Source organism: Phacochoerus africanus, chromosome 4 (genome assembly GCF_016906955.1).
Source record: "Phacochoerus africanus isolate WHEZ1 chromosome 4, ROS_Pafr_v1, whole genome shotgun sequence".
Classification (NCBI taxonomy): domain Eukaryota; kingdom Metazoa; phylum Chordata; class Mammalia; order Artiodactyla; family Suidae; genus Phacochoerus; species Phacochoerus africanus.
In genome coordinates, this window is record NC_062547.1 from 48,277,426 (window position 1) to 48,828,076 (window position 550,651).

The 550,651-nt window shown below is 46.3% G+C and overlaps 2 protein-coding genes across 5 annotated transcripts; both read right to left on the reverse strand.

Moving 5' to 3' along the window:
* Window positions 1–2,094: 2,094 nt before the first annotated feature.
* Window positions 2,095–188,717, reverse strand: PARVA (parvin alpha). Of its 2 annotated transcripts, none has more exons than XM_047776269.1 (13): window positions 188,461–188,717; window positions 72,027–72,116; window positions 71,876–71,946; window positions 68,500–68,602; window positions 55,675–55,815; window positions 44,590–44,705; window positions 40,719–40,777; window positions 37,665–37,684; window positions 36,264–36,325; window positions 35,508–35,576; window positions 30,355–30,456; window positions 29,533–29,605; window positions 2,095–4,913 (listed from the first exon to the last, which is right to left on the reverse strand). In XM_047776269.1, exons 1-13 carry the CDS (start codon window positions 188,594–188,596, stop codon window positions 4,837–4,839), a joined length of 1,119 nt encoding a protein of 372 aa, XP_047632225.1. In that variant the 5' UTR covers window positions 188,597–188,717; the 3' UTR covers window positions 2,095–4,836. The 2 variants fall into 2 exon arrangements, with proteins under 2 accessions (XP_047632225.1, XP_047632226.1); XM_047776270.1 differs by lacking the exon at window positions 188,461–188,717 and adding an exon at window positions 93,898–94,171.
* A 17,470-nt stretch (window positions 188,718–206,187) lies between these two features.
* On the reverse strand, window positions 206,188–461,713 carry MICAL2 (microtubule associated monooxygenase, calponin and LIM domain containing 2). 3 transcript variants are annotated; one of them, XM_047776271.1, is made up of 36 exons: window positions 461,536–461,713; window positions 428,141–428,211; window positions 400,622–400,962; window positions 359,098–359,305; window positions 354,286–354,402; window positions 352,031–352,132; window positions 347,673–347,828; window positions 343,239–343,339; window positions 338,411–338,668; window positions 336,556–336,671; window positions 335,592–335,718; window positions 334,581–334,671; window positions 333,345–333,492; window positions 331,943–332,142; window positions 331,442–331,548; window positions 321,302–321,370; window positions 317,314–317,457; window positions 315,810–315,932; window positions 314,331–314,549; window positions 313,745–313,846; window positions 312,442–312,567; window positions 301,661–301,768; window positions 300,646–300,832; window positions 299,023–299,111; window positions 296,808–296,910; window positions 281,471–281,651; window positions 279,571–279,758; window positions 274,702–274,776; window positions 269,053–269,204; window positions 266,207–267,557; window positions 251,126–251,241; window positions 246,603–246,695; window positions 242,806–242,899; window positions 217,440–217,539; window positions 211,588–211,661; window positions 206,191–207,015 (listed from the first exon to the last, which is right to left on the reverse strand). In XM_047776271.1, the coding sequence occupies exons 3-36, from the start codon at window positions 400,883–400,885 to the stop codon at window positions 206,831–206,833; spliced, it is 5,874 nt and encodes a 1,957-aa protein (XP_047632227.1). In that variant the 5' UTR covers window positions 400,886–400,962; window positions 428,141–428,211; window positions 461,536–461,713; the 3' UTR covers window positions 206,191–206,830. The 3 variants fall into 3 exon arrangements, with proteins under 3 accessions (XP_047632228.1, XP_047632227.1, XP_047632229.1); XM_047776272.1 differs by lacking the exons at window positions 301,661–301,768; window positions 312,442–312,567; window positions 313,745–313,846; window positions 314,331–314,549; window positions 315,810–315,932 and having other exon boundaries at window positions 206,188–207,015; window positions 461,536–461,696; XM_047776273.1 differs by lacking the exons at window positions 206,191–207,015; window positions 211,588–211,661; window positions 217,440–217,539; ... (6 more) ...; window positions 279,571–279,758; window positions 281,471–281,651 and adding exons at window positions 292,553–292,762; window positions 294,107–294,164 and having other exon boundaries at window positions 461,536–461,685.
* Window positions 461,714–550,651: the final 88,938 nt, after the last annotated feature.

Sequence of the window (550,651 nt, forward strand, 5' to 3'; positions counted from 1 at the left end):
GCCTCACTCACTACGGGACATGGTATACCTGACTCATTATAGAACTCAGCACATAGGCATTGCCTGTATGGCCTGATGGCTAAATGAATGGATGCGTTCCACAGAGCATTCATCCTGCAAATTCCTCAGGGAGCACACAGTTTCTGTGGTCAAACACGATTGGGATGTGTCTTCTTCTGTCTTCCCTTGAGTCATAATATACGTTAGTGCAGGAAACTCTGAGACGGGTTCCAATGAGAAAACAAAAAGCAAAAAATAAAGCCAAAGGTTTAGAAAGAGAGTTTAGTTTTCTTTAGCCTCTTTGTTTCCCAAGTTGCTGTGTAACATATTCTCCTCCAGATGAGTCACTAATGCTTCCTACCTGGGAAGCCTGCAGCTCTCAGGATTGTCATGCTTAGAGTTCCCTGGTTAAGAACTGGTGTTGTCACTGCTGTGGCTCAGGCTGCTGCTGTGGTGCAGGTTCAATCCCTGGCCCAGGAACTTCCATATGGCATGGGCATGGCCAAAAAAAAAAAAAAGAAAAAGAAAAAAAACAAAAGATAGGCTTGGTGTAGGCGGATCATCCTTCACTGACCACCCTCATGGCAGCTTGGTGTCATCATGAACACATGTACACGGGTATAGACACCACCACAGCAAAGCAGAGGGCACGAGCAAATTGTGATCCAGCCTGGATTTATATTTTTCGGGAAGAAGAGGAAAAAACAGTTGCAATTTGGCATGTGCAGATAGAATGCTTGTAGTTATAACCGTGAGCAACCCCTACATACTAACTTGTCTCTTGCCGGGATCTGAAATCTGCAAGTGTTGGGAAGGTGTTAAGTCCACCAACCACCCAGTGTTTGCAACTCAATGCAGTCTTCTTCTTAGTATCCACAGCAATGCTCCAATTTTCAAATAGATGGAGGTGAATTTTTTTTTGGGGGGGGGGGGAGATGGTTTGCAATATTAGCATTAGTGAAGTTTTCCGGACGCATCCATCTTGTATCTGTGGGATGTTTTATGTAGATAAGGTTCTTGAGGTGGGCTTGTGATTAAGTGCAGTGGATCTCAAGTTGTTTTTGATCAGCTCCTCCTTAGGGCAAAACTGCTTGACCTACTGACTCCCTCTAGTCTCATTTTTCCAGTGGAAAAATAAATTAGTGATAATTTAGGGGGAGTGGATTATGTATACATTTGCTCTAGGACTGGAGTATGGATGATTCATATTTGAACCACAATGTATACACGTCTGAGAGTCGAGTTATTGGAAAATTACAGCCCCAGAATACAGTTGATGCAAATAAGCTTCAGTATACTCTGTGGGGTTAACCAAGCAACCCACAACAAAATAAACTGATAATGATAAAGCTCACTGTAATTCATAATTAAAAAGGACTGAGAGCAGCAACTGCAAATAGCAACCAACTCAGGACAACATTGATGATGGGCTGACAAAGATTCCTTCTCACAGATTTTGGAAATGTCAGCTCAGGGCCTGCACACAGGAGATTGGGGTTTTCCATAGAGTAGGCGGGCACTGCATGGCCACTGTGCTTGTCGGAGGGTACTGTGGGGGTACCTAGAACCTTTAGTACTTTCTTAGTCAATTGCAAAGTAGTAGCCCTAGTACTATGTCCAAGTAAAAGCTTAATCAAACTGTCCACCACTCACCATAATAATCTAAAGGAGGCCTTTAAAAAATAAATTCAGTTGAGGGCACAGGACAATGTTTCTTATAATGCCCCTCCTACCCCCCCACCCCAGTAGGTCCCAGTCTTGACTTTTTTTTTTTTTTCCTTTTTAGGGCCACACCTACAGCATATGGAAGTTCCCAGGCTAGGGGTTGAATCAGAGCTGCAGCTGCCGGCCTACACCACAGCCACAGCAACGCAGGATCTGAGCCACCTCTGCGACCTACACCACAGCTCACCACAATGCCAGATCCTTAATCCACTGAGTAAGGTCAGGGATTGAACCCGCTGAGCCACAATGGGAACTCCCCTGTCTTAAATCACTATCTAGGCAGCCTTACCTCCCTCTGGGAAGGTTTTCATTTTCCAGCCCATGTGCAGATCAGAGATGTGCCTTTGGATTCATGAAGTACTCATATTCTAATTTTAAAGTGTAAGAAGTTTTAATGCCAGTGCAAAATAATTTCCAAGACAGAACAATAAGTGAAGAAAGCAGTGTGCATGATAGCATGTACAATTTGCTATTTATATTTAAAAAGTAATTTTATATGCGTGTTGATGCTTGATATTGCTGGGGTACCTCTGGAAGTGAATATAAGAAAAAGAACAAAATAGTTGCCTCCGGGGACAGGTATTGGCTGCTGGGGGAGGGGAGGAAGGGAGATTAGGTTTTTTACTAGATGCCCATTCATGCTTTTGAAGTTTGCACCATTTATACATTAATTATTAAAAATAATCAATGCACTTAAATTTAAAAAAGAGGAAAAGGGGAAAAAAAGGACCCTGTGAGCCGATGGAGACTTGATTTTTGCCTTAGTTTTTTTTTTTTTTTTTTTCTTTAAAAGAGATGAGGGGTTAAGTTCGGTTTATTTTCTGATGCCTTTTACCCCGCTTCAAAAACAAAGTCATATATTAAGCAAGAGCTTCTAGCATCTAAAGGAAAACCTCTAAGTGAGGTGATAGGGCTATAAAACCAGGCCTAGGCCCTGGGGTTCTAGACTAAGGCAAGACGGTATCAAAAAAACAATTTTATGATAAATTAGACCTGTTCTTAAAAAAAAAAAAAACCTTTCCAAGTGTTCTGATGTGTTTTTATACAGTATATATGTAAAATACAAAAAAGGAGTATTTTTAATAAGGCCATTTGCCCACTGTCCATTTGCAGCTTGAATATAAGGCACACACACATACACACACAAAGGAGACAAAGTTCATACAGCAAAGCATATTTAAATGAATGCATTCCTCATATTTCATCTCACTTTAGTATTTGCTCAAGAAGACAAAGCAATTATTTATGTCAGTTTGCTATCAGGAATTTCAAAGAGAGCCAACAGAAATATCACAGTATTTAGTGTTTCCTAAAGACAAATGAAATATTTCACTAATTAGGTAAAAAAGAATTGTATTCTTTTAAACTGACACAAGAGAGTACATTTTCTTTATATCTTAAATGCTCATGATGCTGAGTAATAATTCTCTCTTGGAGCAAAACCTCTGCAGACATAGGAAGTCTCTCTAAATGGTGTGGCTTCTGAGTTCCTGCAGCTAGACCATAGAGTAAGAAGTGATGAGAAGCTAGAAGGAATGTTTTAGAGACAATGGGAGGCCTCCCTCCGGGTGGCGTAGACAGAGATCACAAGGACTTCCTCAAACCAGAGATGGGCTTCGTGCCATCTGGCCTCAAGTAGTGACAAAGCAGGCACAGGCTTCGGGAGGCAGGGACCCAGGCTGGTGTCTGCCTGCCATACTTAGGAAAATTCTGTATTGCAGATACAGTATCACTCTAAGTTATTAATCCTCCCAAAGCCTCGGTCAACTTAGCAGTCTAAGTATGAATAGCCACAGGCCCATCCCTCGGTCTGAGAGTAATCCTCTGTATCCTAAGTGTGCAAGCATTTGTCCCAAGCTTCTTGTCCGCTTAGTCACCCCCATTCTAGCCCTTTCCTATCCCTCCAGGACCCGCAGGCTGGGCCAGCGAGAGCTCTGTATTCGGAACTTGGGTTCATGTAGAGGGGATCCATGTAACCACAAGCCCGCAAGGAAACCACTCCGCTTGGGCCTAAATAACTTACATTTTTCCTCGCCTGAATTAGCCAGTAATTGCATGTGGGCAGACTTAGCCAGAAATGGTCTAAATGATCAATTAGAGGGCGAAAAGGAGTTCCTTTCTTTAAAGCTCAAGGGTCCCTGGTGAAGAGCCCTACTTCCCAAGCCCTGCTCACATGGGCTGGCGCCCAGCGCTCTGCGGTGCCTGGGTATATTGTACATTTGCCTAATGATAATGAATCGAGGACTTACTTTGCAGGAAAATATAGGGCACGTCCATTACATGCAATCAAGCAAAAAGGCTGCAAAATGTGCCACTCCATTAATTTTAAACAGAATCCTTCCCAAATGTCACCCTGAAACCAGAGTAAGGGGCTATTACAAATCTGAAGGAATTAAGAGTAATTTTCATTTGTACAAAGGAGTGGAGGGACATGACTCCTGCCACACACACACTATTAATTGGGTTAAATTTGATTTGCCAATTTCAGTGTGAATCACTGAGCCCTGACCTAGCCTGCCTGGTAGTGAGCTCGGGATGGGATGGGATGGGGTGGGGGGGTCTCATCTTCTTGGAGGACACGTGTCTCATGGGGAAAAGGCAATGTAATGGGCTGGCTATGAACACATAGGTTCTTCAGAGAAGGAAAACAAATGGCAGCGTCTGGCAAGTCGCAGAACCTCTCTGAGCCTCAGTTTCCTTATATGTAAAAGGGGCTGCCAGCATCTGCGTCAGTGGGAGTCATGAGTATTCATGAGTTTGAGTAGGTCAGGGCACTTAGCGTGATGCCCAGCCCATAGGTTACACCTCTTCAATGGGACCTATTATCTTTATTTCCATCTTCTGGGGGTGGGGAGGGGCAGGCACTTGTGCCTAAGCTGGGGGCTGAGGGAAATCTAAGCTTGGCACCAGCAAGGGGACAACCTTCGCAAGCCATCGCTGCGTCGGTCCTCAGAGCCTGAGTGGTGTGGGTCAGCCCACAGAGTTACGGATCAGTTCCTTCCTAATTTCAGGTCCCACTATCTCTAGGTGGCAGCCAGACTTGGGGGAGGGCACAGAGCGGGAGACGGGCATAGGCAGGTTAAGGTGGCTTGGGATGGTCCAGTCTGCCCCTCACTCCACGTTCCGGTACTTGGTGAAGAGGTTGTACAGGACTCGCAGTGTGGACTTCAGGTCACAGTTGACGATGTCTGCAGAGACAACAAAAGAACACACATTGTCTCAGTGCTGCCACGGGGCCCCTAATTGGCACGGGTTGTCCTCTGCTGTCATCCAGCCTCCTTGGGTGGGTGTCTCCCCTCACCCACAGGGCATCATTCTGTGCTCCTGAAGAGCTGGCTCCCGTCCTGTAGGGAGAGCGCATCCCCATGAGACAGCCAGGGCCAGGTGGGGGTTGAAGGATGGGCTGTGTGTGAAGCAGGAATTCAGAGCAGGGGGCACTGAGGGGCAGAGGTGCTAGGATGTGGGTGTCTCACTTCTCCCTAAAGAAAGCAGACCCTGGAGTTCCCGTCATGGCTCTGAATTTAGCGAATGTGACTTGCATCCATGAGGATGCGGGTTCGATCCCTGGCCCTACGTAGAGGATTGAGGATCCTGTGTTGCCATGAGCTGTGGTGTAGGCTGGCAGGTATATCTCTGACTCGGCCTCTAGCCTGGGAACCTCTATATGCCATGGGTGCGGCCCTAAAAAGACCAAAAGACCAAAAAAGAAAAGAAAAGAAAGCAGACCCCAGAGCATGGAGCCTTCGCTCTGGACACAGCATCCCAGGGGAGAGGACCCTGCCCCTGACTCTGTCCCTGGGGTCTCACCTGTCTCTGTGACTCCTATCCCTCTGCCTTCGCCCTGGTCCACAGACCCAGTCCTGAGTGGTGGAAAGGAGGGGAGGGCCTGGGGCTACAGTGGGGGATGAGCTGGTGAGTTAGAATGAAGCTGCCTCTCCTTTAGGGAGGGAGGGCCCCCAGAGGGCACAGGAGACCACCCAGCGGGAGCACTCAGATGTGTGTCATCTGAAAGTCCTCTTTGGATCAAGGACTGAGCAAGGCAGCCGAGCTTGAGACTCGGAGCTGGACTGTACTTTCAGGATAGCTCCTTCATGGGGGCTGAGCTTTTAGGCAACCATTTCCTCCTGCCCTCACTTCTTCTGCTCCCCCTCTCTTCCTTCTCTTTACTAGTCACCTCCTCTGGCTGCCTCTTGGACCCCCTGCCTGACTCCTCCACCCTCCCCTCCCCCAACAAGGCCCCCACTCTGCTCTCATCCTGCTGCACTTGCGTCCCTGTGGGAGAGCCTTCCTTGGAAGAAATGGAGAGAACATAAAGAAAGGGAACTCTGGGAGTTCCCATCGTGGCTCAGCGATTAATAAATTTGACTAGCATCCAGGAGGATGCAGGTTCCTAGCCTCACTCAGTGGGTTAGGGATCCAGCATTGCCGTGGGCTGTGGTGTAGGTCGCAGATGTGGCTCAGATTTGATGTTGCTGTGACTGTGGTGTAGGTCGGCAGCTGTGGCTCCAATTTGACCCCTAGCCTGGGAACCTCCATATGTTGTGGGTGTGGCCATAAAAAGACGAAAAAAAAAAAAAAAAGGAACTCTGCCTACTTAGGAATGCAGACTAAGATAAATTATAAGGAAATTATAAAATTATTCTAAATCAATTATTGATCATAAGGAAATTAAAAATTATATGGAGAAGTTAAAAGGAAGGAAAAGGGCAAAAGCCTGATGACAATACACATCTGGAGAGAGAGCTGAGGTTGAGGATTATGTTCATAAACAGCAGGAGGAGGGAAGTCTCAGGAACAGGGATTACTTTTTTCCTTGAGCTGCGTGGTGGTTAGATGGTGGCCTGCTGGATGGTATTTCACTAACCTGTATATTTATGTTTTATGCACCATTCTGTTTATGCGATGTTTTTCACAGTAAATGTTGTTGGAAAAAAAAATCCTAACTGGACAGAAGGTCAGATGAAGTAAATGATGGAAGGAAAAATAACAGAAAATAATAAATGCGGTGGGATTCAAAGGTGGGAGAGACGAGGCTGAGCCACTGGGAGAGAGGGGATTGGGGAAGATGTCAGGGCTCCAGCAACGCTCTGGTCAATAGGAATAGGGATCATTCAGGACCAGCAGAGCAGAAGGCAGTGGCTCCTGCAGGCTGGGCTGTGGCTCCAGGTCTTAGCCTTGGGACTCTGGCTGTTGTGGCTGCCATAGTCAGGTGTCCTCGGGCCCAGGCCCTGCAAAGATCAACACCAACTGGGCCATGAGCCATGGGCCTGGGGGACCTCCGTAGGGTTCCCTCAACTCTGGGCCCTGTCTAGCCTGCTTCTCCCAGGCCTTATCCCAATTGCAGACCAATCCTGCTCCCACCCTGCTGGGCTAGGACTCTGTTCCGAGCTCTCTTGCTGAGAGACCAGGGGCTCAGGGACCACCCTTGGGGCCTGGAGCTTAGCTCCCTTTCTGCTCCCATGTCTGTTCATGCACATATCTTAGCCTCCGGGTGGGACCCTGCCCAGTGGCTGAGCCCTGTACCTTGCCCTGCTCATGCTGAATCACCCTCTTTCAGGTTGAGTCCTATGTCCTCTGGCTGATTCCTGTCCTCCCAGGACTGCTTGGTGATGAGTGCTCCTTAAATTCCACTCAAGTCAAAGACTAGGAAGTTATCTCAAGGAGGAAATGCTAGAAGGGCAGACAGGGCAAAGATGAGCTCACCAAGGGAGTGAGCCTGAAGGGGAAAGGTGGGGGGTGACACTGAAAGCACCATGCTCCTAACTGGTCTCCTCAAAACCTCCTCCTGTCCCTTCTATCCACTACAGCTAGACTCTTGGGCTTCTGGGTATGGTTGTGCATGAGGTACACTGCACAACTCCAGGGCATATCATTCACACTTCCAGGGTGCCATTACGGAGGACCACAACATAACTCTGGCCCCAGGAGTTGTATGGTTCACAGCTTGTATGGCCACACAACTATTTCATGTAAGATAAAAGTCCAAAATCCTCTTCATGGTTTTACAAGGCAAAGCCTGCCTCCAGTCCACCTCTCCCGTCTCACTTCATGCCCTGTTCACCTTCATTCACTCTGCACTGGTCGCCCTCATTCACTCTGTACTGGTCGCACTGGCTCCTTTCACAACCTCCCAACAGGCTGTGTTCCTCCATCACCCTGGCCGCAGCAACACTGTTGCAACACCTAGATTCTTCTTCCCAAGTAGCTGACTCGTAATCCTCTTGTAGACCTCAGCTTAAGGCGCTGCATCCTCAGTGAAGCCTTTCTGACACCTGGCCTTAGTGAGCCCCCCACCCCCGTCTTATGTTCTCAAAGCCTCCGCATTCTTCCTTCATAGCACTCACTCCAGTTCTAAATCAGTGATTTGTGGGCTTATCTGATGAAATCTGCTTCTGCCCAGACTGTGAGCAATATGATGGCAGCGAGTCCATCTTGTTTTGCTCCTGTGCCTGGCTCAGTACCTGGCAGGCACAGACCTCAAAAGATATTAATAGATAAATGCATGAATGATCGCACGGTATCCTGGAAGCCAAGGGAGAAAACAAGAAAGAGAGGATGTCCAAAAGAGTCAAATGTTCCCAAGAGGGGGAGGAGGGTAAATGCTGGAAAGAGTTCCCATGTGGTCCTGCGGGTGGAGAGGGAGAGAGCGAGGCCATGGGCAGGTGGAGGCAAACTGTCAACAACAGAACGGGCAGATGACAGGTGGAGGCAGTGGACACATGCAAAGGAGGAACTTAGGAGTCTGGTGAAGGCCAGATACGGATGGAGGTAGGAGGATTTGTTTTTCCTTTTTAAAGACAGGGGAGTTCTAAGGTTGCTAGAGAAAGAAAATGTCCAATATGGGAGAATGTTTCAAACTGACCATTTAATTTAATCTTATTTACTTCTATTCTTTTATTGACGTATAGTTGATTTACAATATTATATTAGTCTCAGGTGTACAACCTGAGGATTCAATATTTTTATAAATTATGCTCCACTTCAAGTTATTATGGCTGTATTTTCCTGTACTGTAGAGAATATCCTTATTGCTTATTTTGTACATCATAGTTTGTATCTGTTAATCCCCAACTACTATTTTGACCCTCCCCCTCCCTTTCCCCGTGGGTAACCACTAGTTTGTTCTTATATATGTGGGTCTATTTCTGTTTTGTTATATTCATCCATTTGACTTTTTAGATTCATATATAAGTGACATCATACAGCATTTGTCTTTGGCTTATTTCACTAACCATAATATTCTCTAGGTCCATCCATGTTGTTTCAAATGGCATATTTCAGTCTTTTTAATGGCAGAGTAGTATTTCATATTATATGTACCACATCTTCTTAATCCAGTCTATTGATAGGCACTTGGGTTGTTTCTTCTTGGCTATTATAAATAGCGCTTCTATGAACATCAGGGTGCACCTATCTTTTCAAATTAGAATTTTCATCTTTTCCATACATATACCTAGCAGTAGAATTGCTGGATCATATGGTAGTTCTCTTTTTTAGTTTTTGAGGAATCTCCAGACTGTTTTCCATATGGCTGCATCAATTTACACTTCTCAGGGTACTAGGATTACCTTTTCTCCACATCCTTGCCAACATTTGTTATTTGAAGAGTTTTTGGTGATAGTCATTCTGGCAGGTGTGAAATGATATCTCACTGTCATTTTGATCTGCATTTTTCTGATGATTAGTGATATCAAGCATCTTTTCATGTGCCTATTGGCTATCTGTATATCTTCTTTGGAAAAATGTCTATTCAGATGTTCTGCCTATTTTAAAATCAGACTGTTTGTTTTCTGATATTGAGTTGTGTGAGCTATTTATATATTTTGGCTACTAACCACTTATTGATCATATCATTTGCAAATATTTTCTCCCATTCAGTAGGTTGTCTTTTCATTTTGTCAGTGTTTGCTTTGCTGTGTGAGCTTTTAATTAGGTACTATATATTTTTGCTTTTGTTTCTTTTGTGTTAGGAGAAGATATAAAAAAATATTACTATAATTTATGTCAAAGAGTGTTCAGCCTGTGTTCTCTTCTAGGAGTTTCATGATTTCAGGTCTCAAATTTAGCTCTTTAATGCATTATGAGTTTATTTTTGCACATAGTATGAACAAATGTTCTAATTTCTTTCTTTTACATGTAGCTGTCCAGTTTTGCTAGCAGTACTTATTGAAGAAACTGTTTTCTCTCCATTGTATATTCTTGCCTCATTTGTTAATTGTCTTTTTTTTTTTTTAAGGGTTGCACTCACGGCATATGGAGGTTCCCAGCCTAGAGGTGGAATTGGAGCTGTAGCCACTGGCCTATGCCACAGCCACAGCAACTTGGGATCTGAGCTGCATCTGTGACCTACACCACAGCTCACAGCAATGCCAGATCCTTAACTCACCGAGCAAGGCCAGGGATTGAACTTCTGTCCTCATGGATGCTAGTCAGACTCATTCCCACTGAGCCATGACGGGAACTCCATTTAACTGACCACATGTATGTGGGTTTAATTTCTGGGCTCTTTATTCTGTTCCATTGAGCTATGTGTCTGTTTATGTACCAGTACCATGCTGTTTTCATTACTGTAGTTTTATAGTCTAAAGTCAGGAAGTGTGATTGATTACTCCAGCTTTTACTTTGGCAATTTGGGGTATTTTGTGGTTCCCTATAAATTTTAGAATTATTTGTTCTATTTCTATGAAAAACAACATCTATATATTCATAGTGATTGCATTAAATCTATAGATTGCTTTGGGCAGTATGGATATTTTAACAATATTAATTCTTCTAATCCATGAATATGGGATACCTTTGCATTTCTTTGTATCATCTTCATTTTCCTTCATCAGTGTTTTTTGTTTTTGTTTTGTTTTGTTTTTCAGGCTTTTCTGAGCCATACCTGCAGCATGCAGAACTTCCAAGGTCAGGGATCAAACCCCTACCACAGTAGTGACCCTTACCAAAGGAGTGACAATGCTAGATCCTTAACCTGCTAAGCCACCAGGGAATGCCCCTTCACCAGTGTTTTAAAGTTTTCTGAATATAGGTCTTTTATCTCCTTGGTTAATTTTATTCCTAAGTATTTTATTCTTTTTGGTGTGATTTAAATGTGATTATTTTCTTGTTTTCTCTTTCTGATAATTCATTATTAGTTTATAGCAAGGCAATAGATTTCTGTATATTTATCTTGTATCTTGCAACTGAATTCACTTATTAGTTCTAATAGGTTTTTTTGGTTGAGACTTTAGGGCTTGCCAGCTTGCCTGCCTGCCCTCCTGCCCTCCCTCTTCCTTCCTTTTTTTCTTTTTCTTTTCTTTTCTTTCTCTCTTTCTTTCTTTCTCTTTCCCTCTCTCTTTCTTTTTTATCTCTTTTTCTCTTTCTGTTGTCTTCTTAGGCCTGGACCCAAGGCATATCAAGGTTCCTAGGCTAGGGGTCGAATCAGAGCTGCAGCTGCTGGCCTATGCCATAGCCATAGCAATGTCAGATCCAAGCCATGTCTGTGACCTACACCATAGCTCACAGCAATGCCAGATTCTTAACCCACTGAGAAAGGCCAGGGATCAAACCTGCATCTCATGGATGCTAGTCAGATTCACTTCCACTGAGCCACGATGGGAACTCCACAGGATTTTCAATATATAGTATGTTATCTGCAAATATTGAGTTTTACTTCTTTCCTTCCAGTTGGATGCCTTTTATTTCTCTTTCTTTTCTGATTACTCTGGCTAGGACCTCCAATACTATGTTAACTAGAAATGACTGGAGTGGGCATCCTTGTCTTTTTCCCAATTTTAGAGGAAAAGCTTATAGCTTTTTGTGCTGAATATGGTGTTAGCTGTATAAATAAATAACATTTATTATGTTGAGATACATTCCCTCTATACTAACTTTGATGAATTTTTATCATGAACAGATATTGAATTTTGTCAAATGCCTTTTCTGTGTCTGTTGAGATGATCATCCTTCATTTTGTTAATATGATGTATTGCATTGATTTGTGGATATTGAACCATCCTTGCATTTCTGAAATAAATCCTACTTGATTGTGGGACTTTTATATATTGTTGAATTTGGTTTGATAATGTTTTGTTGAGGATTTTTATATCTATGTTTATCAGAGATTTTGGCCTGCAATTTTCTCTATTTTTTTTTTGTCTTTTTGCCATTTCTAGGGCCACTCCTGCGGCATATGGAGGTTACCAGGCTAGGGGATGAATGGAGCTGTAGCCTCTGGCCTACGCCAGAGCCACAGCAACGCAGGATCCGAGCCGTGTCTGCAACCTACACCACAGCTCATGGCAACGCCGGATTGTTAACCCACTGAGCAAGGGCAGGGACCGAACCTGCAACCTCATGGTTCCTAGTCGGATTCGCCAACCACTGCGCCATGACGGGAACTCCTTTTTTTTTTGAGTATCTTTTCCTGGTTTTGGTATCAGGGTAATGGTGACCTTGTAGAATGAATTTGGGAGTGTTCACTCTTCAATTTTTTTTTGAATATTGAGAAAGATGGCATTAGTTCTTCTTTTTATGTTTGGTAGAATTGCCTTGTGAAGGCTTCCCATCCTGGACTTTTGTTTGATGTTTTTTTTAAAATTACAAATTCAATTCACTATTAGTGATCACTCTGTTCAGATTGTCTATATTTTCCTGATTCACTCTTGGAAGGTTGTATGTTTCTAGATTTTTTTGTGCATTTCTTCTAGGTTGCCCAATTTGTTGGCATATTCAAGTATTCATAATATTCTCATTATTTTTTGTATCTCTGTGAGATAAGTTATTTTTTCTTTCATTTCTTATTTTGATTTATTTAATTTCTCTGTTTTTTCTTGATGAGCCTGAGTAAATATTTATGAATTTTTTTATCTTTTTTTAAAAAACAAACCCAGCTCTTAGTTTCATTGATGTCTGTTTGTCTGTCCGTCTCTTTCTTTCTTTCTTTTTTTTTGTCTCTATTTACTCTCTAGTCTTTATTAACTCCTTCCTTTTGCTGAATTTGGGCTTTGTTCTTTTTCTGATTCATTTTGATGGTAGTTAAATTGCCTATTTGAGATTTTTTTTTCTTATTTCTTGAAGTAGTCCTATATGGCTGTAAGCTTCACTCTTAGAACTGCTTTTCTTGTATCTCATAGATTTTGGAAAGTTGTTTCCATTTTAATTTCTCTTGAGGTATTTTCCAATTTATTCATTCACCCATCATTTTAGTAGCATATTGTTTAACCTCTTCATGTTCATGCTTTTCCCATTTTTCTTCCTGTAATTGATTTCTAGTTTCATGTCATTGTTGTTGGGAAAATGCTTGATATAATTTCTATTCTCTTAAATTTGTTGAGACTTATTTTGTGACCTAACAGGTGATCTATCCTGGAGAACACTCTGTGTGCATTTGAAAATAATGTGGATTCTGTTGGTTTTGGATGGAATGTTCTATAGATATCTACTAAGTCCTGCCAGTCTAATGTGTCATTTAAGACCACGGTTTTCTTATTGATTTTCTCTCCTAATGATCTCCTCATTATTGTAAGTGGGGGTGTTAAAGTCCCTTACTATTATTGTATTATTGTAAATTTCTACCATTATGTCAACACTTTGCTTTATATATTTTGGTGCATATATGTTAACAAGTATTATGTCCTCTTTTTGTACTGATCCCTTTATCATGATTTAAAGCCCTTCTTTGTCTTTTGTTATAGACTTTGTTTTAAAGTCTATTTTGTCTTATATGAGTATCACTATCCCTGCTTTGTTGTCTCCACTTGCATGAAATATTTTTCCTTCCCCTCACCTTCTGTCTCTGTGTTTTTTATTTCTGCAGTCTCTTAAAAGCAGCATTTAGATGGGTCTTGTTTTTTTAATCCAATCAGTCACCTTATGTCTTTTGATTGGAGCATTTAGTCTATTGACATTTAAAGTGACTACTGAAAGGTATGCACTTATTGCCATTTTGTTACCAGTTTTCTGGCTGTTTTTGTATTTCTTCTCTTCTTTTAGTTTCTTCCCTTTTGGTTTGATAATTTTCTTTAGTGGTATGCTTGTCTTCCTTTCTCTCTAGTTTTTGTGGGTCTAATTCAGGTTTTTGATTTGTGGTTACGGTGGGGTTCATGTATGTTAACCTATAACTACATATAATGGAAAATCAATTAAATTCAAACACATTTTTACAAAATTTACATTTTTTACTCCACTGCCCAACACTTTATATTTTTGATGTCCTATTTTACATCTTCATGTTTTCTGTTTTGTTACATTTAAAACTGATTTTATAATTTTTCTGTCTTTAAATCTTCATATTAGCTTATTTAAGTGGTTGATCCTCAGTCATTACTATACATTTGCCTTTACTAATGGGATTTTCCCTTTCCTATTGATACTTACTTCTTGTATTAGCCTTTTGTTTTCACTTAGGGAAGACCCTTTAACATTTCTCTTAGGGTCAGTTTAACATTGATGAGTCTTTCATGTTTGCATGTCTGAGAAGTTCTGTATCTCTCCTTCAATTCTAAATGATAATTTTGCTGGGTGGAGTGTCCTAGGTTGCAGGTTTTTTCCCCTTTCACCACTTTAAATATATCATGCCACTCCCTTCTGGCCTGCAAAGTTTCTGTAGAGAAATAAGCTGGTACCCTTAAGGGGGTTCTCTAATATATGATTCTTTGTTTTTTTCTTGCTGCCTTTAGAATCCTCTCTTTAAAATTTTCCATTTTAATGTCTTGGTGTGGGTCTGTTTGGGTTCATCTTGCTTGAAAATCTCTGTGCTTTCTGTACCTGGGTATCTATTTTCTTCTTCAGATTTGGAAAGTTTTCAGCCATATTTTCATCAAATACTTTTGGATCCTTTTCTCTCCTCTCCTTCTTGGACCTCTATTATCTGATTTTTTTTTCTTCTTCATGCTTGATGTTCCACAGTCCCTTAAACTGTCCTTACTTTTATTTGTTTTTATTCTTGCCCTTATGACTGGGTGATTTCCATTATTCTATCTTGCAGATCACTTACCTCTTCTTCTGTATCAACTGGTCTGCTGTTGCTTTCTTCTAGTATGTTTTTCATTTCATTTATTGTATTCTTCAGCTCTGATTTTTTTATATATTTTCTAGTTCCTTGTTAAAATTCTCTATTCTTTTCTCTAATCCACTTAGCATTTTATTATTACTACTTTGAACTCTTTATCTGGTAAAGTATTTGTTTCATTACTTTTTTTTTTTCAGGGTTTTTCTCTTGTTCTTTCAGTTGAAGCAACTTCCTTTTTCTTCTCATTTTGCTTATCTTTCTCTGTCTCTATGAGATTGGGTGAAACAGTTACCTGCTCTAGTCTTAAATAGGTGTCCTTGTGCGGGAGTGACAATATACAGTATGTCTGTGCCAAATGGTTTTGGTGGGAGAGCTGAATCTGACATGGGCATGAGTCACATCTTCCACTATTGTGTGCTGGTGAGTATCTTGTTGGTGTGAGGTGGGGCTGGAGATGGAGGGGCTAGGTCCAGAGCCAGGTATGAGCTGGGGCTTCTCTGCTTTGTGGCTGATATCGCCCTATTTGGAGCAGGGTTGCTGATGCAAAAGTGTTGAGGGTCAGTTCTGAACTAGCTCTGTTCACTCTAAGTGTATGCTCTCCCCCTCCCATTACCAGCACCCTTGCCCCACAGAGGAGCAGTGCTGGACTGACCACTTAGTGTAGCTCTCTGTGTGGGCTGTGGCAGTCTCAGCCCTAATCAGAGTCTTAGACTGTGCTGTCTCTATAAGCAACTGTAATGGCTTCCCACCCCTTTCAGATGCTGATTCAGGTCTGAGCTGCTCTATCCTGCCCAACTGAGCACTCCCTATGGACAGAGAAGCACTTGCCATAATGTGGAACAATGTCATGGAGCAAGTAGGCTGGAGTGGGTGCTCAGCTCAGGCTGGGGCATATGCTGGGGCAGTTGTGGGAAACTGGCCAGAGTTCTGTGCAATTTCAATCTGCTTCCTCTGCCTTGTTTTGGGAGCTAGCTGGTATGTGTATACTGTTCACAAGAAGATTCTAGGTATCTTATAGCCCTACTGTTAGTCTTGCTGATTTTCAAATCAGCTAAGGGGATCTGTCTTCCCAATGTCAAAGCCCAGGGTTAGGGTGTCCAATACATGGCTCAAACTTCTCACTCTCCAGGGAGGATCTCTGCCCATCCTTCATGATCCCCTCCCAGGGGCACATGTCCTTGATTGACTCTCTTCCCTTCCTACCCGATTCTGTGTGGATGTTTCTCATAGGCTTGATTGTACAGGAGTCTTTCTGCCAGTCTGCAGTTAGTTTTCAGTAAAAACTATTCCACATGAAGATGTATTTTTGATGTGGACAGCCTCTGTCCAGGGGGAAAGGGCTCCAGGTTTTTTCCTCTCATTCAGTGGCATTAGTGACATTTCCCATCCATCAGTGGACTATCTCTAAGTGATGCACAAGTCAAAGGAGGGGTAACTCTCCCAATGCAGAAGACCAAGCTGTACAAAGGGACATGGCCATGTGTGGCCGGGACCTCTATGCACCATTTGTGCCACCTCATCTCAGTCCGAGGCCCCTTCTCTAAAGCCTCCCCACACCAATCCCTGAGTTCCTTGAACAAGGTGGGGTGAAATCTAGTGGCTCAGTGCCACCAGCTGGTGGGGGCTAGAATAAGTTGGGTGGTCACAGGCTGCATACCCAGGGTGAGCCCATCTCTAAGACGTCCATCATGTTCCAGCCTCCATCCCACCCCCAATGGATGCAGCTCATCTTCAGTCTTTGTGCCACTCTCCTATCTGCTCCCTGTTCCCCACTGGGACAGAATCCATCTTCTGGAGATGGGTCATTTTGGTGGTAGCTTGCTACTCTATCTAGAGATTTTTCCATTTTTTTACATAATAATTTTTTAAATCTATGATAAGTATCCAAAAAAGTACATGCAATATATACACACACACATGCATATATATGTATAAATATGTGTGTGTGCGTGTCTGTCTGTCTATCTATCTATGTATCTATCTATCTTATAAGAGAACCCTCAGGTAATCACCACCCATGTCAAAGGTAGAACATAGTCAGTACCCTAGAAGCATCCCCTTCCTCCTGCATTCAGGTCATAACCCTCTCTCACCCTGCAAAGATAACCACTATCCTCGCTTGATTTATCATGATTACCTCCTTGTGCTTCTTCACAGTTCCGCCAGCAACATATGCAACCTAAACAGCAGATTGTAGTTTAGCCTGTTTTTACACTTTATATAAATAGACTCATACTACACATATTCTTTTGTGATTTTTTAACTCAAAAGTATGCTTATAGGATTCATCCATGTTGTTACATGAGCTGTTCATTTTTTCCAACAGTTTCATTGAGGTGTAATTTATTGTTTTATTGAAGTATAAATATTCAACTATGTATGTTCTGTTGTTTTTCAAGAATGCCTCTCAATTTGTTGTCTACTTCTGGTCACATTTTATTGCTTCAAAATGGTAGTTCTTGATCATTTTGTCCAGTGTTCTATACTTGTTTTTTTTGCAGAGGATAATCACTGATCTATTCCTGCTGCAGTAACTAGCAGTCTCTCTCATGATTTTTCAGTCATTCTTTTTTGATTGTTGCCCTTGTCCAATCATCCATGGCATAAATGTGCTCCAATTTATTTAGCTTGTCTACTGGGGATGCATACTCTAGTTTAGTCTATTATGGATATTCCTGTCCTGGTATATGGACATGCATACCTATGAGTGAAATAGCTGGGTCATAGGGTTTATCAGTTTTCTATTGCTGCTCTAACATATTATCACAAATTTGGTGGCTTAAAACAACACAAATTTATTATATTACAGTTCTAAAGGTCCAAGTTCAAAATGGGTCTCACTGGGAAAAAATCAGGGGGTGAGTAGGCTTGTGTTCTCTTCTGGAGACTCTAGGGGAAAATCTGCTTTCTTGCTTTTTTTAATTTCTAGAGGCTGCCTGCATCCTTTGGCTCATGGCCCCCTCTCATCTTCAAAACTAGCAATGACTTGGTTGTGTCTTTCTCATGGTCCATCACTCTGATGAGTATTCTGATCCCCTTTTCCCTGTGATTACATTGTTAACGCCCCAGATGATCCAAGATAATCTCCCCAGCTCAAGATCCTCAACTAATCACTTCTGCAAAGTCTCTTTTACCATTTAAAGTATTAACAAGTCCCAGGGATTAGGATGTAGACTTTTTATTAGGGGGAGCATAAGCTGTGGTGTAGACTGCAGATGCAGCTCAGTTCTATTGCTGTGGCTCTCGCAATAGTTCCGATTTGACCCCTAGCCTGGGATCCTCCATATGCCATGGATGCGGCCCTAAAAAGACATTTTTTTTTGTTTTGTTTTTTTTGGCCATAGTCTGTACACTATCTCCTAAGGGAATGGGGAAGGAAAGTTGAACCATTTCCCATATTTCCAGCCATGGACAAAATCATTCCACAAATAGTATTGATCACTGGAAATAAGCTGCCTTCACCTGCCTGGATTTTCAGCATTATTTGAAGTAGGCTGGTTTCAGACTCCTGGGACCTTTTCTTTTGACTTCTTTTTCTTTTTCTTTTATTGGCGTATAGTTGATTAACAACGTTGTATTAGCTTCAGGTGTATAGAAATGTGAATCAGTTATATATATATATATATATATATATATATATATATATATATATACATATATACATATATATACTTATGTCCATTATTTCTTCCCATAGAGGTTATTACAGAACATTGAGTAGTCCTTCTTGTGCTATACAGTAGATCCTTGCCAGTTATCTATTCTATATACAGTAGTGCGTATATGCCAATCCCATCCCCCAATTTATCCCTCCCCCTACCACGGTTTCCCCTTTGGTAACCATAAGTTTGATATCAAAGCCTGTGAGTTTGTTTCTGCTTTATAAATATGTCCTTTTGTATCTTTTTTTTTTTTTCTTATAGGGCTGCACCCATGGCATATGGAAGTTCCAAGGTTAGGGTCAAATCAGACCTGTAGCTGCTGTAGGCCTATGATACAGCCGGATTGTTAATCCCCTGAGTGAGGCCTGGGATTGAACCTGCATCCTCACAAACACTGTTGGGTTCTTAACCCACTGAGCCACAATGAGAACTCCTGTATCATTTTTTATTACACTCCATATATGAGTGGTATCCTATATCTGTCTTTTTCTCTCTGACTTACTTTACTTAGTATAATGATTTATAGGTCTTCCATGTTGTTGTAAATGGCATTATCTCATCATGGCTAATATTCCATTGTATGTATGTACCACATCTTCTTTATTCATTCCTTTGTCAATGGATATTTAGGCTGCTTCTATGTCTTGGCTATTGTGAATATTGCTGCAATGAACATTGAGGTGCATGTATCTTTTCAAATTATGGTTTTCTTCAGATATATGCCCATGAGTGGGACTGCTGGATCATATGGTAGTTCTATATTTAGTTTTTTAAGGAACCTCCATTTTGTTCTCCATAGTGGTTGCACCAATTTACATTCCCACCACCAATGCAGGAAGGTTCCCTTTTCTCCACACCCTCTCCAGCATTTATTTGTAGACTTTTTGATGATGGCAGTTCTAACTAGTGTGAGGTGATATGCCACCTCAAAACTATAGTTTTGATTTGCATTTCTATAATAATTAGTGGTACTGAGTATATTTTCATGTGCTTTTTGGCCAACTGTCTGTCTGTCTTTGAAGAAATGTCTATTTAGATCTTCTGCCAATTTTTTGATTGGGTTGTTTGTTTTTTTGATATAAAGCTGCATGAGATGTCAACATGTTTATTTTGGAGATTGTCAGTTGCTTTGTTTGCAAAGATTTTCTCCCATTCTGTGGGTTGTATTTTCATTTTGTTTATGGCTTCCTTTGTTATACAGAAGCTTTTAAGTTTAATTAGGTCCCATTTGTTTATTTTTATTTTCATTATTCTAAAAGGTGGATCAAAAGATATTGGTGCAATTTATGTCAAAGAGTGTTCTGCCCGTTTTCCTCTAGGAGTTTTATAGTATCCAGTCTTATGTGTAGGTCTTTAATCCATTTTGAGTTTATTTTTGTGCATGGTGTGTGAAAATGTTCCAATTTCATTCTTTCACATGTAGCTCAGTTTTCCCAGCACCTCTTATTGGAGAGAGGTTTTTTTTTTTTTCCCCCGCCATTGTATATTCTTGCCTTTGTCATAGATTATTTGACCATAGGCGTGTGGGTTTATCTCTGGGCTTCCTATCCTGTTCCACTGATCTGTATATCTGTTTTTGTGCCAGTACCATAATGTTTTGATGACTGTAGCTTTGTAGTATAGTCTGAAATCAGGGAGCCTGATTCCTCCAGCGCCATTTTTCTTTATCAGGATTGCCTTGGCTATTCAGGGTCTTCTGTATTTCCATAGAAATTTTAAACATTTTTGTCTAGTTCTGTGAAAAATGCCATTGATAATTTGGTCGGGATTTAATGGAATCTGTAGATTGCTTTCAGTAGTGCAGTCATTTTGACAATATGAATTCTTCCAATCCAAGAACATGGTGTATCTTTCCATCTATTTGTGTCATCTTTATTTCTTTCATCAGCATCTTACAGTTTTCTGAGTACAGGTCTTTTGCCTCTTGCAGTAGGTTTATTCCTAAGTATTTTATTCTTTTTGATGTGATGGTAAGTATGATTGTTTACTTAATTTTTCTTTCTGATCTTTTGTTTTTAGGATATAGGGTTGCAAGAGACTTCTGTGTATTAATTTTGTATGCTTCATCTTTACCAAATTCATTGATGATCTCTAATAGTTTTCTGGTAGCATCGTTAGGATTTTCTATGTATAGTATCATGCCATCTGTAAACAGTGACAGTTTTACTTCTTTTCCATTTTGGATTCCTTTTTTTTTTCTTTTTGTTCTCTGATTGCTATGGCTAGGGCTTGCAAAACTATGTTGAATAAAATTGTGAGAGTGGACATCCTTGTCTTATTCCTGATCTTAGTGGAAACGATTTCAGCTTTTCACCATTGAGAATGATATTAGCTGTGGGTTTGTTATAAAGGGCTTGTATTGAGTTGAGGTAGGTTCCCTCTATGCCCACTTTCTGAAGAGTTCTTATCAAAAATAAGAGTTGAATTTTGTCAAACACCTTTTCTGCATCTATTGAGATGATCATATGGTTTTTACTCTTCAGTTTGTTAATGAGGTCTAGTATATTGACTGATTTGTGGATACTGAAGAATCCTTGCATCCCTGGGATAAATCCCACTTGGTCATGATGTTTAACCTTTTAAATACATAGTTGGCTTTGGTTTGCTAATATTATTTGAGGATTTTTATCAGTGATATTTGCTTGTAATTTTATTTTTTTTGTGATGTCTTTGTCTGGTTTTGGTATCAGGGTGATGGTGACCTCATAGAATAAACTTACAAGTGTTCCTTCCTCTGCAGTTTTTTGGAAGTGTTTCATAACTATAGGTGTTAACTCTTCTCTAAATGTTTGATAGAATTTGCCTGTGAAGCTCTCTGGTCCTGGACTTTTGTTTTTTTGGGAAATTTTTAACTCAGTTTCAATTTCAGAACTTGTGACTGGTCTGTTCATATTTTCTGCTTCTTTCTGGTTCAGTCTTGGCATGTAGTACCTTTCTAAGAATTTGTCCATTTCTTCTAATTGTCTATCTTATTGGCCTACAGTCATTTGTAGTAATCTCTTATGATCCTTTGTATTTCCATGGTGTCATTTGTAACTTCTCCTTTTTCATTTATAATTTTATTGATTTGAACCCCCTACCCTTATTTTATTGATGAGTCTGGCTAAAGGTTTATCAATTTTTGTGATCTTTTCAAAGAACAAACTTTTGGTTTCATTGATCACTACTGTATTCTTCATCTCTATTTCATTTATTTCTGCTCTGATCTTCACAATATCTTTCCCTCTACTAACTCTGGATTTTGTTTGTTCTTTCTCTAGTTGTTTTAGGTGTACAGTGGGTTGTGTATTTGATATTTTTATTTCCTTATATAAGATTGTATTACTATAAACTTCCCTTAGAACTGCTTTTGATGCATCCCATAGTTTTGGATCATCGTGTTTTCATTGCCATTTGCCGCTAGGTATTTTTTGATTTCCTCTTTAATTTCTTCAGTGATCCGTTCATTGTTTAGTAGATATTATTTAGCCTTCAGGTGTTTGTGTTTTTTTGCTATTTTTTTCTTATATTTGATTTCTAGTCTTATGGTGTTGTGGTTGGAAAAGATGCTAGATATACTTTCAATTTTCTTAAATTTACTGGTGCTTGATTTGTGGTCCAAGATGTGATCTACCCTGAAGAATGTTCCTTGTGCACTTGAGAAGAATGTATATTTTGCTTTTGGATGGTATGTTCTCTAAATATCAATTAAGTCTCTATGGTCTAGTGTAACTTAAGACCTGTGTTTCCTTACTAATTTTATGTGTGGATGATCTGTCCATTGATGGCAGTGGGGTATTAAAGCTCCCCACTATTTTGTGTTACTGCCTATTTCTCCTTTTATGGTTGTTAGCATGTGCTTTATGTATTGTGGTACTCCTATGTTGGGTGCATATATATTTACAGTTGTTATATCTTCTTGGATTGATCCTCTGATCATTATGCACTGTCTTTGTTTGTATCTTGTAACCATTTTTAAAGTCTATTTCATCTGATATGAGTCTTGCTACTTCAGATTTCTTTTGATTTTCATTTGTATGGAATACCTTTTTCCATCCCCTCAGTTTCAGTCTGTACATGTCCCTAGATCAGAAGTGGGTATCTTATAGACAATATATACATATATATGGGTCTTGTCTTTGTATCTATTCAGCCAGTTGATGTCATTTGGTTGGAACAACATTCAATGTAATTAGAAATATATACTTACTGCCATTTTCTTAATTGTTCTGGGTTTGTTTTTTTAGGTCTTTTCTCTTCCCTTTTCCTTTTGTTCTCTTGTGATTTGATGCCTATCTGTAGTGTTGCATTTGGTTTGCTTTTTCTTTTTTATGTCTATGTCTATTGCAGTTTTTTAGTTTGCAGTTCTCAATAGATTTTTTTTTGTCTTTTTTGCTATTTCTTTGGGCCGCTCCCAAAGCATATGGAGGTTCCCAGGCTAGGGGTCGAATCAGAGCTGCAGCCCCTGGCCTACGCCAGAGCCACAGCAACGCAAGATCCGAGCCGTGTCTGCAACCTACACCACAGCTCACAGCAACGCCAGATCGTTAACCCACTGAGCAAGGGCAGGGATTGAACCCGCGACCTCATGGTTCCTAGTCGGATTCGTTAACCACTGCACCACGACGGGAACTCCTCTCAATAGATTTTTATATAGCAATCTATATATGTACAGGATTGTTTTAGGTTGCTGGTCTCTTAATTTCAAATGCATTTTCAGAATTTTTTTTTGTCTTTTTGCCTTTTTTAGGGCTGCATCCGTGGCATATAGAGGTTCCCAGGCTTGGGGTCCAATCAGAGCTGTAGCTCCTGGCCTACACCAGAGCCACAGCAATGCCAGATCTGAGCCATGTCTATGACCTACACCACAGCTCAAGGCAATGCCAGATCCTTAATTCTCTGAGCAGGGCCATGGATTGAACCCACAACCTCATGGTTTCTAGTCGGATTCATTAACCACTTAGCCATGGCAGGAACTCCCATTTTCAGGATTCTGCATTTGTACACTCCTCAAAATTGCTAGTTTTAATATCTTATTTGTCTGTGGATGATTTCCTACTTTTATTTTTTTTCCCCTAACCAATGAGCAATTTTCATGTTTGTAGTTTGGGCCTTTTCTTTTCTGCCTAGAGAACTTTCTTTAGCAACTGTCTTAAAGCTGGTTTGGTGGTACTGAATTCTCTCTTAGCTTTTGCTTTTTGATTTCTCCATCAAATATGGATGAGAGCCTTTCTGGGTAGAGTATTCTTGGTTGTAGGTTTTTGCCTTTCATCACTTTAAATATATTACGCCATTATCTTCTGGACTAGAGAGTTTCTGCTGAAAAACTAGCTGATAATCTTATGGGATTTCCCTTATATATTATTTATTGCTTTTCCCTTGTTGCTTTTAATATTTTTTGTCTTTAGTTTTTGTCTCTTTGATTAATATGTGATTTGTGTTCCTCTTTGGATTCATCCTGTTGTATAGGGCTCTCTTCACTTCCTGGACTACAGCAAGTGTTTTCTTTCCCATGTTAGGAAAGTTTTTGGTCATCAGCTCTTCAAATATTTTCTCAGGGCCTTTTTCTCTTTCTTCTGGGACCTCTGTAATGCAAATGGTGGCACATTTAGACCCAGAGGTCTCTTTTCTGTCCTCATTTTTTTGCATTCTTTTTTCTTATTCTTTTCCGCAGCAATGTTTCTACCATTCTGTCTTCCAGCCCACTTACTCATTCTTCTGCCTCAGTCTATTGATTCCTTTTAGAGTATTTTTCACTTCAATTATTGTAGTGTTCATCTTTGTTCTTTATATTTTCTAGCTCTTTTTAAACATTTTTTTTTCATTTTTAAAGTATATTTTTATTTTATTTTTTTATATAATGATTTTTTTCCCATTATAGCTGGTTTACAGTGTTCTGTCAATTTTGTACTGTACAGCATGGTGACCCAGTTACACATACATGTATACATTCTTTTTTTCTCATATTATCATGCTCCATCATAAGTGACTAGACATAGTTCCCAGTGCTACTCAGCAGGATCTATCTTCTTGATCTTCATCTCCATTCTTTTTCCTAGATCTTCAATCATCCTTACTATCACTACTCCAAATTCTTTTTCCGGTAGATTGCCTATCTTCTTTTCATTTTGTTTTTGGGTGGGTTTTTATCTTGTTCCTCCATTTGAAAAATATTTTTCTGTCACCTCATTTTGACTAACTTTCTGTGTTTGTGGTCTGTTTTCTGTAGGCTTCATAGTTACTCTTCTGGTGTCTGCCCCCTGGTGGGTGTACTGGGTCTTGTCCCTCAGATGGTCTGGGCTACATTGAAGGGTGTGTTTTGGGGTGGCTGTGAGCTCTAGTTGACTTTAGGTAGGTAGTCTGTCCAGGTGGGTTTTGTTTTTTGTGTTTTTTTTGGTTTGTTTTTTAGTTATCCTTTCTGATATTTTCTTTTTTTAATTACTCAATGAATTTATTACATTTATAGTTGTACAATGATCATCACAATCCAGTTTTACAGTATTTCTATCCCACACCCCCAGTGCATCCCCCCACCCCCCATGTCTGGGTTTAATATTTGTTGGTGTGAGGCCTGTTTTTAATATGGATGTCTGACATCTCTTTCCTCAGTATATGCTGGCCTTTATCCCCTTAATAGGAAGTGTGACTGATGTAGTGGTGACCTGAGTCTGAGGTGGATTTTGAACAGGGTGTCCTATTTACTCTGTATTTGTCAGTGTCTTTTCAGGGGCAGGGTCTGCTCCCTAGTCCTTGGATTCAGAGAACTTGGATCTGTTTCTGAGCTGTATTTCCCATCTGTGGTGCAAGGTAGGTGGGACTGGAGTGCTCCCGCTAGGAGAGGAGCCCCTGAGGGTTCCTCTATTGGAGCTGTTCACCCATTGTGTAGGTTCACAGCATACATTGTTGATGGCACTGCTCTCCCAGTCCCACTTCAAGTGTGGGTATGCCAGAAATTGGCCCTGGTGTCTCTCAGGCATTTTTTTCACCAGGCCACCAGTGCGGATCCACTGAGGTCAGGTCATAGGAGGCAGTAGTCATGTACCTAGGCCTGCTTTTGGCACTATGAAGGCAGCTCAGACTTTGGCTTGGTTCAACCCGGGTGAATGTGCCCACAAAGCCCACAGCTGCTAAAGCCAGACCCATATCAGCTGTGAGGGCCACTTGTCCATTTGAGTATCCCATAGGTGCTGAATTTACAAAGCCACATGTGGAGGTGTAAATCTGTGGTTCTTGCAGCAGGAAGGAGAGATTTCAGCTCTTTTTCCTTAGTTGGAGGGCCCCTGGGGCTCAGCTGTGGTTTCGACCCCAACTCTGCATGTGGGCAAACCACTGGAGACTGCTCTCAAGGCAGCAGGAACTCAGGAGCCTCTCCAGGGAGAAGGAGGGTGGTGTGGTGTCAGGGTGTATGAGCCTGCCCATAAGGGATGTGGGTTGGGGATCAGGTGTGAGGGCTCATTCTGGCAGGAGGAGGTGGGCCAGAGGTCACGGGGAGTGAGCTGCCCAGATGGGCGGCAGGCTGGAGATGCAGCATACAGGCTCGTTCTGGTTGGAGTGGGTGGGCCCAAGGTCTGGGTGAGTGAGCTGGGAGGAGAGATTTCAGCATCCAGAGGGAGGTAGGCCAGGGACCAGATGCATGGATTCACTCTGGCAGGAGAAGTGGGACAGTAATCTGCATGAAGAGGTCAGCCCTGGCAAAAACCTCTCCTAGGACCCACAGGGGTCTGCATGTGGAAGGGGGCTGCAATGGTGACCCTGCCCCTCACATACTATTCAACAATGGCTGCCCGGGACTTCTCCCCAGACATTTGTGGTTGTGGCACTCTGCCCTCCAGCCCTTCCAGGCTGCCTCCTCACAGCCAATTGTGATTCTGTCCCCAGGTTTATTCTCTAAACCTCACGTTCCAGCACCTCCCCACCAGCCTGTATCAGTAGTCAGGATTCCCAGGCTGGGGCATGCAGGGATCACCAGTGTATGTCTCATTCTGTCCCACCTGCCGTAGACCAGCTGTTGTGTTCTCCTCCAAGCCTCCTTTCCTGTCCCAGCTGACCTTCTTGCTGGTGAGGGGACTTCCCTGGGTGTGGGAAATTGTCTTCCTCTTCAGCTCTCTTCCATGGGCACAGGTCCCAACTCATTTCCACTTCTCTCTTTTTTTCCTTTTTGTCCTACGCAGTTACATGGAGAGCCCTCCTGTTCCTTCAGGTGTCTGAATACTTCTACTGGTTTTCAGTAGGTATCCTGTAAGGATTATTCTATTTGTAGATGTATTCCCCATGTATTTGTGTGAAGAGGTGAGTTCCACGTCCTCCTATTCAGGTGCCATCTTGATTCCCATTTGACTCATGTTTTATTATTTTTCTTTGTCTTTTTTTTTTTTTCAGGGCCACCACCCATGGCATATGGAGGTTCTCAGGCTAGGGGTTGAATTGGAGCTGTAGCCACTGGCCTGTGCCACAGCCACAGCAATGCCAGATCTGAGCCATATCTGCGACCTGCACCACAGCTCATGGCAATGCTGGACCCTTAACCCACTGAGTGAGGCCAGGGATTGAGCCTGTGTCCTCATGGATACTAGTCAGATTCGTTTCCACTGAGCCACGGTGGGATCTCCTGATTTGTGTTTTAGATATTCCACCAGGCTGTCTTTCAGGCAGACTTCACTCCTGCTTGGTACTAGGTTTCTTTTAGTGCCCAAGTGCATGGTGTTCTGGAGTCTTAACCACGTTTAATGGTGAGTCTACTTAAGTGATAACAGGGTGGGCATGTGTATTTGAGAACACATGGTGTGACACCCTAAATAAGGGCACGAGCTTTATGCCAATATTTCAACCACTTGATTGGTCATGATTTTGATACTAACACTTGGCATACATTAGTTGGGGTATTAAAAGGTTATGAAGCCTGGGCAGCAAAAGTCAAATCCCCAAAGTTTCCAGGGGATTTTGAGGTATAATGGAGCTTTGAATGTCAAACAGCATGGCAGAAGATGCATTTTCCTGCCCTTAAAAAGCTTTGCCATGAAAAATGCCTCTGCCACAGCCAATTTGATGTTGACACACCCTGAAAGAATTACCTACATTGGCACCTTTTGTAAAGTCTGCAGCATTTACAACTGAATTTCACTTTCCAGATAGAAGCACAGAAGCAAGAGGGAATGCTGGGGTATACCTCTCACAAAGTACAGTTTCACAAACTACCATTTCAATTCTCCTTTACACACTGGAAATTTTAGCATGGGCACAGTGCCCAGTATAAGAGCAAATAAAACACATGTGTTTTTCCATTCACAGTGATCAGGAAATTTCATATTAAGCAGTTCAATAATTACACAAGGAATATCATCTATATGCTAAAATATCCCTATAGACTAATTCATATTGGAAAAACTGTCTTAAGGGAAACAAATGCTTGAAAATTAAGGTATCAGAAGAAGTACTTTCTCTATCAAGAAAGTTCATATTAAGCAGTTCAAGAAAGTAGAAGCAGAAACTCTGGCCAGAATTCTCCTGCTATGTGTCTCCCACCCAAAGGTAAGGTGCTTATCAGCTGGTCACAGGACATTCAGAGTCCATTTCTAATGGCATTAGGATGGCTAGAGTGGCCTTTCAAGGGGAGAACCCCAAGAGGGACAGCAGCCTTGCTAGAGGCCTGTCTCTTGCAGTGACCATGTGCTTAAAACAAGGTGATGATAAGTGAGAATATGGGATTGGCTTTTGTTGGCAAGAGCTGATAATTATTGAAGTCTGGAGAGAGTCATGAGACAGGGACCAACCAATGTTTTCACAGTCCATCTCTCTCCTCTGGTCCTCCTGCTTTCTCCTCCAGCTTCATGAGTAAAGGCATTGCCACGAGACAATGTCCCTAACCCTGCTCTTTCCTCTACGTGCTTTCCTGTTGACCCATTCTCACTTGGTGTACAAGTAGAAGACTTCCAGTGATATAACCACAGCCCTGATCTTTTGCCTGAACCCCAGTTCTGCTTGGTCCATGCCTGGGTGTCAACCTCAAGGTCTCCAAAGCTTGTTTTACTTCCTGGGTTCCTCAGGGATGCTGATGGGGCCCCACATCTAAGTATCTGTTCTTCACACTGCCTTCCAAGTGATCTCCCTGGATTAGAAGTCCGATCACATCACTCTCCTGCTTAAGAACCTTCCATGATTCTCACTGCCTACAAAATCAAGTCCAAACTCGAGGCCCTCTAGGACTCGCTTCACTGTTGCCAACTATTATTCAATTCATACTCTTAATATTCTAGCCAAATAGGTAACTGCTATACTCATTATTAGGTGTCAGAGGCTGTTCATGGGACATCATCACATTCAATCATGTAATGTGCATGTCCCTAGGAGGTCCATCTTTATAGACATGAAGAATAGGCTCAGAGATGGTAAGTAAGGTGCCCAAGGCTGGCAGGGTAGGGACTGGACCCGGGGCCATCATGAGCTTGGCCACATGCACAGTGTCTCACAAACAGAGCCCCACCCCATTCCCCAGGCAGACTTGTGCTCACTTTGCCATCCTGTCTGCGATGCGCACTCCTCAGTCTCTAAATACAAAAGCCTTACTTGGTCCGTTCAGTTTATCCCAACTGTCACCATCTCCCCCTACCCCCCCCCCCCGCCCCCACAAATGCAAGATGAGAAGGCTGCTGGAGCATTTTGCTCCTTTTGAATTTTTTTCAGTCTTAAAATTTCCAACCCAAACCTGACGTATCAAGCCACGTCCTCAGAGGCAAGAGCAGCAAAGGCAATTATTTCAGAGCACAGCTGCCTTTGAAGACCCTGCCATCTTCCCCCTGTCTGCCTGGGAGACAGCTCTTGGGCAGGTCAGCACCCTGTCAAGGGACAGAAGAGCCTGGAAATCAGGCACAGGGCAATTCCTGCAGCAGCACCTCTGCTTTGCCACACATCTGCCTGGGCCCTTATCCTCACAATCCCAAGCATAGGATTTCAGATTCTCTTTCTTCCCAGAGGTGTGTGATCTGCAGCTCATAAAGGATCCCCAGGACTGAGGGGCTATGCGCTGTCCCACCTTCTCCTGCAAATGGCAAAGAAGGTTTCAGACAAGACAGTCTCCTCTCTGATATCAAATAGGAGCCTTGCCCTGTGCCCTGAAACCTGTGGGCTCGGGAGGGTCTCGCCACTTTGTCACCAACTCGGGGAAGAGCAGAGTACCTTCTGGCCGTGGTTTTGGCTTTTCCAATCCTCCGTCTTGCATGAGCTCAAAGGCAAAGGAGACATTCAGCACCTGGAAAGAGAAATGCAGAGCAGGAGGTGCTACACACTCATTTCTGGACGCTTGTGGTGTCCTGGGACCTGCCCCTGGGAAGTAAAGGAACCGGCACTGTAGCCAGTGCGGCAGCAGATAAGCTACAATGAGGCCAGTTTTTGAAGGAGAAACGAGGCTACCAAAGTGGGCCAGCCATGCGGAGTGTGAGTCAGACCCAGCCTGCTCTTGGAGAAGCACTCTCGGAGGAATTAAAAATCTTCTTCCTGTCCTACTGTGTTCCCATGTCCCTGCCAGGACCGTCAACTCAGGGATATAAGGGTGCACAGTTGAAAGGCTCTGATAGTAAGACATGTTTAAGAGGCAGAGGAGGGTTTCTGCTTGGCACCAAATGTTTGCCCAGTGGGCTGCCTAGGAGAGGCAGCAGACCTGGATGAGTGCGGGCCTCTGGTCTCACCAGCCTTGCAGCCACCATCCCTGTCACCTCTGGGGAGAGATGAGGCCACGCTGTGCTCCTGGCAGGAGTGTATGGTGAGGGGGTCTGGGCCAGGCTGCGGGGGGGGCGGGGGTGGGAAGCCATGCAGGATGCTCCGTGGTCCATGGGTAGCTGCTTCCCATCTCAGCTGGGCCTCACAATGGGCCCATGCCAACCACTGAAGACCCCAGGCAGACGGAAGCCACTGCTTTTTCCCCAGTGGCCCCAGCATGGGCGTGGGCAGCTGAGTCGGGCACGTGGGCCAGGGGCCTCCCTTAACATCATGTCCCCTTACCTTCTGTTCAAAGCTGTCCGGGGTCAGGAAGAAGCTGTGCAGGGGCACGAAGTAGCCCTCCAGGAGCCCCATGAGCAGCACCAGGTACACCCCATCTGCAAACTGGAGGGAGAAAGCCAGGTGAAGGCAGCAGGCCCCTGAGCCCCCCCAGCCCCTCCAGGGGCTTGTCAGCCTCTGTACCCCACAGGCCAGAGCCCCAGGCAGGCTGCTGCTGGTGGGGGGGGGGGGGGAACAGGGGGAGAACAGTGGCCCAAGGCAGGAAGGCCCACTCTGCAGCAGCGGGGCCACTCCATGTCTAGCTGGTCCAGCACAGGAGCCACAAGCCTCACAGTCCTGTTCTCAACAGGCTCAGCATTAATTGAGCACCGACTGTGTCCCAAGCCCTGATCTGGCACAGGGACCCCAGGGGTGGGTCAGGGGTGGTCCCTGCCCTGGAGCAGCTCACAGTCCAGGGGAGACTGATGTGGAGGAGATGCAGCCGCTGCTCTTGATGGAAGGAAGCTTGCTGGCCTGTGTGAGACTGACAATGAGCCCTCATCCCACCAAAGGCAAGAGGGAAGGCGCTGGAGGAGATGCTGCCTGGATGGAGCCGTGGGGGATGAGCAGGAGGTAGCTAGGGAGGGCAGAGGGAGGAAGGATGGGAGAGGTCCAAGGCCTTGGCCCGAGGCTAAGGGGGACTTCTGCTTCATGAACAGAGCAAGAACACTGGGGTCACAGTGGCCCAGGCACCCTCTTCTCTCAGCCCTGGCTCATGACCGCTTGAGAGGCAGTGTTGCGCAGACGCTAGGAACACGAGCCCTGGGGCTGGGCTTCCAGCTGTACTGCTTGCTAACCGTGTGACATGAGCAAGTTATGGAACTTCTCTGTGCCTCATTTTCTCATCTGTAAAATGGGGACAATAATAGTACAGTATCTAATCCACAGGGGGAATCCTGAGGCCTAAGCCAGCAAATTTGCGCCAAGTGTATAGAACAGAGCTTGGCATGTAGGCAATATTGAATAAGTGTTAACAACTGCTGGTAGTACCCGGGGAAAACAGCAAAGTGGTCACTTACTGGTTTTTGCCAAAAGGTGCAACTGCGTGCTAAGGGCCATGGCAAGAGGCTCAGAGCCTGGTCCCTGTCCTCAAGGACCTTAGAAGCCAGACTGGTGGGGAACCTGGTCTGAGGGACAAGAGCTGCCTAAGCCAAGCAGAGGGGTGTAGGCCTTCTGCTCAAGGGAGGGCCAGGCATGTGTGCGCTGGGCAGTGGAGCAGGCTTTGAGGAGACAGTGGGGGTCTGTAGGATGAGGAGAATATGAAAGGAATAGGCATTCAGGGTCTGGGGGATGACCTGAGCAGAGACATAGTGGTTAGGTGTATATCTGACATTCTAGAGCCTTTCCAAGGAGGCAGGGCCATCAAATGTTTGTGGGCATAAACAACAGTTGCTAGAGTTCACCAGAGGCCAGAGTTCTTGGAATCATCTTAGGAAACTTTTAAAAAACTAGACAGAATTACCCCGAATCTGGACTGGGCCCAGAGGCTGAGCTCTGCTGGGTGCTCGGTCAGGAAGCCTGTGGCTCAACTTTGGTTACGGGCCTATGACCCTGAGTGTGAACTTGACCTAAGAGCAGCCTCCTCTCCACTTCCATCTGACCTTCAACTCAGATGGGCAGGGTCTGAGCTTGATGCATCCCAGGCCACCCCGAGGTGGACAATGGGAAGCAGACCCCAACATCCGTATCACAATCAAGGCCTTCCCATGCAACTGCTTAACGGCACCTTGTTCTGGCTATGGGAGAAATGGGTTGAGAATGAAAGAATCCAATCTGTCAGCTCAGGGGGAGACCTTGAGTTAAAAACCAAGGTTATGGCTCTGACCACTGACCAAGACTACTCCAACCCCCGACTCTTGGTTCCAATGACTTGGTGGTAAAACCCACAGACACCAGATGTGCTCAGCAGAGACCCCACTTTGTAGCACTCCCAGCCCATGAAAAGTGAAGAGGAAGCTTCAGAGTCCATTCTAGCCCTCTCCAGGCATCGCCACGTCTACAGTGTGTATGCAGTGCGTTCTCTCGCCCACAAAGAGTATATGGAGGTCCAAACCCTACCACCCAAGGAGTATATGCAGTGCATTCCCTCCCCCACAAACAGTATATGGAACTCCGAACCCTACCCCCTAAAGAGTATATGGAGCTCCGAACCCTACCCTCCAAAGAATATATGCAGCGTGTTCCCTATGCAGCATGTTCCTTCCCTCCCCCGCAAAGAGCATATGAAACACATTCCCTACCCTCCCCCAAAGAGTATATGCAGCGGGTTCCTCTCCCCCAGAGCATATGCAGCACATTCCCTACCCACAAAAAGTATATGCAGTGCATTCTCTACCCCCCAAAGAGTATATTCAGCACATTCCCTACCCACAAAGAGTATATGCAGTGTGTTTTCTACCTCCCAAAGAGTATATACAGCTGACTCCAGAGTCCTGACACACCCAGGTCAAGCTCAGTCACAGACCTGGGAATTGCCTTTAAAAATAATAGGAGGTGCCCATGTGTTCAAAAGAAAACCACACGTATAGAAATTCATTGCGAATGAAAGGAGGTTGGGAAACAGGATACATTACACAGTCTCAAAGTATCTCCCATTAAAGATTAGTTAGTCATTATAAAGTGTGTGGGGGGGTTTACAGTAGGGAAATCTGATGGACACGAACTAAACCAAGTGATCAAAGTTACCAGGAACAGGAATAATGGCAAAAGTGCCCGAGAAGAACATGACACTGCCTCAGTGGCATTGTTCCTGAACATGCCCAACCTGGCTCCGATCACAAGGGAGGAAAAACTAAGAGACATTCTATGAACTAAATGACCCACACTCTTCAAAAACACCAGTGTTACCTAATCAAACTTACAAGCTTTTGCACAACAAAGGAAACCATAAAAAAAAAAAAACAGAAAAGACAACCTACGGAATGGGAGAAAATATTTGCAAACGATGCAACAGATAAAGGCTTAATCTGCAAAATATACAAACAGCTCGAATAACTCCACAAAAAACCAAACAACCCAACTGAAAAATGGGCAGAAGACCTACACAGACATTTCTCCAGAGAAGACATATAAATGTCTAGTAGTTGCATGAGAAGGTGCTCAACATCACTAATTATTAGAGAAATGCAAATCAAAACTACAGTGAGGTACTACCTCACATGCGTCAGATTGGCGATCATTGGAAAGTCTACAAATAATAAATGCTGGAGAGGGTGTGGAGCAAAGGGAGCCTTCCTACACTGTTGGTGGGAATATAGTTAGTATAACCACTATGGAAAACAGTATGGAAGTTCCTCAGAAAACTAAAAACAGAACTATCATATGATCCAGAAATTCCACTCCTGGGCATATACCTGAACAAAACAACGATTCAAAGGGATACATGCACCCCTATGTTCACTGCAGCACTATTCATAATAGCCAAGACATGGAAACAACTTAAATGTCCATCAACAGAGGAATGGATAAAGAAGTTTGGATTACAGGAGTTCCCATTGTGGCTCAGTGGTTAATGAACCCAACTAGCATCCATGAGGACGTGGGTTTGATCCCTGGCCTCACTCAGTGGGTTAAGGATCTAACGTTGCCATGAGCTGTGGTGTAGGTTGTGGATGTGGCTTGGATCCTGTATTGCTGTGGCTTTGGCGTAGGCCGGTGGCTATAGCTCTGATTGGGCCCCTAGCCTGGGAACCTCCATATGCCAAAGGTGTGGTCCTAAAAAGACAAAAAAAAAAAAAAAAAGATGTGGTACATAGGTACAATGGAATACTACTCAGACATAAAAAGAATGAAATAATGCCATTTGTAGCAACATGGATACAACTAAAGATCATCAATACTAAGTGAAGTAAGTCAGAAAGAGAAAGACAAATATCATATGATATAACTTATATATGTGGAATCTAAAATATGACACGAATTTATTTACAGCAGAAACAGACTCACAGAGAGAACAGACTTTGTGGTTGCCAAGGGGGAGAGGGGTGGGGGTGGGATGGATGGGGAGTTTGGGGGTAGTAGATGCAAAGTATTACATTTAGAATGGATAAGCAATGAGGTCCTACTGTATAGCACAAGGAACTATAGCCAGTCTCCTGGGATACATCATCATGGAAAGGAATACTTTAAAAAAGAATGCATATTATGCGTATAACTAAGTACTTTGCTGTAGAGCAGAAATGAGCGTAACATGGTAAGTCAACTATAATTTAAAAAAAGAAAAAGTCAATGTTAGAGAAGCTGCGGATTTGTTCATATATATATATATATATATATATATATATATATATATATATTTAATTTTGTCTCTTGTCTTTTTAGGGCCGCACCCACGGCATATGGAGGCTCCCAGGCTAGGAGTCAAATCAGAGCTATTCCTGCTGCCTACACCACAGCCACAGCCATGCACAATCTGAGCCACATCTGCGACCTACACCCCAGCTCAAGGCAATGCCGGATCCTTAACCCACTGAGCGAGGTCAGGGATCAAACATGTGTCCTCATGGATACTAGTCAGCTTCATGAACCACTGAGCTACAAGGGGAGCTCCCTGGATTTGTTCTCTATTAAAAAGAGACTACAAAGACATTACCACCAAATGCACCAGGTGAGAATATGAGGACAACTGTGTTTCTTTGAACCTTGTGACACTGTCAGTATTTCAGCGATTTCACATTTAGGTTCAACCTAAATACACATCTTGTACTGATGTTAAAACGGCCTGAATTTGATTACTGTGTCGTGATTCTCTAAGAGAACGTACTTGTTTGTTCTCAAGAGATTTATGCTGAAGTATTTAGGGGGTAGAGAGAGAGGGAAAAAACAAAACAAAACCCTAATGTGGTCAAATGTTAACAATTGGTCTATGTGGGTGAATAGTATATGGGGATTCATGATGCTATTCTTGCAACTTTAAAAAAAAAAGAACCAGGAAAAAATTCAGAGAAATTCCATGCAGTTCATCCCTGTGAGTGGAATAGGATCTGTGTCCCCACCCCCCACCCCATGTCCCAGAAAAGCTTCAGGATCAGGATGGGAAGCCCTCCTGGCAATGTGGGGATGGGGCACTGGGAACGGTGATGCTTTGTCCCCCGCCCTGTGCTCGGGCTGTCACCTACCTGGGTTTCCAGTTCTGTGACTTCCAGGTTCAGTTTATTCAGGTGCTTATTCACGAAGGTGATGAGTGTCTAAAAGAAAAGCACAAGCCTGGCCGTGAGATGGAGGCTCTTGCCCCAAAGGCTGCCCCTGTGACTCCACCAGGAGGACACAGGATGAGGCCCAGCCAAGAGGGCTGGACCCAGCATCACTGTGCCAAGCTGAGTGAGGCTGAGCAGCTAATGAGGCAGTTCCTGCAAAGCTCCTTGAGCCCACAAGGAAGAAGGACCCCCAGGGTTTGTGGTCCCATGCACCGTGTGACTCAAATAGCCAGGTGAAAGGAGCAGGGAGTGCCGAGAGGGCAGAATGACAGGTGGAGTGTCCTGGCCCAGGGTAACAGGGCCAGAGAAGAAATGACCCCATTGGGTTTCTCCTTCAGTCCCTCCCAGGTGCAGGTGCCTGTGCCCAGGGACACAGAGGCAGGTCTGTGTGAGAAGCAGGGATGACTAGGGGTTCAGTATGTGTGGAAGAAGCAGGTGCTCAGAGCCTCAGAATCCCCAGGAGACAATGGCTGTCCTCCCTTTGGAAGAAGAGAGGAATGGATAAGGCATCCAGGGAAGCAAGACAGGTAAAATAGACATCAACCGGGAAAACCCTGTATTTGTGGCAATCGGGTGATGACACCAGTTCTGGGAAGCTTGCAAGCTGCAGGCGTCGGTTTTCCTAAAGTTTTGCAACATCTTACTCCTCCCCCGCCACCCCCGACACCTCTTTCCCACCTTTTTCACCACGTTGAGCTTGTCCGGTGCATGGTCGAACAAGGTGTCAAATGCATCGCGTTCTGAAAAAGAGGAAAGCGAAGTAGAGCCCAGAGCTGGTTCTAGCCCAGGTCCTGGCCACAAGCCTTTACAGGTCACGCAGTCAGCTCCAGATGGGAATTCTTTGGGTATGAGACTGCTGGGAACTTGGAAAACTGGGTTTGGGCAGAGATTAGGAGCTGATTCTTATCTTAGGGCCTTTTTCTCTCTCTCTCTGTGGGGGCGGGGTATCCACCCTCAACACTGACCTCTTTGGGCTTGGGGTTGAGGGGCTCTGGCAGGCAGTCTGGCTTGGAACTGGTCATTTCTCTTCACTCTTTGTATTTCTTGATCTCATGACTTAGTCATAGTTCTAAAGTGTTTCTGGGGCTTTTTGGAAGTAGAATGTCATCTAAATATCAAATCACTTCACCCTCCTAATTTTCAAAACCAAGATGCCCAAGACAAGTGGGTGGATAAGTGGATTGGGAGTCAAAGAGCCCTAGGACAGAAGGGGAGGGGGCCTCTTGAGTGATCTAGTCCCTTCAACCCCTTCAGCCTCACTTTCTATAAAATGCCCACTGAACATGAACCTCTTGTGGGCGGGTTTATGAGGATGAAAGACAAGAAAGTATATGTCCTGTAAACTCTGATGTATCTACTGATCTGAGTTGTTATTAGCATAATCGGAATATTTCAAAATGTTATCCACAGTAAATACATGCTCATGGAAGATAGCAAAGCCTTGCCTCTGCAGGGACTTTTCTTGCTACAGCCTCCAGGTCCTCCAGTCTGAGAGGTGAAATAGTGAAGGGATCCATGGCCAGGAACAAAGAGTCTCCAGAAGGAACCTGGGGCTGGAACGCTTCGTGGTCCTGGGACCTACCTGCCTTCCCTACTCTTGCACCTGCTCTCGATGAGTAAATCTGAGATGGTCTATATGGTGATTGTCGTCTTGGATGGTCCCAGAGCTTATATACGGACCCAAAGTTCTGGGGGATGGGACAGGTAGGTGGTGTGATGAGGACAGCAGCTTCTAGTAGGGCTTCACAGAGTGGGGAGAGGGGTCAGTCTCAAGTGTGTACACACCCCGCTTCCTTCCAAGTAGGCTTAGAGCAAGACTGCCCTGCAAATTCCCAGGACCCATCCAGAAGAAGCCCAGTCATGTTAACATCTGGTTACTGGTAAGAGGACTGAAGCTGTGGTGGCTTGTCCTCTTCCCACTCGTGCACCAACCCTCCCCACCAACTGGCCCCGTCACCAGGCTGGTACAGACACACATGCAGGAAGCAAGCTGAGAGCCTGTTCTTCCCAGCTGCTTGCAGAATTAACTAGACCCTGTTGGCAGTCACCAGCACCAGAGGACAATCTTATGCAACTCACCGTGCCTTCCGGAAAGAGCCCTGCGGGGGAAGGAGAAAGAAAACAGTGTGACTCTTCCTCTTCTCACCCTTGGTTGTAGATCCCCCAAAGTTTCCTTCCTTGTCATTTTATTCTGCACTAAGCCTCCAATTGTTGGTCATCTTTACATCACTACCTATTTCCCCCTCTGCTATACAGATACACTGGTATTTGCACGAAGCCTGGTATAAGTGATGCTTAAAGGACTATTTCTTGTCTTAAATAAACTCACATTATTGCTTACATGGGAGAACAAGAATTGGACTCAGAGATTCAGGATTCCCAACCATGTTTTAGAAGCAGAGCTCGAGTACCACCCTAAGATGGCATTTCATTGCCAGGTTGCTGAAGGCATTGGCTTGGGGAGGTCAGGTTTGGCTCTGTCCTGTCCCTCCTGTGATACCTACCAAGCACCTGCCATTGTTGCAGAATAGGTTTTCTCAAATTGGGCAGGAACTGGAACCATACTCATAGGAGTGAAGCAGCAAAGTATTAAGAACACAAGCACTGGGAGTTCCCATCGTGGCGCAGTGGTTAAAGAATCCGACTAGGACCCATGAAGTTGCTGGTTTGATCCCTGGCCTTGCTCAGTGGGTTAAGGATCCCTCGTTGCTGTAAGCTGTGGTGTAGGTCGCAGACACGGCTCAGATCCCGAGTTGCTGTGGCTCTGGCGTAGGCCGGTGGCTACAGCTCCCATTCAACCCCTAGCCTGGGAACCTCCATATGCCGCAGGAGAGGCCCAAGAAATGGCAAAAAAAAAAAAAAAAAAACCAACAAAAAACAAAAAAACACAAGCATTAGAGATGGACAACTTAGGTTATCTAACAGAGCCATCTGCTTGCTGTGTGACCTTGGGCAAGCTAATGAATTTCTCTGGGCTCCAGGTCTCTTATCTTTAAAATGAGGATAATACAGTAAACACCTCAATCAGATGTTGTGAGCTTTAAATAACTAGAAATCACTTAATGTTCTGAGCATTTAACACACAGAAAGATTTTTAGCATAATTCGTAGTATACACTGAATGCTCAGTACATTTTTTCTCAGTACATTTTTGGTTCTTATTACATTGATTTATTCCAACTGTACAGCTATCACCCGCTAAGCAACGACTTGTGCGGAGTATTCTGGGAAGAATGATGAACTTGGAGTTCAAGTTGGGTAGATCAAGGACAGTTTCCTCCTCCACCTTTGGGCTGTGGGGTTTGAGGAAGTGTAATCATTGCTTCACGTGTTTATCATGAACATCAATAGCTTCAAAACCTACACGACACTGCCCTAATTAGGGAGTCTGTACCCTTGTTTATGTCTACACAGCAGGATGGCCAGGAGAGCCCACAGACATTATAACACGTAGCAGAGCGATTGTTCCGCAAAGTTAAACTCTGAGCTCCCCGATTCAGGAGTTTCTCACAGGCCACACTCTTTTCAGACAAGTCTTCCTCTTTTCTAGAAGGTGAAACAGCAAAGGTAGGCAAGCCCAGGATAGTCAGGGCAGGCGTGGGGAAGAACCAGGAGGAAGCCTTTTCCCCACAGGCCTGAGCCAGGCAGCTCTCCCCCGACCCCTTGTAGAATCGAGGCCACGCATCAGGGGGCCATGTGGATCAGCTGCCCCCCAGCTGCCAAGACTGGCCCCCAGAGTGACGTGGAGGCCGCCCGTCAGGGTCACTGCCACAACCTGTAACCTGGGCATCTTGGGAAGGGCCTTTCCCCACCTCTGCCCAACCCCGGGCACGAAATGCTCAACCCCCTGTGCCCTTTCTAAGGCACATCGCAGTGTGGTCCAGACACCTTGGACTCCGTTGGCCATGCCTGGGGAGGGAGCACAGTTCTTAATGTCTCAGTGAGGCTTGGAAGGTGTACGGCAACTGTGAGGGGGAAAAGCCAGGGAAGACAGCAATGAAGGGCAGGGGAAGGAGTTCCCGTTGTGGCGCAGTGGTTAACGAATCCGACTAGGAACCATGAGGTTGCGGGTTCAATCCCCGGCCTCGCTCAGTGGGTTAAGGATCCGGCATTGCCCTGAGCTGCAGTGTAGGCCACAGATGTGGCTCAGATCCCGCACTGCTGTGGCTCTGGTGTAGGCTGGTGGCTACAGCTCCGATTGGACCCCTAGCCTGGGAACCTCCATATGCCACGGGTGCGGCCCTAAAAAGACAAAAAAAAGAGGGGGGGCAGAGGAAAAGGGGGGCACAGCGGTTATTAGGTTGAGTTCTCACAATCTTTCTGGTGAGGAAAATGCTCCCACTTAAGAGATGAAGAAAGCAAGGTCGGATAGGCGAGTGGATTCTCCCTTGAGTAAGTGGCAGAGCCTGGATTTGAACTAAGGCCTGGCTGGCTTAGAAGTCCCTGCTCTTTCCACCTTGCTCTTCTTGTTTAAGGGACTACAAAGGAAAGTTGGGGGAGCAGGACATGACACAAACGACTTTTGCGTGGCTTTGCATGCAGCCAGGACTCAGGCCTGCCCAGTGATCTCAGACCCACACACCCTGTCCTACTCTTTCTGCTGAAGAATAAAACTCCTCTTTCCTATAACAAACCTCTTACATGTTCTGATATTCCCATTTCTGAATGTAAATGGAAAAAAAAAAAATCAAACCCAACAAGCCCAAACAATCCGCCACCCTTACATAGAGAGGGGCTTTCTGGGTCATGGCATGTGGACTATAGAAATCAGCTTCAGCAAAGGAAGAAAAATGTCCTTTTGAAGGTTAGCAATTTAAATTCAACCCCATTTTCATGGCATGCTGATTTCATGCTGGTTGGCTTTTTCGGGCACACTTTTTCCTGGAGTGCCACAAAATTAGAATTTTTCCATCACTGCTAATTCCCTTTCCCCACTTCCCCACCCGAGTTTGTACCTTAAGCATTGAGAGGCATGTTTTGAATGCACGGAAAAGGCTAAACTATAATCATTGGCTGCAGTCTAATCCCTCTTGCAATCCCAATAAATGAAAACTAAATATCAGCAAATGGATGAATTTCGGAGAAACATCTGTGTTCCATTACAGAATCGCTGGCAACAATGGTGTTGACATACTCTGTGTTACCAGTTATTTCCTCTTGGATTTGCCGAGACTGGAGGATTCCTTCTCGTTTCTGAAAACGGGGGTGGGGAGAAGGTTGGGAGGAGGAGAGAAAAACATGCATTAGAAAAATACAAAAAAAATGATTAGCACTTCTGATATTGAGAAAGTTACTGGCATTTAAGAAATGAACCCAGAGACGAGACACGTCTAGAACTGACACCTCATCCTCTGATTTCTGGGGACTGGACTGTACCATTCATATGTAAGTGCAATTAGTGTTTATTCCAAACAAGTTGGCTGTTTCTTGGATGGTGAATCTTTTCTTTCTTTATTGGAAGACATTCTGCTGGAAGCAAACTGTTTGCCTCCTGGAGAAATCCACAGTAAACCAAATGGAAATGAAGGCCAGGGTGTGCCTGCCCTCCAGCTGGGGCCACAGAGGGAAGCGGAGAAACGCGTTTGACTGGGGGCCTGGGGTAGAGGAATGGAGGCCAACTTGGAGAATCAATCAGAGGGAGGGTTTAAGAAAAAATGTTGACGGAAGCTTTATAAAATTTTATTATTATTACTATTATTTTTTGTCTTTTGTCTTTTTAGGGCTGCACCCGTGGCATATGGAAGTTCCCAGGCTAGGGGTCAAATCGGAGCTGTAGCTGCCGGTCTACACAACAGCAAGGCCAGATCCGAGCCCTGCCTGGGACCTACACCACAGCTCACGGCAATGCTGGATCCTCAACCTAACTGAGAAGGCAAGGGATGGAACCTACATCCTCATGGATACTAGTCGGGTTTGTTAACCACTGAGCCATGATGGGAGCTTCCAGTGCAGCTTTAAAAAAATCATTTTTTTTTTCTTTTTTAAGGGGAGCTTTTAAGTAGTACAGTCCTCAGGTAACTAGCTTACCCATTGAGAAAAGGGTAAGCACTTTGGATGTCCATCCACCCACCCAACCACCCATCGACCCATCCATTTATCCATTCACCCACCCACTCACCCAGCCATCTACCCACCCATCATCCATCTATCCATCCATCCATCCACCCATCATCCATCCATCCATCATCAGTCCTCTCCCTCCCATTAACTCATCCTCTTTCTTCTCTGGTTTTATGAATTAGTGCCTACCATGTACAAGCTACTGTGCTGGCCTTGGAGCAAACACTGCAGAATACATGACATAGTTTCTGACCTTGAGGAACTTAGAGTAAAATGGGGTATCTGAACAGGTATACAGGAATGCTTTCCCTGGTTTATGACTCACCTCCCAGCTCAGAGTAGTTTCCCCCTGTCCCTCTCAAATGGGTCATGGATAATCAATTACGTGGTGGCTTCTTGCTGAGAGGAAGTGCTAACTGCGGGATAGGAACAGGTACTTTTAGCAGGGTCAGGGAAACCTCCCAAGCAGAGGGGCTCCTGAGCTGGAACTTAAAGGACCCTTAGGAGTTGGCAGGACACAGAGGAGAGATCAGTTCAGTGGGAGGAATGGCCCGAGCAAAAAGGCAGAGTCAGGAGAGTACAGGTGTGTTCAAGGGGCCATTGGGAGGGACAGTGGCTGCCTGGAGTCAGCTGAGTGCTGGCCTGGAGTTTAAACCTCATTGTGTGGGGGTGGGAGCTGGAAGGTGTGTTGGGCTTCAGGAAGACTTGATGGGGGCAGGAGAGAGATGCATTTTATCAGGTCCCTACACAGTTACCATTGACTTGGAAGACAGTCTGGACATGGCAGGAGGCTGTCAGAGCAAATCCACCTTCTACAAAGGCTGAGATGTGTCAGGAAGGAGCTTCCAGGCATGAGGGTTTTGGCTGAAACCTGCCTCCTTGGCCCTCCTGCCCAAACTTTCACAATCTCTGCTTCGAATTCCCAATAGCCACAGAAACGAGTGTCTTTGTAAAATACTTTTACAGAAGGCAAGGTAGACCTGGATAAAAGCCATGAGTGGATCTGCATTAGATTAAGAGGAATGAACTATCAAAGCTAAAAAGGAAGAAAAAAAATTAAAATATCATTTAAAAGGGATCCAGTGAGGATAAACCAGGGTTTTTTTTTTTTTTTTCCAAATTCAGCTTTGACATATGTAAAATTTTGGCGGGGGGCGGGGGAGGCTAATGGAGTCTGTGTCCTTGTCTTGTGAGGCCATTCACAGACATAAGACCTCATCTTCAACTACATGCAGAATTAAATGCTTTTACAGAGGATGGAAAAGAAATCTGTATTAAATGACTCCTCATATAGCATTCTGATTCACTTCCATCCATTATTTGTTCCCTAAAGAGCTCTTCCTATAGTTCAGTCAGTGTCTTACAGCCAACTCTGAGTCCTGTTCCTGTGCCTGTTTAACTCGATAAAGCAAAACACCCCATAAAACCTGACATGCATTGATTTTATGTAACATGTCCTCCTTTCCCCCTCATGCTCACAAAACTGCCTACTGGAGAAATTAAATCAACAGCAGCCTTCTGATGGCCTATAATTGAGCTTGAAATAAAGCATGAGACACTGGCTTGCAGTGACCACTGTCACCCCCTCCTCCCACCTCTCAACACCCCCGCCCCCCGCAAATCCTGAATCATAGTTTTTAAAAGTATAATGAAATGGATTCACACGTTATTGATTGGTACGAATAACACAATAGAGATGGCCTGGATTTGCTGGGAAGATGCTTGTATCAGGATGCTCCAGGCTGGCCACATATCCATAAAATGCTTAGCACCATGCTTGACACAGTTGAGAGCCCAATAAATGAGGCCAATTAGTCCCTTTCAGTCAGCTACACTTAGTGTCTGAGCCACACGCGTCTGCATTGACAAGGGGTTTCTGATAGCCCTCTCTGCTGCTTATGTGTAATCCTGTCTCTAGGCAGGCAGGGCCAAGGTGTCATATTCCTATTATTCCCCCTTGATGTTAAGAAAGTTAAGTACCCAGAAGGCGCTGGAAGAAATACTTTTTCATGAGGGCAGACTGAGCAGCACCCCCGCACCCTCCTCCCCTCCCATTCATTTCTGATCCCTGAAAGCTCAGCCCAGAGACCTTTTGTCCTGGAAACTGGCCTGGCCTTTGAGGCAAAGCCTCCCTGCCCTCCAGGCTCTTCCTCACCAAAGGAAGGCAGAGCTGCCAGGCAGAACCCTGAATAACCTTGGATAACCAAGGAGCTGCTTCTAAGGGATGTTCTCCCTTGCAACGTGTTTATTTGGAAAAGAACAGAAACGAGCCAACAAAATGACGACCTTTTGCTCAACAGGCATAAAGTTGGAAAATAAAATTGAATTTGAGTATCTAATGGGGTTAGGAGCAAAATGAGATGGTCACTGGGAGAGAGCATCTCTTCCTTGTGGAAATTACACAGCCATGTGTGAGTGGAAATTCCATCCAACAATCTGGAAAAGATGACTTGAGATCCTAGCCTTGCTTCTCTGGGCAGGTGAAAAGCGGCAGTGCCCTTGGTACAGGCACGACCAATCAGGGTCTCTCTCAAATGCATATGCACACATGCCCTCACATGCACAGATATCTCTCCTCAATACCTGTGCACTATTTAACCAAGAAAAAAAAAAAAAAAAAGATTCTCCATGGTTTGCAGAACACACACACATAAGGATATATTCTCCCAATCTTACTACCCAAACCTCACAAATACATACCCCACACACCCTCAAATATACAGTACACAGACACACCCTCTTCCATACACAGCACAGATGTCAGGGAGAAGCCACATGCATCAGAAAGCAGCTCAGTCACACACCTCTCAACACATAGCATACCCACACACACTCCGTGTTCATCCAGCATTCCTTCTAGCAAGTTCCCAGGGTGCCTTAGCTCTCACAGAAGCTCAGCCCCACACCCCTGTAAGAGCAGATGTTTGTAGTGGTTTCTAACTTACCTGAACCACAACCACTTGGATGGAAACATGGTCTGGGAGTCGGATTGGAGCCCGGAAATACTGGGACAGAGCAACCAGCAGATGCAAGATGGCTACCAGGCTCTTGGCATGAACAGCTGAAATAAAAGATGATTTAACAATTAGAGATTCCTTCTTTAGGTTCTAGACAGATAAAAGCAGATATTCAAAATGTAGCAGTACTACACCCAGTGACCCTTTGATTCCATCCCTATGGATCGGGGGACCCCCTTGGTCATCAAAGACCTCACCCTGGGCCCCCTCCGTTCTTGGCCAGGTCCCATGGAGCTTCTTCTTCTATCATCTTGCCATATGGTATCTCTTCAGTCTAATCCAAGGTTCCCATCGGACCCCAACAATTGCTGAATTCTGAGCTCAGATCATTCCTATCTCTACTGTGTTATTTTTACCAATCAATAAAGTGTGAATCCATTTTTGTTCACTCTGTGCCAATAAGCAAAGCATGTCTGCTCCGTAGTCCCTCTCCCTTCCCATCAGACTGTGAACTCCTTAGGTTATCATCATCATCCTTGTCCCAAGGCTGTACACAAAGCCCTCAATCAATGGCCACTTAGTCAGGACACTGGATTCCTTCCTCTGTTGTGGGCTTTAAGACTCCTGGAGGAAGGCATGAGAGACATCTAAAGGACTTTGTTGCTCTTGCGAGTACCACATACAATCAGTTGAGGTGATGCTCTTTGGGCAATAGCTGAAAGGCAATGTCATGACCCAGCTGGCTTCCATAGCTACTGAGCAATGTGTTGGATGTTGAGCCATTAATACTAGAGACGGCTGGGCAACTAGTGAGCTGCAGTTTTCTCAGCAGATAAGAGGAGAAAAAGACTGTGATGCAATGGGCCACACAGCATCAGGTAGACTGGGGTTGAGTTCTGCTTGACAACCCTATCATTAACATACTGAGCCACTCAAGACCCCTGAATCTCAATTTGCTCAGCTTCACACATGGATGTAATAGTACCTATGCAGAATACAGGTTGTAAGAATTTCCAGATGTCATACAGGCAAAGCTCCTAGCACAGAGCAATTGCAACCATGTCAACATTCTCCCCTTTTCTTTCATAGAAGGGAAGAGTCCTTAGATACTTGCCTTCACAGTCCTACAAGCCTTATGGCTCTTCATTACATGGGGTATTTAAGGAAAGAACAAAAAAAGAAGTCCATTTTGCGTGGTTAGCATGAACTGGGCCCATTTTTAGGGTGTCATTCTGTCTGCCCTGGGATCAATGAATCTGTTCTAACAGAAGCTTTGAAAAATCACCAAGAAAAGGAAATGATTCAGACATTCCTTAGGAGCTCATTAGAGTTTCCTGTTACCACCACTACTTCAAAGAAGGTTTTCCACTGACTGTGAACAGCTGCTCATTGCCACCATCAAATAGCAGACCAACTGCTCCTAACTCGTGGCCTTCCACAAGTTTCAGTTCTGGGCTTTTGGACCTAGTCAACTAAATGTCACCCATAGTGATAGCATCAGAAAAGGCACCTGGTGTGGGACTGACCCGCTGACATGATGCACAGACCAAAATCCGGTTGCTCTTCCAGTGAGAACTGCCACTGGAGCAGTCTGGTTACCGGGGGTTGTAAGGACCTTTGGTACCTCTCCCCGTTTAATGACAAAACACAGTGCTGGAAAAGCTGTGGTCAGAAAGGTTGTTCTCACGCACTGGGGACACCATGTCATTTTGACTGTCTTGGTAAACAATATGGAGCTATACTGTGGGCACCATACAGATGTCAGACTCTTTCAATGAGTGCCCTGTCCTCCTGGGAATTTTTTCGAGAGAAATCATTACACAGTTTTTCTTTCTCTCTCTTTCAGACATACATGCTAGGTATAAAAAGATGTTAATAAATAAATGTTGGAGAGGATGGAACTAGAGACTCTCACACTAAGTGAAGTAAGTCAGAAAGAGAAAGACAAATACCATATGATATCACGGAGTTCCCATCATGGCACAGCGGAAATGAATCCAACTAGGAAACATGAGGTTGCGGGTTCGATCCTTGGCCTCGCTCAGTGGGTTAAGGATCCGGTGTTGCCATGAGCTGTGGTGTAGGTTGCAGACGTGGCTGGGATCTGGTGTTGCTACAGCTCAATTAGACCCCTAGCCTGGGAACCTCCATATGCTGCGGGTGTGGCCCTAAAAGGACAAAAGACAAAAACAAAACAAATGTATGAAATCACTTATATCTGGAATATAATATATGGCACAAATGAACCTTTCCACAGAAAAGAAAATCATGGACTTGGAGAACAGACTTGTGGTTGCCAAGAAAGAGGGGGAGAGAGTGGGATGGCTGGGAATCTGGGGTTAATAGATGCAAACTATTGCCTTTGGAATGGATAAGCAATGAGATCCTGCTGTATAGCACTGAGAACTATATCTAGTCACTTATAATGGAGTGTGATAATGTGAGAAAAAGAATATATATATGTATGTGTGACTGGGCCACCTTGCTGTACAGTAGAAAATTGACAGAACACTGTAAACCAACTATAATGGAAAAAAATAAAAATCATTAAAAAATTAAGTACAATTAAATAAAATTAAAAATCAGTTCCACCGTCAAAAAAAAAAAAAAAAAGAACTTTTGTGTATGGACTCTCCAGGTAGGTATTTTATAAATAAAATCTTATAAAACATTTAAAAAGTAGAAGAATGAGATTAAGTAAATAGGAATCATAATATTTTTTATTTTGGCATTCTAGTAGGTTGTCTTCCTTGTCTCCTTCTGAATACTTGGTTTAAAGGGGCAAAAGAAGAAAAAAAAATGCAGTTCCTGTTTCATTCAGCTTACATCTTGTCTGGTAGACCAGATGAACACAAGGAAGGACAATGCTAGAGAAGGTGTTTCACAGATTTGAAGGCATGTTTCCCAGTCTATGACCTTTGATTTGTAATAGGACATTTCTTATGTTGAAGTGGATTCAAGCACACTTAGAACTTTTCAATAGATATGCTCTATACTGTTGGCATGATCCACATGTAATATTAAAACAATAGTTTTTTGCTTTAAAAAATAAATAAATGTTGGAGAGGGTGTGGAGAAAAGGGAATCCTCCCACATTGTTGGTGGGAATGTAAATTGGTGCAGTCACTATGGAGAAGAGTATGGAGGCTCCTCAAAAAACTAAAATTAGAGTTGCTATATGATCTAGCAATCCCACTCCCAGGCATATATCTGGAGAAGACTCTAATTCAAGAGGATACATGCACCTCAATGTTCACAGCAGCACAATAGCCAGGACGTGGAAACAACCTAAATGTCCACTGACAGAGGAATGGATAAAGGAGATATGGTATGTATACACAATGGAATACTACTCAGCAATAAAAAATGAATTAATGCCATTTAAAGCAATGTAGATGGACCTAGAGATGATCACACTAAGTCAGTCAAAAAGAGAAAGACCAATACCACATGATTTACTTATACGTGGAACCTAAACTATGACCCAAATGAACTTATCTATGAATCAGTAACAGGTTCACAGCCATAGAGAACAGACTTGTGGTTGTCAAGGGGGGAGGAGGTGGGGGAGGGATAGATTGGGAGTTTAGGATTAGCAGATGCAAACTGTTATACATAGGATGGATAAACAACAAGATCCTACTGTATAGCACAGGGAACTATATTCAATATCCTGTGATAAACCATAATGGAAAAGAAAAAAAGGGATGTTATTACTGTGTAATATATTACCATTTTTTTTAAAATCTGGGAAACATATACATATCAAAAGGCAAGAGGATTTTAGACCAACAGTTTCCAAATTTCCTTCTTTTTATTAAGCAGAGAAATCTTTCGTTCTCAAAGCTATTAGGCAAAACTGACCAAAAAGAATACAATTACTCTGGTTCCTGTGTCCTAACTGTAGCTCTTCCACAGCTGCTTCTCTTCTCAATGATGCCTGAGTATTTTCTTGCAGAGTCCCAGGTTGGGCCAAGCTTGGTTTAATTGTCACTGTTTTAATAAATTACGGAACATCCACATAATGAAATAGTTTGCATGCATTGGAAATCATTAAGACAATGCAGCTATAAACATTAGTAATATGTTAACTATAAATAGTATAAATATATATTTATGGATTTGTTCATATATATATATACACATACACATACATAAATACACATGTACATAATACTCAGACATATGCACATATATAAGCATGTACTTGTGGCCAAGACTTGGAAAGGAAAGTAAGAAAAAGAAAATATTTACGCTACAGTTGAAAGATTTTGTGTTTCCTATTTCAGATGTTTCTTTAGAATAAAGACATGTTATCTTTTCAATTAAGAAAACTCTTAACAACCTTTGTATATCTGGGCACTCTCATCCTTGCCATCTCTCCCCACCTCTCCCAGGAGTCTTCTCCCTGACGTCAGGCAGAATCCAGGGCCACTGTGCTACTGTCTGGCTGTAAACGTGCACAATGAGAGCACAGCCAAGGAGCCAAGACTCGGCTGTTTTAACTGGGCACTGCAACCACTGTGCCCAGAGCTGGGAAAACCACTTCAAAGGAGCTGCTGAGTTAGAAAGAGTCCTCCAAACAGGAATTGCAGTGGAAACAGAAATTAGTGCAATTTGGGGGGAGGTGATTTGACAATACATGTTAGGACCTTCAAAGGTACATATCCTTTGGCCCTGAACTACCCCTCCTAGGTATTTATTTATCCTAAAGAAGTAATTATGTGCAGAGAGAACTCATCAGGGTGTATTAATAGTAGTGGAAAAAAAGAGAAAACAATCTTAAAATCCATCATTAGTGAAGTAAATGATGACACATTCATCTATGTCATAAAATATAAATGTGACATATATAAGGATGTTAAATGATCTGTAAAGACATACATAATCTAAACAATACATACAGGTTGATCTCATCTTCATAAAAATATATTTTATATATAAAGTATGTACACCCATCTTATCCATTTATTGCCATACTAACTTCTTACACAAACACACACACATGACTTCAAGGAACACACCACAAGGCTGACAGTGCCTGTGTCCAGATGGGCAGGTTATGGGGCAGGGTGCTCAGTACACAGGCTCTGCAGCCAGACTCTCTGGGTCTCGTTCCTGGCTCCCCCATTCACCACTCATGTAACCCTGGGGAAATAACACTCCTTTGGCGGCAAAGAGTATTGTGCTTAGTGACTGCCAGTCGCTTTTCCAGGTTTTAGGGATTTCACAGTAAAGAAACACAACTCCTTGCCCTCAGGAGGCTGACATTCACTGTTTCCTAGCTTCTCTATGCCTTGATTGTCTCATCTGTAGAAGGGGGACAGGAGAGGTTTTCTTTTTTTTTTTTGCTTTTTTTTTTTGCTTTTTAGGGCTGTGGGTGTGGCATATGGAAGTTCTCAGGCTAAGGGTGGAATTGGAGCTGCAGCCACTGGCCTACGCTATGGCCACAGCGACGTGGGAATCCAAGCTGCCTCTGTGACCTACCCCACAGCTCACAGCAATGCAGAACCTTAGTCCACTGAACGAGGCCCCAGATGGAACCTGTATCCTCCTGGATACTAGTCGGTTCATTTCTGCTGAGCCACAACAGGAACTCCCATGGAGAGCTCTTATCTCAGATGGCTGAGTGAGTATTACAGGGACCAAAATATGTAAAGTATTTAGATTACTACAAGACATATAAGCATCATAAATATGTTAGATATTATTTAAATCTCTTTTCATTTACCTGTACATTCTAAATTTTCAATAATGCAAAGTACTGTTCAGAATTAAAAAAAAAAAAAGGAAGAATTCCTTAAAGCCCGGGATCAAGGACCTTGGTAACTCAGCAGCTATCCCCACCACCTTTATCCTGAGTGGAAAGATGACACAATGTCCTCAGACACAGCCAGGAAAGATAAGGGAGGGGGTCGGAGCTGTGCCCTCCTGTTCCTTATCACAGAAACCACTGCTGCCTGAAGCCCTGTGGCATTGCAGGGAGCGAGCTACGCAGAGTTATTCCCTCTGACCCAACAATTCCTCCCCATTCTGGAAATCTATCTGATGAAAATAATTCAAGTGAAGAAAAAAGAGTCACAACCTAACATTTAACTTGGCGCTATCTGATATTAGCAATAAGCTAGAAAACATCCTAAAAGGATGCCAGCAAAGGGTTTAAGTTAACTATGGGGTATCTACTCCAGGAAAGACAGCAGCTATCAAAAATTCTAACCACAAAGACCACATGCAGATGTAGAGGATGCATATGATGTAATAGTAAGAGAAGATACAGGAGTTCCCTTCGTGGCTCAGTGGTTAACGAATCTGACTAGGAACCATGAGGTTGCCGGTTCGATCCCTGGCCTCGCTCAGTGGGCTAAGGATCTGGCGTTGCCGTGAGCGGTGGTGTAGGTCGAAGATGCAGCTCAGATTCCGCGTTGCTGTGACTGTAGCTCTGATTGGACCCCTAGCCTGGGAACCTCCATGTGCTGCAGGTGCGGCCTTAAAAAAAAAAAGACAAAAAAAAGAGAGAGAGAAGATAACAAAGTGAGTGTGTATATGTCTTCGAGTAAAAATATGAAAAAAATATGCATTGATGGAGGCAGTAATGGCAATAGATGAAAAGCACCAGGTGAGAGGGGCAATACAAGTGAGAATTTTACTCATACACATTTTCCTATAAGAAATGAAAGTGAACATGAACCCAAACAAATCATTCAAAGCCATTGAAGATGATGGTTCTGATGTGGCTTTAAAAAATTCCACTCTTGGGAGTTGCCATCATGGTGTAGTGGAAAAGAATCCAACTAGGAACCATGAGGTTGCAGGTTCAATCCCTGGCCTCACTCAGTGGATTAAGGATCGAGCTTTGCTGTGACCTGTGGTGTAGGCCGGCAGCTGTAGCTCCAACTGGACCCCTAGCCTGGGAACCTCTATATGCCGCAGGTGCGGCCCTGAAAAGCTTTTAAAAAAAAAAAAATCCTCTCTTGGAGTTCTTGCCATGGTGCAGCGGAAAGGAATCCACCATGAGCTGTGGTGTAGGTTGCAGATGCAGCTCAGATCTGGCATGGCTGTGACTGTGGCGTAGGCTGGCAGCTGTACCTCCGATTAGACATCTAGCCTGGGAACCTCCATGTGCCATGAGTGCGGCCCTGAAGAGAAAAAAAAAAAAAAAAATTCCACTCTCGGGAGTTCCTGTTGTGGCTCACTGGTAAGGAACGCGACTAGTATCCATCAGGACATACGTTTGATCCCTGGTCCCACTCAGTGGATTAACGATCTGGCTATATGTGTGCAGTGTAGGTTGCAGATGTGGCTCGGATCCCAAGTTGCTGTGGCTGTGGTGTAGACCAGTGGCTACAGCTCTGATTCTACCCCTAGCCTGGGAACTTTTATATGCCATGGGTGCTGCTCTAAAAAGACAGAAACGAACAAACAAAAAAATCCACTCTTAAGCCAGGCAGAATGGCCTGGGCATGGGAAAGATGGAATGAGGAAAGTTTCAGCTGAAGGATTTATCTTCCAGAAAGGGTTCGGGAAAGGTGGCAATATTGTAGCCCATGTAAATGAGGCTGTGTCCAGATGACAAGGACAGAGGCTGAGAAAGCATGGAGTGTATATGTGGCTGGAGAGGTAGGTGGGGGACTAACCAGATGTTATGGGTTGATCTGTGTCCCCCAGCTCCAAATTCATATGTTGACGTCCTAACCTCCAGTATCCTGAATGGGACTTTGTAAAATCACTGCAGATGGGATTAGTTAAACTGAGGTCACACTGGAGCCGAGTGAGCCCCTAATCCTATATGACAAATTTCCTTATCAAAAGGGAAAATGTGAACATAGAACTATGTACAGAAGGAAGACAATGTGAAGAAACACAGCAGGAAATTAGCCCTCCGTGAGCTGAGGAGAAAGGCCTGGAACAGAACCTTCCCTCACAGCCTCCGAAAGAACCAACCTACCAACACCTTGATCTCAGACTTGTTGCCCCCAGAACTGTGAGCAAATACATTTCTGAGGTTTAAACACAAACAAAACCATTTCATTCTTCCATTTCAGTATGTCCCCAATCAGGTCCCGTGGTCAATGAAAAGGTGTTTTGTTTTGTTTTGGAAAAGTATAGAGAGATGGTCTATAGTCAAAGGAGTGAGAAATAGGATCAAACAAAACTAGGCAGAGGTCAAAAAATAAATAAATAAATAAATAAATAAATAAAAGGGAGTTCCCATCGTGGCTCAGTGGTTAATGAATCCGACTAGGAACCATGAGGGTGCAGGATCGATCCCTGGCCTCACTCAGTGGGTTAAGGCTGCAGCATTGCTGTGAGATGTGGTGTAGGTTGCAGATGCGACTCGGATCTGGCATTGCTGTGGCTGTGGTGTAGCCTGGCGGCTACAGCTCCAATTAGACCTCTAGCCTGGGAAGCTCCATATGCCTCGAGTGTAGCCCTAGAAAAAGACAAAAACAAAGCAGAACAAAAAAAACAACAACAAAAAAATACAAAACACTAGGCAGAGGTCACCATAGAGGCTTTGAATGCTCATCACTATTATGGATTTCCAAAAGGCAGATTCAGTTCCCCATCTAGCTACCAGCTCCCTTTTTCTCCCCAACTGGACTCTGTTAGCACTCCTGGGACACAGGACAGCACCCAGGGCCCAGCACCATGCCTCCCCTCCTCCCGCTGCAGGCATCTACTGTGCTGGGCATCGTGCCCTGTTCCCAGCACTGTGTGCTGTGTGAGGGGCTGTGTGAGGCAGCTCCTTACGCTGTGCAGGCAAAGGCGTAATTAGGCTGAAAGAGGTACTTGACGTCTCAGATGTTAGGAACCTGCTCAAGAGATCACCAGAGGCAGCAGCTACTGGGGCTCTAACTTGGAGAGGAGAAGATATCTTTCCCTCCCTGCCTTTCCCAAATTTGAAAGGTACTGAGAAAAAGAATGTATACATGGATGTGTGACTGGGTCACCTTGTTGTACAGTAGAAAATTGCCTGAACACTGTAAACCAGCTATCATGGAAAAAATAAAAATCATTAAAAAAAAAGAAAGGTATTTTCTTTTTAAGGTTTGTGGGGTGGGGGGTTGTCCACTTTAAGTTGTTTACAATGGCTACAGTAAGATCTAACACTTAACTCCTTAATCCTTAAAGGCCAAAACCACAATCTAAATCATTTTATTAATCGAAATTCATATATGTATATTTTGTTATTAGGGCCATACCTCTGGCATATGGGAAGCCACACATGCGACTTACACCACAGCTCATGGCAACACTGGGTCCTTAACCCACTGAGCGAGGTCAGGGATCAAACCATCATCCTCATGGATACTAGTTGGATTTTTAACCCACCAAAGCCATAACAGGAACTCTAGGGAACTGGGAAAGGTACTTGGGAAGGCTGGGCTATCCCCTGGCTGTGTGGACACTGGGGCAGAGCCTGGCCAGAGTAAATGATCAGCCAGGAAGAGTTTGCCAGGCAGCTACAGCTCTCTGACCTCCAGATGGTGGCTGGTGCCTTTAGCTACTTCCAACAGTATGTCAATGGTTTGGTGGACCTCTGAGATGCGGCCCTCGCGTTGGCAGCTCTGGACGGGAGCAGGAGCCTAGAGGAGCTGATTTTCTTGGCCTTTGAGCTTTTTGCCGAGGAGCAGGCCAAGGGGCTCGGCCTCCTGCTGTACAAGGACGGCTTCAGCACCATCATGCACCTGCTGCTGGGGCTGCCCCGCCCTGCTGCCATGGCTTTGCATGTCGAGTTGTTCCAGGCCAGACCCTGCCAGGGCCTCTCTGTCTGTCAGTTCCAGGACTTCTCCCTCCACCACCTGCTCCACAGGAAGCTCTTCAGCCCCTACCTGCGCCCCTCCCAGACACCAGACGCCTCCTGCTCAGGCAGCACCCCCACTCTGGCCAATGGGACTGTGCAGGCCCCTAAGCAGAAGGGCGAATGAGCAGCTCGACCTCCCCAGCTCACACTGGCCCACAGACTCAGGGCAGCACCAGGGGCCCACCCTGGGCCTCAGGCCCAGCTCTGTTCTGCTTGATTTTTTTTGTTATTGTCATTGGTTTTTTTAAGTTGGTTTTCATTTTTCGTTTTATTTGGTTTTGTTTTGTAAGAAACTATTTTATATATAAATATAGATCTATGTCTATTTAAAAATTTTTTTTTCATCTATTGCAAAAAACAAAACAACTCTGGGTTCCCTGTGGGAAATATGTTGTTGCTACTGGATTCACCCAAATCTGCTGCTTTCATGTTGACTCTGATCTGGACACAATTAAGTCCATATTAGACAGCCAGACCCTTGAGGCAGCAAAAGAATGAATGGTTTATACTTTCTGAGATCCTTGAGCTATACTGGAATTTTAAAATCCTCTTCCAGTGCCTATGCTCTCAGCCATATCTTTTCTCCCTCTGGACAGTAAGGGGGTGAGAAGAAGGGCATGGGTGTCAGAACAGAGCCAAGTCCTTGCTCCCCACTTCTCAGCTGCCCGAACTAGGCATCTCTGCTCCCAAGAGCCTCTTCAAGCTGGAGATCAGAGCTTTCTTGAAAGGTCAGAGCCTCCTTCTCCTTCAATCTCACATGAGGTTTCTACAGAAAGCCTTTTACAGAAAAGGCACAACTAGATGTTAACATTTTGCTATTTTTCCAGCTTTCATTGGATATGGATGATAAGCTTTCTGTCTGTCTTTTTTTTTTTTTTTCTTTTTAGGGTTGCACCTGTGGTATATGGAAGTTCTTGGGCTAGGAGTTGAATTGGAGCCACAGTACACCACAGCAACAGCAACGCCAGATCCGAGCTGCATCTGTGATCTATGCCACAGCTCATGGCAATGCCAGATCCTTAACTCACTGAGTGAGGCCAGGGATTGAAACTGCATCCTCATGGATAGCAGTCAGGTTCCTAACCCGCTGAGCCACAATGGGAATTCCTGATAAGCTTTCTTTCTAAGGAAAGGCATGTTCACTCAGAGATGAATGGGTTTACAGCCACCTGGAGCCTCCAGGCATTCTATGTAGCTTCCTGGGGGAAAGCCCATGGTAGGGACCCCAGGTGTCATGCAACAGTCCCACTTTCCTTTACAAAACTCACAGTCTACATTCCACTTGATGCTCCTGGGAGGAAGTTTCAGGGTTTCGTTGATCTTCTCCAGGACAGTCTGCAGCTTTTGCTTCTGGGCAATCTCTGACTGGGTGACCTCAGCAACGTTCAGCTTCTCACTCTCAAGTTTCTCTGGGGCGACAAAAGAGAAGAGCCATTAACTTCATCACAGACAGCCCTAACTCATGCACTTTCCCAATATATACTAAGCACCTGCAATGTGAGGGGACACTGCTCTCCACCCCCTCATCTGATGGTGGTACTGGTGATGCCAGTGATTGTGCCTTGAGTGTCCAAGACCTCAGGACCAGAGAAGAGGACATTTAATCCAGCTTGTCATATTTGAGCTCTTTTCCCTCATTCTGGGGTTTTCCCTCTTCTTTTCACTTCTGCCTTCTTCTCCAAGGACATTTCTGTGTGTCCCAACTGGAAAGCCTTCCGTGTGTCCCCTGGGCAGTGCTCAAGTCCTTATTCAAGGTGTTTTGAACACTCCTGTAGTACAACATGTGTCCTGCCGAATCCCGTTTATCTGTCTTAAGCACTGCCTTTCCTTTTAAATCCACCCGGGAGATAACTAATTTGATGTGTCCTATTTCGTCAATTCTTTTTTTTTTTTTTTTTTTTTTTGCCTTCTCTAGGGCTGCTTCTGCAGCATGTGGAGATTCCCAGGCTAGGGGTCTAATCGGAGCTGTAGCTGCCGGCCTATGCCAGAGCCACAGAAACTAACGCGGGATCCAAGCCACGTCTGCGACCTACACCAGAGCTCATGGCAACACCGGATCCTGGACCCACTGAACGTGGCCAGGAACTGAACCCACATCATCATGGATAATAGTTGGGTTCTTAACCCACTGAGCCACAATGGGAACTCCTCATTCTATATCTCTAAAGTTCAGGGATTTCACAAGTATGTATCTAAATGTCTTTCTCAAAAATGTTAAACCTTCTAAAGAAATTGCATGTCTTTTCTATTTTCAGGCTATGAATTCTTACCTTGAATCCTCTTCTACTGAAGAGATGACAAGTTATACTGCAACCACCAGTGTTTGGTAGAGGTGCACTGGCCATTGGTAGAGAGGCTGCCCAAAGTTCTCAGTGAAGGAAAACTCTGACGCCTTATTTTGGCTCAGAAGAAAAGACTGCTGGCATATATTAGTGACAATTGTCTTGGGAGTGGAGTGGATATGTGGGAAGGGGAGGAGTGGCAGCATGAGAACCACTTTTTTGATAGCATTGTATTATATATTACCTATGAATTTTCATATTTATAACCTCCCCTGGCACTGGACTACTTAAGAGTGAATAGTGTGTTCTCTGAGTCTGTTGTCTAGGTCAGTAACTTTTTCTTGCACTGTTGTCCACTCTATTCTTGTTTTTTAAAAATTGGATGTTACACATTACCTACTTGAACACTCATTGTTTTTCTGTTTTCACCAATATTTTAAAGTAGTTTATGATACTAAAATTATAATTCATTTTTTCTAAGATTAAAAAAAAAATATTTTCAGCATCTGGCAATTCTTATTTGGGAGAAGAGTTTCCATGGCTTTGCTTTATTTATTTGCATTACTAAAATTTTAGAAAATGTAATTCTTTTTTTTTTCTTTTTTGGCTACATCTGTGGCATATGAGAATTCCTGGACCAAGCACTGAACCTGTATTACAGCAGTGAGCTGAGCCATAGCAGTGACAATGTCAGATCCTTAACCCACTGAGCCACAAGGAAACTCCTAGCAAGTGTAAATTTGCTTTACTTTTTCCACTTTAATTATTATGCTTTGGGTTTATCTTCTTGCTTTTAATTTTTGTTGTTGGATGCTTTATTTTAGGCATTGACATTGGCATTATGTGGATTTGAGTAGAGAGACTATCTCAAAGTAACCTTTATTAATACTTTTAGATATATCCTGTCATGTTCATAATACACAATAAGAAAGAGTTCTCTCTCTCAATGAAAATGAGATTAGTGTGTACATTTTTCTGCTGTTTTTTTCCCCATTAAAACATATGAATATCTTTCTATGTCAATATATATGGATATACCTACTCCCTTTTGCTGTTGCTAGTGCTTTCAGACAATCCTCACCCATTTTATCTACCACCCTCCCATCTTCTGGCAACCACCAACCTGTTCTCTGTATCTATCTATGAGTTCATTTTTGGTTTTGTTTAGATTCAACAAATATATGAGATAAGGTATTTGTCTTTTCCTGACTTATTTCACTTAGCATGATGCCTTCAAAGTTTATCAATGTTGTTGCAAATGGTAAGATATGTTTCTTTTTATGGCTGAATAATATTCCATTGTGTGTGTGTGTATGCGTGTATATATATATACACATATATATCCTTCACATTTTCTTTGCCTATTCATTCACTGATGGACCCTTTGGTTGTTTACAAATCTTAGCTACCGTAAATAATGTTTCAATGAACATGGGAATGCCATGTTCATCTTTTCAAGTTAATGTTTTAATTTGAAATAGATAAAGTAAATTTAGATTGGCTGGGCTTATAAATATACTTGGATTTACACCTACCAACTTTTTTGAAATTTCTACTACTCTGCTTGTCTCTTTTTTTATCCTGCCCTCCATCCTTGTTAGTTTTTGGATTAAGGTTTCTATTCCCTCTCATTTCATTTTCTCTCCATTACTAGCATACAGGTTATACACCTTGTTTTATAATTCTAATGCTTTCCCTTAAAAAAAAATTATCATATGTCTTTAAACTTAACAGAGTATTATGTTAGTTTCTTGATCCACATATTAAATAAATAATACAAGGACCTCAGCACACTGACTCAAAGTACTACAGTTGTATGGGATTCTGATTCCATCTTTATTTCCTATTGCATTTCAGATCTTTCTTTTGTGTTCATTTTCTTCTTTATGGAGTACACCCTTTAAAAATTCCTTTTAGTAAAGGTCTGTTTTTAGTAAAAGCAAACACATTTGCTTAAGCCTTAATTTTTTCCACATTTTAAAGCATAGTCACCCAATCTCCCCCCCGCCCCAATCTGAGTATAAACCTGTAAGTTGACAATATTTTTCTGCATTTTGAAAATTTCATATCAATATCTTTGGGATTTTACTATTCCTGATGAAAGAAAGCTTTTAGTCTATTGTTCCTTTATAGGTAATCTCTTTTTTCTGTTTCTAATCTTTTGTTTTCAGTGTTTTTAGGTTTCATTATTAAGATTTCTTCATGTTTATCCTGTTTGGGATTCCCTGAGATACCTGACTCTGAGAATTCATATCTGTCATCAATTATGGAAAATTCTAACTTATTCTGTCTTTAAATATTGCCTATACGCCAGTCTTTCTTTTCTCCTGCTAGAATTCCAATTAGTCATATGTTCTATTTTCTCTATGTCTTTATTTATTAATAGTTATTTTTTATTTATATATGTATATTTATTTGCTTTTTAGGGCCGCACCTGAGGCATATGAAAGTACCCAGGCTGGGGGTCAAATCGGAGCTACAGCTACTGGCCTACTCCATGGCCAAGCAATGTGGGATCTGAGCTGCATCTGCGATCTACACCATAGCTTATGGCAATGCTGGATCCCTGACCCACCACCGAGAGAGGTCAGGGATCTAACCCACATCCTCATGGATACTAGTCAGATTTGTTTCTGCTGAGCCACAATGGGAACTCCTCTCTCTGTCTTTTAATTCTCAATTTCCAATCCATTGTCTTTCTAATGCTTCATTATGGGTAATTTATTTAATGCCATCTTCCAGCTCACCAATTTCTTCTTCAGCTGTGTCCAATCCATTGAGGTTTCTAATTTCATTAATTCATTTTTTCTTTCATTTCTAAAAGTTCTATTTTGTTCTCTTTCATTTCTGCCTTCTAATTTTGATAGTTACGTGTTCTTTTCTCATCCTTTCAAGAGTCTTTTTAAATTTTTATCTTGACATATTAAATATATTTTATATACAGTAACTGATCAATTGCTACTGTTCATAGCATTTGTGGAATAAATCTTCAGTTTATTGTTTTGGCTGGTGCTTGCTCATGGTGGCATACTTTCATGTGTTTGGTGATTCCTGATTTTGAATTGATCTGCCTTCAAATTTTATCTCTGGGAATTTTTTGCGGCCTGAGTTTAAAGTTCATTCCTTTAAAAGGGCACATGTTTGCTTCTGCCTTGTGGTGCACTAGCAAATTGGAACAACTTTTAACTACATTTTCAGCTTGGAGCTTTTAAAGCCACATAAGTTGTCTGAATCCTAGCCCTAAAATCTATGTCAGTACAGATATTTGATGATAAAGAATTATCAAGTGCACACTTATTTTTTCTGTTCATATCCAAGGCTGAGATAGACGTTTATCCTTATTGCCCCTTTCTGTGGGACAAGATTTTCTAGTTTACTCATTGAAAGTATTACCCTTCAAAGACCCTGGCATTATTCGGGGGTCTCTGATCTCATCCCCTTTCCTTTCAGACTCCACTCAGGCTTCATGTCTTGAGCCTGTGTGAACCATTAAACCTCAGGCTATAAAGGCCATTAGAAATTAACACTAATTTTTACTGGATTTACACCTCATTGTTGTTCTTGGCACCTGAAGGATTTCCTTCCCTTCCATTCCAATACAAAAATACATTTTTTAAGACTTATCCAGATTTTTTAAAGTATGCAAATCAAGAGGATCTGCTTGAATATTTAGTTAGCTATACTGCTGACTCCAAAAATCTATTTCCTGGAGTTCCCATTGTAGTTCACTGGGTTAAGAACCTGACAAAGTATCTGTGAGGATGTGGGTTCAATCCCTGGCCTCACTCAGTAGGTTAAGGATCTGGTGTTGCTGCAAGCTGCAGCACAGGATATGGTTTGGACCCATTATTGATGTGACTATGGCATAGGCCTGCAGCTGCAGCTCTAACTCAGCCTTTAGCCCAAGAACTTCCATATGCTGCAAGTAGAGCCTTAAAAAGAAAAAACAAATACCCAGAAATCTATTTTCTTTTCTTGTTACATTAACTAGTATATCTAAAACACTGATAACAGTGGTGATAGCCACTTGTCCCGAATACCATGGCTTTGATATTTCACCATTTAATGTATTCACTGTTAAGTTTTGTATAAACCGTCTTTATCATATTTAGGTAGTTTCCTTTTATTCCTATTTTACTTGGGATAGTTTTTGAAATGTATGAAGCATTATTTGACATCTACTGATTGATTCAGTTTGGTTATTGCAATTCACATATGTATTCTACCCCTTTTTATAAAGTTGATAATATATAAATATGGAAAAAATTCAAGCTGTGAAAATTAAGTCCCCTCTTCCCACTGTAGTCCCAAGTTCCCTAGTTCCATTCTACAGAGAGTTTATTATGACTTACCATAGATATTCTCTATATGCTCAAGCTTAGATATGTTTCTTAATGCAAACACATAGTAGTGTATATATATATATATTTATACACGCACACACACACAGCTCTGAACCATATTTTCTTTTTCTTTTTTACTCAGTAAGATACTTTAGAGAGATTCTTTATCTGGTTGAAATCCTGCTCCTCCCAGAAGGCCTCATTCAAAAATATCCCTTCTTTCAATGACACCTTTCCAAAGCTCCAACTTGACAGCCTACAATCCTTTCTACTACCAGGTACGGTAGAGAGTGAGTTACCTGAAGGCAGCCCTGTGACATAGTTACTTCTATATCCCTAACCTCAGCAGTAGCCTATAGCAAAGCAAATGGTTGTTGCTTGATGAATATTAATTGGCTAGATTAAGGTCAGTATAAGATGTACTCTTTAGGGTCTACCAGGGGAAAAGAAACACACACACACACACACACACACACACACACACACCCAACACAAAACAAAATATCCTCCTGTAGAACTTTCATGCCCAAAGGATGCTTCTTGGTCTCATGCCTGAAGAAGATATCCTGTTTCAGTCACATACTATTGTGAACACCAGAAGGAAGAGCCTTATGATTTTCATCCCTCAAAACAGGCCTTTTTTGTTCCCAGTTACATGCACATGTTTAGCAATAAGGATCAGGAGAATCAAACACAGCATAAGGCAACTTGCAGAGCTGTCCCAAGTCAGGAAATCTCAATAGGAAACAGTCAGCAGCCCATGGTGAAATGAAATGATGATCTGGTGTAGGCATTTCCCAAGGATCCTTCACCTCCTGCCTCTCTTATTTGGTCATGTCTATCAGCTACGTGTTGAGGATGCAAACAAATATAGTAAGGTGACCAGTTTAATGAGATGCAGGGAAACTTGTCCCAACTCTGGACCACTCTGGAGCTTTGTTACTGGTGTACAGAGCTAAGAGTACATACACCCAAGGGAACTGAGGATTTTGCATCTATCAGTCACCCTGAGATGAGGCTTATCCTGGGATAAAAGAGGAGGAGAATTTTGGGCATGGGGTAGGGAAGAACTTCCATAAATTGTACTTTCTAAGATCATCCCTCATATAAAGTTTCTTGTGTCAGCATCTGCTTTCAGGCAAACCTCAACCCAGATCTGCTGCCAAGGCAAGAGGGAAGATGTAGAAAACAGAGGCGGCAGTGAGCAGCTGGGTGAGGTAGCTTGGAAAGAAGGACCTGGGGGAGACTATGCCCAAAGAATTTCCCACACATGCCTGGGGACTCTGAGAAGGGCAAGAAGACCAGATACTCAAGCTGAGGAAGTAGCATCTGGCCACAGAGAGGAGACCCAGGTATGATGACGCCCTCTCAGAGCTCATGATCAGAGAATACCCAGCCAGAGGGCCCTCCTGTCATCTCAGGGTTGCTCCTCTACTCAGAATTTCACCATAATAATAACACACACACCCTTCTGGTCCAGAGATCCCTGCCTCACTATCCCTGCTCATCTCTGGACTGTGCCTTTTTTACCTTTTCCTAAGTGCCAGTATTTCATGTTCAGCGTACTAATCCAGAATTCAACCCCCCGCTACTCTCCATGCGCAACCCCAGAACAATTTGAAGCTGAATTTCTGGAAATGATCATGCCTGATTCACTGTACCTATGTATAGATGTTTGTTTGTGCAACAGTTAAAAAACACTTTAGTAATATGCCCAGATACTGGTTTCTAAACACTACTCTCTAATCAAAGAAATTGGGGCTCCTTGGAAAAGGAGTTGATTCCAGGGCTAGAGTCAAAGTGAAATATAAGATGAGCCTGGAGCATTTTATGATACTAGAAAGTAAGGAAGTGCTAAGAAAAAAATACGAGGCAGCACGTCCAGGAAGTACCCAGGAGCCAACTTGAAAGAGCTCCTAGTGGTCAAAGCTGCATATATATGAGCAAAACCATGAATAATAATAGTATTGATTATAACTTAAAGTGTAAAATACACATCCTTGTATCCATACTGATATAAATATGTACTGAATAAAAAAGTAAGTGGAGGACAAGGGACAACTTTTCCTTACAGAAGACTTCCAACTAATACATGTGGAAGGGGTAAGAAAATAGAAAAATAGGAAACCACTGCAGCAGAAACATTCCACCAATAACAATTCATGGGAGGAGTAGAAGGAGAAAAAAGATATTTGCAGTCTTACATATGCAAACAAATTAATTATAAAGAGAAAGAAGAAAGGCTGGGGGGAAAATGTAATTGTAATGTATACATGTAAGGATAACCTGACCCCCTTGCTGTACAGTGGGAAAATTAAAAAAAAAAAAAAAGAGAGAAAAATAGTAACTTTTCAGTGAAGAGATCTGGCAGACACCACCTTAACCAGGTGCTAAGGTTAGTATCACCAGTGATAAGACGTGTTAACACGGTGTCTGCCCTGATATGAGGACGCATCCCTTACGTGGTATCCTTCCCCCAAACCTTTGTATAACCTTAACCCAATCATGAGAAAGCATCAAGAGACCCACATTGGAGGCCATTCTGCAAAATAACCAGTCTTCCTCAAAAGCACCAAAGTCATGAGAGATAGGAATGAATGTCCCAGATGGGAGAAGACCCAGGAGATGTGACAACCGACTGTAAGGGGGGGAATCCTGCATTACCTCCTAGAACTGAAAATGGTAGACGTAAAACCTGGTGAAATCCCAATAAATTCTGTGATTCAGGTATGCACTGTCCTGAAGTTAGTTCTTTAGTTTTTTTTTTTTTTTTTATTCTTTTCCATTATGGTTATCACAGGATACTGACTATCGTTCCTGTGTTATACAGTAGACCCTTGTTGTTTATCCACCCTGATTTCTTAGTCTTGATGCTTATCCTATGGCTGGTATGATGTTAACACTGGAGGAAGCTGAGTGGGGGGAAGATGGGAACTCTCTGCAACTCTACTAGAAGTCTAAAATTCATTCAAAATTTTAGAAAGTCTTAAAAAACCCAACGCTGACAAATTGGCTATGGGTTTGCTTAGGTGTTAAGACAAATAGTGAAATATCAAGATGATCTGGGGGAACTTCAGAGCGTTGTTCCCAAGGCAGGAAACAGCAAAACACAGAGAGAAGGATTTTGGAGCCAGAGAAGCTAAGACAGATGATGACGTTCTGAGCTAAGGAGGCAGCGGTGGGGCTGGAACAGTGTATGAAAGCCACCCCTGACCTAGCACACAGTGAGCCAGGTGCTTTTCCAAGGGCTGCACAGGTACTGGCTGATTATGAAATGGGGTAGGTTTCACACACACACACACACACACACACACACACACACACACAAATACATAGGCATCCAGTTGTCAGAATTATGGCTAACAGTGAGGGAAGAAGAAGGAGGAACCCAGGATGACCTCTAGGTTTCTAATCTGTGGTCGTAACGACACTCGTCAAGGTGGAAGAGAGCATGGGTTTGGTGGGGAGGAAGGGGCAGGCTGGATACCAGGTGCCCATGTGACATCCCAGGTGGGCAGGTTGGGAAGACAGATGAAAGATTACTTACAGCTTCAAAAAGAAAGCCATCCCAGGGAGATTGGAGAGTGATGATCATATGGTGATGGTCCAAACTCTAGGAGTGGATGAAATCACCCAGGAAGAGGGTATAAAAGAAAAAGAGAAAAGCAGAGTTCCTGTTGTGGCTCAGGAGGTTAGGAACCCGACTAGTATCCATGAGGATGTGGGTCCAATCCCTGGCTTTGCTCAGTGGGTTAAGAATCCGGTGTTGCCCTGAGCTGTGGTGTAGGTCGTAGATGTGGTTCGGATCCCATGTTGCTGTGGCTGTGGTGTAGGCCAGCACCTATAGCTCCGATTCAACCCCTAGCCTGGGAACCACCATATGCTGTAGGTGTAGCCCTAAAAAGCAAAATAAAATAAAATAAAAAGAAAAAAGAAAGAAAGAAAGAAAAAGAGAGAGGGGCCAAGAATGGAAGACAGAGGAACCCTAAACATTCTGAAGAGGACTAAGAAGTGGGTGTCAGAGGTAGACGAGAACCAGGGGAGCATGAGGTCACAGAAACCACTGGTCTGGGGACTGGGGACAGATGTGCAGTGGTGTCAAAAGCCACAGCATAAGAGGAGGTCTTAACTGACCCTGGTGACCTGGGAAGGAAGAGTTGATGGAAAGATGGTGGCCCTGTGCCCGCATCTCAGAAGGGAATGATTAGAGGGAGTGCCAAACATTCTTTTGAGAAACTTGGTTGAGAAAGAAGAAAGAAAAATAGCCTGGGGGGAACTCAAGGTCAGAGGGGTGACCCAAAACTCTATCTCCAGACTGATTCCTGCCAGGAGCTCCTGGCCCATATTTTTAACTGCAAACTAGTTCTCTCTGCTGGGTATCCTGCTGATAGCTTCTGAATGTGTCTGTCTAGCCTTAGACCCACAATGAATTGACAAAAGGCATTGGCACCATTGTGAATCACCTTTTCGACATGAAGGCTGAGCTCTGAAAAGGGTCTAATCCGACTGTACTTGATGCCTGACTTAGGGCCACACAGATGTGATGTGGGACAGTTTTATAACCATCCCCCGAGGCAGGATTGCTTCATGACCACGTTCCATTGCTTCACAGCCATGTTCCACCCTGGCTTTGAAAGCCCAGCTAGAGCACTTTGAGACAGTCTCCGATCCTGACTAGAAATGTGCTGGCAGAGTTGAATGCTCGTCACTGGGAGGCTTGTGGCTTTTCCACACCTGCCGGTGCCATAGCCATGTCATTTCCTTTCCACATTCATTTGCATGTACAAGCCTTTAAATATTAACACTCATTAATATGGATGTTTGGGCACCAAATCAGTGTAGCTCCCTAGAAATGACTACGCTTTATATTATTCATCCATTCATTCCACATACATTGATTAAGTGCTGGGCAGCAACGTGTTAGTCCCAGAGATGACCGGACAAATAAATACAACATGATTCCTGCCCTGGAGAAGCCCACGTGCACTTACATAAACAGCTACAAACATGGAACGTCCTATGATAATAAAGGCATGTACGTTATATATGTGTGTATCTATATGACAAAGGCATATGTATTATATCTATATGTGTATTATCTATGTGACAAAGGCATGCGCATGATGTATATGTGCATATCTATGTGACAAAGGCATGTGTGTAATGTATATGTGTGAGTCTATATGACAAAAGCATGCATCTTATGTATACATGTATATGACAAAAGCATGCATGTCATGCATATGTGATTCTATATGACAAAAGCATGCATGTTATATATACATGTGTATGTGACAAAGGCATGTATGTTATGTATACACGTGTATCTATATGATAAGGGAATATATGTCATGTATACACATGTATCTATATGACAAGGGCACATGTGTTAGTTATACCTGTGTGTATCTCTATGACAAGGGCACATGTGTTAGTTATATCTGTGTGTGTCTATATGACAAGGGCACATGTGTTAGTTATATCTGTGTGTGTCTATATGACAAGGGCACATGTGTTAGGTATACTATGTATTACTATATCTGCAAGAACACAGAAGAACGCATGACTGTCTTCCAGATGCAACTGTGCTGTGAAGAGTATGCGAGGGAGGCACGTTCAGTTGATTCTGGATTGGAAGGATGTGCAGTGATGGCTACGTCAGTGGATGAAGGAGGAAGGAAGGCCCCAGAGGAAGAAGGAATAGCCAGGCAAAGTAGAGGTGTGAGTACACACTGTGTACATAACAGTGTGGCTGTGGGCTTCATAAACATAATAAAATCACCAACAATGAAGTGATGAAAGACATGCCTAGGCACTCTATGTGTCAGGCACTATTCTGAGTGCTTCGCATGACCTGAACCGTGTGAGTGGCTAGGGGTGAGGCTGACAAGACGGCTGGGGGTCGGGTGATAAAAGATTTTGAATGTCATGCTGGTGGGACTGGACTTTGTCCCGCAGGTACTGGGGAGCGAGTACCAGCAAGATTAGACTTGTGATTAAAAAAGGTTTCTCCGATAGCTGTGTGGGAGATGGGAGGAGGGGGTGAAATGGGAGGCAAAGAGGTGAGTTCAGAAGTTGTTTCAGGAGTTCCTGTCATGGCACAGTGGAAACGAATATGACTAGGAAACATGAGGTTGTGGATTCGATCCCTGACCTCGCTCAGTGGGTTAAGGATCCAGCGTTGCCGTGAGCTGTGGTGTAGATTGCAGATGCGGCTTGGATCTGGCGTTGCTGTGGCTGTGGGGTAGGCCGGCAGCAACAGCTTGGATTAGACCCCTAGCCTGGGAACCTCCATATGCCATGGGTGTGGCTCTAAAGAAAGACAAAAGACCAAAAAAAAAAAAAGTTGTTTCAACAGTTCAGACAGGTGAAAACGTCAGGGAAGATGGATGCAGGAGAGCATCCTGAGTGAGAAACAGGCCTTGGAGACCCCACATCCCTGGGGGGCACAGAGGAGGGGAAGGGGTTCTCTGTGCTCAGAGGGGAAGGAACATCCCTGAGAAAATGGATGGGCTCAGTGCCTGGTGGGCAGCTAAGAAGGAGCATCTAGACCATGGGCCGGAGGTTAGGAGGAGAACGAGTGGGGAACTGTGAGGGGAAGTCCACACCCTCACTTAAGATGAACCTGTCCTTTCAACGCTACGGTCACCCTGATGTCTCCCTTCCCTCCCCCAGGGCCTTACACTTCCACACGAACATCTGTGACCTGATGCAGGGATACACACCACACCCTTCCAGAGGCAAGACATCTAGACACATGCAGGGACCAAACATCACAGAGGCACACACCCCCAAATACTTGCACCAACCTAGAGATGGATACACAGAGGGACACACACACACACATGCACACAAGTCCACAGATCATACAGGCACACACACCTGTATACACACATAGACACACACACACACACACACAGGTCCATAGATCATATAGGTACACACACATGCACAAACTCACACACACAGGTCCATAGATCCTACAGGTATACACACCTGCATAAACACACACACACACACAGGTCCATAGATCATACAGGTATACATTCCTAAACACACACACAGGTCCATGGATCACAGAGGTACATGTACACGCACGTGCATGTACACACACACACACAGGTCCACAGGTGACAGAGGTCGACAGACACATACATGCACTTCCACCCACATGTAAATAGACCTACAGAGGCCACAGGTGCACAGTTTTCTAGAGAGGGTGAGGCATGTTTTCCAGTGCACAGTGGAGTCTTCATGCTGATGACCCTTGACTGCTAGGGGCAGCAGCCCCACCTGGTCACAGAGACCCCTCTGTGATTCATTCATGTAAAACATTCCAAGGACATCTAACTGGTCTGTCACCCCATATTCTACCCACTCCTAGTCCATTCCAGCAAATTGCTGTGAACTGAGAACAACTCTGAACTAGATTAAAGACTTCTACTAAGACATTCAACTCGCCTCTTACCAAAAAGCTTCTGCAGGACTTGGCCGTCGTATAAATCTTCAGCCAGGTCTTTCACGATGATTCTTTCTCCAACCAAAACATCGTTAATCCAGTCAATTAATACCTACAAAGGGAGAGAGGGAGTAAGGCAAGAGTCATGGGGTATATTATAGACCAGCTTTCTCATCCTGGACAATGGAAATTTAAATGAACTTCAGATTTTGAAAGGAGCAGAGCTATCCACACGACCCAGTAAGTGGACAAGTAGCTGCAAGTGTGAGTCCCAGTGGCCATGTTAACTTTCAGGTATAAGCTTTCTAGTGCCAGTGGCACCAGTGTTCCTGCTAGTATCTTCTGACCCTGCCCCATTCCTTACCCTAACGGCCAGCAATGTTCTGTACCCAGCAAGGGTATGGACTTTGGAGCTCTGCAAACTGGGGCTGAAATCCCTACTTTACTTACTGATTTGTGTCTCTGTCATCTATGGACCTCTGTGTGTGTGTGTGTGTGTGTGTGTGTGTGTGTGTGTGTATGCACCTCTGTCATCTATGGACCTCTGCAAGTGTGAGTGTGTGCACCTGTGTCATCAATGGACCTATGTGCATGTGTGTACCTCTGTCATCTTTGGGCCTCTATGAATGTGTGATTGTGTGTGCGCACGTGCACCTTTGTCATCTATGACCTGTGTGTATATGCGTGCAAGCATCTCTGTCATCTATGGACCTCAAATGTGTGTGTGTGTGTGTGTGCGTGTGTGTGTGCATGTGCACTTCTGTCATCTATGGACCTCTGTGAGTGCGTGTGTGTGTGCGCACCTTTGTCATCTACGGACCTGTGTGTGTGCACGCACCTCTGTCATGTATGGGCCACGGTGTGTGTGTGCATATGCGTGCATACCTCTGTCATCTACGGGCCTCTGTGGTACCTCTGTGACCTACAAATCTAAGCAAGCTAATTATCTTCTCTGAGCCTCTGATTCCTCACTTCAGTAATTGAGGCTGAAGATCTCTTCCCCTAACTCTAGGTGATAGAAAAGAATCACATACGGCAAGGATCTATCGCTCAATAAAGGCAAATTTTATTAATAAACAAAGCACTCTTCCCATTATGATGTCTGGCCAGGTGGTTACTGTTACCCCTGTGTTCAGGGGGAAAGTCAAATACAGAAGTAAACATATTTGCCCAAGGTCACAGAGCTAACTGGGGGTGGAGACAGGAATTGAACCCTTGACAATCTCATGTTCTAAAGCACTTGTTCCCCTTCCTGCACCAGGCTCCGTCTCAGTGGGGCTGTGCCATCTCCTCTCTCTGTATTGTAGCCTCTGTCACTCCCTCTGTGTACCAGGCACCCAGCAGAGGTGTTCCAGGTGACATCTCACTCGGTTGATCCACCCAACACTCCGAGAGGCAGGGAGCACCAGTTTTGTTTTTCAGGTTAAGAAACTGAAGCTTGCACATGGCCATTGCCTTTTTAATTTAATCTCCTTTTTTTGGTTTGTTTATGAAGATATTATTTACAAACAATAAAATTCACAAATTTTAAGTACACAGTTGACAAGATTTGGTCATCCTATATTGTGTAACCACCAGCACAATCAAGATAAGAGAACAGTTCCTTCACCCTAAGAAGCTTTCTTCGGTCCCTTTGTGTTCAATCCCCTCCTGGGTCACGGGCCTCAGGCAACCACTCCAGTTTTGCCCTTTTGACCATTTCACCTACATGGAACATCACCTTTTGTGTTTGACTTCTTTGACTTGGCATAAGTAGATTGCCTTTATAACTCAGGTGGGAGCAGGGCTGGGTTTTGATAGCTGTGTAGAGTCTGGGGTCTTCAAAGCACTTTATTCCACTGTCCCAAGGCAGGAACTTCCCTCCCCTCCTCCCCTCCCTTGCCCCTCACCCCCTCCCTCCATCATCCATCCGTTCATCCATCCATCCATCCATCCTTCCATCATCATCCCCACCCCCGCCCCCAGCATTTATTAACACATGCTATATGTCACACTCTGTGCTGGAACCTGGGGGTACAATTATTAAAAAAAAAAAAAAAAAAAAAAGACCGTCTTTAACCCCAAGCGGCTTACCATTTAGTGAATGACACAGAGAAATATATGAGTAGTTGTAATGTCATGGGGTGACTACAATGATGATTAAATACATGAACGACAGCAGCACACAGAGGGCTTAGTGAGCAACAGCCCTGAGTTTAGAGAGGGCTTCCTGGAGGATGTGACCTGGCTGTGGCTTCAGGTGAAGAGCAGAAAGAGCACCTGGGTGGAGGGATGGAGTGACCAAAGCCACAGTGGAGGGGATGCCGGAAGCAGGCACAGCGTGCAGGTGATTTACAAGGAGGGAGCCACCACCAGCAGGTCTGCTTCTGTGGTGCCAGGCAGGGATTATATGAGGTTGAAGAGGCAGCTAGAACATGGATACCCCAAAACCACCCCAGGAGTGTGGGCCTTAACCTGCAGCTCATAGCAAACTACACACAGGTTTTGAACAGGAAAAAGATATGCTCAGATTTGCATTTTGAAAGAATCCCTCTGGCCTCCAGTGCCTTTTTGTCCTGTCTTAAGTTCAGCTTGGAGACGGTGAAGAAGAAAAACACACAGGTCAAAGAATCAGAGGGTGAAATGAACATTTTTTGAAGGTGACTGTTTGTCAGCCACTGTGCCAAGTACATCATTTACAGTATTTCATTTTGTTTCACTCATTTCTGTTCGAATCCCATCTCTACTCGGCTGGGACCATAAACAAACCACATGGCTGTTCTGAGACTCAGTTTCCTCATCTGTAAAATGGGGACGATATTGACTCCTACTTCACAGGGTGTTTTTGAGGGTCCTTGAGCAAAGCGGTGAAAGGACGATGTGAGCCAAAAGATCCTGGCACTTGTAAGCTTATTTGTACTAACTTCTCCAGTGCTTATGTCTTTTTTTTTTTTTTTTTTTTGCTTTTTTAGGGTGGGAACTGTGGCCTATGGAGGTTTCCAGACTAGGGGTCCAATCGGAGCTGTAGTTGCTGGCCTGCACCAGAGCCACAGCAATGCAGGATCCAAGCCATGTCTGCAACCTACACCACAGCTCACAGCAACGCAGGATCCTTAACCCATTGAGCGAGGCCAGGGACTGAACCCACGTCCTCATGGTTGCTAGTCAGGTTCATTAACCACTGAGTCACGACAAGAACTCCTCCAGTGCTTATGATCCACATCATTCACGGGGTGTTTGTTGCGTCCCACTTGTGGTAACCTTAAGATGTCCACCTACTGGACCAGGAGCTGCCTGTGGGCAGGGACCGCTGTACCCTTCTATTCTCTCTGCAGTGGCATATGCATGGTGCTGCACAGGGTGGGTGGTCTACAGACATCGGAAGTCCCTTCTCACTTCCTCTTACCTTCATCAGTTCTTGGAGTTTGGGGTCGCTGCGTGAGTTGGGGTCCACCATGGTTCGCACTTCATTCTCCTCTTGAAAAAGAAAAGGCAGTCAGTGGAGTGGTGCCACACGAAGGCCTTAGGGTAACCCAGAGAACAAGAGAGACCATTACCCAGCATCGTGTCCTCAGGGTCAAGCTCGAAGGGGATGGGGCTGAGGGGCAGGTTGATGGCGTTCATGCCCTCCTCCTGAAGCTCTGACACTGCAAGAAGGAAGCACAGGGTCACACTGCAGCCCACAGACAACAGCCACATTCCACATGGAGGCAGACAGAGAAATACAACCCCCGAGGGTCACCTACAGCTGTTTCTCAGCCTGCAACTGGTTCCCGCTCTCCTTGCTCTAAGGATCAAACTGTCCCCTTCATGTCACTCACTTTCCTGGAGAAATCGAGCACAGAAATCTGTCGCCTCTCAGAAACGATCTCAGAATAAACAGAAGCGAGGAGGGCACTGATGCCTTTCTTAAATCTTGGCCTCTGCCTCCTTCCTGTCACTCCTTTAAAGGCCTGTCATCTAGTGCTCGGTGGGCACGTGGCAATTCTTTGTTGACTGGGTGAACGAGGTCCCTGAATTGAGGCCACATTTGTGTTGTAGAACTTTGCTAGTCTCGGTTCAATCCTCCTCTGGCTTCTCTCTTGATTGGGCTTCCCTGAGTATTTTTCTGCTTATCCCTCCTCCTCCCCCATTCACCCCATCCCAGCTGCTGCCTGAGAATCTGCCAGTCCAGCCTCTTGCTGAGCTCTGGTCCTGTCCCTTCAACTCCAAGGCGTCGCAGGCCCTGGGGCTGGGACCCCCTCTTTCCAGACCCATTTTCTCAGCTGAACACAAAGAGCTGGACAGGATCATCAGCAAGTTCATTTACAGTTTCCAAATCTTAAAAATCTATGATTCCACTGTGCGCAAGAAAAAGAACAAGAGATAATGACCACTGAAGGCTTCTAGCCTGCTCCTTCTATACACTGACCCCCGACATGAAGCCCCAGGAAAAAAATCAAAAAATCAAAAAATCAAAAAAATCAAAATTCCTAACACAAAACCAGCTGTGTGATGGCCCCTTGCTGAGCACTGACCTTGGGTCATTACCTCCTCTAAAAGCAGTGGTTCAAATCCCCTCACCCCTACTCACTTCCAGTTTGGATGATTACTTTGCACCAGTTAAGCACAGAATGTCCATTTTCTCTGAAGGTATTTCATAACCAAAAGGTTCTTTAAGAGCTGGTATGGCAGCTGCCATCAACCTTTATAAAAGCAATGTCCTATCTCTCCATTTTATTTTTTTATTGACTCTGGCCTCACCCATTGCCAGCATATACTTGCAAGACATCTTAGGCAAAAGGCAGCCGCTTACAAAGAGTTCTTTCATATTAGCAAACTCACTGATGGTTGCAGTTGGATAGGGAACAAGATTGCGTAACAAAGGGAGTGAAACCCACTCTACCCGAAAGAGACACAACTCGCATTATGAAGCCGGTATTTAGTCTTGTTGCCGTGGGCCCTTGCCACTCATGTAGGGTATCAGCCAGTCACCATCTTGAATCTCCAAATTCACAGACACCCACCTCTCAATAGAATTCTGCCCCTCCCCCCAAACCAAAAAATACAAGCATCCCCTTCAAGGTTCAAATGATTCTGTAAGTAGACGACTGCCTTTGCTTTCCAGTGAAGTACAACTACTGCCTTAGAATTTTACAATTTCTTCTAGCACTCCTCCCACAGCTAGCAGTTTGCTTTCTTCTCCAGGCTCTTTCTCACAAAGAAGCAAGACTTCTGCTCATTAACAAATACTGCTATGCAAATGATGGACAGTGGAAATAAAGTCACGTTTCAGTGTGGGTGTGAGACTGGGTTTATTGGCCAGTGAAGAAACTAGTCCCTGCCCAGAATCTTCTCCATCTACACTGACCACGCCACTCCCACCCCTACCAAGTCTGCCCGTCCAATACAGGAGCCATTAACCACATGAGGCTATTGGAATTTAAAAGAATTAAGAATTCCAGGAGTTCCCGTGGTGGCTCAGTGGTTAATGACTCCGACTAGGAACCATAAGGTTGTGGGTTCGATCCCTGGCCTTGCTCAGTGGGTTAAGGATCTGGCATTGCTGTGAGCTGTGGTGTAGGTCGCAGACTCAGCTCAGATCCCGCGTTGCTGTGGCTCTGGTGTAGGCCGGTGGCTATAGCTCCAATTCGACCCCTAGCCTGGGAAACTCCATATGCTGTGGGAGCGGCCCAGGAAATGGCAAAAAGACAAAAAAAAAAAAGAATTAAGAATTCCATTTCTTAGTTGCACCCGTCACATTGCAAGTGCTCAGGGGCCCACATGGGGCAACAAGTGATATTACACTGGATAGTGCAGATGTAAATTTCCACCATTGCAGGAAGTTTGATTGGAGGGGGGTGTCGGAGGTGATGCCACTTATCCAAATGCTGATGATGTTCATGTTCAGCTCTCCAGCCCAGGACTGACCCTGACCTTCAGGCTCATTCAATGTCTCCTCTTAGGTCTACTAGTGGGAATCTCAAACTTACACCTAAAACACAGCTTGTGACTTTCAGTACCCTTCTCCCAACCATAGCAACACTAAATCAAGACCTGTTCACCCCCTATTCTTATTCACCACTTACACAATGGTTCAAGCCAAAATCTGAGGAATTACCCATCAAATCTTTGCCCTTGCCATTTATACTGGCAAGTTTTGTGGGCTCTGCCTCCAAAGGAGAACCCCTTTCCAACCACGTCTCACCATCTCTACCACCTGATTCAGGCCACTGTTATCTTTCACTTAAATAACAGGAACCACCTTCTAACTGGTCCTATCTTTCACTTAAATAACAGCAACCACCTTCTAACTGGTCCACCGCTTTCTGATGCATTTTCCCCATTGTGATATATTTCCCAGAGCACAATCAGGAAGATCTATAACGAAGTAAATAGGATCATACATTCTCTGGCTTTCTCTGGCTTTAAGCTTTCCTGTGGCTGCCCATTATATTCCAAATAAAACCCCAACCACTTACTAAGACCTACAAGACCCTCTGACTAGCACCCTGGCTGCCTCCTGCTCATGTTTTATTTTCTTCATAGCACTCATTATAACCTGAAATAATTATGATTTCTATGTTTGCTATCTATCCCCCTTCAATAGAATGTAAGCTATGAGAAACTGGGCATTCTTTCTCTTTTGTTCACTATTATAGCGTCAAAGAGAAGCCAACCATCTAGATTCAAAGTCAGGCTCTACCACTTACTAGGTATATGACCTTGGGTAAGTTCATCAACCTCTTATGCCTCAGTTTCCCTATCTGCAAAATGGGGTGATAATAAAATTGCCCACCTCTCAGGGTTGTTGAGAAGATTAACAAATGAGTTAATATAATATAAAGCACTTAGAAGAGTGCCTTGGTACCTAGTAAGAGCTATGTAACTACATACTATTATTACTTAAAATGGTAAGCACTCAAGAACCACTTATATGAATAAATGAAAAGGCTGTTAAGACCACCCTTCCACTGCACAGATTATAAATCGAAGCATAATTTACCAAAGCTGTGTATAGGACACAAAAAAGGGTTTCAGCCTGTCCTTTGTATAGGACACAAAATTATATTTTGGCCTGACCCTCTATGTGCATGTGAGTGCCTAACTATGCACACTTCTTTTCCTTTTTTTTTTTTTTTTTTTTTTTGCTTTTGAGGGCCACACTCATAACATATGGAAGTTCCCAGGCTGGGGGTCAAATTGAAGTTGCAGCTGCCGGCCCTTGCCACAGCCACAGCAACAAAGGATGCAAGCCTCATCTGCAACCTACACCACAGCTCATGGCAATGCCAGATCCTTAACCTGCTGAGCGAGGCCAGGGATCGAACCTTCATCCTCATGGATCCTAGTAGGGTTCATTAACTGCTGAGTCATGAAGGGAACTCCAAGTATGCACATTTCTAGGGCAGCATTTCCAGTTTACATTTTGTAAGGAGAAAAGAACTGCCTCTGTCCCAAGGCTGTTGTACAGCCAGAGCCAATTTGTGAATATAGAGATATCAACACCTCTAATGTGTGCGACGAGAAATGCAGTATTTGCAGCCAAGACTCATAAAGGTGGGTCTGAACAGGATCGCTTTTTCTGGGTAGATTATTGTTGAAAATGTTTTCAGATGAAAAAATCCCCCGTCAGAAACACTCCCCTCTGCCCTGCCTCTTTAATTCACTCACAGAGACAAAACAAACCCAAGAAGAAAGGCTGAGATATGTTTGCAGTTGGAAATGTTGTTTGTTTTTTTTTTTTTCAGGAAATGATTTGCTACAGGAACATCATTCCCATCCCATTAACTGCTGACTTGGAGCCAACTGTTTGTAAAAGTGAATATGCAAACTGCCCAGTTCAGGCCTGGCCCCCGCCCCATGGGGCTGCATTAGTGGCCTCATTCCCAAAACAGCCTGCATGCTTTGGAGGTTTCATTTCTATTAAACCAAAGCAGGAGCTGACGGAAGCCCCTCACCATCCCTGTGCTCTGCAAGAGAAAGAGCTGCAATTGAATTTTCTCGGCACAGAATATGAATATGATGTTTATCCCCTGAACCTCCTCTCACAATCTAAAACTAGGTCTGAATGTGCAGCCCTTGGTGTCTCGCAGCGCCATTAGTCATAACTTAATAAACAGATTAAATGCCCAGCTGAAGGTCGGGCCTGGGAGCGCAGGCGATTGGCGATTGCCCGCAACTCTTGACTGCACCCACCATAAGAAAGGGGCTTGGCTTTTCTGGGAAATGCAGTTGGACTCTGGGTCCAGCTGCACAGCAGGAAACAGGATGAGCTTTGGAGTCTGAAAGAGCTGGATTTGAATCCTACTTCTATTTTTATCAGCCTTGGGACCCTCTGTTAGTGACTTAACCTCCCTGAAATTCAATATAAGACAATTCTCTATAAAACAAGGGTGTAGGTGACACTATTGTTTTCCTCTCCAATACTGACTTTATTTATCTTTACTCTGCTGAAGGAACCCTCATTTTGGTCCAGTATACACCCCTCCTATGCCTGTTGGTGAGATTTTGATTGGTTTAAGGTAATCGTGATAATCTTAATTCCTTTAGCAGAAATTGGCTCAAGCGTTGTCATGTAATCCAATTCTGGTCAAAGAGCAGAGGAAATTCCTAGAAGCTTCTAGAAAAGTTCTCCATTTTAAAGAGAGGCCCAAGGGAGGGAAGGTATCTTTCTCTTTATAACCATTATTACAGCGGGATGTTATGCCTAGATATGATGCAACCATTTTAGAGCCATGAGGTAAGTTAACCCTAAGAAGAAGATACAATGCCAAATTTGGCAGGAAAGAAAGATTCAAAGAAGGGAGTTCTTTTTGATACTGCTAAGCCACTATCCTTAGAGCCATCCAAGCTTTGTGCGTCTTGTTAAAAGTGATATAAGTTCTTTTATTTTTTAAGCCAGTTGAGTTGATATTTTTTGGGGCTTGGAGCCTGAACTCCCAAACTAGTACATGGGACACCAGGATTATAAAGTTGATGGATGAGGGAGCTCCCATCGTGACTCAGCAGCAACAAACCCGACCAGTATCCATGAGGACACAGGTTCAATCCCTAGACTCGCTGCTCCGTGGGTTAAAAGATCCGGTGATGCTGTGAGGTATGGGGTAAGTCACAGAAGCATCTTGGATCTCACATCGTTGTGGCTGTGGTGTAGGCCGGTGGCTATAGCTCCAATTCAACCCCACTAGCCTGGGAATTTCCATATGCCACGGGTGTGGCCCTGGAAAAAAAAAAAAGATGGATGGATGAATACAGTAAGTCTGCAATGAATAATAATTTTCCTGTCTTTTTTTCCCCCCCCATGAGAAACAGAAGAGCTGCTGGCATCTCTTACACTCCAGAATACATACACAGGGGCTCAAAAAACACCAGGGAGAAAACAAGTATGATGAGAAGAATGGAGAGAGGTTTCTAAGAGCACAAAAGTGTCCATTTATGCCAGGCCAGTAATTTCATTCATTCAACCAAGAAACATTACTGGGCACGTCCTCTGAAGCAGAGCCTGTGTCAGCATTGGGTTTGAGGATCTGATGTGAATCTGCCTCAATCTGTTCTCAGGTCATGGGAGGGCAGGCACATAAAAATACAGTGGGAAGTACACTGCACTCAGGGGTGAGAGACATGTAACCAGAGGGCTGTGGGAGTTTAGGGAGAAAAAAGTTAACTTTGGATGGGTGAGACTGGGAAGGATTCCCAGAAAGGGGACATTTGAGTTGGACTTCGAAAAACTTACATTTTCATCCAATACAGGTGCCCCACAAAAAGCACACCTTGTATATAAGCAGTAAAATGTGGACAATCAGGGCAGGTGTTGAGGGAGTGGTAATAATGTCTGAGCACCGGGAATATTAGGGTGTACACAGGAGAAGTGGGAGGAGGAACAAGGCGCAAATTCACCTGTTCCCCAGCATGCCCTGGACCATACTCCCTGTATCTACAGATGAAAAAACCCCAACAGGATGCAAAAGGAAGGCAAGGGAATACGGAGGATATTTTTTTCTTCTTCAGTGCACCTGGCCCCAGTGAGATACTTAAGTTGCTCTAGATCCTTATCAGGACTCCAATGATGAAATTCTGGTCCTCTCAAAAGCTACTAGAGCTCCTTTAATTTCTAAATGGCTTATGGAACCCCCTTCCCACCCACCCCCAATAAGTTCTTGCAGCTAGAGACAACTACATTGTCTGGTCAGCAAATCCCCACAACTTTTCTCTATGTGAAAAATTGCCCTGAAAGAACATCTACCAAAAAGCTATAGATAATACCCTTAAGGGTGAGAAAATGGATGCTTTTTTGCCTTAAGACTGGGAACAAGGCAAGGATGTCTCATCTCACCATACCTCTTCAAAAACCCTAGCTAGTACAATAACCCAGGAGAAGGAAATAAAAGGTACACAAATTAGGAAGGAAGAAATAAAACCATCTTTGTAGATAACATGGTTGACTCTATAGAAAAATCCATTAAGAACTGACCAAAGCAAAATGAAACAGAACACCCAAACTCTTAGAACAAACCAGCAATTAAAGCAAGGCAGCAGGATAGAAGGTTAATATACAAAAGTCTGCTGTTTCCCTATACCCCAGCAATAAAAGATTAAAATTAGACATCAAGAAATACAATATCCTCTACAGTAGCACCCCAAAAGGTAATACTAAGATATAAATCTGACAGAATGTGTAGAGGGTCAATACACAGAAAATTACAAAACTCTGATGAAAGAAATTAAAGAAGATCTAGATAAATGGGGAGATATTCAATGACCGTGGGTTGCAAGACATAGTATTAAGACGTCAATTCTTTCCTACTTCACCTATAGATTCATGGCAATCCCAGTCAAAATCACAGCAAGCTATTTTGTGGATACTGACAAAATGATTCTAAAGTTTACACAGAAAGGCAAAGACCAGAGTAACCAACAATGTTTTTTTTGGGGGTGGGGGGTTGCTACTTTAGGGCCCCACCCATGGCATATGGAGGTTCCCAGACTAGGGATTGAATCAGAGCCATAGCTGCCAGCCTACATCACAGCCACAGCAATGCGGGACCCCAGCCGTGTCTGTGACCTATACCACAGCTCACGGCAACACTGGGTCCTTAACCCACTGCGTGAGGCCAGGGATCGAACCTGTATCCTCATGGATCCTAGTTGGGTTCGCTAACCACTGAGCCACGAAGGGAACTCCACCAACAATGCTGAAGAAGAACAAAGTTCAAAGACTGACACTACCAGATGTCAAGACTTAGCCTAAAAGTACAGCAATCAAGATAGCATAATACTAGCACAGTACAGACACAAAGACCAATAGAACAGAACAGAAAACCCAGAAAAAAAACCCATACAAAAGTGGTCAACTGATTTTTGACAAAGGAGCAAAGGCAAGTCTTCACAGAAAGGATAGTTTTACCAACAAATAGCACTAGAACAATTGGGTGTCCATTTGCAAAAAAGTAATCTAGATGCAGACCAGGCACTTTTCATTTTCTTAACAATATTTTTCAGAGTAGAAGTTTTAATGAACTCCAACTTATCAATTTTTCTTTCATGGATTGTCCTTTTGGTGTTGTATGTAAACTCATTGCCAAACCCCTAAAATCACATAGGGTTTTTTTTTTTTTCCTAGAAATTTTATATATTATGCTTTACACTTAGGTACGTGATCATTTTGGGTTAAATTGTGTGCAAAGGTCATTACGAACAAGGAAAGTCTGAGAAGATGTAACAGCCAAGAGGAATCTAAGAAGATGTGATGGCTAAATGTGATATGGTTACCCTGCATAGGGTCTTGGAACAGAAAAAAGACATTGGGTAAAAACGGAAGAAATCTGAATAAACTATGGACTTTAGTTAATAATAATATATCAGCACTGGTTCAGGAATTATAACAAAGTACCACACTAGTGTAAGTTGTTAATCAAAGGGGAAACTGGCTATATGCATATGGAACCTCTTTGTACTATCGCTGCATTTTTTCCTGTAAATCTAAGTTTACTACATAAATAGTCTATGTAAAAAAAAAATCAACACAAATTTGCTATTATTCCAACCAAATATAGTGTTCACTGGGGGGAAATCCATGATTTTAAGAGACACACTTTTTTTCCCTTCACCAAGGAGACAGTGGTAATTTATCTAACTTTGCTGAGCCCTATAGAAGCATCTGTATAGGAGGCAAAGCACAAAGACCATTTCGAAGCCCTATAGGGCAAGCTATGTTCATCCCTAAGTAAAAATTCATTTCCAAGAAGCAACTGTATGGTTTTTTGGTTTGTTTTCAGGACCAAGATGAGAAGACAGAGCCTCCTCATAACTTAAGGATGCCGGGCAAGGTCATTTCTGCTTTCCCAAGGAGCCTGTCCCACTAGGATAACCATCACTGAATGAACAGTGGTGTCTTTAAGGCTTTCTCTGGAACTCCTTTGGAAGTGGTATCTATCTCTCCATTTTTTCCTATTGGGGCCTTTATAACATGGGCTTTTGTATTTGCTTTTTATTGTTACACTAATTAATTACCACATACTTGGTGGCTTGAGACAACACAGATGTATTCTCATGCTGCTGTAGGTTAGAAGGCCAACATAAATCTCACTGGGCTAAAAATCAAGGCATTGGCAGCGCGTGTTCCTTTCTGGAGACTCCAAGGGAGAATCCATTTTCTTGCCTTTTCCAGCTTCTAGAGGCCACCTGCATTCCTTGGCTTGTGGCCCCTTCCTCTATCTTCAAAGCCAGCAATGTGGGGGAGGGGGGGGTGGAATTAAATCCTTTTCATGTCGTATTACTTTGACTTCTTCTGCCTTCCTCTTCCACTTTTAAGTACCCTATGGTTACAATGGATAATCCAGGACAATCTCCCAATTTTAGAGTTGGCTGATGAGCAGCCAAAATTTCACTTGCAATCTTAATTTCCCTTTGCCATATAAAGTAACATAGTCATAGATTTCAGGAATGGAGATATAGACAATTTAGGGGGCTGTTATTCTGCCTATAACAGTTGCCTTGGTTAGGGAGGACAGGCTCTGTTCTCAATACTCACCCTTACCTCCAACATGTGGGTTTACTTTTCTTCTCTGTGAGATTGTCAAAAGGAAATGCAAAATCTCACCCCCCTCCATCCCAGCCCTTAAACCAGAGGAATTTTACTACTTTTAACTAAAAGCGTACTTATTTCAGCAGCCATAATATAAGGCATCAGGTAGACATGGGAGCCAGCTCGTAGTGGCCCCAGCAGGCTGTCAGGTCTCCCCACACTCCTCTCTACTTGACATAGCTGTTTAGTCACCAAGGTCTGACATCTGGGCCTTGGAGCACAGCCAGAAAAGGGGACTTAGAGGCTGGTGTTGTGATGGGAGCTGACAGGGGATCTATAGTCCCGAGTCTTAAGGTTTCCACCGGTGTCTTTTTTTGGTCAGTTTTATGGTCTCTGCAGAATTGGAAGGCTGCCAAACAAATGGCCCCTGGACTTTAATTCACTGTTCAGTCAAGCATGTGATTCAGCTGCCCTCCAATCGAAAGTAAGCACGGAGGGAAAGCGATGTACCACTGACTAGCTCTGGGCAGTCAAAACCATCTGAACTGAATGCCCAAGTAAGCCATGGGCATTTTAAACACTGCACAGGCATAAACGGTCCATCATCAAATACATCACTGTTCTTTGTCCTTTGCTACACCATGCTCCTTTATCTCTTTAGAACGTGACCAGAACCACTGTCTTGCTTTTGAAGTTCTGTTCCGACTTAAGAAGGTGATGTGGATGTGCCATCCTGGGAGTTTATAATGGAAAACGCCAAACCATTGCGCATACGTGTGCATCTCTGTGCACCCTGAGCACTGAAACAGCCTTGGGGAGACCACAGACATGGATCTGGTACACTGGCTAATTACATGTGAAGTGTGGGTACAAAGAGTGACCCAGAACAGCCAGGGTGGAACTGGCACTGCTTATCACTTGCATTCATAAGCATGTATGGGCATCTCTGGTGCCAGGGGCTGGGCCAGGAGCTGTGAATACAATGATAAACGAGCACTTCCCTTCTGGAAGTCACTAGATCCCCAAAGGGCAGCTACCTGTGGTGGCCGTCAGAGACCAGAACAGTGCCAGACAGGCACTAGCACTCACTCGATATATGCTCAGAAGATGCTTTAGTTAGGGGAGGGGAAAGACGTGCACACAAACTGCAATGTAATATGATAAGGTCCTCCATGCAGTTCTGAACCAAGTCCTGGGAGCAGAGCAACCTTCCAAGGTGAAGGGAGCAACAGCAGAGTGCATGGAAGATGCAGAGGCCACAGGAAGGCCAGCCGGGCTCCAAGCACATGGTGTTTGCACCTCACTTACTTTTATCTTTGCTTATCCCCCAGATGAAAAGTCCAGTTTCTTCATTTCATTCTCTGTGGCTCTTTGACCCTCATGTCTATAACCTTCTTATTTTTTCATCCTGAATAAGCTAATCATTTATTTTTGCAGTGCCTCTGCGCTGCTTAGAAAGTGCCACTGGTCAAGAACTAGTCCACTGGAACTCCCAAGTGGGTAGTGGCTGGTGAGTGAACACAGCATCACTGTCTTTTGTTTGGGTCCATTCACTGATGGGCTAATTCTGGATTTGTCTGCAGGTAAGTCAGGGGTTTATCTTAAAGGACCACTGTTTGTGGAAACTCTTGAATGGACAATGATGCCAGTGAAAGAACACACAGTTACGTGGCACTTCCTTTGAACCAGGAAAGTAGAGGTGGCACCTTAAAAAAAAAAAATATATATATATTAACCCAGAGTTCCTGTTGTGGCTCAGCGGAAATGAACCTGACTAGCATCCATGAGGACACAAGTTCAATCCCTGGCCTTACTCGGTAGGTTAAGAATCCAGTGTTGCCATGAGCTGTGGTGTAGGTCTTAGACGCTGCTTGGATCCAGTGTTGCTGTGGCTGTGGTGTAGGCCAGCAGCTACAGCTCTGATTTAACCCCTAGCCTGGGAACCTCCATATGCCACAGCTGCGCCCCTAAAAAAACTACACACACACACACACACACACACACACACACACATACCCATTTAGTCTCCCCAACGATCCAATGAGTAGGTATCATTATTATCCCCATTTTACAGATGAGGATGATAAGGCTCAGAGAGGTTATGTAACTTGAGCAAGGCCACACAGTTAGAAAGTAGAACCAGATTTGATCCCAGGCCAGAGTTCACATCCTTAATGATCTGCTGTTATGTTGTCCCAGATTTATGTAACAGCTTTTTTTTTAATTATGTAAATTCCTAAAACATAATCACTTCTGCATCCTTATATAAATTAAAAGAAGGCTTCCTGGGGAATAAGTTTGTGTACTTATTCCCTACATCCTACAGGTTGTCTGGTCACTCGATGGAGGCTCAGCCTAAAAGAGAAGTGACACCTGAGCAATATTTTTGCTTGTTTTAAATAACAGGTTGACATTTCTGGTTAGAGAAGAAAAACATGCTCATTTAGGAGAACTTTGAAAATATTAAAAAACTAAGAGAAAATAATCCTAGTGCTTAGAGGTAACATGTTATATTTTCTTACAAGCTTTTCTGTGTTTTACACACATACACACAGGAGATGGGATTAAGATGGTGGAATAGAAGGATTGGAGCTCAACTTCTCTCCTAAAAACAACAGAATTCACAACTACAGGCTGAGCAATCTTCAAATGGACCGGAAACCTTAAAAAAGATATCCTACTCCAGAAGACAAATAGGAGGCCACATCAAGAGGTAGGAGGGGCAATTTTGTGATATAAACAACCCCATACCTCCTGGGTGGGAAGCCCCACAGACTGGAAACTAACTGGTTCACAGAGACTCACCTACAGGAGTAAGAGTTCTGAGCCCCACATCAAACTCTCACATGTGGGGATCTGGCACTGGGAGAAAGAGCCCCTGGAGCATCTGGCATTCAAGGCCAGTGGGACTTGTGCGCAGGAGCTCCATGGGACTGGGGGAACAGAGACCCCATTCTTAAAAGGCACACACAGACTTTCACGTGCACTGGGTTCCAGGGCAAAGCAAAGTCTCCATAGGAATCTAGGTCAAACCTGACTGCAGTTCTTGGAGGACATCTTGGGAAAACAGGGGTGAATGTGGCTTGTTGTGAGGGAAGGACACTGGAAGCAAAGCCCTCGGGAATATTCAGTAGTTTGCCTTTCTCTGGAGGTGGCCATTTTGGGAAAATCTGGCCCCACCCATCAGTCAGGGAGCTGAGAAGCCCAGGGCAAACAACAATCCAGGTGGGATCACAGCCCTGCCTCTCAGTAAACAGGCTACCTAAAGATCCCTCAGGCACACAGCTGCCTCTGACCCCATTCAGAGCCTAAGCCCCACCACCAGAGGGATTAGAATCAGCTCCACCTACCAGTGGGCAGGCATCAGTCCCTCCCATCAGGAAGCCTACAGCAAGTCCCCATACTGACTTCAGCCACAAGGGGGGCAGACACCAGAAGTACGAGAGGCTACGACCCTATTATCTGTAAAAAGGTAACCACATCAAAAACCTATAAAAATGAAAAGACAGAGAACTATAACTCAGATGAGGGAGAAAGGAAAAACCCCAGAAAATCAGCTAAGTGATGAGGAGATTCTCAGCCTCCAGGAAAAAGACTTTAGATTGTTGATGCTGAAGATGATGCAAGACATTGGAAATAAATTGGAGGCAAAGATGGATAACTTACAGGAAACAGTGAGAGATACAAGATATAAAACTTAAACAAGAACATATGCAAAATACAATAACTGAAATAAAAAATTCGCTAGAAGCAGCTAACAGCAGAATACAGGAGGCAGAAGAACGAATAAGCGAGGTGAAGGACAGATTAGAAGAAATTATGAATGCAGAACAGAAAAGAGAAAAAAGACTGAAAAGAAATGAAGAGAGTCTCAGAGAACTCTGGGACAATGTGAAACGCACCAACATCTGTATTATAGGGGTGCCAGAAGGAGAAGAGAGAGAGAAGGAGACAGAAAAAATATTCCAAGAGATAATAGCCAAAAACTTCCCTAACGTGGGAAAGGAACCACCCACTCAAATCCAGGAAGCACAACGAGTACCATATAAAATAAACCCAAGGAGGAACACCCCGAGACACATATTAATCAAACTGACCAAAATTAAAGACAAAGAGAAAATCTTGAAAGCAGCTAGGGAAAAGAAACAAAAAACATACAAGGGAACCCCAATAAGGTTATCAGCAGATTTTACAGCAGAAACTCTGCAGGCCAGAAGGGAGTGGCATGATGTACTTGACGTGATGAAAGGAAAAAACCTCCAACCAAGATTACTCTGCCCAGCAAGGCTCTCATTCAGATTTGAAGGAGAAATAAAAACCTTCACATATAAGCAAAAGCTGAGAGAATTCAACAACACTAAAGCAGCCTTACAACAAATACTAAAGGAACTTCTCTAGGCAGAAAAGAAAAGACAGCAACAGGAAACAAAAATACCACGAATGACAAAGCTCACCAGTAAAGGTATATATACAGTGAAGATACGAATTCATCCACGCACAATTATGCCACCAAAATCAGAAATCATGAGAAGAGGTGGGTACAAATGCAGGACACTGGAGATGAACTTGGAATTAAGAGAACAACAACTTAAAACAATCTCATATACATATAGACTCATATCAAAACTTCAGAATAACTACACACACACACACACACACACACACACACACACACACACACACACACACACGGTACATACTGGGTAGTTCTATGGCCTGCCTTTATATCAGATAATCTCATTATATTTCCTCACGCCATCAAAAACATCCCTTTAACTGGCTTTCTCAATCTCTGTTGAGGGTACACATCTTACTTAACCATCCCCTATTGGACATTTGGACATTTAGGTGATTTCCAGCACTGGAGGGAGGCAGCTGGGTCTGGAAGGCTGAGTCATTTGCCAGCTGGGGAGGGGGAGGGGTGCTCAGGCAGCGGGACCCAAAAGTGCAGAAGGTGGGGCCTCTGGGGAACCAGATGACAGCCCTATGTGAGGGTCAGGTCACAGGCCACAGGCTGTCCTCTCTCGCATGGATGGGAAAGCTAAAGTTCAGAAAGTTTAGGAGACTTCCCTGAAAAGTTCCCTAGAAGATGACTCCCCCATTTAGCCATATCCTTTCCCCATTGTCTTAGTCTGGAGTCATTTGAAAGTGGGAAGAAATCCCAGGGAAAGGAGTGAGGGGCAAGGAGAGTGATGCAGAGACATAGGAAGAGCCAGTGAAGGGGGTACATGTTCCAGCCCGTTGACCTCAAACCCAGGTGGGCTGCGGGGCTGCAGACAGTGTCCCCAGGAGACTCTCTCATTACTGAGCTGACCCCAGGTTCTACCTCTCTGCACATCTAGGCCATGCCAGGTGTGACCAAGGAGGCATCAGAAGCTAGAGGAGACAGAAAAGGGGAGGTATCAGGTTAAGGTAGGGACCCTATGTATACTCCAAACCTTCTACTGAGCTGGGCTGAAACAGGAGGTGGCTGGGGGATCGGGGGTGGTGGTGTGCAGTGCAAAAGCCTCTGCTGTGCTCACCCTGCAATTCAGGGGCCAGGATCCACCACCCCCTCCTTCCCTCAGGAGCCAACTCCCAGGAGAAAGGATGCAAGTTAAGAGGATACATTTTCAGCAATGTATCTGGGAGGGGAACATACCCTTGTTCTTCAAGGAAGAAGCAAACCAGACTGAATGGGCTGCAGAATCCCATTCTTCTTACTCTCAATGGCCAGTGCCATTCAAAAGAAACATTTCCTTAGTTCTGACTGTGATGTGCCCATGCTGGAGCTTCTGGTCTGAGCGGGATGCAGCTCAGGTCTGCCCTGAGAGGATGCTGCATACGGCTGCTGGGCAGGCGGCTTCCATCAGAGCATGAGGGCATCCTGAAGAAAGTTCTAGGGGGCAGGGGAAGGGAGGTACTTGCACTGAGCTCCCGCACAGGCTACCTGTGCCAAAGCTTCCCACACACTATTCATCCTCCACACCTGCTTCCGGAGAAGAGATGCCTTTTTCTGGGGATGGAGCTGAAGTTCTGGACCTCATTCATCATCACACCATCATGATCACGGAGTTGGGAAAGCCTATGACTCCCTGGTCTGGTGAAATGGGGTCTGTAAAGGGGCTCATTCCCTTCTTCCCAGTCCTTAAATACTGACTGAGCACCTGCTGTATGCCACGAGCTATTCTAGAAAAGAAGGAACTCTTGCCCTAGAAGCTGGAAGTCACATATACCCAGAATCTCAGTGGTTTGAGGTCTGACACAGGCATGGCTCTGGATGACAAGGGAAACTAGGCTAGGCTCGGGATGTGGAGAGGAACTGGGAGGCAGGGGGATTTCACAGAGAAGGTGGTTCTGGGTCCTTCCGTGGATGGATCTCTGCTCTTTTCTCCATTTCACTCAATGCCATTTGTAATTATCCATCTCCGCATGTATCTGAAGACCCTGGTCTCCTTCATTTTTTTTTCAGAGCTCCAAGGGCCCAAGCCTTGCCCCCTGCTGCACTGCCAGCACCTGCCACAGCATGCATGCATAATGCATATTTTCTGAACAGACAGTACATCCACATGTCCCCCCACCCCGCCTCCCAGGGAAGGTCCCCCTGCCAGCAGAGTCCCACAGCCACGTGAATAGCTCTACCTTCAACATCCGAGCCGGACAGTAATCTTGGGTGGGTCTGAGCTTTAAGAAGAGTAGGCTAAGGAACTGGAGGCAGCAAAGGAGGGAGCAGAGAGGGCCAACGTGGGCTGGCTCTGTGCGCAGGGGTCTGAGACATTTAGGTGGAAGCATTCTGGTTTATCATCGAGGCCTCCTCTGCACTGTGACCAAATCCTGTCCCAGAGCAGATACCTGTGACCATTACCCTGGAAGCGGCAAAATGCTGCTGGTCACCATGCATCACAAGCGCTAACGCAGCTCCCTGTTTTTTTCCTAAACCTACAATCCATGTTGACAGCAATCTGTACAGAGAACCTATTAAAAGAAATTGTAGTAAATCAGAGATGCTTTAACTATCTGTCTGGTGTCCTGATTGCATGCCTGACACTTCCACTGTAGCTTCCTCTTGTACCAATGTCCATTTGATTCAATCCCACGGATAATTATTGAGGCTTGATGATGTGCAAGACGATGCGTTAGAAACCTCATGCCAGTTGCATCTTCCAGGCCCAGAACATAATTTAACTTACAGACAAAAATAAACATGCGCAACAGAAGCAGAGAGTGACAGAGGCCATAACAAACCACAAAGATTATGTCAAAGCAGATAACATTTACCCCTGTGAGCAAGCATGGGATAACTGGGACCACACTCTTGGTTCATTTGTTTAAATATGCCTTCAACAGGAGTTCCCACTGTGGGAACTGTTCCCAGCGGTGAACAAACCCAACTAGTATCCAGGAGGACGCAGGTTTGATCCCTGGCCTCACTCAGTGGGTTAAAGTTCGGGCGTTGCTGTGAACTGTGGTTTAGGTCTCAGACGCAGCTCGGATCCCACGTGGCTGTGGCTATGATGTAGGCTGGAAGCTGTCGCTCTGATTAGACCCCTAGCCTTGGAACCTCCATATGCTGTGGGTGCAGCCCTAAAAAGACAAAAAACACAAAAAAACAAAAAGTGCCCAGCATCTTTCCTGGGCCAGGCACTGTGCTGGGTCTTGGGATCAAAGGGCCAATACGATCCAGCCCCAGAGGGAGCTAAAGCAAGGCAGAAATGGGGGGGGGGGGCACTTCGAAAAGGAGATGCTTCCTTTGCTTCTTAAAGGGGAAGTAGGACTTCAGGTGAAGGGGGAGCAGGATGTGTAAAAGAGCTGGAAGCATGGGACAGGCACATGTTCAGGAAAACTGCTGGCAAGTAATGAGCCTGTGAGGTGTTAGTGGGTTAAGCCAAGAGCCAGAACATACAAAGTGTGGATTTACTCCAGAAGCAATGGGGAATAACTGCATGATAAGGAAAGCAGGGTTTGGTAAGTTTGCAGGAGGGCTAGGGCACAGTTCCTTAGTGGATGCATCCAAGCAGAAGTTCTCCCAGGAGGTACTGCCATGATAAGACTGCCATGATAAAGGCATAGGCTCTGCAGAAAGGTAGATTTTGGATTAATTCCAGCTTTGCCTCTTACTTCACTTTTATTCCCCTCTGAAATAGGAATCATAAGACTTAGATCCCAGGTTTGTAATGAAGTTTCGATGACATAACACACTAGAAATGGCCAGCGTAGTAGGACATCCCTCAGGGAGCCTTCAGGAACTGTTAGCCCACCCTCCACACCTTCCCCCAGGGTGTACCCAGCAATGCCACTGAGCCCTGGGAGAAAGAGGGATGGCTTAGAGGTGATCTCATCCAACAAGAACGGCTTTGGCAAGCCAACAGAGCCTAAGAACAAAGTAGGAGAAGACTATTAAGAAATTACGATCTATCCCCTTGTCGTGGGTTGATAAAGAGAGAAAGGATCATGAAAGAGGGTGTAAAAAGAGGCCCAGAAGATGCAGAAGGACATTTTAGATCAAGTGGCATGGTGAAAGTACCCAGGAAGGTTGGAGAAGGAATATTTTCCAGGTGTTACAGAGCCTGGAAGGTGGCCTGGAGGCACAGAGAAGGCTGGATGGTGATGGCAGTTGGGGATTGTGGTTTTAATGGCTGGCAGTGCTGCTGATAGTGGTGACTGTGCTTTAGATGGATTTTCAGAGGTGGAAAAATATGGAGCTCAACATCCACAGCACCTGGATTTTGGTCTTTAAATTATAATGCCATTTCCCATAAAAACAATCAGGGCTCCTTGGAGAAATGGCCAATTCTAGCTCTGAGGCAGAAAAAAGATGAGCCTGGAACATCAATTGCTAGAAACCAGTAAACTATGCATTTCTACTAGATTAGTGTCATGTCCAAGAGGCTTCTATTGGCCAATGACAGAAAAATTTGAGCATAAATAAAGATAGTAACTGCAATGGGTAAAATGCATCAAAGTATAGTTAAATCCATGAGTTAATAATGATACAAGAAAAACAAAATTCAACATCCTCTCTAGTCACCTCTGGAGGATGTTAGGAAACCCGTTCATTCTGAAAACTATAGATAAAGGGAAAATATGTTTACTCTATCTTTCTAAATCAAACTGTATCTGCACTGATCAAATACTTAATGAGGCAACATTTCTCTTTATAAAGCATTTCATTTAATAAATGATGATAGAATAAATGAATTAGAACATAACCATTCAGAAAACCTTAATGAATTTATGTTTCTAGGCAGTGATCACCAATGGCTCCTGAGAGAGGAGTGACAACCAGATGCAATGCAACTCCCTTCCCTCACCTCCTACGAGACACTCCACCCTCAGGTCTAGATCTACCTCCTAATTTTCTCTTTCTTTCTTTCTTTCTTTCTGGCCACAGCCATAGCATATGGAGGTTCCCAGGCTAGGGATCAAATGGGAGCTGTAGCCACTGGCCTACGCCACAGCCACAGCAATGCCAGATCCAAGACACGTCTTCGACCTACACCACAGCTCACGGCAACGTGAGATCCTTAATCCACTGAGTGAGGTCAGGGATCGAACCTGTGTCCTCATGGATACAAGTTGGGTTCGTTAACCACTGAGCCACAATGGGAACTCCACTACTTCCCAATTTTCAAGAAATGCAGGAGACCAAGAAGCATGTAAACCGACACCATCAAGATAAAACTGGCAAATTCTAGACTATGGGAACTCTATCAGTTTCTCCAGTAAATAGATTCCAAGGAATAAAAGAAATCTGGGATAATATCCTTCAATTGCAATGCATGGGCCTTGCGAAAATACTAAGTAAATAAAACTACATTATGAGACTGACAAGCTGAAGATGTTAAGAAATTATTAAATGTTTATCTACTGGTAATATAATAATTGTGAGTTAAAAAAAAATCCAGGAGTTCCCATTGTGGGTCTCAGGTTAAGAACTAGACATAGTGTCCATGAGGATGCAAGTTCCATCCCCGGCCAATGGTGTTGCCATGAGCTGTGGTGTAGATCATAGACACAGCTCAGACCTGGCATTGCTGTGGCTGTGGCATAGGGAGGCAGCTGCAGCTCCAATTCCATCCCTAGCCTGGGAACCTCCATATGCCACAGATGAGGGCCTAAAAAAGCCAAAAAAAAAAAAGACAACAGCTCAATGATGGATTTCCCCTTGTGGCTCTGCTGTAATGAACCTAACATCCCTGAGAATGCACGTGGGCTCCTTGGCCTCCCTCAGTGGATTAAGGATCCGGTGTTGCCATGAGCTGTGGTGTAGGTCACAGATGTGGCTTCGATCCCACGTTGCTGTGGCTGTGGTGTAGGCCTGCAGCTGCAGCTCCAATTTGACTTCTAGCCTGGGAACTTCCATATGCCGCTGGTGTAGCCCTAAAAAAGAAAAAAAAAATCCTTATCTTTAAGAGCTATGCCTGAAACATATATATTGAAATGATATCTCTGGGATTCAGTTCCAGCAGGGGCTGAGGGTCAAATGGGAGGCATACATGAAACAACACCGGTCATGGATTAATCTTTGCTGAAGTGGTGACGGGTTTACTGGGGGGTGTACTACACTATTCTTTTTACTTTTGTATATGTTAGAAGTTTTCTGTAGTAAGGATTTCTTGTTTTTTTTTTCCCATGGTCCTTAAGAACTAGATTCTGTGTGAGGGAAGCAGAAGGAAACCATAGGCTTGTTTTGTAAAGTGAGGAGGCAGATCAGGGCCAGCAACTAAGAAAGTCAATCTGGAAACAAAAATTGCAACCAATGCCAAGCATAGATTAACATTCTTTTTTTTTTTTTGTCTTTTGTCTTTTGTCTTTTGAGGGCCACACCTGCAGCATACAGAGGTTTCCAGGCTAGGGGTCGAATCGGAGCTACAGCTGCCAGCCTACACCACAGCAACTCAGGATCCAAGGCACATCTGTGATCTACAGCACAGCTCATGGCAACAATGGATCCTTAACCCACTGAGCGAGGCCAAGGATCGAACCCGCATCTTCATGGATACCAGTCGGGTTCGTTAACCACTGAGCCCCGATGGGAACTCCAATATTCTTAACGTATAACAAACTTCGATATAAAAATCCATAATAACCGTTTACCCAAGCCCCTAGGGAAATTTAATTAAATTCACTGACAACTTATATAAAGAAAAATAATGTATAAATAATGTAAATAGTGGAGAAAATATTCATCTCCATTGGTCTCTACAATGTAAGTGAAACAAGCACAAAATGCCTCTGAGCATCAGCCTAGAACCTCCTCTCTCTGCATTTTCTTCCCTCCCTCTACCCACTGCCTGAATCCATCACAGGGAAACACCAGCTCTGGAGGATCCCAGGGTCTGCTGTAACTTCAGGACCTCTCAGTCTCCTTCTTTCCCCCTAGATTTGCTGGCTGGGACCTTCAACACAAATGATTTCCCAGAGGGTGCAAATGAATGACTCTGGGGTCAATCGACTCATCATTCAGCTGTCAGTCTGTGATCAAAGCCCTGTGGGCCCCAGGGAAAAGCCAAGTGCCCCTACGCATCTTCAGGAGAACCAAGGAGACCCATTCACCATGGCTATCCTTCAGACTGCCATGTGACTGAAAGCTGCTCAGGGCTACCCTTTTTACTCCTCTATTAGTTGTGGTCTTTTCAGAACCTGGATTGAAGGGCCCAAACTGATGTACTCTTTAACCTATCAAAATCTATGGCACAGTGGGGGTGGGGGCATAAACCCAAACGTGAATTTTCAAGCCATGTTTAATCGAGAGGAAACCAAATGGAAAGTCTTGCCAAGAACTTGCATCTACATCACTCAGACCCATTTCAGTTCTTGTCTTCAGTATCTACTTATTGCAAATTATTTGGGGGAATTGCAAAGGCCCCCTAGGCATTACTGACTATGAACTCTTCAAGTAAGATATTTGTCCTGTTTATAATTACTGTCACTAATGAGAATTACAACACCCTCTCTGCTCCAGCTGTGGAGCAGAGCTGGCTTTTAAGTCTGAAGAAAAGCATTTAGCAGCCTAATAGCTCACAGAGGCCAAAAGCTTCTCCCGACACTTTCAGAATACATGCTTAGATTTATCATTAGGTAGGAGTAGAGGAGAGCAAGCAGTAAAAACAGGTAGATCTTTCTTTCAAAAGCCCTTGTTCCTTTATGTCTGTGTTGATTCTCCTTTCTTCCCCTACCCAAACATCTTACACACACACACACACACACACACACACACACACACACACACACACCATCTGTCCAGAGCTATCTCTAACAGCAGCATTAGGCTAGTGCAGGTCAGGTTGACACAGAAAACCTTCAGAGGCAAGAGAAGGGGCTCCTACCATCTCAGAAGCCCAAACACAGGAGATGCCCAGGAACTGGCCAGGGCATCCCCAACAAAGAACTGTGCCCCCACCCCCTGTAGCATGACCAACGTGGTCCAGGCTCTGACCCACCTTTAGGGCAAAATGCCCCGCAGCCCATGGTCTAGGATTTCAGCCACAATCATGGTATCTTCTGCCCAGAGCTGAGCCCTCCCTGCGGTGGCCCACACCTCTGCTTTCAGGCCACCTGCCCAAGGTCTGGAGGTCTGCAGAACTGGAGGATCTTCTCGACTGCTTCCTGAGGAGAAGGCTGCCTCTCAGCTTGGTGCATCAGTTGAGAACAAGTGGCTGCCTATATAATTTAATATGATGCCACATGAGACTTACAGACCTGCTGCAAAGCAAACAGGATTCTGCCGCTCGCCTCTTGGCAACTGGAAATCTGGAGCGCCTGCTTGTTTCTGCTCAGTCTGTGTGTTCACCTCCGTCAGAGCCGGGCAGGGGATTTTCCAGGGGTTGATGCTCGGGCCACTGCAAAGTAAGTCTCATCTGGGGGGGATGTCTTAGTTTGCCCACAGACTCAAGGTCACAAGCCTCTCCTTAGGCAGAGGCAAGGGTTGGGTACAGCTGCATGATCCCAGGCAGCCCTGGGACACAGCCTAAGGGTCATGCTGTGCCCTCAAGCCTTGTCTCAGTTGTGGTGGGTGCACCTGTCCTTTCAGGAAAGATAAGCTAAACCCCAAACTGGGTAATGAGCATGGGAAGGCATCTACATATACATTTTCAGGCATGAACTTATTATCATAGGCATGTGTTAAGGCCAAGAAGAAAACTCTCTAGTATTTGAATATTTGTAACCATGACTCATTGGATTGTTGGCTGGTTGTTTTAAGGCAAAGGCCTGGAACTATGGGGATGGGAGGTGAAAGGTACGGGAAACCTCTGGAACTATACCTGTTTCACTCTTGAATGAAGCAGGGAGGTGACCCTGCACCGGCACTGGGCTCAGGGGGTTTTTTGGAAGCTGGGACCAGTATATCTGCACCCTGGTGGAGCACTGCAGAGATTCGGGACTGGTTCCCAAGATGCTGGGTCGTGGGGCCTTCAGAGGGGGAGACTTAGCAAGGGGGCAAAGATGGCCTCACTGAGACCTGGGGAAAATCTCTGGGCTGAAAGGAGGCACCATGGCCAGCTAAGTAAGGGATTCTTTCTTCCGGTTCCATTTGACCCCAAAGATCAGGTGTGGATTATACTGGGAGATGGTGCTGCAGAGGTGATCAAGGATTCTCAAAAGCCCAGGAACATCAGACATCTGGAAATGGCTACAGGTACATTTTCAAGGCAAGGTGCTTTGTGCACCCCAATGAAGGGAGGAGGGGTTAGGCTCGGGGAACCGATCCAGATCCTTCTTTTCAGGCTTCTCTAGTAGGCTGGCAGCTCCAGGTAATGAATGGCTGTTGTTGTTTGGGGGATGGAGTAGCAGGAAGCTAACTGGGGTACTGTTCACTTTTTTGGAAAACAGTAACATGCTAAGGTCCTAATGACCCTAAAAACCCTGGAAGAAGAAATTCTGGGATGCAATTACTGTACTCCCCATGATCATTTGAAAACAGAGCCTTTTCATAAACATCAGCCTCATGAGTATCATCCAAAAAGCACCATATAATTCAAATAGCTCACACCTAAAAGGCACAAAGTATGCCAATTCAACTAACTTTTTGATGAATAGTTATTATGTGGTTGGCATTAAGCCAACCTTGCATACATTACCTCATTTAATCTATGGGATGCAGAATTTATAAAAGTAGATGTATGTCATACCTGCTGCCTAACGCATCAGAGTATGTAAAACAGAAGTCCAGAAATAGCACTGCAGGACTGGACTAAAAGGTTTTGATTCACAGCAAAGGAAATTTAATTAAAGCATGTAATGTCAATTACTGTCATTCGTAATCATATTATACCTCCCCAGAAATAATACAGATATAAAAGTCTAGAGTTACCTGCATGTTTGATGTAAATAGGATAAAATTATCCAAGTTCTGAAAATGTCCAGATATCAGAAGGGAAAAAAAAAATCTCTACCTCGCATCATATGTCATCAAATTTCATTAGGTAGTTTCATGAGTATCCAGTCACAAGAAAGCCCATCCCGCCTCTGAGAGCAGGTTGTAAAAACTTCCCAAAGTGCCTGAAAACCCGGGGTTGAACACGGTCGTGAGGTTTTTTTAGCTCCTGTAAACAATCAAACGCTCCTACTAGTTTTGACAAAGCTCAGGAGAGGCCAGACAGCGGCTACTCTCAGCCCTGGCTGCTTTTTGGACTCTATATGGTGATAAGGACCAGATCCTTTTATGAGGAAGTTCTGAGGTCCGGTGGAGGAGAGGAATCGCAGGAAAGCTCCAGGGCAGAGAAAACATGGCACAATTGCCAAACCACAGCGAGGTCTTAACAGGTCCATCTATGGGCATCTAACACTCTGCCATTTCATTCCCTTGTTCCTTAATCACTTTCTGAGCATGTGCTATTGCCAGACACTGAGCTGCATAGAGGGGTCACTCAGCGAGCAAGGGAGCAGTAAGGTCCTTGCATTCTTGGGATTACAGTGCAGTGGGAGAGACGGGCACCAATTTAAAAAATATGCACGTTCATAAACACAAGGCAGGTTCCACTGAGACCTAGATTCTCCAAATCTGAAATGGGTATTGTAAGACATCTATTGTAAGATCCTGGCAAAGATGCAATGAATCCATAAGTACAAAGCCCTCGGCTTGAGAAAAATTAATAAAAATTCTACTGTTACTAGTCTTACTATGCTTACTACTAATGAAAGTTTCCCTGGTTACTAGCTCTGTGACCTTGGGTAAATGATTTAATTTCCTCATGTTTCAGGTCTCCCATCTGTAAAATGGGATAACAATGATTTCTAACAAAAAAGATGAACGAGCTAATATGTAGAAAGCTTTTGGAACAATGCCCGGCACACAGTAAGAGTTTGGTAAATGTTAGTTGCTAGTAGCGATTTATTCTTTTGCCAGAATCTAAGACAGCATGTCAGCTCGTAATATGCTTACCATCTAACCCATGTTTTGGACCGCATCAGTCTCTGTTGTGGGGGGCTGTCCTGTGCATTGTCCGGCACTTAGTAGAATCCTGGCCCCTCCCCATGAATGCCAAGAGCATCCACCCCCAGTCATGAAGTCATGACAACCAAAAATGTCTCCAGACATTGCCTAATGTCCCCTGGGCGGAAAAACTGCCCCCATAAAAGACTACTGGTCTGGCTGGAAAGTATAACACACCGAGCGGAAGGGAGACAATGCAGAGCTAGAGCCTACGGTCGTGAGGAAAAGCACAATGGTTAAGTCCACCAGGGAGCCCTTCAGCAGAAAGTCAGGGAAGGCTGCTTCCAAGGAGAGGCTGTAAACGGTGCTTCATGACCATCTGAGTCCATGTCCCTTTTGCTAAACACAAAATTCACTTTGGTGAGATTTCAGATTTCAGAACAAATTATAATCATGACTATATCCAAATAAAAGCAGCTATAATACACTGAATATGAGTTTCCATTACCTACAGTTCCCGCCATTCACCAAAAGCCTGACAACGCTTCTTGGCTGAATGTTCCACACCACACTGATTTAGATAAGCTGAGGAGAGAAGAAAGAGAATGGAGCAGGGAAAGGGCACCTTCTAGGTCGCCCCCAGAAAACTTGGGAGCAATGGCCACTGATATCTGTGGAGAGGCGTCCAAATCTTAACTAAGTGGCGGCAAGTGGGTCTGCTTTCAAGAGGAACAGTGTTTCGCCCACATGAGTTCCCAGCTGCTGCATCTCTTCCCATCCCCATGACTCAGACCAAGTGGCCCTCATCAGTAACTCAGTCCTGGAACCAGTTTCCAGGATGCCAACTTGACCTGAGACTGTCCTGGGCTCAAGAGCATCATCATCTGACCTTCAAACAGTGCTTCACTCCAGCATTGGACAGAGCGTTCTATCTAGTCTATCATCCAAGGTTCTTACTGTTGACCTTCTGCCTTGGTCTCTGTTCATGAATCCCTGTCCAAGGATTTGCTTGGCAGCCCCTCCCAGAGCCCTGTCCATAGATGCCAGTGTCTGGGGCTTAGACACCAGACCGCCACGAGGCGGCCACTGCTTTTCTGTGTATCTCAGCATCATTCCCCCAAGTTCCTGCTGCTGAGCTCCATCTTCCCAATGGGGAACCCCACTACATGTCTTGGCCTCCTTTTTGCTGCTGTTGATTTTTGGGGAGTGATCAGAGCTTGCTGTACCCTATGCTGGCAGACTGCCTCTTCACTGTTCACCTGTGGACCAGTAATCTGAGTGCAATCTTTTTTTTTTTTTTTTTCTTTTCTCCCCAGCTGCACTCACAGCACATGGAAGTTCTGAGGCCAGAGATCAAATATGAGCCACAGGTGTGACCTAGACTACAGCTGCATCAATGCCAGATCCTTAATCCACTGCGCCGGGTGGGAAATCGAACCTGTGCTGCCACAGAGACAACACCAGATCCTTAATGCGCTGTGTCACAGCAGGAACTCCTCTGAGTGCCATCTTATCCCAAGGAAGAGTCAGATCCAAGACCTATCCCTCCCTGCCTTTCCCCTTCTATTGTTAGTAACAGGCCATGCCCCAATTTGACCAAGAGAAATCACATTCTGTGTGTTCGGTTGTCTCCATGGTGTGGTGAGTAAATCAGACTGTCCTTGTGCACATGTGACTCAACTACATGTACATATATGATAAACCAAGTACCTCCCATATGCAAGAGTCGGGGGTGGGGGGGAAGAGAACTACTGCTTATTGAAGGTTGATTTTGTACCATACATGCATTGATGTGCTTTACAAGATTATTTAACTCACAGCCACTTCAAGAGGTAGCCGTCATTATTAACAGCTTCTGTATGAGGAAGAGAGGCAGGATCAGAACAGTAGTCTCAAAGACTTCAAGACTTATGCTCATTCCCTGACAACCAGGAGTCATCTTTTTTTTGTGGACCTGGGTTTCCCTGGGAAAGTGAAGGCACCCAAGCCAACTGTGACACCACCTGTAGGGCTCTGGCCCCTCTTTCCCAGCTGCCAAAGGTCAAAGAGTTGGCTGCACAATAGCTGAAGGGTTGCAGGACAGACCTAGGGATAGTCATTTGTATGTTTCACACTTGTACAATGAAACCCCCCCTCCCATCCCCTTATTTTTAGCAGATTAGCATAAAAAGACCACAAACATACACACTAGAGAATGCATTGGCTTTTTCCTGCAATGGTGGGGGGAAGGGTAACTAGACATCCTTCCATGGATGGACTTGGAGCAATTTCATGGTTGAGTTTAAATGGCTCTGTCTATGAGTACCACATAGAAGGAACTTCATCACCTGTTAGAACCAGGTGCATGGGTATTCACGGGTCACATTCAGGAGGGAGAGAAAAGAGACAAGAGAATAGAGGGTTCTGCGGCCAAGGAATACCACGCTGAATGGGAAGCAGCTACCCACCGTGTATGGAGAGCCATCTAAAGAAGAAAGCAGCAGAGTTCCCTTTGTGGCTCAGGGGTTAACGAACCTGACTAGCTTCCATGAGGATGCAGGTTTGATTCTTGGCCTCGCTCAGTGGGTTAAGGATCTGGCATTGCCGTGAGCTGTGGTGTAGGTCACGGCTGGATCCCACGTTGCTGTGGCTGTGGTGTAGGCTGGCAGCTGTAGCTTCGATTTGACCCCTAGCCTGGGAACCTCCTCCATATGCTGCAGGTATGGCCCTAAAAAGAAAAAAAAAAAAAAAAAAAAAAAGGCAGCAGCAGCAGCAGCAGCAGCAAGCTGCATCACCATGAGACTTAATCTACAAACCTATAGGAATCAGAGCCACGTTCTCACTTTTCTCATTATTTTTATGGTAAATGGGGCTACATTTAGAATGTCTAAAACCAGCAATAATGAAACAGCAAGCCAGAAACCACGGAATAGACTCTTGCCCTAGAAAACTGATGAACTGCACATTTTAGACTCTTATCTGATCTTTGTAGTTGAACAAAACTAGCTTTCACATGACACCATCACTACTGCCTGAATTTTACTGTACTTTTTTGAAAGTTAACATTTTAAAATATACCTTCCTTCATATTTATAAAGTGAATGTTTGCTATTTTAATAATATAATACTTATTTATCCTAGACTTTTTGTGTGTGTGTGTGTGTGTGTGTGTGTGCGCTCTTCAGGGCCTCACCCTCGGCATACAGAGGTTCCCAGGCTAGGGGTCAAATTGGAACTGTAGCCGCCAGCCTATACCACAGCCACAGTGGATCTGAGCCATGTCTGCAACCCACACCACAGTTCAGGGCAACGCCGGATTCTTAACCCACTGAGTGGGACCAGGGATAGAACCTGCAACCTTGTGGTTCCTAGTTGGTTTCGTTTCTACTGCACCACAACAGGAACTCTGATCCTAGACTTTTATAGTATATTTAAGTCATCACACAATTGTCGTTAAATTGAATTGTCTCGGTATAGGTAACTTTATGTACCTGTGTATGTGTGTGTGTGTAGGTGACCCTTGAATAACATGAGGGTTAGGGGCATCCACCCCCTGCTTCGTCAAAAATCTGAGTATAACTTTATAGTCAGCCCTTGGTATTTGCACTTCTACATCTGAAGAATCACATTACTGCAGGTTGCGTAGTACTGCAGCACAAATTTATTGAAAAAAAAAAAACCTGGGGATGAGTGAACCCATGCAGTTCAAACCCACGTTGTTAAAGGCTTGATGTATATGTGTATACACACTTTTTTTCCCTATGTTATTTCCTTGAGATGTATTCCCAAAAGTGGAATTGGTGAATCAGAGTCTAGGATTACTTTTGTGATCTATTTTACATATCATTATACTGTTCTCTAGGAAGGAAAAAAAAAAGATCATTTTTAACGCCTTCTGCAAGGTATATGTTTCCACAAAGCCCTGTTCATGTTACACTTTATAGCTTTCATTTTTTTTTGATAATGTAAATAGGTGTGATACAGTAACTCGTAGTTGCTTCAACTTGAATAGATTAAATGACCTCCCTGGGATTTGTTTACAGAGACGGCTTCTCTTGAGTCAATTATCTACTCATATCCTTTGACCATCTGTCCAATGAAGTCTTGATGGTACCCTTTAAGATTTAGGCAAAACTCTTCAAAATTCCTGGAAGGTAAGTTTTAACTATTATGTTTACTGGGACTCCCTTCCCAATCTGTTGCTTCTCTTTTAACCTTTTATCCATGTTGATTTTCACAGTAAAAAAAAAAAAAAAAGAAAAAAGAAAGAAAGAAAAGAAAAAGGTGGGTTTTTTAAAAAAAATGTAATTGAACACATCAATCTCGTCACTGATAATTTCTTCAACTGCTTCAATAGAGAGAAAACTGTCTTTTCTCGACAGTTGGGATAAGTCTACCATTAAAAAAAATTAGCTCTTTAAACCATCTGGCATTTGTTGTGGTATAGAGATACAGTGACCATATTTTCAGAATCAAAAATTGGAACACGCAATCTGACAAGTGCCAGTATTCTTATGGGCAAAATGGGACAGAATATTTGAAACTGAGACTGTCCTGGGAAATTGAGGACATATGGCCTCCGTATGTATGGAACAAGCTGTGATATTAAAGGTACAGGGACAGACCCTCTTTTCTCAGCTTCTATCAACTCTAAGCAACAGAGATTTTTTTTGCCTGAGTCTCACTTCACTCGAGTTCTGAACCCACCCCCCTTGTGAAGGCAGATAGGATGCTGGAAGGGGCCAGTCCCCTCAGAAGGAAGAATCCAGAATGAGTTATGTTGCAAAAGGCTACTGTTGGCCCTTCTGGATCCATCAGTCCCCACCCTCTCCCTAGTGCAGGAATGGCTGCACTTGTGGGAAGGCTTGCCTCGCACCTTTAGCTTCAGTTAGACCAATGGGAAGTGGTCTAGGCTGTCTTGGTGAGTAAGTATCTGAGATTAGAGTTAGCTTTTCCCAGACTCCATCACTACGTTAAACCATCACAGCATTTAGTTTAGGGAAGCAGAGCCCTCCCCTAGACCACAGCCTGCTTGACCATTCTGGTTCTACCCCATCCCAGCTGCTTTCTCTTCCCCCAGGCCTCGGTTAGGAGCTCAGAATGCTTGTAGGTTCACTTATGTGGCAATAGGAAGTGGCTTCTTTCTTCAACCAGAAAGCCAGAGACTATGTAATACCTTTAAGACACACTGGGCTGGTGCCATTATACATAAAAATCTGTTGAGTCATTATAAGCGCTGGGCAATAATCATCTGAGCTGCCTGTTCTTGGTCCCTCCCCGACTTCGTTAGTAGGGACCCATCTCTTCTTGGCCCTCGAACTTTGCTCACGGCACTGTCTGGAGGACCTCACAAGGCCTCCTCTTTTACTGACCCATATCCTGTAGAATAGCAACGTGGATTCTACTTCTGCCAAGTCTGTACCACTTGGGGGCAATACCAACATGTCCCACTCTGAGGGGAAACCACAAGCAGAGAGAAGCTGGGGGCAGGAACTTCAAACCACTCTGTGCCGGAGGTGACGACCTCTAGGTTCAGCTCCAAAAGCCCCCACGGAACTATGCTCAGGCACGAGATCATGAGATAAGCAAGTGGTGATCCACGTGCATGAGAAGATTTGGTAACACGGCTTTGGAGGAGAAGCAGGGTCCAACCTAGAACTTGAAGGGAGAGGAGCGGAAGCCAGTCTGGAAGCAAGATCTTAGGGACAGACAGCAGCAGCAATGGTCTTTATATTAAATCACCCTTGGCTGAGGGCACCAGGAGGGAAGGCAAATATATGCCACACCTGCTTCTATCCAAGTACCTTTGTGCTCCTTTCTGACACCCACTAGGCTGAATCCCAGCTTCCCTGGGCCGGGAACAGAGTTGAACAAGAGCAGGCATCATAAATGCTTGTTGAATGAAGAAATGAATGGAAACACTTGACCCTGGTATTGCTAAAAGCCATAGTTCAGCTTTTTATCTCTGAATCCTACTTCTGCAGGGAAAAAAGGATTACCCAAGAGAAAACACAGTTTCTGATGGAGGCTTTTAAGTTAAGCCAACAAGCATCATGAAACACCTGGAGCATTTCCCAGTGGCTACAGAAACCACCTGCATTTCAACTTGGGGGCTATGACAGCTCTCTGCCTTCCACCCTCATGAAGCTTCGGAGCAGGCTCTTGTCCCCTTGGGTCCTCAGATGCAAGCTTGGCATCTGGTTTCTCAGGGAGTCTGGTGGGTACTAGTAAGAGCTGTGCTCTTAGGGTGCATTCCTGAGAGCTCAACCTGGGTGACTATGCATACCTGGGCAGTGTGGGCTTTCTGCTTGGGGTCTAATGCTTCTGTCTCACACAGTGGCTGTCCCTGCCTCCCTTTTAAAAGTGGCTTCAAGCTCCTAGTGTTAGACTTACTGACCTTGAAAACATATCTCTCCCTGCATTTCTTGTTCCTGTCTTGGGCTCCATGTTCCTTTTGTTTCGCCCACCCACCATCCTCAGTGTGAGCTTCAGTGTCTTCCTATTAACAGTATTCATCGAATACAATCACTTACACATACATCTTTTTTTTTCCTTTTGTCTTTTTAGAGTCACATTTGAGCATATGGAGGTTCCTAGGCTAGGGGCTGAATAGGAGCTGCAGCTGCTGGCCTACACTACAGCCACAGCCATGGCCACCCCAGATCTGAGCCATGCCTTTGACCTACACCACAGCTCATGGCAACGCTAGATCCTTAACCCACTGAATAAGGCCAGGGATTGAACCTGCGTCCTCATGGATCCTCGTCAGATTTGTTTCTGCTGAGCCACGACGGGAACTCCCCTACACATATATCTTATTTAATTGTGTAACAACCCTGCTAACTAGGTCTCATGATCTCCAATTGACAATGAGGCTCCAAAGTGCCAGGGCCCCCGAAGGCAGCACCAGGCACTCCCCAAGATCTAGAATCCTGTGTCTTCATTCATAGCAGCTGCCTCCTACTCTCTTCTCACTCACTTCAAAGAGTAGTATCAAGCAGAGCTGAAGACCTCCTGTCTCCATGCTGCTGAGCTGGTCTAGGCATCAAAGATGGGTCAGACTAGGTTATGAGGTGTGAGGCTCCTTCTGACTCTGAGCCTCTCTTATTCTATAATCTCAAGATCCTTCAACCTGCCGGCAATTTGCCGCAAAGTAAAGCCTTCTCTCTCAAATCCCAATTTACTAGGTTTTGACACTCAACTCTGACTATACATTAGGCAGTGAACTAGATAGCAATTCCACATCTCCGACGTCCTACAGCGTCTGGGAAATTGTATTACATTGGGCAAATGGAAGAGCTAACGGCAGCAGGGGGGAAAAAAATCATAAAAATGTAGCCGTTTTTGTTTTATCCTGCCTCTCTCAGCAGATTTGGTCGCTGACCTCTCTGTGAGTCATGAAAGGCTTTAAAACTTGCTCTGATTTACATCTGCAGGAAACAGAGTTTACATCTTACATTTTTCTTTAAAAAATTTTTTTTTTCCATTCCCAAACCATAGTTTATCCCCTCCTGTGTGGAATTTCTTGATAATACCTCAAGATGAAAATATACATACATAATAGCTTTTTTGCCTTCATGGCATGTATTAACCAAAACCACTCATTTCAACAAGAGCCAATGACCCCCAATGTATTCTGTGGGCTTTAGCTGGGCGGTCCTCTCCTCATCAATTAAGTCATGGGAAAAGACTCAGGATCACCAATGATCTCACTGGAAGAGCGATCTACAAGGAAAACCACTAAAAAAAATTTTTTTCTTTCCACCCAAGAGTTTACAGGCAAGGGGCTATTTTCATTATTTTTGGCATCTGAAGTATGGCAGATGGTCTAATCTTTCACATCTCTATATACTGAACTCAATTCCACAGGAAAAATAAAGAACCGCGATTTAGCAGGGGTCAAGAAGACAAAGTTTATAAATCCCGCTCTCCCCCGCCCCCCACCTCTGCCACTCCCCAAGGCTAGTTCTCTGTGGATTATGGTCACTGCTCTTTAGTTTCAAGCAACAGATTCCTCTTTCACCAGTTGTCCCCTCAAGCTAATTAATTAAAGGAGATGTAAACAAATAAATACTGTGGTAGTCAGAATCCTAAAATGGGCCCTGAAGATATTCTCTCCTAAAGCAAGGATTGTGAATGTGATGAGGTCTTGTGCCTTGATAAAGCTAGGTTAGAAGGCAGAAGGGATTTCTGCAGATGTGCTTAAGATTATACTGGCTAATTGATTTTGTGCTAATTAATAGGAGATTATCTGTGTGAGCCTACACCCATCACAGGAGTTCTTTAGAAGCAGAGAGTTTTCTGCCTGCAGCAGAAGAGGAATTCAGAGAGCCTGGGGGTGGGGTTCATTGCGGGGGAGGCTCTCTGTTGATGAGACAGAGGGGGCCACCTAGCAAGGAGCTGGGTGTGGCCTCTGGGAGCTAAGAGCAAGTCCTGCTAAAAGTCAGCACGGAAATGGAGACCTCAGTCCTACAACCACAAGGAATTGAAGATTGCCAACCAGCTGAATGATACTGGAGACCAGTTCTTCCTCAGGGTCTCCAGATAAGAGGCCAGTCCCACCAATATCCTGATTTCAGTCTAGTGAGACCCTGAGCAAAGAACCCAGTCCATCGAGACTTCTGCCCTATAGAACTGGGAGATAATAAATGGGTGTTGCTTTAGGCCACTAAATTTGTGATAATTCATTATGCAGTCAGAAAAATCTGATACAGATACCCAGACAAGCCCAAGGACAAAAATAAACACAAAAACACAAACAGTCAGGCTATGATGGGAAAGAGAATCCCTCAGGCAGTGAATATTCCTTGGACCCCTGGACTCTCTCTCCCTTAGCTTCTCTTTTGAGCTTGGCCAACTTTCCAGGCTTACATGTGAGGAACAGGTCTGTCAGCCCATGCCTGACTGACCCCACAGGGCCAGAACCTATCACCAACCAAGAAAGTCACTGGGTCTTTCATTCAGATCCTGAAGGAGAAGCTGGTCACTTTCATTCACTAGGCAAATATTAATTGAGCACATACACTGTGTTAAGAATTATTCTAGGTGCTGTGGGGCTATGGCAATGAACAGGATAAACTCCTGCTCATAGTGAGTTTAAATTCAAGTGAACAGGAGCGACAATGAAAAGGCAAGCAGACAGTTCCTGCTAGGGCTTAGCAGCAACAAATCTGTGAGGATTTTGGTTTGATCCCTGGCCCCACTCAGTGGGTGAAGGATCCAGCATTGCTGTGAGTTGTGCTGTAGACGCAGAAGTGGCTCAGATTCCGTGTTGCTGTGGCTGTGGCATAGGCGGGAAGCTGCAGCTCCAATTCCATTCCTATCCTGGGAACCTCCATATGCCATGGGTGTGGTCCTAAAAAGAAAAAAACAGAAGTCAAGCAAATATACATGTTAGGCGGCAAGGATAGGTTATAAGGGAACAAAGAGCAGGACAATGGGATAATGGGGAAACAGGAGGGCTATTTTTAAATAGGTGGTCATGGGCCTGGGGTGGGGGTGGGGAGCATTTGAACCGAGATTTGAATGAATTGAAGGAGCCAAATATGCAAGCACATGGCAGAAGGAACATTCAGGAAGAGGAAACAGAAAGAGAAAGGGCTCTGGGATGGCAATTTATTGGTCCTGTGAAGGAACAAGGAAGCTAGTGGAGCTGGAACAGAGAAATCAAGGGGAGGATGACAGGAAATGGGGTGGGAGAGGTAGCTTGGGCCGATACAAGTAGGGTGGACAGGCCCTGGTATGGACCTTAGCAACCACTAGAGAGTTGACCACAAGGCACTGACATGGATGGGCTGGTCTTAATCCAAGCCAGGCCTAAGATGTGGCCTCCTTGGCCTGACCCTTTGGTAGGATCCCTGGTGCTATCATTCCCAAAGAAAGGGGATAGGGAATGTTAGGCAGACCCCTCTTTCATGTCACCCTTAGAGCTAGGACCAGCATTGAGTGATGCAATCATATTTCCACCACCTCCTAGAGGAGAAGCCTGGGGACTAAATCAAAAAAGTAAAGTCCAAAGGCAGGGATGGGTCACTGGTAAACACAGTGAATGTCTGGACCAAAGGCTCCTCCCTACAGAGACATTGGGGCCTCTTCCCACTCTCCTGCTGTGTGATCCTGGAGACGAATCAGCAGAATCATTGGCCAAGAAAGAGTCATTCCCCACCCAAGAAAGAGTCATGCCCCATCCTGAGGGCACCAGGTCATGTTCAGCTCAGAAATCAAGATAAGGGCTCCAAAGGGGTTACTGTTTGTAAGGTGCCCCAGGATCAGTATGACTGGAGTCTCCCGGCCACACCCCAAACCTGTCTACTCTCCATCCTAAACAGTCGTATTCATGTAGCTTCTCTCTCCTGGGACATGAGTCAGTCTAGTCTTCACTGTGCTTTCCCTAACCCCCTTCTCCATCTTTTTTTTTTTTTGGTCTTTTTGCCTTTTCTAGGGCCACTCCTGTGGCATATGGAAGTTCCCAGGCTAGGGGTCTAATTGGAGCTTCGGCCACCGGCCTACGCCAGAGTCACAGCAACACGGGTTCTGAGCCACGTCTGTGACCTACACCACAGGTCACAGCAACGCCAGATGCTTAACCCACTGAGCAAGGCCAGGGAGCGAACCCGCAACCTCATGGTTCCTAGTCAGATTCGTTAACCACTGCTCCACAACGGGAACTCCCCCTTCACCATCTTCCTCTGAACTGCATGAACCAATCCCTACTCCCAAACTGCCTCTTCTCCTTTCTTCCTGTTTTGGTCCAAGTTTTCCTGGAATTGATCCAATAAACACTTATTGAGCAAAGCCTCGTGACATTATGCAAGGCAGGAGTGATCCAAGCCCTGGGTTCAACACCCGATCCTGCCACTGATTTGCTACCTTAACTTGGGCAAATAACTCAACCTCCTGAGCCTCTTCTATGACATGGAGACAGTAATACCTACCTTGAAAGGGTGTTTGAGGGGTAGAGGTAATGTAAGCAATGTCTGTGACACAAAGCTGGATACAAAGTAGGCCCTTAGTGGGTTGAAGAAATGAACTTCAAAGGTTGAAGAATGTTTGATGATTGGATATTAATGAAGAAACCATGATGAATGCTTCAATAGAAATCAAAAGAGTCAGAAGGATAAAGCGTTCTCGTTGTAACTCAGCAGAAACAGATCCGACTAGTATCCATGAGGATGCGGGTTTGATCCCTGGCCTCGTTCTGTGGGTCGGGGATCTGGCATTGCCATGAGCTGTGGTGTAGGTTGCAGATGTGGCTTGGATCCTGTGTTGCTGTGGCTGTGGTGTAGACCGGCAGCTGTAGCTTCGATTTGACCCCTAGCCTGGGAACTTCCATATGCCTCCAGTGCAGCCCTGCAAAGCAAAAAAAAAAAAAAAAAAAAAAAATCAGGACAGAATAAATGGGAAGCAGAGGCCACGCTGCCATCTTTTCCTCTTTCTCTGTCTCCTCAACACAATCCCCACACAGGCCGCCTGAGGCCATTTCTGTGCTTCATCTTCTGTGTCTTCCCCATGTCTTACTCCAACAGACGAATGGTCCCCTCTTTCCCAAAGGAGTCTTGATGCCAAGCATGGCCTGATGGTCTTTCTTCTTCACCCCACATGTCACCATCTCTACATCCATCCACCCTCCAAGTCTGCTCTCTAAATTCCATTTAACTCAATTCATATGAGCAGACCTTCACTGAGCACTTACTGTGTGCAAGGTGATGTGGAGATATGAGGCAAAGTGGCTGTGGTCTCCACGTAGAGCTCCTATTCTAGTGAGGAGACCACCAAGATGGCCAGTTCATACAGAACCGTGGTGGCAGCAATAGAAATGTGTCCACAGGACAGCAGCAAACACAAGGGCTGATTAACCTCTGGTGAGGGTGGGACTTTGGGAGGAGAAGGCTTTTTGGAGGCAGAGACCCAGGAACTGAGCTTCGAGAGGGAACAGGATCTTGCCTGGCAGAGGAGGGGAGAGGCTATTCTCTCTACAGCCCATCTCTTCCTTCCCGGAGACCCTATACCTTTCTTATTCCTTTACAAGAGTGTTTCTCAAGCGATCTGAAGCACTGGTTTCTTTTTTCAAATTTCCAATTCATTGCAGACGTATACTCTGCCATATACGCTAAAATATAGGAAAACATTGAACAAACAGAACATACAGAATGCAAACACACGGACCGTGTGCTCAGATGGTGCAGCAATGTCATGTTGCTGTAAAAGTTTCTCCTCTTGTGGTGATGGTAGCACAACAGTGTGAATGCCCACTTAATGCCACTGAAATAGTAAAATTTATATTATAGATAATCTACCACACACAAAAGTTTCTTCATTTTCATAATATCACTAGTATAAATTTGGGAAATTTTGAAGTTACTTTTTTTTTTTTTTTTGCTTGACACATCTGTGGCATGTGGAAGTTCCAGGACCAGGGATCAAACCCATGGTGCTGCAGTGACGATGCTGCCTCCTTGAACTGCTGAGCCACCAGGGAACTCCTGAAGTTACCTTGAAGTCATATTTGGCTTTCATCTCTGTGATACTGTGATTGCCGATAATAAATACATATATTTGGTCTTCATCCTCATTTCTTGTACAGAGCTTCTAAAAACCTTGGAATTTCCTAAGTGATAAATGCAATACAGGTTTTGTACTCATAACAAGTCCCTTTCACCTGAATTTATGTTAGTGAGGTGTGTTTTGGAAAGCCTCCAAGGATGGGGGCTGGTTTCCAGGGGAACCAACCACTAGATTAGAGGGATGGAATTTATCCTTTCCCCCTGACCTCAGGAGAGGGGCAAGGAGCTAGAGATTAAATTCAATCACCAACAGTCAATGATCGAATCAATCATGCTTATGTAATGAAGCCTCCATAAAACCCTGAAAAAGGACGGAGTTCACAGAGCTTCCAGCAGGTAAACAGGTGCAAGTACTGAGAGAATGGAATGCCCAGAGAGAGCATGAAGCTCTCTTCCCCATCCCACACTTGCCTTAAGCATCTCTTCCATCTGGCTTCCATCTCTTCCATCTGGCTGTTCCTGGACTATACTCTTAATAAACTGGTAATCTAGTAAGGAAACAGTTTTCCTGAGTTCTTTGAGCCACTCTAGCAAATTACTTGAACCCGAGGAGTGGGTCACGGAAGCCTTTAATCTATAGTGGGTCAGAAACGCAAGTGACGACCTGGGCTTGAGACTGGCATTTAAAGTGGGGGTGTGAGAGGGGGGACTGTCTTGTAAAACTGAGCCCTTAACCTGTGGGATATGAGGCTACCTCCAGGTAGATGGTATCAGAATTGAGTTACCTTGTAGGACATCCTGGTCAGTGTCCACTGAGAACTGGATTATTGCTTGACAGTGGTGGAAAACACACATTGGAATCTCCAATATGAACATCGTTACTAAGATGCTTGTTAGAATTTTAATTTTTTTCTTTTGAATAGTTTGCACTCCCATCTTTTCCTTTTCTATCTAAGCCTCCACTTCCTCAGATCAGGGTCTTGTTCCTGCAACCATCTGTCCAGCATCCTCCCCGGCACCATCTTCCCCATCAAAACCATCTTACATAGGAAGTCCCTGGTGGTGCAGTGGGTGAAGGATCCAGTGTTGTCACTGTTGTGGCTTTGGGTTGCTCTCTGGCCCCAGAATCACATGCCTTGAGCATAGCCAAAAAAAAAAAAAACCAAAAAAAAAACCAAAAACCAAAAACAAAAAACCTTCTTCTATAGAAGGAAGCTAAACTAATCTTCCTAAAACACTGTTTTCAGGTTCTCAGTCACTCTATGACTCCCTGGGGCCTCTGGCAGCTATCTTAACTCTCCTACCTAGCTTTAATAGAAGCCTATGACTATATCCCCCATTACTCACTTTATCCTAGCATGACATTCTATTCCAGGCAGCCAAAGGTCCTCCCAGGCCACGTGTCCCATCTACTCCAGCCCACACGGATCTCTCCATCTCCAGAACGCTTACTACCCAAACTCCATGAAACCTGGATCAGATATCATGACTGAAAAGGCTCTGTGTTCAACCCGTCTGAGAACAAGGATCAGTTCTGCTCGTTCTCCCTTCGATTCGAGATGCTACTGCCATAAAGGAGGATGTTAACTAATTCTGTTTCATCAGGTTTACAGTTAGCCTAAGAGAATACCAGTATATCAGTTCAATCACCCTACTGAATTAAGTCTAGCAAATCATAACATCTTCCTATGATGTACTTTATCCCTGATGTGGGAAAGAGGAAGATAATGTTATCTATTTTGCAAATGAAAACACTGAGATCCAGCCAGGAGAGAAGTCAGTTGCCTGAGGCCACACAAATGGTAAGAGGAGAAAAGGATTCGAAATACATTGTCTAACTCTAAACCTGGCAGCATTTCCACTGCACCCACCTACTTTTATTTATTTATTTCAATTTTTTTTGCTTTGTTTTGTTTTTTGCTTTTTAGGACTGCACCTGAAGGCATATGGAGGTTCCCAGGTTCTGGGTTAAATTGGAGCTATAGCCTCTGGCTTACGCCAGAGCCACATGAGATCCGAGCCACATCTATGACCTACACCACAGCTCATGGCAGCAATGCCAGATCCTTAACTCACTGAGCACTGAGTGAGACCAGGGACCGAACTCACGACCTCATGGTTACTAGTCAGATTTGTTTCCCCTGTGCCACAACAGGAACTCCAATGCCTGCCTGCTTTTAAATGGAAGCTCTTCTCCAGGCTGTAGGCACTGCCCATGTATCCACCCTGATAGCCTATGAGAATTTCACACCCAGGATGGCAGAGCAGACCCTCCACTGATGCCAGGCGCTTGCCTGTCCAGAGCCCACAAGCACCAACACTTGCTATTGCCACCAAAACAAACGCTTTTCAGCCCTGAGACTAAGGCTGTGTCTCAGAAGCAGACAGCGAGCCACCGCCAGTCATCGAGCGTGTTACCCTTTCCACCTGTGTTGAATGGGAAGGGTGTTTTCAGAAGCAGCTTTAGGTATGGTCAACCCTCTTCGCTTTTTCCCATGGGGCAGGATCAGGGTGGTGACTAGAAGTGAGAGGGCAGGGGGCAAAGGATGGGACCCCAGGGTGCAATCATTTTTAAGAGGCAGAAAGAAAAGGGAGAGACCGTGGGGAAAACGGATCACGGGTTCAGAGAGGGGGGCACCCTGAGAGATGCCCGTCACAGTTGAGGAAGAGGAGCGCTCCAAGAAGCCAACCACCAAAGAGAGATCACATGAGATGACGAAAGAAAATGTGCAAGTTTACACAGGGAACCTTGGCTGGAGCAATTTCAGTGGAAGCAGGAGTCAGACTGCAGTTTGATGCACGATTAGAAATGGTGAAAGCACAATGCTAGAGATGGATCTTCAAGATATTTGCTGAAGAAGGGAAGCAAAGGAGCTGACTGGGGAGAAGGGCTGAGGGTGGCACTGAGGGTTTGGGTGACGTTAGGGCCCCAGGGGGTTGTCCCAAGCCATTGTTTTTTCCTAGCCACGGATATTTTATTTTTTTAATACTTAATGAATTTTATTACATTTATAGGTGTACAACATTCATCACCAAATTTTACAGCACGTCCATCCTAAACCCTCAGTGCAGCCCCCCCACCCCCCAACCTGCTCATTTGGAAACCATAGGTTTTGCAAAGTCTGTGAGTCAGCATCTGTTCTGCAAAGAAGTTCATGGTATCCTTTTTTTTAGATTCTACATGTCAGTGATACCATTTGATGTTGGTGTCTCCTTGTCTGACTGACTTCACTTAGCATGATAATTTCTAGGTCCATCCATGTTGCTGCAAATGCTGTTATTTCTTTCCTTTTAATGGTTGAGTAATATTCCATTGTGTATATGTACCACATCTTCTTGATCCACTCTTCAGTTGAAGGACAGTCCCAAGCCATTTAGGCAGGTTATGTGATTATCTCCAGCAGCACCTAGCAGGCCTGGAGCAGGCTCAGCAAAAAGGCCTTGTGAGTGGATTGGGGCTGGAGACTGCACAGCTGGAACAGTGAAAGAACAAAAGGAGTTGGGGTGGAGGTGGGGAAAACTGAGGATGCTGGAGAATGGGGCTGAAATAATCTATCACTGACCAGGCTGGGCTGCAGGGGCACTGAGGGTCTGGGAGGAGAGAGGGTCGGGAGCTAGAGGCTGGCGAGCCTGCCTTCCCAAGAATTACAGAGTAGAGAGGGTGATACGGCTGGTTGTGGGCAGGGAGGGAGAGCTCAGAGGGCAAGTGTTTGTGATTCCAGATGTGGGAGCAAAGTCACGTGGTGGAGTGGATGGAGCAGCCGTGGATGCACAGAAGAAGGAGAGCTATGGGGCTGGTGGACAGGTCAGTGAGGAGGCGGATGCCTTCACTGGGAGGAAGGGAGGAGTGTGTGATGGCTTCAAGTGCCAAAGTCCTTGATGAGCAAGAAGACACGTCCAGGGGTTTGTAACAGACTATTGTGGGCTAATCAGCTTAGAAGGAGGGGACGTTTCAAAGGACTCATGGAGGACAGAGAGAGACAAGTGTACATGGAAGACCAGGGAAGCCTGGAGCTTCTGCTGTGGTGCAGTGGAATCGGTGGCATCTTGAGAGCACTGGGATGAGGGTTCGATCCCTGGCCTGGGACAACAGGTTAAGGATCTGGTGTTGCCACAGCTGCCGCTTAGGTTGAAACTGTGGCTCCGGTCTGATCCCTGGCCTGGGAGCTCCATGTGCCCTGGGGTGGCCAAAAGTGGGAGAAACAAAATAAAACCAAAACCAAAAAAACCCCCAAAACAGGGAAGCCTGGGAAGAAATCCATGTCCCAGAGGCAGGTCCAGGTTTCTGGGAAAGTGCACAAGGAATGGATTAAGGATATCTGATGTTGGAGAGTTTCTTGACAGCAGAGCCAGGACTTCAGAGAGCCTGGTGGAAGGGGTGAGTGAAGGATCCTGGCAGGAGAAAGGGGAGCTGAATTGGATGGGAATGAGAAGACAGGTGCATATACACAATGGAATGCTACTCAGCCATAAAAAAGAACAAAATAATGCCATTTGCAGCAACATGGATGGAACTAGAGACTCTCATACTAAGTTAGTCAGAAGAAGACAAATACCATATGATGTCACATATCAGGAATCTAACATACGGCACAAAATGAACCTGTCTACAGAATCTAATATACGGCACAAAATGAACCATGTCCATCTGAACTCATGGACATGGAGAACAGACTTGTGGTTGCCAAGGGGGAGGGGGAGGGAGTGGGATGGACTGGGAGTTTGGGGTTAGGAGATGCCAATTTTGCCTTTGGAGTGGATAAGCCATGATGTCCCGCTGTATAGCACAGGGAACTATATCCAATCACTTGTGATGGAACATGATGGAGGATAAGGTAAAAAAAAGAATGTATGTATATATGTATGACTAGGTCACTTTGCTGTACAGCAGAAATTGACCAAACATTGTAAATCAACTAAAATAAATTTTAAAAAAAAAGAAATGCAAGTGAGGAGAAGAGTGAGGCCCCACTCAAAGGGAAGGCAACATAGTCTACACTGAAGAGCAGCTATCATCCTACAGAGGCCAGAAGCAGCTTGCTGTTCCTTGAGGGGGTCATTTTGGCCCTCCTGCCTTCCAGATGACTTACAAGCAGAAGTCTGGTCACCCGATGGTGGTCACAGCCACAGCTGAAGGCAGCAAGTGCCACAGAGAAGGATGAGAGTCCTAAGCCAGCGTGGCTTTGGCAATGGTGCATAGAATAGAGGAAGGTGGAGAAAACAAAGGGACTTCATAAAACCCAGGTTATGACTTTGGTGGGAGAATAGTCCTCTGAGAGTTTAAGAAAGCAGAAATATCTTTCTAATCCTAAAAAGCATGCTTCCAAGGTAAGCATGGGCCTGTTGCAACAAGCCCTTGCCTAGCTGGGCCCGTTCAACTCTTCTGTCAAGCTCAGAAACACATTCTTGGGGAGTTCCCATTGTGGCGCAACGGAAACAAACCATGAAGTTGCGGGTTCGATCCCTGGCCTTCCTCAGTGGGTCAAGCATCCGGCATTGCTCTAAGCGGTGATGCAGGTTGAAGACGAGGCTCAGATCTGGCGTGGCTGTGGCTGTGGCTGGTAGCTGTAGCTCCGATTGGACTTCTAGCCTGGGAACGTCCATATGCCACGGGTACGGCCCTAAAATGAAAAAAAAAAAAAAAAAAAAAAAGAAGAAAGAAATACATTCTCAGAAATAACGAGGGCCTCATTCTAATTAATTGAGCCCAGCCGGCAGCCGAGATAGCAATCAAAGCACGGGGAAGGCAGAATTTACCCGCACTCCTCAGGCTGCAAAACACCACTCACTTCTCTCCTCCGGGGAACAGAGAGGGCTGAAAAACTGCTCCCCCTCAGTAGGCTGGCCTTGCCCCCCACCCCCTTTCCAAACAGGATGGAAAAATTGCTTGCGTCGTCTATTTTAACTGGAGGGCACTTGAAAAATCACAACGTGCGGGCAGCCTGCACAGGAGTCTTGAGGCTCACTGTGCATTTATGAAACGCAGGGCACGGGGCGAGCGGCGGCTCAGACCCGAGTCGTGGAAGGAAGGCACGCTATTGCTCGGCCTGCCTCCCATTTCTCTTTATTTTTATCTGCGGGATCAGGCATGGTGGAGAGAAAAAAAGGAGGCCTGGTAACAACAGCTTCCCCGTCATTCTTGGTTTCTTACATCTGTGGTCAATTTTCCACACTTTATTCCATAAAAGGTAAACGAGGCACGGTACTTGCAAGAGGCTAATCTAAACAATATGAGCCATGTTACCGTTAAAGACCATCTGGTTGATCACGCTCAGCCCCAGACTTTTAACTCCTTGAGGTAAGAGAGATGCCAAACCTTTGGTCTTTTCCTCCTGAATCTTTTCCTCCCTCTTCGAGTCAATTAAAACAAGAAACTCGGTGGTCTCTGCCAGCCCTAAGAGTCTAGGCTGGCTGCTGGTGAAACTCGGGCGAGCTTTGTGAATGAGCAACTTGCAGAATGCTTCTACCAAATGTCTCGTCTCCTCGTTCCCTTTAAAAGGAAACATTAAAAGCTTAAAAAAAAAAAAAAAAAAAAAAAAGGAAAGAAAAAAAAAGCGCCCTACACACAACCCAGACCAAAATACTCTCAAGTGGTGGGGTTGTTTGCACCATTGCTGGTTCGCCTCCTTCAAGCCAAGGGATTATTTGCATAATTTTAATTTTAAAAAGCAACTGACACCAGTGAAACAGGGAAGGCTGTGCTTTGCTTTTATTTGGGCTTACACATTTTCTGGCCATCTGCTAGTTAAGAAAGTTGCAAACTCCAATAAGAGATGGGAAAATTGGAAATCAGATGGTGTTTTGCACCCTTTGGGTGGGGAGCTGACGATAAGGAATTCCGGGGAAGTTTCAAATGGGTAAGGTCAACGCAAAAATGAGACTTGGCCTTGGCTGTAAGGTGTAGCATTTCCACCTGCGGGAGGAATTCAGCATTTGACCTAGAGGTTCAAGTGCATTTCATTCTTCCAGTCAGTCACTAAGAACTCGAGCTTTCCCCTGGCAACCTCTAAGGGTATTCAAACCATCAAAACAATTCAACCGAATACATCTTTTAATATGTTAGGCCACGCAGCACTGCAGTATTCCATCAGGGAAGCACCTTCCAATATCACGGCCACGACAGAACCCTCATTTCTAGCCAGGGTCTCCTTTGTGTGTAACCAGAGATTAAACCTAGGCAGTCCGTTTTCTGGAATAAGATTTTCTAAGGTCAGGAGAGAAAACGAGCTCAAATCCTATGTCTCCGCCAGGCTTCAACAGTAATGTCTAAAATCAACGGTGCTGGAGCTACTATTAATTCTCCCTTTAAAAAGCATCCTGGAAAGTCTCGATGACATAAACAGAAAAAGAGGACATCAAAGCCCAAGGGAGGGCCACTTGGCACACATGACAGAATGTGGCTCTTAGTTTGTCACACCACTGTAAATTCCACAGGCCCAGATGAAGCAGTGTTGTTGTTGTTGGGTTTATTTTTGTGGACTTGGCAAACAAACTGCAGCATTCTTTCTTCTCCCCCCATCCACTTTGCAAGCCGCCTCCTCTGGATGTACGCGGAGTACTGAGCCGAAGGAGTTAATGGTCACCGGGAGAGGCCCTGGGAGATGAAGCTTCAGATCCCATGATCATAAATCTCCTTCAAGGCAAGTTTGAACCAGGACTCAATTCTGCTACAGCTCCCCAAACTCAGTGTTCATCTTCAATTAGGTAAAGTGACTTTCACATCTATTTATACCCTCTCCATTTCCCAACACATTTATCTCATGAAATGACAACTAGAAAACACTCCTGAACTAAACACGCACGTTCTTTTAAAACAGAGTCACTGAACCAGGCCGAATAACTGAATTGACAGCTCTTCTGTTGGAATTCATCTTTACTATACATTCTTAAACATCTGTGAGCAATGTTTTTCAAGCAACGGGCAAGAAAGAAGATGAGGAAAAACACTCACAAGGTCACCATTCCTCCACTGCAGGAGTAATTTCACCATGCAAAGCAGAGTAGGAAAAATTTCATGTTAATTGGAAAAAAAATGATTTTGATCATGATTCTGTGATTGGTTATCAATCACATTACAGCTCCTTTGCTAAGCCCTTTGGAGAAATAGGTCCTATCTCTTTTAAATGTTGGTCAAATGGACAGAAGACCCCAATGAAAACTAGAACCCTGACCAGTACGAGGGCCAGAGCGATAGCCAGAACAGGGGAAGCTGGGTACGAATTCGTGATCAGCTTTGGATTCACAGCAAAAGATGAGGGAAAGGTCCCCAAGGGCACGAGGGGGCCTGTGACTAAGTGTTGATGGCACAAAGACCGAAAAGAGAGGAAGAGAAGTCGGTGGAGAGGGAAGAGGGGCATCAAGTGATCTCAGCCTCAAGGGCATCTGGTCAAGTGTGATGGCAGAGGGTCAGCATTTAGAAGGTCTAATAGCAGATGGTAAGGCCCCAGCATGGGAAGGGGTGGGACACCTGTCGGGGCAGGTGAGAGCACATTGGGTTGTAAAGGAACTGGGAGGTGGGGGTAAAAGGGTGAAGCCACCTGGGAACCAGCCAAGGACAGGAAAGCTGTGGTAGAACATCAGAGAAGGGGCCTTGGATTCTGCAGACCCTCTCTTGATTCTAAGCTGGTGAGTTCTTCTCAGTTAAAAAAAAAACGAGATGAGTCGCACAGCCCTAAGGCAGGCCTCAGGCTTCCAGCTTGGATCTGGAGGTGGGGGCTGAGCACACACAGTATTTTGTGGCTCAGACCCTGTGATTGAGCGGATGCAAGTCGGGATGATGGTCCAAAGACTTAACAATGGGCAATATCCAGGCACTGTCCGGGCGGTGTGGGGGCACCTGCTGGTGCCAGACAGTGGGCGGGACCAGCAGGGCCTGGGGAGGGGCAAGCTTGCCCATGCCAGAGAAGGGGCACTGGTAGAAATGGGGGATCAGCTATTTACCAACCTGTGCAAAAAATAAACTGCCCTGAGTCAGGCAGGTTTCCTCCCCCCACCCCACCCCACCCCCAACTTGGCAGTTTTTCCACATCTGTGTGAAAGGGATATTGCTTAAGAAAGGAAAATCAGGCCGAGGGTGGAGGCAGGGGAGCTTGTTTTGGTCCACTCTCAATACAAATGTGCTTTGCCGATAAAAGCTTGTGCTTTTGAGATTAGGAATCCAGTCTCTTTGTTCCCGTGGCAGAAAAGAAGGTGGCAAACTTCTCTAACCCGTCAGGCAGGTTTGGGTCTCTTTCTGAGCAGGGTAGTCAGGGTTGTGAACACTCTTTGGGCAACTAATTGGATAGCTTGCCCCAGCACTCTGTTTATGACCATCCTCTGAGATCCTTCCCTCTCTTGTTTGTCTTTAAAGAACGAGCTCGTGGAAACAAGTGTGAGCTGTAAAGTTGTTAGGGACGATGTTAAACATCGGGATCAGGCTGAGTGATGGGCTTAGGCGAGATCCATGTCACACGTCAACCCTCCACCCCCATCCCTTCCCCAGAGCATGCTTGGTAGCAGATTCTGGAAAGAAGTGAGCCTCTGTGTGAGTGTTTTGCTGGAGGCAGCATGAACAACTATGACCTGTGTGTTTGGGAAGGGGGAAAGTAAAGAAAAGTACAGAGTTCTTCCCCTCAGAAAGGAGACCTCCATCCTCATGGAGAGTGGGGGCCGTGGGGGTGTAAGAGCCGGCTCCTACCAGCTCTTGGGTATCACATTTTAAGGACTTCATGGAACCATTGTTTAAAAATAGCTCGTTCTGGCCGAAAAGCACCTGAAAAGAGGCTTGACATCACTAATTATTAGAGACATGCAAATCAAAACTATGGTGAGCTATCACCTCACACCGATGAGAGAATGGCCATCCTCCAAAAATCTACAAACAATAAATGCTGGAGAGAGTGTGACGAAAAGGGAACCCTCCTACACTACTGGTGGGAATGTAAGCTGGTGCAACCACTATGGAAAACGGTATGGAGGTTGCACAGAAAAATAAATATAGAACTACCATATGATCCAGCAATCCCATTTCTGGGCATATATGTGGAGAAAATCATAATTCAAAAAGATACAAGCACTCCTATGTTCACTGCAGCACTACTTACAATAGCCAAGATATGGAAACAACCTAAATGTTCATCAGTAGATAAATGGATAAAGAAGATGTGGTGTGTGTGTGTGTATATATATATATATATATATGAATACACACAACTCTGCCATAAAAAAAGAATGAAATAATGCCATTTGCAGCAACATGGATGGACCTAGAAATTCTACTAAGTGAAATCAGACAGAGAAAGACAAATATCATATGAGATCACTAATACGTGGAATCTCATAAAGAATGATAGGAACTTGTTAACAAAATAGAATCAGACTCAGAGATTTCAAAACCAAACTTGTGGTTACCAAAAGGAAAACGCTGCAAGGAGAGATAAGTTGGGGAGTTGGGGTTGGCATAGACACTCTACCATATATAAAATACATAGGTAACAAGGACCTGCTGTATAGCATGGGGAAATGTAGTCAATACTCTGTAATGACCTTTTTGGGAAAAGAATCTGAAAAGGAATGGATGTATGTATAACTGATTCACATTGCTGTACACCTGAAACTAACCCAACATCGTAAATCAACTATACTCCAATAAAGTCTCATTTAAAAATAAAAAATAGATAATAGTAAAAAATAGCCATTATTAAACTTTAAATCATATTTATAATCCAATAAATTATGCTGAAAAACAGTGGTAATAAATACTCAAAGCTCATCATTTGTGGTGTCATCCATGCTCTTGTGGGATTATGTGCATTTTACAGGAGCTATATGGAAAAACTACTACATAATAATTGTGTTATATCGTTGTCTATCTCTTCCCAAGTCCACATTCAAGGACATCACAAAATTGGCTATGATGAGGACGGTATTTATACACGACAAGTACGTAAATAGCAAACACTGCAAGTCAGAGCTTGGTTTCTTGTTCTGTGGATTATTTAGAGTTAAGAAAGTGATGGAAGAAGTATCAATAATGCAGATTAAACTTAAACGTGAGTCAGGTCTGTAGTCATTACATTGTAGATGGTATAAAAGAAAAATAAAGGAAAATATTCTCGCCATGTTTGAAAATGATGATCTGACTGGGCAAAGAAGGTGTTGATGTTGACGGTACATGACTAAGCTCTGACACATGGAATGCTGAGGCTGAAAGAGGTTTCAGTTTAACGAACATAATACGGATCTTCATTGACCTTAGTTAGATGAGGTTACCTTCCAATAAACCCGTCATAAAGTCAAAAATATCACAAATCCAAAATGCAGTGAACACACCTAACCTGTGGAACATCATAGCTGAACCTAGCCATGACCAAAACCCTTAAGTTAGCCTAGAGTTGGGAAAACTCAGTTAACACAAAGCCTGTTTTATAATAAAGTGTGGGATATCTCATGCAATTGGTCGAAGGCTGTACTGAAAGTGAAAAACAGTAGTCACAAAGGTACAGAATGGTTGCAAGCGTATCGGCTGTTCACCCTGTCATGGTATGGCTGACGGGAAGCTGTAGTTGTTGCTGCCACCCAGCATCATGACAGAGGATTGTACCACCCAATGCCAGCCCAAGAAAAGATCAAAATTCAAAAATCCAAGTATGGTTTCTATTGAATGTGTAGAACTTTCGCACCATCACAAAGTTGAAAAAAATGTAGGTCCAACCATTGCACAAGAGTGAGAAACCATTCAGCGAATCACACATCAGATTTAATGACAGCAAATGCATTGGGAAACAGTTAGTGGATTGGGATGAAATTCCACTAGTCAAATCAGAATTGAACAGCAACCACAGGTTAGCTATGAATAATAACACAAAAATCAACCAAAATATTCTGTGAGGATTAACTAGCTAAAGGAATTTACAATAGTAGACATTTTATTTTATTTTTTCTAAAGTTTAAATTTTGGGGGGTCTTTTTAGGGCCGTACCTGTGGCATATGGAGGTTCCCAGGCTAGGGGTCAAATCGGAGCTTGCAGGTGCTGGCCTACACCACAGCAATGCTGGATCCAAACTACATCTGCGACCTACACCACAGCTCATGGCAACGCTGGATTCTTAACCCACTGAGGGAGGCCAGGGATCGAACCCGAGTCCTCATGGATACTAACTGGGTTCGTTAACTGCTGATCCACGATGGGAGCTTAGACATTTTATTATTATTTGTGAATTGTGTGCCAATTTTGTGACAATGGACTTAGGAAGAGATATACAATGATATCATTATTATTACGTAGTGCTTACTGGTCATTATTATTACTATGTAGTGCTTACTGGTCATAACAGTTAAGACAAATTTATTTATGCACAAACTTTTTTCTGGAGAGCTGCCTGTTAAATATTTACCAGCACACGACTGAATGAGGGGGTCTACAAATTCATGCCTCGAGGGAGCGGTTTTTCCTCCCCATTTCCACTGCCAAAGGGTTAAAGGCTCAGCATGTCTTTTAAGCCTCTGAATCTGATTAGATTCTAGATTAATACATGTCACACTCTCCCTACCAACATACAGAATTTCATCCTCCCCTAAATTCCTGAGGCTCCTTCTGTTTTTATTCACTTGGCACGTGGCAAATGCTACCCCCTAAGTGGACTTTCCTATTTGCACCATTTTAAATTTATGCCCCATCTCGTCTTAGGACAGAGGTCAGTCTCAGAAGCTTTCTCCATGCCTTTTAAAGGGGCCAGCATGGAGTAAGTGCCCAAAAATGTCTTCATTCAGTTAGTCCGTGGGTCAATATATATGGTCGTGGGGTCTGACCTCTGCAGCAGACACTTTGCCAAATCAGGAATTCCAAGACGTGAGAATAATTTGTCTGGCCTCAAGGATCTCACAGCTCTGTCATGATGATGGTGATGATGATGTGATGACAGCCAGGGTTTGCTAAGTACCAAATATGTGCCAGATGCTCTGCCAGGGACTTTGTACGTAATATCTAGACATACCAGTATCTCTGATGGCATGGCTGACTGTCCAAAGAAGGTATCTTGAGTGAGGACCTTGGCCATCATCTTAGGAGCCTGCTCTGTCCTGGATCTGTAATGTCGAATGCAAGCCTAAGTGCATGAATGAATGATGGAATGGCCTGTATTGGTATCTAGTTATCCATCCTCTGTACTGCTTTTCTTCTGCTCTCTGCTTACCTTCCTTTCCTTCCTTTCGTATGAGGGACTCTATATGGAAGAGGAAACTGGAGTGCCCTGAACTTTTTTTTTTTTTTTTTTTTTTAGGGCTGTACTCGAGGCATATGGAGGTTCCCAGGCTAGTGGCTGAATCGGAACGGTAGCTGCTGGCCGACGCCAGAGCCACAAGGGATCTGAGCCGTGTCTGCCACCTACACCACAGCTCACAGCAATGCCTGATCCTTAACCCACTGAGCAAAGCCAGGGATGGAACCTGCGTCCTCACGGATGCTGGTTGGGTTCGCTAACCGCTGAGCCATTGATGGGAACTCCTGTGGCCTGAGCTTGATATATGAAAGCAAGTCTGCTTTCCTAAGACATCATAATCTGGCAATGCCCAAGGCACATGGCTTGAGATTTCCTTTTTGTCCAATTTCTCCGCTCACCTGCTGCCAATATTCTGCTGGTGTCCCAACCCCCCTCATAAGAGCAACCGGTACCATGTAGAAGGGCTGCTGACTCTCTAAAGGAGGTCTCACAGGCTGGTAGTGAGCCCTGTCCCAAGTGGGAGGTTTTCCACAGCTGGGAGACCTCTTCTGGGTTGAGGGAGGTGGGGCACAGACGAGCCTGCAGTGAGACCTGGCAGTGACTCCTGGGAGTCCTTCCACCCTCTCCTGCCCTGTCACTCTAAGGTTCTGGGGCACACACCTAGACAGACAGTCCTGCTCTTGGGAAACCAGAAACAGCTTGCCTCACTCGCATCTCAGCTGGAGAACCTGATGGTAGTTTACTTCTCACCACTGTCAATCACCTTTTCTCGGGAGAATCACAGGGAGTAACACACAACAATGCTTGAGGCTTTTACCTCAGTGCTTATAACCTAAATATGCCCACAGATGCTTCCTTCTAATTTTATGCAGTCCACTTGGTAATCCGCATCATCACGGTTTCTAGATAATGTGTATGCTCTTGTGGTCCCAAATGTGCTTTGTAAAAACGTGTCGGTTGTGGAGGAAAACATTTCTAAAGCAGAGTCAGCCCACCCCTGCTCTCTTCCAACAGAAACGGCGGAACAGAACGTAACCTTTGCTTGAACTACTGCAAGGCCATCTGCACTGCTGGTAATTGCGAACTTGGGCTAAAATAACCATGTATACATGTTGACGGTTTTATTTTTCTATTTTAGGAAGGGATTTGAACAGGGTCAGGCAGACTGGTCAGACTTCAACAGACAGGGAAAGAAGAGGGAGGGAAAAAAAGAAAAAGGATGGACCCCATGAACGGCAGTAGATCTTGTATCAGATCTCATGACGATAAATTGTTGACCCATTTCATTATCTCACGAGACTTCAGTTGTCTATTTCAGCTGGGTTAGCTAATTTAGGAAGGAGTGATAAATAATATTCCCTACAAATGACCCACTTTTTCTCTAGTAATATTTCCCTTTTCACTTATTTTTCCTTACTGTATCAATTAAAACAAAGCAAAAAAACCTTGTTTTATTAGTTTGATTTGTACTTCATTTCTAACCCTATTTTTATTTCCTTTTCAGGGTATCCTTTCACTAGCTACGTTGTTTCACTTCTAAGTTCTAAATTCTTTAAAACAAGATTTCAAAAGAGATTGACAGAACATTGTAAATCAACTATAATAGAAAAAATAAAAATCTAAAAAACCCACAAGATTTCAAAGCCCTTTTTAAAAGTCTAAATAAATGATATATTTATTCCCTTATATCATATTTCCCTTTCTCTCCTCTTGCCCTGACCCCAAAAATACTGATTTCTCCCCAATGACACAGCATCTCTGGGTCCAAACTCTGACTTCTCACCTGGAATGCTAAAAAATCCCCCTAATTTATCTACCTGCTCCTACACTCCCCAACTCCATCAGCCCCACAGTGGCCTGGTGACTTTGTGGCAAGGCTAATCAGTGGTCTGAGCTTGGGCTCTAGAGGGTCAAGACAACCTGGTTATAAATTGATTGGCCCCCTTCACACACATTCTGTGTGACCCCAGGCTAGTTGCTTAACATCTCTGGGCTTTGGTTTCCTCAACTGGAAAATGGGCATAATTAAAGTACCTATGTTCCCAGTATTAAATACTATATGTATATTGCAAGAAGTAGTACTAGGCACACACATTGGCTTAGAAAAATCTCTTAAAAATGTACACCAGATGGATTAAAACTCAATTGTTTCTGGATCTGGATCTGCCTCAACCATGTCAATTCCCCCCTGATTCACCATGTTCCAATCACACACTGGCCTTTGACTATTTCTTAAACCCACTAAGCTCTTTCACACCTCAGGGCCTTTGCACATGCTGTTCCCTCTGCCTAGCTCCTTTACTTGTCTAAGGACCAGTTTTTCCACTCTCAGTTTAAACGTTACTTCCTAATCTGACAGAGGCCCTGATCAACCATGCAGACGAACTTTAATTGTCCATATCTCCTCTTTCCTTTATGGCACTTAGCACAATTTGTAATGATGTATTTGTTGGTTATGGGTTGAAAATCAATCTTCCCCACTAGACTATGAACACCATGAAGCCAGAGAAACTTGGAAGATGAGTATGGTCCTTTACAGAAACTCCTTTTTCTCCTAGTAGTTTATACTAGTAAACTCATATACTACTTTACTAAAGCTACTAAAACCTGCCCTGAACCCCAGATTTTACTGGCTTTGGCTGGTAATGAAATGTCCTTCATTTATCAAAACACTTATTCAGTAAGAATCTCTTAATGTCTGCCACATGCTTAGCCCTATGTCCTGGACTCTTGTTTGCCAAACAAAAGAACTAGAAGACCTGAAACCCCCCCTCCACTCCTATCCTTAGAGGATATTAGTCACATGAGATGTACATAATGGCAGAGAAGATAATTAGGTAATAGGACAAGGCTGGGAATAGTTATTTGCCAAGAAGAACGACACACTCAAGGAATACATTAGGATGAGGGCAGAGAGAAATCACTTGGGGAAAATCACAAAGACAGGAACTTTGTCCCGTTGTGGCACAGTGGTTAACGAATCCGACTAGGGACCATGAGGTTGCGGGTTCCATCCCTGGCCTTGCTCAGTGGGTTAAGGATCTGGCGTTGCTGTGAGCTGTGGTGTAGGTTGCAGACTCGGCTCGGATCCTGTGTTGCTGTGGCTCTGGCCGACAGCTACAACTCCGATTCAAACCCTAGCCTGGGAACCTCTATATGCTGCAGGAGCGGCCCAAGAAAATGGCAAAAAGACACACACACAAAAAAGACAGGAACTTCGGGTAGGTCCTCAGGGTGAATGAGAGGTGAGGAGGAAGAGGACATCCTCTGTAAGAGAAACTTGGAGTTGGGAAGAGGTTATGAGGTCAAGGTCCTGGGGTGGGGAGGTGAGGAGACTGACCATGTTGGGGAGTCCATCGGGGGAAATTGAGGGGTGGCGGGAAGTCTTGAAGAATCCAATACACATGTATAGCTGAGTCACTTTGCTGTACAGCAGACATTAACACAACAATGTAAATCAACTATACTTCAATAATTTTTTTATCTTTTAAAAAAGAATCCAATGAAGAGGAGATGGGGAAAATTCTCATTCTTCTTCTTCTTCTTCTTCTTCTTCTTCTTTTTTTTTTTTTGTCTTTTCTAGGGCTGATCCTGTGGCACATGGAGGTTCCCAGGCTAGGGGTCTAATCAGAGCTGTAGCCACCGGCCTACGCCAGAGCCACAGCAACACGGGATCCAAGCCGCGTCTGCAACCTACACCACAGCTCACTGCAACGCCAGATCCTCAACCCACTGAGCAAGGCCAGGGATCGAACCCGCAACCTCATGGTTCCTAATCGGATTTGTTAACCACTGTGCCCCACGACGAGAACTCTATCCTCATTCTTCTTAATGGCCAATGTCATATTCATCTTGTCTTCTAGCAATTTGCCTAGTGTTTTACAGGAAGTTTATATTCAATGGTGTCTGCTGAACTAACTATGTTGAATAAAAAATTGCAAACATGAATAGAGTACTATCAGAGGATCTGTGAGGGAAAATTCTGTTCCTCCATACCTTCCTAAAAGAAGCTCCTGAGAATCCATTAGGGGCTTCTCAGGAGAACATCTCTAAATTTTCAAATTTCCAGTTACATAAATGGTTTCAAAATATAGACAAGATTATATGTACAACTTTCTAGGTCCACCATACTCCAATAAAATTTATTTTAAAAGAAGATTACAGGAATGCCTGTTGTGGCTCAGAGGGTTACAAACCTGACTAGATCCTTGAAGATCCAGGTTCGATCCCTGGCCTTGCTCAGTGGGTTAAGGATCTAGCATTATTGCTATGAGCTGTGGTGTAGGTCGGAGATGCAGCTCAGATCTAGTGTTGCTATGGCTGTGGTGTAAGCCAGTGGCTGCAGCTCTAATTTGGCCCCGAGCCTGGGAACTTCCACACAGGCCTTAGAAAAAAAAAAGCTAAAAAACAAGTATATGTTATGTAACTCACATTAGGAAGTAAATAAGATCTAGATTGAAAACGCCTAATGAGGACAACACTGGGTGAGGGGGCTGATGTTTTGGCATTATAGGGCTATCTTATTTAAGAACAATTGTTTAATAAACCACAAATAATCCACCCCAGACAGAAAGGATAAATGTTTCAAAAAAAAAACAATATGAGCTCTCCTACAAAGACAGAACTAGCACTACATGGGGGAATTATTATCAAATTACTATTTGATGTAACAATCAAGTTTAACACTTTGATAGGAAAAAAATCTATTTTTAAATCGAAGAATTATTTTGGTGAATGCTGAGAAGGCCATCGTTAACGTTCAGTGTTAACTCTTTATGAGAACTCTTTGAAAGAGGACAAGTAGATGTATTCCTTAAGATAAAAAAGATTATGGATTCGAATCTGCGTTTCAATGTTCTTTTTAGTGTGGAGATCCCAGATAAAGTGCAGTCACACTTTCTGCAATGATGGAAATATTTATTCCTGCACTGTCCAGTGTAGTAGCAACTAATCACGTGCAGCTTATCACACACTTAAATGCGGCTAACGTGACTGAGAAACTGTTTGTTTCTTCATACTTGTACTTAATTTGTTGTTTATTTGAATTTAAATCTCCTTGAGTGGCTAGTAGCTACTATAGTGGATAGCACAATACTGGGGTTTTTCTTTGCAAATACAGGCAAAAGTCTAAAAGACTCCTCTCGACCCTCCGATTGGAGATAATAGTAAAAAAGAGTGCAAATAAGACAAAAATGAAATAGAGAATAAACACAGGAAAGGCAGAGAGAGAAACATCACTTTGGTGCAGATGATATAAGAGTGTAAATCAAAAAATGCAAGAACAACCAAATGCAGACCAACAATATAAAGCTAGAAAAGGCAATGAATATTGGTACTATTCCCCATACTAAAAAAAATAAAACACTTGACAATTTGTTATCTCTGGATAACATTTTACTGAAGTACAAATTACAAAAAATACAATGGCAAAAAAAACAAAGAAATACCGAAATAAAGTTAGAGCCATTGCTCCTGATTTAGAAAATTCAGAGTAATATCAGTAACACGGGTCCGTAAAAACGAAAAAGAGATGAACATAAAAACAATGAAATTCCCCCGGACTGCTCTAGGATGTGATAAATCACTGGCAAAATTAATAAGGAAAAATAAATAACACAATAATACCAAGGAGGACTGGAGGAGGATGAAACAATCAAATTTAAGGATATATTATAAAGTGATCTTCATTAAAACTGAATCTTGTTGGATCAAAGCCAGGACAAAGACTCTAATAAAATAGGAGTTCCGGAGATGAATTTAAGTACATACATGTCCTTAGGATACTGCAAAAAAATGCACAAAAAAACAAAACTAAGAATCACAATAACAGATGACGGAATCACCATTTAATACATGCTGGTAGAACAATCTGGTATACATATGAAGAAAAGTAGCTAATATCCAAAACTTACCAAATATGATAACACTTTCAAAATTGGTCAATGAACTAATTACACACAGAAAGCATTTTTTAAAAAAGTGGTTTTATCCCAGCTGTAGCAGAGAGATGACTTCATGACTAATAGGATTGTAAAGCAGGAGGAAGGTGGATTCAAGAATTTGAAAGACTCGTCTCCTTAATGAAAACTAACCAAACAAAGGTAAAGGGAGCAAAAGATTTAAATTATGATAGATATAATGGATAAATATTGATGCTCCAAATAGGAATGACATCTTATACTGTGATACAAACATACCGTCATCAGTAATGACACCCTATTTGACCAACCGCCAACAAAGGAAAGGGAGAAGAGGGAGAGAGAAAGAACATTAGTAAGTGGTAACCAGTGCCAGGCACTTGACATATATGCATTATGCTCCCTGGAAATGTACACGATAAACCAACACATGGGACAATGTTCCACCTCACTCATAAGTTAAGAAATATGCATCAAAATAACTGTATACCCACTTAAAAACACCCTAAGTGACAATGACAGAATAGCATTGGCAGAGCTTTTGGGAACAAGCATGTTCAACCATCGCTGGGGGCAAGATGAATTACTCCAGTGTTTCTGCAGGCTGTCTGGCGATATGGAACAAGAGCTTATAGACCTCTGGGAGTTCCCTTCACGGCTCAGTGCTTAAGAATCCACTAGGATCCATGAGGATGCGGGTTTGATCCCTGGCCTTGCTCAGTGGATTAAGGATCTGGCATTGCCGTGAGCTGTCGTGTAGGTGGTATAAATCCCATATGCGGCTTGGATCCCGCGTTGCTGAGGCTGTGGTGTAGGCTGGCAGCTGCAGCTCTAATTCGACCCCTAGCCTAGGGGTGTGGCATTAAAAAGCAAAAAAAAAAAAAAAAAAAAGTGAGAGAGAGAGAGAGCTACAATCCTCTGATCCTTAATTCTTCTCCGGGACTATCTTCCCAAGGAAATACTCAAAAGGAAAAGAGAGGCAGAAAGAAAGAAAGGAAGCGATGTGAACAAAGTTTCTAACAGCATATTAAGAAGAACCAGAATCGAATCCATTTAAATGTCCAATCTCAGGGTAACAGGTTAAATAAATTCACTACAGCAATCCAATGGGATTCAACAAAGTTATTAAAGACTATAAATGATCATGTTCCAACCTATGGATAGAAATGTAAACATGGAACAATTTTTAAGTTTGAAAAAGTGGGAATTCCCGTCATGGCTCAGCAGTCGTGAACCTGAGTGGTATCCACGAGGATGCAGGTTCAGTCCCTGGCCTCGCTCAGTGGGTTAAGGATCTGGTGTTGCCGTGAGCTGTGGTGTAGGTCACAGACACGGCTCAGATCCCAAGTTGCTGTGTCTGTGGTGCAGGCTGGCAGCTGCAGCTCTGATTCAACCCCTAGCCTGGGAACCTCCATATGTCACAGGTATCGCCCTAAAAAGCACCCCCCCCCAAAAAAAAAGGTAAAAAAAGTGTAAGAATCCTCAATGGAGCACGCTACAAAATATTTCAAATGATACACAAAAGATGATAACTGTTACCAATCTGGATCGCTCTCCAAATACAGGGAGAAGTCAGGTTAAAGCAGCAACATCTGGCCAGTAAGGCTTTGAATTCTGCCAATCCATCCTGAACTACTTAATCAAGGATGCACTAGACCTGGTCTATTCCAATATCTCCAGAGCTTAGATAGTTAAACTCCAAAAGAACACAATCAGAAAAAGAGTCAGCCCCAATACTCTGGGAAGGCATCCTTTTGGTTTTTCCTTTTATTTTGTGGACTAAGGAGTGCAGTGTACAAACTATATTTATACAATTTCAGCTAAAGAACTTAAGCCATTGTTTTCCACCAAATACATAAATGACATAAGTGACTAAAAGCACTATACCGAGATCATGACCATTGAGCTCTTGATTTCTAATTGCCCTTGCAATCAGCACCAGCCTGTCTGTACAGCATGGTCTAGGCAGTTAGGTATTAGCAGATAGGCAGTTGAGATATGCTCTGGTGGATATCCTGAGACCATGTGAAATTCATTTCAGCAAAACTCCTCTGCAATTATCACAAAAATAGAAGGAAAAAAAAAAGGCAAATTAAAGAAAACAAAATCTGTTGTTGGGATTTATCCGGTATTTAGATGCACCACAGAGAATCTGATACATGTAGTTGGAGTTCCCATATTTACATGCTTTCCAGGAAAGGTTATCCATTCTCACGGCTTGATGGCCAACGCCCACCCCCATCCTGAATTCTAATCCCATGTCTTTGCCCAGATTTCCTAATGGGGCTGAGAGGTTGGTAATCCCTGTCACCAGCCTGAATGCCCTTGTCTGTGCCACTCTTTGTGGCTGAATCAGATCCCCAGTCACCTCTCTTTCCAGCCCACCTTCCTGACCATGGCACATCCAGCCATCGGTGCAGCAAAACACCTGAGTCCATCAGGCTATGACACATAGCAAGTTCAGGATAATGCCACCCCGCAGAGCTGGCATAGACTGAAAAATACAAAAAGAGAGAGCCAGAGCGAGAGAGACCTAAACAGGTTGATATGAACAGACAGTTGACTGCTGCAGAAAACTGGAATTTAAGACCTCTGGCCACTCCCTCCCTCCATCCTTGCTGAGAGCAGGGGGTGTGGTGTGCAGAACATAGGCTCTGGACTTGACCGCCTAGACCTGAGTGCTGGTTATGCACCCGCCTCACTGTGTGACCACAGCAAACTGCTCCACTGGGCCTCAGTTTCTGCCAACCAGGATAATGACGGTTCCCATAAGATTGGTAAGAAGATTCGGTGATTTAAGACCTATACTGGAGTTCCTGTCATAGCTCAGCAGTTCATGAACCCAACTAGTATCCATGACAATGCGGGTTCGATCCCTGGCCTCGCTCAGTGGGTTCAGGATCTGGTGTTGGCCGTGAGCTGTGGTGGAGGTTGCAGACACGGCTCAGATCCTGCGTTGCTGTGGCTCTGGGGTAGTCCAGCAGCTGTAGCTCCGATGTGACCCCTAGCCTGGGAACCTCCATATGCTGTGGGTGCAGCCCTAAAAAGACACACACATACAAACCTATACTGTGCTTAGAACAGTGCCTGGTACATAGGAGGTACCCAGTAAACATTTGCTATTATTAGCATCTCCCTCATCCACAGAGAACAAGTCTTGAGCTCAGGATCTGAGTCCACAGAACAATCCTTACCTTCAAGCAGAAGCAAAGAAGGAGAGAAAAGATCCAAAAAGGAGGGTCAAGAAGCCAGCCAGTAACAAGAGAACAGAGTCCAGAAACCAGACTGAAAGTCCAGAAACTTCTTCCTCTAAGGCCTCTCCTGCTGACTTCGTTTTGAGCACCCTCTGTGTTCCTTCCTCCTTAAGGTCCAGCTCTCCCGTGGGGTCTGCTCAGCCTGTGACCTGCCTTATCTGCTTTCTGGGGGCTTCGTCTCCGTGTCCATCCTTTTTTTTTTTTTTTCTTTTTAGGGCCACACCCACGGTATATGAAGGTTCCCAGGCTAGGGGTCGAATCAGAGCTGAAGCCCCTGGCCTATGCCACAGCCACAGCCACAGCAACGCAGGATCCGAGCCGTGTCTTCGACCTACACCACAGCTCACGGCAACACCAGATCCTTAACCCACTGAGCGAGGCCAGGGATCGAACCCGCAACCTCATGAATTCTAGTTGGGGTCGTTAACCACAGAGCCCTAATGGCAACTCCCGTGTACCTCCTTAAAATAAACCTGCATCACTTGAGATCATTTGAATATTACTCTTCGCTTCTGGGAAATTACGATCCACTAGCTGATCCACTCTTTTCTAGATGAAGATATAAGGAATCACGGAGCCAGAGGGAATCTGCGGCCAAGCCAGGCTGCACCAGGCCTTTCAGCTCCCGGCACAGTGCTCTTTCCAGAGGAACTTTCTCCGGCTTGGGGAGCTGTCTCCAGGCCAGGCTGCTGCTGTTGTCAGTTCGCTTGCCTCAGATGCTGAAGACTTCCCCCACCTTTCAGGGTTTTGCAGCAGCCGTCATGGCCAGGGTTTTTCCTGCCATGGCACAGTTCTCTCCATTTTTAAAATAAATACCAGAAACCAAAGGGCTTCGGATATCTCTCTGCATGCTCTGCGGTACTCTGTCCCTCGTGCTCCCTCCCTCGCCTGCTCTGGCTGTGCCTGGCGCATTGTTACTGGAACCCCTGACCGGGCAGGCTGAAAGGGAGGAAGAATTTGGATCTGCAGTCATTTCCTCGGGTCTCTGAAAAGCCCTCCCTCTCTCTTAATTAGCAGCCTCACTTCCTCTCTGCCCTGCTTTTTCTCCTCTACGGTTGCAAAATCCATTTTCTCCCAGTCCGTAGAATCTCCCTTTTCCCCAGCCAGAAGAATTTTTCAACTTCTCTGCTCAAATTTCAACCCAATAATGCCTTCCCTAATTCATACCACCTTTCTTCCCCTTTAGATTGTCAAAGGCCCATCATGTCCCCATCTTCTCCTAATTTTTTATTCTTAGTTGGTCTTTTCTGGCTCTCAGCCCTTGAGGACTCTTTCTCTTTTCCGCCTCAAATAGTATCTGCTAGTACAGTATTCTTAGGCTCTTTTTCTCTCCCTTTTGGGCTGGGATCCAATCGCAATGTGACCTCCCTTAGTTATAGTTCTTTATCTTTTTTTTTTTTTTTTTTAATTAAACCTCATACTACTCAACACCAGGCAGGGTGCTGGCTTCTGTCTTCACGTCTTACTTCTCCAAACAAAACAGGTACAATTTGTTTCTTCCTTCATTGTACCTCAACTGCAGATCACCCCAAAGAATGACTCGCTTTGCTACGGCACCAGAAGCAAAGGCGACACAAGTTAAAAAATAGATAAATTGAACTACATCAGATTGCAAACTTCTGTGCATCATTTGGAATGGCTAAGCAATGAGATCCTGCTGTATAGCACTGGGAACTGTATCTAGTCACTTATGATGGAGCATGAAAACGTGAGAAAAAGGAATGTATACCGGTATATGTGACTGCATCACCTTGCTGTATGGTAGAAAATTGGCAGAACACTGTAAACCAGCTATCATGGAAAAAATAAAAATCATAAAAAATAAAACAATAAAACTTCTGTCCCTCAAAGGACACAAGCAAAGTGAAAAGGCAACTCACAGAACTGGAGACAATATCTATAGTTCGTATATCTAATAAAGGGATAACACACAAAATATATTGAAAACTCCCACAACCTAACAACAAAAAGAGACCTGATTTTTTAAAATGAGCAAAGAATAGATATTTCTCGAAGAGATATTTCTCCAAAGATAAACAAATGACCAGTGAGCGCATGAAAGGATGTTGATCTCACTAATAACGAGGGGAAAAAAAACACATCAAAACCTCAATGAGATACCACCTCACACCCACTAGGCTACCACGAAGAAAAAAAAAGAAAACACACCACATTGGTGGTAAGGATATGAGGATGTTGGAATCCTAGTGCACTAGTGGTGGGACCATAACATTGTAAAACCACTATGGAAAACAGTATGGCAGTTCCTCAAAAAATTAGAAATATAATTACCATTTAATCCAGCAATTCTATTTCCGAGTATATGCCCAAAAGGATTGGAAGTGGGGATTATCTTCCATCATAAGTGACTAGATAGGAGTTCCCGTCGTGGCTCAGTGGTTAATGAATCCAACTAGGAACCATGAGGTTGTAACTTTGATCCCTGGCCTTGCTCAGTGGGTTAAGGATCCGGCGTTGCCATGAGCTGTGGTGTAGGTCGCAGATGTGGCTCGGATCTGACGTTGCTGTGGCTGGTTCATAGGTGGACAGCTACAGCTCTGATTCGAACCCTAGCCTGGGAACCTCCATATGCCATGGGTGTGGCCCTAGAAAAAAAGATAGAAAGACAAAAAAAAGTGACTAGATACAGTTCCCTGTACTATACAGCAGGATCTCATCGCTTATCCATTCCAAATGCAATAGTTTGCACCTATTAAGCCCAAATTCCCAGTCCATCCCACCCCTCCCCCTCCCCCACGGGCCATGCAATGGAATATTACTCAGTCATAAAAAGAAAGTAAACTCTGACACATACTACAACATGGATAAACCTTGAGAACATTATGCAAAGTGAAATCAGCCAGTCACAAAAGACAAATACTGCAAGATCCTACTTGTATGACATATACAGTTGAGTTCATAGGGAAAGAAAGCAGAATGGTGGTTTCCAGGGTCTGGGGGGGACAGGTAATGGAGAGTGGCTGTTTAATGGGTACAGACTTACAGTTTCGCTAGATGGAAAGAGTTCTGGAGATCAGCTGCACAGCAATGTAAATGTACTTACCATCACTGAAATGTGCATTTGAACACGGTTAAGATGGTAAAGTTTGTGTTATGTATATTGCACCACCATTAAAAAAACAAACAAACAAAAAAACTCTTGGTCATAACCCTGGTTACTTCACTCATTCTCTTACTACCTTGGACAAGTTATTCAGTTTCTTCATGGTTCAATTTCTTCTGTAAATGGGATTGGTTAGTACCTACTGCAAAGGCCACGGTGAGGATTAAGTAAATTTCTATATGCAAGTGTTTATAAAAGTGACTCACACAGAGTCTTGTTCAGTAACAGTCGGTTTTCATAGCAATTATAATTATTATTATTATTACAGTGTGCAAGGTACTATTCAAAGCACTCCCCTGTGTTAGGGTACTTATAGTCTTTGACCTGCAGCCCCCAACCTCCACCCCCAACAGAGCAGAAGGTTTATGTAGACGAGGAAACAGGCTCAGAGAGGTGAAGCGATCTGCCTGAATCACCAAGTCAGAGGGTGATGGATGAAGATTAAGTTTGGCTCCAGGGAGGCCCAGGTGCTTTAGAGAGAAGGAAGCAGGCATCAAGCTGGCTCCAGATGGGGTGAGAACTGAATCTTACATCCCGACCCTGAACTAGGGGCGGGGGAGGCTGTGGAAGGGATGGCTGAGGAGCTGGGCTCTGCTCCAGACCAGCAACCCACCAGCTAAAGAATCTCAACTGTCTTCATCCTCCTCCCACACCCATCCTGCCCCAGGGATGAGACCAGCTGGATCCAACAAAGAGAAACCAAGAAAGGAGGAGGAAATGGTCCCAGAGGTCACCATGGCCCCAAAAGGGATGGAAGAGCAAGATCCAGAGGCCTGTGACCAGGGTACCCTCACCAAGCCCACACCAAGGGCATAAAATCCATATAAGCCAGTGGTGGGAGCATCTACTGTGGAGAGCAAAAGCCAGGGAGGGGCCCACTCACCCTCCTTGGCTCCTCAATGGGCCCAGGCTGATTTCCTTGCAGAATTTCTGAGAATAGGGCAGGAATTCAGTTCCTGATTCTCCTCAGGGCCCAGGGGGCTAAGCCAGCAGAACTTTGCAAAGACCGGCCATTTGATTATTTTCTTTCCTTTCAAAGAAGTGACTTTGGGGGCTCCCCTCATGGCGCAGCGGAAACAAATCTAAGAACCATGAGGTTTCGGGTTCAATACCTGGCCTTGCTCAGTGGATTAAGGATCTGGCATTGCCGTGAACTGTGTTGTAGGTTGCAGACACGGCTCGGATCTGGCATTGCTGTGGCTGTGGTGTAGGCCGGCAGCTGTAGCTCCGATTTGCCCCCTAGCCTAGGAACCTCCATATGTCGTGGGTGTGGCCCTAAAAAAAAAAAAAAAAAAAAAAAAAAGACAAAAAGAAGTGATTTCTCCTCTCCACCCCTTCCCCCAAGTCTTGTAAATACCCAAGCTGGCCTTGGGTGGCCTATGATCACTTCTCATTAGAACCTGGTACTGGTGGGTCTCCATTCCAGAGGAAAGGGTACCACTTGGCCAGAGGTGCCTAGCTGCCTCTCTTCCCAGGGCTGCCCAACCAGAAGGGCAGCTCCTGGCTCCAGCCACCCAAGAAAACTCAGGTGACACTATGAGCAAGAAGGAAGGCTTGGGGAGTTTCCATTGTGGCTCAGCAGTAATGAACCCAACTAGTATCCATGAAGATGCGGGTTCAATCCCTGGCCTCGCTCAGTGGGTTAAGGATCTGGCACTGCCATGAGCTGTGGTGTAGGTTGCAGATGTGGCTTAGATCCCATGTTGCTATGGCTGTGGCATAGGACAGCAGCTATACCTCCGAAAGCAAAATAAATAAATAAATAAATAAATAAATAAATAAATAAAAGAAGGCTTGGCACCAGAGGGCCCCTGAAGCCAAAAAGATCCAGAAACAGGATTTTGACATTTGGGAAAGTCGCCTTCTTCTCCCAACATTGGGAGGGCCTCTGTAAACACAAATTTAACTTGAGTCCTTCTCCATGGGCAAAAAGCTTGAATAAATCCTCCCTCAGAGTGAAAAATTCTCCTCTCTTACCAACTGTCTTTTATATTAGGCAAGTAATACATATTCATTGCAGAAAATAAATTAGAAAGTGCAGACAAGAAAATTAAAATCACCCCAAAACCCCAACTTTCAGTTTTAATCACTGTTAACACTTGTGCACATCTCCAGATTTGTTTCAATACAAGTATAAACATATACACACATTAAGTACATAAAAATACTTTCTGAAAAATTTTCAATGACTATATTTTGAAAGTCATTCCATGTCAATATAGAACTGTGCCGTATTCTTAATGATGTTCTAGTATATACTTATACACCATGATTTATTTAATGTTTCTTCTTATTAGACATATCATTTATTTCAACATTTTTTACAAGTATGAGTAATGCCATTATCCATGCAAAGTTTATGCTCTTGTCCAATTATTTCTTTTCTTTTCTTGTTAGGGCCGCACCCATGGCATATGGAAGTTCCCAGACTAGGGGTCGAATCAGAGCCACAGAGAGCAGCCAGCCTGTGCCACAGCCACAGCAACAAGGGATCCGAGCCGTGTCTTCGACCCACAGCACAGCACACGGCAATGCCAAAGCCTTAACCCACTAAGCAAGGCCAGGGATTGAACTTGCATCCTCATGGATACTAGTCAGATTGGTTTCCACTGAACCACGTCAGGAACTCCCTTGTCCAATTATTTAACAATAAACTCCTGAAGGTGGACCTGCTGGATCAAAATGTTTTTACATTATGCATGAATCTCCTAATCAGTCTATTTCATTGATAGACATGTTTCCTTAAAGTGAGAGACCTCTGCACTGTGCTAATAATCTCAACCAGTCCTCAATTTTCTCAAATTTTCTCCATTATAAGTAGTTCCAAAATCAAACTCCAAACCCTTTGTCTATGGGCTCAGAAATGACTCAGTGGCATTTAAAGAGATACACAATTTTATTTTGACTTTTGTAATCTGCTCAGAGACCCACATGACAGATGTACTAGGATACTTGCCACACAAAATATATTTATGCAGAATTAGACTTAACTACCCACCTTCCAATTGCCCCCATCCTCCTCTGCCCCTTCATCTCTCTCTTCTTCCTTTCTCCTTCCTTCATCCATCATCCATCCACCCATCCTTCTTCCTCTCCCTTTCTTTTCACTTCACTTCCCCTCCCCCTGCTTTTTTTTTTTTTTTTTTTGCTTTTTAAGGCTGCACCTGCAACATATGGAGGTTCCCAGACAAGGGGTCTAATTGGAGCTGTGGCTGCTGGCCCACGCCACAGCCACAGCAATGCCAGGTCCAAGCCACGTCTGCGACCTACACCAGGGCTCACAGCAACACTGGATCCTTAACCCACTGATCGAGGCCAGGAATCGAACCCGCATCCTCATGGATCCTAGTCGGGTTCGTTTCCACTGCACCACGATGGGAATTTCTTCGCTTTTTTTTTTTTTTTTTTTGCTTTTTCAAGTCACTCCCCTTCTTTCTTTCCATCCCTCCCTTCCCTTCCTTCCTTCCTTCCTCCTTATTGCTGCTTCCTTCCTAAAGCAGGAGGAACCCTTCATCAAAGCAGATGGAGCTGGAGTTGGCCAAAGGTTCCAGCTGCACAGAGAGCTGTGTAAGCTGTCTCTGAAATCCTCCGGTTTTGGTATTCATTATTTAAGTTCTGTGGAAACGGGTTCACTTTGAAGTCTACTGACTCATCCTCCTCCTTAACTTCTTATTTCCTGTAAATGATCCATTAGTTTTTGGCAAGGTTCATGTCACACAGTATTCCCATCAGAGGAGGCTGTTCTACAACCCCGGACAGTGTGAACACTGCCTCTTGCAGTGGAACTGGAAACGAGTTGGGGATGTGTAGACTCTGCTTTCTTCAAAGTTGCTTCAACCAGTCCTAATGCTGCCTCGAATTAATAATGTGAAACACATGCTCCATCTGCCTGCTAACGGGTGACAAAGCCATTTATGTTCCTAATGACCAAAATTATCCTACAGATGAAAAGTTTTCCAAAGCAGCTCACATAGGCTAGTCAATCAGTTCCACCAAGGGGGAAAATTCCCCCTGCATCATTCCACTTGAGACCTCTCTGCCAAAACAGCCAGTTCACCATGGCATTAAGATGTTGAAAGGGGAAACAAATGGAGATTATCAACAGTTCTCATAAGTTTTCAAACTTTCTGCCCCTAATAAGGCATACATAGATTACGCCAACAGCTTAGTGGGAAAGGTCACGTGCCTTTTCACAAAGATCCAGGGAGCTATGCAGGACCCTTGCAGAACTCAGAAACTAAATAAATCAATGACAAAGGAAAAAAAAATCAGTTCTTCTTGAAGAAAAAAATCCCATGGAGCTGAAAAAAGTACTATTATCAGCAGAATGCTAAATCCCCACCCTCCAGCCCTCCGCCCCCCAGCTGGTGGAAGCAGAAAGATATTCCTTTGATATCAGAGCAAATAAAAGTTTGAATTATTGACTGCTCATGTTAATGCTGAATTTTACTACCACCATATTTCAAAATGAAATTATTCTAACATCTATGCCTCAAATTAAGATCTGTGAGAATATATATTGCCGTCTAGAAAATGTCTTAGGTTCAGATGATGTAAAAGCTGATTCCCCCAGAGAGTAAACACTGGCCATTGTTGCTCAATGGCTCAAACTTTCCTCATCCCTCCAAATAAATTTAAGTATTGATGACATCAGAGAGTGCGGCCTGGTTATCAAAGCACATCTGGGAGTGGGGGTGGGGAGGGCAAAATAATGCCACTTAATAGTCAAAGTGGTTGATGTGTCTTAAGTGCAGGGTTGTCAAAAGAGGGCTTTCTCCTATAATTTACAGAAAATGAAAGCCCTATGAGAAAGCTTAGCAGAGAGCACACGAAACTTGACTCTTTCCACTCTGCCATGCTGGAATCCTAGTTTCAGGTTTCTCACTCGTCTTTGCTCCCATGGGCCCTACAACGTCTTTTGGGCGTATTCACAGATTTCCAGTGCCCAAATGCCCATCTGTGTAAGTACAGCTGGCAGCTCACTTGACAGAGATAAACCCTCTCCCCTGGTCCTGAAGCCCTCCGTGCTGCCCTACTGGTCTCAGCACATCACTCATCAAGGAGATTGGGGTGGGACTAAAAAAAGACCAAAAAAACAAAAAACAAAAAACAAAAAATTGGAGTTCCCGTCATGGCTCAGTGGAAATGAATCTGACTAATATCCATGAGGATGCAGGTTCGATCCCTGGCCTCGCTCAGTGGGTTAAGGATCCGGTGTTGCCATGAGCTGTGGGGTAGGTCGCAGACACGGCTCGGATCTCATGTTGCCGTGGCTGTGGTATAGGCCAGCGGGTAGAGCTCCAATTTGACCCCTAGCCTGGGAACCTCCATATGCCGAGGATGCAACCCTAAAAAAAAGACAAAAAAAAAAAAAAGGAGCTGGGAGTGGGGGAAGTGGGTGAAAAGCATAGAGCTAAGCCAGCGTGCCAGGGCTCAGGTAGGTTCCTGCAGGAATGCAGCCTCTCATTCTGAAAAAAGCAAGACCCTTCAACCTGTGGCATTAGAGCCTCTGACACAATGGGAAGATGTCTTCTTCCCAAACCGCCATGAAGTAAAGCTTCACCAACTTCCACCGAGTCCACTAATGAGGGGTTAACAGGCATCACGGGCCAGCCATACTCCACCGAACTGCTCTCAGGCCCCCACAGACGGGGGTCACTGGCCAAACGACATTAAGAATATAATTCCACTTTTTAAATTTCTTTTCACAGTTCCTCTCACTCCTTACGAAAACAAGATCAAATGTTTGCAAGGACCTCCTTGAATATATTTTCACTTTCCAAGCACAAACTAGGGGACAAAAAAAAAAAATTAAAAAAAAAAAAGAAAGAAAGAAATTCTGGGCAGCCACAAGAACGCCTTTCTCTCCTGCCAAATCCGCACATTATGCACACAGAGAGAATAGGATGAAATAAAAAACATCTCCAAATGCTTTCTGATATGTCCTCTCATTTAATCTTGCAACTCCTTAATGCTCACATTTTAATTGCAGTTTTAGAGCCTTAATTCCTCCAGAGGTGCTAAAATACAAAAGAATCTGAAGCATTATTTCACAAAAACTGGAAGCCAGAGAGGACGAGTGGCAGGCCTCATAAAAATCTTTCCTCTAAACCACTCAAGCCCCTCAGAGTCTGCAAGAAACACAGCAAACTCAGTCTGTTGACCTGAGGGAAGCAGGCTGCTGTAAAATATAACTAACTCCTCACTGGCATCGTTAGCTCTTGGTGTGTTTTAATTTTAAAACCAGAGTGTAATTATCTCTCATTTATTAGAGTCACAAACACTGCCAAAGGGAATACAAACCACTTCTTTGGGGATGAAGTTGCTGACAAAGGTTTGACAAAGAAAAATAATTAATAGCTTCATGCTGGCCTAGGGTGAGTCCTGGAGCTCAGACAAGTGAACTTGGTGAGGATGTGCCAGGCACAGCCGCATGATACCCAGCCAAGGGCACGGCACACACCTGGTCCTGAGAACCTTGGCAGCTTCTAAAGGAACTCAGGCTATCATATGGGACAAAAGTCCAGCAGGTTTTTTGCCCATCCTCCTTTAGTCACGGCTCTGTGTAGAAACTGCTTTGCTCTCCCGTTACAAACGCTCTCCTGTCTAAGAAAGCAATGGAGGGATGCTTGATGTCTTCCAGCTGGTGCTCGGGTGTTCTCCAAGTTTGGTTCTGGGCTCTCCCGTCGAGCGTTCGCATTCTCAGAGATCCTGGTGAGAGAGCTCTCGGGACAGGGAGCTGCCAGTGCCAGTTTCCTGGAGTGTGTCCAGTGGGCAACTCACCTGACCACCGTCGCCTCTGGGGAGCCAAACAGAAGATGGGTGGGGGAGGATCACGTGCAGCTGGATAACAACCCTTAGGAGGAGGAGTCGGCCTCTTAAAATGTGCAAGTTTAGAGGGTCCATCTTAACTTGGCTCTTAAAAGTCTTCTGAGTACAAACAGCATTAAATTCTAGTAGATATCCCTTTGTGGGTTTTGTTTTTGTTTTTGTCTTTTTAGAGCCATACCCATGGCATGTGGAGGCTCTCAGGCCAGGCTGGATCGGAGCTGCAGCTGCCAGCCTACACCACAGCCACAGCAACTGGGGATCCAAGTCCCAACCTACACCACAGCTCACAGAAACGCCAGATCCTTAACCCACTGAGCAAGGCCAGGGATCGAACCTGCATCCTCAAGGATGCTAGCTGGGTTCATTACTGCTGAGCCAAGTCAGGAACGCCCCCTTTGTATTTTCATGTGTCTCTCATGACTACCAGGTAGTTAACAGCCCCAGAACTGTAAAATACTAATTATCATTCTTTTTATCATTCATGATGGATTTACTTGTAATGCCTATACATTTCTCCTGTGATAATCCCTTTCCGTCCCTTGGAGCAAGAGAAGTCTTCCGATTGACAACTATTTTAGATTCTCTTGGGGTGTGTCTGGGTGATTGACAAGGCTTGGAGCCAGAATTTGATTTCCAGCCTTGATAAACCACTTAATGTGCCTGACCCTCAGTTTCCTCATCTGTGAAATGGAGCTCATATCTTTATAGCAGAATGGGCAGGGGTTATGCTGCTCGAATTCCTCTTGGATGTCCAAGGGCAGGTGCCTGGGAAGGGCAGACATCTCCATCCCAATGCCTAGCATTGAGTAGGCAAATAACACACAGCACACACAACACACAACCACCCACACACACAACACAAAGCACACACAACACACTCACAACCCTATACACAAGATAGTCTGCTAGTCTTATTACTTTTAATAATATCAGCCACCAGAACAAAATAATAGATGTTATTGACCCCTGAGAGCAACTTCTAACTCAAGCTTCATTATCTCAAATTAGCTCAGCTATTTTTCTTCCCCTCCTCATAGCGTTTTTTTAAAAAAACCCTGGGATTTTGGCTCCAACTTCTCAGTGATAAACTTGGCTTTAGGAATATCCATTGAGTTTCCAATCCAGGGAGAACTATTAATGCTGGAGTGGAAGCGGAAATTGGGGAATCTGAATGAAGTGAAGGTCTGCTGGCGGCTGTAACGAGATCATTTGCTCCTGCAAATATTATTTCTTGGCTATCGGTATCTTTTGTCCCGATTTCTGCAGGCGGAGACCTCTGGGGAAAAAAGACTGTCCAGGGCCCACACATGTTTTCAGAACAGGCTGGTACATCCTGTCCTTTCTACAGAGCCTGGCACATCAGTAGCAAAACAGACCTCTCTTTTGACACACTTTCTCTGTGGATTCTGCAGGACCCAAGGCTTGCTGCCGAGGCTACCCCTGAACTTTCCTCCAGGGCAGGGCCTGTGAACTGCTTCCTGGAGCCCCCTGGTGGCCCTTTCCATGTTCACACCACGTACTCACATCACTTTGGGGCAGGAAGAGTGGCTTTCTAAGAGTCACCCAAAGGTTAGTTACTGGCATCCATCACCCACCGGAGTACCCCGCATTCCTAGGATGAAGGCAACGTGCTCTGTGCTAAGGTTGGTACAGACACAGCACTCCTTTCTACTGTCAGTCATTCACGAAGCATCCTTGAGCACCTACTGTGCGCAGGCCCTCAGCCTGGGCGCGAGGAATACAGAGGGGATTACGATTCAGTCCCTGCTCTCGAGCAGCTTCCAGCCAAGAGGAAGAGGTGATGTTGTGCCCCGAGAAGGACAATACCAAGAGATGGGCCAAGTTTTAAAGGGACCTCGGGGACACTGCCAGGCTCTTTAGGGAAAGGGGGCAAGACGTCAGGGAGGAGGCAGAAGGTCAAGTGGATCTAAGAGGAATGAGCTAGGCAGAGAAGGGAGAACAGGCATTGCATAAGACAATCAATAGGCTTTGAAGCCCAGGCCTCCTGGGGGGACTATGGCAAACCTGGGGCAGGGGGGTCCCAGCAGGGAGAGGAGACTGGCGAAGGGGGTGGGGTGACTGAGAAGGACGTCATTGGCCACACCAAGGAGCCTGGACTCCACTTCTCCATCTGTGATTTTCCAAGCTGTGTTTGAGGCTTCCCGCAGACATTTGATTCCAATTTCATGGATGCTGAAGCTGAGAGAACACAGGAGTAGGCAGCCACGATCCACTGACTGCCAATTTCTGTGTTCAACTCCAGGCTAACCAAGAGAGAAACATCAGACTAACGCCCAGTAGAGGGGTGTCCTACCAAATAGCTACAAAATGCCAGCACCCCTGAAAACTGTCATCAAAAACGCATCCCCACCAAGAGGAGCCTAAGGAAATGTGACAATGTGATGGGGCTATCCTGGACAGAATGCCAGAACAGATAAAGGATGTCCTTCGGTTAAAATGAAGGAAATAGGGGAGTTCCTGTCGTGGCGCAGTGGAAACGAATCCGACTAGGAACCATGAGGTTTCGGGTTTGATCCCTGGCCTCGCTCCATGGGTCAAAGATCCGGTGTTGCCATGAGCTGTGGTATAGGTCGCAGATGCAGCTCAGATCCTGCTTTGCTGTGGTTGGGGTGTAGGCCGGCACCTGTAGCTCCGATTGGACCCCTAGCCTGGGAACCTACATATGCTGTGGGTGCAGCCCTAAAAAGCAAAAAAAAAAAAAAAAAAAAAAAAAAAAGAGGAAATAATGTACGGACCCCAGTTAATGCTTATGTATTAATATTGGTTCACTGATTGCATCTTACGTGAGATGTTAACAATATGGAAACTAAGTAGAGGGTACAGGGAAATTCTCTGCACTTCAGTATTTTGGTAAATCTAAGACCATTTGAAAAAATAAAATATTTTTAAAAAATTCTGTGTTCATTCAAACAGCCAAACTATTGTCCCTGATGGGCTGTGTGATAATTAAATGTTGTAAGACAATTTATATTCTTGTAACAATAGCCAACATTTATTGAGTAACCTAGGCCAGGCCAGGCACTCTGAGAAGTGCTTTACATCACCTCATCACATCTGACAGCCTCGCGAACTAGAAACTGAAGGCATTCCCATTTTACAGATCAGGAAATGGAGACCCGAGCAGTCAGACAACTTGCTTGAGGTTATGTGAGTAGCAGAGTCTGGATTTGAATCCAAGTCTGATGCTAGAATCCAGATGCTTTAATAATGATTACATACTTTGTTGCCTCCTGACTTTTTTTTTTTTTTTTGGTCTTTTTTAGGGCCACACCCTTGGTATACGCAGATTCCTAAGCTAGGGGTCTCATCGGAGCTATAGCTGCCAGCCTGCGCCACAGCAACGCAGGATCCAAGCTGCATCTGCGACCTACACCACAGCTCATGGCAATGCTGGATCCCCGACCCACTGAGCAAGGCCAGAGATCGAACCCACATCCTCATGGATACGAGTCAGATTTGTTTCCGCTGTGCCACAATAGGAACTCTGTTGCCTCCGGACTTTGAGTTTACATACTGATATTTCACTGAAAAAGAAAAGTACTGATTTCATGTTTCCTTTTAATGTTTGAAACCACAGCTATAGATAGGTGAGCAGGGGAGGGTGTTTCCCAGAGGATGAGGGACTAAGTCAGAGTTGGTGTTGGAAAGAACGTTCTGGCAGCCTCCATGTGAAGGAAGGTCTGGGGCCGGCTGGGCCTCTGTGGCTGACATCTTCTAGCAACATCTCCAAAAGGAGGAGGAAAGGCAACCAGAGAGAATGAACTTCCCTAAAAGGATAAAGCAAAAGCCCTTGCACAGAAACCTTCGCTTCCAGCCCCAACCAATCGAATCACGGGCATTGCTGAGCCCCTAACTTGTGCCTGGCTGGGCCTGCCTCCAGGAGCCTCTGCCTGCCGCCTCCACAGACAGGGCCTGATGCTTAGCAAAGGGAAAAACAAGTGCAGCCTAGGCTGATGGAGCAGGTTGGCCTGGAGCCCTGTCATCAGAGGGGCCAGGTCTGGGAGGGAGTGCTTGCTGGGAGCTGGGGTAGGCTGGGGTGCCTCAGGGAGAAGCCTGCAGGCTGGTCCCTGCGGATTGGGAAGGGACGATGGAGACACTCCAGGCAAAGCCCAAGGCCACCCCTCTCCGCAGTCCCTGTGCCTGGGTCACCCAGCCCTCAGGTGCTGGAGCTGAGGGCCCAGCCTTGTACCAGGAGCACTGTAGCTTCTGCCTTCCCAGATCAATGAAAAACCAGCCTCATTTCACCCGTGTATTTGAGAGGCTACGAGATGCTACCCAGCAGCACATGTGGAACTTGGTACCCCTAGAAGTTATGGAAAACACCAGCAAGTCTCCTAGCCGCTCAACTCCCCCAAAGCACAGACACCATCTTATACAGCCTGGCACGTCATAGGCACCAATCTGTAGACGGTGAACGAAACAAGAGGTCTTAAAAGTCATGGGTCATAGGTCATAGGGAGGTGTACTAAATTGGAGTTAGGAAGATTAGTCCAAAATCCTTACCGCGTACTGAGTGGCTTAAAACAACACAAATACAGCATCTCACAATTCCGGTGGTCAGAAGTCCAAATGGGTTTCCACTGGGCTAAAATCAAGATGTGAGCCAGGCTGCATTCCCTTCAGAAGTTCTAGGGGAGAAACCATTTCCTTGCCTTTTCCAGCTCTGTGGCCACCTGCATTCCTCGGATGGCGACCCCTACCCCATCTTCAAAGCTAATAATACTGCATCTCTGTGACCTTCCGCTATGGTCCCCTCTCCCTCTGAATCTCCCTCTTGCCTCCCTCCTCGATGCTGAAGGATGCTTGTGATGACTCTAGATCCACTTGGATAATCCAAGATAGTCTCCCTATTTTCAGATCAGCTAATTAACGATCTTAATTCCATTTGCAAACTTAATTCCCCTTTGCCCTGTAAAGTAACATAGTCACAGATTCCAAGGATTAGGACATAGACATTTTGGGGTACCATTATTCAGGCGACAAGTCAAACTATAGGAAACAACCAGTTTTTCTCCAAAACATGAAAAGCTTAATTACCACTTATCAAGCACCTACTGTATACCAGGTCCCTTGCATATATTATCTTACTTAATTGCAGTTAATGGCCAAAGAGGCAGGCACCATGAATAAAAACAGACCACGTTTTTCACTGCCAAAATCCTCTAGTGGTTTCCCATATGTTTTGGGGAAAAACTCAGTCTTCTGATGGTCCTGTGGGACTCTGCAGCATCCAGTCTTGGCCTGGCTCCCAGCCCCAGCACCAGCCTCCCCTCGACCTCCATGCTTCAACCACATGGGCCTCCTTTCGATTTCATAAACTTCTGTGGCTGCACCTGCTAGCCCTTCTTTTTTGCAAAGTTCATCCCCAAGATTTTCACATAGTTGGCTCTGCCTTATTATGCAGATCTCTATTCTATTCACTGCCATATCCCCAGCTCCTCAAATAGGGCTTAGCACATCATACCTGTTTATAAACAAACACATCTGAGTTATATCAGGGAAGAAATGAGATGACATGGCCAAGTTCACAGAGCTAGTCAGCTAGGATGTGAATTCAGCGCACATCCTATACCCCAGCCTCTCAAGGAACTAGCCCCTGAGCTCCCCACCAGAGACCCATGGTCTAGCTGGGAAAACACTGGGTCCATCTCTTAAGCTGTCCCCTGCTCACTGGAATGCAGTGAAACAGTGACACGGCCTGCTGACCAGGTCACCACATCCCAACCAATCAGTGAGCCTAACTGAGTACAGTCTGCACGCTTGGCTGGGAAGGCTGCGAGACAAGAAGAGGATATGGTCACTGCAAACCAAGAATTCCTAATCAAGTGGAGGAAATCAATCCAAAACATGAAACCAGCAGATGCACCAGGAGGCATATGATCCAGGGTTCACCGCTCTAACAGGAAGGGCAGCAGGGCCAGATGTGTGAGAGTGCCATGGGGGCCACAGTAGCTGGGCTGAGCCAGCAGGGCCGGGGCGGGTGAGCAGAGGTGGGGGACTGGGGAACGCACAAGCAAAGGTACAGACCCCAGTACTGGTGGGAACTGTATGAAGATAATCAGCAGGAGTTCCCGTCGTGGCGCAGTGGTTAAGGAATCTGACTAGGAACCATGAGGTTGCGGGTTCAATCCCTGCCCTTGCTCAGTGGGTTAACGATCCGGTGTTCCCGTGAGCTGTGGTGTAGGTTGCAGACGCGGCTCGGATCCCGCGTTGCTGTGGCTCTGGCGTAGGCTAGTGGCTACAGCTCCGATTAGACCCGTAGCCTATACTCCATATGCCGCGGGAGCGGCCCTAGAAAAGACAAAAAAAAAAAAAAAAGATAATCAGCAGATGACCATCAGCATGTTAGGAAGCAGAGGAATATCAAGTCAAGTTAGAACCAGACTCTGGAGGCCTTAAAAGCTGGACTGAGGAACTTATGCCATATCCTTTAAAAGGACGGAGAGTCCTGCCAGATCCTGAGTCAGGGAGAAGCCTGTGTTTTAGGAAGACTTGTTTTAGAAGTGGAAGCAACGTGGAACGGATGTTACGAAAACCTGTTCTCTACCAGGCGGAGCTGATGCCAAAAAGACCTCGGATCACAAAATACCTCCAGATGGCAAAGCCAACTCTGGGGCCCAGTTCCCCTGAGCTAAGCATCACCCTCATGCTAAGGCCCTTCAAGTGGGTGACAACCCAATATCTTCTGGCCATGAGCATGCCAAATTGCTTTCCTCTGCGGTGGGGGTCATATGGGCAGCTGGAAACACATGGAAGGGTATAAGAAGCCATTAGGAGAAGAAAACAATAAAAAACTGTGACCTGTAACTGAAGCCTGAGCAATCCCCTCTCCTCCCAACCCCCAGAGTGAATATTTCGAGTTTTCAGATTTCAGAAGATAAACTGAAACGCTGGCTGGGAAGAATTTGTGATTCACCGGGCATGTTTTAAATGAAAGTTTTAAAAATATCCTTTCATGGTTTATCTCCTCTATGCTTCAACGCCAAAGAATAAATCTCTACTTTGATGGCCTCTCCCCAGGACCCGTTTCGTCTACAATGCCTGCAATAAAAAACTACACTTATACACTCCTTTTTCCTGAAGACATCCAAGGCAGAATTGAGGCTTCAGAAAGAAACCTTTTTAAAAAAGAAAAAAACAGATGGTTCTAACTTCCAAAGGAATTGATTTTTCCATATTCTAATGATCAGATATACATCTTTTAAACATGGGACTTTTCATTCCACTTTGCTGTCATTTCTGGGGAACTTAAACAGATGTCATCATGTTTTTCTATGGGTGACAGCAACAGCAGCCCTGCGATGCCATGATTGTAACATGTAACAGGGGAGGCCACTGAGTCATGGATTCCAAAGACTGAAATCCCCATGAAGCTAACCACACTCAAGAACTCTTTTAAAATTCCCTGCAGGGCCTCTGAAGAACCAAACACATTAGCAATGAGCCAGCAAGACAGCAACCATCAGGAGAGCATTATAACAACACTGTCGATATTGGAAGACTTTGAACTGGATGAGAAGTTAAGTTTTGATTTCAGACTGGGCTAGATCTTCGTACCAACAGGTGAGTCATAAGAACCTAAATGTTGGGAGTCCCCATTGTGGCTCAGTGGGTTAAGGACCCGACATTGTCCCTGTGAAGATTCAGGCTTGATTTCTGGTCTCACTCAGTGGGTTAAGGATCTGGTGGTGCTGCAAGCTGCAGTGTAGGTTGCAGATGTGGCTTGGATCCAGTGTTGATGAGGCTGTGGTTGCAAGCCCCAGCTGCAGCTCTGCTTCCACTGCTCACCCAGGAACTTCCATGTGCCATGGGTGCAGCCATAAAAAAAAGAAGATGAACCTAAATGTTCCTATAGCGGGAAGAGACCAGAAAGTCATGCAATCCACCCAAGACATCACAGAGCATGTTTTAAGTCAGTGCTTGGGCGGAGGTGGGGGGGGGGGTGTGTGTGTTCCTGATTAAATTCCAGTGGAAGTCGGACTATTCAATAAATGTGTTATAGAATCAAAATCACAAGAACAATAGCATATTATTTTTTGGCTAGCGAATTAAAAAGATGAAAGGCAGGGAGTTCCTGTCGTGACGCAGTGGTTAACGAATCCGACTAGGAACCATGAGGTTGCGGGTTCAATCCCTGCCCTTGCTCAGTGGGTTAAGGATCCGGCGTTGCCGTGAGCTGTGGTGTAGGCCGCAGACGCGGCTCGGATCCAGCATTGCTGTGGCTCTGGCGTAGGCCGGTGGCTACAGCTCCGATTAGACCCCTAGCCTGGGAACCTCCATATGCCACGGGAGCAGCCCTAGAAATGGCAAAAAGACAAAAAAAAAAAAGATGAAAGACAAAATACTGCACAGTTTTGAAGAGAGTGAATGGAAACAAGCATCTCTACATACTTCTGGTATGTCTTAGTCCATTCAGGCTGCTGTAACAAAATTCCACAGACTGGGTGGCTTATAAATAAGAGAAGTGTATTTCTCATAGCCTGGAGGCTGAAGTCCAAAGTCAAGGCACCAGCAGGATCAAGTTTTCTGGGAAGGACCCTCTTCCTGGTTCACTGCCAGCCCCTTCTCAATGTGTCCTTTTATGGTGGAAGGGGCTAGAGATCTTTCTGGAGCCTCTTTTATAAGGCATTAATCCCATTCATGAGGGCTCCACCCTCATGACTTTAGCACTTCCCAAAGTAATGTGTATCAACGGCCTTAAAATCTTTATAGATTTTGACCCAAGAATTCTTCACTAACAATATATTCTAGGGATCATATGGAATATATAAAGAGAAATGCACCCAAAGATATTTATAGAATTACATCTACAGTGGAAACAGGATACCACCTAAATGACAACGGGAAATTTATACACAAACGATGGTAAAGGCATTTGGTTAAAAAAAAAAAAATTACAGTCATTAAATATCTAGTTCTCATAAAATGCTTGAGGCTGTGCAAAAATTTTGATGACATGCAAAGAGAAAAGATCAAAATACAAAATTGGGGTGGGAGTTCCGACCATGGCTCAGCGGTAACAAACCCGACTAGTATTTGTGAGGATGCAGGTTCGATTCCTGGCCTCGACCAGTGGGTTAAGTAAGCATTAGGCGTTGCCATGAGCTGTGGTGTAGGTTGCAGACTTGGCTCAGATGCAGTGCTGCTGTGGCTGTGGCACAGGCCGAGCAACTACAGCTCAGATTCAGTCCCAGGTTGGGAACCTCCATACGCCATGGGTGCAGGATTAAAAAGACTTTAAAAGGGGGGGGGGGGGCGGTATATCATATGTAATGGTCAGTTTTACCAGTTAACTTGGCTAGGCCGTAGTACCCAGTTACTTAACACTAGATGTTGCTGTGAAGGTATTTTATAGATGGGGGGTAGGGGGGTTAACATCTACAATCAGGTGACTTTAAGTGAAGAAGATGACCCTCCGTGCTGTCGGTGGACCTCATCAGTTGAAGGCCTTACCAAAAAAACTAAGCTTTCACAAAGAAGAAGGAATTCTGCCTCAAGACTGCAGCATTAACTCCTGCCTGAGTTTCCAGCTTGCTGGCCTGCCCTATGTATTTCAGACTTGCCAGTCCCAGAATCATGTAAACCAACCCATTTTAAAAAAATTTCTTCATGGAATTCCTGTCGTGGCTCAGCAGAAACGAATCTGACTAGGATCCCTGAGGACACAGGTTTGACCCCTGGCCCTGCTCACTAGGTTAAGGATCCAGTGTTGCCATGAGCTGTGGTGTAGGTCACAAATACGGCTGGGATCTGGCATTGCTGTGGCTGTGGTGTAGGCTGGCAGCTACAGCTCCAATTTGACCCATAGCCTGGGAACCTCCGTATGCTGTAGGTGTGGTGGCACTAAAAAAAAAAAAAAAAAAAAAAAAAAAAGGCAAAAAAGAAAGAAAGAAAGAAATCTCTTCAAATATGTATGTGTGTATCTATTTGTGTATGTACACACACACAAACACACCATCTCCCATCAGTTCTATTTCTCCAGAGAACCCTGACTGGTGCGCAGCATGATTCCAATTTTGGAAAAACAAAGCTAAAATGTATGTGTACAAACTACATTGACAAAGCTTGAGTCTCACAACTGAATACAGAGTAGGACTCTCATTTTATTCTTAAAATAGCAGCTGTATGAACAATGCGTTAGAGGAAAACATCCAAATATTAACAGTGAAAAGACTATGGTTCATTTTCATAGTCTTCCATAGTGAAAGACCATGGTTTATTTTCATAGTGTTCCATAGTTATTTATTTATTTATTTATTTCAAAATAACTGGTTATTTATTTCAAATAACTCTGGTTACTTATTTCAAAACAACTCTGGTTATTTGGTCTTGATACCTAATATTTTTTCTTAATGTTTTCTCACAAGCAGGTGTCACTTTGGTTATCAGGGGAATCACGGTTACAGTGTGATTTGAATTAACACAATTTCAGTGGCCACTAAAAGGCACACTGTGTAGAAAAGAAACTCATGGACTTGGAGAACAGACTTGTGGTTGCCAAGGAGGAGGGGGAGGGAGTGGGATGCGCTGGAAACTTGGGGTTAAGAGATGAAAACTATTGCCTTCAGAATGGATAAGCAATGAGATCCTGCTGTGTAGCACCGGGAACTATATCCAGTCACTTGTGATGGAGCCTGATGGAGGATAATGGGAGAAAAAAGAATGTATATATGAATATGTGACTGAGTCACTTTGCTGTATAGTAAAAAACTGACAGAACACTGTACACCAGCTACAATGGAAAAAAATAAAAATCATTAAAATAAAAAAAAACAAAAGGTACACTCTAATTTTAGGCAACCGGACGAAGAGAACACACTTCTTTACCGTCTCACCTGTATCCTTTTTTTTTTTGTCTTTTGGCCATTTCTTTTTGTCTTTTTTGCCATTTCTTGGGCTGCTTAAGTGGCATATGGAGGTTCTTTCTTTCTTTTTTGCTTTTTTTTTTTTTTTAGTGCCACCACACCTATAGCATACGGAGGTTCCCAGGCTATGGGTCCAATCGGAGCTGTAGCCGCCAGCCTACACCAGAGCCACAGCAACGCGGGATCCGAGCTGCATCTGCAACCTACACCACAGCTCATGGCAACGCTGGATCGCCAACCCACTGAGCAAGGCCAGGGATCGAACCCACAACCTCATGGTTCCTAGTCGGATTCGTTAACCACTGCGCCACAACGGGAACTCCTCACCTGTATTCTTATCATTTCCCCCAGACCTGTCCCAGCCCCATTTTTTGTGCCCCCTTCTGCCTCCTGCCCCTTCCTTCATTCTCTCAAATAAAAAACCCATTAGATGGACAAGGCAGCGACCTTTTTTTTTTTTCTTTTTTCTTTTTAGGGTTGCACCGTGGCATGTGGAGGTTCCCAGGCTAGGGGTTGAATCAGAACTGTCGCCACCGGGCTACACCAGAGCCACAGAAATGCGGGATCTGAGCCACGTCTGTGACCTACACCACAGCTCACGGCAACGCCAGATCCTTAACCCATGGAGCAAGGCCAGGGATCGAACCTGCAACCTCATGGATACTAGTCAGGTCGTTTCTGCTGTACCATGACGGGAACACCCAGCAGTGACTTATTATCCATGTTTTATAAATGAGGAAACCGAGGTTAAGAGGGTTTAAGTGGTTTGTACACAGATACCGAGCTGGTAATTGACACAGCCCAGATTCCTTCCTTCATGAACTGGAAAACCAGGCACATGTGAGTGATTTTCATTCCTGTTCCCATATAGACCGTGTGAGAACCATGTCAATTACATTACAAGGTCTTCTCTCCGGCCTTCCACGGCCTTCCTCAGTGACTTCAGACAATGGCTCATTAAGCTCCAGAAAAAGATGTGGACGGCCAGGGTCAGGGGCCAGGACCAAAGAGGCTCTGGGTTTGGCCATATGTCCAAACACCCCAGGCCAGGGCCTCTGATGACTCAAAGCTCCACAGCTGGAAGCGACCAGGGCCACCCGCACTGCCCCAAATGGGGCCCAAGTCAGTGCTTTCTTTCCAGCCCCCACCTAATTATTGGCATAAGGCCCTGGCCAGCTGCCATCCCGTGCCCATGAGGGAAGGCCCCACTGCAAAGGACTTACGATACAAAGCAATTCCAACTGCTGGCGGCATCAAGTTCTTGGACTGGGCTCGAACACGAAGGCCTTGCCCGCTTCCCTCCTCCTGGACTTGTGGAGATGGAGTGTTCTTTTGACTCCCTTTAGAACTGGATGCTTCCTGTGGGACCCCGACACCCTCCTTGGCATCCCCAGAGAACAGGGTCTGGATGTACCAGCACCCCTGCGACCAATGGGCCAATCTCCTTAAATCATGAGACCTTTACTTCCAAGCACATATCCTGCTGTCCCCTGCAACCCTGAGACCGAAAGGTAGTCCAGGCCGGAATAATACTCAGTGTGCGCTAAACAGATGATAAACACACTACCCACAGGCCATAACTGATGTCCTGGCTGGCCTCCTAAGAATTTCCCAATGATTAAAAAAAAAAAAAGGATGGCATTACTGTTGTGGCTCAGTGACTAACAAACCTGACACAGGTTCGATCCATGGCCTTGCTCAGTGGGCTAAGGATCCAACGTTGCCGTGAAGTGTGGTATAGGTCACAGATGTAGGTCGGATCCTGCGTTGCTGAGGCTGTGGCGTAGGCTGGCAGCTACAGCTCCAGTTGGACCCCTAGCCTGGGAACCTCCATATGCCATGGGTGTGGCAGTAAAAAGACAAAAGACAAAAAAAAAAAAAAGAGAGAGAGAGAGCGCTATGTTAAATGGTGAGCCAGCTAGACAGTGGCCTGGGGTACAAGTTTATAAGAAATGTTAAAATATCCTTGGAATAAATTGGAAATACGGTACCAGTTAACTCAGGTTTCCACATACGGCTTCTTCCATACTGACAATGTCTGATCAGTTCTCCTTCTGTCACCAGGTTAATGCACTTGGTGGGATGGGGGGAAAAAAAGGCACAGCCCTCTTGGAAAGCTGTTTTGGTTTAAGATGGTTGCACTGCCCAATGTGCAAGTGACAAGGTGTAACTAGAGGCCACACCACTAACCCCAAATCCAGCCAGCTAACAGGAGCCTGAGTCAGCAGGTCCAGGACTGCTGAAATTGAGAAACCAAACTAACCCTTGCCCCATTAGACCTATGTAGTGGCAATAAGTGACATATTTGAGTAACTCAATTTGAACTTCTTTTTTATATTTTCCAAGATGTTGTTTAGTTCGCAAAAAACACATGTAATCCCTTATTTTGAATACAGAGAAACAGGCTTGCTAGTTTTATTTCTATAAATACCAGCTTCTCTCCATCCCCACTGCATAAATGTTGAACACACAGTTCAGGTATTTGGCCTAGTACTGTCTGGGTCCCATATCAGAATCCCTCAGGCCACAGCTAAAGTTCTCAGAGCACCGGCTGGGCTACAGGAAGGCCAGGAGGCTCAGATCGGCCTCTGACAATCAGCCCCCCTGAGGGCTGTGTAGTGTCTCCTGACCTGCTAGGGGACTCATCAGGGCACCTGCTCCCCATCCAGATGACAGCAAAAGCAAAGACAGGCTGCTCATGGCAAAACTGGAAAAGCAAGAGGATTTCGCCCCCCCCCCACCCCAGGTCCTCCCCCTGTGGGTCCCCCCACCCCCACCCCGTGATTAATAGAAAAGGCAGGGGAGGGAGGGGAAGGGTATAAAGGAGAAGGCAGAGTGGAGTAGGGGTTTCATAATGACACCTGGACAGAGAGAGAGGAAACTGAGAAGAGTGGATGGGATCTTAGAGCTGCCCCCGACCCCGGCCTCTGTGAGGAGGGAGGGAGGCAGCTGAGACACGTGCTGATGGGGATGTGACATGCGCTTTAGCACAAAGATTTAATGGGCAAAGCTAACCACAGCTTATAGAGAGGGACTTGGTAGCTGGTATAGAGAGGCTCCTGTTAGCTGGCTGGATTTGGGGTTGGTGCTGTGGCCTCTAGTTACTTGCTGTGCCAAGTCCATTACAGAAAAGTCATCGTCAGCAGAGTTCCCGTCGTGGTACAACAGAAACGAATCCGACTAGGAACCATGAGGTTGCAGGTTCGATCCCTGGCCTCGCTCAGTGGGTTAAGGATCCGGCATTGCTGTGAGCTGTGGGGTAGGTCACAGACATGGCTTGGATCTGGCGTTGCTGTACTGTGGTGTAGGCTGGCAACTATAGCGCCAATTGGACCCCTAGCCTGGGAACCTCCATATGCCTTGGGTGCGGCCCTAAAAAGCAAAAAGAAAAGAAAAGTTACCATTGGCATCAGAAAATGTATTCAGGTTTCTGGGACTGAGTTGAGGTCCAGGATAGAGACTTAACAACTGAATCACAAAATCAGAAAGGTATTAAGCTTTCCTCCAGACCCAGGAGGAAAACAGCTCCTTCTTATGCACAAACGTGCGAATTACCTGCAACAAAGTAGAATAAACACACTGACATCCCTTTGAAACCCTGAGAAAGAGCAATAACTCAGGGCTTCACATTTACTGAGAGCTTATTATGTGCCACGCACTGCTCTATGCACTGGACAGGTATTAAATCATTATGTTTCTCACATCATGAGAAACATACTAGTATCTCCTTGCAGAGAAAGAAAGCTGAGGCACAGTGAGATTAAGTAATTTGCAATTTTCTGAAAGTTACATGAGTATAAGCAAAAGCAATCCTATAAAACCTGTGACCACGGGGGAGAAAGGAAATGAATTTCATAGAACCCATAAAATTAGCACATACTGAGCCCTTAGCATTTATTATCCAATTGTTTTGTTTTTGTTTTGTTTTCTTTTTTAGGGCTGTACCCGTGGCATAAGGAAGTTCCCAGGCTAGGGGTCAAATCGGAGCTACAACTGCCAACTTACGCCACAGCCACAGCAATGTGGGATCCAAGATGCATCTGAGACCTACACCACAGCTCATGGCAATGCAGGATCCCCGACACACTGAGCAAGGCCAGGGATTGAACCCACATCCTCATGGATACTATTCAGGATCGTTACCGCTGCGCAACAGGAACTTCCACGTTATCCAATCATTGCTCCAAATCACTCTTGACCATAGTTGGGTTGGGCCAGTGGGTGAGGTCAGGTTGTTGCTTCCGTGGATTTTTCTCTCCTGGGCCATGTCTTGCTCTTCCATGGCTACAGCTTTCTCCCCAGAGCCTGGTCAATCCCCTGTCCTGTGCCCCTTAAGGCTCAAGGGTAGTAACCGTTCCGAGCTGTTCCCAGGCCCTGGGGTACCTCACTACCCACACCTTTGTAAAGCTCCTTTCCTTCCTCTCTTTAATTACTCCATAAAGAATGCCAACTGCTCTCCGCCAGGATCTCAACTGATACATGCAATTCTGAGCACTCCATGCGCACTTCAAATCCCCACGTAAACTCTAGTAGGTAAAATTATGATCCTCACTCTGTAGGTGGGGAACTTGAGAATTCTGATGGGTTGACTAACTGCCCAAAGTCACAGGAAGCTAATCCAAAGGCAAAGTCTGGATTTGATGCAGGCGGGTGTATTCCTGTGTCTCTAGCGCATGATATCATCCCTCTAACCTAAGTTATATAAAATGTCTCCGCTTACTGGGCCATCGTGGTTGTTCCGTGTCAGGAAGAGGAAGAAACATTTTCAGTGCCATTAAACACTTGACCTATGATCATGGCTGCCCAATCCTATTGCTCCCCAAAGATTACTGGTCTACCACTGGACATAAGAGAGTTGATGGTGAAAAGCTGCATTCCAAAAATCAATCTTATAAAAGTAGGGGCTATCCCATTTTACAGAGGACCCTATAATTGAGTCAACCAATTGCCAGTTTCCAAAGAGTCATCATCAATGCCACAGAAGCTGGTATTCCCACGGTATGCTGTGTGCTGCAAAACACCTATTTTGCAAGAGCTTAGTAGATGCTTCTTGAAAAATAGGATCCTAAGGACAAAAAAAAAAAAAAAAGTTTTGGAAACACTGCATCTTATATGCCACTTTGCCCCTACGTTGGAAATTCAGAGAGAGTATTAAGCCTTGATAGCAAGAAAAGGAGCTCCTTTCGCTTAGCTTTTTCCACACTAATTTGAACATACTGTACTTTCTTGCGGGTGGATGCTCATTATTAGCTTTCCTAAGTATGAAAATTAGATACCTTCTATTTTAAATGCCCTTCATATCTACGCATTTTAACTACTTATAATTATTTGCCTATAAATTCCATTTAGAGTCTTTGGCATTGCTTAAAAATATCTACCTGGGAGGGGACTAGAGGCCTGTTACAGTGGGCATCAACAGCAACAGAATATTCCTATGCCACTGCCACCACTGCTACACCTGCCATTGGCACACTCTTTGAAATGGCACATTTAGGGTCATACTGAGAAATCTCCATCTTATTGGTAAATATCTCCTGATATTAATAAACAGCAAACAGCTCTCGACAAATCCCCTGAAGGGAAACACAGGTCAATATTTATTGCCAGACTCCAGCCTGAACTACTCCTCAGGCCTTCCTTTGCCTACACTGCGAATAGAGCCCACAGCACACAGGAATATGGTTAAATATTTGTGTTCAGGCATCCAGAATTCTCTAAAATCATCCAGATGTCAAAACTTCTTCCTACTTTCCCCACTGATTAACGAAATATACGTCAGAAATTCCAGTGGATCGGGAGTTTCAAAATCGATTCACTCAAGCTGGCTTGCAATTCTTGCAAAAGAGGTGCAAATCACAAACCCGCACGCATACACAAAGACAAAGGAGAAGGACAAGAAAAAAGAGAGAAAAAACATTTCTGAGGAAATTGTAAATACTCGAGAAATGTCCCCGTCTTAGTCTGTTAGGCTGCTATTACAAAATACCAATGCCTGGGTGGCTCATGAACAACAGAAATTTATTTCTCACGGTTCTTAAGGGCTGGGAGTCTAAGATCAAGGCACCACTATGGCTGTGTCTTGCTGAGGGCCTACTTCCCGGAGCATAGCTGGTACCTTCTCAATGTGTCCCTCACATGGGGGTGAGGGAGGGGATCTCCCTCTGGAACCTCTGTTATAAAGGCATTAATCTCCCCAAATCGCCTCCCAAGGGCCCCACCCCCTACCACCATCACTTGGGGGTTAAGATTTCAGCACATGAATTGGTGGCGGGCCAGATACAATCATTCAGATCCCAACAGTCCCAGATACTTGCTTCATGACTAATGCATAGCATTTGGTATGCACCCAGATGGGTTATTCTAAAGATGGGGACCGTGGAGCATATAAAGGCCTCTCAACCCTGGCAGCAGAGAGAAGGGGAAGGACCTAGAAAGAGGAGCCACCGAACCTCAATAAGTATAGACTTTATGTACAGATTTACTTGGCTTCTCACGTAAAATAGTTTGAAATCTGTTCAAAGCCATAAAATTTTATTCTAGGGCCCAGCTGAGAATAAAGCCAAAGAGGAAATGTAACTGGCTACATGCATGGAACATGGTCACCAGTCATCAAAGAAATTAAAAATAATTAAGATTTTTCCCATTAATTAAATTATAACAATGAATATAGAAAAAGGATGTAGTTAAGCAGATACTCTCATAGACTACTGCTGGGAGCATATACTGGCATATTCCTTTCAGAAAGTACCTTGGTAATAACTATCAAGAGTTTGTTTTTTTGGTTTTTTTTTTTGTCTTTTTGCCATTTCTTGGGCCGCTCCTGCGGCATATGGAGGTTCCCAGGCTAGGGGTCTAATTCGAACTGTAGTCACCGGCCTATGCCAGAGCCACAGCAACACGGGATCTGAGCCACGTCTGCAACGCCAGATCCTTAACCCACTGATCAAGGGCAGGGATCGAACCCGCAACCTCATGGTTCTTAGTCGGATCTGTTAACCACTGTGCCACGATGAGAACTCCACTATCAAGAGATTTTAAAAGGCTTCCTATGATTTGATCCAGTAATTCCATTATAGGAAGTCTACCGTATGTAAATAATAGTAAATATGGAAAAGTAATTATACTAAAACTGTTCAATATCATGTTTTTATCATGGCAAATAACTAGAAACATACTAAACTCCATAATAAAGGCAATAGGTTGTCAACCTATGGTACATCTTCCATATGGAATATTATTATATCATAGACATTAAAGAGTACACTCAAGAATTATTATTATTATTTACTTTTTAGGACCGCTCCCACGGCATATGGAGGTTCCCAGGCTAGGGGTCTCATTGGAGCTGTTGCCACCAGCCTACACCACAGCCACAGCAACACAGGATCCAAGCTGGCATCTGCAACCTACACCGCAGCTCATGGCAACGCCAGATCCTTAACCCACTGAGCAAGGCCAGGGATTGAACCTGCATCCTCATGGATGCTAGTGAGATTCATTAACTGCTGAGCCACAATGGGAATGCATTTTAGGAATTATTTATAGTAACATTGTAACAGGAAATGTAATGAGAAAAAAATGTATAGAGATTAAAAATATATCAAAAAATAGAAAAACACTGGAAATATGTGAAAATGGAAACAATGTCTAAGTCAATGCAATTCAAGAGTGTGATTCACAGACTAGCCCCAGTCTGTGAACTGTGTTACCTGTCTATCAAGAAAAATAATTTGATAGTGTGCATTTGGAAACTTTTAGCAATTAGATATTGCTGTGACAGCCATGGCACTGTGAGTTGAACAGGGTACAGGCCAGCTTGGGTGCTGTCAAATTAGAACGGGGAGTTACAGGTGATACAAGTGACACAGTAGCTGGACACAGTGGGACATCACAGTCCACAAAGGATTGGAAATAAAAAAGAACCAGGCCAGGAGTTCCCGCTGTGGCTCAGCATAAAGAAATCTGACTAGTATCCATGAGGACTCAGATTTGATCCCTGGCCTCGCTGAGTGGGTTAAGGATCTGGCATTGCCGTGAGCTGTGGTGTAGGTTACAGACATGGCTCGGATCTGGCATTGCTGTGGCTGTGGCACAGGCCGGCAGCTGCAGTTCCAACTAGACCTCTAGCTTGGGAACCTCCATAGGCCACAGGTACAGCCCTAAAAAGATCATAAAAAAATAAATTAAATTAAATTATATTAAAAAAAAAAGAATCAGTCTTTTATCTAGACCATTGGTCCACGTGGTAGCACTGCAGATAAATACTTTTATCTTTCTCTTCTATATTTTTCCAAAATTTTTATAATGCTATATTGCTCTAAAGGAAAACCAACATGTTTTCTTTGTTAAACAAGCAAAAATAGGAAAATAAATGTTACTTGACTTTTATATCTTTGGAAAATTTTCCTATAGAAATACATGCACATAAACTGAGAGGTGGGAAGACATCACGGTTAGAAAAATGGACACTAGACGATCTGGGTTTGAAGCCTGGCACTCCACAGTTTACTGGCCATGGGCTAGTTACTCAATCATTCTGTGCCTCAGTCTATCCATGCATAAAATGGGGACAACAATAGAACCTACCTCGTAGTTCCTCACAGCATTTGGCAGAATTAAATGAGTCAACATACATAAGGCACTAGAACACAATAACCTCTCTATAAATGTTCATTATCATTATTATTACAAATTATAGGCAGGGATGAGAGTTACAGCCAAACTGCATTTCCCAATTTCTTATCTGCAAAATGGGTCAAGAAGAATGGTAGAAATAGTAGTAATCATAGCAATGAATATTAGGTGTTTTATGTGTGCCAGGTTCCAAGCCAAGCACATGACATGAATTAGCTTATTCATTTTGCCTTTTTTTTTTTTAAAGGGCTGCACTCATGGCATTTGGAGGTTCCCAAGCTGGGGATTGAATCAGAATTGTAGCTGCTGGCCTATACCACAGTCACAGCAATGCAGGATCCAAGCCATATCTGTGACCTACACCACAGCTCACAGCAACAATGGATCCTGAGCAAGGGCCGGGTTCAAACCTGCATCCTCTTGGATGCTGGTCAGATTCATTTCCGCTGAGCCACGACGGGAACTCCAGCTTATTCGTTGTTAACAACACTAGAGACAGATATTAAGTTCTCTTCATCCTCATTCTGCACAGGGGAAAACTGAGGCTCAGAGAACTGAAGGGACCTGCCCAGGGTCACCAAACTCTTAGGGGTGTCTCCCTCTAGTGCATAGAGGACAAGGATGCCTAGAGGCTAGACTGTGAGCCCCTTGGGAGCAGAAATGACTGTCTTGTTCCCAGGGGGCACCAGGGTCACCATGCTATTCAAATTCTGGCCCTTCTTTTTTTTTTTTTTTTTGTCTTTTTGCCATTTCTTGGACTGCTCCCATGGCACATGGAGGGTCCCAGGCTAGGGGTCTAATCAGAGCCGTAGCCATGGACCTGTGCCAGAGCCACAGCAACATGGGATCCGAGCCACATCTGCGACCTACACCACAGCTCACGGCAACACCAGATCCTTAACCTACTGAGTGAGGCTGGGGATAGGACCTGAAACCTCATGGTTTCTAGTCGGATTCACTTCCGATGCGCCACAACAGGAACTCCTGGCCCTTCTAATTAGTGTATACTGTTATCTTATTGTTTCACTTTGCATTTTCCACCACACACTAATTTGAAACACTGACACCACTAAGTGCCGACAAGCATGTGGAGCAACAGGAACCCTCATTCATTACTGGTGGGAGTGCGAAATGGTGCAGCCCCTTTGGAAGACAGTTTGGCAATTTCTCCCAAAATTAAATACACTCTTACCACCCAATCCAGCATCATGCTCCTTGGTTTTGTTTTGTTTGTTTGTTTTTTGTCTTTTTAGGGTCACACCCACGGCCTATGGAGGTTCCCAGATTAGGGGTCAAGTCGGAGCTGTAGCCTCCAACCTATGCCAGAGCCACAGCAACACAGGATCCAAACTGCGTCGAGACCTACACCACAGCTCATGGCAACACCAGATCTCTAACCCACGGAGCGAGGCCAGGGATGGAACCTGTGTCCTCATGGATACTAGTCAGGTTCATTTCTGCTGAGCCACGAGGGGAACTCCAACTCTTTGGTATTTATGCAAAGGAGTTGAAAACTTTTATCTCTACACAAAACCCTACATGGGTATGTTTACAACAGTAGGTTGGGGGAAGGGAAGGATGGTTCAGCAGGATGGAGAGGATGCTCAGGCCCATGGAACTACTCGGAATAACTAGAATGCTGACAGACATCATACATTTGTCCAAACCCACAGAATGGACAAGATCGAGAGTGAATCCCCATGTCAACTTCATGGACTTTAGATAATGATGATGCATTAAAGTAGGTTCCTCAGCTGTAACAAATGGATGCTGATAACGGAGGAGACAACGCATGTGTGAGGACAGGGGGTCATGTGGGAAATCTCCAGACCATCCTTCCTCTCCATTTGCCTGTAAAACTAAAACTGCTCTTTAAAAAAAATAAAATCACAGAGTTCCCATCATGGCTCAGCGGTTCATGAATCTGACTAGCATCCATGAGGATGCAGGTTCGATCCCTGGACTCACTCAGTGGGCTAAGGATCCAGCATAGCCATGAGCTGTGGTACAGGTTGCAGACTCAGCTTGGATCTGGCGTCACTGTAGCTGTGGTGTAGGCTGGTGGCTACAGCTCCGATTCGACTCCTAGCCTCATAACCTCCATATGCCGCAGATGCGGCCCTAAAAAGCAGGGGGGTGGGGGGAAGACCAGGGCACAGGAAAAATCCAGGACTTGTTTCCAGCCAGGGCCCTCACTGGGTCCCCCTCAGCCGGGCGTCACCAGCAGCTGGCCTTCCTCTGCAGCCTGGTGGGGTGTTGCTCTTGGGGAGTGACTAAGCCCAAGGCAGGCAGCTCTTGGAATGTCACGGGACGGAAGACATAGGGGCTTATGAGTCATCCCGCCCCCACCCTCCCAACCCCCCTGCTATGGTCAAAGGTACAATTTATTATCTTCGTCACTGGGTTTTCTGCCCCTGGTTGGTTGGGGATTGGTGGAGCAGTCATCCGTAAAAGGAAATCAGACTGGCCGGTCCCATCTCTCCCTGCCAAAGGGACTGGAGGTGGCGGGAAGGGCACTGGCAGGACCCAGCTGTTTCCGGGCCTGGAGGGATTCAAGGAGGCCGAGAGGCTGCTGGGACACTTAACAAGACCCTGACTTTAGCCATCTGCTTGGGGGTGATCTTCGACACCAGTGAAAAATCTGGGCCCTCTGCAACAAAATGCATCCTTTCCAGAAAAGAGTGAAATCTCTGAATATTGATCCTGAAAGTGGAAGGGAGGACACAGAAGTCTTTCCCTCAGAGAACAGGGACAGGGGGCTGGCAGTGGAGAAACAGTTAAAAACACACGGAATTTTACCTTGACATCCAGAACCTTCTGTCCATACCAGAAGTCTCAGGACTTGATGTCTAAAAATACATGGCATTTCCAGCCAAAAAAAAAGGCATTTCCAGCAAAATTACAGTTCAGAGTAATTTCCCCATCTACCCTCTCTTTTTAAGACTGAATTCTTAAGGAGCAACAAGAGCTTTTTTTAAAGTTTGGGGAGGCATTTTCCTTTCCTAGTTTTTCCTTTTTGGTGAGCAATTTGGTAATATCCATCAAAGTTCACACCTAAAAAATTTTTTTTCTTTGTAGGGCCGCGCCTCCATCATTTGGAGGTTCCCAGGCTGGGGATCCAATCAGAGCTACAGCTGCCGGCCTACACCACAGCCACAGCAACACAGGATCTGAGCCACGTCTGCAAACTACACCACAACTCACGACAGTGCCAGATCCCTGATCCACTGAGGGAAGCCAGGGATCTAACCTGCATCCTCATTTCCACCGCACCACAGTGGGAATTCCCCAAACCTAACAAAGTTTTGACTCAGCAATTTCACCTCTAAGAATTTACTGTACATATCAACAGGTACAGAATGTTTTCGTTTGCAAACCGATACAATGCAGCACTGTTTGGAGTAGTGAAATGCCACAAAACACTTAAATGTTCATTGATAGGAAGCTGGTTAAATTTAACTATGGCATATCTGGGCAGTGTATATAATTGTTTATTAAAATATGAGGTAAATCCATATGTGAAAGATATTTAAGATAAATGGGTATGTGAAAAGTATATACTGCTGATCGCAATGCTATTCCAGATGTATAAAAACAAGAAGAGCAGACAGGCCTCCAAAACAGAGAATTTCTGACCCTATGCTATTACTATAATTATCATTATCATCACAGGCTACATCATTATCTAGAAAGCCTGAGAGTTGAAAAGTAAAGGGGCTTGGACTTCCCGTTGTGGGTTAAGAATCTGACTGGCATCCATGAAGAGGCAGGTTTGATCCCTGGCCTCGCTCAGTGGGTTAAGGATCTGGCGTTGCCGTGAGCTGCAGCGTAGGTCACACATATAGCTCCGATCTGGTGTTGCTGTGGCTGTGACATAGGCCAGCAGCTGCAGCTCCAATTTGACCCCTAACCTGGGGACGTCCATATGCCACAGGTGAGGCCCTAACAAAAAATAAAAGGAGGAGGGGGGCTCTTTCCAGTTTACATTTCTAGCCTCTTTGAAAAATTTTTTTTTACCATAAACATCTTCAGCTAGTTGAATAAAAACAGAAGCAAGAATATCATTTGACTAAATAGAAGGGTTAAGTTCCATGAGCGCAAAGACAGTTTTCTCTCTGTCCTTGACAGTGTCTGTCAGGCACTCCTATCTGTGGAACGCCCCCCTGAGGACCAGACCCTATTGCAAATGCTTCTCAAGCACTAATTCCTTTAATCCTCATGACAACCCAATGAGGTGGGTACCAGCAACATCCCATTTTGCAGGTGAGTAAGCTGGAGCTCAGAAAGACTGTCTCAGGTCAGCAGGGTATGGTGGGACCAGACAGTCTGGTGGGTTCCAGAGCCAGACTGCCCCCCAGTAAATGTTTGTTGAACAAATGGACAAGCCAGAAAAGCTGTCAACAACGTTAAGACCAGAGAAACTGTAAATTTTTAAACAGTTAACCACTGTTCCTATCTTATTCATCATAGTTAATTATTATTGGCGAATGAAAAATAAACGGTATTCATGGAGTTCCCATTATGGCTCAGCGGAAATGAATCTGACTAGCATCCACGAGGACGCAGGTTTGATCCCTGGTCTCGCTCAGTGTTAAGGATCTGGCGTTGCCATGAGCTGTGATGTAGGTCACAGACCCAGCTCGGATCTCACATTGCTGTGGCTGTGGTGTACGTAGGCTGGCAGCTATAGCTGCGATTTGATCCCTAGCCTGGGAACGTCCACATGCTATGGGTGCGGCCTTAAAAAGACAAAAGACAAAAAAAAAAAAGGAAATACAAGAAAAATAAGCACTATTCAGAAAAGTCAGGTGTTTTAAGAGTGGGCACTAAACATGAGTGTGAAAAAACTGATTTCCATCCCTGCTCTATCACTTAAGAGCTGAGACACCTTGGGCAAGTCACTTCACCTCTCTGAGCCTCAGTTTCTTCACCTGCAAAATGGACACAACAGCACTTCCCAGTGTTATTGTAAGGATTCAATGGGACATCATACGTGAAAGCCCCTACCGTGCTTGACACATGTTGAAGATGCGTAAAAAATAGGAACAGATACTGAGGATAGAATAAACTATGCTCCAAGCATCGCCAAGCAGACCCCCCACCCCCATCTTTTTCAATCTGCTGAGTTTCGGAAGTGAACTGAATACCTTACATTCATATATACAAGCCAACAATCTGAGGAGGAAATCAGAGTTTTTAATTGTTCTGATCCTGCCTCTAGAATATTGATTTAGGAGACTTAATGCCATCTCCAAATGCCAGGCTTCATTTGCATCAGGTTGGAAGCCGGCTGCCGAGCAGTGGCTGTTGATTTTAGACAGGGGCTCGGGAGGGCCTGCAGCCCAGCTTCCTCCTGGCCCTTGGCCAGCCCAAGAGCTGGCTTCACCTGGGACTCGAGAAACGGAGTCGACTGAAGAGGCCGTGTCTTTGATGGATTTTCACTGTTTAATTAAAGTGCAGCTGAGGCCTGGGGCCGGGCGTACCTTTCAGCAAGAGATTCGTCACGGGTTGCACAAGTAGCCTTGCTTTGAGGCCATTTGGCCAGGGCAGAGCTCGACGTTGGCCAGGTCTCTCCCTCGCCCAGAAAGCCTGTGCTTCTGCCTTTTGGAGGCCCCAGGACTCATTTCAGGAACGCAGCTCCCCAGGCACTATACACTGCCTCTAGCAGCATCTCAGAATCTGAATTCGAAAACCAGCTCCCAGAGTCCCGAAAGACCGGCTTTACAAAACATTCCAGGCTGCTCAGCTGTTCAGCCAACACAATCAGCTCTCTAAGCCCACCCTGGGCACTTCATGTTCCATCTAGGGGGCTACCCAGAGGCCATTCATTCAAGTCTGATTCATTAAAAGTTGTCTGTTATTTATTTATTTATTTATTTTGTCTTTTTGCCTTTTCTAGGGCCGCTCCTGGCATATGGAGGTTCCCAAGCTAGGGGTCGAATCGGAGCTGCAGCTGCCGGCCTACACCAGAGCCGCATCTGCAACCTACACCACAGCTCATGGCAACACCGGATCCTTAACCCACTGAGCAAGGCCAGGGATCGAACCTGCAACTTCATGGTTCCTAGTTGGATTCGTTAACCACTGAGCCACGATGGGAACTCCAAAAGTCGTCTTCTTGTTAAATTCTAACTATTATGGAAAATTTCTTTTTTTTTTTTTTTTGTCTTTTTGCCATTTTCTTGGGCCGCTCTCGTGGCATATGGAGGTTCCCAGGCTAGGGGTCAAATTGGAGCTATAGCCACCAGCCTACGCCAGAGCCACAGCAACGCTGGATCCAAGCCGCGTCTGCAACCTACACCACAGCTCACGGCAACGCCGGATTGTTAACCCACTGAGCAAGGGATGGAACCCGCAACTTCATGGTTCCTAGTCGGGTTCGTTAACCACTGAGCCACGATGGGAACTCCAAAAGTCGTCTTCTTGTTAAATTCTAACTATTATGGAAAATTTCAAATAGACTCCAAAGTGAGCCTCATCATCCTCCACACCCCCATCATCATTTGGCAATAAATGGCAAGTCACTTTTTCTCCACTGACACTGCATGACTTGAAGCAAACCCTAGACATTTCAGCATATCCTTTATAAACCTGCAGTATGTATCTCAAAAAGATAAGGACTTTTGTCTGGTTTACCATAACCACACCATCATCCTCCCACCCTCCAACTTAACAAGGATTCCTTAACGTTATCAAAATCTCCAGTGAGTGTTTACATTTTCCGGATTGTCTCTTAAATGACTTAGAGAAGTTGCTTTGTTTAAAGCAGGATCTGGAGTCATGGCTCAGTGGTTAACAATCCGACTAGGAACCATGAGGTTGCTCAGTAGCTTAAGGATCCGGCATTGCCGGGAGCTGTGCTGTAGGTTGCAGATGTGGCTCGAATCTGGCATTGCTGTGGCTCTGGCATAGGCCAGCGGTTACAGCTCCGATTAGACCCCTAGCCTGGAAACCTCCCTATGCCACAAGTGTGGCCCTAGAAATGACAAAAATAAATAAATAAATAAATAAATAAACAAAAATAAATAAATAAATAAAATAAAGCAGGATCCAAACAAGATTCGGGCTGGGTTTTTTGTTTTTTGGGGGGTTTGTTTGTTTGTTTGCTTTTTAGGGCTGCACCCTCAGCACATGGAGGTTCCCAGGCTAGGAGTCAATGGGAGCTGCAGCTGCCGGCCTCCATCATAGCAACTCAGGATCCGAGCCTCCTCCGCTGCTATCTACACCACAGCTCTCCGCAACGCCAGATCCCCGACCCACTGAAAGAGGCCAGGGATCAAACGGGCATCCTCATGGATACTAGTCAGATTCATTTCCACTGAGCCACGATGGGAACGCCTCTGGCTGGGTTTTGAATTGTACCTGTGTTTGTGCATTTGGCTTTCTTTAAAAAAAAATTTTTTTTATCATAGTTGATTTACAGTGTTTGGCTTTTTGCTTTTCATCCCTCTTTCCTTCAACTCCCACATTGCCCAGTGGTTCTGGTTTGGGGTGAGGGCTTTCAAAGTCCAGGGGCACCACGTGGCCTCAGACACAGAACCAAATTCTCTGCTTCAGCTTCCTTGCCTGGAAAACGAGAATAATATCAACTCCCTATCTCTGGGGGTAACTGTGAGGATTAACATGTAAAATGCACAGAGCAGTGCCTGGCCTGGAGCAAACACTCAATTAATATTAGTCCTCATTGCTATTATTTTCTGAAAGACAGCAACTTCAACAAAAATCCTGAGCACAGTATCCAGGCAGCCACAATTATAGGGTGGAAGAAAACTAAGCAAAAACTGGTGAGATTCTCCATGTTTTTCTCAGGCTTTGAGCCACAGATCACAGTGTGGGGGCAGAATGTGCTAGTTTAGAGTCAGTCTCTGGTGCCAGGGTTCAAATCCCATGGCTTCCGCCTGGTCACAATGGCAAAATGATGCATGTATGTGCCAACGCTCATTTCCTTTCCCTCAGGGCAGACAACTAAGCTATGTTTCAGCCTCTCTTATGTGTAGGTACGGCCCCATATCTGAGTTCTGGCCAGTGGTAAATGGGCGGAAGTGATATAGAGCATGCCTATGCCTGGCCCATAAAAACCTCCCACTGCAGTCCTGTTCACTTTCTCACCCAGGGGCTGACTGGTGAGGATTCAAAGGAGCTGGAGGAAGACGGAGCCATAGGGAGTAAAGGGTCTGGATCCCTGAACCACCACACAGAAGGCAATTCAATCAAGAATGATGCCACTGTGCTCTGCTCTAAGCAAGACATATGCTTTTATTACGTAAAGCTTTTGACAATTGGGGGCTTACCTGTTACAGCAGCTAGTGTTACCTGAAGTAGTACATTAGCCTTGACCTTGGGCAGGTTACCTGGTCTCTCTGACCCTCACCTGTAAGGCCGCAAAGATGCTACTATTACCTATTTCATGGAGTTGTTAAGAAAGATCAACTAAGTTAATCTATGTACTACTGCATTGCCTGGCCCATAACAGCCCAAGTCCTTGCCCCCAATGCACTTGTGTAATTATTGTCAATGTTTGTTAATATTAAGATTTGAAAAGTCATCATATCACTAAGAAGTTTCACATTTCACCAAATGTATATGTTTAAAATCTTTGCTACTTTCCTGGTATATATATATTTTTCTTTAACAAGTTGGGGCTAAAATTTATATTCCAGACAAATAAATAATTTCTAATTTCATAATGCAGACCAGAGGTATAAAAGGATGATGACAATTTGCTTCACAGGAAATATTTCAGGAATACAATCATTCTGCAAGATGAAGAATCATCGGTACAAGATGAGGCAGGTCTCCGGTGCTCCCAGCCAACATTAAAAAAATGGGAGGATGAGTCTCCCCTGGGGGTGCATGTATCTGGTGAGCAGGTAGGGCTCTCCTCATGCCCAGGACTGAGGAGATTGCACTGAACTCCACAGAATTTAAAATGCCTCGGTGGAGTTCCCATCGTGGCTCAGCAGAAACGAATCTGACTAGCATCCATGAGGAGGCAGGTTCCATCCATGGCCTCATTCAGTGGGTTTAGGATCTAGCGTTGCTGTGAGCTGTGGTATGGGTGGCAGACATAGCTCAGATCTGGCATTGCTATGGCTGTGGTGTAGGCCAGCAGCTACAGCTCCAATTCGACCCCTAGCCTGGGAACTTCCATATGGCATGGGTGCAGCCCGAAAAAGACAAAAAAAAAAAAAAAAGGAAGCCTTCATGCCCAAGAAGACCTACAAATGGCTGAAAAGCACACAAAAAAAGCCTCAACATCATCGGCTACCAGGGAGATGCAAAAGAGAGTCACAATGAGATCTTCATGCCCACGGGAAGGGCTATAATCAAAAAGATAGATAATAGCAAATGTTGGTGAGGATGTGGAGCCACTGGCTCCCTCTTGCCTGCTGGTGGGAAGGTAAGACGGTGCAGCAGCCTGGTGGTTCCTCTAAATGCCAAACAAGAGTTTGCCTACAACCCAGTCATGCCGCACCTAGGTATCTGCCCAAGAGAAATGAAGGCATATGTCCGCACAAAAACATGTACCTGGAACCTGAGAGCCACATTATTCTTGACAGCCAAGAAGTGCAAATCATTCAAATGCCCATCAACTGATGCAAGGATAAACAAAATGTGGTACATCTGTGTAGTGGGGTATCTTTCAGTCACACAAGCAATGAAGTACTGACACTTGCTAGGATGTGGATGGACCTTGAAAATACCACACCAAGTGAAAGAAGCCAGTCACGAAAGACCACATATCACAGGATTCCATTTATATGAAATGTCCAGAATAGGCAAGACAATGGAGATGGAATATCTTGATGGTTGGTTATTTGGGGGGTAAGGGACTGGAGAGGAAGAGGGAGTGATTGCTAAGGGTTTTTTGGGGGTGATGGAAGTGTTCCAAATTCTGTTGGGTCAATGACTGACCATCTTTAAATACACTAAAAACCATGGAATTATACTGCTCAAGTGGGCAGATCGTGTCTCGAGAAAGCTGCAGCATTTCTTTCCTAAATGCCCACTCCTCCATACAAATCGGACGAGCTCTCCTCTGGATTCAAGCTGCCATCAGAAACCAGATCACATTCCCACCTCATCAGAAGCCTTTGAGAATAATGTGCCCTGTGTTAAAATCCAGGCCCGTCTCTGTGTGCAAGTGACAATGCCATGACACTCACGTGCTAATGAGTCAGAAGCTCAGGTGAGAGGGCACGGCTGGAAGTGTAGCTCGGGAGTTACCAGCACATCCAGGTGGGAGGTGAAATTGTCATCCACACGCCCATGAAAACTGATAACCCACCACAACTGTCTGACCCTGGAGATACAAGCAGGGTGTTTGGTTTGGTTTGGTTTCCACCCCTGTGCAAGAACATAAAGCCAGACCATGAATCACATTTCCCAGAACCAGTAATACTGAAAGGGCTAGGTAGCTGGGAATCCAAATGACTTAAATTGATGTCATATTCTTTGAAAAGCTGACATTCAAGCCTTACACACTGAATGACAGTTGCTATCTATCTAATTCATGGCCCTGGACTCCTGTTTCCCACCTGCTCCAACACCAATTTAAGCAATTCTGAACTTTAATCTCCGCAGCAGAATGTCTCAGATTTACTGAAGTGTCAGGTCCCGATTGTGCTAACATCCACCCCTGGCAGGGCCATTACAAGGTGTGAAATCTGGGTGCCCCTCACCTCGGCCAAGTTCGGTACTGTGACGATGAGAAGGAGCAAATCAATCTGCCTCTCCCTAGTCATCACGGGAGCCTTGTAATTTACCATAATGACAGGCACAGAGGAAAAGCAGGCAAAGGGATCGTTCTGTTCTCCAGGCACTTGGACACATGCTAGAGGGGCTACTGAGACTTTGCAACCCTCAGCCAGGGAGGCAGTTGCTACTTCTTGCAAGGGGCTATTTCAGGACTGGCATGAATTCTGAGTTGCTTTAAGGTGGAAGTGGATTACTCTTCTTTTGCATTTTACTAACAGCATCAAAACTGTCAGTTCCTGCTGGCCCCCTCTTCCTCCCCAGTGTCATCATTAATGTCCTGTCATCTGCAGGTCTGGCCCCCAGGGCTGGGAACCCTGGTTAGCTCAGTCTTACCGTAAATCAGAAAACCCCTCCCCATGGAGAGGAGTTTATTTCCAAGCCTGGAGTGTAGTGGAGGGTGAGTGAGGTGAGACATGGGGTTCACCTGAGCCTTGGCAGCCTTCACTCTAGGGGGTGTCCAGTGAATCCTGAGTCCACCCTGAGACTGTGGCTTGCCCCTGCTTCTCACCTCCTCAGCTGGGTCTTGCCAGGTATGTTGTGCCAGCTTTGATCCTCGGGGCTCTGAATCTCAAATCCTGCTTGGACTTGAACGAGCCTACATGATTCAGGACTCAGGCACCCAACAGATGCCAAGAATCTGCACTCTACCAATTGGTGCCCACCTCAACAGACCAGGAGTGTCCTTGCTCCCTAAATTGGGTGAATGGGGTTGTGGACCCTCTTCCTGAACTTCTCTCTCATTTCTTTAAACAACCCCCCACCCCTCGCCAACACACACAGGAGGCATTTTCCCTCCCAGCAGGCTCCACAGCCAATGCCCTGTCACTAAGACAAAAAGTGCTTCAGGAATAATTGTTTTGAATTGAAAAGTCAATGTAAGACTGCAATTGGCAGCTTAATTATTCCACTGAAGAATGCTTCCTGGAAAGAAACCAGTGCCTGCTCCACTGAGCCCCTTGGTGTAATCAGGGGCTCAGCAACCTGGGTCTAGGTCTCCAAAGGAAGAGACATGGGCAGTAGCCTTGCCCGTTTAGAGCCCACCATCAGTATCCCCAGATCTGCTACAGCATTGCCAGCTCCTCACTGTCAGGCTGTGTTTTTCACAGAAGAGGGGAGATGCCTCTGGATTTTAAAGGAGATAAGGGAATGAGTGAAGAGAATGGGATATGACTCAGCGGTGAAATAAACACCCTCGACACATCATCCCAGGGAGGGCGTCTACCTCCAGAGTGACTCCCCGGAAATACTCCCTGGGGTGCCAGGGATGATAATTACCATTCTTAGGAGACACCTAACTACGGCCTCCCATGCGGGTTGAGGAAATTGAGCGCCTGAGGCATCAGCCCAGCCCACTCTGTAGTTCAGAAGGCTCCCAAATCGGGTCCCTGCTCCTGCCAGCCTGTGGGGTTCTTCCTCTGGTTTCAAGACCCACCTATAAGCGTCAGATCTCCTAAGGGGTCCCTCAATCCTGCGACCTAAATTTGTCTGCTGTAACACTCAGCCCCACTGTCTTGTGAGTCCCTCCCAGGTGTCAGTGGTTACCAAGATGTGGGGCAAGTCCCAGACTTCAGAGATTAGGCGGTAGGAGGAAGTGATCCAGGGAAGGCGGGACTTCCGCAACAAACCTCCACTGAGTCTCACAGGAGCCCAGCGAGAACTCAGAGTAGGGCAGAGGGTGGCAGCAGTGGCTTCAATGATGACTATTCCCAAGGCAGCCTCACCTTGGGTCGTGTTAAAAGGAAGAGCCCTGGAGGTGACAGACCAGGTCATAAAAGGATGGAAGGATAGCCATGAGGAAATGCTCTGAAATAAAGGCCTGCCTGTACTAGAAGCTTATTTTGCATATGTTATTGTCCAGGCAGGAAATCTGTGCTCTCCTGACCCATCACCTTCCCATCCGACCTTACCCCACACAGAACATGGTCATACCAGAACCAGACACTTTCAGCCTAACAACCTTGGTTTTGTTGGTTTTACTTTCTTTTGTGTTTAAATTTTTTTTTTTTTTTTTTAGGGCCAGGCCTGAGTGGTATATGGAAGCTCCCAGGCTAGGGGTTGAATTAGAGCTGCAGCTGTAGGCCTATACCACAGCCATAGCAACGCAGGATCCAAGCTGTATCTGAGACCTAAGTTGCAGCTTTTAGCTATGCCGGATCCTTAACCTACTGATCCAGGCCAAGGATCAAACCCTCATCCTCATGGACACTATGTTGGATTCTTAGCCTGCTGAACCACAACAGGAACTCCCGTTGGTTTTACTTTCAAATAACCTACACCAAGACTACCCAGACCCAAAAGCAGTAATTTCTCCTGGTTGTCAGTTATAAACTATTAATGGTAAGCAAGCCAAATGTGATTCTTTGATCCTATAATTGCACTTCTGGGGCTCCAACCAAAAACAAAAACAAAACAAAACAAAAAAGATCCTGAATATTAAAAAGAAAAAAATCTTTAGGTAGCACTATTTCTAGAAAACTTAAAAAGAGAGCCAAAAGAAATGGTTAAGTAAACCATAGCACATTCACTCAATGGAATATTATAAAAGCATGTTTAATAAAGTCTGTAATAACATGAAAATTGTTAACATTATAACCATAAATAAAAATACAGGTAGTTCCCATTGTGGCTCAGCAGAAACGAATCCGACTAGAATCTATGAGGATGTGGGTTCGATCCCTGGCCTCGCTTGGTGGGTAGGGGATCCGACCATGAACTGAGGTGTAGGTTACAGATGCAGCTCGGATCCCACGTTGCTGTGGCTGTGGCGTAGGCCAGCAGCTGTAGCTCCAATTCCAACCCTATAGCCTGGGAACCTCCATAGGTCATGAATGTGGCCCTAAAAAAGAAAAAAAAAAAGATACAGAAGAAGTTTCGTCTATATAATATACATGGTATATACTTGAAGGAATAACAAGGAAAGTTGTAATGGAGAAAAAGAAAAGAAAACCAACTTCCTACAAGCAATTGCCTTTGGGAATTGGAACGCTGAATGACTGTTTCCTCTATTTTCCCATAAATCCCACATGCCTGGGTTAATTTTATAATGGGGAAGAAAAAAACAACTTTTATTTAAAAAGTCAGATGCTAAATGCTCTGGTTCACTCTTCCTTCCCCCAAGAGAGCGTGTGATAGTCAAGAATATTTCTGTTGAAACTGATTAACCTCACTGCTTCTTCCATCCATGGCCCCACATTTCCCTAAGGCTGGTGTGAAAGGAAGCCAATGGCACTAGTCTCAAAGCTGATTTTCCTAAGGATGTGGCAGGCAGCTATGTTCAGAGCAAAGAGCATCAGCACTTAGTACATGCGAGTCGACCCAGATTTTAAGTGAGTGCTCAAGTGATTCCCACACCACGCGGAACTTCATCCTAGTCCAAAAGGAGGCAGTGACCCAGAGAGGAGCAGGGCAGGGCTCGGCGCAGGCGGGCATCAGCCGTCCTCTCCCTTGGGAGGTTTTTTCCCTTTGTGGGTTGAAGCAGAAGAGTTGTAGTGGTGCAGCTCCCTTGCTGAGAAGCAACAATAATAGCCGGGTTCTGGCTGATCTTCAGATTTCCTTAGTCCTGCACTTAGTAAATGAAGCTGAGCTGGGCAAGAAGGGATGCATGTGGCAGAGAAACAGGGGCCGACGTCTGGGAATTAAGGGGACTCTGAATCTCCATTGTAGAGTTTCCCTCACCTCCCTCAAACTTTGCACATAGCCTATTTCACCTCCATCCTTCTTTTTTTTTTTTTTTTCAGTCTTTTTAGGGCTGCACCTGTGGCATATGGAGGTTCCCAGGCTAGGGGTCAAAACAGAGCTGTAGCCACCGGCCTACACCACAGCCACTGCAACGCAGGATCCGAGCTGCATCTGCGACCTACACCACAGCTCACGGCAATGCCGAATCCTTAACCCACTGAGCGAGGCCAGGGATCAAACCTGCAACCTTATGGTTCCTAGTCGGATTCATTTCCGCTGCACCACAGCAGGAACTCCAACCTCTGTCCTTCTTCATTTAAGCCCTTGAAACATGAATGTATGCAATGCCATTTCCACAAAGCAAGCTTCTCTGGTTGAAAACAAAGAACCTTAACCAGTGGGCTTCCTAGCAGGCTCACTGCTGCCGCTGCCTAAGCAGGGCCCACAGGTTTTCGGACCCACACCTCTGGTCTCGGGGGGCCTCCGTGTGTTTGTTAAATAACAGAGCTAAGTGAAAATGTCTTCCCATTGAGGCAAAGCGATTCCTGAGTGGAGGGAGGAGGCCGTTTCATAAGACACACACATGCATGCACACACACACACACACACAGCCCAGAAGTAGAGGCCTAGATGGAATCAGGGCACCTGAACAGTCATCAAAGGTTAGAGCAGAGTTTGAAGTAACCTGAGGACTCTAGTGAGAATAATATGCCCACAGATGGTTCAGGCAAGTAGTTACATACTAACTTTGCAGCGTACCAGTTAAATACCTGGTGCCATGCTAGGCACCTGGGATGCAACATGAGCAGAAGAAACACAACTCCTGCCCTCTGGAGTCTATAGGGAAGATGAAAAAGAAAAGAAGAGGCCACCTTGTCCTGGGGGTCCTGGTCCTCTGGCACAGCCCTCATTTGGATTTACTGCTGGCTACAGAACAAATTGAAAATGTAATAGAATATTTACATTTTTTAAACTGTCTTATTTTTATTTTATGTTTTAGGTATTTTTGTAAAGACATTTATTGTTAAAACTGTTGTAGCATTTTCCGCAAACGTCTTCTTTTTTCCATGACAGTGAGTGGAGATTTTAGATGCTTACAACTGTTTTCATGAGGATTTCATCTCTCCTCTGGTACTAATGGCTAAAACGTAATTACAAACTGCACTTGTGAAGCAAATGGTGATATTCCATGAGACAAGGAGACTCATTCCTAATATGGAGGTGTCCTTGGGCTGGGGCCCACTTATCCTGGTCTCCATCTCCTCCTCCCGACACAGAGGTGCCTTCATTAGTGGAGGAAAGAAAGAGGTCTTTGTGATGATGTCATTCCCAGACCACCCCACCCAGACAATAAAACTGAATTTGAGAGAAGCCTGGTGAAATGAGAACTCAGAAGTCATAGAATACCAGAATTGCAAGGGCCCAAAAAGCTTACTTAGCCTAATCCCCTGATGTTAGAAACAGGCAAGGGGGAAGAGAGTTGTCTAAGATTACGAGTTAGTGGTGGGCTATTTTCACCAAGGTAAATATGGGGAAATTCATTCCATAGAAATCCTCGTATCATTATGTGTTGAATACTATGCCAGGCAGGAGAGGCACAGGGGAGAACTCCCGTCATAGTGTGACATGCACAGCCACAAAGGGCCACAGCGCAGTGTGATCATGACATACAGATCTGGCAGGGTGGGACTACAGAGCAGGAAGCATCTCACTCTTCCCAGGGGAGTTATAGAAGACATCGAGCAGGAGGGGACTATCTGCATTGGGTTTTGACAATTGAATAGGAGTTTGTTTGGAGAGAAGGAAAGTCATTCCAGAAATATGGAAAATCAGGCATAAACAAAAGTGATAACATGTGGAAGATATGTGTTTGGGAAATGAAGAGTGGGTTTGTAAGGCTAAAATGGAGGCCCCTTGAAAGGAAAATAAAGCAGACTAGACCAAAAAGAGCTATTGTGAAGGACTTAATGCCATGCTAAGGAGTTTGCTGGGGATATGTTATCTTTGTGCTTAAAAGAACACATTGGCAAAAGAATGAAGGGTAGATTGAACAAAAAAGACCAGAGACAGAGAGACTAATGGGGTGGATATGGCAATATTTCAGGTGGAAAATAAAGATGCTAAAATTTAATAAACTAGGAAAACAGTATGGAGATTCCTCAGAAAACTAAAAATAGAACTACCATTTGATCCAGCAGTCCCACTCCTGGGCATCTATCCAGAGAAAACCATGACTCAAAAAGCCACATGTACTCCAGTGTTCATTGCAGCACTATTTGCAATAGCCAAGACATGGAAACAACCTAAATGTCCATCAACAGAGGAGTGGATCCAGAAGATGTGGTACATATACACAATGGAATATTACTCAGCCATTAAAAAGAAAGAAATAATGGCACTTGCAGCAGCATGAGTGGACCTAGAAATTATCATGCTAAATGAAGTCAGTCAGACAATGAGACACCAACATCAAATGCTTTTACTGACATCTGGAAACTGAAAAAAGGACAGAATGAACTTCTTCACAGAACAGATACTGACTCACAGACTTTGAAAAACTTAGGGTTTTTCAAAAACTCACAAAACTTATGGTTTTTCAAAAACTCACAAAACTGGATTGTGATGATCACTGTACAACTATAAATGTAATAAATTCACTGAGTAATAAAAAAATAAAATTTAATAAAATAATGCCAAAGGGAAAAAAAATAATCCCAAAGAAGACAAAGAGTACCTATGAGGGCTGAATTAAGGGGCTAATATTCACATGGTAGAACTGGCAGGATCTTGGGAGAGGTGATTGGGTGTGGGAATGAAAGGGAGCAGAGGTGGGCAAACTACTGCCCACGGCCACATCCAGCCTGCCATCTGTTTTTGCACAGCCCCTGTACCATGAATGGTTTTCACATTTTTTAAGTGCCCGGAAAAGAACAAAAGAAGGATATTTTGTGACACATGAAAATGATGTGAAATTCAGTCTCCATAACTATAGTTTTATTAGAATTTAGCCACACTTGTTCATTTACCTATCATCTGTGGCCACAAGGGGAGGGCCAAGTAGAAGCCAGAGACCCTGCCTTTTCAGAAAAAGTTGCTGACCTCTGAAACACAGGAGGATGGCAACATTTTCATGTTAGGCAGCTGCCAGAATAGTGGAAGAGTAAAAACAAATTTGGGCAAGTGGGACAAATAATAATTCCATCATGGGCATGTTGAGTTTGAGGGTCCTGTGACACATCCAGAACAGTGGAGAGTTGTATCTGGAGACAGGAGAAAGATATGGACTTGAGGCATGCATTGGGGAACCACTGATGGGTCACTGAAGCCACAGGCATAGGTGAGATAATCCACAGAAGGGAAAACAAAAAGAGAGGGCAAAGCAGGTGAAGTCAGGACATGCTACTGAAAGGTCAGCAGATAGAAAAGCCCCAAGAACGAGCCCAAAAAAAAAAAAAAAATAGAGAGACAGGGAACCATTCAGTGTGGTTAAGGTCAAGGGAGAATAGAATTTTAAGGACAAGAAAAAGTTGAATAATTCAAACACCAAGAGCCCGAGTGGGATGAGGATTAAAAAAGAGACAGTGGATTCTGGAGATGCTGACCAGTGAAGGGTGGATCATAGGAACAGGATAAATTGGAGAATTGACTTCCGGGAGTCCACACTCTTGCGGGTTCCCTCCTAGCACATCGGCCACTCCTTTCCAGCCTTTCTCCGGTTCCTCCTCATCTCCCAACTTTTAAATGTTAGAGAGTCCTTGGACCTCATCTATGTCCTATGCTCCTTTTGTTTGTTCGTTTTTGTCTTTTTGCCTTTTCTTGAGCTGCTCCTGCGGCATATAGAGGTTCCCAGGCTAGGGGTCCAATTGGAGCTGTAGCCGCCGGCCTACACCACAGCCACAGCAACGTGGGATCCGAGCCACGTCTGCAACCTACACCACAGCTCATGGCAATGCCGGATCTTTAACCCACTGAGTAAGGCCGGGGATCGAACTCGCAACCTCATGGTTTCCAGTCAGATTCATTAACCACTGCGCCACAACGGGAACTCCCTATGCTCCTTCCCTGATGCTCCCATTCAGTCTCATGGCTTTAAATACACCTACAGACAGAGGTGTCTCCAGCCTAGAGCCCTCCCTGGAGCTGGATACCTAGAACCAAATGCTAACTCAATATGGCCCCTGGGAAGTCTAGAAGGTACCTCTAACCAAATGGGTCCAAAATAGAGTGTTGCTCTCTCTCTCCCCACACCAGCTCTTCCTGCAGAACTCGCCAACTCATCTCACATAAGTTATATTTTCCAGCTGTTCAAACACAAACCCTAAAGTCATCTTGTTTCTACTTTTTCACCTTCCAGTTAACCATTCAATAAATCCTCTCGATTATCTCTTCAAACTTTATCCAGAATTGGATGCTCACCCCTCCACTGCTACCGCTCAGCTCTGGATGCCCACCATCTCTCACCTGGATCATTAAAGTGACCCCCTCACTCATCTTCCACCCCTGCCCTGCCCCCCTCAGTCACTGACTGAGCAATCCTGTTAGTACAGAAGAGTGATCATGTCATTTCTTCATGCAAAACCCTCCAAACCCTTCCAATGTGACCCACTATATAAAGTTCGCTTTTAAAAGAAAATTTATAAACGTGGATCCTTTAGAATTATTGCACTGAATAGGTAAATGACAAAAGGGAAATTGCACAATTTTTAAATTTTCTAATAGTTTGCATATGCTTACTATGTTCCTCTTTTCTCTTCGTGTAAACTAAGGTGCATGCCATGAGATGCACTTTTTTTTTTTGTCTTTTTGCCTTTTCTAGGGCTGCTCCCACGGCACATGGAGGTTCCCAGGCTAGGGGTCTAATCTGAGCTGTCGCTGCCACAGCAGCACAGGATCCAAGCCTCATCTGCAACCTACACCACAGCTCACGGCAACGCCAGATCCTTAACCCACTGAGCAAGGCCAGGGATCGAACCGCAACCTCATGGTTCCTAGTCGGATTTGTTAACCACTGCGCCACGACGGGAACTCCAATGAGATGTACTTCTAATCACCAAAAAGAACATGAAGTAATACATTCATGAACTGCATACTCAAGAACGGGGAATAGGTTTTAAGAAGGGTTAAAAATAAAACAATCCCAAGATATTGTCACCTGCTTCCAGGACAGTAAACCAAGAATGAACCATATTTTCATGCCTTCTAGGAATGTGACCTTAAACCAATCACTGGGAAATTTCCTGCACAAAACACTGAGGTAATAATCTACCGGATAAGACTTTTGCCCTTCTTCTCCCCAAAAAGGTAATCTTGCCCTACACAACTTTTTCTTTTACTAATAACTTAATTAGGAGTTCCCGTCATGGCTCAGTGGTTAATGAACCCAACTAGTATCCACGAGGACGCAGGTTCAATTCCCAGCCTTGCTCAGTGGGTTAAGGATCTGGGGTTGCCATGAGCTGTGGTGCAGGTCACAGACGCGGCCTGGATCCCATGCTGCTGTGGTTGTGGTGGAGGCCGGCAGCTACAGCTCTGATTTGACCCCTAGCCTGGGAACCTCCAAATGCCATGGGTACGGCCCCAAAAAACAGATAGATAGATAGATAGATAGATAGATAGATAGATAGATAGATAGATAGATAGATAGACAGACAGACAGACAGACAGACAGACAGACAGACTTAATTAGTAAAGGTCCCGGGCTTACAATGGCCTCTAGGTATCTACACAGCCTGTCCCCACCCTCAATCTAAGTACCCCTGAGACCTCACGACCTTCCACAATTGTCCTCAACACACCAGGCCCACTTCTGCTTCACGGGTCTTTGAATCAGCCATCACCTCTGCCTGCAGGGTTCATCTCCAAATACACAGATGGGGCACCCCTCCCTCGGGTCTTTATTCAAGTAAATTCTTCTCAGTGAGGCCTCCCCTAGCCACCCTATTTAAAACAGCCAACCACCCCCATTCCCTCACACGCATTTCCCCTTTTCCTCCTTTATTTCACACTGGAGGATTTGCTACCACTTGCACAGCATACATGTAATTTACCCATTTATCTGGTTTGTGATCTGTCTCCCTTACTGGAAAGTAAGCTCACAAAGGGAGAGTTTTTTTGTGTTGCTGTTGTAGTTGTTGCTTTTAAGGGTCACACTGGTGGCACACAGAAGTTCCCAGGCTAGGGATTGAATCCAAGCTATAGCCGCCGGCCTATGCCACAGCCACAGCAATGCCAGATCCGAGTCTTGTCTGCAACCTACACCACAGCTCACGGCAACCCCAGATCCTTAACCCACTGAGTGAGGCCAGGGATCGAACCTGCATCCTCATGGGTACTAGCTGGGTTCGTTTCCCCTGAGCCACAAAGGGCGAGATTTTTGTCTATTTTTTCCCGGCCATGTGCCGACACCCAGTGCAGTGCCTGGCACACAGCAGGCACTCATTTACTGGTGAAAGAATGAGAATAGTGAATCGGGAAGTGACTAGGAGCTAAAAAAGGGGAAGCCAGTGCGGACAACTCTTCCAGGTCCTCTGGTGAGTAGCTAATGGAAAACCATCATCAAGGGATTGTCTACAAAGGGGAAAGACTTGAGCACGTTTGCAGATGTTAGAGGGACAGAGAAGCATGAAAAAGACTGGGGATTTGGGCAAAAGGATACTAGCTGCACCAAGGCTGGGAAGAAGTAGAACTGAGAGGTCTCATGAACAAAGAGAGAAGGGATCCCCCTTAGAAGGGACTAAGACAGGAAGTGAAGAGAAAAGGACAGGTATCAATACCTGGGGGGTGGGGGTTGGAGAAAATTTAACCAAGTTCATACCTGGCTTTTTTTTTTTTTGGCTTTTTTTAGGCCCACACCCATGGCATCTGGAGGTTCCCAGGTTAGGGGTCAAATCGGAGCTGTAGCTGCCGGCCTATGCTATAGCCACAGCAATGCAGGATCCGAGCCACATCTGTGACTTACACCACAGCTCACGGCAACACCGGATCCTTAACCCATTGAGAAGGCCAGGGATCGAACCTGTGTCTTTAGGATGCTAGTCCGATTCGTTAACCACTGAGCCACGATGGGAACTCCCATACCTGGCATTTAATTTTCCACCTCAAGGTCTAGGGAAGAGCTTGAGTGCTAAGGGTTTAAACATGGCAGGTTGGAAAATGAGGATGCAAGCTGATTAGGAGAGAAGAACTGCTTAACAATGGTCACTCTAGAAACCACACACCTATTGCAGAGTTTGGAGATTTTCCTCAGTTACACTGGACAGCCAAAGAGACTCAAAATGGTATCATTCAGGCAGCAGACAAAATGTAAAACTCAGAGGGATAATAAATACATGGGTAGAACACAAGAATAACCACTGCCATGGGCTTAATGCAGGGTACCTTCAGCTGGCAGATGCAACTCAAGATGGTATTCCTGGAAAGAGCAGGTCTTGAGGACAGATCTGGAGGAAGCAAAGTGAAAAGTGGCCCTTGCAAGTAGACTCTGAAAGGCTAGCCTAAGAATCTGCACAGAAGGGTCATGTACAGCATCAATGGGGACTGGAAACCCCAAAAGAGAAGATCCGCAGAGGAAAACCAAAAGCCATGCAGCCACAGCTCATGAGAATGGGCCTAGATATTTTCAAATGCTGCAAGGTGACATCTTGGGAAACGGGATGATCTGACCTGCAAAGAAAGATCCCTACTTTCCAAAACCACCAAAATGTGCTGCACAGATTTCATACAGTTTATGAGTTACTAAGCTATGTGCAGAGTCTGTGGAGACTTCTTGCAGTCTGTAATGAAAAGACTATTTCAAATTTTAAAGACTATTTCAAATTGAACTCTCAGGGAGTTCCCATCATGGCTCAGTGGAAAGGAATCTGACAAGCATCCTTGAGGACACTGGTTCAATCCCTGGCCTCGCTCAGTGGGTTAAAGATCTGGCGTTACTGTGAGCTGTGGTGTACGTCACAAAAACAGCTCTGATCCTGCGTTGCTGTGGCTGTGGTGTAGGCCAGCAGCTACAGCTCCCATTAGACCCCTAGCCTGGGAACCTCCATGTGCCATGGGTGCGGCCCTAAAAAGACAAAAAAATAAAATAAAATTGAACTGTCGATTTTAATAGCCATCATTATTTTGCTATGCCATACATATTATAAACTTTGTCTAAACCTCACAGCCTCCATGTAAAGAAGGAATTTTTTTATTCCCATTTTATGGATGAAAAATCAGAGGCTTTGAAGTTTTAAGGAATTTGTCATAGCGATAAGGAACTTGTTAATAGCAATAATAAGAACCAGATAAGAAATCAAACCCAACTTTATCTGGCCCCAAAGACCATGCTTTTAGCCTCTATTTTCTCTTTCCTCCTTCATGCTGCTTTTTTATGAAAACATAGGAATTATTATTATTAGTTTTACTACATTCTAAAAGGACTTACATGGAGTTCCATTGTGGCACAGTGGAAACGAATCCAACTAGGAACCATGAGGTTTCAGGCTCGAATCCTGACCTCACTCAGTGGGTTAAGGATCCGGTGTTGCAGTGAGCTGTGGTGTAGGTTGAAGACATGGCTCGGATCTGCCGTTGCTGTGGCTGCGGTGTAGCCCGGCAGCTGTGGCTCCATTCCACCCCTAGCCTGGGAACCTCCACATGCTGTGGGCGTGGCCCTAAAAAGACAAATAAATAAATAAATAATAAAAGGACTTACAGTCATTCTACAATGTACATAGTAGGTTTTCTTAGGAAAATATATTTTTAATGTGAAATTATTGACCTAAATCTTCTAACTCACATGGGTCTGGCTGTGGGACATATCAGGTATCAAATGAATGAATGGGAGTCCTTGGGCCCAGGAGAATTCAATGCTGAAGCACTGGGGTAATTTGTATATAGACCAATGTCCATGATCTTGAGGAATCATGAAGAATGGCAGGTTCTAGAACACAGGGGAACCATGGAAAGAGAGTAGTTTCTGCAAAGCACAGAGCTGTGAGTTTATGCAGGATCCAGAGTAAGACTTCGCTTCTTGCTACTAAAGTGATGGTTAGTGGATCCTTGACTGGGAAAGTACTGATCACTGAGACCCAGCACCTGCTCACCAAGAGCAGGTCATTTCAGACCAACCCCACTTCTCTCTTTAACTTTGTAGAACCACCATGTGCAGCGGCAAGCAGCTGGAGCTGGGTGATGGCGGCCCCTTGAGAAGAAGCACGTGCTCTTATCATTCATCCCCTTACATCCCCTGGATTGGCTAACAGACTGAATGTCAGAATCAGAATTTGACAATTAAGCATAACCAGGACAAAAATAAGATCTTGCACTTTGGTTTCAAAAACCCAATTGAGCAAATTCAAGATAGGCAAGGGAATGACTTAGGTGCAACACACATTAAAATGTCTTTGAGTAAACTGATAATGAGCTCAATGAGAGATAATGGTGTGATGCTGTGGGCAGAATGAAGAAAAGTAGCCTCAGCTGCATTAATGGCGGTGTCTAAGCTAGAACAGAGAAGGTGACAGCCCTGAGCTAATGGACTGGTCCACTATCATACCATGTTGACTTCTGGGCAGCTCACTTTGAGGGAATCTGCTAGTTATTCTCCATTGTTCCACACTGATCCCATTCTGACCTATTTGCTGCACTGCTCCTGAGGGAGCTGACCCCTATGCATTGCATCACCTAGATTCCCTTGCTCTGGTGATGTCCCACTGGGGTGAGCCAGTGGGAAGTACCAGCAAGAGATTCAAGGGCAAAAAGAGAGAGAATATGCAGAGTATCTCTAGTGCCACTGTCTCCCTGCTCCATCTCCATATTTCTGATGGTTGCTGTGTCCCATTACAGCTACAATTCCTGTCAAAAAACCCCTGCTTCCCCAGCTCCAGCCCTCACTGGGTACAAGTTTGCTCCCCTTGTCCCTTCTACCTTAGGGGTGGTAACAGCTTCCCCCTGTTGGTAGCTTCTAGGTGCCTCAGCATCCTCCTAGGTTCCCTTCATCCTTGCCCACACCTCTGTAAATAATCCCTTCACTACATTATTTGCAAAATCCCAACTAACTTGTCCTTCTGTTTCCTGCAGGAACCCTGACTACAACTAAAAAGACAGGATACCAAAGGCCATGAAGCCATCTACAAGGACCAGTTATAGGAAGAGAAGATGTTTGGACTGGTCAAGGGACTTCACAAAATAGGCTGGTCCACTTGGAACAAGAGAAGAGCCACCATCCCACTCGTTCTCCTGGCTGCATGAACCCAATGGTAGAAGATACAGAGAGACCAACTTTGGACTCAATATAAAGTAATCTTTTCCAAAGAGTTGGCAAAATAGGGTGAGGGTATCTGGTAGGTGGCGAGTTTCAGTAATTCTGAGATGCCCAGTCTTAAGCCAGAGAGCCCACCAGGAACACTATAGGAAGTCCATAGGAAATACTGGGCACAGCCCAGGAAAAAGTTACAGGCATAGACTAGAATAGGACTCTCCAAGCCAGGATTTCACCTCTTGTTACAAACTGCACGCTACACAGACAATGGTTTACCAAAATATCCACAATGGGGGGAAACATTTTTGGGAATGTGTTTTATTTATTTATTATGGAAGCACCTGAAGCATATGAAATTTCCCAGGCTAGGGGTAGAATCGGAGCTGCAGCTGAGGCTCCGCCACAGCCACGGCAACACTAGATCCAAGTCGCATCTGCAACCTGTGCTGCCGCTTGCACCAATGCCATATCCTTAACCAAATGAGCAAGGCCAGGGATAGAACCCACATCCTCACTGAAGACAGCATTGTGTTCTTAACCCACTGAGCCACAGTGGAAACTCTTCAGGAATGTGTTTTGCTGCTGCTGGGTTCAATATACAGGATAGTTCTCTGTGTCAAGTTCGATCATTCTCAACACAGTTCTTTTTCATGCTTTAAGATAACTCAGGAACATAAAACTTATTTCACATCTTGGCATCGCAACCTTCCAAATATTTATTCCCAAACCGCTGAAGAATCTAAAAAAAAAAAAAAATTTTAACTAAGCAACTCTACACACCAATCACTAGACCTTTTGCAAAACTGTCACCTCATTATTCAACATAAAAATTTGGATGCTACAAATAATGTTGGAGAGGATGTGAAGAAAAGGAAACCCTCGCACACTACTGGTGGAAATGCAAATTGGCACAGCTACTTTGGAAAACAGTATGGAGATTCCTTAAAAAACTAAAAATAGAACTATTATATGATCCAGCAATTCCACTCCTAAAGTACATCTGGAAAAGATGAAAACTAATTCGAAAAAATCATGCACCCCAATGTTCGTAGCAGCACTATTACAATAGCCACAATGTGAAAGCTGCCCTAATGCCCCTCAACAGACGAAAGGATTAAGAGGATGTGGCATACACATTTACATAATATGGAACACTACTGAGCCACAAAAAAGAATGAAATATTGCCATTTGCAGCAATGTGAATGGACCTAGAGAATATTATGCTTAGTGAAGTAAGCCAAAGACAAATAGAGTATGATTTCAATTACATGTGGAATCTAGAAAATAACACAAATGAATGGAATATGCAAAACAGAAACAGGCTCACAGATATAGAACACAAACTTGTGACTAGGAGTCTGGAGTTAATACATGCAAACTATTGCATTTGGAGTGGATAAGCAATGAGATCCTGCTGTGTAACACTGGGAACTATATCTAGTCACTTATGGAGCATGATGGAGGATAATGTGAGAAAAAGAATCTCTCTATACATGTGTGTGTGTGACTGGGTCACTTTGCTATATGTAGAAATTGACAGAACACTGTAAACCGACTATAATGGAAAAAAATAAAAATCACTGAAAAAAAAAAAGATGAAGATAACACACTTGTGGTTACCAAAGAGAAGAGGGAAGGAGGGAGGGACAAATTGAGGGTATGGGTTTAACAGAATATGGGATTTATATAGAGAGTAGGTAAGCAACAAGGATATACTGTATAGCACAGGGAATTATATCCAGTATCTTGTAATAACCTACAAGGGAATATAATCTGAAAAAACAGCAAGTCACTATGCTAACCTGAAACTAATACAATATTGTAAATCAACTTAAAAAAAAAATCAAACAAACAGGATGCAAAATCTGCCCATGGGACATGGTCCTGGAAAAAAATGAGATCGCCTCAATTCACCCTGGTGGGAAAAAGGAAATGGTTTTTGCAAGGGCCCTTAATTCCTGAGTTCACAAAAAGGTCACAGCCCAGGATGCTTCTGTTGTGTGTTTAATCGAGGTTTTCGTCTTGAGTGCAACTTTATCATTTATCACGCGGCGGGACCACTAGGACAGCCAGATTTCCACTCATTCATTCAACAAACATTTGGTGTCGAGATCTACCCAACAGAGCCCTGGGGACGGACAAAATATCCAGAGACTAACGTTGCATCCGCACACTTCAGCAGGTCTAGCAAATGATCTGATTTCAAAGACCAATGAAGGCAAAGAGTGAGAGTGACGGCGCCCAGAAAAGTTGCAGCAGAAACTTGGAAGTGCCAGCCTTCAGCGCGGAGAAGGCGGAGACTTGAGGCCTAAGAGAAGACGCCGCCTCCGGGCTGGCGGGCCCTGCCACCTCCTCGGCCCCCGGCCCAGCGCAGGCGTCGCCTGATCCCAGGCCCGGGCGGCCCCATCCGATCGCCTCGGCGCCCCGGAGGGCAGCGCCCCTGGAGCTCGGAGCAGGGAGAGCACTAAGCCAGGCCCCCCGGGATGTTCCCGGGCAGCGCGCGCGCCCGCGCCGCCGCTCCCCCCACCCCCAGAGCCGGGCACCCGCGGCGCGCTCCCGCCCAGCCCCGGGAGCCCCGGCCCGTCGGCCCCCAGCCCCTGCGGCTCGCTGGCCCGGGCCGCACTTACCCTCCTTGGCTTTCTTCCTCCGGGCTAGAGTCCCTCCGAGTTTCCCCAAGAAGGAGTCGTCTTTCTTCCGGGATGGGGGCGATTTGGGAGTGGGGGACTTGGGGACAGACGGCGACTTCTGCGGGGAGGTGGCCATGGCGGCGGAGCGGACAGCCGCGGGCCGGTCGGGACGCGGAGCTGGCGCTTGGGCGGACGCGGCGGGACTGAGGCTGCGGCTTTCCAAACGGAAGCGGAATTATTCCAAGCATTTGAGGCAGCTCACGCTCGCCTTTCCCTTCCCTCTCTCCCTCCCTCGCGCCGCCCTCCGCCCTGCAAGGAGCTGCGCGCTCCGGGCCGGCGCCCCGCCGGTGCCGGGGGCTGGAAAGATGCCCCAGATCTCCCTCATGCTGGACTTGAGGCCTTATCTGTTTCTGTGTGTGCGACCCTCCAACCTGAGAGCCCCGGAGCCTGGAGTCTGCACTTCCCCTGGCTCCGCATCCGGCACAGTTCCTCGCTCTAATCCCGGGTTCCGTGATTGCTGAACCGAACCCACATGCTACTCTGTCTCCTGATGGCTTGGTCCGCCTGCTTGATGAGGAGCTCGCTCTTCCTTTGCATTTTTAACCGTGCAGTTATGAGGCCCATGTCTTGTGCCCACGAAAGAGAGTCAACCAGCTCGGGAAGAAATAATTAGCGTGAACTAAAATGTGTTCGAGCCCTACCAACTGGGCACATCCAACTGCTCCTGCACTGATCCATGGCTGGCAATCTCCTTCACCCCCAACCAAAAATGAGCAGTTTGAAGTTCAGGCGCTCGGACCAAGACCTCTTCTTAAGAGAGAGCCTTGTTTCTAGCAGCTCAAGGGCTTGTATAAAGGAGGATCCCAAATGCAGGAGGAAATGTGAATGGGAAGGAAGGGTCATGGGTTCCTATGAGACCTGCCCAACCCCACCTCAACTTACCTTGCCTAAATAAAAGCAACAGATGGACATCCACGCTCAGTGAGATAAGGGGAGTGGCAGAAATGCTATCATTGCAAGGACTGAGGCTGGAAATGACTAAAGGCACGTTTTATTGTGCCTGGCTGCTTGCTGTTCTCACTCGGGCTCTTTTCGCTCCCTTGGACTCTCCCTCTGACTCTCCTTCTCCCCAGTCCCCCTTATCACTCTCTCTAGCTTACAGGCTCTCTCTGTCTCTTACAACCCCTTGGCAACTGTGTTTCCTCCAAGTAGCTACAGCTGATTGACCTTGAGTGATCGATCACCTGACCCAAAGGGCCCTAATGCTTGATTGGAGAGCAGCCAATCAGATAGTCTCCATCAAGATTCTGAACTAAGCTAGAGATGGTTGTCAGAAGTCCAGCACTTAGTGATGATTATGCAGACTCAAAGGGGGATAGAGGGTGGGGGGGGTCCATTTTTAGCCACAGGCCCCCTAGTAATAGAGAAACAAAACAATGGAGCAAAGAGGTGTGCTCAAAAAGCGTTGTGGTCTGGGAGTTCCCATCCTCTGTTGCTGCAGGGGCAACGAATATGACTAGGAACCATGAGGTTGAGGGTTCGATCTCTGGCCTCACTCAGTGGTTTAAGGATCCGGCGTTGCCATGAAGTGTGGTGTAGATTGAAGACGTGGCTCAGATCCTATACTGCTGTGGCTGTGGCGTAGGCCGGCAGCTACAGCTCTGATTGGACCCCTAGCCTGGGAACCTCCATATGCTGCAGGTCTGATCCTGAAAACCAAAAAAAAAAAAAAAAAAAAAAAAGCATTGTGGTCTGAGTAATGAAAAATCATGGGGGCAGCTGCCTGGACCTTGAACCTCTTCCCAGTGCCCCACTTGCAGTTCTCCCAGGGACCAGCTCTGCTTCCTTTCTGGGACACATTTCTAGTTCCTATTCCTAGTTCCTAAAGCCTTGTAATAATCCATCCATCTGCCTTTACTTGAGCCAGTCAGCCAACTAACAAGCAACAATTCCTGTGAATATACACTTAATGAGATGGTCAATAGGCTCTCAGCACATATGTGTTCATCTTATCTTTGCTTAAGAGTCATAATTTTACCTTTTAAAAAATATATATAATTTAGCTAGTTATATTCTTAATAGAAAGCAAAGAACTCATGATGACTAGAATTTTCACAGCGGGTTGCAATTAACATCCCCTCCTACCACCACCACCCTGATAAACTTTAAAGGGATGTTGAGGAGTTCCTGTTGTGAAAAAATCCGACTAGGAACCAAGAGGTTGTGGGTTCCATCCCTGGCCTCGCTCATTGGGTTAAGGATCTGGCTTTGCCATGAGCTGTGGTGTAGGTCACAGATGCAGCTCGGATCTCGAGTTGGGTAGCTCCGGTTGGACCCCCAGCCTGTGAACCTCCGTGTGCCACAGGTGCAGCCCTAAAAAGCAAAAAAAAAAAAAAAAGTAAGATGTTGAAATGCCAAAATTGAATCGTATTTTGATTACATCATTAATCATTCTTGTTCAGGATATTGTGTACCTAGGGACATCAAAATCTGATCCCCACCCTCAGAACTCTTACTGGGGAATCTCGAGATACACAGCTCAAGAGCTATGTGATCTCAGGCACGTTTACTCCCATTTTTGAGTCTCTGTTTCTTCATCTACAGAAAGAAGTGGTGGAGAAGCATAAGGGCTCTCAAGCCTGTTTGTGCTTCATGATCTCTTAGAGGGTGGGTTACGAAGATTCATGAGCCCCACCTCTAGAAATTCTGATTCAGTACATCTGACTTGAAACCAAGAGACAGGTATTTTTAAACAGGGATTCATTACATCAGGTGAGTTTGATGTGGCTGACTCATGCACAGAGGTTAAAGAACCTAGAACCACTTCCAGTTCTAACATTCTGTGGTTCTCTATTATTCACCAATTGCTAACCTTCGCAGGCAGGGTTTAGGCCCTAAAATGTGACATGGTCAAATTTATACATGGAGAACTCAAATTAATCATGCATGCTTTTGCATATACAACCCCCTTTGGTAATTCTGGTAATTCTAAAGTTTGAAAACTGAGCAAGCTGAAAAAGGAGGAACAAACAAAGCCAAGTCTTAATTGTTGGATGCTAGCTTCCAGGAAATACCAGCAGAGTAAACTGTGAAGAGGGCGAAGCTGAGTTTATTGTACGTCATGGTAGGGAGAGTCCTGCTTTGGCAGACTCTCACTAGCATCTTCAACTGGGGGAGGGCAAAGCAGGGATATTTATAAGGTTGTGGAATCTGGTTTAAGGCAAGTCTTTCAGTGGAGGTGGTGCTTGATTAACTTTCCCTAAGCATCGTGATATACTAGTTTAGGATGGGTGGATACAAGGCAAAACTTTCTAAGAGTCTTGGAGAGTAAATGGTCTTTAATGCTATCTACTGAAAAGTTTAAGGTACAGCAGATATTATCACAACATTGTAAATTGACTATACTTTAATAAAGCTAAAATGAAAAAAAAAAGTACAACCACTATGGAAAACAGTACAGAGGTACCTCAGAAAGCTACATATAGAACTACCATATGACCCAGCAATCCCACTGTTAGGCATATATCCCAACAAAACTTTCCTTGAAAAAGACTCATGCACCCATATGTTCTTTGCAGCACTATTCACAATAGCCAAGACATGGAAACAACCGAAACATCCATTGACTGATGAATGTATAAAGAAGATGTGGTATACATACACAATGGACTACTACTCAGCCATAAAAAAGAACAAAATAATACCATTTGCAGCAACATGGATGCAACTAGAGATTCTTCACACTAAGCAAAGCAAGTCAGAAAGAGAAAGACAAATACCATATGATATCGCATATCTGGAATCTAATATATGGCACCAATGAGACTTTCCACAGAAAAGAAACTCATGGACTTGGAGAACAGACTTGTGGTTGCCAAGGCGGAGGCGGGGGGAGTGGGATGGACTGGGAGTCTGGGATTAATAGATGCAAACTATTGCCTTTGGAATGGATAAGCAATGAGATTCTGCTGTATAGCACTGGGAATTATATCCAGTCACTTGTGATGGAGCATGATGGAGGATAATGGGAGAAAAAGAATGTATATATGTTTGGTGACTAGGTCACTTTGCTGTACAGTAAAAAACTGACAGAACACTGTAAACCAGCTATAATGGCAAAAATAAAAATCATTTTTTAAAAAAGAAAAGTTTAAGGGTTTTATATTCATTTCAATGAGACCTGGGCAGTTGAGGGGGTCAGGGGTGGTTATCTTTCTGTGCAGTAGTTCTTTGGAATAGCTTAATTTATATTGATAAAGTCAGGGAACTGGTGAAGTCCCATTGATGTGACAGCAACCTGTATGGGTGTGAATGGTTTCCAAGGTCTCAAAATTGTGCAGATGTCTTGTTATTCAAACTTTCCTGCCTCTAAGATAATTATCAGTCTCTCTTGAAGGGCCAAATGGAATGGAGGGTGAATTATAAATCAATGCTCTTCAAAGTGTAGTCTGAAGTGACAGAAATGGTGGGGTGGTGAGAAAAAGGCAGAATTAAGGGAGAAAATGGTATGTGGGTTGGAGAGGTTGAGAAGGACTGGGACTGCAAGGACACTCTCAGTGGAAGCCAGAGGTGCTTAAGCTCTCCTGGGGCAGGGGGTGGGGGCAGGGTACACCACGCTCCCAAGAGTCAGAGCCAAGGCCACTGATTTATATGTGACAGTCACTGCACTGCTCAACCTCCAGCCAGTGGGATTTTTTTTAGAAAAAAAAAATTCCCCCCTTGCAATCGTAATTCATGCTTATTAAGGTAAAACATGGCAATTTTAAAAAGAATCAGTTTGCCACCCAGATGTTGCCACCGTTCATCATTTCTGTGCATAGATTTTTGGTGTGCTCACATAGTTGTTATTCTACTGTATATACAATCTTATGTCTCTTTTGTACTTAACATATGAATGTTTTTTCCATGTTATCTATCTTAGGAAAAAAACACATGTAGTCTGGAAACCAGTACTGCTCTGCAAATTGCTATTCGTCCTGGATGATATAAATAGGGAAACAGAAAGTTTAGAAAACTTCATACAATTTAACAATACAATTTTATATTTAGTATTCTTTTTATTGTATTTTACAAAAATATTGATCGACAATGGATTGGTCCTTCACCTTATATTGTTTGAAAGGCACTGTTCTAGGAGCTCCCATTGTGCTGCAGTGGTCAACGAATCCGACTAGGAACCATGAGGTTGTGAGTTCGATCCCTGGCCTTGCTCAGTGGGTTAAGGATCTGGCATTGCTGTGAGCCGTGGTGTAGGTTGCAAATGCAGCTCGAATCCTGCGTTGTTGTGGCTCTGGCGTAGGCCGGCGGCTACAGCTCCAGTTTGACCCCTAGCCTGGGAACCTCCATATGCCACAGGTGCGGCCGAAGAAAAGGCAAAAAGACCAAAAAAAATGAAATGCACTGTTCTAAATTGCTCTGGTTTGCTTACTGATGTTATATGCTTTCTTTTGATATTATGCTTTATGGTCCTTATGGATTTGAGTTGACTTGGTGTTTGTTCAAAGATTGAGATAATACATAGGAAAGCACTTTCTTTCTTTCTTTTTTTTTTTTTTTGCCTTTTGTCTTTTTAGGGCTGCACTGCGGCATATGGAGGTTCCCAGGTCTAATAAGAGCTGTACCTGCCGGCCTACACCACAGCCACAGCAACAAGGGCTCTGAGCCTTGTCTGTGACCTACACCACAGCTCATGGCAACGCCGGATCCTTAACCCACTGAGCGAGGCCAGGGCTCAAACCCGCAACCTCATGGTTGCTAGTCAGATTCGTTCCTGCTGAGCCACAACGGGAATTCCTAGGAAAGCACTTTGTATCAGGCCTGGCATAGTAGTAGACTGAATCTAAATCTAGCTTAATCTAATACATTGTTGAGAAGCGGAGAAGATCCACTAGCTCTCGCCAATCTAAATTGGAATTTACAATCATGGCCCCACTGACCAGGTGCCCCTCTCATGCTTGGTCATTGGTTTCATTTTACCCAGGGGTTTAGATGATAAGGACAGCTCATAAGTCACATGGGTGTTGCCCTAAGACTCTGCTGAATCTCTAGGCTAGTCTCTCTTTGAAACCCAGACCTAAGCAAACTGCCCTGGGAGAGACTAACCCAGATTCCAGTCACGGCTCAGTGGCTGGGTGACCTTAGACAAATATCTGCCCTTCCTGTACTTTATTTTCCATCATCAATAAAGGGACACCAAAGTAGTTCCTAGTAACTGAACTAACCTTGTGATCAAAGTTCAATTGAGGCTATACCCAACAAAATGAGTACATCTGGGCACTCAGACACATGTTCCAGAAGATTCGTAGCAGCACCATTCAAATGCCTATTAATAGTTGAATCGCTAGGTAAATTGTGATAGTCACACAATGGAATATTATACAGCGATGAGAACAAACAATTTATAAGTGGCAATAGGAATCTCTCTCACAAGATAATGTTGAGTGAAAAAATTCATACAAAAGAGCCTATACTATATCATTCTATTCACATACATTTCAAAAACAAGCCAGACTAGTCTCCAATGTTAGAGGTCAGGATAATTAGCCTTGGGAAGGGCCATAACTAGAACAGGGCGGTGGCGAGGTGGGGGGGGGAGGTGTGAGAGAAGCTACTGGAGCTGGTCATGTTCCATTTCTTGATTTGGGTACAGGTTACATGGGTGTACCCATCATGGCTCAGAGGTAATGAACCTGACTAGTAACCATGAGATATGTGTTCGATCCCTGGCCTCGCTCAGTAGGTTAAGGATCCAGCCTTGCCATGAGCTGTGGTCACAGCTCAGACCTGGCATGGCTGTGGTTGTAGCATAGGCCAGCAGCTACAGCCTCAATTCAAACCCTAGCCTAGGAACTTCCATATGCTGTGGGTGCAGCCCTAAGAGAAAACTCATGGAACGTTTGCTTAATATTTTGGGAAACTTTTAAATATTTAAATATTAAAAATTTTAAATATTTTTTAAAATGAAGCTATGGAATTGCATGCTCTGTAGGGTCCTTTTTACCTCTGTGGTCTCCTCTAACTCCCACATTTAACTTATGAGCTGTTTTGATCATGCAACTCTTGGGTAAGACGAAACAAATGACCAAAGGCCCACTTCACTCAAACTAGGACAGTTTGGTCCCCTGATCTTCCCTTAGAGAATCATGTTTTTCTAGCTAAGCATGTCCAGCCCTCAGCCACTCAGCATCATTCCTAACCTGGTCCTCTCATCTTCTCTCAGCAATCCAAAATGAGTTCGTACCTCATAAAGTTGTTGGAAGAACCACGAGAGTTTGTGTAAATAAACCACTCGACTCAGTACCCAGCAGATAATGAGGCTTTGGGGTTTACAAGGCACGACCATGTTGTGAAGAAGGTCTGGGGTTCAAATTGCCATGCATCAGTCAAATATCTGCATAGTGGAACTTCTCTGTGCCTCAATTTTCTCATCAAAATGAGTTCGTACCTCATAAAGTTGTTGGAAGAACCACGAGAGTTTGTGTAAATAAACCACTCGACTCAGTACCCAGCAGATAATGAGTCTTTGTTCAATAAATGTTCATTGAGAATATCTCCTTTGACACTCATAAATGCTATTCTCATTACCTCCATTATACAGATGAATAACGTGAAATTTGGAGTTTAAACAACTCGCTTTAGACCACACAGCCAATAACAGAGAGACTAGTACTATAGCCCTTAGAATCCGTTCTCCCAGAGATCCATAGCATCTGCAGTTTTCCGCTAAGAGTACAGTCCTTCAGAATAAAACTAGATGTGGTCACAAGACTCAGCTCTCACCAAGTGTTATGTGACAGCTTCCAGGAATCTTCCTGACAAATAGATGGGAAATGGATGTTCAGATTCTTGAACCATTAGACTGTGTGATACAGGCAAAGTCTCCCACTGAGAACAGCTGGGAAAGCTGGGCAAAATGTGAAATAAATCTGCTTGAGAGCATCTGAAAGCTAACAGAACTTACAGGGCCAAGATCTGGAAGAAGGAGGGGAGTTCCCACCGTGGTGCGGTGGATTAACGATCCGGCTTATCTGTTTGGCATTGCTGGTTCGATCCCTCTCCTGGCACAGTGGGTTAAGGACACAGCATTGCCACAACTGTGGCACAGGCCACAGATGCTGCTCGAATTACATCCTGGAAGAAGGAGGAACCCTGGAGAGGTGAGCCCAGCTACTTCTCCTCTAGTGGCACCTGCCAATTTCAGAAGCAGCAGCTGAGAAGCCGAGAGGCTGAGCAGGGCACTTGCCAGTCTCACAAGGGTAAGTAGCCAAAAGTTCAGGTGCCATCAAACTGGGGACCCCCCCCCGCCCCGTAAGCCTCCTTTGCTTTGGTTTGGGACTCCACAAGATTCCACTCTAGTAGACAAAGAGGAAAGGCATTCATAGCAAACACACACACACACAGAGGACTGAGAAAAATTATTAATAAACAGCAGATGCAGACAAAAGGAAATACAAATGTGTATGGCAGAAGGAAAATTGTTCCAGATGGAAGAAAAAAGAACAAAGGAAAGGGTAAATCTATGGGTGCATCGCAAAGAATAGTAACTACATAAAATAACAATACTAATGTCTTATAGGGTTTAAAAATATACAAATCAAATTTAAATCCACAAAAGCAAAAGCATTTGAGTTGGGCAGAGAGTAAATGGAGTTAAGCTCTAAGATCCAGGCAGTGTCTGGGAAGAAGTAAAAGTAACAATTTATATTGGACTTTGATAAATCAAGGAATCATGTTGTAACCTCTGGGGTAATCATTAAAAGAATAGTAAAAGAGTAACTACTAAGATAACACAGAGAAAATTGGAGTCTGTGTGTTCCATTCAGACAGATTTCATAAATTATATTTATAGCTGTCATATTTAAGGCAACTTATCTTTTGCATTCTGTGTTCTTTTTATTTCGCTGTGTTCCCTTTTTGCCGTATGGGTTAAAAACCCAGGATGGGGGAAAACTAAACATCACAAATCAAATCAAGGTAAAATTCAAACTGGAAGAGGCTTCCACTGGGGAAGGCTTCACATTTCCCAACTGGGAATGCCATCTCTTATGGGTTGAAATGTACCTCCGAAAAAAAAGCTTATGGGTTGAAATGTACCTCCGAAAAAAAAGCTATGTTGAAGTCCTAACCCCTAAACCTTAGACTGTGACATTAATTGGAAATGGAGTCACTGCAAATGTAGTTAGTTATGTTAAAATAACACATTATGTCATCCTGATGGGCACCTAACCCAGTAAGACCAGTGTCCTTAGGAGAAGGGTGAAATTTAGACACAGACGTGCAGGTTCTGAAGTTGCAGTTTTGATCCGTGGCCTCGCTCAGTGGGTTAAGGATCTGGCATTGCTGTGGCTGTGGTGTAGGCCAGCAGCTATAGCTCCGATTAGACCCCTAGCCTGGGAACCTCTATGTGCCGCGATGAGTCCCTAAAAAGACAAAAAGACAAAAAAAGAAAAAAGAAAAGAAAAGAAAACACACAGGAGGAAGATGCCCATTGGAGTTGTACTGTCACAGCCAAGGAACACCTGGGGTCACCAGAAGCTGGAAGAGGCCAGCAATTACCCTCTCCTGGGGGCTTGAGAGGAAGTATTGCCTTGAAGACACCTTGATTTTGGACTTGGAACTTCCAGAACTGTGAGAGAATATGTTTATGTTTGTCCTCCTTCCTTCCTTCCTTCCTTTTCTTTCTTTTTTTTTGTCTGTTTAGGGCTGCACCCATGGCATATGGAGGTTCCCAGGCTAGGGGTCAAATCAGAGCTGCAGCTGCCAGTCTACACCACAGCCACAGCAACATGGGATCCAAGCTGTGTCTGCGACGTGCACCACATCTCACAGCAATGCTGGATACTTAACCCACCGAGCAAGGCCAGGGGTCAAACCTGCATCCACATGGATACTAGTCGTATTTGCTTCTGCTGGACCACGACAGGGACTCCTACATTTCTGTGTATTAAGCCACCCAGTTAGTGGTATTTCGCTACAGCAGCCCTGAGGAAATAAAACACCATCGAAGGACACAATGGGAGGCCCTTGCAGATCAGGAAGAGGATTTTGCAAAGGGTCTGGATCCAAACCCATACCTGGAGGTTGTTTGACTACATCAGAACAGCGAGATCAGGGGATGGGGAAAGAAGCTAGATAGGGCCTCTCAGAGACCTCTTCAATCATCAAAAGCAAGGTGTGCGCTTAGGATGAAAAGAACGTGTCAGGTGAGAATTCTCACCTAAGTCCCTTTGGGAACTCTGGGATCTTGGCAGTGGGTTTTGAAGCCTGGGTTGCCAGTGTCCTTGTTCTTCAGGAGTCCTACTTGCTGGAAGGCTGCCCAAAGGGCAGGGGTGGGCAAGGGCTTTTCTAGGTGAGCAGGGAAGGCATCGGGCCAGGGGGAAGGCGACAGACCTCAGCCTTGGTTGTGACATGGTGGACAGAGCCGGGGGCAGGGGGCGATGTCTTTGAGGAGCCTAAAGATGATGCTCTTCATTTTTTTTCTTTTCTGTCTTTTTGCTTTTTCTAGGGCCACTCCCGTGGCATATGGAGGTTCCCAGGCTAGGGGTCTAATCAGAGCCGTAGCCACCGGCCTACACCAGAGCCACAGCAATGCTGGATCTGAGCCACGTCTGCAACCTACACCACAGCTCACGGCAACGCCGGATCCTCAACCCACTGAGCAAGGCCAGGGATCGAACCCTCAACCTCATGGTTCCTAGTCGGATTCGTTAACCACTGCGCCACAACGGGAACCCCAGATGCTGTTCAAATGGCCTCGGATCCAACCATTGGGGGGGGGGGGTTAGTGCCCCAAGTCCTTCAAGACAGGTGACCTGCTCACCTGTCCTTCGGGTGCCTAGGAATGAACTGAAAATACCAGTAGGGGGATTTCCTCACCTGAGCATGATAGCGGCATACCAACCCAGTGCCATACCAGCGGCTGCCACTTGAGTCATCTAGCAGAAGAATGGATACAATTCCAGGGGATCAGCAGCAGGGGCGAAGCTTTTAAAGATAGAAAGGGGCTGTTGTCAGCCAGGCAGGAATACCTGGGTTTCCAGGGATTCTGTTGGTGTTGGTCTGCATCACAGGTCACTGAGATTATTCCCAAGGTGCTCCCTATGCCTTCCCAGGCCAGTGCCATCAGAGGAGCAAAGTCTTCTTCATCGCGGCTGAATTCATTGTCATCCACCTTCCTCCCACCCCCACCTCCAGACTTATGAGCAAGAGCTTCCATCTTTGCTGGGGGAGCTATTAAATGTTTCCTTTTAGGGAGGAAAATTACAAGCAGGGCATTGAACGATGAAATGCAACCAAATCACCAGGGCCAGATAGTGTCTTCAGGGTGAACTTGAAGAATCATTGGCCAAACAGGTTTACAAGAAAGAGGCTGGGCGTTTGGTCGGCAGAGGCCAGTTCAGACAGTCCCCAAAGGGAGGGGACAGTGCTCTGAAAAGTGCATTTCTTGGCCTCATTTATCCCTTATATCTCCTCTTGCTAAAAACTGCCCATTCTTACCTGTTCTGCTGAGATGTGAGGTGTCATTTTCTGTGTCTGCTACTGGGATTTGAAGGCTTCAAGATTCACCATGTCCAGCCCCATTGCAAAGTTATATGATAGCCATTTCCTGTTTAAAAGCGGAGGCTTTGTAGGGCAGACCCACTCTTGTAAGGAAACTGCAAGGTAGGGAGGGGAGGGAGGGAAGGAGCAGGAAGGGAGGGAAGATCTGCCTCACTTCGCAGGTGAAGACACAGAGGCACGACTGAGTTGTTAAGCATCATCCAGCGAGCGGTGGCAGAACTGGAAGTAGAGCCTTGACCTTGTGCCTCGTGCTTGGCTTACTCGGTTTAGAATAATTTTACTTGCTGACTTTTTTCTTGAGCTATTTTTTTTTTTTTTAGGGCCGCACCCATGGCATATGGAGGTTCCCAGGCTAGGGGTCCAATCAGAGCTACAGCTGCCAGCCTACACCACAGCCGCAGCAACACCAGATCTGAGCCACGTCTGCAACCTACACCACAGCTCACGGCAACGCCAGGTCCTTAACCCACTGAGCGAGGCCAGGGATCGAACCCACATCCTCATGGTTCCTAGTCAGATTTGTTTCCCACGATGGGAACTCCTCTTGAACTATTCATGTTTTCAAATCACGCACTTACAATTTTGGGACTATCACACACACACACACACACACACACACACATCTTCCAAATTCTTATGGAACCCTTTTTGGTTATTCTGTCGATGGGAAGGGAACTGAGTTCATGTGCCACCAGTGTACTGAGAACTGCTACCCTAGTATCAGGCCGTTGCAGTGTCACACAGGCCCATGAGTGAGTGCTGTTTCCCGGTGGCTACATCTTCCTCCACGCCCTCCCTGCTCCTCCCCTTCACCTCCGCACACTCTCCCTAAGGACCTGTCAAAGCCACCTCACTCTCAGCTGGTCCCCAACCTGCTCCCTGGTCCTTCCTCTCCCATCCGCTTGGCCCTGTGCTCTTGGCCCCCTACGCTTGGGACTAGGGAGTTGATTGTATAGGGCTGTGCTTCTCAGTTTAGAGCAAAATGTCCCACAGGGGAGAGTTCATGGTAGTGGATCAGCACTGGATAAACAAGATGCCCTCCCCCTCCAAAAAGGAAAAAAAAATGGAATTCCCATCGTGATGCAGTGGAAATGAATCTGACTCATAACCATGAGGTTGCAGGTTCGATCCCTGGCCTCGCTCAGTGGGTTAAGGATCCAGCGTTGCCATGAGCTATGGTGTAGGTTGCAGACGTGGCTCCGATCTGGCATTGCGGTGGCTGTAGCGTAGGCTGGCAGCTGTAGCTCCGATTGACCCCTAGCCTGGGAACCTCCATATGCCGCAGGTATGGCCCTAAAAAGCAAAAACAAAGAACAAAAACAAGATGCCCATTGCTAGAGTACCATGCTGTTGGATGATCTTTGTGAGGGGTGGTGGAGGTTAGTAATTGAACTGCTTAAATGTGATGGTTTTTGTGTGCGAGTACATCTAGATGCAGTACAGAAGGAAACAAGACACTTCTACATGGCAGCTGGGGCATCTATTGCCCAATTTCCCCTGAGCAGGGCCGGGCACTGGTGTGTTGGGTTGGGGTGGCAATGGGAACCGATCTAGGAAAGGGAAGGGGCACATTAAGCACAAGGCACAGGTCTGGATGGGGACACAGAGTGGGGTGTGACAGCCTGGCGGGTGAGGGCTTAGGCTCTAGAGGGCGACATCTGGGTCCAGCCCCAGTTTCACTATTTGGTCCCTGAGCTTCTGTGTCTCCACATGATCAACTCAAAATAAAGCTCCAAATTAGTTTATTTTAAGGATTTTGCTTTCAGGATTAAATGGAATAATGCACCTACAGAGCTTCTTATAGCACCTGGCAGGTGAGGTGAGCTGAATTCACAGGACCCATCCCCATGATCAGGGTCAGAAGACTCCTTAAGGGAGCTGTGACAACATAGGTCTTGGTTTTTTTGTTTTATTTTTTCTTTCTAGAAAGGAGCTGGGAGAGGGAGGGAGGGAGGGTGAAATTACCAAGTGTGGCCTGAAGGCTGAGGGTCAGTTCAAGGCTGAGCGTCTGGCTCTGGGGGCAGGAACGGGGGGAAGCAGTTGAGCCCCAGCACAGGTGCAAGGAAAACCTGCAGAACACCATTCATGGGGGCTGGCCTTTCCCTTTGCATTTTAGCGCTGTGAAACGGGAGCTGTCACTTGCAGCTTTGTTTACTTTCTGTTGACAGTGGAAAAAACGTGCCCTTTCCAATATTCCATCAGCAGACAAAAGTTTTCAAACAATGGGGGTGCCGAGTGTGAAAGGATGGGGAGCAGGCACTCGATTCACCTGATGTGGCAATTCCCGTGAATTACATGCTCACGTGTCATGCATTTGCATGTGCCTGGATTAAAAACAGAAACAAACAAGTAAACTAAAAACCTCAGTCCTGAAACTCAGCGTGAGTGGTAGGAAGGGGCCAGCCCGGTGCAGAAGGGAGTGTTCCCGTTGCCTGAATGAAGTGCAAAACCAAGCAGCACCAGGTCAGAGAAATGGGAGCTGAGACCAGGTCCCCCTCCCCAGCTCTGAGACCAGCTTTCTTTGTTGAGAGGATACACCTGAGACAGGCACGCCCTCGCCTCGCCTCCTCCCACTCATATCCAGGTAAGTTCGGCCAGGTGCCCAGTGGGAATAAAGCATCTGATGATCATTCACAGACTCCTGCACAAAATCAAAGCTTTGCTTGGGTCCTTTCACTGGACTAAAGAGATGAAATGGACGCTCCCCTCAGAGGTGCCAGACCAAGCCCATGTGTTTGGATGCTTTTGACAGAAACCCATTTATTTTGGGTTCATTTCAGTATTTACAGCAGCACACACGTAACACATTTCAACCCACATGAATTGTTCCCCATTGTTGGAGCAAATTAATCTTTCGCAAGCCACTCTGCCATGAGGCTAGAAGATAAACAGTAGGTGAAAGAGTACACGCTCCCCTTCTTATTTCAATAAACGCCTACACCAGAGCTCACTACATCCAATGACTGCCCCTCGCTCTGTTCGTGTGGCAGCCCCAACTGCCCCCTGCCACCTCGGCCCTGCTGAGGGAGTTCTGATCAACCACCTGGGTGGGACAGGCTGCCATTTTCAGTTTGGAAGGAAAAGCCTGTAAATCTGCTTCCTGGGAAGACAGACATTGCTGAATTGTCATCTGCCTCCAGAATGCAGACAACATCAATTTCATTGCAGCTCATCAGAGTTGGAAACACCTGCCACTTCCCTTCTCTGTTGCAATTAACATGCCGCATCTCCGCATTGATTGATTCCAAGCCGCCTAGCAGTGCCAAAGTCAGGGTTTAAATGAAATGGGATAACCTGATATCCTTCTTCACCATTTTTAGAAACACAAACTTTCTTGGGTCTTTATTGCCAAAGTAGCACTACAAATAGTTGGGGATATAAGTCTTTGTGCTTGAGATAAACGTGAGTAGAATTGGTTGTGGCTTATAATAAAAATTGTGGTTTTTTTTTTTTTTTGTCTTTCCTGTGACTGCACCTGCGGCATATGGAGGTTCCCAGGCTAGGGGTCTAATCGGAGCTATAGCTGCTGGCCTACACCACAGCCACAGCAACACAGGATCCGAGCTGCCTCTGCAACATACACCAGAGCTCACGGCAATGCTGGATCCTTAACCCACTGAGCAAGGCCAGGGGTCGAACCCGAAACCTCATGGTTCCTACTCAGATTTGTTAACCACTAAGCCACCATGGGAACTCCCAAAATTGTTCTTTATCTTTGTATTTATTTGGGAGTTTTACTTGTTTTCCTTTGTATCTACTTGCAGGTGGGGTAGAAGAATAATGTTCTGTCTGTATCCCTGAGCTTAGCGAGCACAGGGCTGCAGAATCCCACAGGCATTTGGAAGAAGTTTATTAAACAAATAAAATATGAATGGCTTGGGAGAACAAGCTTAAGAACTGTCCTCTTTGTCCAACTTACATAAAACTCTGAACTTTCAGCTGTCGTGATCCCTTTGGTTTAACTTGGAAGTTAGGTGAGACCAACTATGAAGTATGACCTGGGTTGGGGGTGTTCTGTCTCATTCAGAGTCCTAAGCGGTCCAGCCTGATCACATATGTTTTTTATGGGAAAGTGAAGGTTCCATCTATTTTCATCATAGTCCTACTCATATTGCATACAAAGAAACTGTCCTCAAATGGTACAGTATATTACATTTGAGGGTCTTAGACCATTTTCTATTGTGAAGAAATGCAATTATATAAAACAATTCAACAGCCACAATACTTGTCCTTTTGGAAATGATCCTTGAAGGGGTTTTTATGTTCTGGGAAAACTAAAAGCCAGTGTGAGTAGAAGGCTGTTAAAGATAAGGTTTAGGTTTGAACTTGGCCAGGAGAAGGCTCAGCCTTAAGCCATAGCACATAATCTTTGGAAGAGAAAGTGAACAAATTGCTTTTCTCAGCTATTAACAGAATCCTGGGGCCAGGAACCACCTTCTTTCTTGGCCCTCTTGGGAGACTCTTTTAGACCAAAATAGAACAAATTAAAATAAGTTACCACAAAAACCACCCAGACCCTACACATTTGAGTATCATCTGTTAAATGCATTTGAGCATGCATCAGATAGTGATAGGACTTGAATATTTCCACGCATTCTCTAATAACTGAAGTTATATATCTTTCTTAAAACGAGTGAACATTCCTATGCACCTGTAGTCTTACCTCTGAATGCCTGCTAGCAGAAAATGTTCTTTTGACTATCTCCATAAATTTTTAATACTGTGGAATGCATCACTCCTAATCTCTAGGTTAGCTGTATATTAAGTAGCTTGTATACCAACAGCTTAGCGCTAATAGGTATTCTCCAAATTACAGCATGGGAAAGCCAGAATTATGAGGAAGTCATATCATCCATTTCCACCACTATGCAAAATAGATAAATAGCCCTAAGTGGCACGGTTTTCAGAGAGCAAGCGAGAAATAGATGCCTGTACAGATAGCCTAATAATAGAATATCTGTAGGCACTAGAAGACATGATTATTAAAAGAAAAAGGAAGGAAAGAAGAAAGAAAAAGGACTACAATCTTTGGACCTTGGTCTACCATGGAAAGGCTACGTTTTAATACCACCCCAAACATCAACTGACTCAGGAAATCCAGGCGTATTCTGACTTCTGACTCCTCAGCTGCCCAGATCAGAGTGCACAGACAGCATGCAGGCAGAAGTGGTTTATGGGTCAACTTATATTGAGAAAAGTGAGGTCTCGAGTCAGAGCCAATGGTTGCATAGCACCATTTGTTCAACAACACATTTAAACACTTACAGAAATGAGAGAGGCCAGATACAGCAAAGAGTCCTTCTTAAAATCTTTTCTTTGGTTCCCATATGAACTGTCCAAGTATCCCAGGAATCCCATGTCAGTGCACAAACTCCATCTTCCATTTTCTTTTTCACATTGAAAATGTCATTTAAAAAATCCATTCATTACCCAGTTTGGAATTTGGTGAATGGAGTCACTGCGCACGGCTCCACCTTAAAGGCAGAAGTGGGCTTGTCTTGTCCCGTGGAGCTCCCGGGGGCAGTCCTTGGAGATGGTGTCAGAGACACTTCTCTGTTTGGACCTAAGAAGACACCATAGAGAAGACACCATAGATCCTCACCTTGGATCACTACAAGTTTCTTTCTGTTGTTGTTGTTGTTTTGTTTTGTTTTTTGCTTTTTAGGGCATATGGAGGTTCCCAGGCTAGGGGTTGAATTTGAGCTGCAGCTGCCAGCAACGCCACAGCCACAACAACGTGGGATCCGAGCTGCATCTGCAACCTACACCACAGCTCCCGGCAATGCTGGATCCTTAACCTACTGAGCGAGGCTAGGGATCGAACCCGTGTCGTCATGGATCCTAGTCGGGTTCATTAACTACTGAGCCACAAAGGGAACTTCTAGAATGTTCTTTCTTAGTAGCAGCATCAACCTCACCAATGTTTTATCAATAAATGAAAGAGTTTTCCTTTTTTGCCATTACCAACAGTTACAAAAAAAGTGTTTCAAAATTATTAATTTTCTAAAAGTGTTTTTCACTATGTTCCATGGGCAATAAAGAGAGTGTTCTGGGGGGAAAAAAAGAAAGAATAAAGAAAGAAGGCTTTTCTAAGCCAATAGCATTTGGTGAAAACTGACAGTCCTACTGGTATGAAGTCAAAGTTTTATTTCTTTTTTCCCCTCTGTCTTTCTTTAAATAAAATTAAGGCTCAAGTGTTCTATTAAACTCTCATCGCTTATGTATATTATATTAAGGCTTATAAATACACCTGGTAAATTAAATTCACCCTGGATTGAATTAACACCTGCTATATGAGCTATTTGCTTTATGTAATCACTAATCTCGAGGTGTCGCCTCTTTCTCTGGAAACACAATTTAAATATTAACCTAATCTTTAAACTGCAACTGCTTCTTTCTGACATTTGGAAACCAGTCATCCATGCAAAAAAAGGCAAATACGGATATATTAATGAAAAGGCAGCGTCTTAAAAATCTCAAGATGTGTAACTCAATGAATTGGGAAGAGAAATAGTGAAAGCAGCAGCAAAGTCAATCTCTGTGTCACTTTCTAGGGAAAGCAATGCTGGTCATCTTCCAAGGTCACCTCCAATCTCAGAGACCAGCAGAAGTTGCCTGTCAAGGTCAAAAGAGTCTTTGTATTTTCTTCGTTAAAATCTCTGGAAGGATCTTGGGCAGGTAGCTGGAGTACATATGAGAGAACTTTAAGTTAAATATATATATATATATTGCAGTAGAGTATAACTTTAGTTCCAGGTCTGACATAGCCTATGAAGAGAAGTAGGCATGAGTGAAGGGGCACCAGGCCTGCTCACGTCCTGCTCAGCTGGCAGCCCCTGGAGAATATGAAGCTTTCAAAGTGCTGGTCTTCTGCCTTCTCTTTTATGCGTTGTTCCTCTAAGGAGTCCACCAGCTTGTCCCTTTGCTCAATCACACGCATCATCTCGTTGAGTATTTCTTGCTCTTCATTCAGATCATTCTCATCTTTCTGGCTCTCTACAGAAAAAAAAAAAAAAAAATCAAAAACCCAAACCAAACAAACAAAAAACCCTATTGGACTTCAGGTAAGATTTGGTCCTGGGAGAGCTCTTTGGCGTGGGCATTCTTGATTGTTCTGGACTTATTTCTGCCCTTTAATTTCCATGGAGAAAACAAGGAAATGAATTTAACACCAGGGACCAGCCCTCCAAGCCACAACTTAGAAAGGTGGGTGCTTTGTGCACTGTTGGCTCAGTTTTCATCTTGAGATGCTATATAAAGCAGCAGGGGAAAAGCCCTTTGTGAGAAACAGAAGTTAATACCCGCCAAGCTCTATCAAGCCCTCTAACCAGCTCTCCCCTTGCAAAAAAACAAAACAGCACAAAGGCAGTTTTTGCTCAACGTGTCTGAGCTACAGCAAAACAATCTATGAGAAAAGTTTCTATGTAAACAATCTGCATCGGTGGGTACCATGTCAATGATGAAAAACCATTTTTCATTTGTAGTGAATGACAAATTGCAGCCTTTTGACTAGAGAGCAGGTGGCAGCCAAGTGAGGTGATGACTGGCTGGATGTTTCCAGACTGTGACTAGGCTTCTCTCTTTTGCCTTCATGACCTACTTGACCTTGACTTTATTCCTTGTTTCTTTTTTTTTTTTTTTTTAGGGTTGCCCCTGTGGCATATGGAGGTTCCCAGGCTAGGGGGGTGAATCGGAGCTGCAGGTACCAGCCTACACCAAAGCCGTAGTAACACGGGATCCGAGCCTTGTCTGCAACCTACACCACAACTCACAGCAACCCCAGATCCAAGCCTTGTCTGCAACCTACACCACAGCTCACGGCAACACCAGATCCTTAACCCACTGAGCAAGGCCAGGGATGAAACCTGCATCCTCATAGGTGCTAGTCAGGTTCATTTCCACTGTGCCACAATGGGAACTCCCTTGACCTTCTTCCTCATTGGCCTGAGATTTTCAATTGCTTGGAGGAGAGAAGCTTGTTATAGAAGGAAGGAAGAGAACAAGAATCTGGTAGTAATGACTTTCTGACACTCAAAAGAGAATCTTACAGGCAGATTTTGAGTCATGTCCACCAGATCATTGCCTTGGGACAGGACTGGATAAATTCCACGAGTTGCTCTCATTGAACACACAGGGACTAGGCAGTGAGCTGAACCCCAGAGCAGAGATGGTGCCACTGTCTCCTGCATCAGGCTGAGGTCTGAGAAGGGGTCAGGAAGTAGGTGCATAGGACAAAAGGGAAATCAAGAGGCACCATTCCTTTGGGCCTCATGTTTTATAGGAGGAAGGAGGAGAGGCAGAAGAAGCAGAGGGAGAGTGCCCTGGGCTCCAGTCCCTCCATTCCCGGCCTTGGAAACCCCCCAGGGGAAATGTCATATCATTTGATGGAAACACTGGAGGCTGAAGGATGCCTGACCTGCCCCTTGCTTGGGATTCTGGAGGAGAAGCCAGCTGGGAGGGTGCCCTTTGTGAAAAGGTGGGACAGGCAGTATTTCATGGATGGATGGAAAAGAGGGGTCTGGGTGTGGCACTCCCAGACTGTGGCACCCCCAGATCTTGATCTGCTGTGTGTGGCACACATGTGTAGATCCTAGAAGTGTCCATCTGCCCCAGAAATGAAAAGGTAGCTGGCCAGTGGGCCCACCGTGGGGCTCCCCATGATGAGGGGTGAAGTGGCCCCACAAAGGAGACTGTCTGGCTAAGCTGAGCGGAGGATGTGCCAAGGTGAGGATGAAGGAGGCGCCAAGCATGCTGAGAGAACAGCCAAGCCGTGGGTCATGCCAGCCACACACCTTAGCTGCATGTGCCAGCAGAGGGAGGGATGGCCCAATGACGGGAGACGGCTATTTTGGGGGGGGGTGTCCATGAGTCAGTGCAACCCACACAGATTTCTAAGGCTGTAAAGTCACACAAAACTGCCTCTCGCCATGATCTGGTCATCACCTTAAGAATTAAGCAGATGGGGAGTCATGGCGCAGCAGACTAGGAATCTGACTAGGAACCATGAGGTTGCAGGTTCAATCCCTGGCCTCACTCAGTGGGTCAAGGATCCAGTGTTGCTGTGAGCTGTGGTGTAGGTTGCAGGCGAGGCTCGGATCCCGCATTGCTGTGGCTGTGGTGTAGGCTGGCAGCTGTAGCTCTGATTAGACCCCTAGCCTGGGAATCTCCATATGCTGAGGGCCTGGCACTAAAAAGCAAAAAGAAAAAGAATTAAGCCGAGGGAAGGGGTGGCAGTCTGCAAGACTGAACCTTTTCATCCCAGAGAGACTGAGCAGTTCCTACAGGGACTGTTTAAATTATTGCATCAGACTAAGTTTACCAGAGAGAGATAAACAAAGTTCTCTTTCTTTCCTCCCTCCCGCTCTCCCTCCCTGCTCCCCTTCCCTCCTTTTCTGCTTGGCAACTAGTGGAGTGAAGCTTTCATCCGAGATGAGAAGGCAAAATGAAGAAACTACATTTTATTGTACACCTCAGAAGAGTGAGTGAAAATGTATGACCATGACTCCTTAGTAAGATTTTTTTTAAAAAAAGATTCAAAGGTGACTAATGAAGTCTTCAGTAGTATGTATTTTACCATCAAAACAGTGAATTAGAGTTTTTATGAGATGTATAAAGCAGATTTTTTTTTTTTTTTTTTGCTTTTTAGGGCTGCACCCACAGCATTTGGAGGTTCCCAGGATAGGGGTTCCGTCGGAGCTACAGCTGCCTGCCTATTCCACAGCCACAGCAATGTGAGATCTGAGCGGTGTCTGTGACCTACAAAGCAGGTCACGGCAACACTAGATCCTTAACGCACTGAGCGAAGCCAGGGATCAAACTGTATCTTCATGGATCCTAGTTGGCTTCGTTACCACTGAGCCATGATAGGAACTCCAGATCTTAGTTATACACTGTGGCTTGGTAATTAGGTATGCTTCAGTATTGGTGTCCCTTATCTGATTATCAACATAGAAAAATTAAAAATTCCTCTTTCAAGTTTGGCTTGTCATCGACGGGACCATCTGAAACACCTTCTGACAAGTAAAAGATGATGTATGTCACTTCCATCTATTCTACACAAGCAGTTCTATAAGGATTTTGATAGAAATAGAATTATATTGCTGTAAAGAAATAATCAACAAACATGACTATGTGAGAAAGAACAGGAGACCCTGAGTCTGTGGTGATCTGTTCCTGAGTGTTAGCCCCTTCATTTACCTTGAGCATGCTTTTTAAGGTCTCAGTGACTCAGTTTTCTAATCTGTAAAATGGGAATAAAATACCTGCATAAGAATGATTATGATGATAATGTCTCATATTTACTAAGTGTTTGCTCTGCAGCAGATAACCCAGTAGGAGGTGGGTCCATGAAGGATACAGAAATCATTTATCTTGTATTTTTATGGGTTTTTTTTTGTCTTTTTAGAGCTGCACCCACAGCATATGGAGGTTCCCAGGCTAGGGGTCGAATCGGAGCTACAGCTGCCAGCCTATGCCACAGCCACAGTGACACAGAATCCGAGCCACATCTGCGACCTTAAGAATTAAGCAGATCTGGCAACGCCAGATCCTTAACCCACTGAGTGGGGCCAGGGATCGAACCTGCATCCCATGGATACTAGTTGGGTTTGTTACTGCTGAGCCATGATGGGAAGTCCCTAACTTGTTTTTTTCAGACTTGGGTCTAAAGGTAGGAAAGCCAGGCGTGGATCTGGCCCTGTAAACACACAGGCAAAAAACAGAGTAAGTATGCCTCACTGGCTGGGGCCTGTGAATAAATACTCAGCAGATGACTACAGCTGAGTCTATTTCAACTCTTGCTCCTTCATGGTGGAAGTAGTTTTCTCATGTATGATTCCCTGGTGCTGGGGAGCCTACCTTTCTCTGTGCTCCCACAATGTGTAGGTCAGGCCCTCATCTCACTGTGTCTTTTTTTTTTTTCTTTTTTTTCTTTTTAGGGCCGCACTCATGCCATATGGAGGTTCCCAGGCTAGGGATCTAATTGAAGCTACAGCTGCCGGCCTACGCCATAGCTACAGCCATGCCAGATCCAAGCTGCATCTATGACCTACACCACAGCTCATGGCAATGCTGGATCCTTAACCCACTGATCGAGGCCAGGGATCAAACCCACAACCTCTTGGTTCCTCATGGGATTCATTTCCGCTGTGCCACGACGAGAACTCCCCCACTGTGTCTGAACCACTGGTGTCGGTGTCATTCTCCCTAGTGAGGCCAGAGGGCAGGGCTGTTCTTCTCCATATGTCAGGTCCACTCTAGATCTCAGCAGATGGTTATTAAATGCATGGCTGGATCATCGAAGGAATATATACATAAATGACTTCATTCCTACTAGGGCATGAATGGAGCCAAATGTTGCCCTCACAGCCCAAGTGGATGAAGCTAGAGGAACTTGCTATGTGTGGTGGGGGCAAAGGAAGGTTGACTTTGTGCCCCACCCTAACTCCTAGGCTGGTGGCACGAGGCAGGAAGAATGCTCCAGTCTGTGACATGCAGCATATTACGGTCAAGCGTCTTGCTGGGGAAAAATGCCTTTTGCAAGGGCCCCAAACACAGCCCCACACTCACCCTCTTTGAGCATCTTCTCTCGTAGTTTCTGCTCCAGTCTGCTTTGATGATCTTCTAATTCCAATTCTTGCGCCCTGGGGAGGAGAAATATTTGATGTTTGTAAATCCTGGAGATCTGTATAGACATACTGACTAATAAAGCCACTGACTATAGCGACTGCATCCTTCGTTCCTCATTAAAATTGGAGTCTTGGAATATCTCTACACTGAACATTCTGTGGCTACTCCTGAGATAAGTGCCACTGGAGACAATCGGGGGAGTTCCCACTGTGGCTCGGTGGGTTAAGAACCTGACTAATCTCCATGAGGAGGTAGGTTTGATCCCCTGGCCTCGCTCAGTGGGTTAAGGATGAGGTGCTGCTGTGAGCTGCAGTGTAGTTCACAGACGCGGCTCGGATCCCGCGTTGTTATGCCTGTGGCGTAGCTGCAGCCTCAATTCAACCCCTAGGCTGGGAACTTCCACATGCCGCAGGTGCAGCCCTAAAAAGAAAAAAAAAAGAGAGAGAGAGAAAGAGAAGATGGGGAACAGCTGAAGGGTGTGACATGATCTCAGCAAGCCTTTGGAAGGCCACTTGGGAATGGATCATGAAGAAATGACTGGAATGGTCCAGGGGAGAAGCAATGACAACCTGAAACTCTTCTCATTTAGGGGACACGTGACTTCAAGTATCACCTCTAACAACTCCCAAATCTCTGAGTGTGGTAAACTGGAAAACAAGGAAGAAACAGGAGTGAGGCACTTTGTCCAGATGGAGGCCATCAGATTCAGACAAATACACATCTGGCTGGAGCTGATGTGGAAAGAGGGGTCACTAATGCATTGGAGGAGTCCAGCTGGAGCGCTGGGGACCAGTGTGTTCACCGACAGAACAGCAGAGTCAGGAAACGAAGTTAGCTCTAGGGGAAGGTCAGACGGAATTTCCTGAACTTATGATGCCCAGGGATACCCCACAGTGTGCGTGGAAGCTCCCCACGTGTGGGGCTGTGTGGTGATGTTGGGAGGGGGGTCCCCAAGCCTTTGCTACTACAGCTCTGGAGTTCTCGGGAGAAATGAGGACCACAAATGGATGTGGCAGGGTCACGGGTGAGAGGCCAAGTCATGTGGTCCCTAAAAGGGAGACTATGGAGGGAAAGAAAGTTTGAAGGGAGAAGCTTGGGAATGCCTATGTTCAGAAGCCAAGCAAGGAGTTCCCATCGTGGCTCAGTGGTTAACGAATCCGACTAGAACCATGAGGTTTCGGGTTCAATCCCTGGCCTCGCTCAGCAGATTAAGGATCCGGCATTGCCATGAGCTGTGGTGTAGGTTGCAGGCACGGCTCAGATCCTGTGTTGCTGTGGCTCTGGCGTAGGCTAGTGGCTCTGGCTCCGATTCGACCACTAGCCTGGGAACTTCCATATGTTGCGGGAGCGGCCCAAGAAATGGCAAAAAGACAAAAAAAAAAAAAAAAGAATCCAAGCAAAAGAGGTGGATCCAGGGAAGCTGCCAGCAAAAGGCTGGAGGACTAAAACAAGAAATGCCATATCCCAGAACCCATGAGGGGAATATTTTCAGAGAGAAGAGAGAGGTCGAGTGTGTCCATGGCTACAGAGACACTGAAGAAGGTGAGGGCTGAGACTAGGTCCTTGGGTTTGACATGGTGGGACCTTCCCTTCCAGCCCCACCTGCAGTCTGCATGCATATCTGCTATAGCGTTGGGTCACTTTGCTATATACCCTGTCGTTGATGCCATTATTTTTACAGCTTCTACTGCTACTGGGGCCAAGGTCCATGCTTTGTTTTGCCTTTTTTTTTTTTTTTTTTGGTCTTTTGTCCTTTATGGGCTACACCCACAGCATATGGAGGTTCCCAGGCCAGGGGTCTAATTGGAGCTACAGCTGCTGGCCTACACCACAGCTCACAGCAACTTGGGATCTGAGCTGCATCTGCCACATACACCACAGCTCACAGCAACACTGGATCCCTAACCCACTGAGAGAGGCCAGGGATCGAACCTGCAACCTCATGGTTCCTAGTTGGATTTGTTTTCACTGCACCACAACTGGAACTCCTGCCTTTTGTTATTGACATCGAACTTTCCTTGATCCACTCTGGTAACCAATGGAAATACACCATTAGGATCTTCCTTTAAGAGAGAACTTTTTGGAAGGAGTGTAGTGTGTAGTGAGCTGACTGCTGCAGCAGAATCCACTTCAGTGTCATGCTGAGGTCACAATGACCCTGGGCGGCTGCCAGCCAATGACTGAGCACAGCGGTGTCTGCCCTGGAACCTGGCCCTTTCTGCCCCACTTTGGACTCTGGGCAGTCAGTCTTTGCTCTGGTGCTCCCTTTGGCCTGGCTCAAGCCTTCTCAGGGCTGCACTGCCATTGGGGCTCCTCCTGCTCAATTCCCTTTCCTTCCTCTCTCGTTTTACAGGTATCAGGTCTGCAAGGGGCTCTGAGATGTCTCTCTTACTTCCATTCTCTTTTTCTTTTCTCCCAACACATGTCTTGTGCTCCAAATTCTGTCTTGGCATCTGCTTGCCCAAGGGACCCAAAATGACACACTAATCTGTTTCTCCTTGTCCAGTTGGAACTTGTCTTTTACCAGAGCTCCCACTGCCTTTGTCGAACTCACACATCCAAGTTCTCCTCCTTGGCCTCTTTTGGAGGAGAAAGTTCCCTCTGACAGTGTACTAATGAAGGAAGCCACTGTCAAAGAGGAGTCACTGCCTCCCCAACCCTTGCAGGTATGCCCTGTGCACCAACTGCTCCTCCAGCAAACCTCCATGGAGCTCATGCTACTTTTCCTTACTGTTCTCGTGCTGTGTGTCTGTCTCTCCTGAAACCATGAGATCCTGGAAGAGAGGGAATGCGGCCTGATTCACCTTTATTTCCACAGTACCCAGTGCAGATCCTGGCACAGAGAACGTGCTTGATATCTTTAAAAATTGTTTTGTCTTTTTAGGGCGGCACCTATGGCATATGGAAATTCCCAGGCTAGGGTTGACTCAGAGCTGCAGCTGCTGGCCTACGCCACAGCCACAGCAACGCAGAACCCAAGCTGCGTCTGCAACCTACACCACAGCTCATGGTAATGCCAGATCCTTTCACCACTGAATGAGGCCAGGGATCGAACCCACGTCCTCATGGATACTAGTTGGGTTCATTACTGCTGAGCCACAATGGAAACTCTGATATCTTTTTGTTGAATGAATTTTGTCATTTAGACCCAGCCCAAAGGCAGATGGTACGGTTGTATACAAAGGGCTTTGTCATGAAGGGGATGTGGACAGATTACATAATTGTTTTGAGTCTCAGCATGTGCATCATTCTAAAAAATAGTCAGAGAAAAAATAATTGCTGGAGATGAGCCCTGCTTCTGCATTCTTGACATTTCCTTCCATGTCCTTGGAGCTCAATGGATGTAACTCCAGCCTCCTTTCTCCACCTTCACTCTTACTCTCTCTCACCACAGGGGATGTACATTTGGGAAGAACAGACTAGGTGAACTCAGCTCACATCCTCTCTCTCTCTCCTGGTATCAGCCTGCCTGAAGCAAACATGTCTTCTCTACTGCTCTGAGCCTTGCCCTGGGTCTACGGCAAGAGGTCTCAACGTTGACACTATTGACATTTGGGGCCGGATACTTCTTTGTTGGTGGGGGCAGTGGGGGCGTCCTGTGCATCGTAGAATGTTAATAGCACCCTTGGCTTCTACTCATCAGATACCAGCAGCACCTCCCAGTTGTGATAAACAAAAATGTCTTCAGACATCACCGAATATCCCCTGGGAGGAGGGTAGGAATCTCCCCCAGTTGAGACTCACTGGTCTAGGGTAAAAGCCTTACCCCTAAGAAGCAAATGGTTCACTACCTTTGGTGAGGAGGTAGATGAGTGCATCTAATTCTGGGGTTTGGTTAGTGTAATAGGTGGCATGATGAACGCCCCAAAGTTAAGTCCACATCCTAACCCCTGGAACCTATGATTGTGACTTTATGTATTTACTTATTTATTTTTCTTCTTTTTAGGGCTGCACTGGTGGCATATGGAAGTTCCCAGACTAGGGATGGAATTAGAGCTACTGCTACAGGCCTAAGCTGTGGCCATAGCAACACCAGATCTGAGCCACAGCTATGATCTACACCACAGCTCATGGAAATACTGGATCCTTGAAACCCCTAATGGAGGCCAGGGATCGAACCCACATCCCCATGGATACTAGTCAGGTTCTTAACCACTGAGTCATAATGGGAACTCCTGAATGTGACCTTATTTGAAAAGAAGTCTTAGAGTTCTCTTATGGCACAGTGGGTTAGGATCCGGAGTTGTCACTGCAGCAGCTTGAGTCGCTGCTGTGTTGCCGTTTTGATCCCTGGCCCAGGACTTCCATATGCTGCAGGTGCAGCCAAAAAAGAAGAAGAAAAAGAAAAGAAATCTTTGGAGATGTAATTAAGAACCCTGAGATGAGAATATTCTGGATTATTCCATTGGGATCTAAACCCAAGGATGCATGTCCTTATAAGAGGCAGAAGAAAAGGCACAGGAACACAGTGAGGGCCACATGAAGACAGAGGCAGAGACTGGAGCTACAAGCTGAGGGGTGGCTGGAGCCGCCTGAAGCTGGAAGAGGCAAGAGGGATTCTCCCCCAGAGCCTGCCAAGGGGGCACAGCCCTCCAAATGCCTTGATTTCAGACTTCTGAGTCCATTTCTTTCTTTCCTTCCTTCCTTCTTTCTTTTTTTCTTTGTCTTTTTAGGGCCGCACCCCTGACATATGGAGGTTCCCAGGCTAGGGGTCCAATTGGAGCTACAGTCGCCAGCCTACTCCAGAGCCACAGCAACACAGGATCTGAGCCACATCTGAGACCTACACCATAGCTCATGGCAACGCAGGATCCTTAACCCACTGAGCAAGGCCAGGGATGGAACCCACATCCTCATAGATGCTACTCAGGTTTGTTAACCACTGAGCCACGACGGGAGCCCCCTGAGTACATTTCTATTATTGTAAGCTACCTTGTTTGTGGTCGTTTGTTACTGTAGCCCCAGGAAATGAACACCATTAGCAAACTCACCTGTGCTCTCTCATATTTTGCCAAGCTGGTCATTATTAGTAATAAATGCTTTGTTTTAATGTTCCACCTATTGATTCATTTGTCTTATTTCTCACCCGGTTCAGAGCCCAGGCAGAGAAGATGAATGGAATTTATTAGATCCCTTTAAAGACTCTCCAATTTACCTCTCAGATTTGGGGTGAAAACAAAATGAGACAGTCTAAGTGAAAGCACCCAGTACCGTTTCTGGGGCTTAGTTTGCTGATATTTCATGTTACTCTCTTTCCTTCCAGAACGGTGACAGGTGGAATGACCTTCCACTTTTTCAAAATGTGGTGAGACCCATCTAGACTTCCTGATCTCCCAACCAGACTGCAACCTCTCATTCAGGGGACAGCCAGACAGATCTTTGCCTGCAACTCATTAAAGCCACAAGGAGTAGCCAGACAGATCTCGGCCAGCCCTTCCCATGGTTCACACTCAGAGGCCAGACAGATGCATCCCCGTTGCAGGTGTGTGATTGCAGGTGGGTCCTCCTTGGGCTAGGGCACAGGGATGAATTGAAAAATGCCTTTTCCAAATAGCCTCCGTTGCCCGAAATCATTTTAGCCGTAGGACTGCACAGCAGAGAGCAGACGACTGAGGATCCTCTGCACTAATGCCAGCATGATATGCAAGCATCAAATATCAATTTATCTCAATCAAAATTCTGCATGCACAAGGAGAAAAAAAATCCCAGGACTTCACCTTAGCCGGGCGGGCTGCCCCACTCCCGCCCCCTTTGCTTTTAGGACTCACTGTTATCTCTGTTGCCTTACTTACATGATCAGTAGTTCTGACTCATATCGCATTAATTTATTCTTCTCCAGAACCAGCTTAAACCATTCCTGCAAAAGCTGTGCTTCATCCTGTGTGCCTGAATCTGTTTAAGAAATCAACAGCAAATGGGTTAGATTGGCATTTCTCTTCCCATGATCAAACTGCTTTGGAGCGACTTTAGGGGACCATGTTTGTAGCAAAAAGGGCTCTGCAGGTGGCAGCCCCCTGATGGCCTGTTGATGCCTCAAGGTCATGAGCATGACAAATAAAACCCACCTGTGCATTCTGTGGGGCATGTCCTCTCAGACATTTAGGGCTGAATACTTCAGCTCCAAGGGTCATATAACTTTGATAATGTCCTGCCACTAAAGATCCTTCTCCTGACTATTTGTATATCATCCATAAAGCTATGCACTTGTGCCTCACATCTGTCACCAAAGAAACCCCTCATAACCCTGCTAGTTACTATCTCCATCTCTTCTTCTGCATCAAACAACTTCTGAGTGCCCAGGTAGGGTGTGGCTCACTTCATGGGGCAGAGGAGCTCATACCCCATTTGGTCATAGAGGAGCAGTGTTGGCATTTTGATATTTTGCACAGAGAAAAGCCAAATAATGAAAAAAAAGCTATTAGCCTTGTGTCTCATAGGGAAAAAGTTATATGCATACATTCTTATAAGTTAGATTATGACCTTTATTCCTTTATTGAACAGAAGAATAACCATGAGAACACTGACACTGCTTTTATTTTTATTTTATTTTTTGGTCTTTTTAGGGCCACACCCTCAGCATATGGAAGTTCTCAGGGGAGGGGTCGAATCGGAGCTGTAGCAGCTGGCCAACACCACAGCCACAGCCACACAAGATCTGAGACACGTCTGCAGCCTACACCACAGATCATGACAATGCCAGATCTTTAATCCACTGAATGAGGCCAGGGATCGAACCCATGTCCTCATGGATCCTAGTCAGGTTCGTTACACTGAGCCACAGCAGGAACTCCCACCACTGCTTTTAGATACTCAATGTTTGATGCTAAATGTTGAGATAATAAAATGTTAAAATCTGCACATATTTGAGAAGCAACAACAGCTTTCTAGTATTTCACCCTGAAATGAGAACAGACTACAGTGCAAAGATCATGGCCATTCTCAAAGGATTTATCCCAGAGGGTCCCATAAGCAGAGAGGAAAACAGGGCTAACAGAAGATACGTGTGACCTTGGGCAAGTTGTTCTGAAGAAGCTGAGAACCTCTGCTTCTTCATGGGTTAGAGTGAACAAGAAGATACCCAGGTAATACAATAACAATGAGCTTCTCTTTATAATGCAGCAGTCACATGCCAGTCGGTGGGCTAAGCTCCTTATATTCAACCCCTCATTGAATCTTCACAACAAACTCACCTAGATTCCCTTATTATCACCACTTGATGGCTGAAGAAACAGATGTTTAAGAGATTAAAATAACGTGCCCAAGCTCACACAGTTAGTAAGTGGCAGAGCCAGGGCTTGAGTTCAAGTGAGCCTTATCCTAGGCCTAAGCTCTTGTATACCCTTCCCCCACTTTTTCCCTCTCATAGGCACGTAAGGTAAATAATGCCCCTAGCACATTGCCTTAAGGATGCAATTAAGTCTTCCTTAAGGCTGAGTTCCCTTTCTCCCTATCTCCTTGACCACCCTTTTATTGACAGACACTGGGGTCCAGAACAATTTACATGCAATGTACCGAATTATGTACTTAGGTTATGTGCAAACTGATGCTACAACGCAGAACTTGACTTCTGGTGAATTCATTCGTCCATTCATCCATCCATTCAATAACACCTGCTTATGGAATAGGTGCCAGGTACTGCCTTAGGTATTGGGGATACAGTGGTTGACAATGCTATATCACAAGAATTCTGGAGATGGTAAGGCATCGTGCCTGCTGAAAGAGTATTGTTAGATAACCTTTTGAATCAGATGGACCAAAAAGCTACAGTACAATAGAACCTTAGAAAATGTCCACCTCAATGAAACACCAAATAAGGACTCTGGGAATACAGAGGAGGGAAGGGTTTCCTGGTTCAGGGTGTGAAGCTGGGCTTCCCAAAGGAGGTGATGTTTGAACTGGGATATTAAAGAATGGGCAACACTTTGAGAGGAAATAATGAGGATGGAAGAGGATAGAAGAGCAAACACTATAGGCAAAGACAGGGGTAGGGGTAGGGGCAGGAGGACAGAAGATGGTGGAGACAGAGATCAGGGAGGCTATGGGGTCATGGAGCAGTGGACAATGAGACCTCAGAGTATATGACAATCTCACTACAGAGGTCCCTGATCGTCCTGCTAAGGCTCTCACGCTTTATGCTGTAGATACAAAGGGATACTGATGGTGGTTCAGTAGGAGAATGATATGTGGAGTTTCGTGCAGGAAGGATTAAAAAGGGGAGAGAAATAAATAACATGTTATATTTTCTTAGGTTTCTTGAAAGGATTGATGGGTAAAGAAACTTATAAACATGTACCAACATCTTCTACACAATGTGGTGCTGAAGGACAGAGATGAAGAAGCGCTGGTTCCAGCTGTTCAGGAAACTGGGAGCTTTTGGTCCACTGGGGGAAACCAACACTGCACAGCCAAACAGGATACAATGTGTGCCCTCTGCCACGCAACACAGGAGGTCATCTCATGTGGGGGAAGTGGGGACAGCCTCCCAGAGGAGATACCAGGTGAGTTCCGTCTAAGTGGATGAGTGAGAGTTTTCCAGAGACATGAGGAGGGGAAGAACGAGGCATTCGGGGCACTAGTTGTTGATTGAAAAATGAAGTTTATAGATGGCAGATCACATATAGCATAGAAGTTAAGAGCGTAGACTTTAAACTCAGACTTGGGATCAAATGTCCATTCTCTGACCTAGCACTATGTCAGCCTAAGCTCTTAATAGCCTCCCCAAGCCTCCATCTCCTCCCCTGTTCTAAAGATGCAGTGGGGCTGTGCACACAAGCCAGCCCTGGCACCTTGTATAAGCTCAGTACATGGTCATGTTCATTATTCAAACCATGTCAAATATGTGATGGAAGCATGCTTACAAGTCATCTCTCCCAGCCCCAGATGCATAGAGGAATTCCCTCTACCTCTTTCCCACTGCAGCCTCCACTATAACTCTCCATGGATAGTGGAATTCCCTGATGACCAAGAAACCTACTGCAGGGTGCTGAGCTCTTAGGTGTTGGAAACATCTTTCTATTGATCTTAGATGGGTTGGCTGCTAGCCACTGAGGCCAGTTTTGCCTTCTAGAGGTAGAGGATGCATAACTTTTACATGAAATATAATTTCATGTAGAGAATACATAACTTTTACATGAAATATAATTTTACATGAAAGACATTCAGGTATTTGAAGACAGGTCTCATGAGCCATGGAAGTGTTCTCATTTCAGAGTTAGTGCCTCCAGGTCATTTATCATTTTGTCATAAAAGAGCTGCCCACCTCTGCCTGTCATTTAATTTTCCAGGACGCATCTTTTTATTTTTTAATTTATGGCTGTATCTATGGCATATGGAAGATCCCAGGCCAGGGACTGAATCCAAGCCACAGCTGCAATTTATACCACAGCTGCGCTGGTGTTGCCAGATCCCTTAACCCACTATGCTGGGCTGGGAATTGAACCGGCCCCCTGCAGTAACCTGAGCCACGACAGTTGGATACTTAACCTGTTGCACCATGGTGGGGCCCTTCCAGGACATATCTTAAGGAGAGTCCAGAATCAAACAAAATATCAACAGCCCAGAGTGGAGAGACCACCACCCCTCGCACCTCACCCTGGGTCCTGGGATTGCAGAAATCTCTTTAGCAGCTGTGCCTTCACCTAGTTTAGGCTAACTTGCAATCAAATTTGGTCTTTCCATACCGGTGGTGGTGAAGTCTGATGTCTTTGTGTTTTACTTGTGCAACTGATCTTTTCTAACCTAATTCAAGCCTTTATCTCTGTCCTGTTAAATATCATCTAGTTTATTCCATCAAGGGAAAGTCTTTGGGGTGTTTTATCTATCTGACACTTTTCTCCTAAATTCGGGATTGCCGTGGAATTGATAAAAGGGCATCCTGTGCCTTTACGTGATATTGGAAAAAAAACAAAAAACAAAAAACACATTAGGTGGGACTGGACCAGGAACAGAGTCTTCTAGCCCATTAGGGACCTTTCTCAGCCTTCAGGTGAGACTTTTCTATAAACTTGAAATGCATGGCACCCAGCTGGCATCGTCCAGCCCATGTCTTTATATCTTGTCCATTAGGTTCTCGTAAAAAACTTTAATAACAAAATAATTTCCTGAAACCAAGCTTCACAAAGCCTGCTGAGTCCATCCGCCCTACAAACCTCACAGCACCACCCAGGAAAGAAAATGACATTTGTTTTCTATAGTTTCTAAATAAACCCCAGTAGTTCCTGAGGCATCTCTAAATTTCTTTCTCAATATTCACAATTTCTTCAATAATCCTTTCCAGGATTTTGACAAGGACCAGAAATCATGTTTCTTTTTCACGTGACAGGTAGAAAACATACTCATCTTTTGGTTCTAGAATTCTTTCTGAGTTTTCAAGGACTGAGTTTCTATCTGTAAGTTATTTCAACACTGGGGGTTAATTTGGTTCAATCAACTAACTACTTCTGATGAAGTAACATCACATCTAAGACACTACTCTCTGTGTATGTATCATCTTTCACCTAGACTGACAAACCTGAATTCACTGCTCTCCTGTTTTTCTTACCCATCCAGATTCAATTTCTTTATCTCTGTATTTGCTTAACACTTCTAGATTGAGGACCATTTTCCTTGACAAAGAAAACAGAAGAGCTGAGAGTAGAAAATCTTGCCTTTCCCCAATCCTGTAACATGATACCATCTGCCTTAGCACTGGGTCTATCCTTACCTTGTTCTCAATCCAAAAGAAACAGCACTCTTTTGCTGTCTTGAGAGTATTTTTGTTGTTGTTGTTTCTCAGATTTAGCCTCTTTGCTATGTTATTTGCTACAGGCTTGAGCCAGACTTTTATCCAGTACTCTGTGTCCCTCTTTCAATCTTTCTTGTGTGTCCTTCTAAAATCTGCTCCATTAGAGAGTTCCCTGTGCAGCCTCATTGATTTCTATTGACACTGTACTCAACAAACAAGGTGGAACGGAATTAGTCGATTTAATTTACTTTTTTTGAATGGAAATAGTTTGCAGTTTTATAGCCTACAGTGCATTTTTTAGAGTCTTCCTTTCCTCAATAGTCAAGATCACCTTGCAAGGGCCTTTGAACATGGAACCAAGGGCAGATTTCTAAGGAATCTACTTTTTCGAAGCATTGGATGCAGGCAACTCCGTGCCTAGGCCAGACTTGCCTTGCTCTCAAGCCCAGCAATGCTTCCTAGCATATAGCTTCCTTGTAAGTCCTAATGAAATCTCAAGCAGTGCCCCTCACCATAGAGGCCGGAGTGTGAAGTGGCAGAGGGAGTGGGCTTGGAGATCAATCAGACCTGGCTCTGCCACTTACAAACATGTGACCTTGGTCAAGTAATCTCACATCACTTTGCCTCAGTCTCCTCCCTTGAAAAACAGGGGTGATTATAGTCCCTGGGTCATAAACTGGTTGTGGGGATTAAATGAGATGATGCATGCAAAATGCTTAGTACAGTATGTAGTCAACATTCAATAAACTGGACCTTTTTTGTTTTTTGTTTCTGTTTTCTTTTTAGGGCCTTACCCAAGGCATATGGAAGTTCCCAGGCTAGGGGTTGAATTAGAGCTGTAGCTGTCGGCCTATGCTACAGCCACAGCAATGTGGAATCCTGAGCCTCGTCTGCGACCCATACCACTGTTTATGGCAACGCTGGATCCTTAACCCACTAAGTGAGGCCAGGGATCAAACCTGTGTCCTCATGGATGCTGGTCAGGTTCATTAACCGCTGAGCCACGGACCATTGTTCTTATTGTTATTTCTTCCAGTGTCTAGTTCTTCAGCACCATGTAGGGTATTTACTGTATGTCTTTAAAACTCAGCTAGAGTGCACTCCTGGACTTGATCACACATGGCTGAACTTTATCAGGTAAGTTCACTTGAGGTTCATACATCTCTTAAATAATTATGCTTTGTGTGTGTGTGTGTGTGTGTCCACGTAGATGGAAAGGTTGTATGGCTGGCTGGTTCATCGGCACTTGCTTGGGAAGACTAGAGGTGCTGTGGCTGCACGGACGGTGTGCTCACCCACATCTCCAGCTGATTCTGTGGGGCTGCTAAACTGAAAGCTCTTCCAGGGCAGGGATGTGACTCCTACATCTGGAAACCCAGTCGCCACTGGAACAGTGGGGCCAGAAGGTGAGAAGCCTCTGGCTGTGAACAGAAGAGCCTGGTTACCTAAGCCTCACAGCCACCCCTGCTCATGGCCACCAAAGACTGCTTCTTCCTTTGCTCCTGGGTCCTCATATGTGTTCTCTCTTGGACAAAACACAAGATTCCACTTGCTTAGGTGAACTAATCGAAACACAACACAAAACAACATTTGATTGATGGCGTCATGTAAATTGACCTACTTTCCCCTAAGTGAGCTCTCAAAAAAAGCAAAGCAAATTTTGTCACTCCCTACTGAAATTCTTCAATAACCCCCCACAATCAAGTTCAAATCATCTAGCCCCACAACACCGACTTAATGGCCCCAATTTTTTTTTTCTCAATGGATGATAACAATAAATGAACAATCCGTGCATTGAAGTCATGGCTTTTTAACCATTGCCTTTTGTCAGGGGATGCTGAATGCTTCTCTGATTGGGTCTTGGTGTGTGGCTTTTCCAAGGTGGGTCTTGTTTCGTTCTCTGGTTTACAATTATTTAATTCCTTAGATGTGATTTCCTGCCTCCTTAGAATCTAAGCAAAATCCTAATTTGGTTTTTGTGGCAATTTTGTCAATGCCCTCAACATCCTCAGTGATGATCTGGAGCATGAAAGGGCCTTAGAGTAATTACAGCCAGAACCCTTGGTAGCAGCATATGAGCATCTCCCTCAGTCTGGCTGGGTTCCAGCACCTGCCTCTCGTTATCCGGCCTCTGGTCAGCTCTTAGCTCCTATGCTCATCCATGAGCCTATTTCATGTACATCTCTAGCCAGGCCTTCTGTACCCAGTGCTCTGGGTACATTCATTTCCCACAGGCTCTTTACACATGATGGTGATAATCTGGAAAGCTCAACTGGGGGTCTGGCCTGATTCAGTCTTGGCAAAGCTGAGATACTGGAGGGCAGTTTATGATTCCATTCTGGGAGCTAGAGGCTGCAGCTGAAAAGCAAAAATTCTAGTCCTTCCTTTATTAAACAGCTTTTTGTTTTGTTTTGCTTTTGCCTTTCTTGATGATTTTTTTCCTGCTTTTGAATTTTGTTGAAATGATATCATAGTAGAGGTAATCTTCTGCAGTTTGCTTGTTTTAAATTCTATGTTTTTAAAATGTCTCTATGTGGTACATTCATTTTCACTGCTATATGTATAATATTCAGTTGTATATCCATAGTCAACTATACCACAATTTATCCATTTTCCTGTTAATGGGTAGCTAGGTTGTTCTTAGTGGTTTTCTGTTGTGATGATGCTACTGGGAACATTCTCGTATATGTCTTCTGGTCCATAAGGGCAAGAGTTTCTCTGGAACATTTACTACGGAATGAAATACTTGAGTAGCAGGTGTGCAAATGTTCAGTTTTACAGCACAAAGTCAAACCGTTTACACTCCTACTAACATTGAATAATATCAGAGTTCCCATTGTGGCTCAGCGGAAAGGAATCCAACTAGCATCCATGAGGACACAGGTTTGATCCCTGGCCTCGCTCAGTGGGTTAAGGATCCGGCGTTACCATGAGCTGTGGTGTAGGTCAAGATGCCACTCAGATCTGCTGTTGCTGTTGCTGTGGCTGTGGTGTAGGCCATTGGCCATAGCTCCATTTAACCCCTAGCCTGGGAACTTCCATATGCTGAGGGTGTGGCCCTAAGAAGACAAAGAAAAAAAAATAGAATAAACTATTGTTCCTCACCCTTGCCAGATACTTAGTATTAACAGATTTAATAGTTTGATAATTTATTTTTAATTAAAGTACAGTTGATTTACAATGCTGTGCCAATTTCTGCTGTATAGCAAAGTGACCCAATATATCCATTCTTTTTCTATTATCTTCCATTATTGCCTATCCCAAGAGATCAGATATAGTTCACTGTGCTATAGAGCAGGACCTTATTGTTTTTCCATTCTAAATGTAATACTTTGCATCTATTGACCCCAGACTCCCAGTCCTTCCCACTTTCTCCCTCCTCCCCCTTGGCAACTGTTCTCTATGTTTTTGAGTCCATTTCTGTTTTGTAGATAGGTTCATTTGCACCATAATGAATGAATTAATTAATTGCTTTTAATGTCTGTACTCGTGACATATGGAGGTTTCCAGGCTAGGGGTCAAATTGGAGCTGCAGCTACTGACCTATACCATAGCTACAGCAAAGCGGGATCCAAGTTGCTTCTGTGACCTACACCACAGCTCATGGTGATGCCAGATCTTTAACCCACTGAGCAAGGCCAGGGATGGAATCTGCATTCTCATGCATGCTAGTTGGGGTCGTAAGCCACAATGGGAACTCCATTTGTCCCATATTTTAGATTCTACACATAAGTGATAACATATATGTCATTTGTCTTTCTCTTTCGGACTCACTTCACTTAGTATGATAATCTCTAGTTGCATCCATGTTGCTGCAAATGGCATTATTTTGCTCTTTTCTGTGGCTGAATAGTATTCCATTGTGTGCATGTGTGTGTATGTATGTGTATATATATATATATATATATATATATATATATATATATATATATACCACATCTTCTTAATCATTCATCTGTCATGGAGATTTAGGTTGTTTCCATGTCTTGGCTATTGTGAATAGTGCTGCTATGAACATAGGGGTACATACATCTTTTTGAATTACAGTTTTGTCTGGATATATATCCAGGAATGGCATTGCTGGATCATATGGTAGCTCTATTTTTAGTTTTCTGAGGAACCTCCATAATGTTTTCCACAGTAGTTGTACTAATTTACATTCCTACCAACAGTTAAGGAGGGTTCCCTTTTCTCCACACCCTCTCTAGCATTTGTTATCTGTAGAGTTATTAATGATGACCAGTCTGAAGGTCGTGAGGTGGTACTTCACTGAAGTTTTGATTTTCATTTCTCTAATAATTAGTGACATTGAGCATCTTTTCACGTGCCTAGTGCCTATCCCTATGTCTTCTTTGGAGAAATGTCTATTTAGGTCTTCTGCCCATTTTTCAATTGGGCTGTATTTTTTTTTGTTGTTCAGATTTTTTTTTTTTTTTTGGAGATTAAGCCCTTGTCAGTTACACCATTTGCAACTACTTTCTCCCATTTTGTGCGTTGTCGTTTCCTTTTAAATGGTTTCCTTTGCTATGAAAAAGCTATAAGTTTGAGTAGATCCCATTAGTTTATTTTTGTTTTTATTTCTACTGCCTTGGGAGACTGACCTAATAGAACATTTATAGGGTTTAGAATGTTTTGCCTATGTTTTCTTCTAGGAGTTTCATGGTGTCATGTCTGAGGTTGATAATTTATTTATTTATTTTGCTTTTTTTAGGGCCACATCTGTGACATATGGAAGTTCCCAGACTAGGGGTAGAATCAGAGCTACAGCTGCCGGCCTATGCCACTGCCACAGCAATGCAGGATCTGAGCTGTGTCTGTGACCTACACCACAGCTCACAACAACAACGGATCCTTAATCCACTGAATGAGGCCAGGGACTGAACCTGCATCCTCGTGGATTATTATTTGGATTCGTTTCTACTGCACTACAGTGGGAACTTCCTGAGTTTGATAATTTAAAATACTTTCCCATTGTTGTCTGAATTTGTATTTTCCTAATTACTAATGAGTATTCATCTGTGAAATGGATATTTATGCTATTTGCCTATTTTTATATTAAGTTGTTTGCCTATTTCTTATTGATTTGTGAGAGTTCTTTATATATTCTGGAATACTGATTCTTTCTTGGTTATATTTGTTGCAAATATGTTTTCCAAATTTGTGAATTATTTTTTTCTTTCCTTCTATGATATCTATAGACTGTCACTTTGAGGTCAAAAAGGTTCTTAACTTTTCAAGTTCCTTTTTTTTTTTCTTTTTATAGCCACACCTGCAGCATATGGAAGTTCCTGGGCTAGGGGTTGAATTGGAGCTGCACCTGCAGGCCTACACCACAGCCACAGCAATACCCATCCAAGCCCCACCTGTGACCTATGACTCAGCTTGCAGCAACGCCAGATCCTCAACCCACTGAATGAGGCCAGGGATTGAACCCTCATCCTCACAGTGACAGGGTTGGGTTCTCAATCTGCTGAGTCACCATGGGAACTTCTCAAGTTTCATTTTCATATTAAAGTCTTTAATTTTATGACACTGAGTATATGGCTTAAGATACAGTTCAATTTCATTTTTTTCCTGTATGAAAAACCAATTGTCCCAGAATCACTTATTTCCTGTGAACTGCAGTGCTACTGCTGGCTGGCTTATATCAAGTTTCATATATGTGAGATTACCTTTGGGTGTTTTGGTAGCTTTTAGTAAAATATTAAAATTGGCTCTATAAAAGGTGTGCACACTTTTTGTTAGATTTATTTGCAGGCATCTTATGTTTTTATGCTAATGTAAGTGATATCTTGTTTGTTATTTCATTTTCTAGAAACTAATGTTGAGATAAGAAAATGCAATTGATTTTTCTATTTTGATCTTTTTTCCAATCATGTGATATAGGCTTTTATTATTATTATTTTTTAATCTGTATATTCCTTTGGGTTTTCCATGTGGTTAATTCCATTATCTGGAAATGACAAAAATTTGCTTCCTCCCTTCCAAACCTTGTGCCATTTCATCCTGTCTCAGTGCACTGGCTAGGGTCTGCTACTGCTGTGGCTCAGGTTCGATCTGTGGCCCATGAACTTCTGCATGCAGCAGGCATGGCCAAAAAAAAAACAAACAAAAAAAACAAAAAAAAAGGAAAAAAAGAAATGCTTCTAATATTTTACAATTAAACAACGATGTTTGCTATAGGGTTTTGGAAGATTTCCTTCAAATTAAGAAAGTTCAGACCCAGAATTTTCACTTTTGGGTGTTTATGCAGAGAGTAAAAGAGCAATTTAAAAAGATATATGCATTCTATACAACCATTGTAGCATTATTTACAACGGACAAGATATGGAAACAACCTATGTCCACTGATGGATAAATGGATAAAAAAAGTGTGGTATATCCACCGAATGGAATGTTAGCCATAAAAAAAGAACAAAATCTGCCATTTGTGACAACATGGATGGAACTTGAAGGTATTATGCTGAGTGAAATAAGTCACACTGAGAAAGATAAATACTACATGATTTCACTCATATGTGGAATTTAAAAAACAAAACAAACAAAGAAATAAAACGGAAGCAAGGTCACGGATACAATGATCAGATTGGTGGTCATCAGACAGCAAGTGGTTGGGGTGGGTGAAGGGAGTCTACTGTATGGTAATGGATGGTAACTGTATGGAGATCACTTTGAAGTGTATTCAGGCATCAGATTATAACACCATACACCTGAAACTTATATAACAAAAAATTAAGCTTCAAGTAGGCAAAAGAAGTTCTATCCTGTTCTTTTTTTTTCTTGCTAAAGTTTTATCTCAAATGAGTGTTGAATTTTGTCATATGATGTTTTCTTCTTCTGTTGAAAAGACCATATGGTTTTTATCTTTAATTTGTTAATATAATGATTAAGTCACCCTTAGATTGCCAAATTTTAAAATTAATTGGATTAAATGTCCATTACAGTCTGTTATCTTTTTGATTCTTTGCTGTATCTATGGTTATGTCTGCCTTCTTCATTCCTGATTTATTTCTTCTCTCTTACTTTTAAAAATCAATTTAAGCCTGAGGGGAGTGGGAGGGAGTGGGAGGGATCGGGAGCTTGGGCTTATCAGACACAACTTAGAATAGATTTACAAGGAGATCCTGCTGAATAGCATTGAGAACTTTGTCTAGATACTCATGTTGCAACAGAAGAAAGGGTGGGGGAAAAAAATGTAATTGTAATGTATACATGTAAGGATAACCTGACCCCCTTGCTGTACAGTGGGAAAATAAAATAAAAAAAATTATAAAAATAAAATAAAATAAAATAAAAAAATAAAAATCAATTTAAGAGTTCTGCCTTTAGTCTTTTACTAGTCTTTCCAATGAACACTTGGCTTGCTTGATCCTCTCTATTTTACCTTTATTCTCTATTTCATGTACATTTGCTCGTGTATTTATTATCTTCTTTCTTTAGATTGATTTTGTTTTCATTTTCTAAATGAAGTTGGATATTTAGTTCATTAATTTTGAGTCTTTTTTTTCTACTAAAAGTATTTAAAGGAATACCTTTTAGGACCATTTTCACTGCATCCCATGAGTTTTGTTTTCCTTTTCATATTTAGTATATTTTATATTCTCTCTCTCTCTTTTTTGTCTGCAACCACGGCATGTGAAAATCCGAGGCCAGGGATTGAACTTGAGCCACTGCAGTGACAATGCCGGATCCTTAACCACAAAGGAACTCCTATATTTAATATATTTTAAATTTCCAATAATTAATTAAAGATAGTTGATTTTTTCTTTGATCCATGATAAACGTATATTTTAACTTTCTAAATGAAATACCTTTCATATCTTTTTTTCTTTCTAAAAGAGAATAGCTTTTGGTTATTGATTTCTTTTTTTTCCTTTTTTTTTTTTGTCTTTTTGCCATTTCTTGGGCTGCTCCTCTGGCATGTGGAGGTTCCCAGGCTAGGGATCTAATTGGAGCTGTAGCCGCCGGCCTATGCCAGAGCCACAGCAAGGGATCCAAGCCGAGTCTGCGACCTACACCACAGCTCACGGCAACGCCGGATCCTTAACCCACTGAGCAAGGGCAGGGATCGAACCCGCAACCTCATGGTTCCTAGTCGGATTTGTTAACCACTGAGCCAAGACGGGAACTCCTTTTGGTTATTGATTTCTAACTTAATTACATTGTACTATAGAATGTGGTCTGTATTAATATAGAGTTTCTGAGATTTACTTAATGAATTAATACGGTTGATTTTTGTAAATCATCCTGCAAACTTAAAAAAATGCATTCTCTAATTTGAAGGTGCAGGGTTTATATATGTACATTAAATTAAAGTTATTACTTCAATGTTCAAATTAATAGTAATATTTTGTATGTTTGACTCTCATTAATTGAGAGATGTACTAAAATCTCCTTTGCCATGATAACAGAAATTTCTCTCTAAATTTTATCTTTTTTTTTAAATTTTCTTTTACATACTTTGAAGCTATTATAGCCAATATTTTGAACATTTAAAATTGTTGCATTGTCTTGGTGAGTTGATCATTTAAAAATTACATAGCACCCTGTTTATTGCTAATCATGATTTTGGTATTAAGAGCTATCTGCTTTTAATATCATTACTCTAATTTAATTAGTTAGTATATACTTGCCATCATTTTACTTTAAACATTTCTGTTTATTTATGTTTTATCTGTGTTTGCAAAATAGCATATAAGTAGGTATTGTTTTGTTTGTTAACTTTTCTATTATTTGAGATATTTAGACTTGTGTCTATCATCTTTCTTTGCACTTTTTATTTTTTTTAATGCTTTTTAATTTCTATTTAGAATTGTGTTTAGGATTTTGTTTGGTTGATTATTTTTTCTTATTTCTTCTTCCTTGTTTCCCCCTTTTGTAATTACGCTTAAAATTTTAAAAAGTATTTTTAAATTTCTTTTTCTATTCTTTTTGTAATTATGCTTAAAATTTAAAAAAGTATTTTTAAAACTCTAACAAAGTCTAAACTTAACATTTTAATCTCCTTTTAAACAACATAAGGACCTTGGAACACTTCATTTCTAATCATTCCACTGATAGCTTATGTCCATTTTAGTCCAGCATTTTAGTTTTATCTGTAGAAAACTTCATATTATTTTTATACTGACAATGTTGATTGGCTTTACTTACATATTTATTGTTTTTTGCATTTACAATTTCTTCTTGAATATTTAAGATTATCCCTCTAGGTTTATCTTTTTTCCCCCTTAAATGTATTTGCTGGATTTTTTTTTTTTTTGTCAATCTTTTTTTTTTTTTAACTGAATAATTCTTTATTGTGCTCTTGGTCTTGAAATATAGTTTTCCTTGGTACACTGTTTAGGTTGAAGTGGTTTTTTTCAGGCTTTTGAAATTATTATTCCATCGTCACCTAACATCCATTATTGCTGTTGAGAAGAGGGCTGTTAGTAAAAAAAAAAAAAAAAAAAATTCCTTTTAGTGAATTATTTTTTCTCTTTATCCACTTTAAGGTTATCTGTCTTTGCTGTCCTACATTTTCACCTTATTTTGCCTAGGTAAGCATGGATTTATTTTAAATTTATCCTGATTTCTGTATCTTAGGCTCCTTATATCTGTAGATTCATGCCTTTCATTCACTTTGGGGGGGGGGGGGGGGACAGATAAAGCTAACACTCATATACCATGCATCTGGTGCCAGACCTTGTTCTAAATCCTTTGCTCAGTACCTCGGCCATTATCTCTTCAAATAATACCCAATCTTAATTTTCTCTAGGCTCTCCTTCTGGGACTTCAGTTGAACATATACCAGACCTTATCATTCTATCCTCTATGTCTACAAGCTATTCTTTCCTATTTTCTATCTCCTTCTACTCATGAAATTCTGGTTGATTTGGTAAGGTGCATTCTGGTTGATTTGGTAAGGTGCATTGTCCAATTCACTAATTCTCTCTTCTGCTGTGCCTAAGCGACTATTTAGTGCATTCATTGAGTTTTTAGTATCAGTGAACATATTCTTTAGCTATAAACTCTCAATTTAATTGGTTATTTAAAAAACAAAATCCCTGGTCATAGCACTCTTTTCATTTGAAAAAATTTAAACCTAAAGGAATAAGCCTTATATGTAGTTGTTTCTTTAGTCTCTTTTCATCTAGAACAGTTAACTAGATTCCTCTTTCTTTTTTTTAAATGTCATTGACTTTTATCAATTATTTTGCAGATTGTCTCTCAATTAGAATTTGTCAAATTGTACTTTTATGGTTAAATTCAAGGTAAGTATTTCTGGCTCAGATGCTGCATAAGTGAAGATGTATCTTTCTTGTCCATCACAGCAGGAAGCTCATGATATTAGTTTGATTATGGTTATGATTGGTTAAGGTTAAGGTGATGCTGCCTGTTCACTTCTGTTTTTCTGCTTGCTCATTTTTTTTTTTTCTTTTTATGGCCACACCTGTGGCATATGGAAGTTCCTAGGCCAGAGGTCAAATGAGAGCTGCAGCTGTGGTCTATTCCACTGCAACAGCAGACCTAAGTCACATCTGCAACCTATGCTGGATCCTTAACCCACTGAGTGAGACCAGGGAATAAACATGCATCCTCACAGAGATGATGTTGGGTCCTTAACCTCCTGGGCTACAAAGGGAACTCCCCTGCCTGCTCATGTTTGCATGTACTCTACTTCTTTCAATGTTTCACACAGAGACATAGTATATGCTCCATTTTATAATCAATATAGTTGAAGTTCTTGGCTGTTTAAATTTGTTGATTTTGCTCTCATTCATGGTGACTCACTTCCCTGTGTTTTGGGTGATTTTATTGTTATTACTATACGCTCCTAGTTTACTGAACTTAATCTGAATCCTGAGAGCCTAAACCTAGGCATAGCTTCTTTCATAAAGGATCTAAAATTGGTTTTGGAATGCTAGACACCTGTTTTAATGCAGGGATCTCAAGGTTAGCTCCCTTACTCTTTGTTAGATTCAAGGCAGCCCTTGACTTCTGTTTTTGTGTTGCTTCCTTCCTGGAACATGTAGATTTCAGCATACCTTTCTTCTTTTCCTTCTCTTTCTTGGTCCTAAGATATTTTTCTCACTTACTTACAAGCATAGAAATGTTTTCAAGTCTCTTGTTTTAGTGAATGGGCTTTTCTAGCATCTAGGCCACTATCCTGCTGCTCCATATTTCTTAGGAATTGCATTTTGTATCTTTGGCTGAGGTGGCCATTTGGTTTAAAATACTTTTTCAGGTAAGATCATTTTGACAGTGTTTTTTTTAAAACTGAAGGTTGAAAAATTAACTTTATGGATAATAACAAGCACTAAAAATGAGACAAAAGAAAAGTACCAGTCTTTTATATGTAGCAAAATTCAATATTATTCCTTAAAACTTTGTATTCAATTATATATTTATATGTATTAACTTGTGATATAGAATGTATTTCTTGCTGCTCTCACGGGAAATTTCTGTGTATAAAGTGATTGCCAGAGCACATAATTTTGAAGTCTCAAATGACCTTGGAATCTATGCAAGGGAGAGCACCCAAGTCTTCAGACAGAAAATCTTAGTCTTGTCCTCACTGGGCCCATCTCTGTTAGGCCACTCCCCTACCAGGTGGCTACTAAGGCTAGAAACAGAAGTGAATGCATAATAAATGGATTATTGACATTTGTTGAGCAAAGCAGTCTGCCATAAACCTTGAGCGTCCCTGTGTGTCTTTGCTGAGTGTGCCAAATAGCAAGGCCTAGCCACCCTGTGACCCTTAGCCACTCCTATAACCGGCCAAGTGGACTACTTGCTTCCTGGGAAAGGGGGCTGGCTTGTTGCCTGCTTCCTATAAGATGCTGAGCTCCCAGCCTTGAGTTCCTCTGCTGTGGCACAATCCATCTGTGCACAGTTGCCATCTGGGCCTATCAGGTCACACCATGGCACTTAGATACAGGGCAACGTATACACGCTGCCATTCCTGCTGTTTGCTGGGCCATGCGTAAAAACTCCTTTGCTCTGATGCCTTGAATCTCTCTGACATTCAGCACATAGCACGTGGTAAACCCATCCAAATTCCTTGATTGCTTAGCTACCAACTTCAGAGTCTTATTACCCTGGCCATTGTCTAGGAACGGCATCAGGATTCAAACTCAGGAGTGTCTGATTCTAATATCTGTGTTCTTTTCAGGACACCTAGCTAGTGCATTATCTAGGAAATTATTATTCCTTCTGTTCTTAGCAGCAGGCAAGACAAAAACCACAGAGTGTAAGCCCAACTACTTCCCTCTTTTTTTGTGATTTTCGTTTTTTCCATTATCATTGATTTACAGTGTTCTGTCAATTTCTACTGTACAGCAAAGTGACCCATATTATATAAAATATATATGAAAAAGAATATATATGTATATTTTTTTCTCATATTATCCTCCATCATGTTCCATCACAAGTGACTACTTCCCTCTTCCTGGCTAGGGTTCATTGCAATTTCTCTTGTCATAATGTGTGTTCCTGCTGCCACCTGCTGGCAGCCTCAAACATCCTGCTATTTCTTTGTAAACTCCTTATCTGTGTGAAGGAAAAGCTACTTGCTCTTGTTTAAAAAAAAAAAAAAAAAAAGCAAGAAGCTCATTGCAGGCAAACAACTGGTAAACCTTCTCAAAAGTTGGTAAAGGTATAAGGGAGGAATAATTCCCACCCCACCCTTACCCCCTGTCTGGGGACTCATCCTTTCTCCCTCAAAGTTGATCTCATACCTGTCTCCAGGTATTGAAGGAAAGCAGATTCTGTTATCTACCTCATCTAAATTTGAATGGTGGTCTCTTGGTAAACTGGGGAGTTCTGTAACCCTGACACATAACCCTGACCACCACGTTGACAACCAACAAACCAATAGGTAATCGCGCTTGACCAAGAAGAGTCTATGTGGCTGCAAAGCTTGACTTGACCATCCCACAGAGGGTAAGGCTCAGAGCAATCAGGCTACTGCATTTTGTGGTCCTTTACTCTGGGCAGCCAGGACCATCAAGAGAATTCATTCCCTTTGTCAAGGACATCCGTCCATAACACACACACACACACACACACACACACACACACACACACACACTACAGAACATGACTTATCATCTGGGGGGGATTTTTGTTTTTCTTTGTTTCCCTTGCCTTGACAAAATGGGGGAAAAGCCTTCCTGGGGGTGGGAGAGCTTATTTCTGACTGTTGGAAAAAGAGAAAGCAGGAATTGTTGTCACGACAATTAGGAGCTCATCAAAGCCTCATTTTGCTCATCAGCCATCATTGCCCTCTGTCCTGCACCCCCGCATGTTCCTCCAATTCAATACCCGCCTAATGAATAACTCCTAGGAACAAAAGACCCTTTCAGGCTGGCACACACATCATTATCAGAGGAGACTTGCATAACTGTCGCAGACGACGCATGTTTTCAGGCCTGTCTCTAAATTTGGTTATTCACAAGCTCTATAGCTCAATATTATTGCCTAACTGTGATCATTTTCTAATTATCCTAATAATACCTATTAAATAATTCCCATTAAATCACTTGAACCAGAGCAGCCCAAGCCGGCTCAAATACAACTTAACCTAATAAGCATCGGTCATTCATTAAGCACCAGGGCAATCTCTTAAAGGGGCTGAGTAGAATATTAAACTGCAAAGGAATATTATTATTGCGCAAATGTTATTACAAGTTAGAGTGTATTAATTTCGATGCCTGGTTTGCAAATCTTCTGTTCGGTTTCCATTGGGGCCGCTGTGTGTGACTCGACTCCCTCAGTATCCTGCCCCTTGTTGATCTGCATCTGTCACCCACACAAGGACAATCAAGGAGAAAAAGGCCCATAAACTTAACAGGGAAATTAAATTACCGAGGATATAAAGGGAATGAACAGAATCCATCTTCTGGCCAGGCGAACACACCTTTGAAAAACACCATAAACTGGCCAGGTTTCTTTAGCTGATAAAATATCCTTTCTTTACATTGAGGGTGAGGGAGGTTTCAGAAGCTCTAAAAATCTGGTTTCTAGATTTAAATGTCAAGCAGCTAAAGATCAGAATCAATTCTTTAGAGAGTATGTGTGGCTATTTAATAATATTTTGAAAAAGATTATCAGGGGGCCATTTATTGAATGCCTACAATGCGGTGGGCACTCTTGGGACATTCCTGGCCCACCAATACCCTTAATTCTCAAACTGACCTGGTAATGTGAGGATTATTAGCTATATTTTTCACATAAGGAATCTGAGGCTAGAGAGGTTAAGTGATTCTCCCCAAATCACACATTCTAAATGCAATGGAACGGAATCTGAACATGGGGCTCTTTTTAATTGTGCCTCTTTTTTTTTTTTTTTTTTTGCTTTTTAGGGCCGTACCTGTGGCATATGGAAATTCCCTGGCAAAGGGTCAAATTGGAGCTATAGCTGCCGGCCTATGCCACAGTCACAGCAACGTGGGATCCGAGCCATGTCTGTGACCTATACTGCAGCTCAAGGCAACATCAGATCCCCAACCCACTGAGAGAGGCTAGGGATTGAACCAGCATCCTCATGGACCCTAGTCAGGTTTGAAACCACTGAGCCATGAATGGAACACCTGAACACGGGGCTCTTTGATGCTTATAATTTTACTTACCCCTCCCCCCCCCCGCCCCCACATCACACTGCCTCCTGCAAACTGAAATATCTCCTAGCTCGGCTGGTCTATCTTTTTCATTTCTAAGGTTCTTGCTGAAATCAGCAGATTCCTAAAGTTAAGTGCCAGAGCCTTCTTGATGGGGAATATGACAAACTTTTCACTGTGTTGAAAGCCCTGACAATAGTTCTAGAGACAGGCAGCGACTCTCACTCCAAGCAGCAAGAAACAGTTTGCATTTTTGTTAAGAATCCTACTTCTGGAGTTCCCGTCGTGGCGCAGTGGTTAACGAATCCGACTAGGAACCATGAGGTTGCGGGTTCGGTCCCTGCCCTTGCTCAGTGGGTTAACGATCCGGCGTTGCCGTGACCTGTGGTGTAGGTTGCAGACGCGGCTCGGATCCCGCGTTGCTGTGGCTCTGGCATAGGCCGGTGGCTACAGCTCCGATTCAACCCCTAGCCTGGGAACCTCCATATGCAGCGGGAGCGGCCCAAGAAATAGCAACAACAACAACAATAACAACAACAACAAAAGACAAAAAAAAAAAAAGAATCCTACTTCTGATGGGTGGATTTGCAGGGAAATGTACAAAGCATTGCAGTAAGAAAAGGAACACATATGCATTAATCATCTCTTCCATACCAGGCACTGTGCTAGGGCTTCCACATATATTGTTTTAACCAATCCTCACTAAAAACCCAAGGAATAGGTATGAATATCACTCCAGATTTACAAGCACAGAACCTGAGGCCTGGAGGGATAAAATCAGACTCCCAAGTTTCCAGAGAGACAATGACCATGCAGTTAGCTGAAGCTGGAACTACAGGGCTGGTCACATGGATGGGCCCTTGCAAGGCTCTGGGAACAGAGCCATGATGTGGCTTGCATGACTGTATGAGCTTAAGGCTTCACAAAATCCAGGTCTGTGACTGCTCGTACCATTGCTCTCAGATAACAACTTTTTAATTTATTCATTTATTTATTTTAGGGCTGTACCTGCAGCACATAAAGGTTCCCAGGCTAGGGGTCAAATCAGAGCTACAGCTGCTGGTCTGCACCACAGCCACAGCAACTTGGAATCCGAGCCGCATCTGTGACCTATATACCACAGCTCATGGTAATGGCGGATCCTTAATCCACTGAGTGAGGCCAGGGATCGAATCTGCAACCTCATGGTTCTTAGTCGGATTCATTTCCGCTGTGCCACAACGGGAACTCTTCAGATAACGACTTTTAACAGAGTGGAAGTCCTGGTCTTTCTCTATGTTGTTTACATGATTGCACACAGAGAGATGTGTCTTCAGGGTCTGCTTCTTCACACTTTATACCCAAAATACAGCAGGCTAAAGACATCACATCAGAAAGTGAAAGAGACAATACCCCTAGTATACTGAATCACTTTGCTGTATACTTGAACCTAACATTACACTGTAAATCAACTATACTTCCATTTAAAAAAAAAAGACAGAACAAGAATCTAAAAAGGGATGGATATATGTATATGTATAACTGATTTACTTTGCTGTACAACTGAAACTAATAAAACTTTGTAAGTCAACTATACTCAACAAAATTTATTTTAAAAAGATGGGAGTTCCTGTTGTGGCTCAGCAGAAATGAATCTGACTAGGATCCATGAGGACACAGGTTCGATCCCTGGCTTCACTCAGTGGGTTAAGGATCCAGCATTGCTGTGAGCTGTGGTGTAGGTTGCAGACACGGAGCAGATCTGGCATTGCTGTGGTGGCATAGGCCAGCACCTGGAGCTCCAATTCAACCCCTAGACTGGGAACTTCCATATGCCATGGGTGTGGCCCTAAAAAGAAAAAAATATATATTTAAAAAAGAGAGAGAAGAAGGAACACTTCCAAAGATATTCTAGGACGCCATCATCACCCTAATTCCAAAACCAGACAAAGATACCACCAAAAGAAAACTATCGATCAATATCTTTGATGAATTTAGAACCAAAAATTCTCAACAAAATTTTAGCCAACCGAATCCAACAACGTATTGAAAAGATAGTACACCACAACCAGGTGGAATTCATCCCAGGTTCACAAGGATGGTTTAACATACGTAAATCAATCAATGTCATACACCACATTAACAAAAGAAAAGTCAAAAACCACATGATCATCTCAACAGATTCAGAAAAAGCATTTGACAAAGTCCAACATCCCTTCAGGGTAAAAACTCTTACCAAAGTGGCTAGAGAAGGAACATACTTTAACATAACCAAAGCCATTTATGACAAACCCACAGCAAATATAATACTCAATGGAGAAAAGCTGAAAACCTTCCCACTAAAATCTGGAACAGACAAGGATGCCCACTCTCACCACTGTTATTCAACGTAGTATTGGAAGTCCTAGCCACAGCAATAAAACAAACAAAAGAAATAAAAGGCATCCAAATAGGAAGAGAAGATGTAAAACTGTCACTGTATGCAGATGACATGATACTATATATAGGAGACCCTAAGGACTCAACCCCAAAACTACTTGAACTGACGAACAAATTCTGCAAAGTAGAAGGATATGACATTCAGAAATCAGTCGCATTTCCGTATACTAACAACGAAATACTAGAAAAGGAATACAGAAATACAATACCTTGTAAAATTACACCCCAAAAAATCAAATATCTGAGAATACACCTGACCAAGGAGGCAAAGGACTTATATGCCGAGAACTATAAAACATTAATCAAGGAAATAAAAGAAGATGTAAAGAAATGGAAAGATATTCCATGCTCCTGGGTTCGAAAAATTAATATTGTAAAAATGGCCATACCACCCAAAGCAATCTACAGATTCAATGCAATCCCTATCAAATTACCCATGACATTTTTCACAGAACTAGAGCAAACAATCCAAAAATTTATATGGAACCACAAAAGACCCTGAATTGCCAAAGCAATTCTGAAGAACAAAAACCAAGCAGGAGTCGCAACTCTCCCAGACTTCAGGCAATATTACAAAGCCACAGTCATCAAGACAGTGTGGTACTGGTATCAAAACAGACAGACAGACCAATGCAACAGAATAGAGAACCCAGAAATCAACCCAGACACCTTTGGTCAATTAATCTTTGACACAGGAGGCAAGAATATGAAAGGGGAAAAAGACGGTCTTTTCAGCAAGAATTTCTGGGAAACCTGGACAGCTGCATGCAAATCAATGAAACGAGAACACACCCTCACACCATGCACGAAAATAAACTCAAAATGGCCGAAAGACTTAAATATAAGACAAGATCCCATCAAACTCCTAGAAGAGAACATAGGCAAAACATTCTCTGACATCAACCTTACAAATGTTTTCTCAGGTCAGCCTCCCAAAGCGACAGAAATAAGAGCAAAAATAAACCAATGGGACCTAATCAAACTGACAAGCTTTTACACAGCAAAGGAAACCAAAAAGAAAAAAAAAGACAACTTACAGAAGGGAGAAAATAGTTTCAAATGATGCACCTGACAAGGGCTTAATCTCTAGAATATACAAACAACTTATACAACTCAAGAGCAAAAAATCCAAAAACCCAACTGAAAAATGGGCAAAAGACCTGAATAGACATTTCTTCAAGGAAGGTATACAGATGGCCAACAAGCACATGAAACAATGTTCAACACCACTGATTATTAGAGAAATGCAAATCAAAACTACCATGAAATACCACCTCACACCAGTCAGAATGACCATCATTAATAAGTCCACAAATAACAAATGCTGGAGGGGCTGTGGAGAAAAGGGAGCCCTCCTACACTGTTGGTGGGAATGTAAGCTGGTACAACCATTATGGAGAACAGGATGGAGGTACCTTAGAAATCTATACATAGAACTACCATATATGCCCCAGCAATCCCACTCTTGGGCATATATCTGGGCAAAACTTTCCTTAAAAAAGACACATGTTCACTGCAGCACTATTCACAATAGCCAAGACATGGAATCAACCCAAATATCCACTGATAAATGATTGGATTAGGAAGATGTGGTATATACAGACAATGGAATACTACTCAGCCATAAAAAAGAATGAAATAATGCCATTTGCAGCAAGATGGATGGACCGAGAGACTCTCACACTAAGTGAAGCAAGACAGAAAGAGAAAGACAAAAACCACATGATATCACTTATATTTGGAATATAATATATGGCACAAAGGAAACTTTCCACAGAAAAGAAAATCATGGACTTGGAGAATAGACTTGTGGTTGCCAAGGGGGAAGGGGAGGGAGTGGGAGGGACTGGGAGCATGGGGTAAATAGATGCAGAATGTTGCCTTCCGGATGGATTAGCAATGGGATCCTGCTGTGTAGCACTGGGAACTCTGTCTAGTCACTTATGATGGAACATGTAATATGAAAAAAAGAATGTATACATGTAAGTGTAACTGGGTCATCATGCTGTACGGTAGAAAAAATAAATATATAAATAAAGGATTAAAAAAAGAGAGAGAGAGCGAGATGGAGAGATAACACCTACCACTAACTCCAATTCACTTGCCACGCTGCTGCTGGTTGATTTCCAAAAAAACATAGATTTCTTTCAGTTTCATCCCTCACTCAAAACCCTCTGCTGGGAGTTCCCGTCATGGTTCAGTGGTTAATGAACCTGACTGGTATCCATGAGGATGCAGGTTTGATCCCTGGCCCCACTCAGGGGGTTAAGGATCCTGTGTTAACCCATTAATCATGAGCTGTGGGGTAGGTTGCCAAGGCAGCTCCGATCCCGTGTTGCTGTGGCTGTGGTACAGGCCAGCAGCTGCAGCTCCAATTGGACCCCTAGCCTGGGAACCTCCACCTGCCACAGGTGCATCCCTAAAAAGACACAAAAGCCGGAGTTCCCATCGTGGCGCAGTGGTTAACGAATCCGACTAGGAACCATGAGGTTGCAGGTTCGGTCCCTGCCCTTGCTCAGTGGGTTAACGATCCGGCGTTGCCGTGAGCTGTGGTGTAGGTTGCAGACGCAGCTCGGATCCCGCGTTGCTGTGGCTCTGGGGTAGGCCGGTGGCTACAGCTCCGATTCAACCCCTAGCCTGGGAACCTCCATATGCAGCGGGAGCGGCCCAAGAAATAGCAACAACAACAAAAGACCAAAAAAAAAAAAAAAAAGACACAAAAGCCAAACCAAAACAAAACAAAACCTCTCTGCTGACTCATGTGTTAAGGCATTCAGGTCTTTTCATGTTTGGTCTTTGCAGGTAGGGTTCCCTCTGCCTGAACAATCTCTTCATCTCCCTGGTTACCTCCTATTCCTCTGTTTCTCATCTTAGCAGAGCACCCCTTCCAAGGATAAGCCTGACTGCTCCCCCCCACATCAAGATCAATTAGGGAGCTCACGATTCTCTCCTCATTCCACCTGGTGCTTCTTCCCATCACAGTACTCATCCTCCTGTATTGTGGTTTATTTATTTACATGCCTGTGTTCCTCAAGAGACCACAAACCTTTCAAAGGCAGAAAACGTCATGCTTATCGTTATAGACCCACTATTTCCATGTCCAGCACTGACAGGCCTCCACCAGATGAATTCTGTTTACATCTAAGAGTCTGAAGCTGTCAGTAGAATGGTTACCATTCATTGCTTTACCTTGTGCTAGGCAATATGCTAATCTAATTTCATCACATATATATGGTGTGTATATATATATTTTGAAAAGTGGGAAGCAGTTGTGGACTTGGCACCGTGTGTCCATGTGGACAGTTCCACAGCCGGTGACAAGGTCTCACTGTTTTGCCCAGATGGTTAGATCAGCCCTATGCTCAGAGCGCAGACCCAGACCCAAGCCCGCTGCCCCACATCTGCCTGTGGGGAGCCTACCTGCTTCTCCTCGCAGCGCCTTCTCCAGCCTCACGCCCTGGATCTCAGAAGCCCTCTGCCGCTCTTCCACCTCCTCCAGCTGCCTCTGGATGGCCTGCAATGCCAGGATCAGATGTTACATGGGAACTCTTGATGTAGAGTCACACAAGGGGGCCGATTCTGCCACTTCCTTTCCAAGAGGAAGAAGCCCCTTCCTGTGTGATGCTACCTCCTCAACTGACTGGGTAAGAACCTCTGAATTCCCCCAAGCAACTAGAATTTGACACTTCCCTTCTTTAGGATGAAAACATAAAGCAAGGGGTCTGTGTGTCAGTTCAGTCTGCCTCCAAGGAGACATTCAAACAGTCCCCTTTGACCAGGCCAATCACACAGATGTGTTCTCAGGCAGAGGTGGCTGGGCTGGCCTGGGCAGGCAGCCCTCATGCCTCCTGGACCCCGTGGAGCCTCAGCCTCTGCTATGGCCATGGCATAGCCTCTGGGGCTGCAGCCACCACTCAGAGTAGGATAGGCTCTCTGGGGACAAATACAGAGCATGCTTACATTCCATCTTCCCAAGAAGAACCCGCAGACACCTCCCAAGGAGCTGGCCTGGAGCAGGAGACCCAAGCCAGCTCCTGGGGCTAGGCGTCTCTGCCTGGCTTTGTCCTCCTCCTGCCCTGTGCTACGAACTGACAACTGCGGAGCCTTTCACTGTCCATGGATGTGTACGCTGGCTTTGTTACTGGCAGTTTACGAAAACAAGACAGAGATGTTTATCCCATTAAGGTACACCCTCCTTAGACGAACCACAAGCCACCTATCAAGGCTTGGGGTCATGACTGGGCTTGCATTTACATGTTTATTTTCCCTACTAGCTATTTCTCTCTTGTGTATTTTAGGAAGGAAAAACAAGGGAAAACCTTTCCTAGGTACATTTTGTTCATCCCCAACAATTTCCTCTGCTTTGAAACACGGCCTGCCAAAAGGTACCTCTCTTGGCAGAACAGACTTTGCACCTGGAAGCCCAGGTATATTCAAAGAAGTGGCAGCTGTTTGGGCAGGTAGAATGTGTGTGTTCATCCTCCTCCGCCTCCTGCTAGCTCAGTCTCACTCCCTTTTCCCCTTATCTCCACCTCTTCCTTTCTTTTCTTTTCTTTTTTTTTTTTTTTTTTTTTGGTCTTTTTAGGGCCACGCCTGCGGCACATGGAAGTTCCCAGGCGAGGGGTCGAATCAGAGTTGTAGCTGCCAGCCTACACCATAGCCACAGCAACATCAGATTCAAGCCATGTCTGCGACCTATACCACAGCTCACGGCAACACTGGATCCTTAACCCACTGAGCGAAGCCAGAGATCGAACCTGTGTCCTCATGGAAGCTAGTCAGATTTGTTTCTGCTGAGCCATGATAGAAACTCCATCCATCTCTTTCTAAGACTCCCCTGGATGCAGAGTATAGCTGCTGAGGAACCTCCAACTCCCATGAAGAGTCCTGAGCAAGGGGGTGCAGGTGGCAGGTAGGGACCTAGCAGCCACCTGGCTTCTTGTCTCAGCTGAGAGTGTTTAAGCCCCAAACAGAAAATTTCAAATAGATGGGTATTCTAGCTAAAACTACTTGTAGGAGTTCCCTTGGTGGCACAGCAGAAATGAATATGACTAGAATCCATGAGGATGCAGGTTTGATCCCTGGCCTCGCTCAGTGGGTCAGGGATCCAGTGTTGCCGTGAGCTGGGGTGTAGGTCATAGACGTGCCTAGGATCCTGCAGTTGCTTTGGCTGTGGTGTACAGCTGGCAGCTGTAGCTCTGATTCAACCCCTAGCCTGGGAACTTCCATATGGGTGGCCCTAAAAAGCAGGGGGAAAAAAAAAGGAAAGGAAAGGAGGAGAGATTAGAGTTAAAACTGCTTGTAGTTTTACACCCTCTTCCTCTCTGTCTCTCTTTTAAAGGCAATTATCTTTATAGATCTGTCTCCTGGTGGCACAGCGTAGAAATGCTAAAGGAAGGGAAATTCTAAAGGAAGTTTAAATGACTTTATTCCTGATGACTTTGTAATTATGGCTATGTAATTGTTATGGACTGAGCAGTCTTCCCTGCCCCCGAAACAGTTCATATGTTGAAGTCCTAACTCCTGAAGTGACTATGTTTGGAGAAAGGGCCCTTAAGGAGGTAAAGAAGGTTAAATGAGGTTATTAACAGTGGGCCCAGAGTTCCTGTCATGGCTCAGTGGTTAACGAATCCTACTAGGAACCATGAGATTGAGGGTTCCATCCCTGGCCTTGCTCAGTGGGTTAAGGATCCAGCGTTGCCGTGAGCTGTGGTGTAGGTCGCAGACATGGTTCAGATCCTGTATGGCTGTGGCTCTGAAGTAGGCCGGTGGCCACAGCTCCAATTAGACCCCTAGCCTGGGGACCTCCGTATGCTGCGGGAGTGGCCCAAGAAAATGTCAAAAAGACAAAAAGACCAAAAAAAAAGTGGACCCTAATCCAACAGGACTAGTGAGTGTCCTTACAGGAAAAGAAAAAGATACCAGAGCTCGCTCGCTCGCTCTCTTTTTCTCTTGCTTTGCATGTGCACAGAAAAAAGGCCACGTGAGGACACAAGAAGGCAGCTCTCTACAAGCCAGGAAGAGTCCTCCCTGGAAACCAACACAGAGGGCACCTTGATCATGAACTTCCAGGCTCCATAACTGTGAGAAAATAAATGTCTGAGGTTTATGCCACTCTGTCTACGGTATGTTGGTATGGCAGCCCAAACTGATGGATGGAGCAGTCATTCTTTGGAAACTAAAGGAGAAACATCTCACAGATTAAAAAGGGCTGCTATGGCTGCTAGCAAAGAGGACTCGAAAGACCATTGTAATCCTTCTGTTATCACTGCCTACTGTCAGGAGTACAAATATAAGGAAGGGAAATGGCTGCGTTTGCCTGTCTGTGTCATAAGGACTTAATCTCGTTCTCAGAAGGAAGAGTTGAGATGTGTCAAGACAGCCTGTTCAGAAGTGGAGGATGGACAGAGGGACTTGACGGGAATTTTCCCCATCTGCAAGATGAAAGGGGCGCCTCTGAAGGCAGCCCCTGAGGTAAAGGAGGTTGGATTAAATGACTTCTTCCTTGTGGGAAAAACTTGCAGGATGACAAGGTCAGATAAGGCAAATCACTGAGAAACCAATGTAAGGGCACATTGGATTAACACGAGCGGCCCTTTAAGTCCTTTGTTGGTAAAACCCAACTATTTTTCAAGGCCAGGCTTTGGGTTTCTTGGGAGTGGGGTGCCTTGACTTTCTGCCACATTTTGCCTGTCTGTGACTGAGGAGGGCAGATCAACTTGTGCAGAAATGTTTGGAGTCAACAATCAGGCCAGGAAATCTAGAGCAGGATGCTAGATGTGTGTGTGTTCAACTAACCTTGGAAGAAAGTTAGCCCCAGTGGTTGTCAGTTCTGAAGACATGGTCAGAAAGTCAGGGAAAGGTTGTGTCCTGGTGGAGGACAAAGCTAAGGCCACTGTTATGTGGCAGACAGGGCCTGGGATGACTCCCGAGGCCGGATGTTGGCTGTCGTTCCACCTCCCTTTGCAGAACAGGAGGCTGCAGATGGACAGGCAGCTGGGAGCAAGCCAGCTCAATACCTGGGTTCTCCAGGCCCCAGAGTCCCACCAGGGATGGAGCCAGGGCCTTTCCAAGAGCCGCAAGCCTGGCCACTCAGAGAAGAGAGACTGATCCCTCCCCAGCCCGCTTTCCCCCGTGCAGGACCGATTTCCAAAGGGCTTCCAGATCCAGATTCCCAGGATCCCAGACCCACTCTCATCTCAAATTTGTTTTCTCACCTGAGCCTTATGAAGTCTTTTCAATTCTTCTTGCTTAACCAATTGTTTTGTTGCTTTTTCCAGCTTTCTTCTTCTTCGGAGTGTCTTCCTCTCCTGCAAAAACCAAGAAGATAAAATATGTCTGTGAAAAATACAGTTGAAATTTGCAAAATATTCTCATAGGTTCTGCCCTCTCCGAACAAACCACTGCTTAGCTTCTAGAACCACAATACCCAAGAGAAGCTTCTGCAATGATGATTGCTTCCTTTCCCTACCATGCTTTGCTTGTACAAATGCATCATTAATACCACTGAGTTCTCGGTGTGCCTAGACTATATTCTAGCAGAATATAGAATATTCAAAATTGATGCAATTAAAATAGATGTCTAGATCTTGTCAATTTCAGGTTTCAGATACCAGAGAAAGGAGAAGCAGTGATTGGAACATTCAGGAGACTCTTCTGATGGGGGCAGCAGCAGTTGCCCAGGAGTCATGCAAAGCTGGCATCGAATCCCAGCTCGGGGAGTTCCCACTGTGGCACAGTGGAAATGAATACAGCTAGGATCCATGAGAATGCAGGTTCAATCCCTGGCCTCACTCAGTGGGTTAAGGATCCAGCACTGCTGTGAGCTATGGTGTAGGTTGCAAAGGCCGCTCAGATCCCTGTGGTGGTGTTGCTGTGGCTGTGGTGTAGGCCAGCAGCTGTAGCTCTGATTCAACCCCTAGTCTTGGAACTTCCATATGCTGCAGGAGCGGTCCTAAGGGGAAAAAAAAAAAAATCCCAGCTGAGCTGTGTGGGCTTTGCTGTGTCCTTCAACTATCTAAACTTCAGTATCCTCTTCGGAGTGGAGAAAATGATTTAATGCCTACCTCATATGGACATAATAAGAAGTAAATAAGATAAGGCAGGTCAAGCCCTATGCAGAATACTTGGAAAAGATCTGGGATATTCAGTAAATATCATGATTTTTTTTTACTATTACTAGCATGATTATTATAGTATTATTATACAAATGAGCACAAAATTATAGTTTTTACTAAAATCTACTATGCTTCATATATATGTGTGTGTGTGGTATGTGTAATATATATATGTATACATCTTACACATACAAAATAAATGTTCAAACAGACAAGTTTTATTATGTTTGCCTTCTCTGAGAATAAACATCATTTGCTACATTAGGATGAGAATGAGAACATACAAGGGACTTCTTTTTAATGCTGACAGAAATAAATATGGAACTTAAGACATTGCATTTAGCCTGGTGCCTGGGCATTCAATAACTTTGGTTGAACTGAATTCTTGCCCGTTCAAAGGACCATAAATCCACAAGTGGGGAATAGACCTAAGAGGCCTGACCCCAGATACCGCCAGATGAACCCAGGTCCATAACAGAGGTCAGAGGTTATAACTTGAAAGCCTGTGCCAAAAAAATTGAAAAAAAAAACAAAAAACACAATGGCAAGTGCCTTTGCCTTTCCAGTGCCTTATGGCCCTTGTCATTCTGTCACCCATTCCGTAGAGAGATCATCACTCTTCTGAGGAAAGCATCCAGCTTTCAGGGTTCAGCAGGTCTACAGCTCACTGATGAAGACATTCATCTCAATGATGCAACTTGTTTTTTCTAGAATTCTCTGTAAGGTCTAGAAGTCTAAAGGTCTTCATCCTTTGTTTCATCCTTGGAAAGAAATTTTGACTTTCAGAACTCAAACTGATTCTATATCTTATGTCTATTGCTAGAGGACAACTTCCAGATTGACTGTCAACCACTGTGATTATGCAGAGGGAGGAACCCTCCTTTAAGCAGCGAGGACCTTTCTGGGAGGGCTGGTGCGGGAGGGGTGGCATGCAGGTCAGTGGGAGTTGTTATTCAGAGATTGTCTAACACAGTCTATATGGAGAGTCTTTCATTTATTTAACAAATATCTCTTGAGCCCCCATTATACTAATCTACACAACAAATGCCAACGTTTATTGAGCGCTATGTGCCAGATACTATCGATTACGTCCCATGTATCATCTTATTTATTCCTCAGATTACACTTATTTTAAAATATAAGGAAATCAGAACTCCAAGAAGTTAGATAACTTGCCCAGGATGACACAGTCAGTGACTGGTAGAGCCAGGAGGTCGGCTCAAGTACCCTGAATCCAGCGTCCACATTTTCATCTAGTTTATTCCAATGTTCCTGTGCCCAACACCATGCAGGGACATCAGGGACTTCTGCTTTCTAGAAATAGCAATGTTTCCTTCTAAATTAAGACTATTCAAACAGTTTCAATGAGGGATGCATTGACAGCATCCCCAGGAGCAAAGCTGCCAAACCCCAGCTATCTTGTCAAGAGTCAGTAAAGCAGAACATAGAGGGGGGAGAAAGTCCTTTACTGCCTCTAATTAAAAGATGTTGGGGAGTTCCGGTCGTGGCGCAGTGGTTAACGAATCCGACTAGGAACCATGAGGTTGAGGGTTTGATCCCTGGCCTTGCTCAGTGGGTTGGGGCTCCGGTGTTGCCGTGAGCTGTGGTGTAGGTCGCAGACATGGCTTGGATCTGACGTTGCGGTGGCTGTGGTATAGGCCAACGGCTACAGTTCTGATTGGACCCCTAGACTGGGACCCTCCATATGCCTTGGGTGGGGCCCTAAAGAGATAAAAAGACACATACTCACACAAAAAAACAAGCAAACAAGCAAAAAGATGTTGACACAGAAAAAAGAAGAAGAACAATTTATTAACAAATGCTACTATAGCCTTATGACGTACCAGGCACAATTCTTACATCCTTAGAATGGTGATGGTGATACAGAGAGGAAAAGAAAAAGGCTAAGGAAGAAAAAGATAAAGGCTAGAGAAAGGGGGAAATCTGGCAGGGCTGAAGACTAGCCACTTCTCCCCGTCTTTCATATCCGGGTATTAATTTGAGGGGGGTGGGGGCGGGGCAGAGCTCAGAGGCAAGGATGTGTGTTCCATTGCCCATTTCCTGTGCAAAGGTTCACTTGAGCAGATGTGGGCTCTGTGCCATGTGGCCTGGGACATACCTGTATGGGGCAGAAGAGATAAAGAAACCAGAGGGGAACAAACAGCCCTTGGGAAGTCAGAAAGAAGGAAACTTTTCATCAGCTTCCCTTCCTGATGAGTGGGCCATGTCAGAAGCCAGGTGGAAGCTGGCAAGTTTTACTACACTTTAGGCCTAAGTGATGACTGGCTCTATTCTGGGCCAGCCAGAGGACAAGGTGCTATTTGCAAGGCTTGCCCTAGATATTGTGATTTTCCTATTTCCATGGGTTTTGATCACGATGTTCTTTTTATCCCCATGAGTGTCAGGATGGTGGATGCTGGGGCCTCTGCCTCATTTGAATTACAGAATTAACTCAAGGTCATTCAAGGGGATGAGAAGGTCGGTAAGGAAACCCCAGAACTCAACACGACACGTAGAATTCATTTGTGTTGAAGGCTGACTAATCAGAGATGCCCAGAGTTAGAAATTAGAAATCTCTATGTATTCTCTCATTCTCTCATTCTCTCTCTCTCTCTCTCTCTCTCTCACACACACACACACACACACACACACACAGACACACACAGACACCATGTCCTAGATCCCTCCTGACTTGCTCCAAGCTGGGCCATGGGGAGCTGGAACCCCTGTGTGGCTTGAGATGACGCCAAAGCTCCTAGCACCAGATATGGAAAAGTTGAGTTTAAGTAAATAAATTTGGTTCTCTCTCTTTCTCCTCAGATCCTCTCTGCTCCAAAAAATAAACACTGCCAGAGCGGTGAACTACTTCTCTGTCTGCCCAGGGAAGCATATGAGGTCCAGCCATTCAGCCCTTCCAGTCCCAGTGGATAAAGAAAACAATGGTGAGATTTGGTCGTGGGATGCGGGTCTCCATGGATGTGACAAACAGACACATTTAAAGACACAGAACGACATTTGTGTTTTTTAATCCCTGGGCATGCGAGTTGTTTAAAGTGTTCTCCAGAAATTAACGTTCATTAAGCAAAGAGACGAAGTGCCATGCCCCCTCGGGCACCCAGCTAGTCAGTGGGGATTGTCGGAGTACGCAGCCTCGATGCAACTGCATGGTTCATTTCGTATTTCTGATTAGAATAAACATAACATTTTCCATGCAATCTGCTTCTAGTGCTTCTTAAATGAAGCTGTGCTTCCCCCAGGGAAATATGCATCTGCTTGTTGTAATTTTTTCGATGGTTTGCTTGTTGGATCACATATTAAACCCACTTTAAGAGCTGCAGTCACCAAATGGTTTCAAGTAAATATGTCTGATTTTTCCCCCCTTCCCTATGTGATGTCTCTGAGAAAGATAAGCTTTGAAAAGCTTAAAAAAAAAAAAGAGAGAGAGATATGAAAAAGATAATTCTTAGGGTGTCCCAGGTAAAAAGAGTGGTTGCTGTCAGATGTAATGAAACGTGATCCTCCTAATGAAACCGCTGCAGCTGGAGCCCACATTGGGTCTGAAATCTGGAGGGTAAACAGCCCCCGCAAGCCAAGGGCCCATTTGGTTTGCCAAGTGTTGTTACCTTTGACTGCACGGAAGGCTGGGGATCAAATTCTTCATCTGTAGAAGAGGTGGTGGTAGACGAGGTGGAAGAGAGAGCCCCTGTCACCTGGGCTCTGATGGGGATATGGTTGGGACCTGAAATGGGAACAGAAGAATACATTAAACTCCTAGCTTCTTCTCCTGCTCCAAGACCCAGAGCTGCCCTCTCCCTCCTCCCTGCAAACCCCAGTCTCTTCCTCTCTGCCCTCCCCTCCCTGCACCTGCCGTGTATATGAGGCGGCACTACCTAAGGGCAACTGAAAATTTGGTCCTCCGCGTTAATTACATTTCTGGGTCCCTGCCAAGAGCTTCGCAGCTCTCTTTTCATGTGAAAAAAAAAAAAGGTATTATGCAGAAATCAATTAATTCCTTAAACACCCTTTATATGATGCGTTGCTTAGAATGCATTCAAAGATGAAATCTATTATTAAAATGCATGTCTGAAGTTAGCTGAGTTACCTAAATGCTTGTGTAAGGTTCGTTCTGCAGAGTAATTGAATGCAAAAAAGTCGGAGCCAGCTCTTAAACAAATCGCCCTTCTGCGGCTCACAGCATCTGGCACCCATTTTTACTACATGACATCTGCTCAGTGTAAAAGGGCTGGCGTCAGAATGTCTGGTCATAGGAAAAAAAAAAATCCCAAATGTAATCAGAAGCAAAAGGACTCTAAGCCTAAGGTTTTATCACATAGTCTCATGCAACATAAATATTTCATTAATTATGGCTAAACAAATGCCACTTTTATTTTCCCAACTTGCAGATATTATCACATCATCGAAGTGATGATTCAAATGCCAGGAAAGGCGGTTTCAGATAGGGAGGGCTCAACAATTCAGGGCCCATGGGAGAGCTGAAGTCGAGGGGAGATGCCAGCCCTGAACAAGAGGTAGACGGTCAGAGGCAGCAGAGTGCCTGAGTTCACTAGCATCTCTTTGTGAGCTGGCTGGGGACCACATGTGATAAAGTCTTCCAGGTGCCACAGGAGACTTTTATCCTTCTCAGCAAGAACATCTGTCCCTACGCATCAACCTGATGCAGAGTTAATGATTAATGTCTAGATTAACCCGCCCTGAACACTGAACATCAGAACCAGCTAGGACTCTGGGATAGGAAATTTACTAACCTTTCCTCTGCCGTGGCAGCATCTATCTAATGCGAAATATGTGTTGGGTGGAGAGGGAGGAGGAGAAGCAATTCTAGGCTGACTAACATTCTCTCCAGCCTGCCTTTTCTTCCCCATAATTTTCAACTATTCACCCCAGTGGGAGAGGCCAAGTTTTAAAAAATCAGGGTAATTTTAACCTCCAGGAGCACATTTACATATGCTGTTATTCAAGGCAAAATAATGCAAAACATCTATATAATAACACAGCCTCTCTGGGGAGGGAGTTAACTGTTTTCCACTTTAATTTGCCAGATGGGAAAGCTCAGGTGAAGAGAGAGTCAGGGACCAGCACAATAACGGAAGGAGGCATTGTTTGTGGGGAGCTGAGATTGTTTGCCAGTTCCAACCACTAAATTACCACTGAGTGCTTTAGTCACTGATAATTCACTGAGGGTGGGAGCTGGAGGAACCAACTTTAACTCCTGAGTTTCTGGGGACCACGATTTCTAAATTGCATGATGGCTGCAGAAGAGTAAAGATACTCAATGTAAAGAGCCTAACACAGTGCTTGGTTCATTGCAGGTGCTTAAATAAATGTTGCCGTCATCATTAGCTGCCTCTCCCAGATGATGAAGTAGCGGCCATCACTTCATCATCATCATCATCAATGATGCCAATTAACGATACTGCAATATTAGTAAACCACCTAATTAACCTTCATTTTATGGAGGAAATATAAGAACCTAAATTTGAAACGTTTCCTAATCCTCAAAAATACATTCACTATTTCCATTTGAAGTTTATTTTGAAATTGAGGAGAAAATAAACTTCTGGCAAAGTTACAGAGAGTTAAGTAGTTACTCCTGAATCTCTTCCCCTTTATTCTCTTCCATCATAGAACCAATTGTTCTAGTTTACTTTTCATTTGCAAGCTTAAACAACTTGGCAGCGTTGTTCGAGTCTGGTCATAATGGAGTGACTGATTCTGGAATTGCTCTCCCACCACAAAGCACTAGAAGTCAGGACAAAATATATGAAGCAGCTGTTTCCAGACACTGGACAAGAGGCAGTGCAGAACCATGATAAAGGCGGGAACAGAGGCAAATGATCTAAGCCCTGCAATCACAACAGCTTTCTGCCTACAGGTACTTTCCAGATCATAGTGCAGGTAGGAAAAACCTTGACAGAGCATGGCAGACTTGCTGAGTTGCGAAGCCAGAGATCGACGTTTGAGCAGGCCAGTGAGGCAGGTGGAATATGTGGGGAACAGTACTTGCAAAGAAGGAGCAATGCAGAAAAAGGACTTCAAAAATAAGCATAGAAGTCTCCAGGAGTCTATTGCTTAATGGTAAACTATAGAGAGAAACTGCAGGAGGTTGGGCAGATAATTGCTGGAAAGTCATAGGGTAAATAATCTCGAAAGCTGTTACAAGACCGGGAAATGTTGAAGTTTTACCCAACTAGGGTTGAGCAATCACTGAAGACATTAGAGACCACAGAAGAGTCATGCTTTAGTAATAGGGATAAATTAGCTCAAGAGTAAAGATTATTACAGACTCACCTGAATAAGCTTAAAAACATGCCTTGAAAGAAACAAACTGATCTGCAGGTTATTTTACTGTTTGCCAAACATTCTTTAATGCCTATTTAACATTCTTTAAAATGAATAAACCAAATTTAGACACTCTAAAATGTAAGAGTTACAAAATCTGGGAGCCAGTAAACAATGACTAGATATGCAAAAAAAGCAGTCTGCTAATCAAGAGAAAAATCAATCAATAAAAGCAGGCTCAGAAATGATGAAACTAGCAAAGATTTAAAAAGAGCTGTTCTAAATGTATTCAAGGATTTAAAAAGAAAACATGAACAGAATGAGAACAGAAACAAAAAATATTTTTAAAAGAACCAAATGGAACCTATAAAGATGAAAATTACACAATCTGAAATGAAAATTTCATTGGATCAGCTTAACAGTAGAATAAATACTGCCGAGGAAAACTTTGAGTAAAATTAAACAATGGCAATAACATTAAAAACTAGCCAAAATGAAGCACAGAGAAAAAGAGACTGAGAAAATGAATAGAACCTCAGTGACTCATGGGACAATATCAAGTGGTCTAAAATACAAGTGACAGTGGTGCCAGGAGATAGAGGGAGACAGGAATAGAAAACATGCTTGATGGAGGATAATGTGAGAAAAAGAATACACACACACACACACACACACACACAAACATGGTACATATATATATATGACTAGGTCACTTTGCTGTACAGAAGAAATTGATAGAACATTGTAAATCAACTACAATAGAAAAAATAAAAATCTTATAAAAAAAGAAAATATAGTTGACATAATATTGCTGAAAATCATGCAAATTTAATGAAAAGTATAAACCCAATGTTTCAAGAAGTTCATAAAACCACAATCAGGGTAAACACAAAGACAATCATAACAAAGCTCATGATAATTAAATTGCCCCAAACCAGAGATACAGGCAAAAATCTTAAAAGCAGACAGAGAAAAAATGATAATTTTGTACAGAGAAACAAAGATAAGAATATCCATAAACATCTCATCATAACCTATATAAGCCAAGAGACAACAGAGAACATCATTAAAATGCCAAAAGAACAAAAAAAAATTGTCAATTTATGATTCTATGTTCGATGACACAACTCATTCAAAATTAAACAAAAATAAAGCTTGTTGGAGTTTTTTTTAGGGAAAAAAAGCTAGGATAATGTGTTGTTAGCAGACATACATATTAAAAATCTTAAAAGAAGTTATGTAGCAGAAGGAATATACTGGATGGAATGAAGAGCTTCAGAAATAGCAAAAACAACATAATTTTTCTTTGTGGTTGTTAACTTCTTTAAAAGATAATTGACTATTTAACGTAAGGCAGTGTGAAATTATAAGAAATATATCTACAGATACACCTCAACTTACAATGGAGTTACATCTTGATAAACCTATCCTAAGTTGAAAATATTTTAGGCCAAAACTGCATTTAATACACCAAACTTACTAAATGTCATAGCTTAACCTGGTCTACCTCAAATGTGCTTAGAACACTTACATTAGCCCACAGTTGGGAAAAATCATCTAACACAAAGCCTATTTTATATTTTATAGTAAAGTGTAAAATATCTCATGTAGTTTATTGAATACCATACTGAAAGTGAAAAACGGAATGGCTTGTCTGGGTACAGAATGGTTCTAAGTGTATCGGTAATTTACCCTCCTGATCTCATGGCCAACTGGGAGCTGCAGCTTGCTAGAGACTATGGTACCACATATCACTAGCCTGGGAAAAAAATCAAAATTCAAAATTTAAAATATGGTTTCAATGGGATGCATGTTGTTTTTGCACCGTCATAACGTCAAAAATTGTAAATTGAAACACTGTAAGTCAAGGACCATTGGTATTGGTCTCTGCCCCAGTTTCCACTAATATTTGGTTTTTAACCCCAATTCCTGTCACAGAGCTCCTAAAACACTTGGAATTTCCTGGGCGATAGGAATATCTTTGGTTCTAATGATGTGACTCTTGGTGGGCTTGTGGATGGGGGTGGTCACTTGAAAGACCAAGCCATGATTAGAAGCTTAGAACTTCAGCCCTAATCACCCCCAACCTTTAAAGAGAGGAGAGTGGCTGGAAAAATGAGTTAATCATCATGCCTATGTGATGCCTATGTGATAAAGCCTCCAAAAAAAAAAAAAAATCCCTGAAGTACAGGGTTCAAAGAGCCCCAGATTGGTGAACACATCCATGTGCTGGGAGGGTGTTGCACCCCAACTCCATAGAGACAGAAGCGCCTGTGCCTGGGACCTTTCCAGACGTTGCCCTATGTGTTTCTTCATCAGACTGTTAATCCATATCCTATTTAAGATTCTTCAGAATAAACCAATAAGTATAAGTAAGTGTTTCCCTGAGTTGAATGTCAGTCTAGCAAATTACTAAACCCAAGGAAGGAACTGCGGGAACACTTACTTATAACCAATTGGTTAGAAGTACAGGTGACAATATTGGGGATAAGAGGTCCTAAAGAGTATTAAAGGAAACTATTATACAAACTGCTTTATGACAATAAATTAGAAAATTTAGACACAGTTGACAAATTTATTGAAAAACACAACTTACCAAAACTAACACAGGAAGAACTAGAAAAATCTGAACAGTTATGTATCTATTAAAAAAACTGAATCCACAATTAACAACTATCCTACAATTCTAGGCTAAATGACTTTATTTGTGCCTAAATGTTTGAAAAAGAAACAACATCAATGTTTTTTTAAAAAGGTATTCCAGAGAATAAAAAAAGATGGAACACTTCCCAACTTATATGCGAGGCTAGTAAAAATTTGATACCAAAACCTGACAAGGATATTGCAAGAATGGAAAATTTCAGGCCAAGTACTCTCATAGGTGTAAAACTACTAAAAACAATTATAGTATTACATAAAAGGATAATATATTATTACCAAGTTGGGTTTCCTCCAGGAACACAATAATAGTTCAACATTTTCAAATCTCTATAAAAATTCAATCAGTATAATTCAACACATTATTGATTGAAGAAAAAATTTAATCATATTAAATTTGTCATTATTTATAATAAAAACTCATAGTAAGATAGGAATAAAAGGGAACTTCTTTAATAAAGAGTACTTATATTTCTCTTAGACACATAGATCAGTGGAACAGACATGATAGCAACGGATTAATGACAAAGGCGCAAAGAACACAGAATGGAGAAATGATGGGCTTCAATAAATAGTGCAGGAAACTAGACAGCCACATGCAAAAGGATCATACTGGACCACTACTTCACACCATATACAAAAATTAATTCAAAACGGATTAAAGAATTGAATGTAAGACCTAAAACCATAAAACTTCTAGAAGAAAAGACAGGCAGTACACTCTTTGATACTGGTCTTAGCAATATTTTTCTAGACATGTCTCCTCAGGCAAGGGAGACAAAAGCAAAGAAAAATAAATGGGATTATATTGAAGTAAAACCTTCTGCGCAGCATGGAAAACCAGCAACAAAACAAAAAGACAACCTACTGAATGGAAGAAGATATTTGCAAATCATATATCCAATAAGGGCTTAAAATCCAGAATACATAAAGAACTCATGCAAGAGAAGATGAATAGACAGACACTTTTCCAAAGAAGCCATACAGTTGGCCAAAAGGCAAAGATGTTCAACACCACAAATTACTAGAGAAATGCCAATGAAAACCAAAATGGGGAGTTCCCGTCGTGGCGCAGTGGTTAGCAAATCCAACTAGGAACCATGAGGTTGCGGGTTCGATCCCTGGCCTTGCTCAGTGGGTTAAGGATCCGGCGTTGCCGTGAGCTGTGTTGTAGGTTGCAGACACGGCTCGGATCCCGTGCTGCTGTGGCTCTGGCATAGGCTGGCAGCTGTAGCTCCAATTAGACCCCTAGCCTGGGAACCTCCATATGCCGCGGGAGCGGCCCAAGAAATAGCAAAAAGATAAAAAAAAAAAAAAAGAAAACCAAAATGGGATATTATTTTACACTCATTAGAATGGCTATTATCAAAAAGGCAGGAAACAACAAGTATTGGTGAGGCTGTGGAGGAAAGGGAACCCTCCTACAGTGCTGGTGGGAATGTAAACTGGTGTAGCCACTATGAAAAATAATATGGAGATTCCCCCCAAAATTAAGACTAGAACTACCACATGATCCAGCTATTCCACTTTTGGCTATTTATCCAAAGAACACAAAAACACCAATTTCAAAAGATATATGCACCCCTACGTTCATCCTAGCATTATTTACAACAGTGAAGATATGTAAACAACCTAAATGCCCATCAATGGATGAATGGATAACGAAGTTGTGAGATATATATATAGGATAGACTATAACTCAGCCATGTAAAAGAATCTAATCTTACAATTTGTGACAACATGGATGGACCTTGAGGGTACCATGCTGAGTTAAGTAAGTGAGAGAGAGAAAGACAAATACTATATGATTTCACTCATATGTGGAATATAAAAGTAAATAAACCAAACCAAACCAAAACAAACATAGACACAGAAAACAGAGGGGAAGGGGAAAGTGGGAGGGCAAAATGAGTAAAGAGGCTCAACTGCATGGTCATAAATAGAAACTAAATCTTTGGTGGTGAACACAATGTAATGTACACAGAAGTCAAAATATATTATCATACTCATAGAGCTATATAAAGTTATATACCAATAAAAAAGAGAACCTACAAAATAATCCACAGCAAATAGCATATTCAGTGGTGAAATATAAGCCCTCTGATACTAGGTTAAAAAGACAATGATGTACACTCTTACCACTTCTATTTAGTATTGTATAGGCAGTCCCAGGCAGTACAATGCAGCAAGAAAATTAAATAAAAGGTATATACGAACTGGAAAGAAAGTTGTCAAATTGTCTTTATTTGCAGACAACATGATTATCTATGTATAAAATCTTACAAAAAAGCTACTAGAAAAGTAAGTGAGCTTTGCAAGGACAATGTAAAAAGTCAATTGTGTTTCTATATATTAACAAGGAGCAACCAAAAATCAAAATCAAGAAAACCATTCCACTTATAATAGCAACAACATCAAAATATGAAATTCTTAGGGGATACATTTAACAGAATATGTGCAAGAACTACACACTGAAAACTAAGAAAATCTAAATATATTGAGATATTCCATCTTTATAAATCAAAAGACTCAGTAGGTATCAATTTTTCCCTAATTATTTATAGAGTAAAAACAATTCCAATAAAATTTCCAGCAGGCTTATTTGGTAGAATTTGACCAAAAATTTTATGGAGACACAAAAGACCTGGAATAATTTCAAAATAATTTTAAGAAAAAAATTCAAGGACTCCCACTACCTGTTTGTAAGACTTACTCTAAAACTATGGTAATCAAGAGAGCATGCTATTGATGAAAGGATAAACATACAGATCAATGGAACAGATCAGAGAGTACAGAAAATGAACCTAGACATATATAGTCAATTGATTATCTACAAAGATGTCACAGTAACACAATGGGGGAAGAAGAGTCTTTTTGACAAGTGGTGCTGTAACAACTGAATGTCTATGGGCAAAAACCATTGACTTTTATTTACTCTAAAAAATTGATTAGAATTAGATTGACTTAAGCCCCAAAGCCAAAAATTATAAAACACTGGGAGAAAACATAGGAGAAAGTTTTAGTGACTTTGGGTTTTAAAAGATTTTTTAAATATAACTCAAATTATTAAAAAAATTAATAAATTTGACTTCATCAAATTAAAACTTTTGTTCTTTGGATGATGATGAAAATGAAAAGACAATTCATTAGCTGGGAGAAAGTATTTGCAACCACGTATCTGATAAAGGACTATATCCAGAATTTTTAAACTCTGACTAAATAGAGGACTATAGTGTGTTCTTAGATCAGAAGACTCAATAGTCTAAGCTATCAAATGTATAAATTAATCAATTTAAAGCTGTATCATTTATAACTGCACACAAAAAATTGAATACCAGGAAATATATGTAATGAAAATTGTGCAAGCTTACCACAACTACAAAACACTGACAGAAATCACAGAAGTCCTCAGGGATGTATCATGTCCATGGATTTGAAAACCTAATATTTCAAAGCTATTACTTTTCTTTACATTTAATCTATAGAATCAAAGTAATACCAGGCATATGCCCAGAGAATATTTTTGTGGAAATTGTTGAATTGATTCTATGAGTCATATGGAAACGCAAAAGGCCAGGAACATACAAACTAATATTGGACAGCGAAGTTAAATGTATTTTAGATTATGAAGATTAATTATAAAACTACATATGAAGGAACTCTCACCGTGGTACAGTAGGTTAGGATTCTGACTGCAGCAGCTCAGATCACTGTGGGGGCATGAGTTTGATACCTGGCCCAGTGGTGCAGCGGGTTTAAAGGATCTGGAATAGGTCACAGCTGTGGCTCTGATTCAATGCCTGGCCTGGAGAACTTCCACAGCATGGAAGTGTGCAGCCTCAAGTTAAATGTAAAGCAAGCAGTGTGTATGTGTGTGTGTGCATGTGTTTGGTGGGCGGGGCAAGGGCTGGGAAATAAAAGGAAATGAATGGGCCTAATCTGATAGGATAGGTAAAATCTTTACATTCTTAGGATACGGATTTAAGAACACCTGAGAAACACGAAGCTTTTCTATGTGATGGGCCCAGGCACTATTTCAAGAGCTGGTCAGCCTTAACCTAACTCCATTCTCTGCATTCTCATTCTGTTCCAACCCAAGGGATTCACACCATTTCCTAATGAATATAAATGAATGCAGCTCTCTATGATAAATAAATCAGGAAAACACATTTGCCCCAACTTCCAATCGGCACATATAGAAGTCATATAAATGTGACATAAGTGAACTAAAGGCTAATCTTACCTATGAATTTGATGGCAAAATCTTAAAATAAAATATTAACAAACAAAACAAAATAATATATTAAACAATAAGACCAATATTTATTCCTGAAATAAATTATATTAAATAACATTAAATAATTTATTTCAGGAAAACAAGGATGGTTTAATATCGGTGAATCTATTATATAATTCATAACATTAATTAAGCTATGGAGAAAATATCATATAATCATCTCAAAAGGTGCTGAAACGACATTTCATAAATTCAACATCCGTTCATGAATAAAAGTACTTTTTTTAATGGCCACACCCATGGCATATGGACGTTCCCAGGCTAGGGAGTAAATCTGAGCCACAGCTGTGATCTTCACTGTGGCTGCACCAACACTAGCTCCTTTAACCCACTGGGCCCGGCTGGGTATCAAACCCGTGCCTCCATAGTGACCCAAGCTGCTGCAGTTGGATTCTTAACCCACTGCACCACAGTGGAAACTCTAAAAATACTTTTAACAAAATAGGGCTAGATGGCTATTTTCTTAAAATGAGTAAATACATTTGGGTCAACCCAGAAGCCAGCACCATGCTTAAATGGGAAAAGATTTTCATTAAAGTTTGGAATATATTAAAGGAACGCTTACTTCTACTTTAATACTCTTCTAGACATTTTGGAAACCAAAGAAACTAGGAAACAAAATAATTTAGAGGTACGCAACTTAAAAACAAAAGGTAAAATTATGATTATTTGTAGACGTTATGATTATATATTTGGGGAAGACCCAAGAGAAGCCATTGAAAAGCTTTTACAAACAAAGAGAATTCAGTAAAAATGGATAGGTGCAAAATTCCTATTCAGAAATCAATATATTTCATATACACAAACAGTAGTAGGAAGATAAAGTGGAAAGATCTTATTTACAATAACAACAAACCCAAAAATATCTAGCAATAAACTTAGCAATAAGTATGCAAGGTCTACATGATGTAAAGTTTAGAATATTCCAGAGGGTTACCAAAAAAATATGAGCAAACAGAAAAGCAGTCCATATCATAAGGTTGTAAACTCTTGCAAAGTTAGTTTGTAAATTTAATCCCATAAATGTACTCACCACTTCTGGTACATAGACAAGCTAGTGCTAAATCCACATAGAATATCAAATAAGTAAGAAGATCCAGGAAAGTTTTGATAGAGAAGATCAATAATGAAATACCCTTTCTACCGGGTGGTAAAATATAGAAATTTAAAAATACATAAATAGGAGTTCCCATCATGGCTCAGTAGTTAACAAATCTGACTAGGAACCATAAGGTTGCGGGTTCGATCCCTGGCCTTGCTCAGTGGGTTAAGGACCTGCCGTTGCCGTGAGCTGTGGTGTAGGTTGCAGATGTGCCTTGGATCTGGCGTTACTGTGGCTGTGGTGTAGGCTGGTGGCTACAGTTCCAATTAGGCCCCTAGCCTGGGACCCTCCATATGCTGTGGGTGCAGCCTAGAAAAGGCAAAAAGACAAAAAATAAATAAATAATAAAAATAAATAAATAAAATACATAAATATATAAATGAAAATAATTAAAACAGTGTGGTACTGATATATAGTAGACAATTCAATAGAATATAATAGTGGAAGTCAGTTCAAGTATAGGAATTTGATGTATGAAAAGACGTCATCTCATATAAAAGAGGAAAAGATAAGTTATTCACTAAATTATTTTAGGATAACCAAGGAGACATCTATAAAAAAGAAGATCAAATCCATAGCTCACATTTTATGCTAGGATAACATATCTTGATGTAAATATACAAATGTAAAAAAAAATAAAAAATAAATAAATTTTAAAAAACAAGACTAAAAGAAACTGGAAGAAAATTTTCTTATGAACTCAAAAAAGTTCTTTTTGAATCATTATATAAAGCCCAGAAACCATCTAATGGAAAATTGCTACAACTACTATATAAAATAAAAATTTTATATGATAATAATCACCATAAACAAAATCAAGCACAAACAAGAAGCTGGAAAAGTATTTGAAATTTATATCACAAGAAAAAAGCTAAGTTTCCTTTCTAAGAGAGTCCCTGCATATCCTCAACAATCCAATAGAAAACTCGATAAAGACAGAAGCATCAGTTCACAGAAAAGGAACGAGAAATGACTTTTTAATACATGAAAAAATGTTCAATTGCCTATCAGGTTGGCAAAGATAAAAAAAATCTGGGTAACCCACTGGTTTGTGCAAGTGTAGAAAGAATACTCTCATACTTTGCTTGCTGGGATTGTGAATGGAGAACGATATGGCAATATCTATCCAAATTCACAATTCACCTGTCCTTTGACCCAGCATTTCCACTTCTAGGAATTTATCCTACAGGTAAATTCACAGGTGTGCCAAATGGCCCAAGTTCTTCATTATTATGGCACTGTTTGAAATAGCAAAAGATCTAAAATATGTACATTTTCCACCATAGGGAAACTTTCTTCCTCTGACTGGCTTCAAAAATAATGGTACATGTACACAATGGAATATCATGTAGCTATGAAACGAAGGAGAAAGTACTCTATGTACTAATATGGAATGATCTACAAAATACAAGAAAAGTATGTACAGTATGCTAGCATGTTATATGTGCAAAAAAAGACAGAATATTATATGTAAATTTGCTCATTTATTCTTATACTCTGCACGGAAGAATGCCCAAGAACCTGATAATGTATCTGTCATCAGGGGTAGGACCTAGATGGCTCTGGGACAGGGAAGGGAGATAGAACTATTCATTTTGTGACTTTTGTACCCTTTTATTTTGAGCCATGAAAATGTATTATCTATCAAAAAATGCATAACATGTTAGAGTTTATGATGTAATAAAAAGAATGTAGCTATACTCTAGCCTGCCCATGCTTATCCTGAATTAGCTGGGGGAAAAAAAAAAAAAAGTCTCTTTAAATCTATATAGCTTTTCTTAAAAAAAAAAAAAAAATCCTGCCATATCCCTGTATATATTTTTTTCTTTCTTTTTCTTCTTTTTTTTAAGGGCTGCACCTGCAGCAGCCTAGGGATTGAATCAGAGCTACAGCTGCTGGCCTACACCACAGTCACAGCAACACAGCATCCAAGCCGCATCTGTGACCTACATCACAGCTCATGGCAACATCGGATCCTTAATCCACTGAGCGAGGCCAGGGATCGAACCCGCAACCTTATGGTTCCTAGTCAGATTTGTTTCCACTGCGCCACGACAGGAACTCCCTATTATTGTTTTCCTAAGTAGCAACAGAGTCAGAAATTTTTTTCTCTTTATTTTTTCTTTATTCTATGTATTATTCTTTTTTATGTATAGATATAGCTTATCTTTTTTAGTTGAATACATAGCTTTTTGACTAAAGAACAAAAAGAGAGAAATAATTTTTTTCTGTGAAAATTGAAGTTCCCAAATAAAGGTCAAATTTTTTAAATGTTTTAAAAATAAGAAAAACAACAGTACAGATGATAGAATCCATTTGTTTAAAGCAAATCAAACAAATATCAGCATCAAAAAAGAAATCATGTGTGTACACTATTTCTAAGGATAGGTACCCACATTTCAGCAAGGAGAGGAGCAGAATGAGAGGTTTCATGCTACTTTAAAAAAAATATTTTCCTATTGTTGAATTATTCTGATTCATTAATATATTAATTGATTTTATAATTTCAAAAATTATCATCAGATCTAAATATAAAGAAGCCTAAGGGGTAATCCCCATTGTGGCTCAGTGGGAATGAACCCAACTAGTATCCATGAGGATGCAGGTCCAATCCCTGGCCTCCCTCAGTGGGTTAAGGATCCTGTGTTGCTCAATGGAATACTACTCAGCCATAAAAAAGAATGACATAATGCCATTTGCAGCAACATGGATGGAGCTAGAGAATCTCATACTGAGTGAAATGAGCCAGAAAGACAAAGACAAATACCATATGATATCACTTATAACTGGAATCTAATATCCAGCACAAATGAACATCTCCTCAGAAAAGAAAATCATGGACTTGGAGAAGAGACTTGTGGCTGCCTGATGGGAGGGGGAGGGAGTGGGAGGGATCGGGAGCTTGGGCTTATCAGACATAACTTAGAATAGATTTATAAGGAGATCCTGCTGAATAGCATTGAGAACTTTGTCTAGATACTCATGTTGCAACAGAAGAAAGGGTGGGGGAAAAATGTAATTGTAATGTATACATGTAAGGATAACCTGATCCCCTTGCTGTACAGTGGGAAAATAAAAAAAAAAATTAAAAAAAAAAAAAAAAAAAGGATCCTGTGTTGCTGTGGCTGTGGTGTAGGCCAGCAGCTATGGCTCTGATTCAGCCCCTGCCTGGGAACTTCGATATGCTGTGGGTGGCGGCCTTAAAAAAAAAAAAAAAAAAAAGCCTAAGGTCCCCCACTGGTAGCCACATATATATAAATGTGTTTAAGCTAATAATAAAAATTATAAGTTTAAAAGAGACGCCATTTTTTTTATTAGTAAAATAGCAACATTTAAAAAAAATATGATACTCGGTGCAGGTGACAGTGTGGTTGAAAAGGTATTCTCATCATTAGTGGTGAAATATAAACTGGTAGCTTTTCCTAGTTTTAACTGAAATTTATAACATGCAGTGTAAGAAATAACATGGCTCCTATGTAGTCTTTACCCATAATTTCTCTCCTAAAAAACAATTTGTCAAAGTCAGTTAAGTATCTTAAAAAAATTCACATTTTTCAACCAATAATCCCATTTCTTGGAATGTATCCTAAAAAATATAATTCAGGAGTTCCCGTCGTGGCACAGTGGTTAACGAATCCGACTAGGAACCATGAGGTTGCGGGTTCGATCCCTGGCCTTGCTCAGTGGGTTAGGGATCCAGCATTGCCGTGAGCTATGGTGTAGGTTGCAGACGCGGCTCGGATCCCGCGTTGCTGTGGCTCAGGCGTAGGCCAGTGGCTACAGCTCCAAGTGGACCCCTAGCCTGGGAACCTCCATATGCCACAGAAGCAGCCCAAGAAATTGCAAAAAATAATAATAATAATAATAATTCAAAGGAAAGAAAAAGCTATATGCATAAAACTGTTCATTTAATACCATATATGAAATATAAATATATTCATATATATACTGTATATATTTATAAGTTAAACAGTAAAAATATAGCTCACTGAGTAATAACATATCCACTAGTTTGAATATTCTATAGCCATTAAATCACATTTACATAGACTGTACGGTAATTAACACATGATTTAAAGAGATAAAGTTTTATGTATAACAGTGAAAAATATTCATATGGACAATGGGAAAATTGTGGAATAGGCTTGATTCTTTGTCTTTTTCAAAACTTTCTATAATAATTTCAAATTTAATTTTTTCAGATTTTTCAAATTCAAGTTTTCCTGCTTTTGTCAGGATTTCATTTGAGAAGCAAAACAAGGTGAAAGATGCCCACTTATTAATCCAATAAGGATAACTAATTGCCCAACCTGGACAGTAGACTTTTGTTCAGAAAGAGCCACTTACCTGCATCTTTCTCCGGAGGAGGAGGAGGGGCGGGCTGCCCCAGGCAGGTGCTACTGACAGGCTGCACCAGCTTCTCTGGGGGCTGGGCACTGTCCATGGGCAGCACTTTCCCCTTGGGGATGCTGAAAAGGTCTTGGAGGTCCTTTCTTGGTCTAGACTCTTGGAAGAAACTCTCCAAAGACTTGTCTCTGAGTCTGAGGGAGGAAAAGAGCGAGGTCTTTTTCTTAGGAACCCTGGACGGATCCGGGAACGTCTCTTGCAAACTCACTTTCTCCAGGAGTGTGGGGACATCGTCCATCTTGCTGCAGGGTGGGGACACAGGCACTGGACACATCTTGGATGGCCGGTTGGTGAAACTGTGGGTGCGGAGGAGAGGATCAGGAAGGCTCGGATCCGAGGACTGGGGAGCCTTGGTCGTGGAGGTGCCCAGGGAGAAGAAGGCTGAGGCTCTGCTCGCCATGTCTCTCTTGGGGGACTGCTGGTCCCCGTCTTTACTGGAGCTGTTTTTCCGAAGGCTGAACGAGCGAGTGCGGGCGTGGGGTGGGCTGGTGGGCAGAGTCTTTGGCTCTGGCTTAGCCCAGGCCCTCTTCCCACCGTCGGAGCTGGTGAGGAGTGGCTCCAGGGACCTGCGGATGGCATTGGCTATGAGCCGCAGTGGGGACTTGGGCGGGGCCGTGCTCCGCTCCCCTGGAGCCCGTTCAGCTGGGGTCCCCGTCTTCTCCTGAGCCTCTCTCTGGGCCGGTGGGGTCTCTCTCACCACCCGAGGAAGCAGAAAGGGGTGGACTGGTTTCAGCACATGGTCTCCTCTGCCACTTTCGGTGCTCTTCTGGGAGAGCTGCGTCCTGGCTTCGGGGCGCAAGCCCTCAGGGTTGGAGTCACTCCAATCCAGCAACCTGGTCTTCTGCTCCGGAGTGAGGACCAGCTTCTTTAAGCCCAACTTCTTCCCCTCTGCCAGCGCGGACTCCCGCTCCTCTCCCCTCTTGGGTCCGGTACTTCGTTCTCCTGGTTCCTCTCCAGTCCCAGGAGACAGCCCTTGGTCTGGTAAGCACCTGTCCTTCCCTCCAAAGGGGTGTGGGCCTCTGTGGATGCTTCTGGTATCCCCAGGAGGGGCCTCAGATTCCTGACACCCATCAGAAGCCATCTCTGCAGGTCTGGGCGGCCTGGGGCTTGCGAGGCCATCTCCACCAGGACTCACCAGGCAGTATTCTGCCCGCTCCAGCACTTGGCCATGAGGCAGATGCAGGGAGAGTTCCATGGGTGGTCCTTGGCCTCTGGCTCGTCTCAGAAAGATGGGGGTGGAAGGACTGAAATGACCTCTGGAGACCTGCGAGTTCGGGGTGTAAACTGTCACCTGGAGGGACAGGCAGAAAGTAGCAGTGATTTAGAAATCCCTAGCATTGGAGTTCCCCGTCGTGGTGCAGTGGAAATGAATCCGACTAGGAACCATGAGGTTGCAAGTTTGATCCCTGGCCTTGCTCATTGGGTTAAGGATGCGGCATTGCCATGAGCTGTGGTGTAGGTTGCAGAAACGGCACAGATCTGGCATTGCTGTGGTGGCAGAGGCCAGCAGGATAGCTCCAATTCAACTCCTAGACTGGGAACTTTCATATGCCATGGATGTGGCCCTAAAAAGACAAAAGACAAAAAAAAAATCCCTAGCATTAATTTATCCAAGGAAGGCACATCTCTGTCCTCTCCCTTCCTGTTTCCAGATCTCAGATACCCAAAGTCAAAAAGAATCCTGCCGAGGATAATTTTAGAGGGTCACTCTTCACTCTAAGTGGCTGCCTTGGGACCTGCTGGAATTTGAGAACCGATCAAAGGCTTTCCTGGGTCTTAAATTATTAGGTGGGTAGGAAGCCAAAGGGAAGGCAAAGTCATTGACAAGCTACTGAGCCAGTGAAGGCAAGGCTGGCCTGGCCCCTGGGGGTGGCCAGGCACATGGAGAAGATCCCCTATGGCTGGCTCAGCCATGGTTCTTATTAATGGGCACATCTCTTCCAACAACCGAGAAACCAAGGCTTCTTCCTTGAAGACCATTAAGGTAAGGAGAAACAAATACTCTTCAGGCTTCAAGCTTCAAGCTTCAAGGCTTCAAGCTTCAAGCTTCAAGCTGTGGTGGCAGAAGAGCCTTTAGGATCTTCCAGTGACCCTTTGAAACCTGACTCATGCCTCTCCCATTGAGAAAGCAGCCATTTCTAGCATGCAGGAGTTTGGGCCTTGGCAATGGAAGAGCCTGGCAGATTCTAGAGGGAGCGGTTGTGCTCTTCCAAGACCTCTGATCATGGGACATGGGTTTCACAAGAGCATGTGCTCTTCTGTCTTGGGTTTTCTACTTCCCAGAGCCTGGAACAGGGCCTGGCAGGCCACAGGGGCTGATAACTCATACTGAAGGGAAGAGCCTAATCCTACCTCTCTCAGGATGCCATTCTCTGTTCAAGGGGAGAGGCTGCTTCTAAGGTTCTCAGCTGCTACCCAAGACACCCTCAGTTCTTTGCTGGTCATCCTCCAGCTGCCAGGGCCTCAACACCCTCTGGGAGGTCCTCAGGGCAGAGCATCAGTCCTAGCAACTCCGCATCCCACAGTCCAGCCCAGATTCCATGCCCCATAAAATCTACTGAGTGAGGGAGTGGCTGTGCCCTCGGGTGGCTGAAGAGGAGGAGGGCACACTGTCATGAAAGGGACAGGGGAAGAAGGCCTGGGGTGGACTCTCGACAGAGCATCTCTGGCCCTGGCTTTGCACTTGGGGTGACCTAAGGATGCCAGGAATCCAGAGCTCAGTGTGGACATGGGGGGACAGGCAGCTCACCTTCCTCACACCGGAGCAGGGCTCTGAGGGCACTTACCTGGGGCGGGGAGGAGCCATCCAGAGCATTCCTTGAGACATCGGCTGAAGAAGAAGATGGCAGGGAAGGTGAAGGAGAAGATGAGGAAGGAGAAAGAGAAGACGCTTCCTTTGGAGGCGACATAATTCTTTCGTTGTTCGCTGGTGTCAAGCCTACGGAGGAAAGACCATGCTTTCCATTACAGACTTGTGGTTTCCTTATCTTAACCATGAGAAGAGGAGGTTTGCAGTGAAGCTTCTCTATAAACAGGGTCAGAGGCAGGAAGATGCTGGAGGCGGGAATCAGAGGCCCTGGGGCCCACTGCTTGGGACTTGGAAGAACAGGCATAGGAGTGGCAGGATCCTGTGGGGGAAGAAGATCCCAGAACAAAAACACCAAGAACCACTGTATCTCCCATGTAGGTGAGAATGTTCCCAAGAGACGGAACAGGGTGTTTCTCGGAATGGAATCTACCTCTAACGTTTGCCCTAAAGCCACTGCGGTGGGTGCTGGGGCTGTGTGACATCAAGACACCATCTGAGGCCTCTTCCCATGGATGCTGGACCCCTGGCTGTGGGCACGGACAGGACAGGTGGCCACTGCTAAGGACATGGGCTCTTCCTTCTCACATGTGAGCCAGGGGGCTCTCGGGCGAGCTGGGTAGTTGGAGATTGTACACGAACACAAGGGAGGGAGGTTCTTATGGGCATCAAGTCATTTGAGGCATATGGAGTGGGGTCCATGCCAAGGTCCTGCTGGTTAGGAAGCAAACGAGGTGCCGTGTGTGTGCTGAGATTGACATGAGAAAGGAGGGAGTTCCCATCGTGGCACAGTGGTTAACGAATCCAACTAGGAACCATGAGGTTGCGGGTTCGGTCCCTGCCCTTGCTCAGTGGGTTGATGATCCGGCGTTGCCGTGAGCTGTGGTGTAGGTTGCAGACGCAGCTCGGATCCTGCGTTGCTGTGGCTCTGGCGTAAGCCGGTGGCTGCAGCTCCGATTAGACCCCTAGCCTGGGAACCTCCACATGCCGCAGAAGCGGCCCAGGGAAATAGCAAAAAGCCAAAAATAAAAAACCCAAAAAACATGAGAAAGGAGCGTGACCGGGGCTGAGGATGAGCCTCATTCTGAACCGTGGGAGCTGAAATCCATTAGAGTTACTGCAGAATTCTGATCAGTATAAGATTGCCTATAAGATCAGTCTCATTCCCTTTCTCTCGTGAGCGCACGAGCACACGTGTGCACACCCAGATACACACACACACACACACACACACGTGCAAACAGTAACCCGGTGACCTTAAACCTAAACTCTTGAGCATCTTGTTTCCCTATTGGACCATTTCAACAACTGGTTCTCAGAGGGACTCAGAAAATGCCATGTTCACTTTCAGATGTGCCCACTCGGTGTCTGACCCTTCAGCCCAGCCAGCTCACCTGTGAGCCCTTCTGGCACATAAAGGCTGTTCCCCAGGGACCCTCCCCCTGCTTCAAGGGCCACTGCCTCTAACTACCCACTCCTGTTGGACTCCCCACTTCTGTCTGTTCAGCTGATCCCTTTCTGGTTCCCTCTGAGGGGCCCAGCCTGCAGACTTCAGCTGGCTTCTTTTGTTTGTTTGTTTGTCTTTTGCCTTTTCAGGGCTGAACCCATGCCACACGGATGCTCCCAGGCTAGGGGTCTTGTTGGAGCTGTTGCTGCCGGCCTATGCCACAGCCACAGCAACACCAGATCTGAGCCAGGTCTGCTACCTATACCACAGCTCACGGCAGCGCTGGATCCTTAACCCACTGAGTGAGGCCAGGGGTCAAACCCGCAACATCATGGTTCCTAGTTGGATTCGTTTCCTCTGTGCCACAACAGGAATGCCTCAGCTGGCTTCTTAACATTAGCCCCTGGCCTGTTTCTCCAAAGCTTTGGCTGACATGCTCTTCTTCTGGGACGCAGTGAGGCCAAACTCAAGCCTCACCCCCAGAAGAGTTCCTTCCAACCCGTTGGCACAGGGGAGCTACTGGGGTGGGGGGTGGGGGGAGGGTTGCCTGCAGGCCCGCTTTCCTCATACAAATGCATGTCAGAGCGTGCACCCATCCTGGGCTCTGAAAAACTGGCCACACACACAGTCAGAAAGCTGCCCAAGAGAGATGCTCCAGGATGCTTGTGGGGGGGTGGGAGGGGGAGACAGGTAACTCAGGGAAACAGATCTGAGGGAGGCAGGAAGGGGCTGCTGGGGACAAAGGCCCCTGACTGCCAAGAGCTGAAACGGGGCAGACGACTGGCCTGGCTGGCCTGCCTGTCACCCGAACTCCCTGTCTCAGCCCACAATCAGATGCTTCGAGCCTAAAAAGGCAAGAGTTGTGAGTCAGTCATTGCCTTGCTTCCTGTCCTCGGTTTGCTGAATTCCTGCCAAATTCCTTCTCCTCCTCTTCCTCACCCCCTCGTTCTCCCCTCTGCCACCTCCCGAATCAAACTTCTGACCTTGTGCCAAAGGCCCCTCAGCTCCACAGACTGCCCCCCCCACCCCCGTTCCTCCAGGAGCAATCTAGGAACCTTCCCACAAGGAGCCCAGACACCTTGGGAACCAAGTCGACAGGAAAGCCTTGGGGTTCTCAAGGTCATGACCTAGGAGCTGCCCCCTCTCTTCTTTGCCTAAGCTCCACCCCTACCCAGTGAGTGGGTCTCTCTCCACACGTGATCCTCACACACTGTCTTCAGGATAGAACTTGGGGCAGGGTTGAGGTGCTGCAGGAAACAAAATGCCTGCCATTCGAGCCACTGCCTGGGATGTGGGGAGGGTCTGGGACAGGAAGATGAGGCCAGAGCCCAGCTGAGAGGTGGTGGGAAGATCCCACCCACCGAGGCCTTTGGGGTCCCTCAGAGGATGGTATAGGGGAGCCTCGAACCCCACCTCCTCCACACCCACCCAGTGGCCTGACACTGAGCAAGTCACAGGCCCCTTGCTTCCACATCTGAAAAAATAGGGAGCCTCGTGCTGTTTTGTGGGGTGGCTGAGGAAATAAAGTGGGATAAAAAGAGGTGCCCAGTGCCAAGCACAAGGTCAATGTCACATGCTAGCTCAATATTAACTCCACCTGGTCCCCTTTCTTCCATGCACACACATGGGTCCAATAAAGGCATTGCTGAACCACTGACCTGTTCCAGGGGGGCTGCACACACCCCCACCAGGACTTGTCTAATTCAGGGTCCTGAGGCTTCTTTCTCACTCACCAACTCAAGTGCTTTTGGCCAGCTCTTCCTTGTTTCCCTTGAAACCTCAGCATGGTCCAGCCAGGGCGGCCCTATCCTCTGCAGGGGACTCAGTCGTGGGTGCCACTGGCCCTTCCAGGCCCCTCGTGCAAAGGGGGTTGATGAGGAGACCAGAGCCCCACCACCCCTGTCTGCTGCCTCTTCTCTGGGCCCTCTGGCAGTGGAGACCTTTCCCCTTGCCCCTGGAGGTCATTCTGGTGAGCATGGTCAGCTGGTGAGAGTGCTAAGGGCAGGCATGCAACCCCTTCCGTCCTCCTACCTGGGGCTGGGGCCAGAGCTGGGCTGAACCAGGCAGCGAAGGGATAGTACCCCAAGTTCTGCTCCTTCCTCCTTGCCTACTGGGCTTCCTTTTGGGCAAAATGAAGATGACCTAAAAGATGGGTCTGGAGATTTTCACAAAGACTCGGATTCCAGGGTGCAGCTTCCCAGAATGTGGCGTTTAGGGGACGCGCATTTCCTCCCGAAGTCTTGGGGCGCCCTCTAGGGGCGACAGCCTGCACAGGCTGAACCCAGGTTCTCTTGGCGGCCCTCCATTCGCCTCAGTTCAGCCAGCGTGGTCCCTGGTCCTTTAATGAGTTCCTTCATTCCTTCGTTCGTTCATTCATTCATTCATTCATTCATTCATTCATTCTACAAGCAAGGACTGGGTGCCTCCTCCATGCTAGGCACTAAGCCAATAGAAATAATTCAAACTCAAGGCCTGCGTTCAAACCAACTTTTACATACACTTGAGAACCAACACCTGACCCTCCCGGTATAACTAAAGACAGAGCTGAGAAACCCTGCTGCTGGTTAGCAGTCCCCTCCCTCCTGTTCCTCCTCCAGCAACCCCCCCACCAGGCTCCCTGCTCTCCTCCCAGACCAGGCACTTCTCAAGGGTGAGGCTGGGCCTCTCTCACGAGTGGTGCTCAAGTTGGCTGGAAGCATTAGGTGGAATCTCTGCTTCCAAACAGACCCACCCATAGAAGCAGAATTCCTGTGACTGGGGAGGGGTTGAGGTGGGAGAGTAAACGAGAGAGCATGTGGAAAAGGCCTGGCCCAGGCCTCCAGCAAACATGAATTCTTTCCTTCCTCTCGCCCTCATCGCTGGGGACTACAAGATGGTTCAAGAGTCACTTTAGGCTGTCCCCAGGTGGAGGGCCTGCCCAGGGGTGCAGTTCTGGTCCAGTTCTAGAAGTGCCCTTCTTCCTGCCTGGCCCGAGTGAGAGGAGGCTGCAGGTCTGGAGGTTTCAGGGCGGCGGGCGGGGAGGGGGTGGATGACTCACTGGCCAGGAATCAGCCTTGACTCAGAAGGAAGGAATCACGTTAAGTGGCAGGTTATTCCTATCCCAACGTTTCTTTTAAACAAATTTGTGTCTACGCCAGAGCTTTCCTGGGTCCACCTCTCCTACAGCAAGTCCGAGAGGGACTGTGGGGGCAGGAGGAAGTGGAAGGCAGGGGTGGATCTGGAATCAGATGAAGAGGCCCTGCCACTCTTTCAGGACAGGAGAGGGAACACCTGCTGTGTAAATGGGGCAGAATCTTTAGGATGCTGCACGACTGTGCCCCCTAGTGGGAGCCTGCTGCTTTAGCCCCCTCCCAGCCCTGGTCTTCACCCATGGGCCCTTCCTGGGGGATGTGGGATTTGGGACCACAGCCTGCTCAGAAAAGGGAACAGGACAGTGTGTATTTGCGTGTATGTGTGTGTGTATGTGTGTGTGTATTCCTTCATTGCTTTGCCCGCTACTGCACTACTGCCTGAGATTAAGCTGATGCCCCTAGGCCAACTCCAGTGTATTGAATCAAACCATATAGACCCTTAGGAGTTCCCTTCGTGGCTCAGTGGTTAATGAATCCGACTAGGAACTATGAGGTTGTGGGTTCGATCCCTGGCCTCGATCAGTGGGTTAAGGATCCAGCATTGCCGTGAGATGTGGTGTAGGTCACAGACGCAGCTCGGATCCAGTGTTGCTTGGCTGTGGCGTAGGACGGCAGCTATGGCTCTGATTCAACCCCTAGCCTGGGAACCTCCATATGTTTCGGGTGCGGCCCTAAAAGGACAAAAGACAAAAACAAAAACAAAACAAAAGCAAAAAACCCATACAGACCCTCATTTTCCTCAACTGTGGTTCAAGAAGCTTGGGGCCAGTGATTGCTAGGGTCCTTTTCAAGTGCAATTGCAGAGTTTGAAGGGAGCTGAAGGGTAACAGAAGGGTAACAGAAGGGAGCAAATCCCTTGGAAAAATGCGTCCTCTAGTGAGCAGTGGAAATAGAATCAAACCTATATTTCTTTCCTTGCTCCTCACATCCAGGAGGCCAGTTCAGAGAGGGCATGTGAAGAGTGAGAACAGCTGCCCCTGAGAAATCATCACATAATTCCTGCCTCCCCACCACGCCCCCCCCCCAACCCCCCAGAGAGCGCATGACTCACTGGACTGGAATTTTCTTCTCCCACTCTGGTATTTGCTGGGAGTTGGAGACTGGAAGCTATTGGCCCGCTGCAGAGCTGTGGTGGGAAGAAGAAAAGGGGGAGGGGAGATGGGGAGGGAGGAAGCGTCGCTTACAGAGGTAGAATACTTTTCATGGCCCATTTACAGAAAGCTAATAGACTAAAGGTCCCTAAAGCTCATAAATGACCGAGCTCCTTTCTTTGCTCTGACCACACCTCCCTGTCCTTGTAACACACATCTCCAACCTTTCATGCATTCATTCATCAGCTATTTATGGATGCCCTGCTATGGAACAGGTCCTGCCCTCTTTCAGAAAATAGCTCAAACTATAAGCCATCCTTCTAACTCACCTGTCATAAAGAAGCATGTGTTCAGACACACTCATGAGCACACATGTACACGTATGCGCCCATATACACACATGCTTTTAGCAGAGCAATTCTTCAAAGCTGCCATCTCATGGCAACGTCCCATCTATGAACCAGAGATGCTCCCACTGAAGCCTGGAAGCTGCAGAACATGCCACTCTCTTTCTTTCTTTCTTTTTTTTTTTTTGGTCTTTTGTCTTTTCAGGGCCGCACCGGTAGCATATGGAGATTCCCAGGCTAGGGGTCAAATTGGAGCTGTACCCGCCAGCCTACACCACAGCCACAGCAACGTGAGATCCGAGCTGTACCTACACCACAGCTCATGGCAATGTTGGATCCTTAACCCACTGATTGAGGCCAGGGATTGAACCCACAACCACATGGCTCCTAGTCAGATTCGTTAACCACTGAGCCACAACGGGACCTCTTGCCACTCTCTTTCCACCTTTCCCCCGAGCTCCGCAAAGCCTTTGGGAACCACCTTTAACTGACAATCCATCAACAATCCCTGGACAATCCATTGCCATGACCCCTCCTCTTGGCCTCTTCCCAGGGGAAACACGTTTGTAAGATGCCATGGGCTGTATTCCGAAGACCGCCCCCCACCCAGCTGGGCCTTGAGAATCAGCTGAGCAAAATGAACATCACAGGCAGAAGGAATGGGACTTGGCCACTTGGGGCCTGAGAGTGGGCAGTGGGATGCAAATGTACCTTCCCACGCTGCATGCTCAGATTTGGCCTCAGGCTCTGGGTCTCTGCATTGGTTCCGTCACAACTGGACAGAGAGCTCTGGAGGGGGGCCCAGCTGAGTGGCTCCCACACACGCGTGGGAGGAAAGCCCAGGGGACCAGTGTGGGCATGGGAGCGTGGGGGTGGGGAAGGTTTAAACACAAGCCTCTCTTGGGAGTTCCCATTGTTGTGCAGTGGTTAACGAATCCGACTAGGAACCATGAGGTTGCGGGTTCGATCCCTGGCCTCTCTCAGCGGGTTAAGGATCCAGCGTTGGCGTGAGCTATGGTGTAGGATGCACACGCGGCTCAGATCCTGCGTTGCTGTGGCTCTGGTGTAGGCCAGTAGCAACAGCTCCGATTAGACCCCTAGCCTGGGAACCTCCACATGCCGCATGTGTGGCCCTCAAAAAGCCAAAAAAAAAAGCAAATAAACACAGGCCTCTCTGAATCCAGGCCCAGCTGGCCAGCCCTCCCTCTCCCTGTGGAAAGTCCTGGCTTCCACTCCCTGCCAGTGCTCAGAGCTGGGTGTCCGTTCTTACCAGCCAGGCTATGGAGCGCAGCTGTCAACCACCACCTGAGGGCTTCCTTTCCTTAAGAGGAGATCTTTCCGCTCTGGTGCCTTAGCTCTTTGCCTCCCCCCCAACCTTTTTTGGTCTTTTTAGGGCCCTACCCACAGGAGATGGAGGTTCCCAGGCCAGGGGTTGAATTGGAGCTGTAGTTGCTGGCCTACTCCACAGCCACAGCAACGCCAGATCTGAGCCACGTCTGCGACCTACACCACAGCTCATGGCAACACCGGATCCTTAACCCACTGAGCGAAGCCAGGGATTGAACGTGCATCCTCATGGATATACTAGTCAGATTCGTTTCTGTTGAGCCACGATGGGAATTCCCCACCCCCTAGGGCTGCTTTCATAACCAAGCCCAAGGCTTTGAGGGGGAGCCTTGGGGACGGGTCAGGGTGCCCTTTCCCCGTGTCCTCGTTACGGGATGAGCAGCCTGCCTACACTGCAGGGCCGCTTCCCTCTGCCAAGTGCAGGTCAGGGATTTCCCAGGCCAGATGTTTAAGGAGCAAGAGGGCCCCAAGGCCAGCTGCTTCCTGTGGACCAAAATTAACCTATTAATCACCTAATGAAGAAAGCCCTCAAGAAACACGGGGGAGGGTTGAAAGCTCTTGTGGCTTCTCCTTGGCTCTTCACTTTTGGAATGGGACTTAGAAATGGTTAACAGTCACGAGAGCCTTTCTATCACTGGTGTTCATGGGACATCTGTGCACACATTTTACCACAATAGGGACAATGAGGGGGAAGTAATGACCTGATCCAGTAATTCTGAGCAGAGTAAAGCAGAGCTCTTCTTTTCAGTTTATATGCATATACACTTTTTTTTTCTTTTTTTCTTTTTAGGGCTGTACTCAGGCATATGGAGATTCCCAGGCTGGGGGAGGGGGCAGAATTGGAACTGTAGCTGCCAGCCTACACCACAGCAACACAGGATCCTTAACCCACTGAGCAAAGCAAGGGATCGAACCCGAAACCTCATGGTTACCAGTTGGATTTGTTTCCACTGTGCCACAAGGGAACTCCTGGTTTATATTTTATTTATAGTTATTTTATTTGTTTATGTTTAAGGGAGTGCTTCTGGACATCTTTGTGTATGACCTACTGGGAAAGAGTGAAGAGAATAAGTACTGTGCCTTAGAGTACTGATGACAACATTTTATGTCACAAACTAAGAGTCAGTATCCTCCATAGGACACTGGACTGTCTTGTTCTCCTATTATTGCCAGAATAAAAAAGCATAAATAACAATTTTTCTAAATCAGAATAATCCAGGGGCAGAGTTCCCTCCTACAGTAACTGGTTTATGTCCAAGAACCCAATGCACCAGATTGAGGTGTTTTTTTTTTTTTTTTTGGCTTTTTAGGGCCATACTTGCAGTATATGGAGGTTCTCAGAGTAAGAATCGAATTGGAGCTACAGCAGCCGGCCTACACCACAGCCACAGCAACAAAGGATCCAAGCCGTGCCTGCAACCTACGCCACAACTCATGGCAAAGCCAAATCCTTAACCCACTGAACAAGGCCAGGGATCAAACCTGCAACCTCATGGATCTTAGTCGGGTTCATTAACCACTGAGCCATGAAGGGAACTTCCTCATTGAGTTGTTCAGGTGTGCGTATGACAACTAATTCATCCAGGCAAGCCTCTCGGAAGCGGCTCTTCTGTGATCCCAAAGTGCAGGATATGGCCCTCCTGCACCGAGGGCACTGCCGTTCGTGTAGATGCTGGGCTGCACCCTAGACCCATGGCATCTGAATCTCTGAAAGAGGCATAGCATGTACCCAGACTCTATCCCCTGCATGTGCTAAGCTTCTACATGCCTCTCTGGGCGGCACCACACATGGTACTTAGCAAATGTGTTTTGATGACAATTTGTCCTTTTTTCCCTTGTGTGGGAGGGTAAATCCAGAGTTTCCAGGATTCTGGCCCCACCCCTGGCCTTCCTGTGAAACCATCACTAGGGAGAACATCTCTAGGTTCAGGTGGAAGTTGTGCTCTTGGCCACCAGAGGGCAGCACAGGACAAGTAGTGTTCTGGCTCCGCCAGGGTCACTAAGGCCATTGGTCCTGATGGTGGCAAGTTTCTGTTGGCCTTTTCTTTCCACTCAGAGATTACTAGTTGCTCTTGACTAAATCAAAACACTCAATTCAAGGCCACCATTACTAAAACAAACTGGAATACTAAAGACAACTACTTAGGGTGTGGATCTCCTAGCCTCAGGCCATGTCGTTTACTAAGCTGTGAGTCCTTGGGAAAATACTCAGTCCATTTGCTCACCTGCAAAATGGGCTTCATGCTACTCACCTCACAGGGTGGTCCTGAGTATGAAATGAGGCCACGCATGGCGATGGCCCTGGCCAATAGAGGTACTTAGTGCACTGCAATCAGTGTATTCCACAAGCCTCAAGCACTGGCAGTGGATCTATGCTGCCCTCTGGTGGACCCAGGGAAACTGTGCAGCCCAGGGCTGCATGAGGTCCAACAGGCCTGAGCCCACCTCCCTTCCTCCGTGGGCCATGGAATGCTACAGGGGACCTTCAAAAAATATTTGCAGAGGAGATCGATCCAGACAGGAGGATCCTGGGCCCCCCTTATCTCTGCTTGTGACACACAACAGCCAGGCAGGCCCTTTCACCACTGTCCCGATTGAGATTCCAAAGATACTCAAGGAGAGGGAAGGCTGGGCCTGGATCTAGTCCCCTCACCCCCACTTGTTTTTTGTTTTTTGTTTTTTTTTTTTTGCTTTTTAGGGTCACACCTGTGGCATATGGAGGTTCCCAGGCTAGGGGTCCAATTGGAGCTACAGCTGCCAGACACAGCCACAGCCACAGCCATAGCCACAGCAACAGCAACAATCAGATCCAAGCTGTGTCTGTGACCTGCACCACAGCTCATGCTATTGCCAGATCCTTAACCCACTGAGCGAAGCCAGGGATTGGACCTGCAACCTCATGGTTCCTAGTCGGATTCGTTTCCACTGCACCACGATGGGAACTTCCCCTCACCCCCACTTGTACCCCAGCCTCCCAAGGTCTCAGCTCTACTGCCTCTGAGCCTGAGGGCCAGGCCTACTGTCACCTGGTTCTCCACAAGGTCCTCCCAGAGGGTCTCTATTGTACCCCACCCCCGCTCCCATGTCCCAGGAACAAGCAAGCCTGTTTCTCACCCAGGCAGGCTCTCTGCTCACCTTGCCCAGCTTCAGGTTCCTTGGGCCCTTGTGCAGAGATTGTCTGGGTCAGGGTCTCCCTCAGGGAGCTGTGCCGGGTGAGGAGCTTTGGGAGGGGTGGGGGTTGGGGTTCCAGCTGCTGGGGTCTTTTGTCAGAGGGTTCTGCCCTGGAGGCCTCCCTGCCACCATGGTCGAACTCTGTGTCAGAGCTGGAAGGGAAGAAGACAGCAGGTGAGCAAGGAGGCCTATAACCCCCACCCCACATTGTGCCCCACCCATCCCTGCCCCCAGACCAAGGGGTTCCCGGGCAAGGGGCTTGAGTGAAACACCTGTGTGCCTGGCACCAGCCTCTGGCTTTGTTATGGGCTGAACTGTGTCCCCCAGATTCATGTGACCCCTGGTACCTTGGAATGTGACTGCTTTCAGAGACAGGGTCTTTAAAGATGTAACCAAGTTAAAATGAGGTCATTAGGGTGGGCTCTAATCCAATCTGACTGGTCACCTTACAATTTTCCTTACAAGGAAATTTAGACACATTGACCCATGGAAGAAAAATGCCATGTGAACAAGAAGACGGGCCGTCTACATCCAAGGAGAGGGGCCTGGAACACATCCTTCCCACATGGTCCTCAGAAGGAACCAACCCTGCTGACACCTGGGTCTGGGGCTTCTAGAACTGTGAGAAAATCAACCTGTGTTGTTTAAGCCACCAGTCTGTGATGCCTCCCAGCAGCCCTAGCACAGGAAGGCAGGCAAGTTCTGATCAGAGCAGGTGAAAACAGCCCAGCATGTGTACAATGAAGTCCTTGTGAGAAGGCTGGTCCTCTCTCCTTCAGCCATCCCCGAGCAGGACTCCTAAGCTCTTGGGGGTAAAATGAGCCAGTCCTTTGGACCTGGGCCTCAAACATCAGTCATTTAAATGCTGCAGCCTCCACATGGCAGATGGGGGAATAGAAGAGACTACCGGGGTGGGGGGTGGTATTTAACAAGGTCTGCAATAACCATCAGGAATTCAGTTGTTGGGGAAAGAAGGGGCGTGTCCTAGGCAGTGGGGGCAGCACAGCTCGGTCCTGAGGTGGGGATGCTCGAGGGTGGTCCAACAACCTCTGAGCCCACCTCTCTTCCTTTGTGGGCCATGGAATGCTATAGGGGCTCCTCAGAAAATATTCACAGAGGAGACTGCTCAAGAAAAGAGCCCCCCCCCCTCCCTTATCTTGGGCCCCCCTTGTCTCTGCTTCTGACACACAACACATTGGCTAGTGACATTTACATGACTATATATATTTTTCCTTCCCTCTCTCTCTCTCCCTCCCTCCCTCCCTCCCTCTCTCTCTCCAGCAGGCTTCTTTGTTTTAGGGCGCTGTCCCTCATCCGTCTATGGGCTTTGGTGGACTGTCTATCCATCAGCCTGCCCAAACCTGCCAGTCACAACAGCATCCCAGTCCTATTCACCGATTAGCCCCAGAGTGGGCATGGAATATGAACTGTACCAATCAGAAGTCTACCTGGATATCTTGTCATATGAGCATGAATTTATGGATGTGGGTCAAGGCCCTCAGCCACCAAGAGTCCCCCACCTGGGCCCTTCTGGGGTGGCTGTAAATCTGAGAGGCAGCAAGAGAGAACAGCAGTTTGAGTCTCTAGCCCCAACCTTGCCTGAAGTGAGGACTACCCATGGACTTGCCAGGCAGATGAACCAAGGCATTTGCTTGTGTACCTTAAGCAGGTCTGCATTGTTTTATACCCTTGATGTAGGAATTCTTTGCTCCGGACAATTCCCTATGGATGGTCCCATTCTACAGCTGAAGAAATGGAGGCACAGAGAGGTCATACTACAGGGGAGAGAAGAGAAGACCAGCTCCCGAGGGCTGTCCTCTTGCCCAGGCCATCCTGTCCTCATCCTGCCACAGTGGGAGCATACCTGCTGTCATCGCTGGTGACCAAGACACGCACAGCCAGCACGTCCTGCCCGACCATGTCCTCCCCAGGGCCAATCCTCACAGAAGTCCACTCAGAAGGCAGGGGAGAGGCAGCTCCACCTGCCACGTTCCCAGGCTCGGGCTCCGGGATGCTCTTGGGCTTCTTGGGGGAGGTTGGCTCATCTGTTGAGAGGAGAAGAGGGTCTAGAGAGACGGTGGAAGTGAACAGCCCTGCAGGGTGCCTGCTCCTCCAGAGGCTTGGGGATGCTCATCCTTCATGTGGTCACTGGATCCCCACCACTCAGCCCCTCAGACACCCCAGCCTTCAGAGCACACGTCTTGAATGAGGGACACGAATGCATACACCGTCCCATTTAATTGTAAAGGAGGGTCTGAAGTGTCCAGAGGATCCGTTGCCAAAACCACAATGCCAACGTGTGGCTAAACCCAGCGGTAACGTCCCACTTCTCCTCTGACTTGGCACACAGCAGCCTCTGACCCAGCTGATCACATCCCTCTCTTTGCTCAGCTTTCAGGATGGCACAGCCTGGCTCCTGCCCCACCCCCCCACCCCGCCAATGGCTATCTCCTCTCTTTGTTTCTTTTCTTTTTTTTTGTCTTTTTGCCATTTCTTGGGCTGCTCCCGAGGCATATGGAGGTTCCCAGGCTAGGGGTCGAATCGGAGCTGTAGCCACCAGCCTACACCAGAGCCACAGCAACGCTGGATCCGAGCCGCATCTGTGACCTACACCACAGCTCACGGCAACGCCGGATCATTAACCCGCTGAGCGAGGCCAGGGATCGAACCCGCAACCTCATGGTTTCTAGTCGGATTCGTTAACCACTGCGCCACGACAGGAACTCCGTTTCTTTCATTGGTTCTCACTCCCCACCTTGACCTCTCCACCCTGGAGGATTCCAGGGCTCAGTCTTGGAACCCCTTCTCTTCTCATCTACACTTGTGTCCTTGACGATCGCATCTGGTCTCAGCTTTAAATCACCCTGGACAATGACACATATATCTCTCGAGCTTGGAGGTTCCCCTGAACTTTTTTTTTTTTTTTTTTTTTTGCTTTTTAGGGCTGCACCTGCAGCATATGGAGGTGCCCAGGCTAGGGGTCCAGTTGGGGCTGTAGCTGCCAGCCTATGCCAGGGCCACAGCAACACAGGATCCAAGCCGCATCTGCAACCTACACCACAGCTCACGGCAATGCTGGATCCTTAGCCCGCTGAGCAAGGCCAGGGATCGAACCCACAACCTCATGGTTCCTAATCAGATTTGTTAACCACTGAGTCACGACGGGAACTCCTCTTTATTTTTATTTCTAGCACATGGCACCTTCTAATAAACTACACAATTTCACCACTTATTTCTTTTATTATCTCTCCCCCATACCTAGAACATAAGCAGTGAGTTTTGCCTATTTTGTGTCTTGCTAGAATGGTGCCTGGGGAAGAGCGGATGCTCCGTAAATACCTGTTTAAGGAATCAACAGGTGAACAGATGAGGACATCAGGCAGCTGGAGCCCCTGTGCCCTCTTAGCCACTAACCAGTCGGGTGAGCCCCTCTCTGGTCACAGCGAGCAGGTATCCTTTCTCCTCTCAAGGCTGCCACCTCATGAACTTGGCTCCCCCAACAACCTCCTCACAAACGTCACCTCCTCTTCCCTGTGTCATTAACATCTTTGTCTACTGGAGTTTTTCCATCAGGTCTTCCATGTGCTGAAGACCCTCCCATGGAAAGAAAAGCATTTTTTGTTGTTGTTGTTTTGCTTTTTAAGGTAGCACCTGCATGCGGCATATGGAGGTTCCCAGGCTAGCGGTCAAATTAGAGCTACAGCTGCCAGTCTACACCACAGCCACAGCAACGCAGGATCCGAGCCATGTCTGTGACCGACACCACAGCTCATGGCAACACTGGATCCTTCACCCACGGAGCGAAGCCAGGGATCAAACCCGGATCCTCATGGATGCTAGTCGTGTTCATTACCTCTGAGCCACAAGGGGAACTCCCCAAAGATAAACATTTTTCATCTCTGAGCCTTCCAGGCCCCCAGCCAAGTGTTCGTCCTCTTCCTAGACAATCTTCTACATGCACTTTCTCTGCTTCTCCATCTCCCCTCACTCACCCCTCAATCACCTATAATCCTGCCTTGGTCTCCACGACTCAAAGTGCCCCTGACAAAGTCCCCAGCGGCCTCCTTGTCGCTAAGTCCATTTTGCAAGGCTTTGGGGTCCCCCTGCAGCCCTTGCCCCAGACCCCGCCCTGCTCCCAAGGATGTTCTCCCTGCCTGGCTGGCTGCTCCATCTCAGCCGTCTGGTCTGCTTGCCAACCCTTAAAGGCTGGTTTCCTCATGCTTCCACCGGGCTTCTCTCATTTTTTCACCCCACACATTCTTCTTGGAAGATGTTAGCTACTCCTTAAACTGTATTTACCCCCTGTGATGATAACGCAAAACGTTGTGTTGCTTGTGGCAATGCCTCCCATTTAAAAATATGGTATGGGTCCAACAAAAACATATCTACAGGCAGATGAAGCTGGGGGTGGGGTGCCGGTTTGCAAGTCCAAGTGCAGTGTTTGTCTATGAAGACATGTATGCACCCTTCTGCATTGGTGTGGCTATGGATGAATGGGGGGGCTTTGGGAATAGATTTATAATTGGATGCTTGAGTAAGTAGCAAAAATAATAGCAGGAGCTAACTTTTATTGAGTATTCTTATCAAAGATTGTTGACGCGTTCATTGTGTGATACATCTATTCAATTCCACACAACCTTCTAAGAAAAGCAATATTATCCCCATTTTGCGACGGAGAAAACAGGTGCACAGAGGTAAAGACACCAGTACTCTGTCACATATTTTATCAGAGGATGGGGACCTGTCTGGATGTCTAGGAGCAGAACAAACCACAACTGGATGCCCACACACGTGACCATTATTCCGGGAGTTTGGAGGGGGCTATGTCCCCACTTCTCTCCCTCCCTGTAACAGTTTTGTGGTTTGTCCTGTGACCTTGAAGTCCTTCCCACTGGAGTAGGGAGGGTGAGCGTCCCTGCCCAGCTGATGCAAGGTTTGGCCGTGAAACTTGCTTCGACCAGTGGAAATTAGTGGGTGTGACGTGAGCAGTGGCTTTCAATGGCCTCACTGTCTGGTTAGTCCCCTGGCACTCTTGTTCACTGGCCATGAGAAGAGCTTGTCCGAGATGGCCATTGCCACTTCAGGCTAGATCCCTGATTGTGGGCCCATGGAACAGATCTGGAACCCAACTCCGGCCTGGCCAATCCCATGTAAGCCCAGGCCACCCTTGCACCTGCAGCCTGAAGCAGAGCCACCCAGCCGACCCACAGACCCATAAGCAAGAAAAATGATGCTACCAGCTACTAAGGTTTGGGAGGCTTGTTAACACAGAATTCCTGTAGCAGAGTCTTGGCTCTATACCTGATTTAGGTGTGAGTACAGGTGTATGGGCCTGTGAGCCATGTGCAAATACTTGTATAGTCAACAGAAGCTTCTGTGCCCTCCTGATCCAGGACTGTGCTGGGGATTTAGGGATGAGTCAGCCAAGGTCTGCCTCAAGGGTCTCTTTCTGTCCTAGAAAGAGAATCTGTTCATTCATATCTTCCTTATAAGGCAGACCACAAAGAGTGAGATGGAAGAGGGGGAAGATCTGACTTCCATGACACAGAGCCTTTGAGTTGAAGTCACCATTTGGTTCTGTTTTGTTTTTTCTTTTTTTTTTCATGGCTGCACCTGCAGCATGTGGAAGTTCCCAGGCTAAGGGTTGAATCAGAGCTGCAGCTGCCGGCCTATGCCACAGCCACAGCAACTCGGGATCCGAGCCACATTGGCAACCTACAGCACAGCTCATGGCAACGGTGGATCCTTAACCTGCTAAGCAAGGCCAGGGATCGAATCCTTATCCTCATGGATACCAGGTGGGGCTCTTAACCCACTGAGCCACAATGGCGACTCCCTTGAAGGCAACGTTTTAATGGGGCTTGAGGAGGAGGAGGAGGATTTGCACAGGGAAGAGGGAGGTGGTGCTCCAGGAGGTGGATCTCTGGGAGCAAAAGCCGAGTGGGAAAGCACTGCCCTCTTCCTGGAAGTGGCAGATAGGCCCATGCGGCTGGAGGGCAGGAGGGTACAGAAAGGCCACCAGTGGGAAAGGATTGCATTGACATCACACCAGGAAGGGCCTTGAACGATGGGGTGGAGGGTGGATTTCCCTCCAGGAGCAACCCGTAAAGGGCTGGAAGCTGATCCCATTGGATTTGCCTTCTAGAAAGATGGTTCTGATTGCAGAGGGAAGGTGGCCCACAAGGAGGAGAGAGGGTGGCGACGGTGATAACCGGAGGAGACCTAGTGGCTGAGCATGCGCGGCAGTGGAGATGGAAATGGAGAGCAGCCTGGCAGGTGGGCAGCCACCAGACTCACGGCCCCTGCGCCTAGGGGACCAGCCCGAACCTGCAAGGAACACCCCAGGTCTGCTTTTCTCCCTCCCCCACAGAGGGTGTTATCTCTGCCAGTGGGGCTGAGAGATGGCACAGGGTAAGGGCTCGGGCTGCCTCCCTGGGCTTCTGGGGGGAGGGGGGACATGGCTGAATGATGATTCCCCCCCAGCGCAGCAGAGTCAGGGTCCATGTCTCACAGCAGACCCCGGATATCAGCGGAGGGGCTGGCAGGGGCACCTGGGGGTGGGGACTTTGTGGAAGAAAAGCTGGTTCTTCAGGAGTTCCCTGGGGGTCTAGGGTTTAGGACTTGGCACCTTTACCTCTGTGGCCCTGGGTCCAGTCCCTGATCTGGGAACTGAGATCCCACCTCAAGCCCCTGCATGCTGAGGCAAAGAAAAGAAAAGAAAAAAAAAGCTGATGTTTCCTCTGGTCACCGCCTCTCCCAGACAAAAAGCCCCCAAGGATGACATGCTCCTCCCCTCTTTCTGCTCCCGACCCCACCCCTGCCCCCAATAAAGTCTTGCCGTGGGCTACAGTTGGGTCTCAGGTTCAGGGCTGCCCAAAGGAAGAACTTTCTCTACTCAAGCTTCTACTTCCAGAAATATTTCATTCCCCTGAGGATCCATGGCCAGGAGTGGTAGTTCTAGTGGTGCTAGTATCAGAAGTAATCTAGGGAGTTCCTGTCGTGGCTCAGCGGTAATGAACCCAACTAGTACCCATGAGGATGCAGGTTCGATCCCTGGCCTCGCTCAGTGGGTTAAGGATCTGGCGTTGCCATGAGCTGTGGTGTAGGTCGCAGACGCAGCCTGGATTCCGTGTTGCTGTGCCTGTGGCTGTGGCTGGCAGCTGTAGCTCCAATTGGACCCCTAGCCTGGGAACCTCCATATGCTGCGAGTGTGCCCCCCCACAAAAAAAAAGACAAAAAAAAAGAAGTAATCTAAAGGCAATAACAAAAAGCAGCCCCATCTCAACATCAGGGCCCAGATGCTCATTCATCAGTTTATGTACATCTTCTCTAACATCCCCCAACCTGAGAGGACTGGAGAACCATCTTCCCTGCACGAATGGGAGTCAGAAAGTAACAGCCAGGGCCACCTGGATCAGCCGCTGCTGCTGGACACAGAGCAATGTCTGTCACCAGCCCCAGGTGAGGGGCAGATGTGTGCTGCTCTTTGTCCTAGACTTGAAGTTATCTGTACTCGTGGGAGAATTCAGTGTGGCAGGGGGCTGCCAGGGGAAGAGATGCATGGGGATGGGATGGGGGGAGAGAATGACCCAGCCCCTCCCAGGGCAGCTCCCCTGGCCCCCTGGAGGGAAGGAGGGCTGCTCAGAGCCGAGCATCTAAATCTCTTCCCATTGCTCTGGCCAGACACCTGCTCTCTGGTGAAGGATGCAACTCCAGAGGCAGAGCCAGGTAGTATTCAGGCAAATGTCCAACCACGCATATCACCCCCGGTAGCCAAGACCTGAGGCTTTTTCCTGGCCAGACCCCAGCTACAAGGTCAAGGTAAGAATCTTGCCTTGGTTCTGCTGGTGCACCTGTTCCTGTTTCTCCTTCTCTGGGAACACTTCTACTCTCCTCTGAACCCAGGGAGACAACAAAGCAGCATGCTCTCCTGTGTGCTGTTATTAAGCTCATTTTCCAGATGAGGAGACCGAAGCTCAGAGACGTTCTCTTACTGTCCAAGGTCACACAGCTCCTAACTGCCAGAGGCACTTTTGGCTCCGGGCTTGGAAAAGCTTCCCCTGCTCCCTTGCCCACTGTGCTCTCTGAAGACAAAAGTTGAACAGGAGCCATGGGTCTAAGCTGATCAGGATCCAGTCAGGAAAACAGAACCCAAGCCATGGAGTTCAACAGAGGAAAATTAATATAAAAAACTAATAGCAATGGTACTGGATGAACTGAAAAGCCAAACAGAGATCATGAGACTACCCAGAGACAAGCAATTGCAGGAAGCCCCTGGCTAGGGAGACCTTAGAATCAGCTGGTGCTGTGAACCTAGATGCCCAGAACTGGGGGTGCAGGTTGCAGTATTAAAGGGAGACATGGAAACAAAGACTTGAATAAATGCGGGATCAGCCACATGGATACCGGGGAAGGGTGTTTCGGGCAGAGGGAACAGCCAGTGCAAAGGCTCTAAGTCAGAGGCCAGTGTGATTGGGACACTGCGTGTGAGAGGGAGCAGCAGGAGAGCAGGTCAGAGACACAGGGGCCAGGTCATATAGAGCCATCCAAGTCTGCCATATGCCTTTGGCTTTTACTCTGAGTGAGCTGGGGAGCCAGTGGTTTTGAGCAGAAGAGAGATGGGACTTGTGTTCTAACTGGATTCCCCCATCTACTTTCCGTTGAAAGTAGATTGAATGGAGTAAGGAAACAGGAGACCTCGTAGGAGGCCACTGGACTAAGGCAGGAAGAGACGACAGTGGTTGGGGTCAGGTGCTGAGATGGGGACAGATTCCGGCTGTCTTTGGAATTCAAGGATGAATTGGCTTTGGGGCCAAGAATGACTCCAAGGCTTGGAGCTGAGCAGTGAGAAGAATGGAACTGCTGTTTCCAGAGACCGCGAAGGCCAAGGGTAGAGTCTGTTTTGGGGGAAGACCAGGAGTTAGAGGCTCTCAGTGGCCAGCTGAGCATAGATGGAGAGCAGGAAGCCAGAGACAGAGCTAGAAATGGCTCCTTCTGCTCACTATGGATGCAGGTACTCACTACAGGGAAACCAAAGTGGTGCGGGCAGGTGGCAGGAGAGAGGGGCTCAAGCTGAGGCCAGGCTACCTCAAGGGAGGTGACCAGTTACCTTCAAGAGAGCTAGGGGGCCAGTAAACCAGAGAAAATGTGAAGTAGCCATCTCACATGAATTGAGACCTACTTAGTCCCCAACCAGAAGATGTCCTGTAAGACACTGAGCCCCAGCTGACTTTGAACGCCTCCCTCAGGGCACTCCCTGCTGCACAGAACCAGGCATGTGCTACCCAGAACCAGGCAAGAGCTGGGCACGCCTCCTGACCCTGCCTTCACAAAACCTTCTGCCAGAGGCGTTGCCAGTCCCCATCCACAGAAAGGCCTTGCCCAGTGCCTCTGAGTCAATACAAAGTGCCAGGGGATGGAGTTCTCATTGAGGCTCAGTGGTTAACGAATCCAACTAGGAACCATGAGGTTGCAGGTTCGATCCCTGGCCTCTCTCAGTGGGTTAAGGATCTGGCGTTGCCGTGAACTGTGGCGGAGGTTGCAGATGCGGCTCGGATCCCTCGTTGCTGTGGCTGTGGCGTAGGCCGGTGGCAACAGCTTTAATTGGACCCCTAGCCTGAGAACCTCCCTATGCCATAGGAGCAGCCCTAGATAAGGCAAAAAAAAAAAGACAAAGTGCCAGGGGAAAGCTGGGTCCTTGGCCAAGTCTAGGGCCTTGCCCTGTGCCCAGGCTCTCCTAGGAGCAGCCCTTGATTCCTGGCCTGAGCCCCCATGACTGTTCCTTGGCTGTTGAAGATGCTGCTCTAGCATCGTGCACTTTAATATCAGCACCTACTCAAGGTCGCCACGAAGAGGTGACAAGCTAATGAGGCAGCGCGCAGCAAGGGCTCGGTCCTGCAGAAACACTGACCAGAGGAAGGAAAAGCAGCAGCTGCTTCCCTGCCTTATTTAAGGTCTTAAAGAAAAAGCTCTGAAATGAAAGGGAAGGAGTTCAGAGAAAGAGAGAAAATGGCCCACTCCTATGCTCTTTGCTTGACCCACTTACTCTACTCGATATTCAGGTTGCAGGGATTTTCTTTCTTTGGCTGGATTGTTTCCTTAGGATCAGTTGCTGGGTTGGGATTACTGAGCTAAGAGGTCAGAATCCCTTTTATGGGTCTTGATAATACTGCCATATTGCTTTCCAGAAAAGATGGTTCCCATTTTTCATTTGATACTAGTGATTAAGCTCATATTTTTTCTTACCATCCGCTTCACTGTTTCTCTACTTATTCAGTGGGTATAGATAGCATCATTAATTTATATTCCTTTGAAAGGCAAGTTAGAACACGTTGGGAAATGCTTGCTCTTTTAGAGTTGTCATCTAAAATTTTCCTGAGCATGAACTGTCTGTGCATAGCCTTTGCCCACTTATCAAAGTTGGGTCTTTAATCAACAATTACCTGATCATCTACATGTGCAAGGCACCTGGGAACACTTGCTTTGTGGACATTTTTGAAATGCCACATCAAATGGATATCTTTGTTATCATATTGAATTCATATTTTTCCCCAGCCTATTGAATATTTTCATTTTCATACGTTAAGTTTTAAAAAATGTATCTAGGGAGTTCCCGTCGTGGCACAGCAGAAACGAATCCGACCAGGAACCAGGAGGTAGCAGGTTTGCTCCCTGGCTTCGCTCAGTGGGTTAAGGATCCAGTGTTGCCGTGAGCTGTGGTGTAGGTCGCAGACGCGGCTCAGATCTAGAATTGCTGTGGCTGTGCCTTAAGCCGGAGGCTACAGCTCTGATTCAACCCCTAGCCTAGGAACCTTCATATGCCACAGGTGCGGCCCTAAAAAGACAAGAAGACCAAAAAAAAAAAAATGTATCTAATATCTGTGTCATGTTTTTCCCAAGTCATTTTTTCTATCAGAGGTTTTTTTGTTTTGTTTTTGTTTTTGTCTTTTTTTAGGGCTGCACCTGTGGCATATGTAAGTGCCTAGGCTAAGGGCTGAACTGAAGCTGCAGCCTGCAGCTGCCACACTACACCCACAGCCACAGCAACGCAGAATCCGAGCCACATCTGCAACCTGCACCACAGCATCCCCAACCCTGAGTGAGGCCAGGGATTGAACCCACATCCTCAGGGATGCTAGTCGGGTTCTTCACCTGCTGAACCACAGTGGGAACTCCCTATTGGAGGTTTTAAAGTTTAAAAAGTTACCACTCTATTATCTATTCAATATTGAATTCTATTTAGTACTTAATTCTATGATTTACCTAAATATTTTATCCAGTGTTTCTGGATTAAAGAATATTTTACCAAACATGAATGTAGAATATATTACACAAAACAAAAAACTCCTCCAAACAAGCAAAAAACTCACTTCAAAGAAGTTATGGGCAAGCCCAGTTGAACAAAGTGAATTCAGCTTCTTTACTGAAGGACTCCTTAGAGACATGAACCTGCTAGTAAATCTGGTGGAGCACCAAGGTTTGGGAGAACCAGCATGCTTAGTACAAAACATTTCTCAAACTTTGGGACAATGGAACCCTTTCTTCACAAAGCACCATTGGGAGCTAGTGTTCCATTGCCATGCTTTGGGAAAATGTTGCTTTAACCCAACTTCAAATCAAAAATCAAAACCAAACTGTAAGCTCCAGGCGAGTGAAGACTTTGGCGCTTTCATTCATTCCCTGCGATATTCTCAGCACGCAGTAGGTGCTCAGTAAATATCAGCTGAGTAAACAGATGTGTGTGTGTGCACAGATCAACAATAACTGCACACACGACTAAGCAAAACAAATCAAGTCTAATACAGCAACACCGAGATACATACAGTCCAAGATGCAGGGACAGGCAGGGACTTAGTGTGGTTCACGGCTGCATCTCTAGGACCTAGAATATGCATAGGGCACTATAGGCTTTCCACAAATACTGGAACAGATGAATGAATAAAGGAAGGAGTCACTTGCCCAACCCAGCTCCGGACTTCAGTCCCTAACACCCTTTCTTTCAGGGAAGGAAAAGCGTATCCCACCTGGGTAAGCATACACACCCTCGGTCAAGACCCCAGGCAGCTCTGAAGGCAGCTCCAGGCACCAGCAGCTGGGCTCAGGGGCTCAGAAGTACCCCTTTAGAGGTGCAAGGGCCTCATGAAGTTTTCACATCAGCATCAGATGCTGAACCACATCTAGCCTCGCAATGGGAGGCCTCCCACCCTAGGGAGGTAGAGGTCCAGGTTTCTATGACAGTGTCCAGACTAGTTGGGTGAGACTCCAAATTCTGTCCTTAAAGACAAGTGGAATTGGGCCAGAGCTTGCCATTGGTGCAGGCCTCAGAGGGGCCCCGTGAGCAGAGCCTCGTAGCCTTAGCCCTGAGTGACCTGAGCCTCTGGGGGCAAGGTGGGTCTTTTGGCATCACAAATAGCTCTCCTTCTGGGTGAGCACACCTGCCATGTTCACTGCCATCCTGAATCCGAGATCCCTTCCTCCCTCCTTACCTTTCACCCATCACTCAGCCAGACCAGCATAAAACTTTCAAAGAACAACCTCTGTCACACAGGAACCTAAGTTAGCGTAAGGTCTCTAAGTAAAGCTCTCCTGCAGGTCTACGGCTTGGCTGTGTGCAGCCAGTGGGTGCAAGCCTCTGTGGAGATGGTCTGTTCCTGACAGCTGAGGTGACAGTGCCCCTCAGCCAGCTCTGCCCAGCACGTCGGATAGAAAAGTACCATGAGTTTTCAAGGAAGAACCCCCAAAGCCTGGCCCTGGAGCATCGGTGCTCCTTTGCAAATATTACCCCCAGGTAATATTTCTTCTCAGAGTACCCAGCGCAGCCCCAGAGAGACCCACGTCACCGCAAGTGCAAGGCCTGCCAGGTGAGGGAAGGCTGACCTCTGAAACCAACCCCTGGCTTTGAGGCTTTGAGCAGCTTCCATGGCAAAGAAGAGAGGAAACAATGAGCTTTATAAAGAACCATATTTATTTTCATTTACAGCATCCAAATACCATAAATAAAGCTAAACATCGTTGGCTGTGTGCAAAATACAGGGTTCTGTGTGGGGCCATGTCAGGAAGGTCACATGCGGGGTGATGAGATGGGGAGGCTAGCTAAGGAGGAGGCTGGGGGGAGGAGGGTGCTCTTTGGTTGACATTCTATAAAGGGGGGAAGACTCTGCAAGAGAAGATGAGATAAGAGCGATGACTTCGTCCTGGCTGAGATCTGCACCAACGAGGGAGCAAGACATGCGGGGCCATGCAGACAGACAGGCCGAGGGTCAACGTGGCTCGGGGCCGCATGCAGGACACACACATCACCTGCAGCCTGAGACCGTGAGGTCTTGCCAGCAGCAGCCCCACCATACTTGGTGTGGTGTTTAATCTTTAAAAAAAGTGCTTTGAGCATCCTGCTGCTCCAGGTAAAGAGTCAGCGGAAGAGAGAATGTTGAGTGGGACTGTGGGGGCCCTGAAATTGGCTGCTCTAGGTGTGGGGCTGAACTGAGCCATCTCTCAAAGGCATCCCTGACCTGTGGCCATGACTGCTCTAGTTGATGCTTCTGCATGCTCTGGGGCTTTAGGAGCCAAGAGAGATCAGAAGAGCTACCGCAACACCCTCGGAGGTAAAGTGGAGGTGGCAGTAGACAAAGGATTTGCCTGGAAAATTGTGATTGTGTTCAAAATACAGAGAGCATGGGTCAAGCTTAGGGGCAGCCCTGGGAGTATTTTTTAAAAAATCCTTTTCCAAAGAATCACCTGTGCTGGGTTTTTGTTTGTTTGTTTGTTTTTGTCTTTTTAGGGCCACACCTGTGGCATATGGAGCTTCCCAGGCTAGGGATTGAATCAGAGCTGTAGCTGCCAGCCTATGCCACAGCCACAGCAATGCCAGATCCAAGCTGCATCTTTGACTTACACCACAGCTCATGGCAATGCCAGATCCTTAACCCACTGAGAAAGGCCAGGGGTCGGACCTGTGTCCTCATGGAATACTAGTCAGATTCGTTTCTGCTGAGTGACAATGGGAACTCCTCACCTGTGCTTTTGATTGATAACATCAATTATCTTTCTATGAGCCCCAATTTGAGATGCTTGTGTGCAGGTGCTTTTTCAGAGGCTCAGAGATGAAAGAGTTCTTTTCAAAGGTGAAGAGCCTTCTCTGCGGAACAGTTTCGCATTCAAGGATAACCCTCCCAGGTAGGTACATGGCCTTTTATAAACGCAACCAGGAAAGCATGCATGCAGGTGGTGGGAAGCAGAGGGGAGGCCGGGCATGCCTCTGGCGTGGACTAGGCAAGCTGGCTCAGAGGGACGGCATCAGAAACGGCTTTCAAGTTGAGCACCACCCCACGTTGGTCACCAACCATGCCACCGAATGAATCCGTTAGTAGGCAAGACGCTCACGTTAGCACAACCAAGGCCACGGCGGTGGAGGGGGCGGGGGTGGTCAGGGCGCACCGGACGGGGCAGAAAGCGGGCAAAGGGTTAGTACCACTCTCTGAAAATCGGCAAGAAAACCAGTCACCTCAGAGCAGAAGTGTGTCAGCCAAGAAGTGGGTGGAGCACTGGAAGGCTGAAATGAGCTGACGGCCACAGTGTAAGGTTGGAAAGAGAGAGACAGAAAAGACAATTTAGTGAGGGCAGCAAGGAAAACGACGGACAACAGGAGAAGGCACGGGAGTTGAAAACCAGGCAACCGTTAAACAAAAACAAAGCAAAACTTCCCCGAGGAAGTTGCTGCTTCTTAGGACAGATGAACCTTTCTGGCGGTGGTCAGCAACAGGGGGTCCCCTGTTCTCCACCCCCTGCACCCCCCCCATCCTCTCTGCCCCGGTTTTACTCTTCTGCCTCCTATTCATTCTTGAACATGTTGTGGAGGCTTAAAGACGTCTGCCCCCTCAGGATTCAGCCCTGTGTTCTGGTGCTGCCCCACCAGGAAGGTTCAAAGTCTTGGAGCATATAAACATCTCAGGCTTCTTGACAGGAACACCCTGTCTCCCCAGAGTAATGCAAACCAGACTCCTTGTGGCTATAAGGGACATTCTCAGAGATCCTAACTCGGGCTTTGTGGAGCCTCCCGCAAAGCATTTCATCCTGCCCCAGAACAGACGGTCATAACAAGGACACAGCTGTGCACGCGTTCCCATCGTGATTTTCTAGAACCACGCATAAAATGCATCATGCCCCCCCCCCAACCCTGCGCCCCATGAAAATACCAGCAAAAATCTGGAAAAACACAAGGCAAGTCATAGGACTAAGAACAGCTCCCACAAGGACAGAGGCGCCCGTTCCCATGGAGTTGGCCGCAGCCGAGCCCCTGATTCACCCGAGGACTTAGGAAAGTGCTTAGAGAAATGCCTCTCCTCCTCTTCCCATCCTAGAGAACGTGGCGTTTCAAAGCCCTCCAGAGCTCTGGCTCCTAACCCACCAGGCTCCATCCTTAGTTCATCTAGAGGATCTTTCAAGTGTTACAAGGCAGAGAATGGTCTCTGCCCAGCAAACTCTAGATAAGCTGAACACAGAGGAAGGCCTTTCTCTATGAGCTATCTCCACTGCTTGGCCAGCCCCAGTGGCCCTGCCTGTCCAGGCAGAGTGGAGTCGGGAGAGCTGAGGCCTCCTCCAGAGGCCCAGAGTAAAGAATGCAGGTAGACCTCAGGCCTGTTTTTGTCCTTAATAGGGTGTATTTCTTTTGCATGAGTTAGTAACAGCCTCTACTCCCAGGCTCCCCTGCCAGTCAAGACACAGGGGAGCTTCCCCCTAGAGGTCAGACACATTCCTCTGCTAGGACAGTGTGGAAATAAATGGTTTCTGACTGCTTGACCAAATATGCACGGCAGCCGAGTGGCTAAGAAGCCAGGATGTCTGCACGCCATGCTCACGGGGCAGGCCACGCATCCCAGAAATGATACCCTGAGGTGCTAACGAGGGCCCTTCATCCCAAAGGACATGATGTGAGAAGGCGGTTTCTTCCGTCAGCCTGACCACTGCGGACCCTGAATGGCCTTGGCTCAGACTGTAGCCTGGGCTGGGGACTTCATGTGGGGGGTGTTGCTTAAAATGCCACCAGCTGACATAACTCCTCTGCACCATTGCATCAGTTTGATGGCACTCTGTGTGGTCAGGAGCCAATGGGCTTTTGCTGCAGTGCTCATTAGTGGGGAAGCAAAAATGTATATTTGTAGCAATCAGCTTGAAACCCTGTGGTTTTACGTCATTTGGCAATGGATTTGGTATGGGGGGAGGGGGGACTTTTAAGCTACTATTTTACATTGAAACAAGGGAGCCAAACAAAGCTCCTCTCTCTGGGAGGACAGATAATAGGCAACCATACGCTGCCATGTGCTCCTGAAGTTTTAATTCTCTTTTATCCTTTCTGTTCTTTTCTTCTAAATTATTGCGCTTTTCAGGTGGTTAAAAAACCGTCTTTGGTTGGCACGTGGTATCCGGGCACATAAATCAAAAGGCACTGGTCAGGAGATGACACAGTCGCTTTGGTTTATATAAAAGCCCAAATCATTCACATTGCAGGTGGCAGCGGCTATTACAACTGACTGCAGCGTGGAAAGGGTTTGGACTACCAGTGATAAAGGTCAAACCTGTGTCTAGAAAAATGGACACGCACAGAAAAACAAATGCTTTCTCTTGGCTTCTTGAAAGTTAAACATTGAAATGTAAACCTAGAAACATGGCTCGCTTTGGTATAAAAGTACAAAGCTACAAAAAAAAATAAAATAAATCCTTCATGTCCTGCTGGCCCAAGCACCAGGAGCAGATGGTCACGGTACCAGGCCAGGCGCAGGTGGCTGATGGGAAACTCTTTGGCTTTGAGCTAATGGGTTCACACGCACGGGGCTCCCTGGCCAGAGCCCGAGCTGACTGCCCACGCTGCCATATACATGGGAAATGTTAACGGCACTTTGGGGCTGGGTTTCAGTGCAGCTTGTCCGGGAAGCATCCGAGCAGCCAGTCGCGGATGCTCTCGAGGGATTCCTCGGACTCCCGGTACATGGAAGCCAGGGCCTCGGAGAACACCCATAGGAGGGGCAGCCCGAGGCTCAGGAGCTCGTACGTGTAGCAGTAGTTGTAAGCATTGTCCCTGATATGCTGGCTGGCGGCGCGCAGGAGTCCCTGAATCCAGTTAAGCAGCCTCCGGGGAAGGTGAAACAGGCCCCATGGCAGCCTGAGGGACCAGCTTAGCGCCTTCCTAAAGAAGGAATTGGGGATACCTGGGGGGCTGCCTTCCGGCATGCTGATGGCAGCAGCAGCGCAAGAACTTTCGGGGGGCGGGTCTCGCCGAGGGGCTTCTTGCTCTTTCCACATCCCCTCCTCCTGAGAAAGAGATCAAAGTGAGGCCACTTACGCTGTAGGGCACTGGGTACGATATCTCAGCATGGAGCATGATAACATGAGAACAAAGAGGGTCTGTGTGTACGTGGGACGGAGTCACCTTGCTGTACAGTAGAAAAGTGACAGAAGAGCTGTAAATCAGCTATAATGGAAAAACATAAAAATCATTAAAAATAAATTTAAAAAGTGAGGACATTTAGTCCGTGACTGTCACAGAGGACTCCTCCAATGAAGCAGAGGAAGAGCGCCAATAAAAAGAGAACGTGGCAGACCCTGCAGCTTGCAGCCCCCCGCCCCCCCAAACTTCAGCTCCCCATCCACTGCTGAAGGGGGCACTGAATATGAGCATGATTTCCTTGGAAGGCACGCTGATCGCAGGGATCAGTTTTGTTTGGAGCCTTCATGACACATATGTCCTCTGACTCTGCGATCCCATTGCTCATGCTTGATACCAAGGAAACAATCTGAAATGTGGATAAAGATGGGGGTACAAAGACTTTGGCTGTAAAAATAGCCATAACATACAAATGTTAAATGGCATAAATGGCCAACACCATACAACCCAAATTATTGACCGTCTTTTACAGGCATCAAAAATTAGGCTCTAAAAGAATTTACAGAGACATGCCCTGTAAAAATATCCATGACATACAAATATTCAACAAGGAGTTCCCGTCATGGCACAGTGGTTAACAAATCTGACTAGGAACCATGAGCTTGCGGGTTTGATCCCTGGTCTCGCTCAGTGGGTGAAGGATCTGGCGTTGCCATGAGCTGTGGAGTAGGTCTCAAATGCAGCTTGGATCCCGAGTGGAGATCCAATTAGACCCCTAGCCTGGGAATCTCCTTATGCTGCGGGTGTGGCCCTAGGAAAGACAAAATGACAGTAAATAAATAAATAAATAAATAAATAAATAAATAAATAAATAAATAAAATGGGTAAAACTTACTGCCACAGCTCTAGAAATAAAAAAAAAAAAAAATCAACAATATCAATGACCAACAGTATAGAACTCAAATGCATGACAATATGAGAAAAAAGAACAGAGACATGTATGTGTGACTGAGTCACCTCACTGTGCAGTTGAAAATTGACAGAATGATGGAAATCAGCTATAATGGAAAAAATACAAAAATAAAAATACGAAAAAAAAAAAAATTAGGCTCCCAGAGAATTTTTAACGTCATGGGAACCGATCTGAAAGACACTGGTAGTGAAAAAAAGAAGGCTATGAAACTGTAGAGATAGGATTCCAACTGGGATAAAATGCACAGTTGACCCTTGAACAATTCGGGTTTGAACTGCATGGGTCCCCTTATAGGTAGATTTTTTTTTTTTTTCAAAAATTTTTTTGATTCACAGTTGGTTGACTCTATGGATATGGAGGAACCACCCGTACAGAGGGCTGGCTGTCGTTAACACATGGATGTGTGGAAAGTCAGAGCCCCGAACCCCTACGCTCCTCAAGGGTCGGCTGTATTCACATAGGAAAAAGTCTGTAAGGAAATGCTGCAAAATGTTAATGACGATTTTCTCAGGATAGAGTGATAAATGGGTGATTGAATGCTCCTTCTTTACTTTCATTTATGTACCAATTTTTCTACATTGAGCCTGTATTACTTGTGTAAGGAGAAAAAAGCGGAAGCTGTGGGTCTTGCTGGTGGTGGGTGGGTAATCAAGCCATAGAGAAGGTTTTGGCTAAGAGCTGCCAGAGCGGGGCACTCTCACCAGCCACCCATACATTCAGCTGGCCAGTCCCTTTGCGGACCTCCAAGAGGCTGGAGAAAGGACTTGGACACCAGAGAGGGCTGGTCCTATACCAGGCACAGAGGCTGGTACACACAGAGCCTCATCCTCAGCACATGGGCTTCTCATGAGAAACAGCAGCCTCTGCCCTGGGAGCCAACATCCCAGAGGCCAGCTGAACAGACTGAGGCAGAGGGACCCTCCAGGCCAGGGAGTGGAACCTTCTTTCACCTGAGTCTCAATCCCTCCAAAGCCAGCAACGTTGGCCCAACTCGCAGGAACCCTTGAAAACCTTTTCCTATCAGGGGCCTCCTCTGTTTCACCGCCACTTTCAAGATAAAACATACCTCTTTTTGTTGCTTCAACTCTGCCCGTCGCTTCCGTTGCTGACTGTTGGTTTTACAGTGGATGAAATGAGGCTTGCAGAAAAACTTGCCTATCAGAAGAAACATAGACACACACAGGTTTTTTTCCTGTAAACCGGAGCCATTGCAGGACATATGCCAAGGGCCTGCCACCATCTAGGTCAGAAAAGGCCACAAATGAAACAAGCCCAGGAAGGTGCCAACCTGGGAAATGTTTTCTGCCACCTGCCATAAAGAAGTGGCATTAGAGGAGGTGGGAGGGACCTTTGCTGCCTCAGAGGCAGGTGGCAGCTGCCGGGGACTCCCAGGGATGGGGCTGAAACCCTCAGATAATCCGCAAACCAAACCCAGGCCAAGTCTTTTCCCAAGGCCAGTTGTCAGGCAGCAAAATGGACAACGTTGAATAGCAACTCCGTTTCTAGTTCCCTTTTGTTCAGGGACCCCTGGGGGTGGGAAAGGCACAGAACAGATGGTGGCCATGATGGGGAGGAAGACCCAGGGGAGGCACCCACTGGGCCATGGGACTCTGCCCAGGACCACTATAGCCTTCCAAAAAAGACTTCTCTATGCACTGTTACAACAGTGACAATAGTGATGGGAGTCATGGCGACATTAGGAAGAATCTTGTGTGGCACCCAGCATACCAGGCACTATCCTAAAGGCTTCCCGCAATTCACTCAGCAACCCTCACAAGGACCTTATGAGCCAAGTACCATTATTCTCATTTTACAGATGAGGAAACCGAGGGTCTAAGAGGTCAGGTAACAGGCCTAAGGTTCTATGGCTACAAAGTGGCATAGTCTGGATTGGAACCTAGGCAGTTCCTTGGAGGGTAAAGAATCACAAGTGCTGCCATCATATGACAATGTAGGTATCAAGTGTGGAACATTAGAAAACCATCACCCGTACCGATGAGTGCAATTCCCGGATGACTCCGGTAGGCCACTTATCAGAGGGCGGTTATATTACAGCTATAGTCATTTTTTACAAAACGTACATCATACATAAAAACACGAATATGGGAGTTCCCATCGTGGCTCAATGGTTAATGAATCCGACTAGGAACCATGAGGTTGCAGGTTTGATCCCTGGCCTTGCTCAGTGGGTTAAGGATCCGGCGTTGCCGTGAGCTGTGGTGCAGGTTGCAGACGCGGCTCAGATCCCACATTGCTGTGGCTCTGGTGTAGGCTGGAGGCTACAGCTCCGATTCGACCCCTAGCCTGGGAACCTCCATATGCCACGGGAGTGGCCCAAGAAATGACAAAAAGACCAAAAAAAAAAAAAAAAACCCCACGAATATGCCATCTTTTACTGAACCCCTATTACATGTCAAGTGTGGTGCTGAGCACGTGATACAGGCTATCAGGTTTGATTTTCTCAATCATGCAGGGGCAACTGAAGGTGTGAGACTGTGTAAGAAAGCACTCAGAAAGCCCCCCAGTGCTAGTGCACCCCCCATGCTGACACAGGCAGCCTTTCTTTAGCAGGAGATTCCTGCTCCCTGAACACCATTACTCCTCGGGAAGGGCTGAGTGTCCCAGAGCCTCCAGAGGGACACAAGAGCCCAGGCCAGAGACAAGGGCTACCCTGGCCCCTGGGGGTTACCTTCGTCGCCATCGAAGGCATAGGCAGCCAGGCGCAAGGTGGTGCCACAGACGCTGCAGCGGAAACACTCTCGGTGGAAGAAGTGGCCCTCTGCGCTCAGCCGCTCCATCACGTACACACGCTTCTTACAGAAGTAACAGGTGTCGCTGCCACCCAGGTTCAGGGGAAACACCTTCCGTATAGACTCCTGGGGGACACAGGGCATCGGGAGGCAAGATATAAGTTAGAGAGTGCACCACATCTTCGAATGCGAGGCACGGCTTTCAGAAATGCCGACCTGAGTCATGAGGTCCTCACGGGCTGCTCGTTTGACTCCCAGGCAGGCTGGCTGCTCTGGTTTCAGCGTGTGAGGGAGCGGGCACCCCGCACAAACACGCCTGTCCCCAGGGATCTGACCCAGGGGTTAAAGGTTGCCTGGGTCCAGAGTGAGGTCACTGAAAGAATGTTTGACACCTCCTTGTCCCCCTGCAGTGACTTAGGTCAGGTAGGTAAAGCTCTGGCACCAAAACTGTTCAAGAGAACTGCAGAAAAGGGGCAGGTTGTGTCCAGGCTGCCAGTCAACTTCCTAAGTACAAGGTGGGGGGAGGGCAGGGGCACACCTGAGTGACTCCAGGAGTGTCTTCAAATGATGTGAACAGCATCATTTGAAGAAGGGGAGAATCCAGAGGAAAGGGGGGTCTTCTCCATTACTTAATTCTCAATCCAACCCGGACAGGATGCTAAATATCGAAGTAAGGGTGGCCTCACCTGGCCTTTTCCCTAAGTTCCCTAAGTTCTCCAGAGCCCCAGCCAGCAGTGAAGACGCTCTGCTTTGGGAAATGACCCATGAGGGGGCCGAGAGAGGTTCATCTATCAGGAAATGCAGCCTCCCGCTCTGCTCTGATCCAGCCCATTTTCAGCCCCTCTCATCCTATGAGAAGGGGGACCAGGCCAGCCTCTCTGTGTCCCATGCACCCCTCCCTGGGAGGCCAGAGCTGGTGTCTGTGGGTGAAGGCTGAGGAGTGTATATCCTTACCAGGTCTGGAGAGGTGGCCTGGGTCTTAGGTCTGTGATCATTCATGTACAGATTGACCAGAACTTCAGCTGCAGCCCCTATTCCGCTGGACACTTTCCCTACCGTCAGCTACCCAAGAGCAGAGACAGAAGAGACAGAGACAAAGGTAGAGGCCAGTTAGCACCAAGAAGGAAAACACGAACCGACAGGATGGGAGAGAGGGCTCCACACCTACATGCAAACAGCACCCCATGCCCCGGGAGAGGCCTGACCAGCCCAGAGTGGGCAGCAGGCCCTCTGCAGATGGAGAAAAGAGAGAAACGGAGGCCTATGGCCCTGGGTGATCGGGGTGACTCAGAATTGCACCCACTGGGGGTACGCCATCTTCAGGAGTTCGAGTCTCTTGGCTCACACGTGGGGGTGTGAAAGCCCAGTGGAAGGGATCTAACCAAGGCCACTGAGCATATATACATGCAAGATCCAGGACTCTGCTCAAGTCTCCTGAGCCCTGGCCTGGGGACCTTCACACTAAGGAACCCAGCCTCCACTGACAGGTGCACTGCAGCCGTCCTCCCCAGGCATCTCCTCTTTGGAGGGCTGGGAGCTGATGCTTAGTGAGTACTGGTCCTCCTACCCAGACCTGGAAGGCTAGTACCCTCCTCCACCGCTAACTGGTTCAGAGATCAGGTGCAGAGCTCTCAACTTCTGAGCTCAGTGTCCTCATATAGTGAAGTGGGGATAAATGGTGCCTGCCTCATGGAGCTGCGGCAAGAATGGTGTGTGAGTGCCTGGCAGTTAGCAGGGCTGGGCCAAGGTGAACTTGACCCCTCCCTCCCTTCTCCCTCTGCATTTGGCAGCCCCAGCCTGCCTTGCAGTTCCCGTGTCCCTAGGGAGCGATGGCTATACCTAACTGGGTCCCCCAGACTGCCTCGCCCACAGGAACAGTGACTGTCCCCACTGGGCAGGTGTAGGGAGGAGGACAGGGAGCATCAGGCCCAGAGCTTGGGCCAGGCTAGTCAGCTCCACGTTGGCCCCCAGGATCACAGCCTGATGGATTGTGGGTGCCTGCCCTCCTGAGAACAGGATGGTCCACGCCCACTCATCAATGCCTGGAACAGGGGAAGGGTGGGAGCTGACAGCCCAAGCAGACACAGTGCAATCACACATCCCCCCACCCCAGCCAAGCCCACCTTGCTCCCCTCTCCCCACCAGTCTGGGAATAATGCAGTCTCCTCTGCAGGGAGGCAGACATGTGTAGTATGAGATCCTATCTATAAGCAATGTTCCTTATCTGAGGCCCTGGGGGGCGGGCAGGAGGCTCCAGATACCCCCAGCTTCTGAATCCAGCTTCTGGGAGATGTGGCCACAGAGAGCAGCGATTTAGGCTGAAGGTCCTCAGACACAGGTTGTCAGCCACCTTGATGGCAAGTACCAGTGACTTGTGTATGAAGGAAGATCTCAATCTAAACCCAAGACCCCTCTTGGAAGGCCACCTTGAATCCGCTGTGAACGCCTCAAATGCAGAGCAGGAAGTTCAGGGGACACCAAGGCAAATGGCAGCAGGGGCCCACAGCTCCCTGACCCTCTGGGAGCAGGGTCCACCCTCAGAACCTGAACCCAACTCACTGGATTCCAGCAAAACCACAGGCACCAAAAGAGAATGAAGAGAGGAGGGAGGCCAAGCGGGCTGGGGCAGAGAGACAAGACCTAGGAGATGCTGCTCCCTTTCTCATTAGAGAAGCACTAATACCCCCAGTCAGTTTGGACCAGCTGCCCCAGACCACTGTGTGGGGCCCTGGAGGATTGTGGGGAATGTGGCCAGGGGCCTGCTGGGGTGTCTGATCTGACTCAGGCAGATGGGACCCCCTCAACTTGACAAAGCCTGCCCCTTCTCAAGAGCAGCAGCTGCCAGGCCAGTTACCCCCTCAAAGCTGGCCCCGCCTGGCAGAGTTTAGGATTCTACTTCTAACACATACTCTGCCATTTTCAGGATTTTACCATTGCCATAAAACTTGGCTCCTGCTTCTAAGAGAGTTCAGATGTCCTGGCTCAGGACAATAAGCCATTCTTTGCCTGATGTTCCATCCCTTGCTGCCTGCCCCTCCCACCAAGAGGTCCCTCAGATAGGTGCATTCCCCCTTTCCTGGGGTTGCATCCAAATAAAGAGAGGTCCGCTTTACCTCCCTGGCCACACCCGCCTCGTGTGGCCGTCTCCACCGGCCCCATGTGTGAACCGGCTCTGAGGAGCTCTCCCAGGAAGGCAGCATGCAATGCCACATACCCACACGCAATTATTACCTCCCCCGAGTGAACGGGGATGGAAACTGTACTTGCTGGGGTTTTAAAATACAAGTCCCTAATGAGACCTTATTAACCACTTAGCTAATAAGCACTTTGTGCCGCTGAGCTTCTGTGCAATGCTGACTGAGCGGGCAATTACAGAAGCGAGCAGCAGGCCGTGAGGTTGCTGGGGGTGCTGCCACAACATGTCTGTGCAGAACCGGGCCTGTTCAGTTGTTCTATCAGCACAGGGCCCGGCCAGGGGACCCAGGATGAAGACCACGCCTGGTGCTTCCTTCCATTATGGGCCCTTATCCATAGAAGGCACCTTTCTCCCAGTGGCATCCACATGCCACAGGTGGCAGCAGCTTTCTTAAGAATAACGATGGGGCATTCCCGTTGTGGTGCAGCAGAAATGAATCTGACTAGGATCCAAGAGGACACAGGTTCGATGCCTGGTCTCGCTCAGTGGGTTAAGGATCTGGCGTTGCTGGGAGCTGTGGTATAGGTCGCAGATGCATCTTGGATCCTGAGTTGCTGTGGCTGTGACGTAGGCCAGCAGCTGAAGCTCCGATTCAACCTCTAGCCTGGGAACTTCAATATGCTGAGGGTGCAGCCTGAAAAAAACCAGAAAAAAAAAAAAAAAAGAATGAGGATGAAAGCATCCTTAGGGAAAACAGCATTGGTGCACCTGTGTGCTCTTCCCAAGCTGATGGAAACCATGCCAGAGTCACTGAGACCAAGAGGTAGATCGGGACTTCCTGAAAGGTCACAGGGGGACCATGTGATGAAGAACCTGTCTCAAGGGTGCGGGGACTTTCAGGCCCATCTTAAAGGCCGGTGTGAAGGCGAGTATGGCCCTGGGGTCTCAGGCTATCTCCTGTTTCCTGACAGCAGGATGCCTCATTGGTTCCAAGACGGTAAGGACATGACTAGCTGGACTCTTGCTAACTCATTGCTCTTTAAACGATCGGTGGTGAACGACCAGGGTTTTCTTCTTCCTTTTAAATCTTGACTCCACTGTGGCGCCATACTTTCAGATACAGTGAAAACGCATGACTAGAAATATGATCATGCCCTTGGATGTGTCAAACTGCTCTGCAAGTGTCTAAAACTTACTCTCATTTGCTGTGTTCTGTGGGCCACAGACCAGGTCCTGCCCATGGACCACACTTTGAGGAGCACTGCTCTGGTCAACCAGGGAATCAATGGTCCTTGGGCATCTTGAGAAAGAAGAGAGTTCACTCACAGAAAAACCTTCAGACGACTCATCCTGGTTTGACCTCGGAGTTAAGAGTCAGAGGTTCTCAACAAGATCTCTGCACGGGGAATTCCTTTCGCGGCGCAGTGGTTAACGAATCCGACTAGGAAGCATGAGGTTGCGGGTTCGATCCCTGCCCTTGCTCAGTGGGTTAGGGATCCAGCGTTGCTATGAGCTGTGGTGTAGGTGGCAGACGTGGCTCGGATCCCGCATTGCTGTGGCTCTGGTGTAGGCCGGAGGCTACAGCTCTGATTAGACCCTAGCCTGGAACCTCCATATGTCTCAGGAGCGGTCCTAGAAAAGGCAAAAAGACAAAAAAAAAAAAAAGATTTCTGCATGGAAGGGACCAAAGCACATATGCTCCTGGGGAACTGGTCAAGAGGAGAGCTTACAATGAGGCTGCGAATAAAGTGTCCAAAGGCAAAGGTGGGCCACCTGATGATTTGGCCAGAAAGCGATGAGGTCCAGGCACTAGTTTTTTGAGAACTGGTAATTTTGGAGGGCCAAGGGACTGTTTTGCAACCCTTTATATATCTCTCAATATTCATACAATTTTTGAAGAACTGGGATATTTCTACCTACCTTTCCCCCTTTCCAATCCTAGTTATTTTCAGCAGATTAATTAGAACAAGCTGGGATGGTTGGACATTTCAGGAGGATGCTCATCCAACATTACATTAGATTAACCTCACAGACAGCACTTCCCTTCTGTGAGCCTCAGCTTCCTCATCTGTAAAATGGGAAGGGCCACGACCAAACTCGAAGGGCTATAAAAAAGTTATCAGAGAATCTGGGCTGCATCTCACATGGTGCAGCGGAAATGAATCCAAGTTTGTGGGTTCAATCCCTGGCCTTGCTCAGTGGGTTAAGGATCTGGTCATAGACATGTCTCAGATCTGGCATTGCTGTGGCTGTGGCGTAGGCTGGTGGCTACAGCTCCAATTAGACCCCTAGCCTGGGAAACTCCATATGCTGCAAGTGTGGCCCTAAAAAGACAAAAAAAAAAAAAGGTGCCTTGCAGATGATAGAGAGTTCAAAGCACTGCCACTGGTGCAGCTTTGTATTTCCATGTGCTGAAACCTCTTTTCGCCCCTCCTGGGCCGAGTTCACTCAGGGAAACTTGCACCTGCCTGGGTTTCTCCCTCTGTTTGAGTAGAATAACATGGCCCATGCCAATGAACGCACTGGCTTTTCTCCCCCAAGTCAACCCAGATTCAAACATGGTGACATTAACTGTCGTCACAAGCGCCATCCTCCAGCACGATCCCTGCCTGGATATTGGAGTGTTGCTCCCTGCTTGCTCTGAGCTGCGAGATGGGTAACCTCTGCTCTGGTCTGCACCCCCTGATGTCATGACCCCGTCTTGCTCATCTCCACACTCCTGGCACAGAGAAGATGCTCTGAATGAAGGAAGAGACAGGCTCTTGGGCCTGTTCATGTCCAAATGGTGGTAACATCCTCCCTCGGGCCTGGCACTCAGCCAAGAATACCACGTATCTGGGCTGGGCCACCTGTGGCCACCTGGCCTGCTGTGAGTATCAGGAAGGTCCCCACAGGTCAGGCAGGGCTGGGAGCAGAGCATCCCGAGCCTCGGAGCTGAGGGCTCCAGAGAAGAGAAGGTTTTGACAGATAGGGCCACGGGAGGTCTTCTTCTGGGCCCACTTGAGCAAAGATAACCCTCACTGAAGCATCCTAGATGAGAAACAGCAGAGGGGAGGCTGGTGGCCCTGAATCCTCAGCCATCATATGCTCAGGGCAAGGATAGACACTGCCTGGTTTGAGGGGCTCTGGGAATGACACCCTCAGAGCTGAGATGCAGGCAGGTCTTAGATGCATGACCTCCCATGTCTGTGCCTATGTCCCCTGGTGCCAGGCCCTGAGCTCATTGAGCCTTCACGGCCTCACGAGGTGGGTCTGATAAACCCCTTAGCGGAGTGGGCAGCCGAGGTCCAGGAAGGCTCCAGGTCACCTGAGGCTACACTGTTTCTAAGTGACTGGGATGGAAACAGAAACCTGAAGGTGATTTCTTTGCCTTTAGAAAGAGAGGAATCCACACGCACTTTAGGTAAGTGAGCTTTCTTCTAGAATTCTCCTCCATGGCGGAAAGGGTGCATTTGCTAGGTACTTGAGGCATTCGACATATCCTAGGCCTCTGCATTATTCCAGTCACCCACAGGCACTGCCACCTCCATTCTGTAGGTTAGGAAATTAAGGTGCTGAGAAGGCCACTAACTCATGCAAGATCACAGTGAGTAATTGGTGCTCTGAACCCAAATGTGACTCCAAGCTCACTCCTTCTCACTATAGCACCCTGCTTCCCGGAGACACACCGACACTCTGCAAATTAAAATCTCCCAGGGTGAGATGCGCCCAGGACACCTCCAAAGGGCTGCCTGGCTCCATCCCCAGAACAGAGAGAACAATGAGGTTGGAGCAGGCCTTGACGTCTATCCTTGTAACAAATGAAACACAGGCAGACTGCCCAGCCAAGACTCACCCAGCTTCTCTTAAGTACGCAAATCTCTAAGCTAAACCCTGCAAATCCAGTTTTAAAACAAACACCTCCAGGGGTACAGAAAGCTCGTTTTGCAATGTACACTGCTCTTCTGACCCAGGAGAACTAAACCAGTCCCCATCCCCAGCCCAGTGAGGCCATCCTTCTGGCTCAGCTGTGCAAACACTCGGCTGCCATCTTGATCTTGCAAGAGCTCAGAGCCTTGGCAAATGGCTAGCAGTCATGCTAGAGGCTAAATTGGCAGGGCCTCCCCCTTGAAGAAAGAGGTTAACCCAGGGTTGACAGGGGCTGACAGCGCTATAGGAGGGCTGATTTGAGGGCTGATTTGAGGAAGAAGGATCAAACTGGGCAGGAGTCCATCGTCCAGAGTCTTAAAAGACTCCAGTAAGAATCTGAGCCCTACATGAGAGGACTCCAAGATTCCCTGTGACTGTTCAGGCCAAAACCCCATCTGCATGTCTCTGAATTATAAAGGGAAATGTCCATCTGAGCAGGCAGGCAAGTATTGTCTGAAGGCAGAGAGAGCCCTGGCTACATCTCATGGAATTGCTGACACTCTATTGAGTAACACATGCTCCTTGTGACAAGTTGGACTAAGTCTGTTCTTCAGAGGAGGTGATTATCCCTCGATCCTCAGAATTAAGGTGTAGGGCTCTAGGGCAGGAACAGAAAAACACTGCCTGCCAGGAGGTAGCCAAGAACTAAGCATCAATTCCAAGTGCATCTTCCTTCCTCTGGCTCCCCTGAATTGAGGCAAACTTGAGTCACTGGGCAATCAGAGCAGCCCATAATCTGCTGGGAAGAAGCATTCAGGCCCCAGGCTCTCTCCAGGGGAGAGACTCTCTGAGTACCACCAGAACTGAATGACATCGTTTGTCACCAGGTTGTCATGTACTTTAAGGGGCAGCTGATGCTCTCTTCAGAGGAGGCCATTCCTCTGCCAGATTCTGCATGTGTAAAGCCCAGTGTTGAGTCAATGGTGGGGTGGGGTCTGCGAGAGGGGGAGACCTTGTGGCTGGGGGCAGGGGGGCAGTGCAGCTGGCAATATCCTTTCTAGGACTGCTAGAAGCTGCAAATTCACCACTCTGAGCTGAACTGCCTACAAGGGCTTCACGGTGAGATCTGGAGGGGTCTGGGGTGTCAAGTCTAAACTGGGTCTTTTTTACAAATGGAGAAACGAAGGCGCAGACAGGGTAAGTGTTCCAGGGTGTCCTTTTCTGAGAGCTCCCCAATCATTCCCAGCCACACAAGGAAAGGCTCATTGGCCTGTAATGAGTAAGTCGGAGGCTGTTAAAATAGCCCAATTACACCATCATCTGATGGCCAAGGCTGGCTTGGGAGATGGGATGAGAAAATACAGGAGGCGATTGTTCTACCCCGACCTGGGAGAAACAAAGAACAAAGCGGGAGAGGTGGGGGCCGGAGGAACCTGGGATTGGCCATCCTGAAGCCCACTCACCCCATCTGCAGCCACCCTTGAGCCTGGGCTTCAGGCTCTACACACACATCACTTCTGGGCTCCTCCCCCAACCCCAAGGCCTCCATTCGCACTTGGCCTCCAAGGGACAGAGGAGAAAACATGGGGTGGAGTCAGGAGGCCTGGGGACTGGTCTCCCCGCTGTACCTCTGTTTACCTCTCAGTGGCTCTTCTCCTGCTCGGTTCTCTTTCCCAGAAAGAGCCCTCCTGCTCCCGCATTTAAAATTGCTACCCTTCCCCAGCATGCCAGGTCCCTGCTACCCACTCTAATGTTTCTGTGGGACAAATCATCCTCTGATAGATTATATAATTTACTTACAGGTCATATTATTATTGATTGTTTATTTCCCCCTACCGGGATGCAAACCTCACTCATCAGAGCGGGAAGGTCATTCCTGATCATTGGTTCAGATCCCAAGAATGAAGTGCCTGACACCAGTGGTCATTTGATAAATACTTGCTGGATGCATGAATGCTCACTTGTTGGCTTAATGACTGACGTGCATTTAGAGCTGCTTGAAGAGCCCAGTGGAGAAGCAGCCAAGGGCCTCAGTAGAGTGGGGTGATGATGTGGTGGGATCATATTCTCATGATAAGAAGTGTCTCTGCCAGATCCCAGCAGCCCCATGTGTACCTGCACAGGCTGCCCCCTGCCATCACTAGAGAACTAATACTTCTTAAAAACCACGTCAGGGAACTTGCATAGCATGAGGGCTTTTGTTGACCTGGCACTGTTGTTAACTCTGAGAGGGCAGAGGCCAAGCCAGGCCTTCCTAAGGGCCAAAGGAAAGCAGGGACAGGAGAGGGCGTGCCCAGGGCTGGCCAGAAAGGGGCTGAGCCAGAGAGAAGCAAGGCGTGGGCCTGGCTGCACAGCCAGGAACACCAGCCGCTGCCTGCCTGGGCCCAAGTGCCCCCGTCCCTCTCACCATCCTGTCAAGGGTGCCAGTGACCTTTTCCCACAGCAGGAAGTACCCCCCAGGGTAGGCTCCTCTCCCAAGCTGGGCACAAAGGCTACTCAGAAGCCTCGGTAATGCTGACGACAAATATGCCAGTCTGCACCCATAGAGCTCACTGTCACGTGAGCCAGGAATCACTCCCTTGTTTTTTGGGGGTTTTTTTTTTGTTTTTTTGGTCTTTCTGTCTTTTTCAGGGCCACACCTGTGGCATATGGAGGTTCCCAGACTAGGGGTCCAATCGGAGCTGTGGCTGTCAGCCTACGCCAGAGCCACAGTCTGCAACCTACACCACAGCTTATGGCAACGCCGGATCCTTGACCCACTGAGTGAGGCCAGGGATCGAACCTGCATCCTCATGGATGCTAGTCCGGTTCTTTAACCACTGAGCCACAACGGGAACTCCTGTCACTCTCTTGTTGATGAGAAAATGGACGCCCAGGAAGGGCCGGAGACCTAAGTTCAGTCAGCTGACAAAAAGCTGATCTGGAATAAGATGCCGGGCTTCTCAGCCATGCTAGGTTCAGTAGAGTTGATGAATGGGAAGTGTCTGTGTCTCTCCACGTCACCTCCTGCTGCTCTTCCAGGGAGGTTTCACCCCCACACTGGGGACCTTGGAGGGGGTGAGGCTGCTAATATTCCTTCCTTCTTTCTTGCAGACCCTGCCTGCATTCTCCTCCCCGCCGCTGTGGTCAGTGGGGGTGGGCCCCCAATTTCCCACGATTGCAACAGCAGGTTGCTGGCTGTGCTTCAGCCTAAGAGGGTAGAACAAAGGAGTGGTAGCGCCGATAGGGCACACTCAGTACTGCTCGCAGAGCTGAGCCCAGTGGGAGCCGATGGACTAGACGGTTCAGAGGAGCACGGTCTTTCAGGAAGAGGCTCCAACGACTCTCGTGAGCTGCAGCTAAACAAGTGGGGTTGGTGTCTGTTCTTAGGCTCATCCATTCCAGGGGCCAGACTTCTCCAGAGACTGACGCTCTCCCACCCCAGCCTGACAGTGTTCTTGGCATCATAGGTAATAGGAAGACAAGTGAAAACCATGAAAAGTGCTCCAGAACCCAAGCTTAGTAATTGCTCAGGGTTGCACTTCATTGTCTACTCAACCAATGTTCAAGACCCATTAACTCTCCCACCTCCACACGACCACCTGTGGCATCCTTCTAGAACTCAGAGCAGATCCTTCAGTGGCCCTTTATAAGAGGTAGAATGAATTCCTTGAACTCAAAAAGAGCGGGCCAACTTTCACCCTGATTCTCTGCATGCCCATAAATACCTTTATCTCCAAATCAAGGTGCACCAGAATTGTCTTTCTGTTCATGCAAGTCCTGACTGCTGGCTTCCTTTGTACACACCAGAGCATTCTTTCTTTCTTTCTTTTTGGCTGCGCCTGCAGTATGTGGAAGTTCCTGGGCCAGGCATTGCACCATAGCAGCAGGCTGAGCCACAGCAATGAGAATGCTGGATCCTTAATCCTGTGCCACCAAGGAACTCCTGCCAGGGCCTTTCTAAAATGCTCTTTCCATACACGTCTTTCCATATAATCCCTCCATATAATCTTCAACACTTGGCTCCCATACTATCTCCTCTGTGAATCTTTCCCAGGCTTCTCCCTTCTAGGTTCTGAGAACCTTGTCTTTCAAACCTTTCGTAGAATTAATGAACAGTATCATATTAGGTTCACCATGTGAAACTGTCATTTTGTTAGGTCAAAACCAGCCCAATAGAGTTGGAGGATGCAGATGAAGTGATAGGCACACAAAGGGAGTGGACAAGTAAAAACTTGAAGCCATCGTTAACTACAGGAAAAACAAAAGGTTGTTCAAGAAGGGAAATGTAAATATAATACATCACACAGAACAGTTATGAATACAATTTGTATCAGTGTAAATAATGAGTATATGACTATAGATTTTTTTTTAAAAATGGCCAAATATTGGCAATTTCTCACATGGTAAAATGTGATCCCTTTCTATGTTGAGGTACTGTTTGCCATCCACACTGTAGTAAGAGAACTGTACCTCCCTGCTCCTTGTTTTCTCAGTACCTGGCACAGTGCTTGGCATACAGTAGGTGCCCAGTGTATGCTTGCTGGATGAGCAAGCACCGTTTGATAAGGTTTTGTGGGCTGCCTGTTCTGCTTTGTTTCTTGCTTCAACACAAAACCCAAACCAAACCCAGGACAGTTGTACAGTATCTTAGACATTTTCATCCCAGCCAAGCCAAGCTTCAGATGTTGTCTGTGCGGGCCGAGCAGAGCAAGGAGAACATCTCAGAACATGCAGGGAATGGGGAAAGCCAGTTGTTCAGGGCAACTACCTTTCTGGCAGGAGAAACAGAGTCAACAGTCGGTGGAGAGGAAGGAGCAGCTGAATCAGGAGATGGAAGGCAGGAGGGAGAAGACGGAGGATGAGTATGAGACAGGCTTTTAGAGAGTAGTTTATTCTGCACAGAATAGAAACAGAGGAAACTCTCATCATCCCCAGGGAAATGCACCATGATGTAGCCCCCAAGCCTACACATCCAAGGTGGGAAAAGGACATCCAGGCCCACGTCTCAGGACAAAAAGGAAGCCTCTGTCTTTGGAGCCCAGCAGGACTGTCTAGCTCCTGGTTAGCCTGCACTCTGCTACAACTACTCTGGCTCCCTCGTCACATCAAATTAGCAGGAGTGGATCCATCCTGTTCCTGACTAGGTCTGCTGCAGCCACCAGCACCAAAACTCCTGGAGTTTGGTGTCAAGTAGCAGCTGCAAGCTTAGGAAAGGACACCACTGGGCTACTCTGGGGCAGATGGCCCCAGCATGGACCTCTGCAGCCACATGGAACCCTCAAAATGAACTAAAGGCAGAGCATCCTTCCTATGTCTATGACTCTGCCAAGTAGCAGAGGACACAGGTCTAGAGGAGGCCGAGTGAAAGCAGCAGAGGAAGCAGGCTGTAGAGACCAGGCTTGCTGCATAGGAGCACCTCACACAAAACAGGCGCTGTGGGGCCTCATCCTCAGTGCTCTTCGCAAGCACACACTCTTCTTCTCAGCAAGTCTCTAAAAAAGTACCTGGCCTGGAGGGAGCTGTGCTTCCTATTTTCAGGCAAGGCCATTCTATCTGGCTGGAACTGCCTTTTGCGAAAGCAGAGTGCAGGTTACAGTGTGTGGTTGACCTCACTGTTCAGGGTCTCCCTGAACAGGGCCATGGGGAGATTTCTCCATTGCGCCCCCCCCAAATCATGAGCAACCGGTTTGCTTTTGCCTTAAAGGCTCTGTGACATGATTCCTGCAGCAGACAGGCTTTCCCTCTTCGTGTTGACTCATAGGAAGCTCAGCTTACTCAGAAGCTGTGTAAGCTCTAACAGCACACACATGTCTGTTCAGTAATGTTTTTCTTGATTTATCTTTTCTGCCTTGACTTTCCCTTTGTCACAATTTATCTACTTATTTTGAATCTTCTCATTTAGGGCTTTTTTTAGCCACTCATCTAAATTCTTTGGTAACTTAAAGTGAATAGCTCCTCAGGCTCTAAAGGGAGGAGGGAGGAGGAATGAAGCTCCCGAGACCATTCATGGTCATCTCTCTGGATGTCCAACACCTGGGTTCCTGGGGGGGCTCTGAAAGCCCCATGTTTACCTGTGGGAAATCCCCGTGTCCAAACATGGAAGCCAGGTGAGCCGCCTTCTCCTTAATATTCTTTGTGTGAAATTCCCTGTTGGCCAAGTTCTGAGCCCTTTTCTGCAGCCAAGGTGAGAAAGGAGAAAGAATAAAAGCGATAGTGACAGAGACTGTGAGGGTTCCCTCTGGGAGAGCAGCAGGGAGGCAGCCAGGTGGGCTTGCCACACTTGCCACCAAGGAAGGAGGAGGGTGGGGAAGGAGTGGTCAGAGGAGGCACCCACCCTGGGCGGGAGGAGGCAGGGAGGAAGGCACCCTAGGCACAGGCTGGGCAGGGGCAGGACAAAGAGGAGGTGTTCACCTGCAGATTTTTTTTTTTTTTTGTCTTTTTAGGGCCACACCCAGGCTAGGGGTCGAATTGGAGCTGTTGCTGCCAGCCTACACCACAGCCACAGCAACGCCAGAGCCAAGCGGCATCTGTGACCTACAACACAGCTCACGGCAATGCCGGATCCTTAACCCACTGAGCGAGGCCAGGGATTGAACCCTCAACCTCATGGTTCCTAATCGGATTCGTTTCTGCTGTACCACAACAGGAACTCCTCACCTGCAGAATCTTTTCCTCCACTTGCTGCAGCCGCCGCAGCACCCCGGAGAGGCCCAGCGCTCCCTGGCATGGGGGAAGCAGACCGGCGGGGTTTTCTGGCCCACCCAGCTGCAGGTCAGACTTGGCTCGGGCTCGCCAGGGCCTGCTCGGGCACTCACCGCCAACAGACACTTGATTTAACTCTCGGAGCACATGCCCCGTCACGACCACCGAGGGGAACTGGGGGAGAGGAAAAATCAAGCTTCCTTCCTGACTGTAGCCCTCCCAGGGACCCCCCCCCACCATGAGGAATCCCCACCAGGAGCAGGGACAAGGACAGGCCAGGGGTCCCCTGGAGTCAGATTCCAAACATCCTTGGGTGTTGACTTTCTGCCACCTGCATCAGAATTGTCTGCCATCTGAACAATACAATCTTGGGCCTCACCCCAGCCAGACCCCCCAAAGCAAAACTGTACCACCCTGGTTCTCCAAGTCTGGGCCCAACCTCCAGATATTTGGCTTGATTTGGTCTGGGGGTGGGCAGCAGATATTTATTTATTTGTTTGTTTGTTTTTTGCTTTGCTTTTTAGGGCATATAGAGGTTCCCAGGCTAGAGGTCCAATCGGAGCTGCAGCTGCCGGCCTATATCACAGCCACAGCAACGCCAGATCTTAGCTGCATCTGTGACCTACACCACAGGTCATGGCAACGCCGGAGCCTTCACCCACTGAGCGAGGCCAGGGATCGAACCAGTGTCGTCATGGATCCTAGTCGGGTTCATTAACTACTGAGCCACGAAGGGAACGCCTAGATATTGCTATTTTTAACAAAGCCTTCTAGGTGACGCTCACACACAGACATAAAAAAATCACTGCAATATTTCCACACTGACTTCCTCTGACCTGCACCTCCAGAAGCAACACACAATTCCTAATGCTGAACAGGTACTTTTTCGGGCTGGGGTCACTAAGAGTGATTCTGTTCTAATTCTAAACCCAGAGAGGCGAGTTGGAAAAAGCCTCAAGGCATGGCTCCTGGCTACTCCTGCTGGGCAGGTCCCCCTCTGCTCAGGCACCAAGGAGGGGCTTCACCATATCCCGGTCTTACCCCTTCAATGGCAGGCAGCCAGTTGGCTCCCTGAGCCCATTCCCACCACCACTACTGCTTCTCCATGCATTTAGAAATCAGCCTACTGCAAATAAGCCAAGCATCGCAGGGCATGACACAAAATACCCTGGGTGGTATGGCCTCTTCTTTCCCAAGCAAATAAAGCCCTGAGAGCAGGGTAGTTCATCAGTATCCCTGATTGGCGTGTATTTTAAGATGCTGCATGCTCGGTTATTCTTACCTATCAGGGTGGTGACCTCAAGCTGTGTCTGCCTCCCCAGAGAATCTACGAGCAGCCCCACGTGGGGTGCAGAGAGAACCTCGGACCCCACCCCTCCAGATCAAAGTCCCCTCTGGCTTCACCAAGACAGCCTCCACTGGAAGGAGCCCTACCTGCCTTTTCAGAGTTGACGACGGGCTGGGAGTGGGCTCCTCCGGCTTGGGACAGCGAGAGTTAACAGGAGGGTCAGAGGAAGAGCACAGGACAGGCTTACCTATGCCTGAGACACGGCGCTCCTGGGAGGAGGAAGGTGAGTCCGAAAAAGCAGCCGCAGGAAATAGGAAAGGAAAGCAGAGGTCAGACTGAGACACTTGGGAGGAGAGGAGGAGAGGCAGGGAGAGAGTGTTTGCAGCTGGGAAATGAGAACTCTGGCCCTCTGTCCATGTGAACAGCTAGTCCCTGGTCCCCTCCTCTTAGACCACCTGTGAAGCCCCAGGAGCCTGGGCTTTTAGCTCAGATCCAAGGCGCTGGGCAGGCACTGCCAGGGCCCATGCCTGGCCAGGGTGGCTAGTCCTGAAGTCCTCCTGGAAATGGGGAAGCTTCCTGCCTATTAGGTGATAAGGATGCCTCAGTCCTTCTGATGGCAGAGAGCCCTCATGGACATCTGAGGATTGCAAGGAGCCAAGCGTCCAGAAGAGGCAACGGAGAAAACAATTCAGACAGTTACAAGTCTCGGAAACATGGCCTCCTTAAAATAAAACCTGGCTCCCTGGAAAAGGTCGGTTTGTCCAGGAGGGGATGGTCCATATCAAGACTAGGAAGACATCTGTGCTGCCTCTAAATGAATTAACCAAGAGCTTGTCCCGCTTCTGAGAGGAGCCAAACTCTGTCATTGACAGGTGTTTTCCAAAGAAAAGCTGAGCCCCTCTTCCCAAGATTTTTGTAATGTGGCAATGGCATCTTCAAGGAAGTCAGGGGAGCAAACGGAGCCATGAGAGCACAGACCCCAAGCCAGAGCTGAGAGAGGTCAACTGAGCCTGCAGCCTGACCCAGGGGAACGAGGAAAGGGGGGGGGGATGGGTGCCAGGGGACACTGGGGAGGTTGGTCCTTGTTCCCGTAGGCCCACATGGAGTCAAGACCCATGACTCAGTTTCCCCTGGTTTGGACAGATCTCTTCATCATGGACTTAGACCCCCAGGCTACCAGTATCTCGAAAGTTTCCTCCAGCTGTACCATCTCAAAGATGGCTGCAAACCAAGTCATGGTTGCGAAGCAAAACGAAATCAGGAAAAGGATTTCTTCTCCAGTGACAGGCATCAGCAAACTATGGTCTTCAGGCCAGATCTGGAAACTGCCCGTTTTTGTAAATAAAGTTTTATTGGCACACAGCCATGCACATTTGTTTACATATTGTCCATGGCTGCTTTCACGCTGTAAGATTAGAGCTGCGTTGTTGCAAGAGAGATTGGATGGCCCCCAAAGCCTAAAATATTTTTTATCTGGCCCTTTTTTAAAAAAGTCTGCTGACTCTGGATCTAGAAGAAGCTCAGGTCTCCCTCTGAGCCAGACCGGGCTGGCACCCCTGAAATCCAGCACTAGTCTGACATTTCTGCTGGCTTCTCAGTGGGTTCTGGTCACTAATGAGGCAAAGCCAGAGAACATGTGACAGGACTCACCTGCCTCAGGAGTGTGGGGTTCCGAGAGTTCTCCTCGAACTTGGCCAGCAGCTGACTGGCCATGGATTTGACTTTGTTCTGGTTTCCACCTTCTTTACCGCCCTCTTGATTGGAGCCCAAGCTCTGGCTGGAAAAGGCGGAAGGCTGCAAAGACCAAATCAATGTTGCTGGATCTGGAATCCACAGGTCGTGGGGGTGGGGTGGGGTAGGGTTAGTTTCCTGAAGAAGGACACCCTCTGGGGTCTGAGGAAGTGAGGCAGACACAGCAGATGATGACCACTGGGCTCACAGAAGGGAGGTGTCTTCTTAAAGACAGGCACAACCAGGCTTGGGAGCCAGACAGTTAGTGTCTGAATTCTGACTGCTTCACCTCCCCAGCCAGTGACATTGGCAACTGACTTCTCTGAAATTCCCTCAGCTCTGAGATGGGAGCAGGAGCTCCCGTTGTGGCACAGCAGAAACAAATCCGACTAGGAACCATGAGGTTGAGGGTTCGATCCCTGGCTTCACTCAGTGGGTTAAGGCTCCGGCATTGCCATGCGCTGTGGTGTAGGTCTCAGACCTGGCTCGGATCTGGCATTGCTGCGGCTGTGGCGTAGGCCAAAGGCTACAGCTCTGATTAGACCCCTAGCCTGGGAACCTTCACATGCCATGGGTGCGGCCCTAAAAGACTAAAAGACAAAAAAGAAAAATAAATAAAAAATTTAAAAATGAGGAGTTCCCATCGTGGCGCAGTGGTTAACGAATCCGACTAGGAACCATGAGGTTGCAGGTTCGGTCTCTGCCCTTGCTCAGTGGGTTAATGATCCGGCGTTGCCGTGAGCTGTGGTGTAGGTTGCAGACGCGGCTCGGATCCCGTGTTGCTGTGGCTCTGGTGTAGGCCGAAGGCTACAGCTCCGATCTGACCCCTAGCCTGGGAACCTCCATGTGCCGTGAGAGCGGCCCAATAAATAGCAAAAAGACAAAAAAAAAAAATTTAAAAATGAAAAAATAAAATGGGAGCAGTAGCCCGCCTTCACGTGATTGTTGCAAAAATCAAATACAACAATGAAGTGATGAGCAAGATAGTTTTCAAAGCAGATCAGTGGCTGCCAAGAGGTAAAGAGCAGGGGGGATGAAGGAAGCAAAAGGGGGTGTCAGCCAAGGTGCAGGCTCTGGGCTTCCTTTCTCTCCTCTGCACCTCACTCCCAATGGCAATCACCCCTGCTCTATTGTTGCTGTCTTTAAAACAAAAACAAAAACAAAAACAAAACTTAATTTTGAAATAACTTTAGATTGACAGAAAGGTCACAAAGACAGCACAGATGGTTCCTTCATACCCCTGACCTAGCTGTACCTAATGTCAACATCTGGAATAATCACGGTTCTGCTATCAAAAATAAGAAATGCATACAGGCATGATATCATTCACTGATCTGTAGACATGATTCTGATGGCCTCAGTTTCCCACGAATGTCCTTTTAGGTTCCAGGATACACTCCAGGATCCCACCTTGCATTTAGTCATCATGCCTCCCCAGCCTCATCCCTTCTCTAAGAGTTTCTCCATCTTTCTCGGTCGTTCATGACCTTGGATGTTTTAAAGGGGACTGGTCAGTGGTTTTCTGCAAAGTTCCTCCATCAGGGTTGGGCTGTTGGCTCATGATTAGTTCAGAGTTAGGGATTTGGGAGAAGGATGTCCCTATCTGTTGCTTTGTTTCAGAATATATGATATTAACATGACATATGACTGGTTGATATTGACCATGATTGCTTGGTTATGCAGTCTTATAAAATGGAATTCCATGTAATCCTTCCTTCCTTCCTTCCTTTTTGTTAATGGCCATACCCAAGGCACATGGAGGTTCCCAGGCTAGGGGTCAAATGGGAGCTACAGCTGCTGGCCTACACCACAGCCACAGCCACACTGGATCCAAGCCGCATCTGCAACCTATCAGATCCAATCGGCATCACAGATCCTTAACCCACTGAGCGAGGCCAGGGATCAAACCCACATCCTCAGAGAGACAGCGTGGGGTTCTTAACCTGCTGAACCACAACAGGAACTCCCCATGTAAGATTCTCTTAGCTCATCTGCTAAAAATAAAACTTTGAAAATGATTGGTGTCCAGAGACTGTCTGTTCCCTGGTACCATGGATCTGCTCCCGTCAGACTCAGAAGTACAAACGGTACTGTCATGTCAAGAGGGCAATTAGCTTCTCCAAGGAGACAATGAGTCTCCCTCACAGGAACAGATGTTCTCAAAACAAAGATATGTTCACTTAGAAGAAATTCATGGGAAGAGGCAGCCTAGAGTCAATTGGTGTTTTTTTCTTGAAGATTTCCTAAGTGTAGCAGCCCCATGGGAAACCCTGTAGGCACAGCTGCTCTGAAGAGTTGGACAAACACAAGCCAAAGAGTCACTCCCCACTTCCAAGTGGGAACTGCAGCCCTGCATAGCAAGACAGGCTTGAGTGTGAACAGGGCACATTTGCTGGGCTGGTCACTGTACAAGGCCACAGTATGCCAGGGCAGTGGTTGTGCAGACCAGCCCTTCTCAGACATTTGTGCACATGGATCACTCAAGGTCTCCTTCAAAAGCAGATTTAGATTCAGGTCTGGGGTGGGCCCTGAGAGTCTGCCTTTCTAACCAGCTGCCAGGTAATGCTGGTGTTCCTGGTTCTTGGCCCACACTTTGAGTAGCAAGAATTTAGAGAGAATCACTGCTTGATTAAATCTGACTTTAAGCAAAACAGGTGGCCCAGAAAACAGAGCCATTTCAGAAGGGGCAGGTGCAACCAGATTTCTTCCCACACTTGAACTTCTGTGCTGCCAGCAACAGAAACAGCACAAACGCCCCCTCAAGGAAGGCACAGATGAAAGGCAGAAGATTTTGCCCTCAAGCCAAGAAGCTTCCAAGGGAGGCTTCTTGGGAGGAGGCGAGAATAAATCACATGCAGAGCCAACCTCCCATAACTGGCGAATGGGATGTTTCATCAGCCCAGTGCACCAGCCATGGCTTCCTCTTCTCAACTATCTCCCTATTCACTGGCTTCTTGCTCGCACCAGAGCCAAGAGCAATAGCTCTTCAAACCTAGAAGATAAAATTTTTTCTAAGTCCTATAAATGAAGTATGAATGTCATCCTACAAATTATTCCCATGCCCTCTATGTCATCATTGTGATGCCTGCCAGTAGGGTAGCTAAAGCTCATATCCTACAGTTCACAGGCAACATCCATGCTCACTTCTGTGGGATTACAATAGCCTTTTGGAATGAGGTATACAGCTCAGGTCTCTTTAAAGAGCTGTCTGGGGAAGCAAGAACCAATGCTGTTTTTCTGTGGTAGGAGAGAGATTCATGCTTGGCTTTTAAGAAGTAGCCTGTAATTTTCTTCTTTCATCAGAAGGTGGCACTTGTGGACACTGGGACATTTGCCTTAAAGACAAGGTACAGAAAACCCAAAAGGTCGAAATTATGACTGTGTATCTAATCACTTGTGATGGAACACGATGGAGGATAATGTGAAAAAAAATGTATGTAAATGTATAATTGGGTCACTTTTCTGTATAGCAGAAATTGACAGAACACTGTCAATCAACTATAACACAAAAATTTTTAAAAAATAACTGGGAGAAAAGTAGGACTTTGGGTGCCTCTTTACTATTTACTATTCATAGTGATTATATCTTGATTAACTTGGATTCCAGAGATGACGCTTTGGCATGTTATAGAGTCCTCTTATTTAATCTTTTGAAATCCTGCAAAATGTCATAATTTCAAATGCACCATCTGTCTTTTACAGGCGCCGCATCCTGGTAGGGTGATAGAGCTAGTAAGTACTGAGGACCAGACCCCCTATGTTCCCATCAAGCCAATCTTGGAGCCCAGTGGTTCATGCGAGAGGAAAGAAGGAAGGGCAGGGTGACCGCTGTGGTCAGGCGGGCGGGCTGTGGCCACTGGCTGTCAGGAACCGGGGTTTTGTGTAAACTGATACTGAGCACACGAACCTCGTCAAGGTTGTTGAAGCCTTTCCGCCTCCGCTTGTTCATGTCATTCTCTTCCATTCGACTGTCCACCTACAATGGCCAAAAAAGCATGGTGAGCTCGGGGACATAGTCCTGCCCGCAGCAGCTGCCCGCCCAGGAAACTGATGGGCAGACATTACCCTGCACCATGACAAATGCTCTCAGCTTCATTCAGACCCTTTGGAGGGAGCCAGGGGTTCTGTCGTAAGTGTGTGTGTGTGGGGGGGATCACACACCAGGCACAGAGAATCCCTGTGACAAGGGCAGGGGTTGTCTCCTCGTCGATGACCTTAGGCTCAGAGTGGTCAAAGCCCAGCCTGATGATGCTGCTGGCTGCAGACCACCTCCTACGAGGGGTGACCCTGGCTGCCCTCGCAGGCAGGGCTTCTCACGACACAGATCAGCTGTCCAGTGATTTGACGGCAAATTACGCCTGCCCCTCGGCCACCATCGCAGCTACTGGTAAACCAGATTGTGTTAATTTCAAAGAAGCAACTGAAAACTATGGTGACCATACAGCCCAGTTTGCTCAGGATAGATGGATTTATTGTTGCCCCCCCACAACCCCAGACATTACCCTGCGCCATGACAATTAAGAGTAGCACCCCCTTTCATTCTCAAAGAATCCAGGTTTAGACAACAAATCGCATAGTTGTCCTACAGATAACCCCTTGCAGTCCTCCCTCTCTCCCTTCTTTCCTTCCTTTCTTTTTCTTTTTAGGGCCAAACCTGTGGCATATGGAAGTTTCCAGGCTAGGGGTCGAATTGAAGCTGCAGCTGCCTGCCTACACCACAGCCACAGCAACACTGGACTCAAGCCACGTATGTGACCTACACTGCAGCTCACGGCAACACCAGATTCTTAACCCACTGAGCAGGGGCGACGGTAGAACCTGCATCCTCATGGACACTATGTTGGGTTCTTAACCTGCTTAGCCAAAGTGGGAGCTCCCTTGCAGTTTACTTTCTGCTTCCCAAATCTGGGCATTTGTAAATCCAGAGAAGCCCACTCTACTCAAGCCCACTGTGTCAGAAAGGGCCACCCAAGGGTACACCTGTGGTCTAGCTTGTCTCCTCAAGGGAAGAAGTGGAACTGCACAGGCTGAGCTGATGCTATGGGCTGGGATGGGGTTGGGGGCTGGATCTAATGCCTCCTCTGCACCCTGCTGGGGCAGCCAGCCCTTTTTTTTTTTGTTTGTTTGTTTTTTTTTTTTTTTTTTTTTTTTGCTTTTTTTTTGTATGGAGGTTCCCAGGCTAGGGGTTGAACCACAGCTAGAGCTACACCACAGCCACAGCTACACCACAGCCACAGCAACTCAGGATCCAAGCTGCGTCTGCGACCTACACCACAGCTCACCGCAATGCCGGATCCTTGACCCACTGAGCAAGAGCAGCGATGAAACCCAAAATCTCATGGTTCCTAGTTGGATTCATTTCCTCTGTGCCACGACGGGAACTCCTTGACACTGGAGTTACATGTCTCTACCAGGAGTCTCCAGCTGGGACCTTCTCCAAGTGGCTAGCCCCCATCCTCCACCCCCCAGGGACCATGGAGCCATCCCTGCTGATTATGCATCCTTCCCTGTGGGAGTCTCCAGCATCCTCAGGAGGCCTCCATAGTGGGTCCAGGCTTTGTCCCACACTGGATGCGAGTTGAAAGGGCTGCTGGCCACCCCCACCCCTCAGATTCAGCCATGCAGCCCGATCAGCCCATACATCCTCACCGTGTCCAATCACAGAGGGTCGTTTACCTCCTGGTTGTTCTACAACAACAGTCATGATCAGAGCCCCCAGCACACAGTCTCCTATGTACTCCCTTGCTGCCAAAGGCCAGCACCTGCTTCCCCTCCCCATCACTCCTGCCCTGCTCCTATTTACCAGCACTTTGAAAAAATTTTTTCTGCTCTTTTTTTTTTTTTAGGGCCCACACCTGTGGCATATGGACGTTCCCAGGCTAGGGGTCAAATCAGAGCTACAGCTGCCGGCCTACACCACAGCCACAGCAACGCCAGATCCAAGCCACATCTGCAACCTACACCACAGCTCACGGCAACCCTGGATCCTTCACCCACTGAGCAAGGCCAGGCATCAAACCCACAACTTTATGGTTCCTAGTTGGATTAGTTTCCACTGTGCCATGATGGGAAGTCCTGAAAAACCTTTTTAAAGACACCATCAACCACAGCTTTGTCTTTGATATTTGTTCAAAAACGTGACCCTTCCCTTGCTCAGGCTGCACAAAACAACAGATCAGAGGGCCCCGCCCTGCCTTTAACATTTTCCTCAGCCTCTAATGAAGCATTATTCTGTGAATGGAAATGATTTCAACCCAAATGTTTGGGCAAACACCAAGAGAAACAGACGACCTGTTTACACTGCTGCGTCTTAGAGGCCTGGGCTGTCTGAGTGCCCAGCTCCATGGCCTGCGGGCGCAGCACCGGCCCAGAGGCTGGAGGCTGTGAAAGTACAGGCTGTCCTCCTTGGCAAAAACACTTCATGCATCATCTTATGGTTTTCTGTCATTCTTCTTGTTTCCACCTTAGATGAGGACTTTGCTTTTCCCTCAAAGAGCCCACACTTCTTACTCTCTGCTTGCATTCAACGGTTGTGGGTGTGACTGGTCTAACAGAGCCTGCACAGATCCAAACCCAGTCTGTGAGCTGCAGGTGCACAGAAAGCACTCTTGGGGGAGTGTACCCAGTAGTAGCATCCAAGACCCCCAGGTCCTTCAAGGGGGAGGAAAGAGGTGGGTGGGGGCCACCTCAGCTCTTCTGATTCAGCCTGACCCATGAGACAGTAAAATGCAGGCTGTATGGAAAGGTTAGCAGCCTGGCCTCTGCCCTTCCTTATGGATTTGTCATGGAAGCATTGATTCCCAACTAAGAGCTAGGATAAAACAAAAAGGAAAAATGCAACTCTAGAGAGTTATCTCATTTTTCTTATCTATAAATGTCTATATGGGAGCCAAAGCTCCCTCCATAACCCCCTCTACTTGGACTCAAACCAATTTTGCTTTATAAAGAATTGGGGCATTCCTTGGTAGCCTAGGGGTTAATGATCTGGCATTGTCACTGCTGTGGGTTGGCTTGGGTCACTGCTGTGGCGTGGGTTCAATCCCTAGCCTGGGAACTTTTGCATGCCACAGACATGGCCAAAAAAGAAGAGAAAGAATTGGGGTACAAGGAGAAAGAAAATACTTATTTTGCCCACAGAAAACATGAGAATAAACAACTCAATTTCTTTTTTTCTTTTTCTTTTTCTTTTTCTTTTTTTAGGGCTGCACCTCCAGCATATGCAGGTTCCTGGACTAGGAATTGAATTGGAGCTGCACCTGCTGGCAGCAACAGCAACAGCAAAACAGGATCCAAGATGTGTTTGTGATCTACACCACAGCTCACGGCAACGCCAGGTCCTTAACCCGCTGAGTGAGGCCAGGGATTGAACCCACATCCTCATGGATACTAGTTGGGTTCACTACAGCTGAGCCACAATAGGAACTCCTTTTCCTATTCATTTTTTCCTGCACTTTCACCCTAAGATATTTTGGGTGATTTCCCAGTGATTGAAAAGATTCTATATACTAAAAAGCATTTATTAAACTACTTGACGTTCTCCATTTAAAAGAAATCAAAGACATATATCTACCAATCTCATCATTTATTTGATCAGCACAAGATAGCCATGTTTCCATACTTAAGGGGATTTTAGCCCAAAGAAACCAACATTATATTTAGTTAGCTGGTATAGCCTAACCCTGAGAAATTCAGATCAAGGTCATGGGAAAAGAGATGGCTATAGCATGCAGTTACCCAAGAGCATGGCAACCACCATGATATTTAGGACCAGGGCCAGTGACACTGGCAAGGGAGCACCTCCCTTTTTTCAATGGCAGAGCAGCACCGAGCCATGGGTTCAAGTTCGCAGATGACTTACTTCCCAGCTAAATGACCTTAGGAAAATCTCCCAACTTTTCTGACTTTAGTTTCCTAACCTCTAAGATGTTACACCCTCTGGCTCATAAGTAAGTTACTCTAAGGATGAATAAAAATCATGCATGGAAGATGAGGTGCTATATCAGTGTTGGACATTTTTCTTTTCTTTTCTTTTTTTTTTTTTTTTTTCTTTTTAGGGCCACACTCACAGCCTATGGCATATGGAGGTTCCCAGGCTAGGGGTCAAGTCAGAGCTACAGCTGGCAGCCTATGCCACAGCCACAGCAACTCGGGATCTGAGCTGGGTCTGCAACCTACACCACAGCTCACGGCAACATCCCATTCTTAACTCACTGAGTGAGGCCAGGGATCAAACCTGCAACCTCATGGCTCCTAGTCGGGTTCGTTAACCACTGAGCCACGACGGGAACTCCAGTGTTGGACATTTTAAGCTAGGCTAGTGCTAGTCCCAGAATTAGAAAATCTGGAATCTAGTCCCAGCTTTGACATGTACTTCCTGTATGACATCATGATAGAATCTCCCTAAGACCCAGTTTCCCCTCTTGAAAATGGGATGAGCATGCAACCCTTGCCTTCCTTAAAACACAATGTAACGAGGAACAAATGAGCTACCTAGGACACTGCTGTGAGACAAAAATGTCAGCTCCACCACGGGTGCAGTACAGAAGGTCAACCCAACTAGTCCTACTCATCTGTTTAGACAATGAGCATCTTCGTTTAGTCAATGCTCCTACAGGACGGGATGGGGACTATCATTTATGGGGCCCCTTCCACGTGCCAGAGAAGGAGCTCAGACCTGCAAGTCACCTTTGTTCCATGTCATCTTCAAGGCCATGCAATGGTCACTTTGCAGACAAGCAAAGGAACTTGGAGAGGTTTGAATGTGTGCTGAATCCCCAGCAGACCCACACAGATATTTGTTGGGTGGCTACAAAGTGCACCCGCATTTTGTAAATCAGAGCAGGATCATAGGCTGTGGTACAGAGGACAGGAGCGTAATCATCCTCACTGCGACCTGCAGACCACAGGTTCCCTGGGCAGGAAAGGGGGCAGGGGTGGTGTGTCACACGTCACTCAAATCTGCGCTGGCCGAGCATGGCAGCCTCAGGACCTGGTGCTCTTGACTCCCTAAGTCATCTTCAAGTCTCTGACCTGACAAGTATGAGAAACCTAGCAGGTGCTTTGGCTGCTGGGTGGGTGGTTCTGTAAGAACCACTGGGAAGGAGGAGTGAGAAGAACTTAGGAATTCGCCCTAGGAGATCAGCTCCCTGGGGCAGGGCCCTTGGCTGCCTTGTTCATGGCTGCTCCCCAGCACTGAGAAGAGAACTCAGCATAAAACAGATTCTCAGTAAGTGAGCCTGTGTTGAATGAATGGGTGGATGGAGAAGGTGCTTTCTTATATAAGGGCCCCTGGATCTTTGGAAAGTGTCTGCGCAGGAGAGTCAAGAAGAAGAGAGTTGGGAGGGGGACCCCCCCAGCTCAGACCAGAAACTGATCTGATTCATGCTTTGTAAACCTCACTCCATGGGGACCAGTGCTGGTGGAGGACCTGGGTCAGAATCAGCCAGCTGAGCAGGATCAATCCTGGGGCCACTGAGGCTTCTGCGATGGGCTTTCCAGGGACAAATGACAACTTCTGTCCCAAGGAAAGGGCCCAGAATGGGAAAAACAAAAATTAGGCACACCAAGTATGTATGTAGTGTCATGTGTATCATGATTGAAGTGGCCATAAACCCAGGTACTACCCATGTGCCGTAAGTCTAGGAGAGCATAGAGTCTAGGGGGGTGTGTGTGTGTGTGTGTGTGTACACCCACGTGCACACACAGAAGGACAGAGACACATACGCTGTGCTCAGATGTCACCTGTGTGCATGGTGACATGAGCTCTGGAGTCTCTCAGAACTGTCCCACACCCCAAGGCATCTAGATGCTGACTAGGACAGAGGTAGATCTGCAGAGGCAGACCAAGGGTTTTTTTAAGAGGAAAACAGAATCCCCAAGCTCTGGGAGTTTCTTTCGTGGCTCAGTGGGTAACGAACCCAACTAGGATCCCTGAGGATGCAGGTTCGATCCCTGGCCTTGCTCAGTGGGTGAAGGATCCGGCATTGCCATGAGCTGTGGCGTAGGTCGCAGACGTGGCTCAGATCTGGCGTGGCTGTGGCTGTGGTGTAGGCCAGCAGCTGTAGCTCTGATTTGACCCCTAGCCTGGGAACTTCCAAGCGGCGGGGGGTGGGGGGGGGAGAAAAAAGGAAAAAAATCCCAAGTTCTTCTCCCCAGGCATAGGCTGTCCAGGCTGCAGCGCTAACCACCCCCTGGTAGGTTACCACTCACCAGAGACACAACCCTCTTGGCAAGGAATGGGAACATTATTCTCTCCAAAAGTAAACAAGTTCCTGGATGGAGGGGAATGTCTTCAGCTTGTCCGAAGTTGTTATCTTTTGCTGGAATTTGGATGTTATCAGGGAAGTAAGATTAAGGAGGGAAGAAGAATTTAACACCAACACTGAAAACCTGGAGGGAGCGAGACTGTGAAGACCCACTCAGGAGAGAAACGGTAAACCCTCTCCAGATTAAGGCACCACGTTGTGAACAAATGTGGACCATGGGCCACTCAGTCCCTGTACCAAGACGCTCCTCTAAAGTTAGTGGGGGTGGGGGGCGTGACGAGGGATGGGGGAGGGGGCGAGGGTGACCACAGATGCACCTGTCCTCACAGATCGTGTGTGCTCTGGTGTACATAATCACATAAGCATAGCCTAGCCTGGACCTCTCGTCCAGAGGGGCACCTGAGCCAGCCCAGTGAGGGCTTTGTGTCTAATTGCACTGATATCTTCTGGGCGTGATTGCAGGGGAGCCCTGTGTGTGAGCAGCTTGCCGTCTCCTGGGCAGACATCCTCTGTGCGTGTCCAGGGGAAACTGCAGCGGACCCAGTCCTCTTTGCCCGTGAGACAAGGTCCAGACCAAAGAGAATGGCAAATCAATTTCCTAAACTAAAAAAAGGATCCAGGGGTGCAGAGGAAACGAATCCGACTCTTATCCCTGAGGACGCAGGTTTGATCCCTGGCCTCGCTCAGAGGGTTAGGGATCTGCATTGCTGTGAGCTGTGGTGTAGGTTGCAGACGTGGCTCAGATCTGGCTTTGCTGTGGCTGTGGTGTGAGCGGGCAGCTGCAGCTCCAATTCGACCCCTAGCCTGGGAACTTCCATATCCCACATGGGTGTGGCCCTAAAAAGCAAAAAATAAAAATAAAAGTAAAATAAAAAAGGATCCAGATACAAGAAGCCACATGGGAGAAGGGGGCAAAACTACTTTGTATGTGAGCTGACTATCATGCTGGTGTTGAGTGGTGGAGAGTATGCTGGAGTGTTTCAGGATCAGGCCAGAATATGACTCGGTGGGCTTACGAATCCATCAACCCATCCAGAGGACACACTCCCTCCGTTTGAGGACTAAGGATGGAGCAACTAAGGCCCACATGCGGCACTTACTTCAATGACTCAACCTCTCTACCATCTGAGGAGCGGGGCAAACTTTAGACATTCAATGGGACTGTGTGAGGGAGTAGATCTGTGGATGTGAACCACTGTCAAGACGGGCACCCAAGGAGCACGCCCTGGAGGAGCCTGGACGTGGGCCCGGATGAGCCAGGGCTGGGCTGGGCAGAGCCCATGCATCCCTGCTGCCCTTGCTAACAGAGCCAGGGTGAGGCAGAGCGAGGCCTTGGCAGCCCCCGGGGGGCCTGGAGGGCCTGGATGACAGCTGCCTTTGGACTATTCCCACCTCCTGGGCCAGGGCTGGCCAGGCTATTTCGATTCAGTCACTCTGTAAACAGAGGTGTGGTGAGTGAAAGGTTGAAACATTCCTCTCCAGTTCCCAGCTATGGGCTAAGGGGTAGGAGCAAACTGGGTAAATGGAGAAAGTGGTGCATGTCTGGCTCAGAGCTTCCAGAAAGGCAGCACTGGCTTGCCTGGGATGGAGGAGCCCAAAGCAGGGATCCTCGGTTTTCAGAGGCAAAGCTGCTAGGCTGGGGTGGGCCAAGCCCACAACTGGGCTCCAGAAGTTGGCTTATGCTCAGGTGACCTCTGCTGGTTATGGGGCCTCCTGCAGCACCTCTGAGGAGGCAGCTCGGGGAGCAGAGGGGGATAGAGCAGTGGGTGCATCTCAGCCTTTCAGACCCCACACTCTCGCTCCCCAGCCCCAGCCCCCCAGCCTGTCCCTCCTTAGACAGGGCGTGCAGAGCACGAAGGACCCAGCTCCTGACATCAGCACAACCACTGCAACATTCCAGAGAGCGCCACCCTCAGTGGAAAAAGTGACCACTGATCCCACAGCCCAGGGAAAGAAAGGAGATCATGCAGCCCTAGCCCCACCCTGGGTGGAAAGGCCAGCAGGACCAGGCATGACTGGCCAGTGGTTAAGAGCCTGTTGGCAGCCCAGAGACAATGAGATGCCTGCAGTCCTCCGCCAAAGAAGGGGAGGGAAGGTGAGCTCTGTGCGAGCCCCTGCAGCCCATCTCTGGACATTCTTTTTTTTTTGGTTTTTAGGGCTGCACCTGCAGCATATGGAAATTCCTACGTTAGGGGTCCAATCAGAGCTGTAGCTGCTGGCCTACACCACAGTCACAGCAATGCGGGATCGGAGCCACATCTGTGACCTACGCCACAGCTCACAGCAACACTGGATCCTTAACCTGCAACCTCAGGGTTACTAGTTGGATTCATTTCCACTGAGCCACTAAGGGAACTCCAGGGCCTATGCTTTTTTTATCTGCGAAAAGGGCCCATCAAACAAGGTAACTTGTGTTATGCCTTCCATGGAGATGCCACCATTCACGTAAAACTATAATTTCTCACTAGGGCTGTGGTTTCCAAACGGTGCACCATGGCACCATAGTCAACTCACAGAGGAGCTGCAAGACATTTTAAATTTTCTAGGGAAGCTTGGTGATGTCTGTCACAGATGTTGCAAAATACCACTACCAAGTGATTTGGATATAACCACTCCACAAATGAAACTTTAAGGTCTGTCTGTCTTTATTTCTCTGTGTCTGTCTGTCTGTCTTCCTTCCTTCCTTCCTTTCTAATTTTATGGCCACATCCATTTCATATGGAAGCTCCTGGGCTAGGAACTGAATCTAAGCCGTAGCTGAAACCTACACCACAGCTGCAGTAACACCAGATCCTTTAACCCACTGCACTGGGCCGGGAATTGAACCTATACCTCTGTACTGACCTGAATCGCTGCAGTTGGACTCTTAACCCACTGCACCACAGTGGGAACTCCTTTAAGGTATTTCTTTTGATCTGAGGGCAGTGTGAAAAAAATTACTAAGACATTAGGGTGGGAGTTTCCACTGTGGGGCAGTGGAAATGAATCCGACTAGTATCCATGAGGATAGGGGTTCGATCCCTGGTCTCGCTCCATGGGTTAAGGAGCTGGCATTGCTGTGAGCTGTGGGGTAGATCGAAAAAGCGGCTTGGATCTCGCATTGCTGTGGCTATGATGTAGGCTGGCAGCAGGAGCTCTGATTTGACCCCTAGCCTGGGAACTACCATATGCTCCAGGTGTGGCCCTAAAAAGCAAAAAAAAAAAAAAAAAAAAGGCAGGAGAGTCACTAGGGTGCCATAAGTCGAGAAAGTTTGGGAACCTCTTTTTTAGGAGGTCCTCAAAGGAAAGGTCCATATTTTACACAGCTCTGTGTATTTGCTCCCCTCATCAAAAAGAAACAAAACACTCAGCCTTAAAGTTGGCATAAAGTTGGGCCCAATAAACATGTGTTGGATGAATGAATTTAAAAAAAAAAAAGAACAGAACAGAATGTGCAATTGTAGCCTCACCATCTGCCTCTGCTACTGAATGGCCATCATGTTCCTGATCTAAACTGCTTAACAAAGTGAGAGCTGGTCTCCTCCCTACTCCTCCTCGGACGTACTTTCACAAATACTCACCAACCTGTCCTCTTGGCTCTCGACCTGCCCTTCCTACAACCACGATAAAGGCTTTGAAGCTACATGGTGCAGGGGAACTTGACCGAGTCCCGCTCAAGTCTCCCGTGAGCGCTTGACATGTGCAATTTATCAGCATCAGCAGACCCAGGGCACAGCACTTCTGTTCCCACCAGCGCACCCATGGGCAGGGAGAAATTCAATAAAACCCAGCCTAAAACTTACTCGTGGAGTCCTCTTTCTTGGAAACGTGAGGTTGAGATAGTTGTGGGACATGGATGATTTGGCCAGGCTGAGGTCAGCATTCTCTCTGTAGTTTTTGCGCCAAGAATCTGTTAGGCAATAAAAGTAAGATGGAGATTCAGCTCCTGCCACTGCTCCCCCAAGGAGAGATGTCACTGAGATAAAGTCCCTCCCCAAAAGAATCCAGATAATCCCCTCACTTCCAACTGAAGCTGTCGGTGGCCTGTGTAGGAGGCTGCTCTGTCAGTAACCTCCCGGGGACGAGGGCAGATGCAGACCAGCTCCACGTGGCACCTGCCACATAGGACCCACTTACACACGTGGATCTGGGTGGGTGGGGTCCACCCCTGTTTGGCCTCAAAGGCAAAGGATGGCATGGGTCAGCCCCAGAAAAGGACACCAGGGTAAAGAGCAGCCGGATGTGGGTGCAGGGCAGATAGGGCTCAGGGGTCGGCAAAGCCTCGTCTGAAAGCCGGTCCTTACCCACAGGCCTCAGCGGGGTGCCCCGGAAGAGCTCATAAAACTTGGAGAGGTACAGGACCATGCTGAGCTTGTCGGGTTCCTGGGCTGATGCCATCTCTTTGCCCGTGGTTACTGGTGGGATGCCAAACTCGCGCTCGGCCACATCAAATGCCAGCTGGTTGTTCTCCACAGCATCATCTTCGTTCAAAGCATCAAAGTTGCTGGAGAATCAGAACAAGGGGACGGTTCAGGGAAGGGACAGAGAGGTGTGAAGAGCTGAGCAAACTTAGCTGTAAGGAGCACAGTGTGTGATGCCGCCCCCGCTCCAATCCCTCTGCCACCACTGCTCCCCACCTTTTGGGAGGCGGGGGAGGGGGGCTCCCTCAGCCAGAAGATGCCAATCCTGTCCTCAGAGTGGGACCAAATCAAATCTGGGCCACGAGAATGTCACTGCTGCCTATGCTGAAACAATTATAAAACGACTGGAAAATCTATGAGCTACTTGAGTTTTAAATACTTGCTTTATGTTCTTTTCTGTTGAATTACAGTAGTAATACGGGCTTCTTGTAAATAAAAGAATCAAGTTATAACATACAAAGTAGAGTTCCTTTTGTGGCTCATCGGAAATGAATCTGACTAATACCCGTGAGGATGCAGGTTCAATCCCTGCCCTCGCTCAGTGGGTTAAGGAGCCAGTGTTGCCGTAAGCTGTGGTGTAGGTTACAGACGTGGCTTGAATCCTGCGTCGCTGTGGCTGTGGTGTAGGCTGGTGGCTACAGCTCTAATTTAACCCCTAGCCTGGGAACCTCCATATGCCGGGAGTTCGGCCCTAAAAAGTCAAAAACAAAACAAAACAAAACATACAAAGTAACAAGTGAGAGCCCTGTCCCCTTCTCAAGGCAACTTCACTTCCTCAAGGTACCAAATGAAAACCTTTACTAGGTTTCTGCTTAGCTTTCTGGATGAATGTGCTCACAAGCATGAGGTTACACTGTAGTTTATTTAAATACAACATATGGAGTTCCTGTCGTGGCTCAGTGGTTAACGAATCCGACTAGGAACCACGATGTTGGGGGTTCGATCCCTGGCCTCGCTCAGTGGGTTAAGGAGCTGTCATTGCCGTGAGCTGCGGTGTAGGTCACAGACGCAGCTCGGATCCTGCATTGCTGTGGCTGTGGTGTAGGTAACAGCTCCAATTAGACCTCCATATGCTGCGGGTACAGCCCTAAAAGGGCAAAAGCCAAAAAAAAAAAAAAAAAAAAAAGGATGCAAAAAGAAATAACCAACCAACCAAACAAAAGAAAAAGAAACATTGAACCAAGTCCTGAAGATTCTATATCTAGAACAGCCCTGATCTCCCTTGGCTCCAGGGGCCCCTGGGGCCACGAGGGGCTGGGCAGATCCAGCCAGGCCCCAGACTCACATCAGCTCAGGCCGGAAGCGGTGGATGATGGCACACAGGGCCAGGCCACTCCTCCAGGACGTGGTCAGGTCGGTGACGTTGACATGCTGGTAGCCCTCAGTCTGCTGCTGGCACCAGGTTAAGAGCTTGCTGGGCCGGATGTCTGACTCTGCAGCAAGAGGAGACAGACACGCGGTGAAGTACTCTGGGGAAATTCAGCAGCTTCCCCAGGGACCCCCTCTGACTGCCACCAGGGGTGGATTCGAGGGGGAACAGCACTGAGAGGGGCGGTGGGCACAGAGGCAGCCCCCCTGAGGGGGCCCTGTTGAGAGCATCCAGGAGGGCAGGATTCTGGGGCAGGAAGAGTGCTTTCCTGCAGTAAAGACCCCCTCTGGCCAGATCCCAGTTAGAGGCTTGGACCACAGTGGTAAGGATGACATGGACTCTGCCAACAACATGCTCATCCCGTGGGGAAGACAGACGTGGAAGTGGGCGACAATGCCAGAGAAAGCAGATGCCGGGGGAGCATATGAGCGTGTTTGCCTGAGTCTGCCAGGGCAGGGGAACTCGCCAAAGAAAGGGTCATGGTGGAGGTGCTTCTGGATGAGTATCTAGGAACTTGTCAGGCAGAAGGAGATCTCCAGGAAAAGAGGACTGTGCCGTGGAAAAAACCTGCCATGTTATGTGGGATGGTTTATTATGAGCTGGGAGCAGCAGGGCACATGGACATGTGGGCAGGGAGGAGTGGCTGGTGAGGTGGAGTTTGCCCAATGGCAGGCAATACATAAGGCCTGCGCAGGTGCATCTTTCAGCAGGATGGTGACATGAGCACAGCTGGATGGATGCTGGGAAGTTAGTCATTTAGTCATCCCTTCCCTCTGCCACTGACCACCAACCAGCCTTGTGCCCAGTGCTGTGCCAGGCCCTGGAAAATCAGGAAAAGAGGGAAGCTTGCTATCTAGCTGGGGAGATGAGACCTCCATACCGGAAACAGGAAAAGAAAAGCTAGTGCCAGGGAAGTGATGTCAGTTCACTTTAATGTGCCAAGCACTCGCCTCTAATCCACACGAGGACCCTGTGGTTGGTACTGTGGTGCCCCAGTTTTACAGATGAGGAAACTCAAGTGTAGAAAGGAGAGTCACCTGGCCAAGGTCACACAGGTCATCGGAGCAGAGCCAGGATGGCTGCAAGGCTTGTGCCACGCCAACCACATAACAGTCCTCCCTGCAGAGTTGGGATCCCAAGAGGCCCACTTACCCCGCCTGGAGAGGCCGACAGATCTCCTCACTGAGCCCAGCCTCTCGAGAGGGCACTGGTGCAGCTCCTTAGTGATGTACAAATGCTTCACCTGGGGGCGAGAGGGACCACACAGCTGCCCACCAGTTTTCCCCCAAATCCTAGTTGCAGAACCTTTGAACCCACCCCATCAACATCATGGTTGGCTAACCTTTCCTCCTCTAGCGGGAGGGCATGGCCTTCTGCCAGGGCACCCAAGCTGCCTGAGACAGAGCTGGGGATCTGTTATCCACCCAAATGTGAGAGAACTCAAGTGTGAATATGTGTAATTGGCTAATTTTTTAAATTCACACCTTTCTCTTTTTTTTTGCTTTCTAGGGCCGCATCCGTGGCATACAGAGGTTCCCAGGCTAGAGGTTCAATCGGAGCTACAGCTGGCAGCCTACGCCACAGCCACAGCAATGTAGGATCTGAGCCGCATCTGCGACCTACACCACCACTCACGGCAACGCTGGCTCGTTAACCCACTGAGCGAGGCCAGGGATCGAACCTGCAACCTCATGGTTCCTAGTCGGATTTGTTTCCGCAACCTCATGGTTCCTAGTCGGATTTGTTTCTGCTGCGCCACAACAGGAACACCCATACCTTTGCGTTATTGATTGAAGAGGTAGGAGGTTGTGTGGCTCTAAGTCAATGGGACTAGACTCTAGGGCCTGGAGTGCAAAGGACTTGATATTTGATCAAGTAGCTTATTTAAGAGGTAGGCGCAGCAAGCATATGCTCAGTGATAAACACATGTAAATTCACATCCGTGTGTGGACATACGCTTACATGGGGTCTATTTCTCATCTGTGGGCTTAGAGAGATGCTGCCTTGACTCTGTAGCTTTTCTAGAGAGAGGAATTGTCCCCCCTTTAAGCCAAGGGTCATTAGTGGCCTCAGGCCCAAGGATGTACCAAGAGTCTAGGTGCCCTCCCTCTTCCCACTGCTCAGAGCACGATTCCCCAGATGGGACTCCACGGAGGGCCTTACCTGATGGGGCCTCACACAGTTTGAGTTGAGGTTTGGGTACCGTGTCCCGGGGTCCAACGTGTACTGCTCAAAGTTCTTGTTGATGTTCTCTGGGGTTGTCTGAGGTAAGAGCCGGTAAAGACTTTCTCTGGAGTGAAGCGGAGCCCAGGAGTCAAAGATTGCTCTTGTAGCCTTGGGCCTTGGTCCCCACCCCTCCCCCTGTCCCCCCTTCCCTTGTTTTCAAGAGCTTTTTAGATGTGTTTGTATAACCCTTCCCAGCAATTCCTGGCCCTCCTGGTTCCTGAGATCTGCAAAGCAGGACAGGGGCAACAGGGCTGAGAGGAAGCAGGAGGGAGTCTGGGAGGCAGGGATGCTGGCCTCCCCCACTGGGCAGAGGGCAGGGACTCAGAGCTGGCAGCCCAGCAACCTGCAGTTTTGTTTTAACCACCCCTCAGCCACGCTGCCTCCTGGGGCTGGTCCCCCATGACCACAAATCTCCACACCCAAGCCCAGCAGAGGCCTCTCCCCTCCCGCCAGCTCTGACTTCTCCTGGTTCCCCAGCTGTCACAGCCACGTGGCCAGCAGCAGGGGTCTGGGTGGAGGTCCAGGATCTCAGCAGCAGAAGCGACCTAGGAGATCAGCTCCCACTAGGATCGGGCTCAGTGCTGCAATGGAAGCTTCCCCTCGACCTCTTCTGGCTCCTCAGGGTCTCAGCAGTGCCAAGGACCCCGACTTCTGGATACCAGATGGTGATTCTCTTTGGTATCCAGTGCATAAGGGCCTGGCTCCCAGGGAAAGTCACTGACAGAGGTAGGTCATGATGGAGGAAGTTTCCTTGGGGACCCCAGTGATCAAATGAGGCCACATGGGGGGAAAGCAGATGAAAGAGGACAGAGGCCCCAGGTTTATGCAGCCTCGCTGCCTCTCCTGCTTGAGTTTTGACCCGGCCCTGCTCCCAGCTAAGGGTCCTGCTGTCAATAGTCACCTTTCGGCCAGCAGCTCCAGGGGAGGAGTGCCCTGGTCCCAGCTCTTCACCATCCATGCCGTGTCGAAGGCGGCCAGGAAGCCGCGGGCACAGCCGGTGCCCATGGGCCAGAATGGCTGCAAAGGAAACATGCAACGTTCTGGTTGACTCGAGTGATTCCCAGCCTGCCATCCCCTTCTTTCCAGCACTCGGAGATTGCCAGACCTGTGTGAGGCGCGGCGTTGGGGGTGGGGGGAGGACAGAAAGGTGCCAGGGCAGCCCACTAGGATTCACCACAGACACAAATGGCTGTCGCACAAAGTCAGAGGCAAAGGTGCTATGACATAGGAATCGTAAGACTTCCTTGGGGGCTCAAAAAGGCAGAGGCAAATTTCCACCCTGGGGAAGGGAGACTGAAATCAGGGAAAGCTTCAGAAAAGAATTGCAGTCGTGGAGTTCCCGTTGTGGCTCAGTGGTTAATGAACCCGACTAGCATCCATGAAGATGCGGGTTCGATCCCTAGCCTCACTGGGGGGTTAAGGATCTGGCAGTGCTGTGAACTGATATAGGTCACAGATACGGCTTGGATCTGTTGTTGCTGTGGCTGTGGTATAGGCCAGTAGCTACAGCTCCGATGCGACCCCTAGCCTGGGAACCTCCACATGCTGCAGGTGCAGCCCTAAAAAGACAAAAAATTAAAAATAAATTTAAAAATTCAAAAAAGAATGGCATTCATGCTGATTTTAAAGATTTTTAAGGATTCTGATCTTTTTTTTTTTTTTGTCTTTTTCTAGGGCCACATCCATGGCATACGGAGGTTCCCAGGCTAGGGATCTAATCAGAGCTACAGCTGCTGGCCTCCACCACAGCCACAGCAACGCAGGATCTGAGCCGTGTCTGCAACCTACACCACCGCTCATGGCAACGCCAGATCCTTAACCCACTGAGCAAGGCCAGGGATCGAACCCGCAACCTCATGGTTCCTAGTTGGATTCGTTAACCACTGAGCCACGACAGGAACTCCAGGATTCTGATCTCCAGTGTGGGCAAAGTCTTGGTGGCAGGAAAATGACGGAGGCTGATGGAAAAACAGCTCATATGGTTCGGGTGCAGCAGAAAGCACAGGAGGGGAACAGCGTGAGAGAAAGCTGCGAGGGAGGCCTGTGACAGAAGCAGAGGGAGTGCTGGGTGCTTAAGCAAGGAGCTGAGGTTATGGTCTGCACACCGTGGTGAGCAAGCCTTGATTCACCAAAGCTAAGTTCTAACTAAACTGTTCCGTGTGCACACAAAGCATGGTTTGAAATTTGATGCTAACTTGGGATAAATACATCCGCATTTTTCAGTCAGTGCTTACATTAAGATAAAAATTTATCCCTTCTGAAAGCATTCATTTAATCTAAGAAACCTCGCATCTGCAGATTTTCTGGGAAATAGTCTGAGCAGGGAGGCCATGGATGGAAACTAGATTTGGGGGCCCACACTCCTTTCTTGCTCCTATAAGATCTCTAGGCTCAAAGGCCACAGAGATCTCCCTGGAGGAAGAAGTCTTGGCTCAGCTAAGGATCTATACGCTCCAAGAATGGCCCATGAAGTTGAGACAGGGGCTGCTTCATTTTGTAGTTCAACCACAAATTCAGTTCAGAAGAATTCAGAGGGGCAAGAGAAAGCTCTCCTGCTTGTACCCAGGCAGCACTGCTCCTCTGAATTTCATCCAAGGGCAGGCTCCGAGGCCAGGATGGGCTCGGCCGAATCCTGCCAGTTGGCAAAGAGCCTGTCCTTTTCTGGGGCTGCAGGATGACGCACGCTGCCAGTTAGAAGAGTCGTGTGGGGATCTGTGTCGCAGCAGCAAGGAGGGGGCTCCAAAGGCAGGTGGTACCTCAAGCAAGCTGTCGCCCACCAGGGCCACGAGCAGCTGGTGTGACTGTCGCTCGCGCACCAGGGCCGCGTTCTCAGAGGCGTACATGGACGTGAAGTCGAACATGGCCACGTCAGGCTGTCCGTAATGGTTCATGGCGAAGTCTAAAGACGGCAGCTGGTAATTGGTGGCAAAGTCTGCAGCTTCGCGTGCATAGGAAAGCAGGTTGTCCTGGTTCACATTCTCTGCGCACAGCAGCATCTCTGTGTCGATGTAGTCCTGGGGGAAAGAACAAGAGCATGGTGTCACAGCCTGCCCCTCGGAAGGCCAAGGATTCACACCCGCTTCTTCACCAAAGGACTTGGGGTGGGTTTGCAGAGAGGCTAATCAAAACAGAAACAGAAAATCAGGGCCAAAGGAATAAAGAGGAACCAAATCAGCCATCTGTGAACATTAAGAGAGTTGTGATGAAGGATCAAATTTGGCGTTGAGCTTCCTGGCATCCAAAGCAAAAGGGAAATGTGATATATTACAGGGCTTTCCTTTATCAGAAAGAAGGAAGCACAGAAATTCCTTGGGGAGGCAATTTTTTCCTGGCAGTAAATTCTCAAAGAACTGTCTGACAGAGGAATTTTGATAGAGAACATTGTGTCATAATGAGCAGTGAACTCAATAGCGATCTTGCAGCAGATACAGAAGCTCATTTCCTAGGGCTGCTTCTTCTGATAACTTTGAATAAAAAGTAAAACACAGAAGAGTCATTAAGAGTAATTTTATAATGGACTAAGCTAAGCTACAGGGGTCCAGCAATGCTGTGGTAAGTGGTCAAATGAGTCCAAAAAAGAACCAGATGCCTGGCCTGACTCTTCAATCGTTCTGGTTTACCCCTGCTCTCTACAGGCTGAGGGCTGCTCAGGGCCCTGCCCTGCTCTTGGAGTGTGAATTGTTACACTTCCCTGCTGGAGCGGGGGGTGGGGTGGGGGTGGGGGAGAACCCTGAGCTTGGAGGACTAGGACTATAGGGACCCTGGCCATGAACTCTTGGACGTCACCCAGAGACAAAGCTGCTCCTTGTGTGGCAACAGAGACGAAAAGACTATCTTTCCCAAAAGGTGATACTGAAAGTGCAAATCCCTTGGGCTGGGGCGTGGGGGCAGGGAACCAGCCTGTAAGACCAACTCGGGCCTTGGGGTCAGTGAGATCAACAGGTCATATTCCATCTCTGCTGTTTACTGACTAGTCAACTTGGGCAAGTTATGGAACGTCTCGGAGTTTCCATAGTCTCCTTTGTAAAATGAGAATATCAAAATCTCCTGCACAGACTCATGTGAAGAGCAAATGAGACTGTGTATGTGAACTCCCCAGCCTGATGCCTGGGAACCGGGACGTGCTCAGTGAATGGGAATTCCTATCCCTAATTAAGTCAGGATGGTACAAACCACAGCATATGGCAAAGTGCATCTTGGACCCATCCGGGACACCAGCAGGAGCATTTATAAAGGTCTTAGAAGGCACAGCCTCACCTACAAACAGTGACCTAGTGTCCATTTTCCTAACAGCCATGATTTCCCAGAAATTCTAATATGTCCACATCCGAACCATGTCACCTAAATCGAATCCAGCGCTGGCCCCTTTGTCAGGTCATGGCCTTCAGGCTGGGGCTCCTGTTATTCTCTTTCCTTTCTCAGACCTGTTCTTACATCACAGGTGCACTCCCTCCCTGAAGGTGTGGATGAATGAATGGAGAGATTTCAGAAATACCCCCTCTTCAAAACAGGCCACAAGCACCCCTGCGAGGACCAGGTGATGGACAAGTGTGGATATTGTACTACAAAGGCAGCCCTTGGTGCGGATGCCACACGCAGGACTGTGGGGACCTGGCCAAGGGGCAGACGCCCCCGGGATGACAGTCACCTGGCCAAGGGCTGCTGGGAGGGGCTTTGCAGGGTAGGAGGTCCCCGGTGAGTGAGTGGATGGCAGAGGCAGATTTGTAGGGAGCTGGTGAGAATGAAGATGAGAGAGAAAAATGGGGTCAGGACTATAATAAAGTAGGCAGAGCTGAAAAGGAGCACTAAATGAAGATAAAGCCAGTGGTGAATTAGGGCCCCATCTTCCACAGGCCTGGGGAACTGAAGAGAGGCTGGATCCTAGATGGAGGTGGGGCAGTAGAGAGGGAAGCAGCAAAATGAGAGAAGGCTGGGGAATCCTATAGGAATCTTTCCAAGCGTGGAGGTGGGAAAGGCTGTGGACCAGAAGAAAAGGTCAGGCGATGCTTGTTCACTGCTTCAAAAGAGGGTTGACTTGGCATCAAAGACCAGTGTGATGTGTATCTGTCCACTTCAACCACCTGGCAAACAAGCTCCCTCCTACTGAGGTCAGACCAAGCCTGCATGTTTATGGGCCAGTAGAGGTAGGGTCCAGGAGGGATGGGCTGCTCTCCTGGGGGGAGCAAGATGGCCACAGCTGGGAGCCCAGAGGCAGGGTTTCCTGAGGAGAAACTTTACTCTCCCGGCAGTAGTCACAGAAAGAAGTCTAGAGATCAGCAGGAATCCCTGAGGAAGAAGGTCAGTCAGTCATTCAACAAACATTGCCTCAGCACCTTGTGTGTCTTGAGAAAGATGCAGACTTATACAGGGACAAGAAAACAGAGGACTTGCCATTCCTCTGGGAGCAAGAGAAGAATGTTAATTTAAGTAGTTCAGTGTAGACAGATCAACTTCCAGCTTAGGCAAATGCTATAGAACTTGGCCACACACCTGGAGACTAAAGTCAGGGCTCCTGAACCAAATGGTGTCCAGTTCTCCCACGTCCATCCATGGCCTCCAATTTCTAGAGTTTATATACTATACCCAGAGACCCTTCTGCACCAGCTCAGAGGATGCTCAGAGATGCTCTGAGGGAGAAGACAGGCCTTGGTGAGAACAACCACAGGCCTGGGATCTGTTCCCAGTTCCTGTAGCCACGGCAGGACCAGAGCGAGGCATTCCCACCTACCTATGCCATGACACAGAACCTGGGACAGGAGCATGGAGGGGCTCTGATGAAAGCCAAGGAATCAAGTTACCATGGCAACATGTTGTGGCCAGGACAAAGACCCTGAGATGACCTGGAGGAACCTCAGCATCCCAAGAGGCCAGAGTCCTTGGCTAGTGAAATAGGAACCCCAAGTCAAACTTGGCCTGACTCCCCAGGGGTGGGCCTGCAAGAGCCTCCCAATCCCCTCCTCTGTGCCTGCACCCTAGACCCCAATTAGTTCTTCACTATCTGACATAGGCATCCCAACCAACAGGGGAGGTAACTTTGGGAGGGACACCTGTGGAGCAGAGGGAAAAAGGAGGACATGGCCTCGCCTTCCACAGACCGGGTCAGCAGGGGGGCACCAGATGTTGAAACCCACTGCTCACACATCTGCTGATTGTGCTAAGTCGGCGTCATGAAACCCCCACTCCTCCCAACCCCACCCCATTCCCAGCCTCCGGTCCAGCGACTCAGGCTCTTAGCAAAGGCCTGAGCTGATGTGGAGGAGGCCCAGGGGAGGGCTGGGTTACTAATGCCGCCCAGTCGGCTGCCAGCACAAGCTGGCGTGAGGACAGGCACATTCTTCTCTGACAAGCAGCAATGAATGGTCACCGTGCTGCCTGGGCTGCGGGCTGACACTGGAGAGCCAGTTGACCTTGGACTGCACGATCCTTATCTTGAGGCTACAGCAGCAGCAACAGGAATAGGGGCTCAGGGAGGGTTGAAGCCCAATCAAAGAAGCTGCCGTCCCAGGGCCAGCCACTCCATGTGCTCCTTTGTTGCAGCCCTGCTCTCTTGTTTGAGCATGAAAAGTGCACAGACAGGAAGCAGGGGCCGGGGAGCCAGCAGGACAAAAAAGCAGGTGTCCGAACCAGGCAGAGAAGTAATGGAGGGAATTGCCAAACCGACTTCAGGCCAAGTGCTCTTTACACGTTTAAAAACTTATTCCTCTGAACAGCCCTTTTATTATTTATTTATTTGTGTTTCGTCTTTTTAGGGCCTCACTCGTGGCATATGGAGGTTCCCAGGCTAGGGGTCGAATGGGAGCTATAGCTGCCAGCAGATGTCACAGACACAGCAACACCAGATCCAAGCTGGGTCTATGACCTACACTGCAGCTCATGGCCACCCTGGGTCCTTAATCCACTGAGCGAGGCCAGGGGTCAAACCCATGTCCTCATGGATACTAGTCAGGTTCGTTAACCACTGAGCCACGACGGGAACTCCTGAACAGCCCTTGTAGACAGAAATTATTATTCCCATTCTCCAGATGAGAAGACTGAGGTACAGAGAAGGCAAGCAGTTTAGTCACAGTCTTGAGTTAGAGACGGGCCCAAGCCGAGACTGAACTTGAGTCTTCTGAAGTGCAGTAGAGCTTTCCCCAACACCGTGACAACGGGGTGGCAGTGTGACGTTCACAAGGGAAAGTGCCTGTGTCCCACTAGGACAAGAAACCCCCATCTTGCCTCTGAGTGATGTGTGACCCTCAGCAAAGGCGGCGGGAATAAATGAGAGATGTGGAAGGTAAAGACTCAGCTTGTCTCTTAGTGGAAAAAGCCCACCCTAACACCTGGCTGAGGCTCTAAACATTGCCCCCAGCCCAGCTCTGCAGAATCACCTCTGCCTGAATTTGTCCGTGTGGGCTCCCACACCCAACACACACGCACCACCAAGGAGAAGGAAGTGTGGGGGGTGGGGGGTGGTTGGTCCATTCCTCTCCCTCCCCCACCCCCACTTGCTCAGTCTCTGGCAGGATGACATCTGTTCCCGCTGATGCTGCCAGCCCAGGTCACAAAGGGAAAGACAGGACCTTACAGCCAGGAGATACGTACATTAATGATGACACCTTTGTCAAGCAAGCTCTGCTTCTTGGCGGTCATGACAAAATAGTGGGTGCAGTCCTTGTAGTAAACAATGTTCTCAAGATCAATTCCTGAAAAGAGAAGGTGGATAGGCTGAGTATTACTTCTTCGGTGCCTTCTGTGTGTCAAGAGCTCTGCTTTGCTTCGTTAAAAGTCTCATTACTTACCTGCAGCATATTCATGTTTATCAGACATACTGGCGGGGCAAAGATAAAACCTCACCCAAGTCAACATAGCTAGCATTCACAGTCCCACAAAGTTACTATTCCTTTTCTTTTTTCTTTCCTTTTTTTTTGGTCTTTTTAGGGCCACACCCGAGGCATATGGAAGTTTCCAGGCTAAAGGCGGAATCAGAGCTGTGGAACTGGCCTACACCACAGCCACAGCAACGTCAGATCCAAGCCAATTCTGCAAGCTACACCACGGCTCACAGCAACGCTGGATTCTTAACCCACTGAGCGAGGCCAGGGATTGAACCTGTGTCCTCATGGATGCTCGTCAGATTGGTTTCCGCTGAGCCAGGACGGGAACTCCCTATTCCTTTTCTTTTTAAAGGGAGATATAATATTGTGTAAGTTTAAGGTGTACAACATGTTGATTTGATACATAAGTGTATTGCAATATGATTAAGCCACTATTTCTTTTAAAAGTCATAAGGCCCTTCAGGGCTGTGGACCAGTATTTCGAGTCAGAGTTGAGTATATGCTGCAAGGAGGCACAGTGCTGTCTGTGGCATAGCAGCTAAGTGGTGACAGAATTAGGATCTGAACCTCAGCCTGTCGGATTCCAAGTCCCATTCACAGTGGCTTCGATGTGGCCAGAGATGCAAAAGAGCTGTGGGACTTCACCAAAGACTGCTAAAGCATGTTTCTACCATCTCCCTGCTGTGTGCGAAAACCCACATACCCTGGTAGGAACAACTCAATTAGAGGACTGGGTTATATCTTTTTGGGCTTTTCACCAATTGCAAAACACTTTATAGACTAGGTTTCTGCATTTAAAACAATGCTGTAAGATGAGAGCTAAGGCAGTATTTCTCAAAGTCGGATCCCCAGCCAGCAGCAGAGGCATTACTGGAGAACTTCCTAGAAATGCAAATGATGGGGTCCTAGGAGTTCCCATCGTAGCTCAATGGTTAATGAACCCTACTAGTATCCATGAGGATGCAGGTTCCATCCCTGGCCTTGCTCAGTGGGTTAAGGATCCAGCATTGCTGTGAGCTGTGATGTAGGTCGCAGATGTGGCTGGGATCCCACGTTGCTGTGGCTGTGGTGTAGGCTGGCAGCAGCAGCTCTGATTCGACCCCTAGCCTGGGAACTTCCACATGCCACAGGTGCAGCCCTAAAAAGACCAAAAAAAAAAAAAAAAAAAAAATTGGGGCCTGACCCCAGACCTACTGAATGGGAAACTCTAGTGGTCTGGCCAGCCATCTGTGCTTGAACAAGCCTTACAAGTGACTCTGATTCACCCTCAAGTTTGAGAACTACTGGTTTGGCTTTTTTTTTTGAAGGGTAAAGGCAACTTATCGGCTGTTACCATAGAGGCATGTGGGGTAACCATGGAAACACCTTTATTACTGTTAAATAGGAAACAACCATCAAGGCAGAGGGCCCCCCAGAAGATCCAAGGAAATTCATCACTGTCACTCTGTGAGGGACATTGCTGTTGAATGGCAAAGGTGAGGGACATTGCTGTTGAATGGCAAATTTTAAATTTTATTTAAAATTGTTACACTGCCTTCTCAAGGAGAATTTTATTTATTTATTTATTTATGTCATTTTAGGGCTACACCCTCGGCATATGGGGGTTCCCAGGCTAGGGGTCTAATCAGGGCTACAGCTGCTGGCCACAGCCACACCAGATTCGAGCTGTTATCTCCGACTGCACCACAGCAAAGTGAAAAGGAAGCTCATTGAAACATTCAGAAAAACACACACAATGTCCTGTCATAATTTATATTTGGTGGTTTATTTAAGCATTTATTTTCCTGTTTTTTTAGGTGGGGGGGGGGCTAGAGAACTCCTAAATCATTCAAAATGACATAATATGCTGAAAGGAAATACTTTCTTTTTTTTTTTATAATTTTTTTTATTTTCCCACTGTACAGCAAGGGGGTCAGGTTATCCTTACATGTATACATTACAATTACATTTTTTCCCCCACTCTTTTTTTTTTTTTTTTTAAAGTAGAATAATGCCACCCTGGTGACACTCAGAGGGCCATGTAGTGGACACACATCACTGGGGCCAGTGAGAGGCAGAATCTGGCTCAATAACTAATCCCCTTCCTAGAAAACTCTCTTATGGAAATAACCCAACAGAAGCAGTTTTATTGGTAACAGTAAATAACTGAAAGGTTTAAATCAGAGGTCCACAAGCTTTTTCCATAAAGGGCCAAAGAGTAAATATTTGGGCTTTGTGGCCCATCCGGTCTGTGTCACAAGACCTCATAGTGGAGCAGCCACAGGTACCATGGTAAACACCAGCCTGGCTGCATTCCAGTAAACCTGTACTCACAGACACTGGAACTTGAATTTCATAGAATTTTCGATTTGTCACAAAATATTCTTTTGATTTTTCTGGAGCCGTTCAAAAATATTAAAACCATTCTTAGCTTGAAGGCAGCACAAAAACACATGGCAGGCCATGGTTTGCCAACCCCTGGTTTAGATGCTTCAGCAGAGACAAGACATGTCCTTCATGGACTGTTCTGCCAAGCCCAACCATCAGGAGGACTAGGCACAAAGGACAATATTTCAAATCTGATGCTCAATGAGGAAAGCAGAATCACAGAGTATTGACACTATGATGAAAGCCCTAGCCAAATAAAAAGTAAGGATGCTGGCAGAAAATCACAGAAAAGAACTATGTGAAAATGAAGACTATTCCCCTGCAAGGTGGTGCTGGGTGTTAATGATTTATTTTTAGTAGAAAATTTTATTTAAAATTGTTACACTGCCTTCTCAAGGAGAATTTTATTTATTTATTTATTTATGTCATTTTAGGGCTACATCCTCAGCATATGGGGGTTCCCAGGCTAGGGGTCTAATCAGGGCTACAGCTGCTGGCCACAGCCACACCAGATTCGAGCTGTTATCTCTGACTGCACCACAGCTTACAGCAACACTGGATCCTTAAACCCACTGAGCGAGGCCAGGGATCGAACCTGCATCCTCAAAGATGCTAGTCAGATTTGTTCCCCCTAAGCCATGATGGGAACTCTGAGAATATATATTAATATATATATATATATTTAAAATCAGGTTAAAAAGCCCAGATATGAGCTACATCTGCAACCTCCACCGCAGCTTGCAGCAATGCCGGATCCTTAACCCACTGAGTGAGGCCCGGGATCAAACTTGCATCTTCACGGACACTGTGTTGGGTTCTTAACCTGCTGAGCCACAATGGGAACTTCTTTTCTGATTCATGATGGACTCCTCTCCTGATAGAAAATAAGCTCCAAGAGAGGGGTTTTGCTTGTTTTTGTCCATTGCTTTATCTCACATCCTTGAATAGCATTTGGCACACAGTAAACGTTCAATAAATAGTTACTGAGTAAATGAATGCATCCTCTCTTTCCTCAAGACCGCAACTGGGGGACAACAGATGCCCCTGTGTGAGTGTCACTCCACTCCCTCCCTAGCATCCCCGGACATCCCTCGGGGGAAGGACAACTGGCCCACTGAAAAAAGTACCTATGCTTCTTCAGGGAGCACCCGGAGGTTACTGGCTCCCCCTCAGAGCGCTCCGTGACCCTCACACTGACCTTGGGCATGGACCTACCAGCCTGCATTAGGATGGTTTATGTGGCTGGCCCTCCCTGGTCAAGGAGCCACTGTTGGGAGGGGACTGTGTCAACTTGGACTTTGTATCCCATGATATTGAGCATTCAACAGGCACTCAGTAAATGTCTCCTGAGTAAATACATGTTTTTTTTTTTGGTCTTTTTAGGGCCGCACCTGGGACATTCCCAGGCTAGGGGTCTAATCCGAACTGCCTGCCTATGCCACAGCCACAGCTACACGCGTTCCGAGCTGGGTCTGCAACCTACACCACAGCTCACGGCAACGCCGCCAGCTCCTTAACCCACTGTGCGAGGCCAGGGATCGAACCCATGTCCTCATGGATACTAGTCAGATTTGTTAACTACTGAGCCAGGATGGGAACTCCATGTTTATCTACTTTCATGTACTACATCTAGAACTTCCCTTCAAGACTCTCTCTTGTCCCTGAAGGAATTCTGCTCATTATTACCCTAAAGAGGAATTCCCTGCTTCCACATTATCAGAATGAGTTTCCAAGTCCCAAGAGCTGGGAAAGCCAGCTGCCCCCCTGTGCATTTCAGAGAAGCAGGGACAATGGCCCAATTTGTGGCCAAGTTTGGAAAAGGTGAAGGTCCCACCTGTTTCTTCTTTAAGGTCCTGAAAAAACTTCTGATTGAAGATGAAAGCCACGCCACTAATCTCTTCCACCTTGGCCTCAGCTGTGCTGTTTCTGTTTATGAAGTTGGCGGTGATTGCAATAGCCAGCTTCCCACGGAATTCTTTTCTTCTGAACCCTGTGTGAGGAAGAGGGGAAACGTGGGTCTTTCTTCTGGTTTGGTGTGAAAACTGAAAAAGATGACTGAGAGAGCTCTTCTCAGATGGCCCACAGGCCAGTGAAGCCAGACTCTTGGATCTCTAGAGAAGAGTGGCAGGTGGCAATGCCAAGGTTTGTATCTGAGGAAGAAACCCGTCCGAGGCCTAAGTCAGTGGGACTTTTTCCTTTTCTGAAATTTTGAGCACCAATAATCCTGGCTAAGCTGCCACAAACAAAAGGCTAAAGTGCACTTCTCCAACAATCATAAGGCCAGCCTTTAGGAGATGTGTTCGGCATTGCTTCTGGGTAGTTTCATGAAGGACCCATGGGCATTTTAAACTTTTTGTTTTCCTTTATTTTATTTTTTATTTTTATTTATTTATTTATTATCATTATTATTTTGTCTTTTTGCTATTCTTTGGGCTGCTCCCGCGGCATATGGACGTTCCCAGGCTAGAGGGCCAATCGGAGCTGTAGCCTCCGGCCTACGCCAGAGTCACAGCAACATGGGATCCGAGCCGCGTCTGCAACCTACACCACAGCTCACGGCAACGCCAGATCCTTAACCCACTGAGCAAGGGCAGGGACCAAACCCACAACCTCATGGTTCCTAGTCGGATTCGTTAACTAGTGCGCCACGACAGGAACTCCTATTTTATTTTTTAAATTGTTATTTCCCCAATACAATTTTTTTTCTACTGTACAGCGTGGTGACCCAGTTACACATGCATGTATTCATTCTTTTTTCTCCCGTTATCATGCCCAAAGAGAAAGACAAATACCATATGATATCACTTATATCTAGAATCCAATATACGGCACAAATGAAACCTTTCCACAGAAAAGAAAATCATGGACTTGGAGAATAGATTTGTGATTGCTTAGGGGGAGGGCAAGGGGGAGGGAGTGGGATGGACCAGAGGCTCAGGCACTTAAAACTTACACGGTTTAAAACCACTTTGTGAGCATTTTTCATGTCCCCCCCCCCCCCCTGCCTACTTTGAAAAGTAGGAAAGAATTCCTAAGGAACAGATCTTTTTTAAGCTAATTTTTTATTTTTTACTTTTTATTTTTTGTCTTTTTAGGGCCACACCTGCAGCATATGGAATTTCCCAAGCTAGGGGTCAAATTGGAGCTGCAGCTGCTGGCCTAAAACACAGCCACAGCTACACAGGACCCTTAACCCACTGAGCGAGGCCAGGGATCGAACCTGCATGCTCATGTATATTAGTCGGGTTCTTACCACTGAGTCACAATGGGAACTCCTGGAACAGAGATTTTTAACAAATTTTCTATCTCCAGTAACGGGCATTTAGTACACTCAATAAATGTATTTTGACAAGACGGAATTCTAACTAGTAATTAATGATTCCTTAGGGTTCTTAAAGTTTTCAATGGTATGCATTGAAGTCACTTTTTAATGGCAGTAAGAATTCTGTACCCAGGGACAATGGGGTCCTCCCACTCCCACAGCAACAGGCAATTCTAGGACAGCAGCTGGGTGTCCTATAATTTAACCGAATTTTGACACTATCTACCTGGAGACAGCCACAGATCCCACAGGGATCTGGCTCCCCACTTCAGATGCCAATCATAAGCTCATGTTGTCACCTGGGCTTCTGACCAACCAGCTATAGATTGGAGGTTCAAGGACCACCCCCACCCCCTTGGGTTCAACTAACTTTCTAGAGTGACTTTACAGAATTCAGAGAAACATCTTACTGAACAACTTGGAAACCACCAGATGGACGGGGTACTTAGGTATATGGCTTCCATGGCCTTTCCAGGCATGCTATTTCCCCTCTGTGTTTGCTTGAAGGACTCATTAATTAAATCACTGGCCATTGGTGACTGAACTCAATCTCCAGCCCCTCTCCCATCCCAGCAGGTCAGGGGGTGGGGCTAAAAGTTCTAAACGCTGGGTTTTTTTTCTGGGGGCGGGGGGGTGGTGTCTTTTTAGGGCAGTATAGAGGTTCCCAGGCTAGGGGCATCGGAGCTGTAGCTGCTGGCCTACACCATAGCCACAGCCACTCGGGATCCTGAACCCACTGAGCAAGGCCAGGAATCGAACCCACAACCTCATGGTTCCTAGTCGGGTTGTGAACCCCTGAAAGGTCAAGCCTTCTAATCACTTGTTTGGCTTCCCTGGCGACCAGTCCCCTCCCATCCTCAGGGGCTTTACAAAAGCCACTTCATTAACATGACTCAGCTGTAGGGGAAAGGAGTTTGTCATGAATAACAAGACAACCATTTCACCTGGTGGCTCTGAATTGATGTCAGGAACTACAGACAAGAGGTGAAATGAAATATCCTAACAAAAGAGGCACTGATTGCTCTCATTGCTCAGGAAATTCCAAGGGTTTGGGGAACTTGGTGCCAGAAAGGGGACAGGGGCCCAATATATTTGCCTTATTATAAATCACAATATCACGGGCGATTATACAGAGGATCACAAGCATGTGGTCCCATTTCAGTGGACCATCTCCTCCTAATCCCCTTTCTTTTGAGCATCTGTCTTTTCCTGTAGTTCTGAACATCCCCTCTAAACAGGGACTGCCTTCATTTTGCTTAACTCAAGGCATGTGTCTTGCTAGCAGACAAAACCCTTGTCTTCCGCACCGTGGGAGTCCCCCCTCACATTTGCTTACCATTCACTCTAGCCTCATGGTAATTCCCAAGCGTCTTTGTCAAAAATCCCTTTGACTTAAAAACCCTTGAGTTTCTATTCAACACGCCCTCATTTTAGTTCTTCATGAGACCTTTGTGGAAAATGTCCAAAAGGCCATTCGTCTCTAGCATTTCTTGACTGGGGAGGGTTTTGCCCCCCAGGGGGCATTCGACCATGTGTGGAGACCTTTCAGGTTGACACAACTGAGAGTGCTGCTGGGTGGGGGCAGGGGTGCTGCTCAGCATCCTACAATGCACAGGACAGCCCCCACGACAAAGGATGATCTGGCCCCAAAGGCCAAAGTGCCAATTGAGAACCCTGCTCTGGTCTGCGTACCTGATCCTACGTTGCTCTAGTGATTCTCCTGCTCCCTGCCCTTTTTTTCATGTTCACAAAATGCCAAACCATCTTCAAGCCAAGATTTTTATCTGCAGACTGAACAGTTTTCACAAACCATCAGAATGGGCTCGTGAACTCTTACCACATCCATGCTGGCAGCTTAAAGCTTTGTTCAATATTGGCTATTGACTGCTGGGGGGCAGGGAGTGGGTGCAGAAGTGAAATAGGAGGAGAGGAGCACCAGGGGCATAGCAGGTGGGAAGGGCCTTGGCCGGGTGGATTCTGCATCTTGAGTCCTCTGAAAACAGCCCTAGTTCAGGGAGGGGGCGATGATCTCAGAGAAGGTGCAGACACTTGCAGCCCGGAGCCCTTGAGCAGGTCAAGCTCGAAAAGCAGATTTGTCCTCAGCCCAAGAGAGGCCATGGGGCCATGGGGGACCCTCTTTGTCCTCAACTTGGAATCTCAAATGAGTACATTTGGTGCCAATTAGTACAACCTGTGTGTCAATGAACCTTGGGGCTGGGGTGGAGGGGATTGAAGGCATTTCCTGGCTATGGGGATCCTCTCTCAACCTGAGTAGATTCGTCCCGCCAAACAGGGTATGCTTGCAAATTTCAAACTCAGAGAAGCATGGTTGTGTACCTTGACAGTCTGGGCAAAATTTACCTTACTGCCCAGGGGTGACTGTGCTTAAAAGTTGTGAGAAGAGATGGGGTCCTCCTTCTAGAATTTTCTATTTCACAATAAACGGATATTATTAATAGTATAAAAATGGCTTAGTTGGAAGAAGTAGGTATGAAAAGTGCTTAGCACCATGGCTTGCACACAGGCAGGTGCTCAATAAATGTATGCTGATTTGTCTCTTTTAATTTCCAAAGCACTGTATCTTTATGAAGCATTTATACATATGAGTCCTTTTCCTAGCCCTTATAGAATGTTCTGAGGAGTTCTATCATCCACATTTAGAGTTGAGAAAACAGAGGTTCAGCAAGCATTAAATGGCTGTTCTCTAAATACTCGGCCTTAGGCATGGCAGAGTGATCTGCCTTTCTATCAAGGTCCCGTCCAGCTTTGGGACCTGCCATCTCATCCTACTTCTCCACCCACTTTCTGAAGTACCCCCTCCTACTCCTGGCCCCATCTTCAGCCCCAAGGCAAAAAAAAAGAGTTTTCACCTTCCAGGGTGTTCCTGCGGCCATCGGCACCAATGATGACATCAAACTCGAACTCCGATAGAGAGTGGTCTGCAGGGAGAAACTCTGCTCGCCAGCCAATTTCTGCCAGGACAGGAAAATGAGATGTGTTGGCAGTGGGAGGTGGGAGGACACAGTGATCATACGTCCCCTGTGTCGGTCGTGAGGAATGGCAACGCCACCGGGTATAGACACCAGAAACCCCAGAGGAAAGAACTCAGCTGTCCCAAGTCACACTTGAATCTGGAGTCCTTCTGGCTTTAGTTTCAGTTCAGTCCAGGACACGGTACACCAGCAATGCCAACTCCATGCCTGGCTTTACTGATTTCTATAAAGGCCGGGAGTCTATCCTCAGTGATTCTCCAACCTGTTTCAATTATACCTTATTTATCTCAGCAGATGCCCCCACATTCTCTTTGGATCCACCACATTCCTCAGTGCCCTCTGGTTGCTAAACAGACCTGAAAGGATGTGCAGGATGTAATGAAACCAGTTTGAATGACTATTTTATTATGCTCCAGATATTCTGCGGGGGCAATACACAGTCTTTATGAAAACATTTTCAGGTGAAATCTTGCTGGTTACCCCTAACTAGGATTTATCATCCACTAGGGGTCTAGGAAAGGTTAAGAGGTCTCGGGGTTCCCACCATGGCACAGTGGAAACAAATCCGACTAGGAACCATGAGCTGGCGGGTTCAATCCTTGGCCTTGCTCAGTGGGTTAACGATCCGGCATTGCCCTGAGCTGTGGTGTAGGTCGCAGATGTGGCTCAGATCTGGCATTGCTGTGACTGTAGTGTAGGCCGGCAGCTACAGCTCTGATTAGACCCCTAGCCTGGGAACCTCCATATGCCATGGATGCGGCCCCAAAAAGACAAAAAAAAAAAAAAAAGAGCACACAGGTCTCAAAGTTAAATTACAGATGGCCTCCTGCCACAAAAGCCAACAGAGATCTCACCTAAATCCTCAATATTCTGGGCAGGGGACAGGAGGGATCAGAGTTGTAACCTGCATGTGAAATGACAAGGTCTCTGACATGGAGCTGCACCAAAAACTGAAAGCCCTGCCCAGTAGCAGAAGAGTTTGATAATAAAATGCAGAGGCATCATGGACAAACTCTCTGACTATGGTGTATATAAAAGTCAGAATTTACAGACATATACTAAAAGGAACAAGAAAAAAGACGTACTTAGAATAGGTGAATTTTTTTTTTTGTCTTTTTGCTATTTCTTTGGGCCACTCCCACGGCATATGGAGGTTCCCAGGCTAGGGGTCGAATCAGAGCTGTAGCCACCAGCCTACGCCAGAGCCACAGCAATGCAGGATCCGAGCCATGTCTGCAACCTACACCACAGCTCACGACAACGCCGGATTGTTAACCCACTGAGCAAGGGTAGGGACCGAACCCGCCACCTCACGGTTCCTGGTAGGATTCGTTAACCACTGCGCCACGACAGGAACTCTAGAATAGGTGAATTTTGCAGTTTGTAAATTCTTCTTCAATAAATCTTAAAAAGAGTACCTACCAAATACTATTTCAAACATTTGTTTCATGTGTGCTCTAAAAACTTCACTTTACTGGACTTCAAAATATTTTGTGGGTACAAAAACTATATTCACATACCCATGTGTGTACACATATGGCTTGAAGAGCATGCAGATGAACTTTATCAGACAGCCAAGTCTATGTCTTCTTTTCTGCTTACTACTTAGACTTCATTTGTCAAAGTACCACCTCCTTAGCGACAGGGGTTACCAAATTACAGGTTTCGTGAATTTTTTTTTTTTTATCTTTTTAGGGCTACACCCACAGCATGGGGAAGTTCCCAGTCTAGGGGTCATAGTGGAGCCGCAGCTGCCAGCCTATGCCACAGCCACAGCAACATGGGATCCGAGCCCTGTTGGCGACCTACATCACAGCTCACGGCCATGCAAGATCCTTAACCCACTGAGCGAGGTCAGGGATCAAACTCACGTGCTCATGGATGCTAGTAGGGTTCGTTAACTGCTGAGCCACAATGGGAACACCCAGGTTTAACGACTTAATAAATCCCCTGGGGCAAAGAGCAAACCTAAAGTATCAGCAGTGGTCCGAAAGGTACACTATCGTTTGATGGATTATGTCAAACAGCTCCCAGTAAACATAACTCTTATAGAAACAACCTCTGAGAGCTACAAATGTGATTTCCATTTTGCAATATCTGAGTTTTGGACCCAAAGAAAAATTATACTGTACTTTGATTTTCCTGATCTTCAGGAGGCTCTAGAACCTTCACAAACTCCACATTCACATGGATTTCCACCCCCAATAGCAAGGCCACCTTGAACAGAATCAGCTGCAACTGACGAATACCTGTTAGAAAGGAAGGGGGAAGAGATGAACCGTCAGTCAATGTCTGAGTGCCTCTTACATACAGATCACTATACAGGCACTGCTCAGTGATCTCTGGGCATAGCAATGCACAGACGTGGCTCATGTTATTGCACTTGGCTTTACTGCACTTCTCAGATATTATGTTTTTTTACAAATTGAAGATCCGTGGCAACCCTGTGTCAAGCAAGTCCACCAGTACAATATTCCAATAACATTTGTCCATTTTCTGTCTCTGTGTTATAGTTGGACAAGTCTAACAATAAAGTCTTTTTAAATTAAGGCACGTATATTGTTTTTGAGGCATAATTCTATTACACATATACATTAACTAGATTGCAGTATAGTAAAAACATCACTTTTTTATGCACTGTAGGTAATTCATGTCACTTGCTTTATTATTGTGATCTGGAACCAAACCCACAATTTCTCCAAGGTATGCCAGTACCAGTAACAATCATTATTGAACACTAATGCACCAAGCAATCTGGGCTCTCTCATTTAACCCTTACAGTGGTCCTTTGGGATAATTATTCTCATCTTAGAGATGAAAAATGGAGGCTCAATGAGACTAAGGGACTTGTTCAAGCTCACATAAGAGCAAAACTGGAATGTGAACACAGATCTGCCTGATTCAAGACTGCTCTAGCTGTTAGCTGTGGGTTTGATGAGATGAAGATGGATATAGGAGTAAAGAGGGAGAGAGAAAGGGAGGCAGGGAAAGAGGGAGAAAGAGAGAGACACTAAAGGGCCAATGTGTAAAGTTAGAGATCAAACAGCTCTTCCTTTGGGGACTCTACCTAAGCTCTAGCCATTCAGAGTAAGGTGTACGGTAGGGAATTCTCCCCATAAAGCTGGTTTCATGGTTTTCCACCTCCTACCCACTCTCCTAAATTCCCCCAATGAGTGACTCCTTGTCTCTCTATTTTGTTTCTGCCATTAAGCACAAAAAGAGATGCCTCCAAATACATTTCTGCAGAGCACACGGTTTCAAATGTTCTGTGGGTCCCTCTGTATTTTGTGGGCTTCGTTCCTTTACTGAACACCTGCCATGTGCCAGGTGCCATGCTGGGCCCAGGAGATGTGGAAAACACCCTCTAGCAGGGGGAATATGGGTAATCAGAATGGGGCAGGGCCTGGTGGTTGGTAGGGGTGGCAGAACTGGGCTTGAGCTGCAGTCCTGAAGGTCAAGATCCCAAGAATACCAGATCCCACATAGAGATTGAGCATATGAAGACTGGAGTTCCCGTCATGGCACAGCGGTTAACGAATCCAACTAGAAACCATGAGGTTGCAGGTTCGATCTCTGGCCTTGCTTAGTGGGTTAAGGATCCGGCGTTGCCGTGAGCTGTAGTGGAGGTTGCAGACGCGGCTCGGATCCCACGTTGCTGTGGCTGGCGTAGGCTGGTGGCAACAGCTCCAATTGGACCCCTAGCCTGGGAATCTCCATATGCCACAGGAGCGGCCATAGAAAAGGCAAAAAAAAGACAAAAAAAAAAGAATATGAAGACTACGGGAGGCCGAGGCACTGGGGTTTGGGAAGCTTCTGGAGAGAATCTCTTTAGCACGGTGGCTAGGGAGCAATCAGACCACAATGGAAGGAGGCATGAGTGGAAAGAATAGGCAAGGTCTATGTCATCTCTTTCTGGGAGAAATACTTTGAGGTAAAGAAAAGAAGTGGACAATATCAGAGGATGGAGGGTCCATGTGAGGTAAGGAGCAGAAAGACTAATAGTTGGGGTGGTGAAAAGGAGGGAAAGAAACCAAGAGGGCCAGAGTGGGTGAGGAAGCAGCCAGCTCTGCCTCTGATGTCAACGGGTTGGATCCTTGGGGAGAGGTGGGTGTAGGAGGAAGGAGAGGGGAGGGGATGGCCAGTGCCCCCAGTGCCTTCGCTTTCCCAGAGCATCAGCGTGAGGCCATCGGCTCAGAAGGAGGAGGCTGTGGTGGAGGCTTGGGACAGTCGTGGTGGGAGCTGGAAGAGCATGCTGACACAGGACAAGTGGAGCACTGCTGAGCATTGCCGAGGACCAGGTCACAGAGGGGGATGGAGACCACGGTGGGTCTGAAAGGAAGCCAGTCAGCCGGGGGGCTTACAGAATCCAACCCACCTCCTGCCTGGAAACGGGCCTGGCCTCTCTTCATCGTTTCAAGGTTCCTAGTCTAACGGGTTGGGGCACAGAGCAGGTACTCAATAAATTCTCCCTGCCTCCTTTCTCACAGGGTTTGGAGCTGCCCTTGACGATCACTCTGAATGTTTGAATCTCAGTTCCAGAGTCCTGCCAGTGTTTCTGCACCCTGAGATATTTCCAAGGACTAAGGGTTACATAGCCCTGTCAGTGGGGCAGCAAGGCAGCCTGACAGCCCTGGGACCTCCCAAGGGCTCCTAGTGCCCAGCTCTGCTTCTCAGGAAGGCTCCATGGGAAAGTGGTGCTTAGGGTTGTCATTCTAAATTGGCAACTGACATATATTCTTGTGAGGGTGGTAAGGACTATCCAGAAAGCTGACACTGCAGCTTTCTGGGCAAATCTAAATTTCTTTCCAATGGACTCCTGGAATTTCCTCTTCCTAGACTGGGCCACTGCTGCTAAGTTCTCCTGTGTCTGACTCAATTACACCCCGTGTGGCAGATCATTTTCTCCAGTTGTTCCTGCCCCAACCCCACACCCTTTTCCTATCAGGTCTTGTCCTCATGAGAGCATAGCTCTTAGGGTTCTCCTTCCACCCACTGGGTGAGAGGGCAGCTCTAAGTTCTGGTTTGGGATCCCTGGCTGCTCCTTGCTCAGTGGACCCCACTGGATGCAAGGCAGACCTGAGCACCTACGACATGCCAGGCATAGTGATAAGCACATTTCACACTTGACCTCATTTAACCCACTCAGCCCTCCGGGTAGGCAGGCATCAATCTTAGTTAGGGGAGACAAAACGGGGGCTGGAGGAAAGTAAGGAATTTGATCTAAGTCACACAGAACATGTACAAGATAGATTTTACACCCAGAACGTATTCAAACCCTTGAACTCTCCCCACAAAACTAACTTCCTGGCCTTTCATAGGTCACTACTGCTGTATATGAAATAGCTAAAGTCCCCTTCCCTGGAAAGCATGAGGAGGGAGGCTGTTCTCCCAAAGCCATCGGCAGAGACCTTGCCTCAAGGCCATCTAAGAGACCCAAGCCTTGGAGGTCCCATCGTGGTGCAGTGGAAACAAATCTGACTAGGAACCATGAGGTTGCAGGTTAGATTCCTGGCCTTGATCAGTGGGGTAAGGAACTGGTGTTGCTGTGAGCTGCGGTGCAGGTCACAGATGTTGCTGGGTCCCATGTTGCTGTGGCTATGGCATAGGCTGGGAGCTGTAACTCCTATTTGACCCCTAGCCTGGGAACCTCCATATGCTGTGGGTGCAGCCCTAAAAAGCAAAACAAGAGAGACCCATGCCTAATTAACATCAGAGCAGGAGGCCTTGATAGTCACCTGGTTACCTAAGCATTCCAGGATGGCCGTGGGACCTAAAATCCACCTTCCCAAGTACCCTCCTTTTCTGGATGAATCCCTGTCACAGTGGCCTCTCTCTCTACTTATTTTTTAAAATTTAATTTTTGATTTTTTAATTTCTTTTAATGGCCACACCTGCAGCATATGGACATACCCAAGCCAGGGATTGAGCCCCAGCTACAACCTATGCTGCAGTTGCAGCAAAACCAGACAGATCCTTTAATGCACTGCACTAGGCAGAGATGAAACCCATGCCTCCACAGTGACTGCAAGCCACTGCAGTCATATTCTTATTTTTATTTATTTATATTTTTTTGTCTTTTTTTTGGCGGGCCACACCCACGGCATATGGAGGTTCCCAGGCTAGGGGTCGAATCAGAGCTACAGCTGCTGGCCTACACCACAGCCACAGCAACGAAGGATCTGAGGTTGTCTGCGACCTACACCACAGCCACAGCAACGCCAGATCCTTAACCCACTGAGCAAGGCCAGGGATCCAACCCATAACCCCATGGTTCCTAGTCAGATTCGTTTCCACTGCACCACGATGGGAACTCCCTTCTGCAGTCAGATTCTTAACCCGCTGCACCACAGCAGGAACTCTCATTCTTTTTAAAGCTCAAGGAAACTCAATACAGGATCTGTCAATTGTGTCATTCCTCTGTTCTGGAACCCTCCATGGCTCCCGAGAATGGGCAACACAGGGTCCAAACTCTAACCAAGAGGCCCTCAACAACCTAGCTCACTGAATTGTTTTATGTGGCTCCTTCTTCTGAGCTCCTCTAGCAATTGGCAAAACCTGAGTTCTCTGAGAGTGCAGACTCTCTTAAGTCTACCTCTGTTTTCCATCTTTCTTTCTTCTTTCTCTCTCTCTCTCCTTCAACAGGAGTCTGTTGAGCATCTCCTATGTGTCAAGCACTCTTTCATGTCCCGGTGATACTCTGGTGAAGAAGACATGCCATGGTCCCTGGCCTCATGGCACTTCCAGCCAAGTGGGACAAAACACAGGGCCTGGCACAAGGCATGCAGCAGGCCCTTCACTAAAGGTCTGCCAGGTGGGTGTGTGGAGCCCCCAGATGAACTATCCTTGCAAGATGAACTATCCTGGGGACTCCATGATGTGGAGGACTGTGCCCCACCCAGGGTCAGTCGCCTCCCCAGGCGGGTGCCACCACGGGCTCCACTCACTGATGTGGTCGATGGAGCCGGCACAGAACTTCCCGTAGAACTTCTTGGCTCCGAGGCCTCGCAGGTCATGGATGGTGAAAGGCCAGAGGTGCAGCACGTTGTTCCGGGAGAAGGTGTCCCTCTTCTCCACCACGACCACTTTGGCCCCTAGGTAGGCAAGTTCAATGGCAGTGCGCAAACCACATGGTCCTCCCCCGATGATGAGACACTGTGGAGGTGAGAGAGGAGGAAGACATTCAGTGTCCTCTAGCCTTGAAGACACAAACCCCTAGTCCACAGAGCCACCGAGGAGCAAACTCCCATCCACTCAAATCAACCAGTATGTGCAAACCAAACACCTGTTAGGGCCCACCATTCACCTATACCATGTACCTTACCTGTGGGCCTACTGTGCACGAGGCACGGTACCAAACCCTGTGAGGGATGTAAAGGTGAAAGGACTTGGGGGAGGCACAGTTAAGATACGTGTGAAAGTTCAGAGTCAGACTGAACTGGGCTTAAATCCCAACTTTGGCACATAACCTCTTAGTTTCCTCATCTGTGAAATGGGTCTACTACTCTTTCTTCACAGGGTTATTGAAATAAGATTGCTTTTAAAAAGTTCTTGGTGCATTTTTATGTTCTTGGATTAGGCAATGATTTCTTAGCTATGACACTAAAAGTACAAGCAACAGAAGAAAGAGATAAATTAGACTTTATCAAAATTAAAGACTTTTATGTTTCAAAGGCCACTATCCAGAAAGAGAAAAGACAACCCACAGACAGGAGAAAATATTTGCCAAATCATATATTTGATAAGAAACTAGTATCCTAAATATGTAAAGAATTTTACAACTCCACAATAAAAAGACAAATAACCCAATTAAAGAAGGGGCAGGTGACATGAATAGATGTTTCTTCAGGGACATACAAAAGGCCAGTAAGCACATGAAAAGATGCTCAATAGCATTAGCCATCAAGGAAATGCAAATTAGAGTCACAGTGAGATACCACTTCCTACCTGCTAGGATGGCTATCATCAAAAAGACAAAAAGTTGCCCTTGTGGTGCAACGAAACCTTGTGGTACCTGTGAGGACATGAGTTCAATCCCTGGCCTCCCCCAGTGGGTTAAGGATCCAGCATTGCATGAGCTGTGGTGTAGGTTGCAGACGAGGCTCAGATCTGGTATTGCTGTGGTTGTGGTGTAGGCTGGCAGTTGGAAGTCCGATTCAGCCCCTAGCCTGGGAACTTCCACATGCCTCACCTGTGGCTCTAAAAAGACAAACAAAGAAACAAAAAACAAAGCATAGACAAAAACAAGTGTTGATAAAGATGTGAAGAAATTAGGAGTTCCCGTTGTGGCGCAGTGGTTAATGAATCTGACTAGGAACCATGAGGTTGCAGGTTGGATCCCTGGCCTTGCCCAGTGGGTTAAGGATCCGGCGTTGCCGTGAGCTGCGGTGTAGGTCACAGACGTGGCTTGGATCCTGCGTTGCTGTGGCTGTGGCGTAGGCCAGTGGCTACAGCTCCGATTAGACCCCTAGCCTAGGAACGTCCATGTGCTGCAAGTACAGCCCTAAAAAGACCAAAAAAACCCCAAAAAACAAAAAAAAAAAAACATTTCCACACAGAAGTGTGTATACTAATATTCATTGAAGCATTATTCATAATAGCCAAATATAGAAATAACTCAAATGTCCATTGTTGATAAACAAAATGTGCCATATTCATACAATGGAATAGTATTCAGCTATAAAAAGGAAGGAAGGGCTGATATATGAATGAACCTCAAGAATATTAAGCTAAGCAAATGAAACTCGATACAAAAGGACACATATTGCTAATTCCATTTACATGAAATGTCCAGAATAGGCAAATCCAAAGAGGCAGAAAGCAAATATATTGTTGCAAGGCATGGGGCAAGAGGATTGGACAGTGATTGTTAATAGGTATGGGGTTTCTTTTTTTTTTTTTATTTCCCCAATACATTATTTTTTTTCTACTGTACAGCATGATGACCCAGTCACACATACATGTATACATTCTTTTTTCTCCTGTTATCATGCTCCATCATAAGTGACCAGACATAGTTCCCAGTGCTACACAGCAGGATCTCATTGCTAATCCATTCCAAAGGCAAGAGTCTGTGTCTATTAACCCCGAGCTCCCAATCTATCCCACTCCCTCTCTCTCCCCCTTGGCAACCACAAGGGGATAAAATGTTCTAGAATTAGTGATGGTGTTGCCCAACTTTGTGAATATAGGGAAACCATCGAATTGTATACTTGAAAAGGATAAATGGTATGGCATGTGAGTTATATTTCAATAAAATAATTGTGTGAGAGAAAAAGCGCATGGTCCCAGTTTGGCACACATTCATGCAGATGTCATTATTCTCATCGCTGAGACTTAGTTCCTGTCTTCTAGAAATGGAGGCTAGAGATAAATTCAGGCTCGTGGAATAAATAACTAGAACCCTATGTGGTTAGTTCTATTTAGAGCCCAGCAGAGAAAAAGCTAATCCTACCTGCTAGGCTGGAAAAGACATCACAGAGAAGGTCTTTAGTAATTATCATCATTACCACCACGACCAGCACCACCACTGTCATCTTCACAACAGCTTACATTTGTTGTGTACTTATGATGTGCCAGACACTGGTTTAAGTGCTTTATGTGCTTCAGCTCTTAATGTTCACAAAAGATCAGAGGAAGGAATTATTATTATCTCCAACTCACAAATGGAAAAACTGAGGCACAAAGCAGCTAAGTAATAAGCCCATGGTTTCGTTTCATAGGTCAAAAGGAAGAGAACCAGAGTTCCTGTCGTGGCTCAGCGGGTAATGAACCCGACTAGGATCCATGAGGATGCCGGTTCGATCCCTGGCCTCACCCAGTGGGTTCAGGATCTGGTGTTGCTGTGAGTTGTGGTGTAGGTCGCAGATGCAGCTCGGATCTCGAGTTGCTGTGGCTGTAGTGTAGGCTGGCAGCTGTAGCTCTAATTGGACCCCTAGCTTGGAAACTTCCATACGCCACCAGTGTGGCCCTAAAAAGCAAAACAAACAAACAAACAAACAAAAAACATAGGAAGAGAACCAGGATTCAAACCCAGGTGGTCTTACTCCAGAACCCACCATGCTACTCTGCTTGAAGTTTGCCAGGAATAAAAAGAAAGAACATTTCAGCAGAGGGATCACCCATTCAAAGAGAAAGAAGCTCAGAGTGGATGGAGAGGAGGATATTTTCAGGGAAGGGAGCCAAAGGAGAGAAAAAATATAAAGATTAGTCTAGAACTAGATGCTGAGTGGTCTGAAATGCCAGGTGAAGGAGGATGGCCTTGGTCCTGTAGATACCAGGGCCACAGTGGGCAGAGGTGACAAAACAGGATTCTGTTCAAGCCCTCTGCTAGGTCTCAGTGGACACTGCAACACTGGATAAACACAAAGCTCTTTCACCAAGGAAGCTATAGCCATTTAGGAATGAAGGGAAGACACATAGTCATCTATCCAACTAGTTATACTGGGCAAAAGCCCTTCCATTCAAACAAAATCTTACGAGCAGCACCAATCCAATGAAAACAGGAAAGATGGAAAGATGGTTGGACATCAGGCTGAGAGAATCAGAAACACTCCTACACAGACAGGCAGTCCCTGCAGCACCTTCAAGAGGCAAGAGTTCAACTAGGGGGGTCTAGCTAACTGAGGATGCCCCAGCAAGGCATCTGCACCCACACCTCACTGCTCAGCATTGCATAGGCATCTGGAAACAGCCCTTCTGCTCGGGATCAAAACTTATCTTAAAAAAATGCATTCCCCTTCCCCTAGCAAATATTCCATCACTCAGTTATCACTCATTTGGGGCCTCCAGACTCCCAGGGGGGAACTGCAAACAAGCATATCAGAAGCTCCCACACCACAATCAGTGTGGCTTACTCGATGGAAACTTTCAAGGCGTTTGTGCAAACCCAGTAGGGGAAATGAAGTCACCACTGAGATACAGCTCACTCCAGAGATGGGGAATGGGCTTGCAAATCCTTTTGTTTCCTTTCTGGTTGGAGCTGCCTGCAGAGAACCAGCTCTCGCAAGCCCAGCTCCCCCTCTTATCTCACACCCCAAACAGTTCCTCTGACTCGGCTCGGCTTGGCTGGGACATAGCCAGACCATGACGGGCATTTCAAAACAAGACTCCAAACCCTGACACTCTGAGGTTGGCTTTGGGGTTAAGTCTGGATTCACTGCATTTCTTTGTGATTAGCATATCTTTTCCTGTTTGCTGAGGTCTGTCACTCCAGGGCCAGGGACAGAGCTGAGTGGGAGGATGTGGGGTGAAGAGGGCCAGGAAGTGATGGAGGGGAGCCCTCCTGTATCCTTCCATCCACCAGGCTTGACCTAGCACGGCTCCCAGGCCAAGGCAGAGGATCCTGTTCCCAGCAGTTGGGAGGCTGCTGTATCTCTTGTGCAAACAGTAGCTGATGTACCCTCCCACCTAAACCTGAAATCCCAACAATGAAAGGTTAGTTTTCCCATCATCCCGAGCCCCAGCTCATACTTGGGTCCTGAGATTTCCAGAGACGCCAGTCATACTGTAATCAAAAGTCAAAGCAAACACCAACAAGCCTAATTATATAAAGGGAGAAAATTCGGTACAGATGTTACCAAGACAGGAGAGAAGGCTTGTTGGCCAGGGCCAGGCCAATTCCTCTAGGAACACGCTTGTCATAATTAACATGGGAGCTCAGAGTTCTCACAAGAAGCCGAAAACTGGGGCTGCTACACGCCTGGGCAGAGGAGGAAGCAAGAAGAGGGCTCCCACTGGCCTGCCCTCCATCGAAGCTCTGGATGTGGGGCACAGTGCAAATAGACCACAGAGGCGAAGTATTGTGAAAATTTGACCCAAAGGAACTCTCCACCTTTCCCAGATCCATCTGGGCTTCACAGCTGAGGACTTGGTGCCAAGGCAAGAAAACTTTTCGTTAAAACTCAGGCCTGGAGTTCCCATTGTGGCACAGTGGAAATGAATCCGACTAGGAACCATGGGGTTGTGGGTTTGATCCCTGGCCTCGCTCAGGGATCTGGCATTGCCCTGAGCTGGGGGGTAGGTTGCAGACACAGTTCAGATCCTGTGGTTCTGTGACTGTGGTGTAGGCTGGCAGCTCTAGCTCCGATTCTACCCCTAGCCTGGGAACCTCCATATGCCATGGGTGTGGCCCTAAAAAGAAAAAAAAGAAAAACAAAAAAAACAACTCAGGCCTAAGGCTGAGCCCCAAATTAGATTGTACATTCCTCCCATGAGCCCTGTCCTTAGTGCTACCCTAGAACTAAGCTCCCTGTGTTATGATTACATGCATCTGATTCCCAGACCAGCCTAAGTGCTCCTCAAAAGCTGTCCAGGATCAGGCCTGGCACACAGCTTGCCTCGATGAACAGTGATGGATGGAGGAACTTGCCACCCCCTCAGAGCCCACCCAGCTCTGGCCAGCAGGCCGGGCCGTAACCAGGATGTAGAGTTCATGTCAGCCAGGGTTTATGTCTGCATTTCCCACCCAGGCTGGGGGAGCTGGGGTCTGTCAAGGCCACCAGGATCACAGATGTCAGCAGATCTGTGTGCTCAGGCAACATGAATTTATTATGCAGTGGGAAGCAGGGCAGATCCAACACCAGCAGGAAGTCCATTGTATAGATAAGCTTGGCTGGGCTCAGGCCTCCACATTTGTGGACAGAGACAAACACCACATGGAAAAGCCAGCTCTTTATTTATCAAAGGGTGGGAAGAAGGGATGAGGGATGGGATGCAGCCCCAGCTCACACAGGTCTCCTGTGCCCTCCCAGGGGAGCCCCATAAGACTGCCCACCTCTTGGTGACACAGGGCATCTTCCAAACCACAAGCGGGTAGGTATGCTGGGACTGTGCCAAGAATGCTAAAGGGATCAGTCCCTGGAGGAAGCCGCCAAGGGGACCAGGGGCTGAGCCAGGGGTTAGCAGTCTGGAGACTTGATTTCCGCTTCTGAATTCCACCTCCAATTTCCCGTGTGCGGACAGCCCAGTGAAGCGGGGTGCAGAAAGCCAACACGTGGCGGCAGCAGGCGGACTGGGGTCTGCAGTTCATGAGCTTGCTCAGCTGGGTGCTGCACCTCATTGCAAAGGATGATTACAAGGAGCTGAACTGGGAAGTCCCGTCATGGCTCAGCGGTGAACGAACCTAACATCCATGAGGACGTGGGTTCGATCCCTGGCCTCACTCAGGGGGTTAAGGAGCCAGCGGCTCCGTGAGCTACAGTGTAGGTCGCAGATGCGGCTGGATCCCGTGTTGCTGTGGCTGTGGTGTAGGTTGGCAGCTGTAGCTCCGACTGAACCCCTAGCCTCGGAACCTCCATATGCTGCAGGTGCGGCCCTAAAAAGGCAAAAAGACCAAAAAAGAAAAGGAGGGGGGAGCGAACCTGTATCACACACAGCCCTTTCACCTTGCAAGGCACTGTCCTCATCATTTCATATACTCCATCCTTCTGACTGCCCTGTGAGGTAACTATTATCACCATCTCCACTTCGTAAATGAGGACCTTGAGGCAGCAAAAGGTTAAGCAACTTGCTCCAGGTAAAACTATTATTATCATTTTTTTTGAGCTAAGAAATAGAGGCAAAAGAGGGCAAGAAATTGCTCCATGGTAGGTCACCTCATGAGGAAGTGGTCAAGTCTGGGCATGAATCTAGACGGTGGGGCTCCTGAGCGGCTAGATGGCCAGTGAGGGTGGACTGCTGGGGGTGTCGTCAGGAGGAAGTGAGGCCAGTTTTCACTCCTTCCCTGCACCCAGCACACCTTGGCCTCCTGAACAGAGCTGGGTTCAGGCTGAGCGCACAGAAGGCCTGAGCCTGTGTCTAGGCTGAGCTTCATGTGCGTCCCTGGGGCAGAAATTTACAGGCCAGATGGAGCTAGAGCCCATGCAAGCCATTCCGGGGCAGCAGGGGGTTGGGGCCTGGACTGTGACAACCTCTCGGGTGCCTCTGGAGACCTGGCAGCCAGTTAGTGATATGAGGTCATGTGTGATGCCGTCTCCCTGGTAGCAGCAGCCTTCCCTGCAGGCCGACCTGCAGGCCACCTCCCCGGACAGTGCTCTGATTCCAGGGACGTGCCACCTAGCTTCCTGGTGTGGCTTCCCGGCCTCACCAGCTCTTAGGATGGGTCGGTTTACGGAACCAAGGCAGGGTTACTGGGTCACCTCCAGTGAAAACAGCTGGTTCAGAATGGCAGGATAGAGAGTTAACCAATCACAGGCGGCTCCCACACGCTAGTCTGTGGGTCCTGCCCCTAGCCTCACAGCCCCACAGTGCTAAGCAAGGGGAGTTCATGGGGGATGCACAGGATGGAGGGTGGATGGCTCTGGATGGGGGGTGGGCGTGGCCTGTTGTGGGCATGGCCAGGCCAGGCTCTTTACAGTGATTTCAAGGGCCCCTGTCAGTCAGGAGCAAACCCCCACCTGATTTGACTTGGCTCTGCCCTTGCCCTGGTCTGACTCTCCTGTATTTCGGTTACACCCAGTCATTCCTGAGGAACAGTTACTGCCACTTACTCCCCTCAGAAACTTACAGAAAGGAAATGGAGAAAGATATCCTGTTCTCCCTGTCTGCTTTCAAAAAAATAATACGAATTTCTCTGAGAAACATGCCATGCCTCTCTGTCCCTCCCTTCCAGCCTGGCTGGTGCTCTAACGCTTGTGTGTGAACAACTGCAACCAGTGACCACAGAGTCTGGATTTTCGGGGACAAGTTCATTACAACCATCCCGACCCTTGGCCTTTTAAGTACACTCATGTTGGACCCCTGGTTTGGGACTTGCAAATACGATCTATCAAGGCCGTGCTTCCTGCCTGGGGATGCGATTTAGAACGCTTGCGTCTCCCCCCATCTAACTAAGGTCGTTCCCTTCAGTTCCCCAAAGTCCAGGCATGTACAAGGCACCCCCAGCCCCCCGCCAGCAGAAGAGATCGGCAGCTGGCGTGCCCATGACTTCCAGGGGTTTTAGATGTCAAAGTGTGTCATCAACAGCGCCAATTCCATCCCACCTCTGCAGGTGCCTGTCCACTCCATACTGGTAAGAACCACAGTAAGGATAGTATTCGTAATAGCAATAAAAATCAGAGTTCCCACCTACTGTCCACCTCTCTTGTGCAAGAACTCTGCTGAGCACTTTGCAAGATGTGCACCTCGTTTCTCTCCGACCATAACCCTTTGGCAGATGAGAACCCTGGAGTTTGGGAAGGTTAACCGACGGGACCGTGAGCACAGGAGTAGGGTGAGAACTAATCTCAGATCTCAGCGTTTGTACTTGAAATCTCGAGCCTATATTAATTCTTCCAGGATTCCTTGGGCCATGTGTGGTACAGTATTAGCATGTTTCCTCTTCAACTACGATATGTAAGCCCCCTGAGACTACTCTGTGGGATGGCAGAGGATGCAAGAGAAGGCTCAAAGCTCAGGAGGCTGACTGGTTGGGCATGAGAGGGAAAGGGAAACAGAAAATGAGAAGGCTAGATGGCTTGGGAGCACCTGTCACTACTGGAGACATTTGTGGAAGGGACAGATTTGGTCAAGAAAGGGTCCCTCCTGGAGATGGCCCGTGAGTGGAGAACTGAGGCCAAGGGTTCAGAGAGATGGAAATGTCAGGCTGAGAAAGAGGGAGGCAGTTCGGAGGGAGCAGGGGGGATGGTGGGCTGAGATGAAGTGAGTGTGGTGCTGTGAGAACGGAAAGGGAAAACAAGCAGGAGATGGAGAGGGAGCCAGATCGTGGAGGGTTTGGGGTGTTAGACCAGAGCGTTTGCGTGGTTTCCCCCCTTGGGCTATGATGGGTTTGGAGTAGAATGAAAGTGCTAGTTTAAGACAACTGGTTCCAGAGCAATAAAAAAGATAAGAAAAAAAAAAAAAGATGGTAAGAAGAGAGAAAGGAGCTAGAAGTGGAGAAACCAGCATGGCAGCATTTGGAACAGACTCACTCTCTGGAATCTCCTCCCCTGACAACAGATGCTTAGGCACCCCCGCTGGTTCCTTCCTTCTTCCTGACTTCTATACAAAGCAGTGCCTGGGGCTCAATCTCAGTCCGCTTCCCTTCTGGATCTTTATTTCACATCCTCTTTCCATGACTTTAAATACCATCTACATGTGGATGATGCTCAAATTATCCCCAGCCCTGAAACACTGGGACTCAGATAACCAACTACCTACTGACATTCCCAGCTGCTCTAAAAGGCATCTCAGATGTCGAACCAGACCGACAACCAAACTTGTGGTCCCTCACTCCCTGCTCCTCTCCCAGTCATTGCCATCTCGATGAATGCATATCCACTTCCAGCTCTTCCACCTCCTTGGACAAACATCTGCAATCAACCTGGATTCCTTTCCTCTTACCCTCACAACCAATCCATCAATAAGTCCTGTTGATTCTACTTGCAGAAAAGATTCTGTCCCCCATTCAGTTTCACCTCCTCCAGGCTGCTGCTCTGGTCCAAGGCACTGTCGTCCTGCCCTGATACCAGGGATCCTAGCTGGTCTCCTGCTTTTACCCTTGACCCTTTACAGTCCATCCCCCCAAGAGCAACCACAGTGGTCCTCCTAAAGTCAGACCATGTCATGCCCAGCTCACAACTGCTAATGTCTCCCATGGCACATAGACCTTATCATGGCCTCAAGACTGTTCATGACCTTGCCCTCCAGTTCCCCTGTTGTCCCCCATCCCTCTCTGCACTCCAGCCAGAATTATCTCCCTAAGCACATACAGGGACTTTTCACTTCCTTTGCCCTCTGCCTAGAACATTCTCCTAAATATATATATATTTTCTAACACACAAAAGGAATATATTGCAGAAAATATATAGGACTAGTTTTATTTTTCTTCTTATTAACATCTACCTTTCCAGCACTTCATTTTATTTTAATTTTTATTTTTGGCTGTGCCCATGGCATTCAGAAGATCCTGGGCCAGGATCAAACACACACCACAGCAGTGACCCGAGCCACAGCAGCAACAACATCGGATCCTCAATGTGCTGAGCCACCAGGGAACTCCTTCCAGCACTTTAGATGTTTGTAAATATTTCCAGCATCTACTCATATATTTTTTTCATTATGAGCTTTTTTTTTTTTCTTCCTGTTTTTAATCTAGGGGCTTTACAAGAGTTTTGTACTATTTTATTATAAACGTTTTTAAATAAATAGGAAAGTTGAAAGAATTTTAGTGAACACCCAAACACCCACCACATAGACAATACGATGAGATTTGATTCTTTTCACTTTTTCATATATCTGTTCATCCATTCATCCCTCTACCCAGTCATCAATTTATCTTATTTTCTGGTGCGTTTCAATGAAATTGCTGCATCAGTACCTTTCTTTCCCAATATTGCAGGATGCATATCTGATTAATTAGAGTTCAATATTTATACAAGTTCTTTTTTTTCAGGTAAAATTTACATACAAAAATATATATGTCTAAACATACCATTTGATGTGACAATTTATAACACATGTAGCTTCTTTATGGCATCAGTGTTCTCCTCATCAGTGGTCCTTCCTCAGTGGACCTAGTGAGTGCTAATCCCTGGGCTCTGGAGCTGGTGTCTTGGTGCACACAGTTGTTGGCAAGGAGTCTCTGGTCACAAGGGAGGGCTTGGGACTGACCAGCCAGCCGCCTTGACCCCTTTCCTCCCTTTGGGAAAGCGGAAGACACAGGCCTTTCCAAGACCCCAAAAAAGGGTGTGGAGGAATGTCACATTCCTTTGGGAGGAACAGGGGAAAGAGCCTGAGACGGCTGAGTCTAGATATCTTCAAAGCTAAAACTCTGAGGCCAGTTATAATCCTTATGTGGGGAAGAAAGTGGAGCTAAGATACACAAACAATCTAGCCTCCAGAAATAGATACCCGAGTTCATATTTATCACTTTCTCTCCTTCTTTTCAGTTGTTCAGTGAGCTTCTGCTTTTAATCAGGGCAAGGATAATAGCCAGCACTCACAGCCCTTTATTCACAACAACCCACACCCATCCTGCCAGGTTCACAGCCTTTACTTTTAAGAAGTAGAGCCAGGATTCAAACCCGGGGGTGGGCCTAGGGAGTTCCCGTTGTGGTGCAGCAGAAATGAATCCAACTAGGAACCATGAGGTTGTGGGCTCGATCCAGGCCTCACTCAGTAGGTTAAGGATCTGAAATTGCCATGAGCTATGGTATAGGTTGCAGATGCATCTCAGATCTCGTGTTGCTGTGGCTGTGGTGTAGGCCAGCAGCTACAGCTCTGATTCGACCCCTAGTCTGGGAACCTCTATGTGCTGCAGGTGCAGCCCTAAAAAAGCCAAAAAACAAAAAAACAAAAACAAAAACAAACCCCAAAATACCCACAAACCCGGGGGCATAGCTCCAAGGACCATGCCTTTAACTGCTGTGCCACAGAGACCATGGCAGGTTGTCAGGGAGATGGAGGTGGCAGACGGGGAACCTCCAAGGCCCTCTATTGCTCCATTTTGGTGAGTTTTCATTCTTTGTCAAGTCTGTCTATCTGACCTCCTGTGACCTCCTCAAAAGTAGAGGCATGTCATTCCTGGTAACAGCTGACGCTGTTGTTCCCTATTGGGCACCAGGAAACACTGTTGAAGATGCTTTGCCGATTTAAGAACAAAAGCAAGATTGTGTATTTCTTATTTGCTCTTTCCTCCTATACGTATATTCTTCAGAATAGGAATATCCATATCAAGGGCCTCTAAGTCACACAATAATGATACATCCTGTAATAAATCATCAGAGAAAAGAATACGAAAAAAATGTATACGTATGTATAACTGAATTACTTTGCTGTACAGGAGAAATTAACACAACATTGTAAATCAACTAGACTTCAATAAAACAAAGTTTAAAAAAAAAAAGTAGAGGCATGTCGGATTCACCTCTGCATTCCATGCAACTAGCTTATTAGCTCAGGTTAAGTGCTCAGTGATAATTAGAAAAAAAAAAGAGGTGAGAGTATTCAGCAGGCCCTGGGTGGACCTGCATGCTTGGAGGCCAAGCTGGTATGGTGCCTGTGAGAGTGGCAGGAATGGGCAAGATCCAGTAGGAGAACTACAGCAATGGCAAGATGCCCCTTGCCATCGGAGACTCAATGACTTCTAGAAGGGGCCAACATTATGGGTAAATTAATCCAATGAGAAAGGCAGATCCCAGGTTGAGCACCCACCTACACTTCCCCAGCCCAGGGAATCCAGCCAGGGCTGCTACCAGCAACTGTCAATCCACCCATTGACAAACATCTCCACGCAACAGGTGCCAAGACTGGGGGGAGAGGGGGGTTGAGGTCAGGAGAAGCATCTACTGAGTATCTTACATCTGCCGGACTGGCAGCAAATGCTTTAGATAAACCAACTCAATTCCATCGTGAAAGTGGCCTGCTTTTCCTGGTATACAGTGGAGAAGTTGAGGCTCAGACTTGATCGCGCTGGCAGTTGTTGAAGCCTAACTCTACGTCAAGCACTGATTTAGGGGCTTCAGATGTATTGACTTATTCAATCCTCATGATAACCCAAGATTGGGAAACCAAGACACTCGACTATGTGGAGGCCCCAAGGTCATGTCACAGTTAGGAAGGAGGAACGGGCACTCAGACCCAGGCTTCTAGCTCCAGAGCACAAACTCAGACCCGCCATGTTACCGTCACCTAAGAGCACATGGCTAATAAAAAGCAGAGCCAGGACTCACAACCAGATCCTTGTGACTCTGGCACCCAGCTCTTTCTTGCACATGGGCCCCCACTGCCCTTTTTCTCCAAGTGTTAATGCCCATTTCCCCTTTCTGGCCCCTTGTCTCTCCCTCGTGAGACTCCTCCGCTGGCACCACCTCATCCCATGACCACTCATGGCCATGGGCAAGGCTGACTCTATCAGTGGGCAGCAGCCTTGTCCCGGGCTGGCCTTTCCAGAAAGGCCACTGTGGGCCTGGTAATGGATCTGCATGAGAAGAGGCCAGGCGTTTGCTCCATGGTCACCGACTCCTATTGCTCTGAGGTCAGCAAAGGAGAGACTATTTACCTGAGCCCAGCAGCTGCTTCTGCAGCCAGCTCAGAGCTGGGCTGAGGGCCCAAGGAGCACAGGGATGCCCCTGCCACTCCACAGCTATATCTGGACTAGCTAAGCACCCCCTAGGAGCCCCGGCGTATACCCCAAGAAGGAGGCTTCAGGTAAGGATACACCTAAGAATATACCATAAGGATGTGCTAACCTCCTTCATAGTTTCCTTTTATAGGGTCTCTAGCTCCACAGACAGGTGCTGAATGAATGCGGCTTAGGGGTCTAAGCATGGCTTAGTTCAGGCATACAAACAGATAGGGACGCATCAGTCCTCAGTGAAAGACCACTGAGAAACAGCACATACAGAGGGACAGGTTCTGAAGCAGGCAGCCCATCTATCGGCATGTGGCTTTGAACACAGTAGCTTATAACATTTGTTGCTCTTGACCCCCAAGGAGGAAAATATTTGCCAAATGAATAAAGGCATAAAAGTAAGTCATGACTTTACCCCCAAGTCAGAATGTACAACAGAGGCTAACTGAAGTGTCATAGCCAGTATTTACTGAGATGCTATTGTGGGGCTTTATTTATATTATCTTACTAAATGAGACAGTAACTTCTGAGAGAGGAACTATTTCATGTCCCCATTTCTGGTGAGGACACTGAAGCCAAGGACCCACTGCTCAAAGACATGTATCTTTACATGTCTTTCGGAAGGGCTAAATTTCAAACCCAGACCTGCCCAAATCTGCGGCCCGAGATCTTAACCACTACTTTGGCTTCATTTTACCAGGAATTACATCAAGTTCATATGTACACAGATTGTCTGTGGCTGCTAGAAATGCTGCTGGTCAGTGAAGTGCCTTTGGATTTATCAAAAATGGAGGAAAGATAGGATTATCTAATATAGGAAATATATGGGGCTTTTCTAGTTATTTACCAATGAAATAGCTAGGCTCAGATAAAGGAAACGACTTCAGATGGGACAAAGCCAGAGGTGACATCAAATCGTGACATTTCCCAAGGGAAATCCATTCCATCGATTGCACTTTAATCCATCTCCTAGGGGTGGGATACCCATCCAGCGCCGGACCCACAGAAGACAGCTGTATAGGAAAGCCCCACATCCAGATGTGGACTGGCAGCTCTAGAAGACAACCCCCCACTGTTTACGTTCAGTGCCTTCCCCAGCAAAGGAGCTTCAAGGCCCTGCAGATAACAGGAGAAAGGTGAGTCCCTTCCAGCATCTCACATGCCTTCCAGGCCAGAGAACCCCTTCTTACCAGTGCAATGTAGTTTTGACTCCACTTGCAGCTGCCGCAAAACAAGTGAGCAGACTTACTCAGAAGCTCTTGATACCTTCCAGGTGGGTCACCTTTCACTATAAAGTGGCTTGTGATTAAGATGTTTTCAGGGGAATTCCCACTGTGGCTCAGCATCCATGAGGACGCAGGTTTAATCCCCGACCTCAGTCAGTGGGTTAAGGATCCAGTGTTGCCGTGAGCTGTGGTGTAGGTTGCAGCTTGGATCTGGCATTGCTGTGGCTATGGTGTAGGCCAGCAGCTGTAGCTCTGATTCAACCCCTAGCCTGGGAACCTTCATATGCCATGGCTGTGGCCCTAAAAAGCAAATAATAATAATAATAATAATATGTTTTCAAAACTGTGAATAGATCATAGTGTCTAGACATTGGGCGACTCCAAACTAACCCCATCCTGCCCATCCATGTCTACAATCTACCAAAGAACCTGTTTATGTGTTTGTTTGTTTGTTTTTTAAGGGCATGTTTCTGGAAAGCCTCTCCTCACAGCCTACTGGGAGCTGCTTGGGGATTCTTTCTGCCACCCAGAGGAAGGCATGCCTGGGCATCTAGGACACCTGCTCTCTGGAGGCAGGCCTGGACCAGCGAAATGACTGTGGCATCACCCCTCAGGCTAGCTCAGGAAGTCCATGTGGGATTTCTGGAATCCAAGTGAAAGGCATTAAGACTATAACCTTCCAGGTAGTAGAATAAAGTGCTTCTCTAGCTCAAACTCTGAACAGGGTTGGGATAGAGGGATTGATGAGGTAGATGAGGACATAGGTTAGGCTCTGCTGAACAATTAAAAGGAAAATAAGGCATTTGGAAACCACTACCCTAGCTCCCCGCAGTACCTGATCCTACCCATGCACCAAGGAGAAGAGGATATCTGTCATTTCTGTGTTCATTCATTCATTCAGAAAATACCCAAGGAACATCTTTCAGGCACCATCTTGGGTACCAGGGAAACAGACTAGGAAATGGGCATGTCACATTTCCTGCCCATTGAAACTCCCACTTCAGCAAAAACAAAACTAAACAACAAACCACTGAGGGTTTCTGAGCAAGATGGAGTTCACTAACCACACCCAGAGGGACAGGAGAAGAGCAGAGGCAGGCACCTGGAAGGGAGCAACTATCAGGCTGGGTGACGAGGTCCTGCTAGGCGGGAACAGAGAGAAGGGGTGGAGGAGACAGACTTACTCCAAAAAGGTTAACAGATCATAAATTTGTTGGCATTCCCATTGTGGCTCAGTGGAAACAAATCTGACTAGCATTCATGAGGACGCGGGTTCGATCCCTGGCTTCACTCAGTGGGTTAAGGATCCGGCGTTGCCGTGCGCTGTGGTGTAGGTCGAAGATGTGGCTCAGATCCCACATTGCTGTGGCTGTGGTATAGGCCGGTGGCTATAGCTCCGATTCGATCCCTAGCCTGGGAACCTCCATATGCCACAGGTTGACCCCTAGCCTGGGAACCTCCACATGCCACAGGTGTGGCCCTAAAAAGACAAATATAAAATAAAATAAAATAAAATTAAAAAATTTGGGTGAGGGGGTAGAAGGAGGAAGTGAAACTGACTCAGACTCTAAGGCTGGGAGGGTGGTGCCATTGTGAACTAAGACTGAAAGTCAGAAAGAAGAATATGCTTAGAGTGCAGGAAGGAAGAGGAAGAGTGAAACTTTGAATTTAGTTTTTCAAGTTGTTGAGTGTCAGGGATCATAGAAAAAATCCAGAAGGCATGTAGAAATCCCAATAGTTGATCCAGAGACTAAAAGGTACAGTTTTTTGTTTTTCTTAAACAATAATAGTAACTTCTATTTAGTGGAGGTTTATTACATACCAGGTATGGTATGTCAACCTCATTTAATCCTAACTAGAAACCTATAAAGTAGGAATTATTATTATTATGCTCATTTTACAGCTGAGGAAATGGAGGCTTTGAAATGTTAAGTAACCTGCCTTTGGTCACAGGCAATATCTGATCTCGGCTGTTTAAGCTCTTTCTACTATGCTTTTGATTTGGGGTTCTTTATTTTCTTTTTTAATTAATTATTTATTTGCTTTCTAGGGCCACACCTGCAGCACATGAAAGTTCCCAGGCCAGGGGTCTAATCGGAGCTGTAGCCGCCAGCCTACGCCAGAGCCACAGCAACGTGGGATCCTAGCCGCATCTTTGACCTACACCACAGCTCATGGCAACGCTGGATCCTTAACCCACTCAGCCAGGCCAGGTATGGAGCCCGCAACCTCATGGTTTCTAGTCGGATGCGTTTCCGCTGTGCCACGACGGGAACTCCAATGAGTTTTGGTTCTTTATTTTTTATTTGTTTGCTTGATTTTGGAGTCATTGTCCTTGAGAGAAGACTACAATATCCAATGTGAAAGTGTCCAACAGAAACAGGTTTCTGCACTTTGGCACAATGGACATTCTAGGCTGTATCCTTTTTCTGTGGTGGGGGGACTGTCCTGTGGATTGCAGCATGTTTCACATCATCCTTGACCTCTCCCAACTAGATGCTAATAGCAGTCCTCTCTCCCCTGAGCATGACAATCAAAAATGCCTCTCTCTAAGCATCACCAAGTGTCCCTGGAGAGGCAAAACTGCCACTAGTTAAGAACTACTGTTGGCATTCTTGCTGTGGTGCAGTGGGTTAAGGATCTGGCGTTGCTGTTGCTGTGACGTAGGTTGCGGGGATTCGATCCCTGGCCTGGGAACGTCCATATGCCATGGATGAGGCCATAAGAAAAAGAAAAAAAAAAAGAAAAGAAAAGAATCACTGCAACAGAAATGTAATGTGAGCCACAGATGTAATTTTAAATTGTAAGGTAGTTGCCTTTTTTGAAAAAGAGGGTAAAATTAATTTTAATAATGTATTTTATTTACAGAGTTCCCGTCGTGGCTCAGTGGTTAACAAACCTGACTAGTATCCATGAGGACGTGGGTTCGATCCCTGGCCTGGCCCAGTGGGTTAAGGATCTGGCGTTGCCATAGGCCGTGGTGTAGGTCATAGACACGGCTCGGGATCCCACGTTGCTGTGGCTGTGGAGTAGGCCAGTGGCTGTAGCTCTGATTCGACCCCTAGCCTGGGAACCTCCATATGCTGCGAGTGTAGCCCTAAAAAGACAAATAATAATAATATATTTTATTTAGTCTAAGAGATCCCAAATATTGTCATTTCAACATGTAATCCACATGAAAAGTATTAATAAACTATGATGCAATCCTTTTTTTTCATACTGAGTCTCTGAAATCAAGTGTGTATTTTACACTTTCAGCACATCTCAATTTGGGCTTGCTACATTTCAGTGTGGTTAGGGCCACCCCTAATGGACAGCACAGATCTAGAGGAAAGAAGGGGCTCACCCACCCACGTTTAGGAACAGTAGAGACCGAGGAACAAAGGCCACACCGAGCAATGATCAGAGGGATGCTGGCAGCTCAAGCTTTTCCTTTCCCCTCCAAGAACTGCCTGCCCACCAGCAACCCACTACACTGTGGGATGGGGTGAGGCCAATAGGCAGGCACCTGTAAAGAGAAGTGGAGGGGAAGCCAGAGAGAGCCCAGAGGAGGGGGCCTGGGAAGCCCACCCACGCGGACCATGAGAGTCACTGAGGCTTTCAGGGAGGCAGCCACCAGAGGAGTAAGACAGAGACAGACAACTCATCCACAGGCGGGAAACACCCAGCCACCTCTACCAGCCGCTGCTGACGCAGAACGGATTCCAGCCCAAGTAACCACTGAAACAAAGCCCTCAAAACCACAGCGTCTGAGTCAGGCTCGAGTCAGATCCAGAAAAACCAAGGTCCTTGCCTGGGACCACTCAGTAATGATCAACACAGCTTTGAGGGAATTCAAACAGAAGGGCTGGGAGCTTGTCTGCACTTCATTTATTCACTCATTAGGCCACTGCTAATGAGAAAGGCATTCCTGTCCCCACTGTACAGATGGAGACACAGGACCACACTGCTGGAAAGGGCCAGGATGCATCAGTAAGTATTTAAAGGGGAAAAAACTGAAGCACATAATTGAAAAATATAATTTAGAGATGCTCCCCCACCTCAAATATGAAATCAATTAACTCATCAACGTTTTGTACAAGGAAAGAAACAAAAACCCTTCTCCAATGACAAAGCACACAGCTCCATGGGATTAAAGAGAGGAAGGAAGAAGAGAAATGGGGCAGGAAGAAGGAAGAGGAAGACAAACAAAGGGACAAGGGGAGGTGGATTCCGCCCCCCATGGGAGGAGAGCAAAGGGGGACAGCAGAGCTGATGCACCTGCTCCAGCCTCGGGCAGAGAGCAGGAGGTAGCCTCTACTTCTGCTCTCCAAGTCTAGGTCCTACTTGGACCTAGTAGGTCAATACTGCTCTCTGACATCCTCTGAGGGGAAACGCTACTCACCCCTCAGAGGTCCCATTTGATGAGAATCAGCACAGTAATGGACCAGGACCCCTTCAGATCACCTTGAGAACAGGTGTAAGAGGGCAGCCAGGGTACACAGCCTGGCTGCCCTTGGGCCTTGGGGCCTGAGCTACTCCTGCCTACCCCCGGGAAGAGCCAAATCCCACCTTCTGAGTTGGCAGCTCCCAAAGAGAACCTCCCCTGGCTGATGCCCAGAGTTCCCATTACCGGCACCAGGCACCCCTGAACCACCCAGCACCCTCAGAGCTAATCACCTCCCGCTGTCTACACTCCTCCAAGAAGCGTATCCCTGTACCATCTCCCCCAGTCAGGACTCCCTTAATCACTTCATGTTGCAGATGGGTAAACTGAAGCCAACCCAGGTTCTTTCCACTATGTAAGCAGCAGAAGGAAAAGGTGTGTGTGTGTATGTGTGTGTGTGTGATAACCTTAATGGGGAAGGTTACATATAGTATTTACATACACATGCAGTGCATATGAAAAGGGCTTTATAAATTATAAAGCATTTTTACAAATGAGTTATTATAAATTTACTCCTAATACAAAGAGTACATTGTCCTCTAGACAAGCTTATGGATCTACTTACAGAATTCCTTCTGGTCTGTTATTCAACCTAGCACCTGCCACCCCTCCGGAAAAAAAAAAAAAAAAAAAAGCCGTGTCTAACCTCTGCTTCATCCCTCTGTAGGCAAGGTCTTGTTTGTTTTTCAAAACCCACTTTGTAAGCATTTGAGAGCTCTTCGCCTCATCCCAGTTTCCAGCAAAAGTGCAAGCCCCAGTTAATGCCATAAAGGAGAGCCTCCCCTTGCAGCTGGGTAAAGGGCCTCCACCTCCCTCCCAAGTAAAGAAGAAAGGAAACATTTAACCCTGCCAGGAACCAGGGCCCACTTTCTAATAGCAGGATTTCTGAGCTAAGCACCCACTACGTGCCTGGGATATGCTGAAGAAGGTGCAGAATTTCCAAGTTTTGGGTGGTATTTTGGAAACATGCCCCAAGCAGAGGTTGGAATCCTTTTTTTTTTTTTTTTGCTTTTTAGGGCCACACCCGCAGCACATGGAGGTTCCCGGGCTAGGGGTCAAATCAGAGCTACAGCTGCCAGCCACAGCCACAGCAACTCCAGCTCTGAGCTGCATCTGTGACCTACACCACAGCTCAGGGCAGTGCTGGATCCTTAACCCACTGAGCAAGGCCAGGGATCGAACCCGCTTCCTCATGGTTACTAGTCAGGTTCATAACCACTGAGCCAGAACGGGAACTCCTGGCATCCAATTTGAAGAAGTTTAGGGGAAGTCTGCCAGGGTATAGGGGTGTCACCCCATTTCCTTCAGGCCTCCAGATGTCCTAGGGCTTCTCTTTTTCATACACTGTATAGGTTGGCTGTCCTCTCTGCCTCCCTGGGGAGAGCTGAGTGTGGCCATACAATCAAAGAACATTAAGAACTAGCACTGAGAATGGGCCTGGTCTCCTCCGGCCTCAGTGTGCTCATCTGTGAAATGGTACCTGTGACATCTGCATGTATCAGAGAGCTGCTGGGGTGGGGACTGGGGGCTCAGAATCCAGTCCTGGCCAGCACAGCGGGGCAGTGGTGGTGGGGGGATGCAGAAATGGCCAGATTGTCATCTGGACTAGAGGGGAGCATGAGAGGCTTAGAACAAGAGGAAAGGATGCAGGCAAGGAAGGACTTCTGGGTGGGAGAGCGCTCTCAAACCGGGAAAATGAGGCATGTTTCTTCTCTATACCCTCCAGCACTTGGTCATAACAATGATTTCCATGCTAGCAGCAATCATTTAAAGCATGCTCACTGCTTTATCGCCAGCCATCATGACCCCAAATATATGTATGTGTTGAACGCAAGCTAATCAACACCTCATATAAACGGGAGGAATCTTGAGGGCAGTAAGGGAGCCCTTCCTGTGGCTAACAGCCTTTTGATAATTTTCTAGGCCACATGAAGCCCTGCTTTCTCCCCTCCTGCTCTGCAAACTCCTAAGTCAGAGAGCCTCAGAAGACTCAGCTAACTGGAGAGAGTCTGAGCCCCTGGAGGCCGAGAGATGAAGATCATCTCCCAACCCCAGAGACTTGATGGCAGAATTAAAAGCCGTGGGTTAGCTACCACTGCGGCTATGAACCACCAAAGTCAACCAATCCCACCCCCCTTCCCCAGGAGACTGAGGAGAGCGAGCCCTGCAGTCAGTCCCCCAAGTTCATTCTTGTGTCAGTAAAAATACAGAAAGGCTTGGTTTACTGCAACGTCTGGAATCTATTGGTGAAACCTCTCAGAGAGGCCAGACAATTTCATCACAAAACCCAAATATCAGACATTCTCTGGAACAGATAATAGGGCAGGACCCATGGAATCTAGGTGCCCTGCAGACAGACTGGGGGCTGGCACTGTCCCCAGTTCACCTCTCCTGGGTTGGAATTTCAGAAAAGCTGAGAGCACCAAGTCTGCAGCTTCTGTGGGCAGGAAGCCCAGTGGTTAGGGTCCCTGGTGGGCCCTCCCTCCTCTGGGACTCAGACACCCGTACTTAACCAGTGGGGGCAATGTGAAAAGCAGCAGCACCCGGGGCAGGGAGGCAGCCAGGATAAAGAGCCCCACTGCTCAGATCCTGTTCATACTGACAAACAGTAATAATGAACAAGGCAATAACCTTACCCTATGTCCAGCACTGTTCTAAGTACTTTACATATATTAATTCATGCAAGTCTTGCCCTTTGAGATGTAGACTATTATCACCCCCAGTTTACAACTGAGGAAAGAGAGGCACAGAGAGGTTAGGTAAGATGTCGAAGGTCACACAGCTAAAAGTGAGATGCAGGAGTTCCCATCATGGTGCAGGGGAAACGAATCCAACTAGAACCCAGGAGGACACAAGTTCGATTCCTGGCCTCACTCCGTGGGTTAAGGATCCAGCATTGCTGTGAGCTGGGGTGTAGGTCGCAGAGGCAGCTCCAATTAGACCCCTAGCCTGGGAACCTCCATATGCTGCAGGTGCGGCTCTAAAAAGACAAAAATAAATAAATAAAAGTGAAATGTAAACCCAGGTTGGTCTGACCCCAAAGACCTTGCTCATAGACACAGCACTGCACCCACACCACTGTCTTGCTTCTTGGCAAGAAGAAATGAGCGCCTGGAGGGCAGTCTACCTCAGTGGAGCCCTTGGTGTACCTCACTGTCTTACGTGCCAAGGCAGGAAAGTGCCTCTCACCTCAACAGTCCCCCGCCAGCACCTTACCAGTGATAATTAAGAGACAACACACACCATCAGCCCCTCTTGGCCCAGCCCAGTCTCAGAAACTCCAATATAGTCAATTCTCTTGCCGGACTATGAAGAGCAGAGGTGGTTGGTTCTGGGCTCTGGGCTGGAGTGGAGGCTGCACAGACGTGGGACAGGGAGGGGAACACACCAGGGCATGGACGATGGCCCTCCCCTGGCCTTGCTCCGTGGGCTAAGGATCCAGCATTGCTGTGAGCTGTGGTGTAAGTCGCAGATGCAGCTCCGATTAGACCCCTAGCCTGGGAACCTCCATGTGGTTCTCAAAACCATAGCAGAGATTTGACCCAGGTCCTCCCAAGTGCTCCAAATAGGTGCCAGGTGGGCTGAGACTCTAGCAATCATTTTAACAAATAGTGCAGTGATCAGAGGGGCACACTACCCATTCTCACCTACTCTGAAAACTGAGTAGGACTAGAACATGCTTCTGAGGCTCAGGTCAGTTCTACGACCAAAAAAACAAGACCACGGTACATGTCATCTGAACCCAGTGGCCACTAAGCCGTTTTTGATTCAGAGCTTAATTAAGCAAAACAAAACCAAAAAAAAGGAGCAGGATATGGTTCCATGATGGCATCGAGCCACTTTCCCCCCATATTCCTGACTTCCTGTATAGAGAAGCATTTTGTCACCTTAGCACCTTCTCACCAAGACAACAATAGGCTACATTTTTTCCATATAAGAACAGTCAGCTTGAAACAACAGATAGAGAAGCAATGAACTTAGCCATGGCTCTGCTGAGCCACCGAGGAGGACAATGAATGGGTTTCCCAGACATGCTATCAGCTGCCCCAGATGAGAAGCAGAGGTACTGCTCTGAGAACATGTTATACCAAAGGCCCTCCTCCAGCCCTCCAGGGAGCAGCTCAGCCTACGTATTCCCAACCCATGAGCTCAGCCTGGAGCTCAGGAAACACCAAGGTGTTCAGTGGAAGGGCCAGGAAAGGTCTGAGGCCTCTGGTCATCCCTGCTGTTCCAGGAAAGGAGACAGGCAGTGCCATGGAACACGGAGACATCAGCTCTGACTCCCTAACAATGGATGATCTTGTTTCACTTTGGCTGCAAGAAAGACACAGCATCACAAGGAGTTCCTGTCGTGGTGCAGTGGTTACCAAATCTGACTAGGAACCATGAGGTTGCGGGTTCTATCCCTGGCCTTGTTCAGTGGGCTAAGGATCCAGTGTTGCCATGAGCTGTGAGCTGTGGTATAGGTTGCAGACGTGGCTCAGATCCCGAGTTTTGTGGCTCTGGTGTAGGCTGGCAGCTACAGCTCCAATTCAACCCCTAGCCTGGGAACCTCCATATGCCACGGGAGAAGCCCTAGAAAAGACAGGAAAAAAAAAAAAAGGAAAGACACAGCATCACAAATCTCTAAGAGAGACCTTAGAGAGGCCTACTAAACCTCTCACACCACATGAGAGGAAATAGAGTAGGGAGACAGGGAAAGGGAATTTAAATTTTTGGAAGGCTTCCTATGTGCTAGAAATGATTCCTAACAGGTGCATAAAAGCCACTAAGGACTACTGCTTTATAGATGAGGAAATCGTGACTCAACCTACTCAAGTAACTGGCCCAGGGTCATAAACTGAGAAGAGGAGGAGCAGAGATTTGACCCAGGTCCTCCCAGCATCCCTCCTCCTTCACATAGGCAGGCCCCTCACAGCTCTTGGTCCCTAAGCCCCAGATCTGAGACATTGGACAAGGGGGTCCTTGACCAATTCAATGCCCTGGGTCACTCTGGCAACCAGTGAAGCTTATGGACACCTTCTCAGAATAGTATCTTTAAGTGCAGAAAATAAAATATTAATACATTTAACATATCTGATTATATATTAAATGATAAGATCTAGCTGCAGGTCTAAGACCCTTCATAACTTTCAAATCGTCATAAATTTAAGCTAGAGGTTGTGATATCTACGACTGCACGGATAAATGAAAACATCTGATTTTTACTGGTGATAAAATCATAGGCACTCCTTATGCAGGTCTGCTGCCAGCACTCATGACTGGGGGAAATGCTACATTTCAGTTAGAGGTTAGTGAAAATAAAGATCCCCCTCAACCCAAGTTCAGAGACTCCCAAAGACTAAAAAACCCTCAAAACACTATAGATGGAAAATAACCACATGAAAAGATGCTCCACATCTCATGTTCTCAGGGAAATACAAATTAAAATAACAAGGAGATACCATGACATATCTATTAGATTGGTCAAAATCCCGGAACACTGACAACACCAAATGCGGGTGAGGAGGTGGAACCACAGGAACAAGTCTCATTCACTGCTGGTGGGATGCAAAATGGTACAGACACTTTGGAAGATAGCTGAGTAGTTTCTTACAAAACTAAACACGCTCGCCATACAATCCAGCAGTCAAACTCCTTGAAGTTGAAGGAAGTTGAAAACTTATGTCTAAAAACATGACATGAATGTTAATAGCAGCTTCAGGCATAATCCTAAAATTTGGAAGCAAGTAAGAAGTCCTTCAATAGTGGAACAGATACATCGAGACAATGGAATATTGTCTGGTACATTCAGACAATGGATACACTGTGGTCCATCCAGACAATGGAATGTTATTCAGCGCTAAAAAGAAGTCAGCTTATCAAGCCATGAAGAAGCCATGGAAGCACCTTAAATGTGTATCACTAAGTGAAAGAAGCCAGTTTGAAAAGACTCTATATGGTGTAATTCCAACTATATGACATTCTTGGGAATAAACAGGTTAAAAAACTACTAAGATGATAAAAAGATCAGTGGTTGTCATGGGATAAGGGTTGTAGGATGAAAAGGCAGGATGAAGAGATGAAACACAGAGAATTTTTAGGGCAGTAAAAAGGTCCATGACATTATATATTTGCCCAAATCCACAGAATCTATAACACCAAGAATGAACTCGAAGGTAAAATACAGACTTTACCTTGGGTGATTAGGATATGTCATCAAATCATAGGGGCATCAGCTGTAACAAACGTCCCCTTCTGGTGCACGATGTTGATAGTAGGGAGGCTACATATGTGTGGGGACAGGGGATATTTAGGAAATCTCTGTACCTTTCCCTCAAATTTGCTATGAACCGAAAACTGCTCTAAGAAAATAAAGGGGGAGTTCCCGTCGTGGCACAGTGGTTAACGAATCCGACTAGGAACCATGAGGTTGTGGGTTCGGTCCCTGGCCTTGCTCAGTGAGTTAGGGATCCGGTGTTGCCGTGTAGATTGCAGACGCGGCTCGGATCCCGCGTTGCTGTGGCTCTGGCGTAGGCCAGTGGCTACAGCTCTGATTCAAAGAGTTGGAGGTTCCCCTAGCCTGGGAACCTCCATATGCCACGGGAGTGGCCCAAGAAATAGCAAAAAGACAAAAAATAAATAAAAATTTAAAAAAATAAAAAAGAAAATAAAGGGGAGGAATTCCCATTGCGGCGCAGCGGAAAGGACTCCAACTAGGATCCATGAGGTTGTGGGTTCAATCCCTGGCCTCGCTCAGTGGGTTAAGGATCTGGCATTGCTGTGGCTGTGGTGTAGGCTGGCAACTGTAGCTCTGATTAGACCCCTAGTCTGGGAACCTCCATGTGCCACAAGTGCGGCCCTAAAAAGCAAAAAAAAAAAAAAAAAAAAAAAAAAAGCAAGAAAAGAAAAGAAAGGGGAAAAAAAAGATGCAAACAAAACCCATACCACACCAGTACTGCCATTAATCCTCAGCTGTCAACACTCTCCTTAAAGCCATAGGTCAGAATAATAACAGTGACAGTCACAGTAACCTTTTGCCCAATGTTTACAATGTTGCAGGGCCCCTGCTAGGGTGACCCATTTCCTACTTACAACTCTTTGAATTTGGTAAACATTATCTTCACTTTAGAAATTAGAACTTTGGCTTCAAAGTTGAATCTTAAAGCAAATTGGACACATCTACCTACTACAGGTTAAGTTTCTGGATTACTGTGATGGGAGGGAACATAAAGCAAGCTGTTAAAAACTACTTTCCTTGAAATCCTCTTGAATCTGTATAAACGAAGCAAAATAAATTAGATGCTAAAGCTGATATAAGCCTGCAAGTGCCATCCTTAACCCAAAATTTCATCCCTCAAAAGAGCTTCACGGTATTAAGATAATAACCGAGATCCTCTAATAAGCAAACACTTTAATTAAAGTTCTAAAATCATAAATGCATTGGATAAAGAAGACATAGTAGGTACACACATGGACACACACACAGGAATACTACTAAGCCGTAAAAAAGAATGAAATAATCTCATTAGCAGCAACAAATATGGACCTAGAGATTATCACACTAAGTGAAATAGGTCAGAAAGGGAAAGACAACTATTATATGATATCACTTGTATGTGGAATCTAAAATATGACACAAATCCACTGATTTACAAAACAGAAACAGACTCACAGAAAACAAATTTATGGTTACCAAAGGGGAAACAGAAATGGGATACATTAGGAGCTTAAGATTAGCAGATCCAAATTCCTATAAATAAAATAGATAAACCACAAGGTCCCACTATATAGCACAAGAAACTACATTCAATATCCTGTAATAAACCATAATGAAAAAGAATATGAAAAGGGTGTGTGTGTATATATATATATGTGTATAAATACAAATATACATATATATACGCATTAGTTTATGTGTAACTGAATCGCTTTGCTTGCTGTACAACAGAAACTAATACAACATTGTAAATTATACTTCAATAAAAGAAATTCTAAAATAAATTTTTAAAATGTTCTTGGAAAAAATAAAATTAAAAAACATAAAATAAAATCATAAGTTCTTCTGTACGAAGTAATGCTGTCGTCGACCTTAAATATTTCAGGAAAAATTTCTTTTGAAAATAAAGGTAAGAATAATGCCTGAGCCATCTCTGCAGCCTTGATCCCTAACATAACGTGGTGAAGAAATGATGTGTTTGGAGATGCAATGGATTTTTACATCTCCAAACACATCCAAGAGTTACTGCCTATCTGTATCAACGTCCTTAAACAAAGGCCAAACAACTGGCACGCAAGTCTGGGATCGCTGGTCTTGAACACTCTTGCATTCTTCCATTTATCCCTGTGAAATTCCGGGCAAGTGCTTTATCCCATTTAAGCATGTTTCTTCCTCTGTAAAGTAGGGATGATCACGCCAGTCCTTATAACCCCACAGAGTTATTGTAAGAATCCAGCGAGACACTGGATGGAAAACTGCTTTGCAAGCGGAAAAGCTTTGAAGCATTGTGTGATGTATGACTAAATTCTAATGAACAACGTCATTCTGGGTAATCCCCTGGGGTAAATCTATAAGGGAAAGGACAAGAGGCTCCTACGGCACAAGAAGCTATCATAAATCCATGCCACCACACCTGTCGCTGAGCTCAGCGGCAGAAAAAAGGTCAGGGATGTGCTCTTTATGGAAAACCTTCCTGCCAAGAAAATATGAAAAGACGGGGAGAGTTTGGACCTGTCAATACGCAGGTTTACAATTCCTTGCAAAGGAGCATAACCTACACTCTCCCCTCACTCAAGGACCATGCCCTCAAGTATGGGCAGTGGAAACAGAGAGAAGGGGATAGATACGAATAAGACTGCAAGGGAAGGTGCAGCAGGACCCAACAACTGGGGGCAGAAAGCAGGTGGGAGCCAAGATCATGGTAGGGTTTCGAGGCTTCAGGATTTAGAGAAACAGAGGAAGCAAAGCAGTTTTCAGCAAGAAGATGGTGAATGTGGATTAAAGGTACCAAGGAGCATCCTGAAGATGGCCTTAAGGTACCTAAGTGGGGTCACAGGGCTCAAGAGGGAGATAAGGATCAGAGATGCAAGGCAGAGGGTCATCTTCACAGGGGAAGAGAAGGAGTGACGGCTGAGTATAGCTGAGATCTCCCTCACAAAGCACATCCAGCAGAAGCAAAGGGAGTCAGGGACATGTCCTTGGAAGACATGGAGTATGTACTGGGAAAACAGAGAAAGAGCAAGAAGATAACTTTAAAAAATGGATCCAAAAAGTTGCCTGCAAATCCAACAGGATAATTTCAAGAAGGAGAAGAGGTAATTAACAGATACTAATTACTGTATATGTTTATGTGCATTTTTTTCTTTTTCTTTTCTTCATCTTTTTTTTTTTTTGGATCACACCTGTGGCATACAGAAGTTCCCAGGCCAGGGATAAAACCCAAACCACAGCAGTAACTAGAGCCACAGCAATGCCAACACCAGATCCTTAACCCGCTGAGCCACCAGGGAACTCTTGCTTTATATGCATTTCCAATATAAGCTTCACTCAAGCCCTATGACATAACTATTATTATTATTCCTATCTCACAGGTGAACAAAGAGAGGCTCCAAGAGATAAGGTCACACTACATAGTAAGCAGTAGTACTTATATTCAAAGAGAGAATAAAAGTTAAAGCTGTTAAAATGGACTACATGAAAGGCCCTGCAATGTCTACTTACCTCCCAATCTCATCTCCCAAGCTTCCCCCCTGCTCACTTCCCTCCAGCCCCCTCATGGCTGCCCTGCTGCTTCTTCCAGCTGGCTGAGAGCTGTCTCACCTCAGGGCCTTTGCACCCGCTATCTTCTCTGACCAACCAGCTCTTGGCCAGCTGAATGCTTCTCACCTGGGGATCTCAGCTTAAAGGGTACCTCCCAGATACCCTGCCTAGAATCAACTCCCTTCCCCCATTCTCTCTATCATAATACCCTATTTACATCCTTCCGGGGACGATGTGATAAAATTCTCTTTGTGTGTTTCTGTTCTCCCTGGAAAGCTCCATGAGGGCAGGGGCCTTCTCTGCTGTCTTCCTCCTCCTCTCTGGTGCCCAGAGGACTGGCACTTAGCTAGTGGTCACTAACTGAGTAAAGAGTAAACGGATGAGTATCCTCTTCCTTGGGTAGTGTTAGGTGCTGTGGATATTTGGGAGGATTTTTTTCCTTCCGGGAGGACTTTCAATGGGAATGACCAGGTCTGCCCTCATCTGTGCAGCAAGGCTGGTCTCAGCCTGTCCCTGATCTGCTGGGCTGTGGCGAAAGAGCAAGAAGTTCTTCTAAAACATAAGGAACACAGGATGCAATCAATTCCTGAGGCCTGAGACAGCTCTAGTGACAGAGGGAGAGAGTCTGGTCCACCTTTCCTTTCTTCGTCTCCAAGGTTTCACAAGTCCTTGGGCGAGGAAGTCAGATCATGTGACTCTGCTCAACCACTTCCAGTGGCCAAACATCTCAGTCAGAGTAAAAGACAAAGTCCTTCTTGGGGTTCCAAGGCCGGCCCCATCTGGACTCCCCCGCCCTAACTCCCTTCCTGAGGGTCTTACCACCCCAGCCTGGGTCTTTCCAGCCACACTGGTCTCCCTGCTGTTGCAAAAATACACTGGGCACATTCGCTTGTCAGCATCTCCGCACCTGCTGCTGTCCCCTTTGTGCAGAATTCTCTTCTCTCTAAGAGCTACATGCTCATGCCTCACTTCCTTTGCATCTCTGCTCAAATGTCACCATCTCACAGAAGCCTTCCCAGTGCATCTGCTATAAAACAACCATCGCCCTCGCCTCGTACTTTCTCCCTAGCATTTATCACCATCCCCCACACGCACACGTACACACACTAAGTCTTCATATATTTATTTATTATCTGTCCTTCACTGAGAAGAATGTAAACTCCAAGAGGGCAGTGATTTTATCTGCTCTCTTTACTGCTGTATCCTTGATGCCTGGCATGTAGTTGATATTCCCAATGATTTTTTGAAGGAATTAACAATAAACTGTGAAACATTTAACACAGGGATGGCAATTTAAAAAATAAGAGTAAGTGGCAACAGTTTGGTGGCCCCTCCAAAAGTTAAACACAGAATTGCCATATAACTCAGCAATTCCACAACCAGGTATATGCCCCAAAGAACTGAAAACAGGAACTTGAACAGATAGTGTCTGTCATGTTTCACCGCAGCATTACTTACAAACATCAAAAGATAGAAACCATCCAAGGGTCCACAGAGGTGTGAATGGATAAACAAAATGTGATAGGTACATACAACAAAATATTATTCAGCCTTGGAGTTCCCGCTGTAGCACAGTGGGTTAAGAATCCAACTGGAGTGGCAGGTCCCTGCGGAGGTATAGATTCAATCCCCAGCCTGGCAAAGCGGGCTAAAGGATCCGGGGTTGCCACGGCTGTGGCATAGGTCACAGCTGTGGTTCGGATTCAGTCCCTGGCCTGGGAACTTCCATATGCCTCGGGTGCCGCCACTAAAATATATACATATATAGAATTCAGGCTTAAAAAGGACGGAAATTCTGACACATGCTGCAATGTGGTTGAATCTTGTGGACACCATGCGAAGTGGAATAATCCAGGCACAAAAGGACAAGTATGTATGAGTTCACTTGTAATAGGTAGCTAGAGTAGTTAAACTCAGAGACAGGAAGTAGGATGGTGGTTGGGGGAGGGCAGAGCTGGGGATTATTGTTTAATGGGGACAGAGTTTCAGTTTGGGATGATGAAAGAAGTTTGAGAGATGGATGGTGTGATGGTCACACCACAATGTGAATAGACATGGAACTATATAATGAAAATGGTTAAAATGGTACATTTTATGTTATGGGCATTTCGCCACAATTAAAAAAAATAAACCCCGGACTCAATGCAGGTACTGGAAAACGAAGTGTGACTAAAATAACTTGGACACATAAATCTACCTTTTGAACTGCAAATATTATAAAGTCTAAATACAGATTAAGTATTTCCAATTAAAATTAAGCATCCGAAATGAGATGTGCTAATAGAGTAAATATACACCAGATTTTGAAGTCCCAGCACAAAAATCTAAAAGATCCTGTTAACAACTTTTGTCATGATTACATGTTAAAATTTCTGGATAAACTGGATTAAACAAAACACATTATTAAAATGGGAAAAAAGAAAGGAAAGAAGCTCTGGTATTTGCTATCACTCGGCTGAACTTTGAAAACATTATGCTAAGTGAAATACGCCAGATACAATAAGACAAATGTTATATGATTCCACTTACATGAAATAGCTAGAATAGGAAAACAGAGAGAGATAGAAAGTAGATTAGAGGTTACTCGGGGTTAGGAAGAGTGGGGAATGGAGAGTTCTCTCTTCAGAGTACAGAGTTTCTTTTTGGGGCAGTGAAAACTTTTGAAAACAGAAAATGATGATGATTATACAACTTTGAGAATGTAATCAATGCCACTGAATTATACACTTAAAAATAGTTAAAATAGCACATTTTATGTTACACATTTTTTTTTCCTTTCCAGGGCCACATCTGCGGCACACGGAAGTTCCCAGGCTAGGGGTCAAATAGGAGCTGTAGCTGCCAGCCTTTGCCACAGCCACAGCAACGCCAGATCTGAGCCGTATCTGTGACCTACACCACAGCTTGCAGTAACACAAGATCCTTAACCCACTGAGCAAGGTCGGGGATCGAACCCATGTCCTCATGGATACTAATCAGGTTCTTAACCCACTGAGCCACAATGGGAACTCCAATGTTAAACATATTTTACCATGACAGAAGAGAGAGACATTAGGAATACCAGAGAGAAAAACAGAAACAGACAGAGTAGGGGGGTGCAAGGAAAAGAAGAGAGGATAAACTGGAAGAGATGACTTTTTTTTTTTTGCCTTTTAGAGACGCACCCGTGGCATATGAAGGTTCCCAGGCTAGGGATCAAATTGAAGCTACAGCTGCCGGCCTGCACCTCAGCTACAGCAACACTGGATCCGAGCCGCATCTGCGACCTACACCACAGCTCATGGCAACACCAGATCCTTAACCCACTGAGCGAGGCCAGGGATCGAACCCACGACCTCATGGTTCCTAGTCAGATTCGTTTCCCTTGCGCCATAACGGGAACTCTGGAAGAGATGACTTTCTTCAAGCCGGGAGAGTAATGCACAGCGGCGTGGTAAATGTTCTATTAACTAGAAGGGGTTAAGGAAATTTCCCTGGACTTCTACAGATTTGGACACAAAAGAATTTGCCCAGGTATGTTCCTCAGATTCAGACAGCTCTCCCTGGAGAAAAGATCTGAGAATAAAAATCTTCCCACTGCTGTGATAGCTTGCCACCCTATATTTATATCCCCTAAGACCACGATGCATAAGAGGAGGCGTGGGTTATGCCAGGTGTTGGTGAAATATGTTCCAGACAGCTGAAAGCTCTGAGTAGGCTCTGAAGTTAGAACATATTTGCATTTTCTTCCCAAGAAGCTGCATAGAAGTTTAAGGTAAGTAGTTTTCATGTCATATAATATAGAAAATAATTTATGCATATACTATTAAATTTACAGCTTACTTCCATTAAGTATACATGTCTATTACTATATATGCCCTATAGTTCACTATCTGTATAGTTCACTATGTTAAACATGTTATAGAAAGAGCTGGAAGCTCACACTCAACCATCCTACATCAGTTGAGGTCTGTGTGGTGGCCTCCCATCCTTTTCTTCTGCAAAACTCATTTGGTGAAAGGCCAAGTAAGAAAAGACTCAACTGCTTGAAACCATGGGCATTTTGTTCTCTTGCACACAGTTTGACTTTTTCTACCCAATCCTGCTTTCCTCTGCCATTCCTTTCACAAGTATTGGCAGTTAAGGAGCATCTTGTACTCCAAACACATAAGCATCTGCTCTTAAAGAACCTAGCATGTGGCAAAATATGTACTACTCCTTAGGCATCATTCTAGATGTTGAAAAATCAGCAAAAACTATATAGATAAGAATTCCTGCCCCCATGATGCTTATATTTTAATGGAATTTCTGGAAACACTTTTGTCCATATGATAAAGTAATGTATGTAGCTAAAATGGCCACCTCTACCTTCTTTCTGCTTCAAAAGCAGATGTGATGGCTGGAGCTACAGCAGCCACCTGGTAACTACAAGTTGGCAAGTCTGAGGAAAAGAGTGGAGCTGAACTATCTAATTCAACAGCCCTTCATCACATGTGGCTATTGAGCATTTCAAATGTGGCTAGTATGAATTGAGATGAGTTATAAAACACACACAGGATTTCAGAGACTTAATACACACACATATAAAGAATGCAAAATACCTCCATAGTAATTTTTTACATTGACTACATGTGAAAATTACATAGTAATTTTTTACATTGACTACATGTGTTATTATAAACACAAATATATGTAATCAAATACATATGTTAAATAAAATATATTATTAAAATCAGTTTCACCATTTCTTTGTACTTTTTTAAATGTGGCTACTAGAAAATTTTAAATTACTTATGTGGCTCATGCTATATTTCTATTGGGCAGATTGGCCCAGAGAAAATAGCCACTGAATTTCCAGTCACCATCTCTCTTCTGCTGTCTGTTTTAATAAGCCCTTATTTGTTTAAGTCTCTGCAGTTGGTTTTTCAGCTACCTGCAGCAAAGTGTAATCCTTTCTGATGCAGAGGGGAGAACAACCTAAGTGCTGGACTCAGTGAATTGCCAAGGACCTGGACTGTGGCAGGAAGGCTGAATTCAGCCTGCTACCCCACCCAACTGATAGGAGGCAGACAGATATATTCCCACTAAGTGGGAAAAATCCCCTGCCATAGAATATACTCACTTCCAGGATATTTTTTATTATGAGAAAAAGCAAAGCTGAATAAGAGCTTCCAATGAAGAGGAAGGAGGGAAGCCAAGGGACACCTTCCAGTCTGGGAAGCAGAGCATGAAACCACTTCATGGTTTCCTTTTGCCCTGCCCAGCGATTCACATTAATTTGGATAATCCTGGCCAGAGATCCCTAAGGCCTTGTAGAACCCTGGGTGGGCCAGGATCTGTGAGAAGGTTTTCTTTTTTTTGCCAAGAAAAAGAGGGCCCAGCCCTTCAGCCTAGCAGGGCGACTGGCCAATTTCCCTGTCCCTCTTAAGAGGTCCACAAACAGCCAGATGCTAGGTCAAGGTGCAGACAAGGCTGTGGTCATTATCCCATAGCACAGGGAGAGGATGCTTAGGGAGCAAGACTCACATGCAAATCTGGACAAATGCTTGGATAAGAAAATTAGGGATTGGCTGGTTCTGGCTTCTGTCAACCCACTATCAAGGCTTGGAAATACCTGGACTCACCCAGGATAGTTCCAAAAAGAAGAACTACATATGTTAATAGTATGCTTTTTGTACAGCTCCAGAAAGAAGCCTCTTGAGCTACACAGTTCATTCATTCAGTCCCTGAGCACCAAGTGGTGCCAAATCCTGTGCTGGGTGCTTCGGACCCAAGGATGAGCCAGGCATGCTCCCTGCCCTGGGAGCTCACAGTGAGTGAGAAAGGGGCCAAAAAAAGCAATCAGTGAGGGACACTGATGGGCAAGACAGTAGTAGGACCAGAGTCTGGGAGCCCAGAGGGGAACCAAACCCAGGTGGGGATGAAACAAGAGAAGGAGGAAGTAGAAAGGAGCTCAGGGCAGGCTTCCTGGAGGAGGTGACACTAGTTTCAACTGAATCATAAAAAGAATGAATTAGGAGTTCCCATCGTGGCACAGTGGTTAACGAATCCAACTAGGAACCATGAGGTTGTGGGTTTGATCCCTGGCCTTGCTCAGTGGGTTAAGGATCCAGTGTTGCCGTGAGCTGTGGTGTAGGTCACAGACGCGGCTCAGATCCCGAGTTGCTGTGGCTCTGGCGTAGGCTGGCAGCTACAGCTCCAATTAGACCCCTAGCCTGGGAACCTCCATATGCTGCGGGAGCGGCCCAAGAAATGGCAAAAAGACAATAAAGAGAGGAAGGAAGGAAGGAAGGAAGGAAGGAAGGAAGGAAGGAAGGAAGGAAGGAAGGAAGAATTAGCTGGGCCAGGAAGGAGCCCCTGTTCAGTGCAAAGAGTACAAATCTTCCATGGATCAGGGCCCTAAAAAGTCTTACGTTTTGATGAAATTTTGAAGAGGAAGGCTTACACTTGTATTTGTTTTTCTTTTGAAAAACATTCACCTCTTACGGAGAAAGCAACCTTCTTAATGAAACCAGGTATGTGAAGCGATAAAGCACTACGCAAATGTTAGGTGGTAACAGTAATGAAAATGTTGCAGTTGTGATGGTTGTTATGAGGGTGGCAGCAACCCCCTACTGCCTTGCTACCAGACTTCTCTTCACTTAGTGGCCCCATTCAAGGCTCCAGGACTCAGAGGATGTCCATCCCCCGGCCCACACAGCTAAGCCGAGGAAACCCAAGTAGGCCACATACTGCCGTGGTAGTTCCCTTTTGAAGCGGGGCTCTTGTCACCTCCTGCACTCTTGGTGGGAGTGTCTAGACCTCCATGGACGAGAATTTAACAATGCCTATAACACTGTCAATGCACCGCACACACCCTTGGACTCTGAAGTTCTCACAACCCATCCCGTAGACCCACTTTCATGGACACACAAAGTACATATGAGGAAATGTACCACAGCATGGTTTAAAACAGCAATAGACTGGAAACAAACTAGGCAGTTAAACAGATTGTCATGAAGGCATAAAATGGGAAGCCATAAAAAGCCACAGAAAGAATAAAAAGGTTAGATTCCCCACCTACTGATATAAAACCATCTCAAGATATGTTTTGGAGTAGGGAAAAAAAGGTACACGACAAATATGTAAAAATGTTTTCCATTAAATAAAAGGGGATGCACACATTCATATGTTTGCACACACACATACATGTGCACACACACACGCACGCACGCGCGCGTGCATGCACACGTAGACTTTCAGAAGGGCACGTAGGAGATGGTACAGTGGTTGCCTTTAGGGAGGAGAGCTGGGAGCCTGAGGAAAAGCACTTCTTTTCACAGTGTGTTTTCTTGCCCCGCTTGAATTTTTTTTTTTTTTCATCATAAGCATACATTTCTTTTTTAATTAAAGAAAACAAATCCGTTTTTTCTCAAAAAGACAAAGGAATCTTTATGCACAAATGTATTTGTCAAACAAACCACAGTGAACCCGGATTAACCACTTCTGGTGAAGACCGCCAAAAGCGAACTTTTTCATCCCAGTTTAATATTGTTGGGAATTGCATTTCTTCAAGCTCACGTTCAATGCATGCACTCAGGCAAACCCCACACACTCCGTGTGGAGCTTCGGGGACGAGTGGCGTAAATCACACGATCCATCAGGTAGTCTAGGCTTGCAAACATGCCTGGTACAGCGATGCCCATGTCCACCGCCAGGTAAGTGGACCGATCCAGAGTTCACGGAAGCTTTTTGTTCAACGAGTACAAAAGTTCACATGGCAGGGACCATCTTCTGCTCGACTGGTTATGCCTGCAACGGCCCGTGTTAGGCAAAGTGGTGCTAGACATTTTCCAGCTAGTGCAGTAGAGCCTGGCTTCCCCTGGTGGGTGATTTCAGAGGTGGGGAATGCCAGATAGGTTTATCTAAGCTAGGAGATAGTGGGCTTCCACCCTCCCTCCTGCTCTGCTGTGCTCTGCCTGCAGAGCTCAGGAACCACCCAATGAATTGGGCCACAAGCATCCCCAGGGCCTGAGTTCCCCACCACTGGCGAGCAGGTGCAGACACAAAGACAGATGAAGGTCACATTCAGAAGTGAAAGGTGTGGAGTGACCCTGCTGGATGTTCACAAAATAAAGACATTTCCTTCTCCCAAGATAACCCCAGAGATTCATGAGACAAGCTGGCCCTGTTGCCGCTGATGACAAGAGTCTGTGAGTCATTTCCTGCAAGAGTGATTTTATGGCAATGATGTACAAATGCCTTCTGGTCTGAACTGGTTACCTGTGATGATTGAGCCAGGCCTGGGAGGGTGAGAGAAAGAACCCAGGATTGGGAGGCAGGGCCTCATTCTCAATGGTCCTCCAGGTCCTCCGTTTGACGAGGGATGCTCTCCTCATGGTCTGACCCCAAGAGGCCTTTCTGGTCTCCTGTCATTCATCCATTCTGCTCTCTCCAGACCCCATGTTCTCCTCTTCCCTCTCCCCACATGCACCTTCATTCCCATTACATGAGCAACGCTCTCTTCCCAAAATATGTTTCTCTGCCTTATGGTCCCTCTAGCTCTTCCTTCAGCAAAGCAAGGAAAACTCCTAGTCATCTGCCAAGCCCCAAATCACACCTCCTCTTCCAGGAAGCATTCCCAGACTACCCCAGTCACACTTGGTCACTTGCTCTTCTATACGCTTGCAAAACAGTGTCACCAACTCTCTCAGAAAGCTTAGGATATTAATAGTAATAGCTAAACATTTACTCATCACTTCTTATGTCATAGGCAGCATTTTAAACTCTTTGCAAAAATGATTTAATGCTCACAATAACTCCATGCAGGAAGTACCATTGCTATCCTCATTTTACAGAAACTGCTAGTGAGGATCAGGAACTTAGACAACCTGCCCAAGGCCACAGAGGTATTAAGTGGCTGACTGGTGCCTGGGTAGTTACCAAGCACATGGTAACTAATCAATTATCATAAATGACTCAGTGAATAAATATAGAAATAATGATGTTTTTTGTCTCCTCTATAGAAAGCTCAAGTGAGAACCACTACTTATTAATCTTTCGAACCACCTTCCTTGTCAAACACCTACTCAGGGGCAGGGGCAGAAATGCCTAATGAATGAATGAACAAAACTCTCTATGAGCAAACCAATAAAAACGAAGTCCAAATTCTAGCAATGCCACCCACTAGCTTCATCCCAATAGTTTCAGCTGCCTGGGTTTGGGCTCCCTGTTTGTCATCTGTCAAAAGCAGGGATTGTACCCAACCTTCTTTCGAGTTCCTTCTAATATTAAAGGCTCATATAAAATAAATCATCAGACTCCATGACTTTGTGATGATGGTAATTCCCATGCCAAATTATGTATTGCAATTCCTCTGGGGCTGTTTTCCTCAGAAACGTTACCCAATTGGATGTGGCATTTGATCTGGGTGGTACTCAAATTGAGAACCAACATCCGTCCTGAAAGAGTTTCTTTGGCTTGCTCCTCGGTTCACTCCTTCCTTATCCAAACAGATCACACCCAGGGAGAAAATTATGAAGTGCCTGGCAAAACCCTCATAAATAATAATCAGTAATTAACAACAAGTTCAAGTTAGGTGATGCAACTGGCACCTAGGCCACTGCCCTAGGGACCTGACAGGTCCTTCTCCCTGCTCCCTAGCACCTGTACCAGAGGCTGTCCTCTCCAAAGAGATCCTGGTCAATCTGCCTCTATCATCACCCCCCCACACACACACACACCCCACTTGCATGAAGGGAGCAGGCAGAGTCTAACACCTGGTAGGGGCTGATAAATGCTTATGAAACACTGAGATCCAGATTGACTCTAGCTGGTCCTGAGATGCATCCACATCAGTGAAAAGGTGGGAGTTCTGGCCGAATTTCATTCACCCCACTCTACCTGTGGCTAAGCAGGAGTTTGGCTATATGCCTGGTGCCTGACACACCTGTGTTTCACGGCTTAGCATTAATGATCAACCCTGTGCACACTGATGCCCAGCAGTACCTGTGTGGCTAATGCTTGGCATAAACTACTACACCAAAGGATACCCAGGCAAGGTGTGTGAGCAAGAGAGTGTCTGTTCATGTCGGGTCAGAGGGAAGACCAAGTCTGTGCTTGGCTTGACTCGTAACAAGGAGTAAAAGTGCTAGGCTCTCAGACAGAGCATGAATCGTCCATATGACTCCTGTACCATAACCAGAATGCAAAAAGCAGTCACCTGTCATGTAGAAATACCTGCTATTTGTCTGTCTCCTACCTCCACGTCCCCAGGGACCTGCTCCTCCCTCAAGTCAATCATATGAAGCTTTTTCTTTTGTTTTTGTTTTTTGGTCTTTTTAAGGCCACACCCACAGCATATGGACGTTTCAGGCTAGGGGTTGAATCGGAGCTATAGCTGCCAGCCTACACCACAGCCATAGCAACGAGGGATCTGAGCCACATCTGCAACCTACACCACAGCTCACAGCAACGCCCAGGTCCTTAACCCACTGAGTGAGGCCAGGGATCAAACCCGAGTCCTCATGGATACTAGTCAGGTTCATTAACCACTGAGCCACGACAGGAACTCCCACATGATGCTTTTTTTTTTTTTTTTAATGTGATGCTTTTTAAAAGAGCTGCAAATCCGAGTCAGTTCCTCTGGCTTTGGCCACAATAACTGGCCCAGAAGTGAGCCAGTCACACTCCTTCCCTGAGACTTTTTTCCATATTGATAAGGAAGAGAAAGATTCTCATTCTATAAAGATACAAAATAGAGGCTAACGACATGGAAAAAAACCTGTTTGCAGGAAGGAAGAATGGAGCCAAGACAGAGAAAAACACTCAAGAAAGAGATGGAAGGAGAAAGGATAGGAATGACTCTGAGTGTCTGGACCTTCTTGTTTATATGAGTTAATCATTTCCCTGTTCTGTTTAGGTTAGTTCGAGTTTCTGAAATGTGCAGCTAAAGCAGCCTAGCACAGTCACAACCATACACAGAGGGCATTTTCAAATGCATCATCTACTCTGCAGGCTCTAGGTCGTTTTCATGACATTTGAAATGTCTTTTGTTTCTTCTCCCAAAAAAGGATGTAAAAGTGCCTTGGCAAGAACTGCTCTTACTCAGCATCACTAATGAAAGACATTAAGTCCTTTCCCTTTGTATTTTAGGCATCAATGAAGACCTGCCAACCACAGGATATCGGGACTCTTCCACTTCAAGCCATCAAAGCTTATAAAATAGACAGGCCACGGCAACTGCTAGTGATTTTTGAAAGGACATCTTCATGGTGGTCAACCCTCCATTCCATCCCTCTGACTTCGGATCATCAAGAGCATCCCACAACAGCTGGAAACTGTTGGGTGTAGGGGGAGAGGCATTTTCCGGTAAAATTAGAGAAAAGTTTCCTTGAGAAAACATATTGTAACCCAGCTACCTGACTTCTATGGGAACTTTTCAAAGAAAACTACCATATAGTATGACTGAAGAGGGTGATGCTTTGAAAGCTGAAAGCTCCCCTCTCCTGGAACTCTGAAGAGCTGCCCAGAGAACCATGAACCGTGAAGTTATAACAACTAAGAAAGGAGATGCTGGGCAGGGCTGGCACCTAGGATACTGGCTCCACCCCCCCTCACCTTTTTTCTTCTCTAAAGCTTCCATCTCCTCTGTGTAAGGCTGATGCTTGGCAGGTGACGGGAAGGCCCTTCCTGGATGGCTAGTATGCTCTGGGATAAAGCAGTTGGGCTATTTTGGCCTGATTGAATGCTTTCCTATGCCCCATGCAGTCCTGTGTGACCCAGGCTCAAAGGAGCTTGGCAGCTGTCTCCCGGGGGGGGGGGGGGGGCGAGGGAAAGCAGCCGGCTGTATCCCACGGTGCACTCAACAGCTCTGCATCACCAAAACAAAAACACAACAGCCCTGATTGCTATGGAGAGTTCAATCCTCTTGTCTAGGATTGGCACCGACTAGAATTCCAAGGGCTCTGGCTGAGCTGCCTCCTGTGAGGTCTAAATACAGCACGCTCTCTTTTAACCTAAACACACAGCCTGGACCAGTGCCAGGGCTGACAGCCCCCAGGGTCTAGCTGGGAAGTCTTGACTTCTGGCTGCCCATCTGGTGATGGGCAATGCAGCGCTCACAGAGATGTGATGCGCTGGGCGGCCCCTCCTTCACTGATGTCGCCTAGGGCCATACAATGGGGGGAAGGACCCATTTGTGGACAGTTAACTACAAGTGTGATCCTGAGCAGAGGAAGGGGATGGGGAGGTAGAGAATGAGGAGGTGTGAAGAAGAGAGAGAGAGGAAAAGGCAGTCAAGCCCAAAGACCTACTTCTTAGCCAATTAAACTCAGGGGATCCTTCTAAAATGTTTGCTCCCAGGGGAACACAACTCTAATTATGCCTCTACAGGGAATTCAGGGCATCAGCCTTAGAATCAGAGAGATCCAGGCTGCCTTCTTGTTGTGTGACCTTGAACAAGGTAATTGACTTCTCAACTGCCATATTTACTTTTTTTAATTAGAGTATGGTCGATTTTCAGTGTTGTGTCAATTTCTTATGTACAGCAAAATGACCCAGTCATACATGTATATACATTCCTTTTCTTATATTATCTTCCATCATGGTCTATCCCAAGAGCCTGGATATAGCTGTCTGTGCTATACCATAGGACCTCACTGCAGGTTCTGTATTTCTTAAATGACCCAAAGGACGACCGTGCTCTTCGGTGACACCAGGTACAGAATGTGCCTCACCCAGAGAAGTTGCTCGGCCAGTGGTAGCTGCTAGAAGAAGGAATGGTAGCAGAAATAGAAGAAACAGGATAACATCAAGCATGCCTTCATTTTCTCTGCCTTGGAGAGGACACAGAAGACTTGCTGAGGCCATCCTGATAAGATAGAAGCCACAACCAGGATAAGCTGTGCCTAGACAGACGAAGGCAACCTTCAGCTGAGCCACACAATAAAACACACCCACGCCTACTCAGAACTGCAGATGGGCCCCATGGCAACACGTCCTAAGCTCCCAGCCAGCCAACCCCCAGGCCCCCACCAGGGGTCAGACGCATCCATGCAGGAGTTCCCCTTACCTTGGTGTTCATACACGACTTCCCTCGCTTATACTCTTTGTGGGACCCACGCTTGTCCAGTTTGTACCACAGGGCCTTGGCCTTCCAGGTGGTCACTTTGGACTTGAGCTTGGAATAAAAGTTTCTGTGGTCCAGAGGGTCTAGGTCCAGGTGCCGGGTGAGGATGTTGAAGGCCTGGAGGGTGCCTTTGCATGTGGACGCCTGCACGAAGTTCTCGAAAACCTGCCCGGCCTGGGTCTGCTTCTCGTCCTCGTTTTCCCCCATGTTTTAGGAGCCACGTAGAGCAGCGATGGGGAGAGGAGGGAGGAGGAAACCATGAAGTACCTGGAGAGACGTCACACCTGCAAAGGGAGGTGGAGGTGGAGGTGAGCTCCGTGGATGAGAGCACAGAGAGGAATCATAAAAATACAATTGCTTGTAGGTCCTAACACACGAAACATAACACTGAATAGTAAACATACATGATCTATAGGAAATACATAATCATACCTTGAAACCTGGCAATGCTGCCTTGCCGGCAACCTCTCCCTAGCATCCACTTCCCTGGCCAACTGCAAAGAACTACCGATTGCCAAAGATACACCCTGGCTGAGCTGATGCCAATGTTACCTGGTCAATCTTGCTATGAGCCAGATGGCCCTGGAAGCTGTAACTAGCAAAAGGAAAACAAACACAAAACAGACAGTCACATTAGACTTAGCACAGTTGAAAACCTGTAATTCTTAGTGCCATAAATTAGTTGACTAATGTTTTTTCTTGTTTCATTTTGCTTTGTTTTGTTGCTTTTTTAGGGCTGCCTCCCGGCATATGGAGGTTCCCAGGCTAGGGGTGGAATCGGAGCTGTAGCCAGTGGCCTATGCCAGAGCCACAGCCACGCTGGATCTGAGCCCTGTCTGCAACCTACACCACAGTTCATGGCAACTCCGGATCCTTAACCCACTGAGCGAGGCCAGGGAGCGTCCTCATGGATACTAGTCAGATTCATTTCCCCTGAGCCATGATGGGAACTCATGTTGAACTGACTAATGCTAATGTAACCTAAGCACACGACATGAGTGCACAGCCCCTCAAACTCAAATCATGACCATCAACCCACCCCCTCTTAGACTTCAAACTTTCCTCTTTTGTTAGTTACCAGAGGGCGGGTCTTTCCCCTATACAAACAACAAATGGCCACCTCTCAAAGCTCCCCTCCATTCTTAGCATCGGCTGGAAGGACAGCGTCCACTTCAATCAGACATACAGAAAGACAGAGAGACACGTGGGTTTCCACCTGAGACGCAAAAGGAGTCTGTGCTTTGTAAGCCAAGCTGGGAACTATTTGGAACAAGTGCTTAGGCTTGAAGGAAGGAAAAATGCCATGGAAGTTCATTCACATCACAAAAATAGCTTGCCTGGGTTTTGGCCATCGTCCTTTCTCTCTGCACCACTCTAACATCAGGCATTTCTTAGGAAAGTAATTTACGTTTCAAAGGAACAGAAATAAATTAGAGATAATTTTCCAAAGCACTAGCTCTTTTTCCAAAATCCAAAGATAGTGCAAGAAGACAAGTGTGGAGGAGCTGGGGCTTGCCCAGCAGTTAGGAGGGCTCGGGGGGCAGCAGGGGGGGTGTCTGCAAACAAGAGGATAGAGCGCACCAAGCTCCCCCAGACGGAGGCCTGGCAGCAGCAGGTCGGCAAACAGAAAGGCTCTCAGGCTGGGCAGCTTCCCACTCTCCAGACGGAAATATTATTGTGGGCACATTTGGATTGTGGGCTGGTCTTTTAAAACTAAAAGCAGAGGATGGTGTTTATCTTCTTCCTTAATCCTTTAATTATTCACTCAGCAACAACTACTGGTGCCTTAGCAAGGGCCACACATCACCCTAGGTGTGAGGACACAGAGACAGGGCCTAGTGAGAAAGGCAGGCCCATAAAGAGTTGATTATAAGAGGGAGTTCCCTTCGTGGCTCGGCAGTAAATGAACCCGACTAGGATCCATGAAGATGCAGGTTTGATCCCTGGCCTCACTCAGTGGGTTAAGGATCCGGCGTTGCCTTGAGCTGTGGTGTAGGTTGCAGACGCAGCTCAGATTCCGAGTTGCTGTGGCTGTGGTGTAGGCTGCTGGCTACAGCTCCGATTGGACTCCTAGCCTGGGAACTTAAAGGTGCAGCCTTAAAAAGCAAAACACACACATACACACCAAAAAAATGGTTTGGCCTTAAAAAGCAAGCAAACAAACAAAAACACCAAAAAACAAAAACAAAACAAAAAATAAAAACACACACACATAAAACAAAAGAAAACAAAACAAAACGGTTTGGCCTTAAAAAACAAAAACCAACCAACCAAAAAAAAGTTGATTACAAGAGCGCAGGCCAGTGTTTGTAAAAATGAACACAGCACATGGAAGCCCAGAGAAGGTGTTCAACAGAGCCTGGAGGAGTCCTGAGGAGCCACAGGAGGAAAATGCTCAAATGCTATAATTTTAGGAAGGAGTTGGATGTCACTAGAAGACTGGGGGATGGATCATATGAAGGCATGAGTCTGGGGAGACCTAGCACAGCTGCAGAATGGCAGCACATTCAAGGCACTGGGAGCTCAGGACACATGACAAGATAGAGTGGAGGCGTCTGGGGCTCAGGCTTCTCCAGCGGGTGGTGGGCTACAGGAGACAGAGCATCGGGATGAGATACGTCTTTGGGAAGATGAGATGGCAGAGGTGGAGTGGAGAAGGAAGCAGCTAGGGGGCTGCCCAGGCACCATGAGGAAAGAAGCTGGGAGAGCCGGGGGAGAGAAAAGCACACATGTATGTTATGTGGCAACCTGGCTGGGTACCACCTGTGAGGGGCAGCCCGCTGGGGGCAGACACCGGATACCCACATGCTGATGGGTGAGGTGGCACAGGCTACAGTATAGGGCCCCTCCCTCCCACCCATCTTTCCCCAAGAGCTTCCAACCAGGCTCAGCTGGAGGGAAAATAGTACATTCCCTGCTTCCAGCCCAGCCAAGTCCACTCTGCAGCCAGGCCTCCATCCTCCATGAGAACTTACCTGGCTGCTCGGGTGTCCTCAACTCAACAAATTCAGCCAGCTTGGAAAGCTGGCTCTCTGTTCTGCTTGGCATCAAAAGACAGATTCCCTCACATAGGATCAGTCGGCTTCCTTCATGTCTGCAGCGCTCACGTTGGCATCACTCACATAAACACTGCCTCCTACTGTGTCTCAACATTCCCCATGTGCAGGGCTCACCACCCAGAGAGCATAAACAGAGAACAAGACTCATTTGCTTTTCAGAGCCTATTAACATCCTCAAGCTTTGTCCATCTTTGGAACCACTTTTGTGCCTGGGGTTGAACAAGGGATGCGGTAGCAGACTCACAACTGCAAAGCTGCCTGAGTTCTACTGGAAAGCTGCAGCCCTTTCTGAGGATGGGCAGGTGGTACAGAGAAAACCACAGGCTTTGGGGTTCTTGAAGCCCATGTCCAAAGCTCAGCTTGGCCCCTTGCTACCTGCCTGGCCTCATGCAAGCCCCGTAAGCTCTGAGCCTCAGCTGCTTCCTCTGTAAGAGATGTACAGTAATCAGCCCCTTGCAAAATTGCTGTGGAGGATGCGATACATGGGTGATGGCAGAGCCTGGCCCTGAAAAGCCCTGGGCAGATGTGGAAATGTATCCCCTGGGGCAGACTTGAATCTGGCCATCACCTGGGGCAGACTTGAATCTGGGGGACACACCAGATTGAGAAAGAATTTTGTGAAAACAATTCTCCAAGTCAATTCCTCCTTGTCTAAAATGGTGAACTGTTTCGAGGTATCGAGCCAGACTTGACTCCCAGAGAAGAATTTATAAACTGGAAGAACCTGTCGCCTCCCAACCCCAGCTGCCTCCCCTCCTTCCCCCAAAGAAAAATGCACAACTTAATTTTAGGGCTCTAAGGGGAAGAGCCGAAGTGGTGCTGAGGGCACTGGGTGGGCGTGAGAGCTCCAGGAACTAGCTCTTATCTGGAGTGAGATACGAGAGGTGGAGGGAGATGGCTAGACAGGAGAAGATAAGCCCTGCCTGGGACTGTGCCCGGCAGCCTGTACCAGGCTCAGCCCTGCCTCCTGCATCTGAAGGGTCTAGTCTCAACGTTTAAGTTTAAGTCAGCAGACCTTAGAAATGACTGACGCCCATGCAGAGTAGGTTTCCTCACAAAAGAGCATCAGAATATTTAGAGGCTGGCAAACCCGGGTGTGAATCTGGTCTCACACCTTCGCTGGTTGTTTGACACTAGGCACGTGATCTAGGCTATCTCAACCTGTTTTCGCATCTGTTAAGTGGGGATACAAATACTCAAATCATAGGGTGATAAGGAATAAACTCAATCATGTGTGGGGATGTATTTAGCACCTGGTGACGACAGCAGTCATTATTATTCGCCAAATGGCTCAAAAAGAAGAGAAAAAGCAACATAATTGATGAGCCTTAGTACTAGCTTCCCAGCTCAAGGAATTATATATACTTTAAAATTAGAGGCCACGGGCTTTTAATACAGAAGATCTGGCTTCAGACCCACTTCTTAGTTGTGTAGCCTTAGACAACTCACTCAACTTCTGACTTTTTAAGTTCCCCATATAGAAGGCGGAGAACTTCGGAGTTCCTGTTGTGGCACAGTGGAAACAAATCTGACTAATAACCATAAGGTTGTGGGTTTGATCTCTGACCTCGATCAGTGGGTTAAGGATTTGGCGTTGCCCTGAGATGTGGTGTAGGTCGCAGACACGGCTCGGATCCCTCGTTGATGTGGCTCTGGCGTAGGCCAGTGGCTACAGCTCCGTTTAGATACCTAGCCTGGGAACCTCCATATGCTGCAGGAGCAGCCCTAAAAAGCAAGAAAAAAAAATTTGGAAAAAAAAAAAAAGGAAAGTGGGGAACCTCATACAAGGAAGTTACTCAAACTGAAATGAAATAATGAACTGAAAACATCCATGGTACAAGGTGGTTTTGTGAATGAACTAGAAATGTTGACTTAGAAGGACTCCGTGAGTCTGAGCTTCCAGAAACTAGAGGAGTGTAATATTTTGTGGGAGGCACCTCTTTCCCCAGAAGAAGGTCAAGGTTTGGTTAAATCAGAGGATCCTGGGTAATAGCTCTTGTTAGCCTTTCTTGTCAACCACCACCCAGATGTTGCCTTTTTGGAGTTTGATACGAAATATAAATAAACCTAACTACCCAGAAATATGAAAGGTTTCTGCATTTTCTGGGAAGAAACAAGATGTGAGGCTTTAGTTTCCAAGAATAGCCTTGAAGCAATTTGGTTTTTGCCAACCAGAGTCCCTTATTTGTGGTTCTGCCGATGTGACTTCATGAGTCACAAAGCAATTCTATTCCCCTGCCTCTGGCTGCTACATATTAAAACTCAGGGCCCTAGAGTGCCAGCACTGTTAATGGCTCAGCCCATAATATCTGGGAGACAAGTTCAAGGTTTATGCAGAGGCCCCAAGTAGCTCCCAAACTGAGAGGTGAGCCTCCTGGCCCAAGAGTTGCCAATGCACTCCCATTTGTGACGCCCATACTTCTGCCTTCCCTGGGGGCCTCATCACCTGCCAGATGGCATCAAAGAGTGTGACCAGGCAGTGGATAAAAGACAGAGTTCTATAAGCAGGAGGGCTGGGAGGAATCCTGAGTAGAACCGTCTCTCAAAGCAACAGGAGGGAAGCACAGCCCTCAACTCCACCCTCAAGGTTCACAGACAAGACCTGTTTCAAAGAAAATGCAAGGTAAAAACCAGACTCTCATTAATGCCACTGCCAAGACCCCACTCAAATTCATCATCTCCCAGGTTTTGCTCCCCAAGGGGCCATGGGGCAGGACCCAGTTTCCTCAGGAGTAGAAATGGGGGTCTTCACCCCTGTGCACCCACTAAAAGCCCCCAGGTCTCCGTCATGCACATCGGAGACCCTCATGGCTACTTGGATCCAACATCGGAGATGAGGCAGTAACCAGCCAGGGCCAAGGCACCAGGAAATGCCTCCTGTACATGCTGTACCTCTGCAGAGCCCAGCACGGGCAGAACACCTGGTTCACAGGTGATGTGTATAGACGCTATCTTCTCACCTGGCCCAGGGAGGCCTGGCTTTCCATCTACCAGGACATGTGACACCAACTTGAACCTAAAGGGGCAACTCCCAGGGTTGGAAAGGGACTGAAAGGGCCCCCTTGTCCTGCTTATAGCCTCCGTCCAGCCAGGAGTCCCCAGCCTTTCCTTGGTCACTTCCCTGAGTGGAGTGCCCACTGCCTCCCTGGGTTGCCTGTCCCACCCTTGTCTCCTCTGACTGGAAGACAGCCTCAGGGAGGTTGATACCTCGTAGTTGGTCTCTAAGATCAGTGTTGTCTCTCCAACAGCTTCTCACCAATCCTGGTTTTAAACCTTGAGATCATCCACAGGAAGTCAAAGCCCCTTTCCATGCAGGCTGAACACACACACACAGTCCTTTTCTTTTTTTCTTTTTCTTTTTCTTTTTTTCTTTTTTTTAGGGCCACACCCATAGCATATGGAAGTTCCCAGGCTAAGCATCCAATCAGAGCTATAGCTGCCGCCCTATACCATAGCCACAGCAACGCAGAATCCGAACCGCCTCTGCAACCTACGCCACAGCTCACGGCAATGCTGTATACTTAACCCACTGAGCAGGCCAGGGCTCGAACCTGCATCCTCATGGATCCTAGTAGGATTCTTTAATGCTGAGCCACAATGGGAACTCCACACACGCAATGAGTCCCTACTAGGAAGGCTAATGGAAACGTATCTAAGAGATGTACTGTGAAAGCCTGACAAGTGCCCAGCCTGCAGGAGGGCCTGGACACTGCCTTCTGTCTCCACTGCCCCACTGGAGGAGTGCTCAGGAAAGAGACTCCAGGTCCACTGCAGGCCCTGGCCTTCTCTGCTCTTCCTCCTCTGAGAGCCCAAGGTCATGTGGTCTTGGCTTTTTTTTTTTTTTTTTAAAGGCCGCACCTGTGGCATATGGAAGTTCCCAGGCTAGGGATTCAATAAGAGCTGCAGCTGCTGGCCTACACCACAGTCATAGCAACGTAGGATCCGAGCTGCATCTGTGACCTACACCACAGCTCGCGGCAATGCCAGATCTTTAACCCACTGAGCGAGGCCAGGAAATGAACCAGCATCCTCATGGACACTAGTCAGGTTCTTAACTCACTGAGCCACAATGGGAACTCCTGGTCTTGCCTTTCTGACCCCAGCCCTCTCCTCACTCTTTATCAATAGTGAGTTGACTCCACTGCTCTGGCATGAAATGACCTCACACATCGCCACTTCATCACCTCTGTCTATTTTCTTGGGGAATCACTCATAGTGACAGATCCCAGGATCACCTGAGGTTGAATCCCCCATCCTCACCCCATGAGTCACAGTCACAGTACCAGGAAGGAGGCCAATGTCATCAGAGGCCCACGGAAAGCCAGGCTCTTACACCTGCATTATTCTAAGGAGTCCTCACAAGTCTGTGGGGTAGAGTGATGTTCTCGTGCTTTCTTCCTTCCTCACCCTCTCCCTCTCTTTCTTCCTTTTTTTTTTTTCCGCTATTTTAGGGCCTCACCCTTGGTATATGAAGGTTTTTGAAATTACCTTTTTCCCTCCACCAAAGTCCTTGCTTCTTACAGAGTAGAAACAGAAAGGGAGGGAAAGAGGAGTTCCCTTCGTGGCTCAGTGGTTAAGGAACCCAACTAGGAACCATGAGATTGTGGGTTCAATTCCTGGACTTGCTCAGTGGGTTAGGGATCCGGCATTGCCATGAGCTGTGGTGTAGGTTGCAGACCCAGCTCTGATCCCTCATTGCTGTGGCTGTGGTGTAGGCCGGCAGCTGTAGCTCCAATCCAACCTCAAGCCTGGGCATGTAGAGACAGAGCCTCATCAGAACAGTGACAGCCGCACTGCTGGGCTGCTTGGCTGCTCCCAGGATGCCGACCCCGGCCCCTGATCCTTTACATCCACAGCCTCATGTCACCACCCTTGTTTGACAGAAGTGAAGGCAGTTTCACAGCCTCCGGTCACCTCTGTATGCCAAGGTACCAAGTGAGCCTGCTGTCAAATGAGCCCAGCTCCATTTCACTTCAAAATGCGTGCTTTTAGCCACCAATGGATATGAGCCGTGTCGAAGGAAATAATACAACCTGCCTTTTCTGCAGCTGCTGTGTAAATGTTAATGGGTTAGGTTCTATAGTCTCTGAAGTTCTTTCAGGCTCCGAGAGCCTGCAAACGTCAAGAGCAGGGTGTGGCTTCATAAGTTATGGTGCAACCGAACAATAAAGTATTAGGCAGTCCTTTAAAAATAAGACTTACAAGAACATTTAATCCTCGGGGAAATGCTTATGCCCTAAATCAGAGTGAAAAGAGCGGGATGCAAATTCAGGTACTCGATATGCTTTCAATTCCTTAGAGGAATAGTGAGGAGAAATGAAACAAACCAAATGTGAACAGCGCTCGTGTGTGTGACAGTATTTCAGATGATTTATTTTTAGCTCTACAGTTTTCTGTATTTCCCAGATTTTCTACAGGAAGCACGCACAGCTTTATAACTCTCTCCTATATATGCTTTCTAAGTCCTGGGGTCTTCTCCCGCTGATGAAACCAGCTGGGTCTCAGGTACCTTCTCTTCCTCAGGCCTGTGCAGCTCCAGCCACACTAGCAGTGTCATTTTTCTCCAGGAAAGAAAGGGCCATCCTGTAAGAAGCCCTGACACTGTTCATTTAAGGAACTGGCTCACATTCCATAAGGGAGGGATGAGGGCTCCCAAGGCTGCATTTCTCCCAGACCTCTGCTCTCTAGACCACAGACCTTCAAGTCCAAAGGGCCATGATGGGGGATGGAGGAGATGATGGCTCTGACGCAGTCTCAGCAGTGCCTGTGGACCCCTTTGCCAGTCAACCCCAGGTAGGACACCCGCCTACCTAGTTACGGGCCAGGAGTTGATACAAAGGACCTCAGCACACACCCCAAGCCCATCTGACCAACAAAAACTCAGCAGCCTATTCTGCTTTGGCCCTGAATCACCTCCATCACACACTGGCTGCCTAGGAGAATGGTGAACTCTAAACTCCAGTTTCCAGGAGGCCAGCCTAACGGCAGGAGGGACCTAGAATAAGCAAATTCATAGAGACAGAAAGTAGAGGGGGATTACCAGGGGCTGGGGGAAGAGGGACTGGGGAGTTATTGTTTAATGGCTACAGACGTTCACTTTGGGATGATGAAAAAGTTCTAGAGACGGATGGTGCTGATGGTTGCACAATATAGTTAAGGCTACCAGATTCTAACATTTAAAAATGGTCAAAATGGGCAATTTTGTCATGTCTATTTTCCCACAATAAATAAATAAATGCATACAAAAAAGCAACCAACCATTGCCACTTTATTTATTTATTTATTTTTGTCTTTTTAGTGCCACACCCATGGCATCTGGAGGTTCCCAGGCTAGGGGTCGAATTTGGAGATGTAGTCGCTGGCCTGCACCACAGCCATGGCAATGCCAGATCGAGCTGCGTCTGCAACCTCCACCACAGCTCATAGCAACGCTAGATCCTTATCCCACCGAGCGAGGCCAGGGATCGAACCTGCGTCCTCATGGATGCTAGTCAGCCGCTGTGCCACAACAGGGACTGCCCATTACCACTTTACAGTGGGAGCTGTCCAAGACCAGAGCACAGAATTTTCTAAAATACTTGAGTTAAAATGTAATAAAATGTACAGCGAAAGAATCTTGCAGTTTGTTAATGTGGAATGTGGCTCGATGGCATAATTTCTTGGCTTTTTTTGTTTTTTGTTTTTTGGGTGTTTTTGGTAAGTCGCCTAGGCTTCTCTCAGTCTTCCTTCCAAATCTCATTTGACTCCAGGAAGTCTCTGCAAACTTGGCCCTGCCAGATTCCAAGTTTTTATCTTTTGTTCTGCCTTTCCTGGGCAACCACCACCAACCCTGCCCTTCCCCCACTCAGCATCTGTAAAAATCTGCTTCAGTGTTGCCAGGAAGGTTGGGTAAGGCTCCCTGGTCTTAGCTCCCAGGCCCCACCAACTCTTGCCTGGGGAGAACACGCCTGCCTTGTGACAGTCCCTGAACAGTGCAGCCAGCAGACTGCAGTTCCTTGAAAGCAGGGAACATTCTTCCCCGCAGTATAGAGATGCCCTAAAAACTCCCCGAGGGCAGGTAGCTCCAGATCAGCCCCGAGCTGTTGGACACGCCATCAGGCTCGAATGAGGGGAGATGATGGCTGTATAATTAGATGAGACTTCTGTCTCTCGGTCTGTTTTTCATTGACTAACATCAATTTCAGGGACACTGGGTATGAATCCTTTTGATGTTAGGAGAATCCGGAGGCAAGGCAAAGAAGCTGACCCTTTTGGAAAAACAGTAAGTCTGACATATCGTATGTCAGACCTACTGTTCTTAAGCAGAGCACATGGATGTGAATGAAGCCTCACCCTACTAACCCCTTACCAACTAGTTAGTCACCCTACTCACTCCTAGTCTTCTTTTAAGACTCCTCTCCTCCAGACATTCTCCACTGCCCTAACCTCGACCCCTTTCCAAAACGGGCTGGATCTCTCCACAGTCTCCTATACTTATTTCAGTTACAGTAAGTACTTCTGTGCTGAAATTCACTTTTCACTTCCCTACTCCCAGTTCCGAGCACAAGGCCCTCTCTACATAGTATGTGCTAAATGAATGAATGGATGGATGTTTAATCCTTGGGACTCTACTCATCGTTTAATGAGCACCTATGAAGTCTTGAGCAATATGGTATAAAGCTCTCTATGCATCAAAGAAATTAATCACTGTAACCAACCAAGGCATCATTAAATGCTATTATCATCCTCACTTTTCAAAGAAGTAGAAAAGTTAGCAGCACGTCAAGGTTACATGGCCACAAGTGGTAAAGTTGTGACTAGAAGCCCTCCAGCCAGAGTTCAGAGCCCACGTCTGTAACCACCAGCCCTTGCACAGAGGAGATGGAGGGGTCCCAGCGCTGCCTCACCCACTACATCAGGGACATGGTCTCTGGCCTAGACCCTTTAATTCATGATACCCCATTTCTTTCATCCAACTCCAAAACGCCAGAATCTGGTGTCATGAGATCTCAACGCAACATCAGACAACAGTGGTGAATAGGCCACTAAAAAGTCAGCTGCGAGGTGACTTTCCCACCGGGATGAGTAGGACAGAGATAGGCCAGCTGACCACCAGACACATTGCTTCTTCCTTGTACCTGTGTGAGCCCCTGTGATCGGTGTGAGATAATGGAACGTGAGCAGAAGTGATGCACACGACTTCTGGGACCGACCCATGAGGACCTCCTACAGCGGTCCTTCAGGCTCTCGCCCCTTCTGCCAGAAGGCAGCAGCCTTGGAAACCATGTTTGCGAGATGCCAGAGCCATGAAAAGGAAGGAGCTGGGCCTCCTGACGGCCACTTGGAGGAGAGCCTTCCATGACCAGAAACGTTTAAACTTTACATATGTGAGAGAGAAACTCGAAGTCTGTGAAGACTTTGAAAACCAAAGGTGTATCTGTTAGGCAGGAAATCTCATCTTAACTAATATAACAGGTATTAGCGATGTCATATTTGTCATAGTGATGTCACATTTGTCATAGTGATGTCATAGCTTGGCAGCGATGTCATATTTGGCCGGGGTCAGGAAGCATCCCCTCCCAATAAAAAGGCTGGCCATGTGGGAACTAATATCCCTCTTGCCACCACCACTGTTGCAAGCTGACTTCCAAACAACCTGCTCTGGCATTTGTTGTCTCCCCTTCCAATAGAATCTGCATATCCTGGAAAAGTCACTTGACCCCCAGAAATATGGCTGTCCACCCCACTATATAAGCACCTCCCCATACCTATATACCCTACGATGGACTTCACGTGTGGCTCACAAGCTGTATACACTATGATAAAAAAGCCACGTCCTTTCCCTATTGCAAAATGAAATAACACAGGAGCATGGGACGGACAGGCTCGGCATTTCCTTGGTTTCAATAACCCCCTGAGGCTTCCTGGAAGCCCGTGTGATGTAGTGGAAAGAATGTGGATTTCTGAGTTGCTGAGCCTTCTCAGGAACAAGTCGCTCACAACACAGAGTCCCTATGAGAATTAGACGAAGGTGCATCTCACGGGGAGGGCCCATGATGTGCTTATCCAGGGTTGTTCCAGCCCACTGTCCTGGGGATAACTCCCACCACCCCGAGACAGCCCGGGGCCAAAGCATGGCAGAAAGTGATGCATTTCACATAGACGGCAAGTGTCATCATCTCCCCTTAATCTGCCTCGTGCTGAGATGGGACAGTGAAAGCAGATTTTCCACCCAGTTTTTATCCAGCACGCCCTTAACGTCACTCCCCAGGGGAACCTGTGTGTCTGGATGGCTGAAATCAGGCCTCGGGGACTGGAACCCTAGTATTTAGTTTGCAGGATAGAGAAGGATGCTGGGGAGGAGGTGTGAAAGTCATGGCAAAGCGAACTTGAAAAGGATTTCTCGACAACGCCTGTTGGCTCTACCCACACACAGAGCTCGGGAGCCCAGGATAGCCACAGAGCAGTCCCTGGCCCAGAAGCTCACAGCCCAGCCATGCCTCAAGGAGCCTGTTCTCCAAAGGACCCCCATTTTTCTTCTTTTTTTAGGGCCGCACCCATGGCATGTGGAAGTTCCCAGCCTAGGGGTCAAATCGGAGTTGCAGCTGCTGGCCTGCGCCACAGACACAGCAGCACCAGATACAAGCCAAGTCCACAACTAACACCGCAGCTCACGGCAACGCTAGGTCCTTAACCCACTGAGTGATATCAGGGATCGAACCCGCATCCTCATGGATACTAGTTGACTTTGTTACTGCTGAGCCACATTGGGAACTCCAAAAGGCCCCACATTTTGAAGAATTGTGCCAAGTGAAGACTATATTTTACTTTTTTTTTGTTCTTTTTCTTTCTTTTTTTTTTTTTGGCTTTTGTCTTTTTGCCGTTTCTTGGGCCGCTCCCGCGGCATATGGAGATTCTCAGGCTAGGGGTCGAATTGGAGCTGTTGCCACCAGCCTATGCCACAGCCACAGCAACTCGGGATCTGAGCCGCATCTGCAACCTACACCACAGCTCAGAGCCACGCCAGATCCTTACCCCACTGAGCAAGGCCAGGGATCAAACCAGCAACCTCATGGTTCCTAGTCAGATTCGTTAACCACTGAGCCACAATGGGAACTCCGACGACTATATTTTTCAAATAAATACCGAATTCATGCCTAACAAAAGTTTTTTTGTTATTTTCTTATGTGTGAATTTATCAACATGAATTCAGTCTCAAAAATATGCAAACAAAAGGTGGGGGAAAAATGTATACATGTAAGAACAACTTGATACCCATGCTGTACAGCGGGAAAGAATGAATAAATAAATAAATAAATAAATAAATAAATAAATAAATAAATGCACAAAGCCAACCACAGTTAGATTTCTATTGGCTCTTACAAAATGCCCCAATTCCTCCTTTCTTTCCAGGCTTATGTTCCCCACAGAAGAGTCTACCCTGGCAACCTCCACTTGTTCAGCTTCCATCTACCACAATCTTGTTCCCACTCCCACACAGAGCCCACCCGAGCATCACGCCCAAGGTCACGACCAACACTGTGGCTAAATCCTACCATCACTTATCAGACCTTATCTCGCTCATGGTCTCTCTCATTTTCAGTCTGGGCAGACACAGCTCTCTCTCTGAATGCCCCTGAGATTTCCCAAGGTTCTGATCCTCACCCTCTTTGGTTCTCAAGGACCTCAACACTCCCACAGTTCACCCAATATCCACATCCTCACTACCCCTCCGTTACGAAACTCACCACTGCATCCCAGGCCTGTATTCACCTGCCAACTTCACTCCCCCGACTGCGTTACAGACGCCTCACATGTGCTCAGTTTACCTTCCATCTGCACCTCCCTCGCATCTTCAACCTCGGCCAATGGCACATCTGTACCCAGACTCTCAGGCCGAACCTTTGGAATCACCTTCTCTGCCCCCTGCCCTCAACTTGAGGAACTAGCCAGTCACAAAGCACTGCCTTCTCTATAGCCTCAGCCACCACCTCCCATCCATCCTTTCTGCTCTGCCCAGAATTCTCAAAATCTCCTCATGAATACCTTTCCTGCTTGCTCCCTCCCATGCACCAGCCTGTCTCTCAAGCTGCTGCCAGAAAGATCTTTCCACCAGAAATGCGTACTTGGTCAGGTTCTATTCCTGTTTCAAATCCTTCAGCAGCTCCCCGACCATCTTCAGGGCAAAATCCAAACATCTTAGCAGAGCAAGACAAAAATCACCTTCATGACTGCCCCGTGCTTGCTCTCCAGCCCCCTCACCACTTCCTCGACCTCTGGGACTGCAGCTTTGTGGAGCCATCTGCTGTTCCCTGACTAACCCAACTCTTCCAGGCCTCCCTCCCTGGGCCTTTATATAGGCTGGCCCCTCTGTCTAGAAAGAAGGCCCGTCTGGACTCTGTTCACTTGGTAAAAACTCAGTTGTCGGCTTTAGGGCCGAGACATAAAAGGTAGCAGAGCGTCAGGGGTCGCAGTGTGGACTCTGGAGTCGGGCTGACTTATTACAAACCAGACCCACCACTTACAAGGTGTGTGAGCCTGGATGCATCACCTAACCTCTTTGAACCTCAGTTTCCTCATCCATAAAATGGAGATAATAACAGTCCTAACCCCACTGGGTTACATGAAGATGAAACTCAGTGACGCCAGGCGAGGCAGTATCCTTGGCTGCACTGATCTTTGAAGTCTTACCTCGGCCTCCCCACACCCCCTTTCCCAACCTCTACTCCACGGAGGTGCCCTCGATGGTTTGCACTATTACGCTGAACTACTTGCGGGTTTGCCTGCCTCACTGGACTGTGAGCTCTCTGATGCCAGAGGTTGCACATCCAGGGGTTGGCACCTGTGCCTCTGGCAACCACAGATGCTCAATAACTATGGCTTGTTGGTAAAATCCCATCAAGAGCCGCTACAAAATTTAGGCTGTGCGGTGGCTTGAAGTGTGACCACCCTTTGTCTCGAACCACCAACAGAATTGCCACAGGAGCCTCTTAACTAATCTCCATGTCCCATCTTGCCCGCACCACCCCACCCTGTTCACAAAGCCTTCAGGGCTCCCCACATCCAACTGTATAAGTCCCAACTCCCCTATGTGCAGCCCCCATTTCCTTGTTAGGCTTAATTCCCAAAGGTATTAAGAGCTCTCCTATGGCTGCTTCAAACAGACTGGCCCATTTGGGGCTCCATGTCTCCTCTCTGTCTTCCTCCTTGAATCCCTGATCAAATCCTACACATTCTCTCAACAAAGTCAGGCCCCATAGTACTAAATTTTTTTTTTTTTTTAGGGCCGCACCTGTGGCTGAGGCATACGGAGTTTCCCAGACTAGGAGTCAAATCAGAGCTATAGCTGCCAGCCACAGCCACAGACACAGCAACACAGGATCCGAGCCGCATCTGTGACCTACACCACAGCTCAGGACCACACAAGATCCTTAACCCATTGAGAGAGGCCAGGGATCAAACCTGCATCCTCATGGTTCCCAGTTGGATTCATTAACCACTGAGCCAGGAAGGGAAACTCCAGGCCCCATAGTACTAAATGAAGACCTATATGCTGCCATCATGGTCTATTCAGGGAATCAACTTTACGTAACAATCAGAGGTAAGAGCTGTAGCAAGGTGGGTACCGAGATGTGTGGACCCAGAGATGGGAGATGGAGGGACTGACAACCTGGAGAGAAGCCCACAGAAGTTGCACCGGAGCTGGATCTTAAGGGATGAGCTGAGATTTACAGGCACAAAAACTGCCCATCCTGTATTGACTTTTCTTTCCCATGCATGCTTCTAACTCCCAGAAGTATATGCCAGAGGAGACCAAACCTGGTTCTAAGCAGATTCTCCAGGAAGTATCCAAAGCTTCCCTAAATCCACTCCCATACAGACTCTCTGCAGCCAGAAGTCCAAGGGGAAAACTCTTTTTAACTCTTCAGGGAACTCTGTGGTCTAGACAGGTGAGGAAATCACTAACTACATTCAGTTCCATTAACTGAGAACCTGCCTTGAACCAGGCCTTGCTAGGCACCCTGGGGACCAGGGGAACAAGCTCTGCCTCCCCAGCTTCTGAGGAATTACCATCTAGTGGGGAGACAGACAATTGTAACACAGGGGACATACCGGACACAGACCCGGCAATCTGGCACTTCATGTAGCCTAAAACCCAACACAGTTTCATGTATTAATCTTGCCTGGACAATTAATGCACAAATGTCCTAAGGAAAAGGCCAGTGTCGTCTTCTTCTTTTTTTTTTTTGTCTTTTTTCCTTTTTTTCTTGAGCCGCTCCCACAGCATATGGAGGGTCCCAGGCTAGGGGTCTAATCAGAGCTGTAGCCACTGGCCTATGCCAGAGCCACAGCAACGTGGGATCCCAGCCACATCTGCGAGCCACATCACAGCTCACGGCAACGTCGGATCCTTCACCCACTGAACAAGGGCAGGGATTGAACCCGCAACCTCATGGTTCCTAGTCGGATTTGTTAACCACTGTGCCATGATGGGAACTCCAAGGCCAGTGTCTTTTGTTTCTTTTCAATTTCCCAGGATATTCAGCTCAGTTCTAAGTACTCAGTTGGCATATTTAAGAGTCAAATAATCTAACTTTTGGTATTGTGTCCCTTTAGACTCATTCACCCATTAACTAATTCTCTACTGATTTTTATCTTTGTAATTGGGGTGCCAGTGTGGTGTCTGCTCCTAGCAGGTAATTAGCACATGTTTGTTGAATGAATGAATATTTACCAGTAAAAATTTATTTCAGGAGGAATGAAACGGCTTATATCGTACCACCTTTAGAGGTCACTTAAAAGACTTCCAACATGTTTTATTTGAATTACAGACCTTTAATTTCAGGATTTTCTGATATGCAATTATACTTGCTTTGTCGTTTATATTGTCATTAATGTTATTAGTAATGTAAATAATACCTCGCTGGCTCTCGGCAGCTGGCCGACCTCTGTGCAGGTGTGCCTGGGGCAGGGGAAGGGGAGATGCTTGCCTGTTTCTTCCACTGAGGTGTCCACCCAGCAGGCCATTCAGCTGGCCACGCCCGTTACCCCAGTCTCCACGCAAGAGCTTGTAAAGTGCATTCGGCCTTTATGAGCAGGTGTGTGCACCCGTATGGGCAGGTGAGCCCTGCCTGAGTCAGAAAAGCCGACTGGGTTGTTCAAAACCTACCGACATGTCAACATGCTTGGGAAGACGGGGTCTGTGATTTAAAGATGAAAAACCCTGTGCTGCAGAGAAGCAGCCTGGCAAAACAAGGACGCCCAGCGGGAGGCTCCTGGGTGACTTGAACATGTATGGGATTCTCAGCCAAGTAGGGTGGGCTGGGCAAGCTGGGGGAGCCAGCAGGATGGGTTCTACCCGGCTCTTGCTGGGACCAGCAATCCCATGCTTTGTTGCTGTTACTGTTCTTTGTTTGTGTGATATGCTTTTTTTTTTTTTTTTTTTGCTTTTTAGGGCCACACCCATGGCATATAGAGGTTCCCAAGCTAGGGATCCAATCAGAGCTGAAGCCACCGGCCTACACCACAGCCATGCCAATGAAGGATCCGAGCTGTGTCTGCAACTTACACCACAGCTCATGGCCAACACCAGATCCTTAACCCACTGAGCGAGGCCAGGGATAGAACCCACAACCTCATGGTTCCTAGGGGCATTCGTTTCCACTGCGCCATGACGGGAACTCCAATGTGCTTATTTTAAGCCCTGAAAAGAGGACTCATAGTCTTGAGTGGGGGATCTCTGGATGTGGATCAAAGTTCTTCTGGCCCTCCCTCCAGGCCCAGCCCAGGACACAGGAGATCTATGATTCCCTTTGCACCCAGAACGAAAGAGATCTTTCTGGGAGTACGTGCTGGATCGTGGACAGTACTCAGGCAACTCAGCCTGAGCGCTGTTCACTCCTTTTTGCTTCTGCTGGAAAATGGGAGGGTTTACTTGTTGGTAATTTATTCCTTCCTATATTCATCCCACAGACACCAATCACCTGGTGTCAGGAAATGTGCTAAATGAACACAGCTTAACGGTTCTCAGATGCAGCCTCTGAGGAGTGAGCAGGCCAGCAATAGACAGCAATAGACAGGACCCACCCAAGGGGCTCTGGACCCACGTCAAGTGTGCTGTTGCCAGGGGGTGTTCAGACATCTGAGCAGAAGGGAGAAAGACAGTTCGGGCCACTTCCTTATCATGCAGAGGAACTGAAGTCTCCTATAAACTATCCTTGCAAAAGCTCTATAAAACCACTCACAGTTTTAGGCAGTAAATACAGAAAGGCATCTCTGATAAGACAGGGCAGAACCAGTCCCTAAAATACACTCAACTGCTGAACCCACTTCTGAGGAGATGATTAGCTTGACAGGTTGTGCTTGACTGTTGGTAATGGCCATGAGGCCAATGCTGAGGGCGAAGTGGGCCTGGGAGATAGGGTGGCAGAGCTCTGAGAAGGACACCCGGCTATATAGGGGACACGCAAAGGCCAGGCACTCCTGCGAGCTCAGAAATGCTGAGATAAGCTCCCCAGGACCAGTGACTGCCTTGATCAGTCCCCGCTCAGTGTGTCACAATGCCCCTCACTGACCCACACCCCAACAGACAGCAGCCCCAGAGAGGGCTATACAAGGTGTGACCGGGCTGCTGAATTTTCTGTGGAGATTAGGTGACCATCTCCCGCCATCCCAACATAATAAATTTGGGTTCACTAAAAGAAGATGCTACACTCTCCTCTTGGTCTTTGGACTTAAGTTCTAAAAAACACACTTACAGAGTCCCCGTCATGGCTCAGAGGAAACAAATCTGACTAGTATCCAGAGGACCGCAGGTTCAATCCCTGGTCTCCCTCAGTGGGTTAAGGATCTGGCGTTGCCGTGAGCTGTGGTGTGGGTCATAGATGCGACTTGGATCCTACATTGCTGTGGCTGTGGTGTAGGCTGGTAGCTGTAGCTCTGATTAGACCCCTAGCCTGGGAATCTCCATAGGCCGCAGGTGTGCCCCTAAAAAGACAAAAGACAAAAATAAAAAAATAATAAAAACATTTTTTAAATAAAAAATAAACTTTAAAAAATGTACTAAAATAAGCAGTAACAGTCCCAGAAAGGACTTTCTCTTTCCTTATAAAGAAACGAAACCCAGGGGGCCTCAAAAGATGGACTGTGACATGAGACCAAGAAGCCTTGGCTTCAGGATCACTCTCTTCAGGTTTTTTTAACACCCCTCCCCTCCACGAAGGGTACGTCGGGCTCAAAGGTCCATTTCCAGAGTGGATTTCCTGGGGTGGGTCTGGGCAAGGAGTTCACGAGAGAAGACAGAGGCAAGCGTTCTTGGAGGGCTCTGTCTCTTCCCCACTACCCTTCCCGTTCCAAAGAGTTGGGATTTTTAAAAGATTCTGGCTCACCCTCGTGGCAAGTGATCCATTTCCTGGACACTTTTGCCCTGTAAATATTGTCCTGAAAAAAAGCAATATGTTTTTGGAGTTCCCATCGTGGCTCAGTGGAAACGAATCTGACTAGGAATCATGAGGTTGCAGGTTCAATCCCTGGCCTTGCTCAGTGGGTTAAGGATCCAGCGTTGCCGTGGCTGTGGTGTAGGCCAGCAACGGTTGCTCCGTCCGATTTGACCGCTAGCCTGGGAACCTCCATATGCTGCGGGTGCGGCCCTAAAACAACAAAAGACAAAAAAATAAAAGCTATATGTTTTTGTTGCTCTTTAAGTAGGCTTCTCACCCCACACCCCCAGCTCCTACAAATTATTGTGTGGCTTTGTCTGGAATGCAAAACAGTCCCTGGAGAGACGGTCTGTACATGAACTCACAAGGGTGTTTGCTATCAGCTTATTTGGCAAGAGGAATCTGAGACATTTTAAATATGAACTGTCTGCATGGCCCGTCCCACCCCAATGCTTCAGCACCATCAATAAACACCTCCACTGGTGCATGAGACACCAAATGTAGAAAATGGACACAAACTGTCTGAACATGAGCCCCACACCCATTTCTATAGGGAAAGGTACTTGAGATGCCTGGAGAATCCATATCTGGAGAATCTTTGCTAGTCCAGACTGATTTTCTTTCAATGCCTATCACATAATCAGCAAGCATTTTACAAAGCCCTTAACGGTCTGGTTCCAAAGCCCTCCTCCTCCCCCAGCTTATCTCCCAACTGAAAGTTCCACTCTTTCTACGTCAGCAGAGAAAATAAACCCATGACTCCTCCTCACTTCCAAGTACTGAATCAAGCCTTCATAGCTCCACATTTTCCATTAACTTGGAAAACTTTCTGCCTCCTTCTCTATGGGGCAATCTCCTATTCATCCCTCAATACCCCAATCCCAGAGTACATGCTGGCTGCCATGTTCCCTGTGTGGCAGTCTCTTCTCAGCGCTTTCATAGAACTTGGTGTGTGACTCCATATGACAATGCTTAGTATGGTGGCTGTGACTCTGTATACATCTGTCCTGCCACCAGTCAGGTCATGAGTTCCTGGGAATAAAAGGACCAGGTTTTACTCACCTTTGTATCCCCGCAGCCAAGCCCAGAGCTCAGCCTTCAGAAGTCCCATGAGAAATGCTTGATGTCTCAGAGTTCCCATTGTGGCTCAGTGCTAAGGAACTTTACTAGCATCCATGAGGATGTGGGTTCAATCCCTGGCCTCGCTTAGTGGGTTAAGGATCCGGCACTGCCATGAGCTGTAGTGTAGGTCACAGACTCGGGTCGGATCTTGCATTGCTGTGGCTGTGGTGTAAGCCCACAACTGCAGCTCCAGTTCAACCCCTCGCCTGGGAACTTCCATATGCCTCACGTGTAGTGGCCATAAAAAAAAAGAAAGAAAGAAAAGAAAAAGAAAAAAAGAAATCCTTGATGCCTCAATCAGGGCCCAGCCTACTTGGCCCCAGCTTCCCTTCTCTGGGCAAAGAGAGGCCATGTGAAATGCAGAGCAAGAAAAGGCTTTGAGATCAGACCCCCTACACCTGAGCCCCGGCCCTTGTGGGACATGGGCAAGTTATTTAACCTGAATCTCCCTGTTTTCTCCTCAAAACAATAAATAGCCATGCCCACTTCTAACGGGGCTGTGATGAGGATAAACAAGGTAAAATATAGAAACCCAGAGCCTGCTCAGTGGAAAGAGCTCATGATACATCTCCCCGAGCTCAGCAGGAAGTGCTGAGCCAAATGGAATCCTCTAGAAAAAACTGAATGACTTCTGTTCTGGTTCATGTGCCCCAACACAGTGCAGGCTGCACTTGATCCATGCCCTTAGCTCAGAGAGTCTCAGAATGAGGCGTGCTTAGCAACAAAACTGATTTCTATTTGAATGATACGCCCATCAGAGTCCACTCTTGCTGAGGCTGGGCCATCAGATCCTTCATTTCCTGTCTTGCATTAATCTTTCACCCCAAACCACACCATAAAACATGCTGACTCAACAGTGCTAAGTCCCTAAGTACAAGTCCAAGAGCCCACCCATGAAAGCAGTTTCACCCTCCCCACGCTGCCGCGCCCAGGTTTTATTAGGCCTCAATAAACAAGGAGGTGGGAGCAGTGGGGCCCTGCAAACACCTTAGACAATCAAGCTCAGGGTCAAGGAGAGAAGCAGAAAGTGCAGTGGCTGAACCTACAAGCGGAGGCAACATGGTGCCGGGGAAAGAATCACTTTGTATCATATTTATGATTCCAACACTGAGAATCAGGAGACTTGGCTTTCATCTCGCTGCTACCACAAGCTTGCTTTACACGTCGGATGAGCCTCCGTTTCTCGAGCCATAAAATCAGAGGAATCGATCAGATGACCTGTAGTTTCTTGCCAGCGTTCATGCCCAGAGATCATCCATCTTAGACACAGATGCACCATCCTTAACCCTTACCCTCTGGGTGTTATTCGACTGTCTGAGACATCGCCATCAACACCATGACCTTTACTGCTCCAGAGTGGCGGGTCACCCCTGACCACAGAGCCTGGCCAGGGAAGAAGAAGATACATTTGGGGCCGTATTTTTAAGAACATATTTATTCCTCGTGGGTCAAACAACTGGACAGAGTCCAGATACCCCTCAGGGCATTGAGACCTTGGATATTCCAACAACCCCTAATCATCTGGGCTGGCTTCTTTCTTCTCTTGGATTTTTTTCCCCCAACTCCACCCCCTCCAACCTGTACACCCCACAATCCCCAACACACTTTCCAAACATTAGACTTTTTTGGAGGAGTTCCATCATGGTGCAACGGAAACGAATCCGACTAGGAACCATGAGGTTGGGGGTTTGATCCCTGGCCTTGCTCAGGGGGTTGAGGATACGGCGTTGCCGTGAGCTATGATGTAGGTTGCAGATGCGGCTCAGATCAGGCCAGCAGCCATAGCTCCGATTAGACCCCTAGCCTGGGAACCTCCATATGCTGTGGGTGCAGCCCTAAAAACAAACAAACAAAAATCATTATTTTTTTTTCCCCCAGGCTGCTTGGCAGGAAACTAGGGCAGCAATAGGCAGTTCTTATCTGTGCTCCAGCATATCTCAGGGTAGGGCAGGGGAGAAGTAGCAGAGCTTCAAAGTCCAGGGGGAAAATGCCTACAGAAGCAAGCAGAGGCGGTGGCAACCTGGAGAAGACTGTGCCGATCATGAGGACAGGGAGAGTGGGCACAGAGAACCACAGGCGTCTAGGAGGCTCCTTTAAGATGCCACAACCCTGTGTGCCTCCCCTACTTTTTTTTTTATCTTTTTTTTTTTTAAGGCTGCACCTGCAGCATATGAAGGTTCCCAGGCTAGGGGTTGAACTGGAGCTGTAGCTGCCAACCTACACCAAAGCCACAGCCACAGCCACACCAGATCTGAGCTGTATCTGCAACCTACACCAGAGCTCATGGCAATGCCGGATCCTCAACCCACTGAGCCAGGCCAGGGATTGAACCTGTGTCCTCATGGATACTAGTCAGATCCATTTCCGTTGAGACTAGTCAGATCCATTTCCGTTGAGCCACGACAGGAGCTCCCTGTCCCTTACTTTCTTAATAAGAGATCTGAGGGCAGATGAAGTTCTGCAACTGGCCCACAGCCGTGCAGCTAAGCTGTGAACAACCGACACCAGACCGTGGATCTCTTGGCCTCAGCCCACTCTGTTTTCCACTCTACTTCTGCTGACCTCGAGATCTAATTAGGTTGCTCTAATGAGGCCAGCTGGATCCCCTGCAGACTCTAAGCAACACGACCCAAGTGTCACTCAGGGAAAGAGGAGGCCCAGCAGATATTTTGATAACTGTCTCCCCTCTCCCTTCCCTGCCTGTGCCATACATACCCTCCCAATCTGACCGGGTCTGCTGAGACTTCTCCAGCCCTCACCATGAAATCTTGAGGAGTTCAGAGCCTGAGTGAGAAGGGAGGAGTGGGCCTTCCCATCCCTACAGGACCCTAACTATCTAAGAAAACCCTCAATGATCCCTCTCCCTCTATCTAGGGGAGGTTAGTGGGGAAGAGTGGCAGGAGGAAATCAAATGAAGCTGCCAGAAGTCTGGCCTGATTAGGCCAAGAGTATTCACCATGAGCAATTAGATGGGTCATCTGAAGGTTTATGGTGACAAACAATAGGATCTGCCTCTGCCAGGGAACTTTCAAGATCAGAGTTGGTCAGATCATCTCAGCATCAGGAGGAGGAAGCTCCGAGTGAAAGGCTCAAGGAATGAATTATTTAGTGCACATGACCCAGTTCCCGGAGGTGAGGATGAGTGAGAAGAGAACTCACCCATTCCTTATCGTGGCAAGAAATTCAAATACTTCACAGGGTAGTATTTCCTCTGCTGCCAAAGAAGCTCACTTATGGTTAAAAGTGACCCCCAAAAAAAGGAGGGAGAGGGAAACAGCCAAAGTTCACTTAGTCAACAAATATTTGAGTTCCTCTTATGACCTTGGGCCCTCCAGACATTTGGATATGGTTGGAGCTTCGTACAGTAGAAAGATGAGGGAATTTATAAACAGGAGGCCTGGTCTGAGGCCCAGCTTAGCACGTAGGCAGCTACGTTACCCCTGGGCAGGTTACAGCCTGTCTAAGTCAGATTTCTCATCTGTGAAATGGGAGTAAATCCACCTGCCTAATTGTGAAGGTAAAACCATCTTGATGAATTGAAGAGTACAACTCTTCATTATATCATAAATCTAAAACTCTTCATTTATATCATAAACCTAAGGTGTAAACAATAACAAGATAACACTGCACACTTCCCCTGCAGAAGTTTATAACCTGGTGTTGGTTTGGAAAATAACCCCAGGTACCTATCCGGCATAACATCATTCTCTGTAATTTGGGCAAAGTGTATGTTTCAACCTGCCAGGGGAGATGGAGCCTGCAGTCAGTCCCAGGCTCCCAGTCTGCATATCCAGGAAGTTGCAAGAAGGGGCAGGGCAAAGCTGGAAAGAGCAGGACCTACCTGGCCCTGATCAAGCCTGGACCAAATGAATGTTTCAGGAGAGCCCTGAGACTGAGAGGCGGGGGGGAGACCAACTGCAAGTGAGGTCAATCAGAAACAAAACAAAAACTCATCTGAGCACAAGAGAAGTCAGCTGGCCAGACATGCACACACTCCCCCAACCCCGCCCATACACATTTCAGACAATGATGGAATGAATTCTTTGTCCATTGTCCCACCCTCCTCTGTGGACACACTCCACTTTCTGTGTTTCTCCAGGAGATGGGAGGGATTCTTAGGCCATGGGCAGGCTGGCTGATCAGGACGTCTTTGCTCAAACACTAGGAACCAGAGCTACTGGAGTAACTTTCCTCCAGTCCAACCAACCCTCCGGATGCTGCTGCTCAGGATCTCAACATGGACTCCTCACCCCTGTGGATCCTCAGTACCCACAGGGCCAGCCTCTGAATCCCCAGCCAGGCCTGCCAGCTGCCCCTGTGTTGGGACTCCACCTTGCCCCAGCCTCTTAGGTTGGGCCCTGAGGCTCTCCCCTCCCCTTCCCCTACTTCCTCCCTCCCCTGGACTCTGCTCCACCTCACATCACCCAGCCTCCAGGGAAGCTCTGGGCAGTTTTATTCCCTCTACCTTCCCTCTAACTCAGGGCATTCCGTAAGTTCTTCACTCGCCTTCAAATGCAAGTTAATGGTCCTCTGATGGATGTATACAAAAGGGAGGCAGAGGGGAGTTCTTGTTGTAGTGCAGTGGAAACGAATTGGGCTAGTATACATGAGGATGTGGGTTCAATCCCTGGCCTTGCTCAGTGGGTTAGGGATCAAGTGTTGCCATGAGCTGTGGTTAGGTTACAGATGTGGCTCAGATCCTGCGTTGCTGTGGCTGTGGTGTGGTGTAAGCTGGCCGCTGTAGCTCAGATCCAACCCCTAGCCTGGGAAATTCCATATGCCGCAGGTATGGCCCTAAAAAGCAAGAAAGGAAGAAAGGGAGGAAGGGAGGGAGCCAGGCAGAAGAGGAGGGAGGGGGCATGGGAAGAAAACTAGCCTGGAAATTTAGGGCCTGCCTTCTATTTCTCCATTGAACAGCAGGTGGTTATGTAACCTTGAGAACGTATCCTCAGGCCAGGCCTCAGTTTCCCTATCAGGTAATGAGGAGTTTGCATTAAATAACCTCTTGGGTTCTCTCTAAATATAAAATTTGGTTATAGAAACTACACCAACCTGGTTCACAGGACATGTGGGTGCTGGACTGACTGACTTTTTCTTTCTTCCTTTCTCTCTTTGTTTCTTTCTCTTTTTTTCTTTCTTTTTTCTCCCTTTCTTTCTTTCTTTTTATTAAAGTATAGCTGATTTACAATGTTCCTTCAATTTCTGTTATATAGCAAAGTGACCCAGCCATCCATATGCACCCATTTTTTTTTTATTTTATTTTCCATCAGGTTGTTACCCAAGAGACTAGATAGAGTTCCCTGTGCTGTACAGCAAGACCCCACCACCCACCTGTTCTAAATGTAACAGTCTGCATCTACCAAACCCAAACTTACCATCAGCCTCGTGGGCCTGGACTTTAACAGCCTATAGCCTGACTGCTCAGACCTCAGCCTCTATGTCTATAAAATAAATGAACATCCAAAACACCACTGTTATATTTGTAACAGATGGGCAATGGGATCCTACTGTACAGCACAGGGAAATGTGTGTGATTGAGCCACTTTGCTGTACAACAGAACTTGACAAAACGTTGTAAATCAACTACACTTTAGTACGAATAAAAAAACTTTTTTTAATTAAAAAATAAAATAAGGTAAATGAGCATTATCTGACTGCCCCTCCCAAGGTACGAGGCCCCCAGGAGACAGAAGATAGGGCTTCATGAGCCACAAAGCCCTGAAGAAACCTCAGGGCCTGAACTCCATGAGTCAACAAACACTGTCACCCTCTGCCCTGTGCCCAGCCTTGTGCCGAGGGGATAGCACTGCCCTGCTCAGATGGAAAGGCTGGAGGACGGGTCCTTGCCTTCAAAGCTCCCACAGCTGGTGGGGGAGACGGATGAGTGAAGAAAGGTCAGCTCAGCCAGCGACATACCTGAGGTCTGAACAAAGCACTACAGGTGCTGAGAGGGGGAGGAGGAGGCTCTATCTTTGCTGGGAGCACAAGAGACGCTTCTCAGAGGGGACAGCATGGCCCACATGCAGAGACCTGCTCTAAGACTTGTGGGACTGGAGCCAGGCAGAGAGGAGAGGCAGTCAATGAGTCTGGACAGTGGCTGGAGGAGGCCTTGATGCCAATGGAAGGGTGATGGGCAAATGTGTCTTTGAGGAAGGGCTCCAGCAGGATGAAAGAGGACAGAGCAGGGCACAGAGCAGGGCCAGGAGCAGTGGGAAGGCTCTTACAGAATTCGTGAGGGTGACGATGCCAAACAAGTCCTTACTGATCTTAAGCTACACCGAGCCTTCCAGACCCTAAGCCTCCACAGACCTACTGAATCTGCAGAAAGATGTGAACAGGTTTGGTTCCCTTAGAATAGAACCCAGGCAGAGGAAGATGCTGCAATCACATTTGCAACTCTCGGACAAATGGTCTACCATGCTCTGGAGTCACTCCCTGTAGAAGCTGCCTGGCCAGATTCTTATCTTAGCACAGACCTGGGCTAGCAGGAGACGGAGACAGCATCAGAGCTGGGACTGCAGTCAGGACAGCGGAGATGCTGGTCTTACTTAGGGGAAGAGGGGCAGACACTCCATCCACCCAAAGACCACCGAGGCACAGATAGGTCTTCCATGTCCCCAAACACATCTCAGTCTCAAGCCCTGCCACCCTCCCTTCTCTGATGGTGCGGGAGGGCTGTGCAGCCTCGGAGGTTGCAGGCAAAGACAGAGGGCCTTCACCAGCCAGTGTTTCTTCATATTGGGCCACATTCACTTGGGCTTGAATGAAGAACGCAAGCACCCCTACCTTTTCCAAAGCCTGAAGCTGGCCCCCCAAGGGTGATTCAGTGGCAGAAAAGAGATCCACCACTGTGACTTACTCACTTGATTCTTAGGCATCACGATGACTAAAGTCAGCTCCTCCCAGGACGAGCCATGCACAGGCTGCCATGTTCCTTTAAAAATAAGAGCCCAACAATGAATGTCAAGTATATTATGTTACATTATAGCCTCCGATCTCCCCCTCCACCCCTGCCACCTCAAGAGGTCCCACATGCTGTGCGCTTTGTCCCCTGGTAACACTTTATCCAACAAGAGGAAATGGACAGAGAATGTCTCTCTGTGCTGCAAGTTTTTCATGTGATGAAAGAAACTATGAGATAGTTAAACACATTCTATTGTCTGCCACTGTCTGGATACCCTAAGGCTTGTCACACCTCTGCACATAGGCTTGCAGAGAAAGTAAGATGGAGCTAGAAAAGAATGCTTTATTAGTTGCTTCAGCAGAAATAGAAAATGCCAGAATTTCTAAGTTTTGGACATGGGGGAAGTAAACCAAGCTGGGGTAAAAACTTGCTAACAGGTAACCCATGTAAAATGTGCCTTATTTCCTAAGGTGGGAAAGGCCCAAAACACTGAATAAACTAGGAAAGCATAAGCGTAGGCCCTCTGATCTTGGCTGAGCTTCCTAAACAAATTATGATTTTGGCTTCCAATGACCACTCAAGTGGTTCAGTTACATCCTACTTCTTCTGCAGAAAATGCTCCCACACCTGTTTGGAAAATGGAGGCTCAAGTTACAAAGCATTTCTAAGGAATTTTTTTTTTTTTTTTTTTTTTGCTTTTTATGGCCACACCCACGGCACATGGAGGTTCCCAGGCTAGGGGTTTAATCGAAGCTACAGCTGCAAGCGCATACCACAGCCACAGCAATGCGGGATCCAAGCTGTGTCTGCGACCTACAAGGCAGGTCACGGCAACACTAGATCCTTAACCCGCTGAGCGAGGCCAGGGATTGAACCGGCAACCTCATGGTTCCTAGCCAGATTCGTTTCCACCGCACCACGATGGAAACTCCCCATTTCTAAGAGTTTAATTTCACAATTCCAAGTTTCTGAGAGGTGGCCTCAAAAGGACAAAAATTAACGCAGGTGTAAAATTTGAGATCAACAGGAGGCAATCCCCATTCCGTGGACGTAGATGTACTTGGCTCAGTGAGGTGGTAGGTTTACTTGCCCGTGGAGACACATGCACATTAGCTCTTGTACACAAAGAGCCGCGTTTAGAGCCTGGGAGGTGGGACTCGCTGTTCAGAATCCTCACACTATTAATGAGAGACAAGCTCCTCTTTACTGAGCACCAGCCACGCGTGGAAGGAGCACTGTTAGGAACCGGACATGCTTTGTCTCAGTGGCTCCTCACAGCGAGGAACAGGCTTGGAGAGCAGAAGAAGCTTGTCAGGGTCCCGGGGCATGGCGGGATTCAAACTCGGGCCTGGCTGACCTGGCATTCATGGTCCTTCCCACCATGCTGAGGTGAGAGGTGTCCCAGCATGGCTGTGATGGCTCGCACACCCCACCAGCAGCCACCTGGGCAGAAGCTGAAATCACCTCCATCAGTCATCCTCATTATCAAGCCACACCTCTCCAGCCCCTGGCAACTGACAAACAGGATGGCCTGCCTCGGCTGCATTCTATCAGCCTGAGCTGTAGGCTGGGTCTCTGCTGCTGTCTTGAGCCAGAATTCAGAGAGGCAGGAGGCTTCCACTCACCCGCACCCCTGCTTCTCAAGGGAGGCTGCTGGGGGCAGTGGGCGGGGGAGCTGGACACCCTAGTAGAGAATTCCCCTATCGATCTAACCAGGTTTAAGAACCGGGGACCTCCCCCCGTTCCCCAGATGTCAGGAACAGAAGCCTCTCTACCCACCCTGGGACGTCACCGAGACCAACAGCAGGAAACAGAGATTCTCTGAGGTTCTGTGCGGGCTGCCTGCATGGCTGGATGGAGGCGGGCATTTGGGGATCGGTCCAAGAGGGCTGACCACTGGGCAGACTCCCACACAGGCCCGGACACACCCTGTGATCCAGCCACTCCAGGGGCCAACTTGTACCCTCTCTCTGACCAACAGCCGAACACACTTGAAGCCCCCCTTAACTCCCCTAAGCCAGAAGCATCTAAGGCCCAGCACCTGCCCTCCCCTTGAGGGGCCTCAGTTTCCTCATCTGCAAAATGAGGAGCCTAACTGGTGAATTCCTCGCCAAGGACCCTTTCTAGCTGCTCCCGTCCCTGGGCCCTGACTTTTAGGGACACCTATGAAGCCACATGCACGCATTACCACAGCTGCTTGGCAGGTGCTGTCTTGGGTAATCCTCCCAGCAACCCGGTGAGGCAGCCTGGACAGCCATGTCACAGAGGGCGAAACTGGGGCATGGCCCAGCCAGGTGACCATTCCACTGACCAGGGAAGCCTGAGGCTCAAGGTGGAACTGGCCCGAGTCCAGGCCCAGGCTCGTTCCCTGACACGTTTCGCTTTGTAATCAGGCAGAATGAGGAAACACCGGCTCCTCTAAGATTTGCCTTCAGGCAAAGAAGTGTGAGGCCTCCAGGCCTCCAGAGGACAGACAGGAAGTGTTTCCTGTGAGGTTCAGTGGCCTCGTGGATCTCAAGGGACCTGGGGGACTTTCCCCTCTGCTGTGCTCCAAACCTACCTCCACAGAGTCTTCACTGAGGGACCCCAAGCACTTGGAACCGAGCCTGGCACCCACTAGGGCCTCCATTGGTATTTGCTGAATGGAGGAAGGAAGACAGCCAGAGCCTAGGTGCACTGCGGGCTTGTTCAAGAACCCTTCAGTGCGAGTTAGTGTGAGACACACCCAAACTGGCTCAGAACCACAAGGCTGGCCCCTCAGCAGTATGCGGCCGGCAGAGGTCTCCATGCCTCTGCCCCCAGGACAGAGGTCGGAGCCTCAGATGCTGAACCAGGACTGCTCTTCATCCCAATCGCCTTCGAGCATCCCATGGAGCATCTGATGGAACAAGAGGAATGTCCGAATGCAAAGGCTCCCCAGCAAAGTGGTCACGAGCTCGGGCCCAGGAATCAGGCAACTCCCGGGTTCCTCTCCTGGCTCTGTCACTTTAAATTGGTCGGGTGGCCCCAGGCAAGTCACACCATCTCTGTGAGCCTCTCAGTTTCTTATCTAAAAATGGGGATAATATTAGTGCCTACCCCACAGGGCTGTTCTGAAGATGAAATAACGCTGGAAGGGACACAGCCTGGGGTTGAGCTGAGAGGCAGCGCTTGGAGACGGCATCAGTGTATCATCTGCATCAGCGTGGGTGGTGCAGAGCACATCTGCAGGCCTCTGCTTGGGTTCAATCCCAGCTCTCTACTAGCGAGCTACATGACCTGGGTCAAACTGCTTACACTCTCTGTGCCTCAGCTTCCTGGTGTATAAAACAGGATTGACGGGGAAGATTTAAAGAGCTCAGGAGTTCTTGTTGGGGTACAGCAGTAATGAATCCAACTAGTATCTGTGAGGTTGCAGGTTCTATCCCTGGCCTCCCTCAGTAGGTTAAGGATCTGGCGTTGACATGAGCTGTGATGTAAGGTCATAGATGCAGCTCAGATCTGGCATGGCTGTGGCTGTGGTATAGGCTGGCAGCAACAGCTCCAATTAGACCCCTAGCCTGGGAACCTCCATATGCCATGGGCGCGGCTCTAAAAAGCAAAAAAAAAAAAAAAAAAAGAGTTTATAATAATTCCTGGCTCAAAGTTAGCACTCAATAAAAGTGAGTTCATCTCCTGCTTAATTATTAATATTACTAGCATCCTTCTCCCTTTGTTCCAATAACAGACTCCACCGCATCCTTCACTCACCAGCCAAAAAGGTAGGCATGAGACTCAAGATGGGTTCATTAGTGTATCTTTCCTTCTTGGCCATTCTTGGGTACAAAGGGTATGCATGTGCTCCAAGCTGGGTCAAGTTCCATTCTGAAAACTCCTGGGGAAGGCCTGGTCCTCTTGGGTCAGGTACAAGGCTGTGTGGGGTCAGCTGCGAGCAGCCTGGAGCCATGGACCAAGTAGGGGATGCTGGTCCAGGGACTGGAGGTCACCTGTTCTCTTTCTGGGGCTGGATTCTGCAGTGCCTCCTTTGACTCTCTGTACCTACTCTGGAACCCAAAAAAGATATCCCACTTTTGCTTATCATTCAAGTTGGGTTCCTGTCACTTGAAACTCAGAGTCCTGGCTAACAGCAGCACTGGCTGCTTTATCATCACTAAATCCTGCTCAGGGAAGAAAAAACCAACTGCACACTCTGAGTGAGGCCCAAAGAGCCAGGGGAAAGCAGATACAGGCAACAAGGCATCTCAATAAACTGAGGCGAGCCGAGTCGCTCATAGCCCTTGGACCAATGCCCTTCCTGGGAGAGGAAGATGCTAGAGAAGGGGAATAGCCCAGTCCTATGGGCCCAGGCTGGAAATCCAGCCTCAGACGTGGGTCCCCCTTGCTATGAGCATTAGGAAAAGAGAAGAGAAAGGAGAGAGCTAATTTCCACTGGCTTCGCAGGGGTGCAGGAAAACATCTGGGCAGCTACTTGAAACAACTCTTTTTAGAGGGTGGGTATGGAAGAGAAATGAGCTTACCTGAGCCCTCAAATGACTCTTTTCACTGGTACAGTCACATCTAACCTTCAGCACAGCCCTAGGAGCTGGATGCCTATCCATCCCATTTTTCAGGTGAGAAAACAGAGGCTCAGAGAGCTCAGAAACTAACTGGCTGAGGTCACCCTGCTAGGGCCCACTGCCTGGTCCACCCATCATGCTGAACCCCCTCAGCACACTCTGATCCCTGAGTCTGAGGCCTTCTCCTGGCCCAGGCAGGTCTGCTGCCACTCACCCAAGGGAGATGGGATGTGTCGCAGCCCCTTCACCTACAACCAGCCCCACTATAGCCAGAGACAGCCTCCCAGGGGAGACAGGCAGCATCTTGGATGTTTCCTTCTCTGAACATGAGTTATTTCAATCTCCAAGAACTCCAGCCTGATGTTAACAAGATGGCATGTATCTGTGGGTTTTAAATGGGATACGCCTGTCTGAATCCCACGGAGAGTTTTTTAGATTTTGTGGGGGTTTTTTTGGGTTTTTTTTCTCGGTCACTTTTCTAAAGAGATTCTGACTCATCAGTTACCACTACAGTGCCTGACACACAGCATGGGCTGAACAGTGTTAGCTTTACTTTGTCTCATGTTCTGGCCACCTCCTGGGCCAGCACCCAGAGAGTCTACTCCTGTTCCTCCAGGCCTTCTAACAGCACCCTCTTAATTCCTTCAGGTGTTTTAAAGAGTTTTAGGTTGTTTCCAGGTCTTGGCTATTGTGAATAGTGCTGCTATGAACATACGGGTGCATGTGTCTTTTTGAATTATAGTTTTTTCCCCGGAGTTCCCGTTGTGGCCCAGTGGAGATGAATCTGACTAGCATCCATAAGGACACAGGTGTGATCCCTGGCCTCGCTCAGTGGGTTAAGGATCTGGCGTTGCCATGAGCTATGGTGTAGGTCTCAGTAGTGGCTTGGATCTGGTGTTGCTGTGGCTGTGGTGCAGGCTTGCAGCTGTAGCTCTGATTCGAACCCTAGCCTGGGAACCTCCATATACTGTAGGTGTGGCCCCAAAGGCAATAATAATAATAATAATAAAATAATAATAATAATAATAAAGAATTATAGTTTTTTTCCAGATATACACCCAGGAGTGGGATTGTTGGACCATATGATAGTTCTATATTTAGTTTTCTGAGGAATCTCCATACTGTTTTTCCTAGTGGTTGTACCAATTTACATTCCCACCAACAGTGCAAGACATGGAAACAACCTAAATATTCATCGACAGATGAATGGGTTAAGATGTACATATATACAATGGAATACTACTCAGCCATTAAAAAGAACAAAATAACGCCATGTGTGGCAACACAGATGCTACTAGAGATTCTCATATTAAGTCAGCAAGAGAAAGATAAATACCATATGATATCACTTATACATGAAATCTACAATATGGCAGAAATGAACCTATCACAAAACAGCAACAGACTCTCAGATTTAGAGAACAAACTTGTGGTTGGTTGCCAAGGGGGAGGTGGGAAGCAGTGGGATGGACTGGGAGTTTGGGGTTAGTAGATGCAAACTATTACATTTAGAATGCATAGGCAATTAGGTCCTACTGTATAGCACAGGGAACTATATCCAGTCTTTTGGGATAGATCAAGGAGGAAGATAATATAAGAAGAATATATATATGCCAAATTCCATTTGGGGTTAATAGATACAAACTATTGCCTTTGGAACGGATAAGCAGTGAGATCCTGCTGTCTAGCACTGGGAACTATATCTAGTCACTTAGGATGGAGCATGATAATGTGAGAAAAAAGAATGTATGCATGTATGTGTGACTGGGTCACCTTGCTGTATAGTAGAAAATTGACAGAACGCTGTAAACCAGTTATAATGAAAAAAATAAAAATCATTTTTTAAAAATGACTGTATATATGTATGTCTGGGTCACTTTGCGATACACAGGTATTGGCACAATATTGTAAATCAACTATACTTTAATAAAAAGTAAAAAATAAAATAATTTTTAAAAAGTTTTAGAGAAACAAAAGTGAAAAACAGAACCCCAGCTTGGTAGCAAAAACAAAGCATCAAAAGACACTGGTCGCCTCCCCCGCCTTCAGCAGCATGAGCTGTGGGGGTTAACACACGAACCAGCACACCCAGCCCTCTTCTTCCCCAGGTTCCCAGGGGCTCAACATCAAGGTCCGCACAGACATAAACTAAATAACCAGTGAGATAAGGACTCTGAAGACAGAGAGGTCAGCTGGTACCAAAGGAAACTCAGCTGGAGAAGGAAGTGGCAGCTTCCAACATTTGCTGAAGAAAAACTGAAAACCATGATCTGAGATGATGTGAGAACCACCCTGACCGCAATAACATCAAGAAGAGCAGCCCTGTCGGGACCCCAGCTGCACCCATGGGTGTGGGGAAGTTCAGTCAGCCATTCCAGAGGAGCCTCACCCAGTGCCCTTACAGGACACACATTTCACAGTGTCACACACCACCCAGAGCCTGACTGCCAGCTAATGGCTTTTCTTTTTGCTTTCCAGCCCTGGTCATGAGGGATTATCCAGGAAGGCATTTCTCTTCCTTTTCTTATTCTTTTCAAAGCTTATTCTCTGCTATTTAAAAATAAATGCATTAACTATAACATAATATTAAATCAACTATATTTCAATCCTAAAAAACAAAAATTAGGAGTTCCCGTCGTGGCTCAGTGGTTATCAAATCCGACTAGGAACCATGAGGTTGCAGGTTCGATCCCTGGCCTTGCTTAGTGGGTTAAGGATCCGGCATTGCTGTGAGCTGTGGTGTAGGTTGCAGACGTGGCTCAGATCCCACGTTGCTGTGGCTCTGGGTAAGCTGGCGGCTACAGCTCCGATTAGACCCCTAGCCTGGGAACCTCCATATGCCGCAGGAGTGGCCCTAGAACAGGCAAAAGACAAAAAAAAATTAAAAATAAAAAAATTTTAAAAATAAAAAATTAGGAAGTTAGGGTTGTGGTCAGCGGTAACAAGCCTGACTAGCATCTAGATCCTGGCCTCGCTCAGTGGGTTAAGGATCCGGCATTGCCGTGAGCCGTGGTATAGGTCGCACACACAGCTTGGATGCCACGTTGCTGTGGCTGTGGTATAGGCCAGTAGCTGTAGCTCCAATTCGACCCCTAGCCTGGGAACTTCCATATGTCACAGGTGCGGCCTTAAAAAGCAAAAAATAAAATAAAATAAAATACTGTAAATCAACTATAACGGAAAAAATAAGTCATAAAAAATAATAAATAAAGTAAAATATAACAAATTAAAAATAATAAAAATAAACACATTAATCAAAAGGTACTGGCTGAGTTGCCCTTAGGACATGATTTGGTTTCCCTCCTCTCTAGCTGGATGTAACCAGGACCATGCCACTGGGCACTGCCTGGTGTTGGAATGGTATGTAGTACCCTGGTGGGATCTATGGGCAAGCTGTATCTATGGGCAGGCTGGATCCATGGGCAAGCTGAAAGGGGATGAATGCTCAAGGGGGCCCATGTCCTGACCTTCCTCCCCAACCTGGTTCCCACCAAATCAGCCAGGAAAAGTCATTCAATAAACATTGCTGAGCTTCCTGGCTAAACAGTGAAGAACACCAAAGAGCATGAAAACAACGAGTCCGAACTTGGGAAGTAGAGGGAGCAGGAGGAAGAGTGGTGCCTCAAGACCGGTCAGTAGCGTGGCCAGCCTCACTACCTACCCATCCTGAGACCGTGGAAGGTATGATATCTACCTTATACAGCGAGGGTGTAGATTAAATAAGATAATACATGTCAAAGAGTTAACAGAGACTGCCACACGTTAGCCATTCACTATGAGCCAGAAACTGTGTGCTAAGTGCATTGTGTCGATTATTTCACCAGATCCTTACAGCTGCCCTGTGAAATACGCACTATATCCTCAAGTTCAGATGAGGAAACTGAGACTCAGAGAAATCGAAGCATATTTCATAAGAATCAGAGCTAGAACACACACCCAGGCCAGTCAGACTCCAAAGTCCTAGTCTCTGCTCTGCTGCCTGGTGTCTGACAGGTGCTCAAAACACATTACATAACATGTAAATGCTAAACTGGGGGCTGCTGGCTCTCCACCCAGGAGGCATACGGAGAAGAGAGGGGGTGTTGGGCGGAGAGAGTTTAGGAAGCCTTTCTGAGGTAGGCAGGGCTGAATCTTAGCCTTGGAGCTTGAGGACGGAGAAAGGTCAGGAAGAAAAGGAAAGCCGTGAAGACTGGAAAAAACACAGCAAAGAGCTGGAGGCTGAGATGACCCAGGTAGGCAGGCAGAGGATGGTAGCAGAGACTGGCCAGGCTGGAGGAAGAGAGAAAGGGGCACTGATCTGAGTGAGAGATGGCTGCCTGAGTCATTATCTTGGTGTCTGTTCTATCTGGGATCTTCCTCACCCACACCCTAGAGATGCTCCTGTGACCACTCCTTTGGTCCCACAATAATCCTGGAGGGCGGGACTTCCTGTTGTGGCACAGTGGAAACAAATCCGACTAGTATCTATGAGGATACAGGTTCGATCCCTGGCCTTGCTCAGTGGGTCGGGGATCCAGGGGTGCCATGAGCTGTGGTGTAGGTCACAGACATGACTCAGATCTCGTGTTGCTGTGGCTGTGGTGTAGGCTGGCAGCTTTGGCTTTGATTTGACCCCTGACCTGGGAACTTCCAGATGTCGTGAGCATAGCCCTAAAAAAGCAAAAAAAAAAAAATCCTAGAGGGCAAGAAGCACAACTAGAAAGGCCCAATAAGAACTTCTCTCCTCACATTAGGCTTAGAACCCAGCTCCACAAGCAGGTATTTTTGCCAGCCCCCAGCCTGTGCTGCTGTGCTCACCTGTCAGGGCCAGATTCTAGCCTGAGCTCCAGGACACAGGGAATCTGAATGCTGCCATGTGCCCATAAGCATTGCCACCCTGGTGTTCAAGGTTCCCAGGAGGGAGAAGAGGGCATAGGTGAAAAACACATAAGCACATAAGCTCCTCTTGGCAGAATCCCTATCTTATTGGACTTCATATTCCTGGGACATGGTGGGTACTTTCTCAATAATCAAATGGAAGACTCTTCCACTTCAGGAACAGCCCTAGAGTTTGATAAGTCGGGATTACGGTCCATCCTGGGGCCCCGGGTTTAGTCCCACCTTCGCCAGAAGGACCACTGGCCTGGTTGGCTCCTGGAGAGGCAGGCGGTGCCCCCTCCCCAAACAGCCTCTGCTTCGGCCCCCAGCATCCTTCTGCATCCTAGACGTGGCTCTGAGCTGCACCCCGCACCTCATGCCTGCTCCTCTCCCCGTGAAGCCACCATGCCGGCCTCCTCCACCTCCAGGTGCGGTTCCCTACCCCGCCTCCAGCACATCTGCGCTCAGGAACTGCTCCAAATGCCGAAAGCTACCATGCCCTCCCACTGTCTCAGTGCACCCCCAAGCCCAGCCCAGGCCTCCGAAATGAAGCAGAATTTAAGCAATTCTGATTGTTGGCTCAGCTCAAGCCCACCATCATGTGCTTTTTTGGAAGTAACAGGACCTGGGGGAGAGAGGATAAAAGCAGAACTGCAGACAGGTCTGCTAGTTACATGGTCTCCTCCCCCACCCCTTCCTGAGGAAACGGGCAAAGGGGAAACGATGCAGGGGCTTTGAGGGGATGGTCACTCTGAACCTCCACACCAAGGCTGCCTGCAACAGGCAGGGGCCCCTGTGTGGTTACCTTCCCCCCTTGGAGTCAGTGGGCAACTTACTTAACTCTGATCTGAGGAGCCCCAGTCCCCTTATCTATAAAATGGAGATAACAGGAGTTTCCATCAGGGCTCAGTGGTTAACGAACCTGGCTAACATTCATGAGGACGCAGGTTTGATCGTTGGCCTCGTTCAGTGAGTTAAGGATCTGGCATTTCTGTGAGCTGTGGTGTAGGTCCCAGACAAGGCTTGGATCCCATGTTGCTGTGGCTGTAGTGTAGGCCGGTGGCTACAGCTCCAATTGGACCCCTAGCCTGGGAACCTCCATATGCCATGGGTGCAGCCCTAAAAAGACAAAAATCAATCAATCAATAAAAATTTTAAAAATAAAATGGAGATAATAACCAATGACCACAGAGGATGATTTTGAAGACTGAGTGAAAGGTGAATTTGAACGCGCTTGGCAAACCAGTCAGCACCATTAGAAACATCAGACATTTCCCACAGTCCTAGGAGGCTCAGCTTCAGGTCTGACTATTCAGCTACAATGGAAATGGGACACTGGGAACCCATGCCATTTGGCAAACCTTCTGGGACAAGACACAAGTCTCCAGGGATTTCAAAAACATATTAAGACCTACTTCCTAGTCTCCTGCCCTCACTCTCTGGTGAGGGGAAAGCTACATCCATATTTGCACCACAAGGCAAAACAAGAATGTGTTACTGGACGGATCACGCAAAGAGGATGGGACATTTTATTCTGGCCTCGGAGGTCAGGGGAAGCTTTTATAATAATGTGATAATAAGTATTAGCATAATATTAAGTCTTCATGAGTGCTTGCTATGGGCCAGGAAGTATTTACACGGCCCGTCTCACTTAATTCTCATAAAAACCCTAGGAATGGGTTCAGAGATGACAAAAGTGAGACACAAAGAAATCCACTCCTCTTTTGGCGTCACACAGCTAGCAAATGGTGGAACTGGGATTTGCACCTGTTAGGCTCTTGCTCCCTAGTTGTGCCCCCCTCCTAGGCAGGAAGTGTCAAAGTAATGCACTTTTAATTTTTATTTTTTGTCTTTTGGGGCTGCACCCGTGGCATATGGAAGCTCCTAGGCTAGGGGTTGAATCGAAGCTGTAGCTGCCAACCTATGCCACAGTCATAGCAATGCCAGATCCCAGCCCTGTCTGTAACCTACAACACAGCTCACAGCAACGCCGGATCCTTAACCCACTGAGTGAGGCCAGGAATTGAACCTGCATCCTCATGGATCCTAGTCGGGTTCGTTCACCACTGAGCCACAACGGGAACTCCTACCTTAATTCTATATTGTCTCTCTGTTCCCTTCCTAGAATAGAAGTCCCATATGTCAAGGAAGTTTACCCTATTTTTTTCCCCTGCTGCCACTGCAGCATCTAGAACAGTTGCTGGAGCAGAGTAAGAACTCATAAATACCCACTGAAAGAATGAATCAATATACATTTTAAAGGCCTAAGAAAATGTCCAAACAGAACAATGGTGGGAGTATGGCTAGCGTGCTTCTGATTTCCTCTCGGCTCCTCGGGACATTTCTGGAAAACAGGCTAGATATGCCTTGATGAAAATGTCTAGGGGCCAAAGCCTTCCTCGGATTTACAAGAGTTCCCCATGAGACCCTGGACCCTCATCCTTCCATCCCTGTTCTGAAGTTTTACACACACACACACACACACACACACACACACACAAAATCTATCATACTGAAAGCAGTCTGCATCTGCCCTAATCTCATCTCCCCACTCTCACCTCCCTCTACTCACCTTCAAATCAGGCCATTTCCCACTTCTCCCGGCCATGACACCACTAGAGATACTCTCATCTTCCTCCCACTTGTCCATCTGCACTTCACCTACTCTTTTGAGATACAGATCTAAGAGAGCCGCCCCTGCCGCCTCCTCCTCCAGGAAGCTTTCCAGGCCCTCTCCAGACTTGAGAAAACACTGCTCACACCCACTGCTCTTTCCACCAGTCACATGGAAATTAGTCATGAACTACTTTGTGACTTGCCGTCTATGACTGAGCTGAACTGTTACCAAAATCTCCTCTTACTTAATCTTTTCAATCAAGTGTGTCTTGTTTTCCTAAGGATACAGTGAAAGCTTTGGGAAGAGAGGCTGGGCCTCAACTATATTGTCATTCCTATGGCACATGGCTTGGGGCACATAGTAGATGCTTCTTAGTTAGCTGCCCAACATAAGCAAGTCACCTACCCCATCAGGTCACTTCCTCAATTACAAAGTACCTGGACTGGCTTCTCCAAATGTCCTGATTTTTTTCCTCACGTTCTGCTCTGACCTTGGTTGTCTGCAAACCTAATCATGATGGACTTGTGTTTTCAAAGGGTGTTTGACCCATTCTAATCATGCTCCTCTGCACTGGGCAAAGGAAAGTACTAGAAAAGAAATGATCAGGAGTTCCCATTGTGGCTCGATGGTTAACGAACCGACTAGGATCCATGAAGACACGGATTCGATCCCTGGCTTCACTCAGTGGGTTGAGGATCTGGGCGTTACCGCAAGCTGTGGTGTAGGTCACACACACAGCTCGGATCTCGAGCTGCTGTGACTGTGGTGGAGGCTGGCGGCTACAGCTCCGATTCGACCCCTGGCCTGGGAACCTCCATATGCTGCGGGTGTGGCCCTAAAAAGACAAAAAGAGAAAAGAAATGATCTATAAAGTCCCACAGGTCTGAAAAAAGAAAAGACAAAGTTGTTCCAGGAAAACTCAGACACTCAGAGCGTTTCAATTTCCCGAAATAGGGGAGTTCAAAAGAAAGAGGTGGGGGGGGAACCCATGGTGTAAGACTGAGGTGATTCACCACAGAAAACCAACACTTGAGGCCCAGGTGCGCCTGCTGAGCACCAGCTCTAAGTAAACTGAGATTAGAAAGGCAGCAAATCTCAAGTTACTTCTGAGCTAGGAGACTTGAGAGTCAGGGAGGTGGGAGGAAGCCCTGTGGGCTACAGACCCTTTATGTGCTGGCCCATGTCAGCTCCAGGGGAGGGTTTCCAGGTGTCCCCACTGCCATGTAAATGGGCTTGGGTCATCCCACCTCATGCCTGAGGAACTGGGCCCACCTGGCCAGAGAAGGCAGAGTACCGAATCAACCAGATAAGTCATCCTCTTTCCAGGACTCGCAATCAGGACTCCCAGATTATCCACGCTTTTTAAATTTTAAATAGGAAAAGCATTCACTGGGTTCGGATATCAAAAAGCACAGACATATCCAAGAAACAAGCCCCTCCTACTCCTGGACCATCAACCTAGTCTGTTCCTGCTCTGAAACAGGTCGCCACAGTTATTAGCCACTTGTGTCTCATCCCTGATGATGTTTATGTCTATACACACACATATATAAATATGTAGTCTTTACATTACAGATAGAAGACAGTACACACTTCCCTGTGCCCAGGTTTTATCTTTAAAGAAAAGGACTTGGATTGGGCAGGGACAAACAACAACGAGGTAACGGTGTGAAAGGCCCAGGAAACAAAGATAAGGAATTCTTCTGGAGAACACATGTGTGAGGAGAGAAGGCCAAGGGAATGTTCTGGAGAACATGTGTATAAGGAGAGAAGGCAGAGGGAATATTCTGAGGAGAAAAGGCTGACAGAATGTTCTGAGCAGAGAAGGCTGAGGGAACATTCTGAGGAGAGAGGGCAGAGAGAATATTTTGAGGAGAGAAGGTTGAGGGAATATTCTGAGCAGAGAAGGTTGAGGGAATATTCTGAGGAGAAAAGGCTGACGGAATGTTCTGAGCAGAGAAGACAGAGGGAATATTCTGAGGAGACAGGGCAGAGGGAATATTCTGAGCAGAGAAGGCTGAGGGAATATTCTGAGGAGAAAAAGGCTGATGAGCAGAGAAGGCAGAGGGAATAGTCTGAGAAGAGAAGGTTGAGGGAATATTCTGAGGAGACAGGACAGAGGGAATATTCTGAGCAGAGAAGGCAGAGGGAATAGTCTGAGCAGAGAAGGCTGAGGGAACATTCTGAGGAGAGAGGGCAGAGGGAATATTCTGAGGAGAGAAGGCTGACAGATTGTTCTGAGCAGAGAAGGTTGAGGGAATATTCTGAGGAGACAGGGCAGAGGGAATACTCTGAGGAGAGAGGGCAGAGGGAATATTCTGAGGAGAAAAGGCTGAGGGAATAGTCTGAGCAGAGAAGGTTGAGGGAATATTCTGAGGAGACAGGGCAGAGGGAATACTCTGAGGAGAGAGGGCAGAGGGAATATTCTGAGGAGAAAAGGCTGAGGGAATAGTCTGAGCAGAGAAGGCTGAGGGAATATTCTGAGCAGAGAAGGCAGAGGGAATATTCTGAGGAGACAGGACAAAGGGAATATTCTGAGGAGAAAAGGCTGAGGGAATAGTCTGAGCAGAGAAGGCTGAGGGAACATTCTGAGGAGAGAGGGCAGAGGGAATATTTTGAGGAGAGAAGGCTGAGGGAATATTCTGAGCAGAGAAGGCTGAGGGAATATTCTGAGGAGACAGGGCAGAGGGAATATTCTGAGGAGAAAAGGCTGAGGGAATATTCTGAGGAGAGAAGGCTGAGGGAACATTCTGAGGAGAGAGGGCTGAGGGAATATTCTGAGGAGAGAAGGCTGAGGGAACATTCTGAGCAGAGAAGGCAGAAAGAATATTCTGAGGAGAGAGGGCAGAGGGAATATTCGAGAAAAGGCTGAGGGAATATTCTGAGGAGAGAAGGCTGAGGAATATTCTGAGCAGAGAAGGCTGAGAGAATATTCTGAGGAGACAGGGCAGAGGGAATATTCTGAGCAGAGAAGGCAGAGGGAATATTCTGAGGAGGGAAGGCTGAGGAGTAAAGGTCCAATCGCCATTCATACCACTAGTGTGGCTGACCAGGATCCCATGCCAGTTAGAGGAGCCCTGGAGGTTGGGGGCAGATGGAGGGGGGTGGTCAACCACCTGACCACACTGAAACCCAACTGGCTAAAAGCTCTGACCAGCCAAGCTCAGCACATCAGCTTCCAGAAGAGAGAAAAAGTGTCTATAGGAAAGGAACTAACCTAATTCCCACAGCAATGACTGAATGGGTAGTGAGTGACCAGGGGACACAGGAAGGAACTGTGGAGGAAAAGCCATCATTTCCTCTGAAACTTGGGAGAAACCAAGAAGGGGAAGTTGATGCCTGAGACTCAAGAAAACAGACTTGAAATTGCTGAAAGAATAGAAGGGCTCTTGGACCCAAGATTGAAGAAATAAATGATTCAGAGGCTCTGAAATGCAATTCTAGCTCTGCAGTTGAGAATGGGGCTATGCCTGGGGAGGGGTGATGAGGAGGATGGACAGAGTTAGGCAGAGGAGGAGGAGGGAAGAAGGGCTTTTTAGGAAGCAGGCAGCTCGCCATAATAATTCAGAGCTAGACTTGGGGACAAACTGACTAGATGCTAATTCCGCCTTTCCCCTTCCTACCTGTGGAATCAGGAGCAATTCAGTTAACTCCTCTGTACCCTGATTTCCTCACTGGCAAGTGGGGCTAATGAGAGTATCTACCTCATGGGCCTGGCCCAAGAATGGAGGGAGTTAGTATTTACAGAGCCCTCATACCAGTGCTGCTGTGTGGGTGTTAAGAGAATAGAAGTCATGCTGTTGCACAGGGAACCTTGACAAGATCAGTTGTTGTAAAGACCACATCCCATCACCAGAAGATGGATGGGTAACCAAAGAGGCCCCTGAGAGAGTGATATGGGGCCTGCCCCAGAGTGTCAACCAGAGTAGGCCAGCCCAGGACAAGCAGAGGCTGCAAAAGATGCCCCAGATGGCAGGAAGGGGCAGGGATCATCTTGAGCCAAGAGGTCCAGAGGCGTAAAGGGACCCCAGGAAACTGGACCTGGAATTCCTCTCCAGACACACAATGGCCCCTATTAAAAAAAGCTGTCCTGTCTCCCAAGGCAACAGAAATAAAAACAAAAATAAACCAATGGGACCTAATCAAACTGACAAGCTTTCACATAGTAAAGGAAACCATTAAAAAAAAAGAAGAAGAAGAAGAAGACAACCTACGGAATGGGAGAAAATAGTTTCAAATGATGCAACTGACAAGGACTTAATATCTAAAATATACAAACAGCTGTACAGCAGGAAAAAAATGTATTGGGGAAATAACATTTAAAAAATAAATAATAATAATACAGAGTTCCCGTCGTGGCGCAGTGGTTAACGAATCCGAATCCATGAGGTTGCGGGTTCGGTCCCTGCGCTTGCTCAGTGGGTTAACGATCCGGCGTTGCTGTGAGCTATGGTGTAGGTTGCAGACGCGACTTGGATCTCGCGTTGCTGTGGCTCTGGCGTAGGCCGGAGACTACAGCTCCGATTGGACCCCTAGCCTGGGAACCTCCATATGCCGCAGGAGCGGCCCAAGAAATAGCAAAAAGACAAAAAATAAATAAATAAATAAATAATAATAAAATATACAATTTATACAACTCAACAGCAAAAAGGAGTTCCCGTCGTGGTGCAGCAGAAACCAATCTGACAAGGAACTATGAGGCTGCAGGTTCAATCCCTGGCCTCACTCAGTGTGTTAAGGATCTGGCTGTGATGTAGGTCACAGATGCAGCTCAGATCCTACATTGTTGTGGCTGTGGCATAGGCTGGCAGCTGCAGCTCTGTTTCAACCCCTAGCCTGGTAACCTCCATATGCTGCAGATGCAGGCCTATAAAGCAGAAAAAAAAAAAAAAAAATTGAAAAATGGGCAAAAAGACCTGAATAGACATTTCCCCAAAGAAGATATACAGTTAGCCAACAAGTACATGAAAAAATGCTCAACATCACTAATTATTAGAGAAATGCAAATCAAAACTACTATGAGATAACACCTCACACCTGTCAGAATGGCCGTCATTAATAAGCCCACAACTAACACATGCTGGAGAGGGTGTGGAGAAAAGGGAACCCTTCTACACTGGTGGTGGGAATGTAAATTGGTACAACCACTATGGAAAACACTATGGGGATACCTCAGAAAACTCAATATAAAACTACCATATGACCCAGCAATCCCACTCTTGGGCATATATCCAGACAAAACTTTTCCATATGCACCTGTATGTTCACTGTAGTACTATTCACAATAGCCAAGACGAGGAAACAACCCAAATGTCCATCTACAGACAAATGGATTAAGAAGATGTGGTATATATATACAATGGAATACTACTCAGCCATAAAAAAGAACAAAATAATGCCATTTGCAGCAACATGGATGGAACTAGAGATTCATACTAAGTGAAGTAAATTAGAATGAGAAACACAAATACCATATGATATCACATATCTGGAATCTAAAGCACGGCACAAATGAACTTTTCATAGAAAAAAAAAGTTGTGGACTTGGAGAACAGACTTGTGGTTGCCAATGAGGAGGGGGAGGGAGTGGGATGGACTGGGAGTGTGGGGTTAATAGATGCAAACTATTGCATTTGTAATGGATAAGCAATGAGATCCTACTGTATAGCACTGGGAACTCTAGCTAGTCACTTGTGATGGAGCATGATGGAGGATAATGTGAGAAGAATGTATATATATGTGTGACTGGGTCACTTTGCTGTACAGTAGAAAATTGACAGAAAACTGTAAACAAACTGTAATGGAAAAAATAAAAATCATTAAAAAAAAAAAAAGAGCTATCCTTAGACTTATGGAAGTTCCCAGGCTAGGGGCCGAATCAGAGCTGCAGCTGCCTGCCACAGCCAAGCCAGATCTGAGCAGAGTCTGCAGCCTACACCACAGCTCAAAATGAGGCTGAATCCTTAACCCACTAAGGGAGGCCAGGGATTGAACCTGCATCCTCACGGATACCAGTTGGGTTTCTAGCCCACTAAGCCACAACAGGAACTCCCTGTTGAAGAAGCTTGGATTTTTTTAAATTTCATTTCATTTCATTTTTTCCAGCCACACCCACTGCATATAGATGGAAGTTTCCAGGCCAGGGCCAGGGATTGAACTGGCGCCTCTACAGAGTCAAGCCGGATCATTACCCCACAGCACCACAGCAGGAACTCCAAGCTTGGACTTTTAGAAAAGGATATTTAGAAACTTTCAATGACATCAAACCCCAGAGCCAGCCCAGAGCAGTGGAAACTCTGGCAGATTAGACCACTGAACTGCCACTTGCATTGGTGTGGGGCAGTCTTGGAACACCTGAAAGTCATCCTAGAGATCCTCTGGAAACTGAGAACATCTGGTGGCAAGGTGTATTCACGGCTCTCTGTGATAGGATACTTGGCAGTGGATGAAGAATTACAATAGACTTGGCATAACTAGACTCAAGAAGGCATCTGATCAGAGGTCAGAAAAGCAAAAAGGCAGTGATTTAGGCAGGGGCAGCGTGGACTACCTTCCCAAAGCAAGCCAATGAAGGGTCATGGCATGAGCGGTGGACTCTAGTTGCACACCCTCTCCTGATAAGTATTTTATCAGCGACTCAGATGATGCTAAGGAAGGCATACAAATTAAATAGCATCTTGAAAGAGCTCAGTGGAACAAGGTTGCTCAGAATGTAACAGGTTGAAATTTAACAGAAATGCCTGTTCTGAATCTGATAGAAACAAAGTGGGAGGCTCTGCATTTTTTTTTGTCTTTTTTTTTTTGCCATTTCTTGGGCCACTCTGGCGGCATATGGAGATTCCCAGGCTAGGGGTCCAATCGGAGCTGTAGCCACTGGCCTATACCAGTGCCACAGCAACGCGGGATCCGAGCCGCGTCTGCGACCTACACCACAGCTCACGGCAACGCCGGATTGTTAACCCACTGAGCAAGGGCAGGGATCGAACCCGAAACCTCATGGTTCCTAGTCGGATTCGTTAACCACTGCGCCACAACGGGAACTCCAGGCTCTGCATTTAAATGCTAAAGCCAGAGTTCCTTCCCGTCATGGCTCAGGGAAAACGAATCTGACTAGTAACCATGAGGACGCAGGTTTGATCCCTGGCCTCACTCAATGGGTTAAGCATCCGGCGGTGCTGTGAGCTGTGGTGTAGATCGCAACAATGCAGCTCAGATCTGGCATGACTGTGGTTGAGGTGTAGGCTGGCAGCTACAGCTCCAATTTGACCCCTAGCCTGGAACTTCCATATGCCAAGAGTGTGGCCCTAAAAAAGACAAAAAAAAAAAAATCTAAAGTCACATGCATCGAGTACAGGGGAGAAAAATATCCCACGTTAAAAAGATCTCATCATCAGTAATGTCAATGAGTAGACAGTGTAAAGCAGATGCCAGAAAAGCTGATGCAATCTTGGGCTGCATTACAAGGAGTAGAATGGCCTGAACTAGGGAGGTGATAACTCCCTTCCTCTGCTGTCATACCACACCATGGGTATGGTAGGTGGTTTGGGCACTACTAGCCTGACTATATTAGAAGGACAGGGACAAAGTGGGGTTTGTTCAGGGGGAACCACAGGAAAACACCTGAACCCACATCATGAGTTATAAATCTGGAAGAGGATGCAGGAGAGGACAAGAGGGCTGTCTTTAAGCTTCATATTTCATTAATTAGAAGACGCACATTTTTTTTTGATTATAAAATGTCTGAAAACAGAATTATCTTATAATTCCCTAATATCTAACAATTTCTCTAGGCCAAAATGCAGCTGTGGTATACTTGTCATTGCCTCATTGCCACTGTCATATGGAAATTTGACTGTAATCCCTGGTGACATATCTGGACAACTGCAACCCTCCACATTTCAGGAGCCCGAATATTTAAGGAACATTTGAGGAAGAAATGTGAGTCCTGGAAAAAAAAAATTCCAAAGACAAAAGAGATTAAGAAATACACAGCCACTTTACCAGAATATAATAATATGCAAAAAAAAAAAAAAAAACAAAGATATCGATGACTAGAGTCAAAAGTGATTTGGTCAGTAGTTCCCATCGTGGCTCAGTGGAAACGAATCTGACTAGGATCCATGAGGATGAAAGTTCAATCCCTGGCCTCGCTCAGTAGGTTAAAGATCCAGCGTTGCTGTGAGCTGTGGTATAGGTCGAAGACATGGGTCGGATATGGCATTGCTATGGCTGTGGTGTAGGCCAACAGCTACAGCTCTAATTTGACCCCTAGCCTAGGAACCTCCATATGCTGCAGATGCCTCCCTAAAAAGACAAAAAAAAAAATGATTTGGTTGAATTATATTCTGAAAGTGAAGAAGTTGTGGAAATGTAGAAACTAATTTATTTTCCTTTTTATGTACATGCAAGAATGATATGGAAGAAAGACAGGTTTAAAGTCTACAAGAATTCTTCCAGTAAATATAATTTTCTTTTCGGCTGCACTAGTGGCATGCAGAAATTCCTGGGGCAGGGATCGAACCCTCATCATAGCAGCAACCTGAGCCACAGTAGTGACAATGCCGGAATCTTAACTCATTGAGCCATGGGAACTCCTGAACATTTTAAGTGATAAAAAAAAAAAAAAGCATTGTTCCACTATTTAATTGAAAGCACTTTTTCTTTCTTGACAGATCCCAGAATAGTGAAGACTGTATTTCTTATAATTGACAGTATCACAGATTTGATTTAGAGAACAGTATCCTTATGGTTTCTAGGAGGAAGGCCTGGGACCAAATGCCAGAAGCTATAGGGAGGCAGCAGGGAGGGGACAGAAAGAGTTCTCCAAAGATGGAACAGGTCACCTCTGATGTGAAGCCCAGGCTGGACCACAGTGGGAAACTCAAGCACCAATGGAGCAGCCCTGAGGTCCCCAAAGTCTGACTGAGAAAACCTCACCCCAAAGAAAGATGTGGCACATCTTCCTTCATTACCCACCTGTGTGCTTAGACTGAGTTATTCCCTTAAAAGTCACTACTTAAGGGTAAAAGCCATTTAGGGAACAGTACTGAATGGGAGACCTGAGGCAAAGAGGAACTCTGCCTGTGGCTGTGCTCGAAGACTCCTGTGGGCCAATTCGGGAACCGGTCTGAGAAGGAAAGGCCACCTATGTGCCCGCTATGTGTCAGGCACGTGACAGATGTGCTACACACATTGCCCCACTGATTCCTCACAGCGACAAGCACTATCACCCCGGCACTATCACCCCCATCTTACAAAAGAGAAACCTGAGGCTCAAGGAAAGTCAGTGGCAGTGGCTTCCCAGGTATTACTGCCACTCTGAAAACCATGGTTGGTCTGGGATGACATGCTTCCAATAGAGGGACCTACTGAAGTCTTGGTTGGCAGATGAATGAACTGAGCGCTCCACTGAGCAATCAATGAAAGAACAACTTGGCCTCATATTGGTAGCACAGATGCTGGGAGAACAAAGAAAGAGGAAAGCTGTTTCTTTTTTTCCTTTTTTTTTTGCTTTTTAGGGCTGCACCTGTGGCATAGGTTCCCAGGCTAGGGGTCTAATCGGAGCTAAAGCTGAAGGCCTACAACCACAGTCACAGCAACGCAGGATCCAAGCCATGTCTGCAAACTACACCACAGCTCACAGCAATGCTGGATCCTTAACCCACTGAGCGAGGCCAGGGATCAAACCCGCAACCTCTTGGTTCCTAGTCCGATTCGTTTCCTCTGCACCACGACAGGAACTCCAGAAAGCCGTTTCAATGTCCCACTTTCACCCCCACCATAGCTCCCACGCATACTAAACTCAAGCCATTTGCTCCCTGCAGAAGCAATTTATTCTACCACATAAAGCAAGGCTGTTTCCAAGACATCTATGGCAGAGAACAGGTGCCAGCAGCCCTGCTCAAATGTCAAAACCGTAAGCACACCAGGTTACTGTGCCTCCCACCTGCCAGGTTAATCCTGGAGCAGTCAGAAGCTGAGCTCAGCTTTTGTGCCTCCCCAACCCCGCTGGGGCCAGGATGTCCAGAGGGCTATAGAAAGGCTGGAGAGTCAGCCAAGCCTCCATGTGTTCCAGCTGCCTGGGGACATTCAGTTCAGCCCCAGGCCGGCCAGCCCACCCAGCCCTCCTCCTCCACTGGGGAGGCAATCAAGAGTAGGCATGAGATACCCAGGGCAGAATCCACCTGCAGGGGTATTCAGGGGCTTATGAGACCACAAAAGAGGGAGAATCAGTCATTTCTGATGATGGTCAATGCTCGGTGAGCGTGTGACACGGGCCAAAATGATCCTAATGAAAGAGGAGGAGGTCACTGGGGTCCCTGCCCCACCCTAGCTGTGCCGCCTCATCCACACACAGGCAGGAAACACCTGCTCCTGCTCTATGGGTACCCACCCCAGGGGCTCAGCACCCATGACTCCCATATCCCTCTCCCTGAAGCTGACCTTGAGGAAAGGGTATGGGAGGTAGTGAAAAGCAGGGGCAATTACCATTTTCTACAGACAACAGAGCCACCAAAGAGCAGAAAAGGCATACTTGGTGGCACAGGAAGTGACAGATGTCCCATATTCTAAGTAAGACTCTAAGGGGTTCCAAATGGGCTTCGCTGCTGATCAACTGAAAGACAGGGGCTGCCCACACTGGCTCCCTTCACACGGAACATGGTGGGGTCCAAACACAGATAAGGCGTTATTTGGGTCCAGTCTTAACTGCCCACCCCTTGGACCCCACCCCCGGGACAATCCTTGGTCCAGACCAACAGCTGCTCTCTGGTCAGTGTACCTGTCCAAAGTATAGAGAGGATGCAAGCCTCCTGACAGGTCCCCCAGCCCTGACTCCCCCACAAGCTTATCCTGCTTGAGCTGATCTGCCTGAAGGAGAGCTCTGACCATCCCTCTCCAAAGGCTTCCCACTACCTGCAGGGTTATTTCCATAGTCACACCCCCACGCCCACCACCAGCACTCAGGGCTGGCCTAATTCCAGCCTAAACTTCTGCAATTTCCCAAAGCAGCCCCTGTGTTTCCGCCACTCGACACCTAGAACATACCCTCATTTTTCCACATCTCTTTGTGCTATACGTCTGCCCAGCTCTGCCTTTGGAAATCCTTCCTATCTTCCAAGACCCATCTCCATGACCAAGTGTCACCTCCTCCAGGAAGTCTCCCTTGATTCCCCAACATCGAGTGGCTGTCAAAAGCATATTCCAAACACTTATCCTGATGTGTGTGTGGGCATCGATGAGCCTAAGGCACCTCCTTCCACGAGTTCGACGAAGGTTCTGCTCCTCTCACTCAGCACAGCACCCCACCCCACCCCATGCAGCAGCTCTGTTCCATGAGCTAAGGAGCCTAGGTCACAGTGCTCCATGCTGGGCCTGACAGCACCCTATTTACAGTCCTTTCTGACTCCCTCCCTCCACCTATTTCCAGCTGACTCATCTCTCTCATCACCCATCCTCTCAAAGTTCAGCTCAGCTGATAGCTAACTGGAGATAAACAAATTGTCCACAGGGTACTCTTCCTAGTTAAAGTCTATATTTTTAGCAAAGGCCCTCTGGAGACAAGGCCTGAAAACAGAGGTGGGAATTTTAGGCCCCAGAGCTCTGGGGGAGGTTTTTTTGGTTTTTGTTTTTGTTTTGTTTTTTTTTGTCTTTCTGCCATTTCTAGGGCTGCTCCCGCGGCATATGGAGGTTCCCAGGCTAGGGGTCTAATCGAAGCTGTAGCCGCCGGCCTACACCAGGGCCACAGCAGCCACAGCAACACGGGATCCGAGCCAAGTCTGCAACCTACACCACAGCTCACAGCAACGCTGGATCCTTAACCCACTGAGCGAGGCCAGGGATCAAACCCGCAACCTCATGGTTCCTAGTTGGATTTGTTAACTGCTCAGCCATGACGGGAACTCCTGGGGGAGGTATTTTTGATCAGCAAAGATATTGCGCCAAACCAGTGTGCAAGCCAATGCTACCAGGGCATATAGCCTAAATTCAAATCATGAGAGAGCTGCTAGAAAGAGGGGGCATGGTTTGGTGCTCCAAACAGAAAGGATATCTACAAGTAAGACTGCCATAGCCTGGCAAAATGAAGGATGAAGAACAGACTTGACTCTGTCCTGGTTAGGTGACCTTGAGCCAAGAACCACAATTACCCTGACCTCTGCTCTGCATCAAAAAGCCTCTGAGCCTCAGTTGCCCCATAGGTTAAAAAACCAAGGTGGCAGGAGTGAAAACTAGATGATTCCAGAGGGCCCTTCCAAGCTCACATCCCAAGATTCTGTGACTCATGGCCTCCACCTCTTCCTCCTTCCTGGGAGGTCAGTATCATTTGAAAACACCCAAATTCTGCTCCTTCCTCACCTGGAGCCCCAAAGGGGACAGGGAAAGCGAAAGATCTCCTAGCCAATCAGCAGGCCACATGCAGGGGGCTGGACTCTCCCAGTGCAGATGGAAGGAAGCAGCAGAAGGAGGAGAAGATGTTGGTTTCTATGGGCACAGAAATGCTACTCACACTTTACCCCGTTGGTCCCAGCCCAGAAAAAGAGTCAGCTGATTGCCTTCCCTTCCCTGACCTATCTTTTGAAGCGATTACAACTGCCTGCCAAATTTAAGCGCTGCCCTAAAAGCAGGACATATAAGGTCTCCCAGCCTGGATCTGAAGGGTTTCAAAACGGGTAAGAATGAGTGCAATGAAGAATGAAAGTTGGAGGCCATCTAGGCCGTAGTGTGCAGCCCTGCTGGTTAAAGATCTTTAAAAATAGCCTCTCTCTTCTCTCACGCTGAAGATAAAGACAACCTTTTGGCAATCAACAGACCTCTGCTAGAGCTTCGGAAGAGATTACAGCACAAACACCCCCGAGAGCAGCCACAAACAGCCCAGAGCTCTCTCCAGGCTCCGCAGCTTCCCATTCACCACTGGAAAGGTTAGGGACAGAGAAGAGGAGGTGGTGTTTGCAGGCTGAGGAGGACACAGCAGGAAGAGGTGCAGAGGGGAGAGCCCAGCTTGGCAGAAGAGAGAGAACTGGCTGCCTTCTGCAGGGAAATAAAAGCTCCCGGATCCACCAAGAAAATTTCAGGGAGTCATCCAGAGGATTCCGTGCCAGTGTCTCTCATTCTGAAAATGGGTCACTCCTTAAAAGTGGAAAAAAACTGACATTTTGGAGTGCCGAACTAAGTGGGGCACTTCACTTTTTTTTTTTTTTTTGTCTTTTTAGAGCCGCATCTGCAGCATATGGAGGTTTCCAGGCTAGGGGTCCAATCGGAGCCACAGCTGCTAGCCTACACCACAGCCACAGCAACGTCAGATCCAAGGTGCGTCTGCGACCTACACCACAGCTCACAGATCCTTAACCCACTGAACGAGGCCAGGGATTGAACCTGCGTCCTCATGGATAGATTCATTTCTGCTGACGACGATGGGAACACCCCACAAATATTTTAATTTCAGCTCAACATCCATTCCTTGAGGTCGGTGTGATTACCTCCTTTTGACAGACTGAAATACTAGGGTACCTTGACACCCAAGGCCACATGCCTAGGATCCAAATCCAGATCTGTCCTAGCACATTGGTTTGTCTTTGCCTATGTCACCTGCATCCAGAACACACCCCTGAGGTTTATTCTCAGTGCCAGGCTCTCCACACCCATCAATCTAACAGCCAGAGAGTCCTAAAGAGGAGAGCGGGGGGAAGCACGGTGTAGGGGCAGTGGCGAAGCCGCACGTGGTGAATTCAGGAAACTGCAGAGTCTCGGCAGCCCTGCGGGTCCTATTGCCTCCCATCCTAGTGGTTTCCCTACAGGCCTGAAGAGGGGCGAGAGGAAAAACAGGCACAAATACATGCCTAGACTCTGTCTGGATGGAGCCACAGGAGACTGGGAACAGCAGGTGCCACAGAGGAAGAGAAATAAGGGCTGGCAGACAGGAAGAAGAGATACTTGATTTTCACTGATTTCCCTTTGTATGAGTGAATATGGTACCATGTGTGTGTCAGGGAGGGGTGAGTAGCACCATTTGTGGGGAGTGGAGGGTGAGTACGATCACCAGTGTGTGTGTGTGTGTGTGTGTGTGTGCGTGTACGTGGATGTGTGTCTGTGTGTGTGTGTGTGTGTGTGTGTGAACGTGGAGAGGGGAGGGGAGTACCATCATCCATGCCCATGTGTAGGGGTGGGTGAGTCACTTTTAACAGAGTCCAAGATGTCAGGTACAAGGTAACAGACACACCCAAGCTGGAGATAGCAACCGGGACAAAGCAGGAAGTCTTGGGTCCCCTGGTGGCAGCAGGCCTGGACTCTAGAAGAAGCCAAGACGTCATCCAGAGCCTCCTCCTCCTTCCTTGGCAAGAGCAAGGCTCTGCAGCCCCAAGAAGATGGCAAGAAGCTCTCTGAGCATGAATGCCATGGTCCCCAAAGCTGCAACCAGTTGCACAAGCCCCACGATACATTCCTCGAGGAAAGAGATGGACTGAATTCTCTCCTTGTCAGTCTGGAGCAAGGCCTCCCAGATTCCCCTGCTTATTCCTCTAGTGTGGCCCTTTCATCAGCTATAGGATTTCTCACTCCTCCAACCAGGGAGCTCCAGACGCTTATCACATTTGCATCAAGTTATGCAAAAACCCAGCTGTCCAGACCCAAGGAGCCATCAGTGCCCCAACTCTCCAGCAGCCATGCACACTTTCTCTCTCTCCCCTGACCCCAAAGCTGCTCCCTTGGGATGGACAGCTGTCCCACAGAGGGCCTAGCAGGTCTGCCAGGCTCCAGCAGCCTCAGGTCCACCCTGCTCCAGGGAGCAGCTCTCCTTAGTGACCAAAATGTCCAAGTGACTTTTTCCCAGGCACTTCTTCATCCTCCCCTCCACTTCACTCTCCTCGCCCGGGGCACGAGTTAAACTCTGAGCCTCTGCAAATCTTTACCAGACACAGTCAGTACTCAGATCAGTAGCCAAGGCCAGCCATTCAGAGTCACCCGAGCCAAGAAGCAGTTTCCGCATCTTCATACATTGATATTTCAGGGCAGGACGAGATGTTCTTAGACTCCCACTCCTGTCTCTGGCCTGGCTGGGCTTCTGCACTTGGGTGTGTCAGGAGCTCAGGCCTACAAACGTCCCATAAACCTGCTGTGGTGGCAGCTCAGGAACCAGGGGTCACCAGCCAATACCTTGCCATCCTGTCTTGCTGCCAGCAGAAAGGACACGGGTGCTAGACATCCCCCACTGGCCGGGAAGGGGAAAACCTGGGCCCCAGACCAGCAGGAGACAAGTCTGTGTTCCCGGGCCTGGCTCAACTTCCTTATTCCCCAAAGACAAAGCTGAGAGAGCCTTGGAAGGAATGCAAAGGCTGCAAGGTATCTGGACACTATGGGGGTGGGGGGGTGGGGGCGCGGGTATGTGCAGAGGGAGGGAGGTTACTCTGACCCTTGGGGGAAAGAAATACTAGTGCAAGTAGAGAACACACACACAAAAAAATCCCTGCCCTAAGAACAAAGGCACCATCCACATATGCACAACTCACACCAGCCACTGAGATAGACAGGCTTTCTTGGGACAAAGCTCAGTAATATTCAGATGCATGGCTGGGTACAGAACAACTACATTTAAGAAATGATACCACGCCTGGTACTTACAAATAGCTCTTCATCTGGGACACAGGGATGGACACTTCCTCAACAGCTGACAGAGAAGGGGAGCATCTCAAAAATCAGACTCCACTGTGACCCAACCCTGGGATGAAGGTGTGTTTGTGACCAGCGGGCCCACGTCCCCTATGCCCCTGCCCCCACCCCAACACTGAGTTTTGAGACCAGATGATCAGGGCTTGAGAAAGGAGGAGCCTTATCAGTGCAGAGCAGCCGTGCTTTCTAACTCTGGGGAGGACGCAGGGAGGAAAACAGAAAGTGGTGGAGGGAGGGGTCAGGGCCCCCCAAAGTGAAGAGAGTGGGGTGTCTGGCCATCAAGCACTTTCCCAAGAGGACAGACAGGCCGTCGGAGCCTGAAGCTTTGCCCTGCCTGCTTTTTCGTAATCCAGCATGTTATTCTGTCATCTGATAGCTCAACCTCCCTGAATAAAAATCACAATCAAGAGCCTAACATTAGAATGATTTTATTCTGGGGAAGCCCAAATGAAATCCTCAGGAAGGAAAGGAAAGTGGCAGAATGGAAGAGTGAGGCTACCTGGGTTTCATAGATTCCCATCTCCTAAGCTCCAGCTTTCTTTCTAACTTTTAAAATACTGCCATAAAATAAACAGAATAGGCAAATAGCAAAACTCCAGTGGCGGTGTGACCTATGCACACATAAAGCTGGACTAAATGCTAAGATAATTTTGTCTACCCAGCCAAATCAGTTGAAGGAAGTTCTCTTCTTTTGAGTGGAACAAGCTCGAATATTTGGACTTTCCATTAGAAAAAATAAAATATTTTATTATGAAAATTTTAGAAAAATACTGAGAAATAAAAGATAAAGGGGGAAAATGAACTCTATCCTTGCCATGCAGAGAAAAGGACTTAATAGTTTCTTCTACTTCCGCCTAGTGGAAAAGACCATTTATGTTTAAGAAGGAGTTAGGAGGAGGAGAAAAAAGCCTCCTGATTTGGGAGGCTGTTTACATAGAGGGGTCCTTGCTGGGTGGGTCAGAAGATGGCTATCAGAGCACCCAGCACCTTCGGAGAGCTGACAAAGAATCCAGGTATGAAGCAATTATCCAGAGGAATAAGCACACCTTTTCCCTCCCTCCTGAGCCTCTGGTCTCCTTCATCAGGACGCCCACAAAGGTGCCAATGGTGATACTATCACTTAGCCAGAAATTCAGACCAGACAGACAGACACTGAAAGGTCATCCGTGTTTATTTTCTGTTACAACCTGTCAGATGCAGACAGATAATGATTTGAGAAAAGCCCACACCTTGCCCAGGTTAGCAATCGGTTAGAGAAAGCTTCTGAAGGCATAAGGCAAGAATCTTGCACTGCCCTGACTCCGGTGGGCGACATTCTCTGAGCAGCCCAAAGCCAAGTGCCTGTCTCCTAACGTGGTAATTCCTGCAGCTGAATAAGTCAGGATTCAGAGCTTGGCTAGAAATGACTTCAGTCCCACATGTGATCTGGGGAGGCCAGCTGCTGATCATGACACCCAAGGAGGCTGCCTGAGCTCCCCACACGGCAAACCGGAGCTCTAGGGAGCACAGCAAATAGCTCTCCTATTATTTCAGGATGTTTACAAGCTGACGCTGAAGAACGGTCCACGTGCGAGCAAGTCATCTTTTTAAAAAACCTCTTATCTAAACATGAGCACAGGGAGTCACACAAATCCACTACAGGGTTCATTCATTCAAAATGCATTTCCTGAGCAGCTCCGACACTATTGGACTGACATTTCACGCAGCCTCCTCCTCGTCCCAGACACAGCACTGGGAGTCCAACAGAGCAGGGATGCGGATTCCAGCATCAAAGGGTTTGCTGTCCCATGAGGGACTTAAACAGCTGGCGATAGGGGAACAGCTGGTTAAAAGTGAGGGAGGGGGGTAGATGCAAGGGGGTGCTCCAGATTAAAGGAGGTAAGAGAATTACCAACCAAATGCAGCATACAGACTTTGTTTGGATTCTGCTTTGAACGAACCAATGATGAAGGTCACTTCTGAGACAATCAAAGAAATCTGAATGTGCACAGATGAGACCGAAAAATTGCTGTTAATCCTGCTACACGCAATAATGGCAATGCGGTCATGAATGAACATTCTTTTTAAAAATAGATATATAGATATATGCTGGATGATACAGGGGCAGAATGACATGATATCAGAAATTTGCTTCAAAATATTTCAGGAAGAAGAAAAGAAAGAGAGAGAGAGAGAAAGCCAGCCTGGCATGATCTTGGTTGTTAAAGCTGGATAATGAGTATTTTGGGCTTATTATACTATTATCTCTCTCTCTCTCTCTCTCTCCCTCTCTCTCTCTCTCTCTCTCTATATATATATATATATATATATGTATGTATGTATGTATGTATATACACATATACACACATATATATATTTTAGGGCTGCATCCGCAACATATGGAAGTTCCCAGGCTAGAGGTCGAATTGGAGTCACAGCTGTTGGCCCACACCACAGCCACAGCAACGCCAGATCCTTAACCCACTGCGTGAGGCCAGGGATTGAACCCACGTCCTCATGCCTCCTAGTTGGGTTCGTTAACTGCTGAGCCACAAAGGGAACTCTATTCTATTTTTGTGTTGAAAGTGCTCGTATTTTTAAACAAAGGATAGATATCCTAACGAAGCCTCGTATAAAAGGCAAAGGGGCCATAAAGCAAAGAGTAGGGAGGATTTGTGAGAACCAGAAAATAAATAAATAAATAAATCTGCCAAGATTATGAGTGTTTTAAATGCCATTTCACAGTAGGCTGGGAAGACATGTCCACATGTGACATTTACAATATAAGCTGAGGAATCCTAAGCACAGCAGGGGGCTACAAACACCAAGCCTCCAGAATTCAGAGGATGGCCACTCGGTTTGTCCTGCTTCCCTTAGGGCTTAATTCACCACACAGACCTCACTTGTAGACTGAGGCCAGAATTCTAACTTGATCACTCACTAGCTGTATAAGAGCAGCAAGTTTTAACCTTCCTGAGCCTCAGTTTCCTCATCTATAAAATGGGAACAACCTCACCTACCCCTTTAGAAAGCTAATGTGGGGGTCAAATGATATAAAGAATGAAAAGTCCCTGCATAATAAACAGTGTTCCCTTTCCTGGGCCTTTAAACCATAGACACCCCCTAGTCTTAGAAAGGCCTCGAAAATTGACAAGGTTTACTTTAGCCCCAATCTTCTTGCACCAATACCCCACCCCTCCCACCAGAGTCAAGGCTCTCCTCCAAGAAAGCAGGACCTGGAGTTCCTGTTGTGGCTCAGTGGAAACGAATCTAACTAGCATCCATGAGGACGCAGGTTCGATCCCTGGCCTCGCTCAGTGGGTTAAGGATCCGACATTGCCATGATCTGTGGTGTGGGTCACAGATGCGGCTTGGATCCCGAGTGGCTGTGGCTGTGGTGTAGGCCAGCAGGAGTAGCTCTGATTTGACCCCTAGCCTGGGAACCTCCAAAGGCCTGGGGTGCAGCCCCCCAACACACACCAGAAAAAAGGCAGGACCTCCACCTTCAACAGTAGGGAGTGAAAGGGGCAGGCCCATGACTGGAAGGCACACCCAGATGGGGATGGAGCCATGGACAGAGAGAAGAGAAACACCACATCATAGGCAGAAAGGGCTTACGGAGGTGCTCCTCTGCTCCTTTCAGTTCCCAGCGAGAGGTTTCCAATGACCAAGCCACAACCAGCCTTAGTCCTTAAACTGATTTATACTAAAGTGTAACTGGTTGGTACTAAAGTGTAACTGATTGGTATTAGGCTAATAACGATTTTCTTTTAGAAGGGAGTGATAAGCCCAAAGCCAGAGCCCTGGGCTTGAATAAAGGAGGCTGTGGTTTCATTTTTCATAAAAGTATGCTCAAACGGTGGATCTCAATCACCTTACAACCATAACTAGTATACCTGAACACCTGCCCCCCCCAAAAAAAATTAAACTAGAATCAGTCCTAAGGTACAGGTTATTTTAGCTAAAGGTCCTCCTAGACCATCCCAGAAGCCAACTTTGAGAGCGAGAGCCAAGTCAATGGCAGGGCCAGGCCTCCCCCTCAAATAGGACCCACACACCAACAATCAATCCCTTCGCATCACAAATGATCAACACCCACCATCCCCCTTGAGGGAGGACAGGGTGGCCAAGGAATCTGCAGGTTGAACAATCTGGGTTAACCCGGGTCAGTTCCAGCACTTGGCTAAAGAAGCACCCCCAGTATCTTCAGATGGAATCTTTTCAGAAACCAGAAGACTCCAGTCAGCACCCTGGGAGGCCATGAGCCTGCAGCACAGTACACCACTTTTCACAGCCATGGGGCAGCACGAAGAGCACTGGACTGAGCTCTGGCAGAGGCTGGTTCAAACCCTGGCTCAGCCACTTTCTCTGTGTCCTTGGGCACTCACCCTACCTGAGTCTGTTTCTTCATCTCTAAAATGAGGAGGGCAAAACTCTCAGAGGTTTTGGAGAGTTACCATGAAATTGGCTGCACAAGGGCCACAGGGCGGGAGCTGTTCCTCAGTAGGCACTTAATAAATCTATCTTCTCTCTGTCTGAAGGCGAATTCTTACTATAATAAGAGCCTCCAGAACACCGGGTGGTGCTGCCCTGGAACTTAAGGCCCACTTGGGTCAACTTCCCCTGGGAAAGGGACGGGAACAGGGGGACTCGGGTGCCAAGGCACCCAGGCTATCAAACATCTGAGGGTCAACCCGCCTGCTGGTTCTTTTCCCATGGGACCAGCCCAGAAGGAGGCTGGTTAGCAACTTGACCCTTCACAGAAGCCACTGAAGACTGTAGGGAGCAAGGCAAGACCAACAGCAAGAGGGTCCACAAGATGCTTAAGGTCCAGGCATTATCCATGTGCCTCCAAATAAAAGCTCTTGGGGCTTTAAGAACCCAGGCTTTAGAATAAACAATGTGGAAAGAGACACACGTTTACTCTGGTTTCAACACGCCTCCTCCCCATCCAGTAAAGGCTGTTCCCAGCTTTGCCGCGAGGCTGGCCTAGGATAAAGTTAACCCCACCTGCCCCGGCCTGGGAGCCTAGTAAGTGGCACTTCTCCCCAGGGCCGGTTGGCAACAGCAAGGCGGACGCCCCGGTGGGGGTGCCCCCGGGCCTGAGGTGACCTCGGGCTGCCGGGCCACGGAGCTCAGAAAGGACAGGGCAGCAGTCCCTAGGGCCACGCAGAGGCCCCAGACCCAGTCCTAGCCCGCAGGCGCCCAGGCCACTGACGATTGGCCCAACTTAACTTCCTGTTGTTAAGGAGGGAGGGGAACTAGGCGGGGGTTGGGTGGGCACCCAGCAGGGCCAGGAAAGAACGTGACCGGCGACCGGCGCTGGGCCCGAATCGTGGGAAGATAAGTTTGGGAATGATCTTCTGCCTGGGTGGCAGGTGGTACTGCTGGCGTGTCGCGCCCCCTCCATATCGACGTTTGGGTATTTTCCAGGCTTAGAACTGAAGAATTTGGGTGTTGGGGGGCAGAATAATAGTTCGAGGTACTGCATTCTAGTCGATTTAGAGACCGATGGGGGCAGTCCCGGCCTCCTTACGCAGAGCCACCTGCTCGCTGGGCGCCCCGCAGGGTGGTTCTGAGGCGGGAGATGCTGTGGCCGCACCTGACCCTCCCTGGCGCGGGCCAGGGCGCAGAGTCCAGGCTCGGCTGCCACGGTCCCCACCCGCCCATCCCGGAGCCCCGCGCTCACCTTCTCCCCGGCCTTACCGAGAGCCTCATCAGCCGCCGAGCCTCGGGTGAGCCCCTGCCTTCGCCTAGGGCCGCGGGCGCTGCGGTCGGGACCCTGAGGCCGCCAGCTGAGCTGGGAGCGAGCTAAGCGGCCCCGAGCAGGGTTCGCCGGGCAAGCGCCGGCAGTTCTGCGCCGCGCGGCTACCAGGACGGGGATCCGCCCCCATCGGAGGCGCGGCCAATGCCTGTGCAGCCGGGTGTGCAGTCCCGCCCCCAAGCCCGAGGCCCACGGCCAATGGCAGCGCGGCGCGGAGCCCACCCCCGCTCCCCGCTGGCCCCGCCCCTGTGGGGCCAGCTGTCACCACGGCTGCTGCGGGCGCACGTGGGCTGTAGCCCTGAGCCGCTGAGGGTAGGGGGCAGCCAGCGCTCCCACCCGGACCAGTGCAGGCCTAAGACTCGCTAGGGCCGATAGGGGCGGGGCGTGGTGGTGCCGCTAGATGAAACCCACCCACACCCCGTGCAGGTATTCTAATACCTAGGGAGAGGTGAGGGCTGAGCCTCACCCTCCTTAGCACAGGCAGCTGGAAAGCAAGCCTCAGCGTCCCCTTTTGCACTTGAGGGAGCAGCACAGCACTTCCAGTACTGACTGTGAACCTCCCTCCTTGCTTTAGTCCTTCATCACCCTGGGCTTCAGCAAACGCCTGCTAGTGGAGAGGCTCTTCCTCTCACCTGGACTGGCCTTGCTTAGAATAAAACTGACGGGCTTTGCTGTACAGCAGAAATTGACAGAACATTGTGAATCAACTATAATAAAAAAATTATTTTAATAATAAAACTGTTGGGAAGAGAGGCAGTGGTGTAGACCACGTAGGACCTTAGTCAAATCACCCAAGTACTCTCTTCTCTTGGCCATCAAGTAACTACTTTAATCTCCGCTCTGCCCACCCTCACCAGTTGCCCACAGCTCCAAAGGGCAGGATTCACAGAAAAGTCAGTGTGAGCAATGTGAGGGGCGTGAAGCCACTTTGTGAACTGCAAATACTGCAAACACCTTTGGCAGACTGCCTTAGTAGCCTTGGTCATGAAACAGGGATCCCACGGGCAGGAGCTATGTCTTACTCATCTCGGTGGCCCAGGAACCTCTCATGGGCTTGGCCCAATATAAATGTTCTTGGAACAGAACTGACACAAAGGGAAGGAAAACAGGCAGGCTTGGGCAGTGAGAAAACAGTTGTAGCTCCAGACTGTTGGAATTTCCACAGCATCAGACCACCCTCTGGAGAGACTATGTTCCCTTGCCAAGCAAGTACAGGCAGAGCAGTTTGCCCCTTATTTCTTTCCATGCTCCTTATCATGTGATCCTACTTGAGGCCTGTTAGGTTTTCCTAGGGACTGTCCTACATAGTTGCTCTCTTAGCATCCTCAGAATTCAGTCGACTTCCTGTAGGTGAACTTTCAGCAAAAGCCAACCCTGCTCGGTTTGCAAGACTCGGTCAGCACTGATGCTCAGAGGGGCAGCTCTCCCCTCTGATGGAACTCTGCCTGCGGTGCCAGTTGTTAGGATGTCCTCTCTGCACATTATCTCATTTAATTCTGACAGTGGCTCTGTGCAGTATGCATTTTTATTATCATCCTCTTTTACAGATGTGAACACTGAGACTCAGGAGGTTAAGTAACTTAACAAGGTCACACAGTTAATAAGTTTCAGCGTGTAGATATGATTCTGGATTCCAGAATCTGCAAGCCTAATCACTGTGCACTGGGGTCTCTGCAGTCCTGCCCATACCTATAGGCCAGGTCTATCCCTGAAGGAACTGCTCTGGGGCCTGACCATCCCAAACACTCTGTTGAGCTCAGGCCTGGGCTCTGTCAGGGGCAGGAGATGAGACCAGCATAGGCCTTCCTTATTTACAGAGTGACTGGTCAAAGAAACAGGGTTACCTCTGCCCCTAGTCCAAATCCTCACTGGCCACAGGCCTCTTGCTTCCGGCCTGGACCTGAGACACCTGTGCTAGGATGGAGATGGAGACAGAGCCATTCATTCACTTCATAGGTGCTACTGAGAACTGGATATGAGGCTTACATTCATGTAACTTACCATTCAGCTGATGGGTTGGAAGTACACAGTGCTATGGGAGTTGTATTCTTTATCAATTTTATTTTTTATAATTCCCATCATCTTATCTATAGCACGTATTCTCCAAATTAAACAAATTTAACACTGCTTCAGGAACACTAAGGGCCCACCAAGTTTTACGGGGGTAATCCTGCTCAGCATAGACATTCTAGTAACTCTAAACTAAAACTTATTAATGTGTTCCTAGGATCTCTGCCTCCTCTTCCCCAACCCTACTCCCAACCTTTTTTAACTTGGGGGAAGGAAAGGCAGGGAGGGTGGATAGTGGGTGTGCTCAGGTAAGAAGGACCCTTACTAAGTGGGTCTGAGGGCTGAAGAATGAGCTTTTCTCCTTGGATGTAAGCCAAGCTGGGAGCTGATGGAGACTCACTGAAAGAAGGGAGATAAGCCTTGAGACCTCTTGAACCAGTGGACAGAGCCCCTTGCCACCACATTCAAGCCACCCTTGCTGGCCATCGCCCTGGAAGGTAGGGAGGAATAGGGACAGAAGAACACAGCTGTCCCTTCTCTGGACAAAGCAGTAACCATGGGATATCCTGCTGGACTCTGGGGGTTTCTACAATTAAGATCTTCAAAGAAAAGATTGTGCAATGTTAGAGTGGACTTAAAAGAAATATTATCTAAGCCCCTCCCTGAACAGATGAAAGCAGTTTAAAAATTAATGGGGACAGGAAGGTACTGTGAGCGTCACCAAGTGTGGCAGTGGGTTCCAGATTTCCCATGTCCCTGCTTCACCAAGCATGCCAGGCAAACCCTGCTTCTCCAGGCCCTGCTCAGTATTCTATATTTATTAACAATCTCTCCCCAGCCCACTCTTCAGGGATGGCGAATGTGTGCTTGGGAAGGTTGTCTGGGAGATGCAGATGGCCGCGTTTGCATCAGAGGAAGGGAGAGAAAGAAGGCCCAGATTCATCCCTAAAAATATCTACATCTCAGACAGGAAGCAATGGGTTTCGGCAGCACTGCGCACACTTCCCCGTGAAAGCCCGCCAGCTGGTGATCCCCATCATCCTCGGTTATCCACCTGATAGTATTCGGGGGGCGCTGTGAGCATGTCAGGCCTGGCTGCTTTTTATTTCCAGCTGAGCAGTGAGTTGGCTTGAAGAAAGGTCAGAGTTGCTCTAAATGGATTCCCAATGCGGAGATCTGCCAGAAAGCCATAGTGTGTCTCACAGCGCTTGAATGTCAGGGAAAAGAGTAATCACCTGTGCTTCCTCCGCCAGGTGAAAAAGGGTCTGAGCCCTCGGATCCCCTCCTCACGTGCAGATGTTCCAGCGAGGGGTAATGCTGAGCATGTGGTCTCACCAGCTTCCCCTCCAAGCCTCTATCAAAAGGGCTTCAGCCTTTTGGGAGGAAGAAGAAGGCCGATATCTATACAGTGACCTTGTTAAATGATGAGAAAGGGCTGATTGGCCCTAGTCCACCTTGGGGGCTATCTTTGGAGAAGGGTTTTCTAAGCCAGGCAGTGGAAACATTTGTACCTCCCTCAAACGGACTCAGGAGTCTGCAAGAAGCAAGATCGCTGGCGCCTTGTTCCCACTCCTTATCATCCCGATAGTCTTCAGAATGCACTGTTTTTCATGGATAAGACATATAAAACTTCTCAAGGTCACTAGGAACTCATCAGGTCTACCATGTGGTTCAGTGCTTTCTCCAGAGACTGTTTGGGGAAGAAATGGCACCTGTCAAAATCAGTGATGTCCTCAGAGCCCCCACAACCCTTGCAGAATGTGTGCATTTGGCTGCAGTGGTGGGAAGCTCAGTGCTGGGGAGGCGAGGTCATGGGCAAGAGGTAGCAACCAGAACAAACAGGGAGCAAGTGTGTGGAGGAGATGGGAGGAGACACAGGGTCCCGAAAGTAGTCAGGCCCCAGCTCCAAAGAGCCTGGGGACATGGTAGAGGCAGAGGTAGGGACACACACACACACACACACACACACACGCAAAGTCAAAGCCAACTGTGAAACCCAAGGGCACCATTCTGGTCCCTAGAGACACAGGATACTAAACACCAAACCCACTGCACCTTCAAGGCAGGCTGGGCCACAACTGCTGCCCAGACAAACTCCTATTCATACAAACCTGAAGCTCATTCTAGAACATCCTGCTCTCATGGAATGAACCTCCCAAATCTTCCACAGGGTCGAGCTTGGGGATGCTCTTTTCTGTTCTAGCCCATGGAGGGGACTCACTCAAGGTCAGCTGTCTATCTAGCCATCTCCCCACCCCACAGATATGTACAGTGTGATTAAACACCATAGCCTAGACTCTGAAGTCAAGATTACTGAGTTTCACGGACATGGAAGACAGACTTGTGGTTCCCAAGGGGGAGGGTGGAAGGTGGAGAGAGTGGGATGGACCAGGATGGGGGTTAATAGATGCAACCTATTCCATTTAGAGTGGATAGACAATAAGGTCCTATTGTAAAGCACAGAGAACTGTATCCAATCTCCTGGCATAGACCATGATAGAAAATAATATAAAAAAAAAAGAACGTAAAAAAAGTAATAGAAAAAAATGAAAAAGAATGTATATATGTGTGTGTATGTATAACTGAGTCACATTGCTGTATAGCAGAAATTAACACAACATTCTAAATCAACGATACTTCAATAAATCTTTTTAAAAATTAGAAAAATAAATTTTTTTTAAATGCCTGAGTTTAAATCTGAGCTGTGCGATCTTGGGCAAGTACTTAACCTCTCCATGGAACAGGTTCCTCAGCTGTATGAGGGGAATAGTAATAGCATAGACAGATGTGTGCTTAGGACACATGCACTTTGTAAATTATATATAAGGGTTTATATAAGGGTTTTGAATAAAATAAATCGGGGGCTGGTATCAATCAGGGGGTAGAGAACAGGGGTCTCTAAGAGGCACCATTATAAGCAAATCCAGGGCAGGGACATGGCCACTTCTAGCACTGTACGTGTGTGTGTGTGTTGTGTCTCAGCCACATCCACATTTTAAGATGGATAATTATCATCCATACCTCAGGAATGAGAAAATGGAATCTTGGAGCAGTGAAGTCATTTGCCTGAGGTCTCCCAGGAGCCGGCCTATGGTGAATATGACTGGCTGACTCCCTATTCCTGGCTACAAGACTGGACCCAGTGTCCAAGCCTGACTGACCACATGGTGTCAGGGGCGACTGGTCCAACAGGAATGCATATGATCCAAGCAAACTGCTTCTTCAGGGCCAGTATATAGGTAGTGCGAGAGAAGCTCTTTCTCTGGAAGTCAGGGCTGCCAGTAGCTGTGTCCCACGTGTAATGGAAGAGATCTAAATGCAATGGTTTTCCTCATTGTAGCCAATGCCGAAATAGCTTTTAATGTCAGAAGCTACCTTATCCCAAAAAAAAAAAAAAAAAATTTCTGGAGTTTCTGCTGTGGCACAACACGATCGGATTGGCGGCGTCTCTGCATCACCAGGATGAAGGTTTGATCCCCGGCCTGGCACAGTATGTTAAAGGATCTGGTGTTGCTGCAGCTGCAGCATAGGTCTCAGCTACAGCTTGGATCTGATCCCTGGCCTGGGAACTCCATATGCCACCGGGTGGCCAAAAAGAAAAAAAAAAAAATTCTGACCTAGCATGCTGAGCAGGAATTCTGAGATCCACTCTGATTGGATTACGTCTGCCCACTTGAACTTGTGCCATAGCCAGAGGTCTGGAATGTGCTGATTGGCCGCCCCAGTTAGGGCCACCTAGAGTTTTGGGGGGCTCAGCATCCCCTGAGACACACAGGCTGCATGGGACAGAGGTGGACATCTGAGGGAAGGCTGAGTATGAGTGGGAAGGGAGAAGGAGGGACAGCTGGCCATGTGTTGGGGAGGAATAGCAGGTGCTGCTGGTTTCTGTGTACACCAGTGGCTCTCCGTTGCAAGCACCTGTGACTCCATACCTGCAGGTGTCCTCTGGCCTCCACAGCAAGCTCAGCCAATGCATATAGGGCAGGCCAGGGTATTGGAGATAATACACCCCTGGAACAACCTTCAAACCAGAGTGGGCAAGAGTTGGAAGGTTCATATCCCAAAAGTCATGCCCTCGGCTGGAATGCCTTGGAGGTGTGTGCCCTGTTTCTGTCTCTGTCTCTGTCTCAGAGATGACTGAGCCCAGATGCTCATAGCAGGAACTTGCTCACCAACGTGGCCTGCATTGGTTGTTGCTATCACTTCCTCAGTTCTTCACTGGTGCTTCCCAGGATCACTTCCCACATAAGCTGCTTATATTTTCATCAAGGTCTGCTTCTAGGGAAAGCCATCCTAAGATAATAGAGTCATGGTGGTGTTTGATGTTGGACCCTCAGTGTGTATGACTTAAACAGCACCCGGCACATGGGTGGCATCAGTAAAAGTTTGTTGAAGGAATAAAAGAGGAAAGTATTTATTTTTATTTTATTTTATATTGTCTTTTTAGGGCCGCATCCACAGCATATGGATATTCCAAGGCTAGGGGTCTAATTGGAGCTGCAGCTGCCAGCCTACACCACAGCCAGAGCCACAGCAATGTGGGATCCAAGCCACATCTGCACCACAGCTTACACCACAGCTTACGGCAACACCAGATCTTCAACCCACTGAGCAAGGCCAGGAATTGAACCCACATCCTCATGGATACTAGTCAGGTTCGTTAACCACTGAACCATGACAAGAACTCCAAAAGACGAAACTATTTAAAAGCAATCAAGACAAAGACAAATACCATATGATATCACTTATAACTGGAATCTAATATCCAGCACAAATGAACATCTCAGAAAAGAAAATCATGGACTTGGAGAAGAGACTTGTGGCTGCCTGATGGGAGGGGGAGGGAGTGGGAGGGTTCGGGAGCTTGGGCTTATCAGACACAACTTAGAATAGATTTACAAGGAGATCCTGCTGAATAGCATTGAGAACTTTGTCTAGATACTCATGTTGCAACAGAAGAAAGGGTGGGGGAAAAAATGTAATTGTAATGTATACATGTAAGAATAACCTGACCCCCTTGCTGTACAGTGGGAAAAGAAAAAAAGAAAAAAGAAAAAAAAAGAAAAAAAAGAAATAAAAGCAATCTGGGAGTTCCCATCATGGCTCAGTGGTTAATGAATTCGACTAGGAACCATGAGTTTGCAGGTTTGATCCTTGGCCTCGCTCAGTGGGTTAAGGATCCAGCATTGCCGTGAGCTGTGGTGTAGGTCGCAGCTATGGCCCTGGTGTAGGCCGGCGGTTACAGCTCCGATTGGACCCCTAGCCTGGGAAACTCCATATGCCACGGGAGCGGCCCTAGAAATGGCAAAAATAAATAAATAAATAAATAAATAAATAAATAATAAAAATGAAAAAACAAAAGCAATCTGGAGTTCCCATTGTGGCTCAGTGGTAACACACCCAACTAGTATCCATGAGAACGTGGATTTGTGTCCTGGCCTCACAGTGGGTTAAAGATCTGGCATTGCCATGAGCTGTGGTGTAGGTCACAGACAAGGCTTGGAGCCTGCATTGCTGTGGCTGTGTCGTAGGCTAGCAGCTGTAGCTCCTATTGGACCCCTAGCCTGGGAACCGCCATAGGCCATAGGTGCAGCCCTAAAAAATAAAAGAATAAATAAATAAATAAATAAAAGCGATCTGCTAGGCAAGGCGGTTTTACCACCCACCCACTCTTTTTGCAATAGTCCTGGACCATAGCCTTGGGCCTGAACGAAGGCTCAGAAGGAATTTGTGTCTTTAACTTCTCAGCAAGTATGTCATCCTGATCTCCTCCTCTCCTGTTGTCCACTCCCCACTCTCACCCCACCAATGTACCACCCGCCCCATGAAGCTCTTCTCCAAGCTCAGTGTATTTTGTAGTGGATAAATACATTTTTTTAGGACCATACCCGTGGCATGTGGAAGTTCCCACAGCCACAGCCACAGCCACAGCAACACAGATCCGAGCCACTTCTGCAACCTACACCACAGCTAACAGCAACACCAGAAACTTAACCCACTGAGTGAGGCCAGGGATCAAACCTGTGTCCTCATAAATGCTAGTCAGTTTCATTTCCACTGAGCTATGACAGAAACTCCAGTACATTTTTTTTGTCTTTTTTTTTTTTGCCTCTCCCACGGCATATGGAGGTTCCCAGGCTAGGGGTCTAATCGGAGCTGTAGCCACTGGCCTACACCACAGCCACAGCAACACAGGATCCGAGCCGCGTCTGCAACCTACACCACAGCTCACGGCAACGCCGGATCCTTAACCCACTGAGCAAGGCCAGGGATGGAACTCGCAACCTCCTGGTTCCTAGTCGGATTCGTTAACCACTGCGCCACGACAGGAACTCCACTCCAGTACATTTTAATTAAAATAAAATTCCTGGAGTTCCCGTCGTGGCACAGTGGTTAACGAATCCGACTAGGAACAATGAGGTTGCGGGTTCGGTCCCTGCCCTTGCTCAGTGGGTTAAGGATCCGGCGTTGCCGTGAGCTGTGGTGTAGGTTGCAGACGCAGCTCGGATCCCGCGTTGCTGTGGCTCTGGTGTAGGCCGGTGGCTACAGCTCCGATTCAACCCCTAGCCTGGGAACCTCCATATGCCGCGGGAGCAGCCCAAGAAATAGCAACAACAACAACAACAAAGACAAAAGACAAAAAATAAATAAATAAATAAATAAAATAAAATTCCTGCCCAACCACATATCTATTCACATTTTTCTTGTAGATGAAGCTTCGATGGCATGAGACTACCCAGCACAGCCTTCTAATCAGTTCAGACGGGCAATTCTGCCCCTTTCCAGAGGGGTGGGCAGAGTTGGAGCAGAGGGACCTGGCAGTGGGTAGAGCGAGGCGCAAGAAAGAGGTGCCATGAAACATGAAACTCTTAGACATACTAGTTTGAAATATCTAACGTGCCAAAGACATAGCAGGGAAAAAAAAAAAAAAAAAAAGGATGAGGAGGAGGGAGTGGGATGGACTGGGAGTCTGGGGTTAATAGATGCAAACTATTGCATTTGGAGTGGATAAGCAATCAGATCCTGTTGTAAAGCACAGGAAACTATATCTAGTCGATCTCATGTTATCCTCCATTGTGATGGAACACGATGGAGGATAATATGAGAAAAAGAATATATATATATGTATGACTGGGTCACTTTGCTGTACAGTACAAATTGACAGAACATTGTAAATCAACTATAATTAAAAAAATCTTAAAAGGGGGGGCGATGGACATATCCCCAAAGATGTAAAGACACCGTCAAGAGGACATACTTTGTAGACCTGCTGGTCATTGGACAAGTTGTTTGTTAAGCAAACTGGTTTAAGCCTTGTCTCATCTGAAGGGGTCTGATCCCTCTCTGCACGGGCATGTCAGAAAAGAAATTTGACTTTTGGCCCAAAGAAATGCAATTGTTGTTTCTCTGCACAGTTCATCACTCAGCACCCTCCCACTGGCCAACAAGCCCTGACAGTCCAACTGGGAGAAAATGAAAGAAGTGATTGAGTGAGGGCTGCGCTGGGTTTGTGCCCGAAAGTCACAGGATCCCAGGGACAAAGCGGGAGGCATGGCCACAGCGGCCTTCTAAGAATGCCTGAGAGGCCAGCCCTCGAGGTTTTCTATTCCCCTGGAGACTGAGGAAAGTATCTCAGATCAAGGCTGTGGCTGCCCCAAGGACAGCATGGAGCAAAGCAAATTTATGTTGCGTGATTCACTCAAGGCAAAGCAGGAGCAGAGGGACCTGGCAGGGGGGCAGAGTGAGGCCTGGAGAAGAGGTGCAATGAAACCTGGTCACACTGAGTCCTGACCCTACCCCTTCTGGCCTCAGGGCTTCATGCATATGGTTCTCTCTCTTCCCTTCTACCCAGTGATGGTACACTCACTCCCTTGCAGAGTCACCACCTGGAGGCATCTTCCTTATTGCCTTGCTTTATGCTCCTTCCGCATTCTGCAAACAGACTCCCTGGGTCCCCAGGAAGCTTTATATCTTGTCTAGTTTCCATAACATCTCCTTCAGAAGTGCTGTACCTCTAAAATCCGTTTCTTCCTTATATTAAAAATGGGCTTTGGAGTTCCCATCATGGTGCAGCAGAAATGAAGCCAACTAGGAACCATGATGTTGCGGGTTCAATCCCTGGCCTTGCTCAATGGATTAAGGATCTGGCATTGCTGTGAGCTCTGGTGTAGGTTGCAGACATGGCTCAGATCTGGCATTGCTGTGGCTGTCGTGTAGGCTGGCAGCAACAGCTCCGATTAGACCCCTAGCCTGGGAAACTCCATATGCTGCAGGTGTGGCCCTAAAAGGCAAAAGACAAAAAAAAAAAAAAAAAAGGCTCTATTGGAGTTCCGACTGTGGTGCAGTGGGTTAAGGACCTGGTGTTGCTGCAGCTGTGGTGTAGATTGCAGCCGTGGCTCAGATTCAATCCTCGGTCTGCCACAGGTGCAGCTTAGAAAGAAAAAAAATAGACTTTCTTTTTCATTTTTTATTTTCGTTTATTTTATTTTATTTTTGTCTTTTTAGGGCATACCCGTGGCATATGGAAATTCCCAGGCTAGGGGTCTAATCAGAGCTGTAGCCGCTGGCCTCACCACAGCCACAAGCAACACAGGATCAGAGCCGCATCTGGGACCTACACCACAGCTCAGGGCCACGCCAGATCCTTAACCCACTGAGCAAGGCCAGGGATCGAACCTGCGTCCTCATGGATGCTAGTCAGATTTGTTTCCACTAAGCCATGACAGGAACTCCTAGGCTTTCTTTTTTAAAATAAAAACAGCTCAATCAAGAGAAGAATGTAAACTATATAATCTCTTCACCCAGAGATCTGGACCAACAATACCTTGGATATGGATTTATTCATATTATCAATATATACACCTATGAATCACGTAGCTATAGAGGCAGCATGAGAGAGAGAATAAGATTTTGAGCTGTGTAGTTTAATCAGCTTAGATTGGAATCTCAAATTGAATTGCGTGATTTCAGATAAATTAATCTTTCTGAACCTCAGTTTTCTCTGATGTGAAATGGGGACATGAAGTAGTTCCAAAGTTGTATTAAGCTGTTGTTAGGATTAAATGAAATGATCCCATCGTGGCTCAGTGGAGATGAATCTGACTAGTATCCATGAGGACGAAGGTTCGATCCCTGGCCTCGATCCGTGGGTTAAGGATCCCAGCATTGCCGTGGGCTGTGGTGTAGGTCACAGAAGAGGCACGGATCTGGTTTTGCTGTGGCTATGGTGTAGGCCAGCAGCTACAACTCCAATTCTGCCCCAGCCTGGGAATCTCACATGCTGCAGGCTCGGCCCTAAAAAAACCAAAAAAAAAAAAAAAAAGAAAAAAGAAAGAAACAATTCATGACAAAATTACCAAGCAAAGTATGTAAAATCACTATTTGTGTGTGTCTGGGGCTTGAGGCATTTAAAATACACATAACAAAAAACTCACCATTGTAACCATTTCAAAGTGTAACCCTCAGTGACATTTAGTAAATTTACAATGTTGTGCAACTATCATCACTACCCAGTTCCAGGACATTTTCCTCACCCCAAAAGGAAACCCCACACCCATTAAGCCATCACTCTCTGTCCCCCTCTCCCCAGCCCTTGGCAACCACTTATCTGCTTTCAGTCTCTGTGGAAAATCACTTTCTCTTCAGCCTATCTCTGGCTTTTAATTTTTTCCTGATAGTTTGGTCAAGCCTTTTTCATCTAACAAACCAAATCGAACTTAGAAAAAGGAAGCAAAACTAAATAAAAACAGAAAATCCAAAACACATGAAAAAAGATTTGAAGAAAAGAAAATTATGGACTTGGAGAATAGACTTGTGATTGCCAAGGGGGAGGGGGAGGGGGAGGGAGTGGGATGGATGGGGTGCTTGGGTTCATAGATGTGAACTATTGCCTTCGGAATGGATTGGCAATGAGAGCCTGCTGTGTAGCACTGGGAACTATGGTTACTTATGATGGAGCATGATAATGGGAGAAAAAAGAATGTACACATGTATGTGTAACTGGGTCACCACACCATACTGTAGAAAATTGACAGAACACTATAAACCAGCTATAATGGAAAAAAAAATCATTTAAAAAAATAAAATACTGCCACAGGGAGAAAAACTCAAAAAAAAAAAAAAAAAGATTTGACATAGCTCCTGGAGCTAATGCCCTCACAATCTCATCAACAAACTCGAGGAGTGATCCACCTGTGCTTGATCTGTCTGCATCCTCCAACCTCGCTCAACCTACACCCTATAACCTGACTCTTATTGGGGTGACAGGCGCCTCCTGGTTGTCAAATTCATATTCTATTTCCAGCCTCCATCCTCAATATTTTCAGCACCACGTAATGCTGTGGACCAGCATCCTTCTTCAAACCCTCTGCCTTTGTTTCTAAAACACCCCCGGCCATCCCTCCGGCCACTGCTCCTCAGTCCTCCATGCTGGCAAGCGCTCCTCCTGCCTTTCTGTCTCTGCCTCTCTCCTTGGGCGATCACATCCATTGTCCCTGCTTCCTCTATCACTCAGGACTTCCCGCTCTTGCCTGAATTCCAGATTCCTATATTCATCCAGCTATGGGATTTAATGGATGTCCTCAAGACATCTCAAATTCATCATGTCCCCACATTTTCCACAATCCCCCAATGGTCTATAGTCCCGATCTCATTAATGGTATTCCAACAATCCAACTGCTCAAACTAGAATATTCAGTCACCTGTGATTCCTCTGTTTTTCTAAATTTTCTATTCCAACTGAGTAACAAATCCTGTTAATAGAGTTCAGAAATGTCCCTTGAGTGCCCTCCCTCCTATTCACCCTTATTGCCACTTAGTTCAGGTCCCCAGCATCTCTTCTCTCAACCACAAGAACGTTTTTAATCACTTATGTCCTTTTCATAACTGTCCGTGATATTCTTAAAACATAAAAGCGATAATCTCATTCTCCTATTTAAATATTTTTATCTCCTTAGAAGCTACAGTTAAACCCTTCACCCTCACCCTGTCTGGCCCTGACTTCCTCCTGATCCTCAGCTCCTGGAACAGGCCAGCACCTGCCACAAATTCTCCACTCAGTAATTTGTTCAGGTTCCAGTCAGAGCCAATGAAATGCAATTCTGGGTTTTAGTTGCGCTAGGAGGAAATCAGACCTCATCTTTGCACTGGACATGAAGAAAGAAGGTACAAAGACTGGAACTGCTCTATCTGGCAACCAAAAAAAAGCCTGAGAGGAGTTCCCGTCGTGGCGCAGTGGTTAACGAATCCGACTAGGAACCATGAGGTTGCGGGTTCGATCCCTGCCCTTGCTCAGTGAGTTAGCGATCCGGTGTTGCCCTGAGCTGTGATGTGGGTTGCAGACACGGCTCGGATCCTGCAATGCTGTGGTTCTGGCATAGGCTGACAGTTACAGCTCCGATTAGACTCCTAGCCTGGGAACCTCCATATGCCGCGGGAGCGGCTCAAGAAATGGCAAAAAGACAAAAAAAAAAAAAAAAGCCTGAGAATGGAGCCACCACTGGGGAAAGAACACCTCACCTGGTGATATCTTTTGAGACTTGAATCAAACCCTTCTCAAAACCATATACCCTTTGTGTGTGTATCCCTCTCTCCTTTTTTGGTTTTGTTTATTTCATTTTGTTTTTTTAGGGCCGTAACTGAAGTTCCCAGGCCAGGGGTCAACCAGAGCCACAGCCACAGCAACACAGGATCTGAGCCGCATCTGTGACCTCCATCACAGCTCACGACAATGCCAGATCTTTAACCCACTGAGAGAGGCCAGAGCTCAAATCGGTATCCTCATGCATCCTAGTCCGGTTCGTTAACCACTGAGCCACGAAGGGAATGCCTCCTTTTTTTAAAAAAAATTGAGGTATAATTGACATACCATTCGTTTCAGTTATACAACATAATGATTCTATATTTGTATATCATGAAATGATAGCCACAATAAGTCTAAATAACATCTGTTGTCATATACAGTTACAAAAATTTTCCTTGTGATGAGTTAGTTTTAAGATCTACTCAGCAACTTTCAAATATGCAAAATATGGTATTTTAGCTGTTGTCGTCATGCCATACATCACATCCCCATGACTCATTTATAACTGGAAGTTTGTACTTTTTGTGTTTGTCTCCCCACCCCCCCCACCCCCGCTTTTTTTTGGTCTTTTTAGGGCCACACCCTCAGCATATGGAGGTTCCCAGGCTAGGGGTCAAATCAGAGCTGTAGCTGCAGGCCTACCCCCCAGCCACAGCAATGCAGGATCCTACCTGCATCTTCGACCTATACCACAGCTCATAACAATGCCAGATCCTTAACCTACTGAGTGAGGCCAGAATTTGACCCCGGGTCCTCATGTATACTAGTCAGGTTTGTTAACTGCTGAGCAAGGACAGAAGAAACTCCTGTCCCTTTTTAATATAAGGTAAAACATTCAGCCACGTGCCTTTTTTTTTTTTTTTGCTTATGATAGTTTGAGCTACATTTTGTGTTACTTGCAAACCAAAGCATGATCCTTTAAGCAAGTGTTTCCTAAATTTGGCTGAACATTAAAATCACCTAAGGAGGTTTTAAAACTCCCAGTGCCAATTAAATCCTAATGCCTGGGGGCGGGAGGCAGGCAGCAGTCATTTTTTAAAGATCTCAGGTGATTGCCATGCAGAGTGAAGCTTGGGAACTACTTTAAGCCAAGCAAGCTGCTTCCTCTTTGCTTATCCAGCTCCTCGGCCTTCCACGAACCAGAGCTCTTCACGCTGTATTTCCTGCCTCCCTCTTTGGACTCTGAGCATCTTAATGGCAGGTTCTTATTTTTTAATCCCTTTGCCTTGTAAATGGTAGGCCCTCAGGACATGTTAAATAATGAATAAATGAATGAATGGGACCGGGTCCCTGCCATCTCCTTAGTGTTTTTTTCTTTTTTCTTTTTTTTTTTCCTTTAAGGTCCCTTGTACTGGATACAAAGTATAAGTTCAGGCTCCGGCGCCTGAGTGCCTTTGCCCAAATCCTGGTTGGATGTGACACCCAGCGTTAAGTACTTAACTGCTCTGTGCCTTCTTTCCTCATCTATAAAGCACAAATAACAATAGGGCTAACGTCACAGTGATGTTATCAGGAGTTCAAGGTTAATACATGTAAAACTCTAGCACACTGCTTGGTATACAGCAAGCATGCAGTACATGTCAGCTGCTATCTTCATTCATTCATTCATTCATTCATTCCTGCACAGAGAGCTGGTTCTCTCTCCAGGCCAGAGGAATCGCAGAGAGACTGGGTATGGAGATATTCATTCCTCTATGCGCTGTAGAGGTGGCTTTGCTTTGCATACAGGCTGCTAAAGTAAGTGAATTTTGTTCAGGTGGCTGGGAGTTTACTATTTGAGGTGGGGAGCTAAATTCCTGCTTGGTGAAAGAACAAAAGACTTGTAAAACTTCTCACTACGGCTGGGCTTGCCCTGCCCATAATGCCAATGGCACACAATCAGGTGTTTTCAGAGCCACCTGAATAGAGCCTGTTATTTGGAGTCGGGCCAGGTAAAGGGCTATTTTGTATTATTCATCTCAGGGAATTCAGCCTGTTTTAAAGGAACTCCTTTTTTTTTTTTTTTTCTTTCCCTAAGGGAAAGAGAAAGCACGTCCTCATGAAGAACACAGATTTATAATAGAATTGGTGGTGATGGAATTTTACCTCTCTAGGCTTTATCTTTAAAAATGTCCATGCTGGAGTTCTCTTGTGGTGCAGTGGGTTGAGGAGTTGGCGTTGTCACTGCAGCAGCTTGGGTTGTTTCTGTGGTGTGGGTTCCATCCCAGGCCTGAGAACTTCCACATGCCTCAGGTGTGACCAAAAAACTATATACATTCTTATTGATTTGTTAGCAGAGTGGCTGCATGTGCTTTATTGTTTTAGGGGGTGATGGTAAGCTTCCAGCTAAGGACGTCCTTGAAAACATCTCCTACTGTCAATCTTATCTCTCAAAGGAGGGGGTGGGCTGCCTGCTTCCTGCCTCCCTCCCTTCCATCCACTGACTCTTCTTCACTGAACTCCTATCATATGCAGGGTACAAATGTAGGAGCTGCAGGGTACACAAAGATAAACAAAACCCTATTAAGCCGTTGCCCCACCTTTAGTTAATTTGCAGTTTTGATAGGAAATGATAACCAAAATCACTGTGTCATAGTTAAGGTTTTCATCAGCTCTCATTGAAACACTTTTTCAATGGCATCCCAACCAATCTTCCTGTCTTTGTTCTGGTTTTTCCATCCTCCACCACCGCCAGAAGGTTTTTTTCTGTAGCACACGTCCCATCAGGATGCTGCCCCATTACACAGTAGACACTCCATGCTTTGTTGGCTATACTCATTCTGTACTCTCCTTATCCTCTTTGTCCTGCAAACTCCTATTCAACCTTCAAAACCCAACTCCTTGCTTTTTCTGTACCCAGCCCCTTGGCAGAATGAATTATGAATCACTCCCTCCTACTATGCCATCCCACACATTTTTAAAGACACTTCAATTTTAGCATTTATCATGGTAAGATCCTTCACCTGCCTGACTCCTCTAATAGCCTACAAGCTCCTATATAGAAGAGGGGCAGCTCTTAATTTTCGTTTCCTCAGTGCACAGCCCTGGGCCTACACCACAGCTCATGGCAACACCAGATCCTTAGCCCACTGAGCAAAGCCAGGTATTGAACCTGAAACCTCATGGTTCCTAGTCAGATTCGTTTCCACTGCGCCATGATGGGGACTCCTATCCAGCAATTTTCCTAGAGATCATGCATCTCCTTAACACACTTCTCAACTCTGATGTTCAATGACTTCAAGATCATCAATTCAGCAACAGGCCAGCAGCTGTAGCTCCGATTAGACCCCTAGCCTGGGAACCTCCATGTGCTGTGGGTGTGGCCCTAAAAACACAAAAGACAAAGAAAGAAAGAAAATTGCTGGATATAAGGGCAAAAATATTTCTGTCTTTTGCTTTTCTGAGACACAACCACACATTTGGGGGCAACTCAGAGACAAGGAACCTGAGGGCTTTTCTTTTAATATTTCAAATGTAAGGAAATAAGCTTTAAAACATCAAACACTCATGTACCCACCATACAGCTTTAACAACCCTTATTTTGTCATACTTGCTTCAGGTGTATTTTTTAAAAACATAAACATTACAGTTAATGCTTGCCATTACAGGGATTCATTTCCTTTCTTGGTGAATTTATTTTGGCCATACGCATGGCATGTGGACATTCCTGGGCCAGGGATCAAATCCAAGCCTCAGCAGTGACAATGAACCACAGCAGGGACCATGCTGAATTCTTAACCACTGGGCCACCAGGGAACTCCTCCTCATGAATTTAATGTTTATCATTCTAATAGATGTTTTTATACTTTTACTCCATCATATATGTCCAAAGAGTGTTTTGTACAGTTTCCACATCTTAAATTGGATTAACTTGATATTGATGCTTGCTATATGAAGTTCAATTTGTTTTTTCCCTTCACATTAGGATTTTGAAATTTCTGCATGTTGCTATTTGAGATTTACTCAGGAGGATATGCTAATTCGTTTCGACTATTGAGTAGTACACCATTGAGTGAATATAACACATTTTATTTGCTCATTCTCGTTATGGATTTTTTTTTTTTGCTTTTGTAATTGCCATTGCGAAACATCCTTGTATATGTCTCTTTGTGTACACATATGAGAGTTTTCCTGTATATATAGAATTGGTGTTGCGGGATCACAAGGAATAGTCATTCTTAACTTCATTTAGTACGAACACGTTCTTCTCCCAAGTGATTGTACCATTTCCTCCCATCAGTGCTGTTCTATCCAGCATGAACCACTGCCATCCACTCTTGGTATTGTCAGACTCTAAAGGTCTGGCCAATCTGATGGGGATGAAGTGATACCACATTGTGATTTGAATGGGCATGTCCCCCAGGGACCATGGAAGTGAAGTTTCTTATTTATTGGTGTCATTTATTGGTGAATTTCCAATTCCTACCCTTGGTTGATTATTCTCCTGGGTGGCCTTTCCCTTACTGATTGTAGGAGTTCTTGATATATTTTGGATATTGTCTGTGATGAGTTTTTGACTTGGTTTATTGTGTCTTTCCGTAAATGAAAAGTGTAGTCTTAATTTAGGCAAATTTATTGTTTCCTTTGTGACCTGTGGGTTTATTCTCTATTTTAAAAAAATATTTCCTTACCCCAATGTCATAAATCTAGTCTCTTATGTTTACATTCTCTTCCAAAAACTCGACTTCTTAAAAAAATGTTTTTATTTTGCATTACATCTTGAATTTTAACTTTTCCATATGGATAACCAATTGCCCAACATTATTTATTGATTAATCCATCTTTTCCTTATAAATGTCACCTCTGTCATATATCAGATATTCAGATATATGTGAGTCCATTTCTAGGCTCTTTCATTCCATTGGTCTATTTGTCCATTCTGTGGACAATTAGCACTAATTTCCTTTATATCAATAGCTTCTTAGTAAATAGCAGAGTCAGTCTCTCCTCCCTGTTCTTCTTCAAAATCGTTTTAGCCATTCTTTGGCCTTTTCTTTTCCATGTGAATTTTATTTATTTACTTATTTATTTTCATTTTTTTGGCCACCCCGAGGCATATGGAAGTTCCCAGGCCAGGGATCAGATCCGAGCCACAGTTGCAACCTAAGCACAGCTGCAATGATGCTGGATCCTTAACCCACTGTGCCAGGCTGGGGATCAAACCTGTGTCCCAGCACTCCCAAGACCCCACTGATCCTGTTGAACAGTAGTGGGAACTCTGAATCCATATGAATTTTAGAATCAGCTTGTAAAGGTCTAGGAAAATCCCTTCTTGAGATTTTGATAGGCATTTCACTAAATGTATGTATTAATTTAGGAGACATCCTCATATTTATGATACTGCATCTTGCAATTCATGGGTCAGGTAGAGCTCTGTTGATTCAGTTTTCCGTTTTTTTTTGGGGGGGGGATTTGGGTTTTTTTAGGGCTATACTCTTGGCATATGGAGGTTCCCAGGCCAGGGGTCGAATTGGAGCTGTAGCCACTGGTCTACGCCACAGCCACAGCAACACTAGCTCCGAGCCCTACCACAGCTCATGGCAATGCCAGATCTTTAACCCACTGAGCGAGGCCAGGGATCGAACCTGTGTCCTCATGGATCCTAGTCACATTCATTTCCTCTGAGCCATGATGGGAACTCCCTAGGTTTCCTTCTGTGTGGGATGAGGCAATGAACCCCAGAGCACCATTCCCAAAGGAACTCCCAATAGAGAAGTAACGAGCATCTGAGAAAGCAATCATGGGGCGTGAGCAGAGCTGAGCCTGCAGGAAATGCAAATAAGCTCTTCAAACCAATTCCCAAGGCGAGGCTAACCCAGGGATGGTAAACAGGCCTCCCCTCTCCAATCCCACTAGGGCAGGTAGTGCCTGTCCCCCAAAGCAGAAACGAGCCCTCAGCTTCCTTCCCACCCTGGCCCTTTAGGCAGCCCCCAAATTAGCCAGAGCTGGCAGAGTCAGCGAAACCAGCCTCAGCCTCTCCAAAGAGGGGACATTTCTCAGGACCCTGTGATGACCCAACACTGGTAGCAGCTCTGCAGGCCTGTGCAGGGCTCTCAGCTGACTGTCTTCCAAGATAGAAGTATAGGCCCATTAGATGTGTGACCTCCTCCTATTTTAGAGACTGCTGCCCCTGGAGAAATGATTTTAGGCAAACCAATTAGGCAAGTAGGCTGAATGGAGGTGTAATTTGTCACCGGATCTGGCTTTGACTTCATTCCAGTCGCCAGGCTACTCTGTGTTGTTAGGCATGCAAAAGCCCTTCAAATCCAGTCCCTGAGTGCCAGGCAGTGGAAGCTACTTGGTTTCCTTCCACCCTTTATAAAAATAATTATTATAATAGGTTATGACAAGTTACAATAGAGATCTTTTAGAAGGATCTTCTCCCTGCTCTCTTCTGGGTCTTTTGCATCTGGTGCACAGTAAGTACTTAACCTGATGCAGATTAGGTTGGTTATCAGTCATTAAGAATCTATCCTGGAGTTCCCATTGTGGCTCAGCAAGTGAAGGACCCGACTAGTATCCTTGAAGATGTAGGTTCAATCCCTGGCCTTGCTCAGTGGATTAAGGATCTGGTGTGGCCACAAGCTGCAGCATAGGTCCCAGACAAGGCTCTACTCTGGTGTGTCTGTGTCTGTGGCATTGCTGTGAGCTGGCAGCTGCAGCTCCAATTTGACCGCTAGCCTGGGAACTTCCATATGAGGCACTGTGGCCCCGAAAAGAAAAAAAAAAAAAAAAAAAACCAAAACCAGAAGAATCTATCCTGTGTCAGGCCCTGGGTTAAGCACCTAAAAGTTCTGAATCCATTTAGTCCTCAGTGGTATTAACATCTCCACAAAGGCTCAGAGAGCTAAAGTGACTCACTCATCCAATCAGGGTTATGGTCAATGATAGAATTGTGAGCTCTATCTACTTGTAACAGCAGAATCCAGGTCCAGCACAGCATATGCACCCTGTGTGCCTGTTAAGGAGGGGAGGAGAGGAGGGAGGGAGAGACAGTGGGAGGAAGAGCCAGGAAAGAGGAAGCTGAGAGAGAAGGAAGTGGGGTCGGGGGAAGGCAGGTAGAGTTGGAGGCTCTGAGCCTGCCCCCCTCCCCCGCCCTTTCCTAGAGTTTCTGTTCTGGGGTCCTGGGAGTCTAAAAGCCCCAGGGCATTAGTCTTGCAGGGTGCTCTCGATTGCCCTCAGAGGAGGGAGCGGAGGGCAGACTTGCACAGCTGAGCAGCCTCCCTGAAGAGGGAGGCATGTTTCTCTGAGGCCTCGTGGGCAAAGGATGGAGGGGAGAAAGCTGAGCTCAATTAGGAAGGTAGAGCTGCCCTTTAAGGTGTGGTTCGAAAAGCCATATTGACCCCGTGACTTTTGTAGCCTGGGAGAGGGGCTCAGCTAAAGACCAAAGGTAGCACCAGAGAGAGGATCTGAAGCATATAATTTGGTAACCCATGATTTAAAACAACCCCCCCCCACACACAAAACCAAAAACCTCTTCTGGAATATAGGCATTTTTATCTCTGGAGGTGGAACTCCTGAAATTGTCTTTTTTCTGTTCAGATATTCTCATATGCACATATTACCGAGAGGATAACGCCCTTTATTTTGCTTGATTTGCAGGATGCTATTCAAAGACGCTCCTCACCTCTGCACGGATGGATGGGATGGGTGTGTACATGCGGTGAGTGGAGCTGTGGGCCCAGTAAGCCTCTGCCTGGAGGGGCTGGCTCTCCGGTGAGCACTGAAGGCAGGTGAGCTCCTGTCACAAAAGGCACATGACCTCAGCTGGGGAAGGAACCACTTAGAATTCTGACTTCACTTTCATCTTTCTCTTTCCTGCTCCCAGCTCCCCAGAACTCCACCCTGCTCTGGTAGCTGCTGAAGGAGTTCTGAGGTTGTCCCTTCCCCCAGGCCCTCTGGGGTATAGGCTTAATTAAAAACCAGTCTAGTTTACCCCCTCAGTAGGGAACAGGGCAGGCAGGATGTTGGCACCCAAGCAAGCCAAAACCCAAGTCGGCGCAGGAGACATCTGCGAACTTCCTGTCCTGACCACTGGGCTCAGCTACAAGGCATGCAAGACAGGCAGGGCCCTCACGGGAGGTGACAGCTGGCTGCAGACCTGGCAGGGGCTCTGGCAGGAAGTGTCTCTAGCAGCTGCCCTTAGGTGGGCAGCAGCATCTTGCTTGTCCGAGGGGACTTCCTGTTTGAAACAGGAAGTTGTTTTGGAGTCAGGAACAGGATCTGGCCGACAAAGGGAAAGATGGCAGCAGTGAGTAAGAGCTTAGTGTTCTGGCCAAATGGGGCCCAGGGGACACCTCATTCACTGTGAGAATTGGAGCAAAAGCCCAGGCACTCAGATTGAGCTGGGAAAAGTCTGGAGCTGAGAAGATAGGTCAAGGCCCTATGTGGGGGCTTCCTCAGGAACACTTGAGTCATGAACACAGGCATTAATCCTCTCCTCCTGCACAGCTGGGGCTCTTACTACTGGGTCACGTCTGGTTTCAAAGGGCGATGGTCCTGGGAGAAGCTAAACAGGGTGGTTGAAGATCTCCAGCCTCTGCAGATGGACCTGACATCTTCCACTTCACTGTCTGGGTAATAAGGTGAAAATCTCAGCTTGAACCTATTAATCATCTGATTTTCCCCTTCATAGCACCTGGTATTGGCAAAACACTTAAACGGCATTGACTTTATTCATTCACTTTTTAAATTAGACAGTTGCATTTCCTCATTCCCATGCAGAAGAGCCCTTAGAAAAATGAAGACGAGAAAAGCCAGCTAACACCTCCAGGCTGGGCACCTCCCCACCTCCTGGCCCTTGGCAGGCAGGGATCACTGTGCAGTCTCTGCTTTCTTTCCTGCAGAGCTCATAGGAGTTTACAGTGCTCAGTGGGGCTCTGCGGGTCTTCCTCTCCAGTTGCTCAGTGTCTGCCAGCCCTGTGTGATTAACATAAGAAGCCAGGGAGGATGGACAGAAAGTAGTGCTGTAAACCAAAAATGTCTGTCTTCATTATCTTTGCCACCACAATGCTGATCAACTGTGGCAGGTTTTATTTCCCGCAGATGGTCCCAACTGTATCTCCCATCCTACATGCTCTTTTGAAATGTGATCTTGCTGTTTCCCCATCAAGAGGTGACATCTACATCTTTACCTTCTTGAATATGGGAGGACTCCTTGGACCAATAAAATATAGAGGAAGTGATGCTGTACCAGTGTTGGCATAGCCCTCGGCTGGCTTGGCCGCTTCTTCTTCCAGCTGCTGGGAACCCAGAGGGCATGTTGTGAGAAGCCCACGTCAGGCAGAGAGGTCATGTAGAGTCAATAGCTCCAGCTGAGCCCCCAGATGACAGCCAGCATCAAGTGCCAGCCATCCACGTGAGCCATCAGACACCTAGTCTAGTCAAACCTTTAGATGACTGCAGCCCCAGCTGACCTCTGACTGTAACCATATGAAAGACCCCACCAAGTGGGAATCATCCAGCTGAGACTAGTTAAGGCATAGACCCATGGAACTCATTATTGGCGTATAATAAATTGTTTTCAGCTGCTAAGTTTTGGGGTGCTTTGCTCCTTAGTAATAGATTGCTGGAACAGAAATAGACCACCCAAAAATGTGTGCCTTAAAGCAACCACTGTTTATTATTTCTCATAAGTCTAGGGGCTCATGAGTCTTCAGGCAGTTGGCTGGGGGCTGGCTGCTCTGTTGCAGCCTCAGCTGAGACACGTCAGTTCTGTACTATGTGACGTGTCAGAGGTTCATTCTGGTCTTGGGCCTGTAGCAGGGTTTAAGTAGACGATACAACCCTTCTTAAGACCTAAGCTTATTGACACTACTGCAGCATAGCTTGCAGTTAAGGCTTGGATGCAATCCCTGGCCCAGGAACTTCCACATGCTATGGGTGTGTCCATAAGATTAAAAAAAAAAAAAAAAAAAAACAGACCTAAGCTTGAAGCTGACATGCTATCACTTCCGCTAAACATTGTTCAAAGCAAATTTCAAAGCTAGTGCTTGTTCAAAGAATGGGGAAATCCATTTCACCTCTTGATGGGAGGAGCCACAAAGTCACATTGCAGAGGGTGTAGCTCCTGGGTGGATGGTGATTATGGCTGTTTTGCTGTCAGCACATCCCCATATTCAGCGAGGATATTAAGAAGTTTGCTGGGGAGTTCCCATCGTGGCTCAGTAATTAACGAATCTGACTAGCATCCATGAGGACGCAGGTTTGATCCCTGGCCCTGCTCAGTGGGTTAAGGATCCAGCATTGCCATGAGGTGTGATGCAGGTCACAGACACAGCACAGATCTGGCATTGCTGTGGCTGTGGTGTACGCCAGCAGCTACAGCTCCAAGACCCCTAGCCTGGGAATCTCCATATGCCATGAGTGCAGCCATAAAAAGCAAAAAAAAAAAAGTTTGCTGGGGGTTGTAAAATATACATTCCTCCTTTGTTAGTTAACTCTCCATCACTCAATATTATTTTTCATTCTTTTAACTTACTAGCCTCTACACGGAGGTAAGGAGAAAAGGGACATGAGGAGCAGCTTCAGGGTAGCCAGCCCCCTACCCCTTGTCAAGGGCTCTCGTCTTGTGGTTTTCAACTGTGCTTTGTGAAGCCCGAGGCTTCTGTGGTGGCCTCTCAGCAGCTACGAAAGGAGTAAATGTGTATAAGTGTGAGGTCCCCACCTCAACCAGGGCAGCTCTGCTCCAGCTTATGACATTTCTTTGGAGAAATGTTATGCAGCTTTGAAAGAAGGAATAGAAAAAATATTTGAGGTTCACTGAATGACCAACCTCTCCATCTTACAGAAAAGCAAAGGGTCTTAATGACATTGAATGTCTAGGCCAAGTAACCTAGCAAATGAGTGTCTTGGTTGGTAATAGAACCCCAGTCTGTTGACCCATCATTCACTCCAAAGCTAGATGGCCTACGTTTTTCTCCCCTCGCCTCACTGGGCCCAAGATGGAAAGGGATTGCTGTGGCCTAACAGATAGAGGAGAAACTGAGGCAAACAGAAGGAATACTCCTGACAGTTTTTCAATTCTCAGCTTCCCCAACAAGAGAGACCATTCATTGTCCTTGAGCTCTGAGTCTCAGTGACCCTCATTACACACACATGCCATTACGTGATCCCTACAAAGCTTGATCCCTAGAACCACAGACCACTCAGGGTATCATACTGGCAGGCAGGCAGGGCTGGCTTGTCAGCCCCAGGGCTGAGCAGGGCACACTTGGTAGAGTGACTCCTATGAGGGCAGACAGAGCTCCATCTGGAAGAAAAGCTCATTTCCCAGGAGAAGTCTTGGCCTTGCTTGGAGCCTGTGATCTCCTTGTTCTCCTCCCAGTGTGTTAATTCCATTTCTTCTTAAGTTAGATTTTTCAGGACACGGGCTATTTATAGCTCCTCCTAAGCCCTTTCCAGTCTGTTTCCTGTTCAAGTACTGCATTAGTCACAGACAGTGTCTCAGGCAATCTCCGAGTCCCCGCCTGATGTCAGCAACAGGGAACAGGGATGCTGGTCAGACTCAGGGTGGTCCCCATGGGGAGGGGGCAGGCAGGACCCTGGGCAAGGAAGCTGAGGGAACATCTCTTGTCCCTCATTCTCTGTGGCATGAAGCTCTGCATCCCTTTGGCTTCCTGGAGTTTACTTAGCCCTAAAGACGCAGAAACCCTGCAGAGGCACCTCCATTTGGCTACATATTTTTGCCATTACTTGATGACCTATTTGCATGCAGCTCCTTGCAGAGAATTTCCTCCCAAGCCATATACGGTGATTTCATTGCACCACAAACTGAAGCTTCTATTTGCAGTCAGTAATAGAAGCTCCTTCCTGACTTCCTCATGCCTGTTCCTATCTCCCTTTTTTTTTTTTTTTTTTTTCTAAAATTGTAGGCTTCTTAGGCTGCTCTGAGCTTCCTCCAAGCTCTGGTCTCAGCAAGTGTTTGGTCCCAGGAACTTAGCAGCTGCCTCTGTAGGGAAGGCCCCTGATCTGAGCTGAGCTTTTGTATCCACAGGCTAAGGGAACAGTGACCTCTGAGGCCAAGGGGAGGAAGAGGGGACTTCAGGCAAGAGAGTGGGCAAAAGGGATAGCAACTAAGATCAGCCTCTATAAATCCTTAGTGAAGGAGCTGAGTACAGCATTTCTGACTCCGCCTTGCTGGGGACAAAGGAAGAAAAGGAGGCGCTTCCATTTGCATAGCAAGTCATCAGATGACCAGCATCCCAGAGACTGGGGTCTTTCCAACTGGAGCCTCACCACTCCCCAGGTGCCAAACGAGGGGGCCCTATGTGCCTTGACCAAAGCTGCCAGGTTTCACCAGTGACTCACTCTAGGCTCTCCTCAGGGGCAGAGGCCTGCTCAGTCCCAGCTTCAGCATTGCCCATCTCAGGGAGCAATGGACCCTATCAATGAGCACCTTTTTTATTTATGCCAGGCTGATTTTACGGTTATTATGGTTATTGTCATCATGTTATTGGCTTTATTTATGCTGAATGCTATGGAGATAAACATTCCAAATGCTCAGAAAGGATCTTGATGAGAAGGTATATAAGCCAGACAAGACCCTCCTGTCTCACTCACAGAGCTGGTATGCACACCAGTCACCTGAGCAGAGGAAGTGGAGGAGGAGAAGGAGGAAATCAGACATGAGCTGTGCATACCAGGTGCCAGCCTGAGCCAGGCATATCAGAGCTATTCCTCAGCTGTGATGCACGTCGGCAATCTGGCACAACGATTTTGATTTCCGGTTGGTTTCCATCCTAGGAAATTCATTACAGACTCTCTCCCACAGAGCACACTCAATTACATCCTTGGGATGCAAGGGCCCAGAAGACCCAATCAGGGATGGCTGAGTCAGGCTTAGTCAAGGATGAGACTCCTCCTGCCAGTGCCGGTGGCCTTGGGACTGATGCCCAGGAGCAGGGCAGGGATGTAAGGACCAAGCAGAGATGGCTCTCCTTGAGGACCACTTTCAAAGCAGAGAGCTTCCGAGGGCGAGATCCTTATCTAAGCCCCTCTTAAAACAAGGCCCTCTCCCGCTTTCATTTTTTTAATTATGAAAATTAAAGTACATTGCAGAAAAGTGCATAGAACCTTAGATATTCTAACCATGAAGCAAATGTCCATGTACTCACCACTCGAAATGAATATTCTAACCATGAAGCAAATGTCCATGTACTCACCACTCAAAATGAAACATTGCCATCATTCTTACATCCTTTGTGTATCCCTCTCTGATCACACTCTCCATCTCCCCTAGGCTCTGGTGGCATTTACTTCCTTTTCTTGTAGTTTTACTGCTTAAGTTTGCATGCCTAAGGAAAACAGTTTCATTTTGTCTCTTTTTAGCTTTATATGCATAGAATCACATTGGGGGGTTGTGCTGGGTTTCCTTTGCTCAGTTGTGTTTATGAGAGTCACCTACTGTGTGTGCAGCAGTAGTGCCTTCATTTTCATGGCTGCATAGTATTCCACCACATGGGTATGTCATATTTATATAACCATACTAGTGTGGGTGAACATTTGAGTCGTTTTCAGGTATTGACTATTATGACAATGCTGCGGCAGGCATTTTTGATAGGCATACATTTGTGCCACGTGCATGTATTTCTCCAGGGTTTATATGAGTCAAAGAATATGCATGTCTTCACCTTTACTAGGTACTAACAAATGGTTTTCCAAGTGGTTGTACCACCTCTTTCTCTTTGTTGCACAATCAACAAGGAGAGGCTGAGGGAAGGAAGCCACCAGTTTAGAGTTGCTTAGTCCCAAGAGATGCTCCAGGAGAGAGATTTTTTTTAAAAATTTATTTTACTGAAGTATAGTTGACTTACAATGTTGTGTTCATTTCTTCGGTACAGCAGAATGATTCATATATATATGCATATGTGTATATATATATGTATATATGTGTGTGTGTGTATGTATCTGACACCACGGTGGCCAGCCCTAAGCCCCTCATTAGAGCGACAGCGGGTATCAGCAAGGCCTTCCTCTGGGGACCATCTATTGGAGGACTTGCTAAAGGAACAGGCTTTGTTTAGTTGGCCTAGGACCAATATGTGTAAAAATATATATTTTTTAATTTATATATATAGGAAATTTATATAATTATATATAATTTATACATTCTTACATATATAAGAAATTTATACATAAATTATATATATAAGAAATTTACAATATAGTTCTTGTATTCTTTTCCATTATGGTTTATCACAGGACATTGAATGTGGTTCCCTGTGCTATCGAGTAGGACCTTGGTTTTTTTTTGTTTTTTTTTTATGTCTTTTTGCCATTTCGTGGGCCGCTCTCGTGGTATATGGAGGTTCCCAGGCTAGGGGTCCAATCGGAGCTGTAGCTTCCGGCCTACACCAGAGCCAGAGCAATGTGGGAGCTGAGCCACGTCTGCAACCTACACCACAGCTCATGGCAACGCCAGATCCTTAATCCACTGAGTGAGGCCAGGGATCGAACCCGCAACCTCATGGTTCCTAGTCAGATTCATTAACCACTGTGCCACGACAGGAACTCCGAGTAGGAGCTTGTTGTTATCCATCCTATGTGTGATAGTTTATATCTGCTAATCCCAAACTCCTAGTCCAGCCTCGGAAGGGAGAACTCCTATGGAGAAATTATTGAGAAATCAATCTGTATGCATGTTTGTTTCTTTCCATATCTCACTTGGAGCCTGTCAACCCCTGCCTCACTGTCCCAGCCTCTGCTGGGACAGCCGCCCGTAGCCAAGCCCATTATTGTCCTGATCTCAGAGTCATTTCACTGAGGTTCCCAGACTAATCTGGTCAGGACATGGGGAAACATTGTTATCTGAAGGTTATTCCAAGGGTAGTGGGGCCCCAGCCATCAGACAGAAAGCCAGGGGAGATCATCCAGGGCAGGAGCTTGAGTGGAGCTGGTGGCAGGATGGCACTGTCATGTCTGGGCTCTGAGGGCTGATGGTTCCTCATGGCAGCCTGGAGCAAGCTGGGAGCTGGAGCTGTTGGGTCCCTCCCTAGGTCCGGAAACCTGGGGCAGATCTCAGACTGTCTCAGCCTCACATATCATCACTTGGGTATCTTTATCTTGAGGTGAAAATCCCAACTTGAATACTCTGAAACAAAAAGGGGAATTTATTGGCTTCTAACAAAATATAATGACAGGGCTACCCTTAGGAGAAGCTTGATTCAGAAGCTCCAGCAATGTCATCAAGGGAATATGTTGCCTCTGTTTTAGGAGAGTTAGGAGTTGCTAAGAAGTGGTAAGATGAAGCTCCATAGAAAAGATACGGAGTTCCCATTGAGGCTCAGTGGGTTAAGAACCCGAGTAGTATCCATGAGGATGGGGATTTGATTCCCAGCCTCGTTCTCTGGGTTAAGGATCTGACATTTCCACAGGCTGCAGCATAGATCACAGATGTGATTCAGAACCCGCATTGCTGTGGCTGTGATTTGACTCCTAGCCTGGGAACTTCCATGTGCCACAGGTGTGGCCCTGAAAAGGAAAAAAATAAATAAATAAAAGAAGAAGAAGATAAGATTCTGGAACAGGAATGGAAACCAGCAGCCCTGACTGAGGCCAGGAATGGAAACCAGCAGCCCTGACTGAGGCAGGGTCTTTAACTGGAAACAACCTGGGGAGTGATCCCCCATTTCTAGGTACAATGAAAGCCCCCCAGAGTGTTCCAAGTACCCAGGGAACCTTTCTTAAACTTAGGGATTGGCAGGTTCACACAACACTAAGGCTTGCATCCTCAGATTATTAAAAATAAAATATTGTCTTACTATTTTGAGCATCTGGGAAGGTACTTCCAGAGAGGAAAGAAAAAGTGAATGTTGTTACTAGACATGAAAAATTTGAATATCTTTTCCATACTGGACATTAGGAATCAAGTCCTGATTTTGAGATTCTGCACTACTTTCAGGTAGGTGAGGAAATTTAGATTCTAATAGGCTGTCAGAATTTCTGGGACATTTTTATGGTGTGTGAGACCAAAAGGACAGAATATTTAAACTCAGGGGAGTTCCTGCTGTGGCTCAGCGGTAATGAACCTGACTAGTATCCATGAGGATGTGGGTTCAATCCCTGGCCTCGCTCAGTGGGTTAAAGATCTAGTGCTGCCGTGAGCTGCGGTGTAGGTCACAGATGTGGCTAGGATCCTGCATTGCTATGGCTGTGGCCTAGGCCAGGAGCTACAACTCCAATGTGTCCCCTAGCCTGGGTACTTCCATATGCCATGGTTATGGCCCTAAAAGACCAAAAAAACCCCCACAAGCTCAGGGATGTCTAGGAAATCTTGGAGGTACAATAGCTGCATTGATTTTTAATAACATTTGCTTCTTATTTATTTATTTATTTACTTGTTTTCTTTTTAGGGCCGTACCTGCATCATATGGAAGTTCCCAGGCTAGGGGTTTAATTGGAGCTGCAGCTGCCAGTCTATACCACAGCCACTGAAATGCCCAGATCTGAGCCACATCTGCAGCCTACACTACAGCTTGCAGCAACACAGGATCCTTAACCCACTGAGCAAGGCCAGGGATCGAACCCGCATTCTCATAGATATTAGGTTCTGAGCCCACTGAGCCATAACAGGAACTCCATCATTTATTGTTTTTTAAATACAGAAATAAAGTAAAAACCAATTGGTCCAAAATTCTACTGATGAGATAACCTCTTTGTCATTTTTCAAAAATAACATTGTATTTGTATAGAACCACATAAAATGGAAAAGTGAAATCTTTCTTGGCTCCTTCTTCCCGCTGGGACCCACTAGTCAGAGTTTCTTATGCCATTTTCAGAAAATTAGTTCTTCAGCCAACAGATCCAGAGTAAGGAGGACTGGAGAATTGCTCTGTGAACTGTCCCACCTAAATGAGGGAGACTCAAAGCCCTCTAGGCCCTCTGGTCCCCTCTCTTGGGCCCCGGGCCTCCATGCACTTGTTCCAGGTGAGAAGGACTCAGCTACTTGGCTTCCGGAAGCCTCCCCTCTGGGCTGAGCTATGCTAACCCTTTTCTCCTCCTCCAGTCTCACTCCTCTCCCCTCCCCCCCTTTCCCCCTCCCCCTCCCCCACTCCACCCCTACCTTCCACCAGGGCCTCCCCTCCCAGGAAGCTCACAGCAGGGGAATATTTACTGAATGAGAACACCCTGAAGCAAGAGATTTTCCTACTGATTACACGTCTGGCTCTCTGGAACATCTTCTTTCTATTTTTTCCGCAGTGATTCATCCAGGGATCATCAGAGAGAGCCTGCTGGCGAAGGTGGCATTGTTCTTCCCAAGCTTTGATGGGGTTACACAAGCTCGTGCTGATTTGTGGGTAGAAGCCTCCTCACTTTTCCCTTGCCACTTGTCGCCAAAAGGTAGGAAAGAAGACTGTATAGCACCTGGGTTGACATGTGCATGAAATCCTTTTCCTGCAGCATCAAGTCTTATGTATCCGCAAATATCCCTTTGCATGACCTAGGGAGTGGAAGTGAGGTTCTCAGAACTTCTCACTTATTCATTCGTCTGTAACTCCTGAGAGTTACCAAATACTAGGCACCATGATGGGCCTTTAGGACCTTGGTATAGTCCTTAGAAGAGAGCCAAGATTTCCTGAGACCACAAAAGAGAGAGAGGCTGCTCAGGCATAAGAAACAGGGTGCTGAGAGGTGCAAATATCTGAGAGCAAATACAAATGACTCCTTACAATTAGATTCTAGAGTAAGTGAAAGCCAGTGGCAAGAACCAGGCTGGAAAGGTCCATGGGGGCTGGTTGACAGGGGACCTTGAATCCTAGACTATCAATGTGCACTTTATTATAAAGACTGTGGGGAGTTCCTGTTGTGGCTCAGCAGTAATGAACCCAACTAGTGTTCATGAAGGTGCAGGTTCGATCCCTGGTCTGGCTCAGTGGGTTAAGGATCCAGCGTTGCCATGAGCCGTGGTGTAGGTCCCAGACACAGCTCAGATCTGGCGTTGCTGTGGCTGTGGTGTAGGCAGGCAGCTACAGCTCTGATTCGACCCTAGCTTGGGAACTTCCACATGCTGCAGGTGCGGCTCTGAAAAACAAACAAACAAACAAAAAATTAAAAATGGGAGTTCCTGTCGTGGCTCAGCAGTTAGCAGAACTGACTAGCATCCATGAAGACACAGGTTCGATCCCTGGCCTTGCTCAGTGGGTTAAGGATCTGGTGTTGCTGTGAGCTGTGGTGTAGGTTGCAGACACAGCTCGGATCCCGAGTTGCTGTGTCTGTGGTGTAGGCTGGCGGCTACAGCTCTGATTGGACCCCTAGCCTGGGAACCTCCATCTGCCACAGGTGTGGCCCTAAAAAGACAAAAAAAAAAAAAAAATAAAGACTATGGGAACCTTTGAGGGTTTTGAGTAGGAGAATTGAATTATTCAGAGACCCAGCAGAAAGAGATGACACACTCCAGTGAGGATCATTTGAGGAGTGTTCAATGGAAAGTCTCTCTTACAAAGGTTTGGGCAGAGTGTAGTGAGACTACAAGGCATAAGCTGTACCTGAGCCAAGGAACATGAGGGCTGTTGGAAGGGGTGAGGGGAGGAGCAGTAGCTGAGAGAGTCGTTTGAAGGTCACCTTGAGAGGAGCTGTGATCTTTGGTTAAGGTGACTCCACAGTGACAGGGTGTAAAGACTCCAACCTCACTCTCTTCCCCTTTGACCTCCTGCCAGTGCTCCCCATTGGCCAAACCCATCCAGAAGCCACAAGCCACAGGAGGCCATCCTCATGGTCCACCCAGGTCAGGCCCCGGGGCCAGGAGCAGGACAGAGTGGATTTGCAGGGACAGACAGAAGATGTCCTGCCCAAGAGTGGTGTGTTGAGATGAGCAGTTCCACAAGACCATCCTGGGCAGGATGGATGATGAACAGAGCCAGAGGGACGGGGACAGGAGGAGAGTACAAGGGTCTGAACTAATAGGGGGCTTGGAGATGGCAAGGAAGCGGAAGAGTAATGACCTGCCGACAGAGACTCAGGACAAGGGAGGCGTTTAGAGTAGCCTGGGTACCTCGGTGGATCGTGACACCATTACCCTATTAGAGGGTTCAAGTTCAAGGGAAGGTGCTGCTACTGGAGAAAAACCACTCTTTTCCAGCAGCAAAAGCAGACTGGCCAAAAGGACAGATGACCCCCCTGTGTCCCAGCTCTGGTTGGCTGGGACAGCTTTTGGCATCCTTCTTCTGTTCTGTACCTTATTTCTCTTTCACTTAGAAACCCCTGAATACCTACTTTCACAAGAGTCTGACCTGGTCCCCATGTCCTGAGTGCAAATCCAGTTCTCTAACTCCACCAATCTCCTGTTTCCACGGGCCAAAAATCAGTCCTTCTTCATTCAAAAAGATACATGCACCCCCATGTTCACTGCAGCACTATGCACAGTAGCCAACACACGGAAACAACCTAAATGTCCATCAACAGATGAACGGATTAAGAAGATGGGGTATGTATACACAATAGAATACTACTCAGCCATAAAAAAGAACAAAATAATGCCACTTACAGCAATGTGGACTCAACTAGCGATTCTCATACTAAGTGAATTAAGTCAGAAAGAGAAAGACAAATACCATATGAAATCACTTACATGTGGAATCTAAAATATGCCACAAATGAACCTATCCACAAAACAGAAACAGACTCACAGACATAGAGAACAGGCTTGTGGTTACCAAGGGGGAGGGAGAAAGGGTGGGATGGACTGGGAGTTTGGGATTAGTAGATGCAAATTATTACATTTAGAATGGATAAGCAATGAGGTCCTGCTGTATAGTACAGGGAACTACATCCAATCACCTGTGATAGAACATGGTAGAAGACAATATGAGAAAAAGAATGTATATGTATATGACTGGGTCACTTTGCTGTACAGCAGAAGTTGTCAGAATGTTGTAAGTCAACTATAATAAATTTTTTAAAAAAGAAAAAATATCAGTTCTTCTTAATGGGAATATCAGTTACGATAAAAAGGAACCGACTACCAGTTCTCTGTGGAGATAGATGCATTTTTAAAAAAAGATCTGCTGGGATGAATTTCTAGTTAATAGACTATGAGGGGGAGTTTTTATTTTTAACTCTGGGCCCTCCCAGGAACACTCTGAAATCCCAACTCCACCCAGTCCCCAACAGGCTCGAAAGAGCAGGTAAGTGAATTGGTGCCTCCTCTACAAGGCTGGCAACCTCTAATCTGGCATCATGTATTATTTAGGACTTTCAGTGGGGGGTGAAAATTTTAAGTCTGGCTTCTAAGAAGTATGTGGTATGTTTGGGGTTGGGCAGACCTAAAAATATTCTGAAACAACAAGGGTAAGTGTTATGAGTAGGGTATCCAGAGTCCCCTCTTCTTCCTGCAGTGAAGTCCAATCATCCTGCCCACAGAGAACTGCCTTGATGGGGAGAGAACCCCAGAAGGCCCTCACACAGGACAGGGGTAGTGGAAGGTGGGAGTGAGAGAGGCGGTGTTGCTAGGCAACCGGCTGCTGGCCAGTGTTGCCCTGGTGATGCTGGTTTGTGTATATGAGGTGGGTGCTCCTGGGTACTTGCTGAGTGTCTGTATAAGCAGGGTGGACTTTTTCATCATGATGCATTCCTGGAAACCATGTCATAATGTGGTTTGTCAGAATTTCCCAGAGGAACAGCGTGAGTTCTCCTTGAGGGGTTGCATTCCTGACTAAAGATGCAGCCGGAGATAAATCATAACTGTGATCAACAATCTGTCATAAGCAGAGGGCACCAGTGCCCAAATATCCTCGATGAGTTCTAAGGCTAAAATTACCTTACAGGCCTCACCACAAAGCTATTACCTGACTCCATGTGAGCCCCCACGGACCATGTTCATTCATTCCCTCATTCACTCATTCGAGGGCTTTAGGGGTCATTGTGGTTCACTGCCAATATCAATTCCACTTCAGAGGATTAGTCTTCTAAGCCAGCATTATGAGCTGTAGACCTACCCCCACTATCTCAGCATGGGACCTGATCTGGAAACAGGGTCTTAGCAAAGGTCATCAAGTTCAAATGAGGTCATTAAGCGGGCCTCATGCAATATGACTGGTGTCCTTATTAAAAGGAGAAATTTGGCCTCAGAGACAGGCATGCACAAGGCAAGATGGTGGGAGAACACAGGGAAAATTCCACGTGAAGACAGAGGATTGGAGTGACACATCAACAGGGCAAGGAATCTTAAGGATTTGGAGCAAACCACCAGAAACTAGGAAGAGGGAAAGAAGGATTTTCCTTTAGATTTCAGAGGGAGCCTGGTGCTGCTGACACATGGACCTAGGACTTATAGCCTCCAGAGTTGTGAGATACTACATTTCTGTTGCTTCAAGCCACTTAGCATGTGGTATTTTGTGATAGCAGCCCCCAGGGAGCTAATATGACTGGCCATGGTAATCCCAGCCTCTTGGACCAATCCTGGCCAAGGAGCTACAAGGAGCTGGGCTGGATTCTGAGAATGGTTTCTGCTTTTCGCTCTGTAGGTGCTTGGATGTGACTCTGGGAACTGCTACCATCATCATACTGCAAGTCTCAAGGGCAAAGCCCTTCCTGAGGAGGGCAGAGCGTAGACAGTAGGGATCCAGGACAGCTGGCCTTGTGGAGTCTCTCCTTCAGCCAAGCTGGAGCGAGCCCAGCCTCTGCAGTTCTGTTGTATGATCTCATACATTTCCCTGCGGTTGAAGACAGAAGGTGAGGTAAAGTCTCCTCACTGACACCAGGGTCTTCCACATGCAGCACATGTGAATCGGCTGTTCTGTGTGTTCAGCATCTCCCTGTCACCTCCCTCATGCAACCGAGCCGACTCCTGCCCCTTCCCAACTGACTATACTGGATCATTTGCAAAGGTGACCCTACCAAAAAAAAAAAAGGTTTTGGGTTTTTTTTTTTTGGGGGGGGGTTGGGGGGGTTGTAGGGCTACAAATACAGCATATGGAAGTTCCCAGGCTAGGGGTCCAATCAGAGCCACGGCTGCCAGCCTACACCACAGCCACAGCAATGCCAAATCCAACCCATGTCTGTGACCTACACCAAAGCTTCTAGCAATGCTGGATCCTGAACTCACTGAACGAGGTCAGGGATTGAACCAGCATCCTCATGGATACTAGTTGGGTTCATTTCTGCTGAGCCACAAGGGGAACTCTCCTGTAGCTTCTTTTATGATTTAGTCTCAGAAGTCAAGCAATGTCCCTTCTGTTACATTTTATTAGTTTCCAATGAAATCACAAGAATTAGTGGCATAAAACAACCATGGTAAGCCCTGAGCTTCCAAGTAAGGTCGCCATGCTATAAGAATTCCTGGGACATACAGAGAGGCCTCTCATGGGTATTCCAGCTGACAACTCCAGCTGACAGCCAGCTGGTGTCAAACTCCAGAAGATTCCAGCCCCCAGCTATTGAGTCATCCCCAGGCTTGGAATCTTCCCCCTGGAGGCCCAGGAATCAGAGATCAGAGATAAGCTGTCCCCACTGTGCCCTAACACACAGACTGTGTGAGCACGAGACAATGGTTATTTTACACCACCAACTCTTGGGGTGGTTTGTTATGCCATGGTTGTGAAGCACCTAAGGTGACACAGCTAGATAGCAAGAGGAGCATGAGGTCAGACTTTGACCCTGGAATTCTGCCCCCCAGAGCCCAAGTTGTTACCTACAACTCTTTCCAGCCTCCCCTCAGAGAGCGTTTTGTTTCTATGACTTGGCTCACCTGACTCCATGCGAAACCCCTCATCGTGGGGGTGCATGCTCCTTACTCAGCTGCTCCCAGGCCACCACCTCCCAAGGCTCCTCCTTTCTGGAAGTTCAATCCCTTCTCTTACCTGGGCTCCCTGACCACTCTCCCCCAACTTTTAGGATGCAGCCCCACCTTCCTTGATGACTTCAGTTTCTGCTTCACAGATTTGCTTTGCTCCCCACTGTTGCAAGACATGTTTCCTTGAAAACTCCATCTTGTCCTTCTTTACTTTATCCCATCTTCTTGACTTACTTTATCCCATCTTCCTGCTTTGAAAAACAGTCACAGTGCTGGTAAATGACTTAAGCTTAAGAACAAAGACCTAAAGGCATAAGTGAACTGTTATGTGCCTAGAGGTCAGAGTAAGAGCTTAACCCTTTACCACCTAAGTGGCTTTCTAAATAGTAAAAGAACTTATATAATAGCAAACAAACCCTGTATCATCCACCCATAGCCACTCCTCACTTGATCTCATCTAAAGAGCACAATAAAAGCAGTGTGGTTTCTTGAGGCAGGGCGCTCTTGGTCCCTGAGACCTTGAGTTCCCTGGCTCCCACCTCGACTTAAGATAAATGTCTCTGTGTCTTGTTTTGTGTTAACTATTTTTCCTTAAGTTCCACAGCACCCGTTCTTCAGCCCCATCCTGCTGAGTTGGCCCCGGCAAGTGGCGCCCAACGTGGGGCAGGCTCACAAACAGGCAGGCACGAGGAATGAAGGATCGCGACTACAGCGGAAATTTTATTCACTAAAGTGCTGTGGAGCCCTGAGAAGAAGGGAGGAATTTTGTGTGGCCATGCTAAAGAAATCTTGCAGATAAGTTCCCTCTCTCAGGTATTTACGGGGTAAAATGGGAAACTATAATCCTTACATTTGTTTGTTTGGACAACTCCTTAAAAAGGGGGGTGCAAAAACAAGTGAAAGTAAGCTTTTGAAACCTTTTCAGACTATTGAGAAACATTGTGATTGGCTTTTTACATCAGAAACATTATATTTAAAGATATGGGAAACGATAGGAATGGAACTTAGGATATTGCATGATGAGGGCATTCAAATTCCTGTGTCCATTTGGAGTACTTGGAACTTAATTAAATCAGTTTTAGAACTTCCAGAGACCACAGAGGACTTAGAGGAAGGAGGGGAGTTTACACCTTTGTTGGAAGAATCTAAATATGCAGTCCCTGAACAAAATTATCATAGAGAGTATCTGGCTCCTGAGCCTTCAGCTCCAGTTGTGATTCTGATATTCCTCAATTGCCTCCTATTAGGAGTAAGGTGATGAGGACTCATCAAGCCTCTACTTCCAGGGTTGTAAAGAAAATGAGCGCTATCCCTGAACACCACCTATCATCCATTCAACAGGGAATTTTACAGGCTCAAAGGGAAGGCGATTTGGATGCCATACACTTAGCCTTTCCAGTAACTGTCAGGGAGACAGTGGCTCCAGGCATTGATCCCGCCAACCCTGATGGAGTTTACGAGTTCATTCATGAGCCCTTTCCTTTTAAAATACTTAAAGAATTAAAACAGGCCGTTCAAAACTATGGTGTTAATTCTCCCTTTACAAAAGGAATCGTGCAGGGAGTAGCTGAAGGAAATCGTATGATTCCTGCCGATTGGCATAGCTTAACCCGTGCTGTGCTATCACCTAGTGAATATTTACAATTTAAGTCTTGGTGGCAAGATCATGCCCAAATTACTGCTAATCGTAATCAGGTTCGAAATCTTCCAATTACAATGGAACAATTGTTAGGGATTGGTCCTTGGAGTAATCTTCAAGATCAATTAAGAATGAATGATTTGGCTATTGAACAGATTAGACAATGTTGCTTAACGGCATGGGATAAAATTGAATCTATGGGTCAAATAAATATTTCTTTTCAAAAGATCCTACAAGGCCCTAAGGAACCTTATACTGAATTTCTAGCTCGTTTACAAGAGGCATTAAAACGACAAGTTACTAACTCTGAGGTGTCTGATACTATTTTTCAATTGTTAGCATATGAAAACGCAAACACTGATTGCAAAAAGGCCATAGGATTTTTAAAAGAAAAAGCTAACATAGCCGAATATATTAAAGCCTGTCAGGGAGTGGGGACGGAGTCTTTTAAGGCCTCAATGCTAGCCCAAGCAATGGCTAATTTAAAAGTTAAAGACAAATTTTCAGGAAAATGTTTTAATTGTGGCAAGACAGGACATATTAAAAAACAATGTCGTGCTCTTCCACGAGCCCGACCTTTCTTTCACGGAGCTTCAGCACCTTCTAGTAACAATAATAAACAGCCCAGACTATGTCCAAGATGTAATAAAGGAAATCACTGGGCTAACCAGTGCCGGTCCATCTTTCATAAAGATGGAACCCCCTTGTTGGGAAACTACCCTCGGGGCAAGCTTCCAGCCCCGTCAACCAAGGAAGCATTCCCCATTCAGAACAAGAGCCAGACTCCCTGGAACTATGCTCTGCACCAATGTTCGACATCACAGTAGATCTCCCTAGTGTACAGGATTTAATTCTCCTTCCTAGTGAAACTCCTACTTCTATTACAACCAAATTGGAAAATCCATTACCATCAGATAAAATAGGATTGATAATAGGAAGGGCAGAGCTAACAGAACAAGGAATTCGAGTTCATACCAGGATATTGGATAATAAAGGGGATGATAAAGTACAAGTGATGGTTTCCACTGCGATTCCTTGGAAAATTAAAAAAGGGGATCGGATTGCTCAAATCTTAATTTTACCTAGAGTCCAGAAGAAAAAAGACAGGAATAATTTTAGACAGAAGAGATTCAATATCACAGGAGGGGCAGGAGTGTTTTTATCAGAAAAGGTCCTAGAGGAACGGCCCACTTGTCAAGTTATCATAAATGGGAAGTCTTTTAGAGGATTGATTGATACTGGTGCTGATGTTTCAATCATTAGCCATTTACATTGGCCAGACACCTGGCCTCTTCAGCCAGCTGATATTGAAGTCACTGGGTTAGGAAAAGCAGAGGGTCTCAAGAAGAGTGCCCAATGGCTTAATTGTGAAGGACCAGATGGGCAGCCAGCTAGATTGAAACCTTATGTTGCTCAACTCCCTATCAATCTATGGGGGAGAGATTTATTACAACAGTGGCATGCAGAAATTTACTTACCACCAGTAGATCAATATAGTCATCAAAGCCAAAAAATGTTGCAGAAACAGGGTTACATTCCCGGATTGGGATTAGGAAGACATCATCAAGGGAGAGTGGAACCTATTGAATCTGAGGTTAAACTGGACAAATCTAGTTTGGGATATCGGCCTTTTCATTAGCGGCCACTGCTTGTAAAAATAATTATGTTTCTCCTGAACCTATTCGACTGAAATGGACTACAGAAAAACCAGTTTGGGTTGAGAATTGATCTCTTTCTTCAGAAAATTAAAGGTTTTAAGTGATCTTGTCCAAGAACAATTAGAGAAGGGCCATATAGAAGAATCAAACCATATCATGAGCAAGCTTGTGAAGCATCCCTCGACTCCAGACCCCAGAAGGAGGATGATAAGGGCTCATCTTCCCACTTGAGGTCAAATCAAACATCTAACCTGAGAAGCTGAAACCTAGCTCTCCATCGCAGTGAGTATTCTAACAACTGGCATAGAAATCATTTTATTACTTGTATAGTACAGGAATTAAAAGCCTCATGAGTAAAACCCATTAAAAACTATTGAAGGTTTAACAAGAGAGTCCATCAGCTTTCTTAGCAAGACTCAGAAGGGCATTGAGAAAACATACAAAGGAACCCAGAAACAATGGAGGGCCAAATAATTCTTAAGGATAAATTCATAGCTCAGCCAGTGCCAGATATATGGAGAAAGCTCCAAAAATTGGCTTTTGGCCCTGATCAGGATCTGGAGCACCTCCTCAGAGTATGTTATAATCAGGGCCAGGAAGAATGAAAGGAGAACAAGAAGAGAGACTGAGAAAAGGCTGAGGCTCTAGTTATGGCACTACAGGGAGTCAACCTGGGAGTCTCAAAGGTGAGAGGACTAGGGCAGAGACCTATGCCCGGAGTCTGTTTCCTCTGAGGAAAAGAGGGACCCTTTAAATGGGAATGCCCCAAGACTCAGATCACTGGAAGAGGGATTGCCCCTGAAGACGAAGGTCTCTGTGGTTGACCCCTCAGGTCCAGGATCAAGACTGATGGAACATTTCCATAATGGCTCCTGTCCTTATCACCACTCAGCCCTGGGTGACTCTAAATGTAGGAATACAGAGCCACTTTTCAGTCCTCCTCTCCAATCCTGGGCCCCTCCCTCATGAATCTGCCACATTTATATTTCTGGCAAGCCGGTTACAAAATTCTTTACACAACCTTTGAATTGTGACTGGGAATCCATTTTCTTTTCTCAATACCTTTCTGATTGTTTCAGAGTCCAACTCCTCTTTTAGAAATTCCTAAAATATGGAAGGTAACTACATACACGTTGTTACAGTTGTCAACATAAGGTATAATATCTTATCGTACCTAGGTTTAACAGAAGTCAAATGAGACACTGAAACATCAGTTACTAAACAGAAACTAAAGGTCTTTAGAATGATGAAATATGATCAGTGCCACCCTGAGATGGTCTCTATAAGAAAAACTTGTTTTTAGAAATTATAAATGTCAGTCCGTGGTTGCTTTAGAAAAGTAGGATGAGTTGTGTTTTCAATATAGAAGGAATGACGAATGGAATTGCATCTTATTAAGGCAAAAGAAAGATAGTCTGTCTTCAGCTGATTGCTCTGCTTGGAAAATAAATGACAGACTAATATGGATACAGAAAAATATATAAGGTGTGTGGCAAGTGGACATTGAGAAGAGAATTTTGAACATGGTGGGGACTGTTTAGAATATATTTGAGTAAGTTAACTTGAAGGTGATGCCATAAATCATACTGTTCAAAAGGACATAAGGTAGCTTTCCATTGCATGCTGACCAAGGCATACAAATGTTTCATAACCAGCCAGAGAAATCAGAAGAATTATGAGTTACCTGTGCTATTATAAAATCTAAGTGTTGTATTCCTGATTGTTCACAGAATGTGTCTAATTCCCTGCTAGATCATCATCAGTAGATTCATGAGCTGTCAATCCAGCTCCAGTTTTTGGAGCTGCCCTGTGGAACCAGCTGACCTCCTCCTCCTGGTGAAAATATTTCTTTGAGGTATCCAAAGCAATGTTATCAAAGCCCACTTGACCATTCCATGAGTGGAGACCTAACTGCTTTCCCTAACGACGCCCCTTTTCAGCAGGAAGAAGTTAGAGTGGTCGTCGCCCATTTTCCCACAGTTAGAGTCTCCAACTCAAAGGGGGGGAATTAAGGTAGATTTTTAACTCAGGTAGTCAGTGTAGGGATATGGGCTTTGATACATTCTTTGTGGCTATTTATTAACATTTGTAAACTGAGGGTCGCATAGCAAGCCCAACTGCTATAAAGGTTGCGGGTATTGCCCCATGGATCCATCACATCAGAGTGAAGAAGGTTGCATCTGCTGCTGACATGGACACCGGGAAGGCTGTACAGCACCTCGAGAATCTCTTCATGGTCAAGTTCCAGAGACTCCCTTCACCATCATCAGAGTGCTAAGCCCTGCTCTGGCCACCCATGGAAGTTGGTCAGTCTATGCACAGCAGAAGCCCGAGGAGTTCCACGTGAGACTTAACTTGAACTCTGAGACTGAACTTGGACTGTGTTCTAAGAGAATAATTCAAGAAGAAATGAAAAAAGTTGCAAGACCTATTTTTGTCTTCCCACAAAAACAAAAAGGGGGAGATGTTGCAAGACATGTTTCCTTGAAAACTCCATCTTGTCCTTCTTTACTTTATCCCATCTTCTTGACTTACTTTATCCCATCTTCCTGCTTTGAAAAACAGTCACAGTGCTGGTAAATGACTTAAGCTTAAGAACAAAGACCTAAAGGCATAAGTGAACTGTTATGTGCCTAGAGGTCAGAGTAAGAGCTTAACCCTTTACCACCTAAGTGGCTTTCTAAATAGTAAAAGAACTTATATAATAGCAAACAAACCCTGTATCATCCACCCATAGCCACTCCTCACTTGATCTCATCTAAAGAGCACAATAAAAGCAGTGTGGTTTCTTGAGGCAGGGCGCTCTTGGTCCCTGAGACCTTGAGTTCCCTGGCTCCCACCTTAAGATAAATGTCTCTGTGTCTTGTTTTGTGTTAACTATTTTTCCTTAAGTTCCACAGCACCCGTTCTTCAGCCCCATCCTGCTGAGTTGGCCCCAGCACCCCACCAAACTCCATATGAAAAATGCACTTACTATGTGTCCCTACTAGGGACCAGGCACACAGTAGGGATGCAAAGTAGGATGAGCTCTGTGTTCATTTCCTAGGGCTCTGTAGCAAATTGCCACTTTGTGGCTTAAAACAGTATAAGCTTACTATCCTATAGTCCTGGAGATCAGAAACCTGAAATGCACATCATGGGGCTAAAATCAAGGTGTCTGCAAGGCTTGCATTTCTTCTGGAGAGTCTAGAAGAGAATCCATTCCTTTGCCTCTGAAGCTTTTAGAGGCTGCCTACAGTCCTTGCCTTTCAGTCTCTTCTTCCACATCCAACGCCACCAGTGTACCATCTTCAGATCTCTTTCTGACTTTCCTGCCTCCCTCTTCCACTTCCAACAACTCTTGCAATTATGCCCAGATTATCCAGTAAAATGTCCTTATCTCAAGATTCTTAATCACATCTGCAAAGTCCCTTTTGCATGTAAGGTAACATACAGGTTCTGGGCATTAGGACATGGGCATCTGGGCATCTTTGGAAGGCCATCAAGTTGCCTGCCCAAGATTTTTGAGAGAGCTCTTTGGGTGAGGTTATATATATATATTTGGTCATGCCTGCAGCATACAGAAGTTCCTGAGCCACAGCAGTAACCAGAGCCACAGCAATGACACTGGATCCTTAACCCACTGAGCCACCAGGGAACTCTGAAGTTATATATTTATAGCAGATTCTGCTATTCCTAACATATATTCATATATTCTCATCTCACTGGATACACACTTCTTGCCTTGTATTCAGGTGTGATGACCATGCAATGGAGTTGTGGCCAATGGGGGGTAAACAGAAGGAATGGGCACCACTTACAGACCCAGCCACAAAACCCTCTTAGAAGCCTCCACGCTTCTCCTGTGCGTGAGCTGAATCCGAGAACCCAGGGGAAGGGGAAGCCACAGGGTGTAAGAACTCAGGATCCCTGAAGTGGAACTGTCTCCCTGCTGACTCACATTGCATTTCAACATAAATGAAGACATTGAAATGTGAGGGTTCCTTGCTAGTGGTTAGTCAAACACTGACAATGCACAAATACTTTTAAAGAACTTACCTAAGCGTTATTTCATACAGTTTATATGGTATTCGATTGTGCAAGTAGATATCACATTTACTTATAATTATAAGTTGATCTGTGACATAGACGGAACAAGAAGGTCACTTGATAAACACAAAAAAGGGAAATCAGGAATTGTGTGACTCAGCTGTGGGCAGCCTCTGCATCTGACTTATTTCCATGTTTTGTATTGATGGGTTGTACCTTATCGAGGAAACCCTCACCAACACAAAGAAGTAACTGCAAACAGGAGTTCCCGTCGTGGTGCAGCGGAAACGAATCCGACTAGGAAATGAGGTTGCGGGTTCAATCCCTGGCCTTGCTCAGTGGGTTAAGGATCTGGTGTTGCTGTGAGCTGTGGTGTAGGTTGCAGAGGTGGCTCGGATCTGGCATTGCTGTGGCTTTGGCTGAGGCCGGTAGCTGTAGCTCCGATTAGACCCCTAGCCTGGGAACCTCCGCATACCACTGATGCAGCCCTAAAAAGACAAAAGAAATAACTGCAAACAGTAGCCAGTGTATTTTAAACCTCCTGTAATCTCCACATACTCTTCACTAAACAGAGATCTTCAGAAAATTTTGATTCCGAGGTCAACCCAGAAACTAGTTACTGAGTCACTCAAGTTAATATTTTGAATAGCTTCTACACTGATTTATCTTTATGTTGTTTACTTTCTAAAGGCTCAAAGACAATTTACCCAAAACCTGCAGGATAAGTGAAACCACAACCAGCCAAACAAGAACAACAAGATATGAGCCCAGTGGTCAAGCACCTGGAGTTTGGGATTTCACGGTGGAGAAACAGGGGAATGTGTGTGTGTGAGTGTGTGTATGTGTGTGTGTGTGTGTGTGTGTGGTGGGCGTGGGCAGGGGGCAGGAGTACGCAGAAAGATCTTATGATCTTGGAAACACGTGACCTATTTTCCGAAATGGTCCTTCTGGGCAGATGATGGGAGGGTCCGACATCTAGATGACCCTGTGCCTCGCTAAAGTAAGAGCTGAGGGTTGTTCTCATCACTTAAGCAGAGAACAGAACCTGGGAACCTGGAGCCAATGTACACAATCATTGACAGGAAGGCTGGGGAGGGGCTGGGACCCCAGAGCGGTCTGTTCTAGGCAGTGGTCAGTATCTTACCTGTGACTCCTTATGGTAGATTGAGTCTGTGGCTCATCAGGTTGGGTGGACGGTGAGTCCTGAGGAGCCCCTGTTGCTTCTGGCACCAAAAGAAGTAGAAAGTTCTGGAAGGTCAGCCAACAAGCAGGCAAGACAAGTGTGAGATATGTCCCCACTGGGGATCCCAGGACTGCAAGAGAAGGCAGCTTCTCCCCAACTCGCCTGGACAACCCACAGCAAGAAGAACCCACGAAGGGAAGAAGGATACTTCCATTGATGGAGCTCATTCTATGCCAAGCTCTATGCTCTGCCTTTTACATGAAGTTCAATGGACCAACAATCCTGTGTAGTAGGTACTTTTAACCTCCAATTTAGAGATAGGGGATGGAGTCTTAGCAAGATTGGAAAGTCAGCCCCAAGAGCACATGGCCGATCGCAGCAGAGCTGGCCCTGAAGGGCAGCTGCCTGAGCCAAGTCCAGGACACCTGTTGAGGGGGTAAGGCTCTGGCTACACACACACACACACACACACACACACGCCGCCCCTGCGGGATCCCTTTCCTCTGACCGAAATAGACCTGGAGAGGGAGGCATTGGGGCCTTCAGCACCACAATTAAAGCTATTAATGCTAGCAGGGTGCAAAACCACTGGCCTTGGCCAGCGCTGAGACAGGGAGCTGTAAAGCCAGGGTACACGGCGTGCGCTGGTGGCGCTCACCCCAGGTACCAGGGAGGTGGACACAATGTGCTCCCATCTTCATCACCTTCCAGGCCTCAGATTTCACAGGTCCAATGACACAGACCTTCCGGAACAGCGCAAGGGCCCTCAGAACACTCTGAACTGCTGATTGTTTATACAACAGCGGCTGCTATGAGCTTCTCAGGGTTTATCACTGTGTAACCGCCTGCATTCGATGTGGGGAGAATGAGGCACCAAGACATTTATGCCTAAACCAGGATTCAGACACTAGTGAGAGCTGAAAAACTGGTGGGCCACGATCCCCAAGCCTGTCGCCTAAATATCCATTGCATGGATGGTGGGCTCCAATTAAAAGTAGCACATAGGCGGCAGAGTTCTTGTTATGGCGTGGCAGAAATGAATCCAACTGGTATCCATGAGGATGCAAGTTCGATCCCTGGCCTCATCAGTGGGTTAAGTATCTGGCATTGCCATCAGCTGTGGTGTAGGTCACAGACACGGCTCGGATCCTGCATTGCTGTGGCTGTGGCGTAGGCCAACAGCTGTAGCTCCGATTCTACCACACCCCCAGCCTGGGAGTTTCCATATGCCACAGATGTGGCCCTAAGAAGAAGAAGAAGAAAAAAAAGCAGTACATAGGTGTGATAAACATCTTTCAGGTAAATATTGACTTCGCCTCTGGTGGGGCCGGGGGCCCTACCTTGTGTGGACCAGGTGAGCCGTGGGGATGTCAGAGACTTCACTGGTGGTAGAAACATTCTAATCCACTCCCCAAATCTAGCGTTTCATCTACCAGGGCATCTCACAGAGTCTCCTGGCCATGAGCCCAGAATAGGGCTTCTCTCTTCCATGGGAGGGCAGATCCCAATTTCAACAAGCCCTCAACAGCTAGCCTCCTAAGGTTTTGTTTACTGTGTATTTGCTGTGTGACAGTGTGTGGTTATGTCACCTTTTCTTGGAGTTCCCATCGTGGCACAGTGGTTAATGAATCTGACTAGGAACCATGAGGTTGCGGGTTCGATCCCTGGCCTTGCTCAGTGGGTTAAGGATCCAGTGTTGCTGTGAGCTGTGGTGTAGGTTGTAGATGTGGCTTGGATCCCGCGGTGCTGTGGCTCTGGAGTAGGCTGGTGACTACAGCTCCGATTCGACCCCTAGCCTGGGAACCTCCATATGTCGCGGGAAGTGACCCTAGAAAAGGCAAAAAGACAAAAAAAAAGTCACCTTTTCTTTCTAAGGGACATTGAGAGTCCCTTAGCCCCAGCAGCCCAACCAGGGTTTCACAGATAATGAAACCCATTCTGCTCCTTTTCTCTAATGAAGCTGTTGCCCAAGCCACCAGTCCCTTCAACCCTCCCCTGTAAAATATGTCAAACCAGGATGATTTTCAGAATGATATGGAAGTGTAGAAGTTTGCCATGAGACATGACTTGGGGACAGTTTATTAGACTGGAGATGGAATGGGAATGTGGACTTTTTTCCAAAAATGTTGGTATTTTTATTGCAAAACTGTTTTTTTGGAAAATTAAATACCATATACATGCATTGGCTTTTCCTGGGCAGTTAGTTTTAGTGTTGAATGTTTTATTTAGAAACTTTTACAAATTCCTAAGAGACGGAAAGTGGGGGCTGCTGGAAGAGGGGAGGATGGAAAGGAAGCTGCCGCTGGCCCTGAACACGTGCTAACTGAAGGATGAATGGATGTTGGATGAATGAATGAATGAATGAATGAAACCATCGGAGGTCCTGTCATGGCGCAGCGGAAACGGATCCGACTAGGAACCATGCAGTTGCAGGTTCAATCCCTGGCCTTGCTCAGTGGGTTAAGGATCTGGTGTTGCCATGAGCTGTGGTGTAGGTTGCAGATGCAGCTCGGATCTGATGTGGTTCTGGCTGTGGCATAGGCTGGAAGCTGTAGCTCCAATTAGACCCCTAGCCTGGGAACCTCCATATGCCACGGATGTGGCCCTAAAAAGACAAAAGGGAAAAGAAAAAAATTATCAATGCACAGTGGATCTAAGGTATCCTTGCTCCTCCCTTCCTTTTTGAGCACCTGCAAAATAGCATCCAGAAATCTTAATACTTTACTCTAACATTCACCGGTTCAGGCCTCAGGCCCATCTTGAGGGGCTGAACACCACCGAGGGGCACAGGCCAGAGCAGCAGCTGACGTGGGCCAGGTGGCCCCAGCAGACTGCAGCCCTTCTGTGCCTGGGTTATTAAGCCCAGCCACGTGGTTTCCACGTGGTTTCCTCCTGGGTTCCCAGAGTGACCCACCAAGGAGGCAGAGTTCGGCTCAGTCCTCTTGTGCGCCTGGGTCCTGCCCCTGTGGCTGAAAGAGCCCCTGCGGCCAGTAGGTGGAGGGGCAGTCAGAAGGGATGTACCAGGGGGCCATCAGTGTGAGAGGCTGCGCCAAGCTTGGGGGAGCTGAGCAGGTGCAGAGTCCCAGCCAGTTTGCTGACCTTCGGAAACTCACTCACGCAAAACCCTGGGGCACTCTGTTTTCTTTCCCTACTAGGCATTAAAACTGCTGAACTTTGACTTGCAGATTAACGCATGAAAATAATACGAATATTGTACATCAGTTTTCAAATGCAACTTCCCCCCCTGTCAAATCTGACTGGTACCCGCCCCTTTAGGGTCCAAGCCCCCCAGTGCCCTGCCCCTCCACCAAGTAAGCACTGTCCTTGATGGAGAGAAAGAGCCGGTCCCCTTCTCCTTCCAGGGGCACCATGCCTTTCACCCTGCTTTCAGTCCCACACCTCTCACTTTGGTCCAGAGAATCTTGGGGGTGGGGGCAAAGTCAGTAGAGCCATTTGCCGCCCCCCCCAAATCTGGGGGCCCCTACTTACAGCTGCTTATAATTGGAAAAATTGAGCAAGGAGCAGAGTTGGAACTGGTTTAAACCATTAATCCTCAGTTACATCGATTGACTCATTTCCTACCTAAAAACTCTGCATGTGAAGAAGAGATCTAAATATTTGTTGGGGGGAGTTCCTGTCATGGCTCAGCGGTAACGAACCTGAGGAGTATCCATGAGGATGCGGGTTCCATCCCTGGCCTCATTCAGTGGGTTCAGGATCTAGCATTGCCATGAACTGTGGTATAGGGTGCAGACGCGGCTCGGATCTGGTGTGGCTGTGGCTGTGATGTAGGCTGGCAGCTGTAGCTCCGAATTCAGCCCCTAGCCTGGGAACTTCCAAATGCCATGGGTGCGGCCCTAAAGAGATAGTTAGATAGATAGATAGATAGATAGATAGATAGATAGATAGATAGATAGATAGACAGACAGACAGACAGACAGACAGACAGACAGACAGACAGATAGATAAAGTGTTGGGGGAAGAGGGTTTCAAAATCGGCAAACTGCCAAGACTTGCTAAGGGTCTCGAAAGAGTTAGCCTAGCTTGTTGAGGGTCTGTGACCCATTAGAGCCCTTTGGAGGAGGATAGTTATGGTGACACAGGTGATACCTGGAAGAAAGCTGAAAGAAACAGTGACATTCATCCTGGAAAGCATGCAGGGAGCCACTGTTTTCACATCCCTGGATGGCTCCGATGGGGAGGAGGAGTGAACTTATTCAGAAGGGGCGCTGCAAGTGAAGACAGGAAGGAAGGCCACATGGAGATAAAGGCAGCCAGCTGAGGAAGAGCCAATGGCCAAGAGCCATCCAGATATAGGAGGGGCTGTCCTGCAAAGTGGTGAGTTCCCCACCCCTGGAAGCATCCAAATATTTATTCTTTCATTTACTCTGCCAACATATACGTATGGCAGCCCAGCAATACTTTGAGGGCCAGACAGTTGAGATTCCTCCTGCCAGGGAGCTTTTATTTTAGTGGGGAAGACAAAAAGTTTATTAATTGTACAAAAAATTAAATAGGATCATGGGAGAGTACATTCTGGGGGTCTCCTTTGGAATGGGTCATAGGGTTGAATGCCAAGCAGGAGAACAGCCTCTTAGCAAGGAAGCTACCCTGTTAAGGGAGCATCAGGTAAGGGGACCTTTGAAACTTCTCCATTCTGAATCCACCATCTCACTTACTACTACTGTCCCATGTGTTCCCTAACCACTACCAGGAGATCCTCCCCAGAAGGCGGATATGGCTGGAGGAAGAACCTTGACCTGAGCCCCCCATGGGTGTGTAATTGGGTCCGGGGGGTCCCAGGCACAGTGAGGAGGTGGCTTCCCCTGTTTCCACCTGCCACCTCCTTGCCTTCTGCCTGCCCCACAGGCTTGATTGCATAACTACTGGGCTTGGTTTTACAGCCTAGCACAGCATGGAGCTTGTAAATCTTCTCTCACATCATGAAATGCCAGCAATTTCACAGCCAGGGATTCCTGTTCTCCTAAAGTCCCCACACCAGCAGACTTGCATCTAAAAGTGTCCTCTGCACTGACGGATTGATGTCAGAGCTGCACTGGGGCCAAACACGGAGGCTGAGCACCCCTACCACCCTCGCAGCTCCCCCAAAGCCCCCAGAACTGAAGGTCGTGATTGCCAGGTGCAATTGCTGGGGAGCACCCCTCAGGCGTGGCTCCCAGAGAGCAGAGGGACAGACATGGCAGCCCCACACAGGGAGCCGAGGCACATTTGTATTCAAGCCTGTTTGAGGGAGAAAACACACTTCTAAGCAATATGCACAGTTGTGTGTCACATCCACTTCACATACACATATATCGACACCCCACCCCCCACATATAAACATCCACTTTTATTTATATTTGCCAGTGACTCTCAACCCTGGCTCCATCAGAGTGACCAATGGAGTTTTTGAAAGATAGGCTTATAGAGGGAAGAGATCCCCACCCATGGAGATGCTGACCCAGTAGAATCTAGAATCTAGAAAGGAGCCCCTCTACATGTTCCACAGGTCAAGATTCACGGCTTAATTCATGAGTAAAACAGAAACCAAATGTGGACATTGTCATAGCCTTCTAAGATGGTTCCTAATGACCCAACCTCCTAGGACTCATGCACTTGTGTAATCTCTCCCCTTTGAGAGTGATTCAGCTCTATGAATAGAACAAGGAGCCAAAGATGGACTGTCACTTCTAAGACCAGGTCACAAATGGACTGTCTTCTGTATGGATGCCCTCCCTCCTTTCTGGGAAGCTGGCTGCCATGTTGCGAGTTTCCGTACAGGGAGACTCCTGTGGCAAAGAGTTGATGTCCCCAACCAGCAGCTATTGAGGACCTGAGAGCTGCCAATAGCCACATGAGTGAGCCTGGAATCACATGCTCTCCCCATCAGCCTTGAGACGACAGCTGTCCCACTGACACCTTGATGGAAACCTTGTGAGGGATCCCCAAACCAAGACACCCAGGAAATTTCTCCTAGGTTTCTGATCCACAGAAACTTTGAGATTATAAATGTGTGTTTTAAGTTACTAAGTTTGGGGGATATTTGTTAAGCAGCTATAGATAACCAATACACCCATATGGAACAAAACATTCATGGTGGCTTCTCTCCAACAGTGGGATCATAAGCGATCTGAGTTTTCTTCCTTTTGCTCATCTATATTTTCTAATTTTTTTTTTGTCTTTTTGCCATTTCTTGGGCCGCTCCTGCGGCATATGGGAGGTTCCCAGGCTAGGGGTCGAATCGGAGTTGTAGCCACCAGCCTACGCCAGAGCCACAGCAACGCGGGATCCGAGCCAAGTCTGCGACCTACACCACAGCTCATGGCAACGCCGGATCATTAACCCACTGAGCAAGGGCAGGGATGGAACCCGCAACCTCATTGTTCCTAGTCGGATTCGTTAACCACTGTGCCATGACGGGAACCCCCTATATTTTCTAATTTTTAAACTATTACCATGGATTATATTCAAAATGAAAAAACAAACAAAAATCGTTTTTGAATGATGTTCAAAAAAACTTCTAGAGGGAAACATAGGAGAAAATCTCTGTGATCTTGTGTTGAACAAGTCACACATAAAAAAGATGATCCAAAAAAAGATAAAATGGATTTTATCAAAATTAAAAACTTTTGCTCTCCAACAAACATCATTAAAAAATATGAAAGACGAGAGCCAGACTGGGAGAAATGATTTGTAAATCATATATCTGAGGAAGGACTTGTTTCCAGACCATTATAAAGAACCATAAGAAGACAAATAACTCAATTTAAAAATGAGCAAAAGATTTGAATAGACATCTCTCCAGAGTAAGCATGTGAAAAAATGTTCAACATCATTATTCATTAAGAAAATTTGGATTCAAACCACAAAGAGATACGGATGCAGACCTACTGGAATGGCTATAGTCAAAATGACAAGGGTGGGTAAGGATGTGAAAAGTGTAACATTGATACATTGCCAGTGGGAATATAAAATAGTACAGTCACTGCAAACAGTTTGGTGGTTTCTTAAAAAGTTAAATATAAACTTACCATATGACTCATTCTTAGGTATCCACCTAAGAGAAATAGGTAACACATGTCCACACAGAGACTTGAAGGTAAATATTCATAGCAGTATTATTCTTAATAGGCAAAAATTGGAAATAATCCAAAATGTGGCATATGCATACAGTGAGACATTACTCAGCAATAAAAAGGATCAAAGTCCTGGAGTTACCACTGTGGCTCAGCAAGTTAAGAACCCAACATCGTATCTGTGAGGATGCAGGTTTGATCCCTGGCCTCACGCAGTGGGTTAAGGATCCAGCATTGCTGCAAGCTGTGGTGTAGGTTGCAGATGTGGCTCAGATTCAGTGTTGTTGTTGCTGTGGTGTAGGTGGGTGGCTGCAGCTCTGATTTGACCCCTAACCTGGGAACTTCCATGTGCTGCAGGTTCTGTCCTAAAATATGGGGGGGGGGAGGGAACAAAGTCCTAATTCATGCCACGAATCACTGGATCGCAAAAACAGTATGGATCACAAAAAGCAGCCATGTAGACAGAGACTACATACTGTATGATTCTGTTTACATTAAATGTCCAGAAAAGGCAAACCTATAGAGACAGAAAGTATGTTAGTGGTTGTTTGCAGCTGGAGTGGGAGTGAGTTTGACAGTAAATGAACATGAGGAAATGTTTTGGGGTGACAAGCATGTTCTAGAATTGGATTGTGGGGATGATTGCAGGATTGTATAAATTTATTAAAAATCACTGAATTATACACTTACAATGGGTGAGTTTTATGTTTTGAAAATGATATCTCAATGAAGCTGTAAAAATGTTATGTTTATAACCCTGAACCCAATAAGTTCATGCCAAGGGCCTAATCAGAAAGGTACACAAAGTCTTATGTCAAGTACGCCCATGACAGTGTTTTGTTTTTTAAGTTAATGAAAAACTAGGAAAAAACCCTTAGTGCTTAGTGACAGATAACGAATGCTTAGTAGATACATTTATCTACTTGAGAGAATAGTATGCAGCCATTAAAGATGGTATTTAAATAGAATTTTTAACAGCTTGGGGAAATGCTTAGGATAGAATATAAAAATTGTTCTTATAGCCAGATTTCTCCAAAAGGAAAAAGTGTGTGTGTGTGTGTGTGTGTGTGTGTGTGTGTGTGTGTAAAGTCTTTTTAGGCTAGGGGCAAATTGGAGCTGTAGGTGCCGGCCAAAGCCACAGCCTCAGCAACACCAGATCCAAGCCTTGTCTGCAACCTACACCTCAGCTCATGGCGTTCCTGGATCTTTTAACCCACTGAGCAGGGCCAGAGATCAAAACCACATCCTCATGGCTACTAGTAGGGTTCATTACAGCTGAGCCACAAAGGGAACTCCAAGAGTCTATATATAAATGCTCATTTTTAAATAGTTGAATTTGTTCTGTAGATGTATGTATATACACAGCATGACCAGATGCATATATGAGTAAAATTTTTTTCCTTCTGGACATTTATAAATAGGAAATTGCCAGTACCTAAAAGTCATTTCTGTTTTCTTCTTTCTCCTTCATTATCTTTTCTTTTTTTCAAAAGGATGTGTTCGTTTTACAATCTAGGAAAAAATTGTATAAAGGAAGGAAAGTAATGGCAGGTCCCTCCTTGACTGGTCAGTCAGAGGAGAAGCTGAGGTTTCTTGAGGGAAGGGTATGCCTTGGCTCAATGAAATGATGTAAACGGCTTATCAGCAGCTGCAGGTCCAAATGGCAGTGAGCGCACCTGGAAACAGCTGTGTGAGTCCCATTGACCCCCCTCGTGGACTCACAGCCTGTTAGAGATGCCGAAACAGGGCAGGGCTTGACGCGAGATCACACTCCTCATCATTAGCCAAGAGGAGGCGGCTCTCCTGCCATGAAGAGGCCCCCGGGGTTGGTGTCTTTGTCACTGCAAGGTCCTGGCAGGACAGGGAGCGATGACTTTAGAAAGAGTTGCAGGAGACTTAACAGAAATGGCTGGAAACCCAGGTGCACCAACTGTGGCATCATGGAGACAGCCTGAACTTCAGGGATAGAGAATCCAAGGATTTGAGTCCCGGCTCTGCTATGGAAGCCACGCTCCTTGGGATCTGGGACAAACTACTGATCTTTGCAGAATCTCCGTTTCCCGTCTGCAAAGGGAGGACAATTAGACTGCCCGCTTCCAAAGTGGAAATCTACATCACTGGTTAATAAGATGCAAAGAATAAAGGCCATGTTTTTGTTCTCCGGGGCTGCTGCAGCAAATTTTCACCATCTGGGTGATTTAAAGTGACGGAAAATTCTCTCAAGTTCTGGAGGCTAGAAGTCCAAAATCAAAGTGTTCCAGGGCCATGCTCTTGCCAGAGGTTCTGAAGAAGATCTCACCTGGCTTGTTCATGGCAGAATCTCAAGCATCTAGAACAGTAACTGGTATGTGACAGAGGCTGAATGGAATTTGTACAAAGAGTGAACTGGTTAATAATTAGGACAGTAGCAGACTCCTTTTTGTTTTGTTTTATGATAATCTCTTTTATTCTAAAATAAAAATGACACACATTCATTTTATAAAATATCAAAAACACATGTAAGCAGGATTTTCTGTTGTGGAGCAGTGGAAATGAATCTGACTAGTATTCATGAGGATGCAGGCCCCACTCAGTGGGTTAAGGATCCAGCGTTGGTGAGAGCTGTGGTATAGGTAGCAGATGTGGCTTGGATCTCACGTTGCTGTGGCTGTGGTGTAGGTTGGCAGCTGTAGCTCCAATTTGAATCCTAGTCTGGGAAATTCCATATGCTGAGGCTACAGCCTTAAAAAGCAAAGCAAAACAAAACAAAACAAAAAACACATGTAAGCAGAAAGACTAAAATATGTGACAATCACACCTTTTCTTTTCTTTCTTTTTTTTTTCTTTTTTGTCCTTTTAGAGCCGCACCCCCAGCAACATCAGATCCAAACCTCATGTGCAACCTACACCACAGCTCACGGCAACGGTGGATCCTTAAGCCACTGAGCACAGCCAGGGATTGAACATTTGTCCTCATGGATGCTATTCAAATTCATTTCCACTAAACCTCGACGGGAACTCCAACAATCACATCTTTTACAGATAATCCACTGCTAATCTTTTTCATCTAGCTACCCAGTATTTATATAGCAAAATTTAAAAAACCTTAATACTGTAAACACATTTTTATCACCTGATTTTTACATTTAACATTTTATGAATATCTTTCTGCATCATTATTTATCATTTGATCCTATCGACTTTTTGGTCGCGTAGAGGAATCATATATCGAAATACCAACCACGGATCCCCTTCCATTCTGAATGTCCCCCTTTTCTAGGTCCCCTCTCCCAACCAGACAGAAGCTGAAATGGGTTGTCGTTGCCTTAGGAAAGCGATATCGTAAGAGAGAAACACACACAATATTCAAGCTTTGGGGTGGCAGAAAATCCATTCCTTCCCAGTGGGTAGGATGGATTAAAGACGGCTGCACATTCTTTGCCACGGCCTCCCTTAAAAGGTGGGATCTATGTCTCCTCTTGTGGACACCAGGTGAGTTTTGTGATTGCTTGACCAATAGAGTAAGGTGGAAATGATTTTGGACCAGCTGACAGGCCCTGTCGCTAGGCAGAGCTGGTGTTCTCAGTCTCAAAAGTGGGAAGAAAGAAAAGGAAGGAAGGAAGGAAGGAAGGAAGGAAGGAAGGAAGGAAGGAAGGAAGGAAGGAAGGAGGGAGGGAGGGAGGGAGGGAGGGAGGGAGGGAAGGAAGGAAGGAAAAGAAAGAATAAAAGAAAGAAAAAAGAAAGGAAGGAAGGAAGAAAGGAAGAGAGAAAAGAAAGAAAGAAGGAAGGAAGGAAGAGAAGGAAGGAAGGTAGGAAGGAAGAAAAAGATAGATTTCTTCTACAGGAGAGAAAAGGAGCTAGAAGGGCCAGGACTCAAGCTGAGCTGCTGTTGGCTTCCTGAGGAGGGGCTCCTGCACCCTGTCCCCCCACCCCACTCTCCCAGGCAGGGCAGGGTCCCTGTGGATGGGGGTGGGTGGGGGGACATGACAGTGATCTCTCGCAGATGCAGCAATGGATCTCAGAAAGCAGAGGGAAACGGAGCGTTAGCTTTCAGCGTGGCCAGGACCTCAGGGTGATGCTCCTGACTCTGAGGGCTAGGAAGACCCCCTCAAGAAGACCCTGGGGCAGGATGAGGAGATGATGTGCTCAAGCAACCCGCCAGCCAACAGCAAAGCAGCCCCGAAGCCTGGATACCCTCCACCGCCTCCCCACCCCCCGGGCCCAATGTCTGACACTAAACACCGTCCTCATACCTTGGGAAAGAGCCAAGGCAGCCCCCAATGGACTGAGATGAACTCCCCTCATTGGACGAAACGTGTCTTCAAAGAAAACTCATTTCAGGCCGTGGAAATGAGGAAACCATGCTTCTAGCCCAACCAAGGTAACAGATTTAAATTCCTACCTGCTGTAACCATAAACCATTTTGTGCCACACTGGTGCGGATGTGCTTGATTTTGAAAAGTCTGCCTTTATATGCACGAATACTGACACCGCTAACCCGCTGTCATGTGCCACACTCGTGCTTTCAACAGTCAGCTGGGGGACTATTTCTAGCAGTCACATAGACGGAGCACGCGGGAAGCAAGACTGCCAGGCTTTTGCCCCGTCATGGCTGTGTGTCCTCGAGCAAATTACTGAACCTCCCTGGGCCACCATTCCTTTATCTGTAAAACAGCAATGATATCTTCCTTGGATCATTACTGGGAGGATGAAGTAAACCTGGCCCACAGTCAGTGTTTATAGGTTTTAGGCATTGTTGTTATTCCTTGAGCACTGAATTGGAGATTGCATTTCCTACTTACTATTTTATAAAAACCAGTGGAAAATAGAAATGTAGAAATGTTGATGTTAGTGATCATTAAACTGTGACAAAATGGGAAATCAAGCAGGAAACCTTCATTCTCAAATGAATACCCTCTGGATTTGTTTGCCACCTGCAGGTTCAACTGTTAAAGAAAACAACAGATAGAAAATCTAAAAACATATTGCGACAGACCTGACTGACTGTGTCCTCTCGGCATTACTTTTTTTTTTTTTTTTTGGTCTTTTTAGGGCTGTACCCAAGGCACATGGAGGTTCCCAGGCTAGGGGTGGAATTGGAGCTGTAGCCACCGGCCACAGCCACAGCCACAGCCATGCCAGATTGGAGCTGTGTCTGTGACCTACACCATAGCTCACAGCTCCGCTGGATCCTTAACCCACTCATCAAGGCCAGGGACCGAACCTGCGTCCTCATGGATGCTAGTCAGATTTGCTTCTGCTGAGCCACAACAGGCACTCTCAAGTTTACCCTTTCTGTGCATTCCAGCCTGGCTTCCCACCCCAGCCCCTGGGGCCACTGCAGGGCTTTCTCTGGGCAGTGCTGGGAAGCCCACACCCTCAGGAGCAGCTGCAGCCAATGATTGACAGGAGGTGGTGGATTGACCTCAGCCCCCCACCTCTCAGGAGAGGAGAGTTCTGCAGAGGCTCCCAGAAACCCTGATGGAGGTAAGCCCACAATGAGAACTTGCTGGGAAAATAACCTTTCTCAGCTTTCTCTTCTTCCCTTTCTCATTTCCCTACCTCTCTCCTACCTCGTCAGCATTTCTTTTTTTTTTTTTGTCTTTTTTGTTGTTGTTGTTGTTGCTATTTCTTGGGCCGCTCCCGCGGCATATGGAGGTTCCCAGGCTCGGGGTTGAATCGGAGCTGTAGCCACCGGCCTACGCCAGAGCCACAGCAACACGGGATCCGAGCTGCGTCTGCAACCTACACCACAGCTCACGGCAACGCCGGATCCTTATCCCACTGAGCAAGGGCAGGGACCGAACCCGCAACCTCATGGTTCCTAGTCGGATTCGTTAACCACTGCGCCATAACGGGAACTCCCTTTTTTTTTTTGTCTTTTTTGTTGTTGGTCGTCAGCATTTCTTAAGGTCACTTCCCAAATAAACTACCTACATGCAATTTTTGTCTCAGGTGTTACTTTGGGAAAACCCAAACTAAAACATATTATGAAAGATTGTGGCAGTTCCTGCTGTGGTTCAGTGATAACGAACCCGACTAGTACCCATGAGGATGCAGTTTGGATCCCTGGCCTCACTCAGTGGGTTAAGGATCCAGCGTTGCGGTGAGCTCTGGTGTAGGTCACAGGTACAGCTTGGATCCCGAGTTGCTGTGGTTGTGGCGTAGGCCAGCGGCTACAGCTCCGATTCCACCCCTGGCCTGAGAACGACCCCTGCTGCAAGTGCTGCCCCAAAAAGCAATTAAAAAAAAAAGTTGTATTTAAAAGGACAGGTATGTTTAGCGATTTGATAATGTTTTTAATGTGAGGGGCAGTGGGGAATATAAACATCTCTGGTAACTTTAAACGCTATTGTTTTTAAAAAATAAGCAGGTGTCCAAGTTTCAAACATTTGACATTTGGTCCAATTTCTGGGAACACTCACCATGTGTGAAAGCAGAGAGCTGCCTGTGGTGTCACTCCTGCCCTTGATGGATATTTGGTTGATGTTCAGCTATTGCTAGAACAAACAATGCTTCAACTAACATCCTTCTGGCAAAATCTGTGCAACCTCCTTGCTTTTTTTGGGGTTTTTTTTTTGGGGGGTTGGGTTTTGTTGTTTTTTTTTTTTTTTGTCTTTTTAGGGCCGCACCCACAGCATTTGGAGGTTCCCAGGCTAGGGATCAAATAGGAGTCATAGTTGCTGGCCTACACCACCGTTACAGCAACACAGGGTCCAAGCTGCATCTACGACCTATACCACTGTTCAGAGCAATGCCAGATCCTTAACCTATTGAGCAAGGCCAGGGATCGAACCTGCATCCTCATGGATGCTGGTCAAATTCGCTTCTGCTAAGCCACAACGGGAACTCCTCCTTGATTTTCTGTTAAGCACAAATTTCCCAGAGTGGGACCTCAGTGGCCAAGGATGCCAAATTGCTCTCCAGTTAGACTCCACCCCTTCCCCACGTCTGGCTTCAGTGTGTTTTCTCATCTTAACATGGCCTTTGCCCCTGGTGGAGGACTCTGAAGCGCAGGTAGGCTGCAGGCTGCAGGCAGTGGGCTCGTACACAGTGAATGCCAGATGGGGCCACAGGTCTGGGTCTGGCCCCAGGGTGAAGACACTGAGAGGAGTCAGGGTCCAGGTCAAGGCTGACCCTGGGAGCAGAGCTGTAGCTACTAGGGAGCTGACACTTGACGCAGGGACACAGAGGGTGAGTCCTCACTATACAGGTGGTGGCAGCAAAGGCTGTGTCCCCGTGAGCCAGGGCAGGACCTGGCTGGCCCATGTGGCACCTGCGTGCAAATGAGGAAACGATATTCCTTCTTCAGGATGAAAACCAAAGGCTGAGTTAGTTTATTTCTCCATAACCCGAAGGGCTATGCCTGGTGGGGAGCACCCTGGCTCCCTGTGCACACACACCACAGGGGCAGACTCGTGGCCAGCAGCACACACACTCTGAGTGCCACTCCGCCTCCTCCCTCCCCCACCAGGTGAGGCAACCATGGCAGGTTGAAAGGCTCAGGGGCCGGGTATCAGGCATGTAAGGGCCTCAGGAGGAAAGACTTCAAAGGGCAGGTGAAGTGCAGGTGGGACAGGAGGATGCACACGCATGTGCAGAGAGCTTGCACAGGCCTCAGTGGCACTGTGGATTCAGGTCAAAAGTGGCTCTCCCCTGCTACCCATATCTGAAGACCTCAGAGTCTCTGCGCCACCTGGGGGCTCTCATATAAGTGAGTGTGCGTCTCTCATGTGGCTAATGCTCCTTAGTTGTAATTCCTTTGAGCAGTGCACAATCTGAATCCCTGAACATAGGCTGTAAGGCACCATCCGTCTAAGGTCTAGGAGCTGAACCCCACCTGGCTGGGGGCTGGGATTCTCCAGACCTCCCGGCCCTGAGGACATAAACTTCAGAGATGCAGCAGAGACTTCAGGGATTGAAGAAGGGAGGGACCAGGGAGGGAGACTTCAACCCAGGCCTCAGCCATTTCCCCAGGTAGTTCTCTGGGCTCAGGCTGCCAATTAAAGACCTTGAAGATGAAAGAGGAAGGCTTCTATGAGCAGCCAGGCAAGATGAAAGCCAAGCCCGCGTGGTGGTTTACAGCCTCCTCGTGGGAGGATTCTTGGTGCTCCTTATTATGCTCAATCCAGAGCTTGTAATTACAGAAACCCAGAGAGTTCTTCCCGAGGCGGGCGCCTGGCCTTGGCTTTCACTCCTGACTCACGTTGGTAAATCATGTGTTCTCATCTCCCCACCAGCAGGCATCTGAAGAACATGCTAATTGCTCTGGGCTTCTGGCAACAGGCCCCACCCACTCCTGGACCGGACTCTGCATACAAGCCCCCTCCCCAGCCCAGGGCCCAGGAGCAGGACATCCTTGGGTGTCCTGCCTAGAAGCACCAGGATGGAGCAGCCCTGCCCTTCAGTCAGGTGCGGGGTGGGAGGGGCATCCTGGTGGGGGGCGGGGGGGGGGGGGGGAAACCATAGGCTGACAAGCCCCATCCTGCCTCTCCCTCCCCCTCCTCCCTCTGCTGCATCTGAGCTCAGCAGCCTGGCTCACCACCCCCAGGAAGGAGAGAACTGCCCATCCCACACACTGTGTATTTAGTTATTTTCCTTATTGCCTATCTCCTATGAGAATGTAAGCCCCATGACGGAGGGTTTGTGTTAGTAATTCTATTGCTGCTGTTACAAATTCCCACAAATGGAGCGACTTATCCTACAGTTCTCAAGGACGTTATTATCCTATGGTTCTCAAGGTCAGAAGTCTCATTGACCTAAAATCAGAGCTTCATTCTTTTCTGGAGGCGCCAGGGGAGAGAAGCTATTTCCTGGCCTTTTCCAGCCTTTAGAGGCAGCCCGCACCCATCAGCCCAGAGCCCTCGTGCATCTTCAAAACCCAAAATCACTCCCCCCCCCCCCGCTCCCTGACCTCTGCTTCACCACCTATCTCTGCCTCTGCCTCTCCTGTCTGCTTCTACCTACAGGGACCCTCGTGATCAGGTTGGGCCTCCCAGGTGGTCCAAGAAATACCCTATCTTCTGGTCAGCTGATTAGCAGCCTTAATTCCCCCTTCCCATGTAAGACAACACACCTGTTCTGGGGATTAGGGCATAGATGTCTTGGGGGGGGGTCCTCATTCTACCTACCGCAGGGTTTATTGTCTCTTTTTCACTGCTGGCTTCCAAGTCTCTGACACTTGTTGAATGAAGAAGTGAATGAATATATCAATACATTGTTATAAATAAGATTTAACATCATAGTACACAGGAGTTGCACTTACAAAGCACCAGGCAATGTCCAAAAGTGATCTATGGATATGAAGTCATTTAATCCCCAACAATTCTGTGAGGCACCTTTTATTATTATCTCATTCTGCAGGTGAAGATACTAAGGCACAGATGAGTAGCTGTACCAGGCTACCCAGCTAGTGACCCGGTGAAGCCGAGATTTGATCTCAAATTTGTTAAGCACTTATTTTGTCGCTAGGCCTATTACCTTTCTGACATCCTTGAGGAAGTGTGGACAGAATATGAACCCCAGTCTTAGGTCCAGAAACAAGTCACCTGCTCAGCTGAGGGATTTGGAAGGATTCTGTGTCTCAGTTGAGACAATGGGGTGCATATGGCTTCTTGGGTCTCCGGTGCTGCTCAGACCAGGACCAGGTCCCCCAAGAGACCCTGGATTTTCCTGTTCCCGGCATGAGGCAGGGCTCCTGCTTGGACCTTCCCCTCTGGTTCTGCTTCTACTCTATGTGAATAGGTCCCAGGCCCCCATGAGCCTGTCACCAACCTGCAGCTGGGCCTGACTGCTCTGCCTCCTGGAAACCTAAGCTTCCCCAACAACAGGAGCCTGCCTCAATCCACACCCAGAGCTGAAGTTGCAGTGCCTGGGGTTCCTTGATGGCAAATCTGGGGACCCCTATAGCTGGGCGCCATCCATTTTTAGTATTTATTGACATAGAGTTGATTTATAATGTTGGGTTAATTCCTGCTGTACAGCAAAGTGACTCAGTTATCCATATATGTACATTCTTTTTCATATTCTTTTCCACTATGGTTTATCACAGGATATCGAATATCGAATATAGTTCCCTGTGCTATACAGTAGGACCTTGTAGTTTATCTATTTTTTTTTTTTTTTGGTCTTTTTAGGGCCACTCCTGTGGCATATGGATGTTCCCAGGCTAGGGGCTGAATTGGAGCTACAGCTGCTGGCCTATATCACAGCCACAGCAACACAGGATCCGAGCCGCGTCTGCAACTTCCACCACAGCTCATGGCAATGCCGGATCCTTAACCCACTGACGTTAGCCAGGGATCGAACCCACAACCTCACAGTTCCTAGTTGAATTCACTTCCACTGCACCACGACGGGAACTCCATCTGTCTTATATATAGTAGTTTGCCTCTACTAATCCCAGACTCCCAGTCCTCTACCCCTTCCCCCGCTTGGCAACTACAAGGTGTTCTCTATATCTGTGAGTCTGTTTCTGTGTTGTAAATATGCCAACTTGTATCGTATTTTAGATTTCACATATATGTGATATTCTATAGTATTTGTCTTTCTCTTTCTGACTTCCCTTAGTATGATTATCTAGCTGCATTCATGTTGTTGCAAATGACCTTATTTCAATCTTTTTTATGGCTTAGTAGTATTCCATTGTGTATACCTATCACATCTTCTGTACCATTCATCTGTCAATGGACATTTAAGTTGTTTCCATGTCTTGGCTCTTATAAATAGTGCTGCTATGAACATAGGGGAGCATGTATCTTTCAAATTATAGTTCCATCTGGGTATATGCCCAGGAGTGGGATTTCTGCATTATATGGCTGCTCTATTTTTAGTTTTCTGAGGAACCTCCATCCCTATCTACGTTTTGCATGTGCTGGAGTGGCTTGCTCTCTCCATGCTGGACCCTGTCACCAGCCCCTGTGATGGGCAGCTGCTCCAGAGCCCCCTCCCCAGCTGCTCTAATTCCCCTGCCAGCCTGTTCTCCAAGGCCACGAGCACAGAGGCCTGCTGGACACCCCCAAGCACTGTCTCAGCTCCCCCCAGCTCTGCAGTGAGAGTGCTGCTCAGGCAGGGAGGTGGCCCTGGCCCCTTCTCTTGCATCTTAACCTTTGTAGTCAGAGCCAAGAAGAGTGAAATGCACTTGTGCCTGCCAGTACAGTGGGGCATCGCATTTTCTGTTCCTGCCAGCACATTTTCTAGGTCAGTGTTGGATCAGGGAAATCCAATACCGCATGTCCTAACTTTTTATTTGCAAACAGAGAAATGGCTTTCCAAAATAAATAGTGTTTACAAGCAGAGCCTGGAGAAACCTCCATCAGAAATACACTGAGTGCCCAGGAGGACAGATGCTTCCTGGCTGTGGTTGCTGTAAATCCAACACCAGCCCCAGCTCCAGCCCTGGAAGGATAGGACATATGCATGTCTGTATGTGTGCACACACATGCATTTGCACAGATGCCCAGATGCATGTTTCCTTAAGGGTCTTTGGGTATGACTAGCATGCTTACGTAAACTGGGGGGGGGGGGGGTTACCCATGTGTACTTGTGTCTGTGTATGTGTGTCTACACAGGCATGTGCACATGCACACGCGTGCATGTGTGTATGTGTGCGTGTGCATTGCTGCCTAATGACTTTGTGCCCAGCCCTGATCCTCAGATATCCCGGCCTCTCTGTAAACACGTTCCTCTCTCCTTAAGCTGCCTGAGCCCTCATCACTTTTTTTTTTTCCACCTGAGTGAGGAGCTGGGGCTCCGATTCTGATAGGCTGTATATACATTTCTTCCACCCGGTTTCCTCTTCATATCCAACCCCCCCACTCCCTATTAGATGCCACCTTCTTGTACAGGGCAACCATGTGTCGCCTCTGCTCGCCACGTTTGGACGCAGCAATCTGAGCTCATGGTATGTTACCATCTCTGGGTAAGTGGCACCTTGTGCCACCCCAAGACATCCTCTGGGGTCACATCTAGCCCAGTGCCCCCTGTCTTCAGGATCTCCCTCCCAGACCCTCCTCCTGGGCTACCAGCACCATCTTCCCCACTTTCTGGCCATTTCTCGGTTCAGGGTCATTTCTCACCTCAAGGTCCCACCTACCTGGGAAGCATCAACTTCATCAAACTCCTAAGCACCTCAGCCTGGCTTCCAAGAGCTGAGTGATGTTCTCAGCAAACCTTCCCAGGGGTTTCTCCAGGAAAACCTGCGTGAGCTCAGGCCCGCCCTGCCCCACCTCTGAGCCTGTCTTTGCTCCTGCTGTTCCTCTGCCACAACACCTTTCTCTGCCAGCCCACGCCCTGTGCTGCCTTCCAGCCCAGCTCTAGGGCCACCCCTCCCCCTACCAGGCCTTCTCAGAGAAACCTCCCCCCACAGCACCTTCCCCACCCGGCCCCATATCACAGGATGACACCCTGCCCCATGGATTGCCTAAGAACTGTTTTCAGGTTGCTTCACAGCACTTATCTCGCCCTCCCACCTAGATTGCAATCTCCTAGAATCAAGCCCTGTGTTCCTTGTGAATAAGCCCTGGAACCCGACACAGGTCTGGACATAGTACAGACCAGTGATAAGGGCGCGTAGGTGAGTTGATGCAAGTAAACCAAGTCAGGGTCAGGGCATAAAACAACGTGCCGGGCACTGCATCCGGTGACTCACGTGCCCTCCCTCATTGAATCCTCCCAATAACTGTGGGAGTGGGGAAATAGCATCCGCATCTCCTAGATGAGAAAACAGAGGCCGAGGGAGGCTGTGGGACTTCTTCACAGAACAAGCAAGTGGCAACGTCAGGATTTAATCCTAGGTCTGTCCAACTCCATCTCTCTGTTACCTTGCAACGACCGTGGCAGTGGAAGGCGGTGTGCTAGAGTGTCGAGAACTCTCTGAAATTCTATAGCATGCCCTGGCTAGAAAAGGTTAGCACAAGCACAAGGTCAGTGCTGTCCAGAACTTTCTGCAATTATGGAAATGTTTGGTTCTATACTATCCAGTAGGGTAGCCATCAGCCAGATGGCCACTGAGGACCTGAAATGTGAGTGTGACTAAGGAACTGGATTTGATTTGATTTGATTTGTCTTTTGTCTTTTGTCTTTGAAGGGCTGCACCCGTGGCATATGGAGATTCCCAGGCTAGGGGTCAAATCAGAGCTGTAGCTGCCAGCCTACAACACAGCCACAGTAATGGCAGATCTGAATCTGCGACCTACACCACAGCTCATGGCAACACCAGCTCTTTAACCCACCGAGCGAGGCCAGGGATCAAACCTGCAACCTCATGGTTCCTAGTTGGATTTGTTTCCATTGCGCCGTGACAGTAACTCCAGGAACTGGATTTTAAATTTTATATCATTTTTTTTCTTTCTATGGCCACACCTGCAGCATATAGAATTTCCTGGGCTAGGGGTCGAATTGGAGCTGCAGCTGCCAGCCCATGCCACAGCCACAGCAACACCCAATCCTTAACCCAATGATCGAGGCCAGGGATCAAACCCACATCCTCATGGCCACTATGCCGGGTTCTTAACCTGCTGAGCCACAATGGGAACTCCCAAATTTTATTTAAGTTTAATTCATTGGAATTTAAATAGTCACCTGTGGCTAGTGGCTACCATATTGAACAGGATAACACTAGAACACTGCTACCCAACCATGTTCATGCTAAGTCAATAATAGACATTTGTTAGTAGAAGAGAAAAATAAAATAATAATTGTACAATGAGTGAGGCTGCTTGTTACCAGGGCAACTGGCTCAAGGAGTCCTGCCCTCCTAGCCTCACCCAGGACCCCCAGGGTTATGACTCCAAGGGACAGTGTGGCAATAAATGTGTAACCCATTCCAGGCACACGGATCTTAATGACGGCGGAGTTCCCTGTTGGCTCAGCCTCCAGGCCTAGGACACGGAAGTCATTGTGATGATAAGAAACCTTCCCAGTCCTTGTGTGGCCTCCTGTCCTTCCATTTCCCACAGGGGGTGCCAGGCCCTGGGCAGGGGCAGCGGTACAGTGGGTGACTCAGAGCCCAGCCTCTCTGAGCACGAGGCAGCAGTGAGGAATGATGGGAGCCTTCTTGACCTTCGCCATCAAGGCGCCTGCGGCTCCACAGTTGTCAGAGACTAGGACCCTGGTCACAGCAACCCAAGGTGGGCTCTGGCCCTGCGGAGGGAGCCAGGTGCCTACTAGGCTATTATTGGCAGCACTTTGGCGCCACCTCCTGGCCAGCTTGCAGAGTGCCAGTGGGTCCAAGCTCAGCAGGAAGAAGATGGGATGGGACCCTGCTGACCAATGGGGGCTATCAGAGGCCACCCAGGCCCCGCCTGGCTACATGTCAATACACAGCAGGGGGGTCCTCTCCCTTCCTGTAAGGAACAGGCACCTTGGATGGAAGGGAGGGTGAGAGCAGCAGCGCTGGGGGAGGGTGAAGGGAGACAGCTGGAGTGCTGTGTGAGTTTGGAACGGGAACATTCCAGTATCCAGGACCTCATTCACACCTCCATCATTAAACTGTGCCAAGCCCTGGATATATGGGGAGAATCCATACAGGAGCTGGGTGGTGGCTGAAACGGGGTGACCTCAGGAAGCAAGGTGAAGGCCGTGTGTCCGGGCTGGTCTCTGAGGATGAGAAGGGTTGGCTACCTGCAGACAAAGGGGGAAGCAAATGAGTTTGCAGCAGAGGGAGCCGCCAGGGGGCTCAGACCTGGAGGTGAGAAGGAGGGAGATTCTCTGGGGAGGTGAAGTGGCTCCAGGTGGCCAGAAAAATGGAGGGGATGGGCAGAGGTGGTATCGGGTGCAGGGGGCTGGATCTGAAGCAGCTGGGGTGAGGCTGAGGGGGCTGAGGGTCCAACCCACCCAGGGCTTGTGGTCTGCAATCCCCACACTGTCTAGCAGACTCCCAGGGGCTGGTGAGCTTGGCATTTCTGGAGCAGCGGGCAAAGGCAGCAGATGGGCTTCGTGCTTTGGAGATGGGGAGGGTGCAGGACAGGCTGAGACAGGAGACTGACTGACCAGCCCCGTGACCCAGCAACATTCCTCTTCTCTGGGCCTCCATGTCCTCATCAGTCAGGAGTTGGCTAATAATCTTCATCAACTCCAGCTTAACCAGTCCGAGTCCCCAAGTGCAGGAAGGAGGGAGGTGTAAAGACAGCTGGGTTCTGGGAGACATCCCCTGCCCAGGAGGGGCTGGGTGAGGTTGTGCCCCTAGACCCCAGTTATGTGCAGATGCTGAGCCTGAGCAGAGCTTCCTGAGCCACTGGGTCTCCATTTCCCTCAGTGGGGAGCTGGGGGAGCTGGGAGAGCAGGCCTTCATGGAGGTAAGAGGCCCGGCGAGGCTCAGAGGCTTATAGGAGAGGAGGGTCTCCTGTTCAGACTTCGGGCTCACACAGTTTCTTCATTCAGGGAGCTGGGGGAGCCCAGGCCACCAGAATTCTAAGGATCCCAGCACAGGTTTCTTCCCAAGAGATTCCTGAGCCCTGGAAAAATGTAAGACGCCCTCAAACAAGCCCAGGGAATCCTTTTGTGGGAGCTGCCAAGTCAGCAGCATCTTTAACTCTGGGTTTTGGGGGGTGGAGTCAGGGTCGCTTTGGGCAACCCTCAGGAAGCTGGGACCAGGAGATAGGGCTGCCCCCATCAACAGGTGTGAATAACTGACATCCCTCTCATTGAAAAGCCCAGCCAAGGAGTTCCCATTGTGGCTCAGGAGAAACAAATCTGACTAGTATCCATGAGGACGCAAGTTCGATCCCTCGCTCAGGGGGTTAAGGATCCGGCGTTGCTATGACCTGTGGTGTAGGTCGCAGATGCGGCTCGGATCTGGCGTTGCTGTGGCCATGGTGTCAAGCCGGAAGCTGCAGTTTCAATCTGACCCCTAGCCCGGGTGGGTGCAGCCCTAAAAAGCAAAGAAAAAAAGAAAAAAGAAAAAAAAAAAGAAAAAGCACAGCTGAGCCTCTTATCTGAGAGTCAAGTTTCCCTTCAGGGAAAAACGTCAGAGATCACAGTCCAGCCCCTTAATTCATAGAAAAGGACATCAGACCACACATTAGGGAGTGAGGTGCACTGGGCCGAGGGAACATAGGGGACTAAGGGACAGAGAAGCAGCTCCTTAGGGGCAAGCCTCTTAATACTGAAGCCAGAAGGAGGCATGCTGCCAGTGTGACACACACCCAGAATTTCAAGACTTCGTGCAAAAAAGAAAACAAAACAATATGAAATATCTCACTGCTGATTTTTATTTTAATTATATGTTGACCTGACAAGCTACTGGATACACTGGGTTAAATAAAATACATTATTTGAAAGTAACTTCACCTGTTCCTTTTTCCTTCTTTTAATGCAGCCACAAGAAAATTTTCATTCTTTTTTCTCTCTTTTTTTTTTTTCAGCAGAAGTTCCTGGGCCAGGGATCGAACCCACACCACAGTAGCAACCCAAGCCACAGCAGTGACAATACCAGATCCTTAGCCACTAGGCCACCAGGGAACTCCAAGAAAATTTTAAATAAATACCCAGCTGGCCTCTGTGGCTCCTGTTATTTTTGTACCAGACAGTGCTACATCCGGCTGTGAGCTCCCACACTGGCTGTGCCAGATTCATTGCTGCCACCCCAAAGCGTAGTCCACAGGCTGCGCCAGGGAGGGCCAGAGGGACAGACAGGGGAAACTTTGAGGGCTTTCCATGTGCCAGACACTGGGCTAAATGCTTAGCTCTCATCTTATCCTTCCAGGAAGAAGAGAGCAGTGGGCAAGAGGGCTCATTCAAGGCCCTGGATCGGGGCCAGGGTGAGGTCAAGGTGAAGGATGCAGTCCTGTCTTCCTGGCATGAATCCTGAATTTCTGGACAGGGAGATGCCAGCTACCGACCCTCCATCTAGGTACTTGCTGGAGGACCATCTTCCCAACTTGGCCTCAGCCATGCCAGTTGTGAAATGTGTCCCAGCCTCCCTCAGGCATTGCCCTCCTCTTCCAGATCCAGACACCACCCCACCAGGAACAGCATACTTCCCCCAACAACCACACATCCTACCTGGAGCCTTCACAGGCCTCAGCAGTGTGGCAGCTTTCTAAGAAGGGCTTTAGAGTCAGGCCGGCTGCCAGGAAGAGTCCTGGGCTCTAACCAGGCTGTGGTCTCAGAAAGCCCTTTCCAGCAAATTCAGAATCCCCAGTTCCAGGAATGCATGCCTTGAGCAGCCAGCCTCCAGCCTTGAGACACGCCAGGCCCTGCTCTGGAAAATAACCACAGGGGCCACAAGGTGGCGCTGTTCCCACAACCCTCCCTTCCCCCACAACCCTCCCTTCCCCCTCAACCCCGACACCTGCATCTAAAACACAGTCCAGCCTTTGGAAGAAGAGGTTTTCCCTGGACCAGTTGTTGCATTTCTTTCTGAGCCTTCAGCTGCCAAAAGTTATTCAGACTCAGGAATGCTGCTCTGAAAAATGTTCATCTCTGAGTGCAGCGCAGGCCGCTGATGGTTGCCGAATCTCCTCTGCGGAGGAAATTCCTTACCCAGAGGCCCTTGTGCACACCTACCACATACAAGAGGAATGCACACATGCTAAGCAGTAGCACATGGGTCCACGTGTGTGTGAGCAGGACAGCCAGAGTCAGAGGATGTTCATTACAGATTATTTAGCAATGGGGTTTATTTTCCCTTTTGTTTTGGCTTCTGGATTTTTTTATTAAAAAAGAAGAAGAAGAAGGAGAAGGAGGAGAAGGAGAAGGAGGAGAAGGAGAAGGAGAAGGAGAAGGAGAAGGAGAAGGAGAAGGAGAAGAAGAAGAAGAAGAAGAAGAAGAAGAAGAAGAAGAAGAAGAAGAAGAAGAAGAAGAAGAAGAAGAAGAAGTTCCCATCGTGGCTCAGCAGAAACGAATGGGACTGGCAACCATGAGGACTCAGGTTCAATCCCTGCCCTTGCTCAGTGGGTGAAGGATCCGGTGTTGCTGTGGCTGTGATGTAGACCAGCAGTTACAGCTCTGATTTGACCCCTAGCCTGAATATGCCACAGGTGTGGACCAAAAAAGACACATGAAAAAAAAAATAGAAGGAAAGAAATGAACAGAAAACCTATATTGAGGCCAAATATGTAAAATTAGGGGAAATTAAAAAAAAATATGCCCAGTCCAGTAGCAGATTGGGGGTAGAAGAACCTCTTCCTAGTGAGTAGTTTTCTGGAGCATAGTTTGAAACCCATCCATCTAATTCCATGGCTTTATTTCATAGGTAGGGAAGCTGAGACTCAGGAAGAAGAAGTGACTTGTTTGAGATCACTCAGCTACTTTTACAAGTTTTCATTTTATTTTATTTTTAGGGCTGCCCCTGCAGCATATGGAAGTTTCCAGGCTAGGGGTCAAATCAGAGCTATAGCTGCTGGCCTACACTACAGCCACAGCAACACCAGATCCGAGCCACATCTGCCACCTACACCATGGCTTGTGGTAACACCAGATCCTTAACCCACTGAGTGAGGCCAGGGATAGAAACCCATGTCCTCATGGATGCTAGTCGAGTTTGTTAACCACTGAGTCATGACAGAAACTCCTATTTTATTTATTTATTTATTTATTTTATTTTATTTTTAGGGTGGCGCCCACGGCATAAGGAAGTTCCCAGGCTAGGGGTCAAATCAGAGCTACAGCTGCTAGCAGCAGCCACAGCAATATGGGTTCTGAGCCATATCTGTGACCTATACCACAGCTCATGGCAATACCAGATCCTTAACGCACAGAGCAAGGCCAGGGATCGAACCCAGGACCTCAGGGATACTAGCTGCGTTCATAACCTGCTGAACCACAACAAGAACTCCCATGTTTTCATTTTAAATCTAAGTCCCCAAAAGCAGGTGTTTCCACTGAGAAATAAACATGGTTTCTCTTTTCTCTGATTTCTGTCCAGATTCTCTTCAAATTGTGATGACGGTCCGGGCAGAGTGACAACTATGCATAACACGTCCATCCAGCTCTGTTTGCGTCGAGCCCTTCAGCATCTGTGGTCCTGCTCAGCCCTCACTCTGTCCCTGAGAATCAGGAAAGGTAAGATCTCAGACCCCACAGATCTGAGACCAAACCAAAGCAAGAGAGGCCACTGGAGCATGGTGTGTGCAAGTGTCAATTACAAAAACAAAGTAAAAGACTAGCCCTCAGGACTCCTGTGACAATTCTACACTATAGTCTAGAGCTGAGTTTATCCTAGGCTTGGTGGGAAACATTTATTACAAATTAAGGAAGACGGAGCTCCTGTTGTGGTGCAGAGGAAACGAATCCAACTAGGAACCATGAGGTTGTGGGTTCGATCCCTGGCCTCACTCAGTGGGTTGAGGATCCGGCATTGCCGTGAGCTGTGGTGTAGGCCGCAGATGCGGCTCAGATCCCACGTTGCTGTGGCTGTGGTGGAGACTGGCAGCTGCAGCTCCGATTAGACCCCCTAGCCTGGGAACTTCCATATGCTGCAGGTGTGGCCCTGAAAAGACAAAAAGACAAAAAAAAAAAAAATTGAAGGAAGAGGCTGTTTAGGTATTGGTTTTCAAGCTGATGAAAAGAAAAAGGGAGGGTAAGACTCTGTTCCTTAAAAACAGGACTCTGACCTCTCTGCGTTTTTATAGTCAGAGCCAGGCATCATAGCTGATAAGCCTCTACCTATTCATTGAATGAATAAATAACTGAGACATAGACATAAACAGATCCACGTGGTTCCTGAGACAAGTAATTAAGATTCTTCACATGGTAATATTTCCAAAATCCACATAGACAGGAATCCTGGGCAGATGTCTCAACAGGAGGAAAGCTCACAGCACGCAATGATTTGTTGGTCTTTCTCTCCTGTGGCTTTGAACAGTGACCCTCTGGGGAAAGGCAGGCTTCAAACAGTGCTGGACTCCTGCAGCTTTTCATTGTTGAAATCATCCATGTAGCTAATATCTTCCACCCACCTCCTGAGGATCACGGTGGGTCAGGTTCTGAGGCGTAGGGAATAGACAAGTTGGATAGCATATGTAATAGTGTGACGTATCGGAACTTAGATTTAAAATGAGAATAAAGGGCACTAGCTGTGTGATCTTGAACGGATCCTGACTCATAGTATAAGTGGGAATGGAGAAAGCTATAATTAGGAAGTTAATCTAGTAACAATTGTCTAAACTCTAACGTGCCCAGGAACAAGTATTGGGTGAGTAGGAAGACAGGGCTGAGGAAGGCAAGCCACTGGCGCTCTTCACATAGATGGAACAAGACAAGGACATAAATAATCACTTAGCCTCATGTTTACCCATGTTGTAACATGTATCGGCACTTCATTTCTTTTTTTTTCTTTTTTTCTTTTTTTTTGCTTTTTTTTAGGGCTGCACCTGAAGCATATGGAAGTTCCCAGGCTAGGGGTCAAACTGGAGCTACAGCTGCCAGTCTACACCACAGCCGCCAGTCTACACCACAGCCACAGCAACAAGGGATCCGAGCCACGTCTACAACCTACCCCACAGCTCACGGCAACACCAGATTCCCAACCCACTGATCAAGGCCAGGGATCAAACTTGTATCCTCATGGATCCTAGTCAGGTTCATTAACTGCTGAGCCACAAGGGAACTCCCTTCAATTTAGTTTGTTTAATGGCCACACCCATGGCATAGGGAGCATATGGAAGTTCCCGGGCCAGGGATTGAATCTGAGCTCCAGCTGCAAACTACGCCGTGGCTGCAACAATGCTGGATCTTGCAGTAGGGTTCTGAATCACTGTGCCACAGCGGGAACTCCAACACTTCATTTCTTTTCATTGCCAAATAGTATTCCACTGGATGAGTATAATACATTCTGTTTATCCACTCATCTGTTGATAGACATTTGGGCTGTTACTAGTAATTCTACCATGAATATTCTGTACTAGTTTGGGGTGTTTTCATTTCTCTTGAGTCTATATATCTCGGAGTGGGATTGCAGGATGATATACTAACTGTATGTTGAACCATCTGAGGAACCGAGACACTTTTTCAAAGTGCCAGCACCAGGTTACCTTCCCACCAGCAGTGTAAGAGGATTCCGATTTCTCCCCATCCTCTCCAGCATCTGAAAGGACCTGTCTTTTGAACCCAGGAGCCCTTTGGAGAGTGCTCTGGTCAGAGATTTTTTTCTCCTGCCTTTTGTGAGGTTGGATGCAGAGAAGGGACTGCCGGCCAGCAAGGGGAGAGACTGCCCTGCAGAGGGACTGCTGTGTCCATGCAGTCAGTGGTGGCAGTGGTGGTGGTGGTGGCAGGCGGGTGTCTGCACTTCCTAGCTGGGTGTGTACCTGCCTCACCTGTGAACTACAGGGGCCTGCTAAGCCCAAATGACACACATTCTTACCTATGCTTGCAACACCCAATGCACAGAGACACAGATAGCAGCTGATGGAGTAGCCAAAGAGACTGGGAAAGGCCAGGTTCTAGAAGGGTGACACTCTCAGGGGGCCACCAGAGTGGAAGCGATCTTAGGTTCATTGTTTGTCTACTGCTTGCCACATCTCCTGAGATCTCATTTAATCCTCACAAAGGGACAAGGGAAGAGGAATTAGGATTATGACTCCTCTATCTGCTCCAGGGTTTCTCGAGCTTTTTTTTTTTTTTTAATCTCTCGCCTACAAGTCTTTCTAGGCAATGTTTTTTAACTGCCTCTCCCCATAAAATTTTTAGCACCACAGATACACTGTATATCTGTTTACTTGCTGTATGTACATCTGTGCTTTATTATAAATGCAAGAATTTTTTATCTTTTTTTTTTATGGCCGTACTCATGGCATATAGAAATTCCCAGGCGAGGGGTCAAATCAAAGTTCTAGCTGCCAGCCTATGCCACATGCCAGATCCAAGCCATGTCTGCAAACTGTAGCACAGCTCACAGCAACGCCGGATCCTTGATCCACTGAGCGAGGCCAGGGATTGAACCTGCGTCCTCATGGATACTAGTCAGATTCCTTCCCACTGAGCCACAATGGGAACTCCAAAAATAATTTTGTCTCTAGGAACTAGCACTTACCCCTCCAGGATGATGCTGCCTGTGGGGAAGGTTTATCCCCCAGCACAACAGATTGATGGTAAGACAAATCTCCTGCCCCCAAGATGCCCATGGTTCAGCAAAGATGATTTTAAAAAAGAAAGAAAAAAGTTACAGGAGTTCCCATCATGGCACAGCAGAAACAAATCCAACTAGGAACCATGAAGTTGCCAGTTCCATCCCGGGCCTCGCTCAGTGGGTTAAAGATCCAGCCTTGCTGTGAGCTGTTGTGTAGGTCACAGATGCAACTCAGATCTGGCGTTGCTGTGGCTGTGGCATGGTCAGCAGCTGTAGCTCCAATTCAACCCCTAGCCTGGGAACCTCCACATGCTGAGGGTTCGGCCCTAAAAAGACAAAAAAAAAAAAAAGTTACAAACCAAGGCACAAAAACCGAGCATCACAATAGGAATTGAAAAATGGAATGATCATTTGTGCTTGAATTAAGAGTCTGACACACCAGTAGCCAGAAAGGAGTCACGGACCTGCTCTCTCTCAGGAACCACCTGAGTTCCCCAAGACTGCATTCAGTTCCTCCTCCCTGACCCTTCCCACGCCTCCCTTTCAGGTGACACTTGATTAAACTGATTTAGCGGCACAGCAGAAAGTACAGGCGGCTCGAGAAGCACCTCATGCTGAGTCCAGCTGTGTAGGGTGGGAAGCAGATATGGGCCAGTGATCAGAATCTGCCGAACCCGCAGCAGTAGGAATCTCTCACTGCTCCTCGGGGCTGTCCTGTGCCCCCTACCCCCACTGCAGGCTTCAGAAGTACAGCCAGGCTGGGCAGCAAAGAAGGGCACACCCCCGTAAATTCAAGTCGATTTTAGAGCAATGTCCAGTGGCCTTTTTCAGTCCCTCCTTAAACTAATGCCATGTGCATCTGGCCCCAGTTTGCTCTACTCCAGTGTGTACTGGTGGCTCAGGATGCCTGCCGTGGCCACCTCGCCCAGCCTCAGCATACATCGCTGCCAAGTCTCTGATATATGACCTCCCCTTCACAAATCTTACGGGCAAAATCTCAAGGGCTCTTCCAGCAGCAAGGGCTCTCTAGCAAAGGTGAGAAAGCATGCTTAGATATGGGAAGCAGGGCTTAAATTTTGTTTTTCTTACTCCTCCTCTTTTCTTTCTTCTGAAAGGATCACCCAATAACTGTGGGACCACGGGAGAAACAGGCCTGTCTTTGCCCCCCACTTCCTGACACACAGCTCCCAAAACTCTCAGAATCTCTGGAGTTCTCGTGGTGGCGCAGTCGTTAATGATTCCAACTAGGAACCATGAGGTTGAGGGTTCGATCCCTGGCCTTGCTCAGTGGGTTAAGGATCCGGCGTTGCCGTGAGCTGTGGTGTAGGTCGCAGATGCGTCTCGGATCCCGCATTGCTGTGGCTCTGGCCTAGGCTGGTGGCTACAGCTCCGATTAGACCCCTAGCCTGGGAACCTCCATATGCTGTGGGAGCAGCCCCAGAAAAGGCAAAAAGACAAAATGAACAAACAAACAAAAAAACCCTCTCAGAATCTCTGGAATGAGGAGAGTGTCTTTTGTGTGCTGCCGAGATGTCTGGTGGCTGGGGGACCCTAGATGTCTTCAGGATGAGAGCCGGTCACCAGAAAGAACAGAGCTTGATTAGAGGGTTGGAAATTCCAGCCCCACCCCCTGACCATTAGGGAGAGGAGAGGCTTGGATTGGAGCTAATCACCAATGACCATGGATTCAATCATGCCTCCATCATGAAACCGCATCAAAATCCTTAATGGACAAAGTTTGGAGCGCTCCCAGGTTGCTGAGCACCTCCAGGTGCCCAAAGAGGGCACACCCCTTCCCACATGCCTTACCCTATGCATCTCTTCCTTGTGGCGGTTCCAGCGCTGTGCCCTTTAATAAACCACTAACAGCAAGTAAAGCTCTTTCCCATCATCTGTGAGCTCTTCCAGCAAATTATCAAACTTCAGGGCGGGGGTCATGGGAACCCCCAGTTTATAGCTGGTTGGTCAGCAGCATAGGTGATGACCTGGGACTTGTGACTGGCCTCAGAAGTGGGGATGGTCTCGTGGGACTGAGCCCTTAACGGGAGCGAGTGTATTAATCTTGGGCGAATAGCGTCCTGATTGAACTGGAGCAGTAGTTCAATGCTGGGTCCAGGGTGTTGCAGAACTGGTGGTTGGTGTGGGAAACCCGCCCCCCACTCCCCGCCACTCACTGTGGGAACCCTACCCCCGCCACTCACTGTCAGAGGTGTTAGGAGTAGGAACCGCTCCCACTGTTCATTCATCATACACATTATCCTAAGTGCTGGTCCTTTATCTGCATAATCTCATTCACGTACCTGACAACCCGGGGGAAGTAGGAACAGTTATTGTGCCCCCATTACAGATGTGACACTTGAGGCTGAGAGTGACACACTCTGACAGCTGATGCCTGTCACAGCTGGGATTTCAACCCTGGTCTGACCCTGAAATCAGGACTGCGTTTAAAAGCAATTCGTTTACCCGGTTTTCATTTTTGGCATAGGAAATGCACATGCAATTTGCAGATTTTATCAGGTACCAAAAGGTACATAGAGGATATTCCATACTGAGAGATGCAGTTAACAAACACACACTGTTTTTGCACTTTCATTTTTTTTTTTTTTTGCCTTAGCAGTGTATCTTGAGGATTATGTTAGTCCCAGTACCTTTTCCCCCTAATACTTATTGAGGTGAAATTCCCAAGACGTAAATCAACCATTTTAAAGTGAACAATTCTGTGGCATTTTGTACAGTCACAGTGTTACACAATCACACCCTCTCTCTGGTTCCAAAGCATTTCCATTACTCCAAAGTAAAACCTTACCCATCACGCAGTCTCTCCCCATTCACTGCCCCTTCTTCTAGCCCAGGTGACCAATGATCTGCCTTCTGTCTTGATAGATTTATCTATTCTGGGTATCACATAAGCAGAATCATACAATATGTGATCTTTGGTGATTGGCTGCCTTCACTTAGCATCATGTTGTTGTTGTTGTTGTTTTAATGATTTTTATTTTTTTCATTATAGCTTGGTTTAGCCATGTTGGAGCATTCATTACTTTTTCAGGCTGCTAACATTCTATTGTATGAATATACCACAATTTGCTTATCCATTCATCCTTTGATGACTTTGGGCTGCTCCTGCCTTCCTCCTATGAAAACACATGTGCATGGACTTGTGGAAGAACCTGTTTTCAATTCTAGGATGGGAATTGCTGGGTCATATGATAATTCTAGAGTTAACTTTTTGAGAAATTGCCAAACAGCTTGCCACAGTGACTGAACCATTTTACATTCCTACCAGAAATATGTGAGGGTTCCATCCTCTCGATATCCTCACCAATATTTGTTATTTTCCATATATACTTTTTTTGGTCTTGTCTTTTTAGGGCCGCACCTGTGGCTTATGGAGGTTCCCAGGCTAGGGGTCCAATGGGAGCCACAGCCACAGCAACGCAGGATCTGAGACCTGTCTGTGACCTACACCACAGTTCATGGCAATGCTGGACCCTCAACCCACTGAGCGAGGCCAGGGATCGAACCCCCAACCTCATGGTTCCTAGTTGGATTCGCTGAGCACTGTGCCATGATGGGAACTCCATGAAGTTGTCTTGATTTGGTACTAGCTGCGAGGTGTAAGCTCTTGAATGTCCTTTTCATGTGTTAGTTGGCTGCTTGTTTATCTTTGGAGAAATGTCTATTTAGGTCCTTTGCACATTAAAAAATGGGATTGTCTTTCTCCTGTTGAGCATAGAATTCTTTACCAATTCCAGATGTTAGACCCTTATCAGAGACCATTCCTCACTTTCTTTATGTCTGCTCAAATGTCACCTTATCAGAGGTCTCTCCACAGCACATCTAAAATAGCAAGTCTCCCCATTCTTCTCAGTCTTTGACTTTATTTTCTTCATAGCCTTTATCACCTCCTAACATATAAAATATTCTCCGTATGTGTGTGTATGTGTGTGTGTGATGTGTAGGTTTGAAAGTCCCTCTCTATCCTCTGGAATGTAAAGCCGATGCTTTCCTGTTTTGTTCATTTCTATTCCCAGCGTCTAGACCAAAGCCTCCCACAGGGAGGCAACCAATAAATATTTGTTAAATATATAGATGAATGAGTGAATGAGAATAGGTAGAGCTGCCTCATTCTTTTGATAGGTAAACACAGTATCTCACTATAGTTTTACCAAACACAATTCTTAAAATATAATGTTTTCAAGAGTTCCCATCTTGCCTCACTGGTAATGGACCTGACTGGTATCCATGAGGACGTGGGTTGCATCCCTGGATCTGGTGTTGCTGTGAGCTGTGGTGTAGGTTGCAGATGTGGCTCAGATCCCGCATCGCTGTGGCTGTGGCTTAGGCTGGCGGCTACAGCTCTGATTTGACCCCTAGCCTGAGGACTTCCATATGCCGTGGGTGCAGCCCTAAAAAGACAAATAATAAAAAAAATCATAATGTTCCCGTTCATCTAATACCTAAGTTTTAAGAGAATTGTTCAGCCCTGTCTGGTCCCTTACACCCTCAGCTGCCTACTCTAGAATTATATAGCCATCAGCTCATAAAAGCAAGATGCTCTCCGGCCCCCCTGCACCCTTTACAGACTTGAGCCTGCACTGCTTGCCCCAACCTTGGCAGTTACCACATCCAAACCTGTTTCTAATCAGCTCACTTTTTATTGTCTCCCTATTTCTGACCTCACCCTACTTTGGATATAATACTCAGCACTGTTCTTTTCGGCTCTGCTCTTTTACTGTTAGTCATGCTCCAGAAACATCTTTCATTTGGTTTCTGGGACCCTCTTCAGTGGTGTTTTTTCTTGAGCAGTTCTTTTACCAATTCCTCCTCTCTTGGGTCTTAATTTGAACCCAATGGAGAATGTTTGGTGGTAGCTGCTGGCAGAAAGCAGAATGCAAAACTTAGAAAGCACTTCAGGGAGTTCCCGTTGTGGCTCAGTGGTTAACGAATCCGACTAGGAACCATGAGGTTGCGGGTTTGATCCATGGCCTTGCTTAGTGGGTTAAGGATCTGGCGTTGCCATGAGCTGTGGTGTAGGTTGCAGATGCGGCTCAGATCCTGAGTTGCTGTGGCTCTGGTGTAGGCCGGCAGCTACAGCTCTGATTCAACCCCTAGCCTGGGAACCTCTATATGCCATGGGAGTGGCCCTAGAAAAGGCCAAAAGACAAAAAAACAAAACAAAACAACAACAACAACAAAAAAAAAAGGAAAGAAAGAAAGAAAGAAAAAGGAAGGAAGGAAGGAAGGAAGGAAAAAGAAAGCACTTCAGGAGTTCCCTTGGTGGCTCAGTGGTAACGAACCCAACTAGTATCTGTGAGGACACACGTTTGATCCCCGGGCTTGCTCAGTGGTTTAAGGATCCTGCGTTGCTGGGAGCTGTGGTGTAGGCCGCAGACACAGCTCAGATCTGGCGTTGTTGTGCCTGGAGTGTAGGCAGGCAGATACAGCACCGATTCAGCCCCTAGCCTGGGAACTTCCATATGCTGCAGGTGCGGCTCTAAAAAAGACAATAAATAAATAATTTTTTTAAAGAAGAAATCACTCCAATTTTCCTTTTAATATTATCTACAGCACAATCTCTTTTTCTTGGGCTGGCTGCTACTAGCAATGCTACCACCATCTTCTGATCTCCAGTGAAGCTTCATATCTCCCCAACAGTAATGAATAGAGGTTAAATGTTTTGGTCCCTGGACGGATATTATTAGGAATACCTAGGAGATTATTACAACTGCAACGTCTAGGGCCGCATCCAGGAGTCTGTGTTTAAGACCCACTCTTGCTGCTCCCAGGCAATTCTGATGTTTACTAAATTTTGAGAACACCAGCCCAAAAGATGATGGGTCCTGGCCTGTGCTGCCTGGCCATCAGGGTGAATTTCCAAAACAGCACAATCAAACTGGCAAGGGGCTATTGTCTTGCAGAGATATTGAGCAAATAGACCCATTCCAAGTGTCAGTTTCAGGTCAAGCAGGAGCAGGCAATAAGTGATGGAGGAATAAAAACAAGAAGACATGGAGTAAACATTTGTTTCAGGGGAAACAAATCTGACTAGCATCCTTTTGGACACAGGTTCGATCCCTGGCCTCACTCAGTGGGTTAACGATCCGACATTGCCATGAGCTATGGTGTAGGTTGCAGACCTGGCTCGAATCTGGTGTTTCTGTGGCTGTGGCGTAGACTGGCAGCTGTAGCTCTGATTTGACCCCTAGCCATATGACTTGGGTATGACCCTAAAAAGCAAAAAAAAAAAAAAAATGAGAGAGAGAAGACACAATTTTAGCATTTTTCTATCCAAACTGCTCTAAATGTAGGAAGTCTTTTCTTTCTTGAGACTGCACAAATTGCTTCCTCTGAATCTTGCTCACGTGTCATCAGGGGGCTGGATGGAAATCATACGGCAGGAAGGGATGCGCAGACCATGAGTGAGAAAAGAAAACAAGTTTAAAATGTGAAAGCCTCAGCTACAGGACCTAAGCATGGATGGGAGTGTGTCCTGGGTACAGAGCATGTCTATTATGTGAACTTCTTCTGACCCAGCCATGCTGGCGGCACTGTGCGCTGAGGCAGACAAAAGGTTTTCCTTCGTAAGCAGAGAAAAGCTGTCTGCACAAGACCCTCCAGAACCCTTCGTGGTCTGAGCAAAATCGCCGTGGACACTCCCCTCACCCAGCCTTCCCTGGAGCCCCAGCGGAGCACACAAAGGGAGCTCTGTTCCCTGCTCTCTTTGCAAGAGCTTTGTTGGCCAGACCTGGCAACACTGCAGAAGTGATCATATCATAATGGCTAACACTCAGTGATGCTTGCTCAGTGCAGGCACTTTGCGGAGTGTCTTAAGGAGCTATTTCTTTTAAGACACACAACAGTCCCATGAGGTCAATACTGTGCTTGCCCTCCTTTTATAGATGAGGAAAGTGGGGCTCAGAGAGCTATCCCAGTCACCTGGATGGAGAGTAGCGCAGAGCTGGGATCATTCCCGGCCCCAGTCCTTTAATGACAACACAGCGATGCCTCTAGCAAAGGAGAAAGTCATTTAAAAATGAACAAACTTGGAGTTCCCTTTGTGGGTCAGTGGAAATGAATCTGACTAGTATCCATGAGAACCCAGGTTCGATCCCTGGCCTCACTCAGTGAGTTAAGGATCTGGCATGGCCATGAGCTGTGGTGTAGGTTGCAGATGCAGCTTGGATGTGGAGTTGCTGTGACTGTGGCTTATTAGGCTGGCAGCTACAGCTCCAATTGGACCCCTAGCCTGGGAACCTCAATATGCTGCAGGTGTGGCCCCAAAAGGACAGAAAAAAAAAACATGAACAAACTTGGGTTTAGAGAGAGACCAAGGAGCTTATCTGAGATTATAAATATACAAGGTAGCAAAACCTTGACTAGAACACAGTTCTTTCCCCCACACCACGATGCCCCCGCCGCAGGCTTCTTTGTCCGATATTCCTGAACAAGAGCAGAGTATTTCCTAAGAGTTGCCCCCTCCTCTGCAAGCTTCCAGAGCACAGAACAGCCAAAGCTCATATCCAGGATGTCCACGCACCTGCTCGCATCCCTGGCTCGGACCTTGGGCAAGTTACCTTATCTCTTTTCCCCTTCATTTTCTTTTATAGGTATAGTTTGCCTACATTAAATTCAGAGTTTTTGGTGTACCGTTCTACGAGTTTTGACAAATGTAGACCAACATTTTATGTCTGCCACCGCAATCAAAGTACAGAACCCCCAAATGTTCCTGTGCCCCTTTATAGGCAATGCCTCCTCTCATTGTAGCCTCTGGCAACAGATGATGGGGGGATGTAGTCCCTATAGTTTTCATTTTTTCTAGAACATCATATAAGTGGAATCAGTATATAGTCTTTTTTTTTTCATTTTCAAAGGTTTTATTGAAGTATAGTTGATTTACAATGTTGTGGTAATTTCTATGGTACAACAAAATGATTCAATTATACATGTACATACATTCATTCTCTTTCAGATTCTGTTCCCACACAGATTATCACAGAATATTGGGTAGAGTTCTCTGTGCTATACAGCAGGTCCCCTGTTGGCCAATCATTCCACGTACCTTTGTGTGCATGTGCCAATCCCAAACCCTCCACCCATCCCTCCCACCCTCCTACCTGTCCCCTCTGGTAACCATAAGTTCTTCAGAGTCTCTGAGTCTAGTATATAGCCTTTGAGTCTGGTTTTTTTTTCCACTTAGCATAATGCATGTGTTGGTCATGTAAGTAGTTCATTCCTTTTTACCACTGACCAGCAGAGATCTTAACATAGCAAAACCCAGCCATCCCCCTGGAAACACCTTGGCAGGCTGTTGAGATCTTCACCTATTAAGTTATGACCCCTTATTTTCAAGGTGGAGCAACTATCTTGGAGACTGTGGTAGTGCAGGTGACTGGAAACCAGGACTGAGTCACAGATGCACAAACACATCTCTTGGGGACTTCCCAGGTTATCTTAGTGACAGCAGGTATAGGCTAAGAGCCCTGTAGCTTAGGCACTAAGGTGATCATAAGCTAGAGAATCCTGGAATATTCAGGTCTTGGCAGTAAGGGTTAGACCAGCACCCACACTCAAGGCTACCCAGCTCCACATCCAGCCTTCCTTCTGCACTCCATTGGCTTCTAACCACATCCGGGGCAAGCGAGTACTGCTGGCTATTGCACATGTCAGGGGAGGGGCTGATGGCAGGAGAGGAAAGCTTCTGGGTAAGGCTTCATGATGAATGAGCCCGTGGCAAGAACCATTCCAGGATATATCCTGAAGGGCCACCTCTCATACTCCTGAATCAGCATCTCCAAAGGACAAGCCGATATCTGTCTGTGTTCAGCAAGTTTCCCAGGTCATTCCGATAGTGTTGAAAACTGCTCCAGGGAAGAAAAAAACACACCCTTCTGACCTCAAGACATGGAGAGAACTGGGCAGAAACACGTTTCTAGATGGTCTTCTTCTACCGTTGCCTAAGAACATCAGTTCTTGCCTCTTCCTTTTTGGCACTGGCTCCACCACAATTCTCTTGTTCCTTCAACAGCCTCCACTTCAGATACACTTGCAAGAATGTACAGAGCACAGGAATCCACCTGCTAAACAAGCAAAACAATACAGCCAGGATTGGGGCTCATTCCTCTGGTGCTGCGTTCAGAGTGGGAGGGTCAGGAGTAGGGTCCTCTGGGTCCCCTTTTATCCCCTACCCATGGAAATTTGGCAAATTAAATGTAAGTGTTGGATAGTCAGTGGTTCTTACTCATGGAAACCCTGAGTCCACGTGAACACTCTTTCCAAAGCCAGATGGAGTTTCCATTCAGAAAAATCTTGGCATCAATTTCCTCAGAACAATCACAACATACAGGCAGGAGCTGGAAGGGCTCAATGGGATTGGTGGCTGGCACTGCAGGTCCGAGGGGGTCAGCAAAAGAGGGGAAGCTTCTGGTTGACATTTCCCTGTCCTCTTGGACCTGGTGGGCTTCTATTTCTAATTCATGCGTCTCGAGAGGAGTAATGACTTTCCCAGATGCAATCCTTCTTTGATGAGGACCGCCTTGTTAATCTACAGGCAGTCCCACCCCAGATATTTCAGCAGCTTGGTAGCCAGCAACAGAAAGTCATGAAACCTAACTGGAAAAAAAGAAAAGAGAAGTATGGGAGAAGAATCCCCAAACATCTTACGGAGTCTAAGGGTGGATGCAGCAGCTGGGTCTCAAAACTCAGGTAAGACTCGAACCAAGAACCAGAATGACATCATGGGAAGAGGAAGCCCCCCTCTTCCCATCACACCCTCTCTCAGTCTCATGGACTGTCACTTCTCGAAATGTGTCTCCCCCACCCTCTCTCTCTCTTGGACTTCCTTTCTCGATGGTAGCTTTTGTCCTTAAGCAGCTGAAGAGTAGGGTCTCCAGCCTCAAAATCCAGGAAAGACTGATGGGTCCCGCTTCAGGCAGGTGTCCATCCTGGTCCAGTCACAGGGGCAGGAGAAGTGAGTCCTCCGTGTGGATAGCGCTGAACCTGCGGCTCCCACAGAGTTAACTGGACCAGCGATGGACACTCCTCTCCCCTATGGATGCTCTGAAAAGAATCAGCTTCTTTTGTCTTTTCCTCTGTCATGCTGTCCTGACTTTATCTGCTTACTTCTCTGTTTCTTTATACTCTGTAGGTTCCTCGTGGGTGGGATCCCAGCCCCTCGCAGGCCTGCACTCATGGAGGGTGTCCTTCCTGAGTGTGAACTCCCTGAAGATGCCAGGCTAGACAGATTGGAGATGGTGGCAGAGTCAGGCATCCCAGGGAATCTCAGGGGCCTGCATTCCAGCAGGGAAAAGAGATACTAAATAGATACTAAATAGTCCTGCAGATACATGATCTCTGAGCCAACTCTTCACATGTGTTTCCAAATTATGTTCAGTGAGGTCAATCTAGGAAGGGAAAGAGAAAAGAGGAGTGCTTAATAAGGACTTCCTTGGTCTAATTAGTTATTCAGAATGGTTAAAGTTTTAAAAATCGGTACCTTGATGTTCCTGTCAAAGCACAGCGGAAATGAACCTGACTAGGAACCATGAGGTTACAGGTTCGATCCCTGGCCTCACTCAGTGGGTTAAGGATCTGGCATTGCCGTGAGCGGTGGTGCAGGTCGTAGAAGTGGCTCGGATCTGGTGGTGTTGTGGCTGTGGCATAGGCAGCAACTACAGCTATGATTAGACCCTTAGCCTGGGAACCTCCATGTGCCACACATGCGACCCTAAAAAGACAAGAAGACAAAAAGACAAAAAAAAAAATAGGTACCTAAAAGTCACCTATCCAGACTGAGTCCCTACAAGTTCTGGATGTCTGAGGTTTCCTTGTTTGCAAACTGTTCCCTGTCCTGGTGTTGGCTGGGGAGGGGTTGACATTATCTGTCACTCCCAGGGTTATTACCTTACTCCAGATCCATGACCCTTCCACCTACCACAGGAGGAAAGCTCCCAACCACTGGATCAGACAAAAGGGCCTTTTATGAAGGGAAATGACCCTCCAGTTGGGCCTGGTGTGGGCCCTCCACTCCCTGCTCTCACATCACAGCAACGGGGGACACGCCTTGGGGAAGAGAGCATTTCTGCCAAGAACTGATCTAAGAAAAGTTTGTTTGGCTCTAGTAGGTATTTTGTTTTCTTTTGTTTGAGGTGCAGGGTAGGGGTGGAGGTTGCCTCTTTTTTTTTTTTTTTTGGTCTTTTTTTGTCTTTCCAGGGCCGCATCCATGGTATATGGAGGTTCCCGGGCTAGGGGTTGAATCAGAGCTGTACCTGCTGGCCTACACCACAGCCACAGCAATGTGGGATCTGAGCCGTGTCTGTGACCTACACCGCAGCTCATGGCAACTCTGGATCCTCAACCCACTGAGCAAGGCCAGGTATCGAACCCCTCATCCTTGTGGATACTAGTTGGGTTCATTAATCACTGAGCCATGATGGGTAGGCCCCAGGGTTGCCTTTTGATTACCGTTTGTTTGTTTCACTTTATTCACAAACTATTTCAAAAATATACAGAAAATAATATAACAGATACACCCATATACCCACATGTAGTTAATCAATTGTAACCATTAAACAGATGTGAATTTTAGGACACCTTGGTCTCAGAACTGCTTCATGGCTGGTGCCTTCTCCTTCTTAAAGACATAAAATGTTTGGAGTTTGCACTGTGGCTCAGGAGGTTAAGGAATGGACATAGTGTCCATGAGGGTATGGGTTTGATCCCTGGCTCTGCTCAGTGGATTAAGGATCTGGCATTGCCGAAAGCTGTAGTGTAGGTCACAGATGTGGCTCGGACCCAGCATTGCTGTGGCTGTGGCAGGCACCGATTCAACCCCCAGCTGGAGAACTTCCACATGCTACAGGTGTGGCCCTTAAAAGAAAGAGAGAGAGGGAGGAAGAGAGAAAGAAAGAGAGAAAGAGAAAAGAAAAGAAAATGTTATGAGTGCAACTGAAGGGAGTCCCTATCTCTTCCCCCACCTTCTACCTCAGAGGCAGCCTGCCCAGTTCTGTGTTTTTTACTGTATTTTGTAGCATCCCTAAACAATAGATAGTTGTTTTGTGTCTTTAAAATCAGCACAGATAGCATTCTGTGCATCTCATCTTGCAAATTGCCACATTATGTCTTTTGAAAGTTATCCACATTGTTGCCTAGAAATACTGCTCCATTCCTTTAACTCCCGTAGAGTATGCTATTGTTTGCAGGAGCCTATTTATGGCTTCTTCTACTGCAGACACTAAAAAGTGTTTTCAAGCACATGGCCATGACCTTCTGCGGGGTCATCAGCTAGCCCTGAAATTGCTGTGTGGGTGTGAACTTTGTAGGTAATTTCCAGCAGGCGACAACCTCTCTGCTGCCACTTCCTCAACCATGAAATGAGACCCCTCAGGAAAAAAGGTGAAGATTTTAAGTTTAAATGACAATTCCAGTAACTGGGTCCAACACCCTAAAAGAAAAACAAAAACAAAAAAAACCAGTTTTGTTGGATAGACAGCTGAGACCAGTGATATAAATGGAAATTGTGGCATTTTAGAAAGTTCTTTACCCTAAAGATGATCGATCTGGACAGCTCTGGACAACTGTGCCTGCTCTATGTGTTCCAGAGCCCATGCCCTCACAATGACCTTCCAGACTGTGACCTTTTTTAAGTCAGGCCCCAAACCCCAGGGCTACTCCCCTGCTGCCCCTAAGCCTCTTGGAGCCCAGAACACGTGTGGGTCTGATTTGAGCCCATCTCTGCAGCTCCCTCTGGTGCTTTTCTGCTTGTCTATGAATGCCTCACACTAGTGATAGGATTATACAAAGATAAGCAGGGGGAGCATTTATATCTGAGGACTATAGATTTTCTTACTTTTCCTTTCTTTTTTCTTCTTTATCTCTCTTTTTACTAGTTTCACTTAATACTGGTATTATTGATACATTTGTACATTTAAGAGTACAAAATTTAGACCCTGGATGAGAAAACACATAGCCCTTCACCTGTCACTTGGGGCAGCACAACTTTTTTCTTTTTTTTAAAGTTCAGTCTGAAAGTCAAGATCTCCAGGCTAGAGTTCCCACTGTGGCACAACAGGATCAGCAGCATCTCTGGAGGGCTGTGACACAGGTTCCATCCCTCCCCTGGTGCAGTGGGTTAAGTGGTGTGGTCTGTGCGTAGGTTGGAAAAAGTATTTTCCAGACTCAGTGCAGGGTGAAGAAAAGACAAGTTCACTGAGGCAAGAATGCTGTTAATCCAGCGGGCTGACTTCCTGCTAATCAGGGAGAGCTGACCCTGGGCACATGGTCTTGCCTGTTTTTACAGCCCAGGGACAAAGGAGAGAGAGGAGAGGTCTTACCATAAACCTGCTGACCCTCTGATTGGTTGGGGAAAGATGGGGTCTTCTGCTACACTTGCTGATTGGTTGGGGGTGTATATTGCCTCTATAGGGGCGGGGTGAGGAGTGGGCTACATGCCTTTCCTAGTAGGTGGCAGGAAGGAGTAGACTAGGTGCTGGGGGTGGGGGACTCAGGAAGTTTGTAACAATTACAATGAGACAGGGGGGATGATAAGGGTCTGATCATTCTTATCTCGACCAGAAGCCTTTTGAGTTTTACCTCCTTGGAGAGGTCTTGAAGTCCCCCATCAAGGATCCTGCATTGCCACAGCTGTGTTGTAGGTTACAACTGTGGCTCGGATCTGATCCCTGGCCTAGGAACATCATGTGCCATGGGGAGGCCAAAAAAGAGAAAAAAAAGATTTTCAGACTTCAGGACAACAGATACAAGGTAGAAGACAAGTCTTATTTGGGGGAGATTCCAGTCTTTAAGCCAACAATGTGGAGGAATAGAAGACATGGTTTGCTCTGTAAATCTATACCACTGTGACTCTTGCCTTGGCCCCCAAATATGCCCCCTGGCTGCGACCTCTGTTCTGCTTTAGTTTCTTCCTAGCGTGTGTGCCTGAAGTGGCAAGGTGGGATATTTGGGGATTTGCCTCCATGCTCTTTGCATGGGATTGGCCAACCCCAGAAAGCTAGGGAATACCTGAGTCAGGCCTGCCAAATATCAAAGGGACAGCACAGAAGATGCTTAGGGGGTTTCTCTGGACTTTTGGGAGGGTCTGACCCATAGACCCAGAAATTGAAGAGAACCTGGCTAGAAGCCACAGAGTGGTGATAAACTGATTCAGAGAGTTCTGCAAAGAAAGAAAGTTATGAGAGGGAAAGCTAAGAGCACTGGCTTTAGAGTCAGTCGCACCCCGAGTCTAGTTCCAGACCAACCCACTTGCTGTCTGGCTCTGGGCAGAGGGCCTAACACCTCTGAGTTTCCAGGCAACTCACTATAGATTGGAGTGTGCCCCGTGCCTGATGCCAAGAAGGCCCCCAATATGCTTTCTTCCCACTTTCCCCTCTGCTGTATCCTGATGAACATGATAAAGAGGCCCCTGGAGGGGAGGCCCATTTTCTCCTCTAACTTCTTAGCATCTCCAGCTGGACCTAAGAATTAAACTGACCTAAGATAATAATAGGGGGAAAGCATCCATGTGTTATTAAAATCTTACGTGTACACAGGAGCCTTCACAGACAAAATGAAGACCTGGGAATGACCCTGATCCGGAAGCGTATATGTCTCTTAGACAGAGAAATGATAGGTTTATGAAGAAATGATGAGGCAAACCGGGTTGGGCTAGGGACAGCGAACTGTGGGGAAGTGACTGGGAGCTCTATGGGGGGAAACTCGTGGAAGATGAGGGTTGTTTTTAGTAAGTGTGTTTGTTCAGGTCCCTTTTGGCATTGACTCACTCTCTGATGATAAGAATATTTTCTTTCTGGTACAGGGAAAGCATCTCTATGGCAGGAAATTTTATGGCCTGGTTTTAGGTGGAAAAGGTCACATCTGAAAGCTCTTCCTGCATCTGCTATTTCTCAAGTTAGCTTCAGTGCAAAGTAATGAATATGCCAAAGTGGCATATTTTGGGTGGCATGTCCCATACTCCCTCCCCAAACACAGTTTCTAAGTGGTCACCAGCAGAAATTGCTCATCTCATGCTCCCAAGTCATCTCATCCTTCCGGGCCAGATTTACAGTAGAGGAGCTTGGCAGTGAGCTTGTAGCATCTGGAGCCAGATTCCTGGGTTCCATTCCCAATTCAACCACTTATGAGTTCTGCGGCCTTAGGAAAGTTTCCTTATTTGTAAGAAGGGAATAAAAG

Coding starts and splice junctions, on each gene's coding strand:
- PARVA (XM_047776269.1), bottom strand. CDS start 188,596: ATGGCCACCTCCCCGCAGAAGTCGCCGTCTGTCCCCAAGTCCCCCACT. Junction 29,606..30,354: donor CGGACAGCTTTGAACAGAAG/GTAAGGGGACAT, acceptor TTCTCTTTCCAG/GTGCTGAATGTCTCCTTTGC. Junction 4,914..29,532: donor GCCAAAACCACGGCCAGAAG/GTACTCTGCTCT, acceptor TTGTCTCTGCAG/ACATCGTCAACTGTGACCTG.
- MICAL2 (XM_047776271.1), bottom strand. CDS start 400,885: ATGGGGGAAAACGAGGACGAGAAGCAGACCCAGGCCGGGCAGGTTTTC. Junction 315,933..317,313: donor ACCCCACACTCCTGAGGCAG/GTGAGTCCTGTC, acceptor TCCTCCTCCCAG/GAGCGCCGTGTCTCAGGCAT. Junction 211,662..217,439: donor GAGTCAGAACTACTGATCAT/GTAAGTAAGGCA, acceptor TCTCCTCCCCAG/GGCGCAAGAATTGGAATTAG.